Below are 461,438 nucleotides of genomic sequence, written 5' to 3'. Positions count from 1 at the left end.
TTCGGCATGAGGACACAGTGGCCCACCACATCCCCAGGCTGAGAAGAGGGCCAAGGCAGAGACACGCCTCTGTCAAGTGGTCTTCATCATGTGTTCAGCTTACACAGGTACAAAACTTATTAGTCCCATTTCAGATATGTTTGGGATGGTTCTCTGCAACATCCGGCCAGGACAGCTCTCTTATAACAAAACAGCTATCAACATGAGAGAGAGAGAGAGATGGTAGACTGCAGCCCCTTTTTATATCTTCTCAGGAACCAAAGAGTAAAGGAAGCTCCATACCAGAACATACATACAGGAAACAATAAGCAATAGGATCATAGATAAACAGATTACTAGAGAAGGCTTGAAGAAGGTTGTAATTTCCAACATAACTAAACAAAGGTGTTGGAATTCCTTTGTCACTGGGTCATTCCCTGTGGCTGGTTCTCAGCATGGGGCAGTTTATCTGTTAGCAGAGGTCAGGAATTCCAGCATATTGGCTATACGTCCATTATCTATCTATCTATCTATCTATCTAGGTAATGAAATTTTGGCCTAGGACAAAACAACAAAACTACACATCCCAGAAACACTAAACTTGGCAGCACAACCCCTCATTTATGCCTCTACGTTCATACAACAAAAAGAAAAGAAAAATAAAGTCCTAATTAGAGGGAGAGGAATAATTGTTTTTATCCAATTGCTGCCAGTTAGAAGGCTAAGCTCTGCCCACTTGGTCTCCTAGCAACCCACTCAGCCCAGGGGACAGGCACAGTTAGGTCTCACTTAGGCCTCTTCCACACTGCCTATAAAATACATCTGATTTTAACTGAATGATATGGCAGTGTAGACTCAAGGCCCTTCCACACAGCTATATAACCCATTTATAATCTTATATTATCTGCTTTGAACTGGATTATCTTGAGTCCACACTGTCATATAATTCACTTCAGTGTGCATTTTATACAGCTGTGTAGAAGGGGCCTCATATAATCCAGTTCTAAGCAGATAACATAAGATTATAAATATACAATAGAGTCTCACTTATCCAACATAAACAGGCCAGCAGAACGTTGGATAAGTGAATATGTTGGATAATAAGAAGGGATTCAGGAAAAGCCGATTAAACATCAAATTTAATCATTATACAAATTAAGCACCAAAACATCATGTTATACAACAAATTTGACAGAAAAAGTAGTTCCATGCACAGTAATGGAAATTTACCACCAAAATATCACAATGAATTTAAAATACTGACTACAAAAACATTGACTACTAAAAGGCAGACTGCGTTGGATAATCCAGAACATTGGATAAGCGAATGTTGGATAAGTGAGATTCTACTGTAATATGAAATAATTACTGTGGTAGAATAATACAGAACAATATAATTTCTAAAACCAGGACAGTAAATAAAGAGCAACACTCTGAAAGCAGGGAAATTGGGAATTCCACAAAGGAAATAATCAGGGCCAGCTAACACCTCCCAAAAAGGATTATTTCAGAAAGGAACCTCAGAAGGGAGAGAAGCAGTGTGTATTACCAAAGACATTATTATTACTATTATTATTATTACTAGCTGTGCCCGGCCACGCGTTGCTGTGGCGTTGTCTGGTGGTGTTGGTGAGAACTTGTTGAGGTAGTGGTGGTACTGAATGTCTGTTGTATGGTTGTCTTTATGTTTAGTATGCATTTGGTTGTTTGTGTAAGTGGTGAGGGTAGAGGGGGTCTATGTCCCTGTGTAGTATTGTATAGTATTTATACATTGTCCATGTGTTGTGAATGCTTGGATTGTGTCCTGCTGCATAGTAGAAAGGGTTGGGCTGGATGGCCCTTAGGAGTCTCTCCAAACTCTTGGATTCTATGCTTCTATTATCATCATCATCATCATCATCATCATCATTATGTAGAGGCTGGATGGCCATCTGTCAGAAGTGCTTGGATTGTGTCCACCTTCATGGTAGAAGGAAGTTGATCTGGATGATCCTTAGGGGTCACTCCAAACCTTAGGATTGTATGATGATGTTGTTATTAGTATTAGTATTAGTATTGAGAGGCCGGGTGGCCATCTGTTGGGAGTGCTTGGATTGTGTCCTGCATGGCAGATTTGGGTTGGACTGGATGGCCTTTAGGAGTGTCTCCCAAGTAATTTCTCACCAACACCACCAGACAACGCCACAGCAACGCGTGGTCGGGCACAGCTAGTATATATATAAAACCTTAATAAAAAGATGTATACAGATCTAACATGGGAAGGGGATCCTTGTTGCTGTTAGTCCTGTTGTAAGGTGGCCAAGACTTAACTCCTTTTTATATCATTTCAGCCTGATGTCCTTGACAAACTATAGAACCCTAGCCAGGCTCTTAGCCAGGATTTTGATTTGGGGGCCGGGCGGGGGGGGGGGGGGGGCTGAGTCTGAGTGCGAGCGGATCTACCCAAGCAAACCTTTTGTATCATTATCCCTATACCCCCATGCATATGGGATATATTGACCATGGTGATCAGATCATGATATGAATAAACATAACAGTACCAGTAAGGCCTTCTCGCGGACCACCCTGAGAATTTCGGGGAGGCTGTAGTCCCTCAAGCCTCCCTCCCCCCTGATTACATGTCTGTCCCTACCTATAGAGGCTTTTTATTAGGGGGTAGCATTGTTTGATAACAAATTGATTCAGAGGAGGCTTCTCTTTGCCTTCCTCTGATTCAAATTTCTGGAAGATAGATTTTATTTTATTCCTCCTCTGAAGATTTCAAAGCGGAGGTTGCATGGCTATTTGTTGGGAGTGATTTGATTGTACTTTTCTTGCATGGAAGGTGGTTGGATTGGATGGCCCTTCTGGTCTCTTCCAACTCTATAATTCTATGATTTTACCTGATGGGTTTTTGTCATCTGTTCTGATGTTAGTAGGGTGTTCACAGTTTGGTCACAATTGGCAAGAGAAGCATAGCTTTGCATTAAAACATTTCACAGCTAGATACTAACTCTAAATTACCTTGACTTACTATTTACATTTCCTTAGCATAGGCGCCACCAGACTCATTTTTCACTGACAGTATATTACAATATACTAATTTAAAGGAAGTAGATTTTAAAGGAGGACAACTTGCTTCATAGCTTTCTTGTTGATCTTTTTTGGAAGCCATAATTAGAAATTTTGGACTAGACAGACATTTTTTCTGGGCTAAGAGCTCTTATTATTTCCAGATTTATTTTATCTTGCTGTGTTAAACTGAACTCTTTCCCAATTATTTGTCTGCTTTGAGTTCCCTCATTCAGCCGATTCTAGGCTTTTGCACAGTCACTGCTTAAACTCTGAAAATGCAATGTGTACATTCCTGTCAGTGTTTCATTTTTAAAATCTTTGCCTAAAATGTATTTAATTTTGATTGTATCTAATTCTTAGAGCTCGGGTGCCTATTTGTTTCACAGAGTATTCATGGAGTTATCTATTGGAGGGAGGGCAACGAGAAAATGCCATAAATATTATTTTCAATTGAGTTTGGTATTGATCTCCAGCATAAAGGCAAGATAGGAGTGCACAATGAGGACACAACTATTACCTTGTTTTATTTAATATTCTATGAATTGTGTAATTTCAAAGGACAAAGAGAAGTATCATAGTCTGAACATTTGTAGACTACAAGCTGCTGTAAATCATCAGAAGTAAAGGCTGCTCTGAAGTGGGCAACAGACTGGCACATTGCTCCCACATTTTGATTACATTCTAGAATAAAATTTGAAAAAAAAGTCTGTTCCTGGTTTCAAAGTGTTATTTCCTGTTTAATTGTGCTGTTCTTACTTTGAAAGTAGTTGTTCTTTTCCATAATCTTCATTTTTGCGGCTGCCACAAATGATGGGTTCATCCACAAAGCCATATAACCCAGAATATCAAGGCAGAAAATGGGAGCCGCAGTGGCGCAATGGGTTAAATCCTTGTACCAGCTGAACTGCTGACCTGAAGGTTGGAGGTTCAAATATGCGAGACGGGGTGAGCTCCTGTCTGTCACCCCAGCTTCCCATGTGGGGACATGAGAGAAGCCATCCACAGGATGGTAACACATTCAGGCGTCCCCTGGGCAACATCTTTGAAAACAGCCAATTCTCTTACATCAGAATCGACTTGCAATATGTTCTCAATTAGCTTCTGACACAATAAAAAGCAGAAAATCCCACATTTTCTGCTTTGAACTGAAATATATGGCAGTGTAGACTCAGTTCAAAGCAGATATTGTGGGATTTTCTGCCTTGATATTCTGGGTTATATGTCTTTGTGGAAGGGCCCCGAGTACATACTGCCGTATATTCCAGTTCAACGCAGATAATGTGGGATTTTATTCAGCTGTGTGGAAGGGGCCTGGAAAGGGTCTATGTTGGATTGCTTAGAACTCAATGAGAAAGTCATTGCAAAACTATAGCAAAATGTGCTGCAGGATGTCGTGCCAAAACAAAGTTTTTGCAGTTTAAATAAACCTTTTCAATGTTTTTGTGATGAAACCAATTAGGAAATGACATTTATACCCCAGGAACAAAAATTGTGTTACACAGTGTTATTTTTTATTCTTTACTGTGCTCCTAAATCACGCACAGGCGTCTTCCAAGAAATGGAGGACCATCATCTTTGAACTACGAGGGATCGTCTAAGTAAGTAAGTCCTAAATGCTTTGTTGCTTTTTCCAACATGATGGCCAATGTTAGGTTGTCCCCCATAGAGAATGCCGTTGGAGACTCCACTCTCTCCGAGGGAATAAGCCTAGGTCAAAGGAAAGAAAGGCAAGCAGCCTTTTCCCAGGCCATTCTGAAAAGGGTTGGCCTGGGAGAGTGTGAAGGGGTTAAGCCTCATGTGACAAGAAGGGATCCTTCCAAAGCTCTGTGGAAATGGGAGAGGCAAAGCAGAGGCACACTGGGCGGGAATTAAGTTCTTCTCCTCCCTTTTCCGTAAGTCCCTTTTTTTTTAGTTTGGCTTCCTGTTCTCTAAGGATTGCGAGACAAGCAAGTTTCACTGCCTTCCCTTTTCCTGAGGAGGCAAGGAGGGCTCCTGCTCGCAGATGTGAGGGCCGGCCGGCCAAGCTATGGCCCCCCTGGGGCTGTTCCCAGTTGTGGTGAGTCTGGTAAGTGGGAAGCCTGGAGAAGCGGGCAGCTGGATCTCTTGTGAGTCTTTCTGAGTTGCGTTCAGAACTTGAGACAGTTTTCCTTTGGGCCTCCTGCTCCCAGGGCCTTCCAGCTAGCCTGGCCAAGAAGACTGGGAAGCTGGAGGAGGCCAAGGTGCCGTGGTTCCCACTCAACTCCTCTCCCTGGAAGAAGGAAGGAAGGAAGACACAGGTCAAAGTAGGTGGTGGTGGGAGTACAAGGCTCATCTATGGAGAGGCCTTCCCCCAACCAGCCTGGCAGGGCACAAGGTCGTCTTCCCTGTTGGTTGACTCATCCCCTTCTGGAGTCGAGGGCAGTGCTTTGCATTGTAAACTCTGTCCGTCCGTGGACCTGTTGTGTATTTTCTGTTGTGTGTGGATTTCTCGTTTGTTTTTTCACCATAGTGAATTACTTAAGAAATTGTAATTTCTCTTTCCATTTCAACTTTGGCTCTTTTGATCTCCTCCGCGAGCTGCCTTCAGCCCTTTTGCTAACAATCTGGTCTCCATTTTAGGTATTGGATTAGAAGTCCATTCAGACCCAGCCAGCATTGCCATGTAGAGGGATAATGGGAGTTGTAGTCCAACAATGTCTAGAAAGACAGAAATTTCTTGCCCCTGCTCTACTAGTTGCATAATAGCTAATTATCTATTTGTCTGTTTTAGTTATTGAAACTGTTTAATTAAATCTATCTAGGCCGAGAGCCTGAAGATGCTTGGCTTTATTAAACCTCAGAAGCATGTGGTTCAAAATAGATTTTGAGGCAAGGAGAGTGATGCAATAGACTTTATTTTGCAAAACAAGATCAGCAGGTGGTATAAAAAAGTTCTGCACCAAGACACAGCTTGGTTGGACTTTTATAGGATTTCCAAGGATATTTCACACCTTCAAATTTCTTCCGTTCCATACCGTTCTTTCTTTTCATCCTACACATGGCGCCATTTGGTCAGACATTTATCAAAACAGCAAACAACAAATGTCCATCTATAAAAATCAAACTAAAACAAAACACCATCTCTGACCCTCACATCTAAGACTGTTCCTGAAGTTTTGTTGCCCTGTCTATATGTGTGAGTTCCTGGTCAATTGATTTCCTTTGCATTCCCAAGGAAGGCAATTGGCTTGTTTATTGCTGCTAAAAAAGGTAAAGGTAAAGGTTTTCCCCTTTGTCCAGTTGTGACCGACTCTGGGTGTTGGTGCTCATCTCCATTTCTAAGCCGAAGAGCCGGCATTGTCCATAGACACCTCCAAGTTCATGTGGCCGGCATGACTGCATGGAGCGCCGTTATTGCTGCTATTTGGTGGCATTTGTGGCAAATCCTTCCTATTGATCTCTTCTAACACTTAAGAAGACTATTTAATCAAACTATTCTTAATACCATTGTGTCGTGCTTACTTCAAAGGACCAGTCTGAACGCCGATCAGAGATAGCTGCTCTCAAATCCAATCTTTATTGAAGAATACATGACTTTGGAAAAGTCGAGAATGACCTAATGTTTACATACACTCATTTTTATCACCTCTGATGCAACGTAACACCACACGCAAATATCATCATCAAACCCCACCCCTTTGTCTCACATTTCTACTATTCCCACACACTATACCAATTATGATTGTTTATACTTTCAACCCTGAGTTCCCAGGCTCATTATATCTTCTCCCGCCAGGTGCTTTCAGGGTTATTTATGTTATGACTCCAAGTCCAGGGCTTGGAAATTCAGCCCTGGGACTTGGTTCCATGACACCATTGCTATTTATGAATCAGATTAAACCAAATTCAATCAGGCCCCTTGTGTCCCTTCAAACCAACCACTAATGGCCTCAAAACCAGATTCAGCCTTCTAAGGGGGTACTGTTGTGTTGTCTAGTTCTTCTCAGAGTGGCTGATATGTGGGTCCAGTCATTTTTTCCCCTCATGTGTCAGGGATCAGTATCATATTTGTGTCCTTGTCAATAATTGTTTCTTTCCTGCCAACACATCACAGAATTAGCATCAGTCGAGGAACTGCCACTTGGAGTAGAATGGCTGTGGGATGTACTGTTATTGTTATTAACTGCTGTAGGGCTGCCTGACTTGTAGCAACCCCATGAGTGAGAGATCCCCAAATCATCCCATCCTCAACAGCTCCGCTCAAGTCTTGCAAACATAGGATAATGGCTTTCTGGATCCAGTTTATCCATCTGGAATGTGGTCTCCTCTTTTCCTACTGCCTTTTATTATTCATGTGTACGTTTGATCCACAAAGGCTCCTACATGGTTTGATGGATCTGGATCAAACTTGTTCTACATACACATCATGATTCAACTAAAAACAATGGGGGTTGGGGGAGGGCTAATAAAGGATTAAGGGAGTTGTGGTCAACCCACATCTGAACAGCTATGTTTTTTTTCATGTCAGGAGCGACTTGAGAAACTGCAAGTTGCTTCTGGTGTGAGAGAATTGGGCGTCTGGAAGGACATTGCCCAGGGGATGCTCGGATGTTTTGATGTTTTTATCATTCTTGTGGGAGGCTTCTCTCATGTCCCCCCATGGAGCTGGAGCTGATAGAGGGAGCTCATCCACACTCTCCCCGAGTTGGATTCGAACCTGGCAGTCAGTAGCTTTCCATGGCAGAGCAGAGATTTGGCTCCTAGACTCCTGGTCTAAGACTCAAAGCATAGAACTTCTGGCAGTGGGGCATCTCTTACAAATGTGAAAGGTGGGATACTAATAATTGAAATAAAGCATACCAAAGTACTCACCCAAGAGCTTTGCCTCCCCCCTTGTCACCTACAGCTATGTGAATCCCATCAATGATGGATCTGGACTACATTTGGCACATGTGTCCATCAAGAACAAATTAAAATACTGGCAGGGTTTGGGTGGGATTCATATAGGATGATGAGAGCTGTAATTCACCCACATTTAGAGAACTGTGTGTATTCCACCCATGATGACTGGACAAATCTTGAAATACGTACTTTTCATGATCCAGCTTAAAAGACTGGACACATGGAGGGATCCGTCGACAGGAGTTGTAGTCCCTCCTACTCCTGGAGAGCTTTGTCATGGCCATTGAAAATGAATCTGGACCAACTTGGTATACATACCCTTCATGATCCAATTTAAAATAATGGCAAGGTGATGGGGGCATGATAGAGGATGATGTGAGTTACTCATGGCAAAGATGTGCCTCTCCACCTAACTCATTAGATAGCTTATCCTATTTGCCAACCTGCATCTCCCAATATCTTCACTCTTTCACTACACAGCCTAGGGATAATGGGAATTACACTCCAACAAAAAGGCTCACACATCTGACCAGTTAGGAGCAGGCCCTCAACTTCCTCCAACCTTGATCTCAGACTAACGGGAGTTCAATACCAGACGAGGAGCCCCCGGTGGCCAAGGGGATAAAAGCTTCGTAACTTGAAGGTTGGGTTGCTGACCTGAAAGCTGCCAGGTTCGAATCCCACCCGGGGAGAGTGCGGATGAGCTCCCTCTATCAGCTCCAGCTCCATGCGGGGACATGAGAGAAGCCTCCCACAAGGATGATAAAACATCAAAACATCCGGGCGTCCCCTGGGCAACGTCCAATTCTCTCACTCCAGAAGCAACTCCGGTTGCTCCTGACACGAAAAAAAAAAATACCAGACGGATCTGGGACTGATGGAAACTCCACTTTGCCAGATCTGGGTAATGGGAGCTACAGCTGGCCAGATCAAGACCTGATGAAAGTTGCAGCCTGAGCAGATGTTGGGCTGATGGGAGCTGCACCCCATCATCTGTACGATTTTAAATTTGGTCCCATTTTAGATCTGATCCTGTTTTATGGTTATGCATTTTCTAATAGCTCCATTCATAAAATCCAAAACCAAACAATGACTTTTTCTAATAAATAGCATTACAAAATACCTAACCCTAGGCGACACCAGGTATACAGTATATACTAGTTATATGTAAAAAAATGAACTATTTCCTTTTGAATTTTTGGTGTGCTCCTTATCCAACATATGTTTGCAATCTGGCATTTCTTACTTCGTATATGTTTCTTCCTTCAAATCTTTGTTGGATAATTATGTGGATCAGTTTCCATGGGAAGTTAATGAAATAGTCCTATGAGTTCTGGAATCCCTTCTATACCCTTTCTTGGTGATTGGAATGTATATCGAGTATTTCCAATAGTTGTTTTCCATATTTGTTGACAGATTTTGGTTAGAACCAAATCTTGTTTGGTATACCATCTGTTCCAGGTGATTTATTTCTCCCAAATGTTCTAAGTGCAGCTTCCACTTCACTTTATGAATTTGGAGATGTATTTTCAGATGTTGCTTCTTTGAATGACTCTGTCACCCTTTATCTCTTTTACATAGATCCTCCGCCAGTTAGAAGACTAAGCTCTTCCCACTTGGTCTCCTAGCAACCCACTCAGCCCAGGGGACAGGCAGAGTTAGGCCTCACTTAGGCCTCTTCCACACTGCCTATAAAATACAGATTATCTGATTTTAACTGGATTATGTGGCAGTGTAGACTCAAGGCCCACACAACCATATAACCCATTTATAATCTTATATTATCTGCTTTGAACTGGATTATCTGGACTCCACGCTGCCATATAATCCACTTCAGTGTGCATTTTATACAGCTGTGTAGAAGGGGCCTCATATAATCCAGTTCTAAGCAAATAATATCAGATTATAAATATAAAGTACAGTCTCACTTATCCAACATAAACAGGTCAGCAGAACATTGGATAAGTGAATATGTTGGATAATAAGAAGGGATTCAGGAAAAGCCGATTAAACATCAAATTAGGTTATCATTATACAAATTAAGCACCAAAACATCATGTTATACAACAAATTTGACAGAAAAAGTAGTTCCACGTGCAGTAATGCTATGTAGTAATTACTGTATTTACAAATTTACCACCAAAATATCACAATGAATTTAAAACACTGACTACAAAAACATTGACTACTAAAAGGCAGACTCCGATGGATAATCCAGAACATTGGATAAGCGAATGTTGGATAAGTGAGATTCTACTGTAATATGAAATAATTACTGTGATAGAATAATACAGAATAATATAATCTCTAAAACCAGGACAGTAAATAAAGAGCAACACTCTGAAAGCAGGGAAATTAGGAATTCCACAAAGGAAACAATCAGGGCCAGCTAACACCTCCCAAGAAAGGATTCTTCCAGAAAGGAAGCTGAGAAGGGAGAGAAGCAGTGTGTATTACCAAAGTCATTATTATTACTAGCATTACTATTATTATTATTATTATTTTGTTGCTATGAACCGTGAAAATGAATACAATCTGCCTCCAAATATTCAAAAACACTAAAATCAGAATGTATAAAAATTACTGTGGTATAATAAAACAGAACAATACAATCTCTAAAATCAGAACACTAAATAAATAACAACACTGAAAACAGGGGAATTCCATACAGAAAACAATCAGGGCCAGCTAACACCTCCCAACAAAGTATTCCCATCACCAAAGTCTGACAAATCCTCTGTTTTCTGAGGGCCACAGACAGTAGAAGCACATAAAATATCGCGAAGAACACCACTCTAAAAACAAGTGAATTCCAGACAGGTAATAATCAGGGCCAGCTAACACCTCCCAACAAAAAATTCACTCAGGGAGGAAGCAACCAGGCTTTAAAACTGCAAGGACATTACATGCTAATCGTTTTGCCTAATTGCAGCATTCATACTTGCCTCCAACAGACAAAAAAGCTTCAGAAATATTGTATATTCACAAGCTTTAGGAAATAATATTCCCTGCTGGTGCAGTGTGTTAAAGCGCTGAGCTGCTGAACTTCTGGACTGAAAGGTTGCAGGTTTGAATTGGGGGAGCGGAGAGAGCCCCAGCTCCTGCCAACCCTAAAGTTCAAAAACATGCAAATGAGAGTAGATGAATAAGTACTGCTCCGGCGGGAAGGTAACAGCGCTCCTTGCAGTCATGCCACATGACCTTGGAGGAGTCTACGGACAACGCCAGCTCTTCAGCTCAGAAATGGACATAAGCACCAACCCCCCAGAGTCAGACACGACTGGACTTAATGTCAGGGGAAAACCTTTACCTTAACTACCACCAATTCCTCAATACTTTATTTCCCATACCACCATACTTTGCCACAGCAACACGTGGCTGGGCACAGCTAGTTTTTTATATAGCAGAAGTTGATGGTCTTCTCCTGGTCTTATTTTTGGAAATAGAATGGGGTATCTCCATCTTCATATTCCAAATATGTAGTGTATTTGATTTCTGCATTGGCCATTAGATTCAATAAATGTATGTAACCACTTTTGTGTGTGAATATGCTGTAGCTTCTGTTAATTTTCAAGGCAAAAGAAGAATGCTGATGGCCTCCTTCAGTAGAATTAGGATATGGCAGCATGCTTGATAGCCTCTGCTCATAATGGCCTAAAATAGAGCTTGGAAACACTATTTTAAAGTTTGGAAAATGTAATAGGCTTTTCCCCTTTTTTTCTTTAAGGGCTAACTGTACCATATTTAATGGCACATTGCTAGTAGTTTGAGGAAGCATATCAAATATCACAAAATGACTCCCAAAGTATCATGAAACAGTTCTTATTGGGAGGAAATGTCAATATTACTGTGATTGTATGCTACAAATAATGGCTCTGAGACAAAATGTAATTCCAGGTGAGGTCTGACCAAAGCAGAAGAGAAGGGTACCATTACTTCTCTTGATCTAGACACTATCTTCTTTTTGATGCAGCTGCTGCATCACATTGTTGGCTCATGTTCGACTTGTAGTTTACTAAGACTCCAAGATCTTGTTTTCAAGCAAGGTGTCATCCATCCTGTATATGTGCATTTCACTTTTTCTGCCAAAGTATCCTACATTTCTTCTTGTTGAAATTAATACTTTTAGTTTGGCCCAACTCTCTAATCTGTTAATAATGTTTTGAATTCTGATCCTGTCTTTTGGGGTATTAGCTATCCCTCCCAATTTGGTGTCATCTGCAAACTTGAGAACCACGTCCTCTAAACCTTCATCTAAGTCATTTTTTTTTTCATGTCAGGAGCAACCTGAGTCGCTTCTGGTGTGAGAGAATTGGCCGTCTACAAGGACGTTGCCTAGGGGACGCCGGATGTTTTGATGTTTTTACCATCCTTGTGGGAGGCTTCTCTCATGTCCCCGCATGGAGCTGGAGCTGATAGAGGGAGCTCATCCTCGCTCTCCCCAGGTGGGATTCGAACCTGGCAGTCTTCAGGTCAGCTACCCAACCTTCAAGTCACAAGGCTTTAATCCACTACGCGAGCAGGGGCTCCTATCTAAGTAATTAATAAAGACATTGAACAGCACTAGGCCTAGGACAGAACCTTCTTTATGACACTTCACTAATCACTTTTTTCCAGGATGAAGAGGAACCATTGGTGAGCACCCTTTGGGTTTGATCACTTAACCAATTACAAATCCACCTAATAGTAGCATTGCCTAGCCCAGTAGTATTGTTACCACAACATTTTACTAGTTTGTTTTTAAGACGGTCATGGGGAACCTTGTCAAAGCCCTTCCTGACATCAGGATATGCATCCACTGCATCCCTTGCGTCTACCAAGTTTGTAACTCGAAAACAGAAATACGATTAGTCTGGCAGAACTTGTTTTTGAGAAACCCATTTCATTTCATTTAAAAGAAAAGTTCATAAAATTGTATATGTCAGGCATTCAGGAAAGACTAGCTGTTGAAGTTCACCTTTAAAAAATGTCGGCTGAGAACTCTATTGGATAAAAAGTAATTTCTTCTTACTGGTTTTCTTTGTAGATTAAAGTGGTTCTGGTTCTGATGAAAATTGGGGAATCCTCAGGAGCAGTCCTCATGCCTGACGCAAAACATGGGGTAGATCCACACAAACGAGAATCCCTCCACTCCAGTGGAAGAGAAGAGAGGGAACTAAAATGCCAGAGGGGATATTATTATCACACAGCTGGAACCCATTGCTGCATGCAATGCCACAAAGGTATGGTTACTGTTGTGTAAAAAATCCCATTTGATTCCAATGCCACATTTTATGTGCTTATATCACTGCAACTTTTTAAAATTATTTTGTGCACCTAAATGCAAGACACCAGAAAGCTATTATCCACTGCTAAAGAAGGAACACATGGAAGTCTAGGACTCGCTGTTAATGTGTGAGTGCTTGCAATGGTTGATAATTGCCTAGAGGAGAAAGAAGAAAGATCATTGGTTGGCAAGAATGCCATTTCATCATAAATTCAGTGAAAGATAGACAGGGATGTCCAAGTCATTTTCATTGAGGGCCACATCAGCTTTTTGGCTGCCTTCATGGAATCCATGGAAGAGAATCCGTGGATACAGAGGGGCCAACTATATATATTTTTAACATAGTGGTCGGTACCCTTTCATTTTCATTCAGTTTGGATCACCAAATGTTTTTGAATGACAATTCCCATCACTTTTCATTATCTACCATGTAGGCTGGCAAGGATGGGAATTGCAACCCAACAGTATTTGTGGCTCTGAAATTATTATTATCATTATTTATTTATTTATTTACTTTTATCCTGCTTTTCTCCCATGAATGGGGCTCAAAGTGGCGTACATAAGACCACAACAGATACATAATCCATAATACAAAACCCCTCATCCCACCACCAACATATAAACAATAAAACACACTAAATAAGCATAAAAAACACATATAGCATGGTCAATTAAAAAAAAACTCTACATCTCCGGCCACTGAGGTTATCCTAACATTAAAACTGAACAGCTCAACAGTTCAGAGCACCATAACTCTGGCTATATAAGCCTTGAGGCCTTATCTGACCAAAGTTACTAGTCTTGTGTGTTATTGGGGAAGGTCTGCTTCCATAAAAAGGTCTTCACTTGGGTGCGAAAAGCCAATAACGAGGGGACTGAGCATAGCTCTTTGGGGAGGGAGCTCATCCATGCTCCCCCCGGGTTGGATTTTAACTGGCAACCTTCAGATCAGCAACCCAACCTTCAAGTCAGCAGTCCTACTGGCACAAGGGTTTAACCCACTCCAGCTCTAGTAATGATGTCTACTGATGAAGAATACAGAGTTGTAGTCAAGCATCTGGAGGGCCGCATAAAATGACATGGCCAGATGGACTTGACAGATGAATTTGACACGTGATCTAGATAGAAAGAGAAATGAATGTAAAATTGCATACATAGCTCTGGACTCAGGCTTGTGCGTTCTTTTGAACAATATGAGGAGGAGGACTTCTTTGGCTGAAGTATGAACAGGGAAATGATGAATTATGCTAACATCTTCTTTTGAAGATGGAGTAAGAGTAAAAGCTGGTGCTTTTACCATTGATACCATCTTTCTCATCAGCTGTGGTTTGAAAGCATTACTCAAAGAAGTTTCTAGTTAGAGAACCTCAAGTGGTCATCAGACTCAGCCCCTTTCACACTCTCCCTATATCCCAGGATCTGATCCCAGATTATCTGATTATCTGGCAATGGAGACTCATATAATCAATTTTAAAGCAGACAATCACCCGGTAGCGAAGTGTGTTAAAGCACTGAGCTGCTGAACTTGCAGACCGAAAGGTCGCAGGTTCAAATCCCAGGAGCAGAGTGAGCGCCCGCTGTTAGCTCCAGCTTCTGCCAACCTAGCAGTTTGAAAACATGTCAATGTGAGTAGATCAATAGCGGGATAGGTAATGGCTCTCCATGCAGTCATGCCAGCCACATGACCTTGGAGGTGTCTACGGACAACGCCGGCTCTTCGGCTTAGAAATGGAGATGAGCACCAACCCCCAGAGTCAGACATGATTGGACTTAACATCAGGGGAAACCTTTACCTTTTTGAATCTGGAATCAGATCCTGGGATATTGGGTAGTGTTGAAGGGCCACAATATACCTTTAATTTTTGGTGTGTGGGTAGTAGCTGCAGTCTCCTACATTTTGTTCTGCTGAAGAACCCTTAACTTAGTGGTTCTCAACCTGTGGTCCCCTGTTGTTTTGGCCTTCAATTCCCAGAAATCCTAACAGCTGGTAAACTGGCTGGGATTTCTGGGAGTTGTAGGCCAAAACACCTTGGGACCCACAGGTTGAAAACCACTGCCTTAAATTTTCTGAAAGCCATAAAGAGGCAATAAAGTAAGCACCTGACTGCTACCATATTTGTTCAGGATGTGTGAGTCCATATTAGGGCTGCAAAACGGGAAGTTTTTCATTTCCTGAGAGATAAAAACTGAACACCAGAGATGAGCTCTTGTGATGTCACAAGGGGTAGGGCCCGTGTAACTATTGCAACGTTAAGTTTTGATATGTGTGACATAGTTGAGTTAAACAATGTGTACTAGCACATAGATATAACATATAGATGGCCAGAGGACCTAGATAGGTTATGCTGTTAATGCTAATATAGTACAATCTATGCATTCATGAGACTGTGGTTTCATTTATACAGTATGCCCTCTCTGAGCATTTTCTAGGAATTCCATCTTGACTCCATGATACATTCTTAAGCAGAAGTGCTTCATTTCAGTAGGGTTCACTTATCCACCATTTCACATATCCATCTGTGTGTCTGTGCCTCCCTTTTTGACAGCCCGATCATCTATTTTGGGCTTTTAAAACATGCACATGCACTGTCGGAACACAGGCGCCTTAAAGAGCCACACACACAATACTCAGTTCTAACAAAAGATTTATTACAACTCAAAAACAGGCTCAGAGACACTTAACTGCAGTGTCTCTGACCAAAACTCAAAATATTAGCCCAAACTGGGCTCAAAAGGAAGAACGGAAAATAATCCGGATTAAATGGATGAATAATCCAGATTTAAAAACTGTCAATGGAATTAGCAGCAAACAGCGCTGAAACAGACCTCCTGAAAGGCAGCACTGTTCTCAGAAGGTAAGCAAAACTAGTCAGTGTTCAAAGAAGCAGCAGAACAGAAGAAACAAATGACGTCCTCAGGGTTTTTACACAAGCCGTAGTCGAGTTAAACCAGAAGCCAGGAGCAGGGGAAAGGCGTACTGATGATAGCCAATCCAAAGGTTGTTTTCCGAGGAGGGAAACCTGAGCCGAAGTGAAGTCAAACCAAAGCCAGGGAGGGAGAAAGCTGCAACCGCGATTAGCCAATCCAAGCGTCGTTACCAGAGGTCATCAAACGGAGACGAAGTCGCCAGTCCAAAGGTCCAGGGAGGGAGAAAAGCACATTCACAATAGTCCAGTCCAAATCCAAGAAACACAGGAACCCAAGCTGTAGAGCCAGGACCCAAAGCCCAACAAGAAAAATAGGCAGGGACAAACCTACACCTCCTTAGACCCATCTGTATGTAACAACTACAGACCAATTTCCAACCTCCCAGTTTTGGGCAAGGTTCTGGAGTGGGTGGTTGCCACACAGCTCCAGGAGTTCCTCGATGACACTGATTTTCTGGACCGCTCGCAGTCTGGCTTCAGGCCTGGGTACAGCACCGAGACGGCTTTGGTCGCCTTGGTGGATGACCTCCGCAGGGAGCTGGACAGGGGGAGTGTGACCCTGCTGGTTCTCTTGGACATCTCAGCGGCTTTCGATACCATTGACCATGGTATCCTTCTGGGGAGGCTCTCCAGGATGGGGCTCGATGGCACGGTTTTGCTGTGGCTCCGGTCCTTCCTGGAGGGCCGCTCCCAGATGGTGAAGCTGGGGGATACTTGCTCGGACCCTTGGCCATTGACCTGTGGGGTCCCGCAAGGGTCTATCTTATCCCCCATGCTATTCAACATCTACATGAAACCATTGGGAGAGGTCATCCGGAGTTTTGGAGGGCGTTGCCATCTCTACGCAGATGACACGCAAATCCACTACTCGTTTCCATCTGATTCCAAGGAAGTCCCTCGGATGCTGAACCAGTGCCTGGCCGCTGTGGCAGGCTGGATGAGGAGGAATAAGCTGAGGATCAATCCTGACAAGACAGAGGCCCTCCTGGTCAGTCGCTCGTCGGATCGGTGTATTGGGTGGCAACCTGTGCTGGATGGGGTTGCACTCCCCCTGAAATCTCAGGTCCGCAGTTTGGGGGTCCTCCTGGATTCAGCATTGACGCTTGAGGCGCAGGTGTCGGCGGTGGTTGGGAGGGCCTTCGCACAACTCAAACTTGTGCACCAACTGCGACCATACCTCGTGAAGTCTGACTTGACCACGGTGGTGCATGCCTTAGTTACCTCTAGACTGGACTACTGTAATGCGCTCTACGTGGGGCTTCCCTTGAAGATGGCCCAGAAACTACAATTGGTCCAGCGCTCGGCTGCCAGATTAATAACGGGGGCGAGTTACAGGAAGAGATCTACTCCCTTGTTCAAGGAGCTCCACTGGCTGCCTTTTATTTTCCGGTCCCAATTCAAGGTGTATACCATCACATATAAAGCCCTAAACGGTTTGGGACCCACCTAGCTTCGTGACCGTATCTCCTATCATAAGCCTACCCGATCCCTTCGTTCATCAGGGGAAGTTCTCCTGTCCCCACTCCCGATATCCCAGACCCGCCTTGTGGGAACAAGGGAGAGGGCCTTTTCTGCTGTGGCCCCCCGATTGTGGAACTCACTGCCCATTGAAATTAGGCAAGCCCCCACATTAGCAGCCTTCAAGAAAGACTTGAAAACATGGCTCTTCCGTTGTGCTTTTGGAGAGTAACTATTTTATATTTCTTTTCCGTTGCTCCCTCTAATATCTAGAGTTACGAGTTGGGTCGATACAGGGAATGCTGTGGATGTAGCGTACCTGGATTTCAGTAAGGCCTTCGACAAAGTCCCCCACGACCTTCTGGCAAACAAACTAGTAAAATGTGGGCTAGACAAAACTACGGTTAGGTGGATCTGTAATTGGCTAAGCGAACGAACCCAAAGGGTGCTCACCAATGCGTCGTCTTCATCATGGAAAGAAGTGACAAGTGGAGTGCCGCAGGGCTCCATCCTGGGCCCGGTTCTGTTCAACATCTTTATTAACGACTTAGACGAAGGGTTAGAAGGCACGATCATCAAGTTTGCAGACGACACAAAACTGGGAGGGATAGCTAACACTCCAGAAGACAGGAGCAGAATTCAAAACGATCTTGACAGACTAGAGAGATGGGCCGAAACTAAGAAAATGAAGTTCAGCAGAGACAAATGCAAGATACTTCACTTCGGCAGAAAAAATGGAAATCAAAGATACAGAATGGGGGACGCCTGGCTTGACAGCAGTGTGTGTGAAAAAGACCTTGGAGTCCTCGTGGACAACAAGTTAAACATGAGCCAACAATGTGATGCGGCTGCTAAAAAAGCCAATGGGATTCTGGCCTGCATCAATAGGGGAATAGCGTCTAGATCCAGGGAAGTTATGCTCCCCCTCTATTCTGCCTTGGTCAGACCACACCTGGAATACTGTGTCCAATTTTGGGCACCACAGTTGAAGGGAGATGTTGACAAGCTGGAAAGCGTCCAGAGGAGGGCGACTAAAATGATTAAGGGTCTGGAGAACAAGCCCTATGAGGAGCGGCTTAAAGAGCTGGGCATGTTTAGCCTGCAGAAGAGAAGGCTGAGAGGAGACATGATAGCCATGTACAAATATGTGAAGGGAAGTCATAGGGAAGAGGGAGCAAGCTTGTTTTCTGCTGCCCTGCAGACTAGGACACGGAACAATGGCTTCAAACTACAGGAAAGGAGATTCCACCTGAACATCAGGAAGAACTTCCTCACTGTGAGAGCCGTTCGACAGTGGAACTCTCTCCCCGGGGCCGTGGTGGAGGCTCCTTCCTTGGAGGCTTTTAAGCAGAGGCTGGATGGCCATCTGTCGGGGGTGCTTTGAATGCGATTTCCTGCTTCTTAGCAGGGGGTTGGACTAGATGGCCCATGTGGTCTCTTCCAACTCTACTATTCTATGATTCTATGATTCTATCCTCCAGACTACCCCACTTCCTTATGACCCTGTTCGCTGTGGTTTTTTATTCTTATGTCTCTCTCACCCCGAGTTTTAACTTAATGTTCATGTGGTCCGCCCTTGTTTTTCATTGTTTCCTTGATTTATTTTGTAATGGATATTATTATTTATTGTATTGCTTATTGTGTTGTGATGTGTTGTTCTTTTATATGCTGTTTTGTATTGTATTGTTTTGGGCATGGCCCCATGTAAGCCGCCCCGAGTCCCCGTTGGGGAGATGGTGGCGGGGTATAAATAAAGTTTATTATTATTATTATTATTACTATTATTATTATTAAAATGACACTTTGCCTTCTGCAAAGGATCCCCATTTTAGACCCTACTTTTATCTTACACATCATTATCTGAAGATGAGCTGGCCTCCACCCCATCATCATCCCCCACAGCTGTTCCTGTTACACGTGAACATCATTTATTTATTTATTAACAGTATTTATATTCCGCCCTTCTCACCCCAAAGGGGACTCAGGGCGGATTACAATGAACACATATATGGCAAACATTCAATGCCAACAGATAAACAACATACATTAGACAGACTCAGAGGCATTTTTAACATTTTTCCAGCTTCACGATTCCAGCCACAGGGGGAGCTGTTGCTTCACCATCCAGTAGTGGCTGTACTTCCTCATTCCTTTCCTCGTGTTTTGCTGGCAGTTTTATGGTGTTGTAAATTAGCCTCCCGCATAAAGCGTCTCTAAATTTCCCTAATTGACAAATGCAACTGTCTTTCGGGGCTGCATAGGTCAACAGCAGGCCCGGGCTGTTAATGGTCGGAGGCTTAACCCGACCCGGGCTTCGAACTCATGACCTCTCGGTCAGTAGTGATTTATAGCAGCTGGTTACTAGCCAGCTGCGCCACAGCCCGGCCCTCCACATCATCCCTCCAGCTCCTCCATCTTCTGTCAAGACTTAGGTCTCCCCATGCCCCGGGTGTTTACAGTATTTATATTCCGCCCTTCTCACCCCAAAGGGGACTCAGGGCGGATCACAATGTATACATACAAGGCAAACATTCGATGCCATATGAACATAGAGATAGAGACACAGAGGCAATTTAACCTTTTCCAGTTTCCAGCTTCCTGAGGTTATGCTCGATTCCGGCCACAGGGGGAGCAGCTGCTTCATCATCCACTGTGATGCCGACTTCCATATTCCAAACGCTGCTGGGCGATTTTTATGGTGTCGTAAATTAATTAAATTAGCCTCCCCACATAGTGGTATCAAACTTTCCTACTTAATAGATGCAACTTATCTTTCGGGTTGCTTAGGCCAACAACAAGCAGGGCTATTTTTTATTTTAATGGTTGGGTGACACGGGCCTTGAACTCACGACCTCTTGGTCATAGTGATTTATTGTAGCTGGCTATTAACCAGCCTGCCCCACAGCCTGGCCCTGCATGCACTTTCCCAAAACATCATTTAACCACACACACCCCTTTTATCCCGGTTTCTTCTGGGTTTTTAGGCATGTGTAGAAGGACCCAGTCTGGGCATTAATTGTTTGGGTCCCTTTTTCCCTTTTAGGAGATGAGGACAATATTTGGTCTACTCCAGTCTGCTGAGACTTTCAGGAATTCTCATAGGAATTCTCAAAGTTGATTGCTAGTGGTTCTGAAATTACTTCTGCCATACCTTCGGATGTAATTCACTGTAGAAACTTGAGAGTAGCCAGATATTCCTGTACGGACTCTTTACCTATTCTGTATTGTATTTCCTCTACTCTCTACTGCATTATCTTCTAAATTCCCCCAGGTTGAGCACTGTTTTCTGTTTGGCACAAGGCCAAGACAAATACGGTCTTGAGTAGTACTGTCTGTCCTCTGTCCACTGTTAGAATTTGAGCATCATCTCCATGCAGCAGCCCTACCATTTCATTGTTCATCCATTTCCTTCAGAGATAACAAAAAAACCCTTTTCGTTGTTTTTGATATCTGTAGCAACCTTGAGTTCATTCTGCTTTTCTAACTTTCTCCCTAAACATGCTGACTATTTGTTTGAATTCCTCTTTGGTGATTTCTCCCCTTTTCCTTTACTTATCCATGCCCTTTTTGGCACAGTTGAAAGTTTTTTAGTCATCCATTCCATTTTCTTTCCCATTTTTCCTCCTTAGTGGAACTCTCAGCAGTGGAACTCTCTGCCTCGGAGTGTGGTGGAGGCTCCTTCTTTGGAGGCTTTTAAGCAGAGGCTGGATGGCCATCTGTCAGGGGTGTTTGAATGCGATTTCCTGCTTCTTGGCAGGGGGTTGGACTGGATGGCCCATGAGGTCTCTTCCAACTCTATTATTCTTTGATTCTATTGATTCTGTGATTCTAGTGGAACTATTTGAAATCATACAGTCAATATTTCGTTGTCAAGAAACTCCCATCTACCATCTAGTGAACTGGAAGAGAGGCTGTAGACAAGGGAAGACTTTGAGAAGTGCTGCTCCTGCTGTCCTCGCCTAATCCTTCACACTACCCAGGCCCTCCTAATCTAATTTCATGGCTTCTTGTTTCTGTTCTTCCTACCGCATTTTGATCCCATTCTCTGCTGTTTTTCTTGTTGCCCCGAACCCCATTCTGTCAGTGGCACTGCTCATACATGTCCTGCTGCCACAGATCTGGATTACTTGGGAGCCTGTGCAAGTGTGTCTCTACACTGCCATTATGATGCAAATTGAACTGTGTTATATGGCCATATAATCCAATCCAATGCAGCTAAACTGCATTAGATGAGTCTATGCTGATTATGTATGGGCAATTCTGTAGGTTTGTTCATAAATTGAATTTGTATACAAGTCTGAACAGGTACGTTTTTAAGTGTAACTCCAGTCATATCATTCCTGTATGTGTGTGTATTTTCTTCTTCATTCACACAGTTGTTTTCGACTCTTTGTGACCTCATGGGCCAGTCCACACCAGAGCTCCCTGTTGGCCGTCGCCACCCCCAGTTCCAGTGTATATATATATAGATAGATAGATAGATTGGAAAGCATAGGGAAAGGTTAACACCTTTGTGGAGTTTGTTTTGCTGTCTGTGCCCCTGTTCAGAAGATTTCACCGTATTTTCTGTCTGTGATCATTGTATTTTGAAAAAAATATTTTGCTGTGGAAACTTCAGTGGAGACACCTTATCCCCATGATAACTCTTTAAATAGTGAATTTCCCTTCTGAGGGGTAGATTTCTCTCACTTCCTGTTATTTCAGCCTGTTTGTAAGTGGCATGTTTTTAAATCAGGGACTGCCTGTAATGTAGTTCAATCTGCATTATAATGGCAGTGTAGATGGGGCCTTGAAGGAGCTGGGGGTGGCAACTGCAGACAGGGAGCGACTGAACAAATAAACAACAAGATGGGGCCTGAGCCAGCTTGAAATGTAAAGCAATAAGGGGGCGGGGAGGCTGGGTACTTTTTTTTCTAAGAGGTGGGAGGTGAAGAATGGCTTTAGGGTGGTCCTTCACTCTACTTCACTTGAGACATTTTTAGGGTCTTGTGAGCCTCAACAACATTGTGCAGTAAGAGGGAGAGAGCACATTTTCTTCTGCAGAGAAAGTGGGTATTATGGGCACACACAAAAAATGTGTGTTTCATGTGAAAACACATACAGTATCAAACATTCTGCCCCTGCTCCCGTTATGAAACTGAGCTGGACTCCTTTGTATTGAAAGGTAGGTTAAGGTAAAGGTTTTCTCCTGACATTAAGTCTAGTCATAACTGACTCTGGGGGTTCGTGCTGAACTCCATTTCTAAGCTGAAGAGCCGGCGTTGTCCGTAGATACCTTTAAAGTAATGTAGCCGGCATGACTGCATAGAGCGACGTTATCTTCCAGAGCAGTACTTATTAATCTACTCAAATTTGCATGTTTTTATACTGCTAGATTGGCAGAAGCTGGGCCTAACAGCAGGAGCTCATCCTGCTCCCTGGATTCGAACTGCCGACCTTTCGGTCAGCAAGTTCAGCAGTTAAGGGGTTTAATCCACTGCACCATCGGAGGCTCCTAATTGTGTGCGGTACTAATTGTAATAACTGCTGGTTGCAGTGTATTGCACTACAGCCTGGCATATAGGTTGTCTCTGCCTCATAGATGATGATAAACTGATATTCTGTTGTCCAGGGCTTTCCTGGCCAGAATAACTAGGTTGCTGTGAGTTTTCCGGGCTGTATGGTCGTGTACCAGAAACATTATCTCCTGACATTTCATCCACATCTGTGGCAGGCATCCTCAGAGATTGTGAGATATATTGGAAACTAGGCAAGGGAGGTTTATATATCTGTGGAAGGTCCAGGGTGGGAGAAAGAACATATGTCTGTTGGAGGCAAGTGCAAATGTTATAATTAATCTTCTTGATTAGCATTTGATGGCCTTGCAGCTTCAAGGCCTGACTGATTCCTGCCTGGGGGAATTTTTACTCTTGTGACTTCTTCTTGGCCTTGCAGCTCTTCTGATGTTTGTAGTGGAGTATGCATTGACCTGTAGAGCCTAGTTTAAGTGGTTCAGTTCATCTTGGAGGAGGTGGGGTTTGCCGATTCTTTTTACACGGTCTGCCACGGCTTTAATTGTGCATTGAGAGTAAAGATAAAGATCCACCCAGAGGAAAAGTGTTCTTACCATACATCATGGTAACCACTGATGGCATCGGGAAGCTGATGAAGAAACACAATCTACAAACTATCTACAGACTCACTAAGAAAATCCAACAAATACTACGTTCAGCAAGAGGGATCCTCTCACCTCTGCAGGACTCTACTGTATACCATGCAGCTGTGGACAAGTCTACATAGCGACCACCAAACACAGCAGCATTGCCCAAACACAAATCAAGGAACATGAAAGGTTCTATATGTGTGTTAACTGGAAAATCAAATGCATGAAGCTGATTGGTTGAGTTTGCAAGGACCTGGGGGATTGGTTTGTAAACTTTTGCTGTCCTGCTGCTGGAGAACCAGTTTGAACAGTTTCTCTCTCTCTCTCTCTCTCTCTCTCTCTCTCTCTCTCTCTCTCTCTCTCTCTCTCTCTCTCTGTGTGTGTGTGTGTGTGTGTGTGTGTATGAGTCTACTGTGTACTGGCTAAAAAGAAGATGGATTTGTACTTGGAGAGGCCTGACTATTTCTGAGGCCTTGTTTGCTGCTGATCTTCACTGAATCAGATTTATGGACTAAGAAAGGATTTCTGTAAGCAGTCAGAGGGACTATTGTTCTGTTGATCTTTTGGATTTAGTAAAAGTTCCTGTGTTGTTTGATCTGCAAAGCTGAATGGTGCATCATTCTGCAGGGTGACTCTAGGCTCACGGGCACACGTAAGAGCTGCTATTTATCATCTACAATCCGCAACAAAAAGCACTGCAGACTAATCCAACCAGAGAAGTCAGCCATAGCAGAGCACTTGATGAACCAACCAGGACACAGAAATGCTGGACCAGTCTAACAACCACCATGTCAGACTACACAGAGAAGCCATTGAAATCCACAAGAATGTGGACAATGTCAACAGAAAGGAAGAAACCACAAAAATGAACAAAATCTGGCTGCCAGTATTAAAAAACTCTAAAATCAGAACAGTAAATAAGGAACAACTCTCAGACAAGAAACAATCAGGGTCAGTTAACATCTCTCAACAAAGGATTCGCTCAGGCAGGAAACAGCCAGGCTTTGAAGCTGCCAGGCATTTCAATGCTAATCAAGCTGGCCAATTGCAACATTCACACTTGCCTGAAACAGCCAAGAGTTCTTTCTCCCCTTGAGTATTCCACAGATATATAAACCTCCCTTTCCTTGTTTCCAATATACCTCACAACCTCTGAGGGTGCCTGCCATAGATGTGGGCAAAACATCAGGAGAGAATGTTTCTGGTACATAGTCATACAGCCCAGGAAACCCAAAGCTGATATCATTCTGTATATAACTCTGAATTTCGCGTCTTCCTGACTGACAGTTCCTTCTCTCCTTCACTGCTATGTCTTTCATCTCTTTTTGGTTAATTATTTTTCAGGAACTTATGTTGTAGAAGAGTGTTTAGGGCCAGAGAAGACAACCAACTGCTCGGAGTGTGGCTCAGGTTCCTACATGCCAGAAAATAATTATAGTCCACGATGTTTGGGATGTTCAAGGTGCCGAGCAAGTAAGTCTTTTCTTTTCTTTTTATTTAACCAGGGCTAGATAGCAGTGAAATTTTGGAATGTTGTTGTTCAGAATGAGCAGGGTTGAAACAGGAATCAGAAGTTGCAAAAAGTGAGGGCTACTTAATAAAATAAACCTGCAAGAACCAGTACAAGATACCTTTCGGAAGTATTTGTTGCATTTTTTCTATATAGTTGTTCCTTCCACTTTTTACTTTTACAGATTTATTTATTTTTTCACAGGTTTAATTAATATAGTGTCTCTAGGTTTTCTAGAACAGGATTTCTTAAACTGTGGGTCCCAGCTCCAAACAGTGTCCCCTTTGCTCAATGTTAGGAGTCACAAAAAATCTGGTAACAGTAACAGGTTTCTGAACGCCACACATTTACATAAATAATTTAGCAACAAAGTGCATTGTTTATAGCAGACTTTGCAGAAGATGCTGCAGCTCTACCCCCTCCCCCCAAGGAAAATAGGTCTGTTTTGCAAATGCTGATTTATTATCAGTTAATATTTGATTTTTAATATCTATTTTATATACTTACATAACTGGGATCACGTAAAAATTTCTCAGGCCAAAAGCGGTCATGAGTAAAAAAGTTTAAGAAGCCCTGCTCTAGAACCACTCTATTCCAACAGATGCTGGAAGAGGTGTTTTCTCAGTTTTTAGAGCTATTTTTTTGTTTGTGGTGAATCCACTTTTATGGGGGTTCTGAGCCCCTAATCCCAGTTAATTTGGAGGTTATAAACAGTATAAAATATAAATAGTGATTAATAATGATCCTAATGAAGTAGATCTCTCAGATAGAGAGTAATGTGTGTTTACGGTTTGTCACGCTCTGTTACCACACTGAACACTGTAATCTATGTAAAACTAATACCTCACAGGGGTCCTGAAACTTTTTAACTAGAGGGCTGGTTCACGGTCCCTAAGACTGTTGGGCGGCCGGACTATGTTGAAATAGTCCAAAATTAGAATTGTTGTTGTGTGCCTTCAAGTCGTTTCAGACTTAGGTCAACCCTAAGTCTAAAGTTTAGGACAGGGGCCAGGTAAATGACCTTGGAGGGCTGCATCCGGCCCATATGCCTTAGTTTGGGGACCCCTACCTCACACAAACACTCTTTCTTTCTGTTTGTAGCCTTGGGACAGATAGAAATATCCAGCTGCAAGCCTGAACAGGACACTATCTGTGGTTGTGGCAACAATCAGTATCAAACTAGCGGTGGCTCTGAGTTCTCCTGCAGGAACTGCAGTGCTTGTGAGAATGGGAAAATCAGACAGCATTGTGAGTATGATCATGATGAAGTTTGTGCACCCCATCTCCTTCATTCATTCATTCATTCATTCATTCATCCATTCATTGTAAAAACTGAGTCTCCACCTCAAACCTTCTATCTTTTAAAATGTTTCCTTTCTGTCATTTTTTTATAAATAATTTTTATTGAAAAGTGTTTTATAACAGTATATAAAATGGGTAGGCTAGGATAGGAAAGAAAGGGAGGGAAAGGAGGAGGGGGTGGGGGAGGGAGGGAAGGGAATGGGGAAGTGGAGGGGGGAAAAGGGGGTAGGAGGATGTGAAAGAGAAGGAAAATTGAAAAAAGGGGGACGGGAATAGGGGGGATTTTGTTTTGGCTTCAGTTCTGCTTCCTTCTGGGTTCCATATTGTTTTTGTCTGAAGAGGATAGGTTTCAATATTGGTATGGGTCCATGGTTCAGTATTATTAACCTCATCATTTCCTTTGAACATCTTCCTTAATATTCCCGTTTCAAATAGTCCTTGAAGCATGTCCAGTCCATCTCATTAATTGGTCCTTTTCAGCAAGAATGTCAATCTATCCATATTTTTTATATCAATTATTTTCTCTATCCAAAGTTCTCATTCAGGTATAGTTTTCGATTTCCAAAATCTTGCGAATACTATTCCGGCTGCTGTTATTAGATAGGTGAAGAGCTTGTCGTTGTTGGTTTCTTTCATCACTTGCATGTCTGTTATCCCTAATAAATAACATTCTGGTTCCACTGCCGAACAGCTCTCACAGTGCGGAAGTTCTTCCTGATGTTCAGGTGGACTCTCCTTTCCTGTAGTTTGAAGCCATGTTCCGCGTCCTAGTCTCCAGGGCAGCAGAAAACAAGCTTGCTCCCTCTTCCCTATGACTTCCCCTCACATATTTGTACATGACTATCATGTCTCCTCTCAGCCTTCTCATCTGCAGGCTAAACATTTAAAGCCGCCCCTCATAGGACTTGTTCTCCAGACCTTTGATCATTTTAGTCACCCTCCTCTGGATGCTTTCCAGCTTGTCAATATCTCCCTTCAACTGCAGTGCCCAGAATTGGACACAGTATTCCCGGTGTGGTCTGACCAAGGCAGAATAGAGGGGTAGCATGACTTCCCTGGATCTAGACGCTATACCCCTATTTATGCAAGCTAAAATCCCATTGGCTTGTTGAAACATTGATGCGTTTCATTTTTTGTGTTTATATGTTTTTTGTGATATGTTTAATTTTTTTTTATTAATTAGTACATTAATAGGATGTTTTTTTTAAAAATGTATAACTTTTAATGTCCTTGCTCACTTTATTATAGCTATGTTATAATAATTAATAGAAAAAATAAATTCTGAACTTGGAAATTCCATGTCATGTTTAGATTAGTGTATTGCTCTTTTATCATATGTTTCTTACCCTTCTCTCTTTTTCCCAGGTACCAAATTTAATGACACAATATGTGAATGTCATACTAATTTTTTTCGCCGAACAGGGGAAAACAACTGCTCCCCATGCAGCAGGTAAAAAGAATTTAGTTGCCTATCCCTCTGAAAGACACAGGGGCAATCTCACAAGCATGTTCCAAGGCCTACAGGCCCTCCCCAATGGATTTGCCTCGACAGTTTCTAGAAGAAGCAAAAGAGGATGTGTTGTCAAAGACTTTCATGGCTAGAATCACTGGGTTGCTGTTAGTTTTCCGGGCTGTATGGCCATGTTCCAGAAGCATTCTCTCCCGACATTTCAGCCACATCTATGGCAGACATCCTGAGAGGTTGCAAGGTCTGTTGTAAACCAGGCAAGTGGGGTTTATATATCTGTGGAATGTCCAGGGTGGGAGAAAGAACTCTTGTCTGAACATTGGTATTTTGAATGCGATTTTCCTGCTTCTTGGCAGGGGGTTAAACTGCCCATGAGATTTCTTCAAACTCTGTGATTCACACTGGCCTCAAACAGACAAGAGTTCTTTCTCCTGGACACTCCACAGATATATAAACCCCACTTGCCTAGTTTTGAACAGACCTCACAGCCTCTGAGGATGCCTGCCATGGATGTGGGTGAAACATCATGAGAGAATGCTTCTGGAACATGGCCTTACTGCCCGGAAAACTCTCAGCAACCCAGAAAGAGGATGTATTTTAACATGTCCTTATCTCTTCCTGGCAATAATCCATTGGAGTGGGGCAGGAGAGGCATATGCTGTGGGGTTCCTAGGAGTCTATAACACAAATGCTTCCCTGCTGCCTATATCAATTGATTCAACACACATTCTCCTGCTTCTTGCTCAGGTGGGCATTTGCCTATGATAGGGAGGTGTTTATGTGTCAGTGTGGAAGGAAGAGCTTTTCTCTTTTTTGTTCGAGAAAGAAACCAAGACTTTGTTCTTCCCAGCTTCAGCCTTGCTCCTATGGAGTACTGTTGGGTGCAGAAAAGGAGAGAAGGCCCCCTTCATTCTTCATACTTAAACATAACATCCAGTTTTAAAATATAGTATTTTATTTTTCTGACTTTTTTGGACATTTTTGGAGGCTGTGCAGAGCCCCCCATCCATTGAACTCAGCAAACCCATGTTGCCCTCCTGCCCCCTTGTGACAGGCTGCTGTACCAATTCAGGGGCTGTACATACAGTGCTGATAATCAAATCCCGCAAATTCTTCTTTTGAGACCACATATAAATTGGGCTACAGGTCTTTAGGAACTTTTATAGTTCTCTTCTAAACTGCCATATAAAATCCAGATTACCTGATTTTAACTGGATTATATGGCAGTGTGGACTCCAGTTTAGAACAAATAATGTGGATTATCTGATTTGATAATCTGGATTATATGGCAAAGTAGAAGGGGCCTAAGACAACCACCACCCTTCTTTTCAGGTTCTGTTTCTTCAACAAACCATGAATGCCATCTCTAGGACCTGCAACCACCCTTTTCCTGTTCCTTTCAACAAATAAGCACTTCCACCCTACGCTCTTTCTTTCTGTCCCCTCTCTTTGACTAGTAGCTGGATTGGGAAGAAGGATTCTGCTCTTCTAGTCAGGAAGAGGCCAAAACAGAAAGAGCAGGACTGGGAGGCCTTGTGCAGGGAGCCCACAAAACCTGGACTCCCCTGAGTTTATGGTGCTAACAGATACTCCATTGTGGCCCTAGGAGTCATCAAAATGCTTGCAGTATTTGTTTCTTGTTTCACCCAGCTTCCTGCTTCTGTCTTTCAGCTGCAATGATGAAGAGTGCAAGAAACTCTGTGACATAATGCTTACCTCAAAGACAAGCCCATCGAATTCCATGGGTAACTATTCCTCTAATACTTGGTCTTCATTTCACTTTTTAACTTCATGCCACATTTTTCTCTTTGTTGTCATCATAGCTCTCATTAAATTCTTCCTAACCATCTACTTTCAATTTCCTTTTTTTCCGTACAGAAATCATAGTTACTCTTGGCTCATTTCTTGTTCTGATTGTATTTGGCTGTTTGGTGTTGCTGTTGGCAAAGAGGACCAACTGGCAATCCTGTCTGAAGAAAAAGAACTTCACATCCTGCTTTAATTGTGAGTTTAAGTTGTTTAAGTTCTGAGTTTAAGTCTGTTGATAAAAAGAACAATGCGGCACACTGGTCAGTTTAATTATATTGATTGCGATTGTGCAATGGGTTAAATCCTTGTGCCGGCAGTACTGCTGACCGAAAAGTCGGCGGTTCGAATCTGAGGAGCGGGGTGAGCTCACGTCTGTCAGCTCCAGCTTCCCGTGAGGGGACATGAGAGAAGCCTCCCACAGAATGGTAAAACATCCAGGCATCCCCTGGGCAATGTCCTTACAGACTCCAATTTTCTCACACCAGAAGCAATCTGCAGTTTCTCAGGTCGCTCCTGACATGAAATAAAGTTGTATTTTAACTTTATATTGACACATGGATATTTAATTGGTTTTTTAAATGTATTTACTATGTTTAAATTGTCATTACATTGTGTGGTTGTTAGCCACTTTATGTCTCCATGGCAAGAAAGGCAGGGCCTAAAGACCTTGGCCTGCACTTAAACACAATCGGCGCCGACAAAATTACCACCTGCCAGCTGCAGAAGGCCACCTTACTGGGATCTGATGCATTATTTGCCGATACATCACACAGTGCTAGACACTTGGGAAGTGTCTGTTGTGTGATCCAATACAACAGCCAGCAGAGTATCTGCTGTGGACTCATCTTGTCGTGTTTCAAATAATAATAATAATAATTTGATTCACTGGACAGGTATAGAGCAAAGATCTGGGATGGCTGTTAGAGGCCTCTCTGGCTAAGAGAGTTCTCTCTTATGTACAGTATTGCTTACATAATTTTCCAGGGCATCAGGGCAGCGCCTGAAGTTTCCAGTTTTTAGTTTTACAGTGCTTAAGGATGCCATTTTTTGAACGTCTTTGTCAAGAGTCAAACGCCAATTAGCGAACAAAAATAGAGTTTATTCAGCAGATAAGCCAAAAAGTAATGTTAACACAGAAAAAACCTTGAAACACTTCACTATCAGTGCTTCAAGAGCAGTTCGAACAAAAATATAATTCAGCAACACAAGCAGGTAAAAACAAAGCTAAACAAACTTAGTGCAAACTGCACTTTCTGAGTCCAAGCCCTGCCAGCCGGCTCTGTAGTTTTCAAAGGAACAGTTCCCAAAAGAAAACACCAAATTGGTCAGGAAACAAACAAACAAACTAAGAATGCAGTAGACTGCTTCCACAATGTGGATAAAGCCGAAGGCTCCAAAAGGATGGTGAAAAGACGTCGTCCGGGATTCCAAGGTCAGGTCAGGAGATAACAGCGGTGTCCAAAGAGCAAGCCAGGAGTCAAAAGCCGATAGTAGTCATCAATCACAGGGCGAAGGCAGTAGCAAGGTCAAATTCCGATCCAAGGTCTGAAGAGGGTGCAGTCATCCAAAACAGGTCCACGATAAGACACAGCGAGAGCCAAGCTAGGTGATAACAGCAGATTCAAATCATAGTCCAAGTCCAGTCTTCACAGAGATCCCAATGGCGCCTCAGCAACACCTTGCCACACGCAAAGTGCAGTGGCCAAACATTCCCATTTTATTCCTGTAAAGACTTGATGTGATGACAGGGATGGAATCTTTTTGGATCCCACCACTGCCACCAAAATGCGAAGGATTCACCTTCTACCTCTATGTATTTCACTTTTCTATGTTGTCGCTGCCACCACCTTTGAAAGATGCTTTGCTCAAATAATAAGCAACATTTGAAGAAACAGTAACTTGTTTATTTATAGCACAAAGCTTGATGGTTGCAAGAATGTTATATCTTAAGTTGAACGATGTTACTTCTGTACAGTAAGTGTTGCAAGACTTCTCAATAGTTTCACTGAGCTTAGTATGGTATCAGCTTTATATTACTTGTTTCTTTCAGTTAGGAATACTGTCCTTCTTGAACTTAGTTGACCTGTACCCGATCAAACTTGGATTGGGGAGTTTAACTGGTTAACCCTAGTCCTCCTTGACTTAGGGATATAGCCTCAGCTCTTTAGTTATTCCTACTAAAGGCTCAGCAACTTTAATTTTAGCCCTTCTCCGCTAAAACTCTCTAGCTGCTCAACTTCCTCCCACAATCTCTTTTTTTCGATCACACTCCTTTCTCACTGAACAGAACCAACTGCTCTGCTCAACCGACAAACTCCAACTGCCAAATTCCAACTGCTAAATTTTGAATTCTAAGGCTTCCACCAGCAAGGTGAAGCCACGCCCCTTTTCCTGGCCATGCCTTAGAGGCTCCCAACTTCTGTATAAGAATAGCTGAAATATATATATAACCTTAAACAGTCAACCTAAACATAGCAATCATGAATAAAACACAATGATCATGACATCTTTACAATTCCCCTTCCTCCTGGGTGACCAAACACTCACACCCAAACACCAGGTGTCCCAAATCTACTCAGAGTCTGAGCTCCACACAGCTAGAGCTCGTGGATCTGGAGTACCTAGCAATTCGTCGGAGTCCCAATCATCCTGCCCACACTTAGCCCCATGAACACTTAAAGAACCATCCTCCCTTCTCCAAGCATCCCAATTGGGATCAGCTCCTGCAGAAACCCCAGGTTCAGAAGTATCCATAGACCCCAAATCCCCAGACATCTCCGGTGGCTGTGCCCATTCAGTGCCCGCTTCCCCAGCCACCACCTGTTCCTCAGCATCCATCTCCCCATCTGAATCTTCCTCAGAAGATCCCCCATATAGCTCTCTAAGTCGCTTCCTGCGCAACTCCTCCAGTGAACCCTCATCACGAGGGTTTTTTCTTCCTCTTCGAATTCCATCCCCATCAACCATAATCCCCGAAGGCGCAGTCACAACAGTCTTCATGCCAATATAATCTCAGTTTGTACCCTGAACCTGCATTTTATATTGCAAAATAGTGATATTTTCCCATAATTTTGCAATCAGTAGTGCAGGCCCTGTAGAAATGATTTGTATTAGAAACACAGCCTGGAGGAAGTTGTAGCTCCATTTCCAACATACACACTCTAGGATCTCAATCAATATTTATTTATTTATTGTATATGCCACTCTTCACTCCATGGCTTACTTATCAATAAACATGAAAAGGGGGTAGACATCTAGCTGCTGCTCAGTCATTTAGTTGTCTACGACTCTCATGGACCAGTCCACGCCAGAGCTCCCTGACATCTAGCAGCTTTATAGAATTGACTGTTTTGATCCTTATGTAACTATCCAAATTCTTGATTCATTTTTCCTCCCAGGGTAGAAGTAAGAACTCTCATTGAAAACTTTGGAGTCATACAGGGTTTTTAATGCAACCCTATACATATCTATGCTATTTCTTGACGTAAAATAACACTTAAACCAATTTTGCTACAATAGAAAATGACCAAGCATATGATTGACTTGTTTCACCTACAAATAGGAAGCATCTAATTTAAAATAATATTTAGAGAAGCCATGTCTGAAAGCATCCAAGGATTCTTTATCATTATCAAGATGATCCTCTTCCACTTTCAGCTGGAAACAGTTTAAAATGATTCAATGGTGCTGTTAAATGTGCTTTATTTTCATTAATGCTTAACCTTATGAACATGGGGAGTGTGTGAGGGGGAAGGAAAATTCAACAGAACCTCCAATGAGAAACAAGTTCAGGGATGGTGATCGCTTACTCTTGCAATGCCAGGTTGGGGGGAGCAGTGTGAAAATAACAAAAGCGAACCTTTGTATGATCCCAGCAATAACAAAATTGGCAAGAAAGGGAGGAATGAGAGCAACCCAATGTGCCATTCTTTCAATACCAAAATTCTATCATAATTTCTATAAAAACTGCAGTGTATAAATGTATACAAGTTAAATTTCTGTCTATTCAAGGTGAACACCAGCAAATGAATTTCTTCCTTCCCAAGGATGATAGAATCAGTCTTAATTATTTAGGTGTAAATCTTCATAGTCAAAACTCTGGCTGTGTTCAGTAGCTAATGATCACCACCATGTTTGTTAAACAATCACCTTCCTGACATATGTGCCTGTTGGGGAGGCAGCAGCTAATAATTCAACAAAAACAAATGGAGGAAAATCTGTCTGTTATGAATTGTGACAAACTGGAAGAAATCTCATTTGATGACTGTATTTTTTTTTCTCTCCCCTGCCCCCCCTCCCCCCCCCCCCCCCCCCAGCTTTGGATCAGGCAATAACAGGAGAACCTACTTCAAAGGTAATACTCCTATTTACAACTTCTGCTACTTCAGACATGGGTGGTTTGTATTAAGTGATTATTTTATTTCATGAAACCATGTGCTATTTTAATAGTTGACCTAAATGACATTTGATTGCTTGATAGTTATATTTTGCTTTTCTGAAAGCAGTTTACAAAGTCAGCAGAATTCTAAGTGAAGAAGGATGGAAAGAGGGAGCTTTTCTCCTGACGCCTATAGATAGAGAGCCGTGTGCCAACTGGCGATGAAACTAGACCTGCTTCTTCCATCTGTCATTTTTTCTGTCACAATCATTCACACAATCTTTTTCAGATGTTTATCCATTTCCATTGTCTTCTGATGCACTGTCTTTAGATTCTGCACTGTTCCTCCATCCATGTCACCATTTTGCTTGAATGGGATCCTTTTTATCATCTGAGTTGGTCCTGCAGAATTTTTGGAAATGTAGTTCAGGCTGGAACCTTTGGAATGCTCAACTAGAGATTTCCTTGGCTTCCCTAATCTACATTTCCCAGAATTCTGCAGGAGCAGATTGTACGATTGACTTCCATTCTAAAACGCTGGTGGGAAAACTTCCTAAGTTGATGGTTCATTTGCCTGTTTGGGAACTCCATCTGATTCTAATCCCATGCTGACTTTTGTGTTGAACCACACAATTCCTTCCAAATTGAGCCTCCGTTTGTTTATTCACATCCAATCCAATGCTGTATCCAGACTACATTTGGGATTTCTGCATCATCTTAGCAGTGTTTGAGAAAGAGTTGTGGATTAGCATATTGGTGATCAGCTTTCAAATTTGGGATGATACCATCAACAGATTCATGTAATTATTTTTTAAGCATTTGGGGCAATACAAAGCTTTCAGAAACTTCAGAAACTTCAGAAACCGAGAGCCATGAGGTTAAACAGTAGTCCCCTAAGTCAACATTCTGGAAATGTTCAGCAATATAGGACTGGAATTGCCACAAAATAATGCTATCTAGTCTAATATCAGCCAATTCCCAGAAAGATACCATATTGAATTCTACTGAGAGGTCCAGCAGAACCAACACAGTCCACAACATCCAGTTTCTGTTAGAAATATTTGTTGCACTTTCCAAACCAAACTGGAACCCTGGTTGGAACAGATTTCTTCAGCTCAAGTTAACTTGGTGCCATATCGCAGAGGAGCACTTTTTTTAAAAAAATGTACAGATAGGTTAAAATATTACAAAAAGAAAAAGAAAGAAAAAATAATAGTAATATAAAATAGAAAAGATTAAGAGGCAGAGAATGTAAGGAATAAAGAAGAAGGGGAGATACAAAGAATCAAGAAAAAGGAGGGAGATTATTGTCATTCTTCCTTTCAGTGATTATAGTGCAATTATTTAAAACATCCAACTTTTCTTATCTCTCAGTACCCTAGTCCCAAATCACTCAAAGCCAAAAATACTTGATGATCTCATTATTAATAGTTTCTTCTTTCTTTCCAAATAGTTGCATATTCCCCCACCCCTAAAATATACTAAATATTCATCTTTGCATACAACCTGTTTTGCATAAAAAGAATTGGAATCAGCAATAATAAAACTATATTTTTAACTTTTGGAATCCTATTTTCTTCGGCCTTTTGATCTCTCAAATTGGTTCTACAAGCATGAAAATGATTCATCTGCTATGTTGTCCTTGCTCTTTAGATCGACAATAAAACAAATTGCTCCCTTCGGTGTCAAGATGATGAAGTCCAACAGTTGTCACAGGCAAGCCCAGCCGTGCTGCTACCGGATTGTGTAAGATCTGCAAGAGAAACACAGATCCCAGATAGTGAGTTCAGCTTCATTTCCAAATTCATTTCCATGTGAGCCAGTGAGAAAAGTTGACTCCTTTGTGTAGCATATCTTCAGCATGTGAGGGGAAGAGGTATTGAACAACATGAAGAGATTTAAGAACATACTCTTCCTCTTATCTTCCATACTCCTTACTTTCTAAATCCCAAATTAGGTTCTTTTATTATTATTATGATCAGACACACATGACAGTCAGGTAGGTAAAAGATAAAGGTTTTCCCTGACTTTAAGTCTAGTCGTCTCCGACTCTGGGCGGTTGGTGCTCATCTCCATTTCTAAGCTGAAGAGCTTATGTTGTCCATAGACAAAATCATGTGGCTGACATGACTTCACGGAATGCCGTTACCTTCCCGCCGGAACGGTACCTATTGATCTACTCACATTTGCATGTTTTTGAACTGCTAGGTTGGTAGAAGCTGGGGCTAACAGTGGGAGCTCGCCCTGCTCCCTGGATTCAAACTGCCAACCTTTCCGTCAACAAGTTCAACAGCTCAGCTATTTAATCTGCTGTGCCACCGGGGGGCTCCCAGTATGTACTATTAAACTGTGTGGCATTTAGTAGTGGATTCAGGGAGAAGCCCAAAGCATTCAAAAGTACATTTTATTTCGAGGACAGAGAGAAAGCAAAGGAAAACTTTAGCATTTTCCTTTATAACGATGTGCCTTACTTTTAGCCTGACTTTCTAAAAGCAGGGGAAAAAAGCCGGAAGAAGTAACTAGATGTAACAGAGACAGCCACATCGGTCTATTTATTTTTGGGGAGAGTGTATGTATAAAATTGGACTTTTATAAATCAGAAGGTGAGCAGAGAGAAAGGGAGTGAAAGCTTTCAGCCCTAGCTCATTTTGAGTGAGTGACCTGGAATATAGATGAGGAAGTAAGGCAGAAGAGGAAGCATAATTCAGGCTCACTGACTTATTTCCTACATTTCTCATGGAAATATGATGAGTCTGAAATTCAAATGTACCTATTGGTCCAAAAAATCAATATAGTCCAGAAAGTTCAACAGAAATATTTGAAAATATAGGTGTCATTTCTCTACCATGTCTGAATTATCTCTATACTGAAAACCTTACAGCACAAACAGCACAAGCCTCACCATACCATGAAGGGCTGCCTGTATCCCACCATTTCCCCCCACCTTTGGGGTTTTTTTAATGTTCAGTTTTAAAACATTCTTATTCAAAATGGTTTCCACTTGTTCCTGGAAAATTTTGTGTAAATTTCCTACTTTTCCAAAAAGGTCTGTTTTCTTGTTTAATGAGCTTCTAGTGTTGCCACCTCCCTCTTGGAGGATACAAGGAATCTTTTGAAATATATATTAAGTGTGGGATTTTTGAAGGTATCAAATGGCTGGGGAAAGACAAATGCATCCTGTGCCCCTCCTTCTGCACACCACATGATCACATATAGGTCCATGCCAGTTTAGAAGGTCTCCGGAGCCTCTGGTGGCACAGTGTGTTAAAGCGCTGAGCTGCTGAACTTGCAGACCGAAAGGTCCCAGATTCAAATCCCGGGAGCGGAATGAGCGCCCACTGTTAGCCCCGGCTCCTGCCAACCTAGCAGTTCGAAAACATGCAAATGTGAGTAGATCAATAGATACTGCTCCAGCAGGAAGGTAACAGCACTCCATGCAGTCATGCCGGCCACATGACCTTGGAGATGTCTACGGACAACGCCGCCTCTTCAGCTTAGAAATGGAGATGAGCACCAACCCCCAGAGTCGGTCACGACTGGACTTAACGTCAGGGGAAAACCTTTATCTTTACCTTTTAGAAGGCCTCCTCGTGTTTGTTCTGTGCAGTAGTGCAATCCTTAGTATGTTTATCCAGAATTATGTCATGCTGAGTTTAAGGAAACTTTGTAAATGAACAGACCAAACAAATAGCATAGGCGGTATAGAGTAACACTGATGTGAGACTTGGTTTCACCTCTGTTCTTTTCCCGCAGATCCTAAAGTTTTGTACACTATTGTGGATAATGTACCTATGCTCCGGTGGAGGGAATTCATGCGATATTTGGGGCTGAGTGACAACACAATGGAAAGAATCAGTATTGAACAACGGCATATAAGAGAAGCACAATACGAGATGCTAATACAGTGGAAACAGCAGGCCGGCCCTGGTGCCTTTGTGGAGCGTATCAGTAATGTTCTCAACCAAATGAATCTGACTGGCTGTAGCGAAGCTATCCAAGAGGCCTTGACCAAGCAGCCTTAGTGTTTCCATCTTCCATGAGACTTTTTAAAGGAATACGAACATGAATGTCTATCTCTTGAAAGATAGCAATGTCATGTCAGTTCCTGTGTGTGAATGAACCACTACACTGTACACAAAACTTTGATATCCCTGTATATTCCCCGCAACATAATGGTTTTCAGTGGAGTAATGTCATTCAGCTGTTCACTTTCAGTTGCTGAGAAATCGTGTTATATTGTATGTAGATGTAAACACTGTCAATCCCTGTGAAGACCGACTCCTCCTTCCAGAGATAGATTTTACCTTCCATTTGTCAAAAAAAAATTGTAGAGACTGTAAGGTCTACAAAGATAAATCTCAGTATATGCCTTCTTTATATGAATTGGAAGAAACGTATCTGAACAGAATAATTTAAATTGTAATGAGAATTTTTAAAGTATAAGCTCATCATTTCCTTTTCTCTGTCTCGCTTTCTGTTTTTCATTCTGAGTACATTACTTTAGATATTTTTAATAGTTTGACTATCATGCTTTCTCTGTCTGGAACTTTGACGACAGAAATTGTGTGTCTTTTGTTTGATTACTTCCATTTCAAATTTGGAAAAAGTTTCTTTGGACTGCATTTCAGCCATAGGTGGAGCCAAAACAAAGTGAAATGAGAGATGTAAATCATAAACCGTACTGACTTGTCACAGTGCAATCACTTTCAGGCATTCAAGGCACAGCTTCATTCCCTGGATGATGTGGAGAAGTAATCCACAATTATCTTGTGCCAGTTCCAGAAGCAGAACCCACAAAACCTGTGTTCATTCCCTATTTTCTTATCTCACTTTTTGTTATATAGCCTTGTCATTACACCTGCGTAGAAATATCAGAAGATAAGCATAATTTGAGATGTCCACAATAAAAGAGCATAGTAAAAGGTAAAGGTTTTCACCTGACATTAAGTCTTGTCATGTCCAACTCGGGGGGGGGGGGGGGGGGGGTTGGTACTCATCTCCATTTCTAAGCCGAAGAGGCTGCGTTGTCCATAGACGTCTCCAGGGTCATGTGGCCAGCTTTACTGCATGGAGCGACGTTACCTTCCCACCAGAACTGTACTTATTGATCTACTCATATTAGCATGTTTTTGAGCTGCTAGGTTGGCAAAAGCTGGGGCTAACAATGGGAGCTCAGCCTGCTCCCCTGATTCGAACTGCCAACCTTTTGGTCAGCAAGTTCATCAGCTCAGCGATTTAACCCACTGTTCCACCAGCGGGCCCTATGAGTATAGTGCATTCCCACTCTCACTATTCGCAACATCATGGCACCCATCTTTGATAGATGTGGAATGCTTCTCTGCAAATCCAAAAATGTTTATTCATGGTAAGTATCAACCCTTCATTCCATGCTTGGATTCTTGGGCATAAACCCTTCATTCCATGCTTGGATTCTTGGGCATAAACTTCCTCATACCTCCAGCCAGGGCCGGTTCATCATTGAAGCCGTTGAAGCCGCCGCTTGGGGCGCAGCCCTTGGGGGGCGCTCTCTAGGCAGCGGCGGCGGCGACCATTGGGTCACTCGCTGCAGAACAAGGAAATCCTCGCTCTTCTCGAGAGATTTCATGAAATCTCACGAGAAAGTGAGGCCTTCCTGCAGGCCTTCGTAGTTCCGCAGCTGGAGATCACACCGCCGCCGCCGGTAAGTTTGGGGGGGGGGAGGGGGCTAGGTTTGCTTACATAGTGAAAAAAACCTAGGGCCGCTCCTGCCTCCAGTACCATCTCCTTCACCTTTTTGTGTGTAGTAGAAGTCATTTGTGGGTATTGAAACACAACATCAAATGAGCAAAAATCGTCCTTCCTGGGCTGAAAAATAGTTACGGTGCCACTAAGTTGCTGACAAGCAACAGTTTAAAATTTTGTATATATTTGGTGCTTTTCGTTCTGGTTGGTGTACAGTAAAATAGTAGATGTATTGTGTTGGGATGCAGAGATACACAACAGGATGTATGCTTTTTATATTTTATATATTTTCTATATATGCAAGTCAACATGTATAACAGATAGGCCAATATCTATAATATACATTAAAACATGAATGATAAATTAAAAAACCTGGCTCTTCTTAATCTGTCAAACGCATCTTGAGCTCTGATCCTGTGCCCCTGGGATCCCCCTGCCCTCAAATTGGTACTACCTTACAAATTAGAAGCATACCTTTTAAAAACCATGTATAAAGATGTTAAAACAATGGAACCAGGACAGAACTATGAGTGAGACACTTCGCTATTCAAATCTCCAAGATTCAGAGCAACCATTGGTGAGTACTCCTGTGATAAGTGTGATGTGTATTGAATGAAATTGTATGACTGGGGTCTGGCAAAGATTGAAGGCACCATCCAAAGAAGAAAGAAGCCTGGAAAACTACAAACGGAGGTTAAGCATTCATAAATGGTTGGACTGTGATTAAAAAGTTGCTGATGACAATCACCAACATTGCTAGCCTTTTGAACTGGTTGAAAACAACATGCTTACATAGTCAAAGACAATTATTCTTTAAGTTAGGGAAGTCAAACAATGTTCCTTACTGTTCAGGAGAAACAACATCAGTTAAGGAAAACATCTGTCAGGAACTGATGAAGCCAGCATGTTTTAGCTGGAAAAACAAGCTGTCAATCATTTACAAAGACAACAGCGGTAAGACATTTGCTACATAGAGACACTTTCCTCTTGGAAAAGTGTGTCAGATCTGCAAGAATGTGAAGTCTGGTCACCACCCCTCCACCCCACCTTCCGCCTCTTCCTCCAAGGAACAGAGAAAGGTGGTGTATTAGCAGAATGGCAGATTTGCAGGGAACGCGATTTGGCCTATGTCTTTTCTCCAGGAGCAGGAAGAAGGGATGGTAGTGTATGCATGGAGAGTCAATGTAGTGTGTGAATGTTGAGTAAAATGTAATATCCCCTTTGTTCATATAACCAATGTAGTTGTATAGTTTGTGTGTCTAGCATCTTTCTCTGTAAAGTGCCTAATGCAACTTGTCTCGCTGGAAATGGAATAAAATAAAATATTTTTAATGTTTAAAAAGTATTCAAGATACTCCTGGCTGTGATGAAGGGGTCCATAAAGCAAGTGAGGAATTTGTTGGAGCTGAATTCCTGGCAGAGTTTGACCTGCCACAGATATCAGGGTACTTGAAGTCATGTTTCCTGATCATCCTTTTCCTCTTTGAATATTTGGTATTCTGTTCTAGGAAAGATCTTTCTGGCTTGGGGGATCTTGAGCAGACTTGTAGCATGATGCCCCCATTGTTGTTTTTTCCCCTTCCTGTAATTTTTACCCAAATGACTATCTGCTATCCCAGTTCCATGTCTTGGATCTTTTGTAACTAAGACAAAACTCAGTTCCTGGCACATAAGGCTATCTGGCACATAAAAGAACTTGGTGTAAGTGCTTTGTCAAAACCTGCTTGCAGAAACTTAGGCTTTACTAGGATCACAGAAACAGAAAGCTCTCCAGGTCAGTGCATTCATAGAACTACAGAATTATAGAACCACAATGTGGAAGGGCCATTTAGTCCAACTTCCTGCCATGGAAGAATACATAATTGAAGAACATATGAAAAGTCCATACAGTCTTATCAGTCACTGAGGCAATTTATTTAACAGTTTAACAATTATTACAGTTAAGAAGTTTTTTTCTAGTGTTTAAATTGAATCTCCTTTTTATCATTTGAATTCATTTGTTTGCATTGTCTGGCCCAGCAGAAAACATGGCAGAACCTTACCATCAGTCAAGACACTTCCTGGAGGGCCGTACTCAGAAGGTGGTGCTCCTAGTTGAACCTCTGGCCGTTGTCCTGTGGGGTTCCTCAGGGTTCCATTTTGTCCCCATGCTGCTTAAAATATACACGAAACCGCTGGAGAGGTCATCTGAAGATTAAGAATATGATGCCACCTATATGCAGATTACGCCTAACTCTACTACCCCTTTCCACCTAAAGCCAAGGAAGGTGTCCTGACCCTAAACTAGTGCCTGACATCAGTAATTGACTGGATGGGGACTAACAAATTGAAACCTAATCCAGACAAGACAGAGGTACTCCTGGTCAGCAGGAAGGCAGACCAGGGAATAGGATTTCAGCCCGTGTTGGATGGGGTTACATTCCCATAAAGACACAGATCCACAGTTTGAGGGTCCTCCTGGGATCAGCTGTGAACCTTGAAGCTTAGGTATCGGCAGTGGCTAGGAGGGCTTTTATGCCAACTTCGCCTGTTCTTTGAGAAGCCAGATCGGGCCACAATGGTACATGTCTTAGTTACATCCTGTCTAGATGACTGTAATGCGCTCTATGTGGGGCTGCCTCTGGAGAGCTGCAGCCAGGATGCTCACTGGGGCAGACTGCAGGAAGCAGACAACCCCTGTTGCAGCAACTCCATTGGCTACCAGTCTGTTTTTGGGTACAATTCAAAGTGCTGGTTATGACTTTTAAAGGCCTATACAGTTCAGGTCCAGGCTATTTGGCTGACCACATTGCCTTGCACAAACCTGAGGGGGCCCTGAGATCTTCAGGAGAGGTCCTTCTCTCAGTCCCACCATCTCAAGCTTGGTTGGCGGGAACGAGAGAGCGGGCATTCCTTCTCATGGCTGCCCCTCAACTCTGGAACTCCCTTCTTCCCAGGGGAACCATATTGATCCCCTCCCTGCTGTCCTTCCAGAGGCAGGCTAAACCCTTTTTTATTAAGGCAGGCTTTCAAAGATGAAAGTGTTTAAGTGCTGTGGGCTTATATCCTTTTATGGTTTTAACTGGAATTGTTTTTAATACTAATGATGTTTAATACTGTTTTAATATTTGTATATTTTAAGTTGTATAGTAATACAATTTGACCACCAATATCCCAGCTAGGAACCCACCCACAACTGCAAACTCTACAACCAGATAGGCTGGCCATAGAGACAGACAGATAACAACAGCGTAGAAGATGGATAACAACCTCAGCATCAGTGCAACTTTAAATTGTTTTATTTTTAGGTCTGATGTTTAATAGTTTTAATGGTTTAATATATAATGATGGGCCATTGTTTTAGATGTATACAATATAGTAGTATAGAATCATAGAATCATAGAATAGTAAAGTTGGAAGAGACCTCATGGGCCATCTAGTCCAACCCCCCGCTAAGAAGCAGGAAATCGCATTCAAAGCACCCCCGACAGATGGCCATCCAGCTTCTGCTTAAAAGCTTCCAAAGAAGGAGCCTCCACCACAGTCCGGGGGAGAGAGTTCCACTGCCGAACAGCCCTCACAGTGAGGAAGTTCTTCCTGATGTTCAGGTGGAATCTCCTTTCCTGTAGTTTGAAGCCATTGTTCCGTGTCCTAGTCTGCAGGGCAGCAGAAAATAAGCTTGCTCCCTCTTCCCTATGACTTCCCCTCACGTATTTGTACATGGCTATCATGTCTCCTCTCAGCCTTCTCTTCTGCAGGCTAAACATGCCCAGCTCTTTAAGCCTCTCCTCATAGGGCTTGTTCTCCAGACCCTTAATCATTTTAGTCGCCCTCCTCTGGACGCTTTCCAGCTTGTCAACATCTCCCTTCATCTGCGGTGCCCAAAATTGGACACAGTATTCCAGGTGTGATCTGACCAAGGCAGAATAGAGGGGTAGCATGACTTCCCTGGATCTAGACGCTATTCCCCTATTGATGCAGGCCAAAATCCCATTGGCTTTTTTAGCTGCCGCATCACATTGTAGGCTCATGTTTAACTTGTTGTCCACGAGGACTCCAAGGTCTTTTTTGCACACACTGCTGTCAAGCCAGGCCTCCCCCATTCTGTATCTTTGATTTCCATTTTTTCTTATTCATATAGTTCAATATTGTGCTATGATAATAATATAATATATTGTATATACATATATCTTGTATGCCACTCTGAGTCCCCTTCGGGTTGAGAAGGGCGAGATATAAATGTATTAAATAAATAAATAAATGTGTAACGTATTTTTAATTATTTGTGAGGCATTGAATTTTGCCATTTATATGATATGAACTGCTTTTTTTCGTGTCAGTTGCTTCTGGAATGAGAGAACTGGCCGTCTGCAAGGACGTTGCCCAGGGGACACGCGGATGTTTTGATATTTTACCATCCTTGTGGGAGGCTTCTCACATGTCCCCTCATGGAGCTGGAGCTGATAGAGGGAGCTCATCCACGCTCTCCCCGGGTGGGATTCGAACCTGGCAGCCTTCAGGTCAGCAACCCAACCTTCAAGTCACAAGGCTTTTATCCCCTAGGCCATCGGAGGCTTTGAGTCCCCTTAAGAGGTGAGAAAAGCGATATATAAATGCAATAAATAAATAAAAATACTTTGTGTTGTTGAAGACTTTCATGGCCGGAATCACAGGGTTGTTGTGAGCTTTCCGGGCTGTATAGCCATATTCCAGAAGCATTCCCTCCTGACGTTTTGCCCACATCTATGGCAGGCATCCTCAGAGGTTGCGAGGTATATTGGAAAAACTAAGCAAGGAAAGTTTATATATCTGTGGAAGGTCCAGGGTGGGAGAAAGAACTCTTTGTCTGTTGGAGGCAAGTGTGAATGTTGTAATTAATCACTTTGATTAGCATGAATTGCCTTGCCAGATTCATGTCCTGGCTTCTTTCTGCCCGGAGGAATCCTTTGTTTGGAGGTGTTAGCTGCCGGATTGATTCATGTCTGGAATTCCTGTTTTCAGAGTGTTGTTCCTTGTTTGCTGTTCTGACTTTAGAGTTTTTTAATACTGGTAGCCAGATTTTGTTCATTTTTATGGTTTCCTCCTTTCTGTTGAAATCGGACACATGCTTGTGGATTTCAATGGCTTCTCTGTGTGGTCTGGCATGATAGCTGTTAGAGTGGTCCAGCATTTCTGTGTTCTGAAATAATTTGCTATGTCCAGGTTGGCTCATCAAGTGTTCTACTATGGTTTACTTCGCTGGTTGAGTTAGTCTGCAGGGCCTTTCATGTTCCTTGATTCATGTTTGGGCAATGCTGCTGCGTTTGGTGGTCCCTATGTAGACTTGTCCACAGCTACATGGGACACTCGGATTGCTGAAAGTGAGGAAGAGCTGAGGAGCCTTATCACCAAGGTGAAAGAAGAAAGTGCAAAAGCCAGGCTGCAGTTAAACATCAAGAAAACCAAGATCATAGCAACCAGACTGATTGACAACTAGCAAATAGAGGGAGAAAACATGGAGGTAGTGACAGACTTTATATTTCTAGGTGTGAAAATCACTGCAGATGCAGACTGCAGCCAGGAAATCAGAAGACGTCTACTTCTTGGGAGGAGAGCAATGGCCAACTTCAATAAATTACTGAAAAGCAGAGACATCACACTGGCAACGAAGGTCCGCATAGTGAAAGCAATGGTATTTCCCATAGTAACCTATGGCTGCGAGAGCTGGACCATAAAGAAGGCTGAGCGAAGGAAGATAGACGCTTTTGAACTCTGGTGCTGGAGGAAAATCCTGAGAGTGCCTTGGACCGCAAGAAGATCCAACCAGTCCATCCTCCAGGAAATAATGCCCGGCTGCTCACCGGAGGGAAGGATATTAGAGGCAAAGTTGAAGTATTTTGGCCACATCATGAGCAGACTGGAAAGCTTGGAGAAGATCACGATGCTGGGGTAAATGGAAGGAAAAAGGAAGAGAGGACGACCAAGGGCAAGATGGATGGACAGTATCCTTGAAGTGACTGGCTTGACCTTGAAGGAACTGGGGGCGGAAATGGCTGATGGGGAGCTCTGGCGTGGACTGGTCCATGAGGTCACGAAGAGTCGAAAACGACTGAACGAGTGAGGCAACGACGACATGGGACACGGTAGACTCCTGCAGAGGTGAGAGGATCCCTCTTGTCCTTCGCTGAAGGGAGCATTTTAGTTTGTAAGTTGTGTTTCATCAGCTTCCCTATGCGGTCAGTGGCTCCTTTGATGTATGGTAAGAACAGTCTTCCTCCGGGTGGGTCTTTGTCTTTACTCTTGTGGCTTCGACAACACAATAAACATAATAGTAAACCAACATCATAATAATAAAGGCATTCACAAGGGAATCCTGGGAATATATTTAATCATAGGAGGGGGTTGAGAGGGATTTAAGGAGAGGAGGGAGAAAAAAACAGGAGGGAAGGAGGAGAAAGGGGGGAGAGGTATGGAAGAAGGAAGGAGAGAGAAGGGATGACAGGGAAGCACCCGGAATACATTCGCAAGGTTCCCATCCAAATCATTAGAGCAGCTTCCGGCCGCTGAGCCCGGAAGTGCTCAGAGGCCGCTCTGACGCTCTTGTGTTTTGCGTGGCGCGGGGTCCTTTCCGGCGGGGCCTGCGCTTCCGGCGGCGTCTCCTTGCCCTTCAAGATGGTGGAACCCTCTCCGCCCGTCTCTAAGTACCGCCCGGCGCCCTTGGCCTCGCTGCCGCCGCAGCTCGACCCGGCCGAGTACGATGCCTCGCCGGAGAAGCGCCGCGCCGACGCCGAGCGCCTGGCCCTTCGCGCCCGTCTCAAGCACCACTACCTCATGCAGCTCAACGACCCCCGGCGGACCGAGCTCATCGTGAGTGGAGGAGGCCGCCCTGGGACGGGAGGGGAGGGAGCTTCACCTGTGTGCCCCGCCGAAGGCAGTCGTCATGAAGCAGCGTAGTGTCTCGCAAGCAGGCCTCCGCAACCTGCGATCCTCCAGCTCTTTCGGCCTCCAACTCCCAGAATTCCCGATCGTTGAACAAGCTGGCGGGGCCTTCTGGGAGTGGGAGGCCCAAACAGGTGGAGGGTCGCAGGTTGTGCCGACTTGGACTCCAGACTAAGTGCACACCAACACATCTGCACATCTACACTTCAGTCAGTTTCAAATTTGTACCGAAGAAAGTAGTATTGCTGTACAGATTATTGCATAGGAAATCCTTAAACCAGTTTGAGGCGCACATAATAAGAACAATAATACTTTGTGTTGTCGAAGGCTTTCATGGCCGGGATCACAGGCTTGTTGTATGTCTTTCGGGCTGTGTGGCCATGTTCCAGAAGTATTCTCTCCTGACGTTTTGCCCACATCTATGGCAGGCATCCTCAGAGGTTGTGAGGTATGGATAAACTAAGTAAGGAAAGGAAAGAATATATCTGTGTAGAATCCAGGGTGTGGCAAGAGTCCTTTGTCACTGGGAAGCCAGCATTAATGTTTCAGTTAATCACCCTGATGTAGCAGTCAGTCTTGCAAATGACTGCTGCTAGGGGCTGTTTGTGCACTGGGAGAGGCGTATAGCAGTCATCATTTGAAACTGTGCCCTACTCTTTCATGCAGTAAGGGTTTCAATTATAGGTGGTTTTTGGTTGCAGAGATGTAGCAACTTCAAATCAGGTCCATCTTTTTGAGGCACCCAATAGTGTAATACTATTTAATATGATTTTTGTTCCTGATTTATAAAGTTCATTTCCTAATTGGTTCTATCATAAAAACAAGGGAAATGTTTATTAAGCTGTAAAAACTTTGTTTTTGCGAGACGTACTGCAGCACATTTTGCTATAGGTTTTCAAGGAATAGCTCATAGAGTCTCAACCAGTTCAACATACAGTAAAGTCTGACTTATCCAACATTTGCTTATCCAACGTTCTGGATTATCCAACGCAGTCTGCCTTTTAGTAGTCAATGTTTTTGTTGTCAATGTTTTCAATACATTGTTATATTTTGGTGCTAAATTTGTAAATACAGTAATTACTACATAGCAGCAATGTATATTGAACTACCTTTTCTGTCAAATTTGTTGTATAACATGATGTTTTGGTGCTTAATTTGTAAAATCATAACCTAATTTGATGTTTAATAGGCGTTTCCTTATTCCCTCATTATCCAACATATTCACTTATCCAACATTCTGCTGGCCCGTTTATGTTGGATAAGTGAGACTAGTTTGTGGCACCCACAAAAATGAAGTTTCTGGAGTATAAGAACTATTTTCAATTAAAACGGGAAATAACACTTTCAAACCAGGAACAGATTTTTTCCCAAATTTTGTTACATAGTATTATTGCTAGATGCCTCTTCCTGGAGGCAGACTGCCTCTAGCTTTGGTCATTTGCAAAAATGTAGAGGTCACTACCTTGTACATGACTGTTACTGCGGTCTGTTTGTGCACTCTATGTGTAGTGTTTTCAAATCGGGTCTATCTTTTTGACACCCAGTAGTATAATTGAGGAGAAAAGACATCTTCCTACTGTTGCCTTCCTCCTCACCACCATCTTTTTAGTGCAAGCCTATGGTATGAAGTACATAGAAGTCTCAAGGTGAGGCTAATGTATCTTGTCTGTTGTGATAGTATTTGGTATCTCTCGCAGGTTATGTTTTTCGTAACCCACAGTTGGGAAATACTTGCTCTTCTCTTTCTTTGTTTTAGGATGACCCTGCCATGACCCGTTGGGTTTACGCCAGGTCACAAAATGTCTATCCTAATTTCCGCGTCACACCCAAAACTTCTCTGTTTGGTGCACTTTTTGGATTAGGACCCATTTTTTTCTGGTGGTATGTCATTAAAACAGAAAGGGTAAGGTTTTAAGTATACAATTTTCAGTTGCTATTTTGTTGCATGATTTTAATGACTGGTTTACATTAGAAGTGTCTTGCTGTGCTGTGCCTCTGAGCTCCTAGCAAGGTATTCAGCATGTCTGCTTTTTCCCATCCTCCTGGGTTGTATCTGTGTGTCAAGGGGAAAACCTCATCCCTGGTACTGGCTGACTTTTGGAGGAGGCATTCTATAGCCCAGTTGTATCTGAAACCTCATTGTCTATCAATATTTTTGATCTTTGAGATCAAATAAAATGGGGACTTTTCCTGGCAATGGGAAATGTGTTATGCCTAAGAACCAAGAAGAAGAAATCATGGGTCAGCCTTGTATTTTATTCATAAAATGCAGATTCACAGTCTTCATAGTCTAGCCATCTTTTAGCTGCATCACTTCTTTTAAATTAAGAACTACATCTCACCATGTTTAAATGAAAAGTGTCTTCATATGTCCTTGTTGTGAATTCCAAAGTGCTTGCTTCACTGCTGATGACTGTCGTTGTGAAAATCAAGAATTGTTGAATATGATTTGGATTCTCCTTACACAAAAACACATTTTCTCCTTTTTTAAAAAAACACTGGGGACTCCTCTAACTATTGAGAGTTGTTCTGAGTTCCTGCAGTTGCCAAAGCATGTTTTCACAATATATTAATTTATTTTCTGGGCAGATCCATGCCATCACTAAATTAAATTAAATTTAAATACTCCAGAAATAATTACATTAAATATTATGCCAAGATATTTGTATTTTGTGAAATGATAGCAAAACCAAAGCCTCTAAGTGGATTTGGCAAAAAATGCAACTTCAAATACAGCTAAAATGTATTTTCATGGGTTTCTTAACAGCAGAATATTTAATGTGAAGAGTTTCATGGCAATCTCTGCATTTGGTTATTTTGCACTCTCATATGTTATATATGTGTATACTTTTACCCTGACCTATTGCCCACTTACGTATTGATGTTACCTTTTATGTATCTTTAGCTTACTGTAAATTGGTTTTGTTTAGAGTTTTTTTTTTAATTGAAGGGTAGATAGAAAATACTTTCACTTTTAACTCTCACTTTTTTGTAGAATTTGTTACTGTAATGCAATTTTTAATATTTTTGTTCTCTTCCAGGATTATAAAGAGAAGCTCATACAGGAAGGCAAGTATGAGCGACCGTTCCATATTTCCTATTAAGTCCTCACAGTTGTGTGGTGAAAATGCTGCTGTGCTTACTCTCTGTAAAGATTATATTTCAAAATAAACCTTTGAAAGTGGTTAATCTTGTTTGTTTTGATGGTAAGACATATTAAGTGTAGGTGAAAGTTCTCCTACCCCAAATGCAATCTGGGTTTTGGGACACAAGCATACTCAAAATATTGACCTCAGTGGAGCAGTGGAGATGAGAAGGCAAGAATAAAGAGGGCTCATTCTCCTGATGTAAGCATGGAATGGTATCAAAAATAACTGTGCTAGATCTTCAGAAACAAATATATACTCCTGAAGTATGGCAACATTTGGGCAATTGCCATTACAAACTTTCTTATCTAGGGAGTACTTTCCTTTTCGTTCAGTTACAACTAAACGGTGGGAATTATACACATTCTTCAGTATAATCTCAGTATTTTAGAGTAATTAAACTTAAGAAAAATACTTTAAGAAGAGGTAAAAAGGTAACTTTGTTCCCAGCTCTGATTTTTAGAATTGTCCCTCCACAAGAAGCTGCAGAATTGCAAATCTCTTCATTTCCACCTTACATTCCTCCTTCTTCACCTATGGAAGTGGTGGGCAAAGTCCAACCTAAGAGCAACATGCAGACCCCTGAACTGTTTTTGTGGACCCAAGAGGTCAAAAGTACTACATCCAATTGTTCCAGCATGTCCCAGATGCACTTTAGGGGTCATCATGTTTTGGGGAGGGCGGAGACTAGTCCCCTCAGATGTCAAAAACAATTTTTGCATAACATTTTTGAACATTATTTTTGTCTCCAAATGTCCACTAGGGGTTGTGGGGTGCATTTCCAGCACATTCTGCAGTGCCCTCAAGTCAATTTAGGGGGCTTTTGGCCATATATGAGGGCATTTTCACCATGTTTGAGATTTCAAATATGCCCCCATACCTCCTGGAGTTATTTGGGTGGACTGTTAAAGCGCTGAGCTGCTGAACTTCTGGACCGAAAGGCCACAGGTTTGAATTGGGGGAGCGGAGAGAGCCCCCACTGTTAGCCCCAGCTTCTGCCAACCCAGAAGTTCGAAAACATGCAAATGTGAGTGCATCAATAGGTACTGCTCCGGCGGGAAGGTAACGCCACTCCATGTAGTCATCCCACATGACCTTGGAGGAGTCTACGGACAACGCCGGCTCTTCGGTTTAGAAATGGAGATGAGCACCAACCTCCAGAGTAAGACATGACTGGACTTAATGTCTGGGGAAAACCTTTACCCTTGACCTTAACTACCACCAATTCCTCAATACTTTATTTCCCATACCACCATACTTCACCACAGCAACGCGTGGCCGGGCACAGCTAGTCTATCTATATATATAAAAGAATGATGGCATCACAGCAATTCACAAAACAACAAAAGTACAGGCCCCCCAACCTCAAAATTTGACAACACAACCCATCATCCACGCCTCAAGGTTGATACAACAAAAAGAAAAGAAAAATAAAGTCCTAATTAGAGGGAGAGCAATATTTTTTTATCAAATTGCTGCCATTTTAGAGGGCTAATCTCTGCCCACTTGGTTGCCTAGCAACCAGCCAAGGGACAGCCAGGTTTCAGTTAGGGGACAGGCAGATTTAGGCCTCACTGAGTCTTCTTCCACAGATTATCTAATTTGCACTGGATTATATGGCAGTGTAGACTCAAGGCCCTTCCACACAGCTATATAACCCATTTATAATCTTATATTATCTGCTTTGCACTGGATTATCTTGACTCCACACTACCATATAATCCACTTCAGTGTGCATTTTATACAGCTGTGAAGAAGGGGCCTCAGATAATCCAGTTCTGAGCAGATAATATAAGATTAGAAATATACAGTAGAGTCTCACTTATCCAACGTAAACAGGCCGGCAGGATAAGTGAATATGTTGGATAATAAGAAGGGATTCAGGAAAAGCCAATTAAACATCAAATTAGGTAATCGTTATACAAATTAAGCACCAAAACATTATATTATACAACAAATTTGACAGAAAAAGTAGTTCCATGTGCAGTAATGCTATGTAGTATTTACAGTAGAGTCTCGCTTATCCAACGTTCTGGATTATCCAACACATTTTTGTAGTCAATGCTTTCAATATATCGTGATATTTTGGTGCTAAATTCATAAATCCAGTAATTTCTACATAGAATTACTGTGTATTGAACTACTTTTTCTTCCAAATTTGTTGTCTAACATGATGTTTTGGTCCTTAATTTGTTAAATCATAACTTAATTTGATGTTTAATAGGCTTATCCTTAATCCCTCCTTATTATCCAACATATTCGCTTATCCAACATTCTGCCGGCCCGTTTATGTTGGATAAGTGAGACTCTACTGTACTGTATTTACAAATTTACCACTAAAATATCACAATGAATTTAAAACACTGACTACAAAAACATTGATTATGAAAAGGCAGACTGCGTTGGATAATCCAGAACATTGTATAAGCGAATGTTGGATAAGTGAGATTCTTCTTTAATATGAAATAATTACTGGGATAGAATAATGCAGAACAATATAATCTCTAAAACCAGGACAGTAAATAAAGAGGGGAATTCCACACAGGAAACAATCAGGGCCAGCTAACACCTCCCAACAAAGTATTCCCATCATCAAAGTCTGGCAAATCCTCTGTTTTCTCAGGGCCAGACAGTAGAAGCACATAAAATATCTCAAACAACACCACTCTGAAAACAAGGGAATTCCAGACAGGAAACAATCCGGACCAGCTAACACCTCCCAACAAAAAATTCACTCAGGGAGGAAACAGCCAGGCTTTAAAGCTGCAAGGTCATTACATCCTAATCATTTTTCCTAATTGCAGCATTCATACTTGCCTCCAACAAACAAAAAAAACCAATCAGAAATATTGTATATTCACAACCTTTAGGAAATAATATCCCCTGATGGCGCAGCGTGTTAAAGCGCTGAGCTGCTGAACTTCTGGACTGAAAGGCCGCAGGTTTGAATTGGGGGAGCGGAGAGAGCCCCCACTGTTAGCTCCAGCTTCTGCCAACCCAGAAGTTCGAAAACATGCAAATGTGAGTGCATCAATAGGTACTGCTCCGGCGGGAAGGTAACGCCACTCCATGTAGTCATCCCACATGACCTTGAAGGAGTCTACGGACAACGCCGGCTCTTCAGCTTAGAAATGGAGATGAGCACCAACCCCCAGAGTCACACACGACTGGACTTAATGTCAGGGGAAAACCTTTACCCTTGACCTTAACTACCACCAATTCCTCAATACTTTATTTCCCAAACCACCAGACTTCGCCACAGCAACGCGTGGCCGGGCACAGCTAGTCTATATATAAAAATGTAATACCCGTTTTACTATGGAGTAAACAACAAAACCACCGAACCAAATCACATCAAATTTGGCCACAAAAGACATAGTCATCCAAAATATGTCTTTCAAACAAAAAAACCTAGAAAAATAAAGTCCAAATTAGAGGACCAGGAAAACCTGTTTTTTTCCCCTAGCTGCCAGTTAGAAGGGTAGGCCCCGCTCACTTCATCTCCTAGCAACCCACTCAGCCAAAATGGGCCTCTTCACTCAGGCCTCTTCCACACTGCCTATAAAATACAGATTATCTGATTTGAACTGGATTATATGGCAGTGTAGACACACCTATATAACCCAGAATGCAAAATCAGGATAATCCACAGTATCTGCTTTGAACTGGATTATCTTGAGTCCACACTGCCATTTGGATTTTATACAGTTGTGTAGAAGGCCTCATATAATCCAGTTCTAAGCAGAATATAATATTATAAATATAATATCTAAAATTACTGTGGTAAAATCATACAGAACAATATAATCTCTAAAATCAGGACAGTAAATAAAGAGCAACACTCTGAAAACGGGAATTCCAAAAAGGAAACAACCAGGGCCAGCTAACAGCTCCCAACAAAGGATTCCCCCAGGTAGGAAGCAGCCAGGCTCTGAAGCTGCAAGGCCATTAAATGCTAATCAAGGTGACTAATTGCAGCATTCATACTTGCTGCACTGAGACTATTCATTGCTATTCAACCTGGCCAATCAAGATTTCCCCTAGATAGAAAACCCTCAGTTTTTGAAGCCATGAGGCTACTCCGTCCCATTCAATCTGCCCAAGGAAGGATTCCCCTATATAGAAAGCGGCCAGGCTTTGAAGCAGCAAGGCTATTCAGTGCAATTCAAATTGGCCAAAAAAAAACATTCCCCTAGAACGCAAGCAACAAGCCTATTCCACTGTATTCCAGCTCACCAAACAAGGATTCACATAAGAAGAAAACGGCCAGGTTTTGAGGCTGCAAGGCTATTTACTGCTATTCCACCTGGTCAACAAATGATTTTCATAAGCCACAGCAAAGTGTGGCTGGGCACAGCTAGTTGGATATAACTTATGTCAAGCTGGCTACCCTCCTTAGTAAGAGTGAAGATAGTTTTACTTCTCTTACATTATTTCTGCTGCAGCTTTCTATTTCTGGAACTCTGAGAGGTTCTCACTTTCTGTTACCATTTTGAGGGACTGCAGAGGAAAACAGAGGTGCTTGGGAGGAGCATGGGATTAGGTGATGCTTTTGGGAGTAACATAGGGTTTCTGTTTCGTTGTTTGTATTCATGTGTTTTGAGAGGCTTTCTGAATGTTGCCATAGAGAGCACTATTTTTAACTTGGGGACTGTTAAGGGGCTTCAGGGTCGTGAAGTAGGACTTGGAAAGAATCCTGCCTGAGACCCTGGTGAGCAAATGGCAACACAGTTGACAGTTCATAGTCCCTTATAATTGCACATGGTCCAAAATACTTGGAGCAGAAATGCAGTAGGAAAAAGTTGAGTTCCAGTCTTTATTTGAGAAATCACTCCTTGCAAGACTGTAAATAATTTAGACCAAGGAAATTCCCATCCTCTATTCTATATAAATAGAATTCTATTCTAAATATGGTGAAGAGTTCTGGAGAACCGAAGCTATGGTTGTCGCATTCTAGCAATCCAGTGGCTACCCAACCCCAAATTTTCATGAAACATGACTATTTTTAGTTTTCTATTAAAAAAATAAGTGATTCTAATTTTGAAAATGCACCAGACAGGTATTTTGTTGCATTGGATATTAAACAATGGGCGATTTTTTGACTTTTCTAGTTTCACATGTGGAGCCACCAGTGGCACAGTGTGTTAAAGTGCTGAGCTGCTGGACCTGAAGGTTCGAACCCGGGGAGCAGAGTGAGCGTCCGCTCTTAGTTCCAGCTTCTGCCAACCTAGCAGTTCGAAAACATGCAAATGTGAGTAGATCAATAGGTACCACTCCGGCAGGAAGGTAACGGTGCTCCATGCAGTCATGCTGGCCACATGACCTTGGAGGTGTCTATGGACAACGCTGGCTTTTCGGCTTAGAAATGGAGATGAGCACCAACCCCCAGAGTCAGATATAACTGGACTTAACGTCAGGGGAAACCTTTACCTTTACTTTAGTTTCACATATAAAGCATTATTTGGGTAATTAAGACATGTGGTTTTGTTTTATTCTGTCACAGTTACTAGTCACTTATCGTTTCAGCTGCTCATAAATATTTGCATGTAATACTGATCAAGGCCCACTTCCCTTGATAATGTTTAGTTATGCTGGCAGGAAAAATCTGAGCATACACATATCTAGACTCTTCACTTGTGTTTTGCATTAAAATGGCTCTTCAGTGATTCCCAGCACTTGTAGTAGCTCTTGTCCAGGCTAGTTTTCAGAGCCCAGTTGGTGAGAGCCAAGTTAAAAGAAGTCTCAAACATGAAGGCCTGTGGGAAGAAGAAGACATGTTTAGAAAAGGAGGTATCGGCAATACCAAGTTTATATTAATTACATAATGCAACTTGCTTCAATGTGTGGGAATGAATCTTATCATGGTCTCGGACAAGAATTTTGAAATGTTAAAACATTAAAACCAGAGGTTTAAAACATTAAAAGCAGAGACTCCAGAATATGCAATGTGTGTTTTTTTCACTCAGGGCTGTTAAAAAAGTGGAAGGAGCAGAAGCAAAACCTAATGACTACCTTTTTAAAATGTCAAATGGAACCTATAGAGTTGTTTGGCTTTTTTTCTTTTTGACTTTTTGGTCCAAGAGGATTGGAAAAGTTGAGCACCATGGAAACAACCTTGGAAGTAGTGTATGCAGCTCCATAACCACTCTTGGCCCAATCCTGCACCAATCGTTCTTATTTTGTTTCAATCTATCCACTTATTTCTGCTTCTGGTTTTCTCCTGGCTTTATTATGTACTGTTGCTGATTTACCTTTCTTAAATAATCCACCTTGTTTTATCTGTGTTACTCTGTATTTTCCTTTTCAGTGTACATCCCAAAAAGCCTGGGTGACCCAGCAATTTTCATCATCATCATCACCATCATTTAATAACTTATTAATCGCCCTCCATCCACGATGCTCTAGGCGATTTACAAGATAAAATTGTAAAGGATAAAAATACATACATAAAAATATTAATAAAATTAACATAGATTAAAAGCTCTAGTAAAGAGCCAGGTCTTGAGTGCGAGGGTAAAAGGCCCTAACTCACGCATGGCTCTCATATAGGGCGGCAAGGCATTCCATAAGGCAGGGGCAGAAATAGAAAAAGCTCTGCGTCTGGTCCTTTCCAAGTGCACTTCTCTAGGACCCGGTACATAAAGTAAGTCTTGTTGGGATGGTCGTTGCGACCTCCGATGATGGGAGAAGGAGAGACGGTCCCTAAGGTACGATGGGCCCAGGCCGTAAAGAGTTTTGAAGGTCAGAACTAGCATCTTATATAGACCACGGTAATCAGTTGGAAGCCAATGCAGATGCTGCAGCACTGGTGTTATGTGGCATTTCATGGGTGTTCTTGTGAGTAGCCTGGCTGCCGCATTCTGAACATTTTCAAATGTTATATGTAAGAAAAACAATTAGTTTTGCAGAAGGAATGGTTTTTGCTTTATTTTTGGTATATGTTAAGTTTTTTGAAAGCATCTATAATGAGACTAGCTAAGCATGTGATGTTTCTATGCCTTCAGACTGATTATGTAAAAACATTCATTGAGTTCAGTGGCTCAGACAGGTCTTGTATGTGCTCACCCTGCACATATGGTCTCATCACATGTCTTCAATTGTAACTAGATATATTGATTACAAGAGCCAGCATAGTGTAGTGGTTTGAGCATTGGACTATAGCTCTGGCAACTAAGGTTTGAATCCCTAACTGGCCATGGAGACCCTTTGGACAAATCGCATTCTCAGTCAGGCAAAGGCAAACTGCTCAAATCATGTCAAGAAAACCCTGTGATAGGATTGCCTTAGGGTCACCATAAGTTGGAAACAAATTCAAAGCACCCAATATTTATATTCCTAGCCTTTACTATATTCAGATTTTCAGTTCTTGATTCATATAGATGATCTATAATTATTCACTGTAAATGTATTTTTCTGTTAATACATATATTTTTGTTTGTTTGTTTTTTGCAGATCCTATTCTAGCATTGTGACCAGAATGTGTGGGATAGTAAAGTTCTGATAAGCACACTCTTGTGACTTTAAACTATGCAGACAATGTTATATCCCTGTTCTAGTCTTCCACTTACTTACAGTGATGCCACAATTGATTATCTCCTCTCTTCTCTGCTTCATTTGGAATCATTTTCTGTGTAAATCTAGGGGTGATCCTTACTAACAACATATGTGTCTCTCATGAGCATCTCCTGCCTGAAAACAAGGTCAGGATAAAAACATGACCTCCCCATTTATTGGCTGTTTCACTTGGCTTCTTGAGGTTCATACCATAGTTCCCTCTGCAACTCTCTCAGGCTGTAGCTTGCTGGTACTTGCTTTCTCAAAACAGACAGCATCTGGCCCATGAGGTGTCATCATACTATGCAGAGTGCCACCTCCAGGTAGAAATCCTTGTTCCTTCGCCTCATATGTTCCTTTGATTAAGCCCATAAACTCACTCATGCAGTTTCCTGTGGAAATAAATGGAATTAAAATTTATCATTCTGAAACTTAGATGAATGCTATGATGCTCCAGTTATACTCCAGTGCCCTAATCCCAATAAGGGATCTGGACCACTTCACAGAATCTCTGAGATGTGATATACCTTAATATTTGGGGGGCCCAGGGGATGATATGCATAGAGGGTTATAGGGCCATTTCTAGGACCCTCTGACCCCTTGCAGGACACATACCTATCTTCTCTCCCCGAGGAGAAAGAAGAAGGTGAGCATTGACTATTTGGGTGTGCTATTTAGATGATTAGTTTTGGGGCTGTGTGCTCTCCTTGAGCATATGGTCAAAGGTGGTTTCTGCTGATTCACTGACTTAGATGGTGGGTATTGCTGCCAGATACTAGCTCTATATAGCTGCTGCCACAGTTTCAAGCTGTGACTGTGATTGAAGAGAGAGGAGAAAGTGAGTTTGTATTTTGCAGGTCAGCATTGACTATTTGGCTGTGATTCTTGGAAACTTATGACTGTTTGGGGAACATGTGCTGTTGCAGAAAACACGGTCTAAACTGGGACAGAACTTCTGCTGAGACACTGGTAGGGTTGAAAGCTAGTGATAAGCATCTACAAGCTGTATTTCACGGCTGCCTCAGTATCTGAAGCTCAGCAAACAGGAAAGCAGGCATTCTTGTGGACATTTTGCTGGGAAATTTGAGGAAACAGCCACTACCTAAACAGGATTACAATCATCAATGGTGACAAATATCTATGCCATGTTTGTTTACTTTCAAGAGGATCTACCTTGCAGCAAGAGCATACTGTTTTCTTATTGGAAAACAAGAGGCAGCATTTTGAGGCCTGTGTATCTATACTTGACATGACCAGGGATGATGAAGCAGACTCATTGCAAGACTGAGCATTGGGGATGCTTGTTAGAAGCATGGCAATGCCTAAGCACAGGAGGGAGATAACATGGAGAACTGTGACTCACAGAAGCAGAGCAATCACAGAACTACAGAGTTGGCAGAGGCCCTCATGAGCTATCAGTTTCAGTCCCCTATTCAATGCAGGGTCTCCAACTTAAGCATTCCCACCAGGTAACTCCCCAACAAGTTAAATTGCCTCTGCGTCTGTCTGTCTGTTGTCTCTGTCTCGGTTCGATGTGTTTATGGGCATTGAATGTTTGCCCTATATGTACATAATGTGATCCGCCCTGAGTCCCCTTCGGGGTGAGAAGGGCGGAATATAAATACTGTAAATAAATAAAAAATAAACATCTTTCTGAAGACTTCCAAAGAAGGAAATGCCACCATCATACTTCAAAGCTTGGAGATACCATAGAGTCATAGAGTTGGAAGAGACCACATGGGCCATCCAGTCCAACCCCCTGTCAAGAAGCAGGAAAATCACATTCAAAGCACCCCCAATAAATGGCCATCCAGACTCTGCTTAAAACCTCCAAAGGAGACTCCACCACACTCTGGGGCAGAGAGTTCCACTGCTGAACAGCTCTCACTAGCTTGTTTACCAGAAGGTCATGGGGGACCTTGTCAAAGGGCCTTACTGAAATCTAGACATTTTACATGCATGGCATTTCCTGTATCTACCCAGCTTGTAACTCTACTAAAAAAGAGATCAGATTAGTCTGGCATGACTTCTTTTTGATAAATCCATGTTGACTATTAGCGATGACCGCATTTGTTTTTAAATGTTTGCAGACCATTTCCTTAATGATATTTTTTAGAATCTCTTTGTCTTTATTTGCTTTCAGTTACTGTATTTTAGTATTAATATCAAGTCAATATAGAGTTTATGTATGATATAGTATAGTCCTATTTTTAATAGTAACTCAAGAAACCAGAAACTATATTTATCTTGCATCTACCATTCCCCATAGCCCCCTCGAATGATTGTCAACTTGACATGGTGAGGGGGCTTGCGTGTTCCAATGAACCTGAGGGCACAACCACGGGAGTCACACACTCCCAGGAGTGGCCACAGGGGAGGATCCAGACCAAGAACAATCCGAAGACCCAAAGACCTCAATGGCGGAGCAGGCGGAGGATAACATGGTACATGTTACAATGGCTGTGAAGGCGGAAGAAGGCTGCAACAGACTGAGAAGCCACTCTCGTTGTGTTAATCACACCACTCAATCTGTGAAGACTGTGTGTTGACCGGCCGTGCACCGACCTCCACACATTAAAAAAAATCACGCGCAGGCGTGTTTCAAAAAATGGAGGACCATCATCCTCGAACTACGAGGGATCACCTAAGTAAGTAAATAATTCCCCATAGATCAGTGGTTCTTAACCTGTGGGTCCCTAGGTGTTTAGGCCTACAACTCCCAGAAATCTCAGCCAGTTTACCAGCTGTTAGGATTTCTGGGAGTTGGAAGGCCAAAGCATCTGGGGACCCACAGGTTGAGAACCACTGCCATAGGTGAGGGTTAACTGAGAGTCTGCTGTATAGTGAAATTAAGGACACACTTACTGTGGTAATAAGGTGGACGGAAAGTATTGGTTGCCACTCCCCAGCGGGGTGGAAATATAACAAAATCAGCAACTGCCACTCCAGGACGAGTTGACTTTGCAGTTAAGACGGTGAAGATAGAGGGATCCTACATAGTCCGAAAATGACAGATGGTTTTAACAGAGTTGCATAGGAAACTGAAGGCATGATTGTATTGTATGACACTTGCACATTGGAAATCCAAGGCTAAGACCCCATCTATACTTCCATTTAATAGATAGGTCCCATTGCTTTTCAATGCAAATTACAAGTCCACAGTATGATTACTTTTCAAAGGTCTTGAATTATTATTTGTTAGAGCAACTAAATAATTCATTTGGGGGGGGGGGCTCCCCTTTAGATTTTTGGTCTTCCCTTGCAAAGAAGTGACTAAGCAGCCCAATGCAACACTATGGCTTCCACATCAATTCAGAAAGGCCAGAACTTACTGCATGGTCAAAAGCCACAGAATTTATAACCATAAAATTGCTGAGGTTGTACTTGTATGGGGTGTAGTTTCCATGCCAGGCTACAACATTGAATGGAGAGCAGTTCTGTAAAATAAAGCAGAATGCAGCTGTCTTGGGTGAAAAGGTTGAAAATGTGACAATAAACACAAAGAGCAAAAAGATTTCAAAACAAGGCTTTTAAACAATTCAATAACGTGCGGTAGTGATAGGGGACACTGCTGAGAAGAAAGAAGCAGTGATTTATGGACCTGGTTGGATCTCTTGAGAGCTTGCTGTGTTTCAGGTAAGGTCTGACACAAGAGGAATAGAGTAGTATTAAGATTTCCCTTGATCTAGATCAGGCATGGGCAAACTCTGGCCCTGTGGGTGTTTTGGACTGACTGTTAGGAATTGTGGGAGTTGAAGTCCCAAACACCTAGTGGGCCAAAGTTTTCCCATGCCTGATCTAGATCAAGGGAAGAGGGCTTGGTAGCCATTTGAAAATTCCCTCATCTTGATCCCAAAAGAGTGTATTTTGGGACCTCAAGGAGCATTTCAGTAGGAGGGCATCCATGTGTACAAAACCTTAAGGAATTTTAAAGATCATTCCCAGAACTTTCAAGTGATCCTAGAAATAAATATGAAGTTAATGCAACTGTTTTAGTGAGGGAGTTAAAGGATTCCTATATATGGCCCTTTCTATTCAGTTGGAGTTTTCCCCACATCCCTATGTTTTAGAAGCAGGTACCTGATTTTCCCTGAATAAGCCTGTCAGCTTGGATTTTTCTCTTCACAGACCATTCTGAGAGTCTCTGGTGTTACTACTCCCCATGTACCACCTTAAAGAGTGGTATCCTAACTGGCAGATTCCCTTTTCTTATTTTGGAAGATTTCAGCTTGGTTTCAAGTTGACATGCTTATGCTTTTTTAGACAGATGTAAGTCTCTGTTATGGGTTACATGACATTGCTAAGCCTTCATGTCTCTGATGAATATTTTCAGTTTCAAAATGAAAACTCTGATTCCCCAACCTGCTGTGCTGCAAAGAGTTTCCCCAGGTACTTGTTGATGATGGTATAACCCCCAGCTACTTGCCGATCTTCATACCAGGCCACGGGCACAAGGAAATCACGTGGATTAGCCAAGCCATTGGCTCCTAGAAGAGAAAGAAACAACGGGTAGGTCATGATGATGATGATGATGGTGGTGGTTGTTGTTGTTATTTACAACCCATTTTTTTTCTAAACGGACACGCTTTACCACCACCTGTTTACTTGAACACTGTAAATAGTGAACATCAATTTACTTTTGGACAGATTCTCTTTACTTTAATTACATGCTTTATATTATAATCTCTATTTGGAAGTTAGTGTACACAAGTTGTTTATTGTTATTTGCTGTAGAACCTAAGTTCTGGAGGGCCAGAAAACTGGAGTCAATAATATATGATTTGATAAAGCTCTTATAGCTGGGGAGAACTTCGAAAGTTGTGTACTATGTCTACTAGAAAACTAACTCTCTCCCCCAGACTGTAGTGGAGGCTCCTTCTTTGGACCATTCAGGACAGTTCAACTCTCTGCCCCTGAGTATAGTGGAGGCTCCTTCTTTGGAGGTTATTAAGCAGAGGCTGGATGACCATCTGTCGGGGGTGCTTTGAATGTGATTTCCTGCTTCTTGGCAGGGGGTTGGACTGGATGGCCCATGAGGTCTCTTCCAACTCTATTATTCTATGATTCTATTATTCTAAGGTTTAGCCAACAACATTGTGATTTTGATAGGACCTAGGAGGCCCTCCTTGCGGTCCCACCACTGTCATAAGTGTGGTTGGTGGGGGCGAGGGAGAGGGCCTTCTCGGTGATAAGCTCCTGGCTTTAGAATTCCCTCCCCACACTAGCCGAGGGAATTGCCGAACGGGGGAGTCGCCGCCATTGGGGAGAGTCGCCAGGAGGTGTGGTGAGGAACTTACTGACCTTGGCAAGTTGAGCTGTTGTTGTGTCTAGAGAAAATTCCTGATAAGGAAGAGGCTAGTCTCGTGAGAGCTGGGGAGTAGTCCGCAGCCCGAGCGGGCCTACGCAACAAACCGGAAGGAAATCCGGGGAGCCGGAAAAGAAGAGACACACACACCAACAAGTGCGACACCCAAGGAACAAGAAGGCACTCTCTTAGGTTCCGCAGCGTGCGCAGGAAATTGAAGGACGGACGTAAAATAAGAAGTAAGAAAACAATAAACAAAATACGGAATAGTCTGTAAAAAGCCTAAAGGTTTACAAGGGCAACTTGAGAATTCCTAGTAAATGAGCTAAGGAAAATTTAGTAAGGGATTTTGAGAGACAGTTTTGGAAGACAGGTTCGATAGTATAATTAAGTATCTGGAAAGGAGACGCAAGTGGCACCTGTACTTGTGACTAGACATATAGAAACTATATAACAGAGGTCTTTATAAACTATATATATATATTGGGATCATATTGTATAATAACTGACTTGATGATTTGCACTGTTCTTTGACTAAGTATAAAGGGTGCGACCAGCGGAAAATCGAAACTATTAATACAATGACTTCATTGAAAGGAAGAACAGATAAAGACTGGAGGGACCTGAAAGTTCCAGCAAGAAGAAACTCAGTCTCCGCGATGGAGGAAGTTAATCTCCGGGACCTTCTCAGAGAGATCCAGAGTGTCTCGGGGAAACAAGACATAATCCAAAAAGAAGTTCAGGCAATCGCAACTAAACAGGATATTCAACATAAACAATTCCAGGAGGAAATGGCTGAACTTAAAAGGGAATTGAGAGAGGAATTGGGTTCTTTGAAGGAGGAGATCCAAAAAAATGCAGACGAGATTCAAGATTTAAAAACAGAAAGCGTAAAGGCAGAGAAAATGAATAACAAACTGCAAAGGAAAGTGGAATCGATAGAGGCGAGAAGCAGTAGGTTGGAAAAAATGCAAGAAACAATTGAAACAAATGAGTCAGAATACCAACTCAGACTCCGTAATGTCCATGAAGAACAAAAAGAGAATATTAAATCTATAATATCACAATTGATTGCAAGGCTAATGGACTGCCAGGAGAAAGAAGTAGATTTGCAAATTGATAAGGTCTATCGTATAAACACTAACTTTGCTAGAAAGAATAAAGTAGCGAGGGACGTAATTGTACACTTTGTCAGAAAGAGTTTCAGAAATGAAGTTCTGCAAAACAACAGAACCAAGACTATGACATATAATGATAAAAAGGTAGTTATCCTTAGAGAATTCCCCTTGTCAGTCTTGAACAGACGGAGGAAATATTTTTTTCTCACGGACGAACTGAAACGATTGCAGATAAGATTTCGATGGGAAAAATATGAAGGCATCATGCTAACATATAACGGCGAAAGGACCTGGATTACGTCGGAAGAGAAAGCGGATGAGTTTTACAGAAAGCTAAAAAAAGATCTAGCCCAGATACAAACGCCACAATCGGCTGGAAAGGGGAAAAACCCTAAGGGTTCAAAAAAAAGGAGATTCGAGTCTCCAAAGGAAGACTGCACCACTTCGATGTCGACTCGGATAGCCAAAGAAGATGAAGCGAGCAGACTATCGGATAAAGAGGAGGAGGAAGATGAAGAACTTTTAAATGAGTGATTTCAAACAACCAATAAAACTATTTTCAAACAATATTAACGGTTTGAATGTCCCCAGTAAGAGAAAGAGAGCGTTTAACTATTTAATACATAACAACTTTAATATCATTGGTTTGCAAGAAGTCCACATCTCCCAAAAACATTATAAATATCTAATAAATAAAAAATTAGGAAAAGAATACTTCTCCCTAGACAGGAAAAAAAAAGGGGAGTAGTTATATATGTAGATGAAAAATTTAAATCAGAATTAGCATTCAAAGATCAGGAAGGCAGAATAATAGCGACAAAGATCAACACAGGTTCTGAAACAATATTACTATGCAATATTTATGTACCAAATGGCCCAAAAAGGAAGTTTGTGAAATCGCTGAGACAGTATATTGCCCAGAGTAATTTTGATCATGTGATTTTAATGGGTGATTTCAATGGTATAATAGATAAGAATTTGGACAAATCAAATGTACAAAAGAGAAAGGAAAACAACTCACTCCCACAAAATTTTATGGCATTCAAAAAAGAGTATGATTTGCAGGATATATGGAGAATTAGAAACCCAAGTCAGAAGGATTATACCCATTTTTCAAACAGGCATAAATCCTGGTCTAGGATCGATATGATTTGGGTATCAAAAACATTGGCTACGAAAATTAATGATTTAAAGATCATGTCTAGAGATTTGTCAGACCATAGCCCATTAATTATGGAAATAAATGTTAGGAGTACTACTAAAAAATGGAGATTAAATGACAATATGATTAAAAAGGAACAAGATATTATTAAATTGAGAGAAATGACCAAAGAATATTTTAAGTTCAATGACACGCCGGAGATAACACCTAAAATTATATGGGATTCCTACAAGGCGGTGGCCAGAGGATTTTTTATCCAACAAAAAGCAATACAAAATAAACATAAATATCAAAGATTAAAAGAACTACAAACAGAGATCGATAGTAAAGAGATGGAATTAAAAACTAACCCAGGAAACGAGAAAATTGTTAAACAATTAGGGGTGTTAAAAAATCAAAAGAAAAATTGGGATCTAGACAAATTAGCAAATCAGATAAAATGGACAAAACAGTATGGATATGAAAATGCCAATAAGCCGGGAAAATGGCTATCAAGATTAATTAGAAAAAAAAGGGAAGCGCAACAAATATTACAAATCAAATTAAAAGATAGAGAGATAAATACTGATAAGGAGATAAGAGAGGAATTTTAAAAATACTATAAAGAACTATATGACAAGGATCAAATTAGCCAAGATGATATAGTAGAATATCTATGCCAACAAAAACTACAGAAGATTACAGATGAACAGAGGTTAAATTTAAATAAGGTAATAGATATCGACGAAATTAAAAAGGCAATAAAGGACCTAGATGCAAACAAAGCGCCAGGCCCCGATGGGTTCATTGCAGGCTTCTACAAAATTGAGCAGGACGTTGTCCTTCAACATTTAAAAAAAATAATGAACCTGGCCCTAACTGATAAGACCATACCAGATACTTGGAAGGAAGCTGAAATCATAATGATACATAAAGAGGGGAAAGACCCGAGGGATGTAAGAAACTATCGTCCAATCTCCCTGTTAAATACAGACTATAAAATCTTTACGAAAATATTAGCGAATAGACTAACAGAATTTCTACAGACATGGATTGAAGAAGACCAGACGGGGTTCTTACCAAATCGTAGTACAAAAGACAATGTTAGAATTATTGTAGATGCCATTGAATATTATGATCAGAACTGCCAAAAAGAGGTCGGCTTTCTATCGCTGGATGCGGAGAAAGCCTTCGATAAACTTAATTGGGACTTTGTAAAACTGTTATTAAAAGAATTAGATTTTGGAATGCAATTCATAAATGGAATACAATCGATTTATAATCAACAAAAAGCAAAATTAAGGATCAATGGCGAAACAACAGAAGAATTTGAAATAAAAAAGGGCACCAGGCAAGGCTGCCCGTTATCCCCTCTGATTTTCATTTTGGCGATAGAGGTACTCCTAAGATCAATTAGGAAGGATCCAAACTTAAAAGGCATCAAAATTGATAAACAAGAAATTAAAATACGGGCATTTGCGGACGATTTAATATGTATAGTAGAAAACCCAAAATCTAAATTAAAAGATTGGTTAGGAAAAATTGAAAAATTTGGTAAACTAGCGGGAGTGAGTATAAATAAAGACAAAACGGTGATCCTGACAAAGAATATTTCTTTAAAAGATCAAGAAGAAATAAAGAGGATATCAGGCTTAGAAACAGTAAAAAAAATTAGGTACCTGGGAATTTGGATTGGAGTCAAAAATAATCAACTGTTGGAACTAAATTATAGTAAAAAATGGAAAGAAATTAAAAAAGATTTAGAAAATTGGAAGGATTTAAATCTGTCTTTATTAGGAAGAATTGCGACTGTCAAAATGAACATTTTACCTAAATTACTTTATTTATTTCGGAATATACCTATTATTAGAAATATGAAGCTAATCAATGGCTGGAATAAGGAAATAAGTAGATTTATATGGAAAAACAAAAAACCCAGAATCAAATTAGCAACAATGATCACCCCAAAATCAAAAGGTGGATTCGGCCTCCCAGATTTTAAATTATACCATGAAGCCTGTACACTAGACTGGATTATGGATTGGGTAAAATTAGAAAAAATCAAAATTTTAACACTGGAAGGTTACGACCTAAGAAAAGGTTGGCACAGCTACTTATGGTGTGACCAATTTAAAACTGAAAAAAACTTCGGAAATCACTTCATTAGATCATCCCTAATCAAAACATGGATAAAATACAAAAGATATTTTTATGGGAAAACCCCACTCTGGTTTTCACCCTTAGAAGCACATCAAAGAAGACTTCTTGGTTGGAATAACTGGCCGACATATAGGGAAATCCTAAAGAAACCCCTTAGAACAGAAGAAACACCTCAAATTGAGGAATTAAAGGAACTCCAAAAAGGATATAACAACGTATCTTGGTATCAGTATTTACAGATAAAGGAGAGTTTTAAAAAAGATAAAGAAGTAGGGTTTAATATGTGTAATGGATTCTGGGACAACATACTTTTAAGGAAAAAAAAAGTCATAACACTACTATATAATAAATTATTAGATTGGGCAACAGAATCTGAAATAGTCAAAGAATCAATGCTAAAATGGTCAAGGGATGTAGGTCGACCGATCTTAATGGATGAATGGGAAACAATCTGGAATAAGAAAATTAAATACTGCCTAGCAACTGATCTCAAAGAAAATTGGCTAAAAACAATACACAGGTGGTACCTAACACCAAAAAAAATAGGGTATATGTTCCAGAATATAGACAATAGATGTTGGAGATGCAAAGAACAAGTCGGCTCATACCATCATATGTGGTGGAGCTGTAAGAATATTAAAAAATATTGGAAAGTAATTAGAGAGGAATGTGGAAAAATTTTAAAAACCAAATTTGAATGTAAGCCAGAAATATTCCTATTAGGACTATCCCCTATATTAGATAACAAGAGGAAAGATACAAAGGAAAATAGGAAGAATGCTGAGAAAATCTTCACTTTTTTAGTAACCGCAGCTAGACTAGTAATAGCGAGATATTGGAAAGGAACAATTATCCCAACTAAAGAAATGTGGCTGGAAAAAGTAACAGAGATTAAGAATATGGATAAATTGACCTACATGGTCAAAAAGAATACCGGACGCGCCATGAAGGAAACGGATTGGTCAGACTTTGAAAAGTACCTACAAGAAGAATTAAGAAGGTGATGAATAAACAGACTGAACAGGAAGACAGAAGAGTGGAAGTCTACCCCCCCCCCTCCCTAGTTAGATAACCTTTCCCAGCTCTTTCCCTCTCCCTTCTTCCCTGACAACCCTCCCCATATCCGCCCCATCGTCTCGATGAGACTCCTATCCCCACCCAATATCCTTCCCACCCATATCAACCCTATTCTTTTCCTTTAGTTCCCAACTGAATGTACTAAAATTCAATAAAAAAATTTTTAAAAAAAAGAATTCCCTCCCCACACTGTCCTCCTTTCATAGGGACATGAAGATGTGGCTCTTCAATCAAGCCGTTAAGAATATTTGGCCCTTAGTTGTCCTACATAGTAATCACACATCCTGCACTTTATCCCATGCCCCCTCTCCATTACTGCAGCTGGTACTTATTTTATTCCAATTTTTACAGCCCGACCATGGTGCCCATAATTTACCGCTTGATTGAGTCTGAATTGATTATTTATATGTTACATGTGTTTTATTTTATTTCATTTTATACTATCTTCACTTTTATGTTGTGCTATCTGTAATCTACCCTGAGTCCCTTTGAGGAGATAGTGAAGGGATATAAGAATAAAGTTGTTGTTGTTGTTATCATCATCATCATCATCCTGACACTATCATTACAGTAAATCTAAGAGGCTATAATTTAGTAAAGGGTTGCTTGTAGTAAGAACTTCCCTGTTCTGTTAACATGCAGTGTTTGGTTTGTAAACACACTCACCCAAAATTATTGGGTATTCTTGTGCACAGACAGGATATTTTCTTCTCTTTTTGCACAGGCATACTATCTCTACACACTCTGCTTAATTGACATGTCCAGGACAGCTGCGACATTTGGCCTTCATTCTTTTTTGCCTAGTCTGTTTACTTTCCTTTTTTTTTTTTTTGCTAGTCAGTGTCTCTGGGTGACATGGGAACTAATCCTGAGATCAATGTATAAGGCAGCCCTGAGATTTACCTTTTTCTTCTCCAGCTTTTATCACAATCTGAAACATCATTACAACCCTGAGACATACCTCACCCTTCCGCATGTTTTGGTGTTATTGAACTTGTAGTCTGATGTTTAAAGAGAATTCCAAATTCTAAAGTTTGCTTGGTATTCTGTAACATTTCTGACAGGTCTAAGAAAGTAAAGTATTGTTTTGGGATGTAATCATAGTAATGAATATTTACCAATAGGTCCCAAGTCAGGCAGCTCAAAATGTACACCATATACTTCCAAGACATAGCCCCGAGTTTCTCCAGATACTTCTACACTAAATCGCATCCCTTGCTGGAAGAGAAAGAACAAAAATAATCCTGAGTTAAAGAGCTGCTTTTTCCATGCCAAGATCAGATTGATCACTCCAAGTAATTTTAAACTTATGGCGACCCATAGGTGAACCTGTCATAGTCCAGCACTCAAAGTACTCCACTATGCTGGTTCCTAATTGATGGCATAAGATAATTTCTTACTCCAAAAAGAGCCACAGTTAGGAGTATAGTTATAGAGGCCACAGACTCTATGTTCCCCATGATACTCTTGCAAACAAGCCAGTACTAAGAGCCACTGCTTACCTGAATGACACAGATTTCATTGGGCTCCACCAACAACTTTCCAAACTCTGTAGTTATTAACAACTCTCCTTGCTGTGGTACTAGAAAAAGAAATGGAAGGAATAATGTTACAATACTATAGCAGACTCCTCCATAGACAACAAGGTTAGAAGATTGTGGGTTTTTTAAAAAAAATCTAATTTTTAAACAGTTCTCCTCTGACCTCTTTTTGTGGTCTCTGTGGTTCACTCATATGGATATTGATCCTTTGAGAGCCATATCAGGACAATTCTAGAGCTGAATATTTTTTAGTAGGAATCCCATTTCTAAAACTCCCCATCTCTGCCCCAAAGCAATGGATATTAATCTTGAATGGAAAATGAAATGTAGGGAATCCGAACTGACATGGTGCCTGAGAAATTATGAATTTATCTCTGGAATGTCTTAGCTCACATCAGGGTGTTTAAAAACAGTCATTTAAAACAGTCCATGTTTATGCTTATGTTAAGATGCAGGATGATTAATTTACACACTACTACAAATAATGTTAGATGGGCTGGATTTAGGGAGCTGAGGAAATGTTTTCTCAAACTTGTGTGGTGGGTGTGTTATTTCATACTCCCACCATTCTCAATTGTCATTATATTTCAGCTTGGGAAGAATCATCCATTGGTCTTGCCTTTTCTTGTTGTATATAGTTTGGTTTTCTTTAAATAATGCTAATAAACAGTTCTTGATTGGTGCCAACAAGAAATATTTTGCTAATTCCTGTTACTTTTTTACTATAATTCATTTGGTGTGGATTGGTAATATTATCACGAGTAGAGCACCCTCTTAACGTGTAAGAAAGCAGTGCACTGAATGAAGATGAGAGATAACTGCTAGCATACACAGGATTCTGTACTTCCAACAGGAGTGGATGCTTTGCAGAGCTATTGATATTATTTAATATTTTCCTCTATATGCGATGCTTTAAAACACTTCCAGTCTTCCTGTAGTTATTTTCCAGTTTTAAATACAGCAAACATAACTGTCCAGAAAAGATCAGCGTGATACAAATGAAATGGCAACTCACCAATCAGAAAGTCTCCATCAGAATTGTAAAAACAGCTGTAGAGAAGAAACAATGGATGCCTGAATTTATCAAATGTGGGTATCAAGAATGTGACCTTAATTATAATCTCAGAGCCCACTGTTTTCATAACCCTTTTGTGTTTCTATTGTTCTGCCATGAAGTCATTTTTTAAATGTTTTACACTGGCCACATTTTTAAAGTCTTGTCAATTTAATCTGATCCCCCGTCCCATCTACACCCCATTCTTTACCAACCTCCAATAAAATATGCCAATTGTCTGTTTCATATTGTGCTCTTCCCCACCACAGACAGCATGAGAGAGGTAATTTCTTATCCTTGTACCTTTAAATCAGTCTAGTGGATTCGTATTATCTGGCTTACTGTTTTGGTATTTTCCACCCAAAAGGAATAATTAATTTCAGTGCTGGTCAGAAGATCCCTTCTGTAGACATAGACTAAGATCCTATACTCATTTAACATGATGCAAAGATACATTTGTTTGTTTGTGCCAACTGAACAACTTGTATAGTGAGTGCCAAGGCCTGGATCTCACCCAGTATAAAACAGTTGAATAGCTCTCCACGCATCAAATCAAAATGAGCGAGAAAGCTATTTATGCTGACAGAGAAGGTAATGACTTGTCCTAACTATTAGTCCCAGCTGGAGGAGATAAATTGTCTCTATGATAATCAGTATTCAGTAAGCTGCCACTGAATTTATCTAGCCCAAGTGGTTGTAGCAACCGGATTTAGGTCTCTGTAGCAGGCTTCCAGTTAAACTGTGGGGTTCTAGTTTTGCAGGAAATAAAGTTTTGTCTTTTCCTGGTGCCTAGATTATATACATTTTCTTTGTACTTTCCTTCCCATCCAGTCAAGCCAACAGCACTTAACTGCTTCAGCTTTCCAATATTGAACTAGACAACTGGAGTTCATATTTTAAAAAGAGATGTAGATATCAGTCAGAATCTTTCCAAGATTTTCAACCTTCCAAAAGGGAACTGTCGGAGATGTGCTGAAAGTTTTACCTTTCCATTTTTATCAGATATGTTAAATAGATGTTCTCAAAGATGGTTTTAAAAAGAAAACAAATGGGCACCTATCATGGTGTTTTAGCTGCTGGTTCCCGCACTAGTAGGGAATTGAATTAGATAACTACAGAGATCACTCCCAACTTTTGCTAACTGTGTGTACGTCTCATCGTACTTAAGTGACAGTAAAATATAATTATAATCATATACAAAATAGGGGGAGAGGAAGAGGCAGGATTTAGGAACTGAAGGAAGGTTGGCCTGGTAGCCACTGATTCTCAGTGGACAATCTGCATCTCTTCTCTCCCAGAATTCACAGAATGAATTGCTGCTAAACGATTTCTGATGGTATTCAGGGATTTGTGCAGAACCCTTGAGAAACACATGGCGTGCAAACCTGTTGGACATGGAGGTGTTACAGGTAAAGACGTGGATCGCAAGCCCATTCCGAGATCTGGGCTCACCAGCACCACACAAAGTGTGCAATCCCTATGGAAAGAAACACAAGGTCAGGATAAATAGCAATCCTTTTGATTAGTTACATTCCATCAACAAAATGTACTCACACTTAGAAAAACACTTCATTCTGCTTATTTTTATTAAAACTACTCGGGGACATTCAAAAGCATGCATGTTTGAAAACAGAAGCAATGTCAGAATGTTAGATATCTTGTAAATCCATTATAATGAATAGCGGGAGGATTGCACACCATCAGCTCAGTGAAGTGCTAGGACAACAATAACAAATTTTATTTCTTACCCATCTCCTCAAGGGTTTAATTTGATTTTTTGAGAGGAAAAGAAATGCATGGCTGAGTTTTGCATGATTTCTCAGAAGCATTCAAAAGTGATATGTGGGATGGGGATCAGCTACATCCCTCTGTGGAATTCAGATGGTTAAGGCAATTGTTTTTCCACACAGTCACAAGCACCATGCCTTGAATGGCAGTACATTGAGATAACTATCTGGTGCTTATTTTTCAGAAGTCCGTTTAGAAATTATTTTTCCTCTTCACTTCTGCCTCCAGAGTTCTTTCAGATGTACATAGATGATTCTGTACCATTCAAAATCATTTATTTACATACAGAAATTAAGCATTATTTAGGGCAAATCATCTTACACACTGGAGAGCACCATTATCTGTCCTAGGGATGAACTCTTAAAAGGCTTCTGTCCCTTAACTTACAGTTACAAAGTCCACTTTTCTCTGCGTTGTTATTGGGATCTCAAAAGGTTTCCATCGCAGCTAGAACAAAACAGAAACATGTTTTTAAATATATTGTACCATGATTGAAAGAATGGTGATGAAGCATCAGTGGAGACACCTTTTCCCCATGATAACTCTTTCAGAAGTGACTTTCCCTTCCAAGGGGTAGACTTCTCTCATTTTCTCTTATCTCACCCTCGTTCTTAACTATGAGTTGTTTATAAGTTGGATGTTTGTAAATCAGGGACTGCCTGTATTGTAAAATAGGTTCAGTGTTGTAGAGAAGCATTATGTGTATATAAGCAGAGGCACACACAGATAATTGTAGTCATTGCTTTGGAAATTGCTTTCCTTAACGCAGTACAGATTGAGCATCCCTTATCCAGAATTCCAAAATCCAAAACTGTCCACATAGGCAGCTGCGATAGTGATATATTTGCTTTCTCATGGTTCAACATACACACTTGTTTCATGCACAACATTATTAATAATATTGTATACAGACTATTTGTCTAAGTTGCACATGAAACATAAATTAAGGTATTGTTTCGACTTGGGTCCCATCACCAAGATATCTCATTATGCACATTTATTTATTTATTTAATTTATATACCGCTCTTATCCCCCAGGGGGACCCAATTGTTTTTAATCCAAAACATTAATAGTCCCAAGCTGCATACTTGACCCTTAGAAATTACAATAACTATCTGCTTGTACTGATAGGTTTGTATACTCCTCCTCATTACTAATGTTTGCCTTTTCTTTGCCTGATCAGACACACTTTGATTTTTGTGTGTGTGTCAGAAGCGACTTGAGAAACTGCAAGTCACTTTTGGTGTGAGAGAACTGGCCGTCTGCAAGAGAGAACTGGCCATCTGGGACACCCAGATGTTTTACCATCCTGTGGGATGCTTCTCTCATATCCCTTCATGGGAAGCTGGAGCTTACAGATGGGAGCTCACCCCGCTGCCTGGATTCAAACCACTGACCTTTTGGTCAGCAGTCCTGTCAGCACAAGGGTTTGACACATTGAGCCACCAGGGGCTCCATCACACCTTGAAAATGCTCAGTCACACATGTAAAATGCTGAAGGATATATCACCTGAGAAAGAGCCCAGAATATATTTAAAAGGCCATAAAGGAATGCCTAGCTACTCTGAATTAATTTACATCTCCAGATCAAGATAAACTGTATGTAAGAGTACTAAAGGAACTCACAGATGTAATATCAGAGCTACAATCTTTGAGTTGATCTTCATTTTTGCATTTTCCTTTTCTTTTCTAATACGAACTGTACTCTTGTCCATTCGACCACTGCCTGTAGCTGTGGGGCTGATTTGCTTTGGTTTTGCTACTATTAACATTATTCCTTCTTGCTTCTGTGTTCTTGGACCTGCCAACCCCAAAACATTTCCATCCACTCTGTGGATACTGTGGATGTCCACACATTGTTGCCTCTCTGATTGCAAATAAAGATCAATGCATTAATGCTATGGAGGTATTTCCTAGAAGACAGGACTTCTGTTCATGTTGCCCAACCTGGCATGTTAACACCATCAAACACCATCAAAGAGTTTTATTTTCAATCTTAATAATAATTCTTGTACTTTAGCATCACGTATAACTACCTGATTAGGCTCCGGCTCAGCTTCATCCCAGTTATGTGTCAGATAACCTTGATCCACAGGTTGAAAGGGCTTATGACAAACAGATGGCAGAATCCTGTACATCCAACTGAGAGAAAACAAATGAATAAGTGAGACAAGCACTTTACTAATCAAATACTCCTATATCATACACTTCTCAGCCTTTTCTATCATGCCTACACATAAATACATGTCCTGGTTATAACTGGATCCCCATTCTAAGTAGAAAAGGGAAAATATTTTGGCTGTGTGCACCAAATTCAGTATACTCAATCATCATTGGTCTAACTCATGCTGTATTGTTTCTTATGGGTGGAAATATTTTATTAATTGCATTTGCATGTCTTCTTTCTTCCAGAATTAGTCCCAAGGTGGCTTTCAAAACAGTTCAAAATATTCGTGAACCCAATAATAGTGGCATTTTTCATCCAAGGGCAGTGGAAACTGAGGATGAACCAACTTGGCCTTCCTTAACAGAATGTGTCAGATGTGCATTTGAGAATAGATGGACCACTGGAGACCTTAAAATCTGAGTAGAGCAGGCTCATATGGAAGACAGGAATTTTCCATGGCATCCTAGACTAGGAGCAACACTGTAACGGGCCATGGATAAGCTCATGAAGGTGTAGTCAGAAGGGGAACCATGAATCCCAGCTCAGTTTTCAAACACCTTACATCAGTGGTTCTCAACCTGTGGGTCCCCAGGTGTTTGGCCTACAACTCCCAGAAATCCCAGCCAGTTTACCAGCTGTTAGGATTTCTGGGAGTTGAAGGCTAAAACATCTGGGGACCCACAGGCTGAGAACCACTGCCTTTCATACATAGTCTCATTGTACAGTATTCCATCTGGAACATCGTCAAGGCATGGATTACTATGGCCAGAGCAGACACCTCCAGAGGCAGATACATTAGCCTTCACTGACAGTGTAGAATCTTTTGTGTCCTACTGGTGGATTTCATATAGGGCTAAGGACTTCATCCCACAGGTTTAGGGTTCCGTTTTCATGCGTTTCAGAAACAGGGTTCCACTAGTCCCATGGAGGCCATCACATGATGTGATGGGACTCTGTTTCTGTAGCACATGGGAATGAAGCCTTAAATCTGTCTTCAGGAGTCAAGTGTTAGCCAACTCCAAATGGAGAAAAGCAGGAGAAAGACGCAGAAAGGACATGGGATGTCTGGCCATCCCAAAAGAGGGGGAAAGACAGATGGGAACAGGGTAAGACAGTTTCGTCCACTTTCTCTCCCGGTCGTAGGATTAAGACCTAATAAGAACTATGTGATAGTTGCTGTTCTCCCTCTGCACCATTCCCACAAATCCCCCCTATGCCCCCCTCCCTGTCTACAGCTAATCTCCCCTTCCCCATATGGTCATACCTTCTCCTGTTGGTAGATCGTGGGCAGGTGAATGCTGAACCCGAGATCTGTTCAGCGTACAGCCCATAAGGACATACCTGAGGATTATTCTAAACCGAAACAGAAGCAGAACACAAACTATAAGAATTTTATTTTATTTTATCGTGTTATTTCTTAAACTCATGTATACAGATGGGATTATTTCCAGTTCCTATGTAAACAAATTCACATTTACCTTTCTAAAAATTAGCAAAAACTGGACATTTCCATACAAGTTCGTTTCCCCAAATTTTGTCCAAGCATTGTGTTCATAAATATGATTTTTTTTGGTTTGTGATGACAACTACTGTACAGTATATAATAAATGTTCATTTTTTGTTCAACAATAAATGTGAATTCTTCTTCATGGAAAAATAAGACATCCCCTGAAAATAAGACCTAGAGCATCTTTGGCAGCAAAAATTAATAAAAGACACTGTCTTATTTTCGGGGAAACACGGTATTCCAAAATGGCACAAATACCTGTCCTTCTGGCAAAGCTCCGGGACAGCGGGGGTCTTCAGAGCTATGCTCATTACCAAATCCTGACATATACTGCAAAACAAAAAGACATTTAGTATGTATTTCATAATAAAGAAATAGGCTGCAAATCTCTTCCAAATGTTGCTGTTGCTACGGACCATCAAGTTTCTGAATTATGATCATCCTAAGGCTAACTTATCTTGGGGTCTCTGTGATCAGACGTGCTCACAAGTGTTTTGCATTTGCCTTCAGCTGACACTGAGAGAGCTCCATGTATTTCCAGCACAGTCACTTAACTTAAATGATAGCCTGCCTATAGGAAGGCCAGCATTACCATTAACCTATAGTAGGTCTCAGGGGCCCCCGGTGGCACGTCGGATTAAACTGCTGAGCTGCTGAACTTGCTGACAGAAAGATTAGCGGTTCGAATCCAGGGAGCGGGGTGAGCTCCCACTGTTAACTCCAGCTTCTGACAACCTAGCAATTCAAAAATACACAAATGTGAGTAGATCAAAAAGTACCGCTCCAGTAGGAAGGTAACAGTGCTCCATGTAGTCATGACCTTGGAGATGTCTACGGACAACGCCAGCTCTTCAGCCTAGAAATGGAGATGAGCACCAACCCCCAGAGTCGGACATGACTAGATGTAATGTCAGGGGAAAGCCTTTACCTTTTATAGCAGGTCCCAATTAATTTTGAAATTTCTGAGCAGATTTGCCTCAACAGACTCATTAGGTCTAGAGTGGGAAAAGTAGAATTCATAGAATCATAGAGCTGGAAGACACCCCAGGAGCTATCCACTCTCCACCCCTTTTCTGCCAGGAAGGAAAACACATTCAAAACATTCTTGGCAGAAGCCCATCCAGCCTGTTTTAAACATTTCCAGAGATGGAGACTCTACCGCACTCTGAGACAGACTATCCTACTGCTGAGAGTTCATACCATCAGGAAATGTTTCCTAATATTCAGGTGGAATCTCTTTTCCTGTAGTAAGATTTAATCCTTGTTTAATTTTTTATGCTACATTGGGCTTTCATCCTTTGGTTATATTGGAAAATACCAAAACAGTGTCCACCGATTGGAGAGATTGGTAGAAAAAGTTAAATGCTCCCGTTAGAGGCTTAGGGCTGGCATACAGAGCATGACCTTTCACTGGAGAGATTAGACAGCAGGAATAGATAAACACTTTTGAAGTTGCCATCTTAAAATGGAATACAATTAACATTGTTCCTCAAGGGCTCTGCATAATACATTTTCTGCAGACCACCCTGGCGATATTTGACTTTGAACAACTTTTTTATTATTCATTTGGAATATTAGTGAACCATAAATCTGTGGTTGTCAGTTCAGGATCATGCCAGGTCTTGAAGTTTCCAGGTCGAAAATCTAAGTTCTAGGGACCCAGGCATCTGATGATATTATGAGAAACATAATAGAAACATTATAGAATTGGAAAGGCCACAAGGCCATCCAGTCCAACCCCTGCCATGTAGAAACACACGATCAAAGCATTTCCAATAAGTGGCCATCCAGCCTTTGCTTAAAAACCTCCAGAGAAGGAGATTCCACAATGCTGCAGAGCAGCATATTCCACTGCTGAGCAGCTTTTGCCATCAGGAAGTTCTTTCTAATGTTTAGGTGGAATATCTTTTTCTGCAATTTGAATCCATTGCTCTGTATCCTAGACTTCAGAGCAATTTTGCTTCTCCTCAATGTGACATCCTTTCAAATATTTAAACATGGCTATCATGTCCCCTCTCAGTTTTCTTTTCTCCAAGTTAAACATACCCAGTTCTTTAAGCCACTCATCATATGGTTTGGCTTCCAGATCTTTCTCTATTTGTACAGGTTGCAGTTTGTCAATAGCCTTCTTGAATTGTGGCACCCAGAACTGGATACAGTATTCCAGGTGAGGTCTGGCCCTAGCAGAACAGAGTGGAACTATGATTTCCCTCAATGGAGAAAGTATTGATGCAGCTGAGAATTGCATTGGCTTTTTAGCTGTTGCATCACACTTCTGACTGATGTTCAACTTGTGCTCTACTAAGACTCCAAGATCCCTTTCATATATACTGTTTTTAAGCTAGGTGTTACCCATCCTATATCTGTATCTATATTTCATTTCTATTGCCCAAGTGAGTACTGTACATTTCTCCATTAAAATTAATTTTGCTACTTTTGTTTTCTAACTTATTAAGGTAATTTTGGATCCTGATCCTGTTCTCTGTGGTATTAGCTGTCCCTCACAAATTGGTGTCATTTGCAAATTTGATAAGCATGCCTTCTATTCTGTCATTTAAGTCACTGAAAAGATATTAAACAGCATTGGGTCCAGGACAGAAACCTGTGGTATCCCACTGGTCACTTCTCTCAAGAATGAGGAGGAGCCATTGATAGCGCCCTTTGGGTTTGTCCAGTCAACCAATTCCCAATCCATCTAACAGTAGTTTTGGCTGGCCCACTTTTTATTGGCTTCTTTATGTCAATAAATCTTGTCAAAGGCCTTACTGAAATCGAGATATGCTCTAGCCACAGCATTCCCTTCATCTGCCAAGCTTGTAATTCCAAGGTTAGTTTAGCATAAATAGTTTGGAGAAACTAATGTTGACTTTTTGTGAGTATGGCATCCCTTTCTAAGTGCTTACAGATTGTCTGTTTAATGATCTGCTCCCAAATCTTTCCTCGTATTAATGTTATCCCTGTATTAAAGACAACAGGATGTGCCTTCCTTCAGTCTGCTGAAAGTTCTCCTGTTCTCCAGGAATTATCAAACGTAATTGCCAGTGGACCTGCAATGAGTTCTGCCAGTTCATTTAATATCCTTGGATGTAATTTATCTGCTACTGGAAACTTGAATTCATTTAGAGCAGCCATTGCATAGCCTCTTTACCTATGCTGTGCTGCATTTTCTCTATTGCATCCTCTGCTCCATCACCCCAAGTTGAGAACTGTTAACCTTTTTGGAAGAAGATTGAGGCAAAAAAGGTATTGAGTTGTTCTGCCTTTTATCTGTATCCTGTTAGCATTTCACCATTACTCTTACACAAAGGCCCTACCATTTCCTGTTCTTCTTTTTTCTGTGGACATAATCAAAAAAGCCTTTGCATTGTTTTTAATTTCTCTAGCAAACCTGAACTCATTTTGCTTCCCAACGTTTCTAACATTCTCCTTAGACATACTGGCTATTAATTTGACTTCCTTTTTTGGTGATTTGTGTCCCTTTTCCATTTCTTCCCACATGTTTTTTCTCTACCAAATGAGAGTATGGAAGTAATTTAGTTTGGTCATGGTTTCCCTGGGCACATCTACACTGATTCCTTATCCTGATGTCCAAGGAAATCAGTTTATTTATTTATTTATTTATTTATTTATTTATTTATTTATTTACAGTATTTATATTCCACCCTTCTCACCCCAAAGGGGACTCAGGGAGGATTACATTATACACTCATAGGGCAAACATTCAATGCCCATGAACACATCAAACAGAGACAGACAGACGCAGAGGCAATTTAACCTTCTCCTGAGGGGATGTTTGATTCTGGCCACAGGGGGGAGCAGTTGCTTCATCATCCACTCTGATGGCACTTCCTCACTTCCTCATTCCAACGTTGTAAATTAGTTAAACTTGCCTCCTCACTTTTTATAAGTGGTACCTTATTTCCTACTTGAGAGATGCAACTATCTTTCGGGTTGCTAGGTCAGCAACAAGCAGGGGCTATTTTTTATTTTTAATTGATGGGTGCTCACCCCGCCACGGGCTGGCTTCGAACTCATGACCTCATGTCAGAGTGATTTATTGCAGCAGGCTGCTCAACAGCCTGCGCCACAGCCCGGCCCACAGTTCCACAGTGGTGCTTATTCAGGCTAATACACGTCCTATCAGAGGGAAGCCATGATTAGCTGTAACCTCCTTCTGATGCCCTGGATAGTGCCGTTGTTTTGCAATAAGGAAAATAAGAATTCATAGAAGAGATTTCGCCTGTGCGGTTTTCCTGTTTCAAATGGCACCTCCCACCTTTGACATAGATTTTCAGTGGTAAATTTGCTTAGTTTGTGAGAAACATAGTAAATTTGCCACTAGAGGTGGGGGAAGATATTCCCAACTTTTTATTTTTCCTGGCAAGTCTATGACTCTAGGTCTTGTGCATCTGGAAGTCAAGCATCCTGTGCTGTTAAAATACTGAAGCTGTAGTCTCCGCACTCTGTACTATTAAACACTGCACTTCTCCCTGCTCTGCCTTTGTTTCAATAAAGTTATGCAGCAGCAACAAAAAAGAAGATTCACTGCTGATACATTTTTACTGTACTATTGAGAAGAAGAACTGATAGTCTTACTGGAAATGTTTTCCTTTCTCTGAGACCTTTGGAGTTCATGCAGAAAAAAGGTATACAAGAGCAAAGTAGACCATACACCTGATTGGTTGGTGGAGGAACACCCCCAGCCCCCAGCCAGGGAGATGTTAGTTGAAGTGGGGGAGGAGAGAAGAATGCCGACCACAGAATTGTAAAAAAAAAAAAAAAGACTGCTGAGAAGGTGCCAGACACTCTGTGCTAACTCTGGTAACTGCATCCTGAGATTTATGGGGCTCAAGATCTACATTTTAAAAGAGGTTCTCAAAACTCTAGGTCTCCACAATCTAAATCTGGAAAAGTCATCACTTAAAAACAAGCATTAGTATTTTAAAGGGAAAATTGGCCAAGAAGGGAACATTGAAAACCTTTATACATTTGCAATTACATGATCATTTTGATGTTTCTAATGGATGAGTGTTATAGGCTAATGTCAAAATGTTCATGCCTCCAAGGGCACAGAATAAATGCAGTTTGGCACAACTTTAAATGCTATAGTTTTTATCCTGTCAGAAGCGACTGGAGAAACTGCAATTCGATTCTGGTGTGAGAGAATTGACCGTCTGCAAGGACGTTGTCCAGGGAACGCCCTGATGTTTTGATGTTTTTACCATCCTTGTGGGATGCTTCTCTCATGTCCCCGCATGGAGTTGGAGCTGATAGAGGGAGCTCATCCACGCTCTCCTGGGTTGGATTCGAACTGGCAACCTTCAGCAACACAACCTTCAAGTCATCAGTCCTGGGCATAAGGGTTTAACCCACTGTGCCACTGCTATAGCTCAATGGTATGGAATCACAGGAGTTGTAGTTTTAAAAAATCTTTAGCTTTCTCTGCTCAAAAGTGCTGGTGCCTCCCCAAAGTAAAACTCCCAGGTTTCCACTGCATTGAGCCATGGCAGATACATGGCTGTATTATTCATTTTAATTGGTAATTAGTACTATGTTTTTATTGATTTTTAAATAGGGTAATGTGTTGTTTTTATCTCAACTGATATTGTCATTGTTTAATAGTTAAAGGTAAAGGTTTTCCCCTGACATTAAGTCTAGTCATCTCCAACTCTAGAAGAGCCAGTATTGTCCATAGACACCTTCAAGGCCATGTGGCCAGCATGACTGCATGGAGTGCCATTACCTTCCTGCTGGAGCAGTACCTATTGATCTACTCACATTTGCATGTTTTCAAACTGCTAGGTTAGCAGAAGCTGGGAGCTCACCCCGCTCCCCGGATTTGAAGTGCCAACCTTTCGGTCAGCAAGTTCTGCAGCTCAGCAGTTGAATCCCACTGCACTATCAGGGGCTTCCATTGTTTAATATGTTGATGTAATTTTACCTTTATTTATGTGTTATGTGCTTCTGTAAGCTGCCTCGAGTCCTTCTGGGAGATGGTGACGGGGAATAACTGAAGCTATTATTATATAATGGTATCAAACTGCACTAATTCTGCAATGCAGCTGTACTCTATGTGTTGTTATATTACATTTGTAGTGTAGATGAAGAAGAGTTTATTTAAAAAATAAATAAATTAAATAAAATGTGATCCTCAGTCTGTCCCAAGGCACCTCCTCCCCACTCCAGCATTCAGGTCACATCAAAACCTTTGATGCTGGTTTCCATCTTGCCTATTGAAAGCATTTGCATCTGGTCTTCCAAAGGTGATTTGAAAGAATTCCCCTCTCCCACACACCTCAGTTTGAAGAAAACCATTCTGTGACTGTATTACTGAGAATGGTGGCTAGAAATCCATTGTGGAGATAACAGGGAGGAATTTTCCAAAGTCCTTTTGAGCCAGAGAGGCCTGAACTCTCAGTGGTCTATGTGTCTTACCTTCAGATCTGCTCCTTTTTCCATGTTCCTGGGGCAGCTGCAAAACCAAAGGGAGATCTTTTGTCCAGAATAAAACCAGCGGTCTTTGCAGATTATTCTGGAGACAAAGAAGCCAGTAGGATCACAAACTCTCTGTCCAGCCAGTGAGAAAGTCCAAGAGACCTTTCTGACTGTTTACTCAAGTGGGAGTCAGGTTTAATCAGCAACAAGGTACTTTGCCGGAAACTATTGAAGGGTTGATGAACAACCAAAAGAAAGAAGGGGAAGATCTTTTCTTCAGCAATTCTAAGCCTCGTGTCAGATAAAAGCTCTCATTTTAGTTAAATTGTTTTTACTAGTATTTTAAAATATAAATGAGCATTTAGAATTAAGCTGATGTACACAAAATCTTAATTTGCCTCAGTTTTATAGGATACATCCAGTTTTCTAACTAACTTTTAAAAAGAGTATTTAGTTTACTGAGACAACTTTTCCTCCGATCTGGGCTGAAATAGGCAATGCTGTGCAAACATGCCTGAACATGATCTATTCTAACCAGAAATTGGATGTAATGAGTAAGAAGTAACTGTGCTACTTGCAATGAGTTTCCTTTAGGAAGCAGCAATATTGCAATGAAGCTTAATTTCTAAAGTAAAAATAATGTGTGGGAATGGAAGGACATTACTGGGGCAATGAGAAATGTGTTCTAGTAGTGATAAATATCCTACAGGCACCAGATCCCAGCTGATTTTGGGAGCTAAACAGGGTCATCTCTCATTAATGCTTGGATGGGAGATCCAGTGAATACCAGGAACTGTAAGCTGTATTTCATTGGAAGAAACTGGCAAAACCATCTCTGGAGATTCCTTACCTAAAAACCCCCTATGAAATTCACAGAGTTGTAATAAATCAACAAGCAACTTATACATACTAACACTATTTTTAAGGGGCCTACTTTAAATTATCTTGACTAGTTGCTTCCTGTCAATCTTTTATCAGTGCTAAGGAGTTCCATTCTGCTCTTTTCCAGCAACAAAAAGGGAATGGGCTACACAGCAAGAAATGCTGTAACTTTTTTTTAACATTGTGATAAATAACAACACTATGTAACTTCTCAAAAACTATAATTCGTATTTTTTTTAATGTCAGGAGCGATTTGAGAAACTGCAAGTCGCTTCTGGTGTGAGAGAATTGGCCATCTACAAAGACGTTGCCCCAGGGACACCCGGGTGTTTGATGTTTTACCATCTTGAGGGAGGCTTCTCTCATGTCCCCGCACGGGGAGCTGGAGGTGACAGAGCTCACCTCTCTCTCCCTGGATTTGGACTGCCAACCTATTGGTCAGCAGTCCTGCTGGCACAAGGGTTTAAACCATTGCGCCACCGGGGGCTCCATTAGTAATTTGAATATGCTATTTTTAATATCTAACGTTCTGAATCTCATACTTGTTGGCTAATATGTGAAAAGACTGGTTCTGCAGTTTACCAATTACCAGTGTGCAATGACTACATTAATCCAATTATCTTTTCATCTAGCACAGACGTGTCAAACTAATTTTCATCAAGGGCCACATCAGCCTTATGGTTCCCTTGAAAGAGTGTTGAATCTATGAACATGGATACAGAGGGCCAACTATAATTTTTAACATAGTGGTTGGTGCTCTTTAGTTTTTATCCAATTTGGGTCCCCAAATGTTATTGAACAACTCCCATAACAAGGGATGAGAATCACAACCTAACAGTACTTGTGGCTCTGAGGTAGGGGAAAGGTTAAAGAACATTTTAAGGTCCAGCTTCGTGTCCACAAGCCTTGCATCTAAATCTAAGTTTCACTTTCCTGACTGCAGCCTTCCAGATGTTACTGTATCCCAACTTCCATCAACTCTAGTTATGATATACCTATTAGTTTGATGATGAGGAATACAGGAGTTGTAGTCCAGCATCTGGTGGGTCACATAAAATGACATGGAGGGCTGATTTCAGCCCATGTGCCTTGAGTTTGACACGTGATCTAGCACTAGGTGTTGCATCATGCCAGCCTTTTCCGTGATTACATACTTATTTTAGCCTTGAAAATCAGGAGACAGTGCCGGAGGAGCTGCATTATCAGACGTACTATGTTGGAGACGCCAGGTCACATATTATAATGAACTGTGAACAGAATGAAGTGGAGCAAAGAATACTGCAAAGGTGAAACAATTCAAAGCTGAATTTGCTCAGGGATAAATTTGACTCCCAGCTCCCCAGCCACTGTGAAGGCGGAAGGGAGCACTGATAGTTCAGTGGCATCAACCCAGTTTGACGCTGCTGGATGGCCACCCTTACTGCCCCCTCCCATTCTCCTCAGCATACAGTAGTGAGAGGATGAGTCACCCTCTCCTTTCCCCCACCCTTCTCCAATCATCTTGTTGCTTTGGTCAGTGTCACTCCAGGTGATGAGAGACTGACATGAGCCATGTTGCACCTACTGGCCATTGCAACAAGAATGGGAGAAGATGGTGAGTTCCATCCCGTGTCCTTGTGCCGTCTGAGCTCGAGAAAATATAGGATGAACCTTTAGACAGTTGCAGTTGGGTTTCTATCAACTGTTCACATGGACTTAAAAACTTGATTCTGGGAGAGAATTTGAAGCAATCTGCAGCTTTGGTTAATGCATCTCAAGGCTAGCCCACATTAACCCAGGTCAGCTCCATGTGTCATTTGTTGGCCCTTTACGCTAAGGGTGACCAATATCCAAAATCCACACACAAATGATGCTTTTATTGGCCAACCAACTGACTTCCTCATCAGGCCAAAGATGCTAAAAATAAGAAAGGTTTTTGACTAGGTATCCAAAACACAAGCCACAATGCCTGTAACATTAACAGCATGTTAACTTACAAGGCTTCCATAAGCTATTTTGTTTCAGCACAAGTTTCCAACTTACCACAGAAATAAGACTGAACTTCATCAAATGCTGTAATAATAATAATAATAATAATAATAATAATAATAATCTTTATTTATATTGCACCCTTCTCCCCTAGGGGACTCAGAGCAGATTACAGCATTTACATAGGCAAACATTCAATGCATTTACAGTCAAATACAAACAAGGGAAAGACTTCTCCTTTAATTTTTGGCTTCTGGGGGTGGTGCTCATCTCTGGCTCCGGGGAAGTGCTTTTTCTCTCCATTTTCAAGCCGAGAAGCCTGTGTTGTCACCTCCTGGTCATGTGGCCGGCAAGATTGCTTGGAGCGTCTCCTTTTTCTTGCCGAAGTGGTACCTATTTATCTACTCACGTTTGAATGTTTTCAAACTGCTAGGTTGGCAGGAGCTGGCCTGACAGACAGGACCTCAACCCCATCTCGCAGATTCAAACTGCCAACCATCAGGTCTGCAGTTCAGCGGCACAAGGGTTTAACCCACTGCGCCATACCTGTAGTATTTTCTTAGTTCAACTTCCAACAAAGGAATAAAAACAACCGATAGCACTACTCTTTCAACTTCAGCACAATCTACAACTTTGCACTTGCGAAAAGCAGGATTGGTTAAAACCATTCAGTTTGCATTATGGGGAAGTTTGCTCTGAGATTTTTACTAGCAGGTTTGCTTAATAAAACCAAATTAGACAAAAACCAAATTAGACAAAAAACAAATTAGAAACAAAAACTAAAAATTAGAAAGAGCAGCCCTGTTGCTAGCACTGGAGGGTGTCTGGCAATGAGGGAGTCACTGATGCCCACTTCTAATCTCATTAAAATGTTACAATTACAATGCACAGCTTTCAAGAGATTTTTATGAACAGCTTTCTCTGAACATTTAATAATAAACTTTTCATTTGGAACTATGATATGAGTTATGCAAATTGAAGTGGTTCTCTTGGCTTCAACAGCTAAATGCTTCTTCCTTTTCCGCTCTTTTCACATTACTCCATTCATTTCCTCCATTCAGTAACCAGAATGTGGTGGTCATTAAGCTTGTACTGTTCATCTTGGCCTGTATTTTGGGGATCAGGGGGTGGGTCCATTAAGATTACTCTCCTTCACTGCCGACCCATCAGTCCCCCTCTCTTGTGTTGCCTTGGTTACAAAAGTGTCCAACTGACTGAATAGGATTCAGTGTAACCACAAGTGGCATTTATTTACAATCCCCCCATTCTTTCTTCTTCATAAATATTTACAAGCAGAGGTTAGATTGCAAACAATGACACAGTACCAGCTGGAATGTTTGGCAAACTGAAATTCTATTATTTGAATTAACTCTGTATCTTGAATTCTAAATTATTTTTAGAGGTCCCTTCAGCATCACTGTTCTGTGAGGGGCCATGTTATGTGTTTACAGATCTTTAAAATGTATGGGGGGGAAAAACTGTTGATATGAGACAGTGCATCCCCAAAGTGATATTCAAAACATGATTAAACCATTCTGCAGTTTCCAAAAAGTCTTTCCAAAGAAACTTAGGAAGATGTACTCCTCTGTATTTGAAGTGCCCTTGTTGGTTTATCCTGATCAGCAGAATATGAACACTGCAATAAATGTAGATAATTTCCCATTTGCTTTTCGATGACAAATGTTCACTCATAGTGGAGATTTTTGACAAAGCCACTGCAAACCCTCTTTCTCTCTGAGAAGCCGGGAGCCTATGGACCAAAACACAAACAAAAGCTCTATTAGAATTGGTTTATAGGTTTTTACAAGTCAGGGACAATCTGACACTTTCATTTTCACATTATTCTGTTCTGCTGATCTCTTCAATTCTGATATTCTGTAGCTCACTCCAGAAGCATTCAGTGCCTCTTCCTGTTTAATAAGTACACAGAAATGAATGTTTTCTGAAATTTCTTTCCTGATAATTGTTTCTTTGATAACAAACCACACCACAACAGCAGAAGGCTGACTAGGAAGTTGACAACCCTTGATATCTATGCCATTGGTAGAAATACTGGTTGTCAGAGACAGAACTGAGATCCCATACAAGTAGCAAAAAGGCTACCATTGGTTTTCTTCTTTCCCAAAGTCAGAGAGAGATTTTGCCCCCCCCCCCCCCCCCCCGGCCAAGATGCAGGTAAAAACAAAAACAATATCCAAAAACTTTTAAATCTATCAAACTGAAATACATTAGAGGCTTATTTTAAGAGATTTTCAACGTATATTCAACTTAATTTGCCCAAGTTTTTTAAAAAATGAGACACATACCTGATTACCATCCCTTAAGTAGTATCTCTTCTCTATGACCTAGAAAAAAGAAGACCATGGTAAGTGTGATACATGTGTAATTTTTGTTTTCATGCAACAGGTCCAAAAATTGCCACTAGTTAACACAGCAGTTTCTTCTTAGAGAAACAGCTTCTTGGAACAAATGTAATGTAGTCTGAAACAATATGTTTGCTTGAAAACCAAGGGATCTCTCTCATCTCATTTTGCAGAGAAGGCATGATCGCCATGTTTAAATATTGGAAAGGAAGCTCATAAGGAAGAGGGAGCAGGCTTGTTTTCTGCTGCCCTGGAGACAAGGACACAATTGAACAATGGGTTCAAATTACAGAAAAGGAAATTTCACTTGAACAATAGGAAGAACTTCCTGACTGTAAGAGCAGTTTAACAGTGGAACTCACTGCCTTGGCATGTGATGGAGGCTCCTTCTTTGGAGGCTTTTAAGTAGAGCCTGGATGGTCATCTGTCTCGAGTACTCCAATTGTGCTTTTCCTGCATGGCAGGGGATTGGACTAGATGACCAATCTGGTCTCTTTTAACTATGATTCTATGGTATCTTTGACATCACTGATTTCAGTACACCTTTTAGGGCATTTGTGATTACTGATATCTGGCAATGTGACAGGAGTGTCAACTGTAAGAAGTCTGTAAACTGGGCTGGTATAGTTTGCTGCCGTTTGGGACACAAGTAGTTGCTTCCACTGTCTCCCACAACAAGGTACTGCCAAGCAGGAGAGAGAGACAAAGCTAGAACCATCATTGATCTCTGCTCCAATTCTGAATGAAGTACAATAGGCAAGTCTCAAGTACAACATGCCCAAAAGCAATTGGATATGAGGTTCTGAAGTGGTGGGTCAGTAGCAGCTATTAAGGTCAATCTCCAGTGATTTTGGAATGGGGCAAGCATGGCACTTGGGACATCACCTTCTTATCAACACACAAGACTCTGATTGCAGAAAGACACCAAGGGAAGGGGTTTTCATTGGCTCCCAGACCATGCCTGGAACCTGACCTGATCTCCTGCCCAAAAAATGCTGTCAAAAGCAGCTTCCCTGAGCCAAAACAATCGCGTAACAGTAATGATGAAAGAAAAGGGTCGATAAGGATAGTAGAATATGTCATCCCATCAGATCTGAACTGTTTCAGACAGGGTGGGCAGCATCCCCCTGACTGCCTCCAATTCCACCTTACTAACATTCCCAGTTTTGTCTCCAGAGCCTACTTGTTCCCAGGCTAAACCCTATCTAATCTTGGAAACAGGGAGACTTGATTTTTCTAAGCTTAGTTGTAAGATGAGTTAAGACTCTACTAACAGGTCAGGTAACTTTAGAAAATGTCAATAATAATTCCCACTGGTCCTTATAGAACATGAGAACAACCACTGGTCAAAAGGAAAATACTACCCTGACTGTTCAAACCACCACAGAACTATTGGAGATGATGAAGTTGCCCAACTTTCCTCCCTTACACAAGACTCATAGTGGCTCACAACATTAAAAACAATGTGATTGAAAACCTACAACATATAAATAAAAAAGAATTAAACCTAGAATTGTTAAATAAAACCAGTAAAAATCACACAAAACCAATAAAACAGTTAAAATAATTAAATCACTGCAAAATACCCCCTGGTTCATTCTTAAATGTTTGCCTGAATAAAAAAGTTTTAACCTGTTGCAAGGAAGGTGTCATTCTGGTTTCCATGGGAAGGGAATTCCAGAGTCCAGGCCCACTCTTGCATCCCCACCAACCAAGCTTGTGATGATGATGGAACTAAGAGGAGGGCCTCTCCTGAGGATGTTAGGGCCCAGGCAGGTTCATTCAGGGAGATACAATCTGCCAAAGAGCCTGGACCTGAGCAGTATACAGCTTTATAGATCATAACCAGCACTTTGAATTGTTTCCAGAAACAAACCGTCAGCCAGTAGAGAAATTACAACAAATGGGTTGTGCGCTCCCTGCAGCCAGCCACAGTTAACAATCTGGCCACAGGTTTTTCAACCAGCCAAAGTTTCCAAACATTATTCAAAGACAACCTCAAGTAGAGAGTATTAACAATAATTCAAAAAGGATGTAACTATGGTATATACCACTATGGCCAGATTTGATATCTCAAGGAACAGGTACAGTTGGCATATAAGTTTTGAATTTGCGAAGGCCTTCCTGGCCACCACAGACACCTGGTTCAGTGCTGAGTTCCAAACTGAAAACCTGTGTCTTTAGGGATATAAAGTTATCCATCATGATTTCAACTCAAGGTATATGCTATGTTGGAAATATCTAACTGTATTTACACTTGCCATAGTGTTTTACATTAACACAGACCTTGTAATCAACTCTTCTAAAAACTGAGGTTCTGCTTCTCGGGACTTCCAGAGGAGAAAAGAGGGTGGAGTAGAACACAAAGCATGCTGCAGCTTATTCTTCTAATACACTGTCAGTTGGGGTTTTCAGTAGTGATATATGTTAACAGAGGTTCTAATTTTTTTTGTAAGCTGTACATGTAGTAATATATGCCCACTGCTATCCATATACAAATACAGGATGTAAATGTGCTTGTGTGTAACAATATACCCAGAGGCTAAATAGCAAAGAGACTTGATTTGACTTTTAACGTTCACTTCTTGGTTTGTTTCTAATTTTGGGGGAATGACAGGAGGGAGCATGATGCTGCCAGCAAAACAATGAGAAAGCACCGCATGTTCTTCAGTGCCTCCTACGTACAGCTGTCATATAGCCACACAGATGGAATAATCTCAGTCTGAACTAAAAACAAGGAGCAGATTTAAACAGAACCAAGCTCTAGACTCCTTGCACATATAACATCTCCCTCCCTCCCTCCAACACAATGCCATGATCTGTACTCATTTCCTCTTGCTTTATTTTCAGACACTGCTGAAGCGTTCTTCCTCTCCAGTCCTTCCAAGCTTATTTATTTATCCTTTACACAAATAAACCCTGTTCTTTGACTACTGGCAATTGCCTCAGAAGATAATTCACTCCTGTAAAAGTTATAATGGGGAAAAGGTGTATCCACTGAAGCTTTCTTATCAATCCTTATTTCTGCAACAAGCCACATTTTTCAAAATCCAGTTTTTACAGGGACAAAAAGTGAGGTGAAATCTTAATTGGCGCGGGCAATTCAGGCCAGAGTTTACATGCCGAACAGCCTTCCGTTTCTATGATTCAATGTTTCAAATAATCAGAATTTTTTAAAAAATCAAATGAAAAACTCACCTTATCGAAGAATCTACTCAGCTTGACAGCATTGGAGGAGCCAGCAGCAAGGTAGCGAGGACTGGTGCAGTCCTGAAACACCAAAAGGTAATATAACCATGCTCCCTAAAAAATGGTCTGAAGGTGCAATGGCTAACTAGTAGGGCTAATTCAAAGAAAGAAGACTTTCTATATGAGCCTCCACTGCCAGATAAGAAAGAGATCAAAACGTATCTATTTTACTAGTCAATGATTATTTTTACCAGTCAAAAGAAATACAGGGAAAAGATGCCTGCATACATTCAATATGCCTTTTTAAAATTTGTACTGAACAAACAACCCACATTATCCCTCCTATGAATCACCAAGAAGAACTCTTATAAAAGGTCACATTACTTTTCCAAGTCTGAATATATATTTTGAGCAATCAAACTCTTCTCTCCTATTCATCTAAACATCCAGTCATGCTGACCTCCTATGTTGAGCAGGAGGGCTGAAGGGGAAAGATGCTCATTTGAATAAAAGCCTCTGGATTCCAAAACAGGCTTCTTGATTGCCCAGAAGGTATGTGAAGAAGATGCCCCCTTTGGACCTATTGTCTTAACAGGAGACCCAAGACTGGTGGGAAGACACTGCTTCACTTGTTGATACACCCAAACTGACAAAATAAGGAACAAGTACATACAAGATTAATTTCTTCTGCACCAAAATCTTCTGCAAGAAAAGCAGTTCTGGTCAAGACATCACTGCGTTTCATCTCTGGGATCTGGTCCAGTTTGGTCCCAATGACAAGCAATGGAATCTGGTTATCAGCAAATTGTTCACGATCATAGTCCCTATGAAGGAAAAGATGTCATTTGTGTCAGTAACTAATGTTCTCCATGTATTTACTCTGTCATTAACATTATCTGGAAAGAAATTTCCCAAAGGTCATCTGGAATGTATGAAAACCTATCTCTGGAAGTAACAGTAGGTATTTTGGAGAACTTAAAGAACCCATGAGGAAAAAAGAAAAGCTGACGAAGGAGTAATAATAGAATAATAGAATGACTAAAATTTGTATTCAAATCTCTGCTCAACTCATATGGTGCTCTTTGGATAACCTTAGGCCAGGCATTCTCTCTTTGAGTAATCTATCTGACAACAGTGTTGGGGATACTACATCCTCTGCTTTCTTCTGTTATCACTCAAATTAAGGAGCAACTGTGGGAACACAACTCTCTTTTGTTTCTACCTGACAGTGTTGTTGTTTGAATAAATAAAATGTGGAGGAGGGCAGGGGCAATGTATGTTGCTCAGAACTGCTTGAAAGAATGGAGAGATCTGAAAAGTAACAACTAAAATTGGCTTGGAGTAAAAGGAAACAATAGCTGGTTTAGTATCAGAAGCAATCAGAAGGAAGTCAACATCCAGAAACAAACATCATATCTCAAAAGACCAAAGGAAGGTATACAAATAGGGCAATTCCCTCAAGTTAGGCCATGGATGAGAAAGTTGTAGTTCATGGGGTGAATTCAACCTGCCAGGCTTCCTTACATGGCTCATGGAGTCCTTCTATCATCCATGTTTTGGTCCTTACAGATACAAGAAATGGGCGAAGAGATCAGAACCTTAATGAACTGCCTCAAGGAGCCACTCGGATGGCCCATAGTCTTTCCATGCATGTACTCTAAGGTATTTATGCATAATAGGATGCTCTTGAATACACATTGAGTATGAATGAATGAATTTTATTGTGAGGGTCAGAGACCAGGAGTACAAAGCATTAAAATATTAAAGTCAGAGGGTTTTTTTAAAAGAGCTACATTAACATTAAGATCAATGATTCAAAACATTAAAAGCAGAAAGTCCCCAACACAGAATTGTCTGGATTGGCTCTTATAAAATCTGTGGGTATAGACACTAAAATGGATAGGTTAAACAATTACCCTATAAAATCATCCACTATCATCCATAGTCTGCCTCCTTATTTTTATACCAGCAGCACAAAACTTAGACACCCTAAGAGTGATCAATGGTTCCCTATCGTCTATGACAGTGGTTCCCAACCTGTGGGCTGTGGCTCAGCAGTGAGTCGTGAGAACGAAAATTTGGTCCGCAAACCTCCTTCCTCTTTATTTATTTTATTAATTTTATTTCCGCTCCTTTTCACAGAGCTGACTATTGCATTGGATAAACCACATCAACTCTAGATTATTAAATATGGTTTTCTGTGGGTGAGCAGATGGTGACTACTGGATGGGATATGTTCTGTATCAGAAACTAGAGCTGATATGGTCTATCCAATGCAATTTTCTGAATCAGCACCCCAAATAACCAAATCAAATCTAAAGTTGACCAAAAACTGATTCGTAACTCTTTTGGTATTAATGTTGGACAGTGGTTCCTGGTCAAGAAAAGTTTGGGAATTACTGGTTTATGAGATGTTTTAGATAGTAGTCTTATTTCTACCAGGTATCTTTTGTAAGATGGGAGTAATAAAAACAGCTTGAATATCTCTATAAAAGTCACAGTACAGTATGGGTCCCCCGGGAGAGAAAAGCAGTATATAAAATAGATAGATAGATAGATAGATAGAGCAGCCTTTGGACCTCCAGGTGGTTTGGACTTCAACTCCCAGAAATCCAAGCCAGCTTACCAGCTGTTATGAACTGCGGAAGCTGAAATCCAAAACACCTGGAGCCCCAAAGGTTGCCTGGCAGTTTCTACTTTCTCCATATTGCATGGGCATACTCGTTCCTGGTATGTGGTACAGTAGAATCTCACTTATCCAACATAAACGGGCCGGCAGAATGTTGGATAAGCGAATATGTTGGATAATAAGGAGAGATGAAGGAAAAGCCTATTAAACATCAAATTAGGTTATGATTTTACAAATTAAGCACTAAAACATCATGTTATACAACAAATTTGACAGAAAAAAGTAGTTCATTACACATTAATGCTTTGTAGTCATTACTGTAGTTACGAATTTAGCACCAAAATATCACAATATATTGAAAACATTGACTACAAAAATGCGTTGGATAATCCAGAACGTTGGATAAGCGAGGCTTGGATAAGTGAGACTCTACTGTACTTGCAAACTTATGCCGCAGTAATGCCAATGGCAACACATTAAATTTGGCCAGAGTGAAAGATGTTCTAAATTTGGGAATGTCTAACTTGGATAATTAACTCACTGAGGTGACCAGTATTATATTGTTTTTAATTTCTGAGTATGTGCCCATTTCTCCCAGATGCTCTTATAGTTCCATATCACAGATAACGGATTTGACTTTGTCATACCCACGTGTTATTAACACTTGAGATGTAAATCCCAGGCTTCTCAGCTTTTCCTACATTGAGTATGTGAAGAGGAATAGAGGAGTAACATGGGGGGGGGGGGGGCTTGCATTCATGTGTGCATGTGGAGGGGATTTTCGCATTATAAAATACAATAAAATACAAAATTTAAGTTATACCCAGTAATCCTAACACAAAATCCTAACCCCTCTATATCATTTCATGCATTAGGTAAAAGTATCATTTTTTAAAGAAGAGGATTAATATATCTGTTGGAACTACTGTAGCTCCAAATGTTCCTTTGAGTCTCCTTGGGGAGAGAAAAAGTGGGGTATAAATAAAGATAAACATAATAATAAGGGGAACAAGGGTGAATACAACAGAGTTAATAGCTACTGCAGAAGACAGAAGCATTTCATGACATACTATTACAAATGTCTCAGCTGCTCAAGGAAGAAAAATCCACCCATACTACATGGGAAGTCAAGCATATTTTCCATTATCCCAGAGAAAGCCTTGTGGTTTCTACAGAAATGCCACTGTCTCTTAAGTGTCAATGCCGCTACTTCCTTCTGCAGTCTAAAGAAGGCACAACAGTTCAAGAAAGACAGTTCTGAATGTTAGAGGTTTTGCTTTCCTAATTCTATTATTCATGAATGAACCATGTCCTGTGGATGTTGCTCATCCTTATCTAGGGAGTCTCCCCAATAACAATGTCACTATAGTTTTTCCTGACTTTGAGGAATGAAGAATTTACAGATCAACAATGCAGAGAGCACAAAATAAATCCTTTTCTTCAGTGGTAACAACACATTCCTTCCTCCCATTCCTTTGTTTCACAGCTGTCAGGTAAACCAAATGATAAAAGGGAAAAGAGTTGACAGAAAGGCAGAGATCCACTAGGTCCTTCGTACACTCACCCATTTGTCACTAAGACCCCAGATGGAGCCGCATCCCGGTTGAGAACTTCCAAAGACCATCTATACAAGTTCTGGGAGGACTTCTTGTTGGTTAGGTCATGTACTAAAATGATTCCTAGGTAAGCAAAAGACCAGTCATGAATAAAATGGTTTCTTATTAATATCACCAACACCAAATGGAAAGATACAGTAGATTGAGTACAGGAGTATTAGGTTGCTGTGAGTTTTCCAGGCTGTCTGGCCATGTTCTGGACCATAGCCATACAGTCCAGAAAACTCAAAGCAACCCAGTGATTCTGGACATTAAAGCCTTTGACAATACAGGAGTAATATTTGTTTTATGAATCTCATGTTTCTCAAAGAGCAGCTCACTCCATGCCCAAGCAACATGATTTTGAAATAAATGGTACTTTTCAAAAAAAAAAATTGCAGCATGGCAGATGAAGCAGTAATGTTCTAAAAACAAACTCAAGAAAGGCAATGAGCACATATGAAGTAGTTTCCTGCATTCCTGATCACGGGACTTCACTCTGTACATTTTTAGCAATGCACATGAGCTTCTTGTCAGAAGGAAAACTGTGTCTCCAATTTGTGATTTGTATCTACCTTGAAATGAAATCAAATTTCTCACACCAGTAAAGCTATTCTGTGTGGGGCAGATTATTCCAATTGTTCAATGGGAAAATATTTCAGTTGTAATCTAGGAAAAACCTCTACATTATTTGGGTTGCAGGAGGAGAAGGAAGAGGAAATCTTCCCATTCTTAAAGTACAGTAACATTTAAGTATTCAGTGATCTGTCAAGTAAATCTATTTCCTTTGTATAGAAAAAGGCTATAATTCACTTCCTATTGCATTAGAAGGCAGTAAATTTTGGGTGACTGAATCATGTGATGCAAAAGCTTTAGCCACCTAAAAGTACCACCCACAACTATACAATGCACATGATATATTTCATAGTCCTTTTTTAACATGGAGACTCCCATGTTATCAAACAATGTTGTAATTTCAAAGGTTACAAAATTATTCACTGCAACTCAGATTTTACTTCCATGAGGAATATATGATTGCAGTGCATAAAAACCCTATGACTTTTTCAAAAGAGAAACTTTATCCTAGTTTTTCAGAATTCAATTTATTGGAATGACAAGCCATCCAGCTTTGCAAACAGCGAAGTGAACTATAAACTGCCTGGCTTCTGCAAGACCGGAGTTTTGCCATGCTGTACAAATTATCAAGTGTGCCAACAATCCCCAACTGATTTTTGACTGATGCAATGTCTTCTGCTAAGGTAACATGGCTGCCAAGCTGCATTGCAGAAAAACAGAAAAACTGTCCCTTGCTGACAGGAGGCCATCCACCAAAACTCTTCTCCCGAGACCAGGATTAGGGTGTAGGCCAAGACAGGTGTAACTGTAATCTGGATACTACAGAAGACTTGGTTCTTCATGGCAAACAATGCAACATAATACTATCTATGGCAAAAATGATACTTTTGGGACTACGTGTTTTTTTAGATCATCCCTTCTTATTAGCACAGGTTTTCAAATACTACAAATGCAGCCGGGATAGTAGGATTAAACTTAATTAAAAAAATTTAAAAAATAGTGTTACTAAAGAAACACTGACACACTGAAAGAAAAAAAAAGCAGCAATCCTTCTTGACAGACTAGAAGAGTTGGCAAAACAAATCAGAGAAAACACTACCGTATTTCATAGAATCTACAACAGCATCAATTGCAAGACACAACCCTCTTTTTGGAGTTTCAATTTTAGAAAAAAAAAATTTCCATTCCAAGACACACATCCCTTTTTGGAACTCTGATTTCAGAAAAACAAGAAATCCCTTTTTTCAAGGAGACTAGCACATTTTAAAAACCACTTATTTCAAAATCAATATGGAGAATGAGTTTCTTGCCTGAACTGAAATGGTTATGTCATCAGCAAAGTGTGTAAACTTCAAAAAACCTCACAATTTCAGGGTGCCGCTGATTCCAAGATGCACTCCTTAGATTAATTTGGAATTCTATAATGAAATTTCAGTCTAGGTTCAGGCCTGGTTTCGACACTAAGTTGTTCCTGCTAACCCAGAGCAATGGTGTCTACCAGGAAAGCCATCATGGGAGTCCAACCCACTTGATTATTTTGGTTTGTATAGTTATATTTGACAGCAACAACCATGGCATCCTTCTAGATACAGACTTCCAAAAATGGATACTTCTGCTGAAATATGGTTCTACGAACATTTCTGAGCAGAAGCTGGTTGACTTCTTAAACATTATTTTGGCACACCAATTTCAAATCTGCAGCCAAACTGTATTTCAGACCCTTTGCTCTGAGAATGACCAAGTCTCAGGGGAGCAGAATGTTTGAACTATGAGCCTAATCCAGCCCACTAACTTCCACCCCCTCCCACAGGAACATTATCAATTGTCTCCTATGCCAGATTGAAGTAAACAGTGCGGATTCTCCCCATGCAACTCCCATCTCTCCCCACCCCCACATGGGAAAACTAGTGATATACAATGGATTCGCCACTTAGCTCCAAACTCTAGTTGGAAATAACAGTATGGAGCTTCACCACTTCCATATTCTCTCTAATAAGAAAAGAGTGCAGAAAGGGCAAAGTGTCCTTGCTGGTTGTAGGAACACTTCTGCAACTGCTGTCTGAATCTGGGAACTCATTTTCCCCACAAAGTATCCTGGAGAATTACATAGAAATAGGCCTTACTACATGCATACATTACCATTAACTGAGTTGTAGAACATAACACGTGTGCTTTTCACGCTGCTGGCACTGCCCACTGAGCCCCCAACATCCCATAATTCAATGTAATACATTTTCTCTTCTGGAGTTCCTTCCTTGTAGTCATGAATCTGACAAAAGAAACCCAAAGTAGCAAGTAAACCAAACAAGTGCCTACTTGAAGGCAATATACTTTTTAAAAGGCAACTCATACTGTGTTATGCCTCTTCACTTATGGAATTCCGTGCACTGTATAAAGTACAATCGCCTATAGAACAAAGTACTACTCCAGGGAGTGCCACAGAAAAACATTTTTTGGGGATGGTAGGCATGGTAATGATCTGAAGAGAAAAACTTCGCATTTCTATGTAAGGCTTAGGCAGGTGCCCTTTCACATCAAACAATTATAGCACCATGATGCTACTTCAATTGCCATGGCACAGTCGGGGATGTTGAGCAGTTCTTCAGCTGTGAGTCCTAGGATTCTGGAGGATGCTACCATAACAGCTAGAGTGAAATAACAATCCTAGAATTGGGTGGTTTCAAAAGGATCTGGTGCTTGTATGCAGATCATCCAAGGATATATACTGAATGATCAGTTTGAATTTCACTGTTCTTGAGCTGATCAGTTCCACAGAGGAATACATGACTTTTTATTTGGTACACTTTTGTATTTACATGGATTGTAAATATAAGAGACTGACTTAAAGCCATGGGGGGCCGGGGGGGGGGGGGGCAGAGCTTCCTCCCATGAAAAGATCTTTTGACTATTTTTTTCCTTTTGTTTCAAAAGCAACTATTGTTTCTGAAATTGTGTCCTCAACTCTTTAATCTTCATGCTAAAGAGCTGGAATTGTTTAATTCCCTTGGGTCATGTTTTCTTAATGCATTATATGGCATTATCCACTCAACAATTGTAAATACTGTGCTCAAGTCTCAGCCACTTGCCATTTGAATTTTTCCATATAAGCAATCAAACAGCTGATTTCACCAAACAAAACACAATTGCCTGGGAAGAGATGTTTCAATAAATCTGACTTTTGCCACTGGGGGTACTTTTCTATTCGAATCTGTATAATGTACTGAAATAAAATCTGCCCATGCCACTTTCTGGCAAACCATGTGACACAAAAGTGACACACAAAGGTTGTGTTGGATATACATTTGGGCATATTAAAAATTCTTCTGCTGAGGTAACACAAATTATTTGGAGCTAGGAAACAATCAAAATCTTAGAAGTGTGTGTTCTATTTTATGTAAGATTTATTTTATTTCATCTTGTGTTTTCTGGCTTGGGATCAAAGATGTCTGAAGGCACACACAACCAGTTCTTTGGACATGTTTTGATAGTCTGCAATTCCCATTGGGGTCTGAAAATACTCCAGAGTTTAATTCAATGAGTGCTTTTATCCTAAATTGTAGCAAGTTGGGCCTTTGCTGCCAGGTGTACCTGGGTCTTCGGGCTTTATTGGAATTATGGTCAAATGTTAACTGTCCCGCAGCAAATAATTTGCAATTAGTCAGTCCTGCTAGATAGGCTCACTTTTACTTGGCTCTTAAAGCCTAAGAAGCCCCAATTCACTCAGTTCTCAGGATAAGTAGGGCTCGAGTGTCACTAAAACACTTTACAGTAAATAGTTACACTGTTTTAACTTTTTGTCATTTTGTAGCTGCCTATACTTCCCCGTCCAAAATGGCCATCTCACAATTGGCACTCACAGCACTCTTTCAAAATTCCAAATGTGTTTACAAGCCAAAAGGTTTAGTGAATCATACATTAAAGGATGATTGCTTTCATTCAAAGTGATGTATATCCAAAGACAGATAGGCTTAGGGAACGTCACCCCAGCAAAGAAATGCACCCCACCGCATTCCAGGAGGCATTAAGGAAAAATTTGCCATGAAGGCCCAAGAAGAAATTTTTTAAAACAATAATATTCAACTTACTAACAAGAACACCCATGAAATGCCACACAACATCAGTGCTGCAGCATCTGCATTGGCTTCCAACTGATTACCGTGGTCTATATAAGATGCTAGTTCTGACCTTTAAAACTCTTTACGGCCAGGGCCCATCATACCTTAGGGAACGTCTCTCCTTCTCCCATCATCGGAGGTCGCAATGACCATCCCAACGAGACTTACTTTATATACAGGGTCCTAGAGAAGTGCACTTGGAAAGGACCAGACGCAGAGCTTTTTCTATTTCTGCCCCTGCCTTATGGAATGCCTTGCTGCCCCATATGAGAGCCATGCGTGAGTTAGGGCCTTTTACCCTAGCACTCAAGACCTGGCTCTTTACTAGAACTTTTAATCTATGTTAATTTTATCAATATTTGTATGTATATATTTTTATCCTTTACAATTTTATCTTGTAAATCGCCTAGAGCATCGTGGATGGAGGGCGATTAATAAGTAATTAAATGATGATGATGATGAACTTCTTGTTGAAGAAGTGTCCATTGGCCATAAAGCAAGCAGCTTCAAAACATTGCAAAAATGTCCCACATGTTCTGGAGAGCATAACTACACTAGATCTTAGCCAAAAGGCCGAGAAGCGATACATAACATGTTTTAAGGATTTCATGGCTTAGAACCAACATCTTAAATTGCACTTGGTAGATATCAGATTCAAAAAAAGTAACCTGGCACACAAAAATGTGCTGATGCCCTCCTGCTTTGTGAAACCATATGCCCAGGGGGGCCATGCACAAGGGAAGTATGTAGAGAGTGGGCCAGTCAAGAGCACTACATGGCTAAATATAAGGCTGCCTTCTCCCCCTAGTAATACCATTTTTTTAAAAAAATGTATAGTTTCTGAAATACAGTAATACCCAGCATTATGAATTTCTTTTCACCTACTCGAACATCAACGGAGCAACCCACAGTCCAAGAGGGATTTCCCAACATTTGATTGTGACACAGTAAGTGAACAAGTGAAGACTTCCCCACACCTGCAAGAGAAGCACAAAGTGAGCCTTCACGGTAAATGTATTTGCTATTACAGTAGAGTCTCACTTATCCAAGCTAAACGGGCTGGCACAAGTTTGGATAAGCGAATATCTTGGATAATAAGGAGAGATTAAAGAAAAGCCTATTAAACATCAAATTAGATTATGATTTTACAAATTAAGCACCAAAACATCATACAAAAAATTTGAGAGAAAAAGTAGTTCAATACGCAGGAATGTTATGTTGTAATTACTTATTTACAAATTTAGCACCAAAATATCACAATATATTGAAAACATTTACTACAAAAATGGCTTGGATAATCCAGAAACTTGGATAAGCAAGGCTTGGATAAGTGAGACTCTACTGTATTTCAGTTTTATTGTATACTGTAAATGTAAATTAAGAAACTTAGATTGAATATACATTATTTTTATTCAAGCAATTATCCGTGAAAATGAGGAGCGAGAAGTGCAAGAGTGCAGGTACCCATGGAAGAGTCAGATTGTGATGGTAGCACATGACCCATGCTGAGGAGAACAGAATAAGTGGTTTGCAAGCCTGATGGGGTGACTTCAGAGGTGTGCTAACCTCCAGAGCAAAAATCTGTGATGTAACAAAAAACCAAGACTGGTCAACTTGGGAACCAATAACTCTGCAAGGCATAGCCTTCAAGACAGCATAAGGAAGCCGAAGGACTTTGATGTAGTTTGTCATCCTCTCACATGAAATACATAACCCAGGAATTGAGACAATAATAATGGAGGTGAATAACTGGCTCTGCAGATGATGCCCACTAGAACAATTGGGCTTTTTGGACCTTGGTTGGCAGTTTTGTGAAGATAGACTTCTAGCAAGTGATGGCCTTACACCTCAGAGATTGGTAGGAATGTTTTTCTAAGACTCACAAACTTGATCAGGAGGGGCATTAAACTGAATTATCTGCAGGAGGAAGACAGTTTTCTTGAAAGGATATGGTGTCCAAAGAAGGATGATAAAATGTCTGGAATCCAAGCCTATGAAGAGTGGCTTAGGTGGCTGGGTATATTTAGTTGAAGAAGATAAGGCTTAGGTTTGATAGTCAAGTTTAAACATTTGAAAGAATGTCATATTGAGGAGGAAGCAAGCTTGTTTTCTGCTACCCCAGAGACTAGGACAGTAAGAAATGGATCCAATGTACTGGAGTGATGCCACCGAAACATTGAGAAAACTAAAGGGGAAAACGTTAGGAAACATATCTTCAATGGTAGGACCTATTCAACACTGACTCAGTGTGATGAAGCCTCCTTCTCTGTTTTTAAACAGATGATGACTAGCCATTTACTAGGTGCACTTTTATCTTTAAATGGCAGGAGGTTGAACAGCATGGCTGTGGGATTCTCTTCCAACTTTATGGTTCCCCCTGGCAATAAGCAGCCTGACCTTGAAGCTGCAAGGCTATTCAATGCTAACGTTCACACTTGCCTGAAACAGACAAAAGTTCTTTCTCCCACCCTGGACTTTCCACAGATATATAAACCCCACTTGCCTAGTTTCCAACACACCTCACAACCTCTGAGGATGACTGTCATAGATGTGGGCGAAACGTCAGGAGAGAATGCTTCTGGAACATAGCTATACAGCCCGGAAAGCTCACAGCAACTCAATGAATAAAACCGTTACAAGCATTATGAATAACAATGTGTAATATATACAACAATTGCGTCTTGGAAGCGTCATGGCGAGTGTAAATTCCTTTCTTTTGCCTTCCTCGCACAAAACTCACCGGAGTCGCCCAGCACCAGAACCTTCACCCGCTCCAGGGCCGCCATCCCTTCTCGCCGACCAAAGAACCACTTCCTGTTCCGCCCACAGGGCGAGCCTCCCTTCTATTGGCCGAGGAAGGGGCGTCGCGTGACAGTGACGTCAAGCGCGACTGCGCAGCTTGTGTTTGGAGGCACCGTCGTGACGTACACGCGCGTGCGTTGGGGTCTCGCGGCGAAGGAGCTTGGCTCGGGTCCCTCACAGGTCAGTCCAAAGCGCTTCTCCCACGGCGGAGGAGAACGAAGCAAAACCTGTGGCCAACGTTCAGCTCCAACCCTTGCCTACCCCGAGGGCAAACGACCCGCGCCTTTTCCTTGAGAGAGTCAGGCGGTGGGCTCGTGTTGCTCGTTCTGTGCTCTTCAAGGCAAAACACTCGGAGGGCGGCGGGACACAATACAAAGCCTCAGGAACGGAGATAAGCAAGGAGAGCGTCGACATGTCGGGCAAGAAGCTTGCACACGTGTTGAGTATACTTCTTTCATTATCCGGGCGGAGGCCAAAATGGGGCGCTGGACAGAGAAGGATAGTCTACTTTAGGGGAGTTGAAGGAGTTAAACCACGCATGGACAAATTTAGGCCTTCCAGGTGTTTTGGACTTCAACTCCCGCCATTCCTAACTGCCTCAGGTCCCTTCCTTTCCCCCCTCAGCCGTTTAAGTTGAGGGGGGAAAGGAAGGGGCCTGAGGCAGTTAGGAATGGCGGGAGTTGAAGTCCAAAACACCTGGAAGGCCCAAATTTGCCCATATCAGAGTTAAACCATTTCCCTCTGTTTTCCTGTTATTCCTTCCTCCCAGTTCTCCCATCTGGAAACAACCTTCCTTTATGGGAAGGGAAAGGGAGAAATAACCAGCAAAAACGGAGGAAATTGTTTTCCTCTTCAACCCCCCCCCCCCATAAAATGGACTATCCTTCTCTTTCTCTACTCCCATTTGGAATCCACCCAGATAATGGAACAGTACCAGTGTCCCCGGTGGTACATCAGGCCAGCCGCTTAGGCCCTTACCTGCATTCTTCTGTGGCGGAGACCAGGCGCAGGTTTACCTCTGGCAGCCCCCACCTGGAGGAAGCGGGCCTTAGGTTTGAAGATGGGGCAAGAAGGGAAGAAAAATAAACCTCCACTCACCTGCTTTCCTTGCAGTTCTTTACCACATTCCTTTCCAGTATTTTTACCACATTCCTTTCCACTGGTCAGAACGAAGTCCAAGTTATGAGCAACTTAAATAGCTGGATCTGTTTAGCCCAGGCATGGAAAAATTCCGGCTCTCCAGGTGACCCTCCCAGAATTCCTAACAGTTGGTAGGCTGTTGTGAGAATTTTAGTCAGAACACCTGAAGGGCTGGAGCTTGCTCATGCCTGGTTTAGCATGTAGAAGAGAAGGTTGAGAGGAGTCATGATGGCCATGTATAACTATGTGGAAGGATGTCTTAAGGAAGAGGGAGCAGGCTTGTTTTGCCCTTTTTACACAGATGAATAAAATCCCACACTATCTGTTTTGAACTGGGATACATGGCAGGAGCCCCTGGGGGCACAGCAGGTTAAAGCTCTGAGCTGCTGAACTTGCTGACCAAAAGGTTGTTGATTCGAATCTTGGGAGCGGAGAGAGCTCCAGCTGTCAGCCCCAGATTCTGCCAACCTAGCAGTTCAAAAACATGCAAATGTGTGTAGATCAATAGGTACCGCTCCGTCAGAAAGGTAACGGCGCTCCATGCAGTCATGACAGCCACATGACCTTGAAGGTATCTATGGACAACGCTGGCTCTTTGGCTTAGAAATGAAGATGAGCACCAACCCTCAGAGTCGGACACGACTAGACTCAATATCAGGGGAAAACCTTTACCTACATGGCAGTGTGGACTCAGATATTCCAGTTCAAAGCAAATATTGTGCGTTATTCTGTCTTGATAATCTGGGTTATATGGCTGTGCAGAAGAGCCCTAAGGCCCCTTCTATACTGTCATAAAATCCAGGTTATCTGCATTAAACTGGATTATAAGGCAGTGTAGACTCATATAATCCAGTTCAAAGTAGATAATGCGCATTATATGCTTTGAAAATCTGGATTATATGGCAGTGTAGAAGGGGCCTAGGACTCAATGGAGAAATGGCTTCAAATTACAGGAAAGGAGATTCCATTTGAACATTAGGAAGAATGTCCTGACTAAAAGTTGTCCAACATTGGAACTCGCTACCTTAGTGTGATGAAAGCTCCATCTCTTTAAACAGAGGCTGGATTGCCATCTATTAGGGGTACTTTGATTATGCCTGTTCTGCATGGCAGAAAGGGGTTGAACTGGATGGCCCTTGTGGTCTCTTCCAGTTCTGTTATTCATATGAAAAAGCAGAGGGCTCAGCTCCTCTGACTTGTATAGCCGTCTAGTAATAGAAACTAAGCACATTTGTCCCTTCTTTATTTGCGCTATCAGTCTGTCTCTGTAATGTATAATTTGGCCTTGTGAAAAAGCCTGTAAAAGGCAGGCCCAAGGTACCCACTAACATCTGTAATCAAAGCAATTCTCTTTCCATGTTAATATACTGGGGGCATCAAATTATTAATGCCTATTTGAACAAATAACTGGAATCTTATCAGTAGCATTCTATGAGTAAACCCCCATCAAGAATGTAAAGCCAGGGACTCAATGGAAAAATTACAGGAAAGGAGGTTCCACATGAACATTAGTAAGAACTATTTAGAAGTGGAACTCTCTGCCTTGGAGTATGGTGGAGGCTCCCTCTTTGGGGGCTTTTAAACAAAGGCTGGATGGACATCTGTCAGGGGTATTTTGATTGTGCTGTTCCAGCATGGCAGGAAGTTGGACTGGATGGCCCATATGGTCTCTTCCAACTCTATGATTTTATCTGTAATGTAATCATCCCCTTTTTCTACTGCCTTCTACCTTACTAAGCATTTTGTCTTTTCCAGTGAGCCATGGAAAAGGCCGGGCTGTGGCGCATCTGGTTAGTAGCCAGCTGCAATAAATCACTACTGACCGAGAGGTCATGAGTTCGATGCCAGCCCACGTCGGAGTGAGCGCCCGACCATAAAAAATAACCCAGCTTGTTGTTGACCTAAGCAACCCGAAAGATAGTTGCATCTATCAAGTAGGAAATTTTAGGTACCACTTATGCGGGGAGGCTAATTTAACTAATTTACAACACCATAAATATCATCCAGCAGCATGTAGAAAGGAATGAGGAAGCAATCCATCAAGGACTTGGTGTCACAGCAGATGAAGCAGCAGCTCCCCCTGTGGCTGTAATCGAGCATACCCTCTTGAAGCCTGGAAGCTGGAAAAAATGTTAAATTGCCGTCTCTGTCTGTATGTCTAATGACATTGAATGTTTTCCATGTATGTGTACATGGTGATCCGCCCTGAGTCCCCTTCGGGTTGAGAAAGGCAGAATATAAATACTGTAAATAAATAAAATAAAGAATAATGTCTTCTCATGGCCAAAGTTTGACAATCTCAGTTAAAATATCTTGGCTTTTGGGGGAGTCCAAATTTGATTTGCTAGGGCCAGTTTGTCTTTTCAACAGTCCATAGTATTTGTAGAACTCTTTGCCCATTTCAAATTAATTTACTTTCTTCCTGTCAACTGTCTTCATTGACCAGTTTTCACAGTCATACATAGACATGAGAAGTGTAATGACATGGATAATTTTAACTTTAGTGTTTAATGATATATCTTCACAATTCAAGAACTGAATTGTGGTCTAGTTCCTTCAAATTTCCAAGTTGTAGTCTATGCATTTTTGACTGCAGCCTCCATTCTGATTCTGAGAAAGATACAGATGTCTTCATCATCTCTTTTACAGTAATGTAAATCATCTGTGGTCCTTATTTTTGTTTTCTTGATGTTTATCTTTAAACCTGCCATTGTTATTTCTTCCTCGACTTTCTTCAATAATCGTGCCATGTCTTTGTTATTTTCAGGTAATTGTATGGTATTATCTGAATCTTCCAATTTTCATGCTCCCTTCCTCAGAATTTAATCCTGCTTTATGTATGATACAGTTTGCTAATTAATCCGATAGAGCAACAAAATGCAGTTTTGCCTGACCACATTGCCAATTGGAAATCATTCTGTTTTCCGGTCTTGATGGAAGCTTCTTATCCTGAGTACAGGTTGCGTATCAGGATAATCAAATCTTGTAGAACACTGATTTGTTTAAGAGCAATCTGTATTTTTTTAAATCAAAACCTTTGCTGCAGTCTATAAAGCATTGGCTGATATTCTTCTAAAATTCTTTGATGCACTACATAATCCAATGTGTGTTTATAATGTGCTTCTTTCCTAAATCCAGCTTGGACATCTGATATTTCTTGTAGAATTTTGAGCATGACACTCATGCTTAAGTAATTAGCTTGATTTTGGCTAAGCTAAGTCTGCAAATATTACTTTGGCTTTCTTAAAATTGATAATCAACTTGGCCTAACCTTTCCTTTTTAGAAAAATCTTGACCATCCCACTCAAGGATGCATAACTCAGCTTGGCATAACAGGTCACGCTAAAAGGTGTTTAATATTTAGGTGTATCCTATTGCTCCAGATCCTAGGTAGGCGTTTAAATGCTGCATGTTATGATTTGTGTTGAGTTTCTCCCATTTTATTGTAAAATCTGTGTGCTGGTGTGATAGTGGTTTTGATGCTATTGATTGGAAGGTGGTGATGAGATGGGGGAAAGAAGCAAAGCTGCAGTAATTAATTTTTGAGCCATTGTTTTCTTTGCTTTTGTTCCAATAGACGTGATATGACAGACCCAGATGTTCACACTGAAGTCCCAGCTTCTCTAAAGCGTCTTGCCAAGTATGTAGTGCGTGGTTTCTATGGTACTGAACATGCTTTGGCTCTGGACATACTAATTCGGAACACATGTGTAAAAGAGGAAGACATGTTGGAGTTACTCAAGTTTGATCGGAAGCAGTTGCGGGCTGTTCTCAACACTCTCAAAGGTGACAAGTTCATCAAATGCAGAATGCGAGTGGAAACAGCTCCAGATGGCAAGACCACCCGGCATAACTTTTATTTCATCAATTACCGCTTACTGGTCAATGTCGTAAAGTATAAGCTAGACCATATGAGGAGGAGAATTGAGACTGATGAGAGAGATTCTACCAACCGAGCCTCCTTCAGATGTCCTATTTGCTTCAGCACTTTCACAGATTTAGAGGCAAATCAGTTGTTTGATATTAAAAAAGGTAAGGTGCAAAATTGAATACCTCCCCCCAAAAGAGATTATTTGGTTGCTTCTCAGAAAAGGTTGATACTGGTATGAGAACAACACTTTGGTTGGTTTTTGATAACAGTTGTTACTCCTAACAAATGTTCTCAATGGACACGGAGCAGCACAGTTGAATAATATGAACTGAGCATTAAAAACTGCTCAACATTTAGTGGAAATGTACTGTATTTCAAACTAAAGGAAAAACCAGCAGAAACAAGCATGTAGTTTCAGTACTCATGTTAGTGACAGCAAACAATTTTAAGAATTGTAGTAGACTTCAGAGAGTGGCATAGCTTTGTTGAGACAGTCAGTCCTGTCAAGAGTGTTCAGCATTGTCACTGTGTTGTCTTATGAGTAGGTTTTTTATTCCTTTGTCTACATGCCACAGTACTCACTCTAGTCTCTTTCACACATTCTCCCTTTTATTCTTCCATAGGGAGCAGGAGAGGGGGAATTTGCTGCCATACTGATTATTTAAGTATAGTAATATGCATTAGTAAATTAAATCTGCCTTTCTCTTGGTGGGTTCTCCCCAGGTAGATTGTGTTTTTTCCATGCAAATTGGACTCTGTGCATCCTACAAAAACAGCTGTTTGGCAGGGTATGGTGAAAGGTGTTTTCACAGGGAAGGCAGCACATAAAATAGCCCTCTGCACATGTTACCTAACCTTTCATAATTGCACTTCCACAGTCCAGGTTCACTTCAGCTCAGTTTGGAGCTGCTTGAGCTCCATTACAACTTGTATCTCAATCCAAACCCTACTCTCCTGAGTAAACAGAGCAAACTGCGGCCTTCCAGATGTTACTGTCAGTTCTAGTCACAATGTCTAATGATGAGGAAGACAATTGTAATCCAGCATCTGGAGGACCGCATAAAATGACATGACAGGCCAGATTTGGCCCATAGGCCTTGAATTTGAGACATGTACCTTGAGCCCTTGCAAGCTGCCTTGATCTCTTCCATTGTTCTATTGTGTGGTGAAGGAAACAGGGAGGTAGTAAGTCTCTTGAACTGCTATAGCCCATACATATGCCATGAGAATAGTAGTGAGCAGTCCTAGAAGCAGTTTGTGTGAGCAGATTATTTTCCATCTGTTGCAAAAAGGGGAAACAGTTTAAAGAGCATGGTAATTTATATGCATCAAACAGCTGATTATATTCCGGAGAAGACTGTTAGCTACTCTGCCTTGAACTTTTAACTGGGCTTTTCGTTCACTTTACTCTTCCTTGAACTTTTAACTGGGCTTTTCGTTCACTTTTTCTTTAATTAGTATGCTCTCAACTGGCATCCTTGACATTCAGGATCAGTCCCTTGTACTTTACATGAAAACGAAGAACATTTCTGATACTTCACAAGCAGTGGTGTTTGTTAAAGATGCAAGATATTTCTGGATACATTCTGAGTGGTGCACAATGAATATTTTAGCTGAATAGAGGGAATAGAAGAGAGTTTAAGGAACAGATGGAACAGTGGAACCAAACTGAGGCTCCTTTCGCACAACTGTATAAAATCCACATTGAACGGGATTATATGGCAGTATGGACTCAGATAACCCAGTTTATAGCTGATATCATGGATTATCTACCTTGATATTCTGGGTTATATAGCTGTGTGGAAAGGCTCTGGGAGGAAGTGGGTGAGAACAGTTAAAGGCATCACTGAGGCTCATTGTAGACAAAGGAAAGAATTTTTGAAAAAACCATTTTTATTAACACCACAAATTTATATAGTATAAAATAGCATATAGGGGGGAAACTAATACCACACCACAAAACTACCTTACAAAACTACTAAAATACCACAAGATACAAAAATAATGAGGAAAAAAGATAAGTGACTTCCAACATTCCAGCTAATGATGGCTGAAAACAAGAATTAAGAATGAAAACAGAGGGCACATTCTAGTGCTCTGCTTGCAGTAATGTCAGGACCAGTGCTCTCCAGCGTTCCATTCTGCGAATCCTGCTCCAAGGGAGCTTCCTTGCATTCTTTGCAGGCTTTTAGAATGAGATGGAAGAGAAAAGGCAGTCCTATTTGGAGGCAACATCCACCAGTAGAGGTACCCTGCTGGATTTTGGTCAGTTAAACCACTTCCAAATCCTGTCTTTTTTTCACTTTAATCATTCTAATGGAATGATTAAAGCGAGCTTTTTATACTGGTTTTAAACCACATCATTGTGTTGCAGTAGCAGATTCCCAGATTAGCTTAGTGTTTACACCTTATTTTATTATTTTGGTTATTTAATATTTAATGTTTATTTTACTTAAGTGATATTTGTCTTTACCGTTCTAATGTAGCACAAATCCTATGTAAAATCATATTACGTCTTTTTGACATTAATATTGAAATCTGAAATATATACAGAGGCTAATGGAATAAAAATATTTTTCTGCATATTTTGGAAATCACTGAAGCTGTTTTAGATAGTTTAGACCAGGGGTCCCCAAACTAAGGCCCGGGGGCCGGATGCGGCCCATCGAAGCCATTTATCCGGCCCCCACGGCACAAGGGCAGAAGGGGGTTGGGCTAAATGACCCAAGGGGTCTCTTCTTCTCTTACAACCCTTATTATTATTATTATTATTATTATTATTATTATTATTATTATTAATAACATTGAGGCTGGGTGGACATCTGTCAGGGGCAATACTAATGGCTTTTGGTGCACAAAGGCAGAAGGGGATAGAACTAAATGGCCCAAGGGGTCTCTTCCAACCCTCTTTATTATTATTGTTATTATTATTATTATTATTATCATTGAGGCTGGGTGGCCATCTGTCAGGGATGTTTTGCTTGTGCTTTTGGTGCACAAAGGCAGAAAGGGATTGGACTCAATGGCCCAAGGGGTCTCTTCCAACCCTCTTTATTATTATTGTTATTATTATTATTATTATTATTATCATTGAGGCTGGGTGGCCATCTGTCAGGGATGCTTTGCTTGTGCTTTCGGTGCACAAAGGCAGAAGGGGATTGGACTCAATGGCCCAAAGGGTCTCTTCCAACCCTCTTTTTTATTATTATTATTGTTGTTGTTGCTGTTGTTGTTGTTGTTGTTGTTATTATTATTATTATTATTATTATTATTGCTCGGTGGCCAACTATAGTCCGGCCCTCCAACGGTCCGAAAGATCATGAACTGGCCCCCTGTTTAAAAAGTTTGGGGACCCCTGGTTTAGACCTATCATTTTAAGTTTTATATATATAGAAGTTATTTTCATTTTTTGTAGTTCATTATGTGGTTGATATTGGAATAGCTGGAGCTTATACCTGGTATATAAATATTTTAGTTAAGAATTTGAAAAACATGTAACAATGTTGAGGTCTTTCAATACCTATTGAAGTGTCATGAATACTTTTAAACAAAGGTTCTTTTGTTGTAATTTTAGTGTGAGGGTATATCCGCACAACTTTCACACAAAGAACAACATTAGACATATAGGCTGTATATAACTACATTAAATACACAAACTACAGCTACATTGGCTAACAAACAAAGGAGATTTTACCACATCTACTCATCATTCACACTTCATCTTTCACATGCATACACCACCATTCTTCCTTTGTCTCCTGCAGAAAAACACCTGCACTTAGGCCAAATTGCTTCCCTGCAAATCTGCCACTTTTCCAATACTTCTAAAACTCTTCCAAAATTCACTTCTTCCTCTCAAGCCTGAGCAGGCAGATTCCCAGACTTCTGCTTTCCATGCAGATGTGTTTCCAGGTAAATACACCAATTCTCTCTTCTTCCCATGTAGAAGAGTGGCGGATGGGCCAAACTCTGGTCTGCCACAGTTTTGGAATATTAGAAGGTTTCTTATTTAGCAATATTTCTCCTGTTACAAAAAGTTGAAGAAACCATAAACAAGTTGTTTTCCACTAAGAGTTAATCAAGTCAGCAATGTCAACAGTTAATCATTGTCACAGTTCTCATCAGCAACATTTAATTACAGTTTAGCAGTGTAATTATTTTCCAGTCCTCAATATTTTAGAATTCTGTCTTCAGCCCAATTAGGCCCCATTCATACTTCTTTCATACAATGTCACTCAGACCAAACATCATTTAGTTTCCACACACTATATTTTATCCATGACAGTAGTGACTCGGGAATAGATTCCTTTTGACACTTGAGCACTAACTGGTGGTGAGGCATAAAATGAATTCATTGTGTCAACATTAAAATAGGTCAGTTTGGGTATATTTGGTTAAAATAATGGCAGTTGTGACTGTTAATATCAATTTAGGTGCACTTCAGGTGAAAAACAAGAAATTAGTGCTTTATTGAGTAAAATATGTCATACAAAGTATTTAAGCTAGAAATTGTCAGATTGAGCATAAAATAGAAAACACCAAAAATCCCTGGCTGGGGTCACAGTGAAGATGGCCATTTGTGGAATGTGTCTTTGGTAAAAACTAAAACAATTTGGCTTGTGAAACCTTTGTATAATACACTAATCCTTAATCTCATCTGTTACCTGGGTTGTGCAGTTGACATATAAAGTCTAAAATTAGATCAGAGCCAAAAATATTTTTTTCCTCACACATCTTTAAAAAGTATAGCTGTTATTTTTAAAAATAGTTGTAATCTGAGAAAAAAGGTCTTTTATCATAAGGAGACATCCTTTAAATGCTGCTTATGTTTCAGTTGTTAGCCATTTTGCTTTTGCTCAGGGATTTTCCGCTGTACCTTTTGTGAGACTGAAGTGGAAGAAGATGAATCAGCAATGCCCAAAAAGGATGCAAGGACACTTGTGGCACGATTTAATGAACAGATAGAGCCCATCTATGAGGTGCTGCGTGAGACAGAGGATGTTAACCTGGCCCACGAACTGCTTGAGCCTGAGCCCATGGAAATCCTTGCTCTGAAGCAGAGGTGGGTTTGGGATACTAAATTTCCTGCATGGCAATGAGAAGTTGGAAGTCTTATCAAACACTTTTAAGATGTGAGATTGCATGTACAATATTTGTGTGAACTGCATAATTGGTCCTTGGATATGGAAATTAAAGCTAGGCTTTGGTAGACATGGGTTCTTTGGCCAGCTATGAAGCATAAAACCATGAATATAGCAATGCATATGCTTCCTGATAAAGTTACCTAAATTAGACTAACATGTCCCATCGTTGAGAGAGGGCGGGATATAAATAAAGTTTATTATTATTGTAAAATAATCCAGTGGGGCTAAATCAGCAGTTTCCAATCTGGGGGTTGTGACCCCCAGAGAGGTCGATTAGTCATTTTCCAGGAGTTGCGGCACTTCCTGTTTGGCCCCATCCCCTCTGCAGGCAGTGTGAGCCGGACAAGATGGCTTCCAACTGTGGGTTCTTAACTTTCTGGATGTTTACTCTATTCTCGTTTATCAATACAACCTGGAGCTCCTGATGGTGCAGTGAGCTAAACCCTTCTGCCAGCAGGATTGCTGACTTGAAGGTTGGGTTGTGAACCTGAAGGTTGCTAGTTCGAATTCAATCTGGGGAGAGTTTGGAGGAGCTTCCTCTATCAGCTCCAGCTCCCTATGCGGGGACATGAGAGAAGCCACCCACAAGGATGGTAAAAACATCAAAACATCCGGGTGTCTCCTGGGCAATGTCCTTGCAGACCGCCAATTCTCTCATACCAGAAGCGACTTGCGATTTCTCAAGTCACTCCTGACATGAAAAAAAAAAAACCATTACAAACCTAGAATTTTTTAAACTATCTAAGTATTGTGGCTTATTCTTATTTGAGGAATCTTATCTGCAATAATAAATGCTTTTGATTGTATATTCCTGCATAGCAGAGAATCCAATTGGATGGTCCCTGTGGTCTCTTCCAACTCTTATGATTCAAAGTAGAAAGTAGAATCTGATATACAAACACTACAGAATCACAAATGGTCTTGCCATTTTAGATTTAATCATTTCATGCATTCCCACAAATGCAGAACAATTTTAAATTTGTTGGACTGATGGGTTAGTAATATATGTGCTGTTGTATGAATTATATACAGCAAGGAGCGGACTGTTGGTGCAATGGGAAGTGGCCTACCAAGTGGACAGCACAGGGAAGCCTGGTCCGCGAAGGGACCTTCTTATGAAGATTTGTACACCCAGAATGTAATCATCAGTATGGAGGACCAGGAGGATCTGCATCAGCCGACCAGTGAAGGGAAGCCACCCAGAGAGAGGCCAGTCTGGCTGCGGGAGAGCACAGTGCAAGGTGCTTATGATCCTGATGAGATTAAAGAAGGTAAGAAAGACTAATAATAATTTTATTTTTGTACCCCGCCACCATCTCCCCAGAGGGACTCGGGGCGGCTTATAGATATACAGTAATATCAAATACAAAAACACACAAATAAATTTAAAAGGCATTAAAAATCACAATCATTATAAAACACATGAAAACCACAGCAATAAAAACATGAAATGAGCTAAGCAAAGTGCACTGAGTGGAACTTGTAAACAAGAAGGAAGTTAAGGTGCGACAAGGTCATGGGAAGAGCCTTAAACTGGGGTGAACTCTGAGGCTATGTCAAGGAGTTAACCAACAGGTACAACTGGTCAGAAGAAACCGCTAGTACCAGGGGTTAGCAAACAGTGGGTGGTACTTCTTCAAAGGCCTGTTTGAAGAGCCAGGTTTTCATGCTCTTCCTGAACACTTCCAAGGTGGCAGCTTGCCTAATTTCCCTGGGTAGCGCGTTCCAGAGCCGGGGAGCCGCCACGGAGAAGGCCCTCTCCCTCGTCCCCACCAACCACACTTGTGACGGAGGCGGAAGCAAGAGGAGGGCCTCCCCTGATGAACGAAGGGATCGTGCGGGTTCATAGGGGGAGATGCGGTCAGAAAGGGGACAGAGGGGGAGAGACGTGTTCTATAATCTTAAGGGGATCTTGGAATATGATCGCATAGAGTCCAGAAGGTAGGAATATGCACACTGCCTCATCGTTACACGTTGTTCTGGTACAAACCTGTTGGACATCTACAGTCCTTTGGGCGGACCTTCTCTCTTTCACACCACCCTCTCAACGTGTTTGGTGGGAACACAGGAGAGGGCCTTTTTAGTGGTTGTTCCTAGACTTTGAAAATTGTGCCCAAGAGAGACCAGGATAGCCCAATATTTTTTGCCTTCAAGACCTTTCTTTGGCATTTGTGGGAGGATAAGGGGAACACTGCTCTGGAGGTTTGGGTGAGATTCTGGGGGGGATTTGGAGTTCTGAACATAGTTTTAAGTGTATTTATTATATCTTAACTATATTTAACTTAAATATATAACACAAATATTTAATTGTTTTTTTGTTTTTTATTTACCTTTTTAAAATATATTGGGTGGTGTCACGTAATTGTGAACTGCATTGAGTCCCCATGGGGAGAAAGACAGGACAGAATTAATAAATAAAACACTTGGAGCTTAGAAAATTACTTTTGAAAATGTAATTATTTACTTATAAATTTCCAATTCTTCCAAATAGTAACAGGTTTTAAAGATAAATTCTTGCTGTGTCATTTTTGAATACAAAAATATTTCTTAGTTTTTGTAAAAATCTAAATGCTTTTAAAAATCTAAATGCTACCAACCACTGGCTCGTGATTTAACTTTTCTAAAATCAAGTCCTTAAACTGTCCTATTCTTGGCTACCAAAGGTAGCTCAAAGTGTAAAATGGAAGGTATATCACTCTAGAAGACACCTGAGCCTAGTTCTCACTGTTTCTTTGGCTTGAAACTTGAATAGCAGAAGTCTGCTCCATATGAAAATATTGCTTATATGAATAAAGTTAGAAGATTGGAGAAACGATGTGAGGCTAGACATTCTGTGTAGAGTGATTTACTTTTCTTTATATGTCCACAACTGCAGGTTGAATTACCCAGAATTGCTCAGTTTAGTGGGCATCAGGCCTTCCTTGAGGTGCTTATAACAGAAAAGTCTTTGGTGTTTTCATGTATGGTAAATGATTATAACACCCAGCATTAGCTGACAAAATTACTCCTATCTCATGGAGCATCTATTCCTTTCTTGCAGGTGGTCAAGACATGGATATGTTACAGGAAGGGGAAGAAGGTCAGGCTGCCCTAGACAGTAATGAGGAAGTGATGCGTGCTCTACTCATCCATGAGAAAAAGGTCTCTTCTGCCTCAGTGGGGGCCAAGGGAGGAATGGCTCCATTGTCTAACCCCAATGCCAGTGATTCTGAAAGTGAAACAAGTGAGTCAGATGAAGACTCCCCTCCCCATGCATCTGGTGCTACAACAACGCTCAGTAGGCTAACGGAAGAAGATGACGATGACGAGGAGTTTGAGGTGGTGACAGAGGACCCCACTGTCATGGTGGCAGGACGTCCATTTTCTTACAGTCAAGTCAACCAGCGGCCTGAGTTGGTGGCTCAAATGACTCCGGAGGAGAAGGAACAGTATATAGCAATGGGGCAACGTATGTTTGAGGACATGTTTGATTAGCTTCCCTCTGCATGGGCAACATTTGCAGATGATCTTCACTTGGAAATTTTGCAACACAGCAAAAGTCTGAATTGCGGGTGTTCCCCTTTTCATTTAAGTCAGACAATCTGTAGAGTCAAACATAAAGCGATGATTGCTTTAACTGGTGAACTATCAAAGATAAGTAAAGAGGGAGCCAACTTTCCTAAACCTATATCTGATATGTAAATTCTACATCCTCTCCATTATATTATAATTAGTTTTTTGTTTGACCTAGGAAATCTGTTTTGTTCTTCTGGTAGCTTATTTTTTGTTTTAGAAGTGAGTTTTAAAGGCATTATCTAGACTATTAGCTTCTGAGAGCAACTGATAGTGGCATCTTTAAGATTATATTAAGGGATTGCTGCTTTTGAATTACATATGACCCAGTTGTAAGTACTTCGCTGTTTTGCAAATAAGATATGTATAATACTCACTTCTTGATACAACACTCCCCCTCCCTGGGCCTTGTTCACTTGTCTAGGCAATCTGTATCCATAGCCACAGGAGAACATTTGTGATACCATTTTAACCATTGGACATTTGACTGTCATAATATTTTTAAAATAATTGCTTTGAGAGGAAAATACACAAGGAACAAAGCCATTTCTTTGTTGGTCCCCTGTTAAAATACTCTTGGTAATCCTGGCCTATTTTTAGATTGCTTTTGTAGTCTTAAAACACTGTTTCTTTGCTAATATGAGCCAATTCCTAGTTTTTTTTTCATGCAATCACTTGCAATACTATAATTTTCAAATGAGGGAATTTGACTTTAAAAGGTGACTTCAGTTCTCTATTCCAGAGACTGTTATATATGTCCCGTTGGTTAATAAGCAGCATTTTAGTATTGACACTAAATTAGTTCCAGTGAAGTTAGGATCAAATGTATCAGGCCCCTTCTACACAGCTGTATAAAATCCAGGTTATCTGCTTTGAACTGGACTATCTGGCAGTGTAGAATGGCCCCCAAACACATTTCCTCCCAAGATTTATTATCCATGCTGAATGCATAAACTACTGTGTCTTCTTGACAGATTTGCCATGAAAGAACTGGAAATGCAGCATGGCAGTCTTGTTATTCATAGATTCAGTCCTAAAAAGTGCATTTCCCTTGATTTAAGACTCTCATCCAAGTCAGTGAAGAGTGTGGGGATTTTTTTAAAAAAACAGATTATGCAGAATTTGGTTGGATGCCAGTATTTCGCATGGCATGGCCTATTTTGATATTCCCAGCAGTGCCTTTATAAAATAATTCATGGTGGTTCTTTTTGCGTTTTTAAAAATTAACCTTTAGGAAGATCATTGTGTTTTTTGGTATTTGGCTTTACAGTAGAGCAAATTGTAAAAAGATCGAGTATTTCAAAGATCTAGCATTTGTTGGACATTCCAGTTTATTTTACTGGAATGGTACAAGTTATCAAGCTTCTAAATTGTAAACCTAATGTATATTAACCATGTACGTTTTGCCATGTCTGTGTGATGTTTCTCTGATGAATTTGTTTTCAGAAATTCTAACAGATAAAGTTTAGATTTATCTATTCCATTTTAAAATAGGAATTGATAACCTGATCCTTCAATTGAATAACATTTATTTTTCATTTATAAATGAGCAAGTTGAAATGGCTGTTTTTATTTTATTCATTGGTAATGCTTGTGAAGGACTGTTGTCCTACTTTCTTGGAAGAGTTCAGAGCTATTTCTACATGATGCCAAAGTCTGTCTCCATTTCCTACTTGCCTGATAGAACAGACTCCTACAAATATATTAAAGGCTCACAGGATTGTGATAGTCACTGAATTCAGTGCTGGCATCTCTGTGTCTCTTTGTGTTGATAAAAGTGGATTTCAGTTGGATCTTTCATTAAAATTCCTTCCCCAACACAGGAACATCATAATTCTGCGTCTCAGTCTGATTACTACATTTTCTACTATGGTGTCATCTGAATGTATCTTTAGGAAGAGTTAACCTATTTACATAGTTAATAAATGTATGTATAGATGCTCTTTTGTACAAATCATCAATTTATTCTAATATTTCCTTCTTGTTTATCTTTTAACCATTTGCTAATATATCCACAACTATTTAATGTGACTTTTCAATTTACTTAGGGTGTATCTGAATTGTAAAATTAGCAAAGTTTGACAGTACTTTATCTTTCATGGTCAGTTACCCCATATTTCAAAATTCTCTGAAGTGGGTGTCTATAATGCACTCTGAGTGGGTGTCTATAATGCACTCTGTATTTTTCTGAAATAATTTTCCCTGGGATCCACTGAGACCTACTGCGGAACATTAAAGTGCTTGAATTGGAATTTCCTGTCTTTAACTTCAGTAGGCTGAAAGCCAAAAATAAGGTAACAACAACAACTGTTATAGAACTCCACTATGTTGATGTCTGCACTCATTCAGAGGAAAACTTACAATCACCCTCCTCCCTCACCCTGCGCGCTCTTTTCTCACTGGTGGCAGTGGAGGGAGCCGTGGCAGCGAGGTTTGTCCCCATGGTGACAGCTCCCTCCATCGGCGAGGAAGGTACGCACCGGGCGACTGAGGAGGTGGGAAAGGTGTACACCTTTCCCTCTTCCCTTGCCCCATGTGCGCTTCCTTGGTGGCAGTGGGAAAGGTGCACACAGGGCAAGGGAGGGAAAGGCACGCACCTTTCCTTCGCACCGCACGCGCCTTCCTCAGCGGAGGAGGAGGGAGCTGCCACCATGGGGACAAACCCACAAGACAAGCAGCACTGGCAAAGCACCCTGCGGGCCGGATAAATGTTTTCGGCGGGCCGCAGTTTGGGGACCCCTGGTGTAACGCTAGAAAATGTTGGCAGTTTCCACTACCTAGGCAGCCACCTCTCCGCAAAAGCTGACATCGATACAGAAATACGCCACCATCTGGGTTCTGCAGGTGCATCATTTTTTCCGAATTAAGCAGAAAATGATTGAGGATTGGGACATTCGTGGAGGTACCTTTGAAAAATCCTGCAAATCTCTTGGAAAAACAGACAGACAAATGTCAGCATTCTGGAAACAGACCACCAGCACTGAAAAAATTATCCTTCATCAACTTCACTGGACTGGCCACGTCTGAATGCCCAAATTTCCATTTTCCCCAGCATCATGATCTTTTCCAAGCTTTCCTGTCTCATGATGTGGCCAAAATACTTCAACTCTGCCTCTAATATACTTCCCTCCAGTGAGCAGCCGGGCATTATTTCCTGGAGTATGGACTGGTTGGATCTTCTTGCGGTCCAGGGCACTCTCAGAATTTTCCTCCAACACCACAGTTCAAAAGCATCTATCTTCCTTCGCTCAGCCTTCCCTATAGTCCAGCTCTCTTGCATCCATAGGAGAATACCATTGCTTTAACTATGCGGAGCTTCATTGCCACTGTGATGTCTCTACTCTTCACTGTTTTATCAAGATTGGTCATTGCTCTTCTCCCAAGAAGTAAATGTCTTCTGATTTCCTGGCTGCAGTCTGCATCTGCAGTGATCTTCGCGCCTAGAAATATAAAGTCTGTCTAACCATAACAATTCTTTATTGACAGACTGGAATATAGTCAGACCAAAGGATGGCAGAATAGAGAGACATCTGGATGACAAAGACAGCAATGGATCAGAGGGACCTCTGGAGGACAATAATAATGTCAAACGAGAGGGACATCTGGAGGACAAAGAGGGCAATGGACTTGAGGGACCCCTGGAGAACAGTAACAATGTCCGGCTAGAGGGACATCTGGAGGACAAAGAGGGTAATGGACCAGAGGGACCTCTGGAGGACAATAACATCAGGCTAGAGGGATCTTCTTTCTTAATCCCTGTCCATCTTGGCTGGTTGTCCAGGGAGGAGATACAATTCAATCTCTAATACAACAAATTATGAATGCATATCTTAGGATGGGAAACTGTCCATCCTGCTATGTCCGCCTTAGTGGATGATCTCCGTCTTAGCACGGATATGGTGAATGTGTCCCTCTTGGTGCTTCTAGGCCTCTCAGCGGCTTTCAGTACCATCAACCATGGTATCCTTCTGGAACACCTGGACGGGGGCTGGGAATTGAAGGCACTGCTCTGTAGTGGTTCTGGTCATACCTCTCAGGCAGGTTCCAGACGGTGGTGTTAGAGGATAGCTGTTCCTCCACAGGGTGTCATTCTATCCCCAGTGCTCTTTAAAATTTACATGAAGCTGCTGGGAGAGATCATCCATAGGGATGGGGCAGGGTTGCTGATGCAGTATGCTGATGATACCCAAATATATTTCTCCATGTCTTCAAAAACAGCCTCAACTACGAATAGCATGTGTACTCAGAATGAATACCTGAAGGAGGAAATGAGCTGGATGAGGAAAAACAAACTGAAAGTGAATTCAGACAAAACAGAGATGCTTGCCACCAAGAGTCCTAATCTGGTGGTGGAGTTGTGTCAACCAGTCCTGGATGGGATTTCATTCCCCATGAAAAATTGTGTTCACAGCTTGGGAATGTTCCTGGATCCTTATCTCCAAATGTCAGCCCAAGTAGATGTGATAGTCAGGAGTGCTTACTACGAGCTTTGGCTGTTCCGCCAGCTATGCCCCTTTCTAGATTTGGAGGACCTGAAGATGGTAGTGCTGGTAACCTCAAGGTTGGACTTCTGCAATGTGCTTTTTAAAATGCATTTTTACCTGCTGATGATGCGTGTCATGTATGTATTTTATTTTGTTTTATTGTAATTGCCTGGGCTTGGCCCTGTTAGTCGCTGCGAGTCCATTCGGGGAGAGAGATGCGGGGTACAAAAATAAAGTTATTTTATTATTATTATTATTATTATTGTTGTTGTTGTTGTTGTTATTATTATTGGCCTATCTTTGTACCAAGTTCAGAAATTCCAGTTGGCTCAAAATATGGCTGCCAGATTATTTACAGGAACATCTAGGAGTGAGCATATTGCACCTATCCTAAAGTCACTCCACTGGCTGCTAATTAGTCTCTGGGCAAAATAAAAGGTGATGATTTTGACCTTTAAAGCCCTACATTGTTTGGGTCCAGGTTACCTAAAGGATTGCCTTCTCCAGTACAATCTGCCACACACACGTAGGTCCTCTGGAGGGTGTCTGCTCCAGCCTGCCAGAACTCGAATGGCAACCATCATCCAGAGGAACTTTTTCATATATGTGTATTTCATTGGCTGCCCGAAGAAGACTGTGAAATGACTTGCCGGAAGACCTCCGACAGCTAAATGAGCTGTAGGAATTTAAAATCTATCTAAAGACTTATCTCTTCCAGCAGGTCTATCTAGTCAGCCTTTAAGCATGAATTTTAAATTTGTGTTCTTTGTTTAATCTCTGTTTTGTGTATTTTAATATGTATTTTATAGAAATATATTTAATATGTATATTTCATAAAATACATTTTAATATGTGTATTTGTGGTATTTTTACAATGCGTATGTGTTTTAATTATTCTGTAACCCACTTCAAGTCACAAGGAGAGGCGGGTAAGAAATAAAATTGTTGTTGCTGTTGTTTTTGTTATTGTTGTCTTGTTCATGTGAATTGGCTGAGTAACTTTATCTCTCCATATCAGCCTGCCTAGGCTCATCCTCAGAAAAGGCCCTTCTGTCATCCCACCACCGTCACAGGCATGACTGGTGGGGACTCAAGACATGTGTTTAGGAACTTCTCCAATCCATGTGTCCCCTCCTCTTTGTCAGATTTTGATTGACAGTGGAAAGTTGGGTTCTGGCTGGTTGGAATAAACATCCCCCAGAGGACCTCAGTGTCCCAAGGTACTGCTTCTTAAATTATGTGTCCCACCTCCTTAGCTCAGAGTTGGGGTTGTTGTGGTTCAGTCTGATGATGAAGGTGGATTTGGGTTTTCACAGTCTAAAACTGAAAATGTTATACAGCCTGAGCAACAGGAGGCTTTGAGAAGGCTGCAGGCAGGCAGCCAAGATGAGTTAGCAGGCCAAGATGAGATAACAGAGGTTTCAGATCAGTGTGATCCTTCACAGCTCTCAGAACAGGAGGAGGGCAGGGAAAGTCAATAACAGCCAGGTGGTTCAGAAAGTGATAATGAGGAAGTCCAATTAGACAGAGAAGCAAGGTTGCTTCTGAGAACCAAACTCCCTAGACTTTCGCTAAGGATTGCTGCCAAAAGGCTGGGAACTCAAGGTCAAAGGAATGCCTTCATGGCTTGCAAGAATAGGTAAATAAGGGAAAATGTGGGGAACACATTTCAGATCAAGCAACTTTGCTTTCAGAGCAAGATCTCCTGTTTTGTTCCTGTTTCATGCCTCAAGTCCTAGTTCAAGTTTTGCCTATGTATTTTGGGAAAGTATTCTTGCCTTCATGTTCCTGTTTATTTCATGTACATTGGATTCTGCTTTGAAGATCATGTTCCTGTTTTAAGCCTTGTCATCTAAGGATTTACTTGCTGTTTCCTGGGACATTGGATCTTGATTATTTACTTTGCCTTACTTCTTTCTTCTCCCCTCCCCTTTCTGAGTGTGTATGTGTGTGTATTTAGATAGGAGTGAGAAAATTTTATCTTGATGCAGGAAGACAGATTTGATTGTTGATAGGAAGTGGATTTGTGTATTTGGTACTTAAACATAGGAAGTGATCACATAGGATTCGTGAGTTCCATGAAGTTAATTGTCTGGTATATTGTTGGTATTAGAATGTGAATGATGGTGTGCGCATGTTGGTTGATATACATCTGAGTGGAAAGAGTCAGTAGGAACGGTGTGTTAATTTTGAAAGATTAGAGTGGTTACTATAGGAAGGTTTTTGAGGAAGTATTAGGAATGAGTTGGCAGGAATTTCCGAAGAAAAATGAACTTCTTCACCTATGTGATTTGTTGGGAAAATCGTTCAGCACTGTTTTGTATCAACTGGAAACACTGAACAAGAAAATTGATCATCTTTTCAAGGGAATTTCCCTGATTGCGACAAACCCCTCTCCTATAGACATTATAACAACTGTACCAACCAGTTCCACTAACATCAATGAGGAACTAAACGCTCTGGAAGACCATGGAAAAATAAAGCTAGAGGAGCAGAAAGTAGTTAATAGATCAGATTTGGAAGTGGCCAAGGATGGGGATGGGCTAGTATCTGGGAAAGAGGGTCAGGGGAGGGTGGCCTGGAAGGAAATTAATAGAGTCTCCCAAAGGACAAACAACACACTGTCCCCAGAACTGTTTGGACAATCTCGAGATACTTCCTGCAATCTGTTGCGAACCAACAAGGTGGCAGTGGAAGTCTCAGACTCTATGCTAAATAGAGGCAGATGGTCATCAAAGCGAGCTGTCCAGATATCTCTCTCTCAAATTCTTTCTTTGAGCCGGTCGGAAGTGAAGATCAAGACCATTGACTGGCTTCGCAGAGACTATCAATCTTGGAACCGCTCCTTATGTCTTCTCATTGGACTGGAGGATAGAATGTTACTGGAAGAACTGTTTTTGTACGGGCCTAAACTCCAACAATGGGGTATCATTCTTAAGAGGGTATTAGTAGACCCAGTGATCCGCCCCCTAGACATTGGCCTGTCTCGTGAAATACAAGAGTCTCTAATTTCAAGCCATGTCTGTTCTACCCCCCAGCCCTGTCATCAGTCATTAGCTGTGCCTAGTCCCCCTCCCTCATTAGATGATGTTATCATATTAGATGACTCCTCCTCTCTCATACCAGCGGAGATAAGCCTCTCTTTTAAACAATCAAATACACTTGGAGGCCTTTCATCCCAGGATAGCTGACTATCCCCTTTAAATGGCAATCTCAACAAGCCAATCCCTCAGGAGGAAGAGGGTTCTCACGAGTGGCGCCCCATTGAGGTGGTGTGGGGGAGAAGGAAGAACGGTCACCAACAACCCAGGGAGAAGCGCAACAGAGTTATTGCGACCCTGGAGAGGAATAGGTGTGGTAGTCTTCAGAACAGACCCCTCAACCTTAAGGTCCTGCTTCTGAATGCCAGATCCGTCAATGGTAAGACAGCTATCATCCAGGATTTGATCCTGGATGAGGGGGCGGATCTGGCATGTATTACCGAGACTTGGTTGGATGAACCGGGTGGGGTGAATCTCACCCAGCTGTGTCCACCGGGTTTCGGGGTCCATCAGCAGGCCAGGGTGGAGGGGCGGGGAGGAGGAGTTGCGGTGATCTTCCGGCAGTCTATCGCCCTGATCAGATGCACCGTTCCACAATCTATGAGGTTTGAATGTGTCCTGCTGAAGGTGGGAGCCCGAGACAGCTTGGGGATTCTGTTGGTGTACCGTCCACCCCGCGACCCAGCAGTCTCCCTGTCTGAGCTTGCAGAAGTGGTCTCTAATGCGGCCTTGGTCTCCCAACAACTCATAGTTTTGGGAGACTTTAACATCCATGCCGAGACCACATTAACAGGTGCAGCTCAGGATTTCATGGTTGCCATGACGACCATGGGGCTGACTCAAGTTATATCTAGGCCCACACATCAGGCGGGACACACGTTGGACCTTGTCTTCATTGTGGACGGTGGGACAGTCAGAGTGGAAGAACAAAACATCCTTCCATTGTCATGGTCTGACCATCATCTGATCTGTTTAAGTTTCGCCGTGTCTTCTAACCTCCGCAGGGGTGGTGGACCCATTAAGATGGTCCGCCCCAGGAGGTTGATGGATCCAGATGGACTCCTGAGGTCTCTTGGGGATCTTCCTGTTCTGGAGACTGGCGATCCTGTCGATGTCCTGGCTGATCGCTATAATAGTGAGCTGACTAGGGCACTTGACACGATCGCTCCCGAACGCCCCCTCTCGCTGCGTAGAGTCACGTCAACCCCTTGGTTCACTGAGGAGCTGGCCGTGATGAAGCGTACGAGGAGGGGACTAGAGTGCATCTGGAGAAAATCTCAGGATGTGTCCGACCAAGCACGGGCTAAAGCCGCTATTAAGGCTTACTCCGTGGCTCTGCGAGCAGCCAGGAAAGCTTTCACGACTGCCCGCATAGCGTCTGCAGCCAATAGGCCATCGGAGTTGTTCCGAGTTGTTGGAGAGCTCCTGCGGCCTCCTGAGGCCCAGGAGCTTCCCGATGACTTGGCGACTCGGTGTAGCGATTTCGCACACCACTTCGCAGGCAAAGTTGCTCAGATACGTCATGAGTTGGACTCCAGCTTGACTGTGGTTTCAGCGGAGGTAACCGAGGCACCTGTCGGTTCCATCTTATGGGATTCTTTCCGGCTTGTTCTTCCTGATGACGTGGAGGGGATTCTTGGGTCTGTGAGGGCGACCACTTGTGCTCTGGATCCTTGTCCCTCTTGGCTGGTTAAACTGGCCAAAGATGGGTTGTTGGAGTGGTTTGTGGCCATAATAAATGCCTCCTTGGGTCAGGGGTCATTTCCATCCTGTTTTAAGCAAGCGGTGGTAAAACCGTTACTAAAAAAGACCTCGCTAGACCCATTGGTTTGTGACAATTACAGACCAATCTCCAACCTTCCATTTTTGGGCAAGGTTCTGGAGCGGGTGGTTGCCACGCAGCTCCAGGAGTTCCTCGATGACACTGATTTTCTGGACCGCTCGCAGTCTGGCTTCAGGCCTGGGCACAGTACTGAGACGGCTTTGGTCGCCTTGGTGGATGACCTCCGCAGGGAGCTGGACAGGGGGAGTGTGAGCCTGCTGGTTCTCCTGGATATCTCAGCGGCTTTCGATACCATCGACCATGGTATCCTTCTGGGGAGGCTCTCAGGGATGGGGCTCGGGGGCACGGTTCTGCTGTGGCTCCAGTCCTTCCTGGAGGGTCGTTCCCAGATGGTGAAGCTGGGGGACACCTGCTCAGACCCCTGGCCATTGACCTATGGGGTTCCGCAGGGGTCTATTTTATCCCCCATGCTATTTAACATCTACATGAAACCGCTGGGAGAGGTCATCCGGAGTTTTGGAGGGCGTTGCCATCTCTACGCAGATGACACGCAAATCCACTATTCCTTTCCACCTGACTCCAAGGAAGCCCCTCGGGTGCTGAACCAGTGCCTGGCCGCTGTGGCGGACTGGATGAGGAGGAACAAGCTGAGGATCAATCCTGACAAGACAGAGGCCCTCCTGGTCAATCGTGCATCGGATTGGGGTATTGGGTGGCAACCTGTGCTGGACGGGGTTGCACTCCGCCTGAAATCACAGGTCCGCAGTTTGGGGGTCCTCCTGGATTCAGCGTTGACGCTTGAGGCTCAGGTGTCGGCGGTGGCCAGGAGGGCTTTCGCACAACTCAAACTTGTGCGCCAACTGCGACCATACCTCGTGAAGTCTGATTTGACCACGGTGGTCCATGCCCTAGTTACCTCCAGACTGGACTACTGTAATGCACTCTACCTGGGGCTTCCCTTGAAGACGGCCCGGAAATTACAACTGGTCCAACGCTCGGCAGCCAGATTAATAACGGGGGCAAATTACAGGGAGAGATCCACTCCCTTGTTTAAGGAGCTCCACTGGCTGCCGTTCATTTTCCGGTCCCAATTCAAGGTGCAGACCATCATCTATAAAGCCCTGAACGGTTTGGGACCCACCTACCTCCGTGACCGTATCTCCTTCCATAAACCTGCCCGTTCCTTGCGATCATCCGGGGAGGCCCTGTTATCACCATTGCCTATATCCCAGGCTCGCCTTGTAAGTACAAGGGAGAGGGCCTTCTCTGCTGTGGCCCCCCGACTATGGAACTCACTACCTTCTGAAATAAGGCAAGCTCCCACTCTGTTAGCTTTTAGGAGAGAATTGAAAACATGGCTCTTCCGTTGTGCTTTCGGTGAGTAATTTCTGTCATATATCTCCGTATTACTCCCCTCCGAACATCTATCCTCTAGATTACCCCTTCCAAATGTCCCTGCCCATAGTGGAGTACTTCTCTGTCCCTCTCACTCAGGGTTTTATCTCTGTGTTCAAGCGGCCTGCCCTTGTTTTATGGTTTTGTTTTTTTTTTTGATTTCTTGATGTTCTGTTTATTATTATCTATTGTATTTTAAATGGTGTTATGATATGTTGTTTTTATATTTTATTATGTTGTATTGCTCTGGGCATGGCCCCATGTTAGCCGCCCCGAGTCCCCATTGGGGAGATGGTGGCGGGGTATAAATAAAGTTTTTTTATTATTATTATTATTATTATTATTATTATTATTATTATTATTATTATTATTACTTTTTGCTACCTTTTTACCAATAAACTGTTTATACCAAGTCTGTCTCCATGGTGTGTGTTGAGAGCAAGGTGGACCTTTGCTAGGGTGCAACAGGGGTCATAAAATGTTTGTCAACGTCAAACAGTTTTCAAACACAACCCATGTACATGAATCTATGCATCAACATGCAGTGTTTTGAGGAGGCTTGGCAGAAAATGCTTCAGCTGTATTCCACAAAAAGGAAAAGCAGCCTATTTTGAAATGCTGGTTTATTATCAATAAATGTTTGGGTTTTATACTTATTCTATAACCTATATACCTAGGGTCAGGTAAAAATGTAATGGGCGGAAAGAGGCCACGAATAAAAAAAAGGTTTAACAAGTTCAGTGCTATGGGATGTAAATGTAAAAGGAGGTGTAGGCCTGCACGCTGGGCATTTGGGAAGGCTCCTTGGAGAAGGCAGCCCACAGCCTCAGATGTGGCCTCCGTCTTCTCTCTTAACAAACTAACAAAATGAATTTCAATAAGGACAAATGTAGGATACTCCACTTAGGCAGAAAAAAATGAAATTAAGAGATGTAGAATGGGTGATATCTGGCTCGAAAACAGTTAATGAACTAAACAAGTTGAATATGAGCAAACAATGTGATGCAGCAGCTAAAAAGGCCAATGGGATTTTGGGCTGCATCAAAGGGAGCATAATGTCTAGATCAAGGGAAGTCATGGTGATCCTGCTTTGGTCAGGCCTTACCTGGAATAACAGTGTGTCCAATTCTGGGCAATGCAATTCAAGAGAACTATTGACAAGCTGGAAGGTATCCAGAGGAGGATGACTAAAAGGATCAAAGAGACCATGAATCCCTATGAAGAGATGCTCAAAGTGCTGGGTCTGTTTAGTCTGCAGAAGAGAAGGTTGAGAAGAAACATGATAGCCACGTGAAAGGGTGTCATGCTGCCCTGGTACTGCCTAGAAACTAGGTCCCTTTCCACACAGTTGTATAAAACCCACATTGAACTGTATTATACGGCAGTGTGGACTCACATAACGCAGCTCAAAGCAAACATTGTGGATTATCTGCCTTGATATTCTGGGTTATATGGCTGTGTGGAAGGGCCCCAGGACTCAATGGAACAATGGGTTCAAATTCCAGAAAAGGAGATTCTACTTGAACATTAGGAGCTGTTCAGCAGTGGAACTCTCTGCCTCGGTGTGTAGTAGAGGCTCCTTCTTTGGAGGCTTTCAAAATGAGGCTGGATGGGTTGCTTTGATTGTGCTTTTCCTGCATAGCAGAACAGGGTTGGATTAGATAGACTGTGGAGTCTCTTCTGACTATATTATTATTATTATTATTATTATTATTATTATTATTATTATTATTATTATTATTTTATTATGACACAGCAAACAAGATAGATATGCTGGATTTCATATCACAAAATCACAAGTCGAACACTTCCCAAATGTCTAGGACTGTGTGATGTATTTTCGGATGATGCGCGCAGATCCCAGCAGGGTGGCCTTTTGCAGTTGGCAGATCGTAATTTTGTCAATGTCTATTGTTTCTAAATGCCGGCTGAGATCTTTTGGCACGGCACCCAATGTGCCCATCACCACCGGGACCACCTGTACTGGTTTCTGCCAGAGTCTTTGAAGTTCAATCTTGAGGTCCTGATAGCGGCTGAGTTTTTCCTGTTGTTTTTCGTCAATGCGACTGTCACTTGGGATAGCGACATCAATGATCCAAACCTTTTTTTTCCCCACAACTGTGATGTCTGGTGTGTTGTGTTCCAGAACTTTGTCAGTCTGGATTCGGAAGTCCCATAGTATCTTTGCGTGCTCATTTTCCAGTACTTTTGCAGGTTTGTGATCCCACCAGTTCTTTGCTGCTGGGAGTGGTACTTGAGGCATAAGTTCCAATGAATCATTTGGGCCACATAGTTGTGCCTCTGTTTGTAGTCTGTCTGTGCAATTTTCTTACATCAGCTGAGGATATGATCAATGGTTTCGTCGGTTTCCTTGCACAGTCTGCATTTTCGGTCATCAGCTGATTTTTCGATCTTGGCCGTAATTGCATTTGTTCTGATGGCTTGCTCCTGGGCTGCAAGGATCAGGCCTTCTGTCTCCTTCTTCAGTGTCCCATTCGTGAGCCAGAGCCAGGTCTTCTCCTTATCAGCTTTTCCTTCAATTTTGTCAAGGAACTTCCCATGCAATGTTCTGTTGTGCCAGCTGTCAGCTCTAGTTTGTAGTGTGGCTTTCTTGTACTGGTTTTTTGTCTGCTGTGCTTTGAGGAGTTTCTGATTTTTGACTTCAATCAAAGCAGGTTCTTCACTTTGCTTTACATATTCTGCCAGGGCATGTTCTTCTTCTTTGACTGATTGTTTTACTTGTAAGAGTCCTCTGCCCCCTGATCTTCTAGGCAGATATAGCCGGTCAACATCACTGCGAGGGTGCAGTGAATGATGTCATGAGTTTTCTTGTTTTTCTGTCCAAATTGTCCAGTTCCATGTACATCAGATGCGAAATTTTGTGAGAATTCTTAGATGTTTGATAGCCGAGATTTGTTTTTTGTAAGATTGTTGACAGAGGGATCATGGCAATAATGAAAATATTATTATTATTATTATTATTATTATTATTATTATTATTATTATTATTATTATTATTATTGGATGGTCATCTGTTGGGGTGTACTTTGATTGTGCTTTTCCTGCATGGCAGAAGGAGGTTGGACTAAAAGGCTTTCAGGGTCTCTTCTAACTATATTATTATTATTATTATTATTATTATTATTATTATTATTGACACAAAGACATAGTATGACACAGCAAACGAGATCTATATGCTGGATTTCATATCACAAAATCACAAGTTGAACATTTCCCAAGTGTTTAGGACTGTGTGATGTATTTTTGGATGATGCGTACAGATCCCAGTAAGGTGGCCTTTTGCAGTTGACAGATCGTAATTTTGTCAATGTTTATTGTTTCCAAATGCCGGCTGAGAACTTTTGGCGTGGCACCCAGTGTGCTAATAATAATAATAATAATAATAATAATAATAATAATCTCTTCGCTCATCGGGGGAGGCCCTCCTCTCGCTTCCACCACCCTCGCAGTCGCGGTTGGTGGGGACAAGGGAGAGGGCCTTCTCCGTCGTGGCCCCCGGCTCTGGAACTCACTCCCCAGGAAGATCAGGCAGGCCTCTACCCTCCTCTCCTTTCGGAAGAACCTGAAAACTTGGCTCTTCCAACAGGCCTTTGATGACTGATCCCTGTAGGATTGACCTGTTTGCCTACTCAGCAATAGACCCTCAGGTATGCCTTCCCCAGTATTATAATTGGCACTTTAATGACTATGACAGCTGGGTAATCACCTTTCCCTGATGACTTCGACATATTTTGCACCTTGGCCCAGATCCTTGAATTCAATTCATGATTTTAACATTTTATCTTTGTATGTGACTTTTTATGACTGTTTTTATTGTTGTTGATGTTTTATTGCTGATTGATCTGTTTCATTGTTTTGCTTTTATATTGTTGTGTCCGGGCTTGGCCCCATGTAAGCCGCCCCAAGTCCCTTCGGGGCGATGGGGCAGGGTATAAGAATAAAGTTGTTGTTATTATTATTATTATTATTATTATTATTATTTAGGATGAATGGTAATCTCTCGGGAGGGGGGCTTTGATCAAAGGTCTGGAGACCATTAATCCCTGTGCGGAGCATCTTAAAGAGCTGGGTCTGTTTAGCCTGCAGGAGAGGAGGTTGAAATGAGACATGAGATAGCCATGTATAAATATGTGAATGGATGCCATAAGGAAGAGGGAGCAGGCTTGTTTTCTGCTGCCCTGAAAACTAGCACTGGGAGCAATGGGTTCAAACTACAGTAGAGTCTCACTTATCCAAGCCTCGCTTATCCAAGCTTCTGGATAATCCAAGCCATTTTTGTAGTCAATGTTTTCAATATATCATGATATTTTGGTGCTAAACTCGTAAATACAGTAATTACAACATAACATTACTGCGTATTGAACTATTTTTTCTGTCAAATTTGTTGTATAACATGATGTTTTGGTGCTTAATTTGTAAAATCGTAACCTAATTTGATGTTTTATAGGCTTTTCCTTAATCTCTCCTTATTATCCAAGATACTCGCTTATCCAAGCTTCTGCCGGCCCGTTTAGCTTGGATAAGTGAGACTCTACTGTATAAGAAAGGAGATTCCACCTGAACATTAGGAAGAACTTCCTGACCGTTAGAGCTGTTCAGCAGAGGAAGTCTCTGCCTTGGAGTGTGGTGGAAGCTCCTTCCTTGGAAACTTAAGCACAGGCTGGATGCCATCTGTCGGGATGCTTTGATTGTGTTTTTCCTGCATGGCAGGGGGTTGGACTAGATGGGCTGATGTGGTCTCTTCCAACTCTATGATTCTATGCGGGCTCTGATTTCTTGCCTCTCTGGCCCTTCCCTATTGCTTCCTGTTGGCGGGAAAATATATGATGGGGGCAGCTGGGACCCCCACCCCCTCACACATAGAGAGAAGCCCTTCCCACGGAAAGAAGGCTGAATTGCCGTGACAGAGCAGCCCAGGCCACCCATGTTTGCTCGCGCATGCGCTCTCCCCGACAGCCCCCCCCCCTTTGTTGCCGCTTCCTTTCAGCCATTTTCCGGGGCGCTGCGAAGGGGGAAAGCGGCAGGGAGCCCCCTCGCCGCAGCGTCGTGTCGTCGTCTTCCGGCGCAACGTGGCGCAGTGTGTTTCCCCTCGCTCGCCCCGTTCTTCGGGCCTCGGGGCCCGTCCATTCCTTCCTTCCTTGCTTGCTTCCCTCAGCCGCAGCCCCTGCCTGGCGCGTTCCTCTCAGGAGGAGGAGGAGGAGGCCGAGGCGGCCACTGGTGGCTTCAGCACCTCGGAGAGCGCCTGAGGTGAAGGCAGCGGCGGGCTGGGCCTGCTGTCGGAGGCGGGAGCTGTGGACCTGCTGTCGCCGGCCTGAGGCGCGGCCCCCTCCCAGCGGAGAGGGCTCATAAAGCCGAGGAGAGCCGGCGTGGGCGCCCAGAGGCAGAGGAGCCTTCCTCCATCACCACAGTCGCCGCAGGAGTGAAATGGGGAAGGCAGCGGGATGCTCCCTTGCTAGGAAGAAGGAGCTCCACTGCATGCCAACAGCGCCCTGAGCCTCTCTCCTGGACTTCCCACCCCAAGTGGATTCATACCATGTGATTTCTCTCTGTGACTCCCTTCCTTCCCGCCGCCGACCATCTCCTTTTCCTTCTGACCGGGATACCATGGAGCCCTCGTTCCAGTCCATAGACAGGGAACTTGTGCCGCATCATTGGGAAGTCTGAGCCGTTCTTCCTTGCGTGTGACCCTGTCCCTCGCCAGCAAGATGAAGAAATTCCCTTTCCACAAAGTTTTGGATGGCCTGACTTCCTCCTCCACGAGTGGAAACAGCAGCAGCAGTGGGCTCGGAAGTAGTGTCTCTGTAGGGACGGCTGCAGGGACTCCGAGGGAGGAGGTCCCCGAGAGACTCACCACAGACTACTTTCAGCTCTGCAAGGTAGGAAAAGGGTCATTGAATCATAGAGTTGGAAGAGACCTCGTGAGTCATCCAGTCCAACCCCATTCTGCCAAGAAGCAGGAAAACCACATTCAAAGCATCCCCGACAGATGGCCATCCAGCCTCTGCTTAAAAGCCTCCAAAGAAGGAGCCTCCATCACACTCCAGGGCAAAGAGTTCTACTGCTGAACAGCTCTCAAAGTTAGGAAGTTCTTCCTAATGTTCAGGTAGAATCTCCTTTTCTGTAGTTCAGTGGTTCTCAGCCTGTGGGTCCCCAGTTGTTTTGGCCTACAACACCCAGAAATCCCTGCCAATTTACCAGCTGTTAGGATTTCTGGGAGTTGATGGCCAAAACATCTGGGGACCCACAGGTTGAGAACTACTGCTGTATTTTGAAGCCTTTGTTCCGCAGCCTAGTCTCCAGGGCAGCAGAAAACAAGCTTGCTCCCTCCTCCCTATGATTTCCCTTCACATGGCCCACATCATATTTCCCCCCAGCCTTCTCTTCTGCAGGCTAAACATACCCAGCAATTTAAGCTGCTCCTCATAGGGCTTGTTCTCCAGACCCTTGATCATTTTAATCGCTCTCTTCTGGACACATTCCAGGTTGTCAACATCTCCCTTAAGTTGCAGTGCCCAGAATTGGACACAGTATTCCAGGTATGGACTGACCAAAGCAGAATAGAGGGGTAGCATGACTTCCCCAGATCTAAACACTATACTCCTATTTATGCAGGCCAAAATCCCATTGGCTTTTTTAGCCGCCACATCATATTGTTGGCTCATGTTTAACTTGTTGTCCTCGAGGACTCCAAGATCCTTTTCATGCGTACTGCTGTCGAGTCAGGTGTCCCCCATTCTGTATCTTTGCATTTTATTTTTTCTGTCTAAGTGGAGTATCTTGCATTTGTTCCTGTTGAACTTCATTTTGTTAGTTTCAGCCCATCTCTCTAGTCTGTTAAGATCGTTTTGAATTCTACTCCTGTCTTCTGGAGTATTAGCTATCCCTCCCAATTTGGTGTCATCTGCAAACTTGATTATCGTGCCTTCTAACCCTTCATCTAAGTCATTAATAAAGATGTTGAACAGAACTGGGTCCAGGACGGAACCTTGTGGCACTCCACTTATCACTTTTTCCAGGATGAAGAGGAAACATTGGTGAGCACCCTCTGGGATTGTTCACTTAACCAATTACAGATCCACCTAACCATAGTTTTGCCTAGCCCACTTTTGATTAATTTGTCTTTTAAAACAAAGCATGTTTTGAGCTCACAACCTCTGAGAATGCCTCCCATAGATGTGGGTGAAACGTCAGGAGATAATGCTTCTGGAACCTGTAAAACTCACTGCAACCCAGTGATTCTGGCTATGAAAGCCTTCGACAAAATAAAGCATGTTTTCCTTGTTGTTTCCCACCAGCTCAGAAGTGCTGCTTTAAGGGCTTTGCATTAAAAACCAACTGGCCTGAATTAAGGAGTATCAGAAGACACTTCATCCAGCAATTATTATTTCGTTAGAAACTGGACCTTTCTTGTGCAGAATTACAAACAAAATAAAATAAATTGAAACACCAGAAGTCATTGCTGCCTGGAGCATTGTCCTTGTTGTATACCTTCCAGTCAAGAGCCTTGGTGGCGCAATGGGTTAAACCCTTGTGCCAGCTGAACTGCTGACTGAAGGTCAGCAGTTTGAATCCACCAGGTGGGGTGAGCTCCTGTCTGTCAGCTCCAGCTTCCAATTCAGAGCACAGGCGTCCCCTGGACAAAATCTCTGCAGACGACCAATTCTTTCTAACCAGATGCGACTTGCAGTTTCTCACCTGGTTTCTGACACAATAAAAAAACCCTTGGAGTCATTTCTGCCTTAAGATAACCCTAAGGCCCTAAGTACAAATCCTTAGCACGATTTGGTGGGTGGGTGTTTATGTTTTCCCTTGCCTTCCTCTGAGGCTGAGAGAATATGATGTGCCTCAGATCACCCAGTGTGTTTTGATGGTCAAGTGGAGATTCAAACCTGAATCTCCAGACTCGTATGCCAATACTCAAATCACTGCACTGCTCTCTAACTAGGAGCTTAGTGAATTGAAAGTTATTTGAAAGTAAGCTATTTTCAGGTATTAAATCATAAAATTAATTAATTTAAACACTCTCTTTTTTCTCTGTTGGCTGTAGATTTCTTGACAGCTAATATTATCAACCAGGAAGCTCAATATTCTTTTGTATATCACCTGATAGAAATATTATTGAGATGTAACATATAGGGTGTGTCTTCTTATTTCACCCACTTTCTTTTGTAAAATTTGATTAATTTTAGTATAATGACGTCAGAACCAGAAACTCAGTATCTATCACTAGTCATATAGCAAGAATCCACTTATTTGCCTTGGGAACTTTAATGCTGAACGGTATTTAACTTGCTGACATGAATTCTGTTTTTTTCTTCAATTTTATTTCAGATTGGAAAGCATTTTAAACATTCAGGTGTCTGTGTGCGATAACTACAGATTTAAACGTGAAGTTTAAATCTATGCATGGCAGGGGGTTGGAATGAATGGCCCCAGTGGTCTTTTCCATCTTTATGATTCTATTATTCTAAGTAGAAATTGTTCATTTCATTACTCAGTAGTCATCTCTAGATAAATTGATTTTAGCATAATTAACACTTCTCACAAGTACTTGATCTTAATTTTAAAAAAATTCTTCATTTTGAAATCAAAGCATTATTTAATCTAATAAAAGTGATAGTTTGATTTTAAAAGTATACATGTTCACATAAATGAATCTATCGTGTCTTTTTGAATTTAGTTTCTTATAGTTGTATTATGAACAAAAGTGAATAGTGTTTTTGCACCTTTTTTACTACAATATAAAAAGTGTGTAAGGGACCCCAGTGGCAAAGCGGGTTAAACCACCGAGCTGCTGAACTTGATGACCGAAAGATAGGAGGTTCGAATCCGGGGAGCAGAGTGAGCTTCCACTATTAGCCCCAGCTTCTGCCAACCTAGCAGTTCAAAAACAGAGTAGATCAATAGGTATCGCTGTGGCTAGAAGGTAACGGCACTCCATGCAGTCATGCCAGCCACATGACCTTGAAGGTGTCTATGGACAATGCTGGCTCTTCGGCTTAGAAATGGAGATGAGCCCCAACCCCCAGAGTCAGACATGGCATAGTGAGTTGCTGCCAGGTTCTATTCTAACCCGGGGAGAGCACGGATGAGCTCCCTCTGTCAGCTCAAACTCCATGCGAGGACATGAGAGAAGCCTTCCACAAGGATGGTAAAAACATCAAAACATCCGGGCATCCCCTGGACAACGTCCTTGCAGACGGTCAATTCTCTCACACCAGAATCAACTTGCAGTTTCTCAAGTCGCTCCTGACATGAAAAAAACCTAAAAAGTGTGTATTAGGTCTGTTAAGCTTCAAGACACCATTCTACTTATATATCAATGTTGCAGTATAGTAAGCATTTACAATGAGATAGAGATCAAGTACCCAAATTGTTGCCTTTTCAGATATGTCAGTCACAACACCCATTAGCCTTGTGGAAGGGAGAAAGACATATCTTAATTTGTTTTGGAAGATTTTGTGGGTAGATAGCTGTGCTGATTCCAGTTAATTTATCCTTGGTTTGTAAAATAAGATAAAAGATGGTAATTCTGTTTAAAACGTAACAGACTTCAGGGAAGAATACTCATATTTTTTTACCCTGGGTTTGGTTTTTTTGGGGGGGACGGGGGTTGCTAATGTGGAACAGAAATAGAAAGTATGACTAAAGTATATTGTGTTACCAGCTTCAAGATTAATGAACTCCTTAACGGCACAATTTGAACCATTATTATGTAAGATACTGGAATCACTTTTTCAGAGTGATTCATTTCATATTGCTTTCTAAATCACAGAATGAGTGAAGACAAGGTAGTTTACATAGGTGGGTTTCTTTCTAAGGATGGAGGGTTCCCTTTGGGATGAAATTGGTATTATTTTTGCAATTATTTCTGGGTGTGGCTTTGGTACTCTGACTGCGTGAGGTCTAGACAGTCAAGGGACAGGTCAGCAGGGGTTGGTGGGTGGATCTACTGTCCCATCTGTTATTCTGCTGGTTTGTCAAAGTCAAGACACTTTTTTCACATGACAAATGTACTTTTATCTGGGTTGATGGGGTTCAGGAATGAGAGGCAGAAAGAAGAGGTACCCATCCTTCTCCTCCATGTCTAGAGGATAGTAACGAAAATGGTCAAAGATTTGAAAGCCAAGCGCTATGGGGGCCAGCTTAGGGTATGGGTATGTTTAACTTGGAGAAGCCAAAGGGGACATGATAGCCATGGTTAAATATTTGAAAGGATGTCACATTGAAGAGGAAGGAAGTTTGGTTTCTGTTGCTCTTGAGATTAGGACATGGAGCAGTTGATTCAAATTGCAGGAAAGAAGATTCCTCTTAAACATTAGGAAAAATATCTTGAAGGCTAGAGCCATTCAACTGTCAGATATCTTGCTTCTGGAAGTTTTTAAATGGAAGCTAGATGGCCATCTGTCAGGAGTGCTCTGATTGGATGTTCTTGCATAGCAGGGGATTGGATTGGATGGCCCTTGTGGCATCTTGCAACTCTGATTCTATAATTCTATGATTCTATAGATGAAGGTATATTTCATAACAATGAAATATACTTCAGTAACACACCTGTATATAATAGCTAATCCTAGTTGAGGAACCTTTCAATTTCTTAAGGACTATGGAAACAGGTTCACCCTTATTTCCTTCAATTAAGGGATTGAGGGCCCTTTGCCATTTGTAGACTAAGCTCAGTTTTCTGGGATCCTGTTCTGGTTACTAAGTATTCATTTCATAATAGCTGTCAAAACCAGATAGGCATAGCTATCTAAGCATTCTTAGATACTGGAATATTTTAAAGGGTAATGTCGGATCTATAGCAGGCATAGGCAAACTTCAGTCCTCCAGGTGTTTTTGACTTCAACTCCCAGGAATCCCAGCCAGTTTATTGGCTGTTAGGAAATGTGGGAGTTGAAGTCCAAAACACCTGGAGGACTGAAGTTTGCCTATGCCTGCTATAGAGCCGACATTACCCTTTAAAATATTCCAGTATCTAAGAATGCTTAGATAGCTATGCCTATCTGGTTTTGACAGCTATTATGAAATGAATACTTAGTAACCAGAACAGGATCCCAGAAAACTGAGCTTAGTCTACAAATGGCAAAGGGCCCTCAATCCCTTAATTGAAGGAAATAAGGGTGAACCTGTTTCCATAGTCCTTAAGAATAGTAATGTTTAGGCTATTTATTGTTTACTGTCATATATATACAAACATATAAATTCCCCTTACTTTCAAACATTGAGAGCTTAAGTGGATTTCAGAGGATCCACCTTTGATGGATACAAACTGCAGGTATTGAAGATTCTGGTTCTGAATCTGGAAAGTGAGGCGATAGTGATTCACTGATTTTATCCAGTTTTGCACACTGAAACCATCTGTCACAACTCTAAATGTTATTCTCAAGGAGTCCCTGAACCTGTAGGTGTGTCAACTTACTCTAGGGAGAAATGTCAATAGTTCTCTGCCAGAGCTAAAGTCTTGTCTCTCACTTTTGAGAAACTTCTCATGCTGGTCAGGAGCCGGAAGTTGCAAAAATGAGATTTTTCCTTCACTTAGTGAAGTGGATAATAAAAGACTAATATTTTATTAGAAAAATACATTTAAAATTTGTTGCTAATAATCCATGTGAGTGATATCTTAGCATTTTCACTTTTTATGTTGTTATGTAGACAGTACAGAGCAATAGGCAAATATATAGTTTTACATTTAAAAAGTAAGTTAATATACAAAATAAGTACATTGAAATGCTATTATGTTGTAGAGAAAGGATTACTTTCAGGAGAAACTGAATATTGCTCATAAAAATACTGATACTAGAATCTTGCTTATCCAACCTTCACTCATCCAATGTTCTGTATTATCCAACACAGTCTGCCTTTTAGTAGTTAATGTTTTTGTAGTCAATGTTTTCAATACATTGCGAAGTTTTGGTTATAAAACATGAAGTTTTGGTGCTTAATTTATAAAATCACTAGTTGTGCCTGGCCACGCGTTGCTGTGGCAAAGTGGTGGTGGTATTGGTTAAAAATTGTTGTGGAATTTTTATTTGACGTTATTTGTATTTTTAAATTAATTTTATTGTAACTTATCTTTTTTATTTTTTATATTTTATAATTTTCTTGTATTATTTTTAGTTATTTTTTGTTATTGTAGTATTTTATTGTATTAATTTTTAATGTTTTTAATTATTGTTTAGTGTTTTTTATTATTTCTATTGTATTATTTGTATTTATTTTATTTTTTATTATTTTATTATTATTTGTGTTTTTATTATTTTACTTTATTATTTGTATGTATTATATTTTATTATTTGATTATATTATTTTTATTTATGTTTTTTAATTTTATTATTTTTTATTTGTTTTTTGTATTTATTTTAGTATTTTTGTTTCTCTTTGTATTGAGTTGCTCTGAGTTCTGTGGTCTGCGCGGTCATGTTCCAAATTTATTCTCTCCTGATGTTTTGCCCGCATGTATGGCAGGCATCCTCAGAGGTTGTGAAATGTGTTGTAACGAAAGGAAGTGGGGTTTATGTATCTGTGGAATGACCAGGGTGGAGGAAAGAACTGTTGTCTCCTTTAGGCAAGTGTGAATGTTGGAATTGGCACTGAATAGCCTTGTAGCTTCAAAGCCTGGATGGTTCCTGCCTGCCTGGAATGAACAAAATGTGGCTCCCAGTATTTAAAAAATCTGTGAAATCAGGACAGTTAACTAAAGAACAGCACTGAGCAATCAGGGAATTCCAGACATGATGTATTGAGGGCCAGCTAACATCTCCCAACAAAGGATTCCTCTCCGAAGCAGGAAGTAGACAGGCCTTGAGATAAAAATAAACATCCTACTTGTCTGTTTTCAAACAGATCTCATAATCTCTGAGGATGCCTGGGATAGACATGGATGGCAGTTTGGCAGCAGATAGGGTCGTGAGGGAATGAGATGTTTAATCGGCTTTTCCTGAATCCCTTCTTATTATCCAACATATTCAGTTATCCAATGTTTTGCCAGGGTATTTATGTTGTATAAGTGAGACTCTACTGTATATCTTATATTATCTGCTTAGAACTGGATTATATGAGGCTCCTTCTACACAGCTGAATAAAATGCATACTGAAGTGGATTATATGGCAGTGTGGACTCAAGATCATCCAGTTCAAAGCAGATAATATAAGTTTATAAATGGGTTATATAGCTGTGTGGAAGGGCCTTGAGTCTACAATGCCATATAATCCAGTTCAAGTAAGATAATCTGTATTTTATAGGCAGTGTGGAAGAGAGAGTGAGGCCTGAGTAGGTTGCTAGGAGACCAAGTGGGTGGAGCTTAGTCTTCTAACTGGCAGCAATTGGCTAAAGACAATTATTTCTCTCCCTCTAATTAGGACTTTATTTTTCTTTTCTTTTTGTTGTCGGAACGTAGGGGCAAGGATGGTGGATTGTGCTGCCAAATTTCTAGGTTCTGGGGCTTGTACTTTTGTTGTTTAGTGGGAGGGGAGGACACCATTTGTCTTTTATATATATATGTAATTTGACGTTTAATAGGCTTTTCCTTAATTCTTTCTTATTATCCAACATTTTCTCTTATCCAATGTTCTGCCAGCCCATTCATTTTGGATAAGCAAGACTCTACTGTAATATAAAAGATACTACTGTGTGGTGCCTGCAATGTCAAATGAGAAACAGAAGATGGTTCCCAGACCTTTACTATGTATACCCCTAGCCTATAGGTCACCCTCATTATGGACACTGAGGGCAGGAAATGTCAATTTAACTCTTTTGGGGAGGCTTTATGACTCAAGAACAGAGGAGAAATGCTTAAAATGAGGAAACAATAGACAATGTAAGTTCCATTGATTTGAAGGGCCAACTTAATCTGGTGCTAAGAATTGGATTTGGGTTGTTTTGATTCAAATATTAATGGAGCTGTTGTTTACAAGTTTTTATGACTTATGATAGCGAAAGTATGGTTTTAACATATGTAGTGAACAAATATCTGCAAACTAAAGACATATGTTGAAGAACATTGTAACATTAAAAATAAACAGAATCCATAGTTAAAATTAGCTGCAAAATAGACATAAAGAAGGAGATGTCATATTTTAAGCTGCAAAACAGATTGCTTCAATAGTGAAAAACCTACCTAGAAATGAGGCAACATATATTTTAATGCTTTAACTTACAATGTGTTACATGCTAATATTGACTTGGATGTGCTCACTTCTGTTACGGAACTATACATACGATTCTGGTACTGGGAGATGGCATGTCTTAAGAATTTTTTTACTATGGGGCAGTTGTTGCTATGCACTTTCAAGCCATTTTTGCCTACGGCAACTCTAAGGCAAACCTGTCACAGGGGTTTCTCACCATATTTATTTAGAAGGAGGGGTGCTTTTGCCTTCATTTGAGGCTGACAGTGAGTGACTCACCCAAGGCCACCCAGAGAATTATTATGGCTGAGTGAAGATTTAAACTCTTGATTCCCAGAGCTGGAGCACTACCACACATTGTCTTGCCAAACCATGGGACACTATTATTAGTTTTGTGCATAATTCAGAAATGTTGTTTCAAGAATTGAAAAACTTAGGGAAATCTTAAATGTTATCTCTCTCATTGGTTGTTATTTAAAAATTTTAGTATAGAAATCAGGGATGTGGAAGGTATGCTGGGCAGAACTGGTGGGTGCTGTATGCCAAAAACACGCGAATGCCCAGACATTCCCCACATCTTTTTCAGCTAAAGCTTCCACGGATTGAACTTAAACTCAAATCCCATCTATACTGACCATTTTGGTTGGTGTGCAAATGAATCAACCTGTGGGCAGCCACAAAATGCACAGGGGCTGATCTGTAATAACCTGCAGGAAACTGCCTAATGAGGCTGTATCCTGGGTTAATATAATTCAGGAGGAAACCTGAATCCTGCAACAAGATTCAGATTCTCCCCAGAATTATAGCTGTCCAGACAGTTACAGTTGTTGCTAAGTGGAACTGGCTGTGGGTGTCCAGACAGCTATCCCGTCGATGGTCTCAGTTATCCTGAGCACACAGGATGGCAGTCCCCTCCTGCCTCCTGTCCCTATGTCATTGCTGGATACAGCAGTGACGTCATGGTCCACCTCATGCTTGGGGGCCTTTCTTCCTCTTTTGGTGTCATGTGACTTGCAAAAGAGGATAGGAGAAGGGAAAATTACATGATATCTGTATCATGGAACAGGAAAAGGAACCCCCAAGGGTAAGGTAGATTGTGGTGTCACTGCTGTAGCCCAGCAGTGACACAAGGGAAGAAGGTGGCAGTTGGGCCTCTGCTTAGAGATGCTGAAGTGGGTTTGGCATGGTTGGACAATGGGGATGCCCAGTCACTGTTGAAGAGGCTCAAGGTGTCCCTTTCTTAACATACAGCAGGATGGAACCAGTGACACAGATGCCAGTTCCAGCCCACTTCATTTGTCTATGTAGAACCACCCTTAGGGACCTTATTCCTGAGCTGTTCTCTCTCAGCATATTCCACTCCAATAATACAGCCTGAACCTGGACCCAGAATCTACCAAATCCAGCATTAGTCATTATGATACCAGGATAGCTATAGATAGTTCTGAAGTGCTATTGAATGCAGTAGATTGTTAGGTAATCATGACTAATTTGTTCTACAGATTTCACTGAGATTGAATTGTGACTAACTTGAGTAGGAGTAAAGCTTACCCAAACAGTGCAACTGTAACCACACTAACTTTATTCAATGCTTCGTTGTCAATACAGCTCCTGTTCTTTTCAATTTATTTCAAACATTCTGCTGCCCCTGATTTTATTTTTCCTTGACTTTAATTTCAGTTCTTTGAAAGAATCTATTGTGAGTTTCCATCTACAATTAGGTCTTGCAATATGTAAGCGTACTGAAATTTATCTGGTTAATCCATTAAATACTACACAGTTAATTGCTTGGAATGTTTTGACTTAGTTGATAGCCTATTAATCAGATAAATCCAGAGAATTAAAGTTAATCAAACAATTAAAGGCATTTCTGTTGAATGAGATGTTATAATTATTCTCACTCAAACAGGTTTATTTTTTCTCTTGCAGACGGTTCGCCATGGGTTTCCATACTTGCCCACTGCCTTAGCATTTGATCCAGTTCAGAAGATTCTGGCTATTGGGACAAGAACAGGTGCCATTCGCATGTATCCTTTGCTATTGGGAAAATAGTTTTATAACTCTAGTTTTACATTTTATATTTTGTTCTCAGATAAAATATACCTTAAAATGTTTTATACATGTTGCTTTCATTCTTTAAAGCAGGACAAGCCCGGTTATCTGTGATTTTATTTGTTTTCCTGTTCCTCAGTTACTGTTATTTTAATTTATCAATTCTATTCAATCTTAATTTCATTGATTTAGCATGACAACAAATCAAATAACAAAAGTATTGCAATGCAATAAACACAATTTCTATAGTAAATTAAAACACATGATATATGCATACAATATTGAAACAATACCTTAAAACAGTAATAACAACAATAACAACAAACTTTATTTATATACCACTCTATCTCCCTGGTAGGAACTCAGGGTGGTTTCCAACATAGGTAAGCATTCAATACCACATAGAAAACATACAACACCACTGTAATAAAAACATAATAATAATAATAATAATAATAATAATAATAATAATAATAATGCTCAATCACATAGTTGTTTCCGACTCTTTGTGACCTCATGGACCAGTCCACGCCAGAGCTCCCTGTCGGCGGTCGCGGCCCCCAGTTCCTTGAAGTTCATGCCAGTCACTTCAAGGATACCATCCATCCATCTTGCCCTTGGTCGGCCTCTCTTCCTTTTTCCTTCCATTTTCCCCAGCATCATGATCTTTTTCAAGCTTTCCTGTCTTCTCATGATGTGGCCAAAATTTTTGCCTCTAGTATCCTTCCCTCCAGTGAGCAGTCGGGCATTATTTCCTGAAGGATGGACTGGTTGGATCTTCTTGCCGTCCAAGGCACTCTCAGGATTTTCCTCCAGCACCACAGTTCAAAAGCATCTATCTTCCTTCACTCAGCTTTTCTTATGGTCCAGCTCTTGCAACCATAGGTTACTATGGGGAATACCATTGCTTTGACTATGCGGACCTTTGTTGCCAATGTGATGTCTCTGCTCTTCACTATTTTATCAAGATTGGCCATTGCTCTCCTCCCAAGAAGTAAATGTCTCCTGATTTCCTGGCTGCAGTCTGCATCTGCAGTGATCTTCGCGCCTAGACATATAAATTCTGTCACTGCCTCCATGTTTTCTCCTTCTATTTGCCAGTTATCAATAGGTGTAGTTGCCATGATCTTGATTTTCTTGAAGTTCAGAGCCGGCCCAAGGAAATTTTCAAGTGTAAGCGAAAAAGGATTTTGGTGCCCCCCCCCCCAAAAAAACCCTCAATCACCGAGAAAGCAGGCTCCGTGGAAATGGGCGATCTGCCCTGCACGCATGCGCACAGGACAGATCGCCCATTTCCGCCCTACCTGCTCAACGCAGGCACAGATCAGCTGGCGATCTGTGCCTGCGTTGAGCAGGCTCCGTGGAAATGGGCAATCTGCCCTGCGCGTGTCCGCACAAGACAGATCGCCCATTTCTGCCCTGCCTGCTCAACGCAGGCACAGATCAGCTGGCGATCTGTGCCTGCGTTGAGCAGGCTCCGTGGAAATGGGCGATCTGCCCTGCACGCATGCGCACAGGACAGATCGCCCATTTCCGCCCTACCTGCTCAACGCAGGCACAGATCAGCTGGCGATCTGTGCCTGCGTTGAGCAGGCTCCGTGGAAATGGGCGATCTGCCCTGCACGCATGCGCACAGGACAGATCGCCCATTTCCTCCCTGCCTGCTCAACGCAGGCACAGATCGGCTGACGATCTGCGCCTGCGTTGAGCAGGCACCATGGAAATGGGCGATCTGCCCCGCGCGCGTGCGCACGGGACAGATCGCCCATTTCCTCCCTGCCTGCTCAACGCAGGCACAGATCGGCTGACGATCTGCGCCTGCGTTGAGCAGGCACCATGGAAATGGGCGATCTGCCCCGCGCGCGTGCGCACGGGACAGATCGCCCATTTCCTCCCTGCCTGCTCAACGCAGGCACAGATCGGCTGGCGATCTGCGCCTGCGTTGAGCAGGCACCATGGAAATGGGCGATCTGCCCCGCGCGCGTGCGCACGGGACAGATCGCCCATTTCCTCCCTGCCTGCTCAACGCAGGCACAGATCGGCTGGCGATCTGCGCCTGCGTTGAGCAGGCACCATGGAAATGGGCGATCTGCCCCGCGCGCGTGCGCACGGGACAGATCGCCCATTTCCTCCCTGCCTGCTCAACGCAGGCACAGATCGGCTGGCGATCTGCGCCTGCGTTGAGCAGGCACCATGGAAATGGGCGATCTGCCCCGCGCGCGTGCGCACGGGACAGATCGCCCATTTCCTCCCTGCCTGCTCAACGCAGGCACAGATCGGCTGGCGATCTGCGCCTGCGTTGAGCAGGCACCATGGAAATGGGCGATCTGCCCCGCGCGCGTGCGCACGGGACAGATCGCCCATTTCCTCCCTGCCTGCTCAACGCAGGCACAGATCGGCTGGCGATCTGCGCCTGCGTTGAGCAGGCACCATGGAAATGGGCGATCTGCCCCGCGCGCGTGCGCACGGGACAGATCGCCCATTTCCTCCCTGCCTGCTCAACGCAGGCACAGATCGGCTGGCGATCTGCGCCTGCGTTGAGCAGGCACCATGGAAATGGGCGATCTGCCCCGCGCGCGTGCGCACGGGACAGATCGCCCATTTCCTCCCTGCCTGCTCAACGCAGGCACAGATCGGCTGGCGATCTGCGCCTGCGTTGAGCAGGCACCATGGAAATGGGCGATCTGCCCCGCGCGCGTGCGCACGGGACAGATCGCCCATTTCCTCCCTGCCTGCTCAACGCAGGCACAGATCGGCTGACGATCTGCGCCTGCGTTGAGCAGGCACCATGGAAATGGGCGATCTGCCCCGCGCGCGTGCGCACGGGACAGATCGCCCATTTCCTCCCTGCCTGCTCAACGCAGGCACAGATCGGCTGACGATCTGCGCCTGCGTTGAGCAGGCACCATGGAAATGGGCGATCTGCCCCGCGCGCGTGCGCACGGGACAGATCGCCCATTTCCTCCCTGCCTGCTCAACGCAGGCACAGATCGGCTGGCGATCTGCGCCTGCGTTGAGCAGGCACCATGGAAATGGGCGATCTGCCCCGCGCGTGTGCGCACGGGACAGATCGCCCATTTCCTCCCTGCCTGCTCAACGCAGGCACAGATCGGCTGGCGATCTGCGCCTGTGTTGAGCCCAGGCTGCAAGGCCGTTGAGCCAAACGGCGGCGGCGCAGCGGCAGCATCGGCGGCGCTACGGGGGCGCTGTCGACGCCTCGACAGCGCCCCTAGCGGCGTGCGCCCGAGGCGGGCGCTTCAGCGGCCTTATAGGTTAAACCGGCCCTGTTGAAGTTTAACTGCAACCCAGATTTTGCACTTTCTACTTTCACCCTGGTGATAAGGCTCCTCAGCTCTTCCTCACTTTCAGCCATCAGACTGGCATACCTAAGGTTGTTAATGTTTCTTCCAGCAATTTTAACTGCGGCCTTGGATTAGTCAAGCCCCACATGTTGCATGATGTGTTCTGCGTACAAGTTGAATAGGAAGGGTGAAAGTATGCAGCCCTGCCGTACTCCTTTCCAATCTTGAACCAGTCTGTTGTTCTGTGATCTGTTTTTACTGTGGCTACTTGGTCTTTATACAGATTTCTCAGGAGACAGACAAGGTGACTTGGTATCCCCATACTACCAAGAACATGCCACCGCAGTTTATTATGATCCACACAGTTGAAGGCTTTAGAATAGTCAATAAAGCAGAAGTTGATGTTTTTCTGAAATTCCCTGGCTTCCTCCATTATCCAGCGGATATTGGCAATTTGGTCTCTCGTTCCTCTACCTTTTCTGAACCCAGCTTGTACATCTGGCAACTCTCGCTCCATGTATTGCTGGAGTCTGCCTTGCAGGATCTTGACCGTTACCTTACTGGCATGGGAAAGAAGTGCCACTGTACGGAAGTTTGAGCATTCTTTAGTGGTTCCCTTTTTTGGTATGGGGATATAAATTGATTTTTTCCAATCTGATGGCCAATCTTGTGTTTTCCATATTTGCTGGCATATGGCATGCATCACCTTGACAGCATCATCTTCCAAGATTTTAAACAACTCAGCTGGGATCCCGTCGTCTCCTGCTGACTTGTTATTGGCAATGCTTCTTAAGGCCCATTCAACCTCACTCCTTAGGATGTCTGGTTCTAATTCACTCACCACACTGTCAAAGCTATCCTCTATATTATTTTCCTTCCTATACAGATCTTCTGTATATTCTCACCACCTTTTCTTGATCTCTTCAGCTTCTTTTAGGTCCCTGCCATCTTTGTTTTGATCATGCCCATTTTTGCCTGAAATTTACCTCTGATGTTTCTGATTTTCTGGAAGAGGTCTCTTGTCCTTCGTATTCTATTGTCTTCTTCCACTTTCATGCATTGCTTGTTTAAAAATAGTTCCTTGTCTCTCCTGGCTAACCTCTGGAATTGTGCATTTAGTTGGGTATATCTCCCCCTATCGCTGTTTCCTTTTGCCTTCCTTCTTTCTTGGGCTACTTCCAGTGTCTCAGCAGACAACCACCTTGCCTTCTTGGTTTTCTTTTTCTTTGGGACGTACTTTGTTGTTGCCTCCTGAACAATGTTGTGAACTTCTGTTCATAGTTCTTTTGGGATGGGCTAGTCCCTGAAATCTATTCTTCACCTCCACTGCATATTCACTAGGAATGTTTGTGAGATCATATCTAATTGGTCTGTGTATTTACCTATTCTCTTTAGTTTGATTCTAAATTGTGCAATAAGAAGTTCGTGATCTGAACTACAATCCGCTCCAGGTCTTGTTTTCACTGACTGGATGGATGTCCTACACCTTTGGCTGCAAAGGATGTAGTCAATATGATTTCGGTGTTGACCATCTGGTGAAGTCCATGTGTAAAGCCACCTCTTAGGTTGTTGGAAGAGAGTGTTTGTTATGCACAGTGAATTTTCCTGGAAAAATTCTATCAGCCTATGTCCTGCTTCATTTTATTGTCCCAAACCATGCTTGCCTGTGATCCCAGTTGTCATTTGACTGCCCACTTTAGCATTCCAATCTCCTGTAATGAAAATAATGTCTCTTTTTGGTATATTATCCAGTAGGTGCTGCAGATCCTCATAGAACTTATCTAATTCTGCTTCTTCAGCAGCTGTGGTTGGGGCGTATATTTGGATCACTGTGATGTTAAATGGCTTGCCTTGAACTCAAATTGAGATCATTCTATCATTTTTTGGGTTGTATCCAATCACTGCTTTCGCAACTTTATTATTAACTATGAAGGCTGCTCCATTTCTTTGGTGTTCCTCTTGTCCACAGTAGTAGATCTGGTGGTCATCGTTTGTGAAGTGGCCCATTCCAGTCCATTTCAGTTCACTGACTCCCAGAATGTCTATCTTTAATCTTGACATCTCACCAATAACCACGTCCAGTTTGCCCTGGCTCATAGATCTTACATTCAAGGTTCCTATAGTGTGTTGATCTTTAGAACATCGGATTTGTCGTTCACCTCCAGCACCGTCAGCCGTTAGCCTTCCTTTCAGCTTTGAGCTAACATCACATATGGGGCTAGTTGGACTAGTCCTCTGTTCCTCCCTGGGAGTCCTATCTTCCGATGGTATACCGACATTTTTCTGGTTGTACTGATCCATGTAGTTTTCATGGCAGGAATACTGGGGTGGGCTGTCATTACCTTCCCCAGGGATCGTATTTAGTCTGATCTCTCTGCCATGATCTTCCCGTCTTGGGTGGCCCTGCACGGTATAGCTCATGACATCATCGAGGTTCGCAAGCCCCAGCACCATGACAAGGTAATGATCCTTTGCATGGGGAATAATAATAATAATAAAACTTTATTTGTATTCCACCCTATCTCCCCCAAGGAGACTCATAATAACAATTAAAAAACAAATATACCAATTTAAAATCAATTTCAGGACTGCTACATAATAATAATAATAATAATAATAATTATTATTATTATTATTTTTATTTTATTTTTATACCCCGCCCCATCTCCCCAAGGGGACTCGGGGTGGCTTACATGGGGCCAAGCCCAGGCAAAACAGACAATATAAAACACAACAATAACACAAATCAATCAACAATAAAGCAAGTCATAAAACAAATAAAATCATATAAAACAAACATGCTTGATAAAATCCTGGGTTGGCTCCTAAAAAGAACTGGACCATAAAAGTGCTAGTAGTATCAGATACAGTTGGGGAGAGGACAAAACAAAACCATTATCCCATTAAAGTGCTGGGAAAGGCATAAACAAAGGAGACTATGGCTGGCTAAAAGAATAAAGTGCAGTAAAAATAAAAATGGGTAACTGGTCAATCCTTTGCTATGGAAGTCAATCGCCAAAGGCCTGTTGGAAGAGTCAGGTTTTCAGGCTCTTCCGAAAAGTAAGGAGGGTAGGGGCCTGCCTGATCTCCCTGGGGAGAGAGTTCCAGAGCCGAGGGGCCATGACGGAGAAGGCCCTCTCCCTCATCCCCACCAACCGCGACTGCAAGGGTGGTGGGATCTAGAGGAGGGCCTCCCCCGACAAGCGTAGAGACTGTGCAGGTTCATAGGGAGAAATGCAGTTACAAAGGTAGGTGGGTCCCAAACCGTTTAGGGCTTTGTAGGTGATCACCTGCACCTTGAATTGGGCTCAGAAAATAAACGGCAGCCAATGGAGCTCCTTGAACAGTGGCATTGAACGCGGCCTGTAATTTGCTCCAGTTAGAAGCCTGGCTGCCGAACACTGGACTAGTTGTAATTTCCGGCCGTCTTCAAGGGCAACCCCACGTAGAGCGCATTGCAATAATCCAGTCTAGAGGTAACTAAGACATGGCCACCATGGCCAGATCCGACTTCTCAAGGTACAGGCGCAACTGGCGCACAAGTTTTAATTGTGCAAAGGCCCTCCCAGCCATTGGGTGATATTTGGCTACCAATGGACAGAATTCCAGAAGGGGCCAAGACCACTGTGCGGACTGGGCTAGGGCTAATGCAACGAAGTAACATAGAGCCGGGGATAAAATAGTAGCCAGATTGGTTACAGGAACATCTAGGAGTGAGCATATTCCACCTACAGTAAGTCACTCCACTGCTTGCCAATTAGTTCCCAAGCAAGTGTTGATTCTGACCTTTAAAACCCTATATGGTTTAGATGCAAATTACCTACAGGGTTGCCTTCTGCTGTACAATCTGCCCCTTAGGGACACTAAGGTCCTCTGTGGCACGTTTACTCCAACCAGCCCAAAGCTGACTGCAGGCCAGAGGGCCTTTTCATCAGTTGCCCCCATGACTGTGGAATGATCTGCCATTAGAACTCTGACAGCTAATGGAGCTGTTAGAATTTTAAACACAATTAAAGACATATCTATTTCAACAGGCCTACCCAATGAATTTTGAGCTGTGAATTTTAAAATTGCATTCCTTTGTTATCATGTTTTAATCCTTGCACTATGTAGTTTGGTATATGTGTTTTGGTTGTGTTGTACCCCACCTCAAGCTGTGAGAAGAGGCGGATAAAAAAAAGCATATAATTTGACTAAGAATTAATTATCCAGGTCAGAGTAAGATCAAGCTTTCAATTTTGTTTGCCTTTGTACAGGTAACCATTTTGCAATTTATACAGTTTTATTATACTGTGTATAGATATGAGGCATTTCCCCTTATTAGCTTTTAGTGATTGCAACTTCACAGGGACCCCATACTTCAGCTCCATATAATATGTCTGATATTTCATTTTAAAGATTTGTAGAATTAGGAAAACTCATCAGCCTCCATTAAGTTTACAGAATCCTAAGGGTACCTAACAGAACATTTTAAAGTTTCTGTTAGTATTATGGTTATGCATTGTCCAAGAACCTACTCATGTAATTTATGAGGCTGGGACTTTGGTTAAGAAGCATCATTTTATTTGTTTTCTCATAGTTAGCTCTGAATGTATTTTGAGAGGAAAAAGAACCCCATTAAGCTTCTAGAAAGGGGTCTAGACCTTTCTATTTAAGAAGGCTTTTAACTGAGTCACTGGAGGATAGGCTGGAGTTTTAAGGTTTAATTGTCTGTATATAGGGGAGTTTGTTCAGGGAGGTGGTAATTGATTTTATTGAATATACGTTTTACCATGTTTTTACCTTTGTATCTATATTTTAACATTTGGATTGTGCGTTTACATGTTGGAAGCCACCTTGGGTCGTTATGGAGAAAGTCGGGAAACAAATATCTTAAATAAATAAAAATAAATAAAGTAACATACATAATAAATGTATGAACCTATGAAGGTAGGATTAAAATAGTATTAATACATATGTGGTCTCTACTAGACTTTATGATTACTTGGGATCTTGAACTGAGGGGGACTGTGCAACTCCACAAAGCCTAGAAAACATTGTCACTCATTTTCAGGCTTCAACAGGCCACATTTTATGTCTCTGAATCACTCTGACACACACACAAGGAAAATTGAACATGAAACTATCCAACTGTTCTCCTAGAGATGTTCAATGTGTTGTCGAAGGCTTTCATGGCCGGGATCAGAGGGTTGTTGTATGTCTTTCGGGCTGTGTGGCCATGTTCCAGAAGCATTCTCTCCTGACGTTTCGCCCACATCTATGGCAGGCATCCTCAGAGGTTGTGAGGTATGGATAAACTAAGTAAGGAAAGGAAAGAATATATATATCTGTGTAGAGTCTGGGGTGTGGCAAGGGTCCTTTGTCACTGGGAGCCAGCATTAATGTTTCAGTTAATCACCCTAATCAGCACTGGAGATGTTTTTGTCTCTTGCCTGGGGGCATCCTTTGTCAGTCAAGCCCTCAGAGTTTTGGTTCCCATCTACTGTTTTGATTTTGTAGTTTTGTAATACTGGTAGCCAGATTTTGTTCATTTTCATGGTTTCTTCCTTTCTGTTGAAAATGTCCACATGCTTGTGGATTTCAATGGCTTCTCTGTGTAGTCTGAATCTTGAATCTTCATCCTAGGGGCCTCTCTCTTGCCTGTACCCATCTCTGCTCAAGTGAATTGCAGAACTGTTTAATGGCATATTAGACTGCTTATTTTTCCTTTCCTGTGCACAGGTAGGCCCTAAAATATAATCAAAATTACAGCTTCATTAAATGACCCTTTTATTTCATAGGTATCTATACCAAACCATCTTAATCAACAGGGTATCTATAACAACACATTACAACAAAATCCTAAACTCACAGTAAGAATACCTTTGTTCAATCAAAATACACATGCAAGCTTTCAAAACTTCACTAGCTTCTTCATTTGCCAAAGATATTGAAAATAATACATGGCAGTGTGTGATTTATTAATGTGAAATGGTTGTACTACTCCCGGCTCTCCTGTTGTCTTTATTCTCTACATTTTATAACCTTGGTAAATTATATTATAATCCTCCTGAATGTTACCTAATGAATTGTAGTTGTCATTGTGTTTGTTCAAAATAATAAAAAGATTCCTGTTTATCTAGGTTGTACCTGTGTATATGAACCATGGATTATAGTAATGTCTACAGGGTGTATTATGTTAGTATTACAATATACAGATTGGCTCCTTACGTGTTTTGTTGATATAGTGGTTGTTTCATTTTCTTGTTACTTTTGCTTGGAGTGCATTGAATGTTTATCAAACTATCTCTACATTACATTATAATAGAAGATGGATGATATTGTGGCATAACTGGATAACTCTTTTTTAAAAGCATGAAAATAAAGACAGTATGCAATGATACTGTGCCCTCTAGTTTATTTGTTTTATTTATTTCAGACATTTCTACCCTTCCTTTCTCCAATGGACCCAAGGCGGCTTACAAGATCATTAAACCACATCCTAACATCAACCATATAAATAAGACATAAACTAATGTTCTGTATCTGCATCATCATTAGAAGATATTTTAAAGAAGTTTAAGGAATGTCAACAGATCTTCAGGTGTCAAATAAAAACAAACTATAGCAGTTCAAACCATATTTCTATATTATTTCTATATCGGAAGTAATTGGGAGGTGGTTAGGAACTTCAAGTACAATATTTGGGGATACAGAATGGGGGACACCTAGACAGCAGTACATGTGAAAAAGATCTTGGAGTCCTTGTGGACAACAAGTTAAACATGAGCCAGCAATGTGATGCGGCTGCTAAGAAAGCCAATGGGATTTTGGCCTGCATCAATAGGGGAATAGCATCTAGATCCAGGGAAGATCCTCTACTCTGCCTTGGTCAGACCACACCTGGAATACTGTGTCCAATTTTGGGCACCACAGTTGAAGGGAGATGTTGACAAGCTGGAGAGCGTCCAGAGGAGGGCAACTAAAATGATCAAAGGTCTGGAGAACAAGCCCTATGAGGAGAGGCTTAAAGAACTGGGCATGTTTAGCCTGCAGAAGAGAAGGCTGAGAGAAGACATGATAGCCATGTACAAATATGTGAGGGGAAGCCATAGGGAGGAGGGAGCAAGCTTGTTTTCTGCTGCCCTGCAGACTAGGACACGGAACAATGGCTTCAAACTACAGGAAAGGAGATTCCACCTGAACATCAGGAAGAACTTCCTCACTGTGAGAGCTGTTCGGCAGTGGAACTCTCTCCCCCAGACTGTGGTGGAGGCTCCTTCTTTGGAGGCTTTTAAACAGAGGCTGGATGACCATCTGTCGGGGGTGCTTTGAATGCGATTTCCTGCTTCTTGGCAGGGGGTTGGACTAGATGGCCCATGAGGTCTCTTCCAACTCTACTATTCTATGATTCTATGATTCTATGATTCTATTTCAGGAAAAAATCTGATAACACGTTGTTTGCAATTTTTGTAACTGTTATATATTTGTTTGCCAGCCCACAACTTTAGTTCTCTGCCTGAGAACATACTTAATCTCAGAAATAGCTGGCTTTTCTTTACATGTTTCTATGCATTACTTTTGTGTGGTGTTTTCTAAAAAGTGAAAACATGCTTTGCTGTGGTCAATTTTGTTTTGATTTTATTCCAGTTGTCAACCTGAATAAACTGATCCTTGACTTTCAGTCTTAACAGATTGGGTAGACCGGGTGTTGACTGTTACTGTGAACATGAAAGTGGTGCTGCAGTTCTGCAGCTTCAGTTTTTAATAAATGAGGTAAAGATCTATTTACAAACATCTATGAGGCAAGGCTGGAGTTAAAATTGCTGGAAGAGACATCCATCTTTTTTGGCACTGAGCTATCACAGAACTTCATTATTTTTAAGGTACAAATATTCTAACATACCGTATCTATCAGGCTTCAGACACTACCAAGGTTGACTAGGGCTATCCCAAGCCTAGAGATTCCCTTGCCAAATCTGACAACTTGGGACAACTGGTTCTGGTGATATTTAAAGAGTGATGTACAGGGCATGTAATCAAACAAAAAAAAAACCCCACCAAGTTTTGCACATGAGAACACACACATACACTTTTAAAGGCAGTACTTTTGCTTTGGGGCTCTTCTCTACCTTGAGAATTAGAGAAGACGTTCCAGACCTGATATCTGGAAACCCTGGATATCATTGAGTTTAAAATAATATCTGTATATATTTTACATCTTAACTCAATCATATAAATTCATTGTTTCATTTAATTCATTTTATATTTTAAAATGTCTTCTCTAATTTCTTGCTATGAAGCCATCTACATAGATCGTTATTTTACTTCTTTCACTGATGGAGTTAGACATTTTTAGATTTGGAAATTGTTGGTCTTAAAGTCCTCCTCCATCTTCTCCAGATAGCAGTATGTACCACTTAATTTACTTTAAATGGCAGTCATTGCACCTCTCTCCTTGTTTATATCATGGGGCTCTTGGAGGTTTCTCATTCATATGGCTGCCATTGAAGGTCTGTCTCTTATGCCTCTGGAACACTAGTGTGCATCCTGACTGGAAATGGAGGAAAATACTGCAGATTCTAATACTGGTTTGAGACCGTTCCATGGTTAATGTAATCATCTTACTGGCGTGAAACCTATTTTTGTCATGCTGATCTAAAAGATAGGAGAAAGCGGGGGGGGGGGGGGGGGATTATAGTTGTCAGTGGAAGTAATCAATTACCTGTCTCCGGGGGTCACTTAGGCCTCTAGGCAAATAACAATAACATTTCTGCCGAAACCTAAAACAAGAAAGCAAGGAAAAACAAAATTGATAGTTACCCCAAATGGAGAGTTTCTGATTTTAAAATTCACATTTTTAAAAACACATTCATGATAGCATAAACATTAATAAAACATATAAAATACATTACTTTATGTTGCTGAATACAGTCAGAAGAAACATTGTTTGGTTGTTGTGCAGTCAGAGCAGCAAGAAGTTGCAGGAAGCCAACTGCGACCAAGGATTCTGTTTCTTTCCATAGAGACCTGCGGCATTTCTGTAAGAAAGGGTTTATTGACACAACAGACTAAGGATAAGATCCACCGCATTAATAATCCAACAGATTCTCTTAATTCCTCATTAGATGTCTAGGGACAGATCAACACTGACCCACAATCCAGTGCTGATCCAGTTCCAAACCAACCTAAGTAGATGTGTCTCTAGTCTGTTGGATGTACTGCCCACCAAAATTCTGACCTCATTCTAGAAATAGCTGAAATGAGGCCCTTCACAAGTGTGGAACCAATAGTGGTATGAGAAAGCGTATATAGCACAGTAGAACTCTAAGGTTCATATCAATATTTAAATAGCCATTTTCCATCAAAATCTCTAATGTGATAACACTTATTCTTCTACTCTGTCATTCTGGTAGGGTGCGTTGGTCAGTGCAAGCTCTGATGATATGCTCCATTTGTGGAATCTACGACAGAAACGTCCAGCAATTCTTCACTCTCTGAAATTTAATCGAGAACGGTAAGAGATGACATAATTCCAAATATAATCATACATATTTTACTATTGCCTTTCCTGTTGGAAGTTGAAACCTACTTGTTATGCAAATAATCTGAAACAGCTCATGTACAGAAATGAAGCAGTGGCCATTGCTAGGCCCTTTCACTGGTGCCATTTCTTTCCAGGAATGTTCACTTATTAAACTGTTTGCACTGTCATGTACATTCAGAGCTTTGTGAGAATCTCTGTATCTGTATTTGTTTCTCATTTGTACCAAGGTGCAAGAATCCTATTGAATCTTAAATTAAGAATGCAGCTTCTGTCTAGGTAGAAAGAACAAAGGAGGAGGAGGAGGAGGAGGAGGAGGAGGAGGAGAGGCGGGGGGGGGGGGGGAGAAGGAGTTTTTGTTTATTACCTGTCTCTTCTTATGGCTCAAGGCATACAAAATCATTAAAACAAAGAGATAAAACACTATTAAAATGCAAGATACACATAGTTAACATACAGGTTAAAATTCACTGATAAATACAGAAATCCCTCTATGAACAGATACACATTCTATTATAGGCAATCCCTGAATTACAAACATTCGACTTTCATACAACTCATAGTGAAGAACGAAGGTGAAACAACAGGAAGTGAGATGAAATCTACTCCTAGGAAGGGAAATTCACTCCTCAAAAAGTTATCATGGGAAAAAGTGTCTCCACTTGATCACCAATCCTTGTTTCCATGACAACTCAACATTTTCAAAAGCCAGTTGTCACAGGCACAGAGAATGAGGTGAAATCTTCTGAACAAGGACAGAGACAGCAAAACAAACGTTACAAGGCTGTTAACCCTTCCCAATGCTATCCAAAGCTTTAAAAGTTGGCTGCAGTTACATTTCCTTTGCTCAGCCTTCCTTATGGTCCAGCTCTTATATTAATAGGTTACTACGGGGAATTGCTTTGACTATGCCGACCTTCGTTACTAGTGTGGTGTCTCTACACTATTTTATCGAGGTTGGTCATTGTTCTCCTCCCATGAAGTAAACGTTTTCTGATTTCCTGGCTGCAGTCTGCGTCTGCAGTAATCTTTGCACCTAGAAATACAAAGTCTGTCACTGCCTCCACATTTTCTTTCTCTATTTGTCAGTTATCAACCAGTCTGGTTGCTACAATCTTGGTTTTTTATGTTTAACTGCAACCGAGTTTTTGCACTTTCTGTTTTCATCTTAATAATAATACATAAATAAAATGTATGAGTCAAGAGGACTCAGGATGGTTTCCAACATAAACAAAAAACATTCAGTTGTGTGAAAGATACCATACAACAAGGTTAAACATAATAAACATAGTAAACATCATCATAAAACAAAAACCAACAATTCTACTAAAAACAATCACAAAAATTAAAATCCAGTTCAATATACACCATCAATGGATTCAAAGTGCCAATAACCAGAACTTCAAAGCGGTCGTGGTTAAATTATAAGGGGTAGGCAGAGACTAGTGCATGAGAGTATCATAGGGCCAGGAAGTGGATAAAGTGCAAGGCAGGGTCCTAGTTGACAACAGAAAGAGGAAAATGTAGGGGCTTGCCTGATCTCTCTGAGGAGGGTGTTCCACAGCCAGGGGGTCACCACCAAGAAGGCCTTTGCCCTCGTCCCCACCAGCCGCACTTGTGATGGTGGTGGAAGTGAGAGGAGGGCCTCCCCGGCAGATCTTAGAGCCCGCGTCAGTTTGTAAGGGGAGATGCGATCACAGAGATAGGCAGGGTCTGAGCCGTATAGAGGTTTATAGGTCATAACCTGCACTTTGAATTGGTACCAGCAGCTTATCAGCAACCAGTGGAGTTGCTTAGTAGGGCTGCTGTGTGCTCCCTATAGCTAGCTCCAGTTAGGAGCCTGGCTGCCAACCTTTGGACCAGCTGAAGTTTCCGGGCCATCTTCAAGGGCTGCCCCATATAGAGAGCATATAGAGAGCATTGCAGTAATTCAATCTGGATGTAACCAAGATGTGGACCACCATGGCCAGATCATACTTCTCGAGGTACGGTCGCAGCTGGCACACAAGTTTTAACTGTGCGAAGGCCCTCCCAGCCACCGCCGACACCTGAGATTTTGAACTCAGCATCAGTGCTGAGTCCAAAAGGACTCCCAAACTACAGACCTGCGCCTTCAGGGAGAGTGCAACCCCATCGAGCACAGGTTGCTACCCGATACCCCGATCAGCCCCATGACTGACCAGGATACCCCAGGACTGCCCCAATATCCATTCCTGAAAGCCACCCCAGAAGCATACGACAGTTGATCGTATTGAAAGCTGCTGAGATGTCCAGGAGAACCAACAGGGACACACTCCCCCTGTCTAGCTCTCTGAGGAGGTCATCCACCAAGGTGACCAAAGCCATCTCTGTACTGTGGCCAGGCCTAAAACCAGACTGTGATGGATCTAGATAATCAGTCTTGTCCAAGAATTCCTGGAGCTGAGAAGCCACCACCTGCTCCAGAACCTTCCCCAGGAAAGGGAGGTTGGAAATTGGGCGGTAGTTATTCAATACTGAGGAATCTTGGGATGCCTTCTTCAAAATAGGTCTTACTATTGCTTTTGTAGGCACAGTGGTATGTATCCCTGTTCCAAGGAAGTATTTATAATCCTCATAAACCACTCAGCCAGTCCCCCTCTGGCAAGTTTGATAAGCCAGGATGGGCAAGGATCTAGAGCGCAAGTGGTCACTCTCACCATTCCAAGAACCTTGTCAACGTCATCAGGGTGAACAAGTTGAAACAAATCCATCAAAACCCGACAGACAGGTGCCTCTGTTACATCCTTTGGTACTGCACTAAAGTCGGAATGTATCCGAGCAACTTTAACTGCAAAATGATGAGCAAACTTGTCACAACGAGTTGTCAAGTGGTCAGGGGTCTCTTCTCCCTCATGAGGATAGAGGAGCTCCCTGACGACATGAAACAACTCCGGTAGTTTATTAGTTGCAAATGCAATGTGAGCAGTTGAGAAAGTCTTTCTGGCTGCTCTCATTGCCACAGAGTACCTTGGTTACTCCTCCTCGCTTTCAGCCATCAAAGTGGTATCATTTGTATATTTAAGGTTGTTAATGTCTCTTCCAGCAATTTTAACTCCAGCCTTGCATTCATCAAGCCCTGCACGTCTCATGATGTGCTCTGCATACAAGTTGAATAGCTAGGGTGAAAGTATGCAGCCCTGCCGTAGTCCTTTCCCAATCTTGAACCACTCTGTTGTTCCGTAATCTGTTCTTACTGTTGCTACTTGGTCGTTATACAGATTCTTCAGGAGACAGACAAGGTGACTTGGTATTCCCATACCACCAAGAACTTGCCACGATTTATTATGATTCACAGTCAAGGTTTTAGAATAGTCAATAAAACAGAAATAGATGTTTTTCTGAAACTCCCTGCCTTCTTTCATTATCTTTAGCATTTCTCTTTTTTGGTATGGGGATATACATTGCTTTTTCCAATCTGATGGCCATTCTTGTGTTACCATATTTGCTGGCATATGGCATGCATCACCTTGAGAGCATCATCTTTCAAGATTTTGAATAGTTCTGCTGGGATTCCGTTGTCTCCTGTTACCTTGTTATTAGCAATGCTCCTTTAGGCCCACTCAAACTTACTCCTCAGGATATCTGGTTCTAATTCCGCCACACCGCCAAAGCTATCCTCGATATTATTATCCTTCTTATACAGATCTTTTGTATAATCTCTCCACCTTCTCTTTATCTCCTCAGTTTCTGTTAGGTCCTTGCCATCTTTGTTTTTGATCATACCAATTTGATCAATTGGTTGAAATTTGCCTCCGATGTTTCTAATTTTCTGGAAGGGCTCTTGTCCTTTCCAATTCTATTGTCTTCTTCCACTTCCATGCATTGCTTGTTTAAAAATAGTTCCTTATTTCTTCTGGCTAACCTCTGGAATTGTGCATTTAATTGGGCATATCTTCCCCATCACTGTTTCCTTTTACTTTCCTTCTTTTTTGGGCTACTTCCAGTGTCTCAGCAGACAAGCATCTTGCCTTCTTGGTTTTCTTTCTCTTTGGGACGTACTTTGTTGCTGCCTCCTGTATAATGTTGCGAACTTCTGTCCATAGTTCTTCTGGGAATCTATTTATTTAATCTATAGTGTTTACTTGTGTTAAATATTAAGTATGGAAGGACTCTCAATGCTCTAAGTGTAAATATCAACAATCTGTTACCACTCCTACAATCATTATGGGGCAGTCTGCACTGTCAGCAACTTCAATCTCTTTATTGATATCTCACCTTTCTTCCAAGAATGGGACTTAGAGTAGCTATCATAATAGCTTAAATCACACTGTAGCATCATGTAGCTGGTATTACATGAAAGTATGAAACTGAGTTTTGAAGTAGTCCTGCTTGTCCAATTAGACAATATTTCTCAGAGCCGCAGACATTTACCTTCACTGAAAAGCAGCTACACAAGGCTGCCAGCTTCAAAAGACAAACAATGGGAAGGAAAGTTGCTTAACCTTCTTCTTTCTTTCACTTCTGGGATTAAGCATATCCCTGCCAGTCACCCTCATGCTTGACCAATTTTATTTGTGTTTTTCCGTATTGCTTTCTGGTTCATTTAAATCAGCCTCCCAGAGTCTATGTTTTACCAATATATAACATAGGTTTGTCCCTAATATTTGCATTGAGAAGCAAAGAAAAAAGTAGTTTCTCTTTTGTCTGCTTGGAGGAAAACAAAAGTGTGTTTTAATTAGTTACACTCTGAAAGCAAGGCCTTTCCAACAACAGCATTTTAAATATTGTTTACATGTTAATGTTTAAAATCAATTAGGCATTGTTAGTATTGCAAAGAACTGATGAATCAGTTGATCAAAACATAAATAGTATAACACAATGGATTGATTACAGACATCTTTCCTATTATGTCATAGCTGCCAGATTTAGTCAGTTTGAAAATGAAGAGTTCATTTCACTGGATACAAGTGGTGGGTACTTGTAAATGGAGGGCTATTTGTCTGAAAGTCTTTTTCGTGAAATAATCTCAGAATTTTGATTTAAGAGGGAAACAAAGCACCTGCAAGAGGGAAAACCGCTTGCCCATGTGTTTAGAGCTAGTGCATGCAACATAGAGGCAAGATAAGGCACAACTGGGTTGCTATAGGTGTCCTACAAAGCAAGGCATGAGGTATAAAGTTGGTAAAGAGATCATCTTCAATATGGGTCTGCAAGATAACACGCACACAGCCTGTCCACACCATTCCTAATGTTTTGGTACAAGAAAAGAGAGTTAAGGCTATGTTTTAAAGCAGGGACATTTATGATCTTCAAGAGGTTGTTGAACATACTCCCTCACTATTAGTTATGCTATCTAGGCTGATGGCAGGTGCAGCCTAAGAACCTCTGGTAGATCACACACCTGTTCCTTCATCCATTTCCTTGCATTATAGGGAGGTTAATGCCAGGCACTTTCTGCCAAACTGCTCATGCCAGTGCCTTATCTTATTTGCCCATATTTGTCTCTAAGATAGGCACAGATTGAAGATTGGTGAGTCAGTCAAATTTACGTTTCAAAAATGTAAGCCATGCCCAGTTCTGTTTCTCTTAATTCTTCTTTTCCTAACTGCCAGCAGGACTTTATTATATGTGAGGGAATATAATGACACTGTAAAATTCATGTTCCTTTATCTCTCTAATGTTCAACAGTTTGTTCCATGCAGTTTGTTCATATTTCCATTAATTACCAGGCATATTTTTCCTGAATCTCCATGTCATTGATGAGCTACTGCACTACCAGCAGACTCACTCCTACACAACCCATTTTCTTCTCATTCTGAAGTTAGTTACCAAGGCAATGAATTAGTTGCATATCAACAGAATAACAAAGAAGGGCAATGTTTTCTTGCCTGGAGATTTAGATAAAGGTTTATAGGTGGCACTTAACATACCTAGGAAGATACTAAGGAATGACAGTTCACATCCTTCAGTCGCCACTGTTACCTTGGTATCTGCTAGACTTTGGCTCCAGCTTCCCCCATGGGTGCCAAAATCCATGGATGCACAAATCCCATTATATACAGTGGTGTGGTGTCTCCCTTATTGTATAAAATGGCAAACTCTCGGTTGTGTTTTGATTTTTTTTTTAAAAAAAAGGGGGTTTCAGATGAATCCAAGAGTACAGAATTTAATTTTGCACATGTATGCAAGCAGACCAGTTAGGACCTTAATTAAAGAAAAAAGTTTTGATGTCCTGGGAAACACTATACCATGCTGGTTCCCACTATTCATTTGCTAACTTTCATTCAGAACTTTATCACACAAACATGCTATTCCACTACAGAATGCTATCATTTATAGTAGATACATTCCAAATTGAGACCTTTGTACCACACTTGTCTTCATTTGTGCAGTTCTGCTGATTTGGCAATCTGTGGTTCTGTGATCGTACTCTGCATACCCTCACAACCCCATCTTCCCACATTACTACCAGGGAAGGGAGGAGAGAACACATGTGTGGGCGATGGCTCCTCTTCCCTTCTTTCTCCAAAGTGGGGAAAGCCCACTTTGTAGGATCTCCCCTCTGTTTTTATCCAAGCCTTGTTCCTGCAGTGAGGAAAGGGTGCAAAGCTTATGGGTCCTTCCTACCCCTGTAGGAAAGTGGAAAAAAAAGAGGAGGAGATAAAAGAAGAAAGGAAGAGGGAGAGGAGTAGGGAAAAGAAGAGAAAGAGGAAGAAACGGGGGAAGAAGAAGAGAAGGATGAAGAAAATGGAAAAGTGGAGGAGGAAAAAGAAGAGAAGGGAGAGAAGAAGAGAAGGGGGAGAAGAAGGTGGGAGAGGAGGAGGAGAAAGGCAGAGGAAGAGGAGGAAGAGAGAAAGAGGAGAAGGAGACCTTTACCATGTTCCCATAAACTTTGCATTCCTAACTAACAATGCGCATAATGAATAAAAAAATCAGGCCAGATAACCATTCTTTCATACAGTTTTGTTTCAATATTTATTGCAAACAATGCTGCTGCTGCAATCCAAAACCAAATGCATGTGTTTCTCCAGCCATATTTCACAATCCTCCCAATGCTGATGCTTCTAAAACACATCCAGCGAGACAGAGGACAAGGAGGAAAGGTGGAGTAAGGCTGTTGGGCAGCCTTTATTTAAAAAAAGATTCACTGACAGATGTTCAATAATAAATTGTTTTGTTTAATATGATCAATTTCATGAAAATTTTCTGGAGTGATGCTACTACACTAAAAATGTGCAAAATTTGTTCATGAGTGAAAGTTGTTCACCCTAACTTTAGTAGAGGCTTGTGGGGCCAGCTCTTGGTATCTATGGCCCCTCCTCTTTAGCCCTCTATGGAGTGAAAGACTGTATATCATTTGTCGTATGCTTCCTATATAAAGATATGGGACACGCGATTTTAATTAGGCCTGACAACATCCATAATTTAGTTGCTGCTTAATTATCTTAAATATAATGTTTATATCTCTCATCACGTACAGGCTGACATAGTTCAGAAAACAAAGTTCTTGACAGGCTTTCACCCCATTTGTCAAGGTGTGGCCTTCAGTACTTCCGTTGCAAGCTCTTGGGTGGACTGTGGCCCCTTCTATACTGCCATATAATCCAGATTATCAAAGCAGATAATCCACATAATCTACTTTGAATTGGATTATATGTGGTCTACACTGCTATATAATCCAATTCAAAGCAGATAATCTGGATTTTATATGGCAGTGTAGAAGGAGCCCGAGTGATGAGAATGTGTAACATTTATTATGACTGTGAAAACCATAGACAGTGTGTTTTAATAAGGTAAAATCAAGTAGATTGGTCTCATGTTGTAGTTTGTAGTTTAAAGTGACACTGACAGTTTATGGAACCCAGTTTCAATTGAAAGAATATTCAGTTTGGCTTGGGGAAAAATAAATTTAAATTCTTTATAGTCTATAAAGCAAATTTAAGTGACTTTGTAAGAAAAGGGGGTAAAGGTTTTCCCCTGTCATTGCGTCTAGTCATGTCCAACTCTGTGGGTTGGTGCTCATTTCCATTTCTAAGCCGAAGAGCCAGCATTGTCCGTAGACACCTCCAAGGTCATGTGGCTGACATGACTGCATGGAGTGCTGTTACCTTCCCACCGGAGATGTACCTATTGATCTACTCACATTTGCATGTTTTCGAACTGCTAGGTTGACAGAAGCTGGGGCTAACAGCAGGAGCTCACCCCGCTCTCTGGATTCAAACCACCAATCTTTCAGTCAGCAAGTTCAGGAGCTCAGCAGTTTAATCCGCTGCGTCATTGGGCACTTTGTACCAGCAACTAATCCTGCAGACCTATTTTTTTGCGGGATTATTATAAAAATATGGTGAAAATTTTGTGTAAATGAGCTCCTAAAGGTCTGTCATGATTCGGTAATCATATTAATTATTCTTATGGCTCATACAGTTGCTTTCCATCCATGTCTGTCCATCATATTTTGCTCCTGCCATATCAGTTCTAAACAATATATATAATGAGCTGCTCTAGACAAATCTAATGAACTGTGGATTCTTCCAGGAGACCTCATTGGGTTATGCCATTTGTTGTTATCTTCAAGTCCAATTGCTCCACTTTGGGGGGAAGTTCATAGTAATTTTTAAAGTGTCAGCACTTTTCTGACATATTTTTAAAATCGGGGCATGGTTTGCTAAAGTTATTGTATGATTTGAATGGCAGATTTTCATTTTCATTGAAGAACTGTAAGATTACTGTAGAAAAGTACTTTTGATGTAATGCAACTATAAGGTTTAGAAGAGAAGGATACTTCTACAATTCTATATTCAAACACTTCTATATCATTCTTTCTTCCACAGCAATATACTAAGTAAACAGTTTAAGCATTTACATTTGAAAATATAAATAGCTTGAATAATATTAAACATAGCAGCACTGAAAACTACTTTAAAATTATAACAATTTAAAACTATGCACACGACTATTTGAAGTCTGATAAAAACATGTTCCCACTGATCATGGGTATGTATTGTAGTTTTATAACTTGTATTATAATATTGTGGTTTTTCTATTTTTTAAATAAAATTAGTATTTAAAAAAGAAAAGCAGTACGGGAGCTGGGATGATTCCCCAAAATTAGTTGAAATATGGGAGTTTCCAGGAAATACGGAAGAATTGGTCACTCTAGTCAAAAGTTTCTGTAATCCTAAACCATTTTCTCGCAATTTCCAGTGTTGACTGCAACATTTTATTCTTACTCTTAAGGGAATTTATTTTTCGTTCCTAGACATAATGAAACAAAAAAGTATCCTTTCTTTCTTTCTTAATTTTTTTGAGTGGCAGTGCTAAAATGCTATAGTGAGTACAGTGTGCCGAAATGCCACTTTTAGCACTACAGCATTATAATTCTAAACCCTCTCAAGAGTGGCAATAAAATGTTTCCCATGCTATCAGAAATTGCCAACAAATACTCTTGAGCAACAGAAGTGTCCTTTCAATATTATTTAAATGTCTTTGAATATTATTTAAAAATTTCCCAACACATTTGCCCATTTGGAAAGACCTATTATTAGTTTGCTGTAGGCATGAGAAAACTTCAGTCCTCCAGTGTTTTGGAATTTAACTCCCACAATTCCTAAAAGCTGGTAAGCTGGCAGGGATATATAGGAGTTGAAGTCCAAAACACCTAAGAGTGCTGAAGTTTGCCCATACAAGGTTTAATATAAGTAGAATAATTCACTTACCAAAGAGGTAAAATTTCCTCTAATAATTTTGACAACACCTCCTTGTATGTTAAAATGCTGAATAACTGTTAACTCTGTAGGGAAAGAGGTTTTCCATAATCAGGGCTGTAGCCAGAAAAAAATTTCGGGAGGGGTTTTGAAAATTTCGGGGGGGGGGGGGTTAACCCTAGCACACACCCCTCCCCGCTATAAACCTGTCAATATCTGCTTGAGATAGTGCCTGGAGGGACTCTTAATGTTTTGTGTCTCATAGACTTAGCATGTGGATTTGGTTAACCAGTTAAAATTCATGAGTAAACCAGGGTCTTTTTATAACCTGAAAAATTTCGGGGGGGGGGGGTGTGTTTGAACCCCTAAAACCGCCCCCTCGCTATGATGACCTTGATTATTCCCCACATCGACTGAAAAAGCTAAAGTTTAGCATTTGGTGTGACTGGTGCATGAGAAATTTGGAATTGTTGTCACCATATCTTATACAATTTGGTTGTATGTTTCCTCCGTGTAGGATTACCTTCTGCCATTTACCTTTCCAAAGCAAATGGCTCTACGTTGGAACAGAGCGAGGAAATACTCACATTGTAAATATTGAATCCTTCGTACTTTCTGGATATGTTATCATGTGGAACAAGGCAATAGAACTGTGAGTTTATTGTTGAACATCAATTTGATTGATTGTTAAGATTTGTCTTTTTAAAAATGAAAACCTGCTGTTTGATTAAAAATAGATTTAATTTTAATAATACTCCTCTGATCAAATTTGAGTTGCACTTTAAAATACTATTTGCGTATATCATTCTGTACTGCTCTATAGATGGGAGAACATATCAGAAGCAAAGTAATGTAGTCCCATTGGAGGCAAAGCATTATAGTGCCTTTACAATGCTTGGCTGCAGAGTTGTTATTGAATAGTTGCTGCGTAAGAGTAAAAAGCCGTGAGATTTTCTCACTCTTCTTAGAATGATGCTTTCTTCCATAGTCTCCTCAACTTGTTTCTATTTTCAGAACTTTAGTCATATGATTCCTGATCTAACAAGTGACTTTGGGGTCCTTTCAGCTCAATCCACAGCTGGGGCCTGTTTTTCCCTTCTCTTCTCCAGATGTTCTCTGGCAATGACAAAAAGTGACAATTCCCCTTTAAAACAAAGAAGGTTGGAAATTGTTTTGAAGCTCAGACATTATCATAGGTTTGCTGGAGGCATTGTTTAAGTTCTAAAACAGAATCAGGAAGATAGATTTTGGACAGCCTGTAGGAATGTGAGAGAAGCTGTGGTTTGTTTAAAACTGAAAATGGATGCTTGTCAATTTTTATTATAAAGTTACTTTGCTGGTTTTTATGGTGTGGAGAAGCAGCACACTGCTTTACACCTAACCAGAATCAGAACTACAGCAACAAATATATCAGCCTTGCAATATGTGTGTCCCTTCTCTATTTTATATTTTCTACATTTTAATGGTTTTAACGTTCTTGTGTCTCCAACTGTATTTCAATTTTCGTGGTAGATTTTTCAGTTTTGTGAGCCACCTTAGGTCATATGCCAGGAGAAAACAGGCATACAAAAATCAGGCCATTCAGACCAATATTTATTGATTTCAAAAGGTAACACTAGAATTATTGCTTATATAAGAAATAAAGACAAAGTGTCTATGATTAAATTAATTTGACTTTTTTCTACCTGTGAGACAGGTGTTAATACTTCCCAAAGAATACCAAAGGGCTGCATGAAAGAATTTCTGTTTGCAGAAGCTACGCTGATTCCCTTTAAACAAGATTTTGCTGATTGCTGTTTGCTGTATATTTAATAAAGTCTTCTTCTAATAATGTTTACATGCCTTGTGGACTGTATTTTTTTTTTTTTAGTGTTAGACTGATTATTTACAAGTTCTTTGATTTGAGTGATTGTAAACACATTTCTTACCAGGGAAATACATTCTTCTTCTTACTAAGGAAATACATTCATTTTATTATATAACATATCCATATCCATTGCTTTTGGGGTGATCTCCGGTATTATTACCTAGCTGGCTTTTTAAAAAAATCTATACTATTCAGGTTTTATACTGTTGTTTTTGATTTGCAGATCCACAAAGACTCACCCTGGACCTGTTGTACACTTAAGTGATAGTCCAAGAGATGAAGGGAAAGTGAGTAAAATGATTTTTTAAAATTCTCAGTATTCTTTTATTAGACATTTCTACTTTTGTTTCCAAGAACTAATTCACTCAGATATGACTGGAATACAAATTACTGAATAATTGTATGCAGTATATGGAATAAATAATACTTCTGCCCCTGTTTAGAAGATTTCAGCTCACTTTCTGTCCTTGTGATAATTGGACTTTGAAATATTTGGCTTGTTGTGGAAACAAATATTAGTGTTAAAGTTTCAGTGGAAACATATTTTTCCTATGACAACTCTTCCAGGAGTGAATTTCCCTTCTGAGGGGTAGATTTCCCTCACTTTCTGTTGTTATAGCACCCCTGTTCTTAATTATGAGTCATTTGTAAGACAGATGTTCGTAACTCGGGGACTGCCTGTATATTGTTCCAGCTTATCTATTCCTTTAAAAATTCTTTCAAATTGTTTCAGTAAAAGGGTATTAGTAGATTTGCATTGATTTTTTCCTTTTGCTTTTATCTTTCAAATAAACATAGAGATTTAGAGAAGCTGTGGAGCATTACACAACTTTTGCTAATGCAGGATAAATCAGGGTAACTAGTCCCCCCCCCCCTCCACCAATGTTAGGAGCCAGATGTCGACCGACATCCAGGAGTGGCTTCTGTCCTGGTTTGTGTGTTTGTGGCCCATGTTTATCAGTTCTGAGACCTCTAATAAGTTAATAGAACCAATGGATTAATAGCTTTTTCACACAAGGCTGTTATGCCGGTGTAGCAGTGAATTAATTTACCTTTTTCCTCAGGCTTAAACCAGTGCTCTTGTGCTATAGAATTGTTGGGAATCTGCATTTTCCCCATGTGTTAATTTCTCATTGTGGTTTAATGCAAAATCTGGACAGCGATGGGTTTGGATGCAAATGTTTCATTCCGCTTCATTATGAGAGTAATTACAGTGAGCTGCATGGTCTGGTTTCCCCTCCCTTAAGGATTTCCATGGAAATCTCTGCCAGGAAGACTCTATTTCTGGTATTAGGGCAAGAACGACAAGAATTGCCAAAATAATTGCTTTTTTGTTCTCATACTTTTCAATGCCAGCGACTGTTCTCTTTGCAAGGAGCAAAGAGAACAGAAGAGCACTTCCCTTCACCTGGCTTCCCCTCCTTTCCCCTGCTCTCCCACTGCAACAAGGACCTCCATGTGAGATCTAGTTACATGGGAAGAGAGGCAGGGAAGGAGGCAGGCAGCTAGAGAAAAAAAGAGGATTTGAGGAGGAGGGGAAGGAAAGAAGCTTAGCACTTCCTTGTTTCCCCAGCTACCCTACCATACTCATCCCTGCTGTGATCAGTGCCATTATGTAAGCTCTAGTTGCAGGAGGAGAGGTCGGGATGGAGGAAGCGAAGGAGGCTAGCAGAAGCTTGGCTCCCCCGCCTATTGCTCCAGCTGCCCTATTGGACTCCTCTCACTGTAACTTACCCTCTCTGTGAAATTACTCTTGACTTATCCATGAGACATATCAAAATCCATCATTTTGGCTTCAAAACCTGACCTCGACTTAGATATGAGCTTACAGGCAGTTCCCAGGTTACAAACATCCAACTTACAAACAACTCATAGTTACGAATGGGGGTGAGATAACAGGAAGTGAAAGAAATCAATCTCTGGGAAGAGAAATTCACTCCTCAAAGAGTTATCATAGGGAAAAGGTGTCTCCACTGAAGCTTTCTCACCCATCTTTCTTTTCACAACAAGTTCATTTTTTTCAAAACCTAATTATTTCAGTGACAGAAAGTGAGGTGAAAAATTCTAAACAGGGGCACAGACAGCAAAATAAACACCCTTCCCTATGCTATCCAAAGCATATATATGTATATATTAAACTGGAATTACACTTAAAAATTGTATCTGTTCTGACTAACATACAAATTCAACTTAAGAACAAAGCTAACAAAAAAAAAAGATTATTAAGAAGATTAAGAAAAACCCATAAATGTGCTTATTGGGTTTGTTTCATGAGAGAATTGGCAAAGAAGATGTAGAAATTATCCAACATAGTTTTGGCAGGGAGAATCACAATAGCAAAATCTCAGAAGGGGGGGGGGGACTACTTATTAAGGATTGGAGAAGAAAATTAGTACAGTAGAATATATCCAAATGGCCATGATCTCAAATGGCATAAGAGGAGGAAACAAAGAAGAGTTCACTATAAAATGGAGACTGGCCTTTGGGTATTTAAAAAAGAAGACAAGAAGAGTTTTTGAAATAAATTAACGGAATATTTATTAGTGTAATGATAAGGACATATTTTTGTTAAATATTAGTTTCATATGATGTGGTGCCGGAAGTCATGGGTTGTGGTTCACGGATGGGAATGGGGAGGTGATGGAACTGGGGAAATAATACTTGTATTTTGATTGTTGAATTTCAAATATTGTATGTTTCTTTTTTCATATATCACAACAAAAATTTGCACACACAAAAAGAATAAACCTATAAAACCTATCTTGTTCTTAACTTGGGACTGCCTGTATATGGTATATGGTAATATCTCAGACAATATCTAGCAATCCTAGCTTTGATTCAGATGCTTATTCACAGTGTAACACAAAAAGCTCTGTGATAGCTGGCATGCAGATCACCTGTTTCTAGATGACATTTGATTAAATGAGCTGTGACAATTTCTTGCTCATTATACAGCCAAAGATGATACAGAATACATATTTTTCAGTTTAATTGGAACCAATTTATTGGGGGTATGGTTTAATTTTTCAAAAATAGACAGAACTATTTCTCCAATAAGCAGGAACTGATCTCTGATGAAACTCAAAAGGAGGGATTTTGTATTTATAGAAGGTGTAAGCCACCTCAAGTCCCTTCGGGGAGATCGTGGTAGAATACAATAATATATTTATAATAATAATAATAATAATAATAATAATAACTTTATTCTTATATTCCACCCCATCTCCCCGAAGGGACTCGGCGCGGCTTACATGGGGACCAAGCCCAGTGGAATAAAAATTAAAATAAAACACCATAAAATACATGTACAATGCAAAGCATAAACACATAAAAACATGTAAACTATCATTAAAAACATAAACTCAACAGCAACCGATACCAGTAGGCATTCCCAGTAGATATGGTAAAAGCTAAAAGGCGGGTCAGGGGTTGTGCAATATACTCCAGGGACGGGGCTGGTGATAAAGTGCCAAGGCTAGATATTAAATAGGGCTTGAAAGACCAAGTCAAAATGTTAAACCGATTAATGAAAGGCACATTGGAAGAGCCACGTTTTCCACATCTTTCTGGAAGATGACCAGGGTGGATGCTAATCTAATTTCTCTGTGGAGGGAGTTCCAGAGCCGGGGGCCCACCACTAAGAAGACCCTCTCCCTCGTCCCTACCAACTGCACATTATTATTATTATTATTATTATTATTATTATTATTATTATTATTACAATCTGGTGTAGTAAGATAATGTTAAAAGCTCAGATATGATAACTTGGTTATGTTTGGATTTTTTCCACCCTCAGCTGTTAATGGGCTATGAAAATGGAACTGTAGTACTCTGGGACCTGAGATCTAAAAGAGCGGATTTAAGAGTATACTATGATGAAGTAAGCCATTTGTGTTTTCTCTAAAAGTATTATCCATGTATAAGTATTGGAACAATAATTATGATTGAACTAGATCAGATTTCTAATATATATATAAACCTGTTTTGTGTGTTTGTCTTAGACAGGCTGTTTGAATTTGTTACAGAATACAAACCATTCAAACATCAAGCCACAACAATCATACTAATCATCCATGATAACTGGGTTGGTAACTTTGGACTTTATCTCATGAAAGTGGTGAACTAGCACAATAGTAAGACTGTTACCTTTGGTAGCTGGACAGTCACTATTGCACTATATCATTGCCAATCTGTCACCTCCTTACAATGAAGCTCATCAATAGCTCCTGGTTGCACCACAATCCCAGGACCTACCTTGTGAGGTGAATCTGGGTGCTTCTGCTGTGGCGTCTTCCAGGCTCCAATCTCATTAATTTAAAAAAAAAATACAAATTAAAAAGGAAGGAAAGTAGAACATTGAGAGGGTAGAGTTACACTGACCATCTGAAAGTGTGTCTTCCCACAGCTGCAGCATTGTAATTGTGCTATGCTAGTGGCTGTATGAAGGCACCCATCACCATGATGGTAAGTTAAGGGATAGCAGCAAGTGTTCAGTACTGGAATAGGGGTAGGTAACTTCTAAGGGTCCAGGGGCCATTTTTGATCTCCACTCTCAATCTCCCCGATGTTTCTTTGCTCATAAAAATTGAAAATTGTACCTATATAAGCTTTTAGTGGACACTGTCTCCTGTCTTATTTTAGATCAGAAAAAGCTTTAGAAAAAATAAGTGGAGATGCCCATTTTTTTTAAAGGAAAGGGGCTTTTAAAAATAAGACTGACTACAGCAATTGTGTTTAATAATGTATTGCACTTCTGGTAAATAGAAGTGAAAAAGAAATGCTTTGCTTGTGCACCTGAGAAATATCACACCTGATGAGTGTGAAGACAACTCTCTGAAATGGCAAAGCTAGATTGCTGGGCCAGAGTTGGAAGAATTGTAAAGGGTGTGCATAGTGGCCATAGATGACAGCAATTTCATACAGATGAATTTCTAGAATCTCATGCTTGAGAGAGTGGGCTGGCAGAGGAGGCATCTTATATAGATTTCAACCTCTGTATTTGCAGGTTTGACTTTTGCAAATTTAATTATTCATGGATTTGATTAATATGTTCTCTCAAATAATCTCTAGGGCCTCCAGAACAACTCTATGGTTGACTTTCTATAGGAAAAACATTTACATGAATTAAAACGACAACACTTTCCTCACTTGGAGTAATGTAGACATGGGGAGTGGGGGGAGCTTTAAAAAAATAGGAAGAAAACTGTATGATTCACCTCTGCTTTTTAAAAGCATCTCTTGCACCTATATTTCAGAAGACAATAAAAAGTGGTGGAATTGCTTTCCCTGGAAATAATCTTTTAGCAAAAAGGTTAGGTGCAGAGAGCAAAGGGAGATGTGGCCCATGGTGTATCAATGCATTTCTCGCCCCTGGATCAAAAGTTAGATATTTTCAGGGTTGGTGTACTTTACATAAATATTATATTGTTATAATGAAATTATTTTCAATGAAAACCACTTCAGAAAATTAGTTTGAAAAATGAGTTGTTAAAAATGAAATTGCATATTACAAAAGCAAACAACTCTTGCTCTAGAACAGTGGTTCCCAAACTTATTTGGCCTGCTGCCCCCTTTCAGAAAAAATATTGCTCAGAGCCCCCTGGAAAGGGGGGCGTGGCTTAGAGGGGTGGGTGTGGCTCCTGCTCAATGGCGGGGCTAAGCCTCTCCCCTAGTCCAAGATGCAGGGCTGTGAGGGGAGGTGGGCGGGGCCACAAATGGGCGGCCAGGACTGGGATGGGCAGAGTTACGAGCTCTGAGATAGGACTGAGCTTCTATTCCTGTCCTTCGGTGCCTGCCAGGACACAGGGGGCAGGGCTAGAGGAGGGGGCAGGGCCTCTTCCCAAGTGCCTGACAGGGCTGAACTTCTATAGCCTGCCCCCACGTCCTAATAAGCGTCTCAGGGGAAGTATACAGAGGCTCTTGGGAAGATGCCCCACCCCTGCTCCTAGCCTCATCCTTTAGTCCTAAAAGGCCTCTCAGGAGAGGTATAGAGGCTCACTCCTGTCTAGGGCTCTTGGAAGTAGGCCCCGCTCCCTTCCCTAGCTCTGCCCTCTGTGTCCCAAGAAGGGCCTCACCTAGCAATGGATTCCACCTAAACACTAGGAAGAACATCTTGAGGTGAGAGTTGGTCAGTAGACTATGCTGCCTGGGAGCCTGCCTCCTTCTCTAGTAGAGGCTAGATGGCCATCTGTCGGGGGTGCTTTAATGATAGACTGAGATTATATTAAGCCGTCACATAGCTGCAGAGAAGCTAAAAAAAATCAACAGGTTACTGCTGTTATTATTTATATCTCAGTTTTAAGCCTGTTACATAGGGACTACCAAACACAGCACCCAAACACGAATCAAGGAACATGAAATGCTCTGCAGACTATCTCAACCAGAGAAGTTAGCCATAGCAGAGCACTTGATGAACCAACCTGGACACAGTATATTTGAGAACACAGAAATGCTGGACCTCTCCAACAACTATCATGTCAGACTACACAGAGAAGCCACTGAAATCCACAAACATGTGGACAATTTCAACAGAAAGGAGAAAACCATGAAAATGAACAAAATCTGGCATAATTGCCCACCTGGCGCGTGGGATAGGCTGCCTTTGGCAGGGATGGGCTGGGAGGAGCCCTCCCGCATCTGCGAGCAAACTCTGGCTTGGAAGGAGAGGAGAGGAGGGGGGCCCGGAGGAGGAGGAGGAAGAGGAGGAGGAGGAAGCCCGAGCTCGGGCTCTTGGGAAGAAGCCATGCCCCTCCACTGGCCCCGCCCCCATGTCCTAACAGGTGCATTCACCGCCCCCCTGGATCGCTGCAGCGCCCACCAGGGTGCGGTAGTGCCTATTTTGGGGATCACTTCTCTAGAATAAGCAGTTACTTACTTACTTAGGCGATCCCTCGTAGTTCGAGGATGATGGTCCTCCATTTCTTGGAAGACGCCTGTGCGTGATTTTTTTTTAACGTGTGGAGGTTGGTGCACGGCCGAACAACACACAGTCTTCATAGATTGAGGTCCCAGCAGTGGTGTGATTAACACAACGAGAGTGGCTTCTCAGTCTGTTGCAGCCTTCTTCCGCCTTCACAGCCATTGTAACCACCCCCCCTCGAATAAGCAGTTATTGTGATAGGTGGTCAGTATAAACAGTTTTCACATTGTCAGCCACCTGTCATGTACTTTGTTGAAGAGGAATCATACTACCAGGAAGTGCAATTCATTTTTCGAAACAAGGTACAAGAAGTGAGTTTTGTTGTTAATGCAGTAGCAGATTTGGGCTTTAAAGATGGGCTTCTGGGAGTACTAGGTCGTACAATATAGGCCCCTAGAAGTCTCCACCTCTGCTTTAGAGGTTGATTATGAAAAGTTTAAATGATAGAAATAAAGATTCTTAGCTTTGCTAAATCTCAGAAGGGGAGTGTGTGTGAAAGAGAGAAAATTGTTTAATTAATTCATTAAATGTTCACCAAGTGTCATTATATAAAGTTTCTTCCTTTATGACTACAATTTTTTTAGGCTATTCATTCTATTGGATGGCATAATGAAGGGAAGCAGTTCATTTGCAGCCATTCTGATGGAAGTCTGACTTTTTGGAATCTAAAAAGTCCCAGTAGACCCTTCCAGATAATCGTTCCACATGGTAAGATGCATAAGGTGGTTCTGATACCCTTTACAGCCAGTGAAAGTATAGACCAGCTGCAGCGTTTGACCCTTAATTGTGGCTTCAATTTCCTCATCCTAAGGAGAGGGACTTAATTGTTTGATTGGGCTTTGTTGAGAAGGGAGGTATCTGAGTTAACTGTTCTCTACTCAGTTGAATCATACCGCGTAGGAGAATATGGCATATAATGATATATATTCATTAGAAAGCAACCAGCCAGGACATAACCTATGAAAATTTAGATGGGCCTGCACTGTGCAGGTGTAGACCCCAGAGTGTGCCCTGAAGTAAATGTGGGCATGCCAGCCTGACTTGAAGGTTGGGTTGCTGACCTGAAGGCTGCCAGGTTCGAATCCAACCTGGGGAGAGCGCGGATGAGCTCCCTCTATCAGCTCCGGTTCCATGCAGGGACATGGGAGAAGCCTCCCACAAGGATGGTAAAACATCAAAACATCCGGACGTCCCTTGGGCAATGTCCTTGCAGACGGCCAATCCTCTCACACCAGAAGTGACTTGGTTCAAGTTGCTCCTGACACAAAAAAAAAAAAAGTAAAGAGGTCCGCAATGGATCATAGCAAGACATCCAAATTCAGTGCCCACCAAGAGTGAGCCCTTTCATATAACACAATCAATGTGTTATCTAGAAAGGATCACTGCCCCCCCCCCCCCCAAAAAAAAGAAGAATGCCAACCTTAGCAGCAAACCTTGGGCAGAACTCCTCTAACTATATAATAATTCTGAGCTGTGAGAGAAAGCTGCCTAGTGTTTGACTAAAGAAGGCCATCTTTCAGCAGGTCTCTAAGGCTTTTTGGGCCAGATGGGATGTGCAGGGATTTAGGAATCCTTGTTAAATAAGTAGATGGTTGCACGTGAATGGCCATTATTTTATAGCAAAGGCTGCTCTCCCTACATTTACTGCAACACTCTGGACTCTGGTGATGTCCAGGTACTGGAATCTGCATTAGCTAAGGAGACATAGCTGCACAGAATGATTTGGTAACTTGAAGAAAACTGTTCAGAAACACACAATATTTATGCACTGAACTCCAGTGGGAAAATTACAGGGTGCCTCTCAAGGCTTACTTCTTTAAGCACACAACTTACTGCCATGGTTGTCCGTAAAAGTGATTTTTGCAGTAACTGCATTTGTGAGAGAGATGGCTGACGTTATCTCTAGCACCAAGGTGAATGCAAAGACAAAGTGGTCAGTTTTTCCCTGCCTTTCCCAAATTTTACAGGACGATTATAAGATTGTCATACCAAATGGTTCAAATCTAGAGATTATCTGTAATGCGAAAGATAACTGCTATTACATGAAATAGCTTAAAGTGTTATTTCTCTATGGTCCTCAGGGAAAATGACAGAACTAAGAGTCGATGATTACATTATTGGCAAATGCATCCCCTTTAAGGGAGAATAAGCTTGTTTTCAATATAAATGCTTAGGACTATCTTTTCACAGGTAAGATTCAACAGGATGGGAAAAAAATTGAATCTTGTAAACCAATTCTTAAAGTAGAATACAAGACCTGTAAAAACAGGTAGGTGGTTTTATTTATCATATGAAAGTGATTAAAATAATTTGCACTGGCGACTTCTTGTAAAATTAGTGTAGTTCTGCCTTTTATCGTTATGTTAACCTCTTTATTTCACTGTTTTAAAAGTTTATGATACTTTTCATGAACAATGGGAAATAATAATTTTTGTGCAGAGTCAGTAAGAAGAAGGTATAACAGGAAAAAACTCCTTTTGAAAAGAGGAGCCCACACACAGTAGGAGTGAAAATGGCTGGGCTGATGTGGCATGATTCTTTGGCTAGGGACTTGGAGCTCTTTTGTCCCTAAGTACAAAAACCTCAACAGTTTTACTGGTTGCTGTCTGTTTTCGGGTACAATTTAAAGTGCTGTATTGACCTATGAAAACCCTATATGGCTCATGTGTATGTTATTTGTAGAAATGTATTTTCCCTGAGTCTGCCTGTACTAGGAATAGCCCTGCTCTCTGTCCCACCACTGAAGGAAGGGGCCTTCTCAGGTGATGCAGGAGGGGGCCTTCTCAGTGGCTGCTACCAAACTCTGGAACTTCCTTCCTAGAGAAGTTAGATTGACACTCCCCCTATATTCTTGTTATTAATTGGGGGCTAATACAGGGAGCCCCTATTAAAAATGTTTGTTGCCACTTTGCTCTGCACTAAGCAGCCAAAAGGGCTGGGAATAAATGGCATTTCCAGCATTGACCAGCAAATAAGTTGACTCAGTTTTGGAGGGTTTATTTTTTTGTCATTTTTTAAAACTTCCCATCCTTGGAAGGAAAAGATCATTACAAGTCAATTTATCTTTTATTCTGTGGGGAGAAGAAATTGCTTGGGTAGTATCACCTTCATCCCAAATAAAAATTGCATATTGGGTTGGGGTTCAAGAATGGAGTTACAAGAACAAAGGTCTGGAACCCCATGGAAGTCCAGCTTAGGGAGCTATGTATGTTTAGCTTGGAGAAAAGAAGGCTGAGAGGGGATATGATAGGCATGTTTAAATATTTGAAAGGAAAGGAAGTCACATTGCGGAGGGGGCAAACTTGTTTTCTACTGCTCTGGAGACTAGCACACAATGGAGCAATGGGAGACTGAAAGAAAAGAATTCCACCTAAACATTAGGAAGAACATCCTGATGGTGAGAACTGTTCGGCAGTAGATAAATTATAAATAAAGATAATTGAGATTATTCTCCATCATCTGTTTTTAGAAGTAGATCGACAATAATACATAAGCTCAGAATCTAATTGATATGTAGCAGGTGATTTTGTAAAGTCCAAAATCTAGAATAGTGGTTCACAACCTGGGGTCCCCAGATGTTCTGACCTTCAGCTCCCAGAAATCTTAACAGCTGGTAAACTGGCTGGGATTTCTGGGAGTGGTAGGCCAAAACACCTAGGGACCCATAGTTTGAGAACCACTGATCTAGAACATATTTATAAGACAATACGGAGAGAGGTTAAGGGTATATTCCATTACTTGAGCTATTCTGGTTGAAGGGCTAATAACAACTATAGGTTTGTGGCAGACTTTAAGATATGCCTCCGTATAATACTGGCAGGCTCATATAGGCCTCATATGTTCAAAGCAGAAGGTCTCAGTATTTCTGCACAAAAGAATCTTCATACTGCAATGCTGGGTAATAGTCTTACTTGGCTAAGCGACAGAGGTGTTAATAACAGGAGATAGTACTGAACTGGATGAGCAAGTAATCTGATTCATGCAACTTCTTTAATTCCTATTTAAATAGGAATTCAAACTTTACAATTCAAGAATACAGGCAGTCCAAACATCCAAGTTACAAATAAATCATAGTTAAGAATGGGGGTGAGACAACAGGGTGAGAGAAATCCACTCCTGAAAGAGTTATCATGGGGAAAAGGGGTCTCAACTGAAACTTTATCACCAATCCTTGTTTCTACAACAAGCCAATTTTTTCAAAATTCAATAATCACAGGGACAGAAAGTGAGGTGAAATCTGAACAGGAGCAGAGACAGCAAAACAAACAAAACAGTGGTGTTAACCCTTCCCAGTGTTATTCAAAGCTTTAAAAGTTGGCTGCAGTTACACTTAAAAATGTACCTGTTGAATACAAATTCAGCCTAAGAACAAACTTACATAACCTATCTTGTTCATAACTTGGGAACTGCCTATATATAAATTTTAATGCACATCTTTAAAAATTAATTGTTTTTATTTTTGGAGTGAAAGTAAATACAAAAATATTCATTTTTGTTATTATTTTTCCAATGCAGTGAACCTTTTATAATTTTTTCTGGTGGACTTTCTTATGACAAACCTTGGCGGAGGCCAAGTCTAACGATCATGCATGGAAAAGCAATCACAGTACTTGAAATGGATCACCCTATTGTTGACTTTTTAACACTCTGTGAAACTCCATACCCAAATGGTGAGTGTGTGTTACATTCTGAGTTACTGGTGTGACACCAAATGCTCATTTCTACGCCTGATGTAACATGCAGACTAAAAGTGTGTGCTAAACCTAGTCTCCAGAGATTTTTCAATCTTCATGGGATTTCTGTGAAATCACCTGTGTAGGAGAATGTGCCCAGTACATTGAATGTGTCGAAACAGAGGTCTTGAGTTAATCGTGGCCACTTGGCACTGCGCACCCACTGTCCTGCCATGCCTCCACGTGTCATGCTTTGACATTCTGGGTACCTTACTGCTGATCCCAAAGTGGCCCTTCTTCAGCACCACTTCCCCCATCTTCTGTCCTTAAGAGGTTTTCACTACCACCCTTCTTGGCCCCGAAAGGGAGAGCCTGTGGTTCAAAGAGGGGCCACTGCTTCTGCTTGCCTTTGATCCCTTGGCACTCAGCTACACTTCTATATGAAACAGAGTTATTGTTGTTAATAATAATAATAATAATAATAATAATAATCCTATTTCAGATATATCCGTAGCAGAATGGTTGTGCTCAAAAATTACTTCTGTATATGTAGCAATGGAAACACCAGAACTAGTTTCATGTGGGTGTATTTACCATACATTTCTAGACAGAACTGTGAACATTTTTGAAAGTTCATTTTTATATTTCTCAAGGCCCATATATGCAGGCTGAACGAGCCAACATATTGTTGACTAAATCAGGCCTATGCACATTTTTGTATATGTGCATTTTAGATGATGGTGTTCTGCACCTCTCTTGTCACCAAAATTCATCATAAGACTCAGAAATACAGAGATTTCCAAGGGAAAATAAGTTTCATCTTGCTGCCAAAGTTGAAAAGTGTGAAGGAAATATGAACCCAATGAATTTCTTTTTCATCCCTGGTTCCAGAACAGATTGTACATTCTCACACTAATTAAAGGTTGAAGCTATATTTATAAGCGAACCTTGTGGAACATGGAACTAAACGTAGTACCGAAATAACAGGATTTCCAGACAATTTCATCAGTGTTCCAAACAGGCTTAACAATTTGAACTACGTCATATTTTCAACACCAAGATAGGAATAAACATAAATGCCTTTTTCATCTCATGCAGCATTCTTTAACCTTATTGCTGATAAAGCATATCCATGTCAATAAAAATGTATTTAAATATGATGTTTTCCAGTTTAGAAGATTATGGGCTTGCTACTCAGGCTTCTGTTAGAAGTCTTTCTTTTTGAGAATATTCAAAACTACGGCTATCTAATAGGTTTGGAAAAATATTCATAGAGAAAAAACATTCAAGAAAGGGACTTCTCAAGGTGAATTCTCTTCAGGCTCTTTTCTCATTTTTCTCACATTCCTCAGATAGTCTCAAGGACACTCCCATGCACACACAACACACTAATATTTTTCCAGCCTCCCCCCAACAGGGCCAGTGGCCAGCAGAAAACAGTAATGGTTTCTGAAAAGAAAAGATTGTTCAAATACTAGGCACATGTCAGTATCTGCATCATTGTGATCAACCTATCAGTGCATAGGCAATAAAACTAAATTATATAGCATAGATCTGTTATTTTATATTAATTGTTCCCACTGAAGTGAATGAATAATTTCATGAGTGTTCACCCTTTGTAAGACCATCTTTTTCCTGTCTTCTTCATTATTTAGTGGCTTGGGGCCAGGGTGGTGTGTTTGGGGGGTGTCGAGAAAGGATTATGGAGGCTATTTCACACTTCTTTTTTTTACTTGTATTTTCCCTTGTACCATTGGGAAGATGGGGGAAAGCTGAACAAGGAAGGTTGAGGCCATTGGCGATCCTTTCTCAGCTTTCATCTGCTTACTTCTCACATGACATAAGAGGGCATTTGAGCTTCATTGAGATTATAGCCTTTTGTGATCTTTGCTGAACTCATGTGTTGACATAAGGGTGGAAGCCAAGCAAGGATTAGGAAGGCTTTAGCCTTGCACAGGCTTGGCTCCCCACTCCTGGTGTGGCGGAGATGCACAGGGCAGCCAAGAGAGGATAATTCTCTTTATTTCATGTCCTGGTTCAGTAATATTGGTGCTTGATTCTTGATTCTTAGAGATTCAAGAACCCTATGCTGTAGTTATACTGTTGGAAAAAGATCTCATTGTCGTTGACCTGACTCAAAGCCAGTAAGTATAAATTCCATATAATGCTACCACTTAATCATTTAAAGAAAAGCCCATATTTTTTCACCCTTTTATCTCAAATTAGGGAATATAGAATATAATTACAAAATCATATCCAAAATGTATTAAAATAAGTATGATTTATGGCCATCAGTGCAGAATGAAATCCATATTTAATATAATGGCATAGCTTCAGTTGTTTGTGACTAGCACACTTTTTCCATGTCTTTTAAAAAAATTCTTGCTGACTAAACTGGATTGGGGTAGGAAATAAATGTACAGTAATTTTGGGATAAAAATTAAGTTCTACCCACCACTGATTATTTTTATTACTCTCAATCAAGATTTCAGGGAATTACAGATGTATGACAGATTATTTTGTTTCAGCATTTTTATACCCTGCTGTTTGGTCCAAACTTAAGATTGTTTGCAAGAGGAATTCCAGCAAAATGCCAATAAAATCTTCAAATGTTACAACTCCATTAAAATAATAGTAATAAAGGGGCCAGATACCTAGGTCCTACTGAAGTAGTAAGTCTCTGTGTGGACTATTTCACTTTAGATTCCAGGGAAATCTGACATGATTGAATGCTTCTGCAAACAGCAATAACAACAACAAAAAATCCCCTGCCTGCAAGCAACCAGCATGTTAAAACAACCAGGTAGACGCCTTTTCCCTGAAGTTAATGTGAAGGGATTTCTTGTAGAAATGCTGGGAGCATTTAAACAGTCTAGTTTTTTGAGTGTAAACAGGTTTACTTCATCAATGAGAATCAGCTAGAGTTAAGAAAATTAGCAAAGGACTGACAGTATCTACCAACAATTATTTATAGAGCAACATAAAAAACTATGGCTATTACAGTAGCTTAGATGCCATTTACATTTTTCATATGGATTCATAATTTACACATTAGAATATAATCTATTGTATGTCATGAGATTTTTTTTTTATAAATGAAGTTGCATGCCTGAAATTTTAAAAATATGCTCTCAGGAATATAAATTATACTCATTACTTGTGATTTGTTATATTTTGACTTTATTGATTGCATAAATTTCTATATATGTATCATATGCTAATACAATCCCATAAAATATCTTTTTCAATTAGTTATCCAATTTTTGAAAATCCTTATCCCATGGACATTCATGAATCACCAGTTACCTGCACACAATATTTTGCTGACTGTCCACCAGATTTGATTCCTGTGCTATATTCTGTAGGCGCTAAACATAAGAAGCAAGGATACAGCAGTAAGGTAAAAAAAAAGATTTATTGAATCAAGAGTAGTTAATATTATTTGCTGTTTGTTTATTGTAATGTTATTCTTTTGTGCTAAATCCAATTGCTAATCCCAACCAGCCACTAAATCAGAGATGACTTGGTAAGGGAATGCCTATAGCGTTCCTTTTGATTTAGTGTGTTTATTTTAGTTGTACTTGGATTTCAAGGTATTTGATTTTTTAGTAAAACAACCTGCTGCATATACATAGAATTGTTTTAGACAACCAGAGCCATCCTTAGGTAATTTTTAAGAGTAGGCAATCAGAATTTTGGCACGCCCTCCCCCAATTTTGGCACCCCCCAAACCAGGGTGGGGGCTGAGCAGCAGGGAGGGGAGGGGTCTGCAAAGCACTGAGGAACGAGAAAGAAGCTGTTCCTCGGTGCTTTGCAGACCAGAGAAACGGGCACCGCTTCTCTGGTCTGCAAAGCTCCAAGAAACGCCTTCCTTGTGAGAAGGAAGCCGTTCCTCGGTGCTTTGCAGACCAGAGAAGCGAGTACCGCTTTCCTTGCCACAGGCAAATGTCTAGTTTGCCTGGTGGGTGAACCGCCCCTGTAGACAACATATTATCTGAAATATCTGAATTGAAGTATTCATAGGTCAGTGCCAGAAACAGGTGATGATGATGAGCACAGAGGAAATCAAGCCATAACCATCTGCTTGAGGTGGAGGAGCAGCCATTTTTAATAGAGGCTTACTGTATAAGTACCATGAGACTGGTGGTCATTTTAACTGTGTAGGCTGTGCCATTCTGGCTAAAATGGGTGAGGAAGGAGTTATGGCTGATTTTCTTTCTCACGGATAATATTTACCTTGGATGGCCATAGGCACATTAGTACCAACATCATCAGGAGTTGCCATAACAACACCTACCACTCTCACATATACACTCTTGCTTGTGTCTCTCTAAGTTTTAAATGTATCGCTATGTTTTATCCATGACTTACTAATGGATTATAGCAAAATTAATAATTTTAACCCCAAAGCCTGCCCTTGACTTAAACATGAGTTTGGCTTATGCATGAGTATATACTTTTATGTTATTATTGTCTAGTATTATGTTTATTTCTTTGAGCTTGTAAATTATTTGATATGTCGTAAACAAGCCTTTGGGGATTAATATGGCCCATAGTATGACAGAAGAATGGCGAATCAATTGGTTTAATATTTACAAAGCTCACTTGGTTCTTGGCTTTTGATATATTTGATATGTTTTAATTGTTTGAAAGACTATTTTAATTGATATGTATTTTTTACAGTTTTATAATATTGTGTTTTACTTATATTGTTATTGTATGAATCTGGCATTGAATTATTGCCATAGTTTTTAAGATGCCCTGAGTCCCCCTTCAGGGGTGAGAAGGGTGGGATATAAGAAAGGTCAGTAAATAAATAAATAGTAGTCCATTCACTTTGTTCCAGTGGCCCTGTGCAGAAAAAGCCTTAAGGCATAATGAGCTCCAAGTGTTCTAAACCAGTGTCCATTATACTATCTGATATGGTGGGGTTTTCCTCAGTGAACAGCACCATATTTGTGTCTTTCCTGGAAACTTGCCATAGATTGGCAGCCAATTACTTGCAGGCCAGCAACATGCTCACTACTTTGATTAGCATGGTTCTAAACATAGTGATTTTTTGTTAGGCAGTTAGGATTTGAATAGTGTCTTCTTCTCTGGAGCAGCCTAGTGTGGCACCAAAGAGGAATGGGGAAGTGTGAGATTGGCTGTATTATGCCTTATAGCAGGCCTACGCAATCTGTGACCCTTGGTGTTTTGAACTTCAACTCTGCAGAACACAGTTTGGGAACCACTGCACTGGACATTTTGATATCCCCTTCCCCACGTTTCTGGCAGACTTTGCAACTGCAGAGAATTATCAGAATTGGCCTGTAGACCTATACACGTTACCCCATTCCCTCTGTAATTCCCCAGGTGCTCCACTCTCCTGCTCTGTATTCAGCCCATGACACTAGTAGAATCTCACTAGCTGCTCTGATTCTTGAGATTGCTGTTTTTCCACCCACCATTTCCCGGCACTGGCAGAGAAAAGGAGCTTTGGATTAGGAGGATTAACAAAAATCTTCAGATTTGTTGTGTTCTTATGTAATAAAACTGAAAAGTATGTGAATAGAGACATGGCTTTATTGATAGAGAATCACAGTGAGCAATCCAGGCACATTGTATAGGAAATTGAAGCATTGTGCCAAAAATATTCTTATCAGCCTAAGTAACTTTTAAGTACAGAACGTATTCTGCAAATTGATGTTGAGTATATGGGATGCCAGTGTCTGCTTTCATTTCCTAATAAGAACATAACATTTCAGCTATATTTCTGCTGTATCTATAGAGCTGAGAGAAATCAAACTTGTAAAAACAAAATGTAACATTTAGCATGCTAAATGTAACTTCTGCAATGTAACTGCTCCATTTGTGTTTAGGAGTGGCCAGTCAGCGGTGGAGCATGGAACCTAGGTGCACAGACATATCCTGAAATAATTATTACAGGGTAAGGAAATTATTATTATAAGTTGCTAGTAATTTCAGAAGTGGCTAGTGTATTAAACTGGTCCAATCCCGGAAGCTTATTTATCCAAAATCTTATTAGCGCTCATTTGGAACCTAGCGATTTTCCAACTGGAGAGCTTTTTCAGATAGTTCAAAAATTACTACACACCCACCCCAGTAGTCTGAACGCAGTGCATCCTCTTTTTAATGAGGAGTTAAATGTGTCAAGGAAGAATAACCTAAGTGCAGCTGCAAGAAAGCGCAAGGTGCGGCCAGCTAAACTTCTCTTAGGCCTCTTATACACTGCCATATAATCCAGATTATCAAGGCAGATAATCCACATTATCTACTTTTGAACTGGATTATATGAATCTACACTACCATATAATTCTGTTAAAAGCAGATAATCTGGGTTTATATGGCACTGTAGAAGGGGGCCCTTAGAGACCATATGAAGGCTTGCTCCCTGATAGTTATTAGTGACTCTAAGTACGCTAAATTTGTTGATCCATATGAGCCCCAAGTGGCGCAGTGTATTAAAGTGCTGAGCTGCTGAACTTGCTGACCAAAAAGTCACAGGTTTGAATCCGGGGAGCAGAGTGAGCTATGGTCCAATATCTTGTACAATTAGGCTTTTCTGGGCAGCTTTCCATAACACTTTTGAAAGAAATTATAACAACAAGCTGGCATTTTGCAGATGATGCAAAATTGGGAAAGATGGCTAGTGCATTGGAAGGTTAGAACAAAATTCAAAAGGACCTTGATAATCTAGAACACTGCTTCTTAAACTGTGGGTTGCCTTAGCTCTGTGTTGGGGTCACATACATTTTTTGCATCAGCAAAAAAGGTTTCTGAACTCCATCTAAACATTTAGACAAATCTGTTAGCATACAGTGTTTACAATCGACTCTGTTAAAAATGTTTCAGCTGTACTCCATACAAAGTAAAACCTGTCTGTTTAGCAAGCCTTGAAAATGCTGATTTATTATCTGTAAATGTTTAATTTTTATACCTATTTTTACACCTCTATATCTGGGGTTACTTAAACATTTCTCAGGCCGAAAGGAATCACAAGTGGAAAAGTTTAAGAAGCCTTGATCTACAAAACTGTACTGAAATCAATAAAATGACATTCAACAGAGACAAATGAAATATTCTATATTTTAAACCACAAACCTGCATGGCAAGGGATTTGACTGGATGGCCCATGTGATCTCTTCCAGCTGTGGCGCAGCTGGCTAGTAACCAGCTGCTATAAATCACTACTGACCGAGAGGTCATGAGTTCGAAGCCCGGGTCGGGTTAAGCCTCCGACCATTAAAAAAAAAATAGCCCCGGCTTGCTGTTGACCTAGCAGCCCCGAAAGACAGTTGCATCTGTCAAGTAGGGAAAATTTAGGTACGCTTTATGCGGGAGGCTAATTTAACTAATCTACAACACCATAAAACTGCTCATGAGGAAAAGAATGAGGAAGAACAGCCACCAATGGACGGTGAAGCAACAGCTTCCCCTGTGGCCGGAATCGTGAAGCTGGAAAGATGTTAAAATGCCTCTGTGTCTGTCTAAAACTGAATGTTGTTTGTCTGTTGGCATTGAATGTTTGCCATATATGTGTTCATTGTAATCCGCCCTGAGTCCCCTTCGGGGTGAGAAGGGCGGAATATAAATACTGTAAATAAATAAATAAATAAATATTATTCTATTATTCTAAACCAAAGGTGGAGATGCTTGGCTCAGCAGTACTCCATGCAAAAAGGACCTTTAGGTTATTGTTTGTCATAAAATGAACATGAGCCAGTGGTGTGATACTGCAGCAATGGGGGAAAATATTTTTGTAGCCTGCATAGTTTTCAAATTGAGGGAAATAATAGTCCCCCTATATTCTGCATTTGTCAGGCCTCATCTGGAGTGCTGAGGTCGGTTATTTCAAAACATCTTACATTTAGTGCATAATAAGGCTGTTTTATCTATACTGCCTGATCTATATAGTAGTTTGTGAAGCGGCAAATAGGCAGTGGTATAGTTACATCTTTATCAACTGCTTTTAATAAGCAGCAGAGGATATCTCTCCTCACACACATACAGTATTCCTATTCCCATGCAACTCCTCCAAGGTTCCTGCATATGCATATGCATCTCTGTATGCTTCTTCTCAGACCAAGCTTTTTTGTCAGACTGCTGAACTGTACCCTCTTTGCTTGGGGTTGCAAAGGTCCCCACAAATAAACCTATAGCCTCCAGAAGCCCTGCACTCCCTGTAGCTATCATTGATGTCCTCCTCAGCTTGCCTCTCTTCTCCCACAGACACTTTATTTGTTAGGCTCCTTTCCCATCCATCAAGATATATTAAATACCTATCTCACCACTGCATTTTACAAAGTTGAGCTATTCTTCTTAGTGTGTTCAGTGTACTAGGAATTCTACAGTATTGCAAAATATAACAGAACTATACTTTGGTTTTTAAAATGACTTTTAATCTATTTTTTTTCAAGCCATGCAGATGGATCAATAAAATTTTGGGATGCATCTGCCAGTAAGTTTCTAAACATAAATTTTAATGTTTTAATGTTACAGGTTAATATTTTAATGTTACAGATTAATAGTAGCATATTTTAAGAGAGACCTTGCGATGTTTTAAATTGATAATAGCTGAAGGATGGAAAGATAGTCCAACCTATATGATGTAAATTTCAAGCTATGAAATGAACATTTATTTGTTTATAGGCCAGGATGGGGCAGAGAGAACAGCAGAATGATGTATTTGCCACTTCAGCATGCAAGGCTTTCGGAGCTCATCAGGACAGCACAAAACAAAATACAGCAGATAGAAAACTGATTATCTGCATTCTCTCTCTCACACACACACAAAAATGCATGAACGCGAAGGGTTTTTGTTTATGTTTCAGGAACATGTGTCTGGTACACTATTTTCTGAATTGTTTGAATTATTTTTTATTTCTTTTGGGAGAAAAACTTAGTATGCCATAGAAAGCATGTCAATAAGAGTGTGATTCACTTTTCTCATTGATGGCTCCCACCTTGCATTATGAAATGTGGCATTTTGAGAAATGTGTGGGGAGGGTTCTCATTGCTGGGATGATTCACGCTCATTGTATAGTACCATTTCCATGCTCTTTGCAAGGAAGAGGGGGAAAGTGGAGAGTGAGGTGGGATGGCAATACAGAAGACAGAACTGGGTTATGAAAAAATGATGCAGAAAGTAGAAGCATGGGTAGATGGTGAAGGTGGAAACTTTATTATCATTTTTTTTATAATCAGTGTTAATAAGAGGGCATCATGGGAAGATGTGGAATGGCATCTCACTGTGCATCCAAATGCGAACACAAATTGGTTCCCTTTGGTGGAGGTAGAACTGTTACAGTAAGGTAAAAAGATGGGAACTTGAAACAGCAATAATTCAAAGTTCCCATTCTTCTGCCTTACTGAATTGTTAGCCCCTTCCAACCCTTAAAAAAGATACAAATTCCTTACCTTAAATGCTGCCCATCTTTTCATAAACCAAGGACATCAGGGACCTGTATTTCTGTTATGCTTTAAGTCTGCTTTTGATCATCTTCCAAATCAGAGAACAGATAATCCTAGTGATACAATCTGTTCTACTACATTGTGTGATATTTAATCCTCTTGTCTTCCAATATTGGGTAAAACAGGAACTGTGTTTTTATAAATTATTCTGCATTTATTTATTCTGAAGACATATGGTAGGTGACTTTAATATTTTCTAGTTACACTACAGATGTTGTACAAGTTGAAAACCTCAAAGGTGTTTGAAAAACAGAAGTTGGAAGGGAAACCAACAGCAGAAATGGCAGAAGAGGATCCTTTTGCCATCCAGCTGATGTACTGGTGTCCTGAAAGTAGAATATTTTGTATAGCAGGAGCCTCTGCGTATGTTATTGTTTACAGATTCAGCAAACATGAAGTTAATCCTGAAATATCAGTAAGTTTGCATGTGTTTTGTTCATGTGTTTTGACCATCCCAACGAGACTTACTCTATGTACCGGGTCCTAGAGAAGTGCACTTGGAGAGGACCAGGCGCAGAACTTTTTCTGTTTCTGCCCCTGCCTTATGGAATGCCTTGCCGCCCTATATGAGAGCCATGCGTGAGTTGGGGCCTTTTACCCTAGCACTCAAGACATGGCTCTTTACTAGAGCTTTTAATCTATTTTAATATTTTTTAATCAATATTTGTATGTATGTATTTTTATCCTTTACAATTTTATCTTGTAAATCGCCTAGAGCATCGTGGATGGAGGGCGATTAATAAGTAATTAAATGATGATGATGATGATGATGATGATGATGATGATGTGGGTGACTGAGATAGTGACACCTTTTTCGTTCTAATGGTTCGGTGCAGAATTTATTTAATGTGCATAATTCTTTAAAATGTTGTATGAAAAATCACTTTCACATATACAGTAGAGTCTCACTTATCCAAGACTCGCTTATCCAAGGTTCTGGATTATCCAAGGCATTTTTGTAGTCAATGTTTTCAATATATCATAATATTTTGGTGCTAAATTCGTAAATACAGTAATTACAACATAACATTACTGCGTATTGAACTACTTTTTCTGTCAAATTTGTTGTATAACATGATGTTTTGGTGCATAATTTGTAAAATCATAACCTAATTTGATGTTTAATAGGCTCTTCCTTAATCCCTCCTTATTATCCAAGATATTCGCTTATCCAAGGTTCTGCTGGCCCGTTTAGTTTGGATAAGTGAGACTCTACTGTACCTATGTTTATAAGAAGCATATGAAACAAACAAATTTCATGTATAGACTTGGGTCCAATCTTCACCGCAGTTGAAGGGAGATGTTGACAAGCTGGAATGTGTCCAGAGGAGGGCAACTAAAATGATCAAAGGTCTGGAGGACAAGCCCTATGAGGAGCGGCTTAGAGAGCTGGGCATGTTTAGCCTGCAGAAGAGAAGGCTAAGAGGAGACATGATAGCCATGTATAAATATGTGAGGGGAAGTCATAGGGAGGAGGGAGCAAGCTTGTTTTCTGCTGCCCTTCAGACTAGGATGCGGAACAATGGCTTCAAACTACAGGAAAGGAGATTCCACCTGAACATCAGGAAGAACTTCCTGACTGTGAGAGCTGTTCAGCAGTGGAATTCTCTGCCCTCGACTGTGGTGGAGGCTCCTTCTTTGGAGGCTTTTAAGCAGAGGCTGGATGGCCATCTGTCGGGGGTGCTTTGAATGCGATTTCCTGCTTCTTGGCAGGGGGTTGGACTGGATGGCCCATGAAGTGTCTTCCAACTCTACTATTCTATGATTCAAGATATCTCATGATATATATATCTGCATATAGAGATATTCCAAAATCCAAAAAAGTACAAAATTCAAAACACTTCTGATCTCAAGCATTTTGAATAAGGGATACTCAACCTGTATAGCAATTAGTAATTGTTGTTTTTATACTCTTCATGTACTTTACTTCAAATTCTGCATTTTAAATATAATTAAAATTTAATATTAGCACAGGAATAGAAAAATACAGATTTAATCCATTTCATGATAATGGTTGCAGTAAATTAGTCTCTAAGCATTATTGTTGGAAATGAAAAAACTAAAATAAATGACCTTTTTCTTGTTTCTTAATTTTATAAAATAATTGTATTTAATTGTTTTCTTTAAAATAATTTTAGTATTATTTTTTTCCTTTTTTCTAAGAGTTTAGAGGTCCAACTTCAAAGTGAGATAGAAGACAACATTAGTCCAGAGGCAGAAATGATTCCTCCATTTCCAAATGCCTCCTCTCACCTTTCATCTTTAAAAGATCTCTCAGGCAGTACCAATACTGTAGCATCTGAAGGAATTGTGAAGGACAGTATCCCATGTCTCAGGTAATGAATTGTAGTCTTGTTCAAAACCTTACCTGTTGTTCCCCTGTCTAATGCTGCAAACCACATTGCACTCTTTGATAGTTCTATATGGATAACCTCCAAAGAAATTATGCTTAGTATTTCTCTGAACCATATTGATAGAACTTGAAATAATACCGCAATAAATGACCAAGAATTTTGGAACATTGTTGAAATGGAAACTGCAGGAGTTCTATTTGATAGTTTGGTATTCTAAAGAAACAAATAACAATCAATAGAGATATGTAGCAGATGCAATAAAGGGCACAAAATGTAGAGTGCTTGTTACATTCTTACAAATCTCACTCAAAACTACCTAAAATGTAGCCTATTGCCAAATGATGGATACAAACATTATAAAGGCCAAAGTCAGATTGCTGGGATATTTCATGTCCAGTTTATAAAAAAAATGATTGAAATGAAGACGTGTGGGCATCCTACATATGTGTGGGTGAATGAAGCAAAGTATGTACATAGTTCTGAAATTAACTTGATTCAAAATGTCACTGGGTTTTTGTTTTTTTACCCTGTTTGTTGTATTCATGAGAAACAGCCTTATAGAATATATGTTCACAGAAGTTCTAGTGGACACATATAAATTTCAATGGATCAAATACAGATACATGCAAACAGATTTTTCCAGATATCAGTTCAGTTAATACGGGTGCTCTTTTAGAAGAAAAAGGCACCTCCATTGGCATATATACACCATAGTTGAACTTAAATTCTTAAATGTGACGATATGCCATAATCATATATTGCTGTACTATGTGTACTTGATGGCTTTGTTTAAACTGAAAAACTGAGATGGAGAAGGAGAACAATGAGAAATCATTATAGGCAGAAGATCTCAACTTCCTTCTTGCCGACCCCTGTTTTTCTTGCTATTTTCTTGACTTGAGATTATGTTAACATCTACTTCTTTGCAGAAAGTTTTCTCATCCACTAAGCCATTTCTACTCATATTGTCTGGTCACACACTGATTTCCTATTTTCCCCTTTTCCCCTTAGTGTTAAAGCACGTCCTGTGCGGATGCCTCCTGGTTACCAAGCAGAGCTTGTTATCCAACTGGTGTGGGCTGATGGAGAGGCTCCCCAGCAAATAACCAGTTTAACTGCAAACTCTGCATATGGAGTGTAAGTTAATCCAGTATATTTGCAGGTAATAGGTTACATTGTACTGAAAAAGGTTGCATTTGTGTTTGGACTACTTTATTTATATTTAAAAACTGAAAGAGCCTGATGTCTTTTTCTATGGCTTGGTGATGTGTATATGTTGTGTTTCTAATCCACTCTTCCCATTGGCTCGATATCCAGCTAGGGTAGTTTAGCAGACTTTAAATAATTATTTTTGCCTCTTTGTAGCCAGTGATTACTACAATACTAGTCAATGATCACAATATAAACATTTAGAGTAGCTATTATCCAAAATACTTGGGATCAGAAGTGTTTTGGATTGGGAATTTTTAAATTATTTTGGGATATATATATTTGCAGATATGTATATAATGAGGTGGGACACAACACAAATCTAAACATGAAATTCATTATATTTCATATCCAGCTTATACACATGGCCTAAAGGTAAACTTATGCAATATTATAAATATTTTTTAAATAAAACAACATAAGGAAAAAATGCTTTATAAAATCAAGACAATAATTAAACAAGCCAAAATATTAAAGAACAACCTCTATACCCCCTGGCACTACTAAGGGATAAACATACGACTTCTAACTTCCCAACTAGGGGTTATAATTATCAAATATATTCTCTAAGTAATTGTGTTAATTAATTTCTATAATACTACAAAATTGTACTATTCTTCAAATCCTAATAACTGCATCCTACCTCAATATTGTTTATAATATGCAATTACTAAATCCCAAGTTTTACAAATATTTGATAATGATGTATCCTTAATTAAAACTGTCAACTTGTTCCAACTCTGCAAAGTTTTATCTGCCCATCTTCTTGTCGTATGGAGGAATGGTAAAAGGATGTGAAGCTACATAGGGCTAGAAATCACTGCAAATTAGATGTTACTATATAAAGCAGTGATGATATGTGTGTGGTTAGTATTGGACTCACAGCTTCCCTAGCCAACTAAGCTAGTGATCAGGAGTGTGTAGTCCAACTACATCTAAAGGGGTAAACAGGTCTTTCCCTGATGTAAAGAGAGATAATTGAGCTCCTTGTAATATGTCCCAGTTCTTGCCACTTTTCAATTTTGGAAGAGATAATTCCAAAAGACAATGCTCTTGAAGACTTTTTCTTTTCACAGAGTTGCATTTGGAAACTGCAGCAATTTGGTGGTTGTGGATTTTATACAGAAGACTGTCTTGCTAAGCATGGGAAGCTTTGAACTGTATGGATCAAGTGATTTATTTCAACGCCAGCCACGTTCTCCTCGTAGAAGCAAACAATTTGCTGCAGGTAGAAAATAAAATATAATGGAGATAATGTTTGATAGCATTTCCTCTTAATGCCTGAAGCTTTTCGATTAGCTTTGAAATGCATGTCTGAATGCTAGTTGAAATATGACACATTTGCTGAACATTTGTCACATACCAATTCTTTTGTAATGACAAAAGATTGTGACTGATCAGTTTGGTGTCTGCAGAAAGGTTACTTCTTAAACTTATCTATAATAAAGATGCAAGAACATTACTGGATCAGATGAAAGGCTTATCTATAGCTAACATCAGTTCCCACGATGCTCAAACATCTACCTATAGAAAGTCCATAAGAAGTACACTACTGCAATTTCATTCTCCATTTCATGTTCTCTATTAACTGATATGTTTCTTCTGATACTGGAGGTGATAAAGAGTTGATCAGATTAGAAATCCTTTAGTGGCCCTAGCCTAGTTAGGTTGACAGGCCTCACTATATCTTGTGGGAATTTGAGTTTACCCATATGTTTTATATAAAGTAACATCTCTTTATCAATCCTGACTCTCCTTGCACTGTACGATTTCAGTGGATGATTCTGAGTTATAGTATTATGAGAGAATTGGGTTTTTTTCTGTCACCACCGCACCCCCGCCCACCATTCTCCTCTTTCCCAACTAAAAGATTCTAAATATTGTAACCCTTCAAATGTAATAGACCAAATTGTTCAGTTTTCCAACTACAGATCTACTGTAGAGCTCTGTGAAGGCATTATGATAGGGGCAATTTTACATAGAGTCTCTTCCCAAATGATATCCAATATGGAATTTGCTTTTTTACATAGCAGTTGTTCACTGGGTTGACATTTTCAGTGACTGATCCACCGCAGTCACAAGATTTCTTTCCTGATCTACAGACCCCATCAACATATTTGCAAAACTGATTTTTATTCCTCTAATGTGCTTCCCTTTACCCTTATTTAGTTTTGAAATGTACTTCCTCTTTTGATGGTATTTCTTGCCCTTTTCATAGCTTTTTTTGGTTCATTTGTTGTAACCATCTGAGATAATCTGCTGTTGCCAGCAAACATTTTAGTTGAAGTCAATTCATCCTTAACCCCATATTTTTCATGAGCAAGTGAAAGTGCACCAATCCAATATTGATATGGGAGGGGCCTGTATACATCCTTACATTGTGAAAAACCTTTATTTGTTCTTACTCTCTGTTGCAGTTCTTTAACCAGTTACAAATCTATAAGAGGACCTCTCTTCTTCTTGCATGATTGTTAATTTTGTTTAAAATCTAAGTAAATATATACTGCAAAGTTTGGCCATTTATTACCACCTCTGTGGGATGCATCAATCTATTCTGATGAAACCAACAGTTATTAGGAAGTTACTTCTGTTTGTTTTTTTTAAATCAAAAAGCTTAGAATTTTAAATAAGTAGATTGAAGCCCCCAGTAACACAGCGGGTTAAACCACTGAGCTGCTGAACTTGCTGACCGTCGGGAGCGGGGTGAGTTCCCACTGTTAGCCCCAGCTTCTGCCAGCCTAGCAGTTTGAAAACATGCAAATGTGAGTAGATCAATAGGTATTGCTCTGGTGGAAAGGTAATGGCACTCCATGCAGTCATGCCAGCCACATTACCTTAGGAGTGTCTATGGACAATATCAGCTCTTTGGCTTAGAAATGGAGACGAGCACCAACCCCCAGAATCGAATATGACTAGACAATGTCAGGGGAAAACTGTTACCTACTTTTACCTAGATCGAAGTGGGGGATCATTTTGCAGATTACATACACAAAAGTGGTAAGAGATGAGAACAGTGGAGGAACCAGGTACATAAGTTTTGTTTAGTTAAAGTATATTCAAGCAGTTTGTTATAAACATTTACTCACATTCTGTTACACAGACACACACAGAGGAGATGCACTAATTCACTCACTGTCTGTGTAGCTTTTGCAAAACCTGTAGGATGGGCAAACTCTTCATATTTAGAAGACTACCTAATAAATAAACCACACGTTCTCTGTATTATATTGACCAGTATTATCCCTGAGGTCATTAGGAGCAGATCAGTTCTTCAGTAAGGACTCCTCCATTCTGTCAATTTATGCTGTTTGGGCTGTACCATGAAATATAGCTTCTTGTTTCTCCCTTGACTTTTATTTCTTAAAATAAACCCTAAGTAATATAATTTGGGGGTCATTTAACTTATGATGTTGGATGTGGCTGTGTTCAGTCCCATTGCATTCCTGCCTGTTGCAATTCTGGTTTCCTCAGCAGGAAAGAGGCAGGAGCCGAGACTTGCCTTTCCTAGTAGGATCACGCAAAAGGCAGCTAGAACAGCGTACAATGTGCAACCCTCAACTGCTTCTTGCAGCAAGCAAGAGGAATAAACAAATGCAACATAGAATCATAGAGTTGGAAGCAACCACATGGGCCATCTAGTCCAACCCCTTGCTATGCAGAAAAAGCACAATCAACGTACCCCTGACAGATGGCCATCCAGCCTCTGTTTAAAAGCCTCCAAGGAAGGAGCTTCCACCATACTCTGAGGCAGAGAGTTCCACTGTTGAACAGCTCTTACAGTCAGGAAGTTCTTCCTAATGTTCAGGTGAAATCTTCTTTGAACCCAGTACTCCAAGTCCTAGTTTCCAGAGCAGCAAATAACAAGTCTGCTCCCTCTTACTTATGGCATCCTTTCACATATTTATACATAGCTATCATGTCTCCTCTCAATCTTCTTTTCTGCAGGCTAAACATACCCAGCTCTTTAAGATGTTCCTCATAGGGATTCATGGTCTCCAGACCTTTGATCATTTTAGTTGCCCTCCTCTTGACACCTTCCAGCTTGTCAATATCTCTTTTAAACTGTAGTGCCCAGAATTGGACATAGTCTTATTCCAGGTGAGGTCTGACCAAAGGAGAATAGAGAGGCACCATGACTTTCTTCAACCTAGACACTATCTTCTTTTGATGCAGCCCAAAACCCCATTGGCCTTTTTAGCTGCTGCATCACACTGCTGGCTCATGTTCAACTTGTTGTCGATGAAGACTCCAAGATCTTTCTCACAGGGACTGTTGTTGAGCCAGGCATCACCCATCCTGTATCTCTGCATTTCATTTTTTCTGCCTAAGTGGAGTATCCTACATTTCTCCTTGTTGAAATTCATGTTGTTAGTTTTGGCCCAGCTCTTTAATCTGTTAAGGTCATTTTGAATTCTGATCCTGTCCTCTGGAGTATTATATATCCCTCCTAATTTGGTGTCATTTGCAAACTTGACAAGCATGCCTTCTAAACCATCATCCGAGTCCCCCTTGGGGTGAGATAGAGCTGGGTAGAAATAAAGTAAATAAATGTTGAACAGTACTAGGCCCAGGACCAAAACCTACAGCACTCTACTAGTAATTTCTTTCCAGGATGAAGAGGAACCATTAGTAATCACCCTGACTTTTAGTAATCGTAGCATTCCTTTCTAAGTGAAAGGAACTACCTCCTTAATGATCTGCTTCAGAATTTTTCCTAGTATTGATGTCAGGCTGACTGGACGATAATTGTTTGTGTCCTGTTTTTTTCCTTTCACATTTGCCCTCTTCCAGATTACACCTTGTAGATAAGATAGCAAGGGGGCTGCTACCAATTGAGAGAGCCTTTCATGAAGGCATCCCTTTGAATTTCAGAACCCAAAGAACTATGCCTCTCAAATAAAGTTTATAGAATTTTAGATTCATCCTCCATGTTTAATTTCCCTTAAATAGGGTATTTTATTATTTTCAAATATTTTTGTCTCTCCTTAAAGTTCTGTCTGTAAATAAGTTTGTTTTTGGAATTGAAGAAATATTTTATTTTAAGGCTTAGTTTTATTAGGCTTCTTCTCTGCATCACCATCTATTTGATTGATCAATCCTGCCTCTGTGTGCCTGCCAGGACTGAACATTACCATAGAAAGTTTTTTTTTTCGTGTCAGGAGCAACCAGAGTTGCTTCTGGAGTGAGAGAATTGGCCGTCTGCAAGGACGTTGCCCAGGGGACGCCCGGATGTTTTGATGTTTTTACCATCCTTGTGGGAGGCTTCTCTCATGTCCCCGCATGGAGCTGGAGCTGATAGAGGGAGCTCATCCACACTCTCCCCAGGTGGGATTCGAACCTGGCAGCTTTCAGGTCAGCAACCCAACCTTCAAGTCACTTAGTCCACTACGCCATCTGGGGCTCCATGCCATAGAAAGTAAAATGTCATTTATAGAGGTCCAGGATTGAATAGCTTTATTAGCTAATTACTTTGAGAAACTCTTTTTTCTACAAGGCAGCGCTTTATTTACATTAACAATAAACCCATGTAGATATCTACTGGAAAATATTCTCCAGAGAGGTTATAGAAACATGTAGGTATAGAATTATAACCTTAGCAAAACATATAGTGTCACTTGTGTACGAGGATTTCTTTTTAGAAGTCATGTTTTTCTGACTATATCTTTCTTAACTAATTCCTTCCTTTCACAGTATCACAGTGTTGGAAAAGGCCATCAGGGCCACCCAGTTAGTTCTCTCCCATGGAGGAATACACAATCACAGTACTCTTGACAGATGGCCATTTAGCCTCTGCTTGAAAACCTCCACAGAAGGAGACTCCACCACACCCCAAGGCAGCATATGTTACTATCAGGTTTGTTTTCTAATGTGTAGGTAGGAATCTCTTATTATTATTTGAATCCATTGATTCATTTCTTAGTCCCCAGAGCAGCAGAAAACAAACTTACCCTCTCCTGCATACGACAGCCTTTCAAATATTTTAATATGGCTATCATGTCACCTCTTCTCTCTTCTCCAAGCTAAACATATCCAGTTCCATAAGTCACTTTTCATAGGCTTTGCCAATTTGGTCGCCCCTTCTGGACATGTCCTAGCTTGTCAATGCCTTATTGAATTGTAGTTCCCAGAAATGGGCATGGTATTTCATGTGAAATCTTACTAAGACAGAATAGGGTAGTATTATTACTTCCCTCAATCTAAACTGCTACTATGTAGCCTAGGACTGAATTGGCGTTTTAGCTGACATATCCCACTGTTGACTCATCATGAATTTCTTACGTAAGATTCTTAGATCCATTTTACATGTACTATTGCCAAACTAGATGTCAATCATCCTATATCTGTGCATTTCATTTTTATTGCCGAAGTGTAGTGCCACCCATTTTTCTATGTTGAAATTGATTTTTTTTAGTTTTGGTCCAGTTCTCTAAACCCTTAATGCCATTTTGGATTCTAATCCTGTCCTCTGGGATCTACCCCTCCCAATTTGGTGTCATCTCCAAATTTTGTAAGCATGTCTTCTCCAAAGTTCTTCTACTTCTTTATGACATATTCCTCTAAATTTCTTTATCTCCTTGTATTGTACTTTTCCCCACTCCTCCCACTTCAATCATAACCATAACCTCAATAGGTTAGATCAATAGGCTATTGGCTTACATGAATGTTATGGGAAAGGTGGGGTTTAATGTATGCAGATTGTGCATTGGTCAGAGAAGGGAGTTGTTAGTACACAGCCCTGGATCTGAGAGATGGGGTTATTTCAAGCAAAGCCTGATATAGGCATTAATATTTTAAAAACGTGTTATAAAATATTATCTTTCTTTGTTAATCATGCTACACGGTATTGTCTTTATTGAATGGGATATTTCTCTTTTTCATGCTTTCCTTATATGATAACCTAAATTCCAAATTTTCTGTCTTTAAAATAATCTTTTAATTCATTCTTCCTCATTTGTATTGTTTCCCACTTCCTGCCCTTTTTGATCACACACTGAAATTGCTCAGCCACATCTTTCTTTTTAGAAGATGTTGTAGAAGACAGGGAGAGTCAGTATGGTAATTTGAGTGTTAGATTAGGATTCTGTGAGGCCAACATTTGAATCCTTGTTTGCATTGAAAACTCACTGGGTGACATTTTGGCAAGTCACATGCTCTCAGTCTCAGAGGAAAGCAAGGGCAAACCTCTTCTGAATATCTCTTGCCAGGAAACCTATGATAAAGTCATATATACCAAAGTAGATTGAAATCATAACATCAGCAGTAGAAGACAGGCCTTAAAGTATCCTATCAGAAGCCAGATTACTTGGCAAAAGTCTCAGGTGAACCTTTAGAGGAACATTTTGCTAAAAAAGGCTCACACAATTTTTCCAAATTCTTAAAATAGAAAACCTGCTCAAGTTATTTAGAAAGGATATTACATCAACCCTCTTGTCATTTCTTTCTCATCCATCCTACTTTTTTTGTTTCAAATTTGTCTTCTGACTAGGAGGTCAGAAGTCTCAAGCATACGTGAGGACTCCAGCTGGGCTTAAATAGATCCTGGTTGTAGTATCATTTCCTTTCACTTTGGACTGTTTTGTATTTTTCTCTTTCTTCTGCCTGCTTCCGATGTTCTGGCATGTTCTACAGACAACTTTTGCATGCGTGGCCTGTCTAACTTTTATCCAGATTTAACGAAACGGATCCGTACATCCTATCAGAGTAAGTTTCTGTTAAGATGGTGGCTTGTCAAGATTGATGGCTTGTCAAGTCTGGTATGTGAATTTACATGAATCTGTTTTTGTTCAGCTTGCATGCTGTCTTTCCCTTTTTGAGTGAAACATGAAACACGTTTTGTTATGATCGTGGTATTCATCTCATCATCCTTAGCTCTAACTATGTTTCCTGCTAAAATAGTGAGGGAAAAAATGAACACCCATGAGAATATAGATTATTCCATCACATTGCATTAACTGAAACATTTTTAAATTAATACAAAACTAGTAGATTTTCTACTATCTGTTTCATGCTGAGAGTCAGAAGCTGTCAAAACAGGGCATTTACAAGGATCCAGGGACCAGAAAATGATCCACCATGTCATAGACATAGGTTTGGGTTACTGCATTACGTGTGGGGCCTTCTTTAACATTTTTATAATTAAATATACATATATGGACTGCCCCAACACGTAGTTCCAAGACATGTCTACATGGGTGTCTAAAAGGTTTTTGCATGTTTTCCACACTTTGGATCCGTTTGTGTATGTTTGGTGCAATTTGAAGTGTCTTGTGCTTGTTGTTCCCTCGTTTCCCTCCCACTTCTGTGAAACTGTGATCCCTCCCCCATTCCCAAATGATAAACTGTTGTTTGCTGTTGCACTTGAAGTGGGGGAGATGTGGTTTGCAAGCCATAGAATGGAAAACAGTGTAGAAATATAGAAATTATGTGTATAAATTTGTGGGTCAACCCACTGCATATTAACATTTGCTACAATATACCATTTTATAACTCATAGAAAGCTCCAGGAAAAATTGTTCTTCTGCAACTGCATTTGAATGGTACTGATTGGCCAACTGTCATATCCAGCAGTCATTTTATTTATTTTGAACAAACTGCATTGGTGTTAAGTAGAACTAAAGCTTTACAGTTTCATGGCTTTTAGTATATAATCAAGAGTAATTAGAACACACTGAAGTAGCTTTTAAAAGAGTTCCAGTTCTTCAGTGCATAACTAACAGCTTGTGTGGCAAAATTTAACATCTGTTCAGTTCTTTTTGTGTTTGTCTGTGTGCCTGAACAGGATTTCTAGGAGAGTCTATATGTTGCTAGCATGTTCAATAAAGATGAAAGAAACCCTTCAAAGGTGTCTGTGGCTTTTGTCCTCTAAAATTTTGGTACCACTGATCATAGCTTGGCCTTGCAATAACTTTAATGCCCTCTTTGATCTTCAGTTTTTGTTAACCATTGCAGGAATGGAATGTCTGGGTATCTATTACTTAGACTTTGTTTTTAAAAAAAACACAACAAAAAAATTAAAAACCAGAAGGTGGGATGGGAAATCTGTAGGAAAGCATACTCTCTCTCTCTTTTAATCCATGGGGAAACTGAGGAACAGGAACTTTGGGAGCATGTTTAGAAACTATTGATGGGGTGCTTAGGCAATAATAGTGAGAGTTGTATTCTTAGAAAAAACATAGAAAGCAGTGTAATCTACAGCAGTCAGCAACCCATGCCACAAAAAGAGGAAAGGTATGCACAAGAGCTTTGAAAACATGCTTTCCGAAAGGAGTGTGGAGTGAGATGGAAGAAAGAAGTGATGTTGATAGTACACTACAGTATGACTCCCACATCTTCTGAACCAATACACAGGCAGTCCCCAGGGTTATGAAAAAGATAGGTTTAAGTTTAAATTTTATTTAAGTTTGTACATTTGTATATAAGTTGGAACAGTGAAGACAATCATACAGTGCTGGCTGGCACACAAGGAGAGTGACTCCACCTCTCAGGGTGTAATGCACAATGACAAAAAGTGCACACTTTGTAATTTGGCTTAAAAAGCTGTGCATTACAGTTGCTGCATGCTTAGAACTCCAAAGCTTCCAGCAATGGAAAAGAAAACCAGAGAAATAGGAGACCCTTTCTTAGAGGAGCTTCTCTTTTTTATCCTACTTCAGCTTCCTTGGACTGCATCTGTGCTGTAGAATGAATGCAGCTTGACACCACTTTAACTGCCCTGGCTCAGGGCTATGGCACTCTGGAGGCTGTAGTTTTTATAAGCTCTTTAAGCCTTCTCTGCCAAAAAATGCTGCTGCCTCATCAAACTACAAATCCCAGGATTGCATAGCATTGAGCTATGACAATTAAAGTGGTGTCAGACATGAAGGAAAGGAAAGCGGAGTGTGGGAGAGATACAGACACAAAGGAAAGGAAAGGAGGGAGAGATACAGACACTGGCTCAGCACTAAGATTTCATGGAGTGACTGAGTTTTTGAAGTAGAGTTTGAATTGACATTATTCTTTGCTTCATTTTTTCAGGCCTAACTGAGCTATCAGATGGTCCAATTTCATTGGAGCTAGAGCGATGTAAGTCCCCCACAGCTTCAGGTAAATATGATTAAAAACTGCAACAGTTTGGGAGAACCTTTTGTTTTCTTAGCTTTTTTATAGGGGAGGATGATCTGACAAACATGAGATCTTTTATTTGTTAGGGAATAATATAACTTAAGAACTGTATTGTGATAATGATTGCGGTACATTCTCTATTGCTTATCTGATAATCCTATCGCCCTTTGAACCACTGACCTCATGTTCCCTCAAAATCATTACTCCAAGAAAGTTACCTTGTAGCTGAAGTGTTGTCAACGGTTTAAGGTGATTCTTAGACCAAATCATCTCCCTTGTGCACAATATTTTGTTATTTTTTGCCTTCAGGACAAAAAGGCTGACATCCTATTAGTATGTTAAGATGTTGTACATCTGACTATAATAGCATAACTCACGGTTTTGGTCATTGCATGTTTTGAAATTTTATTTTCCTTCGGTGAAAAATCTAGCTGTTTTTCCTGTAGCAGAATGCTTTGCAGGGACCCCCAAGGGGGTCCCTGCAGAGCATTCTTATTTTAGGAAATAGGACTTCTTAGGGAAAGACTTGGCATACATTAAATATTAGTAGAGAATTTCAGTTTAATCCAAAGTATAGCAGGATAAGTACGCTAGGCAGGCGGTTTCTGCTTCTATACTGTCTCAAGATTTAAAAGAATGGTGCAGAGGTCTGGAGAAAAATCCTTCCCTTCAGTAATCATGGCAGATCCCTTCAGAGCAGCAGCTAGGTCTACTGGCTTTAGTGTTTCTCTGAGACTTGTAAGGTTTCATTGCACAGTATCACAAAACATTGGTGAGAGGTGGATAAAAACAAAGACTGAGATGGTCTGCTTGACACTCTTCAAAAATTTTAGATGACATTGCCCACATTCCCTGATCATTTAGCATTCTGTCTGGGAGCTTCAGTCCCAAACAGCTACCGCTGCACTATAAGATGAATATATTTTTCGGTTCTGGATGCTGCCAGAGATGTATATTCTTTAGCATATTGATTTGTAGAATAAACACAGTTGGCTAATGAAAGGGGGAGGAACACATTTCTGGAAAAGTGAGGAATGGTACTGCTTCTTGTATATTTCAAAGGCTTTGGATTGCTCTTCGGCCCCAAATGAGTCAGAAAACAAGAAAACAAGAATTTCCAATAACAAGCTTTGTTTCCCCAACTGACAGTATGAATATGTCTACAGAATATTGAGGGAGATTGTTAAATGGCTGCATATTTGTGTGTGTGTGTGTGTGTGTGTGTGTGTGTGTATATATATATATATATGTGTGTGTGTGTGTGTGTGTGTGTGTATGTGTGTGTATGTGTGTGTGTGTGTGTGTGTGTGTGTGTGTGTATATATATATATATATATATATATATATATATATATATATATTATCTGTAATCTGAATGTGCCTTCCTATTTTTTAATGTTGCATTACAGATCCTATAAATGGGCACTGTACAAGTCCAACTTCCCACAGTTGCAGCTCTGCAAAACGGCTATCCAGTGCAGATATTACAAAAATAAATCGCTGGGGTCCGGGAAAGCCTCCATTTAGGAAAGCACAATCTGCAGCATGCATGGAAATTTCTTTACCTGTCACAACAGAAGGTCAGTGTCCATGGATGTCCTGCTCACTTCAAAGGATCAGTCTGAACGCAGATTAGAGATAACTGCTCTCAAATCCAATCTTTATTGAAGAACACATGACTTTGGAAAAGTCAAGAATGACTCAATGTTTACATACAACTATTTTTATAACTTTTGATGCTACGTAACACCACACGTAAATATCATCATCAAGTCCCACCTCCAATATCACATTACTACCCTTTTCACACACTAGACCAATTATAACTGTTTATACTTTCGGTCCCAAGTTCCCAGGCATATTTTATCTTCTTCTGCCAGGTGCTTCTGGGATTGTTTATGTTATGACTCCCAGTTACAGGGCTGAATTACCAAAGCCCTGTAACTGGGTTCCATGACATGGTGCCCTCCTTTTCTTCGTCCTCCTCTTCAGTTCTTCCTTCATCACAAATCTGAAACAAAACAATAATTCTATGTGTCCATTTTGTCCAAAGTACCCAGATATTTTTTCAGTAAGCTACGATGGAATACAGGGTGAATTTTCCCTAAACTTTTTGGCAATGCCAACTGGAAAGTCACTTCGTTGATAACACCCTGTATTCTAAATGGTCCAATATATTTGGGGCCCAATTTTTTCGAAGGTAGCCCCAGTTTGATGTTTTGGGTACTTAACCACACTAAATCTCCTTTCTCCAATTTATCACCTTCCACCCTCTTTCTATCTGCGAACACTTTATACTTTTTATGTGCTTCCTTTAAGGATGCAGTCACTTGACTCCAGCATTCCATCATTTGCGTTTTCCATTTCCCCGCCTCTGTTCCCTCATTCTCTGTCCATCTTGGCAGCTGGGGCAGAGGCTGTATTTCATACCCGTAAACTACTTCAAAGGGGGTTTTGTTTGTTGCTGAATGTATAGTCGAATTAAAAGCTAGTTCTGCAAAAGCCAACCACCGAGACCAGTCATTTTGCCTCATGTTAGAGTACATTCGAAGGAACTGCCCAAGTGTCTGCTGAGTGCGTTCTACCGCCCCATTTGTCATGGGGTGAAAAGCAGAACTTAAACTCCTTTCTGCTCCTAGCATTTCCAAGAATTTTTCCCAAAATTTTGCTGTGAATTGTACTCCTCTGTCACTGACCACTCTACTGGGACATCCATGCAGTTTGTAAATGTGGTTTATGTACAATTCAGCTAGTTTCTCGGCTGATGGTAGTTTCGGCAGTGCTATAAAGTGGGCCTGTTTAGAAAACAGGTCTAATACTGTCCAAATATAACGATGTCCTTTGCTAACCGGTAGTTCCCCCACAAAGTCCATAGCTACACATTCCCAAGGTCTGGTAGGTTCTGCTACTGTTTGTAATAATCCCATTGGTTTCCCTCCTCTCGATTTATTTCTGGCACAATCATCACATTGAACCACATGGTTCTTTATGTCCTTCCTCATCCCTGGCCACCAGCAATGTTTTGCTATTGCTTTTGTTGTTTTTGTAATTCCTGTATGACCAGCGCTCTGGTTATTGTGAAAACGATTCAAAATCTTGATCCTTAATGTTGCTGGGATATACAGTTTCTTGTTCACAAACCAAAATCCCCCCTTCTGCTCCCCCTGTTCTGCATTGGATGCGATCCACTGGTCTCCTTCATAAGACTGTTTCAGTTCGTTTCCCCAATTATCTTCCCCGCCGAGTTCAACCATAGCAGTGTTCTCTTTTTGGGTTTGTGCTCTTGTCCTGACAGCTAAGCCCCATTGTTTATCAGAGAATATTGTTCCCTCTTTTGCTGTGGTTATTCCTTCGTGTTGAGGCATGCGTGAAAGGGCATCTGCCAAGACATTCTGCTTCCCTTGAAAAAACTTTAATTGGAAATCGAACCTGCTGAAGTATTGTGCCCATCTAATCTGTTTGGGGGACAATTTTCGAGGAGACTTTAAATACTGGAGGTTCTTATGGTCAGACCAAATTTCAAATGGGATTCCGCTTCCTTCGAGAAAGTGCCGCCAGCATTCTAAGGCTTTTAATATGGCTAGTGCCTCTTTTTCCCATATCGGCCAACATTTTTCAGTTTCGCTGAACTTCCGGGACAAATATCCACAGGGTTTTAAGTTCCCATTTTGATCCTTTTGCAATAGTACTGCCCCATACGCACAGTCTGATGCATCGCAATGGATTATGAAAGGGCTCCTGATATCGGGGTGTTTTAGAATGGGTCCTTCTGTGAAGCATTCTTTTAGGGTTTCAAATGCCTTTTGGCATTCTGGCGTCCAACTTAGTTTGGCGCCAGGAGCTTTTACTTTTGTTGTCTCTCCTTTCCCTTTTGTTTTTAAAAGTTCAGTAAGGGGTGCAGTTATTTGCGCGAAGCCTTTTATGAAGGATCTGTAAAAATTTGCAAACCCCAGAAATGATTGCAATTGCCTCCTTGTTTGAGGCACTCCCCATTCCTTTACATCTGATACTTTAGCTGGATCCATAGCTAACCCTTCTGGAGATATCCGGTACCCCAGAAAGTCAATTTGAGTTTTATTAAATTCACATTTGGACAGTTTTGCGTACAGCTTTGCTTCTCTTAGTCTCTGCAAAACTTCCCGGACCAATTTCACGTGCTTTTCCTTATCTTCAGTCACAATCAAGATATCATCAAGAAATATGAATACCCCTCTGTACAACAATGGGTGCAGTATTTCATTTATAAGCTGCATAAAGCAGCTGCCTCCATTTTTTAATCCGAAAGGCAAAATTTTATATTCAAAATGGCCGAATGCGCAGGAAAATGCAGTTTTCCAAGTATCCTCCGGTTTGATCCTTAATTTATGATATGCTTCAATTAAATCAAGTTTAGTAAATATGCTCCCTTTCTTTAATACGGTAATTAAATCCTTTACTAAGGGCATAGGGTATTTATTGTCCTTAGTAATTGCATTTAAATTTCGATAATCAATGCACAATCTTAGGGAGTTATCTTTCTTTCTCCTGAATAACACTGGGGCCCCGAGAGGAGAATTGGATGGCTTAATGAAGCCTCGCGCCAGGTTTTTATCAATGTATTTCCTCAATTCCTCCTTTTCCTGCACAGACATGGGATACACTTTTGGTTTTGGTAGGTTTGCTCCTGGGGTTATTTCAATTTCTACTTCTATATTCCTTTTGGGGGGTAATTTACTTGCCTCTTTCTGATTGAACACATCCACAAAGTCTCTGTATTCAGGTGGTAATAGCTGTGGGTCTATTTCACCTTCTTCATCTCCCTCGTCCTCCTCTTCTGCAATCTTGCTTACCTCCCATTGCGTCTGCTGTTCTTTAAATGCTAGGCTCTTTCCTCTCCAATCTACTTCAGGATTTGCCTGTTCGAGCCATGGTATCCCTAATATCACGTGGTATGTGGCAATAGGGGCTATCACAAAGGATATTCTTCCTTCCCATTTGCCTATTTTACATGGGATCTCCCGTATTTCCTTTGTAGATACTTCCCCAGTAGCAACTGATCCGTCTAGCTGCGAAAACGCAATTGGGGAGTCAAGCGCCATCTGCTGGCATTTCAACGCTCCTGCTAATTCCGGAGTTATAATATTTCTGGAACAACCACAATCCACAAATGCCTTGCAGGTGGCCCGATTCTCTAGCCCCGAGAGGTAGATTGGCACTACTATCATGCGTTTGTCCCGACTCACCAATTTTTCTGAAGATTCTGGGGCTTGCACCTCCTCCTCCGCACGCCTCCCGGTTGCTGGCTTGGGCTTTGAGGGTTTTGGCGGCTCCCCCTTCCGGGCCCAGCATTCTGCTGCTCGATGGCCCGTCTTCCCACATACAAAGCATCCCGGTTTAGGTTTGTTGTCATCTCCTCGGGAGGGAATCCCCGATCTCCCTCCGGGTCTTTCCTGTTTCCTCGTTTCTCCTCGACCTCTCGCCACCGGTCTTTGCTGGCCGCCGCTGCTCCTGAAGCGCTTTACTTGGGCCAGGGTGGATTCAACGCGCCCCGCTAGTTGAATCCATCCCTGTAGCGTTTCGGGGTCATCTCTGTGCGCTGCCCAGCTGAAAACCTCGGGGCGTAGTCCCTCTTTAAATATTTCCACTTTGGTTACTTCGGACCACTCTGGCACCCTTTCCGCGAGGTGGAGGAATTCCTCTGCGTACTCGGGCACCGTTTTGTCCCTCTGCTTTATTCCTTTAAGCTGGTCTCGCGCTCTCAATTGCTCTAGCCGGTCTCTGAACCGGTTTTCCAGTGCGGCGAGGAAGCGGGGCACTGACCTCAGGCATGGATCCTGTCTGGCATGTAGTTGCACATACCAGCTGGCCGCTCCTCTCTTTAGGGTGTTGCCGATGGCCCGAACTCTGCTTGCTTCGGAGGGGAATGTGTGTGCATTGTCTTCCATGTATCCCCTGATGCTAATTAGAAAAAAGTTCAGTTCATCTGATTCCCCTCCGTATTCTAGCTTGAGATCTTCCCTTCTTGGCATCCATTCAGCGGCCCGTTGATGCTGTCTGGGAGGCATGGGGAAGGGTTGCATCGGGTTTCCTTGGATGGCCCCTTGGAACACGCCGCGCCCCACTCCGGTGGTCATTCTGCGCGGCTTCCGAAATCCTGCCGCCGCTGTCGGCCCTTCACCCCATCCGCATATTGGCCTCGCTGTAGCCCCCGCATCTCGCCTTTCCTCGTCGTACGGCACATCCTCCTCCTCTTCCTGGATCTCCTGCTCCTCTCCGCCTTCGTCTGCTAATCCACTGGACCCGATCCCTGGCCCCAGTGGTCTTTCTACTCCGACTCCCATTCGGGGGGTTGGGAGCTCTGTAGGGGTTGGCGGCCTCAGAATTCCCAGAGCTTGCTGGCGCTCCACTCCGCGCGCCATTCTGTCCCGGAACTCAAGCTCTTGCCAATATTCCTCGTCTCCCTCGTCCCTTGCCTCCGCGGGACTCTGCGTTGAAGCTCGCTGTCCCCTCTGGCTCCAATCATCTCCTTTGCTTGGCTCTCTCTCGGCGCCATGTCGGATGTGCTCTTTTTGGAGATTCTCTTCCAATATTGGCACTATTCTCCCCACGGTATCCGACAGCCTGGATAAATGAGTTTCCAGGATGGATAGCCGCAGGGCCACGGTCTCCGGCATGCTTCCTCCAGATCCCCAACTGGTTTCTGCCGCCGCCGGAACGCCTCCTCCCCCTCTGGGAATCCTCTGGGTCACGCCGTCCGGCTTGGGGTACCCCGTAGAGGAAGCTATGGCTTGCAATGTCTCTTCTGCCAACGGCCGAGCTCCCAGCGAGGGCCCCTTTGCTCCGTCATGGCTTTGATCTCCTTCCCTGCTCATTATCACTTCACTGCAAATTTGCAGGAGGGTGAGAACTGGATTCTTGACTTAATTGTCCTGCTCACTTCAAAGGATCAGTCTGAACGCAGATTAGAGATAACTGCTCTCAAATCCAATCTTTATTGAAGAACACATGACTTTGGAAAAGTCAAGAATGACTCAATGTTTACATACAACTATTTTTATAACTTTTGATGCTACGTAACACCACACGTAAATATCATCATCAAGTCCCACCTCCAATATCACATTACTACCCTTTTCACACACTAGACCAATTATAACTGTTTATACTTTCGGTCCCAAGTTCCCAGGCATATTTTATCTTCTTCTGCCAGGTGCTTCTGGGATTGTTTATGTTATGACTCCCAGTTACAGGGCTGAATTACCAAAGCCCTGTAACTGGGTTCCATGACACATGGATATATGCATTTAGGATCTGTTGTTACACACCTTTCAAAAAAAGCAATGTATTCACTATTTATCTTTAAGCTGATTCTATTCCAAAATCCATGCTGTAATAATACCTTTCTATGGCAAACAAGAATACTAAAACAATGTGTGTTAACTTCTGTGTTTATTTTATCAGATATGCTCATTCAAATAGCCTAGACACAAGCCATATAGGTCTTTATAGGTCAAAACCAGCCCTTTGAATTGTGTCTGAAAATGGATTTCCAGCCATTGGAGCTATTTCGACAAGGGAGTCATGTTTCCTGTAGTCAGTCTGACTGCGGTTTTTGGATCAGCTGAAGTTTCTGAACACTTTTCAAAATCTATCCCATGTAGAGTATGTCACAAATGAGATGTAACCAAGGCACATACTACTCTGGCCATACCGTCTCTCTTAAATCTCAATTCATTGGAAACTTCTTCATACATTGACCCTTTAGAAACTTTCTACTTTTCTTTTTCATTGTAATTCTTTAATTTTTCAATTTTTAGAGACCATTTCCTTTGATTATTTCTGACTGTGGGATCTTACCCAGTATTCCTAATGTTACTGAATCACCTTAAAGTTCAAAGTGTGTGTCTAAATATATCTAGCTTCCCCTTTCTTCTAGATAACTGATCCCAAAAGAACATGGTAACTCTCATGCAAAATTCCCTCTACATTCATTACATTGATCAGTTCATTCCTCTTGCTTAAGATTAAGCTTGAGAGAATTGATCCCATTGTTACCTTCTTCTTTTTGGACAATGAAATTTTTAACTAGTGATCAATTTGCTGGACCTTATGCTCTTGGCAGAATTTGACTTTGTCTGAGTTGTTGAAATCTCTCATTACAATAATTCCTATCCTTTTTTAATATTTTGCTATCTGTGCTGAAAAGACATCATCCAAATTTTAGTCTTGTGATTCTATAGTATATTGTTTCTCTATATTTTTATGCAAACAATCTCTTTACAAGTATACATATATATTATGTATAATGCTGCTGCTTCTTGTTTCCTGGTTCTTCTATTTCTTTGAAATAAGTTATACCCCTCTATTAGTACATTTTATTTATGGTGCTCATCCTACCAGTTTTCAGTGATGCCTATTAAATCATATTTGCTACCATATGCTAAGAGTTTGAGTTCTTTATACTTATTTCCCATGCTCTGTGCATTAGTGTTGAGACATCTAGGGGCCCTACCATACAACCATATTGTCAGGGAATCGGCAACCCCAACTGATTGATGAGCCAGGTCTCACTACTTTCTCACCCGTCAGACCACTCTGCAAATGGCGAAAGTGGCACCAACCAAGAACGACAACTTTGTGATTTTATCTGCTGAATCCTAGAAGCACTGATGCTTTATTTACATTAATATATACAGTGCTAATGACCAAAGCTGTCAGGAGACATCTTGATTCCGCAAGATCAAACACGGAACTTTTCCGTCTCTCTCAGAGTCCATTCTCTGTACACAGAAGCACCTCCTCTGCATTCCACAGCATGTGATGTATCTTCCTGTCATGTAGCACAAACAAATGGAAGTCTTTGTCATTTGCCCTTCCAGCAATCAATCAGGGCTCACTGCAATTAACCTCTTGACTGCTGGAATGCTTGCCGGAACAAAAGACATACACTTTCACACAACAATAGATTAAACATTTCACTTCATATCCCAAAAACACTAACATATATAACCCAGAACATCAAGGCAGATAATCCACAAGATCTGCTTTGAACTGGATTATCTGAGTCCATGCTGCCATGTAATCCAATTCACTGTAGATTTTATAAAGCTGTGTGGAAGGGGCCTAAGACAATAGGTCGTTCTCTCCATTGGCATCCTTGTGGATTTTTTTCTGTCCAGTGGTGCTATGAACTGTAGGCCCCAGCCTCTTTAATACTGTAATGCAGCCTCTGTAATATCCTACACAACTGAGTTCAAAGGCCTTCTGATCAAATTTGTGAGATCCTGGCAAATATACAGTATTCCTAACAACTATGGGGGACACAATCAATCTCTTTGTTTTCCCCTGGAAACCATATCTTTCCTAATGGCTCCCTCTGCAGAGCCAATTGTTCATTGCTGATATTTTCTGTCTTCCTGGACCAAGTCCTTTGACAAACATGCCTGATGAAATAACCACCTGTGCCCCAAAATTCTTCAGCTTCCTTCTTAGAGCCTTATAATGCCACTGAGCTCCTATATGCTGAGCTACAAGAACTGGTGCTGTAGCAGAGCTAGTATGGTTGCTTCCTGTTACGTGACTGATAGACAACGTAACCACTTCTTACTTGAAAGGCATCTCCAGTAGCAAGCCACAGCTGTTAAACAGGTTAATGCCTGGCTAGATGAACTGACAGTCTGCATTTGTACAAGGGCAGTTTTCATTTTAATATCTGTTGTTTCCTTTAAATAGATAACAGAGAAAATTCCATCAGTCATTCTCGAAGCTCTAGTGTCTCCAGTATTGATAAGGAGACTAAAGAAACAATTACAGCTTTATACTTCACGGAATCGTTTGCACGGAAGAATGACACAACAGCATCTCCTTGCCTTTGGGTTGGGACAGGTCTGGGGGTGGTCTTAACTGTATCCATCAATCTGCCCAGTACTGATGAATTAAGGCAGGCTGAACCAGTAACAGCATCTCCAAGTGGTAAGAATACTTGATTTCCTTAATATTTTTTTAAAATGTAGAAATAGTCCACTATGTTTGTTGAACACAGGATGTGCCTTCCCAGGCTTTTTGTGCGCTTTCAAGATAAGATGACAATTATAAAATTAACAAAAAGTAGCAAAAGAGAATCTGAATTATCCAGATTAAAAATAACATCACTGTTTATTGTGTACAGACTAGAACCTAGAAGTAATGAGTCGTAGGTGTAGCTTGCAGCCAGTTACTTTTCCTTTTAAATGCAATGCAACCTACAATGTAAATATTTTATTGGTATAGATCAGGCCTGCACAACCTGTGGCCCTCCAGGTGTTTTGAACTTCAACATCCATAGTTTATGCATAAAGGAAAATTCATTTACATGTGCCTCCCCCTACAGTGGCAAGACTCTTATGAAACTAAACATGGACTTCTGTTAGACTATTATTTCTTTGGGAAATTCTATCTGAGTAGCTCCATTGTCAGATGACTACTAACTACAATTTATTATATGGCTTACCCACACAACATTGAGAGTAACTTCCAATACCCGAGTGTGTGGGAATGAGAGAAGACTCTTAAGTATGTCTCATTCAACTTACCTGACTTATTGATGTTTCCATGAAACCCATTTTCCAAATTGCATCCATGAGTCTCAGACTTCCCACCTTCAGAGAACTCTTTCTATAAGATTTGCAGAATAGTGTGGGGTCCAATCATCTGAAGGAGGAAATCCACATAGCTGCATAATGGAAGAAAAATGAATAATGCTGCAGAAAATCCAATAAATGATGCTTGCCCCTTTTACTAACCTTCTCATCAAAGTCAACTCTTTCTGGGGCAATCTTATTCAGAGTATCTGAGAAGACAGAATTGCATTGTTAATACAGTTTTCTTCTTCACACACATACACACAGATGTACATTTAGCTGAAAGGGGTTGGCAACCTTTTATATCCCAAGGGTTACACATGGTGGTGACTGGTGCATTGAGAGTTATTATTGTGTGGGTGTGGAACATTTTTGGAGTTTGAAATGGGAACAATGCTCTCAAGGAGATAAAAATAGCTTTGGATAATGTGTATTTTTCACAATGAAAAATGCAATATAGAATACTGCTGATGCCTGACGTGTTACTGCCAAGACATACTAAGACATGAGTGGCAAACTCATTTTCATTTAGGGCAACATCAACCTTCAAAGAGCCATTTGTAATTATGAGATTGTATAAATGTAATTATATTGTCCTGGCATTGAACGCTTTACAGACATATAAAATGACATAAGACCCATGGTCCTTATGTTTGTACATGTGTGCTAAGAGAATAGCTCTGTAGGCCAATGCCATGCATACTATTGCAAACCATTAGAAATGATTTGGGGTATTTAAATATAGGGAGTATGCCACAAGTTTTATCAATTGATTAAAGCTATGTTTTAGATTATTTCTCGTTATTTTACACATGTTGTGTTATATCATATAATTTGGCAATGTTGGCAGAAAAGAAAGACACATCATTCTTTAATATGTGACAGTTTGTGACTATGTGTATAGGCACCATGGAAGCTGGTTTGGAGAGCTTAGTAAATAATTCTGAATTTTATTTTATATATTTACTAGCTTAGATACCCAGTGATGTCTGGGTTAAATCTTTTGTATTATTTATTAGAAGGTAGTCATTGTTTGGTTTTGAATTTTACGGATGATCCATTAGAAATTCACGGGGCTCTTTGGATATAGGATACCCATGGCTCTTTGGATGGACTATAACTCCCATCATCCTGAGTCAAACCTGCAAACCCTGTCAGTAGTTTAAGTAGGGTATTAGGGACATGTATGCCACATTTGGTCCAGATCCATCATCAGTAGGCATAATGTGGCTCATTGGTTGTAGTAATCCTCAAAAATACATAGATATAGATAGATATTATATAAATGAATTTACAAAATAAATTAGCAAACAGAACTGAACAATATAACATGATTAAAATTTATTTTATAGGTACATTTCTCTCATTGAAGGGAGCAGTGTTAACTTTTGCTTGTTTGGATTGCTCGGGGACATTAATACATCCACCTTACGAAGCATGGAGAGATCCAAACAGCATGGAGGAAAGTGAAAGAACAAAGAAAAGGAAACTTGTCCTGCATTCTTCATGCTCTCAGGACACAGGAGACCACCAGTTTGCCATTATCTGCTCAGAGAAACAAGCCAAAGTATTCTCACTGCCTTCCCAGACATGCCTCTATGTTCACAATGTCACAGACACATCTTTTCTATTGCGAGCCGACGTGGTGACTCTATGTAACAGTGCATGCCTGGCGTGCTTCTGTGCCAGTGGGCGTATCATTGTACACAGGTACTTGCTACCCTCCTTCATTCCTAAACAAACAGCTGAAGGATCTCAGATAGAAGAGCAAAAGGGGAGATTTAGTTGATTCTTGGACAAGTAAGCCATACAAGGGGTGATGTGTACTTGCTTATCAAACAAATTGTTACCTTTCTTCTGTTCAGCAGATATGCAAACTGATGACATTGGGATTTTTTAAAAGTGTTTCACTTATTTATTATTTACTCAAATATAATAATAATAATAATAATTTTGTATTTATTATTGCTGCTCATTTTGGCTCATGGTGGGGCACAAGATAGTCAAGTTTAAAACATAGTTAAAAGACCAACATAAAAGCATATGCATAATAATACATGTATTAAAATACACAGACAAAAGTTAAAACACAATAAACATAGAATGAGAGTTTAAAATTCATAGTTAAAACTGTGTAGAAAAAGATAGGTCTTAAGTTTTGTCTTAAATTCTGACAGCTCATTTAGTTGTTGTATTTCTTCCAGCAGGTTATTCCACAGTCTTTGAATGTCTCTGGGGAAATTCCTTATTATTGCAAATGTCAGTCCTTGCTTGCTTCTCAAATTCTGGAAATGATAGAGTGTTTGTCTGTTTTAGGCATGGTTATATGTATGTGCTTTCTCAGAACCTGAGCTTAGCTAAGTCCTTGGCTCTGTACAGACGAGAAGCAACAAATCACTTGGAAATATGACTGTTTTGCAGGTGGTTAAGGTGTGAAGCAAGTTTAATTGCTCACAGACTAAATCTTACTTTGAGGCCTATTCCATGGCAATGGCTTACTTCTGTATTCCCACTGGGTCTGCTCAATGTCAGATAGCAGAGCTGTTCAAAATGGCTGCTAGCAGATCTTTTACATCATGTACTTTCTCTTTCTAAGATGACACATTTGTGTCTTATTCCATCTTTGAAAAGGTATTATAAATGTTTCTGAGTTTAGTTAAGAATGGTGATATAGACTTTGAAAGTCCTATACAAATTCAAACCAGTTTGCCCCAGAAACCAGCTGTGCCCAAATTAAGCTGCCTACATTGAATATGGGGGCCATGTTTCTATGTTTCACTCGTGTGATTTTGGTGGGCAAAATAGACAACATCTTTTTGCTGATAATGCCTAGTGTATCCTCAGTGTTTTAGTGCTTGGGATTGTCTTCCTCTTTGCTTTAACACATGAGAGCAAGAGGGATGCTTTGTATACTCCATCCAACACATTATTGCAAACTGACACCAATTTTACAGTAATTTACTCTGTTACAGCTTCCTTCACAAACCCACCTTAACAAAAAGTCAGGCAGGGATGTGAAGAGAAAAATCTAGTCTTGATGTCAATGCTAGGCAACTTGTAATCCTCCACATGGTGTTGGAAGAGAACTGCTATCAGCCCCAATCAGCTTAGCCAGTGCTATGAAAATTTTTTCTGTGTCAGGAGTGACTTGAGAAACTGCAAGTTGCTTCCGGTGTAAGAGAATTGGGCATCTACAAGGATGTTGCTCAGGGGACGCCCAGATGTTTTACCATCCTGTGGGCGGCTTCTCTTAACTCTCCGCATGGGAAGCTGGAGCTGACAGACGGGAACTCAAAAACTGTTGGGAGTGGCTTCAGTGTCCTTGCATCATTCCTTGCCTTAGTCTGTGTTTCACAGAATACACTATATATGCAATTTTATATTCTCACAGGTCATAGCATTCAGCGTTGCGTATAATGCTTCATAGCATGTGGGTACCATCATGCAAAATAGTGATCAAAAGATGGAATTTCACTGTAGCAATTGCAATAGCAATTGAGGGGCACTAGTTAATGGCACCCAAGTGCACTGAATGGACTTATTCTAAAATATTGGTACATAGGAAAACAGCCTTGGTCTTTTGGCTTGCAATCAGGTGCAATAATTTTGAGGGTGCAATTGACAATTCATACTGAATACAATTTAATATTTTTAATTCAGATGTATAAAATACGACTGTTTTTCTTCAGTTTACCCAGCCTACGTCCATTGCTCGATGTTAATTATTTGCCTGTAACAGACATGAGGATTGCCCGGACATTTTGTTTTACCAATGAAGGACAAGCTTTGTATCTTGGCTCTCCCACAGAAATTCAGCGACTGAACTACAGTCAGGAAATGTTTGACAATCTGCAGGTGAGCCTTGAAACATTATCAAATGTAGTCCCTGGCAATGTGCAAAATGTTGGAATTTAACTCTGAATATTGTTCAAAATAAATTGATTTTTCATCCCAAAGCATGATTCAAAATCAGTCTCATATTCTAGAACACACAGAAGCCTAAAACATACAGAATTATTTTCTGTGACTTCAATAAATTATGTGCCTTTACTGATTTTAATATACTACACTGGAAAATCCTAGCAATGATCTGAAAACCATGAAGAGATGCTGTATCTTCTTGACTTTAGCATTTTTAAGCATGGGAAAAGATGTTAAAATAACATGAATGGAAGCAAGAAAGCTAGTCCTGGCAGGCCATTCTCACTTTCATCATGTGGCAAAGTGTAAGTTCTGAAGAAAAGAACCTCTTTAGTGTCTCCATGTGAATCAGTTCTACAGGTAAAAGAAGCTCTTCTTTGCAGAATAGTCACTTTTCAAATGACCACAGTGACAAAGAAGACACCAGGTATTTTTGACACCTTAAAAGGACCTTAGTATATTCATCAGAAAGTGAGAAGATCTGTATCACTCCTAAGTCTGTACTTGGAATCAGAAACCCACTGACATGTGCTAGGCTTGTATCACCACAACAGAGAGTATTTATGGCACCTTTCAGGATTTTATAATGACACTAGCTGTGCCCCGCCACGCGTTGCTGTGGCAAAGTGGTGGTGGTATTGGTTAAAAATTGTTGTGGAATTTATATTTGATGGTATTTGTATTTTTTAAATAATTTTATTGTAACTTATCTTTTTTATTTATTATATTTTATTATTTTCTTGTATTATTTTTATTTATTTTCTGTTATTGTAGTATTTTATTGTATGAATTTTTAGTGTTTTTAATTATTGTTTAGTGTTTTTTATTATTTCTATTGTATTATTTGTATTTATTTTATTTTTTATTCTTTTATTATTATTTGTGTTTTTATTATTTGTATGTATTATATTTTATTATTTGATTATATTATTTTTATTTATGTTTTTTAATTGTATTTTTATTTGTTTTTTGTATTTATTTTAGTATTTTTGTTTCTCTTTGTATTGGGTTGCTCTGAGTTCTGTGGTCTGCGCGGTCATGTTCCAAATGTATTCTCCCCTGATGTTTTGCCTGCAGGTATGGCAGGCATCCTCAAGGGGTTGTGAAATGTGTTGTAACGAAAGGAAGTGGGGTTTATGTATCTGTGGAATGACCAGGGTGGAAGAAAGAACTGTTGTCTGCTTTAGGCAAGTGTGAATGTTGGAATTGGCACTAAATAGCCTTGTAGCTTCAAAGCCTGGATGGTTCCTGCCTGCCTGGAATGAACAAAATGTGGCTCCCAGTATTTAAAAAATCTGTGAAATCAGGACAGTTAACTAAAGAACAGCACTGAGCAATCAGGGAATTCCAGACATGATGTACTGAGGGCCAGCTAACATCTCCCAACAAAGGATTCCTCTCCGAAGCAGGAAGTAGGAAGGCCTTGAAGGTGCAAGGGCATTCAATGGTCATCAAGGTGGCCAAGTGGAACATTCACAGTTGCCTGAGACAGATAAGAGTTGTCCCATCCTGGATATCATTGGTGAGATAAAAATAAACATCCCACTTGTCTGTTTTCAAACAGATCTCATCATCTCTTAGGATGCCTGGCATAGACATGGATGGCAGTTTGGCAGCAGATAGGGTCGTGAGGGAATGAGATGTTTAATCGGCTTTTCCTGAATCCCTTCTTATTATCCAACATATTCAGTTATCCAATGTTCTGCCAGGGTGTTTATGTTGGATAAGTGAGACTCTACTGTATATCTTATATTATCTGCTTAGAACTGGATTATATGAGGCTCCTTCTACACAGTTGAATAAAATGCACACTGAAGTGGATTATATGGCAGTGTGGACTCAAGATAATCCAGTTCAAAGCAGATAATATAAGATTATAAATGGGTTATATAGCTGTGTGGAAGGGGCTTGAGTCTACAATGCCATATAATCCAGTTCAAATAAGATAATCTGTATTTTATAGGCAGTATGGAAGAGAGAGTGAGGCCTGAGTAGGTTGCTAGGAGACCAAGTGGGCGGAGCTTAGTCTTCTAACTGGCAGCAATTGGCTGAAGACAATTATTCCTCTCTCTCTAATTAGGACTTTATTTTTCTTTTTTTTTTTTTTGTTGTCGGAACATAGGGGCAAGGATGGTGGATTGTGCTGCCAAATTTCTAGGTTTTGGGGCTTGTACTTTTGTTGTTTAGTGGGAGGGGAGGACACCATTTGACTTTTATATATATAGATAGGCCACCTCCTCTGATGCATAAAATGTAAGCACAGTTAGTAAGTTATCATACACATGCTGTATTTGCTTGAGTCTAAAGTGCACCCTTTGGAGCTGAATTATGTTGCCATTATGCAATTCGCGTGCACAAACCAGTCGAGGGGCCAGTTGGGAACTGTGTGAGACTGGCCAGTTCACCAGCCTTGGCCTGACAGTGTGAGGCGACATTGCACTCTTTCTCCCCATTTCCCCTCCACGGTCACCACCTCCACCTGCCAGACCTTTCTCTGAAAATTGCCATGGAGTGGGGATGGAGTGGGCTTTGACTGGGGATTCGCCAGAGGCATTGAGGGGGAAAAGAGAGAGGAAGAGAGGGTGGGCAGGTGCAGTGCCTCCATTTCCCTTGCTTGTCTGGTGCTGCCTATGGACGCCTGAGATGGTGGCAGCCTCACTCTGCTCTCCCTCTCTGACAACACTGCATGCCTCCAGCGGAGCACCAAGCACTTAGATGGGCTTTTGCTATGGGGGCTTGGTACCTTTGTGCTTTTATATGCACAGTTCTAATGTGTCATCGAATCTACTGCATTATATTCACCAGAAAATACCTTTTTGTTTTAGGGTTTTGAAAATTAAGGTTCACATTAGATTCAGTGACACATTAGACTTAAGTAAATAAGGGTAGTTGGGGTCAGAGGGAATTGAAATATGCTAAATGTGATTTTAATTACCTCAATAGTTGCAAAGGCAATTTATCAGTTTTGTGTCATTTATTTCCTTCTGACCCCATTCGTATGTGTACATTTGGCAACTATGAGAGTGCTTCATGTACCTGAGAAAGTGGCTGAAAAAGTCCATAAAGACCTGTGTAAATAAAAGTATTGAAAATCTTATGATTTTTGTGGAACATAAGACTAATTTGGCTAACCACTTGAGGAGCATTGTAACTTTTGGTTTGTAAGTATTGATCCTTCAGGTATACAGTGATATGCACATGAGTTATCAGTTTTTTGTTGAAAGAAGAGCGTTGTCATAGGCACATTCATCTTCACTTCTTTGCTATATGTTCAGAGAAAAAATGATTATAAATGTGAAAATAAAACCAAATAGCCCCTTATTGTAGTCAATAAAGACAGGGATTGGAGAAGATTCAGAGGTTTGTGCTAGACTGCTAAATGCTTTCCCCAGTTGATTAATTAATTTGGAACTGGATCTCTGCTTAAATCTCTGTTGAATCTGCATTCTGGAAACCATATCTGTGTTTTGTGACATTGAAACTCTTAGCAAGTTCGGGATAATACAAACAGATACATTTTATTTTGGGAAATACTAAGTTAATTTTAACTGACCTGGGTTGGAGGCAGTAGGAATTAAAGTAAATGCTCACCCTCATGAAATTAGATGGCATATTTCTCTCCACAACACACAAACAAACAGGCTGATGGCTAGTATATCATATTTGAAGGAAAATATACCACATTATGAAGTCAGTCCTCAGTACAAAAGGTAAATGCGAAAGTGTAAGATGAATAAGAAAAATAATGAGAATGAACCCATCCCATTCTGCATACAAGAATGTTAAAGTTAGTCAGTCTACATACAGTAGTCTCACTTATCCAACACTCGCTTATCCAATGTTCTGGATTATCCAACACATTTTTGTAGTCAATGTTTTCAATACATAGTGATATTCTAAATTCATAAATACAGTAATTACATAGCATTACTGTGTATTGAACTACTTTTTCTGTCAAATTTGTTGTATAACATAATGTTTTGGTGCTTAATTTGTAAAATCATAACCTAATTTGATGTTTAATAGGCTTGTCCTTAATCTCTCCTTATTATCCAACATATTCGCTTATCCAACATTCTGCCGGCCCGTTTACGTTGGATAAGCGAGACTCTACTGTATCTTGTATCATTTTCCTGAATGTGATTTTGTTTCTCTTTGTTGTGGTGCAGGACATGCTTGGGGAGTTGTTCACTCCTGTAGAAACCCCAGAGGCGCAATACAGAGGGTTTCTGAAAGGGCTGTTTGGTGGGACCGGTGGGACCCTCGACAGAGAAGAGCTCTGTAAGTTCATCTTTCATGCTCACATTACAGATACAAAGAAGATAAAGATGAAACAAAGTAGCACATGGGGGAGAGGGAGATGTATCTCTAAATCTGAAAGGAGATTGATTCTCATAAGAACATCTATTTAACAGTCATAGCTGTCCTCCTTGCCCAATCATGTGTGTGATTGTTAGGGATAATACAGAAAGTATTGATGAAATACACAATTTAAATGATTCCGTATCCATTAAAAATTGTTGTATAATGCTCTGGGATGGTGGAAATCCTGGATAGGCAGGAAAGGGAGAAGGACTTCCTTGCATTGGTTGCACAAAGGTAATACACACACAAACTCAAACTGAAGGGCAAGCTGATATCTGCTTTCTGGCTTCCTTTGTTGATCTCTTCCTCTCTATCCTAGATTTTCCTTGAATGTGAAAAAATGCCATTTAGGAGTACAGAGCTCTGCCGGTGGAATACTCCTATTGAGAATTCCAAATTATCCTCTAATACGGTGGGGCTTCTCTCACATGGTCAGGCTTAACTGCCATATAATCTTCAGTTCCTTTTGATGAGAGAAATCACACTGTGCTGGCTGTATTGAAGAGATATCTGGATGGGAAATCTTTCTAGATGTCAACTAGATGCCTCAATTTCAAACATTGTTATGTTTGGTGAGTGTGCGGGAGGCATTACAAAGTACAGGAAAATAGTTCCCATTTCATTCTGCTTTCCAATTACAGTTGGTGAGGCTACAGCAGGAAAAGCATCTCGCAGTCTTGCTCAGCATATCCCTGGATCAGGTGGTGTTGAAGGAATGAAAGGAGCTGCGGGGGGTGTTATCGGAGACCTGGCTCGTGCACGTCTTGCTCTGGATGAAAGGGGACAGAAGCTGGGAGAACTAGATGAGAAGACAGCAAGAATGATGACAAGTGCAGAAGCTTTCTCCAAACATGCACATGAGGTGAGTGTTGGCTCCAGGCAAGAAACAGAACATGTGTGAAGTTCCTTTTCTGCTACTTTTGTCAGGTTGGATACAGTACAAGGCTCTTTGAGCTCACATAGAAAAGCCAGACAAAGACAACTCTGTCAACCGAGAAGCAGGACAAATGTACCTACCTGTCTTTCATTACATTTCAACTTCAAACTGTCAGATGCAGCTGTTGCTTCATGACACAGCTTTTTCCTCCCCAGTGGGGATCAAGGGGAGGGGAGCAGAGAAGCTCCAAGCTATATTTTTATCAGCAGCACATCTTTGTGCCTCCTGCCATCTCCATCAGGGAGGCAACAACCATATAGGGAGGGAATCATTGCAGATGAAAATTTGAGATGGAAAATAGGACTGGGGGGGGGGGGGGGAGGACACGGAGGGAGAGCCATTTCCCCACTTTCCCGGACTACTCTCAACTGTGATCGGAGGGCAGGAAGGGTGAGCAAACCCCATGGGGATTATGGTGATGGCAGTGGAGTCCCATTTCTCCCTGGCCCATTGCTACCAAGAGCCTTCAGTAGATATCTGTGGATTTTCCACACTCATGAGAATTCTGTGCCCTAACTCTTACGAATGTGGAGGGCCAACTGTACAAGTGTTCCAAATGACTTGTCATTGCTTTGTCCATCCAGTGATAGACAATACCCTACAGAGCTAACAAAAGAGAGATGGCTGCAGTTGGATTATTGAGTATCCACAGTCTAAAAGACTGGGCCAATAATAGGAGCTAGTGGTAGAGTCACTTCTAAACCAATGGACTTGGCAAGTCTCCATGTCAGAGAATAGTCTAACATCCTCAGGTTGCTGAATTGGAGTGGTACCTTCAACATCTCTTGAAGAAGTCATTGGCAAACGAGAGTCCAGTGATGGAAAGTTGGATTCACAATCCCCATCTGAAGAATCTGAGTGATCTGGCTGACCAGTTGCTGAAGTAGGGTTTGGGCCCGAAGCAGCAGCAGCAGATTGAGTGACAATCACAAATGCAGATAGAAAAGCTTACTGAGATGAAGTTGAAATAGTACTGATGTAAGAACATTTGAAACTGGGACAATATGGACAGTCAACACGACAGTCGGGTGTTGAAGTTGGGTCTTCAAGTGGGAATTGAAGGCAGCATAAGGTTGACTGGGTCACAGTCACAGGCAAAGTTGAAGATCTAAACCAATGATTCCCAAAATGGGCACTACCGCCCTCAGCATTTTGAGGCGAGGTACTCCTGCCTATGTCACTCAAATTCTGTTATTTTTTTCTCCCCCTGCAGGTAATGCTGAAATACAAGGACAAGAAATGGTATCAGTTTTGATTCTTAAGCATGAAGCTGCACCTCAGAGTATGAAAACTGGAAGGAAAAGGAGGTCTTATTCTCAAAAATCAGGGCCAGGACAGAAGGAGTTTTCTCATTTGGAAGACTTTTCCTATTTCGGGACACCAGGTGATCAAGCTAGGTTTTCAGATATCCAAACATGGTGAATCTTTGCAGTTAATTTACAATGAACTGTCATTGTCAACAGGAATTGTCACTGGCCTTAGGTATGAACTCCGGGGAGGATATTTCCTGGTTTAAAACATAGTGTACAAACTAGATTGTCAATGCATTTAAACCGAACAAAACTTTGCATGACTAATTGACTTCTTATATGACAAAGACAAAAGCGAAGCATGCTGTGATTGAGGGAAAGGGATTTATTTTCAAGGTCCACAGAGAATAAAAGAAAAACAGGAAAAATATGTTTTAAAAACAGGTTGGTACATCTCAAGCATGTTGCCTTCAACAAACGAGCTGCGTTTCTCACATTTGACATTCCTTTCTGTAGAAAATCTTAGTTTTAAAACACTCATGCATTTCATTAGTAGAAAAATAAAATAACATTAAAATTCTATGGCTATATTATGCTGCTTTCTTTGTTCTTGAGCTAGATTCAAAGGTTAGGTGCCCCCAGATGGGAGCCCTTTGGGACAAGAGAACTTAGTTTCCACTTGAGACATTTTCCAGCCAAAAGCAAAGTCAAGGGCACCAGAAACAAGGCCAATGTCATCACAAGATAGGAAAGGACCAATAGACTCACAAGATCCATGAGATGGGAAGACCCAGACACACTCCCAGGCGGGAGGGGCACTTCCTCTGCCCCACAGACCAAAAGGCTGGGTTACCTAACAAAGCTTTCCTTCCCCTTTCTCCTCCACCCCTTTTCTCAAAGGCAAACAGAGGTAACAGGGTTCAGGGGGAAACAATCCGGCTCAGAAGAAGATGCCATTATCCTCCCTTGCCCCTTTTTGTTTGCCCTGCCTTCTCAGAAATTTGTCACAACCCCAACTGTGGCAACCCATACTTTAATAAGCTTTGACATAACTGGTGGGAGTGCACAGAAAAAGCAGCTGGCATTCTCTTCTTAAACAGGGGGTCTGAAGGGCAGGCCCTTTCTTCTCTCATGCTTTGCTATATCATCCAGCCTCCTGACAGAACTACCCTGGCTATATTAAGCAGGCTTCATGTAAAACAGTGGGAAATTGGGGATCTGATGGGGAAATTGATACCTGAGGTTAAAAATGACCCCCCCCCCTCCATTTAAAATATACAGCCTGATTAGATCATCCATTCCTCAAGACAGCACTTTTCAAAGGCAATACAGGAGTAAAATGTGACATATAAATATTTTTATTATATACAAACTTACAAAGTGATGAATTAAATTATTTTCTGACAATTCATAAAGCAAACAGCTTAATTCATTGGTTAAAAAGACAGCAGCAAACCCATCTCAGAGTTGGATTTAATTTTCTTAAAGCAAGTAATGAGGCATTATAGACATAGAGACTTACAGAGACTTTTAGTCCAGCATTACAAAAGCTACAGTCTTGTATGGTTCTGCATGGCTTAGTACTTTTGTATGTGATGCTAAGGCTACCCCTCATGGTTACAAAGCCGTCCCCCTTCATAACATGGCCATCCCTTGTGGCATAGGAAGTGAGCAGGATCAAGGAAGCATGTATAGTCATATATGAAATAATTAAATCACTGCCGAGAATTGCTTAGGTCCTCTGGAAGTCAGGGACTTTGGTGTCACAGAGAGAAGATAACAGCACCCTCTACATATTCTGTGTAAGGGAAAGTCACACATGCATATGCTACTAGCAGGAGGCCAACCAGTGAGACCCAGCCCATCACATCCTACACTAGGCAAGGAGAACCAACAGTGGCTTATTTTGCACACTCATTGGCTGCCCACGTACAGAGTATTCCACTGTCTGTGGTATGAGAAGATGAGTCATATTCCATGTATTGCTAGCATCACTCACACATCATATATTCAGGTACACACACTGTTAACATTTCTTAAAAAGAAACATAATCATGACATGTCAGAAAAGAAGCATCTGTGGTAATATACAGAATCCATTTAGAAGTTCACTTGAGAAATAAACAAGTATCAGCATTTTAAATGTCTCCAGTTGTCCAGATGCTGAATCTGGTGGCAGAAGGCATGAATTTTTCTGTAGTACCATAGCACAAATGCCTGTTTCCTGTTTATTCACAAGTCCAGCTCTTGCAGGTCTCCCCAGCTTGACCCAACTTTCACTTTCACTGAGAGTTTCACAGAAAGTTTCACAGCATGTTCCATTTCATGTTTAACAATCTGTGCTACCTGCAAACGTGGAAGAACCAGTATCAGAACAATACATTTTGTTTAGATGATCAAACATGGAGAATTTCTATTCACTACTTATTTGAAACAGGCATTGAAATTGGCTCAAATATTCCTAAACCAAGATGGTGATGCTAGCCCTAAGAGGACACAATCCAGAGATGCTGAGCAGGTAACTACACATTGCTTTGGGAGTCAGCACTTTTTCTCTTTCATGTTTCTATTCATTCTGTAACTGCACTTTAGCAACTGACATCTTGGACCCACTATATCTTGTCAACTGAAGATCAATAGTCTTAAGTACAATGCAAAAATAAACTGTATCTTTTGGCTCATTTTTGAAAATCTGCCGCTTCAAATGGTTACTGCTGTGAGCATAACTCTGGTTAAAATGAGAATGGAAGAAATGCATCTAAACACATTGAAATACATCTAAACACACCAGGATGCTGTGGATTCCAATGTCCCTACAAGTCCAAACAGCTGGTATCTTCCTATTGTAGCTTTGCTACAGGAAACATTGATGAACAAACACACACATTACCTATATTTTAAATTTATTTCAGAAAAACTGCATTTTCATACCTGAATCATGCTGTCCTCTGCAACCTCGTAAAGAAGTTCATCGTGCAGTTGTAGTATGAAGAACCCCCCATGTTTGGGGTACATTATCTGCCTCTTTTCTGCCCTTACTGATTTTCCTAGAAAGAATAAAATAAGCAGTGTACATCTTTCAGCCCATCACAAAGGTGTCAAATAGACACAGAGAAGGTTTAATCTCATACGCGTGCTTAAAATGAATTATTATTATTACATAAGATGCAAAGCTCTACATCTTAAAAGTGGTTTCTGATGTGCTTGCCAGTTTGAGCATCTTGAATCAAAGCTAAATCGCCACTCCCCCTGGTCTTCTCTTAATGCTTCCTATTTATTCATCCATCCACTCATGTTTTATTCCTTACTAACGTTTTTAAAGACTGTGGCCCTCTCAAGATAACTTACCATATAAAGAACTAATCTTTACACCAAACTATTTATAGAGTTTTAAGTGTCAGCACAGTCACTTTGAACTGAACCCAGAAATGCACTGGCAACAGGTGTCAATACTTGCTTATGATCCCATTCTCTTTTTGGGACTAAAGGTACATCATTATGGCTGGAGGACATAGACCAGAAAAGGCAAGACTGGAATATGATTTAATTCTTATTAGTTCCTTTTCATTATGCCTGTTAAGCTCCATCTTGATATTTGGGTTTCATTTAGTCTGATTCTATTATTTCTTTAGCATCTCTTTATTAAGGACGGAACTTCCAATAAATGCTTTAATTTATTTTATTTCAATCTTGGCTTGTTTTTTTCCAATTAATTCAGCTATAGCTATATATACCATGCTGTTAAATCTAGATTTACGCTGGCATGTTGTGTGGGAAGCAAACCTAGGCCAGCTGCCTGCAAGGCAGTGATACTCATTGCTGTTCCATCGATTTACAGCCTGCCTTTTTTTTTGAGTTGCATGAGGCCATTTCTCATGTGAAAAAGAGCTCTTGTTCCCTATATCTAGCTATGCAATAGCTAGGAAGGATGCCATTGCCTGGGCGGGAGTGGAAGCCAGATACAACCTTAAACCACACATGAGCAGGCTTTGGCTCTTGCCCATCTCCCCACCCTCTCATTGCCCTCTTCTTGGACCACCACAAATAGGCTCCCGACATGCAAATTTGAAAAGGTAAGTAGGAGCCAAATTTTATGACATAAGGAAGGGGTGTCAAACTCATTTTCATCAAGGGCCACATAAGCCTTATGGTTGCCTTCAAAGGGCCATGGAATCCATAGATGGAGAATCCGTGGATACAACTATAATTTGCTTACATAGTAGTTTGTGCTCTTTAGTTTTTATCCGGTTTGAGTCTCCAGATGTTACTGAACAACAACTTCCATTACTTCTGATTACCTGTGATGCAGACTGGGGATAATAGAAATAGCAACCCAACAGCCCTTGTGGCTCTGAGATGAAAAGGCATTTTAAAGCCAGACATCATACCCACAAGCCTTGTATCTAAATTCAAACCCTGCTCTCTTGGCTAAACAGATCAAATTGCAGATTTCCAGTATAACAACTCCCATCAGCTCAAGTCAAGATGTCTAATGAGGAGGAGGAATACAGGAATTCTAGTCCACCATCCGGGGGGCCACATAAAAGGACATGCCAGGCTGGATTACGTTTGGCACATGTGGCAAAAGGAGAGTTATCCCAGTGAATCATTGAAATGTTCTGCCTTTTTCTTGCCTCGGGAATAATTTCAAGTCCTTCTCCAAGCAGAGCCATTGGAGACTGCCATCTACCTTGACTGGGTTTCTCACTCTATTTTGAGACCCCTCCCTGCATATTAGGGATAAAGAATACTACACTACAACTGCCATTGCCCTTCACCATTAGCTGTGCTGGCTAGAATTGACAGAAGTTGCTGACTGTACTGGCCTCCTGCAGACTTCTGCCTGTGCAAGCCATGGATGATGTTTTTGCCTTCTAACACTTCTACAGCTCTCTTCAGGAGAAAAACTTACCCAAAGATATATCAGAAGCATTTATAGTTTAGAGTGTGCTAGAAACATTGGAGATGATTGTTGAAGTTGATCAAAACACATAATCGCTGGCTGTGTGGGCTGGTCAATGCAAGCAAGACTGGAGTGAAGGACAAAATCAAGTGCCCCTCCTCTTGTTCATGACTGAGAATATATTATAGGTCTCACAGAGTTTCCCCATCATATCTGCCCTTTCCTCTTCTGAGAAAAGGGAGTTTCTTGCCCTACATCTCTCTTTGAAGAAGGCAGGAGGCCTCATTCTTACCCACCACTTTCAGTTGTCATGGAATTGTCATGACAGGCAAAAATATGGATTTTGACAATAATTTTCTTAAAACAGTTATTCATTTTCTTTCATTGAGAAACATTTCTGTTGCATTAATACATAGAAGAAACTGCCAGAGCAGTACTTCCATATTCCCATTCACAAATGCAGTGGAATTTGGATCATTTGCTGCCAAATATAAAGCTACACAGGAGAAATACATACCTGACCATTTATTTTGGGTGGAACTGCACAAGTGTTCAAAGGATTTCACTGCTGAAGGTAAAGCTTCCAGCTGTTTCTGAATATTCACTGTTGCTGTTTTGACAATATCCGCTGCTGATCCCTGAACCACCGTGTTCACTGCCTGCCTCTCTGCCTGGAGATTACCACAAACACATAGAAGAAAGAGTACAGACTAATTGGTTGCCAAGCAGTGGCACAACCAAGTTTTTAAATTATTTTGCACCTGGAGATTTGAGTGCAGGGAAATCATAGTTGTATAGCCTTTCTTCTGAACTTCAGAACTAGTTGAACAGGACCAGACATGAGATGGAAATAAAAATGTATTAGAAAGCAAGGAGCATGACTGCGTGGAAAGGAGGGAGAGGAATTCCTTGATGCACTGAAGCAACTGTCAATCTAAAAGGTAGGAGCTATTTTCAGGTGTGTAGGAAGTTGAAAGTTTGGGGGAAAGTGGGGAAATTGTAAGTTAAATGGGTTGGTGGGTTTTATTGCATTACTATAAGGAAAATGTTGCTCACTTTTTCATAAAAGCCACCATATTTATATTTGTGGACTCCTATGTACTGATATTTTCAGATATGGACACGTGCCCTATTGTACATTAATCCAATTGACCATAAAATAACATACAGTGATTAATATCACCGTATAACACCATTTTTGTTCCTGAGTTATAAATGTCATTTTCTAATTGAGTCTATCATAAAAACATGGGAAAAGTTTATTAAACTACAAAAAAATTATTTTTGCGGGACATCCTTCAGTACATTTTGCTATAGTTTTTCAATGAATATCTCATAGAGTTTCAACCAACGCAATATAATTTGTGGTAGCTAGCTACATAAATGAGATTTCCCAAGTGCAACAACTACTTTCAAAGTAAGTATTGCACAATTAAACAGGAAATAACACTTTCAAACTAGGAACAGTATTTTTTTTCAAATTTTGTTACATAGTGTAATAGTCCCAACATTCAAACACACTTTAGCCTCCCTGGGTGTTCTGTCAATGACCTTAAGGTAGCCGTTCTTGAGCAAAGGAATTGTGGATGATGCAAAGTTGAGAGTGGTAGCTATCACCCTGTATGCCGTCACACCCAGGTACCTTTTAAAGCTTTAAGATGTGCTTCTTCCTTTGCCCAGGTGAACTATGGGGGCCTTACTTAGAAGCTCTGGAAATCCCAGTAACCAAAGGCACTTTAAGTTGAACAATCAAACAAAATTTTATTTTCACAAAGTCCTTGGCACACGTAGTTAAGCAAATATAAACAGTCAACTTATAAAATGCTGCAGATGTTCCTTTCTTGCTTTTCCCCTTTAGTTGCTGGCAAAGAGATCCTAAGATCCTCTTTACCCTAGCCCTGAGCTATCAGAAAGAGCAGGTCTATAACTATCTAAGCTCAAGGCTAGTTTTTGAGGCAAAGTAGGTAGAACTTCTTCCAGTGGCAGAGAAATCCTGAGATATTCTCTGCCCCAGTGCTAAGCTACTATTTTTAGAAAGAGCAGGTCTTTCCCTATTTATGCTCAGCACTGGTTTTAAAGGCAGGTCAATACTTATGACAGCTTTGTCTGGGCTGGCCTGGCTTGGCCACACAACCACATCTGAGTTCTTTCTTCTTCAGTCTAGAAGGCAAAAGAGGCTTCTCAAAATTGAGCCTTCTTTCTCCAGGAAAAGGGGCGGTCTCCAGAACAATAAGATACATTTGCAGGCTGCAAGCAGCAAAGCTTTGCAAACAGGCTACAAACTCTGCTAATGGTTGACTATCAAGAGTGCTGCAGAATCTGCAGCAACCCTGGAACAAATGCAAACAGGTGCTATTTTCTGCAACTATGAAAAAATGCAAACCAAACCTCTGGGGGACGGAACACTTTGGAAGATAGGAACAGAAATCAAAAGGAACTTCATACACTGGACTGAAATTAATAAAACGAAGTTCAATAAAATGTAGTTGCTTACCTGTAACTGTGTTTCTTCGAGTGGTGTTCTGTGGAATTCGCACATATGGGATTTCCTACTGCGCCTGCGCAGCATTTCGGAACCTTCTGGAAGCTCTAAGTGAAACTTTTCGGCGCGAGCCCCGCCCACTCTCCCCAGTAGAGTATATAAGGCCCTGTGGGCGGGGCTAGGCAGTTCCCCGCCGCCAGGAAGCAGCTATAGCCCAGTGGCATGAAATCAGCGGGGAGGATGGGCGGGTTGTGCGAATTCCACAGAACACCACTCGAAGAAACACAGTTACAGGTAAGCAACTACATTTTCTTCTTCGTGGTGCTTCTGTGGAAATCGCACATATGGGAGATTAACAAGCTACTCACCGAAGGTGGCGGGTCATGCCACGCACGAGAAGAGAACTGCTCTCCCAAACGCCGCGTCCTTCTTAGCCATGATGTCAAGTTTGTAGTGTGAGGCGAAGGTGAATGATGATGACCACGTCGCCGCCTTACAAATATCCTCAAGGGGGATCCCTTTGAGAAAGGCTTGGGATGCCGCTACGGCTCTTGTGGAATGCGCCGTCACCCTTTGCGGAGGTTCTTGGCCCGCAAGTCTGTACGCTAGACGAATCGTCGAAACTATCCAGGAGGCTAAGCGCTGGGAAGAGACGGGGGTGCCCAGTGCATCCGGCCGATACTTGAGAAAAAGACGAGGTGACTTTCTAAATTCCGATGTCCTTTGAATATAAAACGCCAGTGCCCTCCTGACGTCCAAGGAGTGCAGCGCCACCTCCAGTGCTGAAGAGGGGTTCTGAAAAAAGGCCGGTAATGAAATGTCCTGACACATGTGGAATCTCGAAACGACCTTAGGTAGAAATGTGACGTCCGTCCTCAACACCACTTTGTCGGCGTGGAAACGTAAGTATGGCGGATCAGCCCTGAGGGCGCACAGTTCACTGGCCCGCCTCGCAGATGTGATGGCTACAAGGAAGACTACCTTCCAGGAGAGATGGCAGATATCGCAGGAGGCCAATGGCTCGAAGGGAGGCTTTGAAAGTTGGGAGAGCACCAGCTCCAGGCTCCAAGCAGGTGGTGGTGGTGTTGCTGGAGGATGCAAGTTCTGAAACCCCTTTAGGAAGAGCTTCACTAGGGGGTCCTGGAAGCAAGAATGACCCAAGGGCCCTTTCCTATACCATGATAAGGCGGCTACGTAACATTTCAAAGAAGCAAGGGAGAGGCCTTCTTTTGAGAGGTGCACAAGGAAGTCCAGAATCACCGGCGTAGGGGCCGAGATGGGATCCAGTCCCTGGGGTTCAACAAACTTCCTAAACCTATCCCACTTATACTTATAAGCCTTCTTTGTTGAGGATTTCTGAGCCGCCTGAAGAATCGCCCTCACTGGGGAAGAGAGGGCTTGTGGGGCCTGATCCTCCACCCTGTGAGTCGCAGAGTCTCTATGTCCGGATGGTTGACTCTGCCGTTGTGGAGCGTCAAGAGATCTGGTGAGGGTTTGAGCTGGAGATATTCCCCTCTGGCAGCCTGCCAAAGGGGGGCGAACCACGTCTGACGGGGCCACCAAGGGGCCACAAGAATGCAATCTGAGTTGTCCGCGATCAGTTTGGTGACCACTTTGCCTACCAACGGAAGGGGTGGGAACGCGTAGAGCAGGTCCCCCGACCATGAGAAGCGGAACGCGTCCCCCAGGCATCCCGGGCTCGCATGGGGCCGTAGGCGAGTGCAGAAGGCGGGGCAGTGGCTGTTCTGAGGCGACGCAAAAAGATCTATCGTTGGCCAACCCCAGCGACGAGCCAGGAGTCGAAACTCTCTGTGGTTCAGTTGCCACTCGTGGCTGGATGAAGGTGACCTGCTCAATGCGTCCGCTAGCACATTGTCCTTCCCTGGAAGATGGACAGCTTGGATCCGCATCCGTCTGCGCACGCACCAGTCCCATATTCTCAAGGAGAGGGCCAACAGGGCCTTCGAATGTGTCCCGCCCTGTTTGTTTATATAGTACTTGACTGTGGTGTTGTCTGTTACTATCCTCAGTGTCTTTCCTTTGAGACTCTGAACGAATGCGCGGAGTGCCTTTTCTACGGCCAGTAGTTCGAGAATGTTGATGTGCAGGGAGCGGTGATGATTGGACCATTTCCCATTGACGGTGAGGCCATCGAGGTGCGCTCCCCAGCCATACTGGGACGCATCTGTCGTGAGCTCGTGAGTAGGTTCTGATGGTTGGAAGGGGAGGCCCGCCAGCAGGTTGCGCCTCCTTGTCCACCATGTCAACGAGTTGACGATGCCGGCCGGAGGGGTCAGACGCATGTGTTGACTGTCGAGGAGCGGGTTGAATGCTCCTAAGAACCATATCTGAAGCGGGCGCATCCTGAGCCTCGCTAGGTCTACAAGCGACGTAGTAGAGGCCATGTGGCCAAGGATGGACTGGATACCCCAAGCTGTAGTGCGTTTCTTTACGCAGAGTCCTGTAACTGCCGCACGAATGGTGCGAAAACGATCTTCCGGCAGATAGGCCTTCGCGACCACAGAGTCCAAAGTAGCCCCAATAAACTGGATCTTTTGCGTCGGAGTAAGTTGGGACTTTTCTTCGTTTACTACAAGCCCAAGCCTCTGCAGGAGGGAGAGGGTAAATGAAATATCAGATTCAAGGTGAGACCTAGAGTGGCTGACCAGAAGCCAATCATCTATATAAGGAAAAACTATAACGCCATTCTGTCTAAGGTACGCAGCTACCACGGCCATGCATTTAGTAAATACTCTTGGCGCTGTGGAGAGGCCGAAAGGAAGTACGTTAAAAGAAAAACAGGTGTCACCAACCATAAAACTCAAAAACCTTCGGTGCGAGTGCCACGTGGAAATAGGCATCACGCAAATCAACCGTAGCAAACCACATGCCCTTGTGGAGAAAGGGGAGGATGGAAGCTAGTGTCACCATCCTAAACCTGCGGGCCCTAATGTGACGGTTGACAGCCCTTAGGTCAAGGATGGGGCGCATACCGCCACCTTTTTTGCGGACTAGAAAGTACCTCGAAAAGAAGCATCTCCTGACTCTACCACGAGGCGTTTTAGAAATCGCCCCTTTCCTTAGTAGGGTAGCTACTTCCTCCCGGAGGCATTCAGAAGGTGCCGTTGGGCGAGGGGTTCCGGTGTGGGGGTGGGAAAAAAACTCAATGGCGTAGCCATTCTTTACGATGTCTAGAACCCATGCATCTGATGTTATCCCTTTCCATGCCTCTAGGTATGGGGCCAACCTATTCCTGAATAGGAAACGTCCGTCCTCTACCCCAGAAGGGTGCAGCGTTGAGGTCGACGAGTGACCAGAAAACTCAACTTTAACAGAACTATGAGAAGGCCAACCTTCAACAAGGGGGTCCGAACTTGGAGGGGATGGCAAGTCAAAGGACTCGCTAAAACCGGCGTCTTTGCTTCTCACCTGGCTTGCCTCCCCCCCGTGCTTGAGGCCTATAGGGGAATGATGACCTCCTAAGTCCCTGGGGACGAAAAGGAAGCTTTTGCTTTCCTCTAGAGGATGGAGGGCTAGCCCTTCTGGAGCGGTAGTATTGCCCCCAACGACGTCTCTGATAATAGTAGTAAGATGGTTGAACGCCATATTTGTGGGCTGCTTGGGTGACCTCGTGAGTATCTTTAATCTCGGCGTCAGTTTCAGGGTTGAACAAACCCGCCTCATCTAGAGGGAGATCTTCAATGACGGACTTTGCTGACGGCGACAGGTTAGCTGCCCGCAGCCAGGCATGGCGTCTCAGAGAGATTGCTCCCGCCAGAAGTTTGCCGGACGCATCGGCTGTATTCTTTGCCAGCTCCTTTTGGAGATCCGATAAGAGGACGGCCTCCTGACGAAATGCCCTCGCTAGGGCCTGATCCCCGTGAGGGAGCAAGTCAATGTAGGGGGCAATTTTGTCCCAGAGGTACGACTGATATGCCCCCATGTAAGCCCCATAGTGGGCAATGCGGGCGAACAGGCAGGCTGAGGTGTAGAATTTCTTCCCGAAACTATCCAATTTCCTCCCTTCTTTATCTGGGGGGGTTGGTTGGGATCTTTGTACTGCCTTAGGCTGGGTCACGTTCACCACCCTCGAATTCAGCTTAGGCTGCTTTGCCAGCCATGAGACTCCGGAGAGATCAACCTTATAGAGAAACTCTGCCCTCCTTGGGGTTGCAGGCAATGAGGCTGGTGGGACTCCTTCATTTTTTACTAACTCTACCAAGTATGGGAGATAAGGTAATGATGTAGTAGCTGGGGCCTGTTGCTTTGAAGAAGGAAATACTGGGTCTTCCACAACTTTGGAGGGCTTTGGAGTGGGAAGATTTAGAGCCCTGGAGAGTCTTATCAGTAAGGCAGTGAAACTCCTAATGTCCTCAGCTGAAGGAGGATCGACATCCTCATGAGGGTCAACCTCCGAGATTGGGCCTTCTTGAGTCTTCCCAGCCTCATTTCCAAGTTGAACTGCCTGGTCGGGATCCAGGGATCCGATTCCGTGAGCTAGTTTTGAAGTAGACGCTTGCTCCGGCTGGGAAGCCACTTGCGCCATTGGAATGCTGTTGGCTGCGAAAGGAGGCCCCGTTCCCAGCGCTGCGCCTGAGGCTGGGCGCTTTGCCAAGAGGGAGGAGTCTGGGCCTTCAGGAGCCCGCCCCGAATTCAAGGCTTCGCTATGTGGGCGTGGCTCCATCAGCGCGCCCAGCGGTGAGGCTGCATGGGCGTGGCTTCCCCCTGAACCCGGCGTTAGGTGGCGGCCGTAGGGATCGAGAGGGTAGAATCCCTCGAATCCAGGAGGTGGGAGGGGGTAAGGAGGAAGGCCATGGCCATAGAACATAAATGGGAAGCGTGGGTCCGGAGGAAAATAGCTTGGCCCGTATGGGTATGGAGAGCCCCGTTGCAGGGGAGATCTTGAGTTCCTCGGGCTCGGGGAGGAGGAATGACGGCGGTGGCGGCTTGAACGAGCCCCTCTGGGCCTCTTGGGAGAGGGAGAGGAGCTTTGTGAGCTGGAAGTGTAACTTGATCTCCTGTCTCTTCTCCTCTCTCTCCTCCTCCCCCTCAGCGCCTCCTGCTGTACGCTCGGCACCCTAGGTACCGGCTGAGCAGGGATAATTCTCGGAGGAGAAAGCGCTCGCGACGCCAACGGTTCCACCGGAGTCAAAGGAGGGGGGCCCTGCAATCCGGGGGACCCATCCGGTAAGTTTTCAGCGTTATCTGGGGTTTGTGAGGCAAGCTGGGGCCGGGGCCTCTGCAGAGGAGCGCTTCCTATATGCTTAGTCTTTTTTGCCTTCTTACGGCCCTCTTTCGCCCTGGGAACCGCTTTTTGAGAAGTTCCAAGATCTGAGGAGATTGGGGGTTCTTCCTCCGCGCCATTTTGAGGCGCTTGCAGCGGTGAGGGGCCCACTGTGGAAGGGGAATCCCTCCCCTCAGCTGCGGGAATAGTCATCTCAGCTTCGACAGCCGCCGTTGGAGCTGCTGGGGCCAGGGCCTGCTCGTAAAGGAGCGCTTTTAACCTAGACTCGCGATTTTTCCTGGCCTGAGGGGTAAACCCCCGGCATACTTGGCAGGCTTGGGAATTATGACTCTCCCCCAGACAGAGGAGGCATTTCGAATGGCCATCGGCCTCAGGAAGCTTGCCTCCACACGCCCCACATTTCTTAAAAAACGAAGCCATCGTCACTAGCCTGCCTAGGGTTGTCCAAATGCCAAAGTCAAGTCCTTTCCGAGTTGTTAGGGTTGAGAGAGGTGTCACGTAGCGATAAAACCGGTCCGAGTCAAGTCCAAAAAGTCAATCAATAAATCACACAGAGCTAGAGGTTCCTTAGATGCTGACTGAACGGCGGAAAAAAGGAACTGCCTAGCCCCGCCCACAGGGCCTTATATACTCTACTGGGGAGAGTGGGCGGGGCTCGCGCCGAAAAGTTTCACTTAGAGCTTCCAGAAGGTTCCGAAATGCTGCGCAGGCGCAGTAGGAAATCCCATATGTGCGATTTCCACAGAAGCACCACGAAGAAGAAAAACAAATGCAAAATGTTACACTTAGTCCAAAAGGCACAGATTGGATATAGCTAGTGCAACAGTAATAGATGACAAAAAAACAATGGGAATAAAAGGTATGAAGCACAGAACAGACAAGGAGAGGCTAAAGGAAATGGGCATGTTCAGCTTGGTGAGAGAGGTGACATGACTGCAAAAATATCAAAGATATGCCCCAAAGAAGACGGGACAGATTTCTTCTCTATGGCTTAAATTGGGGGTCCTCAAACCTTTTAAACCAAGGGCCAGTTCACGGCACCTCAGACTATTGGGGGTCTGGACTATAGTTTGAAAAAAATCAATGAATTCCTATGCACCCTGCACATGTGCGAAAAACCATGAAAGAAATGTCAACCATCATGGAGGAGGGGGTTGGGTCTGATGGCTCATGGAGCCCCTTCCATGAGTGTATGCCTCCAAGTATACATGGTTTAAAGAAGAAAATTATCATGGTGAAACACTGACATACATATGGAGCTCAAACAGTGTGTCTGAATGTTTCAATTGCAATTGTTAGAAGCATTTTCATTTGTTATTGTTCACAATTTAGAAATTGTGGTTGAAGCCAGTGCAATACAAAAAGGATAAATGTGAACAAGAAATGGAAACATCAGGCAGATTTGCTGCAAACAGAGAATGAATAGTAAAGCACAGTAAAGCAATAACAAGCTCAATGCACCAAGAAAGCAAAGGAACAAAGTGTTTTAATCTCAGGATGTTCCTATCCACCTGTATTTTAGGAATTTAACAAAATGGTCCCCAACATACCTGTGCCTTTTTGTAAGGGTTTGACTCTCTAATTGTCGGCAGGTACCTACGCCGCCCCATGATGGTCTGCACAAATCCATCTTGGTTGCATTTCTTTACCGTCTCTCTCAGGAATTTTTGAATCCCTATAAAACATGATGTGAGGTTGCAACATTTCCAAATCATATTTTCCACACAAAGATGAGCTTGTAATTGTGGTTAAGTGGTCATCTGTGAGCTCACACACAGTGATTGTCCTGCACCTGCATAGAAATGTCTGGAAACTTCTAGAGCTACATTTTCAATGTACTCCTGCCCCCTACACCCATATAAACCATTTATTCCCAATGAATCCTGTTCCAAGAGTGTAATTTGGTGACCTGGAGAAATAGGGATTCCCTGCTTATAAGGCGGTGAGGTTATCAACCAACCACAGTTCTAGAAGCTTCCGAAGATCTCCACACAAGTGCCAAACATGTGAGTCACATATATGTGAATAACAGAGATCACAAAGAAGAACCATGATTGTTACATGCATTTATTTGTATTTCATACTGGACATTTTACCATTACCAGATTATATATCAAATTCTCTTAGGTTATGTCAAATGGAAGCAAACAGGGAGACCTTGGGCAAATCACACTCTCTTAGCCTTAGAGGAAGGCAAGGAAAACCCCTCTCTGAACAAATTCTGCCAAGAAAATGCCTTGATAGATTATCCTAGGAGTGCTGTAAGTCAAAGAGGTCTTGAAGACACACAACAACAACTGCAATGAACCTAAGAGGTTGCTATATTTTTATCCAGAGGACAACCAAACTAACGTAACGTTCCCTAGAACAGTGGTTCTCAACCGGAGAGTCCCCAGATGTCTTGACCTTCAACTCCCAGAAATCCCAACAGCTGGTAAACTGGTTGGGATTTCTGGGAGTTGTAGGCCAAAACACCTGGGGACCCACAGGATGAGAACCACTGATCTAGAGCAATTCCTGAGGAAACCATTAGAAATACTCCAGAATCTAGAACAAATCACCTCGTAATGAATCTCTCTTGAGTAAAAATATGAGTTACATACACTTTATTTTGAATGAGATGAAGAGAGACTACGCATCACCTAGCTTTTGAAATTTTAACAATTTGTGGCATAGAATTGCAAAGATCTTTGTTTCTAGTACTGAAGTTTGAAAGTTACTTCAACCAATAACTGCACAGTTGTCCTACGAAGTGATAATTTACAAAATACAAGTATGTCTTTTTACTCCCTCCCTTTTGTTCATTATCTTCTGTTTAGTTGGATTTTTTTAGCAGCATCAGCACCAAGAAGATGGTGAAGAAGAGATATAGAAACAAAGGCTTTGGTGGTTGGGTCACAGTAGGGTGTCTGCAGTAAACAACAGACTAAAATTTGAACGGGGAAAGAATGAAGTCCTGCTCCAGCCAGCCTGCCTGTGCTGGCTTACAACAGGCAAAGTAAGCAGCAGCTGTCCAGAATCCATTGCCGAACAGCAAAACACAGAGAAAATGGGACAGCAGATACGCCTGCCTGACCAGTAACCCACCAGCATGTTCTCTGGAAATTATTTCTCCCTCTGGTGTCAGATTTTATGTTAAAGACATAATGTCCAAGAGTATATTTACTTTGTTAATTGAGGTATACCTGTATCTAATTTACAAGCACTGAAAACACATTCTAATACATCTGCATATGTATTAGATACTGTATTATCGAATATGTATTAGATAATGACTGCAACCACCCAGTTTTGAAGTTTAAATATGTCAAGTCAAAACAGCCCCATATGTTCGTATGTTTTAATTTTTTCCTTGAGATAAGATACAGAGGAACAAATGTAGACATTGAATTTCTCTTCACTCCTAAATAATTTATTCTTGAAGATCTGCCTCACATTTGATTTTGTTTTAAATGTACAACACAAGGATTGTGAAGATGCATATGTGGTCTTAGCTAACTGACAATATAAATTAATTAAACCACTGAATTGTGGGGACAGCGCCATGACATCATTAATCATTTTTACCTGGATATCTTGATTTGAAAGAGTCAATGTAGTACGAAGCATCTTTTTCATCAACTCCCATCTGTTCTCCTAAGGATTTAGCTCCTATTCCATAAATCATCCCATAGCAAATCTAGCAGAACAAGGACATTGTAATTTATTATATTGAATGAGATTCAAATACAGTTTTTTTTAAATTACTGTCGGATTATTCTTGGCTACGCTGAGGTTTCACACAAATCATGAAATATATGTAGAAGTAGGTGCATCCTAGATCTGGAATATCTGATAGTTTTAACAGAGCTGGTGTTTAACCTCACCCCACTCTACATGCAAAAACTATATGTGCATATGTTGGAAGAACACAAAGCAGGTGCCTTGTGGAATTCAGTTCCTTTTCCCCAAACTCCTATAATACTATGCAACACCATTTTTGTTCCTGGGTTATAAACGTAATTTTCTAATTGGTTCCATCATAAAAACATGGAAAAGGGTTATTAAACTGAAAAACTTTGTTTTTGGGAGACATCCTGCAGCACATTTTGCTATAGTTTTTCCATGAATATCTCATAGTCTCAACCACTTCAACATAGTTTGTGGCAGCCACAAAATGATGTTTCTGGAGTATAACAACAAGCCTTTGACAACACATTGAACAACTAGTTTCAAAATAAGTACCACACAATTAAACAGGAAATAACATTTTCAAACCAGGAACAGAACTTTTTCAAACTCTGTTAGCTAGTGTAATGTTTGGTTACATTGAAGACACAGTGAAGACATTTTTGCCCTTGTGCTTTGCTACTCTGCTGCTAAATACACATGCCTAGTGTGGAACACATCTCACCACATTAAAACAGTGGATGTGGCTCTTAATGAGATATGCTGCATTATCACAGGATGTCTACGCCCTACACCACTAGAGAAATTGTACTGTTTAGCCGGTATTGCACCACCTTACATCCGCCCCAGAAATAGCAGACAATAAAGAAAGGACCAAGCACACCAATGCCTTAAATACGATCTACAGCAATGGTTCTCAACCTGTGGGTTCCCAGATGTTTTGGCCTTCAACTCCCAGAAATCCTAACAGCTAGTAATCTGGCTGGGATTTCTGGGAGTTGTAGGCTAAAACACCTGGTTGAGAACCACTAATCTACAGAGATACTCGCAAGAACACCTCAGCAAGCCAACGTCCAACAGTGGCAGGCAAAAACCCGGAGCCTCAATCCATGGCTGATACCAGATAAGAGACTCCCTGCTGGGCACACAGAAGATTAGGTGACTTGGAAGGTGCTAAACAGACTGAGTTTTAGCACCACGGGATGCAGAGCTAATCTTCAGAAATGGGGCTACAAAGTGGAGTCCACAACATGCGAGTGTGGAGCAGAGCAAACCACAGACCACTTACTACAATGCAGCCTGAGCCTTCCCACATGCACAATGGAGGATCTTCTGGTCAAAGGACATTTAGTATAATGCCAAGTCTTTAACTTTGTTTGTGTTTTTAGACATTATAAATGTACCCTCAATTCGCTTCTGACATGATAGTAACTAGTGTAATTCCATCTAGAGAAGGGAGGACATAGGAAACCATAAGAATCAGAGTTGAGAAGGACCACATGGCCCTTCTAGTCCAATCTTCTGACGTCAGAAATACAAAACTAAGGCAATCCTGAAAGATGCTCATCAAACATCTGTTTAAAAAATCTCCAAAAACGGCGAGAGTCCATAATATGAATCCATTGATTTGTGTTCTAGTTTCTGGAGCAGCAGAAAACAAGTTTGCTCCATCTTACACATGACATCCCTATCATGTCACCCCTCAGGCTTCTCTTCACTAAGCTAAAAATATTCAGGTTCTTCAGTGGTTCCTCGTAAGCTAGGTTTCCAAACTTCTGACCACCTTGTTCTTTCTTCCCTGGACACACTGCAGCTTGTTGATATCTTCCTTGAATTGTGGTGCCCAGAATTGGACACAGTGTTATTCCAGGTGAGGTCTGATCAAAGCAGAACAGAAGGGCAATACTATTTCCCTCGATCTGGACACTGTATTCCTCTCAGAACTGCATTTGGCTTTTTTAGCTTCTGCATTACATTATTGTTAGCTTGTGGTCTATGAACACCCCCAGATCCTTTTCACATGTATTACGTAATGTTAGTCCAGGTTTCCCTTTTTCCTGTCTATATAAAGTACTTCACAATTTTCCCTGTTGACATTCATTGTGTTAAGGTCTTTCTGAATTCTGCCCCTGTCCTCTGAGGTATTTAAGTACTTTCCTACATTTGAAGTCATCTGTAATTTTACAAATATGCCTTCTATTCCATCATCTAAGTATACAGGACGATTTTGTACTGATAGAATGACAGAAAGGCAAGCCAAGGGACAACAATTGAACATTTTTGTTTAAAGAATGACGTAAGATGCAGTTTTCTGGTAGTTTATAACTAAGATTCTATCATGAAGCTATACTGTGATTATATATTTATTTTATCTCTGTGATTGTGATGCAAAGTGGTTCACAACAATAAAAAAGCACAATTTAAAATCTCTAGCACTTAAATATAAAAATAGAATTAAACATACAAATTGGTTTAAAGCACTTTAAACAGTTAAAATACAGCACCCTCCTGGCTTGCTTTTAACAACTTCTTTAAAAGCCTGCCTGGATAAAAAGGTTTCAGCCTGCCACTGGAAGGACCTGCTTAGCTTGTTGCCTTAAATCATTTCCAACTGCTTCAGGAGCCATCATCTTCCACTCGGCTGCAATGCTTCTGAATACATCAGCACCATCATTCAAGGCCTGGAGAAGCCGACGATCACAACATAAATGAGCAAGGATCCTCAATTCAAGTTGGGAGTAATCAGCAGCCAAGATCAAACCACCTACAACCAATTAACACAGATAATTCCCAAAGTATATATTCCATTTTATTTATTTATTTATTTATTTATTTATTTACAGTATTTATATTCCGCTCTTCTCACCCCGAAGGGGACTCAGGGCGGATCACATTATATACATATAGGGTAAACATTCAATGCCCATATACACATAGAACCGAGACAGAGACAGACGCAGAGGCAATTTAACCTTCTCCTGAGGGGATCTTCGATTCTGGCTACGGGGGGAGCAGCTGCTTCATCATCCACTGTGACAGCACTTCCTCATTCCAATGTCGTAAATTAGTTAAATTTGCCTCCCCACTTTATAAGTGGTACCTTATTTCCTACTTGATAGATGCAACTATCTTTCGGGTTGCTAGGTCAGCAACAAGCAGGGGCTATTTTTTTTATTTTTTAATTGACGGGTGCTCACCCCACCACGGGCTGGCCTCGAACTCATGACCTCATGGTCAAAGTGATTTATTGCAGCAAGCTGCTCACCAGCCTGCACCACAGCCCAGCCCCAGTAAGTCAAAACTTGGTTTCTTTTAATAATGTCTCATCTATCTGATTAAATCCAATGCAGCATTATGACCAACGGCACATAATCTAAAGACATTGAACAATGAATGATGCCAAGGGCCTTTTTTGTTACAAAACTTTGTCATTTCATCTGAATGAGCAAAACCATGGATGATGTTTGTAATTCCAGTCCTTGGAAAATTCAAATATTTTACATGGAAGGACTAGAAGCCGTGTAAAAAGGAAAATAGGAGGGAGCATTTCATGAAGCTGAAATTCATTTAACTCCAAATCCTAGATCCTTGCGTCTAAACAGAAGAATTTTGCTGGCATATTTCAGTATAACCTTCCCTTCCTTTTAGCTGTGAAATAACTGTTTTTGTTTTCCACTCACACTGTCCAGGGGTATCTTTCAACAATATTTCTATGGTAAGTGACAGCAATAAATCAATTTTTAAAGGTGGTACCTGGAAATGGGACAAAAGCATGTCTCATGCTAACAGCAAATGGAATTTTTTTACTGGTTAACCTTTCCGTGAGATTCTTTGGCTCACACGGCAGCACAGAAGACTTTCTATTTCTGTAAAATAAAATACAAAATTAGGCATTCAATTGATTTTTACATCAATGAATCCAGAGACAATATCTCTTCCTATCCACTAGTTTAGAACAGGGGTCCCCAAATTAAGGCCTGCGGTATGGATGTGGCCCTCCAAGGTTATTGACCTGCCCCCCATCCTAAACATTAGACTTGAGGTTGCCCTCAGTCTGAAATGACTTGAAGGCACACAACAATAACAATACACATTAAAATCTTCATTAAACGCAGGCCTACAGTTTCCACTGAAAAACTGGTAAGTTTATGTTGGTTAAAATTGTTCTGCATTTTAAATATTGTCTTGTTCTTTCAATTTTTTTGGCACGACAAATAAGACATGTGCATAGAATCATAGACCCATAGAATCATAGAGTTGGAAGAGACCTCATGGGCCATCCAGTCCAACCCCCTGCCAAGAAGCAGGAAAATCACATTCAAAGCACCCCCAGCCTCTGTTTAACAGCCTCCAAAGAAAGAGCCTCCACCACACTCCCTCCGGGGCAGAGGGTTCCACTGCTGAACAGCTCTCACAGTTAGAAAGTTCTTCCTAATGTTCAAGTGGAAGCTCCTTTCCTGTAGTTTGAAGCTGTTGTTCCATTGCGTCCTAGTCTCCAGGGCAGCAGAAAACAAGCTTGCTCCCTCCTCCCTATGACTTCCCCTCACTTATTTATACATGGCCATCATGTCTCTCTCAGCCTTCTCTTCTCCAGGCTAAACATGCCCAGCGCTTTAAGCCGTTCCTTATAGGGCTTTATTCTCCAGACCCTTGATCATTTCAGTCACCATCCTTTGGACACCTTCCAGCTTGTCAACATCTCCCTTCAACTGTGGTGCCTAGAATTTGACACAGTATTTCAAATGTGTGGTCTGACCAAAGCAAAATAGAAGGGTAGCATGACTTCCTTGGGAAGTCATCCAGAGCTGGGAAGCAAAGAGATGGGAAGAGAAGAGAAGAGAAGAGAAGAGAGAGAAGAGAAGAGAAGAAGGGAGGGAAACATGCAGGGCTGGGAAGCAAAGAGAAGACAGGACAGAGAGAAGGGATGGGAAGGGGCAAGAGGCGTGCATTCATGGGAGAAAAGGGTGCTCCCCCCTCCAAAAGGTCTTAAGACTGGGGTCCTCACCAAAGCCATCCCTTTCTCCTTCTACTGACAACCTAAGAGAAGCAACAAGGTTTCAGAAAGAAACTGGCTCAGAAGAGAATGCATGTCCCCTCCTTCTTTCCCTTGCCTTCCTGCCTTGTCAGAACTCTGGCCTTCCAAATTTGTTGCAATCACAACAAAAAGTTATTTAGGGTCTCAACCCATAGTTTAAGAAGATGTGATCTAGTCAAAGTATCCTGTCTCAATCCATCTTGCTCCTGGAAGCACTAACATACATTGCTATATGGAACACGGTATTGTTCCATAGCAAAATAGTTTGTTTAAATATAAAGCACTGCATTTTGTGTCGCTCAATTCTGATGGTAAAACCAATATATTAGAAAAAGATCATTTCAAGTACAGTAGAGTCTCACTTATCCAACATAAATGGGCCAGCAGAATGCTGGATAAGCCAATATGTTGGATAATAAGGAAGGATTAAGGAAAAGCCTATTAAACATCAAATTAGGTTATGATTTTACAAATTAAGCACCAAGACATCATGTTATACAACAAATTTGACAGAAAAAGTAGTTCGATACGCAGTAATACTATGTAGTAATTACTGTATTTATGAATTTAGCACCAAAATATCACAATGTATTGAAAACATTGACCACAAAAATGTGTTGGATAATCCAGAATGTTGGATAAGCGAGTGTTGGATAAGTGAGACTCTACTGTATCATGCTTTGTATTTCACGAACCTTTAAGAAATGTGACTACCAGATAATAGAGAAGGACTAAGGTAAGTGAGTAGAACAAAAAGAAAATCTGAACCTGTTTCTTGGAGCATTGAACATCTTATGTTGTCTCTGGGTAGGTGGGCTTTCTTCAACCAGGATTGGCATTTCAATCTCAAAATCTTTAGGCACATTTTGTATATTTGGTTCTCTGAAGCTTATGCGACCTAAAAGCAAACATGGGATTTGGTGAATGGCAGGACACACACACACAACATTGCACTGAATAAAGGTTAAAAATATATTAAGTCATTTTTAAAAGCAAAAAGTTAAAAACAAAGTAGACATGGTCAACAAGCTTTTTTTTCTTGGAATATATTTCAGAGAATATTAAAATACAACACTGGTAAAAAAAGAAGAGCAAGAAATAAAAAAATGTCATTTTAAACTAATCATCTTATCTAAATTGGAAAAAAATCCATCAATATATATTACAATATCACACTTCTTTAATGGTATATTCTTTAAATATAGAAGAGAAATATAGAAATATAGAGGAGCTACTTTCAGATTTATTTTCTTGTTGGTTTTTGCCTTTTCTTCTCATCAGAAGATATTTGTGGATTGCTTTTATCAATCAGTTGTTCGTTTGTTTATTGTCTTTTCTTTAAATATTCGTTTTTTGTTGGGAATTGGTTATGTGAATGGTCATTCTAGTGCAAAGGTTCCCAACCTTTGGTTCTGAGGCTTCAACTCTCAGAAATCCCAGCCAGTTTATCAGCTGTTAGGAATTCTGGGAGCTGAAGTCCAAAAGACCAGGAGGACCAAAGGTTGGGAACCATTGTTCTGGTAAGACTGAAGAAGCAATCCATTACACATGAGTTCATTCATTCACAGGCTGCTTCTTGAGTTCGACTCAGAAGGTAGGTTTATACTGGTTTGAGGATGAAGACAGCATCATCTAAGCCAGACAGTGTAGATGGGGCCTCACTTTAATAGTGATTCTGCTCTTGACTCAGAGACCTACTTATTTAATTGCTTATTTCCAGCTTTTGCCATGCTGTGGTACTCCCCCTCCATGATCTCTAGACTTGCAGTCTTGGGGGGGTGGGGGGCGGGGAGAGCAAAAAGGAATTAAAATTCCTATTCCCACTTCTCAAAAGGCAGCCGTTTCAATCAGTTTTCTAATTTCGTACCTCCGAAGTCATTGCCATGCTTTCTATTGTTAATTATTAAAATCAATGATTTGAAGTAGAAACAGAGAGAGAAATGCTTGACTGGTTGGTAAGACAGGAATTTAAAAACGGAAGAAAGAGGGGGTATCGAGAAACAAGACATAGTATTTTAGAATTCAGCCTTGAACAGGTAGGCACGAGGGGTTGACCCATGTGGGCAAAGAGAGGGAGCTAGTATTAAAACTGATCAGACAAACTGTTTTTCTTCTTTCTTATTTCTTTGCTTCCTAGCCTTTCCTCTAACATAAACTGTGTTCTAAAGTCTCAGAAGACCTCTGGAATGCATGGAATTATTCAGAGTGAGAGTTAATCATTTTTGTGTATGCCAGATGATTGAAATCTATGGTTGTCTAACCATTAAAACCACAGTACAATTAAAATTGTGTGTGTGTGTGTATACACACATACATATATGCATGCATACATGCATGCGCGCACACACACACACACACACACACACTTTCATCTTGGGAACCAAGATAACACTATCTGAAGACTTAGGGAAAGGTATGAATCAAAACAAGCATTCTGGAGAAGGGAGATCTTATTTTTACAGCTGAATATAGCTAGTTGAAAAATAAAGGTAAGTATTTGAAAATCCAAGAAACAAAACACTTTTTAAGTACTGTACTGCTGTCAGCAGCAACTACAAAGATGAAATATTGTGTGTGTGCCCAATCTACTTAACAAACTAGAAAATACACATTTAGGATTTTAAAAAATTGCTACCTGTTGCTGTATTTGTCTGAGAAACAGGATAGATCCTCTCCATTCCAAGTATGGGATTTAAAAGCTTCTCCCTCTGCAGTGGAAATATCACCTTGGTTATTGCATTAGTGATCTTTCTCCATTCTAAAATCAGACCTGGTAATGGATGCAATGCCTTCAATTTCTCTAGAACACCCTGTGGAAATCACCCAGAGAATAAACAAGTTAGATGTTTCATTCACATTGTTTCTGTGTAAAGATGTCATATGCACACCTTTCAAGAGCCAAATCTTGAAGATTAGCCTGGAGGCTTATCAGGCAAGCATGGTGTCAAGAATCCTGTTATATATGTACATTTCATAAACTGTTTTTAACAGTATTACTTTTTAAAAATAGAATTGTTCAACAGTTTTATAATTTCCATAAAATAAGATTTTAGCTGAATTTGTTTCAAAATGTTGTATGCCATTTTGGATCCTGTGCTGGGAACCATTTAGTGAAAATGCCCTCCCTAGATTTGCTTAATAACTACAGAACAGTGTTTAATCTTCCTTTTGGGGAAGGGGGCAAGGTAATTGAGAAGACAGATGCCCTCCACCTTCAGGCAGTCTTAGATAACATACACTTCCTTTATATTTCAATCCAGCTTCAGAGCAGGACAGGCGGAATGTGTCCCTCTTGGTGATTCCAGATCTCTAGATCTCTCAGCAATGCATTATATCCTTCTGGAGTGCCTGAGGTTTTTTGGAATTGGAGGCAGGTTCCAGATGGTGGTGCTTGGGGGTAGTGGCTCCTCCAAAAATAGGAGCTGCTATGTAGCATTCCTCAAGAGTCCATTCTATCCCCAATGCCTTTTAATGTTTATATGAAACCGCTGGGAGAGATTATCTGGAGGCATGGGACAGGATGCTGTAGACACCCAAATATATTTCTCCATGCTTCAAAAACAACCTTAGATATGGGTACTGTATCCCCTCTGAATGAATACCTGGAAGAAGTGATGGGCTGGATAAGGAAAAACAGCTTGAAATCCAGATAAAACAGTGAGACTTACTATTAAGAGGTTAAACCTGGGATCGAAGAGGTGTCAACTAGTTCTGAATGGGGAAACAATCCACTTGAAACACTGTGGCCCCTTCCACCCAGCTGAATGAATGCAGCAGCCAGGCTACTCACAAGAACACCCATGAAATGCCATATAACACCAGTGCTGCAGCATCTGCATTGGCTTCCAACTGATTACCGTGGTCTATAAGATGCTAGTTCTGACCTTTAAAATTCTTTACGACCAGGGACCATTGTACCTTAGGGACCATCTCTCCTTCTCCCATGGACCATCTCAACGCGACTTACTTTATATGCCGGGTCCTAGAGAAGTGCATTTGGAAAGGACCAGACGCAGAGCTTTTTCTATTTCTGCCCCTGCCTTATGGAATGCCTTGCCGCCCTATATGAGAGCCATGCGTGAGTTACCCTAGCACTCAAGACCTGGCTCTTTACTAGAGCTTTTAATCTATGTTAATTTTATCAATATTTATATGTATGTATTTTTATCCTCTACAATTTTATCTTGTAAATCGCCTAGAGCATCTTGGATGGAGGGCGATTAATAAGTAATTAAATGATGATGATGATGATGATGAATAAAATCCCACATTTTCTCCTTTGAACTAGAATATATGGCAGTGTGGAATCAGATAACACAAGTCAAATCAGATATTGTAGGATTTTCTGCCTTGATATTCTAGGTTATATAGCAGTGCGGAAAGGCTGTGTGTTTGCAGCTTGGGAATGCTCCTGGATCTGTCTCATCGAAGCCAAACTTTGCACTGCCAGTGTTAACCCAAATGGGGGAAAGTCCAGTCCCCCAACTTAGGGCCTGTGGGGACAGTTGGGACAGTTCTGGAACAGATCTTGACACACTGGTTCCCACTGATATCCCACATTTCATGAATTCAGGGGCCAGGAGACAAGGGATGGCAGTCCCTCCACACACCCCACCCCAATGGTGCCCATCATGTCACTGTTTTTAGCACCATTGGGCAGTGGGAACGTCCTCCTGCTTCCAAAGTGGCAGAGAGAGTCCCTGTGTGGACCATACCTGGGGTTGATCTGGTGTTTGCATGCTAGATCAGTTTATGGGTCAGCCCATCTACACTGTAGAATTAATGCAGTTTAACTATCCTGGCTTGATGCTATGCAAACATGGCAGTCTTAGTTTGGTGAGTCATTGGCCTTGTAAAATGCAACTCCCATGATTTCATAGCATTAAGCAAACTGCATTCATCTTTCAGGGTAGATGATACCCAGGACAGAAAGCAATGGATTAAAATTACAAGAAATTAAATTCTACCTAAATATTAGGTGGGCTTTCCTGAACGCAAGAGCTATTTCACAGTGGATTATTCTATGGAGGAGCCTCTTTATTTGGGGGCTTTTAAACTATATGGCCATAGTCAGGAGTGCTTTGATTGTATATTCCTGAATGGTAAAATATAAGATAGCTCTTCTGGTCTCTTCCAACTCCATGTTACTAAGATTTTTTTCTAGATTTCAAAAGCATAGCCATCTTAGTATAGCATATCAGTATTCAAAATTAACAGAGAAAGAAGCTGCAGCATAAACTTTCACAGACTTAATCTACGTTTAGTCTACAAAAAGGTCATGTCACAGCATCTTTCCCTCAGTCTCAGAGGCGCTACAAGATTCCTTTGCAGAAGAACAATAAAAGATATGGAAAAGAAAATAAAGGAGGAAAAGGTTGAAGGAACTGGGCATATTTCATTTTGGTGAAGCATATATTGAAGGGTAACAAGATTGAACTCTTTAAATATCTCAAGGGCAATCGCAGAGAGAAGGGGGAAGGCCTGTTCTCTGTTGCCCCAGGAGATAGAACCAGTTCTAATGGTTTTAAATTACAAGAGATTTTAATTGAACATCAGAAGGAGCTTCTTGATGCCAAGAATAGTTTGGCAGTAGGATAAATGACTCAGAAAGGTATCTCCTTCTCTAGACATCTTCAAAAAGTTTGGACAGCTGTCTGCTGGTGATGCTCTAGCTGGATTTCCTTCACTGAGTGTGGCATTTGACTCAATAGTTCACAGGGCCACTTCCAACTGTAGAATCCTATTATTTAGTCTCTCCCAATTATAGTCCCTGGCTGTATTGGTCGGGGACAGGTTTACAGATGCAGTCAGGTTTAAATCAATACAAGGAAAGGCAGCAAGGAGAGTACTGTCCATTATTAAGATATCAAAAGATTTTGGATGAAAGTCATCTATACATATCAAAACCTTGTCAAATTTACAAGTGATATCTTGGAAAGAGAGAGAAGCCACACATCACAGAATGCAATATTTTAAGTACCAAATAACACACAACTAACCCACTAAAAGTCAAGAAGGGAATAGGATTTTTCATGCAAATTGGCCGTTTAAAACAGTGAAAGGTATTTTGTACATGCCTTTCTTTCCAAAATTTTGGCAGATGAAAATACTAGGTGCTAGTACTGAAGGAAAAACAAAATTGTGCTTCTGCTATTTTCATAGGTGACTTTATACCTTAGTTGTGCTGAACTGCTTGCTCAATCTGACCCTGTTTCCATTTACCACTGCTCTTCCAGTGTAGCCTAAAGTTTTCTTGCCCCTTTGCATTTTTGATTCTCCATCAGACGGAAGCTTTAGTTCCAAAAATAAGACCTGAAAGAGTTTAAAACTTTAGTCAGTTGCGTGTTATTTTACCATACAACAGAGAACTAAACTGTCAAGACTCCTCTCTTTCCTAGCCCCAGTCATCCAAAAATAAGGTAGAGCCAAATCATTAAACTGTGATTTAACAGTTTTCTCTGTTATGCAAAGGAACACCTATATCACATTTTGTTGATCTAATATTTTTGAGGGGAAATAATTTAAAATCTAATTAACAATCAAAATTTTAAAAGAGCAACAGTTAAAGATTGTACCTGAGTGTCTCTGACCATATAGTACAATCTGTCAATAAAACAATTATCTATGGAAAGGTACTTTCCTTTTGCAGAAACTTTCAAATGTTGAGAATGCCATGGGTTTTGAATTTCTTGTATTTATAAGACTATCATTTTATCATGGTTCTCTACTTGCTGAAAGCCCTGTCTGGAAGCAGCTTCCAAATATGCTTAACCATTGCAAAAAATGTAGGAAACTAAATTTGATATTATTATCCTTCCAGACAAATTATATTTATTTTAAGCATGAGATTATCCCCCACGTCTCTTTCTATTGCCACAAACAAGACTTGAAATAATGTTAAAAATCACTTTTCTAACATCTAAAAATCTAATTTACCATGTTTAGTACCCTCAGATATAAGAACCCTATTGTCATCAGAAATGATTATTACCTTTGACTGTTAAAAAGGTACAAGGTATGATACCCCAATCAATCTTGCTGATATGTAATATATATGGAAAAATGTAACTCCAGTTTCCCATAGCAATTACAATCAGTTAACAAGATTTGTTATGCTGAAAAAGGTTGAAAGCGTACTTTAGTACCTCAGCAATATCATCAGGACAAGTCAAGGAGAAACTGTGACCTGCCAGCTGGTAGATCTGATTTTCAGTCTCACTTAGCTTTGCTTCCATAACATGTTTCTGGGTCTCACACTCTGCAGTGCTAAAACCTATACCATTGAGTTCCAACAAGGCCAAACAATATTGATTTGGCATCTCCATTTTATGAAAAATATCTGCAATAAATAAGACAAAACTCAACATTAGTTCAATGTCACAAAATGCAAGCATATGGATGAAATTTAATTTACTTGATTAAAAAAGTAAAGAAGATGCTGCTTAATGCCATCCACACCACACCATCTGCATACCACCCCAGCATTGACGGAAAGAAATGGACTTTAGTTACACATGAACATTTCGACTTTGTTGCAGCAACTTGTTTTGAAAATGACCATAAAATAATGCTTTAAAGAATAACACACACAGTTTGCATGTGGTTTTTTTCTAATGCCCATTTGAACCTGCACTTGAATTACTAATATAAACCTCCATAGCTTACATTAAATCATAAATTTAGCACAGATCTGTGAACATCTGCCCTACAAGAATTACCCACCCCTCCAACAACATTCTTCAATTAGAAAGAGTGATTATAATTTATTTATTTATTTACAGCATTTATATTCCGCCCTTCTCACCCCGAAGGGGACTCAGGGCGGATCACATTACACATATAGGCAAACATTCAATGCCTTTTAACATAGAACAAAGACAGACAAACATAGGCTCCGAGCGGGCCTCGAACTCATGACCTCCTGGTCAGAGTGATTCATTGCAGTGATTCATTGCAGCTGCTCTCCAGCCTGCGCCACAGCCCGAGCATTTAAACTTTAAATTTCTTGTATATAACGAAGTAGTGATTTGTACATATGCAAGTTGTGTAGACATGCAGATAATTCAGCTGTGCTTTGTAATTGGTTGGAAAATATCAAAAATGGATGGTAATAATGACATCTGGTTATTCTCTGCCCCCCCCCCCCGCTCACCATTTATATAGTGTTTTAACCATTTTTGGATTTTATGTCCAAGCCAAATAAGGTTCTCTAGCATTTAGTCTTTATCTTTCCATTGTTACCTTGTAAGTTATCTTTTTGCAACAGAGCACTGAGTTTATCCATGAGATGGAAGACAAGAACAGACTCTACAGCAGCTCTATACCGCCCAGAATGATCTGCAGAGGCATTGAGTCCTATGCTCTGATTCCCCTGGCCTGTTCCAATTTTGTCCAGCAAGAATAATTCCTCAGGAAGGAAACTGGCAACCATGTTGTGAAGAGAGCGCTCATTACTTCCAGGATCCAGCAACCAGCATGCCACCTTGAAGAAGGGAAATACACAGCACACACAATAGAAACATTTTTCGGGGGAATACAAGGGCATTCCAGAACAATTACCCACACAGAATTTTCCTTATACATGTTGTGTTCTATACACCTTAATACACTAATGTACTCCTTGAGTGAACCGAAGTGCCCTTTAGAGTCTAGTGAATCCAGAATCCAGCAACATGTCTGTATAGAATACGCTTCAGTTGTACTTTGGGATACTGACATTGTTATCCGTTTTCTTTATATATCTTGTTTATTATCATCCTGGGTAATTATATGTGCACCTTTTTGGCTAAATTATGTCTCCATAATCAGGGTGCGCATTAGACTAGATAGCACATTAGAATTACACAGGCAACCCCCATATGTTGGTCACTCTGCTGAATCCCTGACTACCCAGTCAGCCAGCCGGTGGAACTCAGCAATGGCGCTTCCCAACCACCCAACCTCTGGGCTTCCTCCACTTTTGCTGCCAACCCACCCACATGGCTGCCCTTTGCTCAGCACCAACCCAAGTCCAGACCCCTGCAGCCCAAAAGCACCATCACTTTGGAGAGTTTGGAAGGCCCTGCTCCAAGGAGAACATAGTCTTCCTCTCCTTTTTTCCCTCTTGTGACTCTCTGGAATGAGAGGGTGGCCCTCTCATGTGTGTCCCTCATTCTGCCTCATTTTTGCGCCCTCATGTTTACATAGTTAATTGAAGGGGATCTGAGAAGGGGTGACAAAAAGCTATCTCACCAAGCACAGTACAAAGGCCATCTGAGGTTGCAGACCATGAGACTAGGCCATGAAATGAATTATGTGTAGTTGTATTTTCTTCATGGCAGAGAAGGTGTATATTCAGCATTTTTGCAATTCTTGGCATTTATTAAATACTGAGTCTATGTTTAAACTTCATACACACACACACACACACATACATATATATATATGCATGCATATACATATAAATAAACACATATAAACCCTTTTAAATAAACTGTATGTAAAATATATCAGGCACAACACAAAAATGGATGTTGTCAGAAACAAGGCAATGGTTCTCGTACTTTGCTCCAGCTGACATTCTGGACTTCAACTCTGAAAATTCCTAATCTCTGCCTATGCTAGCTGGGACTTTGGGGAGATGAAGTTAAAAACATCGGGATGACAGCAATTCTGTAAAAAATGGACCTATCAATGTAAAGAAAAAATGTCTTATTCTAAATCTAATCCAGCAAAAAATGTATCAAGTTAATGTAGGCCTCTAACAAAGATTAAGAGGATAATAATAATGATAAAATAAATACAGTTTCCAGCAATTACTTCCCATATGAAGAAGCTTGTACAGGGATGTGTGCCAGAATGGGCACTAAAAGCTTTTTCAGCAGCAACTGAAATTGTATCCTTCAACAATCAAATAAAGCTTCTGGGATGGAACTTTGTTTCTATGTGCCCACCAGTTCTTTAGGTTCCAGGCAGGAGAAAAGCAAGCAACAGATTGTCACACATTCAGGATGAGTTCCTTCACATATTCTGCTTCCTACTATTAACTAATTTTCTAAAAGCTAAAGGATAGTTAAGAATGTGCACTTCTCATCTTCAGTTGATGCGAAGAACCTCATGTTTTGACATTGGAAACCATTTTTTCTACCTTGCTCTGAGCACCTTATTCTCATCTTTAAATAGGTTGTCTACATGAAGCATACCTAATTTACAGAGGCAGAACGATATAAAAAAATCGAACCTTTGGGTCTTCAAAACTTCCTGCCAAAGAGATACCACAGGCTTTCAGGAGAGTCTTGTAGTGCTGGATGAATTCATACATAGCAAGTGAAAAGTCTCTCTTGGAATCCTGCAGGCAAGACTGAAGGTGCTCTAACCTCTCGGCTACAGTTAGATTCTGATCCAGAGAAGGTGGTGCTAAACTGGCACTCATTTCTAGGGAGAGAGGTAGGGAGGAAACATGTCAGTGAGAACATGCAGGTCACTATGCTTCCTTATGCAGAATACTCGGCTCAGGTCCAGCCTGTCTGATCCTATCTCCTATTATGAACCTGCATGAACCTTACAATCTATGGGGGAGGCCCTTCTCTCGCTCCCATCACCGTCTCAAATGTGGTTGGTGGGGATGAGAGAGAGGGCCTTCTCGGTCATCCCCCCCCCCCCCCCCAAGCTCTGGATTTCTCTTCTGAGAGAAATCAGATTAGCTCTCACCCTGGCCTCATTCTGAAAAGATTTGAAAACCTTTTTTTTTCAAGCCACCTTCGATTAAGATTAATAATTGACTGAGTTCCTACCCCCACCTATATCCTAGCCTCTGCACTTTATCACTGGCCTATGTTATTAATACTCCTAATATATTGCACAACTACAATCTTATTCCTCTGCACCAAGATTGAAGTGCCATTATGTTGTCCTTGGCTACTGGCAACGTTTTTATTGTGTAATGCTGTGATTTTATAGTTCTGATGTATTAATTTGTTGTAATTGGAATGTATTTTATGTTGTTGTATTTTATTGTATATTGCTGGGCTTGGTCCCCATGTAAGCCACCCCGAGTCCCCTCGGGAGATGGGGCGGGTTACAAGAATAAAGTTGTTGTTGTTATTGTTATTATTATTACTCAGCCTTGCCGTTTGAAGCCACACTACATGTCCTGATGGTCCCCTGCCTATTTAGCAGCATGTTTTAAAAAGGCCATTACATCATCCTTAATCACAGACTCAAGAGTCTCATCTCAAACCCACTCAGTCATTATGCTACCTTCTCTCTCCAGGTTCCTTATGTGTTGTGATTCCGTCTAATGATGAAGGGGGATTTGGGTTTCAGCAGGTTGATCCAGGAAATGTTGAAGGCTCTGAGTTGTCAGAAATGCAGGCTGATGAAAGTAATGTTGAAAGCTCTGAGTTGTTAGAAAGGCCGCAGGCTAGCAGGGAAGCTGAAGTTAGTGATAAGGGTGACCTTTCACAGGATTTTGAATATCAACAATGTCCAGATAAACATCAAAAAGGTCCAGATAGCTCTGGCAGAGAGGCAGAAGAGTTTTCCTTAGATAGAGTCACTAGACTAAGATTGAGGATTGGTCCCAGGCGTTCTGTGAGAATCGTGAGCAAGCGTGTGGGAGCCAAAGCTCAAGGGGAATGTTTTACTAGCTTTCAAGCATGGTTAAAAAGGGGGAAATTGGGGAAGATTTCAGACAGAGCAACGTTGATTCTGGAAGCTTAACTCTTGCCTTGTCTCTGCTCATGAAAATAGATCCTTGCCTAGATCCTGTATTTGGATTGTATTTTGAAGCTCATGCTACCTTGTTTCTCCAGGACTGATATGCTATTTTAGAGACTTTGAACTATTTTCTACAAAGACTTTGAACTGTATTCTGCAGATTGCCTTTGCAATTGGATTACTGCTTTCTCTACTGCTTTTTATTAAGATTTTGCTATCTTTTTATCAATAAACTGAGAAAACCAAGTCTGCTGTGGTGGAGTATGTGTTAAGAGCAAGGTGAACCAGTGCTGAGATGCAACATTATGGCTCTAGTTGTGTTTTTTGTTCCTTCTTTATCCTACCTGACAATTTCTGGTAGTTTACAGTCCCCAACTATCATGCTTCACTCCAGTCTGTGCTTGAACTACAGGCTGTACCCGAGTTACAAGCATCTGACTTACAAACGACTCACAGTTAAGAATGGGGATAAGACAACAGGAAATGAGAGAAATCTATCCTTAGAAAGGGAAAATCACTCCTGGGAAAGTTTTCATGGGGAAAATGTGTTTCCACTTATGCTTTCTCACCAATCCTTGTTTCCACAACAAGCCAATTTTTTTTCCAAAATTCAATTACCACAGGGACAGAAAGTGAGATGAAATCTTCTGAACAAACAGCGAAAGAAATACTACAGGGGTGTTAACTCTTCCCCATACTATCCAAAGTATGTTTGTGTGTGTCTGTATATGTGCATATATGTGTGTATATATACACATACATACACATACACACACATATGCATGTGTATGTAACTGTGTATGTGTGATTGGAGTTACACTTTAAAATGTACCTGTTCTGACTTACATACAAATTCAACTTGCGAACAAACTTACAGAACCTATCTTATCCGCAACTTGGGGATTGTCTGTATTTTATATTCTCTGGATTCTGATACTTTTACACTACTTGTCACAATCCTTGACTGATCTTATTTAATATAATAGGAGTTTAAAACTTTACCTATATAAGTGTTGTTTTTTAATTTAGCATACATAGTTATGCAATAGAACAATATATGCAGACCACTATAAAGCAAATTTCTTTAGCAATTTTTCCTTACCAATCTGTTCTTTGAGTTTTTGTTGCAATGAGATATAAAAAGCATCCTTTCCACCCCAACACACTGCCAATCCAACCACCAATATGTCTTCACAGGGTTTAATAGGAAATCCGTCAATTTCGTGAGGAATTTTCTGTAAAGTGCTTCCTAAAAACACATTAAATTTATCAGTAAATGAAATATTGTACTTTCATTTTCTTTGGCATTTTATTGAACATTTTCAGTAGATTTGTAGCAAAATAGCATTATACTATTCAGTACTACAATTCTCTATACATTATATATGGGAAAATATAAACTTTGATTAATCAGAATTTTGAAAATAAACAATCAGTCACCTATCATTTATAAAAACCTGCCACTACTTGTTATATTAATGCAAATCCAAAAAAAGTCTATAATTTTCATTTATCATGCCTTTTGATGTAATCTAGACCAGAGTTTCTTACACCCTTTCCACTCGCCACCCCTTTCCACCTGAGAAATGTTTACGTGACCCCAGGTATTTAAGTATTTTAAAATAGGTATAAAATCACTTATTTACTAAAAAATAAATCAGCATTTGCAAAGTTTACTAAAGAGGCTGATTTTCCCAATTTTGTGGAATACAGCTAAAGCATTTTCTGCAGAGTCCACTGTAAACGCTGCTTGTTGCTGCTAACAAATTTTGTGTAAATGGGTGGTGTTCAGAAAGCTTATACTGTTGTCAATGTTTTGCGGTACCAACATTAAGATGAGGAGACCCCATTTGGAGTTGGGACCCACAGTTGAAGAAGCAGTGGTCTAGACCAAAACTTCTTAAACTTCGTGTTCACATAAGTGAATAGTTGAGGTTACCAAAAACATCGCTACAAAAATGGAGGAGTCAAGCAGCAGCTGTCTACAATCTGTTCTTCAGTTCTTCCTTCTGGGGAAGATATTGACTAAGCTGCCTATCCATACATACATACATACACACACACACCGCCCTTAGTCATCTGCCACATAGGGAAGGAGGAACTACTGCTGCTGTTCCTGCTGGAGGAGGAGGAGGAGGAAGAGGAAAAAGCTGCTTTGGTAAGGTAAAGGGGCTGGGCGAGGCATCCTGCCATGTGGTAGATTGAGAAGGAGAAGAATGGATACGGGAGGAAGAGAACAAGGAAAGGGGGTCCTGTTTGGGAAAGGGAAAGAGAGATGCATTTGGTAGGAAAAGGAGGAGATGAATGGGATTCTGTTTGGGAAAAGGAAAGAAAAATTTCCTTGGGAGAAAGAGGAGGATAAGGTCACCATTCATGAAAAAGAGAGATGCATTTGGGAGGAAAAAGAGGAGATATTGGGAGTCCTATTTGGGAAAAGGAAAGAGAAATCTGCTTGGGAGGAGGCAGAGGAGGATAGGGGTGTCATTCATGAAAAGGAAAGAGATGCATTTTGGAGGAAAAGGAAGAAAGGGATGTCGTTTCCGAAAATGAAATAGAAATCCATTTGGGAGGGAGGGAAGTGCCTGTTGAGGAAAGGAAAGAGAGCTATTTTATATACCTACATATCTATGTACCTGGAGTTGCATAAACATTTCTGAAGCAAAAAGGGGTCATGTCTGGAAAAAGATCTAGACAGATCAATAGAGAACACAGGACACACACTTACCTTGCTTGAACTGGGCACCAATACCAGATCTGTGGGATTGGGATCCTTTGACTCGTTCACAAGCTACTGAAATAGCAAATCTTCTTTTAGTTTTCCATTCTTCGATGAAGGTTTGAAAGAGAGTTTTATCATTAGCCACATCAATTATTGTAAAATTTTCAGGACTGCAATATGGTGGCAAAACTTTCTCTTGAGATAACTGCAGTGAAAAATCTTCAGATATAACTGAGTTATCCTCCTCCTCAGGTAAAATCTCAATGGGTTCTTGATTTTCTGTTTTTTGCTGCAGGTGTAGCTCAAGTGTATCATGCTGTGCAAGCTGAAGACATGGCACATTGTTCATAGGATTCAAGTGTCTTGCTTGTATCACAAAGGGCTGTTTCAAACATGTTGAAGCAGACTCAATGTTCACTGGAGAAAGAGGCCTTCTATTTCCATCTGTCAAACTACTAGATGCCGCATTTTGGTTGATTTCCAAAGAGGAGTATATTTTATGCCGATCGTTCATCACTGTAGGCATGTAGTTGCTATCAAAATCATTGCAAAAGGATGATGCACATTGACCTGGGCCAGGGACAGAAACTGTTGAATCATTCTTCAACACTACTTCCATGGTTTTTCTTGGAACTGATTCTGGTTCAACTCCTGATGGACTTGGCCATCCATCTAAAACCGCTTTCATTCCAGGACTTAAATCAAAAAGAACATCACACTTTTCCACTAAGTTAGCATATTTTTGTATACCATCTTTCAGTGGATTTTCACCTGCACTCTTTTGAACATTCTCAGTTCTGATATTAACTATGCTGTTTGAATTTTTCAGCTTGCTAGTATTTCTTTGGAGAGGAGGCACAACCATAGCATCTAACTTTTCTATGTGGGAAGCATCATTATCCAACAATATTACAGAATCTTCATTGTTGCATTCTGCTAACTGCTCTGGGTTTACAGTGGCACTCGGTACATCTTTATCGGACACCACATCCTGTTCAACTAGGAAATCGTATTCTGAAGGCATAACCTGCTGTGATGGAAAGGCCTCCATGGCAATACCTTCACTAGTATGAACAGCCTGGGGCTCTTTCATGTTACTAAAGCTTTCATCAAACAGCAAACTATCACTATTATTCAGATTTTGTACATTTTCATCCAAATCAAGTGTTTTCTCATGAAGAAAAATGGAATTCTTCTTCAAAATAGATAACTCTTCTTCTGCTAGATTTGGAGTTTGGTAGTCTCGTAAAAAATTATCTAACTGAGAGTCCAGAACATAAAAACTGTTTTTTTCTAAGCAGCCTAGTGTTTCTTGTTTTTTCTTGGCAAGCTTCCTTTGAAATTTGTTAGAATCTATCTTGTGCAATTTATTCATGCTTCCTGCTATATTTTCTGTACTTGTATGTACCTTTCTGCACTCCAGCTTGTCCTTAGCATATGAAATCTCAATTCCTGAATTGCTAGCTGAATTAGTACAAATAAAATCCATTATTTCTGATTCTGAAGTGCTGGTAGACCTTGTACAAATAAAATCTGTCCTTTCTGGCTTTGTTACCAGCTCTCTCTTGCTGATTCTTTGTTCATCAGCAATTTCATCTCTCATCTGTTGTTGCAATATTTTATTTGTTTGGGTATCCAACTGGAAGCTTTCTTCAAATTCTTCAAATTTAGAGGCATGACAGTTTTCAATATGTTCAAAGTGCTCCAGAGTATTATCAGCATTATTATGTGTTTCACTCCTATTTGCTGCTTGTGACATCCCACTGGATTTTGCAATGTTGCTTTTACATGTACTCTGTTTTAAGTTAATTCCAACCTTTCTCTTAAATCTAGCCCGCATGGGAACTCTTTTAGAAGTATGGCTCAGGTTTGGCTTTGTTTTCTGTCCAGTGTTTGTCATGGTTCCTTGGTTCTCCAACTTTTGTTTCACAGAGACATCATTAATATTATTTCTATCTTTGTCCAGAGTCAGCCGTTTACTTGCACTAGAGTACACATAAGAATTTCTTTCTTTTATGGTATTCTCATCTACTAGAGTCTTCTCTTCATGTCTAGGACTAATAACTAAGACTCTCTTATTTTTTTCTTTTGCACATGATACAGGTTGAGAACTGACACATTTGCCAGAAGAAGTTACACCGTGGCCTGTTCTGAGTATCTCTTTGTGATTCAGTCCATGAATCTCTTCTTCAAGGGCACTTGCTATTATGGAACATAATTCAGATGCATCTGATAAAAGGGAAGTATTGGGTTTCCACTGCACTCCCCAAACAGCCAGGTCCTGCTTCAAGAGCGTTTGGGCTTCCTCCACAACAAGACGAGCTGCTTCAGTCTCGGTTAAGCCCTTTAGTCCAGACATCCAGATACAGTGGCTATTAAGCCGTTCCTGAGCAGCTTCTTCATCTTCATCCACTGCCTTACGAGTACTAAAACAAGGCATACAAGCCAAAATTAACAATTATGCCTAATTTGGCATTCTTGCTGGCCACAAACAAAGAAAATGCATATGAAAGCTTTACTTTTTTTAATAGCAAGCACATTGGCAGGGAGAGGAAAGAAGGATGACAGAAAATAACAGAAGTGACAGTCCAAACCGGTTCAAAGGCTGTGGTAGTTCTGGAGGAAAGTAAACAGTAAGAAAGGTTTTATACCCATAAGAAAAAAAAAGAACAGGAAGGACTGACTGAAGCACAGAAGAAAAACTTCCTTTCCCAGTAAAGATTCTAATTAGGAAAAGTAGAAAGGCCTAAAAGAAAACCTAGATAACCTTATTCAGGTGTTACTTTAACTACTTTTGCTTCCTATAATTATTTACACTTTTGGAAAAATCACTGGCTTTCAAGCATCTTTTCAAGTAGAATAAAACACAAAAAGAAGTAAACAGGTAAAGTACGTAATTATGGTAGTAATAAAAGAAGAGCAACAACTATATTTAAAACAACTGAACTTAAGATCCTCCTTTAGTATCAAAGGGCAACAAAGCCAGTTCCAGATGAACCTCCCTTGTGATGAGCTTCTCCGGAGATATAATTTAAGACCAAAATGACACTTTATCCAGTCACCACTGATTACTATGGCTATTCATATCTCAACACTATGGAATTTTAAAATGTTTAGATTACATCTAAAATTCTGGCTAGATAAATCAAACAAATGTTATGTGAAAATAATTTTTTTCTTCATGTCAGGAGGGACTTGAGAAACTGCAAGTTGTTTCTTGTTATGATTGAGCCTCATGGCTCTGCTACTGGCAGACGTGGGCGTAAGACTCCTCGAGAGTCAGATACTCTCGAGGAGCGAGAAAGAAAGAGGCTGCGAGATATCTTTGCAGAACCATCTGACGAAGAGTCTTTTGAGGGGTTTACAGAGAGAATGGAGGAAGAGCTGGTTAGCTCAGAAGAGGATGAGATGGATTGGACTCGGGTAAGGGAGGAATTGGGTGCCACTGGCAATGATGGGATGGAAGATGATTGGGGACCTTCAGGACTAGACCCATGGACAAGCTGGAGGGATGGGACGGGATCCACAGCTGGGGATGCTGTGGGGCGTAGTCAGAGGTGTTCCAGTTCTGATGAGGAAAGTGATGAGGAAACGCCCGGGTTAAGGAGAACAGCTGATAGTGATGAGGAATTGTAACTTGCATAAAATGGGGCTTGGGAGCAATAACAAATTGCGTTGGGCAAGGTAATCTGGACAAACGCTTGGGATCTGTGTGGGACGTTTTCCTGAAGACGGGTGTGTTTCGTGTGCTGATTACGTAAGTTGTTTTGGAATTTGGGTTCAGACGGCGGGAGGAATTGTGTGGGCTTTTGTTTGTGCAAACCTCTGCTTAATCTCAATAGCTTTGACCTTCCGTCGTCTTCTTGACGGACGCCATCTGCTACTCTGGATTTACGGACTGAACTGACTACGGGCTCGGATTCTCCTACTGGACTTGGGAAAACTGCAAACGTCTGCTTCTGCCTATCGACCTTCGGAAAGAACTGGGACTACTCTACTGCTTCAATCCTCGGCTGTTGTGTTTGTATTGGAAATTTGCCTGCTGTGTGTAGGAGTGACTTCTAAGTTACTCAAAACATAGTACTGGCAGCAGAGAGGCATCTGCTGCCAATTAGTTACATTCTTTTGAACTCTTTGTTTCCCAGCTTCTGTTTTGTTTGTTCCCAAGCTGAAGCAAGCTGTTTTGATTTTACCCGGATTAAACTCCGGTTTAATCCGGTTTATCTTTTGAACATTTTTCTTGCCCCTTTTTGCTTTTTGAGGCTAATATTGCCTAGCCCTTGTCTTTTACGGGCATTTTGAGTTCTGTAAATCCAATAAACTCTGTTATCTTTGATCTTGTGGCGTTCTGTCCTTGACATTTCTGGTGTGAAAGAATTGGCCGTCTGCAAGGACATTGCCTAGGGGACGCCTGGTTGTTTTATCCTCCTTTTGGGAGGCTTCTTTCATGTCCCCGCATGGGGAGCTGGAGCTGACAGAGGGAGTTCACCTGCTCTCCCTGGATTCGAACTGCTGGCCTATCAGTCAGCAGTCCTGCTGGCACAAAGGTTTAACCCATTGGGCTACCAGAGGCTCCAGCGTGAAAACAATATTCTGTCTTTACAACTGTAAGACTGAACCATTATTAGAATATTTGGAGAATCAGAATCTGTTTCTCAAACTCAACAAAACTGTATCGGAAACACGACTTTTGTCTGTTCTAGTACAGTAGCCAACCTTCTGAATGGTGCTGCATTCCTGAAAGCCTTTTCCACCTCCATAACTGTCCCATTAGCCACATCTGCTACAGTGATGAAACCAGCATTATAAAGAGCTCTTGCACACTGTGCATTTAGCAAAGATATACGGACAAGATCACAGAGCTCTCTCTGGATTCCAAAAGTAAGACGGCTCTGAAACTGAGAGAGCAGTTGTTCCATATTGTGCCACCCCAGTCGGTTACAGAAAATAGTAATCATCCCTGGAAAAGAGAACAATGATTAATGAGTTTTGCTGCTCAAATGGTTAAACTGTTGCAAAACTATGTTTGAAAAATCATTTAACAAGAGATCGTGTTTTCATATTACTTTGTCTCATACACACATAATCCACCCACATATTATGCCAGCTCACATTATGTGGCTTCAGTTCTACACACAGAGCTATCCTGGTGAATTTACACCCTGACACCTTTAGGTATTTTCTAGCACAATTCTATAGTAAGCTTCAACTGGAAACCCAAGACATTTTAAGAAAAATAAGGTTCAATATTATAAACAAAAACCATTTATACAGTGAAAAAATCCCTTGAGATACACATATGGATATATGCTTGCATGAGTTGTGTGTACAGACTTTTAAAGAGTACACAGAAATTGGAAAACAAATACAATATACAGAGTCACTGAACATGATCTTGCTTGTTCGAGGAGACAGAAATTTCTATTATCATTTGCATATTATATTTCAACAGATTGACTTGGGTACAATACAATGACTAATTTAGAAAAGTATTTTCAACTGAGCTACAGTCTTAACTACTCTACGGAATCAACTAGTAGTGTTTAAACCAGCTTTTCTCAACCTGAGGGTCGGGACATCTAGGAATGTATCAGAAGAAAACACATATTTCTGATAGTCTTAGGAAACCCTTTGGCAGAGAAGGCTGAAGATCTCTCCAACTATCCTTCTCTTCCTTTTTGGCAACAGATGGCAAATCCTTCCACCAAAAGCCCTCCTCCTGCTGTGATTGGCCGGCCTCTCAGCTGGGCTCACAGCCAAGGGGAGAGCTGTTTCTGAGACTCCAAGCTGGGAGGGGAGAGCAGAATGCCAAATTTGGTCCAGCTCCATCATTGTTTGGGTTCACAGTGCTCTCCGGATGTAGGTGAACTACATCTCCCATAAATCACTGTCAATTCCTTCAATATTTTCTGTTGGTCATGTGGGTTCTGTGTGGGAAGTTTGGTCCAATTCTATCATCGGTGGGGTTCAGAATGCTCTTTGATTGTAAGTGAACTATAAATCCCAGGAACTACAACTCCCAAATGGCAAGGCCTATTTTCCCTAAACTCCACTAGTTTTCACATTTGGGCATATTGAGTGTCAATTTTGGTCCAGATCCATCATTCTTTGAGTCTACAGTGCTCTCTGGATGTAGGTGAACTACAACTCTAAAACTCAAGGTCAATGCCCACCAAACCCTTCCAGTATTTTCTGTTGGTCATGGGAGTTCTGTGTGCCAAGTTTGGTTCAATTCCATCATCGGTAGTGTTCAGAATGCTCTTTGATTGTAGGTTAACTATAAGTCCCAGCAACCACAACTCTCAAATAACAAAATCGATCCCCTTCCCCCAACCCCACTACTATTCAAATATTGGGTATTTGTGCCAAATTTGGTCCAGTTAATGAAAATACATCCTGCATATAAGATATTTACATTACAATTCGTAACAGTAGCAAAATTAGAGTTATGAAGTAGCAACGAAACTAATTTTATGGTTGGGAGTCACCACAACATTAGGAATTGCATTAATGAGTCACAGCATTAGAAAAGTTGAGAACCACTGGTTTAAAACAACAATCAATAATTTCTCACCTGCATAAGTAGCAGCAGACTGCTGTAAAGATTGAAGCTGTCCACGGTTACATCCATATTTCTTAGCAACATAGTTTAAAGGAACCTCATTTATTAAATCCAGGAGGGCCAAACTTGTAAAAAATCTATATATGGAAAATAAATATAAGATGAATATCAGGTTGCCAGGTATTGTGGAAAAAGGAATTTTCAGTAGGCTTTCATTGCTCCAACACTTGCTGCAATTCCCTCCTCCACACCGGCAGTTCCCAAAATTTTTCAATCATTAAACCCTTCAGAAGATTTTTTTTCTCTGTGTAGAACCTTAATTCTGATTTAAACCCTGATTTTCACACAGAACCTTAACTCTGCCCTTATACACCGTGAACCACAAAGTTCTTCATTCATTTACTCCTATTGCCTGAGTGTTCTGTATAATATAGTATGTTGGGAAATAAAAGGGATTCAAATTGGTTCTCAACATATCCAGAGACGTATGGATCTCTTTCCATTCCATTGCCAGTTCTTTTCTAAACAATTTAAATTCAACAAAGATTTGGGTTAGGGCCACTGCTTCTCGCTCAACATCAAAATAGCTTTATAAGATGAATTCTTTTGGTATTCTAATATCCACTTATTAATTCCCGCATGGGAGAATTGCTTTTGTGAGTGAACACACAGTGGCACTGTGTTATCTTTCTTTCTTTGATATCTAAATTCCTGTATAGTCTGAGAAATTTCCTTGGTTTTGTTTTGAAAATAATGCTTGCATAAGCAAAATTTTACTCCTTTCTTTGTTGTCAGGGTTATTACTAATAAATGTTCTGCTCTTAAGATTTATTAGTTTTAATGGGTTTCATTAATGTCTACTAAAACAGCTTGTGGGGGAGTTCCATTAGCGGCCGCTACAGTTTTTCTTGTTAGATTCCTTTTTAAGCTCTAAACAGAAAGTTCCTCGTGATCTTTGGCATGACGATTCTTGCTTGACATACAGATGTGAATTCCACAAGGTAATTTTCTTTAAATTATCTGCATTAAAATAGCAATTGCTGTTGCTTGTGCTGTGTGCTAACAGCTACCATCCACAGTTGGGCTTCTTTTTTTTTCCTTTTTCTTTTTTTAGCTCTGACTGTCTCCATGCCTAAACAAATGCCTAAACAGCATTAGAGGCAGAGATTTGAACTTTCTGAAACTTCTCCTCTTCTTCCATGCCAGGGAGGAATTTCTACCAGTCTAAAGATAACACAAGCTGGTGAAGCCGTGGCTGGTTAAACACCCTCCTCCAGAGCTTACTGAGGAGGTGGTTTTCCTATTTCACCATCTTGCTGAAGTCTCCTGCAGAAGCCTGAATTTCAATAAGAATTTCATACTCTGGCACAAGGAATTTAAAATATATTTTCAATTAAGATTTTTTAGGAAACACTAGAGTTTTGAGGAAAACAATTTGGGAAGCACTGTTGTACACAACTAATTAAAGGAGACTGTAACTTTGGCCGTTACTTTCCCTGGCAACCCCAGGTGAAGAGACAAAAACACAGATTATTTCCATTCTGCTAAAACTGTCACTCCCTGAAGAATCTAGCCAGCAACTCAGACCACTCACAAAGTGGAATTGGCTTTATTACTCAGATTTCCACAGTCCAAGAAAAAGTTGCTAATGGCCTTCTTGCCCAAAACCCCCTGCTCCCTGGAATTCCTGTATATCATCTTACTTACTAACAAATAGAATCCCCCAATCATACTCAATCATATATTAAAACGTGCATATAAATGAATCTTAAATGTATACTGACTATAATGGGTATAAATCAGAATGCTAGTATTGGGGGGGGGGGGGTCTAGGAAGCACAGGAGGGTAATAAAAAAAACGTGTGGGGTGTACTTTCCCTATCCACTCACAGAGACAGTGTGAAGCACCACATTTCTGTAAGTTGTAATGTCTTGCTCTTTTCAGGAAAGACTCCTAATATGTCCCATATCCGCAGAATATTTATGGGGCATTATATTTACTTATAATTATAGTACTTATCTTTAAAGTGTACTCTGTCTTCTTTCATTTTGTATTGACAAACAGGTTCTACAAAAAATATTTTATGGCAAAATACTGTATGTTACAAAACATGATTCTGTAACCTGGACATAACACTCAAAGCTCAAGGTGGAACAAGCAAAGCTGATGATCAGACAGCTATGATTATAAAGCTTACTCTTTTAGCTCATTACCTTTTGTGGATGGCCATTTGCCTATGTTGTTTCTCAGTTTTAGTAATAACCTTTCCCTTCACAGAGAAGGCTAAAAAGCTTTCTTCAATCCCCACCAACTCTGCTACTCTCCTCATTGAGACAGGCAGCTTTTCCCATAAGCAAAAGAATCGATACCAATCTATTTTAGCCCAGTCTTCATACACAGGAGTAACCTGCAAAACAACAGAAAGGAAGCGCACAAAATGACCCAGTGCTTGCAATAGAGTACAACTACACCACCGTTATGAACCACTGGTGTGAGAAGAGTAACTTCATTAAAAGTATACAAACATATGTCAGTGAGAAATTGAAATGAATGACAGTGAAAATTACATTGCAAATTCCTAATATTAATATTGACCCTCTGCAAATCTGTTACTGATGATAATAAAATCCTGGGAGTAAGGTAATTAATGAATTACCCACCTCTCCTTGTGGCTCGAAGTGGGTTACAACATTGTTAAAACACATAATCATTTAAAAACACTGTGTGGAGTACACATATTAAAATATATTTCCATAAAAGACATATTAAAATACACAAAACAAAAGTGGAAGTTTAAAATTAGACATACCCTGCCTTTTTCCCCATGGGGACTGAAGGTGGCTAACAATCCCATACTTTAGTAATACAGTAGAGTCTCACTTATCCAAGCTAAACGGGCCGGCAGAAGCTTGGATAAGCGAATATCTTGGATAATAAGGAGGGATTAAGGAAAAGCCTATTAAACATCAAATTAGGTTATGATTTTACAAATTATGCACCAAAACATCATGTTTTACAACAAATTTGACAGAAAAAGCAGTTCAATACGCACTAATGTTATGTTGTAATTACTGTATTTACAAATTTAGCACCAAAATATCACGATATATTGAAAACATTGACTACAAAAATGGCTTGGATAATCCAGAAACTTGGATAAGCGAGGCTTGGATAAGTGAGACTCTACTGTAGTTTAAAAAAGCACATACAAAAGTTTAAAAAAATTAAATGCCACCATGTGGGTCAAAGTAAAAAAAAAAGTTTAAAATATAATAAATACAATTAAAATAGCCTTTAAAACTTAACACCCCCCCCCCCCCAAATCCCACTCATATTTCCCCAGCAGGATGCTCCTTATTCTTCCCCAAATGTCTGTTGGATATATCCATAGGTTCTGTTTCCACAGTTTCAACAATCCACAACTTGAATATATTCACACACAAAAAGTCAAAATGCATACCTTGATTTCACCATTTTATATAAGAGGTGCTATTTTACTGTGCCATTATTTATAATGGGATTTGGACATCCACAGGCTTTGGTATCTCCAAGGGGTCTTTGAACCAAGCCCTAATGGATCCCAAGGGCCCAATGTATTTAATTTCTAGAGAGGACAAATTAATTTTGAAAAAATTACTGATGTCAGCAAAGAATTCTGAGATGCCAGACGTTATAACAAAAAATCTTACCAAATAAATACTATGTAGATCATTCTCTAGGACAAAGCTCTTCATTGCTCTCTGAAGATCAGCAAATATTTCTAGTGCTGCAGTTGGTGAAAACGAAGAGAAGAGAGTAGCACACCCAAGTTGTGTTGCAGAATAAATTTCTGTCAAGAGAAAGATGACATAGTTGTAATCCTAGTTAATTAGCTGTTCATTTATTAAAGCGATTATTTTTTTTCTACAACAGATCAAAATAGCAACTTTTTAGTTATTACATGTTTCTATAAACATGTAAGGGGCTAAGATAACAAAATCAACAACAAACTGAGGGCTGAAGTGACACCAGTGAAAGATGCTGTCATAAACATGACTTTTCAATGCTCATATATAGGATTGTATTATGAATCAGGAGATGTGGTGACCTTAATACACCACAAATATCTTTTGCTCCAAATCTACATATCTTCTGGGTTTGTGTTCCAGGATCCTGCACGGATACCAAAATCTGTGGATGTTCAAATCTCATTATATAATAGCATAAAATCATATAAAATAGTGAAATCAATATTTGCTTTTTAAAATTAAAAAATATTTTCACAGCATGGATGGTTTAATCTGTGGATAAAGAATCCATGGATATGGAGGACAACTATATTTGTAGTTAAAACAATAGTATGTGCTCCAAATGCAAATCAGCATTTACCTTTGCCCTCATCAGAGACTGAAATACGAATGAATTCATTTTCAAGTAACCACTGCACAGAAGCATCAATAGGCCCAAGACACATTCTCTCTTCTTCTCTCTCAATATCCTGCATATTTTTCAAACTGGCACCATGAAGTGTACAGGAAGCATAATGCTGGATGTCCTCTGGAGAATCAGCCACTCCACTTACTATGATCTATTAAAATGACAATTTAAAATAATCACTATACTAGTAAAATGACACAGCAATTTGAAATGAGACCTCTTTGGAGATGGGAAAGACAGTGGCCTCCTAAAAAATTCTTGATGCACCAATAACACTTGAGAATAATATACCTGCTGTGACATTCACTCATATTTACAAGGACACTCATGGAACAACTGTTCCACTTTATTTATTCTTACAGAATAGTGGACAACAGACAACTAATCTTAAAACATTTACAGAATTTGCTGATAAGATATAGTTTATCAGCTATTAAGAATGATAATGAAATTCACATTTCATATTCAGAAGTAGGATACAAGTGAATATCAGCTGCATGGTAAAACTGGGAAAAGTTGTTGCCTCACATTGTCACATATGCTTATGGTTTATGGGAAACCAGGACACTTCTATGGTCATTAAAGTCATGGTACTAAAAATGTGATCTGAATTTCTTTGTAACTTGTTAACTTTAGAGTCCCTTTGGTACTCAATTACTGGATTTCTTCAATTCTAAGATGCATTTTTTTCCCTACATAAACATCTCTAAAAATGGGGTACATCTTACAATCGATGGCATGTTGTTGTTGTTGTTGTTATTATTATTATATTTATACTCTGCTTTTTTCTCTACAAGACTAGACTCTTATTTCTTACAATTGAAGAAATAAGGTATCTGTATAAGTTTTGAAGGATTTCTCAACTATTTTCACATCTATGTCTCTCACATCCCATGATTAACAATTCTCCATATTTTCATTATTTCTCATAAAGTAAATATTTTCTAAGTATGTACTCTTTTTTCTATTTACCATTAGCTTACTGTAGTAAGATTAAAATTGGAAACACATTTTTAGTAAGAATAGAACTTTATGTTGACAATAGATAAGAAGAGGAAGAATTTTCAGAAACATACAGCTTGTAAGTAATAAGTATAAATATGGGTTATGAGAAGAGGTTTATTCTCCTATCATATGTACTACATACCTCTAGGATTGCCCGTACCATACTGGAAGTAATCCCTTCTCCTTCTTGGCTGAGCAGACAGCTGCGCACTGGCCTGAGTTGGCCTTGTAGTAGGGTAACGCCTTTTGATTTCTCAGAGGGCTTGCAAACCAGAATGCTCTCACCTAGCAACGCACACCATTTGAAATGACGACAAGGGAAATGTGTATTACCTTACTAATCAGTGCAGGCATAGGTCACAGTGTGCATTTTTAAAACAAAGAAATGTCAATATCAAATTAGTGTTAGAAAGGACCACAAGAGTAGCTTGCCAAAATATCTACAAGAAATTCATCCAACAGAAAGCAGTCACTAGTATAAAAGCTGAGATGTATATTTCACTCAGCTACCACCTTTGATCCCTGCTATAGCTTATGTATTTTGTTTCACAGTGGCTCCAATTGAGCCACAGTACTGTGCATGGAAGAGATGGCAAAGCCTTTATGGATTTCTCACTGAGGCCCACAAGTGGCATACAACTTTTCCCCTTCACAACAGTACATAACACATTAGTTCTGACTGGATACTGAATCCATCTCCCTCTGCATACAACTGTGGCTTCTTCCATTATATTTGTCATTTGCCTTCCTACTACATGTATCTGTAATCCAGCTACTCCCTCAAGAGAGTTTCTGCTCACTCACAAAATATATGCGGTACTTATAGGAAAAAATATAAGATTCAGTAGTTGGCGGATGGAAAAAGTGGCACCTATCAAAATTATTCAGGAATGAAGCTTATTAAGTTGATACTGATAAGAAAAAACTGTTTCAGTCTCTACAGATTCTGGGTAAAACTAGACACTGACATCTTCATGCAGTTATTAATATAACTCTTTTTTGTTATTATCCTATAGTAACTGGACAAGACTGGCCCATGAGGTCATGAAGAGTCGGAAACGACTGCGTGAATGAAGAAGAAACTGGACAAGAAAGGCAGGAAAGGGGTGCAAATCCTACAAAATACAAGCAACAGGTGCAAAATAGCAAGAAAATCCAATGGAATATGAGATAACATAAACTTACAGTGTTTCTTTCAGAGTTTAAGTCAGCTTACTTTAGGATTTGGTTGATGTTCAAATAGTCTGCTATGCAATTTTGAACATTTCTACCGAATATTTCTACGTGAAGGACCATTAGTGTTTGCATTATTGTGTTTGCAGTTTTCTTTGCATCTTAACTATATGGGGATTTGTATTCTATGGTTGATAAAATATATCTACTGTTATTTCACTCATTTATTAAGACTTATTTTGTCATGCCTCATTCAAATCAATATCAACCATTATTATTATTATTATTATTATTATTATTAATAATAATAACTTTAATAATAACTTTATTTTTATACCCCACCACCATCTCCCCAAAGGGACTTGGGGCAGCTTACATATGGGATAAAATGTCCACAAGACATAAATACAACAATCCATTAAGACTGTTGCCTTGAGGCCGTTACTGGATGATTGCGTGCCAGCAGGTTGAGGCTGAATCCAGTAAAGACGGAGATCCTATGGCTGGGTCGACCAGGCAACGGGGATATCCAGTTGCCTACCCTGGATGGCGAAGCGCTACGCCCGTCTTCACTGGTAAAGACTCTGGGAGTCCTTCTGGACCCTCTGCTGACGATGGAGGCCCAGGTCTCCGCCGTTAGCAGAACCACCTTTTTCATCTTTGGCAGGCTAGACAGCTGGCCCCTTATCTGTCTAGGGACGACCTAGCTACGGTGATCCAGGCTACGGTCATCTCAAGACTGGACTACTGTAACGCCCTCTACATTGGCCTTCCTGTGTCGGTGATCTGGAAACTCAAATTGGTACAAAATGCAGCTGCTCGACTTCTTGCAGGAGTCCCGATGAGATGCCACATAACACCAATCTTATTGCAGCTTCACTGGTTACCAATTGACCACCGGATCACTTTCAAAGTGATGGTACTTACCTTTAAGGCCTTACATGGTCTAGGGCCGATGTACCTGAGGGACCGCCTCATCCCCTACCAACTCCAGAGATCCCTCCATTCTGAGGACCAAGATCTACTGGAAGTTCCCAGTTTTAAGACCTTGTGTCTAATAACAACTAGACACAGAGCCTTTAGAGCAGTGGCGCCATCACTCTGGAACACTCTGCCACCTGAAGTCCGTGCCTTACGTGACTTATCAGCCTTTTGCAGGGCATGTAAGACACACCTGTTTCAGCAGGCTTTTGATTTCTGTTACTGCTATTTTTAAATTGTTTTAGACTTTAGCTTGTTTTTGTAAGCCGCTCCGAGCCCTAGGGGAGTGGCAGCATATAAGTCTGAATAATAATAAATAAAGACACAAACAATTAAAATAATAGTAATAACTTATCATTATTAACTTTATTCACAACCTGTCTTTCTCCATGTGGGGACTCAAGGCAGCTAACAACCCACACTAAACAGGTTTAAAAAGTGCAATACAAAAGTTAAAAAAACAAATAGTAACAGTGTGGTAAAAACATTAAAATACAATAAATACACTAAAATGGCCTTTAAAACTCATATCTCCTCCCCAATCCCACTCAAACCTTCCTTCTGATAAAGTAGGCATTAAAAATCGAATGCCTTAATCTTTTTGGTCTTTAATTGTACTTACCTATGGTATCTACTCCCTTCCTTCCAGCTCTCCCAGCCATTTGTTTGTATGTCAACACATCTAACAATCTACTACCAAACATAGGAGTTCTTATAATTACACGACGGGCTGGCAGATTCACCCCAGAAGAAAGAGTAGAAGTTGCTACTAGGACTCGAAGTACTCCTTGTCGAAAAGCTACTTCAATTATATCTCGTTCATCAAATGTAAGACCTGAAATGCAATTAAAATTAATACTCATTAAACACAGACAGTATCCACCAATACCAAAATACCAATACCAAAGGTCGTGAAATAATTTGATCCAGAAAGATTTCAATCCTGGAACACAGTTGAAATTCAAATTCAGTCAAATCTTGTTGGACAATTTTGGTATTATGATAAAGTAGGAACAGCACTATTTCCTTCCATCTTCTTGCAACAAAACCTTATCAGTAATGTCAATAAATGGAACGTAACATAAATTTCTTTCAAAACTGAACACTGATTTGTAATAGAGTTCAAGTAGTTATATCTATAAAACAACTGTAATGTCCATTGTTAAACTCTTTCTACTCAGCTGAATTATATCAAAATAATGTGATGTGAATGTATGACCTTCCTCCATTGAAATACACCATACTTGCAGCAATACAAACAGTATTTAACTCATGATTCACTCAGTATTGAAATCACGGAAAAGAATGAATATGCTCTCTAACTCACATGGTCTTCTAGTTATACAGCAGAAAGGAGAAGACAAACATAGTCAGACACTAGACTTTAAATAAGCTGACTTCAGTAAACTTAAAAGAAAACCTGAGTGTGATTCCCATAGTCAGGAATACTCAAAGAGAAAATCTTTCATGATGGATGAGACTTTCTGAAAAGTGAGAGATTGGAGGCACAGTTTCAAACAGTCCCAATGAGGAGTGAAAATAGGAGGTGTCTAAAGAAATCAGAATGGATGTTTAGAGAACTTTCAGTTGAACTAAGATTTAAACGGGACACTTACAAGAAAGGGAAAAAGGGAGAAACTAACAAAATTACTTTCAACGGGGAGAAATGTACTACACTTAAGCAATAAAAATGAAATCCACAGATATAGGATGAGGGACAACCTGGCTTGAAAATGGTCTATGTGAAAGGCATCTATGAGTTTTAGTAGACCACAAGCTGAACATGAGTCAACAGTGTGATGCAGCAGTAACAACAACAACAGCAACAACAACAACAATAATACAAACTTTATTTATATCCCACCACCATCTCCCAGAAGGACTCGGGGCGGCTCACAAAACACTCAAGGTGTGACACAAAATACAACAAGTGTAAAACAAAACATAGGCAACAGTCAACACAACTCATAGTACCCCCTGGTAAAAACAATAAAATACGGCAATTGCTGTAGATAAAACAGCAATATTCGACCTCAGAATTGTAAAGTGCTAAAAAAGGGGTCTAAAGGTCCTCATACGTATTATAAGAGAGTTGAAACATGACAAAGGCTTGTAGAAAAAGCCAGGTTTTTAATTGTGTGTAGAAGGTTTAGAGAATAGGCGCTAGCCTGATCTCCCTTGGGAGGGCATTCCAAAGCTTGGGGGGGGGGAGGGGGGGGACTGCACTTGAGACAGAGGTGGGCCTGAGAGGAGGACCTCTCTGGTTCATAGAGAGATGCAGTCTTGCAGATAGGCTGGACCCAAAGCGTAACCATTTAAAACACCAACTGAATTCTAAGAACAGAGAGGCATCATGACTTCCCTTAATCTAGACATTATACTTCTTTGGATGCAGCCCAAAATCCCACTGGCTTTATGATACTTATGAGAGGCGAGCTGCTGAGTTGGATTGGGGGGGGGGGGGGGAGTGTCTATATAGTTTTAAACGTATTTTCATATTCAACACACGAGGGTTGAATGAAAAGTAATGCCTCCACCTTTGTTACTTGGGTTTGGATCGGAATATTTTAATAAATCAAACTCAGAAATAATCCTTAAAATGTGCTCTTTAACTACAGTACCACTATTCACTTTTCCACAATTGGATACATTTCTGCCAATAATGAACAAGTTTTCTGAAGCCGTCACAGAAGTCGACACTCTGTTTCCACAACCAGTGTCTCACAGTACCCGTTGTGCACAGATCTTCCGACAGCCAAGCAAAGCAATAATGTGACCCACACATTCTTGTGAAATGCCAATTATGCTTGAAATTTCTCTTTGAGTGATAAAACAATCATTCTGAATCAATCTGTCAACCTTTTGCTTGTGAAACTCTGTGGTTGCTGTCACAGGAGATCCAACTCTTTGTTGGTCAAGCAAGTCAGATGTTTCCACCACAACGTCTTTAAACTTACTTGCCCAACGACGCACAGTACTCACATCAACACAATTACAATAAACAGCTTGCATTCTCTGATGAATCTCCTTGGGTTAACACGTTCTGCTGTCAAGAATTCAATGACTGCACGTTGCTTAAGTCGCATTAACCGTCCGTCTGTGCAGGGTTCCATACTTCGCACTTTAACAACACAACCATTCAATGCTAAGGCTTCCCACCAAATGGAACTGTAGAGGAGAGTCTACTGAACAAGCCAGTACTGCCATCTGCTGAGTTACGAAGGTGGAAGCATTACTTTTCATTCAACCCTCATATATATATGTGTGTGTGTGTGTGTGTGTGTGTGTGTGTGTGTGTGAATACACACACACACACACACACACACACATATAATGCATTTGCTATGTTTTAACTTTATTGTATCACGTTTGCTGTTGGCCACCTTGAGTCACTATATCAAGAGAAAGGTGGGATAAAAATAAACCAAGTAAATGAATACATAAAATGTATACCAGCATGGTGAAAAGCAACACCCCATTTTATCGTCCGCTGAAGCATGCAATCCAAGCCAGAAGGACAATTCTTCAGTTGACCCATCAATTCTTCTATCCTCCGTGTATCTAGTGTAACTGGAGCAGTGGTAGATGTCTTCTGAAGGCCTTTGGATAGGAAAAAATAACCTTGTAATTTTGAATTTGGACGTTAATCATCTTTTTTTTCTCAATTCTTCTTTAACTTACATTTCTGCTGGAGATTGTAAAACTCTCTGGCAATGATGTCGGCTAGTTTCTCGCACCAGCTCTTTGATGGGCAGAAAATAAGAACAGAATGGCCATCTTGAACTGTCTCATAACATAGACTCACCACATGATCCTCATCATTCTAAATTGAAACAGAGAATATTTTTAGCAAGTGAGTTTCTTATTTGTGTGCTCTTGTAGCTTCTTCAACCTCTTTCCAGAATTCTATACATTTTCTAACATCTAAACATGAATGCTTTTGCTGATTAGGCAAAACTGCACTGCCAGCACACAGGTGGGACGTATTGGGAAAACTACAAGAATCCTTAGATAACCCTGAGTAAAGTGCAAGTACAGTAGAGTCTCACTTATCCAACATAAACAGGCCGGCAGAACGTTGGATAAGTGAATATGTTGGATAATAAGGAGAGATGAAGGAGAAGCCTATTAAACATCAAATTAGGTTATGTGATGACCCATGGGCCTTGTAGTCCTGCTCAGGACATTGTAATTCCTGATGAAGATGAAAACTTGGGTTTTTTACCTTCCCAGTCTGAACTGGATTCCTCTCAGCCAGATCTTTCCCAGGCAGATCTGGGAACCTTGCACCTGCAAGAAAGTTGTCTCCCAGAAGTATGTCAAACAAGCCCAGAGCCTACTTCTCCCGTGTTCTTGCGCCGGGAGTTTTGTAAACAACAGAGAAGTTTGGAATCAGCTTCGCGCAGGAGTGCGAGGATTGCAGCTAAGAATGTGGCCAATTAAGACTGCTTCTCGTGAGAATCTTTGGGGAGTCTCACATCTGGTCTCAGAGTTAGCTTTCGGTTCTGATTCCCAGAGAACTGCTTCGGCGGGAAAGCTAGACTCTATTTAGGTGTTTTACCCGCGTAGTAACTTCGCGGAGTCAATTCGTCAGCCTACGGAGCGAGTTGTGTCTGGTCAGCGCGCTCCGATTCAAGCCTCGCTCCTGCTCAAGCCTCGCCTTGCTATCCAGCCTTCGCCTTGCTTCCCAGCCTTGTTTATCTACGGACTTTGCCTTGTTTCCCAGGATCAATCCTTGCCTTGTTCCACGGATTTATCAAGTTATTCCACGGACCTTGTTCTTGTTCTTAGTTACCTTGTTCCACGTTCAAGCCTTGTTTCAAGTATCAAGTTATTTCCTAGCCTCGCTCAAGTTTCATGGACTAAAGGACCTTGTCATCTCCCCTCACTTTGCTTGGCAAAGTGAGTGTTTCGGTTATTGGATTACAACTTTGGACCTTAATATTTCTTATTGGACATTGCTTTTTTGGACTAATTCTGACCTTTCCTGAAAGGTCTAATTCTGGACTATTTCCTACACTTGTTTTTATTAACTTTATATATTCCTACAATAAAGATATTAGATAGATTCTGGCCTCTGTGTATGGTTATTGGTGCTCTGCAGCCTGGGTCGTGACAGTTTGACTCCGCCACCCTAAGCACCAATTAACCTCGGCCAGAATGTCTACCGGAGTCGTACCTGGGCCGAGCGGCCAGCCGATTACCTACACCATCGACAAGGATGAGGTGGACCGAATCCGTGATAAGCTCAATGCACAGGATGGAGAAATAAGGGGTTTGAAGGAACGCGGAATTCGTCTTCCGGCCATGGCGTTGCCAACCAAGTTTACTGGAGAAGCTTCTAAGGTTCATGTCTTCCGTCGCCAATGTCAAGCTTATCTAGAGGCCCGTGATGCCGAGTTTCCCCAAGAAGACATCAAAGTGGCATGGGTTTACAGTCTTCTAGACGGGCCAGCGGCCAGCTGGGCGACGGCACTGTACGACCAAGCCTCTCCACACCTAAGATCAGCGCAACACTTCTTGGACCACCTCAAGGAGACTTGGGGAATCGAGGACAATTTGGAGGCAGCCGGTCACAAACTCCGTCGCCTTATCCAAGGAGACAGACCTATGTCTCAGTATATAGCCGAGTTCCGAGTACTGGCCCACAACACCGGCTGGAACGATGTAGCCCTCAGGGGACAATTCCGGGAGGGTCTCAACATTGAAATGCTGGAAGAAATCTCCAAGGTGGATCCTCCCCAGACCCTCGAGGCACTCATTGATCAATGTTTACGGGCTGAAGTCATGATTGCCAACAGGAAACAGTGGGTTCGAGGCCAGGGCAGTAGAGCCGGGGCAAAACCCCCCGCTCCCGCCAGCGTTCAGCCACGTCCGGTGTGGAGACCCCCACCGCCATCCCCATACCCCAGAGGAGGCGAGGAGGTGCCGATGCAGTTAGGCAATGTGCGTCCCAGACTAGATGCCGCCGAGAAGGCCCGTCGTCAACGCTTAAACCTCTGCTGGTACTGCGGGAACGGGGGCCACTTCGCCAGAGAGTGTCCAGCCAAAGGGAAGCCTGCCGCCCGTCTTGCGGCGGCGTCCTCCACGGAGACGAAGGCGTCTGAGCCGACTGGCACACAGCCGGCGGGGGAAGCCAACGACCGGGTGTAGAGAGGCTCGCCAACCCGGTCAAAAGATCCATCCAAGAGCCGCCAACCGGGGTCCTGTTCCTTCTCGTGGTCACATTATGGTCAGCAAAAAGGGGACCCGTCATGATCCACGCCATGATAGACTCTGGAGCTACCAACAATTTCATCGATAGAGAGTATGCCGACTCTCTGGGATTACAATATCATGATTTCAAGAATGCCCGTGTGGTGCAAGCCATAGACGGCCGCCCCCTCAAGACGGGCCCCGTAAGTCAGTGGTCGGAACCCACCAGGATGTGGATAAGGGAACATATGGAAGAGATTTCTTTCTTTGTTACCGAGGTTCCCCATTTCCCTGTGATTTTGGGAATTCCATGGCTGACTCTCCACGACCCTAACATCTCCTGGTCCAACAGAGAACTGCAGTTTGCTTCACCGTACTGCCAAAACCATTGCCTCGTAGCCAAGGTATGCCATGCCACAGACACCGAGCCCATCATCACCTTGCCAAAGAAGTACTCCGAGTATTGGGATGTATTCAATGAGAAAGAAGCCGAAAAATTACCCCCACATAGACCTTATGACTGTGCCATTGACTTGGTGGAGGGGGCCCCGATCCCGCGAGGGCATCTCTACTCCCTGACTGAACCAGAGCAAGAAGCTCTCAGGGAATTCCTAGAGACAAACCTTCGCAAGGGATTCATCAGACCCTCTCAATCCCCAGCCGCCTCCCCAGTGATGTTTGTGAAGAAGAAGTCAGGGGAACTACGCTTGGTGGTGGACTACAGAGCATTGAACAATATCACCAAGCGGAACAGCTATCCCCTGCCCTTAATCTCGGATCTACTGGATCGGCTTCGAGGAGCCAAGGTTTACACCAAGCTGGATCTTCGGGGGGCTTACAACTTAGTTCGCATCAGGGAAGGGGACGAGTGGAAGACCGCCTTCCAGACCAAATTCGGATTATTTGAGTCCCGAGTTATGAATTTCGGTTTATGCGGAGCCCCCGCAACGTTCCAGCATTTTGTCAATGACATTTTTCAGGACTATCTAGACAGGTTCTTGATAATCTACCTGGACGATTTTTTGGTGTTTTCTAGATCACAATCAGAACATGAGAACCACGTCAAAATGGTGTTACAACGATTGCGGGATCATGGACTTTATGCCAAGCTGGAAAAATGCGCCTTTGATCTACAAGAGGTAGATTTCCTTGGTTACCGCATCTCGCCTCTAGGGCTTTCCATGGATCCAGCCAAGGTTTCAGCAGTATTGGAATGGCGGGCGCCAACTAACAAGAAAGAGGTGCAGCGTTTCTTGGGGTTCGCGAACTATTACCGCAAGTTCATTCCAGATTTTGCCCGCTGGTCCGACCCCATCACTAGCTGCATCCGTGGAAAGCAGCCTTTCCGCTGGACTGATCAAGCAGAGAAAGGGTTCCAGCAACTAAAGAAACTATTCACCTCCCAGCCAATTCTACAGCACCCAAATCCTGGAACCCCTTTTGTGGTGCAAGCGGACGCCTCTGATGTGGCAATTGGGGCTGTTCTCTTACAACCGGTGGGAGATCACCTCCATCCCTGTGCCTTTTATTCTCATCAACTAACCACACCAGAGAGGAATTACACCATTTGGGAAAAAGAACTACTGGCCATAAAGGCAGCCTTTGAAACTTGGAGACATTGGCTAGAAGGGGCCAAATTTCCCATTGAAGTCCACACTGATCATCGTAATCTAGAACATCTAAGAACTGCCCGCAAACTAAATCAGAGGCAGCAACGTTGGGCTTTATTCTTTGAACGTTTCAACTTCCAGATCCATTATGTGACCCCAGCCCAAACCAAGCAAGCAGACGCCCTGTCACGTAAACCGGAATACGCTGCAGGACGCAAGGAGACCTTTGAATCCCAACTGCTACAACCCGAGAACTTTGCCACGCTCACGGTGGGGAACACCAAATCCATTCCCATTGGTTCAACTTCCCCTACTCCAGGACCCATCTGTGCTCAAGAAATCAGGGCTAGTCAGCAAACAGATGCCTGGGCGCAGGACCAACTTCGCCAAGGTCTGCATTTTCCCTTTTCGCTTAAAGATGGGCTGCTCTGCTATAGAAATCATGTTTATATCCCACCCGGACCGGGCAGGGAAAAAGCGCTTCGTCTGTGTCATGACTGCAAACCAGCAGGACACTTCGGACTATTTAAAACTATGCATTTGATCCTAAGGGATTTTTGGTGGCCCAAGATCCGCAAGGATGTGGAAAAATATGTCAACACCTGCCCAGTATGCCAGCGCTCCAAGATACGAAGGGAGAAGCCCTCAGGGCTTTTACACCCCCTTCCTACCCCATCTCGCCCATGGGAAATAATTTCCGCGGATTTCATCACTGACCTACCACCTTCCTGTGGATTCACCACGATCTTAGTGGTGGTGGACCTTTTCACCAAGTTAGCCCATTTCATTCCCTGCGAAGGCCTCCCCACGGCCAAAGAAACTGCGGATCTATTTCTTCAACATGTTTTCAGACTACATGGATTGCCCAAGAGTTTAGTCACAGACCGTGGATCTCAATTCACCTCTCGTTTTTGGAAGGCACTACAAAAACTATTGGGCATAGACTCTCGCTTATCTTCAGCTCATCATCCTCAAACAGATGGGCAAACGGAGCGCACCAATGCCACTTTGGAGCAGTATCTTCGCTGTTATGTAAACTACCAACAGGACAATTGGGCTTCTCTGTTACCACTGTCTGAGTTTGCCTACAACAATGGAGTTCAAGCTTCTACAAAAGAAACGCCGTTCTTCGCAAACTACGGCTTCCATCCACGTTTCTTCCCCCCTGTCATTGAAACTTCAGAAGTTCCCGCAGCAGAGGATTGGCTGCAGGAACTCACAGCGGTGCAACAACTTTTGCTCCAGCAACTGGACCAAGCCAAGGAGGACTATAAACGCCACGCTGACAAACATCGCCAGCCGGGTCTCGAAATCAAGGTAGGAGATCGGGTTTTCCTGTCCACTCGCTTTCTGCCCTCCCACCGCCCTTGCCGGAAGCTAGATGCCCGCTTCATTGGCCCCTATCCAGTGGTGGCGCAATTAAACCCCGTGACTTTCAAACTCCAACTTCCGCGTTCAATGCGCATTCACCCAGTGTTTCACCGTTCCCTGCTCCTTCCGGCGGATGGTGTGCGACCTGATACAGACCAACCGGCCCCCCCTCCTGTTTTGATGAATGGGGAGGAGGAGTTCGAGGTTGAGGACATTTTGGATTCTCGCTTTCACCGCCGCCGCCTACAATATCTCATTGACTGGGTGGGTTTTGGCCCTGAGGAACGCTCTTGGGAAGACGCCTCCACAGTCCATGCTCCTGATCTAACCCGTCGCTTTCATCAGACCTATCCCACCAAACCGCGACCTCGCGCCTCGGGGAGAGGGCCCCAGTTTGGGAGGGGCCTTGAGGAGGGGGATAGTGTGATGACCCATGGGCCTTGTAGTCCTGCTCAGGACATTGTAATTCCTGATGAAGATGAAAACTTGGGTTTTTTACCTTCCCAGTCTGAACTGGATTCCTCTCAGCCAGATCTTTCCCAGGCAGATCTGGGAACCTTGCACCTGCAAGAAAGTTGTCTCCCAGAAGTATGTCAAACAAGCCCAGAGCCTACTTCTCCCGTGTTCTTGCGCCGGGAGTTTTGTAAACAACAGAGAAGTTTGGAATCAGCTTCGCGCAGGAGTGCGAGGATTGCAGCTAAGAATGTGGCCAATTAAGACTGCTTCTCGTGAGAATCTTTGGGGAGTCTCACATCTGGTCTCAGAGTTAGCTTTCGGTTCTGATTCCCAGAGAACTGCTTCGGCGGGAAAGCTAGACTCTATTTAGGTGTTTTACCCGCGTAGTAACTTCGCGGAGTCAATTCGTCAGCCTACGGAGCGAGTTGTGTCTGGTCAGCGCGCTCCGATTCAAGCCTCGCTCCTGCTCAAGCCTCGCCTTGCTATCCAGCCTTCGCCTTGCTTCCCAGCCTTGTTTATCTACGGACTTTGCCTTGTTTCCCAGGATCAATCCTTGCCTTGTTCCACGGATTTATCAAGTTATTCCACGGACCTTGTTCTTGTTCTTAGTTACCTTGTTCCACGTTCAAGCCTTGTTTCAAGTATCAAGTTATTTCCTAGCCTCGCTCAAGTTTCATGGACTAAAGGACCTTGTCATCTCCCCTCACTTTGCTTGGCAAAGTGAGTGTTTCGGTTATTGGATTACAACTTTGGACCTTAATATTTCTTATTGGACATTGCTTTTTTGGACTAATTCTGACCTTTCCTGAAAGGTCTAATTCTGGACTATTTCCTACACTTGTTTTTATTAACTTTATATATTCCTACAATAAAGATATTAGATAGATTCTGGCCTCTGTGTATGGTTATTGGTGCTCTGCAGCCTGGGTCGTGACAGGTTATGATTTTACAAATTAAGCACCAAAACATCATGTTATACAACAAATTTGACAGAAAAAGTCAAATTTGGGTGCTAAATTCATAAATACGTAGTAATTACTGTATTTATGAATTTAGCACCCAAAAATCACGATATATTGAAAACATTGACTACAAAAATGTGTTGGATAATCCAGAACGTTGGATAAGCGAATGTTGGATAAGTGAGACTCTACTGTAGTTCCAAAAAATCAAATCTAAAGGGTAATCTACATTCTTATGAATCTATCAGGAATTTATTTCATTAAGATTTTGTAATGAAAATTATTCTGGACATATTTGTGTGGGGTTAAAACTTTTGTGAAATAAAATCTCTATTAAAATACACCTATAATGATATTTCTTCATTGAAATAAACACGGATTTTAAAATATTAGTTGTGTCTTTGTGCATGACATTCAAGCGTTCATTTGAATTTACACTCCCAGTGTAAATTAATTCTTAAAGTTGCCATTCCATGTGCACTTGCTATAATAATGATGATGATGATGATGATAAATTTCATTTGTTATCTGCCTCTCCAAACAGCTCAAGGCAGGGAACAAGACAGTCAAAATGTATCAACATAAAATACAGACAACAAAATACTTATATTTGGGTCCCCTGGGGGAGAAGAGCGGTATATAAATTAATTAAATAAATAAATGAATATATCAAGACACAGGGTATAAATCAACATACAGCAGCAACAAAACTCATGGTTCAGAGTTGACTGATTATGCCTGCCAGAGATGGGTCTTCAATTGGATCTTAAATCCCAACAGCTGGTTTAGCTGTAAATTTTCTTCTGGCAGGTTGTTCCAAAGTCTTGGGGTGGCTGATAAAAAGGTCCTCTGAGTGGTGGTTGCCAGTCGAGCTCTGGCTAGTTGGAGTAGATGGTCCCCAGTGTATTTGGGGTTATTTGGGGTTGTGTCATGTAATTTCTGTTGTTTTAACCATTGTTCGCAGCTTTAAGTCCCACCCATGGGAGAAAAGCGGAATAAAATAAAGAAGAAGAAGAAGAAGAAGAAGAAGAAGAAGAAGAAGAAGAAGAACAAGAAGAAGAAGAAGAAGAAGAAGAAGAAGAAGAAGAAGAAGAAAACAAAGGATTAATTTCCAGGTTATACAAATATATTCTAGAGTATAACCTGGAAGACAATCTAATAAAAACGGTAATGATTTCCTGGTCTAGAGACTTAAGGAAAAATAAAGATTTGGATAATTGGGAGAACATATGGAAAAAAGGATTTAAATTTTCAATAGCGGGTTCTATCAGAGAAAACATGTACAAAATGTTCTATAGAAGTTATATAATCTCTGAATTAATTGATAAAATTGATAAATCCCAAAGGGTGGAATGTTGGAGATGCAAAACACAGAAAGGCACCTTCTTCCATGTTTGGTGGACCTGTATGGTGGTAAAAAGGTTTTGGAAAAAGGTGACTAAATAAACCAACAAAATGATTGCTAAGAAGATGAAGAAAAACTCATAAATGTGCTTACTGAGTTTGTTTCAGGAGAGAATAGACAAAGACTACGTAAAAATTGCCAATATAGTTGTGTGGCAGTGAGAATCATTATAGCAAAATCTAGGAAGGGGAAAAAAGAACTACTTATTAAGAATTGGAGAAGAAAAGTAGAAGAGTATACCCAAATGGACATTATCTCCAATGGCAGAAGGGGAGGAAACAAAGAAGAATTTGCTAGAAAATAGAGACTGGCCTTTGGGTATTTAAAGACAAAAATACATTTTGAAATAGCCAATAGGGGATTTATTAGTGTAATAAGGACAGATTTTTGTTAGATACTAGTTCCATATGGTGTGGTGTTGGAAGTCATGGGTGGGAATAATACCTGTATTTTGATTGTTGAATCTCAAAGATTGTATGTTGTTGTTTTCTCATATATCACAATAATTTTTTTAAAAAATCCAAATTTCACATTACTGAAAGTTTTTCATCTCTTCTTCTGATTTTATTCATATAGATGACTGATAACAGACTAATGCCAATTTGGCAGCATTCTACCTTAACCAAGATCAGCCACTATGAACCCTCCCAATACATTGTATGAAATTCCCTCACAAAATAGGAAGTAACACTGAAGGTTATTTTGAATGTTGCATCCGTGTTGCATTTTTCAGTGAAGAGCTTGAATTTCAATCTTAAACACATTTGAGAGTAAATTCTATTTAAATGAATATGACTTGTGTAAATATATTTTACACTGCACTATTGAAGAGAAATTCAAAAGTGAATTTCTTAAAACATCAGCGATCTCTTCATTTCCATGTTTGATTTTTCCTCTCCCTTGCTACTGGACTCAAGGTGGATTGAAAATAATTGTCTGTTTGCCTATTGCATGATACAGCTTACTTAAAATATTATGCATCTATGAATAAAATATTTCATTTTATATTCAAATAAAACAGAATTTTCCTAAACAGTCTGATTTTTATAGCTATGAAGTTACCTTTATATGTAGCAGAGGCTGAATTTCTCTCACAATTTTCATAGAGTCATCATAAATCTTGCTGCCAATTTTCACCTGTTCCACAAGTGGCACTGGACGGAAGTCTGTGTGGTACAGCTCTGCATTTAACCAGGAAGCCAGCAGATCCAGATTAGGAATTGTAGCACTCATGCCAACAATTTGTATCATGTTAGAGAGAGGACTGCCCATACGTGTCTGTCTGAAAGACAAAAAAGACACTAAAACATATCTGAATATTGCACAAAGTCACCCCATTGTATAACCAACCACTGAGACTCTTAAATGGGATCTAAAATCATAAAAGATAAACCACTATTATCTAAATCAGAACCTTGTGACCTGTTGTCTTAAGCCTAATTTGAATTGATTCCTTAATCTCCAACTACTAGTCATTATGGTTTGAGGTTTTAGGGGATTAGATCCACTGGAGGGCAGAAGCTTAACTGCTAAATGAACACCACTCAGTAGGGAGCTGATAGAGGGTGATGGAAGTTGGAGTCCAGCCACATCCAGAGAACCACATGATTCTCACCCATGACCAAAGGCATCGTTCTCCCCTAACAGTCAGATGGATCAGCCTACTTGCCAGGCTGCACCTCCCAATATCTTTACCCCTTTGTTAGGCAGCCTGGGGATTATGAGAGTTGCAGCTCAACCAGAAATCTAATCTGATTTGCCAGTTAGGAGAAGAGTAGTCGCAAGTTGCAGCTGGCCAGATGCGGGACTGATGGAAGATGCAGCCAGATAGATGTGGGGCTGACGGGAGTTGCAGCCCATCATCTGTATGATTCCATAAAAAGTCCCATTACATGGGTATGGTTTGATGTTGTTTTTGTAAATGCATATGACCATTGGTTGGAGCATTAATAAACTGATTGATTGATGACACGGGTATGTATTTTCTAATTCAGTGGTTCTCAACCTGGAGTCCCCAGATGTTTTTGGCCTTCAACTCCCAGAAATCCTAACAGCTGGTAAACTGGCTGGGATTTCTGGTAATCATAAGCCAAAACATCTGGGAACCCCAGGTTGAGAACCACTGTTCTAATGGGGCCATTGATTTACCTACATTTTACTAGGAGTTAATAATTCGTCAGGTATTCATATGCCCCTTTTGACAATAATTCATAGTCATATCTAGCCACCTGTTACAGCTATGTAAAATATCTCTGTCCATTCATTTTATTTGTTCATTCATTCATTTGATTACATACAGTAGAGTCTCACTTATCCAAGCTAAACGGGCCGGCAGAAGCATGGAGAAGTGAGTATCTTGGATAATAAGGAGAGATTAAGGAAAAGTCTATTAAACATCAAATTAGGTTATGATTTTACAAATGAAGCTCCAAAACATCATGTTATAGAACAAATTTGATAGAAAAGGTAGTTCAATACACAGTAATGTTATGTTATAATTACTGTATTTATGAATTTAGCACCAAAATATCATGATGTATTGAAAACATTGACTACAAAAAATGGCTTGGATAATCCAGAAGCTTGGATAAGCGAGGCTTGGATAAGTGAGACTCTACTGTACTTATAGAGATCATTGCCAGAGGCACTGACCAGTCACAGCAACTGCAGTTCCAACTGTCCAATGCTACTAATCAAACTATTCTCTAAAAGATTTTTTTGGAAAAGGCCTTTCTTCCCCTGGCATGAAACCTAATGCCTACTGAAAATTTGAGAGTTGGAGAACAGAAATTAACATTTAATTTACCTATAATCTGTTTTAAAATCTGTATTTAAAAAGAAAATTAATTGTGCCACATTCCTGTTGAAAAGCTCACTCAAATCTACCCAGAAAGAATGTCTAAATAGAAATGGTCATTTCACAGTAGTTGAGGTGAAAGACAGTCAACATGCCAAAGAAGGGAGGCTATCTTGTTAGAAGGCGAAGGTAATGATGTATCTCTCATTGCTAAAGGAGCCTTTTAAAACACTTCCATCAGACACAAAAACTTAACTTTGCATATTGTTTAAAAAGTAAGTTTGAAATATCTCTGTAAAGAGATTAATGTTCTTTTTAATTATTTTTACTCACTTGTTTTTCATTTTTTCAGTCAAAAAACGAACCTTTGTCAACAGGAGTTCCAGGAGATAACCTCTTTGAGAGTCTCCCAGCATATGCAATTCATCTATAACAACTATTCCTATTAAAGAGAGGGAAAAGGTTAATCATTTCATTGATTATCCTGAATTCTGCTTTAAAAGCATGTTTCTCTAAGACACAGAGTATACTATTTCACACATCCTTGTGCAGCATGATATGTGCTATCATATCTGTGGGCTATTCCAAAATAACAATAACAATAATAATAACAATTTTATTTTTTTACCCCACCTCCATCTCCCCAAAGGGACTTGGGGCGGCTTACATATGGCACAAGGTGCCTAAAACAACACATAAAATAAACACGTAATACAATACAAAATAAAACCACTGGTTTACAAAACAACAATTTGAACTCAGAACAGAACTCAATAATCTATAGCATCATCTGTCGTAAAAACATGGCCAACTGTAAACAAGAAGAAGGGAAAGGGATAGTGGAAGTGTTGCTAAGAAACAAGGGAATGAGATAAAAGTGCTGTGCTGTATCATAATTACAGACCATTGGGCTAGACATTCTCAAAGGCTTGTCTAAACATCCAAATCTTCAATTTCCTCCGGAAGGAGGATAGGGTGGGTGCCTGCCTAATCTCCCTGGGGTTCCAAAGCCGGGGGGTCACCGCTGAGAAGGCCCTCTCCCTCGTCCCGGCCAACCGGCTCGCACAAGTACTTGGGGGGAGGATGCAGTCGTGAAGAAAGGCAGAGCCTGAACCGTTTAGGACTTTATAGGTGATTACTTGCACTTTGAATCAGGACCAGAAACTTATCAGCAGTCAGTGGAGCTGTTTTATTGGGGCATCGTCCGCTCCCTATAATTACCTCTAGTTAGCAATCTGGCTGCCAACCTTTGCGCCAGTTGTAGTTCCGGCCATCTTCAAAAACAGCCCCACATACAGTGCATTGCAGTAATCCAACCTGAATGTAACTAAGGTGTGGGCCACTGTGGCCAAGTCAGACTTCTCAAGGTACGGTCACAGCTGGCGCACTAGTTTTAACTGTGTAAAGGCCCTCCCGGCTAACGCTGACACCTGAGAATCAAGCATCAGCGTTGAGTCCAGGAGGATCCCCTGACTGTGGATCTGCGTTCTCAGATGGATTGTAACTCATTCGAGCACAGGTTGCCTCTCTATACCCCGACTGGCCTCACGACTGACCAGGAGGACCTCTGTCTTGTCTGGATTAAGCTTCAATTTGTTAGCCCTCATCCGGTCCATCACAGCAATCAGGCACTGGTCCAGGATCTGGGGGGCTTCCTTGGAATCTGGGGAAAACAAGTAGTAGAGTTGAGTGTCATCTACATAGAGATGACACCAAACTCCAAAACTCCGGATGATCTCACCCAGCGGTTTCATGTAGATGTTGAAAAGCATGGGAGATAGGATGGAACCTTGCGGGACCCCACAGGTCAAAGGCCAGGGGTCCGAGCAGATATCTCCCAGCTTCACAAACTGGGTGCAACCCTCCAGGAAGGAGTGGCGCCACTGCAAGGCAGCATCCCCAATACCCATTCTGGAGAGCCGCCCCAGAAGGATACCATGGTCAATGGTATCGAAAACCGCTGAGATGTCCAGGAGAACCAACAGGGACACATTCCCCCTGTCAAGCTCTCTGTGGCAGTCATCCACCAAGGCGACCAAAGCCATCTCTGTACAGTGACCAGAAACCAGACTGCGATGGATCCAGATAATCAGTCTCATCCAAGAATCTCTGGAGCTGAAAGGCAACCACCTGCTCTACAACCTTGCCCAAGAAGGTGAGATTAGAGATTGAAAGGTGATTGTTCAATATAGAGGAATCAAGGGACGGCTTTTGTAGAACTGATCTCACAATTGCCTGTTTTAAATTTGCTGGTAAATGTCCCTGCCTCCAACGAGGAATCCTTGCAAAATGCATTTGTATGAATAATGCTACAACAGGTACCAATATATTGAGTGAAACCTTTCTTTCACACCAACATGGAAAGTATACAAATCCACTGAAATCCATAGATTACATCCTAACATAAGTTTGGAATTTACAAGTGAAAGTTGGTAGCCTAGCTATACTAGATAATCAAATGTAATGTGACTTGAAAAAAAGTAGATATATCCTAAGATTTAAACATAAAGCCACATCATGTCTCCAAAATTAACACATTCAAATTTTGGTGGCATATACACTAGCGTATAGTTTTTAAATCAAATTATTTAAATATAATCCACTTGTCAGGGAAATAAAAATAGTACAGGTGGTGAAGTGCTTCTCACGTTTTGTTTGCATTATCAAAATGCTCTCATAGTTTACCTATAGAATCCAGTGCTTTTTCTTCTATAAGTCTGTTTAACAGACCATTGGCTCTCTCAATAGTACAGACAGCAACATCCAGGGCAGAAAAGCGGATAGAAGGAGAGATACTCCCTATATATGCCTCTACTCGCACACCTGCTTCTTGGAAAATAGCCTATTTGACAGAGATAACAAACACATGTTATATATATTCACTATTTAAGAGTTGTGTTAAGCCTACAGAGTATAAAGGAGAGGTCCTCAAACTTTTTAAGCTGAGGGCCAGTTCATGATCCCTCAGAATGTTGGGAAGGGGGGCAGACAATAGTTTGAAAAAAAAAACATGAATGAATTCCTATGCACATAGCACATATCTTATTTGTAGTGCAAGATTATTATTATTATTAAATACGATCCATTATTAATAATAATTTTTATCCCGCTTTTCTCCCATGGGTGAGATTCAAAACAGACTACAACCGTTAAAAACAAAAATTACATAACATGCAAATTCAAACAAAAAACATCATAAACCAAATACACATATTACACACTACATAAACCAGATATAACAAATCAATAAATTATGACATATACCATTTAAAAACTCTCTGAACCTCCGGCCACTGAGGTTATTCGTTTGTATCCTCTGTGTGACAATAAATATAGTCTCTCTTGTTTCAGTATCATAATTAGATCCTTTATCAATAACTGAATATTAAAAGGATTCAAACTTCAGGACAAGATTCCATGTAAACGTTTGAGGAAGAACAACTATAAGAACTATTCAACAATGGAAGAGATGATTTTTGGAAGGCAGGGAATTCTCCTTCTTTGGAGAACTTCCAACAGAAAGTGGATGGGAATTTTTCAGGAGTGCTTTAATACTGCATTCTGGCAGAGGTTGAATTAAATGGCTCTTGCAGTCCTGTCCACCTCTAAGGTTTTATTATTCTATGAATATCAAAAGAATTTCAATTGAATATAGGTCAAAATGCAGAACATACATTGTGAATCTTGAGCAAACGTTCCATGAAAATAAGGTCTGATCTACACTGACCATTTAATGCAGGTTCAAAGCAGTATTGAAGAAAGTGGTTTTGCTGTGCCGATGATTACATCGGAATCCTGGAACCAGTATGAGGCCTGAATGGTGATACACAAACCGCAGAGCACTGAGGCATATCAAGGGTTTTCTTTTGTGCGCCTTTGTGGGCGTTTGTTGTCTGGCTACTGGTTTGAAACTAGCTTTGAATGGTCAGCACAGATAAATTTTATAGATGTAGCAAAATCAGTCAAAGGATATAACACAAAGTCTGATTTGGTAAACTCAATAAGAGTTCAATGAAACCCCGTTAGAATCCAGGTTTATGCGCCATAATCCAGGTTTATGCACCCATCCCAGAGACAAAAGAAGAGATTGAAAAATTCTATGCTGGAGCTGAGGAGCCTTATAACCAAGGTGAACAAAGAAACTGCAAAAGCTGGGTTGCAGTTAAACACCAAAAATCCAAGATTATGGCAAACAGACTGATTGATAACTGGCAAATAGAGGGAAAAAACAGACTTTATATTTCTAGCAAAGAGAGGTGACACATCTGCATTGTAGAATTAATGTAGTTTGACGTTACTTTACCTGACATAACTCAATGCTGGGACTTTTATTGTTTTTCTTTTTTCTTATTTATTTTTTATCATAATATACAATTAACCATTTTTCCAAAAAGTAACTCATATCTAAGTCGAGGAAGTACATGAAAGAAAATTCTGGGACTTTTAATTTGGTGAGACACCAACACTCTTTAACAGAGAACCTTGTGAAACTACAACTCCCATGATTCCATAGTACTGAATATGGAAATTAAAGTGGTATCAAACACCACTAACTTGTGTAGATGCATCCAGAGTGAGAGACAGAGAATAAGCGCTTCCAATCTGCAAACTCTGACCATGTTCAACATCTTCCATTATATCTTACTTCTGAGTGACAATCTTACTCTGCAGAGATTACTTACCTGAAGATAATATTTCTTTTCTTTTGCCACAGAGATAAAAGGTAGAATAAACAAAGCTTTCTTGCGGGTTTCTAGAACTCTCTTCAATATAAGTAATTCAGCAACAAGCGTTTTCCCAGCACTTGTAGGAGCTGAAAGTTATTGAAAGAAACGTATTAGCCTAAAAAATTAACAAATGGCTAAGGAAGACAACAAATATGAGTTTGATCTCTGAGGAGTCTCAATATATAAATCAATAAAAACAATAAAGAATCTGACATGGTACAAGTAGGCAAGCATGCATGCATGCTTGTTTTTGGATATTTGTTTTTGGATGCTGTGTCTTAACATTGGATTGTATTTAAATATGTTTTGTGTATGCTTATTTTAATCTTAATGCAACTTTTTATGTTTTATGTTGTAGGCACTGTGTAGTGCCATTTGTGGGCCGCCTTGAGTCCCCCCCCCCCCCCAGGGGTTGAGAAAGGGAGGATATAAGTATGGTACTGTATTATTATTATTGCATTTATTATTTTACTCTATTTATTATTACATGTACAGTAGAGTCTCACTAATCCAAGCCTCGCTTATCCAAGCCTCTGGATAATCCAAGCCATTTTTGTAGTCAATGTTTTCAATATATCATGATATTTTGGTGCTAAATTCGTAAATACAGTAATTACATCATAACATTACTGCATATTGAACTACCTTTTCTGTCCAATTTGTTGTATAACAGGATGTTTTGGTGCTTAATTTGTAAAATCATAACCTAATTTGATGTTTAATAGGCTTTTCCTTAATGCCTCCTTATTATCCAAGTTATTCGCTTATCCAAGCTTCTGCCGGCCCGTTTAGCTTGGTTAAGTGAGACTCTACTGTATTATTTTCCTGTATTGATGATGATGATGATGATGATGATTATTATTATTATTACATGTATTATTTTACTCTATTATTATTAAAAGGATACATAAGCACATTTACATTGAAGAAGATGAGAATAATGATTGGATCAGAGTTGGACAGTCTTATCTTAAATTTGAGCTTTATGTAAATATTCAAAAACATTTAATCTACTGATGCCTCAATTAATGTAATTTTATTGGTATCTATTTTTATTTCTGAAATTTACCACCCTCGGCTTATGCTGGAGTCCATGTTTATCCAGTGATAAAATTAGGTGCTTCGGCTTATATTCAGGTCGAGTATATACAGTACATGCAATATGAGATAAACCTACTTTTGCTAAAAAAAAAGTAAAGATACCTCACAACCTCTAAGGATGCCTGCCATAGATGTGGGCGAAACATCAGGAGGGAATACTTCTAGAACATGGCCATACAGCCCGGAAAACACACAACAACCCTAAATAATTCTTGTTTTATCATAATACATTGCATAATTTGAAACTACTGACTGTAGTTGTTTTAATTGCATATCCACAGTAAGCACCCCTGGTGGCACAGTGGGTTAAACCACTGAGCTGCTAAACTTGCTGACTGAAATCAGTCTGAATCTAAGGAGCGGGGTGAGCTTCTGCCAACCTAGCAGTTTGAAAACATTCAAATGTTATTAGATCAATAGGTATTTATTTATTTGCAGTATTTATATTCCGCCCTTCTCACCTCGAAGGGGACTCAGGACAGATCACATTACACATATAAGGCAAACATTCAATGCCTTAACATAGAACAAAGACAAGACAAGACAAACGCAGGGCTCCGAGCTGGCCTCGAACTCATGACCTCTTGGTCAGAGTGATGTTGCAGCTGGCTGCAGCTGGTTGCTCAACAGCCTGCGCCACAGCCTGGCCCGGTACTGCCTTGGAAGGAAGATAACCGCGTTCCATGCAGTCATGCTGGCCTGGAGGTATCTACGGACAACGCTGGGTCTCCAGTTTAGAAATGGAGATGCGCAACACCCCTCAGAGTCAGGCATGACTAGAACTACACTGCAGCTCTTGACTATGAACACATGCAGGTAATAAGATGAATAAGAGGCATATTAACACTGCCACTTTATGACTCCTTTGAAGTCATGTCATAAATGTCAACATGGGATGTGCACCTGTTGTATATATGTTATATGGAAACATACAAGGTTGATAGTCTATCATTTGAACAGGACTATCAAATGGGAACTGAAGAAGCAATAAGTCTGTTTAATATTAGGTTTAGATGAGGCGGAGATATTTAACCTTCTTACATTAGAATCAATGGGACGATTGTTGAACCTATGAACAGCTCGGTATACCAGGCCCTTTATAAGGATTTTTCTGTAGAGATCACTTAGTTTGACAAAGAAGGTCATGATCTCCTGCTTGTTAACAAATAAAGTACTATTGGAAAGATTATAATAAGACGTATTATATCTCAAGTTAACAGACTGCTGGAGAATGTGACATATGTACAGTTTTAGATGTATGCTTTTTCTAAACTTACAAAATAGCCACCTTGTCAAAATTGAAAGTGCTCCTAACATGCCACCGGCAGACAGGCCAATGCAACATCGACTGAGATTTGATTACTGGAAAGCATCAAATAGTAACTTACCTGAATAAACTAAGTTTTTCCCTTCTAGGACTTGTCCAACCATCAGACACTCCGCTTGCCATTGGAACATACGGACCATTCCCAAGCTATTATATTTCTCCAGAACGGCTTTAGGAAGGCCCCAGTTTGCTAAGAGAAGCTTGTCGGCTAGGTCCTCTGGGACACCCACATGCTGGTGCTGTCCTAGGTGGAAATACAGTGTCAATCCTCATTCACAAGGCTCATTTTCATGGACTACATCAACATTATAGTTCCTTCAAAGGACCGTTGAATCCAGATGGCCAATTGCAACATTCACACTTTCCTCAAATAGAAAGAGTTCTTTCTCCCATCCTAGACATTCCACAGATATAATAAACCCCACTTGCCTAGTTTCCAACAGACCTCACAGCCCCTGAGGATGCTTGCCATAAATGTGGCAGAAAACCATACAGCCCAGAAAGCTCAAAGAAACCCAATAATACAACTTTATTCTTACATCCCGCCCCATCTCCTCAAGGAAACTCGGGGTGGCTTACATGGGGACCAAGCCCAGTAACAATAAAATATCTCAGCATAAAATACATTGCAATTGCAGGATTTAACACATAAAGGCACAAAACATCATAAAAACATAATAGTCAATAACTAATAGCCGAGCACAATGGGCGTGTTCAGTGATGAAGGCAGGGCATAATAGGGCATGTGCAATATACTGCAAAGGCCATTGGTACAAGGCAGAGGTCAGGTAGTAAGGTAGGAGTAGAAGGGCCAAGTCAACTTGTAACCAATTAGTCGAAGACACATTGGAATAGCCAAGTTTTCAGGTCTTTCCAGAAAGTGACCAAGGCGAGGGCTAATCTAATTTATCTCAAAGGGGAGTTCCAAAGTTGAGGGGGGGCACCACCGAGGAGGCCCAGTCCACAGATACAGAGGGCCTATTTTTTTTTTTTTACATGGCGGTTGGTGCTGTTTTTACCCAGTTTGGGTCCCTGGTTGCTATTGAACAACTCCCATCACTTTTGATGACCTGCCATGCAGATTGGGGATCATGGGAACCCAACAGCACATAAGGCTCTAAGGTTGGGGAAAGGTTAAAGGGCATTGTAAAGCCAGGCATCATACCCACAAGCCTTGTATCTAAACCCAAACCCCACACTCCTGATGGAACAGAACCAACTGCAGCTTTCCAAGTGCCGCAACTCCCATTGGCTCTAGTCATGATATCTAATGAGGAAGAATACAAGGCCCTCTCACTTCCACTGCCGTCACAAGCACGGTTGGTGAGGACGAGGGAGAGGGCCTTCTCTGTGGTGGCCCCCCGGCTCTGGAATGCATTCCCCAGGGAAATTCAGCTAGCTGCCACCTTAGAAGGGTTTAGGAAAAGCCTGAAAACTTGGCTGTTCACACAGGCTTTTGAGGAAGAATACAAGAGCTGGGAGTTCAGCATCTGGAGGGAACATAAAATGACACAAAGGGCTCAACCAAGGGGCCTTGGGTTTGAGACCTGTCACCTGCACCCTGAATTGGGTCTTGAATTAAATACATCACCCTCATTTAAGAGACTCACGAACTGCTTCCGAAGCCAAAAGGGTTGACCCCAGAGAACCTCACCGCCAAAGAGAATAAGAGAATCATAGAGTTGGAAGAGAGCATATGAGCCATCTAGTCCAACCCTATTCTGTGATGAAGGAAAAGCACAATCAAAGCACCCCCGACAGATGGCCATCCAGCCTCTGTTTAAAATTTATTATTTATTTATTTACAGCATTTATATTCCGCCTTTCTCACCCCGAAGGGGACTCAAGGCCTTTTAACATAGAACAAAGACAAACAAACATAGGCTCCGAGCGGGCCTCAAACTCATGACCTCCTGGTCAGAGTGATTCATTGCAGTTAATTGCAGCTGGCTTGCTCTCCCGCCTGCGCCACAGCCAGTGCTCCAAGGAAGCCTCCAAGGAAGGCGCTTCCGCCAGAAGAGGAGATTCAGCCCCACTTGGCTGTGTCCCAGCAAGGCCTGCAGGAGGAAGGCCTTCCTCTCCAGACTGCCAGGGAGGCAGTTCCGGAGGCTGAGGGGCCCTCTCCCCGCTGGGAGCCTCCCTCCGCCTCCCCAGGCCCGCCCCGCCCTGCCCCACCCGAGGCACCCACCGGAGGGGCCCAGGGAGCCGTGGAGGCCGGGCGGGGGACTCAGCACGGGGCTGCCCGGCTCCCCGCTGCCGAGGGAGAGACGCGCCACCAGGGCCGCCGCCATTTTCCCGCCCCGACGTTCAAAAAGCGCGGAAGCGGTGACGTCACAGAGACGAAAGGACGGGTCCTCCTCTGGCTGCGCGCGCGCGCGCGCACTCCTCTTGAGGCTCCAGGGAAAGTCCTTTTGGGAAAGAAGGAAGGAAGCTGCGGGGCGCATTCCCACCGCTGGAGGGAGAGCGTGCTTGCCCTGCCTATTTATGCCCCAGAAGGAAGCCTTTTATGTCTTAGCTGTTCGCCTTCTATGCAGAGTTCTTCTGTTTGGCTGTGGAGTCACGGATGCTGGAGTTTTGCAAGGCCTTTCCGAGCCTTCTCTGCCAAAGAGTGCGGCTGCCTGGAAAACTGGAAATCTCACGGGTCATGGAATCACAGAGTTGGAGGAGACCCCAAGGGACATCTAGCACTGCCCTATTCTGGAAGGAATATAGGAAAGGCACGATTACAAAATAGTATTCAGGTGGTACCTAACTCCCATCAGATTAAATCAGATAGATAAAAAAATACACAAATCAGTGCTGGAGAGGCTTCTCAGGAAATAGGGTCATATCTTCATATGTGGTTGTCATGTAAAATTATACAAAAATGTTGGGAAATGATATTTAAAGAAATAAGAGCAATAATAAAAATAGAGATAATGAATACACCTAAATCAGCCCCTGGTGGTGGCGCAGTGTGTTAAAGCGCTGAGCTGCTGAACTTGCAGACCGAAAGGTCCCAGGTTCAAATCCCGGGAGCGGAATGAGCGCCTGTTGTTAGCCACAGCTCCTGCCAACCTAGCAGTTCGAAAACATGCAAATGTGAGTAGATCAATAGGTACCGCTCCGGCAGGAAGGTAACGGCGCTCCATGCAGTCATGCCGGCCACATGACCTTGGAGATGTCTACGGACAACGCCGGCTCTTCGGCTTAGCACCAGAGATGAGCACCAACCCTCAGAGTCGGTTACGACTGGACTCAATGTCAGGGGAAAAGCTTTACCTTTTACTAAATCAGCATTATTACCCATGCATGACAATATCCTCTCACAAGAGGAAAAAGAATTGGTTTCTAATTTGATAACTGCAGCAAAATTGCTAATAGCAAAAAACTGGAAAGAAAAAAAGGAAATCCAATTAGAAGAATGGTACAGGGAAATTTGGAACATAGCAATTAATGATAAGCTGACTTGCAATATTAAAATTAAAAAGGGAATATCGAAACAAACAGATTTTTGGAAAATATGGAGAAAATTTATTGAGTATATTTTTAATGAGGGAAAGGGGTATAAACCAGCAACAGAGACAATGAAATTTTGGACTTGTGAAACAGTATGAGTTGGTCCTGGTGAAGAGGGCACAAAATAAGGGGAAGGGAAGAGGGGGGAAAGGTATAACAATAATAATGATAATAATAATAATAAATAAAACATGTATAAGTAGATAAAAGAGTGTAGTAGAGATATGTAGTAAAGTTAAAACTTATAAGAAATATGCATAAAGATGTTTTGATTCTGATTTTTCTTTATTGTTGGATTGCATACAATGTGCTATGTCTGGGATACTGTAAAATGAGGAAAGAATGTATACTTATACATTTTGAATTATAAATTAGGACAGGCACGATCAAAGCAGCCCTGACAGATGACCATACAGCCTCTCTATAAAAGCCTCCAAAGAATAATAATAATAATCCGCTTTATTTGTATTCTGCTCTCTCTCCCTGGAGGGATGCAGAGCGGATTACAGTAGACATACAAGGCAAATTCAGAGAGTACCTTGGACCTCAAGAAGATCAAACCAGTCCATCCTCCAGGAAATAATGCCCGGCTGCTCACTGAAGGGAAGGATATTACTGGCAAAGATGAAGTACTTTGGCCACATAATGAGAAGACAGGAAAGCTTGGAGAAATGATGCTGGGGGAAATTGAAGGAAAAAGGAAGAGGGGCCAACCAAGGGCAAGATGGATGGCATCCTTGAAGTGACTGGCTTGACCTTGAAGGATCTGGGGGTGGCAATAGCCAACAGGAAGCTCTGGTGTGAGCTAGTCCATGAGGTCACGAAGAGTCGGAAGCAACTGAACGAATAAACAACACAACATAAGGCAAATATTCAATGCCTTTTACACAACAACAATATACAATACACATATACAGGAAGTTTCAGGTGGTCAACAGATGGCTTCCTGATGGTTGTCAGAAATTACTTTTGTCCACACGATTATTGTCCTGGTATGCCTTCCGCCCAGAGTGGGAGATAATTCCTGGAATGATTGAGATTGGTCAAGAGATTAAAAGAGTTAATTCTGGTTTGCCTTCCATTTCATATATTTCATAGTGATAATTATTATAAAAATAAGATAATAAAATAAGGTTCCACTGGGGTTTCAGTATTAGAAGGGGTTAGAATAGAAAGAGTTATTCCCTTTTATTAGTTTTTAGTCTTGGCTGTGTGTTGCTGCGGAGGTAGGAAGAAGCTAAGAAAAGGAAGGATATATTGTATAGGATTGGAAGGGAAAGTGTTGGCGAAGCCCAGGAAAATTGAGGTACATTGTGTATCAAAGGAATGTTTCAGTTTTGCTGTACTAGAAGTCATAGGACCCTAGAGAGATTTCTACTGGGTTTAGGGTCCTTTTGACAACTACTGATGCGAATCTGTCACCAGACAAGAAACCTGGGAGCCCCCCCCCCCCCATGCAGCATCTGGATCAAAACAACCATCTGGAGTTCCTGGGAATCACTGCCGGAGACCCTTGGGTGGGGTTAGCTCTCTGCCATATTGAAGGGAATGGGGATTCTCTTAGAATACGCACTGATCCTGATTGGTTTAGATTAAATAACTAAGCCAAATTGTGTATGTGTAAAGGGTTCTGGACTTTATGAGGTTGGGGTTCACTGCTGCTCTGGGAAGGATGAAGGGAGACTTCATCACAGGGAACGGTGCTGTTGTAATTCATCCTGGCCCCATGTCCTTGGAAAACAAAAACTTTTTTTCATGGTTGAACTATGTCTCCCTTTATATTAGGAGTGGGGATGGTCATGTTCAATAACAGTATCAAATTGCATTAATTCCACAGTATATATATATCCCTATGATAACATAGTGAAAGAGAAATTAATAAAGTGGAGAACACGGTAGAGACCAATTTTTAATAAAACAAATATGACTCAGTTGTTGATTTGTGCTTTGTAGCCTCAGTCAGTCTCCTTAAGTTCAGTCTCCCTAGGGCCTACACAGTTTTAGGTGACATTTTGAATTGTGCTGGGGAAATGGGGGAATGCATTCTGACACTAATTGCAGCAAACATGACTTTTTGACTCCAGCTGAGAAGGCAAGTTTGGGAGGAGAACTTGAAGCAGGAGCCAAACACGAATGACATAATTGGCTCAAACTGGAGTGTGAGGTTAGCGACACTACCCATCCCCCAGGGAACAAAATTTACCAACAAAAATGTTAATTAGATGAGATCATGGTCATTCCCTAAGAAGAACAGTTAGGAGTTCTCCACCCTTCCCAAGACACAGATGTCCTTAATGTTTCTTTGGCCAGGGTTGCAGAACAGAATAAACCAGGGAGCCATAGAAACATTTGTCTAGCAGCTCTGAATAGCCAAATAAACTATGGTGTGTTTCTTGTATTCTCTGAATATGTCCAACTAGTCAGTTTCTTAATTGTACAACATGCATTAGGTTGTGGGTGAACTATAACTCACATCATGCCAGGTTAACCCCGAGAAACTGTATCAGTACTTAACGTTTGTTATGTTGGGTAAGTTTGTTGGAGTTCAGTGTACTCTCTGGCTGTAGGGTAAACTACAACTCCCACTATAGTGAGTCAGCCCCCTGAAACTCCTCCAGTAGGTTGAGTTACTCATGGGGGTTCTGTGTGCCAAGTTTGGTCTAGGTCCATCATTGGTGGAAGTCACCGTTTCTGTGGTTGTGGGTGAACTACAACTCCCAGAAAGGAAGGTCAGTTCCCCTCAAACCCCTCCAATAATCAAATTTCAGCATATCGGGTACGTGTGCCAAGTTTGGTCCAGATCCATTGGTGTTTTGGTTCACGGTGCTCTCTGGATATAGGTGAACTATAACTCCCCCAAATCAAGATGAATTTTCCCCAAAGACATCCGGTATTTTTTTTCATTTGCTGGTCATGGGGCTCTGTGTGCCAAGTTTGGTCTAATTCCATCTTTGGTGGAGTTCAGAGTGCTAATTGATTGCAGGTGAACTATAAATCTCAGTACCTACAACTCCAAAATAAACACGTAACAGAAAATCTAGAATGAAATTGTCTCTGTATGAAAGCCTTCACTTGGGTGGTGGGCAGTATGGTGTTTGTGGAGGACATTGGCAGGGGCTCTTGAACATGTTCATGGTGCTCACTATAATCTGCAGTGTCATTGGAGGGAGGGCCATTGGTGTTTCTTGCATAGTGGAAACTAGAGCTGTTTGTGGAGGCAGGAGCCTATCTGTGTAAATGGACACCCCTGTCACATACACAGATACATATTTTAATTTTTATTATGTACTAGCTTGGGGACCCGGCGGTGCCGGGTTATTTGAGAACAGAATTGTTTGCTTTTGTTCCAAGTTTAGTCTCGATCCAGTGTCAGTTGGCTTTAATTGGTGTGGGTGAACTACAACTCCCATATGCAAGTCCATCCCCCTCCAAACAGCTCCAGGATGTAAAGTAGGTCATGGGGACTTGATCAAGTTTGGTCTTGATCAGACATTGGTGGGAGTTGCAGTGGTCTGGGGAAGTGAGTGAATGTACTGTAAATCCCATCATCCATGGTCCATTGTTCCTCAAACCGCAGCAGGACATAAAGTGGGTGATGGGGGGTATGTGTGCCAAGTATGATCTTGATCAGTCATTGGTGTGGGTTGCAGTGGTCTGAGGAAGTGAGTGAAGGTACTGGAAACCCCATCTTCCCTGGTCCGTTGTTCCCTCAAAAAACAGAAGGATATAAAGTGGGCCACATTGCACCTATATGTCAAGTTTGGTACAGTTTCATCGTTCATGGGCATCACAGTGGTCTGTAGGAGGTGAATTGGATGAAGGTACTGGAAATCCCATCATCCTTGGTGCATTCTCCTGCAAACCACACCAGGACATAAATTGTGTCACATTGCACCTGTGTTTTGTCTTTTATGGGTATCACAGTGGTCCGTGGGAGGTGAATCGGGTGAGGGTACTGGAAATCCTATCATCCATGGTCCATCCTGCACCAAACCGGATCAGGACGTAAAGGGGGCCACATTGCACCTGTGTATCATGTTTGGTAGAGTTTCGTCATTAATGGGAATCACAGTGGCCTGTGATATAGATTACACAACATATTATCTGAATTACAGCTGTTTGTGGAGGCAGGTGTGAATGGTGCAGTTGGCCACCTTGATTACCACTGAAAAGCCTTGCAGCTTCAAAGTCTAGCTGCTGTCTGCCTGGGGAATCTTTTGTTGTGAGCTGTTAACTGGCCCTAGTTGTTTCTTGTCTGGAATTCCCGTTTTTTTTTAAAAAAAAAATGTTGTTCTCGACCAGAAACAATTAGGGTCAGTTAACAGCTCACAACAAAAGATTCCCCAGGCAGAGAGCAGCTAGACTTTGAAGCTGCAAGGCTTTTCAGTGCTAATCAAGGTGGCCAACTGCACCTCAGCCATCAAGGGCCTCCACCATCTTGCTCCCTGTGGGAGCAGGAGGGGATATAAAGAAAGGGTGAAACTCAATGGAGAGCGAGATGGGGGATGGTGGGGGGAAGAGAAGGGATCTATGTTAATTGCTGTAATAGCATGTTTTATGCATATGTCTTTGATTGATGTTTTTATAGTTTTAATCAGACCTCACAACCTCTGAGGATGCCTGCCATAGATGTGGGCGAAACGTCAGTAGAGTTTGCGTCTGGAACATACAGCCCGAAAAACTCACAGAAACCAAGAACCTCTCACTGCTAACTTGGGAACTGCCTGCCTGTGTCATGTCATACCGTTTCATGCAGTGTGTAGATGGGGCTCTTTCGTTCAGTTCTTCGCCTAGGGCAGTGATGGCCAACCTATGACACGCGTGTCAGCACTGACTGTCATTTTTGCTGACACACTGCCGCATGCAGATTGATTGGATGACTAATGTCTTTTGTGGCCAAATTTGGTGTGATTTGGTCCAGTGGTTTTGTTGTTTACTCCATGGGAATTATGTGTGTGTGTGTATATAATTCTATTATTATGGTAGTATATTATTATATTATTACTATTATATTATTACAGTAGAGTCTCACTTATCCAAGCTAAACGGGCCGGCAGAAGCTTGGATAAGCGAATATCTTGGATAATAGGGAGAGATTAAGGAAAAGACCATTTAACATCAAATTAGGTTATGATTTTACAAATTAAGCACCAAAACTTCATGTTATGCAACAAATTTGAAAGAAAAAGTAGTTCAATACATAGTAATGTTATGTTGTAATTACTGTATTTACGAATTTAGCACCAAAATATCACGATATATTGAAAACATTGACTACAAAAATGGCTTGGATTATCCAGAGGCTTGGATAAGCGAGGCTTGGATAAGTGAGACTCTACTGTATTATGTTATTCATTATTCATGGCTACATTGAAACTACAATAGAGAGTAATCAGCGTGGAAACTGCAAGAGGTACCATAGATTGTTGTACATGGAAATAATGGTAGTAAATAGTTTTTGATTTATTAAATACAGTCATATATTACAATTATATATTTTTGTTATTTAAACTATATATACAGTAGAGTCTCACTTATCCAAGCTAAACGGGCCAGCAGAAGCTTGGATAAGCGAATATGTTGGATAATAAGGAGGGATTAAGGAGAAGCCTATTAAACATCAAGTTAGGTTATGATTTTATAAATTAAGCACCAAAACATCATGTTATACATTTGACAGAAAAAGTAGTTCAATATGCAGTAATGTTATGTTGTAATTACTGTATTTACGCATTTTGCACCAAAATATTACGATATATTGAAAACATTGACTACAAAAATGGCTTGGATTATCCAGAGGCTTGGATAAGCGAGGCTTGGATAAGTGAGACTCTACTGTATTATGTTATTCATTATTCATGGCTACATTGAAACTACAATAGAGAGTAATCAGCGTGGAAACTGCAAGAGGTACCATAGATTGTTGTACATGGAAATAATGGTAGTAAATAGTTTTTGATTTATTAAATACAGTCATATATTACAATTATATATTTTTGTTATTTAAACTATATATACAGTAGAGTCTCACTTATCCAAGCTAAACGGGCCAGCAGAAGCTTGGATAAGCGAATATGTTGGATAATAAGGAGGGATTAAGGAGAAGCCTATTAAACATCAAATTAGGTTATGATTTTATAAATTAAGCACCAAAACATCATGTTATACATTTGACAGAAAAAGTAGTTCAATATGCAGTAATGTTATGTTGTAATTACTGTATTTACGCATTTTGCACCAAAATATTACGATATATTGAAAACATTGTCTACAAAAATGGCTTGGATAAGCGAGGCTTGGATAAGTGAGACTCTACTGTATTGTGAAATTATGGTTTTTTTCTCGAAGTGACACACTACCCAAGTCATGCTAGGTTTTTTTGGTGAATTTTGACACACCAAGTGCAAAAGGTTGCCCACCATTGGCCTAGGGACCGTGGGAGCGGATGGAGAGCCCAGGATGGCGAGGGAGGTGGATGGAGGAAGAGGGCCTCGGGGGTGGGGGGCGATCCGGCCTGGGGGGCTGGCCTTGCGATGAGGCCGGGCGGAGGAAGGAGGAGCTTCCTCCCCTTCTCCCCTCTTCCCTTCCCAGGCATCCGCGATTATCGGCATCGCTGCTCGCGAAGGCAGAAGAGGAAAAGGAGGAGGAAAGCGAGGCAGCAGGAGCAGCACAATGGTGAGTCTCGGGATGGCGGTCTGGGGAGGGGGTGTCCCCCGAAAGCCTTTCCTGGTGGATGATGCGAGCGGTGCCGCTTTCCTCTTTGCAGATGTGGAGCAGCCTTGTCGTCGTCGCCTTCGCCCTCCTGGCAGGAACGGTCTCGGGGCTCCAGGCGGAGGTAGGAGACGCCGCGCGGCGGGGAAGCGGGGGATCGGCGCCTCTCCCGGCCCTTGGCGGGACCCGCCGCGTCTGGGAAGGGAAGGGAAGGGGAGAGAGGCCTCCCTCGCAGCCCTCCCCCTCCCTCCGCTGCGGGAACAAAAGGAGGACCCTGAGGCAGAACGGGCCTTCCCTCCTCTCCAAGCACAACCACCCAACCAAGCACAACTTCCCCGCGTGGGAAAGAAAGTTTGGACCCGCACGGCATTTGGTGTTTAGCCTTGAGCCCCTTTGGCTCAACACCAGGGACGGAGGGAGGCCTCCGGAGAAGCCGCTTTGGCCACCCCTGGGCCAATACCGCCCTCTTTGTGACTGCAGACCAAGCCCCATCCACACTGTAAGGCAGATCGGAACCGGGTTAGGCGCCAGTGTAGACCCATGTAAGCCAGTTCAATGCAGTGCATGGACCTCATCACGCTAGAGCTTGGATCCACTTTTAATCCACTTTAGGGTCCTGGGCCTCACTAAACTACAAACCCGAAAATTCTGCAGAAGGCAGAAACCGGATTTAAGGTGGATCCATGCTCTAGTGCAGGCATGGGCAAACTTGGGCCCTCTAGGTGTTTTGGACTTCAATTCCCACAATTCCTAACAGGCATTGGCTGTTAGGAATTGTGGGAGTTGAAGTCCAAACACCTGGAGGGCCCAAGTTGGCCCATGCCTGCTGTAGTGGGCTCGGGCTGTGGTGCAGGCTGGAGAGCAGCTGCAATGAATCACTGCAATGAATCACTCAGACCAGGAGGTCATGAGTTCGAGGCCCGCTCAGAGCCTATGTTTGTCTTGTCTTTGTTCTATGTTAAAAGGCATTGAATGTTTGCCTATATGTGTAATGTGATCCGCCCTGAGTCCCCTTCGGGGTGAGAAGGGTGGAATATAAATGCTGTAAATAAATAAATAAATAGACTCTACACAGGCCCATAGTCAGAAAAAAATTCCGGAGGGGTTGAAACTTCTTTCCCCCAAGGCAGAGGCGGTTCAACCATCAGGCCAACTAGGCAGTTGCCTGTGGCACCATCTTTTTGGGGGCACCATCGAGGCAACTCCTGTCTCCTGCGGCCTGCCTCCGCAAGGTATTGAACTGCTTTTTCTGTTGATTTGTTGTAAAACATGATGTTTTAGTGCTTAATTTGTAAAATCTTAATGTAATTTGATGTTTAATAGGCTTTTCCTTAATCCCTCCTTATTATTCAACATTTTCGCTTATTCAACACTTTTATTTTTCAGTGATTGGTTTTGGGGGGGGGGGCAAAATTGTGTTCGCCTACACTTGAAAAATACCTAGGGCCAGCTCTGCCCAAGGTGACTTTTCAGGCCAGTGTCTCCTGATCTAGCACAGGATCTCAACAAGGCCCTGAAATTTCCATCATTGTGCAAAGGTTCTTCACAGGTCCTGAATCATTGCTCCCTTTTAAAGCCAGTTCTTGTTGGCCACAAAGGACAATAGTTTCCACAGTTGATCGAAGTTTCTTTTTGTTTTCTTCTGCTTTCTTATTTCCCTTATCATGAAGACGTTTTCCATTGTGAATTAGCAAGACGTTTTCAGCCAAGCACAAGTTGTTCTAATGGTACTCTGGGGTTGTTTTTTTTTTTGGTGTATATTGAAAACTTCTGTTGCATTTTTCCATTGCATGAATGGTTTAGCAACCAATGCACAAAGCTTCTGATGACCACCTTTACCCCCAACTTCTCCAAACACCACACCATACTTACAGAGAGCACATTGTACATGAAATGAGTAGTCTAACCAGGGAAATCTGCTAAACTATTTGGGTTGAAAACTTAGATGCCTCTTCTTATCCACATAAAATACATATCCTGGCAATGGAGTCTATGGATTTTGCAATATTTATTTATTTACCATATTTATATTCCACCTTTCTCAACCCCTGAGGGGACTCAAGGTGGCTTACAAATGGCACTACATAGTGCCTACAGCATAAAACATGAGAAAATTACATTAAAATTAAAATAAGCATAAAATAAGCACTAACTGAGCTTTTACTTGGTCATCTTGTTCTTATAAAGTTCAAGGTCTAACAATGATACCGCTTATTCTCTTTACTCCTGTTCCATTGTTTCTTTGACATTAGATCAGTAGTTCTCAACCTGGGGTCCCCAGATGTTTTTGGCCTACAATTCCTAGAAATCCCAGCTAGTTTACCAGCTGTTAGGATTTCTGGGAGTTGAAGAACAAAAACATATGGAGGCCCTATGTAGAGGACCACTGTATTAGATGAACCAGTGAGAGAGACCTCAGTTTCCACCTTCAATCTTTAGGCTTTGCAGGTAGACCAACTTGGTCACTTCCACTACGTCAGCTATTGCTGCTATTGCAATGTAGAAAGATACGTAATGACAGTGTGAATAATCAAAATTTGATTGAGATAGTGCTTGCAGTTCCGGAAGGACTCTAATTTTTGCTTCTCATATGCTTGGCATGGGGATTTGGTTAACCAGTTAAAATTCATGAGTAAACCAGGTATTTTTTTTTTACCTGAAAATTTTCGGGAGTGTTTGAACTCGTAAATCGCCCCCTTAGGTACAGGCCCCTTGGGTACAGGCTCTACATTTGGGGTCTTCAAACTTTTGAAGCCTAGGACTGGTTCATGGTCCCTCAGACTGTTCGGGATTCCTAACACTGCACATATTTCATTTGTAGTGCAAAAAAGCATTTAAAATGAAGAACTGTTTTCACTAACATAAACTTTCCAATATTTCAGTGGGAAGTGTGGGCCTGCATTTGAATGATGAGAGAGTCAAGTGAATTAGATGGTTGTTGTTGTGTGCCGTCAAGCTGTAACTCTCAAGTTTATGGTGGGGGCTGTATCTGACCCATGGGCTTTAGTTTGGGAATCCCTGGTTTACACTGACCATATAATGCAATTCAAACTGCATTATATGGCAGTGCAGATGGGGCCTTACTGCCTCTATATCCCAGATATAATCCCAGATTATTTTCTTATCCTAGATTATCTGGCAGTGGAGACTCAGGGCCCATCCAGACAAGCCCAAAAAGACAGACCTGTCTTGGTTTTATGAGAGGTTAATCCAGTAAAACTGAATTAATTAGGAACATACCACAGTTTTCCCCAGGAGAGCAGGGTGGGGAGGGGGGGTTTCTTCCCCTTCCCGGTCTCCTGGTGTGTCATTTCTTCATGCCAGGAGCGTTTGAGGAGGAATGTTATGGCAGCCAGGTAAGGTTTTTTTTTACTTTTTAGGGGAAATTTGTGGTGGCGGCATGCCATTATGATTGTAACCGGGAAAGCATATAGCCGCCCCCCTGGGAAAGCCCGCACTTTTTGGTGGGAGTGGGGACGGAAATCCGTGCCAAAGCGAGTTTTTAAAACCCGCTTTGACCTTGATTTCTGGGCTGTCTGAAAGTGCCCTCATATAATCCAGTTTAAATCAGATGATCTGGGATCAGATCCTGGGATATAGGGCAGTGTGGAAAGGGCCTTAGATAGAATCATAGAGTTGCAGGAGACTACTGCAGGGCCATCTAGTCCAACCCCATTCTGCCATGCAGGAAAAGCACAATCAACGCGCCCTGACAAATGGCCATCCAGCCACTGTTTAAAAGCCTCCAAAGAAGGAGCTTCTACTACACCCCAAGGCAGTGAGTTCCACTGTTGAACAGCTTTTACAGTCAGGAAGTTCTTTCTAATGTTCAGGTGGAATCTCCTTTCTTATAATTTGAACCCATTGCTCCATTGAGTCCTAGTTTTCAGGGCCACAGAAAACAAGCCTGCTTCCTCTTCCCTATGACACCCTTTCATATGGCAAACCTCTCAACCTTCTGTTTTACAGGCTAAACACACCCAGCTCTTTAAGACACTTCTCATAGGGATTCATGGTCTCCAGACCTACTGTTCCTAAAGCCAAAGTCCTTAACAAAATAAAACTTAGAAAGAAATGAAATGACGGCATTCAGACTGCATTCCCAGAGCTGCTGCTTCCCTGAAAGTGAGGTCACGGGCAAAGTATTTGATAATTATGACTAAAAATGTGGTCATGATTTAAAGAAAATAAACTCAAGCTGCTTTAGGCAAAAAAGGACAAAATATGCAGGATGGAGATTGGAGGTCCCGGGTGGGTTGTGTCCTGCCCTTTGCTTTAAGCACATTTCCCCTCCTTTTTTTCTATTACCAACAGATGTTAAATTCCACTCTGGACTGGCGCAATTTAGTTCTGTGTAAAAAAAAAACCCAACAAAAATGCTATACTTATAAAGGAGAGAGAGAGAGAGTCTGTGTTGTCTTTGCCCTAGATCCAAGATCATGGAACTTAGATGCTGGAAAATTGGCATCCATATTAAAGTGAGACAGAGAGAGAATGGTGTATACTTAAATGGCTTTTGAAATGGATTCATTAGAATCAGAGAATTATACAGTTGGAAGAGACCCAAGAGCAAACCAGCCCAACCCCATTCTGCCATGCAGGAAAAGCACAATCAAGCACCCTGACAGATGGTCATCCAGCCTTTGTTTTAAAACCTCCAGATGAGACTCTCTTTAGTTACAGAACAAAAGCAAAACGAAGAGTCAGCCAAAATGATGATGGTGATGATGATGGCTCATTTTATTGGTGCTGAAATGTGCCAGAATGAGCTGCTGGCTGGTTGAGGAGGGCATGGATTGTGCTCTCTGTTCTCAGAAAGATCGGCATACAAGAAAAGGGGGAGGAAGAGGAAGAGTACCAATGGTAATCTGCGCATTGAGAAACGGGATAGTCCAGTGGTTCTCAACTTGTGGATCCCCAGATGTTTTGGCCTTCAGTTCTCAGAATAGTTGGTAAACTGGCTGGGATTTCTGGGAGTTTTAGGCCAATTTATTTATTAATTATTTATTTCCCATACTTGTATCCCGCCCTTCTCACCCCGAAGGAGACTCAGGGTGGACTCACAACCGGCGACAATTCAATGCCCAACATACAATTCTAAAAGTAACAATTACAATTAAATCCAAACATTAAAACAACAATTAAAATCATGCAAGTTCCAAATTGTAGTCCAGGAAAGGTCCATTAGTCCATCACTTTAAAAGTTCGCAATTATTGCACGGCTTAGTGCCATAAGCATGTTTTAAGTTTTTTCTAAAAGAAAGAATGGAGGGGGCTGCTCTAATTTTATTGGGAAGGGACTTCCACAGGCAAGGGGCCACCACTGAGAAGGCCCTGTCTCTCGTCCCCACCAGTTGCGTTTGTGAGGGTGGTGGGATTGAGAGCAGGGCCTCCCCCAATGATCTTAACCTCCGAGGTGGTTAAAAAGGAGATATGTTCGGACAGGTAAGATGGGCCAGAACCGTTTAGGGCTTTATAGGCTAAAGCCAGCACTTTGGATTGTGTTCAGTAGCAGACTGGCAGCCGGTGGAGCTGGCGTAACGGGGATGGTATACTCCCTGTACGTCACTCCAGTGAATAATCTGGCTGCCTCCTATTGGACTATTTGAAGCTTCTGAACTGTTTTCAAAGGCAATCCCATGTAGCGTGTGTTGCAGTAATCTATTTGGGATGTAACAAGAACGTGGACCACCTTGGCCAAGTCGGACTTCCCAAGGTACAGGCACAACTGTGCACAAGTCTTAGTTGTGCAAAAGCTCCCCTAGCCACCGCTGAGACTTGGGGTTCCAGGCCAAAACACAGGGGACCCACAGGTTGAGAACCACTGTATAGTCCATAAAGAGAAGAAAAGTGCCCTTTGCAGGTGAGGAAGAGCACTGCAATAGGGAGCGGGGGGGGGGGGGGAGGAGTGAGGTGAGATGAAGACTGCCTCCGTGGGTGGATGAAGAGGAAGGACTCCAAGGTGGATGGGAAGAGCAGAGCAATGGGGGTAGAAGTAGGGGCTTTCTAAACTGTGCAAAGCTGGATACATCTGGGAGTAAATAAATAAAAGTGGCATGATTTCATATAGGAAAAGTACACCTTATTCCCTTTTGCAACAATAAATTTGAATTTCCAATATTTACTCCAGGAAAAAAAATACAAGATTGTAGTTCAAAAAATGTCGTGAAAGAAATTGTGTGAGGCGAAACAAAGAGGAGAATCCCACTCTTGGCCCCTTTGGGGGAGTCATTCGGCACAGAAGCAGATGAGTGCTCTTCCTTTTAAAGCGATGTGGAAGAATAGTCCTAGGCCTGCACCATTGTGTTATTGCATATCTTTGCATAGCTCACTTTGGCTCTCTGGCCTCATCAATAGGGTTGCCAGATTGAAAACTGGGGCATTTGTCCATTCAATGTTCATTTAGAATAAGGCATTTCAGCAGGTAGTTCCAAAGGATCCATCGGTCACATATTTGTTGCTGTGATGTTAGGCCTATAGCTGATCTCCTAGTTTGGCACACAAGTGTTTGGCATTGCTTCTACACTCCCAGTGGCAAGATAGCCAGAACTATTTTATAAGCTGCCTTCACACTTTCTAAACTGAAACTGGAGAAGCCCTGGTTCAAATCCCCATTTGGCCATATCACATCCAGTATGGCCTCAATCCCTATCACTGCTTCTTAGGCTAACTTATGTCAGAGCTGTTGTGAGGAGAAGGTGGTGTGTGCATGGAGAAGGGCCTTGGATGAAAGACTGGATATATATCTAATAGACAATACAAATATACATTGCAGTAATCCAAATGACATGTTGCCCAAAGGCAAATAACTGGCCAAGAAATTCCTGTTGAGGAAATGCTTCAGCTGCCTCTGACAGCCCCCCTCCCCGCCTGTGTTGAAACTGATTCTACATGTTCCTTGAGCACTCATCTTAGGCCCCTTTCCCACAGCTGTATAGAATCCACATTGAACTGGATTGTATGGCAGTGTGGATTCAGATAACCCAGTTCAAAGCAGACATTGTGGATTATCTGTCTTAATATTCTGGATTATATGGCTGTGTGAAAGGGCCCTAAGATTACTCTCCTTCAGGATTTGATTACATTTTCATAGTGAGTAATTCCTGGAGAAATAAATTGGCAACTATATGAGGGCAACACCCTATGTTGATGGATTCACTTTTGCAGATTGAAATTAGTGTTGCATGTAGAAGGCATCCTTCCAGGCAACATATTCCACTGTTTATGTTGTAGTCTCTGAATCAACAGAAATAACGTTCATGTCTACCTATAACCTATCCCATATTTAGAGAGGACTGTCATATCACCTCTCACACATTTCAGCACTGATAATTTCATCCTAAATATCCACACCTGGCAAGTGCGAAAACCATTGGGCAGAGATTTCAAGAGATAGAAGAGGGCATAAAGAGTACACAATCCAATTTTTTTCTTAGTGTTGGTTTCTAGGCCTCTTTCCTGGGATTGTTTGGGAGGCTGATTAAGAAAATTGCACTGGATAGATCACATCAGCTCTAGTTTCATCAAAACGTGGGAGAAGTATAAAAGTAGATTTTATCAGAAAACACCACTGTGGTTATCACCCTTAGAAGCAATACAAAGAAGAGAGTTAGCTTGGAAAAAATGGCCAACGTACAAAGATGTCTTACAAAAATCAAACGGTAATTATATTTAAAAAAACCCAAGAAGAAATAAACAAAACATTCAAGAACGTATCCTGGTTCCAATACAGACAATTCGAAGAACTTTTTAATAAAGATAAATTAACAGGCTTTATGGAGAAAGAATCTATTTGGGACAAGATAATTCACTTAGAAAAGAAAGAAACTGCAAGAATATATAAAGTATTATTGGAATGGTCAATGGAAACAGAAACGGTAAAAGACTATGATCAAATGGGCATCTAACATAGGCCATCCGATAAAAATGGAAGACTGGGAAAGAAATTGGAACAAAAGATTAAAATATACATATGCATATGAATTAAAAGAGAACTGGTATAAAATGATGTACCGTTGGTATCTCACACCACAAAAACTGGCAAGATGTTATAAGAATTTACAAAATAAATGTTGGAAGTGTGAAACTCAGGAGGGATCCTTTTTCCATATGTGGTGGACTTGTAAAATTGCAAAAAAGTTTTGGACAAAAATTCATGGGAAAATTCAAGAAATATTAGGAATAAAATTCCAAATGAAACCAGAATATTTCCTTTTAGGAATGCCAGATTTTGAAATGGATCCAAGAAAAAATATACTATTTAATTATCTGGTGACAGCAGCTAGAATGATCTATGCTAAAAACTGGAAATTGAAAGAAGTACCCCAGATAGAGGATTGGTTTTTGAAAATATTAGACATTATGAATATGGACAATTTAACACAACATCTTAAAAGAAATCAAGGTATACCAAAAAAAAAATCAGCTGACTGGACTTTCTTGAAATAATACTTTAAATAAGAAAAGAAGAAATCCAGATTCCCAACAATAAAAATAGCATGAGTATTTGGGCGGAGGTATTTTGTTTTTAAGAAAAGAAATGTATATTTCTATATAAATATATGGACACTCTTTTTCTCAAACCTTGATGTAAAAGATCGGAAGTTGACAATTCCCCCCCCTTTTTTTCTCTCCTCTTTGTATTATTTCCTTGCTATTTTCCTACTTTTCTTTACTTTTCTTTACTTTTCTTTACTTTTCTTTATGTTCTCCCACTTTCAATGTAAAGAAAAATACGTGCAGATTTGTAACTATACATGTACAATGGTTCTGGTTTTTTTTATTGTATTCCACACATTTTAATAAAAATGAATTTAAAAAAAGAAAAAAAGAAAACTGCACTGGATAGATCACATCAGCTCTAGTTTCTTAGATATGGTTATCATGATTTTCCGAGAGTGAGTAGATGTCCACTGGTACATGGCATATGTTCTGTACTTCAAAAAATAGACCTGATGGGAGAAAACAGGTACCGGTATTATCTTTTAAAGTCAGCAGGGTTAACATTTGAGGCACCAAAATGTGTGTTGTATAGGTGACTTGGGGGCAGCTTCAGGTGGCTCTGATTGTTGTCCAGAAACATATGGACCCATCATCCGTGATGGTTTATTTATTTTCCTTGTGGGAGGCTTCTCTCGTGTTCCATCCATGACGATGATAAAGAGCACTGTTTGCCCTCATTCCCCTTGTCACCAGAGGGCAGTGTGCTGTTATACTTGTTTGTATATGTCCAACTGTTCCTACTAGATTATTTTATATATTTTTAAAAAATGATTCATTTTGAATAATTAAAACAATAGCTTAATCATTCCCACAGAGAATTTATTTTATAGAGTTTTTGTCTAGTTGTGTTTCGCTTTATGTTTTTCCATTTAAGAAATGAGAAAATGTTCCTTGAGGAACGGCTCCCTATTATTCATATCCCACGTCAGGCCTTCTGATCTCTAGATCAGGGTGGGCATCTTTAGAAGATGACAGAGACACTTTAGCCTTTCATAAAAGCAAAAATAAATAAACATTTTAAAACTCCTGAACGTCTGTTAGAGTTCATGGTACATGTTTTGAGGGCTTTCTAGGCTATCAGGGGACACTGTAAGACAAGTTTTGCATATTTTCATTTTAATCTCTGGGGGTATCTAGGGGAGCACGAGACATGCTATAATTTTTAACTGATTTATATTGCACTTTATAATTTTTATATATGCGTTTTATTGTAAGCCTCCCTGAGTCCCCTGTTGGGTGAGAAGGGGGGGATATAAATATTGTAATAAATAAATAAATAAATGGTGGAAATACACTCAATCTCCCCTAGATATCACTTTGGGCATTTCTGAGCAAAAACGTTTTGTAAAAAAAAGACCTCTAATACCCCCAAAATCTGGGGAGTGGGATGAGCGCCTGTCGTTAGCCCCAGCTTCTGCCAACCTAGCAGTTCGAAAACATGCAAATGTGAGTACATCAATAGGTACCGCTCCGGCAGGAAGGTAACAGCGCTCCATGCAGTCATGCCGGCCACATGACCTGGAGATGTCTATGGACAACGCCGGCTCTTCGGCTTAGAAATGAAGACAAGCACCAACCCCCAGAGTCGGTCATGACTGGACTTATCGACAGGGGAAAACCTTTACCTTTACCTACCCCCAAAAATGGCCTTGTTATATGTTCTTTCTTGGAAGGGAAAGTTAGCTCCATGCTAATTGCCTTTCTGGCTGATGTCTGCCTCCCCTGCCCTTGATCTTGTGCCCAGGAGGAAATGGGTGGTAGTTTCTTCATGGCCCCCGGATTCCTGGCTTATAGTAGAGCCCAGAATGCGTTTCCTTTCTGCTTTCCAGTACCAGAGCAACACACAGCCCAGAACAATATGATATTGTTGTATTGGATCAACAGTAGCAAAATCCAAATCCAAAAGAGTGCTAAAATACACTTTCTTTACCTATGATCTAGAAACCGGAAAACTGTCAATGTTATTGTGTTTTCCAGTTGGTTCTACATCTTTGTACGTTTTAAAAAATTAATACAGTTTATAGTCTTTCTTTTCTCCATGAATGAGATTCAAAGCTGCTTACATTAAACTAATATAAATACATATAATGTATGAAAGCATAAAACATTTCAAGCACAATTAAAAACATAGTTTAAAAAAAGAGAAGGTTACAGCGTCCTTCTTTTCAAAATCCCAGTCCACTGTAAGCAGGAGGTCTTTGTCTGCAGGAGAGAAGCCAACAGGAAAGGAGCCAGACTTGCCTTTTTCAGTAAGGAACTCTGGCACCTGGAAGCATCCATTAAAGAACCCCTCATTTAATAATCTCATTCCATTCCCATTTCTATATTGAGTTTTAAAATGTGTTTTTCCCCCCTCCCAGCAGTTTGTGTATGTGTTTGTATGAATTGCTCAAACATACATATTTTTAGGCATTTTCCTAAAGTACTTTTTTTCTTATCTTAAACTTCCTTCATGTACATACTAAAAATATATACATTTTAATCAAATACATTTTTGAAATGTACACATGGATTGTGTACTTTCCCCACCTCCAAAATGCATCAAAAGCCTCACAAATGTATGCATTTTTTCAGGTGAAATGCATCTTGCTTTCTTAGCATTCTGGGAAGGCATTAAATGAATATTCCTGTATGAAAATGTGAATCGAGCCATTTCTTTCCTTGCTTTTAGCCAAGTGTGGAGTATAGATTAATACGAATTATCGTCGTCGTTATGTAGCCTCATGTACACAACATTTCAAAGTCAAGGTGCAAACTGAATCCATGTGTTCCTTTGTATGTATTATGAACATCCAAAAGCATTTCCCTACTTTTGGATGTATAGAAGAAAATTTTGACAATGGCATTTATATTTCAGTTTTGGTTGCTAATGTTTATTAATGTATTGGACACATTAAAAATTCCACTATTGTACCATAGGGGGGAGTTATAAATGTGGAAATCACTATAAGTATTTTTGGGCATCTAGCTTTTACCTTTCCCAACAATGTAGAGAGAAAACACAAAGCTGGTTCCATGGCTTCTTCCTTTGGCTTGTGGAAAGAAGTAATGGACCAGCCACATTCAAATAACACGAGAAAGGAAGTGCAGAGCAAAATCTCTCCAGTATATAACAGAATTTAAATGTGCTGTGACGGTAGACATCTTTGACTCTAATTTAACAAGATGGTGTTGAAGAAAGGGTGGAAACTGTGACAGATTGTTTCCATTTGCAAGTGAGACTTTTCCTGAACGACTTAAGACTCCGATTCCAGGGTTGGACTAGTGTGAACAAGGACACCTTTGGTAGTCGGTTGGTTTCTCGCTAAGTAAGAAAAAAAGAACCTGTAACTATGAAATCTCATGCTCAGGGCACAGGACTCTATAAATGTTATTAGTTTATTATTTTTCATTTCATTACATTCATTAAATACATGGAGACAAAGGATTCAGGTGATCATTTCCAGCCAAGCTTTTTGTCTGACTTCTTTTCTACTTTTTTTATGCTGAAAGAGACATCTGATGTGCCTTCAGGGTTCAATGTACTTCCACACAAAGAATAACTTTCATTTTAAAGATTGCTACTGTTGTTTTATGCTTCATGGAGCCTGATGTGGTGGAAAGTGCCTTGATCACCTCTCCTTAGCATTAGTAGTCATACTTAGCTATAGCCTCCCTGTTTCTTAGAGCTAGTGATAGTGAATCTGCACAAAGAAGCGGTTTCTCTCTCCAATCATGAAAGACGCAACAGCCATGAGAAAGTGGGGCTTCCTGTATTTTGCATGTCAAAGAATAGATGTCTTCATTTGCTGTAGATTTCATGCTGTTCCAGGGAAGCAGCAGATACAGTAAAAAAAAACCCAATTTCTTACTCAGGAAGCCACAGAAGAAATGCCCTTGGAAGCCATGAAGTTGTGTGTGCATATGCCCCCACCCCCTTTGAGACTGAGTTCACAGCAGGCTATAGGAAAAATGTTAAAGAAAGGAATAATTATTGCATGGAAGCAAGTTCTCTGTTTCGTAAAGCCAAATAGCTATAGTGAAATTCTTTCCTTGTTGCTTCTCACAGCAGGCCCAGAAAATGGAAGTGTATTTATGTTCTGGAATGCCATGTCGGGGTGAATAGTTCAATGCTGTCTAGCTCCAGTATTATCACCTAAGCATAAATAATTTTTGCACGCCTGTTTTGGATTTTATCTGTACACGGGTGCAGATCTAAGTTCTTCTGATAACAAGTGATATGCTCATTGACTGCAACATTTTTTCTCATTCTATTATTGCAGTTGTTATATACTATTATTAATAATACAAAATCAATCTTAAGTGTTTTTGAGCATACAGTACTTTTCCTATATTAGCTCCACCACCCTTACCCTCAACCAAAAACTTGACTAATATCAGTATGACTGTTCTGATTTTGCAGAGGTGGTGTACGCAGGAAGAAAAAATTAGATGTAATTAAATATAAGGTGTAGAAGCCAACCTTTACCCTTTACCTTAACTACCACCAATTCCTCAATACTTTATTTCCCATACCACCATACTTCGCCACAGCAATGCGTGGCTGGGCATAGCTAGTGATTTATAATAGTCTTTTAGAGTTTATTGAAAAACCGTGAAACAGCGAATCCGCGAAAAGTGAACCGTGAAGTAGTGAGGGTGTACATTATTTTGTATATTGACCTTTTATGACTGTTTTTATCCATGTTGATGTTTTATTGTTGGCTGATTTGTTTATTGTTTTTGTTTTGATTTTGTGCTGTTGTGTCCGGGCATGGCCCCATGTAAGCCACCTCGAGTCCCTTCGGGGAGATGGGGCGGGGTATAAGAATAAAGTTATTATTATTATTATTATTATTATTATTATTATTATTATTATTATTCTAGGACTCAGTAAGGATGTCTTCTGAAATAGGTAGAAGGCGGTTTGCGAGGATTCTTGCAAGGATTTTCCCAGTGGAGGTTAAAAAGGAGATATCACTGTAGTTTCCGTAGTCTGTTCTTTCTCCCTTTTTGAAAAGGGTGATGATAATGGCATTTTTGAGGTCTGCCGGGATCTTCTCAGTCACCACACTTTTTCAATAATAATTAATAAAGTATTATTTTCACACACTTAAGTTGTGTTACAGAGTAGGCCCTGTTTTGATTAATTTGTGAGTTCAGACTTTGTAATAGTAGATGTAAAGAAGACAAGCGCTTGAAGGGATGGAAAAAATCCCTGGATATTGTCTTGGATTATCACAGTTGCATTCAATTTTGTGATTTTGCGAAAACTGTTGAAGCAGGAACATTATCTCATCTATATTGCCTTCAGATTTGGAGTTTTGTCCCTTTAAAGGCATTCCAGTCCAGTTACAACAATGTTTGTGAGCAATGTTTTCCTTTGCAGTCAGGTCTATGGGGAGGTTCTTGCTGCTTTTGAAATAACAGGCTCAACCATTGTGAGTTTGTAAGTTTGGATGCAGTGGCTGCCCAGCCTCCCGGAGACTTGAGATCAGGCGCAGTGAGCATAGCCTCTTTCCTTCCTGGGAGTGCATTTTGCAGCTGTTTTGTTGAAGAATAAGTAATAAGTAATAAGTAATACGGGTGGAGTTCTGCATTTGGCTGATCTTCAAAACTTGAATAGGATGGAGATGAATTTGTGACATGCAGGGAAAATATTCTCAAGATTAGAGTTTTGATACAGATATTTTATGAGGTGCTTAAACTCATAGCCATTATTTTCCATCCACTCAGAGTAGTATTTACATCAGTGGTTCTCAACCTGGGGTCCCCAGACGTTTTTGGCCTACAACTCTCAGAAATCTCAGCCAGTTTACCAGCTGTTAGGATTTCTGGGAGTTGAAGGCAAAAAACATCTGGGGACCCCAGGTTGAGAACTCGTGTTCTACACTGTAGCATTAATGCAGATTGACCTTTAACTGCCATGGCTCAATGCTATGGAGTTCCTAGAGTTGTAGGTTTACAAATGCCAAAAGGTCCTAGTTCCTCACCAAACAACAACCCCAAAACCCCAAACAACAACACCAAATACAGTTTGGTGTCAAACTGTATTAATTCTATAATGGAGGTGCATACTCAGGCTTAGTGTGGTTGACATTATTACAAGTCAGACTCCAAGAAGAATAGAAGGTTTGAAGCATTTGAATAAACATAGGCCCCATCTATACTGCCATATAATGCAGTTTGAACTGCATTATATGATGAGTGCAGACTCATAGTGTAGTTTAATGCAGTTAGGCTGCATTACATGAGTCTACACTGACCATATCATGGGGCCTTATGGTTATGTTCATAGGAGTGCACCACAAATTTGATCCTTCTGTCTTGGCAAATGGCTATTGCCCCTACCTCACCATACAAACAGCACTGTATCTGGAAAGAGGGAAAATAAATATCTGGCTAATTTGAAAACTGCATTGTAGTATCAATATTTTGTGTTATAAAATATTTAATATATATTAATATTTAATATATATAATATAATATTTCCTTCCCATACCTGGAAAATATCCCGTAAATGGGGATTCACATGAAAATGGGATTCCTGTACTGCTCCGAAAACAAACCAAATAGAGAGGTGATGAAGTTCACCTACACAGATTCTGTACATATGGAAAATTGAATTTTAAGAATAGGGGCTTTAGGCTAGAATTTCTGCCATATGCTGATTTCTGCATGCTGGGAAGCTTTTCTAAAAAAGAGAATTCCGTTATGATCCCGAAAATGAAACAGCCAAAGACAAAGCCTCACTCACCACTTCAGTGAAAACTAAGCCTTTTCTTTGGATTAGAAAAAGCTGTTCTTCTGAGACAAGAATTCATTTGTACATACAGACTTGGAACGTATCAGCACTTTCCAGGCTTGTACCATTCACATACCGTCTCCTTCCCTTCAGGTTATTCTCCTTAAGCATTTAAATTTTTGGCTCTCCTTATTTACACGTCTCCCCTGAAATAGCCAGGCAGACAGTGTCTTTGGCTCAGGGCTGGAAAGAAAGCAATGTTCAGTTGATGGTTTCTTTTCAACTGCTCAGTGTTGCATTCCCCAACTAATAGCAAACAGAAGAAGGAAAGGAGCACCGCGGCTTTGCCTTCCACTTCCCTCTTCCATACCAAAAACAACATCTCTGCTTAAAGCTACCCAGAGTGTTTGATATGTATGCGAGGACCTAGAATTTCTAGACCATAGTACATCAGCAGCCCTCTGACTATATGCAACTCTTAAGAATGTTGTTCACTTTTAAATTAATCCTTTTTTTTGGAAAGTTGTAATACTTTATGCTTAAACAAACTATATCTGTATTATTTTTGATACGTTTTTGAGGCAATAAAACTTGATCCATTTTGATAGTGTATTACCCTTATCACTCTATTTCATTATATTCTGCCTTTTTTCTTGCAGCAGATTTAGTAAACTACAATACATGCATGGGGCCTTAATGTCTGCTACAATTTGGTTCCAGGATTTCCTATGGATACTAAAATTATAGATGATAATGCCCCATTATATGCAGTAGCATATATGCAGTGGCATAGCAAAATGATATGCCATATATAAAACGACAAAATCTAGGCCTTGGGTTTTTTTTTTTTTAAAAAAACAGATTTCAAGCCACTGAGATGGTGAAATCTGTGGATGCAGAATACAGTATGTTGAAATGGAGGGCCAGCTGTATTTGTAATAGTTTAACAAGAAAGATGGGGCTTTATGCCTGGCTATCATCTTGAGATTTTTAATTAGTGAAATCATTGATGGAAAAAAAAATCCTAATAATTTGTATTAAACATTTACTAGGAGAATGATGGGTGAGGGAAAAAGAGAATGAAAAAGAAAAAAATGGGGATAATAGATTTGTTATTGGTTAGTTGCGTTGTTACAAATATCTAATACATTACAAGCAGAAAACAAAGAGGGTGGGAGCTATTGGGGTATTGGGAGTTTTTTTACAAAATTATCATTACAACTAAATATTCTTCTCTACTTTAACATACATTTCATAAAATATTGAAGATTCTAATAATTTTAATTTTAAGTCTGTTGGTTGTATCTCTGGGCCCTTCCACACAGATTGTTTCACTTAATTATTTTCTTAAATTATTATTATCTATGAAGAAATTTCTACAATTTTCATTTAAATTGTTAGTAGGTAAGTATTTATATCATTTTATAATTATCATGCTTTCTCTTTTTGTATTACATCAAATTTATATAATTCTATATAATCAATCCATTTGTTTTATGTAGTCCATCCTGATCTTATTAGTTAATTTCTTAAAATTAGGGTGGGTGCTTAGTACAAAATACGTGTGTGTACACACACACACACACACACACACACACACACAATATTAATAGTAATAATATTTTCCATCAACTCTTGGGTTCTAATTTTCCTGGTTTTATATATATTTATTTGATTAAAAGCCAAACTTTCCATGTCTCAAATATTGGAGCCCAATTTAATTTATTATATTTGGCCATTTCAAAACCTCTTCTGATCTATCCGTAACCACTCAGTATGATAGATAATATTTTTATGGTCCATTTTTAAAGACTTTCCCAGATAACTCCTGAAGTCCAGGTCTCTTGAACTTCTCTTTCTTGAGGTTTTGTTCCCACTAGCCCATTCAAAAATTGTCTCCAGTATCTGGCTCAGTTCTTTCTCTACCTCTGGTTCCTGTTTTTCATGTTCTGCAATTTCAGTCCACATCTTTATCAGATTTTGGACATTTTCATAGACACCTCTCCATCTGAGTGAGGACCTTAGTAGATGAACTGGTTGCTGTTTTAGCTGTGTATTATCTTGTATATTATCTTGTATATGTAGATCTTTTGAATGGAGATCATCTAGCTTTTATACCCCTCCAGTTGATATCTTCTGTATTAAGATTCTGAATTTGTAATCCAGCATATCTATAGTGCTTGATATATCTTGTAATTTATCCAGTTTGCTGTTTGCAATTTCAAAGGCATTGTTTAAAATTTCAATTTTTCTATTCCCCCCCCCCCCATTCTTCTCTGTTTTATCTGCTTTTTCTTCTGAATCTACATACACAGTCATCCTTTTATCTTGTCCTTCTCTTGGCAGAATTTATAGTCCTCTAAAGCATTAGATGTCATACTTTTGTGTATATATATTCTATTGCTAGCTGTTGAAAAACTGATTTCTCTTGACTCCTCAAGGAAGGGTAGTTCTGATTAGACTAAACAGCTTTTTCAAGGTCAGCTCTTCTCATTGGACTCACAATTAGGTAAGATTCTTCTCAAACTATTCAACCAAACACTTGTATTATAATTCCGTTTAGAGGATATTTATATTGCGAGGTAGATTTTTTTTCTCGCTCACTCTTCTCTTATTTACAGTTCAGATTGTTGGTGGTTTATTTAATTTTATTGTTTAGATGCTAAGATTGTCTTATTTTAATCTATTCTATTAGCCATGTTGGGTCTGATGTCAATAGTAAGGCAAGATATAAATTTTAAAAAATTGACAAACAGGTGTTGCTTTTTGAACTGCAATGCCTTTTCCATTCTCTGTATGCTGCACTTAATCTTCAAAGATCTCAAACTGAGTCTACACTGCCATATAATCTAGTTTCTGAATCCAGATTATTGTCTTTGAACTGAATTATATGAGTCTGTACTGCCAGTTCAAAGTAAATAATCTGGATTCAGAAACTGGATTATATGGCAGTGCAGATGGGGCCTCAGAAACATGGCCACAGCTATTTTCTTAAAGCATTCCTTCTTCAATTCCTTGTTTCAAGAGTCTGTTCCCCGCTGTTCTTGTAGCTGGCCTAGCTGGAACTTTGCATCTACATCTTGAAACCATGCCCTATGAGGAGTAGTTTAGGGAGTTGAATATGTTTAGCTTGGAGAAGAGAAGGCTGAGAGGGGACATGAGAGCCATATTTAAATATTTGAAAGGATATCACATTGAGGAGGGAGCAAGCTTTTTTCTGCTTCTCTGCAGACTAGGACATGGAGCAATGGGTTAAAATTGTAATTAAAAAGAAATCTACAATTTGACAGTGAGAGGTGTTTTAATGTTGATGGAGTGTAGTGGAATCTCCTTTTCTAGCAGAGGCTGGATGGCCATCTGTCGGAAATGCTTTGTGTGTTCCTGCATGGCAGAAAGGGTGGCACTAAATGGCCCTGGTTATATCTTTTAACTCTATGATTCTGTGAGATATATGAAAGTAATTGTTGGTGTTGTCTAAGCCTGCAGATATGTACATTAATATTAAGAAAGAGTATATTTGGGCATTTGCAACATCAGGGAACATCGAGAATTCTAATGTCCAAGTTGCATCTATCCAGTATATGTACGAGCACTCATGTGCCATAGCCCAGAATATAAAGAAAAAAACTTAAAAGTTTCTCTTAGTCTTTTATGTTTAATGATGGTGGTGTTTCGACAGCATAATTTTCCTTTATACCTTATAGGGAGAGCCAGTAAGCAAATCCAAAATCTGTGCCAATGTCTTCTGTGGAGCAGGTCGGGAGTGTGCTGTGACCGAGAAGAATGAGCCAACCTGCCTGTGTATTGAGGTAAGGTCTGGGTTTGGGTTAGGCTTTCCTATGCCGTCACATCCAGGCACCTTTTTAAGCTTTAGGATGTGCTTCTTCCTTTGCCCAGATGAACTGCGGGGGCCTTACTTAGAAGCTCTGGAAATCCCAGTAACCAAAGGCACTTCAAGTAGAACAATCCAACAAAATTTTATTTTCACAAAGTCCTTGGCAGACTTGGCACTTGTAATGAAAGTTGCAAATAAAAACAGTCAACTTATAAACCTTGTAGATGTTCCTTGATTGCTTTTGCCCTACAGGTTGCTAGGTTAACTTCCACCAAAAGCAAAGAGGTCCAGAGATCCTCTTCACCCTAGCTCTGAGCTGCTATCAAAAGATCTATAACTATCTGAGCTCAAAGCTAGTTTCTGAGGCGAAGTTGGTAGGGCTTCCTCCAGTGGCAAAGAACTCCGAAGATGTTCTCTGCCCCAGTGCCAAAGCTATTCAAAAGAACAGGTCTTTCCCCTATCTATGCTTGGCACGTGTTTTAAAGGCAGGTCAATTGTTAGTACTTACGATGGCCTTTTCAGAGTTGGCCTGGCTTGGCCACACAAGCACATCTATGATGTTTCTCCTTCAGTCTAGAAGGCAGAATAGGCTTCTCAAAATGGAGCCTTCTATCCCCAGGAAAAGGGGCGGTCTCCAGAACAAAATGATACATTTCAAGCCTATAGCAGCAAGGCTTTGCAAACTGGCTATAAACTCTGCTAATATCCTAACTTATCAAGACTGCTGCAGAATCTGCAGCAACCCTGGAACAAATGCAAACAGGTGCTATTTTCTATAACTATGAAAAATGCAAACCAAACTTCTGGGGGACGGAACATTTCCAGAACAAGATCTAAAGACTGCTGGGGTCAAAGGCTGATGTGGAAAATTCTCAGCCCTCCCACCTTGTCTTCTTGATTTTGTACAGTATTCTTGCAATTTGTTTCCCTTTTAAAGCTCATATCCCAACCCCTTTTGTCAACGTAACCCATCCATTGTAGCAATATTTCATTATCCTCCCATGTTTTGCTCTTCCCTTTCCCACTCTAAGATAATAGTTTTGTGTATGTGTTGTCTCATGGAAGGAGTCATCTCAGCTGCCACTCTAATTCTTGTCCATCTCCATTCCAGGATGTGCTTGTGACTCCTGTCTGATCAAAGCTTCTTAACGTCTAATTCACTTTACCATAGCTCTTTGATTTACACACTGATAAGGGAGAAATGTATCATAAATTGCAAGCAATGGTCACCAGGCTCGGCTGCTACAGGCTTGACCCCATTATAAGCCGAGAGTGGCTTTTTCAGCTAAAAGAAGGGCGCTGAAAAACGTGGCTTATCTTTGAGCATATATGGTAGTTTTTTTGGAGTTCTGAAAAATTGATACGTTTACAGTGGAGCTGGAAAGCATGTTGTCAGACTGCAAGATTCATTAACTCTTGCCAGCACAATCAATGATGACAAACTGTGATTGTCCAACGACATCTGGAAGGCCACATGATTCCCACCCGGAAGGCATTAAATAATTGCAGCTTTAGATGCCTGGAGCGGTTTTATTTTAAAAAGGTCTGTCTGAGATATGCAGACCTTTATGCTTTGCTCTTGATTCCCTTCCTCCTCCTCTTTAGCCAACCTAATCTAGCTTCTACAAGTCTCACTTAGTGCACTTTGATCAGCCCATCCTTATGTTTTATTGCTGCGTTTTAACTTTGTCTTATTAATGGATTGATTTTAATCGTATGTTTTAATTTTTCATTTGTGCATTTTCGGTATTTGATGTTTTTGTATGTATACTTGTTTTGCATTTGTAAGACGCCCTGAGTCGCTGCGGGGAGATAGAGGCAGGGTACAAGAATAAAATTATTATTATTATTATTCTCCTTTTTTCTCCTTTTGTAGAAATGTAAAGCTCACAAGAGGCCTGTTTGTGGCAGCAATGGCAAGACGTATCTGAACCATTGTGAGCTACATCGTGATGCTTGCCTCACAGGTTCCAAGATCCAGGTAGACTATGATGGCCATTGCAAAGGTAAGACAAGCTGTGCTCTTGGAATAAGGATTCAACCAGTAAGGATGCTATACTAGAATGTAATGTCTTGGGAACAGAATCTATGGATCTGTTTCGTTTTTCAAAGGCACATAACTTAGTATGGCACTGACACAGAGGGGTAATAGATAATAGTAAATGAAGTGGCAGTAGTAGGAATATGAATTCTTCAGCTTTATGTAGCATTCAGATAGCTACATATTCACTGGATTCTTAATTTCCCTAATAGCCCTAGAAATCAACCCCTCAGATTCTTTATAAGGCAGGGATATGATTTGGACCTGTTAGGTCCCTTCTGCACTGCCATGGACTCCAGACTATCAAGCAGATAATACACATTATCTGCTTTGAACGGGATTATCTGAGTCTATGATGCTTTATAATCCAGTTCAAAGCAGATGATTTAGACTTTATCTGGTAGTGTAGAAGGGGCCTCAGTTCTTAAGCCATCTGTTAGACTACAACTGCTCTTTGTAACTTTGGAAATTGTGATTTTCTAGTTTTATGTCAATTAGTAGAACTGCTAGGCAATTTCCAACTTGCTCTCTGTGGCCCCTTCTGGTGAACTATTTGGGACTGCAAGTAATACTGGATTCTCTGGCCCTGGAGTGAGTGCAGGTAAAGCTACATATTTTATTCATCCTACTTGGGCAGAGAGAGCTTATTTTCCCTTCTTCAACCACAATATATGAGGCCCCATCTACACTGCCTGATAAAATCCAGATTATCTGCTTTGAATTGGATTATATGGCAGTGTAGACTCATATAATCCAGTTTAAATAAAATAATTGAGATTATTTGATTTGATAATCTGGATTATGTGGCAGTGTGGAAAGGATTTCAGCACCCATCTTCATTGCCATATAAAATCCAGATTATCTGATTTGAACTGGATTATATATATTCCCTGCCCAGGGAAGACAGAATGGCCCCTTCCTTGCTGTCCTTCCGGCAGCAGGCTAAATTATTTTCTTTAGACAGGCTTTTAAAGATGAAGGTTCTTAAAATCAATTCAGGGGGTGCTGTGTTTTTTATATCCCAGGATCTACTTCTAGATTATCTGTTTATCCCAGATTACTTGGCAGTGGGGATTATGAGTGTGTAAATCTGTTGTTTTCGTTCTGTTTTCATTTTGAATTTTGTTTTCAGGAAGATTCCGCAAGATTAGGAGGTGGGCTGTTCAGATTCGTAATTCAGAACCCTGAGTTCCGTTTCCATTTTGGGAAGAATCCTTCCGAAAACAGAATGTGGGGGGAGGGGGCAGGCCTGGTTCTTCATTGAAGCCCCTGAAGCCGCCGCTTCGGGCGCAGCCCTTGCTGGGTGCACTTGAAGCAGCGGCGGGCGGCAGTGGCGGAGACCATTGGGTCGCTCACCGCGGAACAAGGAAGTATGTTGTAATCTTGTGAGATTTTGCGAGATCTCGCGAAATATTGCGAGATTTCTGCGAGATCTTGTGAGATTTCTGCAAGATCTCACGGAAATCTCGCGAGATCTCACGGAAATCTCGTGAGATCTCACGAGAATACAAAATATTTACTTGTTCCGTGGCGAGCAACCCAATGGTCACCGCCACCCGCCGCCGGCAGTAAGTTTGGGGTGGGGGGGCCCAGTTTGGGGTGGGGGGGGCGCGGCCCTAGGTTGGCTTAGGACACACCTGAAAACAGAACGGAATTCTGTGCTGTTTCGCACACCCCTATTGGCAATTTATATAATCCAGTTCAGAATAAATAATCTGGGATCAGATCCTGGGATATAGAACCTGCCTTAGAAACCTGTTGGGAATGATGGACTTTCATACTGGTTGAGGTTGGAGGTGAGAAATAAGTCTCCCTTGTCTGTGCAAGGATGTAAATGATTTAGGGCGCATCTAACATTTTCACTGTAATGTACATTGGAACTGGTTTGGGAAGAATTTATTTTGTTGCATTGGTGCTTAGACTGACAGGTCTGGAGCTGGTTTGAGACTAGATGGATGATTATATTCACCACAGCACCTGCCCTCAAACACTGTCTCCCCCCACCCACTTTCCAGGAGAAATGCTTATCAACACAGAGGTATAGGAGGTGAAAAAAAGCTGTTCCTAGCAGAATGGCTCTAGGATTATCCTTTGATTATCCCTGGGGATGTGGAAAACCAAGCTACCACAAGAATACAGACTGCAATCATGGCCTACCAGATATAAGAGTAGTCTGAAAAACTTCAGACATCTCCTTCCCAGATCTCATAAACCATGACATTCTCAGTTGTGACCTCTTTGGTTAAATCAGTGGTTCCCAACCTTTTTTTGGACCAGGGACCATTTTGACCAGGGACCACTCTGCAACATTAGTATCAAAAGGGTTACAAATCAGTTTTTGGTCTACTTTTTGGTTTGGGTATTTGTGGTGCTTATTCAGAAAATTGCATTGGATAGATCACATCAGCTCTAGTTTCTGATACAGAACATATGCCATCCATTAGCCACCATCTGCTCTCCCAAAGAAAATCTAATCTAATCATCTAGAGTGAATGTGGTCTATCCAATGCAATGGTTAGCTCTGGGAAAGGAGCAGAAATAAAATAAATAAAATCTCTCTATATAACAATGTAATGTATGGAGTAAACAACAAAACCACTGAACCCAATCACACCAAATTTGGCCACAAAAGACATAGTCATCCAATCTATGTCTTTCAAACAAAAAAAGCTAGAAAAATAAAGTCCTAATTAGAAAATGTGGAAAAGTCGTTTTCTCCCTGGCTGCCGGTCAGAAGGGTAGGCCCCACCCCTTTAGGCTCCACTCCCTTCGTCTCCTAGCAACCCACTCAGCCACAATGGTGACAGGCAGAGTTAGACCTCACTTAGGCCTCTTCCACACTGCTGATAAAATACAAATTAATCTGATTTAAACTCGATGATATGACAGTGTAGACTCAAGGCCCTTCCTTACAGCTGTATAACCCAGAATGCCAAGGCAGATATAATCCACAGTATCTGCTTTGAACTGGGTTATCTTGGGTCCACACTGCCTTATAATCCAATTCAGTGTGGATTTTACACAGTTGTGTAGAAGGGGCCTCATATAATCCAGTTCAAAGCAAATAAAACAAGATTATAAAATATAATACTGTATATAAAAATTACTGTGGTATAATAAAACAGAACAATATAATCTCTAAAATCAGGACAGTAAATAAAGAGCAACACTCTGAAAACAGGGAAATTCCAGACAGGAAACCATCAGGGCCATCTAACACCTCCCAATGAAGGATTCCCCCAGGCAGGAAGCAGTCAGGCTTTGAAGCTGCAAGGCCATTAAATGCTAATCAAGGTGATTACAGTAGAGTCTTGCTTATCCAACATAAACGGGCTGGCAGAACATTGGATAAGTGAAAATGTTGGATAATAAGGAAGGATTAAGGAAAAGCCTATTAAACATCAAAATATTTTATGATTTTTCAACTTAAGCACTGAAACATCATGTTTTATTATCAAATTGACAGAAAAAGCAGTTCAACGGTATGTAATAATTACTGTATTTACGAATTTAGCACCAAAACATAGCAATGTATTGAAAACGACTACAAAAACATTCAATACTAAAAGGCAGACTGCATTGGATAATACAGAATGTTGGATAAGCGAGACTCTACTGTAATTGCAGGATTCATACTTGTTGCACCAAGACTATTCATTGCTATTCAACCTGGTCAACCAAGGATTCTACAAGGTAGAAAGCAGCCAGGCTTGCAAGCAGCAAGGCTATTCAGTGCTGTTCAGCCTGGCCAACTAAGATTTCCCCTAGGTAGAAAACCCCCAGGCTTTGAAGCCACAAGGCTACTTTGTCCCATTCAACCTGGTCTAGCAAGGATGCCCTATGTAGAAAGTGGCCAGGCTTTTAAGTTGCAAGACTATTAAATAAATAAAGCGGGAGGAAGTTCATGGACCAGATTTTCGTTCTCACGGCCCACTACTGGGCCACGGCTCACATGTTGAGAACCAATGGGTTAAATAGTGTTGTGAATTATGTCAGCCTCATAGCTGGTTCTGATATAAAATCAATAAATTGTTGTCTAGACCAATACACTGTGTGAATGACAAGTTAGACAATTTATTTAAAGTCAGTTGGCAAATTTTGGATATACTGTGTATGAAACTGAATAAAATAAAATAATATATAATAGTTTATTTGTATCCCGCCCTATCTGCCTGAGGGGACTCAGGGTGGTTTCCAATAAAAGAGGCAAACATTCAATGCCAATAACATACAGACAACAGATAAACTCAAAAACAATAAATAATCACATTATAAAACTTATAATAACTAATCTGAAAGGAACGAAAAATTATCAAAGTAATGACTTAAATAAACAAATTACAATACATCATCAGACATCATCAAACTGCAAGTATTACAAAGGATCAATTATAAGGAAAGAAAATAGAAACATTTTGTGAAGCTGGTTTATTTGTTTAATGCTGTTTGCAATGATCTTTTGTTGGTTTGTTATCTGCATGCTATGAAGGCCAGCTGTGCTTTTTCGTTTCTCATTTGAATAATTCCATGTCTGAAGGAGACACAATGTTTGTTCCATGCGAACTACAAAATATTGCCTAGGAGTTACAAATGTTGTACCATGATTTTGCCCTTTATTTTAATAGAAAAGAAGCCAGAGAACTCAGCTGCAAGTCCTGGTAAGTATTTCTTTGCAGTGCTCAGGCATTTTGATGACTGTTTTTCATGTAGCATTTATTTCAGCACAGAATGTTATGTTTCGATGCCACATAACGGGTAAGTCCTGGAAAAATAATGACAGGGCATATTTCCTGCAATAAAGCAGAGGTTGAATGGCCATCTGTTGGTGGTGCTTGGATTGGGTGTTCCTGCATGGCAGGGGGTGGACTACATGGCCCTTGTGGTCTCTTCCAACTTTATGGCTCTATAAAGTTGCTTGTTAATGTGGGATTTGTGTATTGGTAGTGTTTAAATGCAATTTGTGTCTTGTCTGTATTGCATACTGATTGCATCATCCAGAGTGTACTATAGTCTAGAAAGAGTTAGTTGCTAAGAAGCTGTAATGACCTTGATGTGTCGCTGGAACTGGGGAGTGTCCAGACACAAGTGTTTGTGCATTACTGATTGCATCAGTTCTGTTCTGTTCTGAGTCAGCTGAGAGTGAGAGTCCTGTGTTCGTCCATTGTCTGCAAGTTTGTTTGTCTTGATTATTACTGCTTACAGTAAAACTTTGTATATAGTTTTACCATCGTCTCTGATGTCTCTTCGTTCTGCGTTCCACTGATTCCATCCAACTACTGCTGTGCTGCAATTACTCTGACATTGCTAACTGGGGTTTACTGGGATTTTAGCAGCTCCACTGGCTGCAGTTTGTTTCCAGGTACAATTCAAAGTGCTGGTTATGACCTTTAAAACCCTAAATGGTTCAGGTCCAGGCTATTTGGCTGACCACATCCCCTTGTACAAACCAGCCCAGGCCCTGAGATCTTCAGGAGATGCCCATCTCTTGGTCCCACCCCCATCTTAAGCTTGTTTGGTGGGAACAAGAGAGCAGGCCTTCCTTCTCGGTGGCTTCCCCTCAACTCTGGAATTCCCTTCTTCTTAGGGAAGCCAGAATGGCCACCTCTCTGCTGTCTTTCCGTTGACAGGCCAAAACCTTTTTATTCAGGCAGGCCTTTAAAGGCAGAGGTTTTTAGGATCAAGTCAGGGGGCGCAGTTGCTTTAGCTATGAATAGATTTTAATTGGTTCCAACTGCTTATTTTTAATGCCTGTAATATTTCATTATATTTTGATGTTTGTATATTTTTAGATTTTATATTGGTTTTACTGTAAGCCACTTTGATGTTTTTTTAGAGAGAGAAAAATAATAATAACAATAGCAATAATAATAATATTCTGTGATTCTGAGCTCCATCTTGGGAAAGCACCTGCTCCCAGACTTTATGGCAAAGCCCACACAGAAAACTGTGGTTACTGTGTCGGGGTGAGCTGCCCCTTCCCTGTAAGAGTCTGGAAAAAACTGGCTTGCCATTCTCATCGTACTTCAGATCTGTGAAATAGAGAACATGTCGGTTACAGTGACAATACAGCTTGGGGACTAATGTGAATTTATGGGAAATAGATGGTTGACATTGGTGAAGAATGTCCACAAAAGATCATTTTGGCTTTCTGAGACCTGTTTGTTGCCTTCATTTTTTTGTCCCTAGTCTAGCTGCTTCACTCTTTCAAGTGGGAGAAATTAAATACAGTAGAGTCTGTTATCTCACCTCTGCTTATCCTACATTCCGTATTATCCGATGGGCCGGTGCAGCGGACCTCTCCATGGTACAGCAGGCCTGTCAAACTGGGGCTGGCGCCCTAGGCCTGTCCATACACCGGGTGCTTGCTGGGAGAGAAAAGTCTGTGCAAGCCATGTTTTGCCTCTCCCAGTGGGCTCCCAGCACTTGGAGAGGCATCTGCTGGGAGGAGCAAGATGCGGCTGGCACAGACCTTTCCCTCCCGGCAAGAACCCGGTGGGCACCCAGCACTTGGATAGGTCCACTGCACATTGCTGCCTAGAAGAACAGCTGTTTCTCAGCAACGCGCAGCGAGCCTCACCACGCATGTTTTGCATCGTCTTAAAAGGTCAGTGTGGATAGGCTCTGAGACTGCTGATTTCCAGTCTATTTGATACTTGAGATGAAGGAAAGCAGGATAGCACTTTCTTTCTCCTTTTCTCTTTTAACTTTTTCTCTTTTTCTATTGTTTTTGATCCAACATTTCTCTCTTCTTCTCAACTAATAGTTGTCTGCTATCAGACTGACCGAGATGAACTCCGCCGTCGGGTCATCCAGTGGCTTGAAACTGAGATCATTCCCGATGGTTGGTTCTCCAAAGGCAACAACTATACAGAAATCCTAGACAAGTATTTCAAGGTACGGATGACAGGAGAAGGAAACAGAAATATTTGTGAGATCACAGGGTTGTTGTATGTTTTCCAGGCTGTATGGGCATGTTCCACAAGTATTCTCTCCTGCCATAGATGTGGGTGAAACGTCAGGAGAGAATACTTCTGGAACATGGCCATACAGCCTGGAAAACATACAACAACCCTGTGATCCTGGCCATGAAAGCCTTCAACAACACATTTGTGGGATTATTTTAGTTGTCTGATGCTATTGGTGTGAATTGCTCTATTGTTAAGCTGATACTAATCTATTATACCTTTACAAACATTGGTCAGTGCCTAATAGTACCAGTGTTACTTGCTTTAGGTCTTAAGAATCTTTCATATTCACGTATTTTTAAGCTCTCAGTTTTCCCCCCTGTACATGTACAAAGAGAATTTCTCTTAGCCCAATAATGATAAATGTACCATAAAAGCAGGTTTCATTAGTTCCAGACAACATATGGGTAGGTACTGAGAAGACTAATATATGATGGAGAAGGAGGAAAGAGGGATTACAAAGTATGAAGATAAGATAATACAGAGGTGCTGAATTTCATGCCATTCTTAGGAAAATAAGGAAAAATAGAATTTAATTTCTATGAAAGTAACATTCAGAAAGCCTCTTCAGGAAACAGTTGAAGACACTGTGATGTCCATTCTACACTGCCATATAATCCAGATTATGAAAGCAGATAATCCACATTATCTGGTTTGAACTGGATTATATGACTCTACACTGCTACATAATAATCTGGATTTGGTATGGCGGTGAAAAAGGGGCAGTAGAAAGGGCTTGGGGCAAGTAAGGCCTGATCTACACTGCCCCATATCCCAGGATCTGATCCCAGATTATCGACTTTGAACTGGATTATATGAGACTACACTGCCAGATAATCTGGGATAAACAGATAATCTGGTATCGGATCCTTTGATATAGGACAGTGTAGATCCAGTCTAAGACTGTTCTTAATAATTTCACAAAACAAATAGTGGAGATGTGAGACGAAAATAGCAAACAGGCTGCAAGGAAATAGGGTTCACTTAAAATAGATGGCAGGGCAACATATTTTCTTCTCTTGAGAGGTTAATTAGCTTTCTGGATAAAGGACATTAAGTCGGTGGGCCTAATCTGTTTTGTGCTCCAATAACATTTATTCCTTGCTTTTGAAATAGTGGACGTGAAAACTTCTGTTATGAATATTAATATAAAAAGTTTGGCCTATCCTGAAAAACAGCAAGAATAATAATTTAATTTGGACCTTTATGAATATAGGCATATACCTGAATACTTTACATCTTATGGACTCATGGTAGATAGCAGATTTTGGGAGTTTTAGCTGGAGGAAAAAATCCATATTCTGAGATGTGCTGCTTTTTTAAACCTTTCTTTATGTTTCCTACAGAATTTTGATGATGGAGATTCTCGGCTGGACTCCAGTGAGTTCCTCAAGTTCGTGGAACAAAATGAAACAGCTGTCAATATCACTACCTATGTAGATCAAGAGACAAACAAGCTGCTCAGGTAGACTATGAGTGAAAAATCAATGGGGTTCAAATGATAAATAGTGCTTAATTATATGGTACTGGAGACAAAAGTTGTGGGCTGCCTGAAGAAGGGACTACTACATCTCTTCCCTTCCTCCCATTTGTCTTATGCCCCACACTTTCCTAAATACTTGGGAAAGTGCTGTGTGAAATTGTGGTAGTTTACATTCTGCTGCATAGATTGCAGACAACATTGTGGACTTTAGAAAGGGAAATGTAAAGGGAAAGGTGCTTTGCCCCTTAAATGCTCTAAATTTCAGGGGATGATTAAAAAAATTACAGAGCTCAGCATGTATGTAGATAAATGTATTGTTCTAATCATAGGTCACAACACAACAGATCCAAGTGTAATATGTAAAACACATAATCACTTGTAGTTTGATCTTTAGCTGGTGGCTTACATGATGAGGAAATGCATCTATCAGCCTTCTGTGTAAAGAAACCTGAGAAGTAATTAGAGTAATATGTCAGCATAAATATTTTATTAACTGTTTTAACTGTTTAAATATTAAATTAATGCTATTAATTTAATATTTAAATAGCTAAAACACATAAATCATCATAAACGTTATACATAATATACATGTTAAAATGTATTTCTACAAATACATATATTAAAATATACAGAACAAAGATTAAAATATAGTGAACACAAGACGGGGTAGGCCTGCCGGAAGAGATAGATCTGACAGCTTATTTATCTGTTGGAGCTTTTCTGGTAGGTTACTCTACAGCCACAGGGCAGCTGATGGTTTTAAAACCATGTCCAGTTCTTCTGCACCTGTCAAATTATTGTTTATTTAATAATTTTTCTACTTTGTCTCTTAAAAATACCTGTGTTTCATCACATAATACTCACCATTACGTAATAATCACACACCCCTTTTTCTGGTCCTGGTTTTGGTATTTTAGGATTCCTCGCATAGTAGTCACACCCTTTGTTCACAAGTGTGACTACTATGCAAGGGGGCTCACCAACAATATCTCTTCTCTCTGAGCTACAGAGGGTTGCTTTGACCAAGGTGCACAGGTGAGTGAGCCTTTTCCCACCCTTGCACCTGCTGGCAAGAGCTGCAAAGTCTCCCTGGGCTGGCAAGAGCTGAGGAAGGCCATGTAAGTCTTGCTGGCAGGCACATGGGCAGCTTTGCAGATATGGGGTTTTCCCTCGGCTGGCAGTTGAGGGAAGCCCCATAGCTGCAAAAAAATTCCTCATGTAATATTATGCAACTAAATATGTTATATCAAAATTGGGTGCTTGCAGTACTTTAAAAATTGTGACCTAGGATTCTGGTGTTCTTTCCACTTGGCTTCCACCAGTGGTGAGGTTGGTGCCATGTCTATTATCCTCTCTGCCAAGAAGGAGCAGGGATATATAGATAGATAGATAGATAGATAGATAGATAGATAGATAGATAGATAGATAGATAGATAGATAGATAGATAGATAGATAGATAGACATATATAGATATCCCTGCGCTTTCTTGGCAGAGAGGATAATAGACACGAGAGGATAATAGACAATAGACATAGATATATATATGAAGAGACTCCTGAGGAGCAGGTCAAGGAGCTACTTCCCAGTTCTTATTTATTTATTTATTTATTTACAGTATTTATATTCTGCACTTCTCACCCCGAAGGGGACTCAGGGCGGATCACATTATACACATATAGGGCAAACATTCAATGCCCATAAACACATCGAACCGAGACAGACAGACGCAGAGGCACAGGGGGGAGCAGCTGATTCATCAACCACTCTGATGACACTTCCTCACTTCCTCATTCCAACGTTATAAATTAAACTTGCCTCCCCACTTTTATAAGTGGTACCTTATTTCCTACTTGATAGATGCATCTATCTTTCGGGTTGCTAGGTCAGCAACGAGCAGGGGCTATATTTTATTTTTAATTGAGGGGTGCTCACCCCGCCATGGGCTGGCCGCGAACTCATGACCTCATGGTCAGAGTGATTTATTGCAGCAGCTGCTTACCAGCCTGCGCCACAGCCCGGCCCCACTGCCTTTATTGTGTTTAGAGGCATACAGCTTACTAGCTCTGTCCATACGGCTCTACCCAAAGTTGGGCCTTCCACATAGGAGTGGATGAAGTCATGTTTCAGACTGCAGTTTTTAGTTACTCCATTTCTGTGTTCTACAGGATTCCTTCTAGCAGCCTATTAGTATGTCTGTCTTGAGTGGGGGAACACACAAGTGTGGTCTTTGCTTCTTACAGGAGTAAACATTTGAGTTTCTGCTTTTTAAAAAAATGCTTTCTCCTTTCTGCCTTTTGTTTTACACATTCCTTTTGCTCTTAAATCACCGAGAGACACTGAAGTCCATTTTACCTAGTCATTTGGGAAAGAATTGTCAGACCATAGTTTCTTACACTCTGGATTCTGGCCACTTAGCTCAGTGGTTCTCAACCTGTGGGTGTTTTGACCTACAACTCCCAGATATCTCAGACAGTTTACCAACTGTTAGGATTTCTGGGAGTTGAAGGCCAAAACATCTGCCTTAGCTCAATGTTGAGGTTGCAAAAAATTTGGCAACAGGTGTCTGTATGACCCCTAGTGGCTATTTTAGACATTACACATATCTGTTAGCAACAACATGCAGTATAACAGTGGAGAAAGTGCTTCAGCTGTACTTCATAAGGGAAAATCAGCCTAAACAAGCCCCACAAATGCTGATTTATTCTCAGTAAATGTCTGATTTTATACTTATTTTATAACCGGGGTCGTGTAAAACTTTCTAGGATGGAAAGGGGTTACGAGTGGAAAGCCCTAAATTAGACCATCAGTAGTGCAGAATTATAGCAGTTTGAGACTACATTAATCGCCATTATATCATTCTGTGGAATTATGGGACTTGTAGTTTATTGTGGTGGCAGGGGATTTTAACAAAGAAGCATAAATATTGCATAAAACTACAAACCCTAACTTGCATAGCATTGAGATATTACAGCTAATGTGGTGTCAAATTGCTATAATTCTGCACTGCGAGTAGAACTGGTTTGCATATTTTTCCCATTGAGATAGTCCATCAGACAGTCCTGTCCTCTGTTCACAGGCTGTTAGAATTGGCAACAATAACTGCTGGCCCATATTTCTGGAGTGCTACTGACAGAATGATTCTCTGCATCAATCCCTGCCCTTTATCTTGTTTCTTGTCTACGTAGATGTAAGGAAAGCCAATACTTTCTCCAGAGAAGTTATATATTCCAGCAATTTTTTTTTTTGTTGCTGTGCTTCGGATTATGGTTACAGCCATGAGTCCATACCACACTGCCTCCAGTTCTGTTGTGTTTTCTTACACTGTAGTGTCCTGGACCTCTGGGCCACACCAATTGGAAAATAATTTTTCTTCTTTATATGTTTGCCTTCTATTGGCCAGGCTGTTTGCATGCTGCACACTAATTTGTCTAGATTTATCATTAAACTAGGCCATATGAAGTAGATACTGATGCTTAAACAATCGTTTCTGACTACAGTAAGCATACTGTCTCCTAGCCCAGCTCCTCATGTGAGCCTTTTTTCAAAGGTTTCTGTCTCCTCCTGTGCATGGCAGAAGTCCTCCAGTGTTTGGAACACTGCCTGTTGGACAAGTAAAACAATTAACAAATAAGGAAAGGTATCCAATTCAAGCAATAAACCAATGTTTCAAAAAGTCTTTTTCCTATTTGCAAGGCTGAAAAACAAACTTGCCATTGTCCCCTAACTTTTCAAAACTATAATTCAGTAATATAGAAAATTCCTTAAAACCTATCTTATGTTCTTTGTTTGTGTGTCCTGCAGATGTGCCTGATAACTTTCAATAATAATTATGGCGATTGTCAAAATGTGAGAGGAAGGAATAATTCTTGGGTGTGTTACATGTCTGAATCCCAGCAAGACACTATAGGAAGGCATACTGTTCAAGTGGATGTTTCACATGTTTAGGAAACAAAAAATTACTCTGATAGAATTTGCTTATAAAAATACCAACTGTTTCTTTGGCCTGGGCTTGTGGTTATATCTTTCTGTTTTTCCCAGGGGACTCTGTGTGGATGCACTGATTGAACTCTCAGACGAAAATGCTGACTGGAAGCTTAGCTTCAATGAATTTTTGAAGTGCCTCAATCCAACCTTCAACCCACCAGAAAAAAGTAGGAGTCTTTTTGAGGTCCAAAAAGAGTGTATTGAACAGATTGATCTTAGGCTAGATGTAAATAGAAACTTGCATGCCCATTTTTACCATCCTGTCTTTCACAATACTGTAATTAGTCTTTAGCCTGCTCAAGATATAGGTCATTTGAGTTGCGTGAAGCCTTAAATCTACCTGCTTCTGTGTATCATTCCAAGAAAGGTCATTTTCTTATCTCACTTGCTATCCTGGTAGAAATTGACTGTACTAACATGATGAGGTAAAAAAAAAAAGCAGTTGCAGATCAAACATCAAATAAAATTGTAATGAGGTTGAGTGTAATTCTAAATCTATGTTCATCCTATATACATTTCATTCATATTCCTTTCTTTATTTTGTTTCCAGAATGTGCCTTGGAAGATGAAACATATGAGGATGGAGCAGAGACCCAAGTGGAGTGCAATCGATGTGTCTGTGCTTGTGGGAACTGGGTATGCACTGCCATGACCTGTGAAGGTATGCGCAATAGGAAAACCCTGTATCTTTTGAAATGAAACTTTTCCCTTAAGAAATGAAATATGTTATCTAGATCACAGGTATTTGTTCTAAGCACTTTCCTCCTCATGGTGTCTGTGGAATGCACACATATGGTACTTCCCCACACCTGTGTAGCTTTTCCAGAACCCTTCAACAGCTGAAAATACTTTTACTATAACCCCACCCACCTTCCCCTGAAGGTATATAGCCTCAGGTGGGGTTAGAGCCCATGTTCCTTTTTTTTCCGCCATAGCAGCATTGAGGAACCCTTCTCTTCACTCCTCAAACATTGTGAGTTTGTTTGTTTTGTTTGTTTTTCTTTTTCTGCAACGCACTCTACGTGGGGCTGCCTTTGAAGATGGCCCGGAAGCTCCAGCTGGTGCAGCGGGCGGCAGCCAGGTTAATAACGGGAGCAGCTTACAGGGAGCATACAACCCCCCTGTTAAGCCAGCTCCACTGGCTGCCGATATGCTACCGAGCCCAATTCAAAGTGCTGGTTTTGACCTACAAAGCCCTAAACAGTTCTGGTCCTGCCTATCTATCCGAACGTATCTCCTCCTATGAGCCAGTTAGAACCTTAAGATCTTCCGGGGGAGGCCCTGCTCTCGATCCCACCTGCCTCGCAGGCGCGGCTGGTGGGGATGAGGGACAGGGCCTTCTCGGTGGTGGCTCCTCGGCTGTGGAACTCCCTCCCCAGCGATATTCGGCAAACCCCATCCCTCCTGGGATTTAGAAGAAAACTAAAAACTTGGCTCTGCGCCCAGGCATTCAGCGAATAAGCTCATTGGCTGTTGTAATCGGGTCGCAAATCTGTAATTGTAGCAGTAGTGAATGACAGGATGGTGCAATATCGCTGCCTTGCAGCGTTTTAATTTTTGTATACTTTTAATCATGTTTTTATCATGTTTTAATTGTTTTGTTTTATAGTATATTTGTTGCTGGCCCTCGTGGCAGAATGTAAGCCGCTCTGAGTCCCCTCGGGGAGAAGGGCGGGGTATAAATGCATGTAATAAATAAATAAATAAATTTTTCAGTCGTGGCTGAAGCTCAGTTGAGCGCTATGGCCACTCCAAAGTTTAAAAAGTGCCTAGCATGCGGGGGAAACCTGCCGGACTCTGATGGGCACGATAGGTGCCTTCCCTGCCTGAGGGAGGCACATTCAGTAAAAAATTGTGCAGCCTACTGGGCATTTACCCCGCAGGCTCGTAAAAACAGGGAAACACGCCTAAAGGCTCTGTTTTATGAGCATGCGCTCTTTCCCCCGATGGAAACTTCTCCTGCTCTTTTTTCTTCTTCGGGAGGAACACCACTTACCTCATCGCCCTCTAAAAGGCCATGCTCCAAGTCTCCAGGGCCAGCATCCTCCTCCCATGCCTCTGGAGAGGAGCGCAGGAGGAAGAAGAAGGCCAAGGACGCGGGTGCGTCCTCCTCGGCCATGCGGCCTCAGCCGGAGGCCGCAACGTCCAGGTTCGACCAGAGTCCGCCCACTTTGGCGCAGAGGCCCCACGGCAGTGCGCGCTCCATGCCGCGCACGCTGGGCCGAGAGGCAGCCCCCCGCGGAGACAATGCTGCCTCAAGTCTCCTGCCGCCGGTTGCGGCACCACAGGTGACGCCTCGAACCCGGCACCGGGTCAGCGTCGGCCACAGCGCCACCAGAGGCAGACTGGGGCAAGCAGCAGCGCTCCCCTGCCAGGCAAGCTTTTGGCGCTGCCTACCTGCCGCAAACAGCGTTGCCTGTTTATTCTTTATTTGGCTCTCGTAGCCCATCCCAGAGGGGCCTACAAGACTTTGCTTCACCCCCGAGATGTTGTAGTGACTCAGGGAGCCTTATCACCTGGCAGGGTGGATCAGAGCTCCATAACTGTCCTTCCAGAGAGGACTTTGTTCACCGCTCCCCTGGGGGTCGAGCTTATGTGTTTGGGCCCATCCTGGTGCCAGAGCGACATGAAGCCCAGGCTTCACGCCTTACTCCACAAGCACAATTAGAGGCTTTACATTTGGCTGCTCCAGAGCAGGCTGGAGATATTGATAATGTGACTCTTTCAGGCTCCCATTCCTCCCACTCTGTGGGTGATGTGGACCAAGCTGCTCAAGTTGACTTGGCTGTGCCTCCAGAGTCAGCCTCTTTTGTTGCTTTATTATCTCGTCTAACAAGAGCACTTAATGTCCCTGTGGCTCCACCACAGACGCCTGTAGAGGATTTCTTATTCCCATCAGACCAGCAACAGCAGGCACCCCTGCCAGCTGCTGTGTTACCAGGAATTCCATATATACTCGAACTTACTAAGACCCCTGATGTGACCCCACCTACGGTGGCTCCAGTGTCACAGAGAAACGACTTTCTCTACAAAATTGACCTTTCTTCAGCCCCATGGGTGGCACGGCCGCAGAAGCCAAACACAATTGTCGCTGATATGACCTGTGGCAGGGGATCACGGTCACAGACAACACCCTTGGATAAAGAGGGTAAAAAGGTGGAGACCCTGGGCAAGAAAGTGCATGCCAGTGGATCCTTTGTAACTCGCCTAGCACATTATGGAGCCTATATGGCTATATACCAGGAATATTTGTGGAAGCACATGAGCTCCTATTTTACCTCGCTCCCTCGAGAGCATCAATCTTATGCCTCAGCCATCCAACAGGAGGCCATGTTACTTTCCAGGGCTCAGAAGGATATGGCGAAACATACGGCAGACACCGCCGGCCGTATGTTTGCAACCTCTACAGCTATCAGTCGCCATGCGTGGCTGAGGGCCTCAACACTTTCGGAAGAAGGTAGAGCCCTGGCTGAGAGCTTGCCTGTACATGACACTGGTCTGTTTGACCCTGAAACAGACAACAAGTTAAAACATAAACAAGAAGTCAGGCAAGCCGCTAATAAGTATGGTTATACCACCCAGGGATATTACAACCGTAGCCGTTGGACACCTTCTGCTTCTTACAACCGAAGGTCTTACAACACCGGCTCTAGGCCTTTCCCGCAGGCATCATCTGCATCATCGCAACCACCTCGTCAACCTCCGCCAGCCCACCCTCGGCAACAGGGTAGGGGCCATTACCACAGATAGGTGGGTTTTGAACGTAGTCCAATATGGCTATTCTATTGATTTCCACACCAGGCCGAGTACAGGCCATGTTAAAGCCACCCAGCCATCAACGGCGTTGTGGCAAGAGGTGCAGACTTAGTTACAAAAAGGGGCAGTCGTCCCCTTGAACCCCGACTCTTTTTCTTTGGCTTTCTTTTCAAGATATTTTCTAGTTTCCAAAAAGGGCGGAGGTCAGCGCCCCATTTTGGATCTCAGGGTTTTAAACACTTACATTTGGGCACCTACCTTTCGAATGGTCACGCTCCCTACCATTCTCCCTCTCCTTCCGGAGGGGGAGTGGTTTGCGACCATTGACCTTCGCGATGCGTATTTCCATATCGCAATAGCTCCAAGACACCATCGGTTTTTGGCCTTTATGATTGGCCATCGTGCTTTTTGTTTTCAAGTTCTCCCTTTTGGAATTTCCACAGCCCCTCGGGTGTTCACAAAGGTGATGGCAGCGGTGGCAGCATACTTACAGACTCAGTCAATCACGGTATTTCCTTACATCGATAACTGGCTACTGGTTGCACAATCCCGTCACCAACTTCTGCACAATATCAAAATCACTCTTACGGGTCAGGCACCAGTCTCATGTACGAGCCGACCACATCCAGTCTGCCCTAGGCCACATGGCATCAGCAACAATGGTCACTCCGCTCGCCCGTCTCCGGATGCGGCCCCTTTGGTCTTGGTTTGTGCGGCACTTCAACCCGCTGCAAGACAGCGCCTCGACTTTGCTCAACCCTCCACCGCATGTGCGTCACTCCCTTCTTTGGTGGCTCGTCAGGACAAACGTTTGCAAGGCATGCCTTTTCGAGCCAGGGATCCTTCCCATACTGTCACAACAGACGCTTCACCTTTCGGATGGGGAGCACACACCGGCCACTTTACTGTGCAGGGCCAATGGACGTAAGACGAACAGGGGCGTCATATCAACTGGCTAGAACTCCTCGCCCTTTACAAAGCTCTTAGGACCTTCCAGGATGTCTTGCGGAGACATGTGGTGCTGTCACGCCCAGGGCAACGAGAGCACTAAGAACCGACACACGGAGGCCAAAAACTATCTAATATCTTTATTAAGGAAATATGTAAGAATAATAAAAACAAGTAGGAAATATAGTCCAATAAAAGACCTTTCAGGAAAGGTCAGAAATAGTCCAAAATTATATTGTCCAATATTTTATATTAGAGTCCAAAGTTGAAGATCCAAACCGAAACACACTCTATTTGCAAGCAATAGAGTGGGGAAAACGTCCAAATTCTTTCCAAAGTTCAGAGTAAGTCCACAGCAAAGTTAGAAACAAGGCTTGATATTAGAAGCAAGGTCCAAGGCTGGAAACAAGGCAAGATAGTTCTTGAATACTTGGCTAGACAAGGCAAGGCAAGGAACTGGAGTTGCGGACTTTGCGAAGTCCACACTTGGCTGGAACCACGAAATCACTCCCGAAGTAGATCTGTTGACTCCGCAAGGAATTCTTTGTGTCGAGCACTTTTATCCCCGTTTCATTTCTCTGCAAAGCAGGTGTCCAACTTCCTTTCCCAAGGGAAAGGAGAACGAAACACATCTCCCTCCAGATGCGTTCCTCCCTAGAGTTTCCCAGGGGAACATGGCTAATTAGCGTCTTGTTTAGCTGCTATTCTCAAACTCCTCCGAACCTGCTCTTTCTCGCCCCTGCCCGTCGCATAGAACTGTTTCCTGGGAAAAGGAGGGGAGGCAGTGGGAAAGGCCTGGTCAAGGTCTTCCGTAATGGGCTCTCGGGCAGAAACATCAACAACAGGCATCTGGAAAGATTCCGTCTCTTGCTGAGCCGGCAAAAATCCTCTGTTTTCCTCCATCAGCCACAATGGCACTGGGATCAGGACTCCATGGCCCATGGGACATCACAGGTGCAGGTTTGCACGGACAATACCACGGTGCTGTGGTATATAAACAAGCAAGGGGGTACAAGATCTCTCTCCCTGCTAGCATTGACAATAACAGTTTGGAACTGGTGTGTCAGAAACACCATCCTTCTGACTGCAGTGCATGTGCCAGGTCACTCCAACACCTTAGCCGACCAACTCAGCAGGTCTTTCCACAGCAGGCACGAATGGTCCCTCCATTGGGACGAGGTGACGTCTCTGTTTCGTCATTGGGGACAACCGTCCATAGACCTCTTTGCATCCCAGGACAATACCAAATGCCAGCTTTTTTGCGCCTGGGGAGCGAGGCAAACCCCGACGGGTTGCCTAGGGGACACATTCCTCTTCCGCTGGACAGGTCCGCTCCTGTATATGTTTCCACCAGTCCCGCTCTTGTCCAGAGTGGTATCCAAACTCTACCACGACAAAGCATAGCACCATGTTGGCCTCGCCAGCCCTGGTTTCCTTTGCTTGCACAGATGGCAGACGGCGATCGTTACGAACTCCCCCGCCGGCCAGACCTGCTGACTTGCAAGCAGGGCACGATTCGCCATCCAGACATTCATTGGCTCCATCTCGTTGCCTGCTGTCCAAGGCCGTTTTAGATATCCTTGCTGCAGCCCACAGGCCATCTACGCAACAGTCCTACCGTTGCAAGTGGGCAAAATTTACAGACTTTGCACAACAGCAGAGGACCGACCCGTTGGACGCATCAACACCCCTTCTACTTGATTTCCTTGCCTCCCTGGCACAAAAGGGAATGGCGTTCTCCTCGATCAAGTGTTACCTAGCGGCGATCTCCGCCTACCGCAAACGCCGCGGTCTTCCATCTTGCTTTCAGGACCCTTTGGTCCAAATTTTCCTACAAGGCTACAAAAACTCCTATCCGCCTCGTGCCCTCCCACCACCCGCTTGGCAGCTCCATCTAGTCCTTTCTGCACTCACGAAACCTCCGTTTGAGCCACTTGCCTCAGTTGACCTTGCCCATCTGTCTTGGAAGACGGCTTTCCTGGTAGCTATCACCATGGCGCGCCGTGCCAGCGAGCTCTGCGCCCTCCGTGTGGATGAATCTTACATGAGATTCCACAAGGATAAGGTAGTGATGAGGACTGACATCGCTTTCCTCCCAAAGGTTGCCACTCTCTTCCATGCAACACAAGATATCGTGCTCCCGGCCTTCTTCCAGGAGCCAACCACTCCGCTTGAGCAGTCGCTCCATCTCCTCGACATACGCAGAGCATTGGTTTTCTATGTCGAGCGCACCAAGGAGTTTAGGAAGTCTACTAGACTCTTTTTGAAGTACAGAGCGGACGCCAGAGGGACCCCGGTCTCCTCACAGCGTCTGTCTGCATGGGTTGTCGCCATGATCAGGCTGGCCTATCAACTTACCGGACAGGAGCCACCTCCAGGAATCAGAGGCCACTCCACACGAGTCGTTGCGGCTTTCACAGCTTTTTCCCGTGAAGTTTCCCTGGAGGACATCTGCAGAGCAGCTTCTTGGGCAACGCCGCTGACCTTTGTATCCCACTACAAGGTGGATCTCCTTTCCAAGCGCCATGCGGCCTTTGGGAGAGCGGTGTTTTTCGCAGCAGTGGCATGATGCCCTCCGTCCTCATCGGCGAGTAGCTTGCTAATCTACCATATGTGTGGATTCTACAGACACCATGAGGAGGAAAGTATGGTTGCTTACCTGTAACCGTGTTTCTCCGAATGGTGATCTGTGGAATCCACACATCCCCACCCATCCTCCCCGCTAACATCATGCCTCTCTCAACTTCCGCTACGGCGGTAGGGAACATGGGCTCTAACCCCACCTGAGGCTATATACCTTCAGGGGAAGGTGGGTGGGGTTATAGTAAAAGTATTTTCAGCTGTTGAAGGGTTCCGGAAAAGCTACACAGGTGTGGGGAAGTTCCATATGTGTGGATTCCACAGATCACCATTCGGAGAAACACGGTTACAGGTAAGCAACCATACTTTTTCAAGCATTTGTAAAAAAATGAAGGGAGAGAAGAGTATAAAACAGCATATTTCCCCTAAAAGTGGATCCTTTGTTTATATAGAGAAGATAACTGTTTTTTTTTTTTTTTTGCAAGTTTGGTAGTTCTTCTTTAGTACAGTGTTCAATAAAGTATTACATTATTTTGAATTATACTTGAAAGTACTGTTATCTTCCATGGGAAGAACTATATTGATATTTCCTGATGGTTTAGTGGTCAGAAATGGCCCATCAGGAGTCATCCAAACTAAAAGTCACATAGGTGAACAACATGTCACCTTGACATTTGTCCAGATAAACACAGTTGTGAAGGAGTGAGCGTGACCTGGAGATGTAGTTTTATTGCCCAGACAATGGGCACACATCCTGCTTGGAGCAAGGCCCAGATGCCTGATGGGGTTGGAATGAGGGAGGACACCAATCCAGCATACTGCCAGTTGCTGAATTACTGACTTGACTTGATGTAGAAGGGGGCAACTAACTGGCTCTCACTGAGTAAAGAGAGAGGCGAGGGAGATCATTGAGAAAGGGATGAGGTAAGAGGGACTAGAGAGATAACTGGGAAAGGGATGAGGTAGGAGGGACTAGAGAGATCACTGGGAAAGGAAGTGGGGAAAAGCAAAAAGTTTAGGACATTCTCACCTATTGGGTCATGCATTTTGGAAGAAAGACAGGCATGTTTTTCAATCCCAGGACTTGTGAATAAACAAGGGTATTTGTGACAAAGATGTAAGCAAAATGTTATTTGAATAGGGTTCAGAAATAGATCTTTTTCTCCCCTCTGCAACACATTCACTTTTCGGTGAAGGCTACTCACCTCCTTTGTTAAGTGAATGATGTTATGGTAGGGGGGTTGGACTGGATGGCCCACAAGGTCTCCTTCAACTCTATGATTCTATGGGTCAAAATCACATAAACCATCATTTGGCCTGGGGTATGTGCCCTTACAACAGTGGTTCTCAACCTGAGGTCCTCAGATATTTTTGGCCTTCAACTCCCAGAAATCCTAACAGCTGGTAAACTGGCTGGGATTTCTGGGAGTTGTAGGCCAAAAACATCTGGGGACCCCAGGTTGAGAGCCACTGCTTTACAAGAACATCAGACAAGCCTTTCTTTTCTCTGTAGCTTCTCTGCTGTGTCTCCTTTTGCAAAACCTTTATGATAGGAAGGCAAAAGAAAATGCAGTATCAAAACTACAGGTGAATAAAGGAAAGGAGGAGGGGAGGGAAGGGCCCATTTTTTCTTCATCATGACAACCATAGAAGCCTCTAACTCTGGTATGGAAGATTTTTGATATCAGAAACCCATTCTTTTACTTTTGTTAAATTCTTGATCTTTGGATGTGTCCAGAGTCATGCCTCTGTTTGCACATATCACAGCCTGCCCACAGAGGAGCAACTTGAGCCCTTTAAAAGGTTAACAAGAAATGTGATGAACTATATTCTTGTCGGCAAGTTGACCTTGTTGGTCGAATTGCTAGACCTTCTCTCAGAAGAGAAAAAGCCTCCCCAGAAGACACTCAAGGCCCTTCCACACAGCCATATAACCAAGAGGTCATGAGTTCGAGGCCAGCTCAGAGCCTGCGTTTGTCTTCTGTCTTTGTTCTATGTTAAGGTATTGAATGTTTACCTTATTTGTGTAATGTGATCCGCCCTGAGTCCCCTTCGGGGTGAGAAGGGCGGAATATAAATACCGTAAATAAAATAATAATAAATATGACCCAGAATATATCAAGGCAGGAATTCCCACAATATCTGCTTTGAAGTGTGTTATCTGGGTCCACACTGCCATATATTCCAGTTCAAAGCAGATAATGTGGGATTTTATTCAGCTGTGTGGAAGGGGCCTCAGTTTTCTGAAGCAGTTTATAAGGTGAGATGAAGGAGGTAAGCGGTTTCTGTTTGTTTGGGCCCATGTTGGCCAAGGGAAAGAGAAAACATGAGTTTATATGAAGCCCCCTCCCGCTGCATCAGACGGGACAGAAGCTCCAGCTTTGATTGCCAGGAGGGGAAGCCACATGGAGAGCAGTGCATTCTCTAATTTGAAAATTTGCGGGGGGTGGTTTCCTTGGTGCAGCTTAAGAGTTTGCCACTATTTAGTACTACTTGTATGATCTGCTCCAGTGCTGTGCCACTGCCAGAACCAAAGCTCCTTTTTGATAGCATCTATTCTTGTGCAAGTTAGGTTTCTTTCCCTTTTACTGATCCTTTTCTGAGAAAAAGAATCCCAGCCTTTGTATATTTTAGAGTGATTTTTTTTAGTCTTGTAACCATTCCTGAGGCCTTTGAGTTTTACTAAAGATCTGGAATTTATAAACTGGTGATTTTCCTTTCATTTGTCAATGTTTTATAGCTGTGATAATACTTTTCCTCTTTTCCTTTGACTGGCCGCTCAGTTTTCTCACTAGCTGTTTCTGAAAGAGACTGGTTTAAGGGTATGGCAGATTGCCATGGGTATTTTTTTTCAGTCATCAGGGAGAATTTTAAGTGATTGAATGAATTGTGGGCAATTAACCATGAACAGAAACAAGATGCTATAGTTTGAGCTGAAACTGAAGGTTATGTGAATAGTTTCACAATGGGCTGAAAGGGAGTATTTGCAACATTAGTGGGGCTATGTTGTTGTTTTGTTTTTTTAAAGAGGGCTTTAGCCTGCTGAGTGTTTAGTAGAGTGCTCACAATCCTGTACTTTAAAAAATCTCAAATAATTCTGCAATCTTTGGTGAAACGACCTTGCTGAAATAACTGGAAGCAAATAATGTAAGAATTGCTTTCCTTTCATTCTTTATTAGGTATTTCCTCAGGCTCTCAGGGGAGAAAATTGGGATACAGAGCACTCTAAGGAAGACACAAGAGGAAAAATGATCATGGAGCAAAAGATAGAGACCAAATGAGAAGCAGAAAGATCACAGCAGAAGAGGGAGACTTAGTTTAGTGGAAGGGAAAAGGAAGTAAATTAGGAGAGAAAACACAATGACTAGGAAGGCCTGAATGAGAAATGAATGTGGGGGCGAAAACAAGGGAGGATTTTGGTATTCTCACTGCACATCTAAGAATCTTCAGGTCTCGTGATGATCATGATGATTCATTATGAATTAGGGGTTGCAAAATGATTATGTGATTGATGGGTCTGTCTAAGGACAATATCATATTAGTGCTTTAAAGCGGGCGCTCCCCATTTTCCTATTATGTAGCTGCCTCCTGCAGAATTCTGGGAAATGTAGTTTAGTGCAGGGCCTTTGGAGTTCTCAGCTAGAGAGTGCCTTGGCTTCCCTAAACTACATTTCCCAGAATTCTGCAGAAGGCAGCCACACAATAGAAAAATGGAAAGACATGCTTTAAAATGCTAATGTGGTATCATCCTTGATTGCTACAATTTCTATCATAGGGTATGTACAGAAATATGTGGTCTAGGGAAGGGCGAGAAAGATAATAGAAGTGAATAACTGGCTTAACAAACAGTGCCTCCAGGAATGATTTGGCTTTCTGTATCATGGTCTGAGGTTTAATAAAGTTGGGCTTCTGACAAAGAATAGCTTAAATCTCTCAGCAGTTGGCAGGAATGTTTTTGTGAAGAGCCTCACAAACCTGATCAGGAGGGCTTTAAACTGAGTTATCTGGATGAGGGAGACTGTTTTGGGGCAGGCAGAAGTTTATCAGGAGAGGAGACCTCAACTGTTATAGAAAGAACTGGGCAAGAAGTACTAGAACTCAACAAAGAGAAGGGGAAAAAATCAAATAAGCAGCTTAGAGGGATGGCCCGTGGCATTCTGTGTCGCTACGCTAATGCTTAACACATGGGAAATAAACAAGATGAATTTAAACTCTTAATACAGCAAGGTAAATACAATATAATTGGCATCACTGAAATTGATTATCTAGATCCATTTCAATCTGGTTTCAGATTTGGCTATGGAACAGAAACAGCTTTGGTCGCTTTGGTGGATGACCTCCGCAGAGAGGTAGACAGGATTTTTTGGTTAGATCCGTAGCAAAAGGAAGAACAAGGATATGACAAGACCACTCTGTACAGGTGGTGGCAAAATACTAACAGAAGACAGAAGAAAGAAAAAAAAAACCAGATCTGCTCAACGCCTCAGTCTTCTCCCAAAAGGCTAACTTGGGGAGGATGGAGCAGAGGATGCAGTATGGGAAATGCAGCACAGAATAGGTAAAAGGACAGTACAGCAATATCTGGCTAATCCAAACAAATGCATGTCTCCAGGGCCAAATGAATTACATCCAAGGGTATCAAAAGAACTAGTAGAAGTAATTTCAGAACCACTGGCAATTATCATTGAGAATTCCTGGAGAACAGAAATCCTAGCAGACTGGAAGAAGGCAAATGTGGTCCCCATCTTCAAAAATGGGGAAAAAAGATCAGCTTGACATCAATTCCAGGAAAGATTCTGGAGATCATTAAACAATCCTTAAGCACTTAGAAAGGGATGTTATACTCAGGAACATGTTTTTCAAAAATAGATCACGTTAGATGAACTATCTCTTTTTTTGATAGAGTTAAAAGATTGATAGATGAAGAGAATACTATTGATGTAGCATATCTCAATTTCAGTAAGAACTTCGACAAGGTTCCCTGTGACATTCTCATAAAAAAGCTAGTGAAATGTGGGCTAGAAACAATGCTGTGGTTAACTGGATTGGGTTGACTGACCAAACCGAAAGGGTGCTCACCAGTGGCTCCTCCTCATCTTCGAGAAGAGACCAGAGGGGTGCCACAGCATTCTGTCCTGGGCCTAGTGCTACTCAACTTCTTTATCATTTACTTTGACAATGAAATAGAAGGCATGCTTATTAAGTTTGCGGATGACACCAAATTGGGAAGGAGAGGACAGGATCAGAATCCAAAATAACCTTAACACATTGAAGAGCTGGACCAAAACTAACTAAATGAATTTCAACCCGGAAAAATGTATGATACTACACTTAGGCAATGAAAATGTAATGCACATATATAGGCTGAGTGACACTTAGCTTGAAAACATTACGTGTGAAAGGAATCTAGAATCTATATGGATCACAAGCTGAATATGAGTTAACAATGTGATGTGACAGCTAAAAAATCCAATCTGATTCTAGGCTGCATCAATATGAGCATAGTATCAGAATCTTGGGAAGACACAGTCCCACTATATTCTGCTTTAGTTAGACCTCATCTGGGGAACTGTGTCCAGTTCTGGGCAGCACAATTCAAGGATATTAACCAGCTAGCTGTCCAGAGAAGGGTTACCAAAATGATGAAAGGCCTGGATGGCAAGCCCTATGAGAAGCATCTTAGGGAGCTTGGTATAGCTTGGAGGAAAGAAGGTTAAGAGATGAACTAATAGCCACTTTTAAATATTTAAAAATATGACACATTGAGGAAGAGACAAGGTTGTTTTCTGCTGCTCCAGAGAGATTAAAATTACATAGAAAGAGTTTCCACCTAAACGTTAGGAAGAACTTCCTGATGGTAAGAGCTATTCGGCTGTGGAATATGCTATTTCAGAGTGCAGTGAAGTCTTCTTTTCTGGAGGTTTTTAGGCAGAAGTGGGATGGCCATCTATCGGGGGTGTTTTAACTGTGTTCCTGCTTGGCAAAATGGGTTGGACTGGATGGCGCTTGTCACTTCCAGCTCTAGGATGCTATGACTTACAGATTATCACATTGGTCTTTCTTGGCATTCAGCCTCTGTAGTTTCAACTTTTTTGCTAAAAGTTCCTACATTTGAAGTGCTATAATACATTGCTATGACTTTTATCTCCTCCCTTTGCTTCAACCCTTTTAATAAAATTGCTGTTGTTATTCTAAAATCTCCTTATTTTCATAGGTAAGAATGAGAAGATGTCTTCTCAAGGGCAGCACCATGAAGATACGTTGACTGAAGAAGAGCTGGCTAGATATGTTCAGGAACTGCAAAAGCACCAGGTTGGATGGGGCTATGGGGATTCATTACTTTGTATACTATGCTTACTATTATTTCTGTAATTTTTTTAGATACTATGATATTGTTTGAATCTGTATCTTGTAGGCCACTAAGAATAACTATAACTATTCTGCGCCTCAGGAGGTCACTGTGTTTAAGAACTTGCCTTATTAAATAATAATAACTTTTTTGTATCCTGTCCTATCTCCCCTGTGGGGACTCAGGACAACTCACAACAAAATGGAGCCATTTGATGCCAAAAGTACCTAATATATAGACTGAATAATTAATATAACTCAGGTAAACAAGGTAAATAACAAATCAATAAAACACAATCAAATAAACATTTCGTACAAACATTAAAAACAATAAATTAAAACACATATTATTACATCACAGGAATACAAAGCAGAGGATTGCAAAGAATTCATGTGAACTATCAAACAAGGTGGCAGGAGAGCGGCATGCCCTTTACAAGCCTGACTGAGAGAAAGCAATATATTTAATACCCTTCTACAAGGGCCAATAGCCTACATTTGCCTGTTGGTCACAGAGAACAAAACTTAACCTTTGTGTATAAAATCTTTTTTAAAAACTGAGATAACACCAATGTTGTTGATTATTCTACATCTTACCCATGATGAGATCGGTGGAATTATTTTGTGAGCCCTACATCTGCTTTAATTCCAGGAAGTGGTCTTGAATATTACTGTTATGACAGAAAGATGAAAATATTCTTTTCATAATGCGTAAAGGATTTGTGCTCATAGATGATACATAGTTAAGCAGAGCTAAAGACAGCAGATGTCTATCAACTTTGATTAATATTAAAGTCAAAAAAGTTATTTTAAGTAGATAAAGGCCCATAAATTAAAAACACACAGAGAGAAATAGAAAGAAAAAAAATAGGATCAAGGGGTCAACAGAAGAAAAGCCTTTTTGTTTTTTGGTTACACTAACGTAACACTTGTAACATCTTAGAGGCCCTAATAAAACATATTGCCCATTTTTTCCTGTTTGTTTTTGCTAGGAATATAAACTTCATGGAGCCCCGGTGGCAAAGTGTGTTAAAGCACTGAGCTGCTGAACTTGCAGACCGAAAGGTCGCAGGTTCAAGCCTCGGGAGCTGAGTGAGCGCCTGCTGTTAGCTCCAGCTTCTGCCAACCTAGCAGTTCAAAAACATGCCAATGTGAGTAGATCAATAGGTACTGCAGGAAGGTAACGGCGCTCCATGCAGTCATGCCGGCCACATGACCTTGGAGGTGTCTACGGACAACGCCAGCTCTTCGGCTTAGAAATGGAGATGAGCACCAACCCCCAGAGTCAGACATGACTGGACTTAACGTCAGAGGAAACCTTTACCCTATAACCTTCATATACTTTTTCAGCTCTGTCTTTTCAAACAAAAAATGTCTTGGGGCAAAATAATAATTGAGTGGGTTTTTTTAACATATAAAAGGGATCAACCAGATGTGGAAATTTTCCATCTGTAGTCACACAGTCATGGCACCAACATGTGAAACCACTATGCAACCGTCTAACAACTTTCTTTCTGTCTTTCTTTCTTTCTTTCTTTCTTTCTTTCTTTCTTTCTTTCTTTCTTTCTTCCATCCATTCTAGGAGACATCTGAGAAGCTCAAGCAAATGGCCACCAAAGAGATCTAAGAGGAAAACCAATGAAACTGTCCCAAAGGCCGGGTGTATTTCCTGACTCACCTACCTGTGTTCCTTCAGTGCTGATTTCAATATGCAAATGTGTTTAGGACTTATTGATCAGTCACAGATATTTACATTCTATAGCATTGAGAGGGAGGCAAAGAAAAGATGGGATGGATTATTTTGGAATTTAAAAGAAACCCTTCTGTATTATGGTTTCTAGAGTGAGGATGAGGAGTTGCACTAATGGGGATTAGGGAGGGCAGCAAACCATTCCAACTTTCGATCTCTTGGAATTTGGAGGAAGCATCACTGTTACTATCTGTAATCACAGCTTCTGTGAGACTTTGTGGTGATGTCTTGCCCAACAAATTTCCCTGATAGCTTATAATTGCTTTTGCACAACAGTGGCTGTAAGTGGAGGAATGTGGGAGGCAAAGGCATGTGACTGAGCATTCTTTGCCATATTGTTATGTCTCACAATGCCCCATCATGACACCTTGTTTTTCTCTTTTTACACATAGACATCCTTCATATCCTCCCTTCTCTCTTCCCCCGCCCCTTCGTACCTTGTCTCCACCAGCACAGAATCTATAGTCCATTTTTTTGCTGTTGCGGATGAGGTTTCCTAGCGCATGCAGATCAAGCCTCCCCTCTTTGCCAAAAGCTAAATCACCCCAGTGCATTGTCAGTCCAAAGTGACCTCATTTTCTTTCCTCCTCTCTTTGCAAAGGTGCTACAGTATATTTTCTTATCACACTCTTACACTGAGTCTTTGTAATTAATGACTTTTAACTGAGCTTTTTGTATCTTTGATTTATAGATATTGTTTATAGTTACTGCAAAATGCTGTACTTTCTGGGTGTGTGCTTTGTATTATAGCTGCATATATCAAAGAAGCAGAATCAATGCAGCATCAAGGGCACCCAGAACATTTGGGACTATTCTGGATTTAATTTTTCAGTGTCCCTTATGCTAAAAAAAATCCATGGTATGTGCATGATAGCTCACAGGGAAGCCTGTTGCCTTTCTGCACAGATTATTCTTTCAAGGATGTGAAATATTCCTGTGACTTTGCTTCAGTAGGAGTTGAGATCCAGTCCTGTTAACTGAAACGAAAGAAGCAGAAGTATTTGTCTCATGCATAGTTTGGTGATCCCTGTGTTTTAGAACAGTGCATCTCCAGGTGTTTTGGACTTCAGCTCCCAGAAATCCCAGCCAGTTTATCAGCTGTTTGGAATGGTAGGAGCTGAAGTCCAAAACATCTGGAGGAGCACAGTTGAGAAATACTGCTCTAGAGAGGTTAGATGAAGTTGTCTTTCCTCTTAATTCTGCAAACAATTTTGGATACTGCCACCACTATGTTGAGTAAATTCCCGTTGCTTTCATTTGTGGCACTGCTACTGTAATTTCCAGAATGGACTAGCAACAGCTGGGATTTGCAAGATAACCCAAAATATTTGACAGCTTATTCCATACAGGGAGAAGATAAAACTAGTCACCAAGAAAAGCCAGGGGAGTGATGAAGCCTGTTGTTATTACTTGGTGTAAGATCCATGCTGTTTAATAATTTTGACAATAAAAGCAGGGGACTCAATCTCCTCTCATTGATATGATAAACATCTGAACATTGTTGTTCTTTCAGTGCATGTATACTTGGATGGACTATTGGATTTTGAAGGGAACTGTAATATGAGAAATTGTTAAGTTGACTAAATACACTAATCCAATTCTCCTAAGAAAGCCTCATAGGACTCTTGATTCAAACATAACCTTTGTCCAGGGCCCCATCTCCACTGACCATTTAATGTAGTTTGAATCTAGCTAGCTTCAAGCTGTGGCAACCAACCAACACTCACAAAACTGAACAAAAGAAAGCCCTTGCTACACTCCAGTGCTCTGTGGTTTGTTAAGGTCTTAAAACTGGTTCCAGGATTTCCTATGGTCCTATCTACACTGACCATTTAATGCAATTTCAAATTGAAATTGAAGACAATAGTTTCGCTGTGTAGATTATTACACAGGAAATTCTGGAACCAGTTTGAGGCCACTGATGCAGTTTAAGGGATTTCTTTCATGCACTTTTGTGCAACTTAGTTGTTTGGTTGCCACAGTTAGAAGCTAACTTTGAACTGCATTAAATGATCAGTGCAGATGGGCCTATGTAATCATCAGTACAGTGAAACCACTTTCTTCAAAACCAGTTTTAAACTACATTAAATGGTCAATGTCAGATTTCTTCAAAAGAAGCACAGGTCTCCTTGGATTCCGCCATCAGTTGTTGCCACGACAAGCACTCAATGAAATGTTTTGGGGGACTATATTGATTTCTTGGATCTACAACAGCACCTACAAACTTTCATAGAATAGTAGAGTTGGAAGAGACCTCATAGAATCATAGAATAGTAGAGTTGGAAGAGACCTCATGGGCCATTAGTCCAACCCCCCACTAAGAAGCAGGAAATCGCATTCAAAGCACCCCCGACAGATGGCCATCCAGCCTCTGCTTAAAAGCTTCCAAAGAAGGAGCCTCCACCACAGTCTGGGGGAGAGAGTTCCACTGCCGAACAGCCCTCACAGTGAGGAAGTTCTTCCTGATGTTCAGGTGGAATCTCCTTTCCTGTAGTTTGAAGCCATTGTTCCGTGTCCTAGTCTGCAGGGCAGCAGAAAACAAGCTTGCTCCCTCCTCCCTATGACTTCCCCTCACGTATTTGTACATGGCTATCATGTCTCCTCTCAGCCTTCTCTTCTGCAGGCTAAACATGCCCAGCTCTTTAAGCCTCTCCTCATAGGGCTTGTTCTCCAGACCCTTAATCATTTTAGTCGCCCTCCTCTGGACGCTTTCCAGCTTGTCAACATCTCCCTTCATCTGCGGTGCCCAAAATTGAACACAGTATTCCAGGTGTGGTCTGACCAAGGCAGAATAGAGGGGGAGCATGACTTCCCTGGTTCTAGACCCTATTCCCCTATTGATGCAGGCCAAAATCCCATTGGCTTTTTTAGCTGCTGCATCACATTGCTGGCTCATGTTTAACTTGTTGTCCACAAGGACTCCAAGGTCTTTTTGGAGACCTTCCAATCCAACCCCCCGCAAGAAGCAGGAAAAACTCATTCAAAGCACTCCCAACAGATGGCCATCCAGCCTCTGCTTAAAAGCCTTGAAAGAAGGAGCCTCCACCACTGTCCGGGGAAGAGAGTTCAACTGCCAAACAGCTCTCACAGTGAGGAAGTTCTTCCTGATGTTCAGGTAGAATCTCCTTTCCTGTAGGTTGAAGCCATTGTTCCGTGTCCTAGTCTGCAGGGCAGCAGCAAACAAGCTTGCTCCCTCCTCCCTGTGACTTCCCCTCACATATTTGTACATGGCTATCATGTCTCCTCTCCGTTTACTCTTCTGCAGGCTAGACATACCCAGTTCTTTAAGCCGCTCCTCGTAGGGGTTATTCTCCAGATGCTTGATCATTTTAGTCGCCCTCCTCTGGATGCTTTCTAGCTTCAGCTGCGGGGTCCAGAATTGAACACAGTATTCCAGGTGTGGTCTGACCAAGGCAAAATAGAGGGGTAGCATGACTTCCCTGGATCTAGACGCTATACCCCTATTGATGCAAGCCAAAATCCCATTGTCTTTTTTCGCCATCGCATCACATTGTAGGCTCATGTTTAACTTGTTGTCCACGAGGACTCCAAGGTCTTTTTCACACATACTGCTGTCTAGCCAGGCGTCCCCCATTGCGTATCTTTGCATTCCATTTTTTCTGCCGAAGTGAAGTATCTTGCATTTGTCCCTGTTGAACTTCATTTTGTTAGTTTTGGCCCATCTCTCTAATCTGTCAAGATCGTTTTGAATTCTACTCCTGTCTTCTGGAGTGTTAGCTATCCCTTCCAGTTTGGTGTCATCTGCAAACTTGATGATTGTGCCTTCTAACCCTTCGTCTAAGTCATTAATAAAGATGTTGAACAGAACCGGGCCCAGAAATGTGGTAGCAGAAATGTGGACACACTAAGCCACATGTCAACAATATTTCAGTGGGAAACAGCCAATTATTTTTTTCAATATAAGCCCAAGTTACCGGGGATCAAAACCTACTGAATCAAATGAATTAGTCTTTGAAGTGTTTTGTAACTTTGCACCTTACATTATTTTATTCACCAAAAAGACTGATTCCAAGTCTTCATCTATGATACATTTATTACAGAGTTTCGCTTATCCAACCTTAACTTATCCAACATTCTGTATTATCCAACACATTCTGCCTCCCACCTGGATCCACAGCTGTTTCTCTAGGCAGCAACACACAGCGGGGCAACACGCCCAATAACAACACAAGTACAGCCACACTCCCAAACAAGTGGCAGACTTGTAAGACATGATGTTTTGATGCTTAATTTGTAAAACCATAATGTAATTCGACGTTTAGAGGCTGGCCCCCCAACAGACTGAGGGACCATGAACTGGCCCGCAGCTTCAAAAGTTTGAGGACTCCTGGTCCACTTCCTTGCTGACAAAACGGCAACCGGGGGGGGGGGGGGGGGGATCCAAGTACAAACCAAGCCTGGTTTTGCCTAGCCTCCAAGATCATGGCGTGGCCAAGTAGGTCTCTACGCCGGTGGTGGCTCCAATGAAGCTCCAGGCGCCACAACCTGAACCTTAAGAACTTCCTGACTGTGAGAGCTGTTCAGCAGTGGAACTCTCTGCCCTGGAGTGTGGTGGTGCGAAGATGTAACCACCAAAGACTCAGAGAGGAGACCTTTTAAAAAAAAAATCTTTCTTCTTATTCACTTTAGATGGTAACACAACTTGGTTTATAATATATGTGACAGAAGCTTAGATGTTGGAGAAACAATAGCAAGTTTATTCAGGCACAGAGCTTAGTGGTTACAATGTTGTTTCTCACTTAGAGGCACTTTTATTAACAGTTACAATACTAGAATGAGGTGAGTTAAACTCCCTAAAGTGTCACTTCTTTTACTTAAAGTAGTTAGAACTTCTTCCTCTGCTACTTTTAAACCGCAGTCACCCTGTGATATACGATCACAGATTCTCTGTTCCTTACCAGGACACAGACTACATTAAATAAGTTACCAAACTTATTTTAAACCGACTCAAAAATGAACAATTGAGTCTCCTTGATCCCCTCAACCTAGGATCAATCTTCCCTGTGCCTCATCGAGCACAGACTGAATCCCTTTTTTAAACTCTGCACTTTTTCAACAAAACGCAGTTGGCTCCGCCTACTTCTCCATGGCAACCAACCTTTGAGTGCTGAGATGCAATAACTGTAATACTTACCCGTTTAAAACACAAACACACAATTAAACATAACATCTGTAAACCAAAAGTTCATACTTCATTACAGGTGGAGACTCCTCCAGATGTCAGAGATGAAAAAGGGGAAGGCCTTTGTCTGTGTACGTGTATTGTATGTTGTTGTTGTGTAAAAGTCATGGAATATTTGCCTTATGTTGTGTTGTTTATTCATTCAGTCGCTTCCGACTCTTCCTGACGCCATGGACCAGCTCACGCCAGACCTCCCTGTCGGCCGTCGCCACTCCCAGCTGAGAAGCAAGGCCAAACAGGCGGGTGTTGCCCGCTGGGCTCGAGAGCGGAAGAACGCGGCTGGCGCCCCGGATGTCCCGCCCCCTTGGGTGCTGAGGCCGCGGCTGGCGACGGTGAGGGGCGCTTGAATCCGCGGTAGGCCGCAGGAGATGGCGGAGGAGCCGGGCAAGGAGGCCCCTCCGGCGGGAGGAGAGGAGCCGGAGGAGGCGACAGAGGAAGCGGAGGCGGCGGGCGGCCCTTCGCCTCCCTCGCGGCGCCTGGCGGTGCCGTCGTCGTGGCTGTCGCCTTCGGGAGGCCTTCCCGCGGAGCTGGGCGCGCGCTTCCCGGGCCTGGAGGAGCTGGACGTGAGCGGGACGGGGCTGTCGGCGTTGGGGCCGGAGCTGCTGGGCCTGTGCCGCCTCCGCACGCTGCTGGCCAAGAACAACCGGCTGGGCGGGCCGGGCTCGCTGCCCAAGGGCCTGGCCTCCTCTCCGCTGGGCCGCTCTCTCCGCGCCCTCAACCTCAGCGGCAACCGCTTCGCCCAGCTGCCGCCCTCTGTGCTGGGCCTCCGCCGCCTTCGTAGCCTCAGCCTGGGCAGCAACCGCCTCCAGGCCATCCCGCCCGCCATCCAGGAGCTCGGCAGGTCGGTCGGAGCCCCGGTCACGGGAGGGAGGCAGTTAGAGACCACCCTCCAGGGACCACACCGGGGAGTTGAGGCGCGCTAGCACCTCTTGACCCGCCCCCACCCTCGTCTGCTTTGGGAAAGCTACAGCTCCCACCATCTCGTAGTTTTCAGCCACGGCCCCTTAAAACCCTGACAAATTATTTATTTATATTTTTAATCCTGCTTTTCTCCCATGGGTGGGATTCAAAGCCGCGTACAATGGTAAAAAATGACAAAAATATATAATATAGAAATACAACAAAAAAGTAAACAAAGTAAGCAAAGTAAACAAAAACGCACACTGCATAAGCCAAATTGAACAAATAAATAAATCAAAATGTTGTCGAAGGCTTTCATGGCCGAGATCACAGGGTTGTTGTATGTCTTTTTGGCTGTGTGGCCATGTTCCAGAAGTATTCTCTCCTGACGTTTCGCCCACATCTATGGCAGGCATCCTCAGAGGTTGTGAATCAAAACATTATGTCATTAAAAAATCCTCTGGTCCTCAGGCCATTAAGGTTATCAATTAAAAGACTTGTTCTAGGGCCCTAAAAACTCCATTTCCTTTAGGCCATGCTAAAATATTGCTGGTCCGAGATAGCAATCCAAAAATATACAATTACCCATATGTATCTGGTCATTGCCTATTGTTGATCAATAGGAAAAGTCTAGTTGCATTAAAAGGTTTAATCTTGAGAGCGAAAGACCCACAGTTGTACCTCTCTAGGAAAAGAGTTCCAGAGTTGCAAGGCAACCACCGAAAAGGCCCTCTCTCTCGTTCTTACCAACCGCACTTGTAACAGTGGTGGGACTGAGAGAAGGGCCTCTTGTGAAGATCTCAGGGCTCATGTGGGAGGAGAAGCAGTCCCTCAAGTAGACTGGGCCCGAACCATTTAAGGCAGTGGTTCTCAACCTGTGGACCCCCAAGTGTTTTGGCCTACAACCCCCAGATATCCTAGCCAGTTTACCAGCTTTTAGGATTTCTGGCAATTGAAGGCCAAAACATCTGGGGACCCACAGATTTAGGGCTTTATAGGCAAACTGCTAGCTTTCCTTCTACAGAACTGTCCTCGCATTTCATGTTGGTGACACATACTAAGGACCCTATCACATTAGGAAATACTCAATTTCTGAGATTCATTGGGAATTATTTTGAACGTGTCCCATCACATGACATTCGCCCCATCCTGTCAGTATTCTGTTGGAATCAGTCTGCAAAGTATTGCCAAAATGGATTATTTGGAGATGGAATCCTAATTGTGTTTTCTGAAATACTACAGATTCTTCAGTTGCTGAAGCACTGTTTTTGTGTGTGTTAGAAAAATCTATGCATCCCATAAGCGACAATACTTTTTTTAATAATTAAAGTGGGATGTGACACCACACTGTACCTCTCTCTCTGATGCACCCACTGAACAGACTGCCCTGTTTACTAACCCTGTTCACAAGCTCCTATTCCTTAGGAGCTGGTGGCTGCAGCCTCTACCTCAATCAATCAGTTCCTTTTAGCAGAACCCTCTCCCATTTTGAACATGTGATTTAGCAGAGTTTACACAGTAAAGTCCACAAGTAAGCCTCTAAACAACTCAGCATGATATGTTATGCCAAATAAGTATAGATAAAGAAGGAACTAAATGTTGGGGATAAATGTACTTCATTTTTTATTATTTAACTTTCAGATTGCTTTCGTTATGCTCCCTTAGTCTGTTTCGAAAATATACCCCACAGTTTATCTTTTCATACAATTTTTACTTGCAAAATTAGATCTTTTGAGAGAATAGTTTGAGATGAGAGAATTTGTCCTTCACAATCTGTGTATCCATTTGCTTTTGTTTTTCAGTTTAGAATTCTTGTATCTTGGAGGAAATTTCATTACTTCAGTTCCACCCGAGTTAGCAAACTTGCCTTCACTAAGTTACCTTGTCTTGTGTGATAACAAAATACAGAGTATTCCCCCTCAGTTAGCACAGTAAGTATTTTTATGCTTTTAAATATTTATCTTGGTCTGATCTCCTAAATTTGTAGTAGTGTGGAATCTGATATTTGCTTCAGAAAGCATACGTGTTTGTGAAGAAGGATGAAAGCTATGTTTGATTGCTCACAATATAGACAGAGGTGCAGTTTTAGAAACATTAAGATGCAGTGTTACCCCCCCCCCCCCACTTTCAAATTGGAAATGTATTTGTCAAAGAGTGCACTTTTTGCCTCTGCACGTTACATTTGCCAGCAAATCCTTTTTTTGTTTTTGTTTTGGGGTTTTGAAAATTGAGGTTTGCATAAGATTCAAAGGTGCATTAGATTGAGTACATACGGGTAGTTTTTTCAGAACATAATTACAAATTGAAAATCCTTTTTAAAAAATGATTTTCTGCTAAAAATGTTGTTATAGATTCCTGAACTGTCATGAGGCTCCTTGGTTTTGGTAGTTTGAGGAGCAAGCAAAATGCCTCAATAAAAACTAGCTAAAGCAGCAACATAAAGGAGAGAAAATTATTTTGTTTTCACTACTTCTACATAGTGTCAAGTATATAGAATGTAATCTTGTCCATAAAATTAACTTGTAAAAATACCCAAGATTACAGTGATTTGCTGCTCTACATAGATTTACATAAAACTTCCATTTACATAGGTTTGAGAAATAATTTTGAAATAGTAAATATGGGGGGAACACCTTGTCCTATCCTCTCACCATTATTTTTCCAGGAAAAACAATTTCTCTCTATTTTTCCCCTTTTTTGCCTTTACATCTTTATCTTGGAATGTATAATTGTTGCACATTCACAGCATGCATACAGCCCCAAAATTGGAATTTGTACAGTGATAATAACAAACTATATTTCACATGGCATTTCTGTACAAGTACCTAATCTCTTTAATATGGTAATTAACATCTGATCAGGGATAATATGGTAATTAACATCTGATCAGGTGGCTTACTCTAGTATAAGGGTATAGGATAGCAGTGTCAGTGATCTGATGTAGCCTTTGTTTGAGCCAACAGAGGTGCTTCCCAGAGACTTGTTTTCTTGATATTCATAGTAACATGCATATGAATGAAATTTCACAGAGAATGCATCACTGATTTTATATATCCTGAATCAGCAGTGCACTTTTATGTGAGAAGCAGTTGCGAGTGTATGGAGAGAGTGGGTTTTAACGGGGTGGGGAGAGGGGATTCAGAAGACAGACCAGTTCTGGCTTCTGAATGATTTTATCAAAATATAATTTTAAAAACTTTTTCAAATGTGATTTACATATTTGCACTGCCATGCATCTTTTTCAGTAACCCCCACTACACCCATCACCAAAGGAACTTTTTCAGATTGGATGAAAAATACAATCCTCATATCATCAGGGAATATATTCCAAAATAACTGACAATAGCAAACATTATGTTTTGACTTCTCAAACTACAAGAATTCCATCAGTGGAGGACCTAGAGTGGCTTTTCTAGGTCTCACAGTGCTAATTGGTATTATACTTTAACCAAAAAATTACCATAGAATCACACTGGAAGACCTCCCTCAAAACAAATCTTGTTTTTTTCCATTTTATATAAGAAAATATATACTGCGGCTTCAGCATCCATAAATTTTGGTATCCATGAATACCATACTTATTTGAGCTATTTGTATATGTTTTGTGAAGGCTTCATCTCATGAAAACTACTCACTTCTGGCCATCATGGCTAATATTTTTTTTATGATAGGGGCTAGCCAGAAATGTGTACCTTGGTTAATCCTTCAAGACAGTATCAGTCGCTCCTTCTGTCCCTAAGAGGGAACTTAGCTTTTGGCACAGAATTACCTCAAGATTGTTATCGCTTTGCTTTCCAGGTTGCATTCCTTGCGTTCCCTTAGCCTTCACAATAACCTGCTGACGTACCTCCCTCGGGAGATTCTCAATCTTGTGCATCTTGAAGAACTGAGTTTGCGGGGGAATCCATTGGTAGTGCGATTTGTCCGTGACTTGACATACAATCCTCCAAGTCTCCAGGAGCTGGCTGGACGCACAATCAAAACCCGCAATGTTCCCTATATTCCTAGTGATCTTCCTGGGAACCTCCTCCGGTACTTGAACTTGGCCAGCAACTGCCCTAACCCCAAATGTGGAGGTATGCTCTGTCCCCAGCCCCTTTCTCCTGCCTTTTTGGCACACCCTCCATGCAGAATTGGCCCGTGTCCCTTCTTGGTGCCTAAGTTGTTAACAGTCATTAATTACCAAGTCTGATTACTAAGTTGAAGAACAAGCCCAGTGTGTTTCACGTTTTAAATGATTTAATATATTTTATTTTAAACCCTGTTTTTCCCCTTTAGTTAGCAAGATCCTCAAATTGGGTCACAGCATGTATACGGAAACCTTTTAGAAATACAATCCCAAAATCAAAAAATTAAGACAGTAAAAATTAAACCCAACTAACATAAATGACAGTCAATAAATATAATTAAGTAACAGCAGAGTGGAATTTCAATTTTTTTTATTTGATAAGGAGGAAGATGACTATTCTAACAAGGTTGCCCTCTCCCATGTTTTCACCTGAAAGAGGACTGAAGTAGCTGCTTTTCAAAGGTGGCACATTAACGTGGTAGGAGATAGTCCCTTAAGTTCCCTGTTACTAAAACATTTAGAGAAGGGATTTATATCCCTTTGAATTAAATTAAGAAGCCTTTGAGCATACAAGTTGAGTTACTTAAATCAGTTTTTATAACATAGAGACATTACAGTAAAAATCAAAATACAACAAAGTGTATCCATAGAAGCATTGCTCTCGACAGCACTCTTAACAAACTAGCTTAGTTCAGTACTTGCATCAAGGCAACATTGCATTGATTTATTATTTTTAAAAGTGTAGCCTGTTCTTCAACCAAAAAGGCTCCAGGTTTAATAATCTAGAAAAAGAAGAATGCGAGGAGGGTAAAATAAATTTAGCCTCTAATTCTTACAATACAATAAGAAAGTTAATTTAATAACCAGCTGGGATGGAATGTGTTCAGTGGATAAAAAGAAGCTGGTCTCTCTCCTTGCTCCCTTTTTTCATTCTTGTGAAACCACTTCAAAGGTATGCTGACAAAAGACAACAGAGAAAGGACTAAATATAGGGCTCTCAGGAAAACTGACACGGTTGCACTGCTTCATTTCTCTTCTTCTGTTGATATCTGCATAGAATTGAAAGAGACCACAAGGGCTGTTTAGTCTAATGTGCTGCCATGTAGCAATACACCACTAAAAAACTTTTGGGAGATACTTATCCAAGAAAGAAAGTCCCCTACCGTCCAAGGCAGCTTACAACTTGAAGCCCACTACAATTTCCCTCCTTTTGGGGAGGGGAGGTTAATATGGCTACTTTTGTAATGATGTAATGATTTCAGCACTGGATTATTACCCTGGAGACTTGAATTTGAATCAAAGGTCAGCCATGGAAATCCACTGAGAAGTCATACACCAGGCCTCCTCAAACTGCAGCCTTTCAACTGTTTGAGCCTCCAACTCCCAGAATTCCTGACTACTGAACGTGCTGGCTAGTAGTCTTAAGAGTTGGAGACCCAAACAGCTGGAGAGCCAGGAGAGCCAGTTTGAGGATACCTGTCATACACTCTCTCAACCTCAGGGTGGCAAAAGCAGACCCCTTTCTGGCGAAACGTTGCCAAGAAACCTCCATGGTAAATCTGTCTTAGAGTCACCATAAGTCAGAAACTACTGGAAGGTACACACCAGCCATAGCCTTTTCTTAGTGTCTTCCATGTTCCTAATAGGAATGTACTTGCTGGATTAAAGTGATGTGTATCAAAAACTGGAAGCTGGTAGTGTTTTCGCATTTAAAAAAATCCACACACCACCACAACACTGCAGGTTGAGAGAGAATTGCCACTGATTTGCAGCAAGTTAGGACAGCCAACTTTTAAACACCACTGACTAAGGACTTATCTTTTGCTATTTTAGGTGCATATTAATACCTTGTGCGGAAACATAATTTGATTTGTATGTATACTAACTGTCGTATCTATATGTATGCAAATATATACTTTTAATAACAGATTGAAGAATTTGTTTTTTCAGAAACCTGGCTTTTTGTTTGTTTGTAGGAGTCTATTTTGACAGCTGTGTCCGGCAAATCAAATTTGTTGACTTCTGTGGGAAGTACCGTGTTCCACTGATGCACTACCTTTGTTCCCCGGAGTGTTCTTCCCCTTGCAGTTCTGCATCTCAGAGTTCGAATTCCCAGAGTGAGTCAGACTCAGAAGATGAAGCTATTGTTGCTGCGCGCAGGATGCAAAAGGTTCTTCTGGGCTAAGAAGAGGAAGGAAAAAGACTTGCAGCAAGCCACTTTCAAAAAGGAGTTGTGGAAGCACATGGGGTGTCAAATACTCTGTGCAGGGGCATCCCCCAAATCGTAGCTTGCTCATGGAAAGTGTATCTGGACAAACCTGGACTTCCTTGGAACTGTGCTTTCGGGAAGGTTACAGGCGCTTCATGCCTTGAGGGAGGGAGCTGGCAAAGGAGCTGTGAAGATATATGCTCATTCCAGGGCTTCTTGGAATCGGTTGCCTGCTAAAAGGGCACATGGAATCCTACACTACTGAAACTGCATATGAAGTGAACTGTTCTTAGTCACTGTGACTAAAAATTACATAATGGAGGGGAGTGCAAGGTGGGATCTCCCCAGTATTATTATCTGCAACTGTCATACTTGAACATTGTTCCCTTTCTTCACTTCAGATGCTTGGTTCATGTGTATTTATTTTAACAACATTCATCAAAAGTAGAAAAATTCCTTAGATCTTGATATGTTCTTCCTTCTTTGCTTACAGTGCCTATCACCAACGTTCTGTTATAAAAACAGAATGCAGCCTTTCTTTATACCAGTGGTTCTCAACCTGTGGGTCCCCAGGTGTTTTGGCCGATGACTCCCAGAAATCCCAGCCAGTTTACCAGCTGTTAAGATTTCTGGGAGTTGAAGGCCAAAACATCTGGAGACCCACAGATTGGGAACCACTGCTTTATAATGTATTGCTTTGAAATGCACCATTATTGCCTTCTGTGACCTTTGTTCCTTTATGACACTTTATACTGCAACACTTAGTATAATATGGCTTTGTATTATATAACTGAGAGATCAGAGTTGAAAAACTTATCCACGTCTCTGGTATCTTTCCCAAAACCTGCACTACAAAGATATTTACAGTAATACTAATCTTCTCTTTTTCCAGATACTTATTTTCCTTCTGTAGGTATCTTGCCTAAAACATTGATTTATTAGAGGTACTGTCATGTACGACAGGGAGGCACCTTCTAAAAGAGATAAAAACAACACCTTATTATAAATTCACAGAGAGATGCAAGTTTTTGGCTCTCACTACAGGTATTTGGCTCTTACTACAGTGAGAGTTGTCCATCCATATTCCACTACAGCATTTGCTGTTGTAATGAATGCAGAGAGTGTGTCTCTTTTAAATTAACAACTCTGCTTTCCCCACACACTTTATGTCAACTTGTCTTTTTAAGGGGATCCACAATTATCTTCCCCAATTATCTCACTCCAGTTGGATTGAATTTTTCCAAAATTTAACCCAACATTGTGGGTTGAATGGTTGGAAAGAGTGATATTTTTGTAATGAAAGCGTTTTTTAAAAGGTACATTATTTTGATCCCCCACAAAGGTGCATGCCAGAATGGGGGAGAATTATGAAAAGACTCTTGCATAAAGCAGTTGATGAAAACTGAATTTCTTTGTTCTCTTAACATGGTTTTGTTTTGAATAATCTTGAGAATCAGTTAAGGCTATAGTGTTGTAATCTTGATCTATAGGCACTTGTATTAATATTTCTGCATTTTGTAAAGGCTTTCTCTGTTGAATTACTATTGGAGCAAGATGGGTCTGTAAAGTTAGCAGAATGGTAATTTTTCTTTTTTACTAACCTTGCCTAGCAATCTCATCTGTCTTTAGGTTAAGTGTTGGGGGCCAGATCTTTTGCACTCCAACTCTATACTGACTTAATCACCATTGTTACTTCTTAAAGAAAGCATGCATTGTCAACCAATAAAATCTGGAGGTTTGCTTGTGTTATAAAAATGCAAAAATTATGTTGCATACAGCAGCATTGCTGATTTTTTACAGCCCTCATTTTTCCTTCATATAACATGCCTTTGCTTTTAATATAGTAGTGCCTCACTGGAGCCAGAAGGGATGTTCATCAGCAGATTTTGTAACTTCAGCTCTTAATTGATGTCTGCTAATTTGCTAATGCTAGAATCAGATTTTGGCAACATCCAGGCTTTACATTTTAAAAAGGCCAGCACAATCATGACATTATTTAATTAATGCTATCAGCCGCAATCACGTCCATTTCTCATTTGCTGCTTGATTTTCTGGCCTATTTGACAAAAGGTAACCATTGGTTTTAGACCTGTTACAGCAAAAGCTGGGACCGGGATGGGCCTCCTGGCATCCTTATTGGCTATATGTTTTCTTTTGTATTAGTTTTCTTGAACTGCAGCCTGTTTTGTTAGATTCCTAGGATTATTGACAATTGGATGACAGTTGATAATACGTGCTTTCATTTCTAAGTACATAATTAAGATTATTCTGATCTAGCATTCAAAAGTGTTTTCTGTAAATATTCACCAATTAACAGACATTTTAGTCTTCATTAAAGCAATTCTCAAGTGCTTTGAATTTTAAATACTATTGATGCCTTATCTCTGTATCAAGACCTGTGCAGAAAGTGCTAAATTTGAATGAGAATAAATTAATCTGTCCTGTCATTTCTCCTTTTCCCTGCCATCTCTTCAGCCAAAAAGATCAGATGCGATGTTTGTAAATGCAAGTTTAGTGCTGTGCCTTGCTAGGTGCTCATGCAGCCTTTCTTACCCATCTTTGACTGGCCTCCCTGGTGTTTTTTGAAAGCTTGTTTGGGTTATTTGGCAAGAGAGAAACCTTGATCCCCTTTAATTTGTATTCTAGTTTGTAGCAATGAATGAGGAGGATTTAATTCATGAGAAGTAATGAAATTTAATCCTTAAGAGTGCTGCTTTGTTACTTATTTCAATGAGTCATTGTAATGCTTCTTAAATGCACCAGGGAGATGCAGGTTTCCTTGCTTAAATGCTCTTAAGAAACTTCACAGAGATGTCTCTGGAGTGTAAAATTGAATAAAAACAACTCTCATCCCTAACATTCTCAATTAGTTACATTGCTTGCTTGTCTCACACACTTGATTGCACAGTGAATGTTCATAAGGATGTTTGACCAAATTGCATTGTTTGTAATCATGTGCCTCATATTTAGTTTGCCAAGTTTCAAAGTGCCTTGTGGAACTTTTTATGTTGGCTATTCCTAAAATAAGGAGAGTGGATTTTTTTAACACTAAAAGCAAAACTAAGCAAAACTTTGTATCTTTCTTTTATGCGTCTTAACCTCATTGCTTCTGAGTGGGTTTATGTTGCAAACTTTGTCCTCCAATTTATGGTGTTGTCATGTTCGTTTAAGTCATTTCCAACTTGCAGGTGAATTGATTTGCAGCCTGTATATAATTTTAAAAGTATATATTTTATCTTGCTTGGGACAAGGGGTTAACTTTGTATTCCTGGATTCATCCTTGTTAGTAATTACAGCTTGAGAGGAGAGTTTGCCTTGTTTTGTTTGAGAAGATCTGATTATTCCACACACTTGCTTTGAGTTTGATTTAAAGGGCACATGCAGCATTCAGTGCTCAAGACACATGCAGACGCGCTTTATTGAATTAGCGTGGCTATACTATAGTTTTGCCTAGCCCACATTTGACTGTTTGCTAAAAGGTCACGTGGAACCTTGTCAAAGACCTTACTGAAATCCAGCTTGTTATTGAAAACTTCAGCTGAAGAGTGCAGTCTTCAAATCTGTGGATGACACCAAGTTATTTGATCACGCTTGAAGAAAGTCTACAAATAGTGAACAAGAAAATGGCAAAGCAACTTCAGTTAAGTAATATATATTATTCCCAAAGGTTGAGTATAAGTAACAAAGGGAGGGGTTGTGAGGATAAATTACAGAAGGGTCAGGCCTATATACAGTAGAGTCTCACTTATCCAACATAAACGGGCTGGCAGAACGTTGGATAAGCGAATATGTTGGATAATAAGGAGAGCTTAAGGAGAAGCCTATTAAAGATCAAATTAGGTTATGATTTTACAAATTAAGCACCAAAACATCATGTTATACAACAAATTTGACATAAAAAGTAGTTCAATACACAGTAATTCTATGTTGTAATTCCTGTATTTACGAATTTAGCACCAAAATATCACGATGTATTGAAAACATTGACTACAAAAATGCGTTGGATAATCCAGAACGTTGGATAAGTGAGTGTTGGATAAGTGAGACTCTACTGTACATTGCTTGACTTTTTTGAAGGGAGGTGAATTTTAAATGTAAATAGTATGCAATCCTACCGACAATAGTGTTTAATGTATCCAGTTAAACCCTACTTCACCAGACCTTTTGCAACCATGAATCTATTAGCCTTTCATATGCCACAAGACTATTGTTTGCAAGATATTAATCCTCCCCTCTGCTCAGAGTGAGGCAAATCAGGTTATGCCCCTCTATTAAAGATGAAGTCTCAGATTATTTTTGCCTCTCGTATACATTCAGCCCTAACTTTTTCCTTTCTTCTTTGGTTGGCATTCAAGCCAGATAACCTTTGACTCTGGCCAACAGCATCCCTTCTGCAAGTATCACTCCTCTGCTCCAGTATCATGGTATGCCCGATTCCTGATTACTTCTCTTTCCTGCCCTCCTCTGCCACCATATATACATGTGTATATTTACATGTTTTTTTAGGTTTTAAAGAAGGATAGTCTAGCAATTGACTGACTTTCCTTTGAAAAAATTACAAGATTTACTAGATTTGGCTTCTCCCTCAAGCCAATAGAAAAGCTAATAGAAAGGCCTGCAGTTCTGGAGGAAGGAAGGGGGAATGTTCAACCAGGCCTTTTCTGGATTGACTAAATTGCTGACAGTATAGGGCATATATTACATACAGTAGAGTCTCACTTATCCAACACTCGCTTATCCAGCGTTCTGGATTATCCAACACATTTTTGTAGTCAATGTTTTCAATACATCGTGATATTTTGGTGCTAAATTCATAAATACAGTAATTACTACATAGCATTACTGCGTATTGAACTGCTTTTTCTGTCAAAATTGTTGTATAACATGATGTTTTGGTTCTTAATTTGTAAAATCATAACCTAATTTGATGTTTAATAGGCTTTTCCTTAATCCCTCCTTATTATCCAACATATTCACTTATCCAACATTCTGCCTGCCCATTTATGTTGGATAAGTGAGACTCTACTGTATATGTATTACATATATAAATCATACATCTGTGTATCAGCTACATTTATACCCTTTTGGACTGATGAGATAAAAATAAAATGTGTTCAGTATTGCTATGTGAATCTAATGAGAACAGGTGTCTTTCTAGCAACATAATTTTGGGTATGGTACATTATAGCCTTGCAACTGCCTTCTTTCTAAGCTGTTTTTTCAACAGAGAGGTTAGCATTGTAACTGGCATTTCCACAGGGCTTTGTTTTGGGCATTCTCAGGTTGGTAGTACGCATGCCTTCATTGATGGTGTCCAGCCATCTTTTCTTTGGCCATCCACATGGTCGTTGTTCTGCAATCTCTAAATGCGGTGCTGTTTGTGCTACTGATGTTGATTCTCTTCTCGTGACTTGGCTGTACTTCCGTAGTCTTGCTTTCTGCATTTTCTTGATGATCGCTTTTATTCTTAATCTTTGACAGATGTCATCATTTGGCACATGTTAAAGAAGTGTCAAGCAAAGTGTCCATCTCAGCATTTTCATTTCCATTGTGTCAAGGGCTTGTTCATGTTTCTTTGTTGCTGGTCAGCACTCTGCCCCAAAGAGGGCTACTGGGAGAACAACTGCAGTGTAGATCCTAGTCTTGAGTAGTTCAGGCATTTTTGAGTCACACAGAATGCCAGTAGTTTGCCGCCATTTCATCCAGGCTGCATTTATTTGTGACCCTGCAACTATCGCTCCATGAAATCTACTTTGATCAGCTGTGACTCAAAGTGTATCCTTTGGAGGACTGGTTTCCCACATAACTATGACATAAAAGAGACATGTTTCTTCTGCAAGTGTGATGTTTCTGTCTGAGAGATTTGGCCAATGAAGCACCATACCATGAGAAAATAAAACCTTGCCATTTTGAAACTTTATAATCCCATCCTTGCAGAACAAGGAGGAGCCTGCCCAATCCTATATTTCCCGTTTCAAGCAGCGTGAATAGCCTCTTGGCAATACAAAAGAAGTTCAATTACTTCTCCTGTGTGCAGCTATTGTATCAGTAAGAGGATCTGAACAGCTGTTTGAGCTGGAGCAGAACCGACCGCTAAATATTTAAATAGATGCTGTTCCTGCTCAGAGGACCATAAGGAAACGGATTCAATTTCGGAATACAAATGTGACTCGCCTATTTGGTTTGATAAAATGGAGCCAAACTATACAGCCCTAAGGGCAAGCAAGTAGAAGAGCTGATGGACAGGCTAAAGCACAGCATTTTGAGGGACATTTAGCACAGTTATGGGAAGAACACGTTTCCTTCTGAGCTGTGGAAAGAATGATCCCAAGTACTGGAAGATTATGATGATTGTAAAACGGGACATTTGTAGAATCAAAGTAACTAAAATAATCAAAGGTCTGAAGACTATGAATCTCTATGTGGAGCATATTAAAGGGCTGGGTATGTTTAGGCTGCAGAAGAGAAGGTTGAGAGGAGACACGATAGCCATGTTTAAGTATGTGAAAGGGTGTCACAAGGAAGAGGGATCAGGCATGTTTTCTGCTGCCCTGGAGACTAGGGGCTCTTCCAGACAGGCCCTATATCCCAGGTTTTCTGCTTTAAACTGGATTATCCACATTGCCAGATAATGTGGGATAAACAGAAAACCGGGGGTGAGATCCTGGGATATAAGGCATGTTTGGAAGGGCCCTAGGACTCAATGGGGCAATGGGTTCAAATGACAGGAAAGGAGATTCCACCTGAACATTAGGAAGAAATTTGGTTCATTTATTTTATGGCATTGAATGTTTGCCACCTTTTGTTTGGAAACTGTCCTGAGTCCCCCCAGGGAGATAGGGTGGGTTACAAATAAAGTTGTTATTAAATTCCTGACTGTAAGAGCTGTTCAACAGTAGAATTCTCTGCCTTGGGGGTGTAGTGGAGGCTCCTTCTTTGGCAGAAGGTCATCTGTTGGAGGTGCTTTGTGCTTTTCCAGCATTGCAGAATGGGGTTGGACTAGGTGGTCCATGTGCTCTCTTAAGATTCTATTAAATGTATGCAGCGGTTGCGTGGGAGACGGCATAACAAGAAAGCAAGGCACTCATGTTTGGAATGCATAGAGCGGTGTTTCTCAACCTGGGGGTTGGGACCCCTGGGGGGGTTGTGAGAAGGGTTCAGAGGGGTAGGCAAAGACCAGTATTTTCTGTTGGTCATGGGGGTTCTGTATGGGAAGTTTGGCCCAATTATATCGTCAGTGGGGTTCAAGGGGCTCTGATTGTAAGTGAACTATAAATCGCAGCCACTGCAACTCCCAAATGTCAAGGCCTATTTCTCCCAAACTCCACTAGTGTTCACATTTGGGCATATTGAGTATTTGTGCCAAGTTTGGTCCAGATCCATCATTGTTTGAGTCCACAGTGCTCTCTGGGTGTAGGTAAAGGTAAAGGTTTTCCCCTGACGTTAAGTCCAGTCGTGACCGACTCTGGGGGTTGGCGCTCATCTCCATTTCTAAGCCGAAGAGCCGGCGTTGTCCGTAGACACCTCCAAGGTCATGTGGCCGGCATGACTGCATGGAGCGCCATTACCTTCCTGCCAGAGCGGTACCTATTGATCTACTCACACTGGCATGTTTTCGAACTGCTAGGTTGGCAGGAGCTGGGGCTAACAGCGGGTGCTCATTCCGCGCCCGGGATTCGAACCTGGGACCTTTCGGTCTGCAAGTTCAGCAGCTCAGCGCTTTAACACACTGTGCCACCACCAGGGACCCCTGGATGTAGGTGAACTATAACTCCAGAATTCAAGGTCAATGCACACCAAACCCTTCCAGTATTTCCTGTTGGTCAGGGGAGTTCTGTGTGAAAGGTTTGGTTCAATTCCATCGTTGGTGGAGTTCAGAATGGTTTTTGATGGTAGGTGAACGATAAATCCCAGCAACTACAACTCCCAAATGCCAAAATCAGTTCCTTCTCCCCTCAACCCCACCAGTATTCAAACTTGGGCGTATGGGGTATTTGTGCCAAATTTGGTCCAGTGCATGAAAATGCATCCTGCGTTTATGATTCATAAACAGTTATGAAGTACAGTAGCAACGAAAACAATTGTATGGTTTTCCTCACCATAAACTGAGGAACTGTATTGAGGGGTCGCGGCATTAGGAAGGTTGAGAACCTCTTGGCATAGAGATTTGTTGCAATAGATTTCCAGCAACGGGGCATTTTCTATTTTTGTGTGAAAGAGGCCTTTCCAAAGCTGTTTCCTTCATTGCGGGAGGGATGCCGCGCGCTCTCTCCGTCACGTGACTCGCCAGACCCTCGCGCAACGCGGTCTCAGTCGGCCAGGGCCGTGGAATCTTGAAGCCCTTCAGCCAAGGCCAGCCCTCCGCTTGGGAGGCCCCGCCCCTCTCCAAGGCCCCGCCCCCCGAAGGACCAGGGAAGGAGGGGGCGGAGGGGCAGCCGCCTTCCCAGCGGCTTCCCTGGCACTTCATGGTCTTTGGGGGCTGCAGGGGAAAAAGAGCTTCTTATTCCTCGTAGGTGGTAAGTTCTTCTGCCTGAACTGATAGGGGTTTCAAGATTATTTTACTGATACTGTTCCCTGCTATGCTAAAGGTTTTATTGCACCACTTTTTGTCTTATTATGTTGTTAAATGCTTTTAAGGTAAAGGTAAGTCCAGTCATGTCTGACTCTGGGGGTTAGTGCTCATCTCCATTTCTAAGCCGAAGAGCCGGCGTTGTCCGTAGACACCTCCAAGGTCATGTGGCCGGCATTACTGCACGGAGCGCTGTTTTTAGCTTTTAGCTTCGCTAGTGTCCACCAGCGGTATGGATGCAGTTTCAGGGAAGTATAGCAGTGTGAGGACCGCCGGTGGTGCAGCGGGTTAAACCGCTGAGCTGCTGAACTTGCTGACTGAAAGAGAGCGGGGTGAGCTCCTCCTGTTAGCCGGAGTTTATGCCAACCTAGCAGTTTGAAAACATGCAAATGTGAGTAGATCAATAGGTACTGCTCCGGCGGGAAGGTTACGATGCTCCATGCAGTCATGCCGGCCACATGACCATGGAGACGTCTACAGACAATGCCGGCTCTTCGGCTTAGAAATGGAGATGAGCACCAACCCCCAGAGTTGGACACGATTAGACTTCATGTCAAGAGAAATCCTTTATACAGAGTGTTTGAAAAAGAACTCCGTATTCACCATTCTTTTTCAAACACCCTGTATATAGCAGTGTGATAACACTATGTAACGATTTTTTTTAAAAAAATAATCTGTCCCTAATTTGAAAGTGTGATTTCCTGTTTCATTGTGCGGTACTTACAGTAGAGTCTCACTTATCCAACATTCTCTTATCCAACGTTCTGGATTATCCAATACATTTTTGTAGTCAATGTTTCAATATATTGTGATTTTTTGGTGCTAAATTCATAAATACAGTAATTACTATGTAGCATTACTGCATATTGAACTACTTTTTCTGTCAAATTTGTTGTATAACAAGATGTTTTGGTGCTTAATTTGTAAAATCATAACCTAATTTGATGTTTAATAGGCTTTTCCTTAATCTCTCCTTATTATCCAACATATTCGCTTATCCAACGTTCTGCCGGCCCATTTATGTTGGATAAGTGAGACTCTACTGTACTTTGAAAGTAGTTGTGATACTCCAGAAACTTGGTTTTTCTGGCTGCCACAAATTGCTATGTTAAATTGGTCAAGACTCTTATCAGATATTCATCGAAAAACTATAGCAAAATGCCCTACATAGACAAAGTTTTTGCAGTTTCATAAACTTTTCCCATGCTTTTATGCGTTAGTAGATTTGGCACCTCCCCCCCCCATCCCCCCAACATCATTCTCTATTCACTTTGGTATTCAGAGGTTGGTGCTGGGTTTTTTCACCCATCATTGTGATATAGTAATTACTACAGGATCCATCAATGATAATAACATGAAAGCAGCCTCTGTCTTTGGGGAGATAGGGCCGTCTACAAATAAAGTTCTATTATTATTTTCTGTGTGAAAGGACCCAGATGCAAGGCTTCTGTGCATATAAGTGGATTATGTGGTAGGACTCACAATGCCTTCATTCACTATTCTCCCATCTCATTGTCAAAAATTAATATACATGGTTTCAAGTAATACCCCTATCTCAGGTTAGTTTGTTGTCAAAGGCTTTCATGGCCGGAATCACAGGGTTGTTGTGTGTTTTCCGGGCTGTATGGCCATGTTCCAGAAATATTCTCTCCTGACGTTTCGCCCAATCTATGGCAGCAGATATCTTTAGAGGTTGTGAGGTATACCTCACAACCCCTGAAGATGCCTGCCATAGATGTGGGCGAAACGTCAGAAGAGAATACTTCTGGAACATGGCCATACAGCCTGGAAAATACACAACAACCCTGAGGTTAGTTTCTTTCTCAGCCTTGTTGCCACTGTGAGAAATTTTGCCACAGTGGCACTTGTCCTCTAAAAGACTCTAAAAGACATCTAACAATCCCCTGCAGGAGATGGCTGGTCATGCGGGATACAACTGAATATAGAAATTGACTACGTTGCACAGTGCAATAGCAGCACTGCAATTAAAAGGGGTTCTATTATTTCTACTTCATTATCTTCACAGGGGCATAGTCTTTGGGAGTAATCTGCCTCTTAGCAGCTCTGAGGGAAATATGTTTAATCTCGCCTTTGTAAAGCATCTGCAGTATTTGATCATTCATATGCCTTAAATGGCTCTCTATATGGCAAGTTTAAGATTTGGGGGAGCATGGTGAATTTGAGCAGGCTCTAAACTCTCCTACGGCAGTGTCCCGCAACCTTTGCTTCAGGGATTCTTGTGTCATTTTGAATCCCAAACGGAGCAAAAGGGATATGAATAGTTCAATTGAGGCCGCTTTCCATTCAATCCTCCTCGCCCAAAGGGGTTTGGAGGCTTCATAGGGGAGGTGATGTCGTAAACCTGTTCCCAGTTTAAATACTGTACAATTGTTTTTAACCAAAGGTTCATTTTCAGAGTCCGGGCCTTAGTACTTGTAACGAAGTGTGATTTTTTATTTACAGATGCCATGTTTAACTGTGTTTTTAAAAGGGTTAATATTTCAGTTACTCTGCTCTCATGAGTTGGTTACCATGGAGAAGGGGGCGGAGCCAACTGGGTTAGCTGTAGAGAGAGTAGAATTTGGAGGGAAACTCAGTCAGTCAGTCTGTGGTCAGAGAACTACAGGGAAGGTTGATTTTAGTCTGGGCTCTGGTGAAGCTCAGGGAAGGCTGATCCTAAGTTAGGGGATCACGGATAAAATAAGTTTGGTGACTTATTTTAAGGTAGTCTGTAATCGGATGAATTACAGTGAAGACTGATTCTCAGTTGAAGAATCAGGGAGGCTCAAGTGCTTATTTGAGTCAGTTTAAAATAAGTTTGGTAGCTTATTTTAAGGTAGTCTGTCTCCTGACTAGGAACAGATATTCTGTGATTGAAGTGGAATTTTAAAGTTTGAATCACCTCATTCTGTTATTGCAGTTGTTAAGGAAAGTGCCTCTGAGAATTGTAACTATTAAGCTTGTGCCTGAATAAACTTGTTGTTGTTCTCTCAAACATCTCCATCTCTGTCATACATACACACATCAAGAATAAACAAGAAGAAAGAAAAATAAAAGTCTCCTCTCTAAGTAGCTAATGGCTACGTATTCCTATAGTGGTGGCAAGAATTGATAATCCCCTTAATATCTGGTGGCAGCATTATAAAACCTCTAATATCTGGTGGCAGCGTAAATAAACATCTTTATATTGGTGGCAGCGGATATAAAATATATAATTAATTAATAAAAATAATTAATAATTAATTAATAAAAACAACCTCCATCTCCGCAATTGGTATAAGAGGTGGGATTTAAAAAGATTCCCCTCTGCCTGAGTTCTTCACAGTACTCAATGGGCGTTCATATGTTTTTAGGAGCAGGACTGCATTTGGTACATAAGGTTAGGAAATATAAAATTGGGAATGTTCTTATAAAAAATGAACCATCTAACAATTAAACATTAGGCCAAATTTAGTAGGTACTGGTATTCCCAGTAATGAGAGAATCCGCACTATGTAGAGTGGACAATTAGGAAATGACATTTATAACCCAGGAACAAAAATCATGTTACATAGGGAAAGTTAGCCACTATCTGAGATAGTGTTACTACTCAAGATTACTATTTTTATACCCAGCAGTGTATTACTATCCTGGATCCAAGATAGTGTAAATGTTGCTACTTTTATTTCTCACCATTCTCTAATGCAGGGGGGAAGGTGAGAGATAAAAATAGTAATATTCATATTTATTTATCTGCATTATTTGCCTCTCCCATCACCATGTTGAATGAAATGACTATTACTGTAGGATACTCCACTTTGGCAGAAAAATGAAATGCACAGATACAGAATGGGTGACTCCTGCCTTGAAAACAGCCCATGGGTAAGGGATGTAGGAGTCTTAGTGGACAACAAGCTAAACATGAGCCAACAGCTGAAAAAGCCAATGTGATTCAAAACTGCATCAACAGGAGTATAGTGTCTAGTTCAAGGGAAGTAATTGTTCCTCTGCTTTACTGAGTCCAGTTCTGAGCACCACAATTTAAGAGAGCTATTGAGAAGCTGGACGGTGTCCAGAGAAGGGAAACAAAATTATCAATGATCTGTAGACCATGAATCCCTATGAGAAGCAGCTTAAAGAGCTGCATCTTTTTAGCATACAGAAGAAACACATCAGTACAGAGAAATTTATTCCATATCATTCTTGACATTGTAGGATATATCTAAACCAGAGCTGCTTGGAGCAACGTTCCTTCAACAACAACATAATGAAGGCGCACAAGACCATGTGGTTGAATAAAGGCTTTCAGTGTGCCCTGAAGACTGGTTTCAACTATTCCAATTGGTTTGATTTCAAGAGCCAAGAAGAGGAGCAGAAGAACCTCCAGGATCTCTGTACTAAAACAACCGTGAGTAAATATAAGGATTCAAAGCACCATAGCTTTGAATGTCAGGGTCCTTATATATCACTTCCATTGCTGCAGATTATAAAGAGCCGTGTTAATCTGTTTCAGTGTAAAATTGGGGAGAGAGGGATCGGGCTATGAAGAAATCCAGCAGAATTTGTGAATATCAGGCCCCATCTACACTGCCATATAAAATCCAGGTTATCTGCTTTATTTACTTAATTTAAACTCCACCTTTCTTACCCCAGAGGGGATTTAAGACAGTTTACAACTCTGGCAAAATTCAAAGCCATATATAAACATTACAATAAAAACAGACCCCATCCACTATAAAACAATTAAACATGTTAACAAATAAATACATAAAACAATAAAAGCAGATTAAAAACATATAAAGTGTTTGATTCCTTTCATACATAATCCTTGTTCATAATCCTTATTCAGACTGTGCTGAAATCTGTAAAATCATATTCTCCAAACACTTGCATACAGAGCCAGGTCTTTAGCTTTTTTCTGAAGACCAGGAAGAATGGGGCCTGCCTGATGTCACTGGGGAGGGCGCTCCATAGCCCAGGCTGCCACTGAAAAGCTCCTGTCTCTTGTCCCCACCAGCTGTGCCTGCGAAGGGGGTGGGACTGAGAGCAGGGTATCCCCAGCAGATCTTAAGGCTCTAGTTGGCTCATAAGGGGAGATCCATTTGAACAGATAAGTTGGACCAGAACCGTTTAGGACTTTATAAGCTAAAGCCAGCACTTTGAATTGTGCTCAGTAGCAAACCAGCCAGTGGAACTGGCACAACAGAGGAGTTGTGTGCTCCCTATACACCGCTTCAGCGAGGAATCTGGCTGCTGCCTGCTGGACTACTTGGAGCTTCTGGGCTGTCTTCAAAGGCAACTCTACATAGAGCGTGTTGCAGTAGTCTATATGAGATGTAACAAGAGCGTGGACAACTGTGGCCAAGTCTGACCTCCCAAGGTATGGGTACAACTGATGCACAAGTTTTAATTGTGCAAAAGCTCCCCTGGCCACTGCCGAAACCTGAAGTTCCAGGCTCAGAGATGAGTACAGGAGGACTCCCAAGCTGTGATCTTGTATCTACGGGGGAGTGCAACCCCGCCTAACACAGGCTGTAACCCTATACCCTGTTCGGTTTTACAATTGACCAGGAGTACCTCCATCTTATCTGGATCCAATTTCAATTGAACTTGTTCCTAAATTGAATCTGTATGCAAGTCGGAACAAGTACATTTTTAAAGTTTAACTCAATCCAAACATTTTTTTAGGTTTTGGATAGCATAGGGAAGAGCCAACACCCCTGGGGGGGCTGGTTTTCTGTCTGAGCCCGCCCTACCTTCTGACCCTGTGACAACTGGACTCCAAACATTTTGACTTGTCGTGGAAACATGGATTGGTGATAAAGCCCCAGTGGAGGCACCGCCTCCCCACGACAGCTCTTCCAGGAGTGAACCCTCCCTCCGAGGGGCTGACCCCTCTCACATCCTGTTGTTTTACCTTGTTTGTAACTAGGAGTCAGATGTAAGTCGGATGTTTGCAACTCAGGGTCTGCTTGTACTTTGTACACACAATTTTTCACATCATCCCTCTCCTTCCAAGCCATCCTCCCTCTCTCACACACATATATATATATACACTCCTAAAGGCTGCAAAATTGGATTCAAAAGTGCTGACTTCATAACTAAATATGCCTGGGAGAATGATCTTTTCAAAAAAGACTGGACCATTGTTGCTTTGAATTGGATTATATGGCAGTGTAGACTCATATAATCCAGTTCAAAGGAGACAATGTGGATTATCTGCTTTGCTAAATCTGGATTATATGGCAGTGTAGATCCAGCCTCAGTCCACTTTAGCTTTAAAGTATCAGTCCGCCTTTGAGACTAATTAGCTAAATAGGCTACTTAGGCTCCTTTTACAGCCCAGTGCTGTTCACCATTTTTATTAATGACCTGGATGAAGGCTTAGAGGGCATACTTCTCAAATTTGAAGATGACCCCAAATTGGGAGGAATAGCTTATACTCCAGAAAACAAAATCAGAATTCAAAATCACTAGGTAGATCGCTGATGTTATGCAAAAAAAAAAAAGTATTAAAATTTCTAAGAAATTGATTCTAAGTTCTCATCATGATTGCACATTTCACTAGCTCTCTCCCATTTCCTCTGCCAGGAAAGCTTGATATTGGGTTCTGTTGTTAACATTCATCCATTTTATGCCAGATTGGCTATGCAAAATGTTGCCTTTGCTTTATTATCTGCTGTTGCTTTTTTTTTTGTCAAGATGATAAACAGTCAGACAAATGTCTGTACTGTTTTGTGTGCAGTAGACTTTCCTTACCAAGCTTTTCTTAGAGAGAAGAGATTCCCCATGGGTTCTTATTGTCCCTGACTTTTGTCTTCCCCAGCCTTTCTCAAGCAGCACCTGTGAGAACTCCAACTCCTCCTCCTTTTCGGCCATCCTCTTAGGAACTATGTTGGGCTTTCTCACTTGTGGTGTCCTGCTGAGCTTCTTCTTTCTCATCTTCACAATTCACTTCAGAAATAATAGGTAAGATCAGAGGCCAATTCTGCTGATACCTTTAGTAAACAAAACAATTGCTATAAGGCAGAGCTTTCCAAACTGTGTGTCGGGACACGCTAGCATGTCACCTATAGTCCACAGATGTGTTGCATGAAAAATGCTCTTTACAAACAAAGGCTGCCTGGAAGGAAGACACAGTCAAAGCCCCCCCAACAGAAGGCCATGCAGCCTCTGTTCAAAAACCTCTGGATTTCTAGGAGTTGAAGGCCAAAACATCTGGAGACCCCAGGTTGAGCATCACTGTGCTAGAGGATGTGTTAGTTATACCTGCAGCAGATATAAATTAGTTGCCCTTTTGGAAGTCCAGCAACTTGAGACTGTTGTATTTATGCTTCAGCATGAGATTTTCATGAATGGAGCAGAGCAGACAGTCCTGGATGAGGAATACATAGGGGATGCCTCTTAAGGAGGAGGTTAGGTCTCAAGCACAGGAAGTAGACAATTGGAGGAAAGTGACACATAAAAGTCGAAGGACCAGGAATCATTCTGTAAATCTAGAGCTACAGAATTGATTGGAAGATGATTCCATTAAATTGGGACATTCATAGAGAAAGCACAGCAAAGAAGTCTCATCTGATGATATGGTTTTGGTTAAGAATAACCTTATTTTAAAATAATTATTATCCTTCTGTCCTTTTAATTCCTTATTTGAATGGAGGATAGTGAAGATGTCCAGTCCCAACCTGAATATTGTGACTCTCCTGGGGAGCAACTTGACTTATGGCAGCGCTTATCTTTTTGGAGCTGAAAAACAGAATTCAGTGACCAAACCTTCCATGGAGATCCTTTTTCAGGTGGGTGAAGCCAAATGGAAGGGAAGGCATGTGCCTTGGTCAAATTGGGCACATTTACATAGACAATAAATTGTGATTCAAAGGGGTACAGGGATATGTTCCATTGATGCATGCAGAATCTCCCCAGTTGTTTTGCTTATTGACCTACCACATAGCAGGTCAATACATTTTCTATGAATTCCCGGTGAACATTATCAAAAGCATTCTCGACCGTCTAAAAATAATAACACAACTTCTCTATTGGGGTCTTGTTCAGACACCTCTAGTATATTTAAAACCGTTCTTACATTCTTATTTAGCCGTCTTCTGGAAAGAAATCCTACCTGATCTTCATATAATTTTTTTGCTAGGATTTATTTTAATCTGCTTGCCAAAATTTCTGCAAATAATTTGTAATCACAATTTAGTAGCAAAATTGGCCTAAAGTTTTTTACCTGCTCCATATTTCTATCCTGTTTAGGGCTGAGAACAGTTCTTCTGCCCAAGAATCTGGGGTTTCCCCTTTCTAAAGCACTTAGTTCATTACTGAAACTGAAATAAGAACTGGAGTCAGTTCTTCTTTATATATTTTATAGTATGTAGCAGAAAACCTGTCTGGGCCAGGGGCTTTATTTATTTTAGCCTTATCCATTTCTCTACCTAACTCTCCAGTGTTATTTGCTCATCCAATTCCGCCTTCATTTCCTCTGAAAGTTTTGTGAGGTTCAATTTCTCCCAATATTGATCTGTCTTCTTGGAGTTTATCTGAATATCTTTATATAAACTTCTATAATGGTCCTCAAATATCTTATAGATATGTTGAATCTCCATCATTATTTCTCCTTTATTCTTTATTTTTACAATTAATTGCGGCTTCTCGTGCTCCTTCAGTTGCCATGCTAACAGTTGCATCTGGCTAGCAATGAGGGCAGTTAAGAAGGGCAGAGTCTTCTTAACTGGATTATATTCTGGACACTTCTTCAGGTAAAAGAGCCACTCTGGGATGAACGTTGCAAGATGAGATGGAGTCTATAATATTCTTACTCTGATTTACAACCATTAATAGTGGCAACTAGTTTTAAGAAATCCTTATTTCAAATCTCCCATATTATGTCTCCTTGGACATTAAGAATTGTCTCCTCTTTTCCCATCTAAACCTCCCCTTTCCTGCTGGCTTTACAGGCAAGACTCTGCCTATTGTGTATAGGCAGTTCCCTGATGTTTGGCCCTATCCTAGGAAAAAGCTGGCGGTTGTACAAAGTGTTCACCCAGCAGGTTCCAGACAGGAGAGTGGTAAGTTCTCCTTTCACTATTCTGTTCCTTCTCTCTGTAGTCTGACAAACAGCTTGTTGAGTATGGTTCTTCAATGAATTATGGAAATGATGGCAAAGGTCGTGAGTTACGAGACATAGCTATGATGATGGAGCTTTTCCTAAGTACAGTAATGAGATGTAACTGATGAAGGAGCTTATCCTGAGTAATGAGACATAGCTATGATGATGGAACCTATCCTGAATAACAAGAGGTAGTTATGGTGATGGAGCTTATCCTGAGTAATGAGATGTAGCTATGAAGATGGAGCTTATCTTGAGTAATGAAATGTGGCTATGATGATGGAGCTTATTCTAAGTAATGAGATGTGGCTCTATCATCATAGCTATGGTAATGGAGCTTATCCTGAGTAACAAGATGTAGCTGTTATGATGGAGCTCCATTGTCATAGCTGTGTCTGATGATACAACTATCTAATAGCACATTGGAAAACCCAGTAACCACAGCAACCTGAAGAAGTTCTAAGGTGCAGGAGAGGTATGTTGATGTGTCTTGTTCTCTTCCAACAGTAAGGCGAGGTGAAAAAACAACAGCAAGTTGCAATGTAAATGTGACCTGCACTATTTACAATGGCCTCTGACTGTAAATTTTGAAGAGGATACCAGCTGATATTGTCAACTCCATATGTGCAATCTTTTTGATATCATGGGAGACTTTCTGAAAGATATTATTGCAATTAGGTTATGTTAAATTCTCACATTCTCATGCTACTTATTCTTTGAGAGAAAGATAATATCTGCACCAGTGCATCCTTTTCAGAATGCTCACATACCTTTTAATGGTTTGTATTTTGCAGGATCCTTTTATTTTCTCTCTTCTTCTGACTCCTAGTACCTTAACTATTTCAAAAGCTTGCAGTTAGTTAATCTGAAATAATGTTCATAAAATCTTTCACTGCATAAGATCTTAACCATTTGGCTCCAAAGATTTAAAACAGCTAAATCTCTGTGTGGCAGGCCATATTATATTATTGTCCCAGGTTAGATACAGTTGTCTTGTGGCAGAAGATTTAGGCAAAGTGGGAATTTTGTAGTTCTGTCATCCCCAGCTTGTAAACACTTTGCCATCTTTCCCGATCAACATGCTATATCTTCCACATTTTTCTTTGGTCTATACATAAGTCAAAGACATCCATTTAGATCTTTCACCTATCTCTAGCTTTTGTGGCACAGTCACCTTGTGTAACACAGTCACTTTCACCCAGAGTTCCTGCCATTTTGCTTATAGTTCCTTGGCTTTGGTGGATGAGCCATGATGGCAGTTTAATCTCATCATCTCCATTTGCATCAGATTTTGTCTAACAATTGGAAGCATCCACTTACAGTGGTGACAAAGATGGTTCCTTTGGGAATTAGTTTGGCCGAACTTGTCAAAGTGTACTGGTTTAAACAAAGCATGTTAAAATTGATTGTGGTAAATATTCTTCCTGCTTTTTATTTATTTTAAACTGAAGGTAAAGATTTCCCCTTGACATTCAATCTAGTCGTGTCAGACTCTGGGGGTTGATGCTCATCTCCATTTCTAAGCCGAAGAGCCAGTGTTGTCCGTAGACCCCTCCAAGGTCACGTGGCTGGCATGATTGCATGGAGCGCTGTTATCTTCCCGTTAGAGCAGTACCTATTGATCTACTCAGATTTGCATGTTTTCAAACTGCTAGGTTGGCAGAAGCTGGGACTAACAGCAGAAGCTCACTCTGCTCCCCAGAATTGAACCGCCTACCTTTCGGTCAGCAAGTTCAGCAGCTCAGCAGCTTAATCCGCTGCACCATCGAGGGTTCATTGTTTTGGTTTTTGACAAATAAATCAATTTGCATTATCTTTTGGATGTGATCTCAGACCTATCCTAGTGTAGGTTTTTTGGGGAAAGCTCTTTGTGTGTATGTGTGTGTGCCCACAACACGAAATGGTAATCTTGGATATCTGTATTCAAATATCTGTATTCAATTATCTGTATTCAATTCAGATTATCAAAGATTTTCAGCTGCTGGTGATGGTATCAGTGTTAGTGCTGGCTGACATTATCCTACTTTTGATTTGGATTCTCTTAGACCCGGTTCAGTGTCTCCAAGGCATTAATGTAGATCTGCAGGTAAGAAGTAAGGGGAGTGGGGACTGAATGTCTGGATCTCAGATGCGAATCTTGTTTGAACAGTTAGGACAAAACTGCAGCCCCTCCAGAAATAACCAGAAATACACTTCTGGTTGGCAGTGTATTTGAATGGAGCCAGGGTGGGTGCAATACTTTTCTTTTGGTGAGATCTGAAATAAGAAGTTTGCAATAATTTTATTAGGATCACCAAAATACAGTACAGTGTTCCTTCGCTACTTGGCAGTTCGCTTTTCGCGCCCCCACTGTTTCGCCTTTTTAAAATAAGCACTAAAATAATATTATAAATCATAAAAACTTATGATTTACAGTGGCGGTGGTTTCAGTTGGGTGCGGGTGGCGGGGCAGAGAAGGAGCCCAAACGGCAGCGAGAGGAGAAGGAGGCGGTGCCATGTTCCCCTGCCTCTTTCTTCCCTCCCTCCCTCTCTACCTCCCTCTCTCTTTGTACTTCCTTCCTAAGGAGAAGCCTAGCGTCCCTACTTTGTGGATTTTCACTTATGAAAATCGTCCTGGAACGTAACCCCCGCAATAAGTGAAGGAACACTGTATTACAAAACTGGAAAACTTCATCAGAAGATGGTTCCAAATTTAAGGGAATTTTAAGACACCAGATCCTGTTTGATCTTAAAAGCTCAGCAGAGTCAGACCTGGTTAGTAACAGGATGGGAGACTGCCAACAAATACCAGGTCTTGTAGGCTATATATCAGAGGAAGAAACTAGTAAACCTATATCTCGATTATTTATTGCCTGAAAATCTTATGAAATTGATAGGATTACCATATGCGATAATTTGAAAACATTTATACACAGAGGAAACAGAAAATCCAAAAAAAATCTGACTAGATGAAATGGCCATTGTGCCTGTGCGCAGATTGTCTTCCAAGGTAGGAGACTGCAGAACTTACTTTTAAAAAAATCTTATCTTGGCACCAAAATTTGATCTCTGACTTTGCAGATGCAATGACTCCCACATTATCCCATGTTTTTGCTTTTTACCCCATCAGGAGCCAGTCTGCTCCAATCAAGGTGACACACAAATCTGTGGGTTGTAGCCAAGGATGTTTTTTGCTGTTAGGATTTTAGAAATAATGAATGGTTGAATATTGGGCCTTTTGCAAACAGAGGCGGATGGCTTTCTTTGTGTATTCAATTTTCTGCTAGGTTACTGAGGAAAGCTTGATTTGCACAATGGGCCAAGGGCAGTTCTGTACATCCAAGTATTCTGACTTTTGGCTTCTTCTCTTTCTGGGATACAAGGTAGGTATTTCATTCCAGTGATCTGTTCACATGTCTTGTGAAACTTCTTATGTCAGAGCTTTCCAAACACTTCATGTTGGTGACACACTTTTTAGACATGTGTCATTTCACGACATGGTAAATTCAGTTTTACTAGCAAAATGGAAGCTAAACGAACCCCTTGTAAAAGATATGGACACATACATAATAAATTGTAATAAAGAAATGTATGGGGACACAACATATCTCATGAAAACCTGTTTGTGAGGGACGTCATATCCCCCAAACTACTTCATTGATTGCTTCAAAAATTGGACACAACATAGCATTCGAACCAGCAAGTGTTTTAAGGCACTTGGCTAAAAATTGCCTTCATGTTGTCTTCACACAAGACATAGTATTTCTCATTTCAATTGCAATCCTTTTAACTTATTCCAAGGAGCCTCCGGTGGCCTAGGGGATAAAAGCCTTGTGACTTGAAGGTTGGGTTGCTGACCTGAAGGCTGCCAGGTTCGAATCCCACCTGGGGAGAGCGTGGATGAGCTCCCTCTATCAGCTCCAGCTCCATGCGGGGACATGAGAGGAGCCTTCCATAAGGATGGTAAAACATCAAAACATCCAGGCGTCCCCTGAGCAACGTCCTTGCAGACAGCCAATTCTCTCACCCCAGAAGCAACTCCAGTTGCTCCTGACACGAAAAAAAAACTTGTTCCAGTTTCTTTTAAGGATAATACAAAAGAATTTGGCAAAAATGAGATGTACAGAATAATGGTGAAACATTGTGGCTTGTGACTTGGAATCTATGGAATTTTAAAGCAACACCATAAGCCTGTTTTTAGCAGCTGTTATCAATCTTCTGATTAACTTTGTAATGGATTTCAAATCTTAGGCCTTTTTAATATAATGTAGTGCATATTAGTTCTCTGGCAAGCTCACACAGTTGGAGTTGTCATATATTTATCTGTACCAGACCGGGAGAAGGTCTGGTACAAATAAATATTTGGGAACTATGTGACAATTATATTTTTATTAGAAGCCTGCTTTTCCTTAAAATCCATTTAGAATAGTTAGATACCTCAGTAAACAAAATACGTAGTTTTTCCGTTATGCCAAGTATGTAGTAGAATTTGATTACATTAAGACATGAATGGTTAATTGAGTGAGATTCAAGTGTCAACATGTTGTAAAGAAATGCTAAACATATTTCTTGAAGTAGCTTTTAAAACATTCCTGTTCTTTTTTATCCCAGTATAGCCTCTTGATATATGGGGCCTATCTTGCTGGGCTAACGGATGATCTTAGCTGTCCACCAGTCAATCAGTCGCTAACCCTCATCATTGCAATAGTTCTTGTTTTTCTCTCTACTGGACTTATGCTGGTGGTGAATAATTTTTTCTACTTGTGGCACAACCTGGTCTTTGGATTTACCACAGGAGGAATCTTGGTTTCCGCTTCTACAATAAACTGCTTGATCTTTATTCCACAGGTAAGGACCCAGACAAAGCAAAAGTTAGCTCAAATCCTTTTTTGGAAGCTTCATATAATTGCTCAAACACAAACATGTACAAAAGCATAGCTAAGGTGTTGGTTATCCTTAACACATTCATTGTGATTTACTTTTCTTTATGCATCATGATTTGTTCCTTTGATTTGCTGTTCTGATTTAATTTTCTGGATTTGTTGTGTGATTACTACTATTTTATTGTTGTTCCTTGTAAGCTGCCCCGAGTCCCCTTGGTGAGAGGGGGCAGGATATAAATAAAGCATCATCATCATCATCATCATCATCACTATTATAGGTAGCTCATGTCAGTGTGCAACATCAAAATCTAACCAACCAAACCTAATGGTTTGGTGACTAGTTGTTCAATGATATTGTATTGGAAGCCAGTATGATGTAGCCCTGCACTTGCTTTTTCCATTTTTTGCTTCATGGGTGGGGAAGGCTGAGATTAAGATTATTTATAGGGTGACACTCTTGTCTGACTTCCCAGAACTGAGTGAAACAAACTGGTGCTACATTCCTCAGTGCAGGAACCCAGCGGTTCCCAACCCGTGGGGCCACAAAACCTGGTCTACGAACCTCCTTATTTATTCATTTTGTTTCCACTCCTCTCCTTTCCACAGAGCTGACCATTGCATTGGATAGAACACATCAGCTCTAGATTATTAAATATGGTTTTCTGTGGGTGAGCAGATGGTGACTACTGGATGGCATATGTTCTTCAGAAACTAGAGCTGATGTGGTCTATCCAATGCAATGTTATGAATCAGCACCCCAAATAACCAAACTGAATCTAAAGTTTACCAAAAACGGATTCATAATCCTTTTGGTACTAATGTTGGAGAGTGGCCCCTGGTCAAAGTGGGCCCTGGTCAAAAAAAAGTTGGGAACCACTGGTGTAACCAAATTGTCCAGGACTAACGCGTCATGGTATGTGCGAGTGCACATTTTGGATACAATGGACACAAGATTATTTCTGCAGCCTAGGTTTTCTGAGAGATCATGGAATCATAGAATTGGAAGAGACCATATGGGCCACCCAGTCCCACACCATGCCATGCAGGAAAAACACAATCAAAATACCCCTGACAGATGGCCATCCAGTACTGTTTAAAAGAAGGAGCCTGTATTCAGAACAATCAATTACCTTAAGAGCATTTAAGGAAAAAGGCAGTGACAGTATGAAGCTGGCACCTTTGTTCCCGGTAAAGTGCGGGAGGTCTCAATGGAGGTCTCATGTGAGCTTTGAAGCCAGTTAAACCGAGGGGCTCTTGAGATTGTCATTGGTTCATGCAAGGGCTGACATAGGGCATAAAACAGTGATTCCCAAAGTTGGTGCTACCGCCCCCTGGTGGGCGCTGCAGTGATCCAGGGGGGCGGTGATGACCACAGGTGCATTTGGAGGCGATGAATAACTGTATTACCGTTCTATTCTGAGTTCAAAAATAGTTTCATAATTTCAAACTTCAATGTTACTAATTCACACCTTTCTTTACTATATTTTATAAAAAAGGTAGAAACATTAATACATACATCTTTCTGTTTAATTGCTATTAAAATTAAAAAAAAATTAATTTCCAGGGGGCGCTGAGTAATATTTTTTCTGGAAAGGGGGCATTAGGCCAAATAAGTTTGGGAACTATTGGCATAAAAGGCCGGGTGAAGGGGGAAAAGCTGCCGTTCCTTTGTTTTGCTGCCCATCCACCTCTCCCTGCATGTTATTTGTAACAACTTGAGGGTTTGGTGGGTAACATGGGTCTGGGATCCTAATAATTATGCCAGAGGAGTCAGGTTTCTGTCAGACATAGGAGCATCCAGGTCAGGGAACCCCTGAAATGGTAGGCAGTGGCACAGGGCCTGCCCAGGCATAGTCAGGCACCCACAATCATTCATTTTTAACATAATTCCTGAGGCATACTGATTTCAAAACTGCGGTTAGTTTTATTTTATCATGTCAAGTTTTTTCCTCTACAGTAGTGGTTCTCAACCTGGGGTCCACTGGTGTTTTGGCCTACAACTCCCAGAAATCCCAGCCAGTTTTCCAGCTGTTAGGATTTCTGGGAGTTGAAGGCCAAAACATCTGGGGACCCACAGGTTGAAAGCCACTGCTCTATAGCTTACTCATTAGTTACGTTTGCTCCTTCTCAAAACCTAGGTTTTTTTTCTCTGTTGACATATTGCTTTCTTTCTGTCAACCTCATTACTCTTATCAAGACTGGAATGCTCATCTGCCAAGGGATAACTTGACCTTGACTCTCCCAAGGAATGCGGTTCAAACTGCCTGCTTGAAACTATTGTATGCCTGCTCCCAGAATCCTCAGGGACAGGAGAATCATCTAACTCTGGTTGTACATAATCATCTTCCTCTGGCTGCATGGGAATCCTAGGCCCCAACCCAGATTCATCTGACAGGTCAGGTGCAGGTACAATCACAGGCTGAACAGGCCCAATCCCAGGCTCACCTGGGATTCAGGCTGGAATACAACAGATGGTATCCTTGAAGTGACTGGCTTGACCTTGAAGGAGCTGGGAGTAGTGACAACCGACAGGGAGCTCTGGCATGGGCTGGTCCATGAGGTCATGAAGAGTTGGAAGCAACCGAATGAATAAACAACAATAACAACTTATATAAATGTAAGTGACAGCAACAATGAAGATTTTGAAACTGAAGTTGACTCTGTTCGTAATGGATTTAATCGGCATGAGTTGAATGATTTGGCACGAGATTTGGGACTATCCAAAAAAGCTCCAGAGCTCCTAGCATCAAGACTGCATGAGAAAAACTTGCTTGAAAGTGGAGCGAAGGTATCCTACTTTTGATCAAGAAAAAGTGCATTTCTGCACAAAGAGGAACCTTTTTTATATGGTGTTCATGTGAGAATGTTCATGAATTTTGGAGTAAAGTAATTAAGGAAACAAAATTATATGCAATAAGGTTTAAAAAAATGTAGAGATGTGTCTGCTGGGCTTATTTTAGGAAGGCTTCCATCGGGATGATAAAAAAAAATAGCCCAATACAGTTTTGCGGCAGCAAGAATGATAATTGCTAGGAATTGGAAAGGGGGAAAAGCATTAACTAAAAAGGATTGGAAAGATAAACTAATGCAAATAGGCAAGGTATCCAATAACTTGGCGGGCAAAAACAAGAAAGAGTTTGTAAAGAGATGGAAATGGGCAATGGCATATCTGGAAAGTTTGTCAAAGAAGTTAATGAAAAATTTTCCCAAGATAAATTTATGGGCAAATATGATGGAAAAGTAACTAAGTAATGTATAAGCAGCACAGTGACTAGGGATGGAAGTCAAGTTGTGGGGTGTATAGGTGTGTGGGATAAGGGTTAACTTTGTGTAAGATGAGGGCAAGAGGGATGTCTTACATGTTGTAGTGTAAATGTCATGTGTGTTATTTGTGCTGATACAAATTTATCACATTTGCAAATTTTAATAAAAATTTAATTCAAAAAGAGAGAGAAAGTGCATTTCTGCAGTACTTTCGAAGTGATGGTGTATTGCCATAACAAGCTACAAGCATAATTTTTTTAATATGTAAGTTTGGTAGCAAAACTTTACTACTTGCACATTATTTGATCTTCAGTAACAATATATAGCCTTTGTGTAAATAAAATAACTTTATAAACAGTATATTTTTCTTTATTTAACAATTTTTCTTTATTTCTCTTGTATGTACATTTTGTATAATCTTGAGGACAAAAGGAAGTATCCAAGGTTGACATGACAGAAAAAACTGAGGTCTTTTTTGGATTCAGATGCCAAAAGTTAGTAAGAAACAAGTGTCAGATCTAACTCAACAAAAATTGTGTTCCCCAGTGTTATATTCAGGTGACAGACCTAGCAGCTGTCATCAGATCAAGTTTAAGTTCATGTCGGCATGACAGCCTCACAATACATTGGGATCTTAGACCCATGTAGTGTGCTACCCAACTGAGCTGTAACCAATAAAGTTTTGGCCTTGTCTTACCCAACACATGAATCTGTTTTGTTCATTGCATGCAGAGGCCTACCTCTACACTTACCTGGGAACAAAGATGGAGATTGTGTTTGTTGCTTTAATGCACTACTTTTAGAACTCTCATGTCTGAATCCATCATTGGCAATTAGGGTGATAACCAGGCTTTTTTTTTGGCCAGGTGTCAAACCAAAATATTCACCATCCATTCATGTTCCATTTCCACTAATTAAATTAACACCTATGCTTTCTTTAATGTTCAGTAGATCAGACAATGGAAAACTTTTGAAAAACAAAAAGATGATGCTAGCCACATGGCCAAATATTTCACCAGTTCCAGTAAGAACCTCCAATCTACCATGTACAGTGATGAAGAGATCTACCAGTTGCTGGGAGAGAAAAATTCCATGATCCAACAGCTTGCTGAGGTGAGATACAAAAAAATGTAACAATCCCTCCAGCTAATCATTTGGCATATTATGTTTTGCATATTTATAGGAAGATCAGCCCAATATATACATACTCCCATCTTTCAAGTGTCATTGCTATGAATATATATACACCTATGGTTTCTTGCACCAAAAGGGCACATAAACAGTGAATATAAAAATGCATGATTGAATATTTAGAAGAAAATTTAAATTTATGATATGAAAAATCAGGGAATTAGAGTGGATAAGGTCATCCATTTTATAAAAGATCACCCTTAACATGAATTTCCATGAGTGCACAGCAAAACCCAATATCAGTTGGTGACAGATTATTCAACGAGGCAATATGTTTAGCAACCTGTCAATGTAAGAATTTCTATCCATATAATAAAGACTCTGGCCCTTATTGGACATTAGAACATCTGCCATGAAGAAATTTAGATAGCTAAAAATATGGTCAAATATTTTATCAATTGGTCATATTAATGTTGTGCATTATGACAGGTAGATACTGTAAGCTATAAAGGTATGTGCAGGTCTTAAGAAATAATTTTCCTGTCCACTTTGTTATGCAAAAATTCACTGCTAGGTAGCAGCTATTGCACAAAGTCAGATGTTTGTTTCCTACAATAATTTATTGTGGCAGGAAGTTTTTGGCAAAATCCTGTGGTATTGGAGACATTTATGTACAAATACAAAATTGGTCTAAAGGAAAATCAGGAGGTTATTTACATAGAAAAAAACCTTAGTTACTCAATAATTTTATCAAGACAACTAAAAATAATACCCAGTATCCCAAATCCAAAATCTGACAGAATCTTCATCTGTATGAATGTGGGTGGACTGGGTAGCTCGAGTGGTCTCATTCAACTCTATGATTCTATGATGTAGAATACTGAACTGGCCATATAAAATCAGGATTATTTGCTTTGGACTGGATTGTATGGCAGTGTAGACAGATATCATCCAGTTCAAAGAAGATAATGTGGATTATCTGCTTTGATAATCCGATTATATGGCAGTATAGAAGGGGTCTAATACTTGCATGAATATCTCTCCTTGTTCCAACCTGCCATTATGTCGTGGTTTGCATTTCAAGCAGGTTGTCTCTTTGGTAGCATCCCAAAAGTAGGCTTTTATTTTAACAACCTTGCTGGGGAAACTTTCTTTGTGTGTACATTGTTATTGGTGGGCAATTAAACTGTAAAGATCTTCATGTTTTCAAGGCTCTAAAGTTCTGAGGAGATTTTGATAATATAATCTCTACTGCTATTTTTAGTGAAGCTGGCTTTTATTTTAAATTATTGTACACTTGTATGACTGCACATGTTTTATTGTAAAGCACTCTGGCAATTTCCGTTGGGGCTTATGTTTAGCAAATAAACGTTTAGCCATGCGTAATACTTGGCTTTTCAAAACACAACAATATCTAAACATTACTTTATGACAGAGGGTGCATCTACACTGTAGAATTAATGCAGTTAACTGCCATAGCTCAGTATTATGGAATTCTGGGATTTGTTGTTTAGCAGAGAAGGACAAAAGTAAAACTGCAATTCCTGTGAATGTATAGCATTGAGCCATATCGGTTCAAATGATATCACTACAGTGTTTTTGTACCCAGATTGTGCATTTGGGGATATTAATCTTGGAAACAAGTATTGTATTTTGTTCAATACAGAAAAATACAGCAATTGCTTGCCTTCAAGAGGAAGTGAACAATGCTAAGAAGCAACTGATGAGACTTGTGGCTGAAGATGATTACAATGTTGTTGACTCTCCCTTTCCTTCTTCCCCACAATTCCTGGAGGCTAATTCTGCTGCTATTTGTTCTTCTATGGGAGCTGAAAACCAGCCAAGAGATGCTTTTCCATCTGGGCAGGAAGTGAAGACATGGCAGTGTCCCCAACTCCCAAATTCCCAGTGCAGTCCAGAATTATATGCTCAGAAAGGTTGCACTGACTATCAGGAACATACAGGTCAACAGATACCATTAGACATTCCTGCTAGGTGCAGATTAATGAATGATTACAAAAAGACTGGTGATAATTTTAGTTCCAAAGATGACCAAGCCCAGAAGCTCTGTCAGTACACTAGTACATTTTGCATCCAAGATCCGGCCAGACTCTCCGTTCCAAATGGTGAAGCAAAGCAAGGAAATTTTTCACCTGTGATTTCAAATCAGCTCCCAGAGGTCACCCAAATTAGAAGCAAAACACTTCAAGAAATTTTACAAGATCTCAGCACAAACTGCATTGGCATTACCCAAATGTCTTCTAGGGGATGTGAACAAGGTGCAGCATATGACATGAATATACTGTGCCAATCACAAGACATAGATATTAAAGAACGTAGTCCTTGTGAGCCAGGACAGGGAAAGGGATGTCCCACCTCCCCAAAGAGTTTGCATACTGTAAACAAAATGGCCAGCAGAATGCAAACAAACTGCAGAAGTTTATTTGGTGCAGCAGTCAGTGGCACTGAAGATGGGAATTCTTTGCATCAACTGGCTTCTTTATCAGCACCCATGCGTAAGAAAACACTTCAATACTATGCTGAAAATGTACGTTATCTGGATAGGACTGGGAACCTGCATCAGTATCGTCCAAAGCAGTTTGTGATGCACACATTACGAGGCCCATTTTCCTCCCAGCACTCTTACCCTGGCTCTGATGCCAGCAGCAGTTCCTCTGGAGCTGATTCTCCCTATTGCCACTCCAGGCACTTTTGTGAATTTTGCCAGTGCAGCCTGTCTTCCTCTAGTGACAACTGTGCCACTGATGTAGACTCGGAGCTTGGTATGACTCAACACCCGTTTATAAAATATTCTGACAAGGCTCAGCCTGTTGTGAATTTCAATGATGATTTGGAGCCTACCTATGTGTAAAAGGTGGAGATGAACACGGCCACTTCCTAGACAAGAAGAGGAAATTAGACAAATTACTTCTGCTCACAACATTTCTTCATTCATTCATTCAGTGTGTATCCCTCCTTTCTATCAAAATTGCAAAGTGGACAACAATGCAGTTTTTTTTACACATACACACTTGTTTAGTTCAGCTAGTTGAGAAATTGATTTGTTTGTTTTTCTGGAATGGAGAAACTTCTCCAGAATGGAGACTGGATGATAGATCCTCTGAATGTTTTGTAACGTTATGCATCTCTCCTGTACACAAAGTGTGTTGCATTGCCTCTCTGCTGATTAAGCAGATTTATTACAAAGGTAAAAATGTAGATGGCCCTTTCTCTCTGGGTACTCTGGATCAGTTCTGCAGGAACCCCCATGACTAGCACCAAGCTGGCTTAGCAGCTGGCACATATACACATGTCTAAGATGCTGCAAAATCCCTTTGCATACTGATATCCAGACTAACAAGGCTATGACTTTCAATTTCTTCAGTAAAAACTTGTTGGAGTTGAGGTTGGCAATGGCGTGGCTAGAAGTGACTAAATATTATTAGGGGCAGATGGGTGGCCCAGATGAAGACGATGGCAAAAGATGTTCATTTTCCCCAATAAAATATACAAATTAAGATTTTGTGCTGTGTGGACACCAAAAATTCTGGAGAAACTTTTTTTACCTGGCCTTTTTTTAACTGGCTTCAAAATCAACAATTCCATTAAGCATTTTATGTATAAACTCTTTTGAAAACACTTTTTCATGTCTAACTTTTCTTTGATGTAATAGGTACTTTGTACATTTTCTAGCTTCGAGCTGTGTGTTTTAGGAAATAAAGACTTCATTTTGGAAGGACAGTAAAAAAAAAGTTCAAATTACAGTAGAGTCTCACTTATCCAACATAAATGGGCCAGCAGAACGTTGGATAAGTGAATATGTTGGATAATAAGGAGGGATTAAGGAAAAGCCTATTAAACATCAAATTAGGTTATGATTTTACAAATTAAGCACCAAAACATCATGTTATATAACAAATTTGACAGAAAAAGTAGTTTAATATGCAGTAATGCTATGTAGTAATTACTGTATTTACAAATTTAGCGCCAAAATATCACGATATATTGAAAACATAAAATACTAGACAAAAATCATACAAAGCATAATAACATCCAGAAATAAGATGTAGTTAAATCCTAAGCATTAAAAACACTTAAAACCAATTACAATTATTGTGGAGACTCCTCAGTTAAATAGTATATTTTGCCAAGCTCAGTCATCGGGGATAAACATGAGCCGGCGAGAAAATTAAAAGAAGTCTCCACAAAATAAATAGATTAAAATAGAATAAAACCTGAAAACAAAACAAAAACAAAAGTCCCCACTAAAGCCCAGGCATTTACTAACAAGAACTCCACTACCCTCATTCCTCCCCCCCCCCCTTTTTTAATCTCAACTTGAAAACACTTGAAAATGCTCAAGAAACACTTATGAGAAAAAAAGAAGCCAAAATGCCAAGTTTCGATCCAAAAAGGGGATGTGACTATTTTATGGTGACTATTATGTGCTAAAATAAGTCTCCGAAGAGTCCCTCCCTCTACCCTCCAGCAGCCAATCACCTCCCACATGCAAATTTCCTCCACCTCACAATCCCCACTGGCCACACTTTGCATATCCCACTCCCTCCCAGGACCCCTCACACCTCTCCCTCCCTGGCCAATTTTTTTTCTTGTCAGGAGCTACTTGAGAAACTGCAAGTCGCTTCTGGTGTAAGAGCATTGGCTGTTTGCAAGGACATCCAGGGGATGCCCAGATGTTTCGATGTTTTTACCATCCTCGTCGGAGGCTTCTCTCATGTTCCCGCATGGAGCTGGAGCTGATATAGGGAGCTCATCCCTATATCAGCTCCCCGGGTTGGATTCAAAACTGGCAGCCTTCAGGTCAGCAACCCAACCTTCAAGTCACAAGGTTTTAACCCACCGGGGGCTCCTACTGGCCACACTTTGCATATCCCACTCCCTCTCAGGGCCCCTCCCATCTCTCCCTCCATGGCTAATCACCTCCCACATGCAAATTCCCCCCTACTCTCAACAGGACTCCCTGAGAGTGGAACTGGGACCCAAAGGGAGAAGGCAGGCCCGTCCTCCTCTGGGGACCCTTCCCTCTTGGGCCAGGGCTGGCCTTAGGGGTGGAGAGGGGAGGGGGACCTGGAAGAAATGGGGGCCCAAGGCTTACCTTGCAGGAGGCACAGGAACATCTTCTATTGAAATGGTAGACAAAGGTTTGAGGCAATGAGACAAAGAGAGTTCCGGTGGCTGTAGCAAAAAAGACGTTTATTCTCAGTGGCCAGAAAGAATATAGACCCTCCTGTCTCCAGGAAAAAAGGGTACAGACAAAGAAACACAGGTCCTTATATACTATTTTTGCATTCATCTATTTACGTCATAGGCTTTATCCATCACCAATTAGTGTCAAAAAAGTCTTACTTTGCACTTTACTAAAAGCTACTTTTGCATTTTCCTAAAATATAGACTACTTTCAAGACCTCTGACCCTCCATTAGGCCTTATCTAAGGAATTCCTTTCTAGGCTCTCAGGGGTTCTCATTAATGTAGGAATTCCCCCTTATCCTAGCTTTTAGGGAGCCATTAGCACTCCTACATGGCGCCAGGTCTTATCTTGACATCCCAAAAGCCTTAATTTGTCTTTTGTCCATTAGCTTATCTATACTTGTTGACACTTAACATATGTCTCTGGCACTTAGGGTGAACTTTGATCTCTGCTGGGTCTTGCTAGGCAAAGTGTATTTTGAGGGCTATATGCACACATTCTGCTTGTGGTTACATTTTTCCTATTCCTATTTCAATATATAGTTTCCAATGCAAGTATTATATTTTCCCAATACACTTTCATCGCTATGTTTTCGGGGCCCACTTCGTCCTGACCTTCTGCAAAAGCAGAGGGAAGCAATGAAGGTGGCTCTCAGCACCAGAACAGGGCTGGCCCCGGGGCCCCACAGGGAGCGGGAGTGGAGCGCTCCCTAAGGGAATGTGGCCCTTACATTGAACCACGTGTCCAGGGCCATCCTGAGGTGGGCATCCCCGGGTGGACCTGCCTGGAGAGCCTTCTGATCATGTTGGTGGCCAGGAAGGTAATGGCGGGGCCAACCAACTGGAGGCCCCTCGGAAGCCCCGGTCTCTATGGCAACCAGGTAAACATGACCATCCCTGGAACATTGGCAGGATTGGAACCTTTTCAAAGGAAAACAACCACCAGCCTGGAACTGCTCTTTGGAGGGAGGGGGGACCCAGCAAGAAAGCAGGAAGCAAGGGAGGATGGTCCTGTGCATCTTCCCTTTTCCACTCCTCCACCTTGATGGGTGGACTCAGGGGGCATGGCACCCGCTCCCCAGCCCCAGGCGAGGCCCCCCTTGGCTCCTCTTCTGGAAAGGGCCTCTGGCTCTTGCTCCTTGGTTCTTTCCAAGGCCAGAGGCTGCAAGGAGCCCCCAGACTCTATATTTTATATTATCTTTATTTTATATTTCTCTTTTATTCCTATTCATTTTATACTACACTCTTATTACACTAGCTAATAGTTCTGTTAAAATCACAAATAAGATTGGGGAAAAGGGACATCCCTGCCTTGTGCCTCGTGTTAATTTATTTTCTCTGTTAAACCATCATTCACCATAACTTGGGCATAATTTTTTAAATATGATTTATCAATTAGGTTCTTAAATTTTACTCCAAGTCCAAATTTGTCTACTATCAATTTCATTGTCTGCCAGGAAACACTGTCAAATGCCTTATAAATAGCCATAGACTAAATACTCCATAAACTTTGTTTGCTTGCCAGAAACTTCATTAAACGTGTGGAGGGTGGAGTTTCACTTGCCAGGACAAAGTTTTCACCCTCTAGTCAATGTTCTACATCTTTTCATGATAAAAGCAATGAGGAACAGACATGTATAACCTGGGAACAAAACTTGTACAACAATTTGCATATTCGCATCTGCGCATTTTAAGGGTTTTTTAAAAGTGGAAATTTCCGGTGTACATCCTGTGGTGGCCATCTTGCAGGCTTGCAACTCCCAGGACAAAGCAGCAAATCTGGACATCGTAGGCAGAAATCCCGGGAACAACAGGTCTGGATGTGGACTTCTTCTCAGGTCTCAGGTTGTGATCGTTGTGATGCACCACACACTTAGGCATTCAGTTTTCCCATCAGTAGACACTGATCTCCATTTCACGCACAGTGCCATAACGCCTGATATGTCGGATTATAGTATCTATCGTCCCCACCCACATGCCCTCCTGTATGATGGGAGTCGTAGTTCTACAAATCTGTTAGAGGCCTCATTCAAGAAAGGCGATTTAAGCTTTGCTTTTGAGCCGAGTTTCTGAGAAAACTGAACAGAGACCACAAAAGACAAAGCAAAAAACACCCCAAGGAGGTTTAAACAGGACAAAGTGTGGCTCCTGGGAGGAGATCCCATTGCTAAAAATGAAATGGTGATTGGGAACATTTCTGAATGTGGCAGCAAGGTTCAGAGCTTGACGTAAATAATAATAATCCTTTAAAGCTAAACCAGAATGGACACTTCAACATAAACAGCATTCAGGTTGTTGTGAACACGATCCCTTTGTGAACTTTCCTAACAGAAACTTCAGGCCTGAGATTCTTTGAGGATTGGCCTCAAAGGCACCTTCTTGGCTGAAGTCGGGAGGCAGCTCTCTTCCCAAACGGAGACGGAAAAGAGCAAAATGGCACTTGAGGAACAAAGAAGGCTTTTAAACTGGGAGGAAAGTCCCTTGGGAAGCTGACAGCTGCCCGAGGCTGACTCTACAGGACAGGACAGACCCTGTTTGACACCCCTTTATTTCCCGGGGTTCAATGCAATGGGCTCCTGGGAGCTGCAGTCCAGCAACTACGGCTCCCAGGATTCCACAGCACTGAGCCACGGCAGCTGAAGTGGTGCCTGATTCCTGGAACTTAAAGCATTGGGTGGCAATAGGAGGAACCCCATTCACACTTGAAAAGGATCACAGTTTCCACAAGTTCCTCTCAATAACCTCTCCTTTGAGTGGTTTGTTTGCTTATGTATTTATTTACCTGATTTTCACTCAAGACTGCTAACAAAATTAATCACAATGCAGCTTAAAACAACATAGATGCATTTGAAATATAATTACAGGAATTACAAAATGAATGATTTGTGTTGAACTTGGGGTGTGAACCATCATCCCTCAAGGAAGGAGCCTTGGCTAGGAATCCCGCCTCCAGTCAGTGGCCACATTGTCCCTCATGAAGGGACCGAGGCAGAAGGAAGGGCCTCTGGATGGGGCCCCATAACAGGGCCCCTTTGTTTATGGCATACACATCTCAGGAAGGCTGAGGTGTAAAAGGAGAAGGAAAGACAATGGAGGACCTGGTTCTGGGAATACAGGTTGGAAGCCATGAGTGGATATTGAAGGGGAAAGAATGACAATCCCATAGAGAGGACCTTGGACTTGTTTTACAAAATTTAGTTTCAAATTTTGTTGGTCTTTTAAAAAAGACTATCATGTTTTTAAAAAAGCCCACGCAAACTCCTGAAAAGGCATAAACATATTCTCATGTGTAGATTTTTGTAAATGAAAAAACAAGATACCTCCTGAAAATAAGTCTAATGCATATTTTGGAGCAACAATTAATATCAGACCCAGTCTTATTTTCGGGGAATACACACACAGCTGAGCGCTGCTAAAAAGGCCCTGTCTGGGTCGACTGGGTCTTAACAGTCACAGACCAGTTTCTAAGCTTCCTTTTTTTGGGAAAAATGATTGAAAAGGCAGTTGCCCTCCAATTCCAGGCAGACTTGGAGGACACAGACTTCTTGATCCATTTCAAACTGGCTTCAGAGCAGACTGAGCTGCTCCCCCCAAAAGGAGCTATCCTATGGCATCATCCCACAAGGGGCCTGTTCTGTCACGCGCTGGGCCTGTGACTGATTGTCTATTATATAGGACGTACGCTTTACGGCCAGCGGGAAGCCAGGGTGCCTAAAGAAGGGTCGTTGAGGAATTTTCCTGAAAAGATGGCCTTGAAGTCTTTAAAGAAATAACGAAGTCTTTATTGACGAACAAATAATAAATCTTCAAGGAGTCTTGTCCCACAGGACAGGCGATTGGCTTTGAATAACTGTGAAAACCCTCTTATAACCCCTCCCAGGCTATCTGTTATCTGGGCCTAGCTAGTCTGGGACCCACTGCCAACTCCAAGTGCGTCTGGTTGTTGAGTGGACCTACCAGCCAATGGCTTTCAGATGTTTCTGTGCTGTTGTTCTGTATCCTCTGACAGTCAATATCCCTAGTGTTCTTTAACCCTGGTGCTCTTTATCCCCGGTGGTCTTTATCCCTGTTACTCTTTAGCCCTGGTGCTCTTTATCCCCGGTGGTCTTGGAATATGAAGCTTTTTACGGGACGAGCTGGTCTACGTCCTATAGCTGAGAATCATAAGTAAGACTAACTTAAAAACGGCTCCTTTCCTCCCAGAGCCCTGAACAAGGGGCGGGACCAAACTTAATGGTGATTGACAGGTGGCCTGTCCTATGAATGCAAACATTTGCAGCAATAAAGTAAAGTAGAAGGTTCTGGTACAGCTGTACCAGCACAGGGCCATTTTATCCCCAATACTTTTTAAATATTTACATGAAATTGCTGTGAAAGATCCTCTGGAGGCATGGGATGCAGGGTGCTATTTGTATGCTTGTGAAACACAAATATATTTTTCCATGCCTTCAAAAACAGCCTCAGCTAAGCAGAGTGTGCCTTTCCTGAACAAATGCCTAGAGAAGGCAATGGGCTAGATTTTTTTTTCCGTGTCAGGAGCAACCGGAGTTGCTTCTGGAGTGAGAGAATTGGCCGTCTGCAAGGACGTTGCCCAGGGGACGCCCGGATGTTTTGATGTTTTACCAGCCTTGTGGGAGGCTTCTCTCATGTCCCTGTATGGAGCTGGAGCTGATAGAGGGAGCTCATCCACGTTCTCCCCAGGTGGGATTCGAACCTGGCAGCTTTCAGGTCAGCAACCCAACCTTCAAGTGACAAGGCTTTTATCCCCTAGGCCATTGGAGGCTCCGAAGGGCTAGATGAGGAAAAACCAATAGAGACTGAATCCAGACAGGACAGAGATGCTTGCCATCAAGTGCTCTCATCTGGGGATGGAAGTGCATCAGCCATTTCTGTATGGGGTTGCACTTCCCGTAAAAGGGTCTGCAGGTTGGGACAAAGGCTCCTGGATGCATCTCTCCAAATGTCAGCCCAAGTTGATGCAACAATTGTCAGGGGGGCCTATTATCAGCTTCAACTGATGCGCCAGCCGCACCCTTCCTAGGTCTGGCATACCTAAAGATGGTGGTTGCCTCAAGGTTGGACTTCTGCAATATGCTTCACATTGATCTGACTTTGTACCAAGTTCTTAAACAGAAACATCCAGGAGTGAGCTGATTACATCTTCAATAAAATCACTCCACCGGCTGCCAATGAGTTTCCGGGCAAAGTACAAGGTGTTGGTTTTGACTTTAAAAGCCCTCCATGGTTTGGGTCCAGGTTCCCTCCAGGATGGCCTTCTTCTCCCACACAATCCATGGCTCCTTCCTCTGGGTTTTCCATGTATTTCATCCTGCCAGAAGCGACTGGTGAACCTCACCCAGAGGATCCCCTTTTCGTTGGCTGATACAAAAGAAGAAGACCGTGGAAGGTTGTTGTATGTCTTTCGGGCTATGTAGCCATGTTCCAGAAGTATTCTCTCCTGATGTTTCGCCCACATCTATGGCAGGCATCCTCAGAGGTTGTGAGGCATGGATAAACTAGGCAAGGAAGGTAAATATATATCTGTGGAGAGTCCAGGGTGTGACAAGAGTCCTTTGTCAGTTGGAAGCCAGCGCTAATGTTTCAGTTAATCACCCTAATTAGCATTGGAAAGGTTTGTCTCTTGCCTGGAGGGACTCTTGTCACACCCTGGACTCTCCACGGATATATATTTACCTTCCTTGCCTAGTTTATCCATGCCTCACAACCTCTGAGGATGCCTGCCATAGATGTGGGAGAAACGTCAGGAGAGAATACTTGGCCACACAGCCCAAAAGACATACAACAACCCTGTGATCCCGGCCATGAAAGCCTTTGACAACATACTGTGGAAGGACCTGCCAAAGGAAGACATCCCACTGCTAAAAGAGCTGTCGGAATTCAAAACACATTCCAAGAGCTCCCTCTTCTGGCAGAAGGCCCACCCAGCCAGTTTTAATCACTGCTTTTACAATTGCCTCACCTTTACTTTTTATTTTAGCAGTGGAAGTGCTGGCTAGACAAATTAAAGCAAAAACCACATGGAAGGTAAACAATATGAAATGAAAAATGAAATGTATAAGACTGCTTGCAGATGATATAGTGATTCTCATCATCATCATCATCATCATCATCATCATTAATTACTTATTAATCGCCCTCCATCCAAGATGCTCTAGGCAATTTACAAGATAAAATTGTAAAGGATAAAAATACATACATACAAATATTGATAAAATTAACATAGATTAAAAGCTCTAGTAAAGAGGTCTTGAGTGCGAGGGTAAAAGGCCCTAACTCAAGCATGGCTCTCAAATAGGGCGGCAAGGCATTCCATAAGGCAGGGGCAGAAATAGAAAAAGCTCTGCATCTGGTCCTTTCCAAGTGCACTTCTCTAGGACCCGGTATATAAAGAAAATTTTGTTGGGATGGTCGTTGCGACCTCCGATGATGGGAGAAGGAGAGACAGTCCCTAAGGTACGATGGGCCATGGCCATAAAGAATTTTAAAGGTCAGAACTAGCATCTTATATAGACCACGGTAATCAGTTGGAAGCCAATGCAGATGCTGACTCAAAATCCTTTAAAGAATATTCCCAAAGCACTAGAAATAATAAGGGAATTTGGAAAAGTGGTGGGCCTATTCATTAATCAAGATTAAACAAAGATAAGGACCAAGAGATTTTGACAAGAGACAACATAAATACAACAAAGTAAAATATTTGGGAATTCAAATGACAAACAAAAACTATGAATTATTTAAAAACAATTATGAAAAAGTATAGAAAGAGAGACCTGTCTCTACTTTGAAGAATATCAACAATCAAAATGAATGCAATTCCAAGAAACATTCTATTTACTTCAAACAATACCAATCTTGTCAAAATCAAGCACTTTTTTAAAGGAAGGAATAAAGAACTGACAAAATTAATTTGGAAAAATAAAGACGCCTAGAATAAAATCTAAAACTTTACAAGATGCAAAAGATAAAGGAAGAATGGCAGTACAAAATATGAAACTAGACTACAATTCAGCAGCTTGGACATGGATAAAAAATTGATGTTTATAAAAAATGAAAGACTACTAACAATTGAAGAATATGTAAACAATTTAAAATATTTAAAATATTTAATTTATGATGAAATGAAATCAGACTCCAAACAACAGGTAAGAAATTCACCGATGAGAGTGTGGAATAAGTATAAAATATATATATTTTTACAATAAATTACCAAAGATTTACAGAGATACTTTCAGGAATGCCTTAGCAAGCGAGAGTCCAAAAGTGATACAGTAGAGTCTCACTTATCCAACATAAATGGGCCGGCAGAACGTTGGATAAGTGAATATGTTGGATAATAAGGAGGGATTAAGGAAAAGCCTATTAAACATCAAATTAAGTTATGATTTTACAAATTAAGCATCAAAACATCATGGTATACAACAAATTTGACAGAAAAAGTAGTTCAATACGCAGTAATGCTATGTAGTAATTACTGTTTTTACAAATTTAGCACCAAAATATCATGATGTAATGAAAATATTGATTACAAAAATGCGTTGATTAAGAGGAACTCTTAATGCAAAGATCTGGAAGAGGAGATAGGAAGAACAGGGGACAACATACAAAGACATGACTACCAGTTTTTACGTCAGATTTCAAGGCTACGCTCTTCTTTATGGAATTTAAATACTTTAGACAGTGTGAGTAATAGTAATTGAGATGAAGAAATAGATGCAATGATTATAACAAATACAAGGTTCTCTTCTCCTCCAACTCCCTCTCTCTCAGCAATGTAATAGACAACAGTTGTAAAGATCTACTTTACTCCACTCATCCTCTTTTATTGTTTCTCTTTTTGGTACTGTTCCATTATCCAGACGGAGGCCAAAAGGGGCCCTAGGCAGAGGGGGGTAGTAAATTTTAGGGGTTGGGAGAGTTGAAAGAGGAAAACAATTTTTGCTGGTTATTCCCCCTCCCCACTTCCCTTTTCATCAATGAGGGTTGTTTCCATGATGGCGACATGGGTGGGGGAAATAACAGGAAAACAGGGGGAAATGGTTTTACTCCTTCAAACCCCCCTTCCCCCATAAAATGGACTATCCTTCTCTGTCTAGCGCCCCTTTTTAGCCTCCGGCTGCAACAGACTGAGAAGCCACTCTCGTTGTGTTAATCACACCACTGCTGGGACCTCAATCTGTGAAGACTGTGTGTTGATCAGCCTCCACACATTAAAAAAAATCATGCACAGGCATCTTCCAAGAAATGGAGCACCATCATCCTTGAACTACGAGGGATCGCCTAACAACATAACAACAGAACCCTCTTTTCTTTTTGTATGAAAAGAACTACGTACTACTTCAACATGCTCAATAAAAACTTATGAAAAAAGAAGCCTAAATGCCAAGTTTGGGAGACAAAAAGTAGGGTGCAACTATTGCATGGGCACAACTATTATCTGCTGAAATACGACTGCCAAGGGCCCCTCCCTCTGCCCTTCACCAGACAATCACCTCCCACATGAAAATTCTCTTAAACTGACAATCCTCACTTGCCACACTTTGCAGGCCTTTTTCCACCTACGACAAGCGAGGCAACTGGCACCCTATCTATCTGATGAGGCTCTGGCAACAGTCATCCATGCCAAGGTCACGTCTAGGCTGGACTATTGCAACGTCCTGTGTGTTGGCCTTCCGATGTCCACGACCCAAAAGCTCCGTATTGTTCAGAATGCGGCAGCCAGGCTACTCACAAGAACACCCATGAAATGCCACAAAACACCAGTGCTGCAGCATCTGCATTGGCTTCCAACTGATTACCGTGGTCTATATAAGATGCTAGTTCTGACCTTTAAAATTACGGCCAGGGCCCATCGAACCTTAGGGACCGTCTCTCCTTCTACTATCATCATCGGAGGTCACAACAACCATCCCAACAAGACTTACTTTATGTACCGGGTCCTAGAGAAGTGCACTTGGAAAGGACCAGACGCAGAGCTTTTTCTATTTCTGCCCCTGCTTTATGGAATGCCTTCCCGCCCTATATGAGAGCCATGCGTGACTTAGGGCCTTTTACCCTAGCACTCAAGACCTGGCTCTTTACTAGAGCTTTTAATCTATGTTAATTTTATCAATATTTGTATGTATGTATTTTTATCCTTTACAATTTTATCTTGTAAATCGCCTAGAGCATCGTGGATGGAGCGCGATTAATAAGTAATTAAATGATGATGATGATGATATACCCCTCCCCCCAAGGGCCCTCCCTCCTCTCCCTCTCCTGGCCAATTACCTTCCACATGTAAATTCCCTTAAGCTCACAATCCTCATTTGCCACCTCCCCAGGGGCCCCTCCCTTCTCTCCCTCCCCAGGCCAATCACCTTCTACATGCAAATGCACCTCACCACACCTCATCACCCCCACATCACACCCCCAAAGGGACTCCCTGAGTATTGAATTGGGACCAAACAGAGAAGATCATCCCTCCCTCCTCTGGGGACTTCCCATGGGGGGACGGAGGGAGGGCGCGGGAAGGGGATGGGGCCCTAGGGGCTTACCTTGGAAGATCCACAGAAACCTCCTCTGTGTTTCTGGGGCTCATGTGGCGGAATTGTGTGTGCCTGGTCCCAGCCTTCTGTGAAAGTGGTGGGAGTCAATGAAGGGGGCCACACTGCCAGAGCAGGGCTGGCTCCGGGGCCACAAAGGCAATGGGAGGGGAGGGCTCCCAAGGGAGTGTGGCCTTACTCTGAGCCACGTGCTCATGGCCATCCCAAGGTAGGCGTGCAAAGGGGCCTCGGCTGGAGGGGCATCTGTGGGGGGCGGCCCCGGCTGGACCTGCTTGGAGAGCCCTCTGCACATTAATTAATGATGATGAGGCATCATTATGAGGATGTGAAAACCAGGCTGTCTGCAGCATCCAGGTCTTTCCCAAGGAGTCTGGATGCCAGCCAATGTGCAGCAGCTGGAAGAGAAGAGATATGCGAAGTACACCTTTTTTTGCCGAGGGATAGGGCTCTCTAAGAAAGGCAGGCAGCCATATACCTGCTCCTCCACATCCCTCCTGGAGCTGCAGTGCTGAATCTGGAGGAGAGAGAGACAAGGTCAAAAGAGGGGTTCCAACTTGAAGGCTTCCTTGACTGCCAGATCTCCGGAGGGGCACTGACCAGGCGCTTGGAGATTTTGTGGAGCAGCTCCTGCAGGCTGAAGGTGTCCCTCACCAGAACGCTGTCCTCCAGGTGCCATCGCAGGAACTCTGCTACCTCCCTGAGGGTCTCCCTCGCAGCTTTCAAAGAGGAGGAGGAAGAAGAAGAGGGAATGAGCCAGGCTGACAAGGAGGGCAAGGGGCCCCTCCCTCCCTCCCTTGACTCCCCTTCTTCCTGGCCCCCAAGGCCTTGTGGGGCCAGTGCTGGTCTCGCGCCTTAGCAACCTCTTCGTCCTCGTCCTCTGCATGAACCAGCACCTCCAGCCATGGATGGTCTGGCGCTCCTGATGGAGATGTTCCGGGCACCAGAGAAGATGCTGGAAACATTCCAGGGATGCCTTTTGGATCTTGGCTGCCTTCTGAAAAGGGGAAGAAGGAAAGAGAGACCTTCTTTCTTTCCCCCCTCCCTCATTTCCTTGGCTGAAGAAGCCCCTTCTCAGGGCTTGGGGAGAGGAGGAAGCCTGCACCCGCCCCAAAGAGAGAAGCCGAGATAGGGGCCAAGTCTCACATGGCAGCAGAGAGAAAGAAAGTCACCTAGAAGCCAGGTGAGCCTTCATAGGGCTCTCCTGCAGCAGGGGCGCCAGCCACAAATTGTGAGGGGCTGGGGGAGCCTACCCCACCCAGGGGTCCTGTAATCCCCCTGTCCCCTCCCCCCCTCCAATGGGGGCCAGACTGGTCCAGGAAGCCCAGGGGACACCAGAAGGCATCCCTCTTCTCCACTAGGGACGCTAGCAAGGTATTGACCCTTAGAACTGGCTTCCACTGGGAGGGAGGGAGGGAGGGAAACTATATTAAAGTATACAATTCCATTGAAGCCAGAACTCTTCCTATTGGGATTATTAGATACTGAAACATCAAGAAAGAGTCTTCCTTTATATGACAATAGCAGCAAGAATTGAATAATATGCAAAACTATGGAAACAACAAAACACACCAACAGCAAAAGATTAGATCCAAATCCTTTTTTGAAATGGCCGAAATGGACAAATAAAGATTAGCTTTACAAGCAACAAATACACAGAAACTTCAGGAAGAATGGAAACCCTTTATGGAATTTATAAAGAACCAGAGGAAAATGACCATAACAGGATTTGTTGACTAAAAACAAGTTCAATGTTATATAGATGTATTTTGTTATTATTTATATGCTTTATATTCAATGGACTTTGGATAATTGTAAGTACAATTTAAAACATAAATGTTTGCAAATTTTGTTATTGATGTATTTTTAAAAAAATATATTCACAAAGTCTGTGGAGTGTTCAAAAAGAAGAAGAAAGGACAACAATAACATAACAGATTCTTACTTACGCAATACTAACTTACTAACAAATGAAAATACAATTTTAGATTTATATAGCAATAATTAAAATTATATGAAAGATATTAAATAAATAAACTGATAAGAATAATTAAAAGGAACGCTTAATGTAAAGATCTGGAAAACAAGAAGAAGGGGGGCAACAAACAAAGACATACATGACTACAGTTTTCACGTCAGATGTTATAGAGGATATATGGAATTTAAACATTTTAGACTGTATATAATAGTAATTAAGATGATGCAATAATTATAACACACAAGGCTTATCTTCTCCCCAACCCCTTCCCTCTCCCTCGGCGACATAATAGACAACATTTGTAAAAATCTACTTTACTAACAAACACTTACTCATCCTCTTTTTTTTCTTCTCTTTTCTATACTGTTCCATTATCCAGACGGAGGCCAAGAGGTGGCCTAGGCAGAGAGGAATAGTCCGTTTTAGGGATTGGGGGGGAGGAAAACCATTTTCCCTGTTTTCTCTGGTTATTCCCCCTCCCTACTTCCCATTTCAACAACGAGGGTTGTTTCCTGGATGTCGAAAACAGGGGAAATTGTTTTACTCCTTCAAACCCTTTTGGCCTTCGCCAAGATAATACAACAAAACTTTCTTTTCTTTTTGCATAAAAAGAACAACAACTTTAAAATTCTCTTTTTTAATTCATTTTTATTGAAGATAAAATAATAAAGAGAAAGAAAAAAGGGAATAGCAGGTGCTGTCTTTCCTTTTACAGTGAAAGTTGTAGAACAATTTGATTATAGGATAGTAGGAATGAGAGCAAAAGGAAAAAGCACCAAACAAAAGGGGATTACAGTTCTTATTTTTTCTTCTTCTTTATATAAAACTGGCTATACCAAAATGAAGAAGGGGAGAAAGGAGAAGGGGAAAAAAAGGGGAGAGGAGGAAAGAAAAAACGAGAGGAATGTGACAAGGGTAGTTGTTGACTTCCAATCTCTTCCTCTTGGGATAGATCTCTAATAATCTTCCTCCATTACATAATCCTCTCTTGTTAATTTATGTTTAATCAAATGAAAATTTTGCTATTGCCTGAGTTTATATATTCTTTCAAACATGTCCTGTCTGTTTTATTAACTGGAGTAACTTGGTAATTTTTAGATGGTATGTTAAAATATCCATGTTCATAATATCCATGATTTTTATAATTCAATCTTCCATACTGGGTGTTTCTTTGATTTTCCATTTTTTTTGCATATTCTACTCTAGCTGCCATTTTAAAATATGTGAATAATTTATCTTGATTTTTATTAAATGTTAAATCTGTTATACCTAATAAAAAGTATTCTAGTTTCATTGGAAATTTCAATGTTAATTTTTTAAAATTCTTTTGTGTATATTTTTCCAAAACGTATTTGCTTCTTTGCACGTCCACCAAATATGGTAAAAGGTAGCTGTATGTTTTTCACATTTCCAACAGTTCGGTTGCATATTCTTATAACATTTTGCCAGTTTATTTGATGTCATATACCAACTTGAAAATTCTCAATAAAAACTAATGAAAAAAGAAGCCAAAAATTTCCTTAAACTCACAATCCACTTGCCACACTTCACATATACCCTCTGCCACCCAAACCCCCCTCCTTTCCCTCCCCCAACCAATCACCTCTTACATGCAAATTCCCCTAAACTCACAATCCTCACTTGCCATAATTTGCATATTTCCCCCTCCCTCCAGGCCCCTCCCTCCTCTCCCTCCCCCAGCCAATCACTTTCCATACGCAAATTCGTTTAAACTCACAATCCCCACTTGCCCCCTCCCAGGGGCCCCTCCCTCCTCTCCCTCCCCTGGCCAATCACCTCCCACATGCAAATGTCCCTCACTACACCTCACCACCCCCTCCTCCCACCCCCAAAAGAACTCCCTGAGCATTGAATTGGAAAAAAAGGGAGAAGGTTGCCCCCTTCCTCCTCTGGGGACCCCCTTCTCTCTTGGGTGGGGACTTCCCTTGTGGGGAAGGAGAGAAGGAGTGGGGAGGGGATAGGGCTCCAGCGGCTTACCTTAGAAAATCCACAAAAACCTCCTCTGTGTTTCTGGGGCCCATGCAGTGGAGGTGTGGGTACCTGGTCTCGGCTTTCGGCAAAAGCAGAGGGAGGCAATGAGGGAAGCCCTCACTGCCAGAGTGGAGCTGGCCTGGAGCCCCCAAGGGAACGGGAGGGGAAGGGGGGCTCCCCAACGGGTGCGCCTGGAGGGGCCTGGACCAGAGTGGGGCGGCCCCAGCTGGACCTGCCTGGAGAGCACTCTGCCTATGATGGCGCCCAGGAAGGCAATGGTGGGGCCAACTGGCTCCAGGCCCATCAGGGGCCCTGATCTCCATGGTAACCAGGTAAACATCTTCCGACTTGGAACCTGGGTAAGAATGGAACCTTTTTAAAGGAAAACAACCACCAGCCTGGAGCCGCTCTTGGCAGGGAGGGGGGCAACAGGAAGAAACAGGAGGAGTCTGCTTCACGCTCGAAAAAGGGAGTTTAGGGTCACAGTTTTCACACAAAGAGAGTCTAAGGGTCAATGCTGATGGGGCCTGAGTTGCAGGTCCAGGGTGGTTTGGGCCTCCCTCCCCTAAGGAATCCAAGGAAAGCACCCAGTTTAAAAGGAAGAGGTACAATTATTCTAATCAATACAAAATTAGACTACACAATTATATCATGTTAAATTACAATAAACAGAGAGTGGGAGGGGGTCTTTCTCTGCCCTGTTGAAGGGTGGCTCTTCCCCTTCAGCAGCTGGGTTGTGAGTCCTGGGATTTGCAGAGGAGGGAGGACGGCCTTGGACCCCCCCCCCCCCCCCCGCCACCAGAGAGGCCTGGGCCTCACTCCCCTGCAAGCCGCAGATCCACAGGAGGCAGCCATAGCAGCTAAAAGGGAAGAGCAGCGCCTTCACAGGGGAGTGGGATCCTCTCCTACACAACAAAGACAATAATATTATATGTTAAATAACAACAGAAACAATCTTTAAAGTGACACAACAGTAAAACCAAACACCTGTATTGGAATCCTCTCTTCTCCTTCCTTGATCTTCCAGCTGCCGGTCAGTGTCCCTCAAAGGCAAGTGTCCCTCGATGGTCACTGTCCGTGAAAGGTCAGGATCCCTCAGTGTTAAGATTCCCTCAATGGTCATTGTTGTTCAATGGTCAAGATTGCTCAATGTTCAGGTACAGTGTCTCTAGATGTTAAGTGTCCCTTGATGGTCACGGTCCCTCGAAGGCAAGGGTCCCTTGAAGTTAAGAGTCCCTCAAAGGTCAGTGTCCCTCGATGATCAAAGTCCCTCAATGCTCAGGCAATAAAACCAAACACATTTTTGAAGTCCTCTCTTCTCTCTCCTTGTTCTTCCAAGCGCTGGCCATGATGCTAAGTGTCCTTTGATGGTCAGGGTCTCTTGATGTTAAGTGTCCCCCGATGGCATGTGTCCTTCAATGTTAAGTGTCTCTTGATGGTCAGGTCCTTTGACTGTCATTGTCTTTTGACAGTTTGGATCCCATGAGGGTTGGTGTTCCTTAATGATCAGGTCCCTTGAGGGTCATTGTCCCTCAACAGTTTTGTCCCTTAATGGCTGGTGTCCCTTGACAGTTGATGTCCCTTAATGGTCAGGTCCCTTGATAATCAGGTCCTTGACAGTTGGTGTCCCTTCGCTTATCCAACGTTCTGGATTATCCAATGCATTTTTGTAGTCAATGTTTTCAATACATCATGATATTTTGGTGCTAAATTCGTAAATACAGTAATTACTACGTAGCATTACTGCCAAATTTGTTGTATAACATGATGTTTTGGTGCGTAATTTGTAAAATCATAACCTAATTTGATGTTTAATAGGCTTCTCCTTAATCTCTCCTTATTATCCAACATATTCGCTTATCCAACGTTCTGCTGGCCCGTTTATGTTGGATAAGTGAGACTCTACTGTATATGTATGTAAGATAAGGAAAAAACAGAAAGAAACCAACAAAGTTGGATTAGTCATTAATTGAACAGACACAAAGATACATGTCAATGAGATCAACAGCTGATAATGGTTCTGTGTGTTCATAATCAGACTGCATTCTGAATTAAATGATAGTGTAAATAGGGCCTCCCTTCCTGGATGTCTGGTATATCTATCATATATGAGTGTATATGCGAGCAATGAACCTGCACAACACTACTGGGGTTCCTTCTACACAGCCATATAAAATCCAAATTATCTGCTTTGAACAATAAGTGTTGCAGGAGCCTAAGAAGCAAAGCTGTTGTCCCATTATTAAATACAAAGAGGCTAGATGCAGAACAAATGCTGAGAGTTAGCTGAAGGCTGTAAACCTGATGGAAGTCCATATAATCCAGATTATCTTATTTGAATTTGATTATGAGTCTACACTGCCATATAATCCAGTTCAAAGCAGATAATCTGGATTTTATATGACAGTGTAGAAAAGGTCTAATAAGTCATGGCTATGAAAGCAGTGTCAAACTGCATTAATTCTACAGTACTGATGCACCAACAATTCACAATCTATGACTCTACTGGGGTAGGCATTGTAAAGGGTCCCACAAAGGCTATTTATGGACCATATTTTGTTTTGTACATGGACCATGTTATCCATGTATAAAGGGAAAGAAGCCGATAAACTGGTGTATGTGTTATTTTGCCTCAAGTTTCAAGAGAAAATAATCAAATTTGATGGGCTGAAGCAACAAATAGGAATCAATAATTGCATTTATGGCCTACAAATTGCAAAATATCTGGCTCCATCAAGAGTGCAGAGAACGATACCTCCACTTAAATCCCTTTGTTTTCAAAGCAACCACACGGTTTCATATAACACTACATGTTTTGTAATGCTTTTATCATATTTACATCTACTCTCGGGCTTTACTATTAATTGGAACCCTTTCAGATAGAAATACATTGCTGTAAAAAGCAGAGAAGCAATTTCTTTGGGACACAATTTAAAACTAGATATTACCTTTATATCCTACCTCCTGAACAAGTCTGCAATCTTGCCCTGTTTTATGGACCAGAATATTGAAGTCAGTAACAAAGAAGAAAGCCAAGTTTGTAACTCAAATAGAACCTGTAGTGGTCAACAGATATGGGTTAAAAAGTCAATGATTTTTTTCTTTATTTCATTTTTATTTTATCACATTTCACCTGCATTACAATTACACTGTTTGCACGTTTAGAGAAGCTGGATCCCAAGTTGCAAAAGAAGCAGCTAAGCAACCTACAAACCTCAATCTATGGTTCATTTAGTATGATGTAGCAGCTGGTGCTTTGACTTGATCACCCCACAGCAAGCCAGAGAAACAAATCAAGGAAAATCAGTCTTTCTTTGGCTTATTGGGAGAAAAACAAACCCAAGTCCTGGCTGTGACAGGGTTTGCTATACCGGCTAACAGCACAACTCCACCTGGAACACCTTTACTAGCCCTTCCTCCCTTATTTTCTCTAAAACAGGATTCATATTGCAGAGGTGCACTCTTGATTTGTAAATATTTTCAGCTTTCAGTTTTCTTTATAGATATGTTTGTCTTTGAGATCTGAATAAACCTTCTAATTTGAGGCTTTGTTCTGCTAGTTTCCTTCTCTATGATTAGCTCAAATGGATTACATGAATGTTATAGGAAGCGGAGATCTTGCTTGATGTACTACTTGTATTGGACAGAGAGAGATGGGTGTAACCATAAAGCGAATAGGGTGACTATGACTCTGAGGGAACCCTGTAATTCTGGACATGTTATATAAAGGGATGTACATTTTAGGAAAAGATATTCTACAATACTGTACTTATTAAGTTAAATCTTAGATCTTCTGTTTATGCTGCACATTCATTTACTGCTTTGGTTGGATTGTTTAATTTTCACACTCTCCTAAACTCTGCATAAATTCCAAGATTTCTTTGCTTCACATAGTGAGTTCTTCTTCATTAATAACTTTTGCACTTGACCACATTTTTTTCTTATGGTCTCTTTTTGCTTGACCACGCTGATTTAATCACACTTGCCTGTTGCTCAGCCACATTTTTCCCTTTTTCAATCTGTGAACTGTTCAAGGGGATGCTCTTGCACATCTTGCTAAACACACCGCAGTTTAGCAGTTCTTGCTCCAAGTGGTAGTGACTGGAGCCTGGCAGAGCTCATGAAGAACTCCAACGTATAATGAACTCCCAAAATGCTCACTGTGATTAAATATACAGTAATCCAAAGAGTATGTGTTTCTCACTGTATGAAATCCTCTGACAACTGCTGCCAAAAGATGGTGATCCAGTAAATGAACTATGATTTCTTTTCTCCGTTGGGATTTGGTGCCGATGTAAATATACCATTCTCTTATCTGTTAATTAGTCTATATAACCCAAATATGACACAACGATTGCAGAGTAAGCATGAATAAAAAATTTGGCAACATTCCATACCAAGTGATTGCTTTTTCAATTCGCTGCCTTGTCAACTAATTTATTTTAACAGAGAGATCCACAGCTCCAGCTTCATAATTGAAATCAATGAAGTGATGCAAAGGGAGGACAATTCAGTTAGACATGAAGGCACGGTGTTATTATACCAGTGCTAGTTTCTTCTCAAAAAGTGGGGAAAACAACTTGATTTAGCCCCGTGGTTCTCAACCTGGGGTCCTCAGATGTTTTTGGCCTACAACTCCCAGAAATCCCAGCCAGTTTACCAGCTGTTAGGATTTCTGGGAGTTGAAGGACAAAAACATCTGGGAACCCCAGATTGAGAACCGCTATTTTAGTCTGTTAATCTTTGGCTTCTAATTGACAGGATTTCTGGGATTTACACTGGGAATGTCATTTTCAGAGGCAAACTAGCTAATCAGAATATTGGGAACAAGGCAGGCAAGTCAGGACTATTATGATCCCTGATTTTTGCTACATTTCAGCAAAGCATTTGATAATGTTCCCCCCGGTACTTAGTTAGCAAACTTATAAATGTGGAATAAATGGGAATACACTTCCAGATGGATTCATAATTGGTTGAATATATGTGCTTAAAGAGTATCATCGGTTACTGCAGTTCAAATTGGAAGAAGGTCTTGAATTAGTGCCTCAGGGTTTTGTCCTGGGGCCTTTACTCTCTCTAACTTTTTAATCAATAAATTAAATCAGTGTGTCTCAAACGATGCTCCTTCAGGTATTTGGATTTCAGCTCCCATAAATCCCAGCCAGTTTACCAGCTGTTAGGAATCGTGGGAGATGAAGTCCAAAATATCTGGAGGAGCACAGTTTGAGAAATTCTGAATTAAATGATGGGGTGGAGTGAATCCTTCTCAAGTTTGTGGCTAACACAAAACTGAGAGTGGTGGTTAACACATTGGGCAGAAATTAATAACATTAAAATTCAATACAGAGAAATTCATTTAGGCTAAAGGAAAAAATACATGGATATAAGATGGGAGATTCATGGCTCAGCTGTACTACTTGGGGAAGGACAATTGGATCATGTTAATTTGAACATCAGTCAGCAATGTGATGCTGTAGCAAATAAGGCAAATCATATAAAATACAGATTATCTGATTTGAACTGGATTATATGGCAGTGTAGATCAGGCATGGGCAAACTTTGGCCATCCATGTGTTTTGGACTTTAACTTCCACAATTCTTAACAGCCAGTAAACTGGCTGTTGAATTCCAAAACACCTGGAGAGCCAAAGGTTTCCCATACCTGCTGTAGACTCATATAATCCAAAGTAGATAATGTGGATGATCTGATTTGATAATCTGGATTATATGGCAGTGTAGAAGGGGCCTTAGTTGCATTTATAGAAGCATAGTTTCAAAGAAAGTGATAGTCCAACTTCATTTGAAGTACTGCATATTTATTGACAAACTGAAGCGGGTTCAGACTTCTCTATAAGAATGAGAAGAGAACAAAACACTTGAGAAAAGATTGAAAAAGCTTCAGTTTGATGACTGAAGAGTGACATGATCGCACTCTCCAAATACCTAAAAGGCTTTCACAGAAAGGAAGGAGCAGGTTTGTTCTCTGTTGCCCTATAGGGTAGGATCAAGTCTAATGATTTTAAGTACAGGAGTGCGGATTTTTATTGAACGCTTGAATTTCTTGACAGTAAGAGCAGTTGGGCAATGAAACCAATTGCCTAGAAAGCTGCTGGGGTCTCTTTCTCAGATGTCTTCAAAAGGAGGTTGGACAGTTACCAGCTGAAGATACTTTAACTAGAATTCCTGCATTGACTTGATGGTCAATGAGGCCTCGTCCAACTCTATAATTATGTGGGTGCACCTACACTGTAGAATGCAGTTTGACAACACTTTAATTTCCATGTTTCAATGCTATGGAATAATGGGAGGTGAAGTTTGGTTAGGTACCAGCACCTTATGGCAAAGTTGACCAAAGACCATATCTGAATTTTAGTAAGGCCTTCGACAAGGTCCCCTATGATCTTCTGGCAAACAAACTAGTTGGATGTGGGCTAGGCAAAACTGTGGTTAGGTGGATCTATAATTGGCTAAGTGAACGAACCCAAAGGGTGCTCCCAATACTTCCTCTTCATCCTGGAAAAGAGTGACGAGGGGATTGCCGCAGGGTTCCGTCCTGGGCCTGGTTCTGTTCAACATCATTATTAAGGACTTCGATGAAGGGTTAGAAGGCATGATCATCAAGTTTGCAGATGACACCAAATTGGGAGGGAAAGCCAGTACACCAGAAGACAGAAGCAGAATCCAAAACGATCTTAACAGACTAGAGATATGGGCCAAAACTAACAAAATGAAGTTCAACAGTGACAATACAAGATACTCCACCTAGCCAGAAAAAATGAAATGCAGAATGGGGGACGCCTGGCTTGACAGCATTATGTGTAAAAAAAGATCTAGGAGTCCTTGTGACAAGTTAAATATGAGCTAACAATGCTATGCTGCAGCTAAAAAAGCCAATGGGATTTTGGCCTGCATAAATAGGAGTATAGTGTCTAGATCCAGGGAAGTCATGCTACTCCTCTATTCTGCCTTGGTGAAATCACACCTGGAATCACACTGAGTCCAATTCTGGGCACCGCAAATGAAGGGAGATGATGACAAGCTGGAATGTGTCCAGAGGAGGGCAACTAAAATGATCAAGGGTCTGAAAAACAAGCCCTATGAGGAGCTGGGCATGTTTAGCCTGCAGAAGAGAAGGCTGAGAGGAGACATGATGGCCATGTATAAATATGTGAGGGGAAGTCATAGGGAGGAGGGAGCAAGCTTGTTTGCTGTTGCCCTGCAGACTTGGACGTGGAACAGCGCCTTCAAAGTACAGAAAAGGAGATTCTACCTGAACATTAGGAGGAACTTCCTCACTGTGAGAGCTGTTCGGCAGTGTAACTCTCTGCCCCGGATTGTGATGGAGGCTCCTTCTTTGGAGGGTTTTTAGCAGAGGCTGGGTGGCCATCTGTCGCGGGTACTTTGAGTGTGGTTTTCCTGCTTCTTGGCAGGAGGTTGGACTGGATGGCCCACAAAGTCTCTTCCAACTCTATAATTTTATGATTCTATAGCCCAGTAAAATTACAAATTTCATTAATTATACTTTGCAAAGACATACCCCATGATTTCGTAAATTTTCAAATCCAGAATTTGAGACCGATGAAAGACCTTGTGTGAGGTCATAGTGGGTGTATGTTTGGTGCTCTTACAAAAGACAGCCCCAAGGTGATGTAATTAAGCACGATACATTGAGTATTAACCACAGCTGGACAGAGTCTGTCGTTCAATTTTTTTTTAAAAAAGGCTAACATTATCTCATTATCTTTGCACCTGTGTTTTCTCATTAAAATATTATGTCAAGAATGATTAATGTATTAATATTTTTAGAACAATGTTTTCAATTAAAGTTGTCTTTTCCTGTTGATGCTTACTCCTGCTTCCATGTTATATACTAATTTATATAATAATGAGTCTTCTTGTGGAGAAAAAAAGTGGGTTATAAATAAACATAATAATCATCATCATGTACAGCTGTCTATTGGGTTCAGCAAGGCAGACTTGTTTAAATGCCCCTTGCAAAAAGAAGGGTATAATTTATCCTTTCTAATTATATGTTTCCTGCACTATGGGATCTTTTTGAGCTCTGCATCATTAATGCATAATTTCAGTCTGTATGAGATTGCTGCTTTTTGGTACTCTTCATTTCACTTCACTTCACTTTATTTCTTAATTAGTCGCTCTCCAGCAAAGTGCTCCAAGCGACTTACAATTTAAAATATCATTCCACAATATAAAAATCATTCAACATAAAAATATTCAACATAAAAACATTCAACCTAAAAACATTCAACAGTGACTATTTGGCAAATTAGATCTGATTTACTTAAATGCACAACCAAACAGCCAAGTCTTGAGCGCTTTTACAAAAGGTCGCAACTCCGACATTACTCTGCAGGAGGAGTCAACCCATCCACACATTTATGTCCGTTGTTGTTGTTGTTGTTGTTGTTGTTGTTGTTGTTGTGTGCTTTAATGTCATTTTTGACTTACAGTGAACCTAAGGGAATCTGAGAGTTTTCTTGGCAATATCTGTTCAGAGGGAGCTTGCCATTATCCTCCACTGAGGCTGAGACAGTGTGTCGTGTCCAAGGTCACACAATGGCTTTCATGGCCACAAGGGGATTTGAACCCAGTTCTCCAGCGCTATAGGCCAATGTTCAAACCAATGAAGCTGGCTCAAATGATATACTGATCAGATCACTGGTTCAACATGGCACATAAAATAGAGCCTTATCCTGAAAAATACATCTGCAGTAAAAACCTAGGTGTGTTTACTCAGTAGCAACATCCCCTGTGTTCAGTGTGCTTACTCCCAGATAAATGTACAAATTGCATTGGTAAACATGACAATGTAATCTAAACACACTCACTGAGAAATACACCCCATTGAGTCCAGTGGGGCTCATTCCTAGGAAGGTGGATATTGATTTACAGTCCTTCTTACAAGCAAATAAACCCTATTGAACTTTGTGAATTAAAAAAAAGACTATGTTGCACAAAGTTTTTTTTATCCCTTTTCCATATTTAAAATGTGACTATAAAAGTAAAAATGCCATCTTGGATTATACTGATTTTTTTTTCAACTGGTTTCTAGCATGGTTTGGCAAACATAACAAATAGGCTAGTGCATTTCAGCTGAAATTCGATCTGTTTTGGCTGGCCAGATACAGGTAGACCCCCATATTCGTATTTGTGCGTCTTCCGAAAATGGGCAGGTATCCGGATAGCCGTTTTTGTACCATAGCCGGAAAATACAGCCAGATCTGGCCCATTGGTGGCAATGGGGGAGGGGAGTCACCAGGCTCTCCTTCCCATCATTTTATGCAATGGCATAGTTTGTCCTCATATCCTTTATTAAGACCTGGATTAAAAGCCTCAGAGTTCAGATACCACTCTTTCTGAGATCCGTTCCCTTCTGTCTGTAGAGGAGATCTGGTTTAATGCTTAAAGTTGTTTCTACTCTAGAGGAGACAGGTGCTGCAGGCACACAACACTCTCTCCCTGCAGCTATCCATTAGTTTAAGGAGGCTCCCCTGCTTCCCAGAGAAGGAAGAGTGATGACCTGGAGCAATCCTACCTGGGCTTTATTTTAAAAGCCCTCTCTTTTATCTTGATTCACACTGCAGGCCCTGCCTAGAGTGGTGCCTTTCCCCCGTCACGCCTTTCTGCATCGGGTTTAATGCTTTTTTTTACTTTTTACTCTAGAGGAGAGGTAACTAGGTGGTACAGTGTTCCCTCACTTATCGCTGGGGTTACGTTCCAGGACCACCCGCAATAAGTGAAAATCCGCGAAGTAGGGGCACTATATTTATTTTAATATTTATGCATTATTTCTGCCAACCTAGCAGTTTGAAAACATGCAAATGTGAGTAGATCAATAGGTACCGCTCTGGCGGGAAGATAACGGAGCTTCATGCAGTCATGCCGGCCACATGACCTTGGAGGTGTCTATGGATAACACCGGCTCTTCAGCTTAGAAATGGAGATGAGCACCAACCCCCAGAGTCAGACATGACTGGACTTAACTTTAGGGGAAACCTTTACCTTTACCTTTACCTTTACCTTTACCTTTACCTTATGCATTATTTCAGTAGTTATACACTGTTTTAAGTCTTTATCAACCAATTGTGTGTTGATAAATCGCCTCCTTCTCCTCCCATTGCCACTTGGGATCGTTTTCTCTCCCTTTGGCTTCTCCTTCCTCCCTTCCTTAGGTTGTAAATTGTAATTTTCTATGATTTATAATAGTCTTTTAGAGTTTATTGAAAAACTGCAAAACAGCGAATCTACAAAAAGTGAACTGCGAAGTAGTGAGGGAACACTGTAGTAGTTTTCTATTGATATGTACACAGCTTGTTTGGGATCAAAGCTTGAGAAAGTTACTTTGTTGGAATATAACTCCAGGCCGGGCTGTGGCGCAGCTGGCTAGTAACCAGCTGCAATAAATCACTACTGACCGAGAGGTCATGAGTTCGAAGCCCGGGCCGGGTTAAGCCCCCGACCATTAAATAGCCCGGCTTGCTGTTGACCTATGCAGCCCCGAAAGACAGTTGCATCTGTCAATTAGGGAAATTTAGGTACGCTTTATGTGGGAGGCTAATTTAACTAATTTACAACATCATAAAACTGCCAGCAAAACACGAGGAATGGAATGAGGAAGTACAGCCACTACTGGACAGTGAAGCAACAGTTCCCCCTGTGGCCGGAATCGTGAAGCTGGGGAAAAAAAGTTAAATGCCTCTGTGTCTGTCTATATATGTTGTTTGTCTGTTGGCATTGAATGTTTGCCATAAATGTGTTCATTGTAATCCGCCCTGAGTCCCCTTCGGGGTGAGAAGGGCAGAATATAAATACTGTAAATAAATAAATAATGATTCTATTATAAAATAATCAGTTCATTGTTTGTTTTACAGTTCCTAATATAAAGCTGACAAGATATATTTCTGTTTTGGAAAAGGCAGTCGCTCCCATTAATTTTTATGGAACAAGGCAAAAAGTTGTGTATACAATAAGAATTAGGGCTAACGTTGGCTTCATATAGAGTCCTCAGCCACCTGAGGCTCCTATTGTGGTGGAAGAGCTTGTGAAAGATATGTATTTGAAGTTGGGTGGTCTGAAAATGTGGCTCAAAAAGTAACTTTTTCAATATCTGGTAAGTAGATAGCTGATAACTTTCACCTGCTATTTTAATCATATAACCATGAGCTACAGCAGTGCTGTAGTTAGCATTCCGGGACTCTGAAGGAAATTCAAGGTGGTAAAGCAGATTGCATATGCACCTGTGAGTAAGGTTTTGCTTGGGTACCAATACCTGCTAGCTTGCTGCCCATGCATACCAGCCAGATGTTAGTGACTACCAGGATAGATTCAGTGTGGCATATTGCTTGGATATATATACTGGCTTTGGGATCTGGGAGTCCATGTTCAAATCCCCACAAAACCATGAAGCCTACTAGACCACTCACTCTCAGGGCCCTTCCAGACAGGCCCTATATCCTAGGATCTGATCCCAGGTTTTCTGCTTTAAAATAGATTATATGAGTTCACACTGCCAAATACTCTGGGATAAATAGAAAACTTAGGATCAGATCCTGGGATATAGGACTGTCTGGAAGGGCCCTCAGTATGTCCTGTCTCAAAGGGCTATTGTAAGGATAAATGTTGCTGGCCATGAATGTAGGAACTTCTTTAAAAGCTTAATTATTGGCTTATAGCTCAATCAGGGAGGTTTATTTCCAACCAGCCTTGGTCAGAATAGGAATAGTAGTTAACTATCCCTAATATGTCTCTGTTTAGCTTAAAGTTAGGACATCCCTAGCTTTTCATTAAAACAAATAAACTCATGACTTGAGATCACAAGGCATATATTACAGAAACAGAAACAATTTCCCCTTGTTTTTTCCTTTCAGCTTGACATATCACAGACTGATTGCAGGAATTAATATCATCAAAATGACAACATAATGCAATTGGATGTAAGATGTGAAAGTGATTGTTTCTGTACCAGTATGTTTCCATTTGATTAAATAACACAATTGCCACGAGACAGCAGGCTGGTATGATAAAGCCCTAAGTCTAATTGGGGGTGACAGTACAGGTCAGGCCTTAAACTGAAATTTTTCATACATGTGTATATATGCCTTCAAGTAGACTATTGACTTATGACAACCCTAAGCATTTCTTAGGCTTTTCTAAGGCAAGCAATCCTCAGATTGGTTGTCTTCTGAAATATAGCCTACAGCAGTGGTTCTCAGCCTGTGGGTCCCCAGATGTTTTGGCTTTCAACTCCCAGAAATCCTAACAGCTGGTAAACTGGCTGGGATTTCTGGGAGTTGTAGGCCAAAACACCTGGGGACCAACAGGTTGAGAACCACTGATCTACAGCATCTGATATTCACTGGTGGTCTTCCATTCAAGTACCAACCAGATCTAACCCTATTTAGCATCCAAGATTAGACAGAATCTGGTGCCTTTATGGCAGTAGTTCCCAAGCTTAGTTCCTCTAGTTGGACTCCAGCTCCAAGAAACACCAGCCAGCTTGGTCAAAAGTCAGGGATTCTGAGAGCTAAAGTTCAAAACACTAAGAAGACCAAGTTTGGGAAATACGACTTTAGGGTATTAGATACTTACAAGGGAATTCATCCCATTAAACTCAATGAGGAGTTCACCTGGGCAGCCATAATACATATATCAACATCTGAAGAGTTAATTCTCCATATGCTGTCCAATAGGGAGGAAAGTAATCTAGGGACTTTGTGTAATTTTCCTATGAGCCTATGTGATTTCAGTACTCTGGAAAGGCCAGATGAGCTACCTTGTGCAAAAAAAAAAAAAAGGGGGGGGGGGGCTCAAAGTGAACTGCGCTTTAGGACTCTGCTGCTTTTAATAAACCCAACCTTGCTTAAGGGGCAGAGGCGAGCCACAAATAGTAGTTACATATAAGTTATTTTTAATCATATATGGCACTGCTCAGGTTCATGTGGTACCATAGGCCATCTCCTTGATACATTCTGATGTTCCTGTTTCAGTGTGACTTTTAAAATATCAGTTTATTTTTTTTTACTCAATTCTGAAAAATTAACTGTAACTACAAAAGCAACAAATTATGAGCAGCTGAATGTGTGCATACCTGGAAGAAGCAACTGTAAAATACTTTTTAAAAAATAACTTTTAAAGTCCTTCTGTGGCATGTGATTCCTTAAAGAGCCAGCTCCCTACCCTGATGGGAAAACACTTTTTCTCCTTTGAGTGATCTTTCTCACAGTATCTCTTCTCAGAGCCTGGGATTTTTTTTCGGACTATAGCTCTCCAAATAAATCAGCCAGCATAGGATAGTTGTGTAGTCCAACGAACTGCAGTATTGAGTGGTTTTGGTGCAAGATCAAAATAAAACATCTGGGAGTCCTGGATTTTGTTGGCTAACTTTTAGGTTAGCTTTCACCATTAAGAAGCTGGCCTAGATGTTGGGGGTTATCTACGTGTGTGTGCCTTCAAATTGCCTGCCGAGTTATGGCAACCCCATTAATTTCCTAGGGTTTTCTTAGGCAAAGAATACTTAGGGGTGGCTTTACCATTACTTCCTCCAAAATATAGCCTCCATTATCTGGTATTCATTTGCATTTTCCCATCCAAGTATTTCCCCTTTTAACTTCCAAGATCAGATGGGATTTGCTACTTTTAGGGAATTTAAGCATTGAATTTATTCTACTACCTCTTATAAATAAATAAATAAATACAGTAGAGTCTCACTTATCCAACATAAACGGGCCGGCAGAATGTTGGATAAGCGAATATGTTGGATAATAAGGAGGCATTAAGGAAAAGCCTATTAAACATAAAATTAGGTTATGATTTTACAAATTAAGCACCAAAACATCATGTTGGACAACAAATTTGGCAGAAAAAGTAGTTCAATACGGAGTAATGCTATGTAGTAATGACTGTATTTATGAATTTAGCACCAAAATATCACGATATATTGAAAACATTGACTACAAAAATGCGTTGGATAATCCAGAACGTTGGATAAGCGAGTGTTGGATAAGTGAGACTCTACTGTATGAATAAAATCCCAGTACAAGCAGTCCCCAAGTTATGAACATGATAGGTTCTGTGGATTTGTTCTTAAGTTGAATTAATAAGTAAGTCAGAACAGGTACATTTTTAAAGTTAACTCCACCTATATATCTATATACAGTAGTCTCTCGCTTATCCAACATAAACGGGCCGGTAGAACATTGGATAAGCAAAAATATTTGATAATATGGAGGGATTAAGGAAAAGCCTATTAAACATTACATTACATTATGATTTTACAAATTAAGCACCAAAACACACAAACTGACAAAAAAGCAGTTCAATACACTGTAACGGTATGCAGTAATTACTGTACTTATGAATTTAGCACCAAAACATCACAATGTACTGAAAACATTGACTACAAAAACATTGACTACTAAAAATTGACTGCAAATAAATAGAATTGCATAAAATAAATTTACAGTAACAACATTGTCGGAAGTTAAATCCATAAAAAGTTAAGTCCTTCCTGCCTAGATAAACAGCTGTGGATCTAGGTGGGAGGCAGACTGCGTGGGTAATCCAGAACATTAGATAAATGAATAAATACAAATTGTACTGTATCTATGTCTATATGTATATCTAGATGTTTGCTTATCATAGGGAAGGGTTAAGGGTTAAAGGTTAAAGCTTTCTGTCCCTGTGACAATTGGATTTTGAAAAAAAAAAATGGCTTATTGTGGAAACAAGGTTTGGTGACAAAGCTTCAGCAGAGACACCTTTCCCCCATGATAACTCTTCCAGAAGTGATTTCCCTTCCTAGAGGTAGAGTTCTTTCACTTCCTGTTGTCTCACCCCTCTTCTTAACTATGAGTCATTTGTAAATGGGATGTTTCTAATTATATATGCCTATATTGTTTTTTTTAGTATGTTGATTTGCCTTTACTTTAATACAAAAACCAGAAGCAAATTCCAGTAGGAAGCTGTCTGTGACATCACATGATGTTGCCAAGGATTTCTGGAGAGGGAAAAAAAGCTGAATTGAGAGAGGAGTTATTGTTGTAGCCTTCAGAGCTACTGTCTTTTTTCAAGGTTGCACCACAGAGTCCTTGAAAAGCTGGCTTTTCTCTCTGTGTAGCCGTCTGCTCTTGAGAAGAGAGATCGAGAATTGACTCCTTTATCATGTTCTGGTCCAACCTCAGTTATTCAAAACATGCTGAGCAACAAACAGGTGCTTTACTGATCCAGATGATATCAGGATTAGTGACCTTCACCAATGGTTTCCTCTGTGGAAGGCACAAGTTCATGTTCTCCTTTGGCAGACAAACAGAACAATTGAGGTAAGTCGAACAGTTGTTTGCAGGGCGATTTCCTCCGAAGAAGGGATATTTTTCAGGATTTGAACCCAGGTTGAAAATAAAGATGAGAACACCTGTGAAAAAATAATTGGAACACTTGCGAGCAAATTCATCTCTCTTTCCCCCCTAAAAAATGGGGTGAAATATATGGAATATTTTATTTTAGAATGGTGAATAAACTATTCAAGATAAGGTTTTCTCATATTTCTTCCCCAAACATTATTATAAACATGATACAGCACGTAAATATTCGATTAAAAATGAAATCCTGGTCTCTGTTTCCTCTTTTCATATCATGAGTCCTTTATGTCTGCTTGATGGTGAAATCATCTTCTTTGTTTTGCTAATGTTGACAGTATCTACTGTGGTTCTTTTTTGTCATCTCCTGAAAAAAACTGGCAAAAGCAAAGATGTTCCTTATACAGTAGAGTCTCACTTATCCAACACTCGCTTATCCAACGTTCTGGATTATCCAACACATTTTTGTAGTCAATGTTTTCAATATATCATGATATTTTGGTGCTAAATTTGTAAATATAGTAATTACAACATAACATTACTGCGTATTGAACTACTTTTTCTGTCAAATTTGTTATATAACATGTTTTGGTGCTTTATTATGTAATTCATAATCTAATTTGATGTTTAATAGGCTTTTCCTTAATCCCTCCTTATTATCCAACATATTCGCTTATCCAACGTTCTGCTGGCCCGTTTATGTTGGATAAATGAGACTTTACTGTTGTTCAGGGGTTCCTTACAACTCAGAAACTTGTTGCTCTATTTGTAACAATGTAAATAGAAATATTTGTACAAATAGAAATATGTTATTTTAGTACATCAGACATGACATTTTTATGCCAAGCCCAGTTGTATTTTATGTTCTGAAAGTCGCAAAGCGACTTGCAAATCTGTGAAGGTTTTTTGGAAATGGAAATCTCCATAAACTTTTGAAGATTTTATGATCTTTGGAAAGGCATGACCTTGTTAGAGGTCATCACCTTCTGAAAAATGATGCCAGAACCTCTTGGTGAAAAGCATGACGTATTAGAGTAATAACCTTTTGGGAAAAAGCATCCATGCAAGGCAATTAGGTTTCTCAACTGTTATTATGTATCCAGATATGTCTTTGAACTGTTAGGGACAAAGATATGCCAATGCACAAAACACACACACACACACATATAGCAAAGTTTCAGAAGTGTTCTTTTAGTCTCACAAAAAATGGACTCTCCCTTAAAATATATTTGCCTTTAAATCATGCTCTCAAGAGACAAAATAAGCAGACTTCTTTAAAAGAAACATACAGTAGAGTCTCACTTATCCAACATTCGCTTATCCAACGTTCTGCATTATCCAACGCAATTTTGTAGTCAATGTTTTCAATACATCGTGATATTTTGGTGCTAAATTCAAAAATACAGTAATTACTACATAGTATTACTGCGTATTGAACTACTTTTTCTGTCAAATTTGTTGTATAACATGATGTTTTGGTGCTTAATTTGTAAAATCATAACCTAATTTGATGTTCAATAGACTTTTCCTTGATCCCTCCATATTATCCAACATATTCGCTTATCCAACGTTCTGCCGGCCTGTTTATGTTGGATAAGTGAGACTCTACTGTAGTTGGTTTACTCACAAGCTTCATGTATTCGGCATACAGGTACTTTACTTATCGATCTAGTTACATATAGAATTTGAAGTAGTTTCTCCTTATAGGTAACACAGGACATCTTTCTTATAATCAACCGTCCATAATCTAAAGCATCTCTCTGTTCTGAGAGTCTAATAGAGTCTCCGGCTAGTCTGAAAGTCCAATGGAGTCTGTACAGTCTGAGAATCTGAAAGCATACATCTGTTCATTCTGAAGTCTTTAAGCATACAGTTCTAAAAATGGAGTCTGAGTCCTAAACAATCCCAGTTCTGATCACATGGTCTGCAGCCCCTCCCACAACAAAGAATTAAGGTAAAATATTGGCAAATTAATGAACATTTTAAAAAAGATAAAGAATTAGGATTTGCCGACCAAAATCAGTTCTGGGATAAAATTATGCAATCAAACAGAAAAATAATAACAAAAATCTATAGAAAATTATTAGAATGGGAAACAGAAGAGGAAGAAAAGCCATATATGTCTAGATGGAAAGAAAATATAGGCAGGAAGATAAAAAAGGAGGACCGGCTGGAAATATGGGAAAGGAAATTAAAATATAGTTACTCAATAGACCTAAAAGAAAATTGGTTTAAGATGGTCTATAGATGGCATATGACGCCTCAAAAACTAGCAAAATGCTACAAAAATGTAAGAAACAAATGCTGGAAATGTGAAGAGAAAGAGGGTTCCCACTACCATATGTGGTGGCAAAAACATACTGGAAGAAAATAAGAGATATACTACAGAAGATACTTTAAAAAAAAAACAATACCAATGAAATCAAAATTATTCTTATTGGGTATACATGACTTGAAAATTGACAAAAATTAAGATAAATTACTCTTCCTCTTAACTACAGTGGCAAGAATATGTTATGCCAGTCTATGGAAGAAGAAAGAGATCCTGGATGAAGAGACGTGGTTGAACAAAGTTCAAGACATAAGAAACATGGATAGGCTTACCTTCCTACTATCTAAAAGTAGAGGCAAACCAATGAAGGAAACAGATTGGAGTAGAATATCAGAATATTTAAAAAGAAAAAAATTACGAAACATTGATATAAACTCAAAATCTTAATTTGTAAATAAATTATAAAGATAAGGAACATTAGAATACAATAGAGAGGAGAAAATTAGAAAATAAATAAAAAGTAAAGAAGATAAAGACAAGACCCAAGGACTGAGGAACATAGGAAGAAGTCAGGAGAAGAAAAAGTTAAGAAGAAGAAATGGATGAAGGAAAAGGAGAGGAACCCTACAGAAGAGTCCCAGGAAGTCAACGCAAAATGAAACCAGATCTTTCTTACTACTTTCAACTTTTATCTATTTAGTATCTCTGTGCTCACCTTTTCTCCCCCTCCCCCTTTAATCTAGTTCTCTCCACCCAACTTTTATACTTTCTTTTCTTTTCTTTTTTTTACATACACACATACACACACACACACACACACACACTTTTTTAACTTTCTGGTTTTAATTATTGTAAAATTATAATATAGTATTTATTTAAAAAAGGGTAAAATACACACATATGCAATACAATAAGCAATCTGAATTATATACATAACAAATAACTAGTGGTGAAATCGACCGCAAACTTTGGGAAGTCTGCCCCAGTGAGGGGAGACAATATGATCCCAACAAGGAGGGATCGCTACTTTGGCGAGCTGGGGAAGCCCAATCTATAGATCTATTTTTTTTTCCTGAGACGAAATGAAAGACTCAGCCAAAGTTGAAGGAAATGCCACCGAGGTGATCTTTATGCGATTCAGCTGAAGCGGATGCGATGCCGCAATAGTTCGTCAGGCAAAGCATGTGGATACAGAGAAAAATGCAATTTTTATACAATTTTCAAAGTGAAGCCTCTTCAAATTTCCCGCCCTCTTCCTCCCGCCCACTGGCCACTGATTGGCTGGCGCGTCCCAGCTGGGAGGAGGCTTGGTCTCCCGCCTCGCTCCAGGAACCAATCATAGGCTTTCTTCGTCTCCGTGGCAGCGAATCAGGAGGCAGGGAGGTGGGACAGGGAGAGACAATGTACTGATTAATGATTCATGTGTAATCGGGCTGCCAATCGACCCCCCGAGGCTTTTGCCTACAAGGGGAGTCTAGAGTTATTGTCTTTTTGGATGAGACATTGATAGGATTATGTCTGGCTTTCCTGTCTTCCTTGATTACCTACAGTGTGAGACTGGGGTGGACGTGCAATATGGAAAAGAAGTTTTTTATTGTTGTGGGGATTAAAATGCTTTCCTAAGGCTCTTTTGGGTCCCCAAAGCAAAATGACTAAGTCTTCCATGTGGAGATCCTCGCGGATGGACCAGCTCCGAGACCAGGAGGATTTCCTTTGTCCTGTCCCATGCAAATGTACTTTGGGATTAACTTTGTGTGATAAACTGATTGCTCCCTTTCAATCGGCGGGACGCTTCCTTCCAGGAAAAAAAAAAAAAACATTGCTGCAGCCTGACACTGAAAACATGTATTTCTTCAGCTTTCCTTCACCATCCATTCAATGTCAATGCTAAAAAGAGGGGGGGGACCCTTCCAGCTAGACATAAAATTTAAAAAAGGAGGGGTAGGCTGGGATTGTACAAAAAGACTTTGTAAAAATGAACTTATTTTCAGAGGCTTTGTTAACTGAGGTATGCCTGTATTATGTCTGTATCATAATAATGAAAAAGTAATACAAAATGGATCCCTGAGCTACATTTGGAGCACAAAAGATTTGCAGATGGCCCACAAACAACTAGAACCTGTTACTCCTATGCAGTTTTGTTGCCTTTCGGTAAATTAGCCACTCATGCTCTTGAGTCTACATCACACACTGTCTGTGTGGCACCAAATAATAGCAAAGCATCCCTGCAGAAACTCACATTGCATTCAGACGCATCCTGGGGAAGACACACTCAATACAATATTGCCTTTGTGTGCTTATCCTTGGTGTTCAGAAATCAGAAAAAATAATAAATATGGAGAGGAAAAAATATGTTTGAGAGACCTTTGGCTGTGTTTTGCTACAAACTTCATAGGAGCCATAGACAATGCAGGCATAAAAAATCATAGGTGACAGATACTGGGCTGGGTGAGCTACTGGCTCTTGTTCCTGAGCTCCCTAACAATCTCTCTTCCCTGGAGGGTGAAATTTTGAATGCCACACAGTCTCCTAAAGTGGCAGATTGTCCTCTATGTGTTGAAGGACACGGTTTTACTCCTAGCATTTAAAATGACAGCCCTGCCATCTTCTGTTTGTGGAATGGGGAAATGAGTATTGCCATGTTGTATCCTTTAACCCGCAACACATAATGTCTCAGACTGGACCTAATGCTACTAGTTCTAGCCATTCAGAGGATTTTTATTTTCGTGTGTGATTAATAATGGTCTGTAGCTGAGGTTGTGTGCATGTGTGGACTGTATCCTTGTCTAAAATCTGTGTGTTGCTGCCCACAAATCTTTGCTTCCTGACCTGGTGTTTGTGACCTTCTCCAGCTGTTTCCTTGGTGTGCAATGTGCTGGTTTCTAGATAAAGGTCTAATAAATGTCTGTCTTAATTCACCAAAAGGAACTTTTGGTGTCTATAGTAGCAAACAAGGAACGATATCTCACTCTGTAGCCTATAGCTGGAATCAGTGAGAATAATCTTCCAGGCAAAACGTTGTTGAAACAGTTCTATTAGCTGCCAGCTTGTTTCTGAGCACAATTCAAATGCTGATTATGACCTATAAAGACCTATTTGGCTCAGGTCCAGGCTTATTTGGCAGATCAAATGCAAGATTTGATGCAAGACTTAGGCAGAAAAAAATGAAATGCAAAGATACAGAACGGGGGACACCTGGCTCGACAGCAGTACGTGTGAAAAAGATCTTAGAGTTCTCGTGGACAACAAGTTAACATGAGCCTACAATGTGATGCAGTGGCTAAAAAAGCCAATGGGATTTTGGCCTACATCAATAGGTGTATAGTGTCTAGATCCAGGGGAGTCATGCTACCCCTCTATTCCACCTTGGTCAGACCATACCTGGAATCACACTGTGTCCAATTCTGGGTAGCGCAATTGAAAAGAGATGTTGACAAGCTGGAAGGTGTCCAGAGAAGGGCAACTAAAATGATCAAGGGTCTTGAGAACAAGCCCTACGAGGAGCGGCTTCAAGAGCTGGGCATGTTTAGCCTGCAGAAGAGAAGGCTGAGAGGAGACATGATGAGGGCCATGTATAAATATGTGAGAGGAAGTCATAGGGAGGAGGGAGCAAACTTGTTTTCTGTTGCCCTGGAGACTAGGACACAGAACAATGGCTTTAAACTACAGGAAAGGAGATTGCACCTGAACATTAGGAAGAACTTCCTCACTGTGAGAGCTGTTCAGCAGTGGAACTCACTCCCCCGGACTGTGGTAGAGGCGCCTTCTTTGGAGGCTTTTAAGCAGAGGCTGGATGGCCATCTGTCGGGGGTGCTTTGAATGTAATTTCCTGCTTCTTGGCAGGGGGTTGGACTGGATAGCCCATGAGGTCTTTTCCAACTCAATGATTCTATGATTCTATCTCCCTTCCACACAGTTGAATACAATCCCACATTATATGCTTTGAACTGAAATGTATGACAATGTGGACTCAGATAACCCAGTTCAGAGCAGATATTGTGGGATTTTCTGCCTTGATATTCTGGGTTATATGACTGTGTGGGAGGGTCCTTAGATGCTGTCCCTCCTTAGGGAAGCCAAAATGGCCTCCTCCTTGTTTTCCTTTCGGCAGTATGCCAAAATCTTTTTATTCAGACTGTCTTTTAAAACTGAAATTGGCTGACGGGTGCTGAATTGTTTTTAATAGCTTTTTTATTTATTTCATAATTGTGTTTTAACTGACTTGTTTTAATAAGTGATTTAGTTAAAAAATCTATGTTCCTCTCAAAGAGAATGTATATTTGCATGTTTGTAACTGTCAAATAGTCTAATGAAATTACTACAAGCCTGCTCATTTCCCAATGTTAAACATCTTGAGTTTCCAGTATGTAAGAGCGCTTCATTAGGTTGTTGACACTAACTTAGTCTGGTTGAACTACAGTCAATTTTCTGTATAAATAGATTTTGCATCTTTGGAATAAATCAAGCATGGCTCAAAATATTTATTTTTTTTAATTCCAAAAACAAACCTTTATTTTGCCAGTTTGTATGAGGGACAGCACTTTACTACACTATTGGATATAACGGGACTTGGACATTCATGAATTTTAGTACCTAAAATGGATCTGGAAAACAAACCCCAGATGTTACTACAGGCCCACAGTATACAGGTGTTCATGAGTTGAGAGACCAAGTGTTCAGAAGTTAATGAGGCAGACTTTCAAACACATACAGATTAGCTAATGGGTTGAAAAATACATTCAGGACCCTTCTACACTGCCATATTGAAATGGCAGACAAAGGTTTGAGGTAATGAGACAAAGAGTTCCGGTGGCTGTAGAAAAAAAGACGTTTATTCTCAGTGGCCAGAGGGAATAAGCAATATGAAAAGGACCTTCTCCTGTAATCAGGAAAGCGAAGGTACAGAACAAAGAAAAACAGGTCCTTATATACTATTTTTGCCTTCATCTATCCATGTCATTTAGGCATTATCCATCACCAATTAGTGTCAAAAAAGTCTTACTTTGCACTTTACTAAAAGCTATTTTTGCATTTTCCTAAAATATAGGTTACTTTCAAGACCTCTGACCCTCCATTAGGCCTTATCTAAGGAATTCCCATCTAAGCTCTCAGGGATCCATTAATTAAGGAATTCCCCCCTACCTTAGCTTGTCAGAGAGTCATTAGTACTCCTACATGGCACCAAGTCTTATCTTGACATCCCAAAAGCCTTAATTTGTCTTTTGTCCATTAGCTTATCTATTCTTGTTGACACTTGACATATGTCTCTGGCACTTAGGGTGAACTTTGGTCTTCTGCTTATGGGGAAACGGTTATTTGCTGAGCAGAGTGTATTTTGGGGCTATATGCACACAATCTGCTTGTGATTACATTTTTCCTATTCCTATTTCTAATATGATTACATTCAATATATAGTTTCCAATACAAGTATTATATTTTCCCAATACACCTTCATCAATATAATCCAGATTATCGAATCAGATAACCCACATAGTTTGCTTTGAACTGGAATATCTTAGTCTACACTGCCATATAAACTAGTTCAAAGCAGATAATGTGGATTTTATATGGAAGTGTAGAAGGGGCCTGAGAAAATGAGTGAGAGAAGAAGTGTGTATGTCAGGGAGAAAGAGACAAGGAAGGAGTAGAAACTGTGAGGGGTTCAGGATGAACCCACAGGGAAAGTTCAAAGAAAAGGGCTCTGCTGCTACTCCCATTCCTTTGGCAACATCTACCTGACGTGGGTTTTTCTCTCTTTGCGTAATGATAGAGCTGGCCCTAAATCCTGGTGTCAGGCTTACAGGCATATTTCTTACATAATGTTCAACTTTCAAGGCTAAGAGATGCCATGAATATGGCCAGAAAAAAGATTAAGATATTAGAGCATTTGCATGGTTCAAAACAGGCTTTGAAAAATACTAAAGGCAGTTTGAATCTAATTACGAAAGAAGAAGGGGTGGAAAAGAAGCCAGTAAAATTGGCAACATTCTATTAATTTTGCCCCAAATTGAGATAAACAGTATCTGGCTACAGAGGTCGAGCAAGCACAAGCAGATATTAAACAGAAGAGGCCAAAGTGGAATGAATGATGGGAAATAGAGAACAGGACTTAAGGACGCACGGCAAATAGAGAAACTGCAGCAAGTGGCCTGGGAGGATGAGACCCCAGGTTCAGGGTCATAAACATTCAACTGTTTGTAAAGGCAAGGAAAAGGTGTTATGTTTGTGCTTTACGAAGAAAATTGTAGTGTTTCTTATTATTGGGTTGACAGATGAACATGAAAGTGATTGTGAAAGACAGATTCAGTAAAACCATACGCACTCTACACACCACCGCTTGCTTTCTCAATGGGAAGTAAAGAAACTCCACAGTATGGCAAGGATGTGATCTAAAGAACCACAAAAGCCTGTGCTTGCCTGTAGTTAAACAGTTGTCCCAGCAGCAGAAGAGCCATGTGCTAGACCCAGAGCCAGTCCAACAATGAGGCAAATTAAGCGGTCGCTTGGGGCGCCAAACATACGGGGATGCAGTCGAGACTGCTTTTTACATTGATTTGTTGTAAAACATGATGTTTTGGTGCTTAATTTGTAAAATCTTAATGTAATTTGATGTTTAATAGGCTTTTCCTTAATCCCTCCTTATTATCCAACATTTTTGCTTATCCAACGCTTTTATTTTTCAGTGATTTTTTTTGGGGGGGGGGGGCGCCAAAATTCTGTTCGCCTACACATGAAAAATACCTAGGGCCAGCTCTGGCTAGACCAATGGTTCCCAAACCTATTTGGCCTACCGCCCCCTTTCCAGAAAAAATATTACTCAGTGCCCCCTGGAAAGGAGGGTGTGGCTCAGAGGGGTGGGCATGGCCCCTGCTGAGCCTCTCCCCTAATCCGAGATGCAGGGCTGGGAGCGGGAGGGGAAAGTGGGCTTCTATCCCTGTCCTGAGGCGCCTGCCAGGACACAGGGGGCGGGGCTAGAGGAGGGGGCGAGGCCTCTTCCTAAGTGCCTGACAGGGTTGAACCTCTATACCCCGCCTGTGATGACTCATGGGCCTTGTAGTCCTGTTCCTAGTACTATTGTGACAGACGAAGAGGAAAACATGGGATTTTCGCCGGTTCAGCCAGAGCCGGAGCCTCTTCACCTGCAGGATGTTGATATTTGCCCACAAGAATCCAGCCAAACAGGCCTTGGACAGAATTCCCCCCCTCCCCGTTTTCCCGGAGGGACAATTATACCAAAGATAGGGGAGTCAGGGAGGCTAATCGCAGAAGCCTGAGAATCGCTGCCAAACAAATGGCTGATTAGGCCTGCTTCCCTTGGGAAATTCTAAGGAGTCATGCATCTGGACAGAGTTGGGTTTCGCTTCTCGTTCTCTAGGGAAAGAATTCTGTTGGCGGGAAAACGAGACCCAATATAGGTGCTTAGCGCCAGGGATACTTTGCGGAGTCAATTGATCAGCTTGAGGAGAGAGATCGTGTGTGGACTTCGTAATCCCAGTTCCTTGCTTCCCGGATCAAGTTTCAAGCCTTGCCTTTGTCTCATGTTTTTACCACGGACTATGTTTCATGCTTCATGTTCATCTTGCCTCCAGTCAAGGATCTAGTCGAGAATCAAGTTTATTCAGCCTTGTTGTCAAGCTTCATTGGACTTTAAAGACTTTGTTATTTCCCCACACTATTGCTTGGCAAAGTGTGTGTTTCGATCAAGTGGATTAAAACTTTGAACTCTAATATCTTGTATTGGACAATACATTTCTGGACTATATTTGACCTTATCTGAAAGGTCTGCTTCTGAACTATATCCTTCACTTGTTTTTATTGTTTTTATATATTTCTTTAATAAAGATATTAGATAGAGTCTGGCCTCTGCGCATGGTTATTGGTGTTCTGCAGCCTGGGTCCTGACACCGCCCCGTGTTCTAACAAGCGCCTCAGGGGAGGTATACAGACGCTCAGCCCTGTCTCGTGCTCTTGGGAAGAAGCCCCGCCCCAGCCTTTAGTCCTAAAAGGCCTCTCAGGAGAGGTATAGAGGCTCAGCCCTGTCTCGGGCTCTTGGAAGGAGGCCCCCCCTTCCCTAGCTCCGCCCTCTGTGTCCTAACAAGCGCCTCAGAAGAGGGATAGATTCTCAGCCCTGTCTCAGGATTTGAACCTGGGACCTTTTGGTCTGCAAGTTCAGCAGCTCAGCGCTTTAACACACTCTGCCACCAGGGGCCCATATATGTATTTACAATAATAAATAATCTATATATATAAAAGAGTGATGGCATCACGGCGACTCACAAAACAACAAAAGTACAGGTCCCCCAACCTCGAAATTTGACAACACAACCCATCATCCACGCCTCTAGGTTGATACAACAAAAAGAAAAGAAAAATAAAGTCCTAATTAGAGGGAGAGGAATAATTGTTTTTATCCAATTGCTGCCAGTTTAGAGGGCTAATCTCTGCCCACTTGGTTGCCTAGCAACCAATTCAGCCAAAGGACAGCCAGGATTCAGTTAGGGGACAGGCAGATTTAGGCCTCACTTAGGCTTCTTCCACAGATTATCTAATTTGCACTGGATTATATGGCAGTGCAAGGCCCTTCCACACAGCTATATAACCCATTTATAATCTTATATTATCTGCTTTGAACTGGATTATCTTGACTCCACACTACCATATAATCCACTTCAGTGTGCATTTTATACAGCTGTGAAGAAGGGGCCTCATATAATCCAATTCTAAGCAGATAATATAACATTATCAATATACAGTAGAGTCTCACTTATCCAACATAAACAGGCCGGCAGGATAAGTGAATATGTTGGATAATAAGAAGGGATTCAGGAAAAGCCGATTAAACATCAAATTAGGTAATTGTTATACAAATTAAGCACCAAAACATCATGTTATACAACAAATTTGACAGAAAAAGTAGTTCCATGCGCAGTAATGCTATGTAGTAATTACAGTAGAGTCTCACTTATCCAACGTTCTGGATTATCCAACGCATTTTTGTAGTCAATGCTTTCAATATATCGTGATATTTTGGTGCTAAATTCATAAATACAGTAATTACTACATAGCATTACTGTGTATTGAACTACTTTTTCTGCCAAAATTGTTTTCTAACATGATGTTTTGGTGCTTAATTTGTAAAATTATAACTTAATTTGATGTTTAATAGGCTTATCCTTAATCCCTCCTGATTATCCAACATATTCGCTTATCCAATGTTCTGTCGGCCCGTTTATGTTGGATAAGTGAGACTCTACTGTACTGTATTTACAAATTTACCACTAAAATATCGCACTGAATTTAAAACACTGACTACAAAAACATTGATTATGAAAAGGCAGACTGCGTTGGATAATCAAGAACATTGTATAAGCGAATGTTGGATAAGTGAGATTGTACTTTAATATGAAATAATTACTGGGATAGAATAATGCAGAACAATATAATCTCTAAAACCAGGACATTAAATAAACAGGGGAATTCCACACAGGAAACAATCAGGGCCAGCTAACACCTCCCAACAAAGGATTCCCATCATCAAAGTCTGGCAAATCCTCTGTTTTCTCAGGGCCACAGACAGTAGAAGCACATAAAATATCGCAAACAACACCACTCTGAAAAAAAGGGAATTCCAGACAGGAAACCATCAGGGCCAGCTAACACCTCCCAACAAAAAATTCACTCAGGGAGGAAACAGCCAGGCTTTAAAGCTGCAAGGCCATTACATCCTAATCATTTTTCCTAATTGCAGCATTCATACTTGCCTCCAACAGACAAAAAAAAACCCAATCAGAAATATTGTATATTCACAACCTTTAGGAAATAATATCCCCTGATGGCGCAGCGTGTTAAAGTGCTGAGCTGCTGAACTTCTGGACCGAAAGGCCACAGGTTTGAATTGGGGGACCAGAGTAATCCCTCACTGTTAGCCCCAGCTTCTGCCAACCCAGAAGTTCGAAAACATGCAAATGTGAGTGCATCAATAGGTACTGCTCCAGTGGGAAGGTAACGTCGCTCCATGCAGTCATCCCACATGACCTTGGAGGAGTCTACGGACAACGCCGGCTCTTCGGCTTAGAAATGGAGATGAGCACCAACTCCCAGAGTCAGACATTTCTGGACTTAATGTCAGTGGAAAATGTTTTCTCTTTACCTTAACTACCACCAATTTCTCAATACTTTATTTCCCATACCACCAGACTTCGCCACAGCAACGCGTGGCCAGGCACAGCTAGTAATTAATATATTGTATATTGATAAAAATATTATAATGCAATGCAATATAATACAAATAATAATACAATATAATAATATTATATATTATTTATTACATGTAATATTACTGGTAATATTGCAGTATATTGGTGTGGTGCAATATACTGGTATATACGGTAGTGCTAGTGATATAATACACTGTATGTAAATATGAGCCCCAGTGGCGAAGTGTGCTAAAGCACTGAGCTGCTGAACTCGCGGACTGAAAGGTGCCAGGTTCAAATCCCGGGAGCGGAATGAGCACCCGCTATTAGCCCAGCTCCTGCAAACCTAGCAGTTCGAAAACATGCAAATGTGAGTAGATCAATAGGTACTCACATTACCTTATCCCACTCTGGCGGGAAGGTAACGGCGCTTCATGCAGTCATGCCGGCCACATGACCTTGGAGGTGTCTGTGGACAACGCCCGCTCTTCGGCTTAGAAATGGAGATGAGCACTGAGACGATGTGTGATTGTGTGAGGGTGTGAAAGCCAATTGTAACTGCTGAGGGGATTTTATAATCTTTTAATCCCTCTAGATTATATTTATCAGCTTTATGTGAGGGGAAGGATTACAGGGGGTGATCTCTATTCCAAGATCCCAGCCTCTGTTTCTGTATTTAGGGATTTAGGTGTTGTGGTTCCCTTTCCTGAGGTACTTGTATCTATTATTCTTCCCCAATTAGGTGATCTATTCAGGTAACTGCCACCAACGTGAGGCTTTTGAATTATTACCGATGAAACTTGGATCCACAGACGCAGATGGAATGAAATGAGTCAGTTGTTAACAAATAACAATCAAGTTTATTGCGCACAAAGCTTATGGTTGCAGGTTGATTAATTTACTTATGTAACTTTAAATATACAAGTGGTTTAGTAACTCTATAACCACCCAACAGTAGTCTTTGGTGTAAATCTTCTTTCACTCTCCTACTGATGTTACCAATTGTAGCGAAGTCTAACCTCAGCTGAGCTCCTTCGTGGACAATGTCCCAACTACAATAAAACTAATAATTTGATCCAATACCGATCAAATCCCTGATCACTAGTCTTCTCTCAACTAGAGATCTTACTAGACTCCCTTTAGTCTGTCCTGACTAAAGATTTCTTTGCCAGGCCTGTCTTTTCAGCACTTCCTGACTGAAAAAGCCTCCAGCCATGCACACACACCCTCTCTCCCCCTCTCTCACACACACTCTCCTTTTAAAACTCCCCTTCCCTTGGCTCCGCCTACTTCTCCCTCTCATAAGCTAGCCAGCTTTGTCTCCATGGTAACCGAACCACTGTGAAATGAAACAAAATGGCTTCTGTATCATTCATGTTTCAAAATGGCTACTGTCAACTAAAACACAAATACATATTCCAACAGACATAATTTAAACACAATAGCTATGACTTCTCTACACCCCCAGAGTCAGACATGACTGAACTTAACGTCAGGGGAAAACCTTTACCTACCTTATGTAAATATTATTTGTAAGCTGCTCTGAGTCCCCTTCAGGGTGAGAAGGGCAGGATATAAATGTAGTAAATAAATAAATAAACAAACCTTTTGGGAGGATAAGCATAGAACCCACTTCAAATGCCATGGGATTCTCTAGTTTGTCATTTAGAGAGGTCAAAAGTTATCTGGCTGAGTATTCTAAATGCCTCTCCCTAAACTGCAATTCCCAGGATTCCATAGAATGTTACCATGGCAGTTCAAATTGAAAAGTGTAGCATGATAAGGATGTGTACTTGAAAGTAAGTCATATTGGACACCATTAGTGCTTAGGGTAATTGTATTTAGAGATGCACCACATTTAAGGTTGAAATCCTACATGCAACCTTACTTGGGAGTAAATTTATAGTGCCATTACAAATTTACAATGATGTCATCTATATATATAAAATGATAAAGTTGTTTGCGCAGTGACTATAACAACAAAACTAAACATTCCAGAAATACGAAATTTGGCAACACAATGCAAAAGGCTTGCCTCCAGGTTACAACAACACAACCACACCACAAAACCACAATCCAGACCCACAAAACTCACAACAACGCATCATGCGATAACAACACAACTAAGCGCCCCAGAAATACAAAACTTGGCAACACAATGCAAAAGCCTTGCCTCCCAGTTGTAACAACACAACCACACCACAAAACCACACAGGACCCACAAAACTCACAACAACGCATCGTGACTATAACAACACAACTAAACGCCCCAGAAATACGAAACTTGACAACACGATGCAAAAGCCTTCCCTCCAGGTTGTAACAACACAACCACACCACAAAACCACAATCCGGACCCATAAAACTCACAACAACGCATCGTGACTATAACAACACAACTAAATGCCCCAGAAATACAAAACCTGGCACACAACTAAACGCCCCAGAAATATAAAACTTAACAACACAACACAAAAGCCTTTTCTCCCCGTTGTAACAACACAACCACACCACAAAACCACAATCTGGACCCACAAAACTCACAACAATGCATCATGACTATAACAACACAACTAAACGTCCCAGAAATACGAAACTTGGCACACAACTAAACGCCCCAGAAATATAAAACTTAACAACACAACACAAAAGCCTTTTCTCCCGGTTGTAACAACACAACCACACCACAAAACCACAATCTGGACCCACAAAACTCACAACAATGCATCATGACTATAACAACACAACTAAACGTCCCAGAAATACGAAACTTGGCACACAACTAAAAGCCCCAGAAATATAAAACTTCACAACACAATGCAAAAACCTTGCCTCCCGGTTGTAACAACACAATCACACCACAAAACCACAATCCGGACCCACAAAACTCACAACAATGCATTGTGACTATAACAACACAACTAAACGCCCCAGAAATACGAAACTTGACAACACAACACAAAAGCCTTTTCTCCCAGTTGTAACAACACAACTACACCACAAAACCACAATCCGGACCCACAAAACTCACAACAACGCATCATGACTATAACAACACAACTAAACGTCCCAGAAATACGAAACTTGGCACACAACGCAAAAGCCTTGCCTCCCAGTTGTAGGAACTCAACCACAACACAAAACCACAATCCGGACCCACAAAACTCACAATAACGTATCATGACTATAACAACACAACTAAACGCCCCAGAAATACAAAACTTGGCAGAACAATGCAAAAGCCTTGCCTCCCAGTTGTAACAACACAACCACACCACAAAACCACACTGGACCCACAAAACTCACAACAACGCATCATGACTATAACAACACAACTAAACGCCCCAGAAATACGAAACTTGGCAACACAACACAAAAGCATTCCCTCCCGATTGTAACAACACAACTACACCAGAAAAGCACAATGCGGACCCACAAAACTCACAACAATGCATCGTGACTATAACAATACAACTAAACGCCCCAGAAATACAAAACTTGGCACACAACTAAATGCCCCAGAAATACAAAACTTGGCAACACAACACAAAAGCCTTGCCTCTCAGTTGTAACAACACAACCACACCACAAAACCACAATCCGGACCCACAAAACTCACAACAACGCATTGTGACTATAACAAATACAAAATTTGACAACACAACTCATCCACCTCCCCAATCCCTACATTCACACTTGGCCTCCAAAAAAACAATTACAATAATAACAATGACAACAACAACAACAATAAGAATCAACACCATCACAGGCAAGAAACAGCCAGGCACTGAGGCTGAGAGGCCAGTCAGTGCTACACTGGGCCTCCAAAAAACAATACAGTAGCATCTAACTTATCCAACCTTCATGACCACAACAACAACAATAATAATAAACACCTACACAGGCAAAACAAAAAAAGGACTATTGTACCACAATAAAAATATAAACCGCACTCAGCAGAATCAGACATTACAATTAACAACAAATCAAAGACAACAGGGATCTCAAGCAATTATCAATCAACACAAAAATTGAAGACGGTAACAGACTTCAAATACTACTACTAATGTGAGTATAAAGAAGGGTGGAGGTCACAGCATAAATACAACCTAATGTAGACTGACCAACACCAGACTAAGCCACAGCAACGCGTGGCCGGGCACAGCTAGTCTATATAAATAAAAATGTAAATGTCAGTTTATTCAGAACCTCAAATCTCCTGAAATACTTCACCAATTCATTTGAAATTTTGACACAACATAGCAATCAAACAGGCATATGTTTTTATGTTTTCACATACCTACTATTATATAAATGTCACACCTGTGACAGGTAAAAAATGCTTTTCTTCAAAAAACAGTGCCATCTACTGGACATCCAAGCAAACACACGCTATACTACATATTTGATGTTTCTATTCCAATCCTTCTGAATGCATTGCTACATTGAATTTTCATAGATTTCAATTTAGTTTCACTTTGATTTAATTGTGTTGGAATTCTCCACTGCCTGGAATATCAGTATGCCACTGTAGAACTGATGCAGTTCGATACCACTTTCACAATCCAGGCTCAAGTCTGCGGGATTGTGGGAGTTGCAGTTTTTTGCAGCACTCTTTGGCAGAGATGGCTAAAGACCTTGACAGCTCTCAAGACTTCATACCTTTGAGTTGGGGTAGTGCCAAAGCTGCACCCGTCATCCAGGCAGAGAGTCAAAGGAAGCAGCAGTAACGACTCACCTGCTCCCCTCTCAGGGCTTTTCGGAGAGTTGTGATGATAACAGGGAAAGGTTGGTGTTGGAGGCTCCCAGGGCCAGGAGGATTCTGGCCAGTGGCCTCATAGCAGAGCAGCAGCGGAGGAAGGGTTGCGGGGAGCCGTAAGAGGTAGGCGAGGCAGAACTCAAAGCAGCAGGAAGCGGGGCAAGGTGGTACAAAAAGAATGGGTACTCCTGGCACTCCAAGCCATGCCACACCTCTCCGGTCAGTCTTACAGGGCCAGAGACCCAGAAGATAGTACTTCCTGGATGGAACACTCTCCGTTGGGGCTCCAACCTGTTTGGATTTTGACTCCTTGAATTCAATCACACTGTTTTTGGGGAAATGATATCCAAAAAATAACAGGCGGTGGCTCAAAGGTTGAACTCCACAAACAGAATTTATTTATTTATTTATTTGTATTCCGCTTTATCTCTTCCTCTGAGCCCTTCCACACATATAACCCATCATATCAAGGCAGATAATCAACATTATCTGCTTTAAACTGGATTATCTGAGTCCACACTACCATATAATCAATGTGGATTTTATACAGCTGTGTGGAAGTGGCCCCATATTATCAAGGCAGAAAATCCCACAATATCTGCTTTGACCTGGGTTATCTCAGTCCACACAGCCATATATTCCAGTTCAAAGCAGATAATGTGGGATTTTATTCAGCTGTGTGGAAGGGGCCTCAAAGCAGCTCATAATCAAAAACATTACAACTTAAAATCTTCTTATATAAATACAAATGTAACTGTTTCTTTGTTCAAAACCTCCAATCTCCCAAAATTCTTCACCGATTGCGTTGAAAATTGGACACAACATGGCATTTGAAAAAGCGCACGTTCTCATGTTTTTACATACCTACTATTATATAGATGTCACACCTGTCACAGGTAAAAATGCTTTTGGGGAAAAACACCACCATCTCCTGGATGTCAAAGCAACACATGCTATACTACATAATTTATGCTCAGGGTCAATCTTTAGAATCATGCTATTCAGATCTACACACAGATTGCTTCTCACATGAACAATTATATATTGTGTGTTCTAGAGTTGACAAACCAGACATTTTCTATATCTGCACAGACAATGGAACAACAAAAAATAGTGTTATACCCACAAACATTATGAAATTACATATATTAGAAACCAATTCTTTCTCTTTTCTTTCTTTTCCATTTAACCAGACTGGGCCACAGCAACGTGTGGCTGGGTACAGCTAGTAAATCTATAATGCTGTACCTGTGTAGTATGAAAGGGTCCCGGTTCTGGTAAATAGGAAATATCTAATGCCATGGTTTATGCGACATGGTCATGAACTGCTATACCCAGTCTACAGACATAAGCTGGTCTTTTGAAGTAGTGTATCCTGCCTGAACACACTGGATGCTTAACAATTTGTTGTCCTGCTCCAAATCTTGTGTGAATGTTTAATAAAGTAATCCATCTAAAATAGTTAGATGTCTGGCCTGTTTCTTTGTTTCACGGACTGCACATGTCTACCTAAAGGAAACACACAGTGCCTTTTGTTTCAGTCTAAAGTCACAGGTTCCATCTGTGCCACATGCAGGGCTATGCAAACAAGATCTTTATATTCAGACTTTGGACTCTATTTGCTATCTCCACTTTATAATACAGATAGTGTACCTAGAAGAGTATTTGTCTTGCAAATGATGACAGCACACCTAAATGCCAAAGTTCAAATCTATGCCTCAACCCTTTTCTTCTTCAGGTAACCTTTTGTCATTATGACAAAAGCCATTAGCAGTATTTTTAGTTCTTTACATCCCACCTTTACATAAAAAAGATATCTAAGCTGGCTAGTAGTGAGTGGAATATACTGTATGATCCACATTTCCTCAAGTAGTTGACTTTGGGGTATGTATATGTGCTATAGATGTATATTATTTGTAATACTTGCTTTAAGCCTGGCAACATTACCTTTTGGGACTTCCTGGATGCCCTAGCTAGCTAACATGGTGATTTGCATTGTTTCACAATATATAGTACAAGTACATTGCAAGTAGCAGTTACTTTTACGGGCAATAAACAAAGAGAAAATCCTAGCAGTTTCATGGTTGGGTTTTCCTCCCAGCCACCTTGTCTCTGAGCCCTTTCATGAGACACAATTATAGCAATAGGATTCCACTTTAACTTCCATGGCAGCATCTTGTGAAATCATGGAGTTTGTAATTTAAAGGCATCAGAGGAGCTCACCAGCTGAGCTCTAAATACTCCTCCTTAAACAGTCCCAGGATTTCATAGGATGTTGCTATGGCAGTTACAGGGGAATAATAGTGCTATAACAGTGTAGTGTGGAAAGATCCAGTCTCCTCTTTTCTCATCTCAAACACGCACTGAATTACCAATGCAGGAAAAGAGGGATCTGGTTCTCCAATTGCAACATGCTTGCAATCTGAAGGTGCATCTACCATGTAGAATTAATGTAGCTTGACACCACATTAACTACCATAGCTCAATGCTAGGGGATCCTGGACTTTATAGCACTATTTCAAAGACCTTGTACAACTACAATTCCCATGATTCCATAACATTGAGCCATGGCAGTTGAAGTGATACCAAACTGCATGAATTCTACAGTGTAGATTCATCCTTAGATATGAAAGAAATAAAAATGCAACACTTGGTGGTGCAATTGGGGTTCTGTGCTTGGCCATACATTGGGCCAGGTTGAAGGCCTTTAAGGTCAATGAAAGCCATGCACAACCTGTGTATGCTCTTGACCTTTTACATTTCCTTAGCGAAGTAGAGGAGACTGTCATCCTCTCCAATATCTCATGGATATACTGGTTAAATATACAAATTCTTCAGTAACCAAGGAACCATCTGGTAGCTCCAAATGAACAGCAAACACTTATCCGCCAACAAACTAGTAATTTGCTTCTGGGTAGCCATTCAGTCATAACAGTATGATTCTGCTCAAAAGAGAACATAGCCCAACAGAAACTTAAATATAGGATATTTAAATATATGATATTTAAAAGAAAGTCATATTTGTTAAAACAATAAGTTTGAATAGACTTAATGCTCTAGATCAGTGGTTCTCAATCTTCCTAATGCCATGACCCCCTTATACAGTTTCTCATGTTGTGGTGACTCCCAACCTTAAAATTATTTTTGTTGCTACTTCATAACTGTAATTTTGCTACCGTTGTGAATTGTAATGTAAATATCTGATATGCCGGATGTATTTTCATTCACTGGACCAAATTTGGCACAAATACCCGATATGGCCAAATTTGAATACTAGTTGAGTTGGGGAGGGGATTGATTTTGTCATTTGGGAGTTGTAGTTGCTGGGATTTATAGGTAACCTACAATCAAAGATCATTCGGAACTCCACCAACAATGGAATTGATCCAATCTTGGCACATAGAACTCCCATGACCAACAGAAAATACTGGAAGGGTTTGGTGGGCATTGACCTTGAATTTTGGAGTTGTAGTTCACTTATATCTGGAGAGTACTGTGGACTTAAACAATGATGGATCTGGACCAGACTTGGCACAAATACTCAATATGCCCAAATGTGAACACTGGTGGAGTTTGGGGGAAATAGATCTTGACATTTGGGAGTTGTAGTTGCTGTGATGTATAGTTCACCTACCTACAATCAAAGAGCATTCTGAATCCCACCAATGATAGAATTGGGCCAAACTTCTCACACAGAACCCCCATGACCGGCAGAGAGATCTTCAGCCTTCTCTGCCAGAGACATTCCTAAGACCATCAGAAATATGTATTTTCTGATGATCTTTGGCAACCCCTCTGATACGACCCCCCCCCCAGTGGTCCCGACCCCCAGGTTGAGAAACGCTGCTCTAGATGGCATTTACTGGGTGTTTTATACAGTATGGCTTATAGGCATTTCATCTACCTACATCTAACAAAATGTGTCCTCTTTTAAAATTTCTTAGATCTTATAACACCATTCTATGGTAATGTCTGGTGGAAGTCGCTCATTTCAACAGAGTTCATAGTTATCCATAGTTTCCTGTTTCAGGAATATATCCCCAGCAGATACAGTATATTTGTTTTACGGAACTTTTAAAGAGAAAGGTAAAAGATTTAAATTACCATTTAGATTTTGCCTTACCATTTCAATTTTGTTTATATTCTAATTGATTAATCATCCTGGCAGTCATCTTTTGTATAAATATAACAACTATGAAAAATATAAATCTCATCCATTACCTTCAGTACAGTCATATGATAGAACTGCATAGGAAGATTTATGTTACCTGTTTTTCTTTTGAGAAAGTAGTTAATTAGCTAATTCAAATTAAGGCTATGAAAGTATCTTTTCATTTCTGTGTGTTGTAATACAACAGTGCAATTGTTTACTATAGTGTGTTGTGACTTTATAACTCATTAGCTTGGTTAACTGAAGCATGCCTATAATTTTAGTTATTTTTATAGTTACAAGGCTTGTGTGGCTTCCCTAATTATGTGTGTTGTATATGAGCCTCCTTGTGGAGAGAAAATGTGGGGTATAAATAATAATAATAATAATAATAATAATAATAATAATAATAATAATAATAATAAGACAGGCCATTGATATATTGCACAAGATTTCCCTAGCCTAAAATGATACATTTTAACATATTGGGTTTATGGTTCCCGTCCCCTTGATCTGGTCATGTCAGTGTTATTTATTGTTATAATTGTATTATTTTACTTTGTTTAATAATGTGTATTATGTTGTTATGTAATGTTTGTGTTGCTTTTATGACTGTAAACCGCCCTGAGTCCCATCTGGGAGATAGGGCGGTATATAAATAAAGTTTTATTATTTTATTATTATATTATTGATGTTTTTCACTTTTAAAACCCCTTATTTCCTTTCGAGCTTATTTCCTTTTGAGCTGAAAGTTATTATTTAAAAAAAATGTATATAGATATAAATGCTAACTAATATGCAGGAGAGAAGGCAGTAATTTTGGAACCGTAACTTTGTTAAAAGGTAAACCTAACATACAATAGAGAGTCTTCTGGCACCTTAAAGACCAACAGGTTTTATTTGCCGTGTGCTTTGGTGCATCCTACGCAGTTCATAAGATGTAATTGAGCTGGAGTTCATGACCATTTATGACAAATCATACATGTCAGCCTTTAAGTGCCACCGTGCTTTTATGCCCTCCAAGAGAATAACATTGCTACCAGCCTGGAAATGTTTAAAACATGGCCAGACGGGCAAGGGTGAGCAGCGCGGGAGGCGGGGCCAACCCTGGCCCTGCCTCCCGTGCTGCTCACCCTGACCCAACCTTTCGCGCAGCGTGAGAGGCGGGGCCAGGGCGTGCAGGCCGGGAGGCGGGGCTCCACCCAGACGGGGCCTTGCCTCCCGCTCCACGCACCCTGGCCTTTTCCAGGTGGCCAGACTGCAGCGATCGCGGCCTGGAGGGACCTCCGCTGCACTCTGGCCACCTGGAAAAGGCCAGACGGGCGAGGGTGAGCAGCGCGGGAGGCCCAGACGGGGCCCCGCCTCCCACCCCGCGCACCCTTGCCCGGCTGGCCTCCACGGTGCCCCCGGGACCGTGCGCCCGAAGCGGGCGCTTCAGTGGCCTCCGCGTTGGGCCGGCCCTGGCACAAAGATGGGGCAAGCAGCCCTGTCGTTATGTTGGGAGAACAACCTGAGCATGACCGTGGCCCTGCCCTACGCCTCCCAGGCCTACTCTGCCTAGCACGCAAATGCCCCCCCCCCCCCCCCGGGCCTTCCAGCCAGGCCCACAATGCAGAGCCAAGGCAAAAAAGTTTGCCCATGCCTGACCTAGACAATTCTTAAAGAGGTCATATTTTATTGGATATGGGCATAGAGGGGTCATACTGTGTTTTAAGCAAGCCAGCCTTTTTTTTCTTATCTTTTTTGGCTAAAAGACCAATCCTATGAATTCCTGTTTAAAAGTAAGCCCCACTGTGTTCACTGGGACTTAGTCAAGTGATTTCTATCTGTATAGGTTTGCTGTATCAAATAGAAGCTCACATTTTATCCATATTTGAAAGGCACGAAACACGGTGAGAAAACCAAAGGGGCTGCAAATTCAAAGATTCATGTATCTCCTAGCAGGTAAAAAATGACCTTGTTTTTTTTTTAAAAAAAATAAAACAAATGAATATGTAATTCAGAGGCAGACCTCCTGGTGTCTCAGAACATAATACCCTCAATACTTACTGGTAAATTCAAAGCATACATTTCTACCTGATTAAGAATGTAATGCTTGAATGTAGGTATAATACATTTGTTCCTTTTGATTGTCACAGCAGCTTTCTCTTCTGAAGTACTGAATGTATAGCATTCCACAATGTAAAACATCATAGAAAAATTGTGAAATTCAGTTTCCAGGTAACAATGAGTTAAGTTATTAATTTTTCTTCTCCTTGGCAGGCTACCTGGGCATTTAATACAGAATGCCAGTGGTTCAGCAGTCCTAAGGGCCAGTTTTCTGTCCAAGGGACTCAACGTACAGACTGCAAACAAATTATAAACAAACCTGGAAATGAGAGAATGTCAACTTTTAGTTTTAATAAAAAGGCATGTAAACGGAGTAGGAGGGCCCTGCAACCTACTTAAAAGGTGAATCAGCTTTCTAGGAGTAGCTTCCAGAACAGGCAGAGTTGTGAGGGTGTGGGTTTACATCTACACTGGATGATCTTAACACTGACAGTGTGTCCCTGTTGGTGCTTCTAGACCTCTTAGCGACCCTTGATACTATTGACCATGGTATTCTTCTGGAATGCCTGGAGGGGCTGGGAATCAGAGGCACTGTGCTGCAATGGTTTGTACTTCATAGCTAGGTTCCAGATGGTGGCTCCTGGGGATAGCTGCTCCCCCAAAAAAGGAGTTGTTGTGTGGTATCCCACAAGGTGCTATTCTATCTCCAATGCTCTTTAATATTTACATGAAGCCGCTGGGAAAGATCATTCGTAGGATGGGGTGCTATCGGTATGCTCAGGACACCCAAATATATTTCTCCATGCCAGGGGTCCCCAAACTTTTAAAACTGGGGGCCAGTTCATGATCCCTCAGACAGTTGGAGGGCCAGACTATAGTTGGCCAGGTGGCCACCAAGCAATAATAATTAATAATAATAATAATTAATAATAATAATAATATAATGAAAGTGCAGGTGGTCCCGGTGGTGATGGGCACACTGGGTGCCGTGCCAAAAGATCTCAGCCGGCATTTAGAAACAATAAACATTGACAGGATTATGATCTGCCAACTGCAAAAGGCCACCCTACTGGGATCTGCGCGCATCATCCGAAAATACATCACACAGTCCTAGACACTTGGGACTGTTCGACTTGTGATTTTGTGATACGAAATCCAGCATGTCTATCTTGTTTGCTGTGTCATAATAAAATAATAATAATATAATGATAATATTAATACTACTACTACTACTACTACTAATAATAATAATAATAACAATACGAAATCCAGCATGTCTATCTTGTTTGCTGTGTCATAATAAAATAATAATAATATAATGATAATATTAATAATAATAATAATAATAATAATATGAAATCCAGCATGTCTATCTTGTTTGCTGTGTCATAATAAAATAATAATATTTAGCCCAACCCTTCTGCCTTTGTGCACAAGCAAAGCACCCCTGACAGATGGCCTCCCAGCCACAACAACAACAACAACAACAACAACAACAACAACAATAAAAAAGAGGGTTGGAAGAGACCCCTTGGGCCATTTAGCCCAACCCCCTTCAGCCTTTGTGCTGTGGGGGCCGGATAAATGGCTTCGATGGGCCACATGTGGCCTCCGGGCCGTAGTTTGGGGACCCCTGCTCCATGCCTTCAAAAACAGCTTCAGCTAAGGAAAGCATGTCTTCTCTGAATGAATGCCTACAGGAGGTAATGGGTTGGATGAGGAAAAACAAATTGAAACTGAATCCAAACAAGACAGAGGTGCTTGCCATCAAGGGTCCTAAACTGGAGAGGGAGATGTGTCAACCAATTCTGGATGGGGTAACACTCTCCCTGAAAGACTGTGTTTGCAGCTTGGGAGTGCTCCTGGATCCGCCTCTCCAAATGTCACCCAGGCAGATATGAGGGTTAGGAGTGCTTACAATCAGCTTCAGGTGATATGCCAGCTGCGCCCCTTTCTAGATCTTGAAGACCTGAAATGGTAGTGCATGCGCTGGTAACCTCAAGGTTGGACTTCTGCAATCTGCTGTACATTGGGCTACCTTTGTACTAAGTTCGAAACTCCAGCTGGTTCAAAATACAGCAGCCAGACTGGTTATGGGAACATCTAGGAGTGAGCATATTTCATCAATCCTAAAGTCACTTCATTGGCTGCCAATTAGTTTCTGGGCAAAGTATAAGGTGTTGGTTTTGACCTTTAAAGCCCTACGTGGTTTGGGTCCACGTTACCTAAAGGATTGCCTTCTCCCGTATAATCCGCCCTGCACACTTAGGTTCTCTGGGGGGTGGCTACTCCAACCTGTCAGAACCTGACTGGTGGCCGTCACTCTGAGGACTTTTTCATTGGCCAGTCTGCGACTGTGGAATGACCTTCCAGAAGAGCTCTGACAACTGGATCAGCTGTTGGAATTTAAGATACAAGTGAAGACCTATCTGGAATGCCCTCTCCAAGGAAATCAGACTGGCTCCCACTTTAACTATTTTCAGGAAGGAACTGAAAACATGGCTGTAGAGACAGGCTTTTGGAAATGACTAACCATAATTTTAACTGTTTAAAAGGAGTTTAAAAGGAATTTTAGTTGACCCTAGTGCTCAAAGTAGCAAGAGCATGTACTAAACTTTCACATAATTTTATTATATTGATTGTAACATCATTCTTGAGTTAGATTCCATCTGATTTATTAGATTTATTCCATCTGATTGCTTTGTTACTGTTATTTGTTTGTTTTATCGGGCCAGGCCCCATGTAAGCCGCCTCGAGTCCCTTCGGGGAGATGGGGCGGGGTATAAAAATAAAGTTATTATTATTATTATTATTATTATTATTATTATTATTATTATTATTATGACTAGTTTTTTCTGGTGATTTAAATGGTTATGTGTTTTATTATTCTTTATGTTATTGTTTGGTTGTAAGTCGGTCCGAGTCCCTTTGGGAGATGGGACAGGATAGAAATAAAGCTTCATTCATTTATTCATTTATTCATTCATTCATTTTCCAGCAGGCCTATCCAGACTGTTTTAATAGTCAATTTTAAACTCCACTGTATGCCTGCTTTTTATTTTTGTGTATTTTGATATGTATTTTATGGAGGCATGTTTCAGTATGTGTATTTGATGGAGTGTTTTAAAATAATTATGTGTTGAAGACTCTTGAAGAATTGAACTAAATGGGCCTTAAATGTAATTGGCTCCCATATAGATAGCTCTGTGAGAAATTCAAAGAACAACTAAGAAATATAGGCTTTCAGATTGCAAAAATATGTTTGATGTGGCTATGCTCAACAAACCAAAAGGACTTATCTATATAAATAAAAATGTAAATGTCTGTTTGTTCAGAACTTCAAATCTCCTGAAATACTTCACCAATTGCTTTGAAATTTTGACACAACGTAGTAATTGAACAGGCACATATTTTTATGTTTTTACAAACCTACTATTATATAGATGTCACACCTGTGACAGGTAAAAATATGCTTTTCTTCGAAAATGTTGCCATCTGCTGGACGTTCAAGCAACACATGCTATACTACATATTTGACGATTCTATTCCAATCTTCCTGAATGCATCGCTACATTGAATTCTCATAGATTTTGATTTAGTTTTACTTTGATTTAATTGCTTTGGAATTCTCCATTGCCTGGAATATCAGTATGCCAAGAGAACCCATTGTAGAACTGATGCAGTTCGACACCACTTTCACAATCCAGGCTCAAGGCTGTGGGATTGTGGGAGTTGCTGCTTTTTGCAGCACTCTTTGGCAGAGATGGCTAAAGACCTTGACGAACTACAACAGCTCCCATGACTTCACGCCTTTGAGTTGGGATGGTATCAAAGCTGCACCCATTCACAATATCTGCTTTAACCTGGGTTATCTCAGTCCACACAGCCATATATCCCTGTTCAAAGCAGATATTGTGGGATTTTATTCAGCTGTGTGGAAGGGGCCTCAAGGTGGCTCACAATCAAAAACATTACAACTTAAAATCTTCTTATATAAATACAAATGTAACTGTTTCTTTGTTTAAAATCTCCAATATCCCAAAATTCTTCACCAATTGCTTTGAAAATTAATAATAATAATAATAATAATAATAATAATAATAATAATAATAAAATAAAATTGGACACAACGTGGCATTTGAAAAAGCGTACGTTCTCATGTTTTTACATACCGACTATTATATAGCTGTCACACCTGTGACATGTAAAAATATGCTTTTTGGGAACTTTTGAGGAACTAGAGGATTTCGTTAAAGAATGGCAACCATCGACCCAACACCTCAACAAAAAAGTAAAGTTAAATTAAAAGTAAAAATATTCATAGGCGATACTATAAGGTGGTAGGCAAAGAGGACTCTGTTATTAATTTAGAACCTATGATGCCCTTTTCTGCCCTACCCAAAAAGAAGTCAGAGGCTCCTTAAACAATGACAATATGTGAGAAATGTGAATGAATGATCAACAACTTGAAAATATAACACTGTATGCAACAAACCTTGGTGGTGCAACAGATTAAACCACTGAGCTGCTGAATTTGCTGACCGAAAGGTTGCTGGTTTGAATCTGAGGGGCAGGGTGAGCTCCCACTGCTAGCCCCAGCTTCTGCCAACCTAGCAGTTTGAAAACATGCAAATGTGAGTAGATCAATAGGTACCGCTCCAGTGGGAAGGTAATGGTGCTCTATAAGGTCATGCCAGCCACATGACCTAGGAGGCGTCTACGGATAATGTTGGCTCTTGGGTTAGAAATGGAAATGAGCATCAACCCCCAGTGTCAGACAACTAGACTTACTGTCAGGGGAAAACCTTTGCCTTTACCTTTACTCAGCAAACATTGTAAGCCTATTTTAATAAATATATAAATTAAAATAAATAAATAAAATGATTATATGTTTTAGTAATGCTGTAACCCGGCATTCCAACCCGGATTTCCAAGCCCTGAATCTGGCTTCATAACATAAAACAACCCTGCAAGCACCTGGCGGGAGAAGATAAAATGAGCCTGGGAACTCAGGGTTGAAAGTATAAACAATTATAATTGATGTAGTGTGTGGGAATGGTAGTAATGTGATCCGGAGGGTGGGGTTTGATGATGATATTTGCGTGTGCTATTACGTTGCATCAGAAGTGATAAAATTGAATGTATGTAAACATTAGGTCATTCTCGACTTTTCCAAAGTCATGTATTCTTCAATAAAGATTGGATTTGAGAGCAGCTATCTTTGATCTGCGTTCAGACTGATCCTTTGAAGTGAGCGTGACATTTAAGTCGAGAATCCCGTTCTCACCCTCCTGCGGAATTCGCAGTGAAGTGATAATGAGTGGAGAAGGAGATCAAAGCCCAAATGGAGCAGGGAGGCCTTTGCAAGGGGCCCGGCCGTTGGGAGAAGAGACGCTGCAAGCCATAGCTTCCTCTACGGGGTACCCCAGGCCGGACGGCGTGACCCAGAGGATTCCCAGGGGAGGAAGAGGCGTCTCTGCGGCTGCGGAAACCAGTTGGGGATCTGGAGGAAGCATGCCGGAGACCGTGGCCCTGCGGTTATCCATCCTGGAAACAAATTTATCCAGGCTGTCGGAAACCGTGGGGAGGTTGGTGCCACTATTGGAAGAGAATCTCCAAAAGGAGCCCATCCGATATGGCGCCGAGAGAGAGCCAAGTAAAGAAGGAGATTGGAGCCAGAGGGGCCAGCGAGCATCAACGCAGAGTCCCGTGGCGGCGAGGGGCGAGGGAGATGAGGAATATTGGCAGGAGCTGGAGTTCCGAGACAGAATGGCACGCGAAGTGGAGCGCCAGCGAGCTCTGGGAACTCTGAGGCCGCCATCTCCAACAGAGCTCCCAACCCCCCGAATGGGCGTCGGGGTGGAAAGACCACTGGGGCCAGGGATCGGGTCCAGTGGATTAGCAGACGAAGGCGGAGAGGAGCAGGAGATCCAGGAAGAGGAGGAGAATGTGCTGTACGACGAGGGAAGACGAGATGCGGGGGCTACAGCGAGACCCGTATGCGGATGGGTGGAAGGGCCGACAGCGGCGGCAGAATTTCGGGAGCCGCGCAGAATGACCACCGGAGTGGGGCGCGGCGTGTTCAGAGGGGCCGTCCAAGGAAACCCGATGCAACCCTTCCCCCTGCCTCCCAGACAGCACCAACGGGCCGCAGAATGGATGCCAAGGAGGGAAGATCTCAAACTAGAATACGGAGGGGAATCAGCTGAATTGAACTTTTTTCTAATTAGCATCAGAGGATACATGGAAGACAATGCACACACATTCCCCTCTGAAGCAAGCAGGGTTCGAGCCATCGGCAACACACTAAAGAGAGGAGCTGCAAGCTGGTATGTGCAACTACATGCCAGACGCGACCCATGCCTGAGGTCAGTGCCCCGCTTCCTCGCCGCACTGGAAAACCGGTTCAGAGACCGGCTAGAGCAATTGAGGGCTCGAGACCAGCTTAAAGGAATAAAGCAGAGGGACAAAACGGTGCCCGAGTACGCAGAGGAATTCCTCCACCTCGCGGAAAGGGTACCAGAGTGGTCTGAAGTGACCAAAGTGGAAATATTTAAAGAGGGACTACGCCCCGAGGTTTTCAGCTGGGCAGCGCACAGAGATGACCCCGAAACGCTCCAGGGATGGATTCAACTAGCGGGGCGCGTTGAGTCCACCCTGGCCCAAGTGAAGCGCTTCAGGAGCAGCGGCGGCCAGCAAAGACCGGTGGCAAGAGGCCGAGGAGAAACGAGGAAGCAGGAAAGGTCCGGAGGGAGGCCGGGGATTCCCTCCAGAGGAGACGACAACAAACCTAAACCGGGATGCTTTGTGTGTGGGAAGACGGGCCATCGAGCAGCAGAATGTTGGGCACGGAAGGGGGAGCCACCAAAACCCTCAAAACCCAAGCCAGCAACCGGGAGGCGTGCGGAGGAGGAGGTGCAAGCCCCAGAATCTTCGGAAAAACTGGTGAGTCGGGACAAACGCATGATAGTAGTGCCAATCTGCATCTCGGGGCTAGAGAATCGGGCCACCTGCAAGGCATTCGTGGATTGTGGTTGTTCTAGGAACATTATAACTCCGGAACTAGCAGGAGCGCTGAAGTGCCAGCAGATGGCGCTTGACTCCCCAATTGCATTTTCGCAGCTAGATGGATCAGTTGCTGCTGGGGAAGTATCTACAAAGGAAATACGGGGGGTCCCATGTAAAATAGGCAAATGGGAAGGAAGAATATCCTTTGTGATAGCCCCTATTGCCACATACCACGTAATATTAGGGATACCGTGGCTCGAACAGGCTAATCCTGAAGTAGATTGGAGAGGAAAGAGCCTAGCATTTAAAGAACAGCAGACGCAATGGGAGATAAGCAAAATTGCAGAAGAGGAGGACGAGGGAGATGAAGCAGGTGAAATAGACCCACAGCTATTGCCACCTGAATACAGAGACTTTGTGGATGTTTTCAATCAGAAAGAAGCAAGTAAATTACCTCCCAAAAGGAATATAGAAGTAGAAATTGAAATAACCCCAGGAGCAAACTTACCAAAACCAAAAGTGTATCCCATGTCTGTGCAGGAGAAGGAGGAATTGAGGAAATATATTGATAAAAACCTGGCGCGAGGCTTCATTAAGCCATCCAATTCTCCTCTCGGGGCCCCAGTGTTATTTAGGAGAAAGAAAGACAACTCCCTAAGATTGTGCATTGATTATCGAAATTTAAATGCAATTACTAAGGACAATAAATACCCTATGCCCTTAGTAAAGGATTTAATTACCGTATTGAAGAAAGGGAGCATATTTACTAAACTGGATTTAATTGAAGCATATCATAAATTAAGAATCAAACCGGAGGATACTTGGAAAACTGCATTTTCCTGCGCATTCGGCCATTTTGAATATAAAATTTTGCCTTTCGGATTAAAAAACGGAGGCGGTTGCTTTATGCAGCTTATAAATGAAATACTACACCCATTGTTGTACAGAGGGGTATTCATATTCCTTGATGATATCTTGATTGTGAGCGAAGATAAGGAAAAGCACGTGAAATTGGTCCGGGAAGTGTTGCAGAGACTAAGAGAAGCAAAGCTGTACGCAAAACTGTCCAAATGTGAATTTAATAAAACTCAAATTGACTTTCTGGGGTATCGGATATCTCCAGAAGGGTTAGCTATGGATCCAGCTAAAGTATCAGATGTAAAAGAATGGGGAGTGCCTCAAACAAGGAGGCAATTGCAATCATTTCTGGGGTTTGCAAATTTTTATAGATCCTTCATAAAAGGCTTCGCGCAAATAACCGCACCCCTTACTGAACTTTTAAAAACAAAAGGGAAAGGGGAGACAGCAAAAGTAAAAGCTCCTGGCGCCAAACTGAGTTGGACGCCAGAATGCCAAAAGGCATTTGAAACCCTAAAAGAATGCTTCACAGAAGGACCCATCCTAAAACATCCAGATATCAGAAGCCCTTTCATAATCCATTGCGATGCCTCAGACTGTGCGTACGGGGCAGTACTATTGCAAAAAGATCAAAATGGGAACTTAAAACCCTGTGGATATTTGTCCCGGAAGTTCAGCGAAACTGAAAAATGTTGGCCAATATGGGAAAAAGAGGCATTAGCCATATTAAAAGCCTTAGAATGCTGGCGACACTTCCTCGAAGGAAGCGGAATCCCATTTGAAATTTGGTCTGACCATAAGAACCTCCAGTATTTAAAGTCTCCTCGAAAATTGTCCCCCAAACAAATTAGATGGGCGCAATACTTCAGCAGGTTCGATTTCCAATTAAAATTTTTTCAAGGGAAGCAGAATGTCTTGGCAGATGCTCTTTCACGCATGCCTCAACACGAAGGCATAACCACAGCAAAAGAGGGGACAATATTCTCTGATAAACAATGGGGCTTAGCTGTCAGGACAAGAGCGCAAACCCAAAAGGAGAACACGGCTATTGTTGAACTCGACGGGGAAGATAATTGGGGAAACAAACTGAAACAGTCTTATGAAGGAGATCAGTGGATCGCATCCAACGCAGAAAAGGGGGAGCAGAAGGGGGGATTTTGGTTTGTTAACAAAAAACTGTATATCCCAGCAATATTAAGGATCAAGATTTTGCATCGTTTTCACAATAACCAGAGCGCTGGTCATACAGGAATTACAAAAACAACGAAGGCAATAGCAAAACATTGTTGGTGGCCAGGAATGAGGAAGGACATAAAGAATCATGTTGTTCAATGTGATGATTGTGCCAGAAATAAATCGAGAGGAGGGAAGCCTATGGGATTATTACAAACAGTAGCAGAACCTACCAGACCTTGGGAATGTGTAGCTATGGACTTTGTGGGGGAACTGCCGGTTAGCAAAGGACATCGTTATATTTGGACAGTATTAGACCTGTTTTCTAAACAGGCCCACTTTATAGCACTGACGAAACTACCATCGGCCGAGAAACTAGCTGAATTGTACATAAACCATATTTACAAACTGCATGGATGTCCCAGTAGAGTGGTCAGTGACAGAGGAGTACAATTCACAGCAAAATTTTGGGAAAAATTCTTGGAAATGCTAGGAGCAGAAAGGAGTCTAAGTTCTGCTTTTCACCCCATGACAAACGGGGCAGTAGAACGTACTCAGCAGACACTTGGGCAGTTCCTTCGAATGTACTCTAACATGAGACAAAATGACTGGTCTAGGTGGTTGGCTTTTGCAGAACTAGCTTTTAATTCGACTATACATTCAGCAACAAATAAAACCCCCTTTGAAGTAGTTTACGGGTATGAAATACAGCCTTTGCCCCAGTTGCCAAGATGGACAGAGAATGAGGAAACAGAGGCAGGAAAATGAAAAACGCAAATGCTAGAATGCTGGAGTCAAGTGACTGCATCCTTAAAGGAAGCACACAAAAAGTATAAAGCGTTCGCAGACAGAAAGAGGGTGGAAGGCGATAAATTGGATAAAGGAGATCTAGTGTGGTTAAGTACCCAAAACATCAAATTGGGGCTACCTTCGAGAAAATTGGG

At 41.2% G+C, this 461,438-nt stretch overlaps 11 protein-coding genes across 20 annotated transcripts; 7 read left to right on the top strand and 4 right to left on the bottom strand.

Moving 5' to 3' along the window:
- Positions 1-4,816: 4,816 nt before the first annotated feature.
- On the top strand, positions 4,817-39,081 carry LOC100556341 (tumor necrosis factor receptor superfamily member 1A). Of its 3 annotated transcripts, none has more exons than XM_062971305.1 (10): positions 4,817-4,925; positions 12,920-13,115; positions 25,031-25,159; positions 26,298-26,444; positions 27,864-27,948; positions 29,638-29,711; positions 29,845-29,970; positions 34,092-34,129; positions 35,807-35,933; positions 37,907-39,081. In XM_062971305.1, exons 1-10 carry the CDS (start codon positions 4,866-4,868, stop codon positions 38,173-38,175), a joined length of 1,251 nt encoding a protein of 416 aa, XP_062827375.1. In that variant the 5' UTR covers positions 4,817-4,865; the 3' UTR covers positions 38,176-39,081. The 3 variants fall into 3 exon arrangements, with proteins under 3 accessions (XP_062827375.1, XP_062827377.1, XP_062827376.1); XM_062971307.1 differs by lacking the exon at positions 4,817-4,925 and adding an exon at positions 4,935-5,089; XM_062971306.1 differs by lacking the exon at positions 4,817-4,925 and adding an exon at positions 4,937-5,098.
- A 7,353-nt stretch (positions 39,082-46,434) lies between these two features.
- Positions 46,435-49,960, top strand: ndufb4 (NADH:ubiquinone oxidoreductase subunit B4). The gene is made up of 3 exons (XM_003227303.4): positions 46,435-46,699; positions 48,528-48,674; positions 49,813-49,960. Exons 1-3 carry the CDS (start codon positions 46,505-46,507, stop codon positions 49,873-49,875), a joined length of 405 nt encoding a protein of 134 aa, XP_003227351.1. The 5' UTR covers positions 46,435-46,504; the 3' UTR covers positions 49,876-49,960.
- A 4,759-nt stretch (positions 49,961-54,719) lies between these two features.
- hgd (homogentisate 1,2-dioxygenase) lies at positions 54,720-82,923 on the bottom strand. Its single transcript, XM_062971304.1, has 14 exons — positions 82,766-82,923; positions 76,589-76,660; positions 76,088-76,176; positions 74,693-74,798; positions 73,043-73,102; positions 72,253-72,344; positions 70,829-70,863; positions 69,775-69,854; positions 69,391-69,490; positions 61,834-61,958; positions 60,804-60,908; positions 60,337-60,463; positions 57,682-57,863; positions 54,720-55,673 (listed from the first exon to the last, which is right to left on the bottom strand). Exons 1-14 carry the CDS (start codon positions 82,787-82,789, stop codon positions 55,548-55,550), a joined length of 1,323 nt encoding a protein of 440 aa, XP_062827374.1. The 5' UTR covers positions 82,790-82,923; the 3' UTR covers positions 54,720-55,547.
- A 2,800-nt stretch (positions 82,924-85,723) lies between these two features.
- rabl3 (RAB, member of RAS oncogene family like 3) lies at positions 85,724-102,953 on the bottom strand. Its single transcript, XM_003227297.3, has 8 exons — positions 102,823-102,953; positions 100,968-101,059; positions 98,107-98,236; positions 95,361-95,475; positions 91,841-91,991; positions 91,177-91,248; positions 87,922-87,960; positions 85,724-87,365 (listed from the first exon to the last, which is right to left on the bottom strand). The coding sequence occupies exons 1-8, from the start codon at positions 102,866-102,868 to the stop codon at positions 87,300-87,302; spliced, it is 711 nt and encodes a 236-aa protein (XP_003227345.1). The 5' UTR covers positions 102,869-102,953; the 3' UTR covers positions 85,724-87,299.
- On the top strand, positions 102,920-118,425 carry gtf2e1 (general transcription factor IIE subunit 1). Its single transcript, XM_008120482.3, has 5 exons — positions 102,920-103,064; positions 107,602-108,056; positions 112,756-112,957; positions 114,072-114,310; positions 116,080-118,425. Exons 2-5 carry the CDS (start codon positions 107,609-107,611, stop codon positions 116,511-116,513), a joined length of 1,323 nt encoding a protein of 440 aa, XP_008118689.1. The 5' UTR covers positions 102,920-103,064; positions 107,602-107,608; the 3' UTR covers positions 116,514-118,425.
- Positions 118,426-132,298: 13,873 nt separating this feature from the next.
- On the top strand, positions 132,299-224,235 carry stxbp5l (syntaxin binding protein 5L). 3 transcript variants are annotated; one of them, XM_062971300.1, is made up of 27 exons: positions 132,299-133,191; positions 143,375-143,472; positions 154,473-154,554; positions 156,195-156,295; positions 166,505-166,639; positions 168,078-168,141; positions 171,651-171,734; positions 175,358-175,481; positions 176,964-177,042; positions 179,289-179,443; positions 181,518-181,590; positions 182,699-182,846; positions 185,308-185,375; positions 187,867-187,907; positions 189,121-189,335; positions 191,084-191,256; positions 192,286-192,411; positions 193,560-193,711; positions 200,113-200,184; positions 202,498-202,566; positions 203,994-204,164; positions 212,296-212,535; positions 214,535-214,892; positions 216,872-217,037; positions 221,273-221,384; positions 222,110-222,330; positions 223,619-224,235. In XM_062971300.1, exons 1-27 carry the CDS (start codon positions 133,021-133,023, stop codon positions 223,658-223,660), a joined length of 3,540 nt encoding a protein of 1,179 aa, XP_062827370.1. In that variant the 5' UTR covers positions 132,299-133,020; the 3' UTR covers positions 223,661-224,235. The 3 variants fall into 3 exon arrangements, with proteins under 3 accessions (XP_062827370.1, XP_062827371.1, XP_062827372.1); XM_062971301.1 differs by lacking the exon at positions 200,113-200,184; XM_062971302.1 differs by lacking the exons at positions 132,299-133,191; positions 154,473-154,554 and having other exon boundaries at positions 143,375-143,459.
- polq (DNA polymerase theta) lies at positions 224,021-297,869 on the bottom strand. Its single transcript, XM_008118353.3, has 30 exons — positions 297,683-297,869; positions 295,556-295,738; positions 293,022-293,152; positions 291,025-291,181; positions 288,673-288,781; positions 286,605-286,824; positions 277,225-277,366; positions 276,997-277,143; positions 274,166-274,378; positions 271,532-271,674; positions 270,337-270,535; positions 269,658-269,797; positions 268,182-268,375; positions 265,980-266,104; positions 264,122-264,365; positions 259,412-261,831; positions 257,789-257,935; positions 255,209-255,402; positions 253,231-253,471; positions 252,135-252,328; positions 251,164-251,301; positions 247,625-247,799; positions 245,758-245,887; positions 243,708-243,820; positions 242,534-242,718; positions 239,853-239,964; positions 237,836-237,960; positions 229,076-229,229; positions 226,587-226,702; positions 224,021-226,001 (listed from the first exon to the last, which is right to left on the bottom strand). The coding sequence occupies exons 1-30, from the start codon at positions 297,783-297,785 to the stop codon at positions 225,888-225,890; spliced, it is 7,008 nt and encodes a 2,335-aa protein (XP_008116560.2). The 5' UTR covers positions 297,786-297,869; the 3' UTR covers positions 224,021-225,887.
- Positions 297,870-305,515: 7,646 nt separating this feature from the next.
- On the top strand, positions 305,516-356,108 carry fstl1 (follistatin like 1). Its single transcript, XM_003225801.4, has 11 exons — positions 305,516-305,667; positions 305,759-305,827; positions 324,634-324,738; positions 326,641-326,770; positions 331,431-331,463; positions 333,569-333,699; positions 335,117-335,235; positions 339,293-339,405; positions 339,789-339,899; positions 352,737-352,834; positions 354,453-356,108. Exons 1-11 carry the CDS (start codon positions 305,665-305,667, stop codon positions 354,495-354,497), a joined length of 957 nt encoding a protein of 318 aa, XP_003225849.1. The 5' UTR covers positions 305,516-305,664; the 3' UTR covers positions 354,498-356,108.
- A 3,925-nt stretch (positions 356,109-360,033) lies between these two features.
- lrrc58 (leucine rich repeat containing 58) lies at positions 360,034-370,071 on the top strand. Its single transcript, XM_062971297.1, has 4 exons — positions 360,034-360,664; positions 362,526-362,654; positions 364,522-364,799; positions 366,769-370,071. The coding sequence occupies exons 1-4, from the start codon at positions 360,192-360,194 to the stop codon at positions 366,975-366,977; spliced, it is 1,089 nt and encodes a 362-aa protein (XP_062827367.1). The 5' UTR covers positions 360,034-360,191; the 3' UTR covers positions 366,978-370,071.
- Positions 370,072-374,702: 4,631 nt separating this feature from the next.
- Positions 374,703-397,554, top strand: gpr156 (G protein-coupled receptor 156). Of its 4 annotated transcripts, XM_008118356.2 has the most exons (10): positions 374,703-375,517; positions 379,765-379,957; positions 382,376-382,518; positions 383,210-383,345; positions 384,507-384,617; positions 386,619-386,744; positions 387,925-388,020; positions 389,249-389,485; positions 393,736-393,897; positions 395,582-397,554. In XM_008118356.2, exons 2-10 carry the CDS (start codon positions 379,817-379,819, stop codon positions 396,785-396,787), a joined length of 2,358 nt encoding a protein of 785 aa, XP_008116563.2. In that variant the 5' UTR covers positions 374,703-375,517; positions 379,765-379,816; the 3' UTR covers positions 396,788-397,554. The 4 variants fall into 4 exon arrangements, with proteins under 4 accessions (XP_008116563.2, XP_016851965.2, XP_016851964.2 ...); XM_016996476.2 differs by lacking the exons at positions 374,703-375,517; positions 382,376-382,518 and having other exon boundaries at positions 379,818-379,957; positions 383,215-383,345; XM_016996475.2 differs by lacking the exons at positions 374,703-375,517; positions 382,376-382,518 and having other exon boundaries at positions 379,821-379,957.
- A 4,325-nt stretch (positions 397,555-401,879) lies between these two features.
- Positions 401,880-409,804, bottom strand: LOC134296406 (uncharacterized). Of its 3 annotated transcripts, none has more exons than XR_010003139.1 (3): positions 409,286-409,804; positions 408,680-409,202; positions 401,880-404,504 (listed from the first exon to the last, which is right to left on the bottom strand). XR_010003139.1 is itself a non-coding variant. In XM_062971299.1 (3 exons), the coding sequence occupies exons 1-3, from the start codon at positions 409,569-409,571 to the stop codon at positions 408,668-408,670; spliced, it is 711 nt and encodes a 236-aa protein (XP_062827369.1). In that variant the 5' UTR covers positions 409,572-409,804; the 3' UTR covers positions 408,410-408,667. The 3 variants fall into 3 exon arrangements, 2 of the variants coding, with proteins under 2 accessions (XP_062827369.1, XP_062827368.1); XM_062971299.1 differs by lacking the exon at positions 401,880-404,504 and having other exon boundaries at positions 408,410-408,756; positions 408,867-409,202; XM_062971298.1 differs by lacking the exon at positions 401,880-404,504 and having other exon boundaries at positions 408,410-409,202.
- Positions 409,805-461,438: the final 51,634 nt, after the last annotated feature.

This window comes from Anolis carolinensis, chromosome 2, assembly GCF_035594765.1.
Source record: "Anolis carolinensis isolate JA03-04 chromosome 2, rAnoCar3.1.pri, whole genome shotgun sequence".
NCBI lineage: Eukaryota > Metazoa > Chordata > Lepidosauria > Squamata > Dactyloidae > Anolis > Anolis carolinensis.
This window is presented reverse-complemented; position numbering and strand designations above follow the sequence as displayed.

Coding starts and splice junctions, on each gene's coding strand:
- LOC100556341 (XM_062971305.1), top strand. CDS start 4,866: ATGGGAGAGGCAAAGCAGAGGCACACTGGGCGGGAATTAAGTTCTTCT. Junction 26,445..27,863: donor TGGGAAAATCAGACAGCATT/GTGAGTATGATC, acceptor TCTTTTTCCCAG/GTACCAAATTTAATGACACA. Junction 34,130..35,806: donor CAGGAGAACCTACTTCAAAG/GTAATACTCCTA, acceptor CTTGCTCTTTAG/ATCGACAATAAAACAAATTG.
- ndufb4 (XM_003227303.4), top strand. CDS start 46,505: ATGGTGGAACCCTCTCCGCCCGTCTCTAAGTACCGCCCGGCGCCCTTG. Junction 46,700..48,527: donor CCCGGCGGACCGAGCTCATC/GTGAGTGGAGGA, acceptor TCTTTGTTTTAG/GATGACCCTGCCATGACCCG. Junction 48,675..49,812: donor ATGTCATTAAAACAGAAAGG/GTAAGGTTTTAA, acceptor GTTCTCTTCCAG/GATTATAAAGAGAAGCTCAT.
- hgd (XM_062971304.1), bottom strand. CDS start 82,789: ATGGAAAAAGGAGCAGATCTGAAG. Junction 76,661..82,765: donor AAAAAGGAGCAGATCTGAAG/GTAAGACACATA, acceptor TTTGTTTTGCAG/TATATGTCAGGATTTGGTAA. Junction 72,345..73,042: donor GAAAAGTGGACTTTGTAACT/GTAAGTTAAGGG, acceptor TTCTTTCCATAG/GGATTGCACACTTTGTGTGG.
- rabl3 (XM_003227297.3), bottom strand. CDS start 102,868: ATGGCGGCCCTGGAGCGGGTGAAGGTTCTGGTGCTGGGCGACTCCG. Junction 95,476..98,106: donor GTTCTACAACTCAGTTAATG/GTAATGTATGCA, acceptor TTGCTTACCTAG/GAATCATTTTAGTACATGAC. Junction 91,992..95,360: donor GGGGTCTTAGTGACAAATGG/GTGAGTGTACGA, acceptor TTTCCTTCATAG/GGACTATGATCGTGAACAAT.
- gtf2e1 (XM_008120482.3), top strand. CDS start 107,609: ATGACAGACCCAGATGTTCACACTGAAGTCCCAGCTTCTCTAAAGCGT. Junction 108,057..112,755: donor GTTGTTTGATATTAAAAAAG/GTAAGGTGCAAA, acceptor GCTTTTGCTCAG/GGATTTTCCGCTGTACCTTT. Junction 112,958..114,071: donor ATCCTTGCTCTGAAGCAGAG/GTGGGTTTGGGA, acceptor AATTATATACAG/CAAGGAGCGGACTGTTGGTG.
- stxbp5l (XM_062971300.1), top strand. CDS start 133,021: ATGAAGAAATTCCCTTTCCACAAAGTTTTGGATGGCCTGACTTCCTCC. Junction 168,142..171,650: donor GTCCAAGAGATGAAGGGAAA/GTGAGTAAAATG, acceptor TTCCACCCTCAG/CTGTTAATGGGCTATGAAAA. Junction 182,847..185,307: donor AGCAAGGATACAGCAGTAAG/GTAAAAAAAAAG, acceptor ATTTGTGTTTAG/GAGTGGCCAGTCAGCGGTGG.
- polq (XM_008118353.3), bottom strand. CDS start 297,785: ATGGCGGCGGCCCTGGTGGCGCGTCTCTCCCTCGGCAGCGGGGAGCCG. Junction 243,821..245,757: donor TTCAATGCTCCAAGAAACAG/GTTCAGATTTTC, acceptor TTTATTTTACAG/AAATAGAAAGTCTTCTGTGC. Junction 237,961..239,852: donor TTTCAAATCAAGATATCCAG/GTAAAAATGATT, acceptor CATGTTTTATAG/GGATTCAAAAATTCCTGAGA.
- fstl1 (XM_003225801.4), top strand. Junction 331,464..333,568: donor GAACTCAGCTGCAAGTCCTG/GTAAGTATTTCT, acceptor CTCAACTAATAG/TTGTCTGCTATCAGACTGAC. Junction 335,236..339,292: donor GAGACAAACAAGCTGCTCAG/GTAGACTATGAG, acceptor TGTTTTTCCCAG/GGGACTCTGTGTGGATGCAC.
- lrrc58 (XM_062971297.1), top strand. CDS start 360,192: ATGGCGGAGGAGCCGGGCAAGGAGGCCCCTCCGGCGGGAGGAGAGGAG. Junction 362,655..364,521: donor ATTCCCCCTCAGTTAGCACA/GTAAGTATTTTT, acceptor TTTGCTTTCCAG/GTTGCATTCCTTGCGTTCCC. Junction 364,800..366,768: donor CCCTAACCCCAAATGTGGAG/GTATGCTCTGTC, acceptor GTTTGTTTGTAG/GAGTCTATTTTGACAGCTGT.
- gpr156 (XM_008118356.2), top strand. CDS start 379,817: ATGAAGGCGCACAAGACCATGTGGTTGAATAAAGGCTTTCAGTGTGCC. Junction 383,346..384,506: donor CCATGGAGATCCTTTTTCAG/GTGGGTGAAGCC, acceptor CTGGCTTTACAG/GCAAGACTCTGCCTATTGTG. Junction 393,898..395,581: donor TGATCCAACAGCTTGCTGAG/GTGAGATACAAA, acceptor TGTTCAATACAG/AAAAATACAGCAATTGCTTG.
- LOC134296406 (XM_062971298.1), bottom strand. CDS start 409,571: ATGCAGAGGACGAGGACGAAGAGGTTGCTAAGGCGCGAGACCAGCACT. Junction 409,203..409,285: donor ACAAAATCTCCAAGCGCCTG/GTCAGTGCCCCT, acceptor TCTCTCCTCCAG/ATTCAGCACTGCAGCTCCAG.